At 50.1% G+C, this 467,153-nt stretch overlaps 17 protein-coding genes and 3 long non-coding RNA genes across 65 annotated transcripts in view; 10 read left to right on the top strand and 10 right to left on the bottom strand.

Moving 5' to 3' along the window:
* The window catches only part of tusc3 (tumor suppressor candidate 3), a 24,119-nt gene extending 19,295 nt beyond the window's left edge, over positions 1-4,824 (top strand). The window contains exons 7-10 of the mRNA XM_048996537.1: positions 1,906-1,969; positions 2,875-2,949; positions 4,434-4,524; positions 4,673-4,824. Of these exons, the coding sequence (XP_048852494.1) occupies positions 1,906-1,969; positions 2,875-2,949; positions 4,434-4,524; positions 4,673-4,688 (246 nt within the window). The 3' untranslated portion in view covers positions 4,689-4,824. The remainder of the gene's footprint in view (positions 1-1,905; positions 1,970-2,874; positions 2,950-4,433; positions 4,525-4,672) is intronic.
* A 35,472-nt stretch (positions 4,825-40,296) lies between these two features.
* On the bottom strand, positions 40,297-43,525 carry fgf20a (fibroblast growth factor 20a). Of its 2 annotated transcripts, XM_048995882.1 has the most exons (4): positions 42,759-43,525; positions 41,928-42,498; positions 41,385-41,488; positions 40,297-41,192 (listed from the first exon to the last, which is right to left on the bottom strand). In XM_048995882.1, exons 2-4 carry the CDS (start codon positions 42,199-42,201, stop codon positions 40,947-40,949), a joined length of 624 nt encoding a protein of 207 aa, XP_048851839.1. In that variant the 5' UTR covers positions 42,202-42,498; positions 42,759-43,525; the 3' UTR covers positions 40,297-40,946. The 2 variants fall into 2 exon arrangements, with proteins under 2 accessions (XP_048851839.1, XP_048851838.1); XM_048995881.1 differs by having other exon boundaries at positions 41,928-43,525.
* A 904-nt stretch (positions 43,526-44,429) lies between these two features.
* On the top strand, positions 44,430-62,359 carry micu3a (mitochondrial calcium uptake family, member 3a). Of its 6 annotated transcripts, XM_048995859.1 has the most exons (15): positions 44,431-44,741; positions 48,144-48,291; positions 51,192-51,223; positions 51,404-51,482; positions 52,459-52,506; positions 54,331-54,413; positions 54,502-54,570; positions 54,997-55,038; positions 55,807-55,902; positions 57,390-57,484; positions 57,802-57,973; positions 58,883-58,991; positions 59,215-59,372; positions 59,840-59,908; positions 60,410-62,359. In XM_048995859.1, the coding sequence occupies exons 1-14, from the start codon at positions 44,475-44,477 to the stop codon at positions 59,906-59,908; spliced, it is 1,467 nt and encodes a 488-aa protein (XP_048851816.1). In that variant the 5' UTR covers positions 44,431-44,474; the 3' UTR covers positions 60,410-62,359. The 6 variants fall into 6 exon arrangements, with proteins under 6 accessions (XP_048851815.1, XP_048851817.1, XP_048851816.1 ...); XM_048995858.1 differs by lacking the exon at positions 59,840-59,908 and having other exon boundaries at positions 44,430-44,741; XM_048995861.1 differs by lacking the exon at positions 54,997-55,038 and having other exon boundaries at positions 44,432-44,741.
* Positions 62,360-62,813: 454 nt separating this feature from the next.
* Positions 62,814-70,607, top strand: LOC125720433 (palmitoyltransferase ZDHHC2-like). Of its 9 annotated transcripts, none has more exons than XR_007385454.1 (13): positions 62,815-63,032; positions 64,731-64,757; positions 65,440-65,534; positions 65,688-65,808; positions 65,938-66,007; positions 66,304-66,336; positions 66,603-66,723; positions 66,885-67,017; positions 67,402-67,528; positions 67,619-67,711; positions 67,860-67,978; positions 68,771-69,736; positions 70,193-70,607. XR_007385454.1 is itself a non-coding variant. In XM_048995875.1 (13 exons), the coding sequence occupies exons 1-12, from the start codon at positions 62,906-62,908 to the stop codon at positions 68,361-68,363; spliced, it is 1,107 nt and encodes a 368-aa protein (XP_048851832.1). In that variant the 5' UTR covers positions 62,815-62,905; the 3' UTR covers positions 68,364-68,397; positions 68,771-70,607. The 9 variants fall into 9 exon arrangements, 3 of the variants coding, with proteins under 3 accessions (XP_048851833.1, XP_048851832.1, XP_048851831.1); XR_007385453.1 differs by having other exon boundaries at positions 69,940-70,607; XR_007385452.1 differs by having other exon boundaries at positions 69,908-70,607.
* A 1,236-nt stretch (positions 70,608-71,843) lies between these two features.
* vps37a (VPS37A subunit of ESCRT-I) lies at positions 71,844-75,886 on the top strand. The gene is made up of 12 exons (XM_048995873.1): positions 71,844-72,296; positions 72,525-72,599; positions 72,718-72,835; positions 72,963-73,063; positions 73,300-73,513; positions 73,672-73,742; positions 73,845-73,972; positions 74,599-74,657; positions 74,785-74,853; positions 74,979-75,122; positions 75,433-75,543; positions 75,614-75,886. The coding sequence occupies exons 1-11, from the start codon at positions 72,187-72,189 to the stop codon at positions 75,511-75,513; spliced, it is 1,170 nt and encodes a 389-aa protein (XP_048851830.1). The 5' UTR covers positions 71,844-72,186; the 3' UTR covers positions 75,514-75,543; positions 75,614-75,886.
* An 89-nt stretch (positions 75,887-75,975) lies between these two features.
* mtmr7b (myotubularin related protein 7b) lies at positions 75,976-83,901 on the bottom strand. 4 transcript variants are annotated; one of them, XM_048995852.1, is made up of 15 exons: positions 83,501-83,901; positions 82,983-83,186; positions 82,004-82,126; positions 81,354-81,516; positions 80,983-81,140; positions 80,678-80,806; positions 80,038-80,172; positions 79,815-79,947; positions 79,204-79,313; positions 78,965-79,090; positions 78,603-78,652; positions 77,981-78,181; positions 77,757-77,891; positions 77,465-77,594; positions 75,976-77,083 (listed from the first exon to the last, which is right to left on the bottom strand). In XM_048995852.1, the coding sequence occupies exons 2-15, from the start codon at positions 83,004-83,006 to the stop codon at positions 76,811-76,813; spliced, it is 1,890 nt and encodes a 629-aa protein (XP_048851809.1). In that variant the 5' UTR covers positions 83,007-83,186; positions 83,501-83,901; the 3' UTR covers positions 75,976-76,810. The 4 variants fall into 4 exon arrangements, with proteins under 4 accessions (XP_048851809.1, XP_048851810.1, XP_048851808.1 ...); XM_048995853.1 differs by having other exon boundaries at positions 83,716-83,901; XM_048995851.1 differs by having other exon boundaries at positions 82,983-83,901.
* Positions 83,902-84,702: 801 nt separating this feature from the next.
* Positions 84,703-99,652, bottom strand: mtus1b (microtubule associated tumor suppressor 1b). 2 transcript variants are annotated; one of them, XM_048995855.1, is made up of 14 exons: positions 99,520-99,652; positions 99,044-99,236; positions 97,528-97,724; positions 96,002-96,118; positions 95,800-95,907; positions 92,516-92,709; positions 90,684-90,750; positions 90,110-90,324; positions 89,854-89,938; positions 89,721-89,773; positions 89,542-89,637; positions 89,251-89,367; positions 88,030-88,127; positions 84,703-86,141 (listed from the first exon to the last, which is right to left on the bottom strand). In XM_048995855.1, the coding sequence occupies exons 1-14, from the start codon at positions 99,641-99,643 to the stop codon at positions 85,952-85,954; spliced, it is 1,854 nt and encodes a 617-aa protein (XP_048851812.1). In that variant the 5' UTR covers positions 99,644-99,652; the 3' UTR covers positions 84,703-85,951. The 2 variants fall into 2 exon arrangements, with proteins under 2 accessions (XP_048851812.1, XP_048851814.1); XM_048995857.1 differs by lacking the exons at positions 99,044-99,236; positions 99,520-99,652 and adding an exon at positions 98,653-98,848.
* A 110-nt stretch (positions 99,653-99,762) lies between these two features.
* LOC125720430 (uncharacterized) lies at positions 99,763-383,863 on the bottom strand. Of its 6 annotated transcripts, none has more exons than XM_048995867.1 (3): positions 109,314-109,530; positions 108,977-109,088; positions 99,763-101,041 (listed from the first exon to the last, which is right to left on the bottom strand). In XM_048995867.1, the coding sequence occupies exon 3, from the start codon at positions 100,966-100,968 to the stop codon at positions 99,763-99,765; it is 1,206 nt and encodes a 401-aa protein (XP_048851824.1). In that variant the 5' UTR covers positions 100,969-101,041; positions 108,977-109,088; positions 109,314-109,530. The 6 variants fall into 6 exon arrangements, with proteins under 6 accessions (XP_048851824.1, XP_048851825.1, XP_048851828.1 ...); XM_048995868.1 differs by lacking the exons at positions 108,977-109,088; positions 109,314-109,530 and adding exons at positions 103,886-104,110; positions 107,888-108,145; XM_048995871.1 differs by lacking the exons at positions 108,977-109,088; positions 109,314-109,530 and adding an exon at positions 383,853-383,863.
* fgl1 (fibrinogen-like 1) lies at positions 110,896-114,664 on the bottom strand. Its single transcript, XM_048995879.1, has 7 exons — positions 113,752-114,664; positions 113,211-113,382; positions 112,700-112,859; positions 112,520-112,617; positions 112,188-112,276; positions 111,790-111,977; positions 110,896-111,400 (listed from the first exon to the last, which is right to left on the bottom strand). The coding sequence occupies exons 1-7, from the start codon at positions 113,818-113,820 to the stop codon at positions 111,229-111,231; spliced, it is 948 nt and encodes a 315-aa protein (XP_048851836.1). The 5' UTR covers positions 113,821-114,664; the 3' UTR covers positions 110,896-111,228.
* On the top strand, positions 114,700-130,872 carry pcm1 (pericentriolar material 1). 12 transcript variants are annotated; one of them, XM_048995838.1, is made up of 41 exons: positions 114,700-114,782; positions 114,879-114,946; positions 116,082-116,217; positions 116,664-116,900; positions 117,262-117,516; positions 117,607-117,777; positions 118,014-118,109; positions 118,328-118,508; positions 118,896-119,005; positions 119,134-119,326; positions 119,427-119,592; positions 119,847-120,077; positions 120,165-120,334; positions 120,417-120,661; positions 120,748-120,851; positions 120,940-121,069; positions 121,147-121,296; positions 121,387-121,520; positions 122,910-123,080; positions 123,197-123,446; positions 123,622-123,767; positions 123,848-124,008; positions 124,320-124,497; positions 124,586-124,836; positions 125,035-125,217; positions 126,113-126,169; positions 126,673-126,845; positions 126,922-127,053; positions 127,195-127,315; positions 127,395-127,493; positions 127,579-127,679; positions 127,758-127,892; positions 127,975-128,172; positions 128,254-128,313; positions 128,478-128,610; positions 128,716-128,867; positions 128,966-129,032; positions 129,164-129,360; positions 129,748-129,840; positions 130,176-130,296; positions 130,370-130,872. In XM_048995838.1, exons 3-41 carry the CDS (start codon positions 116,110-116,112, stop codon positions 130,393-130,395), a joined length of 5,886 nt encoding a protein of 1,961 aa, XP_048851795.1. In that variant the 5' UTR covers positions 114,700-114,782; positions 114,879-114,946; positions 116,082-116,109; the 3' UTR covers positions 130,396-130,872. The 12 variants fall into 12 exon arrangements, with proteins under 12 accessions (XP_048851795.1, XP_048851800.1, XP_048851797.1 ...); XM_048995843.1 differs by having other exon boundaries at positions 114,752-114,946; positions 120,189-120,334; XM_048995840.1 differs by having other exon boundaries at positions 114,752-114,946; positions 120,186-120,334.
* Positions 130,914-135,678, bottom strand: asah1b (N-acylsphingosine amidohydrolase (acid ceramidase) 1b). Its single transcript, XM_048995864.1, has 14 exons — positions 135,463-135,678; positions 135,186-135,232; positions 134,893-134,983; positions 134,686-134,772; positions 134,389-134,467; positions 134,231-134,305; positions 133,963-134,008; positions 133,655-133,799; positions 133,396-133,450; positions 133,060-133,141; positions 132,699-132,830; positions 132,398-132,521; positions 131,992-132,048; positions 130,914-131,896 (listed from the first exon to the last, which is right to left on the bottom strand). Exons 1-14 carry the CDS (start codon positions 135,559-135,561, stop codon positions 131,807-131,809), a joined length of 1,209 nt encoding a protein of 402 aa, XP_048851821.1. The 5' UTR covers positions 135,562-135,678; the 3' UTR covers positions 130,914-131,806.
* Positions 137,698-143,114, bottom strand: frg1 (FSHD region gene 1). The gene is made up of 9 exons (XM_048995880.1): positions 142,980-143,114; positions 140,809-140,876; positions 140,521-140,643; positions 139,248-139,305; positions 139,056-139,170; positions 138,746-138,850; positions 138,567-138,658; positions 138,026-138,136; positions 137,698-137,868 (listed from the first exon to the last, which is right to left on the bottom strand). The coding sequence occupies exons 1-9, from the start codon at positions 143,039-143,041 to the stop codon at positions 137,832-137,834; spliced, it is 771 nt and encodes a 256-aa protein (XP_048851837.1). The 5' UTR covers positions 143,042-143,114; the 3' UTR covers positions 137,698-137,831.
* Positions 169,918-175,098, top strand: LOC125720440 (uncharacterized). The gene is made up of 3 exons (XR_007385458.1): positions 169,918-170,140; positions 174,672-174,767; positions 175,012-175,098. It is a non-coding gene; the product is annotated as an uncharacterized LOC125720440 (long non-coding RNA).
* Positions 269,132-284,095, top strand: LOC125720439 (uncharacterized). Of its 2 annotated transcripts, XR_007385457.1 has the most exons (7): positions 269,140-270,013; positions 270,330-270,404; positions 272,482-272,607; positions 272,720-272,825; positions 277,353-277,452; positions 280,399-281,512; positions 281,913-284,095. It is a non-coding gene; the product is annotated as an uncharacterized LOC125720439 (long non-coding RNA). The 2 variants fall into 2 exon arrangements; XR_007385456.1 differs by lacking the exon at positions 281,913-284,095 and having other exon boundaries at positions 269,132-270,013; positions 280,399-281,628.
* On the top strand, positions 294,881-340,465 carry fat1a (FAT atypical cadherin 1a). Of its 9 annotated transcripts, XR_007385449.1 has the most exons (31): positions 295,298-295,823; positions 299,116-302,405; positions 310,746-311,060; positions 316,215-316,276; positions 319,019-319,333; positions 319,417-319,627; positions 319,989-320,057; positions 320,465-320,604; positions 323,429-323,704; positions 323,853-324,063; positions 324,680-328,753; positions 329,305-329,501; positions 329,630-329,783; positions 330,350-330,583; positions 331,243-331,632; positions 331,751-331,965; positions 333,164-333,301; positions 333,393-333,536; positions 333,729-333,926; positions 334,145-334,958; positions 335,053-335,184; positions 335,277-335,434; positions 335,581-336,043; positions 336,128-336,281; positions 336,371-336,481; positions 336,567-337,186; positions 337,277-337,414; positions 337,679-337,738; positions 338,502-338,561; positions 339,058-339,093; positions 339,679-339,722. XR_007385449.1 is itself a non-coding variant. In XM_048995830.1 (30 exons), exons 2-30 carry the CDS (start codon positions 299,144-299,146, stop codon positions 340,272-340,274), a joined length of 13,887 nt encoding a protein of 4,628 aa, XP_048851787.1. In that variant the 5' UTR covers positions 294,881-295,823; positions 299,116-299,143; the 3' UTR covers positions 340,275-340,465. The 9 variants fall into 9 exon arrangements, 8 of the variants coding, with proteins under 8 accessions (XP_048851787.1, XP_048851790.1, XP_048851789.1 ...); XM_048995830.1 differs by lacking the exon at positions 337,679-337,738 and having other exon boundaries at positions 294,881-295,823; positions 339,679-340,465; XM_048995831.1 differs by lacking the exons at positions 295,298-295,823; positions 337,679-337,738 and adding an exon at positions 297,164-297,248 and having other exon boundaries at positions 339,679-340,465.
* On the top strand, positions 346,012-360,970 carry mtnr1aa (melatonin receptor 1A a). Its single transcript, XM_048995877.1, has 2 exons — positions 346,012-346,333; positions 359,712-360,970. Exons 1-2 carry the CDS (start codon positions 346,171-346,173, stop codon positions 360,572-360,574), a joined length of 1,026 nt encoding a protein of 341 aa, XP_048851834.1. The 5' UTR covers positions 346,012-346,170; the 3' UTR covers positions 360,575-360,970.
* Positions 383,864-384,997: 1,134 nt separating the features above from the next.
* On the bottom strand, positions 384,998-406,689 carry LOC125720626 (cytochrome P450 4V2). Its single transcript, XM_048996278.1, has 11 exons — positions 406,024-406,689; positions 405,567-405,679; positions 405,369-405,454; positions 404,873-405,063; positions 389,962-390,031; positions 389,664-389,790; positions 389,280-389,453; positions 388,129-388,231; positions 387,898-388,032; positions 387,228-387,407; positions 384,998-386,631 (listed from the first exon to the last, which is right to left on the bottom strand). Exons 1-11 carry the CDS (start codon positions 406,214-406,216, stop codon positions 386,468-386,470), a joined length of 1,536 nt encoding a protein of 511 aa, XP_048852235.1. The 5' UTR covers positions 406,217-406,689; the 3' UTR covers positions 384,998-386,467.
* A 136-nt stretch (positions 406,690-406,825) lies between these two features.
* tlr3 (toll-like receptor 3) lies at positions 406,826-413,726 on the bottom strand. Of its 3 annotated transcripts, XM_048996277.1 has the most exons (6): positions 413,495-413,726; positions 413,272-413,414; positions 410,640-411,086; positions 409,922-410,113; positions 407,926-409,757; positions 406,826-407,354 (listed from the first exon to the last, which is right to left on the bottom strand). In XM_048996277.1, the coding sequence occupies exons 3-6, from the start codon at positions 411,069-411,071 to the stop codon at positions 407,120-407,122; spliced, it is 2,691 nt and encodes an 896-aa protein (XP_048852234.1). In that variant the 5' UTR covers positions 411,072-411,086; positions 413,272-413,414; positions 413,495-413,726; the 3' UTR covers positions 406,826-407,119. The 3 variants fall into 3 exon arrangements, with proteins under 3 accessions (XP_048852234.1, XP_048852233.1, XP_048852230.1); XM_048996276.1 differs by having other exon boundaries at positions 413,272-413,726; XM_048996273.1 differs by lacking the exon at positions 413,272-413,414.
* A 6,726-nt stretch (positions 413,727-420,452) lies between these two features.
* Positions 420,453-421,121, bottom strand: LOC125720290 (uncharacterized). Its single transcript, XR_007385408.1, has 3 exons — positions 420,972-421,121; positions 420,806-420,881; positions 420,453-420,477 (listed from the first exon to the last, which is right to left on the bottom strand). It is a non-coding gene; the product is annotated as an uncharacterized LOC125720290 (long non-coding RNA).
* A 2,604-nt stretch (positions 421,122-423,725) lies between these two features.
* Positions 423,726-463,352, top strand: sorbs2a (sorbin and SH3 domain containing 2a). Its single transcript, XM_048995904.1, is given in 28 exon segments — positions 423,726-424,311; positions 439,325-439,374; positions 440,454-440,543; positions 441,665-441,691; positions 441,866-441,999; positions 443,358-443,606; positions 444,502-444,631; positions 444,841-444,995; positions 445,673-445,739; positions 446,911-446,961; positions 447,446-447,579; positions 447,581-447,654; positions 448,169-448,283; positions 450,669-450,752; positions 452,026-452,082; positions 453,221-453,270; positions 453,693-453,874; positions 454,376-454,992; positions 454,994-455,843; positions 456,775-456,857; positions 457,137-457,183; positions 457,271-457,385; positions 458,626-458,757; positions 459,175-459,366; positions 461,122-461,232; positions 461,840-461,889; positions 461,987-462,093; positions 462,865-463,352. Coding segments are annotated over 27 exon segments (3,975 nt in total). The 5' UTR covers positions 423,726-424,311; positions 439,325-439,364; the 3' UTR covers positions 462,927-463,352.
* Positions 463,353-467,153: the final 3,801 nt, after the last annotated feature.

Here is a 467,153-nt window from a genome sequence, read left to right as displayed (position 1 = left end):
GTGGATGCACAAGGGTAGGTCTTTATCAGAGGCTGGGGGAGATGTGGATGCAAAAGGTTGGGTCTTCATCGGAGGGCTGGGGGGATGTGGACGCACAATGGCGGGTCATCGGAAGCTGGGGGATGTGGATGCACAATGGCGGGTCATCATCGGAGGCTGGGGGATGTGGATTCACAAGGGTGGGTCTGTGGACAGCTCTGGTCTGGTTATACGTGGCCTTAGCAGTTGGTATGCAGCTCTTCCTCACTGCTCAGTTTGTTAAACCTGCCAGATTGTTATGTGCACCACATGGGGAGCGTGGGGTCACGCGCACAGCCCATCTCTTAAAATAGCAAGTATCTATTCCTTATTTACTTAAACAAACTCAGGCGATCCCAAAGCAGACGTGGGGGTGCTCTGGTGAGCTGATGTGGTGACGCCACTGGAGGTCATTTTCATTCCAGCGGCTTTATTGCCTATAAAGCACCAATATCTTGTCAGTAATCTTTGCTGAGATGCTCCTGTCATTGAAGAATATGAATAATTTAAGCAGAACCTTGATGCCAGTGGTACTGCTCGTGCTCGCAACGTGGGTGTCTGCAGGCCATGCCGCGAATAACCCCGCCTCCTCATGCCGCGGGCTGTCACGAACACACAGCGCCCCCGTACGCATAGGCAAAAGCAGATGTGTGACACTTCACAGTGACCCCTGGGCCACGCAGCCCCCTCCCCCACATCGCAACATGATGAATTTGTGTTACTGGCCCTCAGACCAGCTGATTGGCTGCGGCCATGACAGCAAGGACCCGCTTTCCAGGGTAACCTTCCTATTTTATGTGGTGTTTTTAATGCTCAGTTACTCACGAAACAGGGTGTGATTGGTGTGAGCGGCCAGGCCTCGCTTTTTATGGGGTATAACGGCAATCCCCTCGCCACTGCAGGGACGACGTGGATCTTTCCCGCTTACATTCCTGCAGAAGTCTCATTTAGCTCAGTACACCATTCTGTCTGTCTGTGTCTCTCTGTCCCTGTCTGTGTCTCTCTGTCCCTGTCTGTGTCTCTCTGTCCCTGTCTCTCTCCTGCTCTGTCTGTCTTTCAATTTCTGTCTGTCTCCCACTACCTCCTTTACTGCCCTCCCTCCTACTTTATCCTCTTCTTTATCATACTCTGTCTCCCTCTCTGTATCACTGCTGCTGTCTCTGTCTGCCTGTCTTTGTTTCTGTCTGTCTCTCTCTCCCTCTGTCTGTCTCTCTCTGTGTATCGCTGCTGCTGTCTCTGTCTCTCTGTCTCTCTCTCCCTCTGTCTGTCTCTCTCTGTGTATCGCTGCTGCTGTCTCTGTCTCTCTCTCTCCATCTGTCTATCTCTATCTGTCTGTATATCTCTCTCTGTTTCACTACTGCTGTCTCTCTCTCTCTCTGTATCTCTGTTTCACTGCTGCTGTCTCTCTCTCTGTATCACTGCTGCTGTCTCTCGCTCCCTCTGTCTGTCTCTATCTCTGTCTGTATCTCTCTCTCTGTATCACTGCTGCTGTCTCTCGCTCCCTCTGTCTGTCTCTGTCTCTCTCTGTATTGCTGCTGCTGTCTGTCCCACTGCCTTTCTGTCTCTCGTTGTCTCCCTCTCCTTCCCTTGCTGCCCTTGCCCCTCCTCTCTCCTCTTCTTTATCCTACTCCTCCCCAACCATATCCTGCTCTCTCTCTCTCTTTCTCCTGCCCCCCTCCCCTTCTATACTTCACGTTTTCTCTCTCACCGCTTTTTCTCTCGTTCTCTATCCATCTCTCCAGCAGCATTGCACGTATTTCACTTTATCTCTAGACTCGGTTACAAAACCCCATTTTGCCTACTGCACCATGTGTCCCAAATGTATACAATTACAGTTATGAAGAGCACTGTTGGAGGTGACAGGCCTGTCCTCTCTCTCCCCCACAGAGCTACATCCACGGCAGCAGCCAGGCCCAGTTTGTGGCCGAGTCCCACATCATCCTGCTGCTCAGTATCCTTCCTGCCATCTCCGGCCGCTCGGGTCGTCTGCCTGTCCTGGCCCCGCTGAATGTGCCCGAGTTTTCCTCCCTAGAGGCCTCCTGTCACCATGATGGACCACTCCCCAAACCCGAATTGCTGTCCCTGTGACGTTGCTTCTACTGATATATTGTCTTTGTCGGCACGCGTTCTCACACAGATTTTTTATTTCACGACAAACTGTGGTGCCAGAAGCTGAATTTTCTTTTCAGCAGAAGGGAGGCTGCTTGAAATCTGCCCGTGTTGCGGTTCCTGGCGAGGATTGTTCCGGAAAGTGCAGCTGCCAGACACCTCGGTGTGTGTAGGATATTTCGAGCAGATTTGTAGATTAGCATTGACAGACAGCAGGACAGCTTGGCCACGCAGTCCGCCCTGGGATTTGGTGACCAGCTCTCCCCTCCAGCAGAGTCGTAACCCTGTCATCATGCTGATGTGACCCTGTTCCTGCAGCCCCCCCTACAGCAGAGGGGGCTTCTGTCCACATGACAATGTGCTGCTATCCTGGCCCCACTTCATGTGATCATTCCTGCTTCTGTGGTTTGTGGGTATGTCTCCTTCAAAGTGCCATTCTGCCCAGATCGTGGCGGATTTAAAGGCTGCTGTCATATACCACTGCCTGAAGACCAATATTGTAATTGCTTTTGAAAACTCTGAGCCGTTTTGAATTCGGATAAGTCTTAAAACAGCAGCCGCAAACAAGTTTTCAAGATCTGCAGGAGACACGGTAAGATATTCCAAGACGTCTTCAAAACGACCCGAACCTCAGACCTACAACAGGTACAGTTTTTAGAGTGCGAGTTGAATTCTTAAAGAGAGAAACAATGTGAAATCTTGAGGTCAGCTTCATGGCTGCCTGTGTTTCCTTGACAACAAGCGCAGATGCTGCCATCACCATGGGGATGGTTCTTCTGAACGAGGCAGCGACCTCCAAGGGGGACGTGGGAAAGAGGAGGAGTGAGTTTCGCTTTCTGACTGACTTCGGAAACCAAGGCTCTCCGCGCCGCTGTCACTGAGCTCTGGAGTGGGTCCAAACGGGCTCTCGGGCGGCCCGCCAGCCCCGGACGCCGATGAGTTGGAGCCACTCGTTCCTATTGTTCCATTGTCACAGTAGCGATGCGTCGTTATGCGTCGTTAGCGACAGAGAATCTCGTACAGCTGTACAGATACAAGGCTTTTAACGAATGGGATCGTAATGCAGCTCTGAGCGAGAACAAACCAGCAAATTATCATTGGGCTCAGATGGAGGGAGTGATGGATCAGCTATGAATATGGGGCTCCGTCCCCCGGGCGCTTATGTGGTGTGGAGCCTCTGAAGCAGGATCATCCTGAATAGGCCGTGAAGCCCAGTCTGCGTGTGCCCCGTCATGCGGGCAGAGACGTCGGCTTTGTTTTCGTGTCAGTCGCCTCCTGGTTCTCTGCTCCGTCATTCCATTTAATGACTTTCTGCCGTTCCCTCTCCGTTTGCACTGTTTAATATGCAAATTGGAGGAATTATGCCTATTATGTAAATGATGTGGTATTTCTGCCTGTTTATTCCACTGCTATGACAAACTCAGGAGTCGGTTGCTGTTTTTAGCACCTGAAAGTACAGCACCATGGGGGCTGGTGACCCGGGTGAGAGCCTGAACCTGACCCCACAGCGCAGTGAAGGGCCTCCTAGATCATAGCTGCTTTCTGCTGATTCTTTCAATGGTAACATTGACACAGAGCCGATATGATGCTGTTATACAAATACATAACGATGTTCCATGCTATGCATTATGGGAGATGAGTTTGCAAAGACTCGTGCTCCAGTCCCACCTTGGCCTCTCTGGGGTTTGACACACAGGGCATCTCTGTCCTGTCTGTGGATCTGTAGGTCAGGAATCTGCGCTAGATTCCGGAAGGTTGCTAGTTCAAATCCCGTAGCTGGTAGAGTTTAGAGCCTTGGATCTAAAACCAACTCCGGGGCTTTGGATAAATGCCTGCCCCCTGCAGGTTATGCGTGGAGGTGCATCTCTTTACAGTCACACATACCTGCACTAATGAAAAGCGTCTAACCTTAATGAACATGAAGGGCTGTTTGGCGTGTGTACACCATGCTTTATGATGGCATCCTTAGGCCCCTCCCTGCGTGAGAATCGACCCCATCCCCCGGCTGACAGCTTCGTGGCCGCTCTGAGATGGACAGTGTACAAGGAGGCGCCCTGTAATTGGGACGGCGAAGTCGAGCTGGTAATTGGGCTTGGCCTTTGCCGGCAGGGAGAGATACAGCCCTGATTAGGGAAAATTAGGCGCTCATGTTGCAGAAGGGGCCTCCACTGTTGTTCATTCGTCTTCCCCTCATTCTTCCTTTTGCTATATAAATCGGACACCTGCCCTTCCGTTTATTAGAACGGATCCGTGTCCCCGTCTGTGAATCAGTGCCTCCTCTTTGACCATTTGTGCTTTGCTTGCAGTTATCTGTCTGGTCGGTTTGGGCCTGGTGGTCTTCTTCTTCAGCTTCCTGCTCTCCATCTTCAGGTCCAAGTACCATGGATACCCGTACAGGTAAGCTGGGGCGGGGGGGGGGGGGGGGGGCGTCGTCGTCATAGACATACGGCATCCAGCTGACCGCAACATTCGACGGACGGTGTAACATGACCTTCTTTTGGGAGTGTGAGGCTTGTGGTTAAATGTCCCTGTTTCCTGTTTGCAGCTTCCTCATTAAGTAAGCGGGAGGCGCTATCCAGCTACGCGCCATCCACCTGCTGCCTGCGTCACCTGCTTCCGAAGCAGTTTTTGTTTGTATTTCAACCGTGTAACGTTATTCGGCACCTAATAAACATCCAGCTAACTTGTGGTCCACCATCTTTGTACTACCTTGCGTTTTGATTGGTTGCACTGGCTTATGTGTCTCCCACACACACACACACCACTCTGTTTGCCTGTTACAGTCTTAGAAATGTATCATCCCCTGTGGAGAAGACCCCCCCCCCCCTCCTTTCATGAAGCAGAGAAGATCCAGGCCTCTGCCTGCTCCGACGACCCTGTGCCAGATCCTGTGGGTATTATGGTTATAGCAGCCTGCCGCTTGGACTTGCGGCAGTGCCAGGCGCACCGATGCAATTGGGGGACAGTAGTGCATAGCAGGTGGCAGCTGGTAATGACAGGTGAGCTATAAAAATATGAAGGAGATGGACCCGGAGAATCAGCTGAAGAGGACCGGACCCAAAAGCCTGGCCCGGAGTAGCAAGATGGGCAGTGGCGCTCTGAGGGCAGAGCCAAGGAACGCTGCACTGTTAACATCAGCCTTTAACAGGCTCTGTAAATGAAGGCCGCTCGCATCAGATCGAGGTTTGTCAGATTGAGGGGTCGGACCATCCCTCACTCTCTGTCGGAAGCCATTATGAGGATGGTGCGTCACTTGTTCCGAGTGACGTGGGAGGCCAGTTTTCACGGCTAGTTTCTTTCTGGATTTTGACGTTGTCAGCGATGTTGGTGGTGCCCTGCAAGGCTGCCGGAGAGCTTCTGCGGGCGTGTGATGCCGGAGTGCTGAAGAGACAAGATTTGTATGGTGCGCATTTCAGAGCCCTGCCCAGAAGCTCATTGCCTGGGTTCATTTATTCTCCCACTTTGTGTTCCTGGGAGCTACTCACGGAGAGTGTTTATACTAAGTTTGTTTAGCTTGTGGAAGGTGAGTGGCCTGCAGGTGCACCAGAAGATTGCGAGTGTCCTATGGACGCTGGGGACGAAAGTGAGGGGCCTGAACGCAACGGGAGAGCAGCCATCATCAGAGGGGAGCCCTGATACTACGTGGGCAACCTTGCACACGCATTGCTGTCCGAGATGAGGAGCATCAGCAAAAAACATAGGAAAAAAAGCACAGGGTGAGCAGGTAAACGTGTGAGAATTCATAGCATTTACTGCTGCTGGTGTAAGATAGCACTGCCTTGAATAAGTACAAAACAGGAAGAGTAAGTAAAAGTTAGCAGGAGGCCAACAGATTCTGTAGGGTTGGCTTGACACAAAGTTTTCGCAGCAGGCATGTGAGCTGCCATCCAATCACAGCAGGCAGGTGAGCTGGCATCCAATCACAGCAGGCATGTGAGCTGCCGTCCAATCACGCGCCCTCTGTCTGTCTGCTCTGTACTTGAGCAATGCTGTATCTCCCTCAGTGGCCCAGTGCGATGCAGGGCCAGCTGGACTGTCTCAGGGAGGGAAACTGGGAGCCGCCAGAGAGCCGCCATGCCAATTAAGGAAAGGGCGACTCAGCAGTACCCTAACGGCCTGATTACCTTCAGAGGCGGCCAGCGAGATGCGGCCGTGTTTCTAAGGGGAAATGAGTGCCTGTCCCCCAGAAAGCCAGAGACATGCTCATTACAGCCATAACTGTGACCAGCTCGCTCCTTAAAAAAGCTGAACTTCCAGCACCAACACATAAGGGGCTCATGAGGAGGAGGAGGAGGAGGAAGACCTGCACTGACAGCCGCTCTTCAGTAGGCCCCATTCCCTATGTGCACCACAGACGTTCTAACTCCATTCTCCTCTATTTTTCGCTCCCTCATTCCTCTCCACCACAGTCCATTTCCTTTGTTTTTCATTTTACCAGGTGGTTCCCTGTCGGTCTTCGCCCCATTGGCATCTTCCTGAGTCCCACAGCGTTTCACTGATGATGCTCAACAGTGTCCTCCACCTAGAGGACGGGACTGACGACTGGATCTCCCTGAGGACTGGCCGATTTTCCATGCCCATGATCTGGCTGCTGAATGGGGTTGTTGTGCTACTGTCCGATGCTCATTTACAGGCCGCTGTCTCCATGACCCCAGCAACTGTTGGCACTCAGCAGGGCTGCCAAGCGGAATTACCACATACTGCCAGCACCCAGACAAAACCTGAGTGCCATCGAAATGGGTAAAGCTCTAGGGGAGAGGGGGGGTGTAAGGTTGCGTTGAGGGCGTGTCACCTGAGCTTATTAACTTGGATGGACAGACAACTCCCCCAGACAAAGGCACATGAAGGCCTAGCCATTTGCTCAGAGTCTCCCGTCTTTACTAATTACCCACCCCCCCCCCCCCCCCCCCCGTCCCCCCTTCACATACCACAGCAGCTTCCCGCCTCCTAGGGAATTTCTCCGTGATCCCAGTGTTTGTCAACCTTGTTCCTCCTAATGGGATTTCCAGTTTAATGTTCACTCCCGGCGGCATCTAGGAAGCACTCCCCCTCCCACTCGGATTCTGTTACACAAATGAACAGATTTTAATTAGTGCAGCTGACCCCGAATTGAGAAGCGGCACCTTGGTCTGCCTCAGTAGGCGGAGCCTTGTAATACCAGCACTGAGGACACAGGAGGCTCTCTGCCTCCCCAATGGACTTACTACTTCTCTGCTGCTAAAATGCTATTTATTTTGGTCATAAACTCATAAGAGTGGGCAGTTTTTTAACCATAGATTCAGATTTAATTTCAACGTGTCTTAAAATGACAATGACAGCTGGTACAGAGCAAATCAGATGAAGGGAAGGATGTGGGACTATGCAGCATTCAGCCACAAGGGGGCACATGTGAAGGTGTGATGGTGTGACCAGTGTATCCTCGACAGTGCAGGAATGAATGTGGAACATCCATCTATCAATCCATCCATTCATCTTCTACCCCTTATCGTGGTCAGGGTCGCAAGAGCGATGCTGGAGCCCTTCCCAGGCAGCACATAGACACTGCTAGTCCATCACATGGCATGTGCATTATGGGTAATTTAGAGACACCATTCAGTGTAACTGTATGGGTGAATCTCAACCCCAAGAACCCAAAGACCGGTCTTGGGAACTTTCCTTCCAAGAACGATCTCGCAAGATCATGAGGACAGAGAAGGGATGTGTACCTGTGTGTACTTGTTGTTCCACCATGCTGTACGCCCAGCTGATTGCCCCGACCGTAATTTTTATCGTAGTATTTAATAAATGACACATAATCGAAATGTCCAAATGACTAGATATTCCTGGTACGTTTACCAGGTTCTTTTTTCACAAATAAAGTTTACACTTCACCATTGCCCATCAGCAGTCTCACAAGCCAAAAAAGTGTAAAACAGCAAGAAAATACTATCTGATAGGAACAATGGAAACAGTACTCCGATTAAGGTAACTCAGGTGGTATAGTTATGGTTTGCTCTTTCTTCCTCCGCCATTGCAACAGCACACATTAAATGACAGGATTGGTCTCGTTTGGCGAGGATGCACCCAGTATCCTTGATATTTGGGGCGGAGCAAGACCAACATATGGAGATTTTTACCGTGCATAGTACTGGAACTGGTCTTCAGCAATGGAAGATTATGTAAAATGGGTACAGGAGGACATAAGTATGGTCAAGTACGCATATCGAGGTTCAGCCCATGGCTTTGAACTGCGAGAGGAAACCAGAATGACGCCAGAAGGACATGGTGCACATCTAGTAGATCTTCCCATGTAAAGCAGGCTTTCGGCGGCAAACATTCATGGGACGTATGTCCATCAAAGTGCTCCGGGCTGAATCCCGCAGACCCTGGGGTGGCTGAAGGTGTACCTGTGTCTCCAATGGAACGGGCTACTCTTCCTCTCAGAGGTGCCTAATTGATCTTCCGCATGCTGGGGCAGCCAGTCGGGGCGTAAGATGACAAACTGTTATTGACCTGGATTTCGCTCTTTGTTTTTATTTCTTTAGCTTAATGGAAAAAAAGTACAAACCTCATTCTGCTGGAATAAAAATGATACCTTCATTTTCCCTGCAGGGATCACTGACTGCATAGATTACTGGCAGTTTTAATAGTCAGTCGATGCTTCCCTACTAACCCAGAAGCGGCTCTGGGCGATATATCAAAGCCGGAGCCACAGTCATCAGCGTCGCGGTGAATAAGCTCAGGGCCAGTCTGCAGCAAGGAGGGCTGTGTCGCTGATGGAGCAGTTCTGTGACCGCGGGCAGAGTCATTTTTCAGGGTGAACGACGATGTTTGTGCTCTGCAGAACCATCAGATCGGACCCCGGGGCCGATCTGAAGGACCCGCGACGAGAGACAGCTTTCCGCAAGCAGCTAATTCACCCTTAATGCCCTCGTCAAGTGTCGCGTCACGATTGACACCCCCCCCCAGCACAAGCTTCTCGCGGCTTCTGTTTCCGATCTCTGCTGTGAAGCTTTCCCTTCGCCCAGATGCAGATCAGTGAATGGTCTCTCTGCAGGCGTGACAGTCGCCTATGTGTTCCTCCAGCTCCTGTGACTGATGGCCCAAACCCTACCCGGGGCTGAAGAATGTGGATGTAGAGAAGATGTGAATCAGCTCGGCGAACATCGCTCAGTAAATCCCCACACTTGATGTTCATCTTTCGACTGAATGTCATCGCTGAGCTGCTGCTAGATAATTAAAAGGACGTCCTGACATTGCTACTCCACCACCTCCTGCCTGAGGGGTTCTGCTCCTCCACTGCCTCCCATTTGAGATGTCCTGCTCCATCAGCACCTCCTGCCTGAGGTGTGGAGTAGGATGTCCCAGGATGGCGGTGTCCCAGGATGGCGGTGAGGGTTAGTGATGGAGATGAGGGTCAGTGATGGAGGTGAGGGTCAGTGATGGAGGTGAGGGTCAGTAATGGAGGTGAGGGGTAGCGATGGAGGTGAGGGTCAGCGATGGTGGTAAAACTTAGCAAGACCAGGTCAGAGCCCTGCTGAGCCCCGAGTGGCTCACTTGGCCAGTGACAGCTCCTTTTCTTGCTATTCTTTCTTTATAGCTATACTGCAGTCATGTGATCCCTCTGCTTCTCAGTCCTACTTCAGTCAGCTTTTTTAGGGAAAAGCCCACTTTCAGCCAAAGATATCCAGCCCTTCGGCACAGGGGCAGTAATGTTTTAGTGCCATGCGGGGTTGATCACCGTGGCTACAAATCACAGTGCTTGTTAGTGGGCCGGAGGGTTCTGATGCCACGGAGGGCTGCGTCAGCAGCGGCTGATGAGGGTACAGGACCCATGGCGGTCGTTTCTCAGGCAGATGGAGTGTGCTGGCACATGCCACACCCAGGGTCGCCAGGAGGGCCCGGACACCCTGGCACTTTATAGGGGCCCCCCCCACACAAGAAATGTATCGGTCCACTGGAGGGAGACATTTTTTTCAGAGGGGCAAGAACTTCTAGCTACACCCCTGGCTACACCTTCACTCATGTTTAGGGTCTATAGGGATGGAAAATGTCTTGCATGCATGGCTGTTGGAATCTATAACGGCCAATCAGAGCACGTTCCTTGTCTTTCAATATGAATCCATGCATTACTGAGGCCGATTCACACGCAGAGCACAAGGACGGGACTTATACCCAATGACAAAATCAGACAAGCTCATTTTATCGCACAGATCAGTTATATTTTTGGTTATGTTTTGTTGTGAAAACTGTTCTATAAGAGGGTATAACAATAGCGCAGTCTTTAGCGCCGCTGCCTCACAGCAAGAAGGTCCAGGGTTCTGTGTGGAGTTTGCACGCTCTCCCCGTGTTTGCGTGGGTTTGTGCCGGGGGCTCCGGTTTCCTCCCACGGTCCAAAAGCGTGCAGGATGGGCTGATTGGTGAGTCTAAATTGGCCCTGCAGTTGTGTGCGTGTGAGTGTGAGTGTGTGGCCCTGCGGTGTGTTGGCGCCTGCCCGGGCTTGATTCCTGCCTGTGCCCAATGTTCCCAGGATAGGCTCCAGTCCCCCCATGACCCCAGTTCGGATTAAGCGGTCACGGTGATGGATGGATGGAACTGTTTCATAAACAGTGTTAGTCATTTTAAATGATGAAATTGGGAATTATTCAAAAATATTCAAAAATCTTTCTTGCATTGCATCCTCTCACTATGACTATTGCATGTGTGCCCATTGCAATGCCCTGATATACATCAAATGGCCCCCACCAGGGCAGATTTGGTCACCCCCCAATGTCAAACTCCTTCCTACGCCTCTGTTGACGTGCAGGTGACCGCGTTCGTTCAGGGGTCCGTGTCAGTCTGCTTATGAAATGAAACGCAGCTTTATTTGCCATTGGTGCCAGTACAGCTGCAGTGGAATGCGTTAGCTTTCGCACATCCCATCATGCTTTGCTTTTAATAGACACACAGAGGCGAAAGCTGGAGTCTGAGCACAGGGGTCCCATTCACCAAGTACCTCCGAAGCATTTTTACTCAAGGAGCCAATCGAAACGTCGCTATTTTGCCGAGCACGGGATTCAAACCAGCGACTTTCCGAGCCCGGTGCATCGTAGCTCTGGCATTTCCCCCAGACAGTCACCTCTTGGTCCTCGCAGCCCAAATTTAAAGTGTCGCCTGCTGTCACCAGTAACAGGACAGGAAGGAGAGGACAGGTGTCTGATTGTTAGGCCATATTTAACCGCTACGGGAGCACGGCAGGAGCAGAGCCTGGCGCGGTGCTCAGGTTACAGAGACGCACCATGACACTGCGTACGCCGCGAGCCGGAGGGACTCGGCCAGCCGCGTGACGCTTCCTCCTCCAGCGGAGTCTCTGTCAGCGTGAAGAGCGGGGGCTCCTAAAAAGGATCCTGAAAAGTCAGTGAGACAGAACACGGGAGCAGCCTCTGATGCAGAGGAGGCCGGACACTTTTTGCACAAGTATGTTGGCTGTCGGCACGCAGTCGCCGCAGTGCGGTACAGTGACCTGAGGGGAAACGGCGGTGCTGGGGGTGGTAGCGGCTGCTGCTCACTGCCAGGGCGTGTGACACATTACTTCCATTAGGAATGTCAAATTCCCCTCCCCCCCAAAAAAAGGCATCCATCATCAGGGAGAAATGGCCGTGCCTCAGTTTTACCCTCGTCTTCTGCCTGGCTATCCGGTGCATGTGATGTAGGCATGCGGGGGGAAATATGATGAAGGTGAGCAGACAAGGGCCCAGTGTGCAGCGACCGCATGGTGACACTCTGACCTTCATCACAGACTCACAGGAACTCCTTTCATCATCATCTTTCACTCCAGCAGCTGGAGAGCCTGGGTGGACAAGGTCTCCTTGGTGAAAAGACTGTTCAGCCACACAGGAGTGATGAAGAATTTAAGAAGACACCATGATGATCGCCGCAGGAAGGTCCAGGGTGCACCCAGCACATCTGAACACGGAAACATCTGGAAAATCACCACGGCCCAACAATGACCCCGCTACCTCACACCTAGTGGCCACCTACCCTCATTCGGGTGGCAGGCAGGTCACTTTCATTAAAAAAGAGCCTGAGTGTCACATGGCGGGGGGGGTGTGTCTTTCATATTGTCCTCTCCCCCCCTTTACACAGTAATGTTGGCAGGAGGGAACACAGAGTCCATAAGGGTCCATCAGCAGAAATGAATGGATGGATCCTTACGGACTCAGTGTTCCTTACAGACACTGTGTTCCTGCTAATGGCTCCTTTAGTCGATTTTAAATCTGTGCCATTTAAAACATGAACAGTTTCCTCTGAAGAAGCTAAACAGGCGTATAAGCAGTTAAAAGGTGGATTGATGATGGATGGATGGATGGATAGAAGGATGATGGATGAATGGATGGAGGGATGTATAGAAGGATGGAGGGATGAATGGATGGAGGGATGGATAGAAGGATGGAGGGATGAATGGATGGAGGGATGGATAGAAGGATGGAGGGATGAATGGATGATGAATGTATGGATGGAGGGATGGTTTCACAGCTGGTCTATAACTGGGAGGTGTGATTGGATGGCTCCCTGCTGTAGGTTCAGTCCCCCATTGAGCTGGTTGCTGTGGTAACTGGTGCTTCCCATCAGCACCAAAGCATCACTCTAAAAACATCACTGAAGGAACGCAAGAGTATTTCAGGGCATCTTGAGGTCCATTGTTGCTAACGGTACGTTGCCCTTGTGAACTGTACTCCAGATTAAAAAACAGATCAAATCGTTCCACTGTGGTTAATATTTAACGATAAGTGGCCCTGGGCTCTGTGGTGCTGTTCGCCAGGAAGAAGCAGAATGAAACTGAATAATGAGCCCCACCTGTGCTGAAGTGGAGGCTTAGCGGCTTAGCATCCATCACCGCTAAGCAGCGCAGAGGGCTTCTGGAACACCAGCCTGACAGCGGCGTCACAAGCAAAGCATGCTGGGAAAGCCCAGGCAGGGAAATGACATCCCGAAGGCCCCGAACACCAGCCTGACAGTGGCGGTCAGCTGTGTGGCCCTACGCATCACAAGCAAAGCATGCTGGGAAAGCCCAGGCAGGGAACTGACATCCCGAAGGCCCCGAACACCAGCCTGACAGCAGCGGTCAGCTGTGCGGCCCTACGCATCACGAGCAAAGCATGCTGGGAAAGCCCAGGCAGGGGGCCCCTCATAGGGACCGGAAACAGAGGATGGCGGCCCTGAGGGCTCCTCTCAGGGAGCAGAAACAGGATGGCGGCCCTGAGGGCCCCTCACAGGGAGCGGAAACAGAGGATGGCGGCCCTGAGGGCCCCTCACAGGGAGCGGAAACAGAGGATGGCGGCCCTGAGGGCTCCTCACAGGGAGCGGAAACAGAGGATGGCAGCCCTGAGGGCCCCTCACAGGGAGCGGAAACAGAGGACAGTGGCCCTGATGGCTCCTCACAGGAAGCAGAAACAGAGGATGGCGGCAATGAGGGCTCCTCACAGGGAGCAGACACAGAGGATAGCGGCCCTGAGGGCCCCTCACAGGGAACAGAAACAAAGGATAGCGGCCCTGAGGGCCCCTCACAGGGAGCAGAAACAAAGGATAGCGGCCCTGAGGGCCCCTCACAGGGAGCAGAAACAAAGGATAGCGGCCCTGAGGGCTCCTCGTGGGGAATAGGTACAGAGGACAGCAGCCCTAAGGGTTCCTCACGAGAAGTTGACAGCAGCCTGCCCTCACCTGAAAAGCAACAGCAAAGCCAATATCTACACCCAGACAGCCCAGGGAAACCTCCACTTTAAAAAAACAAATATGCTTATATTCATTTGTCAAACGACAACAACAAATTCAAATAAAGCATTTCTCCTTTATTAATATTATAAGTGTGAATTTCACAAAGACCAGCGAAAGCTGGGGAGCTGAAATGGTGAAGAGCTGACGGCGGGCACCCCTGCGCCAAAAGGGAAAATGGTTTGATCCGTCACATGGTCGCGGATGAAGCGTTGAACCTCGCAGGGTGATGGATTGTGCCTGTGCCACTCGGCACAAGCTCATATAGGTCCCCTATTATTATGCGTTTCTTTATCTTATTTATTTGCCAACGACATTTCTGAAATGATTATTCAGCACAGACCATTTTTTTTGCTTCTGAGCTGGTTAGAAAGGTGCAATGGAAACTCCCTGCCAGGCCTGGTTGGGAAACCCTAAAGCAGGCTGGCCTTTGACGGGACGCTCTCGTGTCCCTCCTACAGTGTGCAGGCGGAGGGCAAATGTTACGGGCCAGCAGCCACTGGTTTCCAAGGGAGCCTCGGGTGAGGAGTCTGCAAAATCACACATACTTCATTTCTGCCCATGAAGGTAAACACGGCTATTTTAGAGGAATAATGATTTCCCTTTGGGGATATTAGGCATGAACCTGCAATCAAGCAAGTAGATCTAAAAAAAAAAAGACATAGCAATAAATAAATATGTAATAACATTACTGATATCTTGTCCTAGAAATGAAGGATGTAAATTTCTCCAGGGATTAAAATGGCTGACTTCACAGGGACCTCACGGGATTCGCCGGAATATGAAGCCAAACATAATTAATTTGCCAGAACCGTTTTGAATAATTAATTACAATCTGAGAGATGGGAGGAGAGGACTGAGAGTAAGGACAGCTCTGTGAGGGGTGGGGGGGAGGGCGTTGGGGGGGGGGGGGGGGTGAGGTTATCGGGGGATTGAGGGCATCAGACGGGGGGGACTGGGGAAGAGTAGCGTCTGCACACCGTACCAACCCAGAGAAAAATAACAGGGAAACTCGAAAACAAGATTCTTCTTCTTTCAATTGCGACAATTCAGAGCTGCTGTCCTTAAGAGAGACCACCCCCCCCCCCGGTTTCATGAGCTGAAGTGAAGCTTCGCAGAAAGTTTTCAGGAATCGATACCGCAGATAGACTCCGGTCAGTGTTTTTGGCTATAAGGCTGTGCAGATCCACTTTATCCACACTGCTGACATGGAGGTGAGACAATATGCTAGATGTTTAGCAATATTTTAAAGAAAACGATCCACGGAGGGTTAGTCATTCGTTTGAATGCTCCTGTGACGGTTGCTGCCTGACCATCCCTGTCGAGCCTTCAGTGCTCACGGAGGCGAGCACGGCCTTTGTGGGAGTAATATCCCTGATCGCCACTACGGGGGGGGAGCGGGCCACCTTCTTCAGGTGAAGGAAAGTGTGTGAAAATGGGCTAAAATGTTGATCTTGGACATTCATATAAAGAGAGAGCTGGGATTTCAGTCACACTTTTAAGTGGGGTCTCTCGTGGGGGGTCTCTTTCCGGGCGATCGAACCACAGCTCAGCTGGATTATCCCTGCAAGACAAGACAATGATCTGACGCCCAGTCAGGAGGATGCATGTGGGGAGAGTCGGCTGCCCCCACCCACTCTGAGACTCCACATTGCACCCACCCCTCCCCTGTGGTGGCACCCCCCCCCCCCACAAGATGGAGCCATGCCTCTCCTGCCTCTAGAGCCCAGCAGCAATGCTGGCAGTTGTAACTGTGAAAGAAAATGGACGAAACAGTGAAATGAGGGAATAAAGCGTTCGGGGTGGGGGGGCACCAGCGTGCTCTGCTGCTCTCCTGGCGCTTCGAGCGCTCTGATAACCCGGGCCGGCTCCTGGAGTAATCAGTGCTTTCCTTTTAATATCGAGCCACTTCATTTGGGCTGCTGCTCAGCACTGCATGCAAATGAGCCGTTCTGACCGTGTTTATCGCAGTTAACAAGCTTGCGGAAAAACACCGCCATCAGCAGTTTGGACCCATATCTGCTATTTAAAAATAACACGGGTCAACAAGAAAATGCAGTGAAGCAGGTCGCCGGCGTGTAGGAAAGAGGAGGTACCCAACCCACAAGGGACAGGACTGCCCAGGGCTGTCAGTCACCAGTGGGAAAACAGCAGAGTAACCAATGAGAACGGAGTATTCCTGAGGCTGTGATTGGCAGCTCACTATGATCCCTCCCATGCTGGGATCTGATGGCTTTTTAGGATTGAGGTTGGGATGGGTAAGGTTAGGGGTTAGGGTTGGCTCTCACTTCAAATAGTTGTTTTTTTGTCTCTAGTACAAACCTCTTAATAACCCTAGTCTTTTCCCTGTAAAACGTTGGTTTTGAATTTATTTGAAGCAAATGCGGCTTTGCTTTTCCGACGTGATCGGTCCCTTTAAAGAGCCACAAATACGGTTCTGCTAATTGCACAATTACTGAAAGAAGTTTAAATAAAACCAGCAAACATGGACCTCTGGGGAAGAAAGCTCAGGAAACAATGACCAGATTTAATTAGCTACACAAATAAAGAAAAGTGAATTTAAGGGTCTTAAGCATTAATTTCTGAACACATCATGATTCATCTGTGTCCCCTCTGTATGGGAATTTTTACGTTCCGTTTTATGATCCTTCACCCTGTTGGTGTCATTTAAGTTCCTGCGCCCTGAAGCGTCAGGTGAGCAATCCGACCAATCAGCTGGCCCTGCCATTAGAGGCGTGCTTCTGCAGTGTGCATTTTGTGAGATCACTGCAGACTGAAATGTCTCCCCTGCATTCAGATCAATCCCACCACTTCAGGTGTGGAGGGAGAAAAACAGGACGACCGCATGCAGGGCCAGCTCGCCTCAAGCTGAGCATCTTTGACGCACGGTGGTCTACGTTTATCAGCCACCTGCTGCTTTACATCTAAATCCCTCCGTGATCAGCTTTGCCATGACCAGGCTGTTATTCCGACAGAATACTGTTTGGCTTTAAAAGTGCCATTGCGATACCAAGAAACTGCAGATCAGGCCACCTGCTCCTGTGAACACAGACATGTGACTCTAAATGTCACACCCATCACTGTCACACCCGTCACTTTCACTCCTGTCAATGTCACACCTCTCACTGTCACACCCATCACTATCACTCCTGTCACTGTCACACCCATCACTGTCACACCTGTCACTGTCACACCCATCACTGTCACACCGATCACTGTCACACCCGTCACTTTCACTCCTGTCAATGTCACACCTCTCACTGTCACACCCATCACTATCACTCCTGTCACTGTCACACCCATCACTGTCACACCTGTCACTGTCACACCCATCACTGTCACACCGATCACTGTCACACCGATCACTGTCACACCCGTCACTTTCACTCCTGTCAATGTCACACCTCTCACTGTCACACCCATCACTATCACTCCTGTCACTGTCACACCCATCACTGTCACACCTGTCACTGTCACACCCATCACTGTCACACCGATCACTGTCACACCGATCACTGTCACACCCGTCACTTTCACTCCTGTCAATGTCACACCTCTCACTGTCACACCCATCACTATCACTCCTGTCACTGTCACACCCATCACTGTCACACCTGTCACTGTCACACCCATCACTGTCACACCGATCACTGTCACACCGATCACTGTCACACCCGTCACTTTCACTCCTGTCAATGTCACACCTCTCACTGTCACACCCATCACTATCACTCCTGTCACTGTCACACCCATCACTGTCACACCTGTCACTGTCACACCCATCACTGTCACACCGATCACTGTCACACCGATCACTGTCACACCCATCACTATCACTCCTGTCAATGTCACACCTCTCACTGTCACACCCATCACTATCACTCCTGTCACTGTCACACCTATCACTGTCACACCCGTCACTTTCACTCCTGTCAATGTCACACCCATCACTGTCACACCTGTCACTGTCACACCCATCACTGTCACTCCTGTCACTGTCACACCCATCACTGTCACACCTGTCACTGTCACACCCATCACTGTCACTCCTGTCACTGTCACTCCTGTCACTGTCATACCCGCCACTGTCACACCCATCACTGTCACTCCTGTCACTGTCACACCCATCACTGTCACTCCTGTCACTGTCATACCCGTCACTATCACACTTGTAATTGTAACACCTGGCATGGTCACTCCTGTCACTGTCACACATGTTACGGTTACTCCTGTCCAGCCACACCTGTACTGTCACACGTCCTGCTATTTGAAAATAAAATCATAATTTCTGTTAAATTAGTTTAAATCTCATTAATATTTTGATATATTTATATGTTATATTATATATTTTCTTTTTTATAATATTTGGTACAAAAGCACACACATACAGCTCCCTGAGCCCTGCTAGGGGTGATACCAGCAAGACACAGAGTTGAAGTACACGCACACACACACACACACACACACACACACACACACACACAAGTTGGTCTTCCTATCTAAATGGGGACCGTCCATTCATTTCTATGGGAAAAATCCTAATCCCAGTCACGACACCCCCTACCCATCCCTAACCTTAACCATAAGTAACCAACCAAAATACAAGACTTCTGGAACTTTTACTTTTTTGATCGCATTCACAGATTTTTATAAAATTGAGGTTATCCAAATGGGGACCTGAAGAAGTGTCCCCAAAAGTAAGGAAGTTTCAGGTTTTACCGCACTTTGGGGACATTTTGAAAACATTTTTTAAATGTTCCCCACAAGGTAAAAAGTTACAGGTTTTTATCACATTGTGGGGAAATCTGATGGCCATAATGTAATTACAAAAGTCCACATGCCTGCAGTTTAAAGGTCTCTTCACACCCGGGGCTCCGTGGAGCTGCAGGCCACCAGACGCAGACCTGACAGCCCGAGTCAGAGACCATCCCACGATAACCTTTCAGAGACAACGTCGGGCCCCTGTGGTGTGGCACGCAGGATGGCCCCAGAAGCTGGTCTGCCCAGTGTGCAGCAAGCAGCTCAGGTCTGGAGCCGTCAGCCTTGCAGTGGCATGACAGCGGACAGACAAGGCCGGGTGGGATGGAGTGCGGGGCGTCTTTGGCCAGGGGATGGGTCACCAGCGGCCTGTGTGGATCTGCAGTGTCTTCACTTTGTTAGGGGGACCTTGCTGAGTCCCTGATGATGCATATGACAGCTCCGTGTGATTGGTTGGGGTGCGTGTTTATGGGGTTTGGCAGAGGGGAGTGACACTCCATCACACCAGGAAGTTTGACTCTGGGCTTTTCTTCCTGTTACTCTGGCCTACAGACTCTGGGCTTTTTTTTCTATGACTCTGGGCTTTTCTTCTTGTGATTCTGACCCACAGACTCTGGGCTTTTCTTTCTGTGACTCTGACCCAGAGACTGGGCTTTTTTTCCTGTGACTCTGACTCACAGACTCTGGGCTTCTCTTTCTGTGACTCTGACCTACAGACTCTGGGTTTTTCTTCATGTGACTCTGACCTACAGACTCTGAGCTTTTCTTTCTGTGACTCTGACCCACAAACTCTGGGCTTTTCTTTCTGTGACTCTGACCCACAGACTCTGGCCTTCTCTTTCTGTGACTCTGACCCACAGACTCTGGGCTTCTCTTTCTGTGACTCTGACCCACAGACTCTGGACTTCTCTTTCTGTGACTCTGACCCACAGACTCTGGGTTTTTCTTTCTGTGACTCTGACCCACAGATTTTGGGCTTCTCTTTCTGTGACTCTGACCCACAGACTCTGGGTTTTTCTTTCTGTGACTCTGACCCACAGATTTTGGGCTTCTCTTTCTGTGACTCTGACCCACAGACTCTGGGTTTTTCTTTCTGTGACTCTGACCCACAGACTCTGGGCTTCTCTTTCTGTGACTCTGACCCACAGACTCTGGGCTTTTCTTTCTGTGACTCTGACCCACAGACTCTGGGCTTTTCTTTCTGTGACTCTGACCCACAGACTCTGGGTTTTTCTTTCTGTGACTCTGACCCACAGACTCTGGGTTTTTCTTTCTGTGACTCTGACCCACAGACTCTGGGCTTCTCTTTCTGTGACTCTGACCTATAGGCCTTGGCTGAGAGGTCTTCATCTGCCTCTGCCTATTTGTGGGTTTGTTTCCATTTAGCTTTGCTGACTATGGCTGCAATTCCTGCTTTGATGAGGCAGGGCTGTGCGGAAACGCTTGGGGGGTGGGGGGGTGGTATGGAGGTTAGTCACTTTGTTCGTTCCTCTTTGGGGGGGGCTCGCCTGAATTGGGGTTCTTCAGCGTAAAGGGACAGGCAACCCAGCCCCGTGTGACAAACTGAGGTCAGTCTGGTGGCTCAGAGCTTTGGCAGGGCCCCTTTGGGAAGGACAGGGTCACCTGTAACTCTATTGTATGCACTCCGCCCTCAATGCCAGACCATCATTTGGGAGCCCAACACCAGCCTTAATGATACCTGACAACATTGGTGACATGAGCAGGGACATCAGTGGCAGAGGGCAGCCCTGCTCTTTGCTGCCATCTAGTGACACTGATACAAGTATATGCCATGAAACAGAAGGTTTAATTGGGCTTGTTGTTGTGTGTGTTCTGAGTGCACGTTGCATTAACAGGTTTTCACATAATTTCTACAACGAATAAAACAACTGCTGGTAGTTATGCCTTGGTGTATAAGGCTCAGATCATATGGAATATTCTGGAACCAAATGTGAGTAAGACCCCTTCAAACTGAACCTTTAACCGTAGGCAGAATGTCCGGCTTTTCCAGGGAAGTGTGCAGGATCTACCGGCCAGACTTCCCTTTATATGCCATCTTGCTCCCATATGTACAACAAGCTGCAGTTTGTCTTTTGGCTCCTCCCATTTCTCTGAGCCAGTGAATTGTTTTAATATCCTTGTAATTAAAAATATGCATATTAAGCACTTTGCTGTGTCGAGGGAGCCACTTTAGAAGAAGTAATCTGAAAGTGAAGTCTGCTAAATGCGCATAAATGAAAAGGGTAGCTAGAGAGCCCCAAGTGGAACCCACTGACAGCAAGTGATTCTCACTAACTGCCACTGATGCCTACTGACGTCCACCACCACCCACTGACATCAACTGACACCCACTAACTGTTACAGCAGGAAAGGGGAATCCACGTAGCGGCTCTGCAGACAAAGGGGTTTATTGAAAAGTGACACACAAATGGGTAACTGGAAAACAAAGGGATCATGGGGGGTAAGAACAAGTGAGAACAAGAAATAATCTATTTCTAACCACAAAGTAAACTAACACTAAGAAAATACATGCAATTCAGATATGTGTGCTCCGAGCAAGGAGCAGAACACAGTGACAATGGATCTACCACAAGGAACAAGGATGACTGAGGAAGCAGGGCAAGGAAGGTACATATATACACATATAATGAGGGTAACAAGGAACAGGTGTGGGCTGTTACAAACAAGAGACTAGGGGCAACAAGGAGCAGGTGACAGAGAACCCGACCAACTGAAGGGGGCCGGACAGGAACAGGACATGTCCTGCTAGTGTTTCTGTATGACCTTAAAGTTTGGAGGAGAGCGTGTGAGCCGTGCCGCCCTGGCAGACACTGCCTGCTGCTTCACCAAGGGACCCAGGCTTACCGTCGTTCGATAATGAGCTTTCCTGTGGCGTGTGTGTCTCGAAGTTCAGGCTGGGGTCGCCCCCCCCCTCCACTCCCTCCAAGCCCCGAGACAATGCTGCAATATCCTCCTGTACTTTTGAACTTTTTCCTCTCCTGTGGTTGAATGAGAGAATTGATGACTGGCTACTGAAGGCTAACTCCCGAAGGGAAAGGAGCGAGACGTGTGTGACAGACCTCAGGCACTTCATTCTCTTTTCTGGGCCCTAAACATTTGACTTTGAGCTCAGTCAAAGGAGCCTCTCAGACGTATTAAAAATTGAGATCATTCTTTTACGTAAAGGTCTGATATGTGGCACTGGTGCTAACCTCACTATTCTAGCATAACGATCATGACCAGCTGGCTTTCATATCTGGTTTAGTAACAAAGACTGGGGATCTATGTTTTATTATTTTTGAGAAAAGAGGACTTTATCCATCCGAATCCCCTTTTACGGGGATGTGTATTGGCCTGTCTGCAGCCATTTGTATGGATCTGGACAGAGGTGTCCTTTGGCGACTGTCTCGAACTACATTATGACATCACAGTGCCATCTGAAGGCAAAACTGGGACAGGGACCCGATTCTAGGTTTGAGGGATCAGAAGACAAAAAAGTAGTGAAGTTTGATCACAAACAAAGGAATCCGAAGATGTCCTCCTTAGTCTGTGTGAGAAGCTCACTGGTGGTGCTCAGTCTTTGCAAAATCCCGCATTTGCTGCCCTGCTCCTGCCCTCCCTATTCCGGCGCCTCCACAGCCACATCGTAAGCTCTCTCTCCCTATATTTCTCTGCCTTTTACCCAGGCAAATGTTTCTCTATTTTCCATCTCCGGTGGGGTTGGTCTTCAAAGCAAGCTAGTGGTGGGAGATGAAAAAGAGTTTTCTGTAGTTGACAGCTAGGAGGACAGAGCTCACCTGCTCACAGTGGTACCATGGCCTACAGCAGGACTGTAGGAGGTAGCAAAGAGGCCCTGGGATGACAGACAGCACTGGGATGCCAAGGATCAGCTGATACATCCACGGTAATAAGATCTGGGACTTGGGACTTCACATAGAGATAACTGCACTGGCTCAGGTACGAAGCACTGGGATAGCAGGGCTATGCAGACAATTCCCTCTCAGCAAAGCCAGCTAAGCAGCCAGCTTGACAGCTTATTCCGGATTTAAAGGCTACGTTCTAAAACTCCAAGTGTGGCCCTGACACCGTTATGCAAATTTACCATCGCGCTCCTCGTTCTGCTGTTGTTCACAACTCGATCTCTTAGTGCGTCCCCACTGTTTGAGCTGAGCTATCTTCATCAAACAAAGGCTTCAGAAGGAGGACTTGCTCTAACAAGCCCCTTTCTCTGTAGATATCTTGCAGAGCGCATGAAGCAGCCTGTCACCTCCGCCCTAATTGCAGGTATTAATTTGTGGCGTTGCTCTTGCGTGGCCTGCTTTTCTTTATCGGCCTTTGCTGATGTGCATTCCCGCTTCCCACGGGGCTGTGCCAGCACGTAGTCAGGCTCCTGCCACGTGAAAGAGCTTCACGTGGGAGAGCATCAAGCTGGGCAGAAAACAGAGACTCATCACTCCTCACAACCCGTGCATATATTCATTTCCCTGCTTAGTGAGGTTCTCTGAATGATACCTCACATTAACGCACGTTAATGCGTACAGTGACCTGAGGCTGGGATTGCAGAGCGAGGAGCGGCTCTAATTGCAGCGACTATCAGACCCGCCGTGGCGTCTTTGTGACTCCGTCTCTATTGAGATGCTCCCCCTTCCCCAAGATGGGTGCGTTTCAATTACAGCAGGTCTGCGTTCGCCTCTTTCTCGGCTGAGGAGCCCATTTTGCCAGACCTCCTCAAGGGCTTCACAAACGCGCCAGAGGCTCCGAACGTGAATCCGATTCAATCGCATGATTCTTTTGTAGTCGTGCTTCAGCGTAAAAATGTGCTGGACCATTTTGTCTTCGGAGACTGACTGATGACTGGGTTCCCTTTCCCGGGGGGGGGGGGGGGTGTATTTTAGCAAAATACCCAGCCTGGATTTGCATCATTAAATGTCCAGGTGCACAAAGAGTGGATGAATCCATTAGTTAAACAAGTAATGAACTGATTCAAATTAGCACCTTGTAACATACATGTGACTGAGAGGCATGCGTGATACTGACACTGTCTAATGAGATAATTATGGTGACTGAAAGCAGCAGTAGAATTGGTTTGGGTTTGGAAATAAAACCAAGCACTCTATTTATGAAATGCCTAGCTATGCCCCCCCCCTTTGTGTGCAGCTCTGCTTCCACTCACAGCTGGACCTCTCTACCTGGGTTTCCAGACCTTTCCAGAACCCTCCATAAGCTGAAGTCCGGCGCCAGGTGGCCGTCTCCTGCCCAGATATCCAGGATGCCGCTGGAAATTCACATCTTTTTTTTGTCTAAGCTAACACTCTCTTTGAAAGACCTTAAAAGCCGTAATATGATGTCTTCATATGAACTTGAGCAGCGGATGAAATGCCGGCACAGACAAATGGCCCGACTTCTCTCCCCCTGGCTCCAGTAAGGAGAGGCACTTGATATGACAAGCTTGTCTTCCTGCAGTCCGGCCGATCTCACGGTCGGCGTGAAGGCCACATACTTGACGGTGGCCTCGCTGCCATTTACTGTGGTCGGGTTTCCTCACTCTTAATGAGATCCGGGACGCGGCAGAACCGAGGGGCGCTGAGCCCCGGGAAGGGGGGCAGGGCCCGCTGGGATGGTCAGACCCAAATCCCAGACCCATTAGTGCCTCTCATAGGGTAATGACCTTTAATTGCTGTCAAGGTCAATCAGGCTGTACCAGAGCAGCAGGAGATCAGGAAGCTTGGGTGATATGGGCCAGGTTGACCTTTCCATCTCGGACCCCCCAAGCCCCGCTGATGGACTGTGGTTATGAAATACGAGCCATATCTCGCCGCTGGCGCCCACCAGCTCAGCATTCGGGTCATGTGCGGCGCCATGATGCATGCAGCTCACAGGACCCACAGAGGAACACCTTGCTCAACCTGAAAACACAAATGTCAATTGGTTTGGGACACCAGGGCTCATACACATCACACCCCTGCTTAGAGGGCCAGCGTCTGGGCTTGGGAGGCGGACCCAGAGCCAGGCCCTGCTCACATCCAGGACCAGACCCATCCAGTCCATTTCGCAGAACCAGGCTGATGTAAATAATGCTTTTTGTTCTTTGAACTTCACTCAGGTTTATAAGATGTATTCAAGATCTGTCTGTATCAATTTTTACTGATCCCCATTTTTCAGTACGCGATGCTATTCGTTTACGCAGAAGACAGAGTGGGCCCACTTTTTCGGGAGTCAGCAGGTAGATGGGACACAAGAACCACTGTGCTGTGCAAGAAAGGATAAGCAAAAAAGAAAGCAAGATAACTGCATGTGATACGGTTTCTATCCATCCATCCATCCATTTTCCAAACCGCTTATCCTATTGGGTCGCGGGGGGTCCGGAGCCTATCCCGGAATCAATGGGCACGAGGCAGGGAACAACCCAAGATGGGGGGCCAGCCCATCGCAAGGCACACTCACACACCATTCACTCACACATGCACACCTACAGGCAATTCAGCAACTCCAATTAGCCTCAGCATGTTTTTGGACCGTGGGGGGAAACCGGAGTACCCGGAGGAAACCCCACGACGACACGGGGAGAACATGCAAACTCCGCACACATGTGACCCAGGCGGAGACTCGAACCCGGGTCCCAGAGGTGTGAGGCGACAGTGCTAACCACTGCACCACCATGCCGCCGATACGGTTTCTAATTCAACAAAATGGAGTAAAATGAAAACTTCCGATTACGCAGCTCCATGTGTGTACATGTAAATCCTACATGCTGACAGATTCTCCGTGTGATGTGTCCATGTGAATCCTACATGCTGACAGCTCCTCCGTGTGATGTGTACATGTAAATCCTACATGCTGACAGCTCCTCCGTGTGATGTGTCCATGTAAATCCTACATGCTGACAGCTTCTCCGTGTGATGTGTCCATGTGAATCCTACAGGCTGACAGCTCCGTTTGATGTGTCCATGTGAATCCTACAGGCTGACAGATTCTCTGTGTGATGTGTCCATGTGAATCCTACAGGCTGACAGATTCTCTGTGTGATGTGTCCATGTGAATCCTACAGACTGACAGCTTCTCCGTGTGATGTGTCCATGTGAATCCTACAGGTTGACAGATTCTCTGTGTGATGTGTCCATGTGAATCCTACAGGCTGACAGCTCCTCCGTGTGATGTGTCCATGTGAATCCTACAGGCTGACAGCTCCTCCGTGTGATGTGTCCATGTGAATCCTACAGGCTGACAGATTCTCTGTGTGATGTGTCCATGTGAATCCTACAGGCTGACAGCTCCTCCGTTTGATGTGTCCATGTGAATCCTACAGGTTGACAGATTCTCTGTGTGATGTGTCCATGTGAATCCTACAGGCTGACAGCTCCTCCGTGTGATGTGTCCATGTGAATCCTACAGGCTGACAGCTCCTCCGTGTGATGTGTCCATGTGAATCCTACAGGTTGACAGCTCCTCCGTGTGATGTGTCCATGTGAATCCTACAGGCTGACAGCTCCTCCGTGTGATGTGTCCATGTGAATCCTACAGGCTGACAGCTTCTCCGTGTGATGTGTCCATGTGAATCCTACAGGCTGACAGCTCCTCCGTGTGATGTGTCCATGTGAATCCTACAGGCTGACAGCTTCTCCGTGTGATGTGTCCATGTGAATCCTACAGGCTGACAGCTTCTCTGTGTGATATGTACATGTGAATCCTACAGGCTGACAGCTCCTCTGTGTGATATGTCTCAGCCTTGCTAGTCCCCTAGCTGTGATCGACAGAGATTTTCCATATGAGGTTCTATCTATTTTCTATGCTGTTTTACCTTTAAAGATATTTCTGAAGTATTTCCTCTATCTGCCTTCTCTGACACTTTCAGTTTTTTTATCTATACTAGTAGATTTTATAGGGGCGGCATGGTGGTGCAGTGGTTAGCACTGTTGCCTCACACCTCTGGGACCCGGGTTCGAGTCTCCGCCTGGGTTACATGTGTGTGGAGTTTGCATGTTCTCCCCATGTCATCGTGGGGTTTCCTCCGGGTACTCCGGTTTTCCCCCACAGTCCAAAAACATGCTGAGGCTAATTGGAGTTACTAAATTACCTATAGGAGTGCATGTGTGAGTGAATGGTGTGTGAGTGTGCCCTGCGATGGGTTGGCCCCCCATCCTGGGTTGTTCCCTGCCTCATGCCCATTGCTTCCGGGATAGGCTCTGGACCCCCCGCGACCCAGTAGGATAAGTGGTTTTGGAAAATGGATGGATTCCCTCCCCCATTTTAAAAGCCCACACGATTCGAGGGAAAAGGCAGCCGTACATGTAGTTGCAGATTCTACATATTCGAAGCGAAATTTGCAACCTGCCACTGACGGTCTCAAAGAAAACGTATAACATTACAACTGCCAGTTCTCTTCGGCCAGAAGAGGATCCTGCTGCTGTTAATTATATTATTTTGTGTGCTTATATATGGATTTTGCCTTATTTCTAATCTATTACTTCAGTAATGTAATTTGTACTTCTGTGATTAAAGGTATACTATATGGGCCATTCTTCTGTGGGAATTCTCCCCCCATTCTTCCAGAAGAGCACTTGTAAGGTCAGGCACTGATGTTAGACCTGAAGGCTTGGGTCGCAGTCTCTGTTATAGCTCATTCCAAAGGTGTTCAGTGGGATTGAGGTCAGGACTCTGTGCAGGCCAATCAAGTTCTTCCACACCAAATTCACCCATGCGTGTCTTTATGGACCTTGATTTCTGCACTAGGGTAAGGTCATGCACGAACAGAAAAGGGCCTTCCCCAACTGTTCCTACAAAACTGGAAGCATAGAATTGTCCAAAATGTCTTGGTATGCTGAAGCGTTAAGAGTTCCCTTCACTGGAACTAAGGGGCAAAGTCCAACCCCTGAAAAACAACCCCATACCGTTATCCCTCTTCCACAAACATTACTCTTGGCAGAATGCAGTCAGGCAGGTAATGTTCTCATGGAATCTGCCAAACACAGACTCATCCATCAGACTGCCAGACAGAGAAGCATGATTCGTCACTCCACAGAACATTTCCACTGCTTTAGAGTCCAGTGGCAGTGTGCTTCACACCAGTCTTCTCGAACCAGTTCTCAGGGACCCCCCCCCCCCCCCCCCCCAAAGTGCTCCACATTTTTGTTCCCACTAAATTCCCTAAGAATTGAGAGGGAGCGAAATCGTGGACTGCCTGGGGGTCGCTGAGGACTGCTTTGAGAAACACTGCTTTGCACTTCTCCATCCGACGCCTGTCACTGCGCTTGGTGATGTGAGGCTGGCTGCTCTGCCATGGAAGCCCGTTCCATGAAGCTCCCGGCGCTCAGGTTAATGCCAGAGGCATGAGTTCTCCTTGTTCCTAAATGCCTCCGCTTTGCATTAATGCCATTTACAGTTGAATATCTAGCAATGAAGAAATTTCACAGGCTGACTTGGCATCCTATGACAGTACTGCACTGGAATTCACTGAGCTCTTCAGAACGACCCATTCTTTCACAAACGTTTGTAAACCTACATGGTCAGGTGCTTGATTGTATACCTGTGGCAATGGGCCTGAATGAAACACCTGAATTCAGTCATTAAGAGGGATTTCCCAATGCTTTTGTCCATATAGTGTACCTTCCGAAAAAAGGGAACTGGAATGGTGAGGTATGCCTTGTATGAAGCTAAGGCAGTGATGAGGCACTGATCAGTTGCTGTCAGCAGAGGGCGACATTGCCCACATAAAGCTGATGTTCCTTCTCTCTGTTGTCGGGGGTCTAATCAGTTAGCCTGTCGCTCCCAGCTCCATGACCCCGCGCAGCGTTAGGAGTCTTGGGCCTTCTGACCGGCTGGCCGTTCGTCACTGGCTAAATGTCAGCTAGCGGAAGAAGAGAGCATAAATTAGAGCTGATATTTGCAGAAGGGTCTCGCAAACACAGGGAGTCGGAAGTTCAAAGCAGGCTGCTGAGTGTTTGGCTCCGGCTAGCTCGCTCCCACCCGTCTGCACCGTTGGCGCAACTGAAGCTCCTCAAGGAAACACCTCCAGGGTCTGTTTGTGTTTGCCCAGTGCTACAGCGGCTATGTGCCGCACATCACACTCCGCTGAGGCTGGCCTATCAGGAAGGACTCCTCGCTCAGGCTGGCCTATCAGGAAGGACTCCTCGCTCAGGCTGGCCTATCAGGAAGGATACCTCACTCAGGCTCGCATGTATGTAGACAGGCACACGGAGACATGTGAGAAGACGCTAAACACACACTCCAAACACACACGCCTTCACCCTAGTCCCCCAGCATGCAGAGTAACAAATGGTTCACCTCTGCAGGACGGCATCACTCTGGCAGGTACCAAACGGAGGGATTCAGATCCAAACACCTAACGCCAGTCCTGAGCCGCCTGCCCAGCTGTGCCGGTGCTGAAGGGGGCGCCGTTTTGCATACTGTGGGTCATTTGTGTAAATCGCAGATGGCTGCCTCCCGCCTGCTCCTCTCAAAGGAGGCTGATACCACTCCCTCTATTTGCATGGGGTTGGTTAAATAACACTGTCCAAGAGACACTGGGGGTGGGGTACGGGGGCACAGTTCTGTCCTTCTCACGTTCAGTTGGATCTTTCCCCTCAAATGGCCCCCTCCTTGAAGCTGGGGGCATGTACCCCCCTCCCCCAGTCTAAATGGCATGTGAACAGGCACTCCTCCTTGACTCATTCCCTAACACTAAGGCTACGTTCACACTGCCAGTCACATCGTTCAATTCCGATTTTTTGTTCAGATCGGATTTGTCTGTCTTCAAGGTTCACATTCCTAACTACAAGTGACCTGTATCTGTCTACAATGTGAACGCATCGGTCCTCAGAAACGACACGCATGCGCACATTCATACATTTTTACACAGGTCAACTGCGTCACCAACATAAAAAAACGTCATATCTGTGGGGCGACTCATGGCATTAAAAATGGAGGCGTTAGTAGCTCACGCATGTATCGCACGACAAACAGTGAATCAGCTGTACATGAGCAGGTCGAAAAGGAGAAAAAAAGTCGTCTAGCTTTTTCTGTTTTCGCAGTTATTGCTGGAACTGCTGCACCAAGAGATGTGTGGGTACGAGCCTGCCGGCGCAGGCTGATGATGTCAGTGCATGCGTATAAGCAAAAAGCCACATGAATTCCGATCACATTTAGGTTGCATGGCCAAGAATCGGATACGTATCCGATTTAGTACCACATATAAAAGTGACACAAATCCAATTTGAAAAGATCAGATTTGTGTCCACACAGCCCTGAAAAGATCAGATCCGTGTCATATTAAAGCAAAAAATCCAATTTGAATCACTTCAGCATGGCAGTGTGAACATAGCCTAAGCTCTGCATCAGGTTAATCTGCTCGGGTTCGAGGTGCAAAGCCAGATGAGGATGCATGTCGCTGAAGAGGCGGGGCCTGACCTCTGCATGCGTCACCCAGGTCCAGCAGGACGTCTTTGAGAGCGGGATCCCACTTCCTAAATGTAACCATTCATTTCATGCACCAAACCAAGAAGTAATCATGAAAAGGTGTTACGTCTCCCTGCATGGGGTCTGCGCTCCAGCACGAACCCCATAAAGACCCCAAGGAGAGTCAAGTTTACTCATTCAGGACAGCCCTGTAGTATGGTATCATGCTGGGGATAAAAGCCACAGACGCAGTCTCTGCTGTTATTAATGCTGTAATATGGACAGCGTGGGCAATGTCAGTGAACCTCCAGCAGGGCGGCAACAATGAGCCAAAGGGAATAATGAGTCAAACAATGGTGCTCCAGGGCAGAATGACATAATCGAGCAGCACAGAGCTGTGAACTGCGACATTGTTTTGGATCAAGGTGCCAAAAGCAGAAATCAGCATAAAGGTATGATGTAATGCGCGGTCAGGTGTCATTCCTGAGCGGCTCTGGACGGGCAAATGACAGCCTGCGGCACGGCACTGGCACGCTCCAGCTTCTCATCAGCACCAACCGACGAGGCTGCAGGAAGCCAGCGGCTGGTGAGTAACTGAAGACGGCCGATCTAGGGGTTATCAGAGACGTCGTCAATCAGCGGCTGCCATTACGTGACTCACTGAATGTTTCGTCTTTCCAAAAACTGTTATGAAACTTTTAAAAACACGGTCTAGCACAACCAATACCGTGTAACACGCCAGCCCAGGGTGTGGGGGGGGGGGGGCAGGCCATTGGGAAATAAAAACAGCATTGCTTGACTTGCCCCTTCGATGCCCTCACCTTGTCTTAGATGCTGCCAAGCGTTTCTTGAAGACCTTCCAGAACCTTCTGACCTGTTACCCCTTGTGATGATCATACCCTTCTGAGTGAAGGGGTTATACATGTGGATGTGTGATGGGGAGGAGATGTTTTGGCTTAGGGCTTTGCCAGAGGGAGGGGGCCTTAGGTGATGCTGTAAGCCAAGAGCATGGGTGGAGGCCCAGGTGGGGGCCCTGTAGGCCCAGTGCTCATATGAGGGCCCGGGTGGAGGCCCAGGTGGGGGCCCTGTAGGCCCAGTGCTCGTATGAGGGCCCAGGTGGGGGCCCAGGTGGGGGCCCTGTAGGCCCAGTGCTCGTATGAGGGCCCAGGTGGGGGCCCTGTAGGCCCAGTGCTTGTATGAGGGCCCAGGTGGGGGCCCTGTAGGCCCAGTGCTCGTATGAAGGCCCGGGTGGGGGCCCAGGTGGGGGCCCTGTAGGCCCAGTGCTCGTATGAGGGCCCGGGTGGGGGCCCAGGTGGGGGCCCTGTAGGCCCAGTGCTCATATGAGGGCCCGGGTGGGGGCCCAGGTGGGGGCCCTGAAGGCCCAGTGCTTGTATGAGGGCCCGGGTGGGGGCCCAGGTGGGGGCCCTGTAGGCCCAGTGCTTGTATGAGGGTCCGAGAGGGGGCCCGGGTGGGGGCCCTGTAGGCCCAGTGCCTGTCCACACACAGAGACGGTGCCATTAGCACATGTCTGTAGCTTGGCAGGACATAATGCTGTTTCTCATTCCCACTTTTGTGTTAAATGAAAGCTGAAGAAGGCGTGTCCTGCTGAAAACTCTCCAAGAACAGTGAAGTCATGACAGCGTGCTCTGAGTGCCCCACCCTCATCAGTAAGTCTCCCCACCGGGAATGCTGGGATAACGGGTCACCACAGCGTACGGTAAATAGGGTTTACAGTGTAGTTTAATATCCAGCTGTCACCATACAGTGTGGCTGTCCATCATACATGAGGTCAAGGCCATCCATGATGGCACTGGACAGATAACAGTGCTCTACTCACAGGGTGATGTCATCACACATATAATGATTTGTGCTACGGCTGATTTATTGGTGATTTTACTGCTTTTTTACGGTGATTTTAGTTGTTAAATGTGAGCACTGTGGTATATCGGCACTGTGGTATATCAGGCAGGAAAAGACTCAAAAGCAGCAGAAACATCAGGCCGAAAATCACAGGACGTAAGCATGAGACCCAAATCCCCAAGCTATAGACCCTTACACAGAGGGGCCAGCTGTAACACCCCCTAGTGGCTGTTCAGTGAAGGAGCACTCTGTTCCTTGTCTGGATGCCGCGTTTCATTTAGCCGCCCATCACGGCCCTCTGTCCTCTCACCGCTTTCCACAGGTCTTCCCTGCTTCTAGAGTCCCTCGTGGACAGCCAGACGTCAGCGCTGAGGATAGGCCGCGTGACGCAGGTGTGAAGCCTCTGGCAGCCTTTATCATGCAGCCACCTGCGCCCCTGCATGCAGACATGCTCTGTCCAGAAAACACAGTGAAGATGAAGCCTCAGAATAAGCGCCTGGCACTGGCACCTACATACCAACTGAACCTCTCCTTACACTCCAACCTCTTCTCAGAGTGAATTATTCATAAAACAGCCTCGCTTAATGTCATCAGCGTCCCACACTGGCAGCTTCCCCAAACTCCAGCAGGGGGCACCTTTCCTGGTGGGTCCTGCTGAAGTCAGCAAGTCCCGGCAGAGGGTATCCCCACCCCCACCAGCCCCCTGCCTCTACATGTTCACCCCCTGCCTCAGCATGCTCAGTTCCCTGCCTCTGTGTGCTCCGCCCCTGAGTTCTCAGTCCCCTGCCTCAGCATGCTCAGTTCCCTGCCTCTTTGTGCTCCGCCCCTGCGTTCTCAGTCCCCTGCCTCTTTGTGCTCAGTCCCCTGCCTCAGCATGCTCAGTCCCCTGCCTCAGCATGCTCAGTTCCCTGCCTCTTTTGCTCCGCCCCTGAGTTCTCAGTCCCCTGCCTCAGCATGCTCAGTCCCCTGCCTCAGCATGCTCAGTTCCCTGCCTCTGTGTGCTCAGTTGCCTGCCTCTGCATATATTACAGCTTCGCTTAACAGACACTCTATGGCCAATCTTATCTGCAAAGGGCCAGTGTGTATGTGGGTTTTTGGGATAACCTTTAGTTCACCTGTTGAAGCCCAGGTATGAAGACTTGATTAACTTGGTTTCTAATTTTGTCCCCAATAAAAAATATTTATAATATTTAAAATATATATTTCACTAAAACTGGGGCAGCATCATAGCGTGGCAGGTCACAAAAGAATGTAACCAATGGAGAACTTTATGCTGAAGCTCTCAGTCACTCAGTATTGTTTCCTAATCGCTATGCCACATGCTGACCATCTCGAGTAAAGTTCATTCCCTATCATGTTGCTTTCAGAGGTCTGAGTGCTACAGTTTCGCCAGCCTGAGGAAGCACTTTTCCTTCTGGAGTCATTTTAGAAGGTTCTGGAATTCCCCAGTTTTAGAGCACTTTCACCAACAGATAACCTTTTTTTTTTATTTGGAGTACGTTTAAATTGTCTGGAGTACGAGCAGAGGTTTATTTTTTATTTAAAAAGACAGCCCCCCCTCAGCACTCTCACATGACACCGCACAGGCATAAATGCTGTAGGGCAGGAAGAACTGCCAGCCCTGAAGCTTTTTATAGAATCCAGCATCAGAGCATGTCTGTCACCCAATCAGAAAGAGAGCCAAGTCACAAACTGACCAGTCAGGAGTGATCAGCGGGTCCTTTGCCTTGACTTCATCGGCTCTGTCTAACTTCAGTCAACTAATCTCAATCCAGCTCACGGAGTTTCTTAAGGTGTAAGTAACAGCCGAACGGGTTGCCATGACGACAGATAAGGCAGTGGTAATCAGCCCTGTAATCCATGCTGCTGTGGATTGGGCAAAACCACAGGCAAGTCTGACTTAAGAGTATAAGATTAAATAAGATGAGATAACATAAACCACTTTTAAATTAATATAATAATAAATATGAAGGGGGTGGCACTGTTGCCTCACATCTCTGGGACCCAGGTTCGAGTCTCCGCCTGGGTCACATGTGTGTGGAGTTTGCATGTTCTCCCCATGTTGTTGTGGGGTTTCTTATGGGTACTCCGGTTTCCCCCCACAGTCCAAAAACATTAGGAGTTGCTAAATTGACCATAGGTGTGTATGTGTGTGTGAATGGTGTGTGAGTGTGCCCTGCGATGGACTGGCCCCCCATCCTGGGTTGTTCCCTGCCTTGTGCCCATTGCTTCCGGGATAGGCTCCGGACCCCCCGCGACCCAGTAGGATAAGCAGTTTGGAAAATGGATGGATGGATGGATAAATATAAATAAGTTAATGGCTAGTGTATGTGCAATGAACAGAGTAAAAGTGTGGTGTGCTATGCTTTAACAATGAGCTGCTTCCTGGCATGTTTTGGTGGGTGGGGGGGGGCATGTCAGCAGAAGGCACTGTGGTGCCCGATGGTAACCAGCATGAATGATCCCCAGTAGTGCTGAAATAAGCCAGCGGCTAAAGATGCTAAACATAGAGCCCCCTGAAGGGGATGGTCAGAACTGTTCAGAATGTCTTGCAATTTTTCTGCCGTCTGACTCCTGGACACTTGAAGGTGTCAGAGTTCTGGACCCTGAACATGGCTGTTGCCATGGCAACCCCAAGGCAGCCCCCCCCCCCCCCCCCCCATGGCGGGAGGGTGGCGTTCAGGTGGTGGGATGTGATAACAGCTGGGGCGCGCCATGTCATCGCCACGGTGACGGGCTGATGTGGGCCGTTCCCTCCCCATGATGTGTCCAGGGCTTTGAAGTATGCCTGCCCACCCCCCCCCACTGGGGCCCCAGTGAGGAGATGGCCTGTCGTCATCCACCGCTCACCATCCCCCCACCCCCAAATTCCTCTGCAGTGATTCTCCGGGGCAGGGGGGGTCCACGGCGGTGTGTTTTTCACAGCCAGCAGGTGTGTCATGTGGCCGTGCTCTGCACCTCCTTCAAAGTGCACTCTGTGGCCCCCAGTGCTTGCGCAATCCCCAGCTGGGGGGGGGGGGGGGGTCAGTACACTCAAGGGTGCTGAGGCCACTCTAAGCTGCAGAGCAATGTGGCAGATACAGTCCATAATGCTCAGCACTGCATCACGCTGCCAGCAACTGCGCCGTCGCCATGGAGACCCCAATACAGCTTGACTGTTACAGTTACACACGTGTTAATCAGTAATTTAACCAGTTAATACAGTGTGAATCGGGTCCCTCCCAGATCCAACTCCTTAACCACCTCTCCACCTGCTGTCCAGAAAATAAACTGCTGTGATGCAGTATAAAAAGAACAGGACAGCTCAGGGAGGTGATGGGAGTGTCGAGGTTCTGTGAGGGGCCTGAGGAGGTGCACCCGTCCGTGAGCTCCTCCACACTCCTTCAGGCCAAGCTTTACTTCATACTGTAAATGCTAAAGTCCGAGCATTAGATAGGTATGTGCGTCTGTGTGTATGAGTGTTTGTGTGCATGTGAGTGCGTCTCGGTCTGTGGGTATGGTACTGCAGAAGTGTCAGACAGTCAAAGATAATGATGTTTAAATGATCTTCGTCTTGGTGTAAAACTATGTCAGCTTAGTCATTTCAAAACCTCTCCTAAAGTCACTTCATTATCTCAGTAATTTAACAATTGCATGTAACGGCTGGGGAGCCCCTGAGGGGAGGCTTGGTCCGTCTACCTGTCCAACAAGATGTCAGCGACTTTTTGGAGACCGGAAGAAACATTTCTCTGTTTCAGTTTTGTTCCTGTTCATTTGCAAATGTTCTTATGTTAAATTGTGTTTATTGTGAGCAAATACACACATATTACCCAGATAGACAGCCATAAATATTTCCTTTGACTGCTTTTGCACAGTACACTTTGCCTCCTTCGTCTGTTTGTGCTCCCGCCAGGCAGTACAGGTGTGCCCCCCCCCCCCCCAGCTCTGTGATCTCCAGGTAAGGGTGGAACACCTGGTTCCGATGTCACACCAAACATCCTCATAAAGTATGGCTCACGCCCGAAACTGGCTGTGACTCATCAGGCTGCCCCACACGGCCGTCGTCTCGCTGGCGAGCGTGCAGACATCCACCCCTCACAGCGGCTTGTGTCATCGCATGGTGACGCGAGCGTGAACTCATCGGATTCCTCACACTGTATGGCGGTTATGTAACTGCGAACCAAGCCTGTTTGGGTCATCATGCCGACTGCAGTGAACCTGGTTACTGTGTAGACAGCAGTGAGCCCGTTTTAGAAATTTTAAACTTGTGCACCTCGTATGCAGTGTCTCTGGGCTCAGGGGTGGTCTGGAATGAACAAAACCTGATGAGTTACAATCATGTGGAAGAGGACCAGGGAATGTTGGGAAGGTGGAAGACCTTGTAACCCACTAAAGAGCCTGGATCTTGTCCGCTGCTCTTCCTGGTCACGTAGGGCTTTCCTCCCTGTCCCTGCTCCCAAACTACAGAGCTCAGATTAGACCTCACATAACACCACTACCGATTGATCAAACTGCAGTGAAACTATTGATCCGACTGGGGAATTCCAGCGGATTCCAGTTGCAGGCGGCCACCCAGAGAGCCGTGTTTTTGCACGCCAGCATGCGGGCGGTGTGGACGCAATCCGCAGTGCTTCATAAGGAAAGCCGCTGGCCTCACATTCGCAGTGTCTCAGATGGAGAGTACAGGCTTCACAGCGCAGCCACTGGCTGGCTGACCAGGGGGACAGGAGGAACTCAAAATGGACCAATCTCCTGAAAGGGTCCAAATAGCTAATCATATCCCATCACAAGAAAAATGCCTGTCCTTGCCTGTCCTACCTGACACCTAACTGTGTGATTTGCAGCCACTGGACCGTTTATGAGTAGCGCAAAGTAATACAGACTCTCTTACAGCAGTGGGGAGTTAAGATGCTGTTATCCTGAGAGTATGACCCGTGTATGTGACATTTTATGATAAATTCAGTATAAGGGACCTGGAAATACGCCTCTGAGAGTCACTGTAAAAAGCTGCAGTGGTATCAGAGGGCAGATATCAAACAAGAGCCCCCCACTTGCCTGGGGACAAGTAGGTACTTTATCCCCCACCCCCCGTCAGAGCTGGGCTGGATCACAGCATGGAAGCAGACAGGCTTCGGCACGCTGAACACAGGCTCGACTGTCAAGGATCCAATAGGAAGAGTGTCAAGAGGGGAGGGCGTGCACTCTTTGGGGAAGATCCAATGAGGGCAGGAGGTAGGCGGAGTCACTCCAAGGAAAGATCGATGAAAACAAACACACCCACAATCACACACTCAGGCATTCATACACACACAGACACACATGCACCGACACACACACAGACCTATACTCGTATCTTTGTGGGGACTGTTCATTCATTTCTATGGGAAAAACCCTAATCCCAACAATGACAACATTAACCTCTGCCGAGCCCAAGCCGTAACCATAAGTAACCAAACAAAACACAAGTTTTAGCATTTCTAGTGTTTTGATTGCAGTCACAGATTTTTATGAAATTGTGTTTCCCCTTGTGGGGACTGAAAAAATGGTCCCCACAATGTCAAAATAACAGCATAGTGGGAAGACGCACACACACACACACACATACGCACAGACACACACACATACGCACACACACACACACATATACGCATATACTTTTATAGTGTAAAATTGCACTAAAGACACTAAAATCATTGCATATCACCATATTATCTATATTGACATATTTATCCTTCATACATAACTTACATCTATACGCTTATCTGTTTATCCATATAATTTGTTCTGCCTTGTCATCATATTGACCATTTCCCTGGCAGTCATTGTTAAGCTAACAGATAATTGGTTAATGCTAATAGGTTAATGAAGGCACTATAATCACTGCAGAATGAGCAGCTTGGCACTGTGATGTCATGGGCAGCAGGTCAGTGCCATCATACACTGGGAGCTCAGTGCTACTGGCTGGTGACAAAAACCAATAGCTGGTGTACGGCAGGGTCTAATTTTAGGACCACTATTGTTCCTAATTTACATTAATGATATTGACACCAATACGTACAGTAAACTGGTTAAATTTGCAGATGACACCATGGTGGGTGGTGTAGCAGATACTGATCTAGCAGCAGAGAGGCTACAATGGGATCTTGATTTAATTAGCAACTGGGCTGATACCTGACAGATGAAATTTAGCATAGATAAAAGTAGGGTAATCTATGCAGGGAGCAGAAATATAAAGTACAGGTATTTTATGGGTTCCACTGAAATAAAGGTAGCTGATCATGAGAAAGACCTTGGTGTGTATGTTGATGCTTCCATGTCCCACTCTCACCAGTTTGGGGAAGCAATAAAAAAGGCCAATAGGATGTTGGGTTACATCTCTATGTGTGTGGAGTTTAAGTCAAGAGAGGTGATGCTACGATTATATAATTCCTTGGTAAGACCCCACCTAGAATATTGTGTGCAGGTTTGGTCACCATACCTTAAGAAGGACATTGTTGCCTTGAAAAGGTGCAACGTAGGGCTATGAGAATGACTCCTGGTCTTAGAGGAATGTCTTATGAGGAGAGGTTAGCTGAGCTGAATCTGTTCAGCCTTGCGCAAAGGAGACTAAGGGGGGACATGATCCACGTATATAAGATTCTAACTGGTCTGGATGCTGTTCAGCCAAATGGCTACTTCAATATTAGTTTAAATACTAACTCGTGGCCATAGGAGGAAATTAGTGGGAGAACATTTTAAACTGAATTTGAGGAAACACTTCTTTACACAGCGTGTAGTTAGAGTATGGAATAGTCTTCCTGTTAATGTAGCACAAGCTAAAACCCTGGGTTCCTTTAAATCAGAGCTAGATAAGATTCTAACAACTCTGAGCTATTAGTTAAGTTCTCTCCAATCAAGCTTGATGGGCCGAATGGCCTCCTCTCGTTTGTAAATTTCTTATGTTTTTATCATCAGCTAAATTTTAATAGCTACTTGGCTGCTAATGGCCTGCGGTTCTATGTTTTTATTACTGTGGATCTTGACTTTGAATGTGCTCCACCTCCGCAACCTGGAGCCTGGAGTCTCCCAGTGCTTATGTACCCCCCCCCCACCAGTCACTGGGCCGGCTGGAGGTGACAGACAGAGTGCCGGGACCCACCACGGGGAATCAACTGGGCTAACTACTGTGAGGCACACCCCCCCCAGGCATGCCGTGCAGCCCTCCCCCAGATGGGGGTTTTTGGGGTGGGAAAACCCCATGTGCATCGGGCGGGTCACGGCGGATGTAGACACCCTGCCCCCCCCCCAACTGAGACAGTCTCTGGCCCAGCATCACAGGCTCGGCAAGATCACAGGACCAGAGGATCCAACAATCCATCTGACTGGGAGGAGATACACAGAGTACGGGGTTTAAAACACCCCCCCACAAAGGTAAGCAGCTCTGCAGGTACACTCGGAGAAATCCCCCTCCCTCCCTTACCCACCCCCCCCCGCCCCCCATCCCCCATGCAGGTGGTGCCCTGTTGGGAAAAGCCCCTACCCTGGTCAATCGCTCGGAAACTCCAGCTTCCTGTAAACTATCCGCTTCACAGGGAACATGTATCTCACTGAAGCAGGCGGTGGGACTGAAGCTGGAGATACAAGGGAAAGGGAGAGATAAAATCTACGTGAAGGTCTCACTTTCTGGCTGCACTGTGACTAGATCGCCCTGGGGGCTTTCAGTCAGGGATCACTGATAAAAAAAAACGCATTTTCAATAGCCCCCCCCACACACACACACCTTACATTTACAGACCCGCAGTGTGAGCGTCAGCACACATCACACTGCCCCATCAGCAGGAGGGCTCTGACATCCTTGGAAATTCGAAAGAAGCTCAGTGACCTCTAGGGGGCACCACACAAGCACAGCCTTACTCTCTGGGGATGGAAATACGCTGATGATTGCGTAAGTAAACAGATCTGATTTTGTTTATCTGACTATCTGGCTGAAAATAAATAAAAATAAAAATAGTTTCATTTTAGCAAACAGCCACAGCACGCTGGGGTCACGCACAGCATTCTGGGGTTACACACACTGCATTAGGGTCACACACAGCATGCTAGGGTTACACACAGCATACTGGAGTCATGCACGGCATACAGGGGTCACCTACAGCGTGCTAGGGTCATGCAGAGCATGGTGGGGTCACGCACAGCGCGCTAGGGACACGCACAGCATTATAGGATCACGCACAGCGCGCTAGGGACACGCACAGCATTATAGGATCATGCACAGCACGCTAGGAAGAGAAGGTAGCGTGCAAGGGTTATGCACAGCATTCTGGGGTCATACACAGTGTGCTAGAATCACACACATGTTAGGGTCACACGCATCACACAAGGGTCACATACGCACTTCACAGAGACATACTGGACGGCTGAAATACAAAGAGATGACAGGTTTACTTTTTGTTTTGCTGAAATGGTTTTATTCCACAGTCAGTGTCCTGCACTTCTCACAACATCTAGAAAGCAGCGGGCCAGGCTGGTCCTCACACAGTGGAGGTGGCACAGTAACACAGTTCGAATTGCAAGGAATCATTTAGAAAATAGTGCCTTCAGCAAGACCAAACAAATTCTCCATTTCTCTGACACCCATGGAGACGGTGTCACAAAACTGACCTACTTTTTATATAGAATATTTACCAGTGAAAAATATATTCTCAAATAAATAATGATCTAAAATAAATATATGTCAAAAAATGCATAAATAAAGTCATTTGAAATGGTACCAGCTGCAATGTGCTCTCTCAGGGAGATTTCCCAGAGTCCTTTGCTCCATCCCTCACGGCAGACCCTTCAGTCGAATTTCTCCGTGAAAAACTCCACTCCACTTTCCTGGGCTAAAGGAAGGGAATGAGGACAGAGTCCATGGGTCCTTCTCTTCCTCCTCTTCCCATGTGAGTGAATCCTGGCCTTAAGGGGGATCCGCAGCATTCATGTGTCACCAGCCAACATGGAACGAAGGTCAGAATGTCCCACGCATTACCCCTATCACTGCCCGCTACTGCCATCAGATGATCTACAAAAATGAAGGAATGTTCCAGAAGAGTCTCAAGAATTCCAGTGCTGCTGGCGATACTTCAACCAGGACCCAGAACCTCACTGTACAACTGTGGCACCCGATCTGGGTCCACAGGCCGCGGCAGAAAGTGTGTGAAGCGCTGGTGCCGTCTGGATCTGGCGCCGTCCCGCGACGTACCGTCTTTGTTCAAAGCCACAAAGTAGTGAGGACCCTTGTCTCCATGTTTGTAGATATTGGAGGAGTACGTGTTGTACCAGTTCTCCTCAAACTGCTCCCTGAAGACACACTCAGCGGTAAGTTTTTCCTGCAAAGAAAAAAAAAACCAAAATTACACGCGTTACACAGACGGGCAATTTGGCGCCACCTATTGATTCCACAATGATCACCAATTTGTAACCTAAAATATGTCATTTTCTGTGGATGCTATCAGAACTTCTCAGAAATTCCTGAAATTATTAATGACGTGCTGAGTGTATTCCATGTTTACTTTACTTACGGATCCGTAGAGGTCTCCCCGCTCGTTCATGGCCAAGTATAAGCCGCTGTCCACCCCGCGCATGCTCACCATGCCCACGGCCAGACTGATGAACTCCAGGATACCTGTCGGCAAACGCACACTATTGCATCAACTGCGCATTATATTAAACAGAACTAACGAACAAATCAAATGAGAAACAGATGAGAAATATGGGGTCAAGTAAAAAATTTTAGTTCAAGCTTTTATGTTATTGCTTAAAGCTTTGCGGATTAGAGCCACACAGCCGGCTGTTGCGCGCACCGTATTAAAACTTTTTCATAATATCTGTCGTTGTTCACCGTGTTATTTTCGGGATCTTATTTTTTAAAACTCTAAAAGCCGGCGTAAATACAGCACGATATGTATTTCGTGTGGGGTAACAGTAGTTAGTTCAACTTCGGGCTCACATTGTGTACCACCGACCAATGCAAATAACGAAATAACGAATACCAGCACTGATACGTAAATAATTAAGTCATAAAAAAACACCAGTTATAGCCTAGATCTAATCCGTGTGCTCACCGAATCGGCTGTGGTCTTTTCTCGTCCCCTGCACGGTACCATCGGGAAGAATTTCCAGATGAAAACCAGTTCTGCAGTAGAGCTGCCTCCGCCGGAGGATGCCTTTCAGGTGCATGAGGTCTGCGGGGGCACTCCTGGACAGCCTCTCCGCCGGGACCAGCTGATGGCTTAACAGGGACGCGCTTCCCGTGGCCGGCGTCATCGCGAAATGGGACCCCTGGGCGAAGCCATCTAGGCCGGGGAAGAAGCTCCCCACTTCGGCTACGGCAGCCATGGCAAACGGGGAAAGTTGCAGCAAGTGAAGTCTCGGAGGTCGTCAAAAGGCGTCGTGACGGATGAGAGCCGCTTCCTAGCGCATGCCAACTCTCCGTGGAGCCGGTATCCCCCTGCTGCAGTCCCGCGGGATGTCCCGGCCAGTGAGATGCACAGCTCAGATTCTGCTCCCGTTTATATACATCGCATATGTAAATATGCTCTTGACATATGCTAATGACTCTCTTTATAGATTCCCCTTTTGAAACCGTACTCCTTGATCCTTGATGCGCTCGCGGCTTTGATGTTAATTTTTCACCTGGATCACACAGTCCATCGCATAGGTGGATTAGCGAAAGCGAAGCAGCCGATACACGTATAAAAGTCAAAGAGTTTCCAGAACATGGATGTTAAGGGTCGGGGTTTCGGTACCCCGTTGCGGTGCTGGTTAGGGAACTTGTTGGGGACAGGTTGCTGCAGCCCGCGTGGACCGTGCTACTGGCTGAGAGCCTCTCGTACGTGCGGCAGGTGGAAGAGGCGAGAGGAGCCGGGGGGCGGCGCTGCGGTACGCGGACATACCTCAGAGGACGGGTATGTCTGAAACTGCCACCATCAGATCCGATTCCAAACTGCTCGTCTTAGTCGCTGACACTGCACTTTGGTGCAGTAAACCTTGACGGGAGAAGACGAAACGCACTACCACCATGTGAAGGAAAATCCTACAATAATACCTAATCAAGAAGCCAAATCGCTGCACAAGCCAGTACCCAGCAATGCACATTCTTAATATCTACATAAGGTATAATACAGAAAACGTGCCTCAATACAACAGTCCAACAGCATCAATATGCCGGATCAAACTATGGACAATAACAGAAATTTCCCCTTTTAGCCTAACTTCATAAGCAGGTGTGATTCGTGTGACGCTTTTCTGTCATAACGCTGTTATGTGGTACACTCAAAAACAACCATCATAAACGTATCACACCACATCTGTGCAAACGCTGTCACTTCAACGTCAAACGCGCCCTGATCCCTCGTTGCTTTGAACATCATGTTCTTAATTGTGGTGTAAAAATCAAAGAGCCCGCGATCAAAGTAGAGAAACTCGGGCCAATACCAGCTATGCCTGCTCAAGGCAAGATGACTTATTACCTGCACAAAGGAGACGGACCTCCGGCTTGGGCGCTCAGAGCCGCCGTTTCCCGTAAATCCGCCAAGTTACATATAGTCAAAGCAAAGAATAGATTTTCATAGTCGGTGACTGGAAACCGCAGCACCGGGACCTCCTCGTGAACGGAGAAAGAGCGGCGTTTCTGGGACCATTGATTTTATCAAAGCAGACGAGCAACCGGTGCCTCTGAAGGCGATCGACTAACAGCAAATAACCCAAAGTACCACATCCTTGCCCTGGTAATTCATCAAACGGACGGTCTCTGCGGACTGTGGCCCTCCCTCCCTCCCCGCTACCCCTGGGCTCATTAGTATTTATGATTTCCCAAAATGCTTTAAAACAAGATCAATTTGGCCATTAATCCATATGAAGATTGATGTTCGACAATGAAGGCGTCAATTAGATGCCAAGTTCTGTGATGAAAGTGCTCTGATGTATCGTTAATTTGTGCACATTTTTTGTTCTTTGGATTCTTCTGAACATTAACATAACATCTTTTCTTTTAACAAAAGGGTCATGAACGAAGAAGCTTTTCCGCCGTGGCCCTCGGACACCAGCCTACCGGTCCCTTGACTGACCCGTCGCCGGAGGAAAGGCTGAGGCAGCGTAACCCAACTAATTAAAAACCATCGATCTAAACCCGATGGCTTGTTTTGTCAACGCACCAACCTTTAGGGGACGTTGAAATGATTATACGGCTTGGTTCGAAGTGGTTTATGATTAAGCAATTTCAAGAAGGCGGTTTCTCAAGAACACCATGCCAAATAAAAAAAAATCCTATTTTCCTCTCACAGACTGAACAACGATTAACCAAAGAGAAAGATGTGCAAAGCAGCGACACACAGCCGCTTAATAATTTGCAAACCTCTGCGACGACTTTTTCGTTTTTTTTTTTTTTAGGTGTCATTGCGGCTGAGAAACACTAAGAGCGGGTTAACCATATGCAATTTATAAAGTCGTATTAAGCGGGTGGTAGTGATTGCTTTGAAATTTAAAAACACGCAGCGCGGTCAGTCCCAAACCATGACACCGTTCATCACCATTGGTTCACATGCGGCAGGGAAAACCCCATGTCTCGCGATGTGCGGGGACAAGGAGCCTGTGCACAGCCATAAACGGCGATGACAACCATGGCTGCGCTGCGCAGGCTGCTGTGGGCAGTGAGCGGTTCCCCGCACCTTCGCTTCGTTTCCACGAGGCCCGGCGATCGCTTCGCGGCCAGCAGCCGGAGGCGCGTCGTGGCCGGGATATGCCTGGCTGCCGGGGGCGCCTTGGCGTATTACTGCTGCGAGCAGATGCATGAACAGCGGCGTCGATCGAGGCTGATGTATGGCATGGCCGGCCGAGCCCTGCTGCCTTCTCTCCCCGCGGTGGTCGCCAAAGAGAAGGTAACGCGAACGCCGCGTTTTACTCAATTTTATTATTATTATTATTATTATTATTATTGTTTTTTGCCGCGAAATTTATAACCTTTAATCATAAAACACATTGTAACATTTCCGGAAGCGTTTGGATACCACAAATATTTTGTTTTGTTTCTGGGTACCATGGAAACGATTGTCTGTTTCAATTGTTGCTTTATAGCTGAATATCTGGAATATCTGTAAGGGGTGTATGCAACTGAAGCACCAAGTTCTGCGACTTTTAGTTGATTTATTAATATGGTGTTTTATGAAGCGTTATACTGGTCCCCGGGAAACACGGTGCCCGCCTTCTATTATCCTCCCGTATCTGTACCGTCCCAATGACAGGCGCTCTCCGCGGCGGACAGGTGCTGAAGCAGTCCCCTGCATCCCGCTCTATCGGGACACACCTTTTCCGATCAGATGCACAGAAGTGAACGTATGCATTCTTCACTTTTTATACAAAATAAAGATCTTTGAATATATGAGCGCTCCGACACTTGGTCTGCTTTTATTGCCACGAAAGCGGCGGGCAGAAACTCAGTGGCGTTCGCGTCTCTGTTTCCGGTCCGGCCAGAAGCGCAAAGCGCCGAGCCCGTTGCTCGTAAAACGAGTCAGATGCCTGAAGCCTCACAGCTTCGGGAAATCCGCCGCTGCGGAGCCTTTCATTCATTCCACGTCGACAGATGCTCTCCTGTCACACGTTCAGGATCTTTTCGAGGATTTTGCGTTTAATTATAAGCGTCAAATAAAGCCGATATCGTGTCTAAATGGCGTATTACACAGTTAGAGTACTCCGCCTGTTTTCTGGGTCTGACGCTGGAAAATGTTGATATCCGCCCCGCCTTCTCCTCAGGCGGGAGTCCATAGGCTCATTAGCAGCGACATAAATCTAAAGGAGCAACTTCGTATTGTCTGGAGTTTGTTTTTATGTTCTACTTCAGACACTACTGTTCTGGATTGAATCCAGATTTGACGTGTAGCCTATATAGCAATTATATTCATATAGTGTTTTTTCAGATCACGTGGTAGTGATGTTAATGGAAAAGGCAGTGTCATGCAGTGCGAGCTGGCCGCCCAAAAGAGAGCATAGAGGGAGCTTTGACCGTCAGCCACGGACGTGGGGTGTGGTTGTGCTTGGTTATGTTTTCAGAACGATTTCAGGAATAGGCCTATCCACCGACATACTTGTACGTAATACAGGAGGTGACGCTTAACATTTAACCTCAGTGGTTTTCTTTTTAGCTGCAATTTCACGTGCCTTGATTTAGCACAATAATGGCACAACACTTATCATTTAACTTCCCAGTTTTTTTTTCTTAAAACATTTAAAGAGTTTCGAAATTCCTCAGTGTTACACATATTTTCAGCTGGCTGACCTCTTTTTTTTACGACCATCTGTAAATAAACCCAGAAAATCCGGTGTACTCCTCCACGATGTCGGCACGTCGTGTTTGAAGTACAGGGGACGGGTTATTTATAGACTGGGCGAAGCGGAGCAACGTTCGAAAATGAACAAATAGTCGCTGGTATTTAAAGCGATAGTGCGCTGCACGATCACGCGTTACTCAGCGATGTTATCAGGGTAATGTTCTAGAAGGAATATAGGGCGGTTTTGAGTTTTCTTAAAGCTGTCACTAAATCGGGTCTTTTCTTAAAGTTCTTGCTCCTTTATTGTTGCATATTTTTGCGGTGCTATTTTGCACCTTTTTTTAAAGGGGTCGTTTAAGACTGTGGTGGGTGTGATGCATACCCTCCCCAGAGAGATTCTGTGTGGCCAAACCGTAGTTTACAACTTCAAGCTGCAAGCTTGCACATCTTGTTCATCATTTTAGACGAGCCGAACCAGAAAGCTCCCCCCTTAGACGCCTTAACGAAAACAGGTGCGGCTTCAGTGAGGTACCGTCCCTCTGCCGCCGCACCCCCCTCGCAGCCCTATTAGATCCTCATTAATTGGCCACACCTGAGCATGATTGAGCTGAGTAGCCCACATGCGGATGCCCGCAGGAGCAGAGGGGCGTGGCCTAGCTGACCGCTTGCCACAGAACTCCCGTAAAACTCTGGGAAACACTTCATCTCATTTTCCACCTTTGCCTGCTCGTAATGTCACGTTGTAGTAAATGTGGCCAGCCTGAAGATTGCTGAAGCTTTTTCGGTCTACTCTTGTCATGAGGGATAGACCTGTGATATTTAGGTCAGAATTATTCCGCTTTGACTGCTGCGCCACCTGTAGGCCACTTGGTGAATTGCTGAATGGTTGCTTTGGGCCACAGATGAGGCAAGGGAATGTCTGAGTGAGTGTATCTGTTTGGGACCGGGGGGTGCCCAGCATGAGGTATGGTGCAGCCCCCCCAGGACCCTTGGCCCCTGCTCACTCCATCCAAAGATGTCAGCTCGATGACTTACAGTCTTCAAATCGATTTGTATGATCGTTTATGGTTTACCACAAGCTATAAAAATCCATTCTGCTTGAAACAGCTTTTTTTCACTAGCTAGTAATTTCATTTTCTACAAATTATTTTAGAACAGATCGCTATATTCTGCAGTCTACCCACCAAACTAGCACCCAACAGCCCGCGGACTGAGAGCTAACCTTCCCGGTGATCACTCTCATGGATGGGGGTGTCAGTGTCGCGAGCAGATTTATTTCAGACCCCTAAACCTATATAATACATCGTTCCTTGTTTTTAGCATACGTGTTAATTCCTTCCATTAAAAAAAAACAAGCGAAATATTGAAAAAAAAAGACATTTTACAACAGTAATTAATGTTTCCATGGCGAACAGCAGTAACCTTAACATTAATAAATGTGAAATGCATTGGAATTTAGGCTTTTCCCCTTCAGCTGGAAGATAGTTTTCTGTACATCTTTGTCAACCTCAGCATGTTTTTGGACTGTGGGGGGAAACCAGAGGAAACCCCACGACGACATGGGGAGAACATGCAAACTCCACACACATGTGACCCAGGCGGAGACTCGAACCCGGGTCCCAGAGGTGTGAGGCAACAGTGCTAACCACTGCACCACCATGCCACCCACAACACAGATACAGACACAGATAATTTTGTTGGTTGAACAGATAGGGATAATGACAGTGCTGTGCACCTCGCCTTTAAGTTGTTAATAACGCACCTTCTAAGCACATAAAAAACAATTATTGCCTTTTTATGCTTTAAAAATGTTTACATTCGAATGGAAGCTTTGTGTAATGATGGGTGAAATGGTGAGGAGGTGGGACCATAATGAACTGTCAATCACGTTCTTCCCCGTCTTCCCATTGGTCGGTTTCCTCTCGCATCAGGCACAGAGCTTGTGAGTCAGTTGGCTCTGTTTTCCCATCACCGGCTCGGAGGTTAACGCCGGAAAACCCTATTGTTTCTCCCCAGGCCGGAACGATCGAGCTGGACGACACAGACGTGTACATGTCCTCCCACGAGCAGCGGTTCCGCTTGTTCAGCTCCGTGGAGTACGAGGGACAGCTGTACATGACCCCGCAGAACTTCATCGAGTCCGTCACCATGAGCGAGCCCAAGAGTGAGCATCAGAAGCAGGGCGCTTTGATCCGCTGGGCACTGTCTGTGCCGCTAGAGTTCCTGGCATGTTTCTCAGTGCTGAACTGCCTTTAGCACGCCCAGCGTGTGCTGTGGTGAGCTTCTCCCTTGTACTTTAATACCGCAGCAAGCTCACAATTCTGTTTTCCACGCCGCCGGGCAGCAGCTATTCAGAGAAGACATGTTACCCCCAGCTATTGGGATCATTAACACTACTAATTAACATATGTTATAACTGCAACCTGCACTTTACATATTTTTTGTCTTTATATAATTTTCATACATTTCTATTTGACTTATTTTGTGAGCTTGCGCTCTGTCTTCATGCCGGAGTGGCCTGCAGGCTGCTGCAATGTTGATTTGTCATTAAAGATGCAAAATGTTTTCTTCATGCCTCAGAGTCCAGGCCTATTTGCATGATTTGCATGCTTTTCCTAAGCGATCTAAGTGACTCTGAGGGCTGAATCGCCTGTGTGGCTTCTGCTGGTGGACAGACAGTCCTGCTGGATTGGTGAACATGTTACCGAAGGCCCACAAGTGACTGATCGGGTAGAATTTTGGGGACAGTTTCAGAGTTATGAGATATGAGCTCCGTGTGGCCAGTAAGGTCGTAATAATGGGAACAGTCTTGGAAACTGATCAGATTTTTTGCTTGGAACAGAAGGGATCTGGGAGATTTTTAGGTTCCTTAATCATGTGTGCCGATCGCAGGAGGCCGTGAGAAACAGTGAGGGTTCCCTCTCCACGTCGCTGGGAAGGGGTGGTCTTGATTTTTGCCCTTGCAGACTCTCCCCCCCCTTGTGAGGCAGGCACTGTAAGTACGGGCTAATGAGCGCAGTGCTTAGACGGCTGGTAAATGTCCGTGGGCTGCAGGTGGTCCTTCGTTAGGGATGAACAGGCGGCTCATACTGCAGACTTTTTCACTTCACTATTTATGATGGTGTTTATGTCACTTTCTGGCCACCTGCCCGGGAATGCCGATGACGTCCGGGCGGCGTGCATTATGGGATAGCTCACTGTGCTGGAGGGAACAGCTCTGCTTCATTCGTCCTGAATGGCACCAATGGATCTTGTATATCTTACATATTAAGCCCCCATTTCTGCTGTTTGGGTGGGTGATCAGGTTCTGTATTGTTGTGCGGGGGGATCAGGATAGATGCAGGATAGACTGCATTCTTCTCTGAAATCATCAGCAAGCAGTTATCTGTAGCTGACTCCTGTGATATGTAGCAGACATGTACCCAAGCAGTGTGCAGATGCTGGCGGATGGTGACAGACTCACATGTCCTTGTGTCTGTCCCCGTATCTGTCACGGTGTCTCTCTCCTTGTTAGTCTATGTGTCTGTCCCTGTATCTGTTACGGTGTCTCTCTCCTTGTCAGTCTATGTGTCTGTCCCCGTATCTGTCACGGTGTCTCTCTCCTTGTTAGTCTATGTGTCTGTCCCCGTATCTGTCACGGTGTCTCTCTCCTTGTCAGTCTATGTGTCTGTCCCCGTATCTGTCACGGTGTCTCTCTCCTTGTTAGTCTATGTGTCTGTCCCCGTATCTGTCACGGTGTCTCTCTCCTTGTCAGTCTATGTGTCTGTCCCAGTATCTGTCACGGTTTCTCTCTAATTGTCAGTCTATGTGTCTGTCCCTGTATCTGTCACGGTGTCTCTCTCCTTGTTAGTCTATGTGTCTGTCCCCGTATCTGTCACGGTGTCTCTCTCCTTGTCAGTCTATGTGTCTGTCCCAGTATCTGTCACGGTGTCTCTCTAATTGTCAGTCTATGTGTCTGTCCCCGTATCTGTCATGGTGTCTATCTCCTTGTCAGTCTATGTGTCTGTCCCAGTATCTGTCACGGTGTCTCTCTAATTGTCAGTCTATGTGTCTGTCCCTGTATCTGTCACGGTGTCTCTCTAATTGTCAGTCTATGTGTCTGTCCCCGTATCTGTCACGGTGTCTCTCTAATTGTCAGTCTATGTGTCTGTCCCCGTATCTGTCATGGTGTCTATCTCCTTTTTAGTCTATGTGTCTGTCCCCGTATCTGTCACGGTGTCTCTCTCCTTGTCAGTCTATGTGTCTGTCCCAGTATCTGTCACGGTGTCTCTCTAATTGTCAGTCTATGTGTCTGTCCCCGTATCTGTCACGGTGTCTATCTCTTTGTTAGTCTATGTGTCTGTCCCCGTATCTGTCACGGTGTCTCTCTCCTTGTCAGTCTATGTGTCTGTCCCCATATCTGTCACGGTGTCTCTCTCCTTGTCAGTCTATGTGTCTGTCCCCGTATCTGTCACGGTGTCTATCTCCTTGTTAGTCTATGTGTCTGTCCCCGTATCTGTCACGGTGTCTCTCTCCTTGTCAGTCTATGTGTCTGTCCCCGTATCTGTCACGGTGTCTCTCTCCTTGTCAGTCTATGTGTCTGTCCCCGTATCTGTCACGGTGTCTCTCTCCTTGTCAGTCTATGTGTCTGTCCCCGTATCTGTCACAGTGTCTCTCTCCTTGTTAGTCTATGTGTCTGTCCCCGTATCTGTCACGGTGTCTCTCTCCTTGTAGTGATGTGTGTGTGATGTGTCTGCAGGGAAAGCGAGTCTCATATTTCCATGCCATCCGCTAGGTCCCGGAAGGTGGTAGAACAGCACAGCACCTCCATAGTCACATTCAGGAGTCATTCCTGTGGCGCGTTGATGATTTAATCATCCTTATGTGTGTTTCACATTTAAACTTCCATGTAATTTACGGGCCCAGCCTGCTCCATTTGAGCCGGGCCCCAGGATGAGGGCGCTAATGTGAATGGATAGTGATTCTTGCTAATTCATCTTTCTTCATTCATAGCAGGTCTCAGAAATAGCAAATGCAAGCATAACCCTAGGTGCTCACGGTCGCTGTTTCTGTTCTTATTTTCAGGCAGGAAGCCATGGAGGTCCCTCACCAAGCAGGTCTGGTCACACTGACATTCCTTGCACTTACTCTCCTGGCAAAAAGCCCAGTCATACATGACTTGAGCATCAGATGAGCTCACTTCCTCTCTCTGATAACGGAGGGGAGTTACTGTGGTTTGTTTGTCTTTCTGGGGTTTTTTTTGCACTCTCATTCACTCTGCTTCACGTTCCCCAAAGGAGCTGGAGAAGATCCTGTCTGAGACGCCTCCCGTCTGGAAGGGGACATCGAAACTTTTCCGGAACCTCCGTGAACGGGGTGAGGATTTTTTTGAGTTCCTAGGTGTTCCTGTCACATATCCCCATGAGTCCCATGTCTGCTTAGAGCCTGAGCTCAGAGATGAAGCTGATTATATTTACAGGCCAATGGGAGTCAAGCTTCCCGCCTTCCCGTGGTTGAACATTGTTGTTCTGTACCAGCACCCTCCTGTCCTCAGATCAGTGACACTATTCTGCTGGATACTTAATTCCCACAGATTAATGACATCGTTACTTATCTCCAGAGCACCTTTTCAAAAAAGCAGCTTTTAAAAAAAATGTACCACATGAGACTTCATTTGATTGATTCATCGGTTGATAGAGATTTAGGAGGAAACAGAATGCCAGTAATTAGAATGATTATATTGCAAGATATATTTACACAAAATAGTACTCATATAAACAGTATCGGTGTACCTTATACTGGGGATGTAAATCTGATAACAGTAAATGCTTTTTGTGTTTCTTTGTAAGTGGGAGGAATGTTCAGGAACCGGAAATCCCTTTGGTACAGGAAGGATTCAGCCCTCATACTGAGTGTCCCCCAGTGCCTTCGCTGTGGGGTTCACTCCTACATGGAAAGCTCACCCAGACACACATCTCCTTTATCCAGACCTCTCTTTCTAGCTGAAAGATGTGGGCATTTTTGCCGTTAATCAGGGCATTAAATGGTGAATCACCGCATATAAAAAATCGTAACAGGACTCATAAATGTACAAAGCAGTTTAGAAAATTAAGTACCTCCGCAGGGGGTCAGGAGAATTTTTATAAACACCCTGAGTGGATCCACCCAGCTGGACCTCAGAGTGTTTGGGTTTGCGGCCACTGGCGATTGGGGGGTGGGGGGGGGGGGGGGGGGGGGGTGGAGTCCTACTCTCACTGGGAGCAGTAGATGGGTCGCCATTAATGTAAACTTTTTAGGAGTGGGGGCTGGTGCAATAGGGGACCCATATAAACGCTGTGTGTTCCTTTTGTAGGTATCATCGCCTACACAGAGTACCTCTTCCTGCTCTGCATTCTGACCAGTAAGTATGTTTAGTATTAGTTTGGGGGGGGGGCCTTAACAGAGTTTTCCTTTGTGACCTCATGGGCTCCAAGAGGTAACCACAGAGGGGGTCAAGAGGGCTAAGCTAATGTAGCAGCGTTGTAGGGCTAAGTTAATGGAGAGACACTGTAGGGCTGAGCTAATTGAGAGACGCTGTAGGGCTAAGCTAATGGAGAGATACTTTAGGGCTACGCTAATGTATCAGCGTTGTAGGGCTAAGCTACTGGAGAGACACTGTAGGGCTAAGCTAATAAAGTGGTGCAGTAGGGCTAAGCTAAAGGAGAGACGTTGTACAGCTGAGCTAATGGAGAGACGCTGTAGGGCTGAGCTAATGGAGAGACGCTGTAGGGCTGAGCTAATGGAGAGACGCTGTAGGGCTGAGCTAATGGAGAGACGCTGTAGGGCTGAGCTAATGGAGAGACGCTGTAGGGCTGAGCTAATGGAGAGACGCTGTAGGGCTGAGCTAATAGAACAGCACTCTAGGGCTGAGCTAATAAAGCTGCGGTGATGGGTTAAGCAGATAGAGTTGCGTTGTAGGGCTAAGCTAATAGAGTTGTGTTGTAGGGCTAAGCTAATAGAGTTGTGTTGTAGGGCTAAGCTAAAGGAGAGACGCTGTACAGCTGAGCTAATGGAGAGACACTATAGGGCTGAGCTAATGGAGAGACACTATAGAGCTGAGCTAATGGAGAGACGCTGTACAGCTCAGCTAATGGAGAGACACTGTACAGCTGAGCTAATGGAGAGACGCTGTAGGGTTGAGCTAATAGAACGGCACTCTGGGGCTGAGCTAATAGAGCTGTGGTGATGATTTAAGCAGATAGAGTTGCGTTGTAGGGCTGAGCTAATGGAGAGACGCTGTATGGCTGAGCTAATGGAGAGACGCTGTATGGCTGAGCTAATGGAGAGATGCTGTATGGCTGAGCTAATGGAGAGACGCTGTATGGCTGAGCTAATGGAGAGACACTGTATGGCTGAGCTAATGGAGAGACGCTGTATGGCTGAGCTAATGGAGAGACACTATAGGGCTGAGCTAATGGAGAGACACTATAGAGCTGAGCTAATGGAGAGACGCTGTACAGCTCAGCTAATGGAGAGACACTGTACAGCTGAGCTAATGGAGAGACGCTGTAGGGTTGAGCTAATAGAACGGCACTCTGGGGCTGAGCTAATAGAGCTGTGGTGATGATTTAAGCAGATAGAGTTGCGTTGTAGGGCTGAGCTAATGGAGAGACGCTGTATGGCTGAGCTAATGGAGAGACGCTGTATGGCTGAGCTAATGGAGAGATGCTGTATGGCTGAGCTAATGGAGAGACGCTGTATGGCTGAGCTAATGGAGAGACACTGTATGGCTGAGCTAATGGAGAGACGCTGTATGGCTGAGCTAATGGAGAGACGCTGTAGGGCTGAGCTAATGGAGAGACGCTGTAGGGCTAAGCTAATATAGTGGCGCTGTAGCGCTGAGCTAATAGAGCTGCTGTGATTGGTTAAGCAGATAGAGTTGCGTTGTAGGGCTAAGCTAATGAGCAGCACTGTAGGGCTAAGCTAATAGAGTTGTGTTGTAGGGCTACGCTAATGAGGGTCAAGCTTTATGCCAGTGGAAAAGCGCCATAACTTTAACCGAATTTGATAGTTAAGAAGTGTCAGTATAGAGTGTAAAGCTAAGTTCAGGGACCAGACGATGTCTTTCTAACCACTGTTTACTGTCCCACTTCTCATTCTCCACCATCCCATCTTACTCATGTCTGCTGCCACTGATGACAAACAGCCTTCCTGATTCCCTTTTTATGTTTATGGAACGTTCCAGAGCCGCATGCGGGCTTCAAAATCGCGTTCAACATGTTCGACGCAGATGGCAATCAGATGGTGGACAAACGGGAGTTTCTGGTGGTGGGTATGACCTCCTGGGCAGAGGGGGGGCGCTGATGATCAGGGTGCTTGGTATTCGGCCAACCCTTTGCTCTGTGCCTCTCTGCAGCTGCAGGAAATATTCCGGAAGAAGAACGAGAAGGGAAGGAAGGGGGACGCGGAGAAGTCAGCCCAGCTGGTAAGGAGGCAGCAGACCAATGGCCCTGACGTCACCTCGTGAGAGGAGCAAAGGCCAGGCGCTGCGGGTTCGAGGGAAACCCTGTACCTGCCATTATGGGTTGGGGATTATCTAGCATGACAGAACAGCTGTTATCCCTGCACATTGTTCTTGAAATGCAGGGAGTTTAAATAGCAGTATATCAATATAACTGAAATATTCCAACCCTTGATGTCCTGTAACTCACTGTGGTGATGCTGTGATTGTGGTATCTTGTCTACACAATGTTTTTCTGACACCTTCTCCCCGTCACAAATGCGCCCGCCGTCATGAACACGTCTACTCGCTGTCACAAACGCGCTCGCTGTCATGAACGTGATCTAACCTCCTGTCTTCTCTTCTTCTTCCTCTCTTACCGCATGCTGCTCTGCCTCCCCTTGTGTGTAGACTTTGCAACTGTATGGATATCAGGTTGCACCTGTGAACAGCGTATGTATCTACTGACCAGTCAGCACCGTGTGTGTGTGGGGCGTGGGGGGGGGGGGGGGGCATAAGGGGGGATGGGGAGAGCTGTGCGTGTATGTGTATGTCCTGTAGTATGTGTGTCTGTCTGTCTCTCTGTGTCTATGACTTTCTGTTTCTGTATGCCGGTCTGTCTGCGTAGCTCATATTCGGGGATTAAAGCCCCCCCCCCATCCCAACCACAGTAGCAGTGGAGTCTGGGAAAATCTCCTCACTCGTAAATGTCAGCCCCCCTGCCCACAGCCCACAGGAGAGTCACAGAACTTTCTTTTCTTCTCATATTTAGTTGTTCCTCGTATCACCGGTGACTTGCAATCTCACCCTTTTACTTTAGTTGGGTGGGTTCAGGCATCCGATGGCACTGTGGCGATGGCACTGCGCCCGTAGTTACCACGCCCCCTCCAGAGCCGCATCCCGACAACCTCAGGGTTCCTCCCCAAGGCGAGGAGGTCGGTGCCCCTCAGCCAGGCAGACTGCCGGCTCCCAGGGAGCCCTCGGGGAGGCTCAGGCTCAGGAATGGGCAGGCCCCTCCTCCCCCCCATGGAAGGATTCTCCTCAGCTGCCTTCTGCTGTGTGGACTTTCAGATCTCTGTGGGGCGTAGGGGGCTATTGTCTGTGTGGGCTCTGCTGTTGGTCCGTGACAACTGATGGTGAGCCGCTTACGTTGGTCTGAAGCACAGCCTCTCGTCGGCTCTGTCCCGCCCGCTAACCGGTTTGCTTCCGAACCTCACGCAGGTTCTTCAGAAAGACCCCCAGGAGTTTGTCCCCCGGAGCTACTGGGATGTTCTGAGGCACTGCACCAGTCAGGCCTTGTTTTCAGACCTCGCAGAGGTATCCCTCCCCCCACCCCCTGTCCCCATCACCTTCACCCCTCTTACGAGACAGTAACCCGCTTCCATGAAGCTTCCTTCATAGCTGTGACAGCGTCCTGCGCCGGATTCTTCCGGAAACGTGCCTATCAGCTGTTACTCTTTCGTAAGGGTGCATCACCCCTTCATTTTTACCTGCCTCCCATTTTACCTTTGTCTCTTTTCCCCATCCAGACGCCTGTCTTACTCAACCAGCATCATTTTTAATTTGTTTTCATGCCGTAATCCGTCGTTTCCCGTCTCCTAAGGTCCATCTTACCTATCCCCCAATCGCCGCCCTTCTGTCTGTCTGCCCATGTGACTCGACTGTCTCGCTGTCGCTGTGTGTTGTGACCGTAGGCGCTCAGATCAAACACGCAGATGCCTAGACTCACGTGAACATGCCGTTAAGTAATGAGCGGGCCAGCATGACTGAGGAGAGATTACTCACAGTTAACAGCTTCTCTTTCACTTCTCCTTGCGTAATGCGGGCTACACTGAGGCTTACTCAGCCCAGGAAAGGCTTTCGTCACATTAGTAATCGCCTCCAAGATCAAAGCTGTCTGACAGCCGGCGTGAATGATACTGGCTTGGCCTTCATCACCACGAAGGCATCGAGGCTTCCAGGAATCCGATGTCAGCGCACCTGTGCTGTTAGCGCTCGGAATGAGAGCAGAAATGTGTGTTTTCACTGCCCGGAACCTTCCGTGTGCGAGGTAGGGAAAGGCGTGAGCGGTGCCTGAGCCACGCGTGACGAGAGCTGTGAGTGCGCTGAGGCCCTGTGTGGTGGAGTGCGTGTTCCCTAATGCCGCCCGGAACAATGGGATCTCTCTTTTTTTATTTGAACCCCACCTGCGCCGGTAGGATTTTAGACTGGAGGTATAGAGGCAGCATGATCACAGGAAGCTTGTTTGCATCCAGCCCGTGGAAAAGGACTGTGTTTGGCCGGCGTCTTTCTGCATGACGGCCGGGGGCATGTGAACCCATACAGGGAAAGTGTCTCCCGACCTGTCCCTCTGCAGAGCTCGTCCCGCCTAGTCTCTGAGTAACGGGGGCGGGACTAATCGCCGGACCTCAAGCCTGTGTCTTGTTTTCAAACACCTGACTGATTCCGTAACAGCTGGAGCACAAACAGCAAATTATGAATGAACTACAGCTTGAAAAAAAACGTCCTAAAAACGGTTAGCGTTTTGCAGTCAGGCTTGGTCCGGCGACGCCGCGTCCCCCGGGGGTGTTGTTGTTATTCTATAGAAAATTCCAGAATCTGCTGCCAGGCAATATTTCGCCTTGGATGTGCGGCGCTGCATGTCAGGTTAGTGTCCATGCGCTTGTCGCTGTGTGTGTGGCGCCCCCTGCTGTCTTTATCTGTGTGTGCGCATGCATCCAGCCACCCATTGCTGCCGCACGCTGCGATTGACCCATTCCGCTCTTCAGGAAAGCCTAGCGTTTACCCTTGTCCCCCCCCCACAGCGTGCTGACGAAGGCATGATGGTAGATACCACACTGCTGGTGCACTTCTTTGGGAAGAAGGGGAAGGCGGAGCTGACATTCGATGACTTTTACAGGTGAGCCGTCCGCATGAGTGGTATAAATGCTCCTCAGTCAGATTGCCGGCCATGGCAATCGTTCTAACTGGGTGACCAAGGCCAGTAAGATAGCAGCTCATCCAAGAACCCGCTGCTTCCCCGAAGGACCTGCATGGCCTCCTGGTGAGGGTTAGCAGAAGACACCGCCAGTGCCGGTCGTGGTGCTGCCACTGGGGGCAGTGCCAGCGATAGTGCCAGTGCCAGTGATAGTACCAGTGCTGGTGGTAGTGCCAGTGCCAGTGGCCCGTCTCCTTGACTATGACACCCATCACCTCACCCCCCCCCCCCCCATGTAGGTTCATGGACAATCTGCAGACCGAGGTGCTGGAGATCGAGTTCCTCACCTACTCTAAAGGGATGACCACCATCAGTGAGGAAGACTTTGCTCGCATTCTGCTGCGCTACACCACCGTGGACAACATCAGCAGCTACCTGGAGAACGTCCGACAAAGCATCCCTGATGAGAAGGTATGCAGCCCCCTCTCCCCCCATGGGCTGGACCGCGATTAAAAAAATGGACAGGTGCACACATACACACCCCTGACTTTACCACCCAGATTTTGCCGGCCTGCGAACCCTTTAGCTGCCTGGGAAAATGCTGGCATGCTGGATGGCCAGCGCAGGCCTGCCAGCGCAGGGCTGCCAGCGCAGGCCTGCCAGCACCCCGTCTGCTTTTCGGGTTCTGCCTCCCGGTTCACTGTTCCTGTTAATCCTTCCCAGGATAAATGAGCCTGACATTATTTTTTTCCGTGGCCTTTTGAGCATCGCCATGCCTCTCGGCTCCATTCCCAGATGGCATATCTCAGTGAGGAACATCTCCCCGCAATGTGTGCTATCCACGGGCATCATTCTCCACTGTGTCTGACAGAATATGTAGCCTTGATGGGTCACGCACTCCAATGTGCTTCAACACGCACCGTTGAGTTTCCATCTGAGAGCCCATTCAGTGAACGTCATCGTTAATTCGGGGTCTCAGTCAACCCCTGCAGTCCGAACTGTTTCCGTGGGCCCTGTATATGATGGGGGGGGGGGATTGGTAATCTAAAAGGCTGTCACCCTGCTGATGATTTTCCATGCTGGGGACAAGAGGACGGATTTGTCACTATTGGAATCTATACCTGGATCTACAGCAGGACTTCTCATTGCCTCTCTCTCCCATGGGAGGTGAAGCTGAGGTGTCATTTATCACTGTGAGTTATCAATAGCGAGAGCCTTGTCAGCTGAATTAGCAGTGACCCCTGCTGGGGGGGGGGGGTTAACGGCGATCGCGCTCCGGGACAGTGTGGCTGTCGGGTACAGCGGGATCAGTCCCGTCACTTAAATTTGGGCGGTTTTTTGGGTAGTTAAATGATTTGCTGTTTTACTGTGGCCATTTAGGGAATCACTTTCGAGGAGTTCAGGTCCTTCTTCCAGTTCCTCAACAACCTGGAGGACTTCGCCATTGCCATGCAAATGTACAACTTTGCAAGTCGCTCCATCGGACAAGGTTTGCTTCCCTGAGCCATTCAGAGAGACTTTAGGGTACAACAGACACAGGGCTGTGAACTAAGCATCTGTCACATGGACTGTGCCACTGATCACTGGGGGGGGGGGCACAGGTTTAGGAGCATACCAATAAATATCTAGGGGGAGATCTCAGAGGGCCTTTTTTCTGAACATGGGCAGTGAGACGCAGACAGCCAGAGTGAGAACCATGTGATCCCCTGCAGATGAGTTCGGCCGCGCCGTCTACGTGGCGACCGGCTTGAAGCTGTCACGTCACCTGGTGAACACCATCTTCAAGATCTTCGACGTGGACCACGATGACCAGCTCAGCTACAAGGAGTTCATCGGCATCATGAAAGATCGGCTCCACCGGGGGACTCGGGTGAGACAGAGGAGACCACTCTGCTGTCAGGCCTTTGCCATTTCCCATGATGCCGCATGGGTTAATATGAAGTGCAGCTAGAATTATTAGGAAGTGAACAGTGCCTGGGAACCCTCACCTGGAATGTGTTTCTGCCATCTAGTGGTAGATGTAGGTGTTGCCATAGCTTACACATTTTCTGCCGTATTTCATTTCTGGTTTATAAGGGCAATTTTGTAAAAACGATGGTACATGTTTCTAACCCACACTGGCCTCTGGGTCTGAAGCCTAACAGGAGTAACAGTGTTGTTGGAAGCCCATCAGATGCTAACACACTATATTAACTTCACATCTTCCTGTCTTTTCTCTGTGTAACCTGGCACCGTGCTTGATCACCCTGCTTCACCGCATCTGACGGCTTCACCCCCCACCACCCCCACCCTGCCCTCCCCCCTGCTGTGCCCCAAAATTCCACTCTCTAACACCAGGAGTACAAAACTGTAGAGAAGTTCACTTCGTTCAGAGCCTGTTTGAAGAAGGAGCTGTCCAACAGATAAGTATGTCGTCACCCTGCCTTATCGCCCTCCGGTGGGCAGGCTGCAAACGCGCGCTCACACGGGGCCTTCCCCCTCCCCTCTTTGGCCAGAGGACCTACTGGCTGTGCCACGCCCCCAACATATTTCTAAGCCTGTAAACCTATGGTTATAATGTGGCTTCCTGTACGGCTGCCACCAGGAGTAAAACTATCTCGGGTTTATAAAGTATTTTAGCCAAAAGAGTCAATGCCAGTTAACATGAACTGTCAAGATTCATCACAATTGTATAATATTATACAAAATATTCGTTTTAGGCCATTTTAAGTGTCTCTGTTTGTATGATTGTGTGTAATTATAGACAAATGACTCTCCATCACGACTATGGTCGTGATTATTGACAGCTGATTACTCTGCACGTTCAGGGCAGGTCAAAGGTCAAACGAGGTATACACTATATGCATACGCGTCTCCGTGGTGATGGTCCCTATCCACCCCTGACCCCTGTCTCTCGACCTCCTCCAGGTGAGCGGGATGTCCTTCTTCACTTGTGTCCACGTCCAGACTGGAAAACATCTCAGGCAGCTGTGGAGAAGGTTCAAGGAGAAGGCGTGAGGGGGAAGGAGGAGGGGTGAGGTGGGATGGCGCCATCTGCTGGTGTGGACACAGAGCACCAGCTTCCTAACCTCTGCCACCCCATACACAGCTCTGCCAATGCTCAACATTATCCTGAAACAGCATATCCTGGGGGAGCTGAGAATGAAGGCATTTCTGGATGTTACCACCTATTTAAGGAATCCGACTCTCTGTGCACCGCAGTGATTATAATCCACCAAAGATTCAGTCCCTCATAAATATTCATAAGCACCGTCCAACTTGGGAAATCTCACTGCTACACAAGAGAGCACTAAGCGTAACCTGCCAGCCACATCTCACACTCGCCATTTTACAGCTTTCCCCTTTCCTGACACGTCCTTATACCGATAAATATGGAAACCTTAGCTTTTTCGTGAAACAAACATAAAAATATTAATCTGCAATGAACAGGTGGGTGCAGATACAGTGGGATACCACAGCAGAATTATGGTAGTTCCAGTCACCCTTATAAAAGAATTTTGAATTTGGTTCAGTTATTTATCTATCATGTAGTTGAAGGGATGTCAATTTATTATGTGGCATCTATACTGCCTCTAGTGGAGGGGTGTGGAAGCGTTATTTGTCAGTATGATAACAGCAATATGGTTTAATTTATGTTTAATTTATTCAGTCTCTTTAAATAACACGACTTTGGATTTCGTCTTAGGGATCACAGGGAATAGTGACTGAAATCTGAAATAGGTGCAGAATCTTGGTAAATTTATTTGAAACTTTTCATGTCACTGAACATTTGCCTTAAAACTGCTGCCTGCATGTCTTATGATCATAGTGTGTTATAACAGAATATCCTCAATCTATATTTATTCTTGCATTTTATTTTGCTTGACTTGTTGCTTGCAGTGCCTTTTTAAGGTGCAGAATGATCCAGAAATGTTGGATGTAATTGTTGAAGTATTTACAAAAGCAATAAGCTCAATCTTAAGGACAGGTAGGGGAAGACCCAAACAGTCCCCCAGGTCCCCCCTGTCTGCAGCAGCACTATGAAGTGTGTGTGTGTGTGTGTGGGGGGCTGCTTTGGAATGAACTGCCTGGCCAATCAAACGCTTGCCCTGAGTTTAATGTTAGAGAATATTCCCAATTCTAAGTACAGTATATATTTTATTAAAACAAGACAGGCAAAATCAACACTAGATGACCCCAGTCACCTCTAACAATGTTAATGACAATGATAACATAATTATTATATTTTATGCTATATTATGTTTCTGTATTCTGTTACAGTGTCGCTTGCTGTGTACTCTTCACTGCCTAAACGCATGACCCAGCCGTATCTGAAGTACTGTACCTTACTTTCTGTAATACAAATTTCAATCGTATTTATCTGTATGAGCAAGCTGGTGGGCAATACTTTTCTTGTGGCAAAACATTATAATTTATAATCTCTTCAAATAACACAGAAACGTTTTTTTTCTTGCTTTGCTTTCATTCTATCAGTGGATTTGGCGTCTTTACCCAATGTCTGGTGGACCTCCCATTTAAAACTGCATGAAAATGTCCTAGGAAGGAGATCGGCTATAAGGAGAATGCCGCTGGGGGTGTGGGGTCTTAAATGACCCACTGGGCTGACGCCACCTGGTTCACCAGATAACTTGTATTTACACATGTGCGTCTGCTTGCATGTCCAAAAAGTTGGGTTCCAGCCTGGTACGTGCATGATGTTTAGTTTCCCCTGAATACTGACCTGACGGGCAGCATGCCACCCTTAATCCCAACAAGAGTGCGTCTTTACACAACACAACAACTAGGGGTATAGAGCCGGAGATTAAACGCTTCTCCCCACATCCGTGTGAGCGCATGAATAAATCAACGTGAAACCAATCGGCAGTCTCGCTGTCTTATTTGTTCTCTAATATACCTGCTGCGATTCTGAGCTGTAAAACCTAGTTTGTCCTCCGATAATTCATGCTGAGCAGGATACTACCAGATTTATGACGACATTGGTTGCGCCCTCTGCACCTTAATCTAAAACAGAGTTTTGGTGTTGATGTGTGGCTGACAATAGAGGACGGTAGTACTTAACCCGATTATCCACGACACTATGGCTAACAGCGTAAGTGGATTTAAAGATTATGGGACGTATGGGTAATGGGTGTTTATTTCAAGAGTAAATAAATACATGTTGTTTTCTTCTTTCCTGAATGTATTTTAATTTACATAATGATACTTATTAAAACATTTCCAAAATCAATCTGCATACTATCACTGTTCGATTTACGGCCTGCTGACAGCCTACATCCATTAAAGCACTAAGGCGTCCTGCGGACGTCACGGTGCGGGTGAGAAGGAGGCGGTCCAGGGTTTTTACTCTGCTGCTGCAGCCTCAGAGGCTCCGGCACCAGCCTGCGATCACCATCCGGGCGGGACATGGCGCCGTGGGGCCCGGGCGGCATCAGGACGGGCTTCCGAAGGGTTTTGTACTGGGTGCCCGTGCTTTTCATCACCCTAATCGTGGCTTGGTCCTACTACGCGTATGTGATTCAGCTCTGCGTAGGTAAGGGATCCGGGCTGCTATCGGCGCTTCTCCGGGATCCGAGCTGCAACTGCCGGGGCTTCCAGTTCGTGAGCGCTTCTGATAAACATGCATGTAACGCCGACGAAACTTTCTATCCAAGAGAGGCGAGATTAATATCAACGTTACAGTCATACGGGTGAGATGGGGCGCAGAGATAAGTAAAGGAAATAAGATAGAAGAAAAGCGACGGTCAGTGGGGCACTCTGACAAGACTCGTCCCGGAAGGAAAATACGTGCTTTTATCACATAATGGAAAATAAACACTAATTTACGATTGTAAGAAGCATTAAAAACTTTTTTTTTAACTTAAATGACAGGGCTACCCTGTTGTCACGGTATAATAACCGGACATGTCGACGCGGGCGGATTGGGTTTGTTTGTAGTTGTTCCACGTTTAATATATCTGTTCTAGTAAATAGTATCTTCTTAGTTGTAAATTATATATTACATTATGTATTTTTCGTAATCATATACAGAGTAATGCTTACATTTATGATCTGGTGACTGTAAGCTGACAAACTTGCATATTATATGTAATTATGTCACGTTGTCGCTCCATGTCTTTAATCTTTAGTAACTGCTTTTATTTTAGCATTTTTGAGAAGCCAAATCAGCACGACACAGTGAGTTAATGGCCGCGGATAGTTGCGAAAAGCGCCGACTGTTTGATGACAGCTCCCCCGGTCGCGTCGCTCCATTCGCGCCCGCAGACAAACCGCTTTTGGAGGGGGAGAGTCCGGCCCCCTCAGCGCGCCTGCGCGGCCTGCCCTCGCCGTCACACCCCCCTCAACTTGACACCTTCTTCGAGAGGGCAGTGTGCGGCAGTTGACAGCGGAATGCACAGGCGTCCCTCTTTGGCCTGGAGGTCATGTTCCCCTCTAGGTTTGAGGAAGTTTCGCAGTTCGACTCTTGTGAAAAGCTCAGCCCCATAAGCCATCTTCCCACAAGCAGCTCCGCATGTGCCTCAGCCTGCCCGGCTGCACTCTTTAATTATTTACGGGCGTTTAATAGCGCTGTGCGCCACCGCCCGGCTCAGGCCGTCCGTGGCCCCGCGACCCTCCCCTGCTCAGCTGCCATCCCTTTATTTATGCGGCATCTGAGTGAAATGGACTCTGATATGACCTCGGATAACTGTGCGGTTGATGGCCTAAAGCTTCACTGTCCCTGAAATGGAGTTCTTTCTGCAAACGCTCAGCATCCGGCTATTTGTAGGAGGCAGGACTTCACCTCCGAAGCCGAAAGAGGAGAATGCTTTCTTTGTGCTGGACTCAGGGGCTGCAGGGAGCAGGTCTCGGCATGAACCGCAGCTCGTAGCATGGCCGGCTATATGGGATAGCACATTTCTTTGAGCAGGTTTGGGGCGCTTGGTCTCTGAGTGACCAGGCAATTACTGTACAGTGACCATACACTCACGCATTGTCATCCATACTGTACCTTGACTGCACAGTGACCATACAGTCATGCACTGTGACTGTACAGTAACCATCCAGTCAGGCAGTATGACTGTAAAGTGACTGCACCCTGACTGTACAGTGACCATACAGTCATGTATGATGACCGTAGTGCCCACACTGTAACTGTACAATGACCTTACTGTCATACATTGTGACTGTACCTGTACTATAGTAAAAGTGTTTCCTGTTCCTGACTCTCCTGTTTGCCTTTCCTGTCTTTCAGAGTCTATCGAGAATCTCGGGGAAAAGGGTATGTTCAGATTAACCCTGAATGAATCGTGCTGCTCACCGACAGGATGTGATGTAACATCCAGCTCACTGACAGGATGTGATGTAACATCCAGCTCACTGACAGGATGTGATGTAACATCCAGCTGTCACAGCCTCTTTTCCCATTATTGTGACCAGCCCCCTCAGCTGGCTTAAGCCCCTGTGTCTTAATTTAAGCCATTTTCATGTCACTGAGTATAAGTGAATCATACAGAACATTAATTCTACCCTGAGTGGCCTGCCTGTGCCAACTATGGCTGTATACCTATTTCCTGTCCCTTCCAGTGCTTCCTGTCCCTTCCAGAGTGTCCTGCCCCTTCCTGTCCTTTCCAGCGCTTCCTGTCCCATCCAGTGCTTCCTGTTCCTACCTGTCCTGTCCAGTAATTCCTGTCCGATCCAGCACTTCCTGTCCCTTCTGGTCCCTTCAAGTGCTGCCTGCCCTGTTCTGTACCATTCAGTGCTTCTTGTCCTTTCCTGCCCCATCCAGCACTTCCTGTCCCATCCAGCACTTCCTGTCTAATCCTGAGATTCCTGTCCCTTCCCATGCCCGGCTATCAGGAATGCTGATGCTACACATTGCCTTCCCAGCATATTCTATCTCCCTCTGCCCCCCCCCCACACACACACACACACCATGCTCAGCTTCTCCATCTGTCCCACAGTGGGCTGCCTGCTGACCTACCACGTAGTCCTGGTCATGTTCGTCTGGGCGTACTGGAGGACCATCTTCACCAACCCCATGACACCGCTGAAGGAGGTGACTGAGGACAGGGCCCCCTCTGTCACCCAGGCAGTTTGGGTCCCAGCTATTAAATATAAATTTTTGCCCCAATGCTCCTCAGCCCCCCAGGAGGTGAAGAATACCCCCCCCCCCGCTGATTTGGGTTCCTGTGTCCCCCTCGCCCTGCAGTTCCACCTGTCCCACGCTGACAGGGAGCTCCTGGAGCGGGAGGACCGGGCTGTGTCCACGCAGGAGCTCCTGCGAAGGATCGCCAAAGATCTGCCCATCTACACCAGGACGCCATCTGGAGGTTAGTGGCTTCTGATGCTCGCCTCCCAAACTACACACTTCCAGCCCTGTAATGACTGTTGAAGCGTGGAAAGAACCTGAACTAAACCATCGCTAACCCTGATTTTCCCACAATGCCTTTCACCCACAGCCATTCGTTACTGCGATAGATGCCAGCTAGTGAAGCCAGATCGATGCCACCACTGCTCCGTCTGTGACAAGTAGGGCCTCCCCTCTGTGAATGTGTCATTGACATGCACGTGATGATTGGAGGATGAAAACTTTAGCCCTGCCCCCAGTGGCTGGGGCTGTCAATCACAATCACAGCCAGAATCACTCCTGATCACAAGACACCCCAAAGTAACATGTCAGACTAGCACAGACCCCAGGGAGGAGTACAGTCCCAGCTTGGATGGGGGTGGGTGCCAAGGTCGTGTGACGCTAAAGGGATGTGTGGAGGGCTAAATGTTGACATACTGACTGGTGAACAGCATCTCTTGCTGCCCTTCTTGCCCAGGTGCATCCTGAAGATGGATCACCACTGTCCCTGGTAAGCATGGCGCCAAATGGAACCACAACAGACTGTATGTCTTAAGTTTGATTGCGAATTTCGTTTGGAAGAATGAAACTTTTGTCTTTGTATAAACTCATGTTTTATATTGTGAAATCGTACATATCCATCCATCTTCACGGTAGGGGGTGATGGGACCTGCTGTGGGGGTGTCATGTATGAGGGAGAGGGACACCATGGGGGGATGGGGGGGATGCCGGTCTAATGGAGGGGACGTACACACACTCTCTCTGTTCTCTCCTCAGGGTCAATAACTGCGTGGGTTTCTCCAACTACAAGTTCTTCCTGCTTTTTCTGGCCTACTCACTCCTCTACTGTGTCTTCATCACCGCCACAGACATGCAGTACTTCATCAAGTTCTGGACTGTGAGTTTCTCTCTGTGTTTGACTGTAGCACGACCAAAGCTTTGTGACACTGTATCACATTGCAGAGGCTTGGCTCTTTCTCTGTGACCCTCTCTGTTAGCATCCACACCCCCCACCCCGGCCCCCTCGGGCCCCACGTTGACCCGCTTTTGTCTCCTCAGAACAGCCTGCCAGAGAGCCAGGCCAAGTTCCACATCATGTTCCTGTTCTTCACGGCGGCCATGTTCTCCATCAGCTTGTCCTCGCTGCTCGGCTACCACTGCTGGCTGGTGTGTAGGAACCGCTCCACCCTGGGTGAGTGCCCCCCCCCCCCCTCCCCCCTCCCCCCAGCCCAGGCTCGGGGCAGATTCCAGGCCAGCATCTTTCTGCTAACTCCCTGTAATCTGCTGCTTTCAAAGGCCACCATTAATTTTTAGATTTGCTGAACTGAGAGGGTTTAGTTTTGTTTGCTAACATTTGCAAAGTAAAGCCTTCATATGCATAGCTTCATATGAGTCTGAGGCTTAATGTCTATTTGATTTTAATTGGGGGGGGGGGGGGGGGCGAGTGACCAATAAGGTGTCCCCCCCCCCCCCCCCATAACCCGCTCTCTGCCCCACAAAAACCATACCATTGAGCACATGACATTTCATCTGGCCGGCAAAAATTTGCTTCACGCTGTTTTTCTTGTGCTGTTAGAGGCGTTCCGGCCTCCGGTGTTTCACCACGGACCCAACAAGAATGGTTTCAGTCTAGGAGTCAGCAAGAACATCTGCCAGGTCTTTGGAGATGAGAGGAGGTACTGGCCGCTACCCATCTTCTCCAGGTGAGGGGGAGGGCGCCGCCCATGTTGTGCCAGACCAATCAGCTCCATCACCACCCCGACGGTGTTTCCATGGTGATCCTCTGCCCATAGCCTTGGTGATGGCTGCTCCTTCCCGACCTGCCTGGTCACCCAGGATCCTGAGCTGTCATCCTCCCCGGCTGCTCCACACCAACCCAGCATGCGGTAAGGGCGCAATCCCAGCCTGGGCCAGCAGAGGGATTACAGGAAGGACTGGCACACATGAAGGGAGGCTGGTAAACATCCTGTCAGGTGACCTATCTGTCCCCGAGATCTCGGCCAGTGTGGTGAGTGTTGTTCCGTTGATTGGCAGGCCTGGCAGGACCCGCCCCTTTCCCACCAAGCCGCTGCGGGAGTCGCAAACATGGCTGATGGGGGGTGAGCCTGCCTGGGACGCGGGTGAAGGCCAGAGGAGCTCGAGTGACAGGGGAGGTATGCCATGGTGCTGCTCACTTTCTGCCGCACCTCTGCAGCACACCGCCATCATCCTTTGGTCCCCTGGGACTTCCTGTCGTCACAGTGAAAGGCCGCACCGTGCTGTAATGCAGCTTTTATCATGTACATTTTGAATGTAACTGGTGGACCAGCACACCACTGATAACAGGCACACCATCAGACAGCCGCCCAGTCACAGGACCGAGCTGGCATGGGACTGCTCTCTTTGAATAGTGACAATACATTGCATTCATGGGAGCGGTACTGCTTCTTAACATGACCTCCTCTAAAAACAGCTCAGCTCATGTAAACTCCACCCATCCCCCCATTTTGTATTGCAGAAGCAAGCCTTCCTACGGTGGTGACCGAGGATGAGGCCTAGGCCAAACAAGGGGCTCTCAGACCCAGGAGTGCAGGTTAGGGCTCCCTGGCCTGGGACTAGCTAGATGTTCCTGTTCCATTAATAGTGTTATTGCAGTAGCAAGGAGGTCATGTCACCACACCATTGTACAAGTCACATGATTCGAGGTAAAGGTCTTAGGCTGTGGGTTGTGTAACTTTAGGGACAGAAAAGGCCATAGAATCATAGAAGCCCAACGCTGGGTCCATTTTGGGGCCCTGTGTTTAATTCCGTTTCTAGTCAGAGCAGAATAACAATCGGCTCTGCTGTTCCAGCTTTTTTGTCCAAACAAATTACACCCATATTATGTCCAAACAAACAACTTGCTGCTGTTTTGTTTTGTAAAACAAGGTGGAGGATAAAGGGTGTCTAACCCTCTGATTTTCCAGGGTTGGAGAACACTGGAGAAGAACCAGCCAACCAGAAGGAGTCTCCTATTGACCCGCACTGACTTGACGCCTGCACCAATGAGAGCATGTTGTCGTTGTTTTGGTGACAACTCAAGAAGCTCATTCGATCTTTTTTCCTTCCTTCCTCTCCAGTACCACAGACTGGCTGTTGTGGATCACATGGAGTCAGGAAGCGTATGTGCTCATGTGTGTTTGCTTATTTTTGGCTTGACCCACGATGGTCTGGCTACACATAGTGGGCAGGCAGGTGGAATGACTGCTTCCAGGTCTTGGAAATTGCTTGGACTTCAGGATGCTGTGAGGATGCAAGAAGCCCTGGAGACGGGTCTGATGATAATGTGTTTTTAAACCGCGAAAGTATGTCACACTAACATGTGTAACATCCTGGGTTTCGCAAGTTTACCCATAAACTGCTTTCAAAAAGCTTCAGTTGCCTGTGACAGCAATTACTTGCTGAACCAATCTTTATTTGACATTTATTTCACTCCTAGTACTATAACATAATTGTCAGAGTGCTGGACCGCAATAAGAGAGTCAATCAAGTATAACAAAAAGAGGTTGCATTTTGCTTCAATACGATTTTATTATAAGTCTGCGCACAGACACGTTTCGGCATAATGCCTTCTTCAGTGACTAACTCAGATAAACACTGCGGAGTATTAAGGCGTGCAAAGTCATGTTATATATGGGAGTTATTCACCAGGCAGGACAGGTTATTAACACCTAAGAACTTGTCATATTTCCTCCCGAGCAGCCTTTCAGGCTTTTGGACCAAGTTTATGCAATAATATACTGCTGCAGACTCTTAACACCACTCTTAAGCTCTACCACTCTCAGGCCTGCAACCCTCAGGCCCTGCTGCTCAAAGCCCCATCGCTCTCAGGCCTGCAACCCTCAGGCCCCACTGCTCTCAGGCCCTGCTGCTCAAAGCCCCACCGCTCTCAGGTCTGCAACCCTCAGGCCCTGCTGCTCAAAGCCCCATCGCTCTCAGGCCTGCAACCCGAAGGCCCTGTTGCTCAAAGCCCCATCGCTCTCAGGTCTGCAACCCTCAGGCCCTGCTGTTATATGGCCCCACCGCTCTCAGGCCCTGCTGTTATATGGCCCCACCGCTCTCAGGCCCTGCTGTTATATGGCCCCACCGCTCTCAGGCCCTGCTGTTATATGGCCCCACCGCTCTCAGGCCCTGCTGTTATATGGCCCCATCGCTCTCAGGCCTGCAACCCTCAGGCCCCACCGCTCTCAGGCCCTGCTGTTATATGGCCCCACCGCTCTCAGGCCTGCAACCCTCAGGCCCCACCGCTCTCAGGCCCTGCTGTTATATGGCCCCATCGCTCTCAGGCCTGCAACCCTCAGGCCCCACCGCTCTCAGGCCCTGCTGTTATATGGCCCCACCGCTCTCAGGCCCTGCCCTTCTCAGGCCCCGTCCTTCTCAGGCCATTTCTGGTTGGGTTGACACATGCACAATGAACAAAGAAGCATGTACTTTATCAGTTTCACAAGTTTTCAATGTGTAGTTTATCGGTGTGACATGTTTGACAAAAAAAGGTACCATTTTACAATAAGGCTCCCTTTTGCCACTTGTAAATGGTAGTAAAAAGAAACTTGTTTAAAATTGTCTATTAATTTACAAAATGTTACAACATAATTAATAACCAGATTATAAACCATTCATAAACTCTTTATATGGGTAGCCTTTTTGTAAAGTGGCACCAAAAAAAGTCCTATTCATATATTTCTTCCACGATCTATGTTTCATAATGGTCAATGTATTTTAAATCTAAACGTTCAATATATAATTTTACAGTTTGAAATTTTACTGTTTGTTCAGTGTGTGTGTGTACATAGATAGATAGAGGGAGCTTTAAAGTTTGCCTATAATTCGTCTGTTATGTGCAGGTCCGTAAACGAGCTGTCTGCCGTAAAGCATTTCGTGGGACCGATCGTGCAGCAACATGGCGGCGCATGCGCGGAACCGATCATGCAGCCGGTACGCAGACAGGCACTTTAAATGGGGCTTTAAACAAGTGAAGCCCCGGCTTTCGCCCGAAAGACAAATTCAATACGTTGGCGCCATCTAGGTGTTACTTATATAATCGCAGAGATCCCATAATTAATAAACAGTTATCAACTTGGGCTGTTCCTCAGTGAGTGACACGCTGTTCGTCAGTGGATATGTTATTTTAAAGCGGGATTATTATGTGAAGAACACAATCCTGTGTTGCCAATTTACGCATCTGGCATGACACTCACGCTTTCAGATTCTCACACCCACACAAGAAATCTCACAGCAAATGTAAATTATTCCATTATGAAGCTAAAATTAGCTGCATCAAAAGCGTTGAGGCATTTTGCAAACCTTACAGACTATTCACAAGGTAATAAAACTGTTAAATATATGTAAATGCGTGTGCATGTGTGTGAAGACTTGTCACCAATAGAAAATATTATGCCAGCAAGCTGACCAAAGTTGGCAATATGACATGCCATTAACTCACAAGTAATTTAATATATCATATGAGCGTAAACCCTCGTATACATTTACACTTCCAGTATGAAGATATTCAACACCCGGGAATACGTATATTTAATTCCATCCATCCATCCATTTTCCAAACCGCTTATCCTACTGGGTCGCGGGGGGTCCGGAGCCTATCCCGGAAGCAATGGGCACGAGGCAGGGAACAACCCAGGATGGGGGGCCAGCCCATCGCAGGGCACACTCACACACCATTCACTCACACATGCACACCTATGGGCAATTCAGTGATTCCAATTAGCCTCAGCATGTTTTTGGACTGTGGGGGGAAACCGGAGTACCCGGAGGAAACCCCACGACGACACGGGGAGAACATGCAAACTCCACACACATGTGACCCAGGCGGAGACTCGAACCCAGGTCCCAGAGGTGTGAGGCAACAGTGCTAACCACTGCACCACCATGCCACCCCGTATATTTAATTCATTTTAAAAAATACTTTTTAAGTCGTGGAATGTCTGGTTAGTAACACGTGACGTACAAAGCTAGTAGGTGATGCGCAGCCCCGTGACCGCTGACGCGCACGCTCGACGTGCTCGCTCCTGTGACCACTGACGTATACGCTGCTTGTTTTCGCTTTACATTGTTCTCAGGTGTTAGGCTCTTCGCGTCTGACAGTTTTAACGCACTGTAAATGACAGTAGGGCTTCCGAAGCAGCGTCTTGGTTAGAGGGAGTACCGACGGGAAGTCCTGCGCCGTAGAATGGACCTGTCACCGAGTAGCTCGTAGGCTTTCCGCGTGCTAACGTCGGCTATCCGGCTAATCCCATCGTCGACACGGTTCCTGCTCCATGCCGGACTCCCCTGTCGAGGCTCACCGCTAAGTCTTCAGCCAGCCGTCGGGCTCCGTCGGGAGAGGATGAACTGGATTTTCCCCTTTTCCAAAGGCTCTGGGCCGCTACCGCCTCTCACCAGCCTGCAACAGCAGCGACAGCGGCAGATCGAGTCGCTGAGGGCTGCCCACTCCAGGTGAGCTCGGCCCCGGGCCCAGATTAAAGCATTACCACGTATTATCCATCCGGCCGTCGGCTCTGCTCGCCTCTTACCTCTGCCGCTACATTTGAAATTGTCACTGTCATTAATACGAATCCTTCCCTGGCGACCAGACTTTACTGTGGGAAATCCCCGTGAACTGGATATGATACGGTGTGCGTGTGACTTACCGCTGATCGCGCGCTCGCGTCTGTGTGTCCACAGCATCGCCGAGATCCAGAAAGATGTGGAGTACAGAATACCCTTCACAGTCAACAACACCACCATCAACGTTAACATGTGGGTACCTGCCGCGAGCTGTGGCCCCTAGTCGCACTTCTCAGCCATCTTTCCCAGTGTTTTTTCCGGGTGTACAAATTGATTAGATCACTGCCTTTTTCCCCACCCGTCCCTTCAGCTTGCTCCCACCCCAGTTTCCGCAGGAGAAGCCCGTCGTCAGTGTCTTCCCCCCGGTGTGTCATCACCTAGTGGATGCCACCAGTGGCACCATGGTGACCAGTCCCCTCATAACCAACGTGAGTGCATCCCATCGTGCTGGAGCAGAAGCAGTCATGATATCTGATCGGCGGGCTGGATCAGGTAGTGGGAGCTGAGGGATGATGCTGTGGATTTTAAGCTACGATGCTGTTGTTCCTTTTTCAGTTCGGAATGCACTCCGATTTGGGGAAAACCATACAGGGACTTCTGGATGAGTTATGGAAGAATCCGCCCGTGGTGACGTCGGGTCCTAGCAGCTTTCCCTAGTGAGTGTGTGGGCGGAGCTCCTCCTCTCCCACCTTTCTTTTCTGTTCTGCACTCTTCCCAGCCTCAGCCTGACCACCCAACAGCCCAAACCGGCAGTGTGAGGTTATTCATTAGACCGTCAGCCGGGGGCAAGAGAGAGAAGCTGGAGCCTGACTGCTCTCTCTCATGCCCCCCAGTGACAGCTCTCTCTTATGCCTGCCTCATTTCTCCTGCCCTCTCTGCTTCTGTGTCTCAGTGGCATGTACAAGCCCCCAGGGATGCCATACGCCACCCCCCAAGGCTTCCATTACATCCCGGCATTCCCACTCCAGGACAGCTCGGCACGGCCCGTGGCCCCTGCACCCGTCCCCCACCTGGGGACAGAGCCCCATGCGGCCGCCCGGGCCGCCGCACCTGCCTACGGCCTCATCACGGGGCTGCCTGTGCCCGTGCCCACAGCTGACACGCAGGTATCCGTCTCCGGCATCGTGGGCGATCCAGGCTGCACCATGTAGGTCATGCTGGGTCAGCGCTCATGCATGCATGTGCTGAAATGACTGTTATACATAAATAATTAGTCTATCTCTGTCATTTGATGCCTGGCCTCTCCCCCTGTGCTGTGCTGCAGGCAGGCTTAAACGGTCACCTGTACAAGATGCCCGAAATTCCTGAAATGTTCCCAGAGCTGTCGGAAATGAGGTAAGGATCGCACAACGTTTTCCTGGGCTGTCATTAGCAAAAAAAGTGATGTGACCACGCAGTAAAGGTGATCGTGTGACCACACTGACTTGCCCTGGGCAGTGCGGCCCGCCTGAAGGAGATGAGCGAGCAGGAGGACCTTCTGCTCGATTTCTTCATGCGGCTGCCACAGCTCAAGCAGGTCATCTCGGATAAGGAAGAGTTGGTCACCGGCATCGTGGACATAGCCAGTGAGTAGGGCATGCCGTGAAGTCACATGTGGGTGCCGATATCCTCACTCCTCCACCCTGAAAAGCTGTCTGTCTGCTTCTCTCTCTCTGCCTGCCTGTCTCTCTCTCTGTCTCTCTCTGCTTGCCTGTCTTTCTATCTACCTGCTTGTCTCTTTCTCTCTGCCTGCCTGTATCTCTTTCTGTTGGTCTGCCTCTCTCTCTCTGTCTGCCTCTGTGTGTGTGTCTCTCTCTCTTTTTCCCTCTGCCTGCCTGTCTCTCTCTCTCTCTGTGTCTCTCTCTGCTTGCCTGTCTTTCTATCTACCTGCTTGTCTCTTTCTCTCTGCCTGCCTGTATCTCTTTCTGTTGGTCTGCCTCTCTCTCTGTCTGCCTCTGTGTGTGTGTCTCTCTCTCTTTTTCCCTCTGCCTGCCTGTCTCTCTCTCTCTGTGTCTCTCTCTGCTTGCCTGTCTTTCTATCTACCTGCTTGTCTCTTTCTCTCTGCCTGCCTGTATCTCTTTCTGTTGGTCTGCCTCTCTCTCTGTCTGCCTCTGTGTGTGTGTGTGTCTCCCTCTCTTTTTCCCTCTGCCTGCCTGTCTCTCCCTCTGTCTCCCTCACTGTCTTTCTCTCTGTCCCTCTGCCTACCTCACAGAGAAGAACCTGCTGCTGGAGCCCCAGCTGGAAGGGAAGAGGCAGGAGATGCTGCAGAAGGTAAGCGCCAGTAGGGGGCCAAGGGGCCCATCCCAAACGAGGGCCCAGCACTCCCGCTGTCTGCCAGAGGGTAGGGGTGACCGCGAAGGGCGCTGACTTCCTGTCCTGCTGTCTCCCGTGCCGTCAGTACGAGCATCTCACGCAGATGAAGTCAGCCTTTGAGGTCAAGATGCAACGGCAACACGAGCTCAGCGAGGTGAGGCTCAGGGTGCGTGATGGAGGGGGGGGGCCCAACCCAAACCTACCCCCGGTCCTGAAAGGTGTTAGGTTAAACGTTCTCTAGACGCCCCATGTGTGCTAAGCTGTGCCCCTCTCCCCCAGAGCTGCAGCCTAAGCGCCCTGCAGGCCCGACTCAAGGTGGCGGCCCACCAGGCCGAGGAGGAATCCGAGGAGACAGCTGAGCACTTCCTGGAACGCAAGACCGACATCGATGACTTCCTGGCGAGCTTCATGGAGAAGAGGACGGTAAGGCGTCGTCTGCGTCTGCATGAATCTGTCTGTATGCGTCCGCCTGTATTTGTGTGTGCGTCTGCATGAATCTGTCTCTGTGTGTGACTCTGGGTTTGTGTTTTACCACATTGTAGGGACCAAACGTTCACAATGTGATAAATGTATTTTTTAGCTTATGGGGACATTTTTCCGGTCCTTACAATACAAACCTCAAAAAAGTAAAATTCTAGATGCCTTGTATTTATTATTATGGTTATGGTTAGGGCCGGGTTTGGGTTGTCACACTCTGGCCGTGGGTAACGGCTGCCGGATTTCTGTTCCCCAGCTCTGTCACTGCAGGAGAGCCAAAGAGGAAAAGCTGCAGCAGTCCATCAACTCGCCAGGCTCCCTCCACAGTGCCCACTAGCCCCCCAGTCCTGCTTTCTCTCTTACTGAGGTAGGTACCCCAGCCTGGGCTCAGGCCACGCCCCCAGCCACGCCGGCCCTAACTGCCCGTCTGCCCTCAGGTATGGGTGTGGCCAAGCCAGACCCGCCCAGCCCGGCCGCCACGTAGAGGAGCCACGCCCCCCTGCTGACCGCATAGTGGAGCCGCACTCACCGCTGGCCGTGTGGAGGAGCCACATCTTTGGCCAGCTTTGGGAGACCTCGCTCTGACTGTGTTTATGCTGTCCTGCCCGTGAGACAAACTGTACAAGTTCTGTTAATAATAGACTTTATTATGATCAGACAGTGTATTATATGTTATTTCATTTGTTAGCTAATAAATCATGAAAATCGTTCAGCGATGCATTTTTCTATAAGCTCAATCGCGTGGCCTGTAGCCGCCACCGAGGGCGACCTGTTCTTTCTACGAAGGAGACTCCACACGTTTCTGAGGAAATGTCCTTTACTGAGCCATTGAATGAGGACACGTTACAGTTTGGGGGGGCGGCGGATTAATACAGTCACCCCCCCGAGCGGATTAATACAGTCACCATGGCACTGATTCAGAAAAATGCCAGCCGACTTTATTCCTACTTACAGCACGACAGCACGCACATCAAATAACAGAAATAGCGCTGTACACTTACTATTATTGTAATTAAAATGCCGATAAATGTTCTGGGGTGTTTTCCCCCCAGAAGGGGGTGCTGTGGGCCATCCCCCCCCCCCCCCACCACCACAATACGAGGAGCTTCTCACTAGGCAGACCTCTTTTGATAAGACTTTAATGTTCCTGCACTGAAAAGTCAGCCCCTTGACAATAAATAGTGGACTTAAACTACAAACATAACTGTAAAGGACTGGTGTGGGAGGGGGGCTTTTAAAATCAACCAATCACTATGTCCACCACATGACGGAAGTGCCTACAGTCAGAAAAAGGAGCAGCCTCTCCTTCCTCCACCCCCCCCCCGGATAAAGCGTAGGCCCACGCTGCCAGCCCAGTTACCTGCTACTTCATTGCCACTGAGAGTATAATTACAACCCGAAGGCTGCAGGAGACCACACTGTTGCCTTATGAGGGGGTGGGGCTTCTTCATTGTTACAGAGACAGGCAGCATGCACTGGGGTACGTGAAGTGATGCTGTAGGATGCCGCTATTTACACTGGCGCCCCCTGCTGGGTGGTGTAGACAGGAGGATGGCGCTTTCGATGGCATTGCAGTGTGGTATGGCAGCTCACCCGCAGCACCCGCATCATATGGCCTCTGCCAGCCGGCCCGCTCAGGCAGTGGAGTAGGCGGCCTCATCCGAATCGGGGTCCTTGGTACTCTCCTCCCCGCTGCTGGGCGACAGGCAGCTCAAGTCGGTCACACCAGACTCCTGGTCACTGCTGGCCGAGAGGTCGGGGTCAGAGCGCTTGAGGGGGCTCTCCGACTCCCCCCGGAGACAAGGCTGTGTACGGCGGGGAGAGCCGGATGCCACGCCGCGCTCATCCGCTGTCTTCATCATGGGCCCCGCCTTCCTCGCCAGGATCTTGCTCAGATTGGCTATTTTCTGAGAGTGGGGAAGGAGGGAGAGGTGTTAGGGGTGATGCTGTCTGCGAGCGTGAGCCAGCAAACGCACGATTGGCCCCTTTTTAGACACGCCCACATCTGCTCAGGCTTCACAAGGTTTTATGAAAGTCAGGGTTGCGCTCTCCAAACAGGCTCATGAACAGCGGAACTGCTCTGCGGTCTACTGCTGCATCACGAGGACGACCAGCACAGCCGTTCAGACAGTCAGCTCTGCTGGAATTCTCGGATATGTGCACTTAGGAACCTCCCATTTAACTGGATGTCAGCTAGGGGGCGCTGTCTAGAAAGGGGCGTGTCGCTGCCATGGGCCGTGTCTGCTTGTGCCTTGTTCGCCGTCGGGCCGGGCCGTCCCCCGCGGTACCTCCTGCTGGGCGCTCAGCTCCGCCTCCAGCTGCTGGGACTCCTCCCTGACAGCGGTCAGGACGTCCGTCATCGAGGGGGGAGGGCGCTGCCTCCCTGGGTCTGAGCGGCAGTACATGGCCCTCCAGAACCTGGGACACACAGGAAGTGTGTTGGGTCAGTGACAGTGCCTCCTACCCCAACCCGACACACCGTACCACGCCCCACCTGCTCCCAGTTCGATGAGAAATGCTAAACAAATCTCAAGCTGTCTAAAGACACCAACATGCTTCAGCGGTCACTGTCATTCCTACTTGAAGCAGTAGGGGGCGGTGGTGGGCCGCAGCACGCCCTGCGTCTGGCTGTGGTCTGGCCTGTACAGAGGGTTGGTGTAGTCCGCTCGCGTCTTCCAAAGATTCCACCATACCGAGTGGGTCTTTTCCCTGAGTCTGTGAATAAGCAAAATGCATCTCGGACCCGGAACCTTTCGGTCCATAAAAACAACACCGTATCAACAGGCCCAAAGCCCGGCACCCACCGGAGGTCCACACGGTCCTTCTGGCAGTTGCCCAGGAAGTTTCCGTACTGGCAGGAGTAGACCTGGTCGTGGAGGTGCAGCAGGAAACGCTCGTTGTACTCGAAGGCACAGGGGAACTGCAGCGAGAGCTGCCAGACACACTCCAGGAACTGGTCCATCACTGGGGAGACCTCACGGGGGTCACCGTCCACGTGGCTGTACCTGTGCCAGGGGAGACCATCCGGGACCTGAGACTGTGTCCCCATCGCTTCACTTTCACACAGGCATGCTGTGAAAGGACAGCTATGTTCTTATATTTGAGGTTTTACCATGTAGATCACGGTAAATAACGGCGCCACTGTCTTTTCATAAAAAACCCCGACAGATAAACATCCATCTCTCATCCCTTCAGGCCCCTCTACGTTCAGTCTTTGTCACACGGCAACGTTAAGTTGCTTTTTTAAACTGCAGATTTTTCCAAGAAATTCACTGAATTGGCTGTTGTTCGCTTTTGGCATTTAGCATAAGGCAGTCACACTCCGTGTGCTGGTCTCCGTGGCGACGGCTGCGGCAGACCTGGTCACATGGTGCGGCGAAGAAGCCCCGCCCCACGACCAAAGCAGAGCGCGGGCTATACACTCACCTGTGGGAAAACTTGTGCCCGAACGACACCCAATCCCGCTCGATGAGAACCTGAACACATGGAGGAGAAGCATTTTTATTTGCTCGTGCTCAGGAGGGAAACATACGGGGTCATACACGTCACGCATGATCCGGCGTGTGAACCTCGGCACTGTGGTGACTTATATGGCCCCAAGTCACACAAATTATTTAAATCAACTGCTGCTGCTGTTTCAACTCAACACAATCTACACGCGTGTCCTGAATGTGCTCCTTTGAGACGCGTGCCGACTGCCTGGTCGCATAGGCAGACAAGAGTTCTCCCTTAGGGGGTTAAATGCGTGAGAGTTGGCAACCAGGGTTTATGGGCCAACAGGCTGGTACCATGAGGCCCTTCAAGGTCCGGTAGTAAGGGTCCAGAAGCACGCTGGCCACAGAGCAGGCCTGGGCGGTCCGGTCCCAGCCGTCGGAGCAGTGGACCAGCACGCTGGCGCCCTCTTCTGCTACCGCCTGCAGGAGGACGCACCAACACAGGAACGTCAACACAGCCCTCGCACACAGCGGTAATACTGATCCTCCGCACACGTGCGCGATGCACAAGCCGCGCCCCTCGCCCCGGTCACCTTGGCGATGAAAACGCCAGCATCCAGGATTCCTTTGATGTGCTTCAGCCAGCCCGAACTCTCCAAGCCCCAGAGGAACTCTGCCATCGAGGGCGACTTCTGCTCGCACACTGCGGACACACAGAGGCCCTGTCTTCATGCTGCATCTGCCGACCCAGAGCGGCTATAGGCCCTGTCTCCCAACAATCGCGTTAGAGAAGACGGACAGCGAAGTCTGCTCCGCCAGCTGCACTCTGACAGAGGAATTAGCCCAGCAGGTTCCGGAAAGTATCACTGCCAGTGTTCTGATCTTACTTTTCAAATTCAATTTCTGCACAACCAACTGCCAGGAATGAAAAAGAAGAAATAAAAAGAGCACAAAGAGGAGTGATGACCGGTACAGCAGAGAGGTACTTTAATCTCAGCAGGAATCTGTGAGTCAATCGTATCAAGATCAGGCTAAAATTGACCGGAACCAGTATCTCCTAATGGAGCTGCAGCCGGGGAGCCAGACAAATAGAACTCCCGTGGTGTCCCTGAGTTCTGCCCCTCAGCATGACGGGTCATTATCAAGCATGTAACCAAGTCAGCAAGAAAAGCCAAGCATAGTGTACACAGAACAGCACCAGTACCTTCCAGCATCTTCTGCTGGCTGCTCCGCATGACGTGGATGTTCTCGATGCTGAGGAAGTGAAACTTGATGTTGGCGTAATTATCCTCACTCTCGTAGCCCTTTCCTGCAGCCCGGTTCGCCATGGCGTTCAGCTGAAAGGGGACACGACAAGAAACAAATCACTGTGAGCCAGCAGGGGGCAGAACTGTCCTCAACACTGGCCCTTCCCGGAAGTGGCTCACCTTAGGCCGGGTGTCCACCACATACATGAAGGAGCTGCCTGGATTGGAGCTGCTGATAGCCTGTAACATCTGCTCGTCCTCCAGACAGCGAGCGCTGAAGCCTGAGAGCGGCTGGCTGCTGCGGCAGATGGCGGCCTGTGTGGAGCGGAGGAGACGCTAGCGCAAGTGCACTGTAGCATACCGTTAGCTGCTACGCCGGGGCTAACGGGCTAATCAGCAGATGTGGAAAGTTCAGGTCCAGGTACAAATCCAGGCCAGGATTTTGTTTCAGCCAACCAATTGAATATAAAGAATCAGTCACAGAGTACTCAACTGGTTGGTCGAAACAAATTCTTGGTCTGGATTTGTACTTTCTGGAACTAAACTTTCCACATTTGCTAATCAGCTAGCGGTTCCAAACAGCTACTAAACACGCTAGTATGCTATGCTAACACCCTTGACTGTTGCTTTACAAGCTAAAACTATAGCCACCTAGCTTTGCTAACAGGGCAGAAAGAGCTTAGAGGCTAGATAGCATGGAACATACACTAGCATGTTAGCACCCATGGATGTTGCTACACAGTTGCAGGCACATGATAAGGGGACACACTGCTGCCAAGCTCAACTATGGGACACACGGCTAGCAGGTGTACATGCTCACGCTGTTGTCTCGGTGGTAATACGTCAGAACCGGTAAGCGTCCTCTGCTGCGGAATCTGGCACTGCCGAGCACAACAGGGAGCGTAGCCGACTTGGGGACGTACAGCTCACCGGGGTAGGTGTCGCACACCTGGGCGAAGGGACAAGAGAGTCAATGCCAGCGGGGGGCACTGTCGAGCAGCTGGAGTAGGTTGTTAACCAGCAATGTGGAGACCAAACCTACATCCCTGAACACACTGATGCTGAAGCAGAGTAAGAACAGAGTAACTACAGCACATCACCGCTTAGCCGAGCGTCTGGACCGACCCGATATTCTCGGTTGGCTGTGCTCATCTGCCAGAGGCTGTTGGGAAGCCCCATGCGGACGAACTCCGCTTTGAGGTCGATGAAGTTCCAGGATTCTTCTCTAGCCTCTGCATCCAGGTTGGGGTTGAAGGCGAAGCAGTAGAGCTCCGTGTATCTCTCTGCAAACGGAGGAGGCGAAGAGACAGCGTCAGGCCTGGAGGCGACGCCGAGCTGAGAGCCCAGAGCTGCCGTACTTGTGATGCTCTGGTCTCCCAGCAGGGGGCGGCGCTCATTTACACCTGAGACAGCGGCTTGTCTGGAAGAACTCCAGGAGGTGTCCACCCCTCAGGCAAAGAGAACAACATGTAAATAATTCAGCCGCAGCTCCTCACCCGGTCGCGAGAGGCGTGTCAGCAGGGCGTGGACGTCCTGACAATCCCGCTCTTGGGGGATGACAAACTGGATCACCTGGAAGTTCTTGCAGCGGAGGAGGAGTGAGCAGCCCGCCGGCGTAGCGGGTAGCTTCTCCACAGCAGACACCAAGCTGTGCAAAACCTGTAGGACCACAGGACCCCAGCCGAGGGCCCCGTTGGGAGCCAACGGCATGGGGTTACGAGAGCGATAAGCCTCTGCGTTTGGGAAGGACTACAACTCATCAGCTAATGAATGACAAAGGGTTAGGGTTACAGGAATGACACGGTCAGCGATGGAATATCGCTCTCCAGATAACAGAATTAGGGCCAGCAGTACTGAGAACAGGACGTCTTTGGCTGCATGTGTTTACCTGCCATACCTTGCGAAAAAAAACAACAGCCATTTTATAACATCCATCCATTTTCCATCAGCTTATCCTTCTGGATTGCGGGGGGCCCAGAGCCTGTCCTGGAAGCTCCAGGCACGAGGCAGGGAACAACCCAGGATCCACACACATGTAACCCAACCATTATTTCTTGAAGAACATGCTAGGATTTAACTGTCCCCCTACATTTTATAGAATCACAGGTAAGCCAGACCAAAAGTTATGGCCAGAACCTTCACTCACCCAGGTTTCTCTGTGCCGCTCTGCGTCATGCTCCACGAAAATGGAGTGGGTGGCGGTCAGGTAGAGTGTCCCCACACAAGGCTTGCGCGCGGACGCCCTGTCAATCAGGCTGACATTCTCCACCTGGGGACACGGATGGGGGCGGGTCGGTGATCCTGAACTCAAAGACGCCGAGGATGCTAATGTGCCGTTAACATTTACTGTGCGTTTGGACAAACGTGGAAGTTTACCGCACAAGGTTAACAGGGTAAAATTATAATGAAACGCTAAACAATGCAAACACTCCGGCGAAAAGAGGACCAGAGCTCCGCAAAGCTAGGGACTCCGACACCTTTACAGATCGCCAGTTAGCTATCATTTTAACACAATACCGTCTTAAAATTCAGCGTTTTTCAACTGGGCGCACATTAACAGAGGCGGGGGGGCGGGGGGGGGACGCGTCCGTACGGACGGATCAGGTTTTCAGCAGAAGCTGAGCAGGAAACATTCATCCATGCTTCGGAGTTTCTGAGTCTGGGCTGAACCACACGCTCCCCAAACCGGGCTACACCTCCCTCCCTCCCATCCATCCATCCATCCATCCATCCATCCATACATCCATCTTCTGTAACCGCTTGTCCTATTCAGGGTCGCAGGGAACAACCCAGGATGGGACGCCGTTAGGTATTTTACTACACTCAGCTGGGACATTTATCATCAATACGGATGAAAAAAAAAACACACACAACATTTTGTGACGTCAGCAAATATCATGCAACGCACTCAGGAATATTATATAAAATGTTAAAATATAACACTACAAACACGCGATTTTCTTTGTATAAAGGAGGCTGAACGTGAAAGCACGCCTGCCCTACTGATCAGCCTGAATGGTGAGTCCGTACGCGAGCTCCGGCATGACGCCCAGAAAAAGCACATTTACAGCTGTCAGGGAGCCCAATCGGCCCCGGTTCCCCCAGCAAGACTGCGGTCCGGTTACCTTCGGTGTCCTAATGTGCTCCATCGGAATAAAGGGGGCGAAGCGACGTCTGGGTAGGATCACATCGACCCGACGTGCCGATGGAGATCAGAGAAGCACCGAAGAGCTGCGCGATGGACGGATAGATAGATGGATGGAGGAGCCGGATGCGAAGTCAAGCCATGGATGCTGGGTGCTGGATGCTGCAAAGCGCAGGTCCCCGCTCTGCAGGCGAATAAACGCGCAGTGAAGCCGGCTCTATGCGGAGCGCCGCTTAATCCTGCTCGCCCATGCCGATCGGAGAACCTCGATTTCGTGTATAATGATTTTTATTTATGTATGATATATATATATATTCTTTAGCGGTATCAGTACTGCTCAACCATTAATACAATAGAAGCCGATATTGCCTTTGCGTCAACGGCATTAGCCTCTACGTATTGCTGTGACGTCTGGCTCGGCCATGAATATATAATTATTGTAATCAGCTCACCTTTAAAATTTTGATTTGTGAATTGTCGTGTTGTTTTGCATTTTACCTGTTATGTACGAGTCTTTGCAGACAGATCAATGTAGGTTATTTAATGTCAGTTATGTCAGTTTATATAAGTTTTATAATTTTTAAGATTTGTCCGGTTTAATATGCAACTGTAGTAATTTACAATACTTTCAATTACATTTCCGTTTTTTTCACGTTCAGTTTCATTCGCAATTATTTGAAATTCAACAGAAATGAAACGCAAACTAATTTCACCTGATCTAGTTTTACATGAAAATACTTTACTCAAACGTGGTTTGCCATCAGAAAAACAGATTGTTAACCTAAATAGAACACAGAACACAAAAAAATACTCCGAATGGATTTAAACTATAAACGATAAATCACAACCCTCCCCGATTTGCCTGTGAACACATCCCATTGGCTAGAGTCGCATCGGTACGTTGTTTTTTCCTTCGCTGTGTCGGCGGATGTGCGTCTCGCTGACGCTACAAGTCACGTGTGGCAGCTGGGCCAATGGGAAGGGCGTGTGTGGGGACGGCAGAGGGAAATTCATCTCGCCTTTAATTAAGCATATTTAAAGGGGCTCTACCGACCTGGCATTTTATGTTATTTTAGCAGAAGACAATTCGACACCTAGTGAACACAGTCTTTTGATGGTTCCCTTTTATGTGGTGTTTCGGAAGCCAGTCGTTTTTCTGCCGTTGGACATTCACGGTAACTTGGCAGTGTCGGTCTATACTGGGAACACGGTCCGCAGATATGTCGTCAGTGTCTCAATGGACAAATTGCCCCCTGTGTTTTCAAGGTTAAATTGATCCCTGAAAGTAATTTCGACACTGCAGTGCTTATTTTGGACGTTTATCACGTGATACCATGCATAAAGAGGCTGCTTCTGCTCCGTATCTACCGTTCTCGTTTAAGGCCGGGATCGTGTCCAGATGGGCTAGTGACCCCTTGCTTTCTTGTCCTCGCGTGGTAAGACTCAGGTGTACCTTGTCATCATTCCTGAATGGGGCATCAGGCTGCTACAGAGAAACATGCAAATGGTTCGTGTTCTCTGGAAACCGCATTTTCCCTTCTATATATTACCGAAGTGTTAACAGACGCGTCCTACGTTTTTTGCAAAATAATGTTGCTTTGTTTCTTGAGGAATCACATTAAATTTTGAATGCTTAAATAGTCATTCTAGAAAGACGGTGACAATGAATTTGACTGCCGAATGAGCAGAGAGAGGCAGTCTTTACGTTATTTCACATATTTATTACTTTGGTCACATTTCAACACACTTTCCCCTCCTCCCGGGTCATGCATGAAGCATTATCGAAACACACAGCAAATCAGCCGTTTTCCCCGTTCAGGGGGGGGGGGCTAACCGCAGGGAATTGTAAAATATTTAACAGAGGTGAGACACACACTGTGCAAGGGCAGTGCAAACCCTGAGGATGAGATTATGGACAAGGGAAGTGAGGCTTTAGCAGACTCATTTCAAGTCATTCTGGACAGATCTACAGATGATCATGCAGGAAAGACCCACTGAGAACCAGAGTAGACCACAGCCACATGACCCAGTTTTCAGGCTAATGCAATGCAGGCTGAGGGTGAGGTTCTTCTGAACTGGCCCTCTGCCTAATCTGTGTATCATTAGCAATTTCATGCAAAGACAGAACTTCTCCAAGACAGCGGTACCTGAACTCATGGGAGCCAACAGCACCAGAGCCACTGCTGGGGGAACTACAGGCTGGGTTCTGTGATTAAAAGACCAAGTCACAGAGCTAAATGCCTCCATGGCGATGCACTCAGTCAGAAGCTCACGATCATTTTACCTTTATTAGTTTCTAAAATAAAAAAGGAGCAAGCTAGATCATTCTGGTCAAGCCACAAGTACAAGAAACATCGCGTTCAGTGTCAGGTTACATACTCAGGCAGCAATACTGAAATCTCAAATGCATGTAGAAAATAAGAGCAGGAAGCACACGGGCATTTTACAGCTCATATGGCGCTCAGTGGTGCTTCATACAGTTCCCCCATCAGGCAGGGTAAAAGGATGCAGGACACCATCACTGCACTTCTGCAATCTGACCACTGGAGGGAGCTTCAGTCCTGAGTACCTTCTGTAAGGCATCCAGGTTCCCATTTCAAATTACAAATGGGGAGAGGGGGGAAACGAAGGGAAAAAAAAAAAAAAAAAAAAACCTTTTACGCTATACCCCACTACAGTTTTCCTAATCTTGTCAAAAAAAAAGTATGCAAGAATTAAACAGTGGGATGCTACGTAAGGGCCCTGAGAAATGATGCAGGATATGTTTGTTTTCCACAGAAAGGCAAAGGGCAAGGCGGTCCTTGCTTTGTAAGTGCTTCTGTGCAACAATGTCTTATGTTACAGTCAGACACTCCAGCTGGATGGACCTGTGGCAGACACTGCCCTCCCTCCCTCCCCACCCCTTTCCTTCCAGGGTGTGCTCAGACACGCCCCCTCCCCCCAGTGATGCTATCTGGGTGAGAACATAGAGCTGTGGGGAGACTGCAGGGGGGACGAGGGAGACAGCTTGTGGGGGCTGCCCACATCCCCGTTCTGCAGCTTCCAGAGCAGCTCCTCGTTCTCCATAGAGAGCCGCTTGTTCACGCTGGATTCCTTCTGCAGGATCTGCTGCAGGACGGCCTGCTCCGTGGAGAGCTGCCTATGGATCAGACAGCAGAGCGTTAGTGCATGCCTTTCCCCCCCCCCCAACACTGCCCCCTGCTGACGCCACCTGAGGTGGACATGCTTTCATGCCTAGCAGGGCAGAGCATAGTCCAACCTACAAATGCTTTCTGATCTGCATCTTTCCAGGGTACCGTGAACTCAAATGTACTAGAAAAGTACAGTCAGTCGTGCTACAATGCATGATAAGACAGTAAATCTAACATGACTGATATTAGAACCCAACTCCAATACAATATGGAATGTCATTTGGTTTTGCATGATTTTCATTTGAAAAGAAATGCACCAGGTGGACTACAACGCGATACAGACATAGCGAGAAACACGACATGCTATCCAAGTAAATGATATTGATGTCTGATTTGTGAAAGAATTGTTCTTTTGAACCAGTTCTTTTCAGTGAATTGGTTGAACCAGTTTTCAAATCTAAAAGAATCCAACTTTTTGTACATCCATGCATTGCACAGGTCAAAGTCTTAGATTCTAAAAATGTAAAAATATTTCACAATTGCATGAAAACACAGTTGACAGCAAGTTCACATTTGCTTTTCGTAGAATGTAGCCATGTTGCTTTCAGGGCCCCTCTGCATACCATAATGCATAGTATTTGTACTGTGTGCTTGCCCGACCACATGGTGGCTGTGGCTCATTAATTCACACTAAATGGTGCTCTATGTTCAAAAGATGAATCATAGTATGCCCCAAAGTAAACCAAGAGCACCACCTAGTGGGGTCAGAAAATACAGCAAATGGTTCATGAAGTGTCGTTTTGGTCATCACTACTCCTGACTGTCGGCAATCGGCAACTTAGCAAGTTCAGAACGTGCAGTTCAAGCGGTTACTAGGAAATTCTGGTAAGACCCATAGGAGATGTTTGTAATTTATCAATGCATTATTTAAAATGCATTTAATTACATTACTGGCCACAGCTATCACTGTTATTAAATTAATTTTGTTTGGCATAAGTTATGGAGTAACATTCCCCTAACCTCATTTTTCCAGCTGGATACGTGTATTTTCGTGAATGTGAGGTGTTTCAGGATTGCATTAGTCACGCTGTAGCAGGACTGATTGTAAATGCAAAACTGTTGATTACTTATGAGAACCAAAATTACACTTTACTGGGTGCAGACTGCTAGTCCTGACTATTTACATCATCAAAAGCAACTCATGGTAAAGGAACAGGTTACAATGTGTATGCGCTCCCTGGGGATTGAACCCACATAATGCTCCACTTATTGAGCTACAGAAGCTGCCAATTTAGCTGGATTTATTCATAGAGGCAGTGTAAGCAAACTTGTGGATGGCGATGCTCTGCTGCTGCAGGCTACTGAGCAGTAACCAAAGGGTCTGACCCTGATCCACAGCAGGATTAACAGCCACTCTGAGGCAGTATTTTCAACGTAGACACCTGCAGCCACCACAAAGTCAATGGGAGTTTCTCCATGGTGCTGCTCACAAGTTCTTTGGAAAAGTATATTCATGTAAATGGAAAGAATCCAACTGTGTATCTGGTATGCGTCAGAGCTATAGGTGCTGGCATGTTTGGACTGACTTGTCACCTCCTGGAGACACGTCTAGCGACTGTCTAATGAAGTCTAAACCCAGTCTGGTTTCCCTGCGTGTGGGACTCCCAAAACGAGAGAGTGAAACCCGGAATGGATGGGTGAGGGAGACTCCAACCTCAGAGCAACAAATTCCAGGGGAAACACTGTTGACGTCAGACGCATGTCAGAGAGGAATTCGCTCCACCCAGGTTTAATAGCTGCAAGCTGTTTCAGCCCAAGCCAAGATCACGTGGATTGAACGAGCAAGAATGAGTGGTGCACACGCACACACGCAGCCTGCAGGGAGAGTTGCGTTACCTTGACAACGCTGCATGCTTGTCCATCCGAACCCTGTAGTCCTCATTCTCCTGCTGAGCCTTCTTCAGAGATTCCTCCAGTTTCACATTAGCCTCGACCTGGCACGCATAATCAAGGCTTTCAGTCACCATATATCCTGCAGAGTCTGCTGCCATCGCTGTTCTGCTAGACCTGGAGGCAGTGCGCCCCCCCCCCACCCCCCAGGCACCCTAAGAGCATGGCAACCCCCCACCACCTGCAGGAGGAGAGACCAAATGTCCCCCTGAAGGTACACTGATACCTCATTTCTTGCTTGGTGCCTTGTGAGAACCTGCCTGTTCACCTGTTTCACCAGAACAGAAATGTTACGTAGGTGAAAGTGAAAGTAAAGGTCAATCTGTATTTCGTCTTTTGGATTTATTTTGTCGAGAAAAAAAAAAAATTTTAAATAAATTTTCCAGAGTATGACTCGTTGCACCCCGTCTATTCCCTGTATTCACTTTGGACTTCGTAAGGCTCCCCCATCTGAGCGTGTGACTTTATTCTCACTTGCTGCTTTACCGCTGTCCTTTTAAGGATTGTGCAATAAAAGTCTGCTAAAAACTAAACTTTGCAGTCTGTCTCATCTCTTCGCCACTCGAATACTACAATATTTTATTTATTCAACCTGCCATTTATAGTTGGTTACACATATTTATACTTTATTATTAAATCTGGACAGCAGATCGATCTTTTGTTTTGTTCAGAATAAAGAATGATGTAATCTTCTTCTGTTAATAAGCTAGCAAGTTGTTTCACTGCCAGCACCGCCATTATTAGACTAACTATATCTGTTATGGACTGAATTTTCCGGGTATAAGGAAGGTCTGGACGCCATAGTCCGTTACGGTGCCACATTCTGAGCCCAGCTCTTCTGTGGTGCCTTGCTGGAGCCATTTTTCTGGCCCAGGGCCATTTTTTTGCAGTGGAAACGTGTGGAACCAGAACTGGATAAAGAAAAGGTTCAGCACCAGCACCGGCACTGCGTTGGTGGAAATGAGGCTTTTCAGAGCCCAGATATAAACAGTTTCACGAACAGTGTGCACAGCTTTTCTGCATTAGTGTTCAGACTGCTCCCACGTCACCCCTGCACAACCACCGTAAACTCGAATGCATGTCCACACAGCACGGCCGAGCCGCCCCCAGCTTAACACAAGCGGCCCAAAACAGCAGGGGACTGGGGTCAGTTGCATCCTGCCTCACCAGCTTGTCCATCTGCATCAGCTTCCTCTCCTGCTGGTGGAGCTGCTTGGTCTTGATGTCCAGCACCACCTTGAGGCTCTCCAGCTCCTGCTCCAGGTACAAGGTGTGGGAGTCCTTCTGCAAAGCAGCACATCCGGCTCTTGTTAGACCAGCGCCATCCAAACCAGTACCGGTGACTGCGTGTGAGCATCATTCTCTGAGGGATACCATGACACACACAAGCACACAGACTGGCCTAGCTCACTGCCGGTGTTCACTGGCTCACAGGGGGTCCCCCATCAGCACGCTCACCTGATTTTTCTCAGCCAGCTTCCTCCTCCTGTCTTCCTGGACCTTCAGTTTCTCATTGAGGGCGCTGTTCTCCACCATCAGACACTCAATCTGCTCCTGGAAGGAGAGGCTCTGTGATGCACGGTGCCCCCCGGCCATGCCGACAGTGCTGTGATGTGGTGCGGCGGCGATCGGCTTACACGCAGCGTCTGGCTCAACACCTGCATGTCCTCCTGATGCGTCCTCCTGTCTTCTGCGAGGCAGAGGAACCGTGGCCGGTCAGCACCGTACAGACAGGCAGAAGGCCACCGCACCGGCAGAGGACACACCCACCTTCCAGTGCTGCCTCGTAGTGCTGGGTGAACTTCTCCACGGCCTCGGCATGACTGGTCTCCATCTTGCTCTGCTGTGCCTCTATCTGTGAAGGGAATGCAGGAGTCAAAGAAACAGCCAGCAGGGGGCATAGTGGCTGCAGCTTCATATTTCAGTAGGGAAAAACTACTTTGCTCAGTAGTTAAACACACAGCCTGAACTCTTAAGATATAAAATCAAGAAAGCCTCAGAGGTAGGGGGGAGGTCATGGGCCTACCTCCTGCTGCATGAGGCCCTGGTAGTGGTCCAGCGCCTCCTGGTACACCCTGGTCTGCTCCTCACACTGTACACTGAAGAGCTTCTCCAACTGCCGTTTCTGCTCGGCCAGCTCACGCTCATGCTGCTCCCGCGCCTCCTTCAGGGCGTCCTCCAGAGTCACACGCACCTCCTCCTTCTCCTGCTGGAGACGCTCACATAGGGAAGTGCGAGTGCCTGGAGTGGATGGGTGGGGGGAATCAGTTGGCCCCTGAGTCCCCCCACACACATGCGGGCAGGCCGACACACACTGAGGACCCCTGGCTGATGATCTAAGTATCCCCACTCTAACCATCACCTCCACAAGGGGGCGCTGTAACAATGCTGGCAGGAGTCGGGATGTCCCTGAATGACCCTCCCCTGATCAACAGAGCTAATGAGTTCCGAGACCTGTCAGCAATTATAACCCCCCCAAAACAGTGATTTAATTGGTTAAGGTGACTAATATTAGAGGCTCTGGAGGAACAAGGCGCAGAGAGATCAGCGGTGTGACCAGCATTAGCAGCATCGTCAGAGGACGGGGACCGGGGGCTCACCTAGCTCCACCCGCAGATCCATGAGCTCCACAGAAAGCTGCCTCTTCTGCTTCAGGTCGTCTTCATGCTGCGACCGAGACAGTCGGAGAGTGAGGTGCCACACGTGTGTCACCACGGGGTCGACAGACACACGCTCCTAGAGCGAGGAACCGAACAGAGCCCAGTGGCTCTCTGCGTCAAGCCAAACATTTGCGCTGAGATTAGATACGGTGACACACCTGCCCTGTATAAACTCAGCGTGTCCCTAAAGCAAGACCCACGTGGCGGCTGGACCCAGCTGCCCTCCCGCTCAGTCAGGCTTTCAGTGTGTGCAGCTTTGGGCGGCTGGCGACTGCAGAGTCACCCCACGTGAACCCCGCACATCTGGCTGGCCGACAAAGCAAGAGACGAGCACCTCTCAAGGCAGGCCGCAGAGCATCAGCACTGACGGCAGTAACAGAGGAATCGCGGAACAGACGCATGGAGAAACGGCACAGAACGAGAGAAGAGTGAGTGACAGACGGAGAGGCGGAACGGTGTGACTGCCAGACAACCAGTCAATTGCCCAGATTTTAGGGCCCAAAGATGCCCCCCCCCCCCAGATTATCCAACACATTTAAAAAGTATCTTTTTGATACCCCCCCCCCCCCAAGAAAAACAAAGTCAGAAGCTCCAAGAGGAACGGGGGAGAGCGAATCACCTTCCTGCCCTTGCGCGGGGGCTTCCTGCGGCAGCCTTTGCTGCCTGCCGCCCCCATCGTCCCGGAGGGGAGGGGAGGTGGCTGACCGATCGGAAAGCAGCTGCTGCCTCCGGGTCCCTCGGAAGTCGTCTGTCGGCATGCTTGAGGCAGCCCTGCTCCCTAAACGGCCAACACGAGGCCCAGCCTCCTTCCACCGCCCTCGGCAACCGTACTCCGCCTAAGAGCTGCACCTGCACAACACTGTCAACTCAAGATAAACATCCTTGTTTGGCTTGCCAGAAATAACACCAACCGAACCAGGCTTAAAAATCAGATGGCGTGCATTAAATCTTTAGGTGTGAACCTGAGAGGGGCTGACTGTATGAACACACAGTTTCAAGGTAGTGCTTCAGCCATTACGCCAGACAGTGACCAGTGGAAAACACGCTGGTCCTCTAGTAGGGAGAGAGTGGTGATATCTATACAAACCCCTGGGCACAGGAGATACACACTGAACAGCTGTGCCCCACCCCTGGGGGCAGGCCAAGCCAATACAGGGCCCATAAACGAACGCATGGAAAGAAAAGGTCTTCAGCTGAAAAACTACCTGCAGCCCCTCCCCTGGCCCCTCCCCCCTGGCAAGCGGCCGCTCTGGTTCGCTGGGACGAGCCACATTCCAGATCATGCCCGGAGCCCCACTGACTCAGGTTTACTGCTCAATTCTCTGCTAACTATGCAGACGAGCAGGAACAACACGCTCCAGCACGGCCCTGCTGTTTACACTTTATTTACTGATGCATTTCAGCCTCAGGTGCCACGCTCACCATCAACTGAGAACCTCGAGAACCACGCCCCCCACAGGCTGCATGCAGAGGTGAGCCACGCAGAACACCTGCTGCTGACAGACAGATGAGAAACTGCCTCAGGGAGGTGCTCACCAGCAGACACACAATGGCTGCGAACTGCCGTACGAAGCCCAGGTCACGGGGCACTTTGTAAGCAAACAAATGTGTCCTCGCAGTAAAAATATACCAGTTATAGCCACAGCAGACAGCGGCAGTTGGCGAGGGTGACAAAGAAAAGGCTCGGGCTCCATCGCCTGCATGAGCTCCTCTCAAACTGATTCACCAGGTCAGTGGAACCTGCTGACAGCCCGGGCATGTTGGTATCCTACCTGAGCAGAGATGTGCTGCACTACCACGGTCAGGGCCTCCACGACACGTGTCACAGAGCCCAGCTGCTGCTGGAGCCGCTGCTGGAGCCGAGAGGCGGGCCTCGGTCCGGGAAGCTTGGGCTGAGCCAAGGGGGGGTCCGGCTGGCCATGTACCCGGGGGCTCCTGAGGGAAGACCTCAGCCGGCTCCTATCCACTGTGGGAGAGATGCTGCCTTTAAATGTGGGGAGTCCCTCTGGACAGGAACACACCCATAAAAGTGCGCCAAGAAAGCATTAAAATGACCGGCCCACCCAAATACCCCACTGTGGTCAAACCAGTTAACTAGCCCAGAGTATTCGCTCTAAATATACAAATGAATACAAACAGACAAAACAAAAAAAAAAATGGAACCTGGCACACAGTGACCTGCGGGTAACACGCCGATTCTCCATGCCAATCCGAAGCGATCGCATGCCCAGCCATGCGTGTCAGATTGAACACTCGGTACGTTAACATGCTCAGCTAAGTCGAGCTATGGCTATAACTCAACACCATTTAAATCTGACTACTGTCCTTGTCCCAGTAAACATGCACGGGAAGGGAATCGATTTATTGACCAAAGTACGTCTGATTTTTCAAATACCGCAATGTGATTTTGGTGTAATAAATATTGGGGTATTTATGAGTCCAACATAAATTTCTCATGAACTTTTCACGGGTTCACAATCTAACAAGGATTATACTGACTTTAAACATCTTGAAATCTTTAATCTTGAAAATGAATAATTAAGATTTCGAAACTTCCTAAGTTTAAGTAAAAATATTTCAATGAGACTCCGTACGCTATAATGTCCGTGCCGAATTTAAGGTAAGAAAGCTAGATTAAGATCAGGATTTGACTAGCGATATAAGAATTGGATATGCATTACATGCAATGTTGGTATTAATATATTAATATTACATGCCAGCCATTTTTACTTTTGGTACCTTCTTGAAGTACGAAAAAGCACAGTACCAGCTGCGGCCGAGGAGCGTCCTTTAGTGGAGTGGCGAATTTTTTTAAATAAATAAAAATTAAAAAAAAAAAAAAAACAGAACAGCGTGCATCTCATTTTATTTGTGGCTATGGTGTTATCTAAAGGTAGACAACACCGCCATATGGCGCTGGAGTGTGCCGACAACGCGACCTCTGCTGTGCTTGAAGCTTCTTCTGTGTGCCATCAAAGTGCTTCAAGCTAATTCTGGGTCAAAGTTTGGGGGGGGGGGGGAACTGTGGAGCATGCACAGAGCACCTAAGCCAGTTTGAGTCCAATTGAATACGTGCATGCAGGAGTAAATATTGACTCCCAGTCGCATTATCTGAGTGTCTTAGTCCAACTTGGAGTCCGAAATCGATTTAGTCCAACTGAAATTGTACCAACATTTACATGTACTTTAAAAGTCTGCTTTTAGTCAGACTCACACAGTATTTAGATTTTCTTAGCGTGCATGTAAACGTTCTGAATGTATCTCTCTTTGGTGTGGGACCCTTTTATGTCTTTGCATAAAGACCCGCCTGCTGACTGTGGCCCACCAATCCAGTCCAGTGTCAATCACCATGGTAGAAGACTCTTCGAAAGGACCAATCAACTCATGGGAAGTCAAGGCATGCCAATTCAATCATGACCCTTGACCTTTGACGTCGGCCTGGCCAGGATGATGGGCACTATCGGAGTACCACCAACAAAAGCGATAGGACAGGAAATCACAGCATGTGGAGGCTAGTAACTCAGCGAGTCCGATTTTCTGCATGCAGTTTCGAAACTTGGCAAATTTAAACAAGGCTTCACAGTTTAACTGTATCCGTTAGGCAACGTACAAATGCACCAACATGCCATTTCCAAGGTCCCAGGGCTCCCCCCGCTGGTCTGAGGTGTGTACTGCCCCAGGGTCACACTGCCTCTGCTCTGAGCAAAACACACTGAACACGTGGAGCCCATTCAGGCTCATCTTCACACTTTTAGGTGGGTGCATGCGGGGCGTAGAGAGAAGGTGACTGGCCCGTGTGCTCAGGGATGCCCTGGAATACGCACCTAATGTCACCAGTGACAAAGATGGGACAAAGGTATGAAGCGGCTGAAATCACAGGCTGCCATGTGGTAATGCAGGCCTAAATATCATTCAGAGGATGGGAAATCGAGGCATGTGGCCCTGCCTGCGGAGGGAGCTTTACTCAGAGGGCAGTCCAGCACCGAGACAGGCGGTTATGATCATGGGCCCTCCGAGCAAATCCCCCAGGGGCCAGTAACCTTTAAATAAAATGCAATTTAGTCAACCACTGCACCATCTACTGGCCCCTAGGTATAACAACAGGCTACATACAGGCATGCCATGTGGCTGCAGACTGTGGGGTCTATACTCCCACCATTAATGTTTTGTATGTGAATTATGAGTGTAAGGGGAAGCCGGAAGCCCCCCCCCCTCGGGGTGCACACTACCCCTACCAACATGAAGAGATTGGGGGGGGGTCTGTCTGCAACCATGTGATTAGACGCCAAAGCGGATCAGTGCTTCAAACAGCACCAGATGCATTTTGGACTGGGAGGGGTCATTTTTAATTATTTTTCTTACAGAAGGGGCACATTAATGAGGCAATTAACAAGCACTAATCACCAACACCGCCCCCAACCTACTTGGCACACGATGGGCCCCCCACGAACATGGCTGGAAGTACTTCTGGGCGTCATGCACACAAAGCGAGATGGTGAAGATGCAAGAGAATCGTCACCACACCTCCAGCTGTGACCCTTTGTTTCCACCTGTGTGTGTGTGTGTATGGGAGGGGGGGGGGCTTTAAACCCCAAACAGAAAACTGAACAAACCATGCAGACAGGCCACGCCTCCTACTCACCGGGCCACATTTCATAGGTCGAACCCAGTCACCCGGAAATACGCAGTAAAGCGCAGCAAGGTACATCTACTACAGTCTGGGGTTCTCAGGGGTTAAGCCAAACAGCCCCTTTCCTTTCCAACATGAGTGTAGCCTATGGTGGCTATTGTGTTTACAGCTTCACACGGTTATGGGACACACAGCATGGAGAGGGAACCCCGGGGCTGAGGTGGATGTATTGTGGGGGGGGGGGGGGGGGGGACCACGACCACCATCAGCAAACATGGCAGGAGTCTGACACACAGTGGTACTGCAAAGCATTATGGGAGAAGGACCATTAACAAGGCCAAACCCCCACGATGCAAACCTGTCACCAAGACCATCATAAGCAAACTGAGCAGGTGTGAGGCCGACAGTGGCATTGCTCCAGTTTACCTTGTGTAGGGGTGGGAGGGTGCTGAGTTCTTGCTGAGTTGGTCCTTGGCATGGGGCTTGCGGCTGGCCTTGGGGGGAGGGTACTGGGACCGGCTGTTGTCTGGAGTACTGGAAACAGGGAAACGGCCATTGGTGATCCTTGTGTGGAAAGATGGGGGGGGGTGCTTGTTCTTTCTCACACACACACACACACACACACAACCTGGGGTTGCATTCCGCCTGAATATCGGCTTGGCGATGAGGGGCTTGGTTCCAGTCCTGGGACTGGAGGTTCCCTTACTGATGCCAGGACAGGGGGGGCGCTCATCCGGCCGGGGAGCTGTAACAGAATACAACACATTTACAGAACAGGGGGCTGAACACAAAGGCAGCCCGTCAACTCCTGTCTGCCGAACCATCAGGCCCGAATCTGCATGGGACCCTACCGGCTGGGGGCAGGGGCAGCTTTATACGCAGCTGTGATCCAAAGAGCACCCCCCATTTCAAACTGGTCTGCAGGCCGGCCTTCACTCACTGGAGACAGAAAGCCAGCCCTGGCCCTTAGCGACACCCTCCAGGACGCCCTGGTGTGTCCCCATGTGTGTGAGAGGATCAGGGACACACAGCTTGTTTCGGAGACTTACTTCTCTAGAGTAGGATCAGATGGGGCCATATGAGGAAGGCGGGCCGGCCCAGGGCATGGACTGAGTGCGGCGCAGGATACCATCTTCCCCCTCTTAATGGACTGAAACGTGCCCACCCTTCTGAATGCCCGTCTATCCAAAAGCAGGATTTGCATAGAACTTGGGCCATAAGGTTCCACTGTATGGCCGCCTTCTGCTGCTACTGGAGGAATTCCGAAATCCGAACTTTGACCGTTGCCATAGCAGCAATAAGGACAAAGAATAAATCGACTGTGTTACAAAGGGCAACTGTCACCTAAAGCTCTGCTCTCAGAGGTCCCCACGAGGGATGGAAGCCCTCAGCGTGGGACTTAACATCACCCCCTCCTACCCTAACAATGGCCGCCTTGTAGCCTTTCCCCAATATTCACGTGGGCACTACATGGACCCAAAATGACGTCAACACACACACACACACACACACACACACACACACACACACACACACTACAGTACAGTACAGTACAGTACAGTCAGGCAGTGATGGGAATGGCGCAAAGGAACACAAAAGATGGCCCGATTTTAAACGGTGCAAAAGTCCTGAAAAAGTGTTTTGGTCACTGACACACAGCGGTGAAAGCAAGGTGACATGGAACCCGCTGGAAATTGGTCGGGCTGGGAGATTTTGGTGAGGATCAATAAACTCATGTTCGTGTGATGCGGGGTTCAGTACCTGAGAAAGCCATCAGTCTGAGCCACAGGACGCTAAAGCAGATCACAGAGATATTAAGCACGATTTCCCACACTGAGACAGACAGACAGACAGACAGACAGACACAGACAGACAGAGACAGACAGACAGAGACAGACAGAACCCAGGAGGTGAGCAGAAAAAAAAAAGCAAGCATAAGATGAGCATACACAGGAGAACACGCAGCTGCAGGTGAGCAGTAGGAGCACATCTGTTAAAGCAGGACCTTGTGTTCATGCAGATCACCATGCACTGGGCTGGGAGACCACACAGGGTCCTATTGGGACCCAGAAGCCTTTAACGTCCTTCCCCATTGACTAGTGACCCTTCCCCTTAGCGTGATCGACTCTGCCAACTCCCGCAAACCGCACTCACCTGGACCCAGGGACGAGGCCACGAGGGGCTGGGGGCCGCGGTTACTGGTCTGGGCCAAGGAGCTGGGGCTTTTTGGGGGTCCCTTCAAGGGCAGCCTGGAGGAGGAGGTGGGTCGGCTGGCCCGGTGCCTGGGTTCGTTGACAGCTTGGTTGCAACGGCGACACCGGCACGCTCCGTCAGACGCGTCTTGGGCATCCCTGAGGAGCACATTTAAGTTCAGAGCCCCAGTTCTCCGCCACACATGATAATCCCTCCCCACCTTCCTCTGTGCGATGATACACAAGCGTGCTCTCCCCCCCACGTGATCCTGAAGCACAGGCATTGTTCCTTAAATAGGCGAGGGGAGTTGTCCCAGCACACGGCGCACTAGCTAGCTGAGTGTTTACAACACCCTAACCCTCCAGGGCCCTCCCTCCTCCCGGCGCCACTACTGGATCACCATCAGAGGAAACCCCCCCCCCGTCCCAAGCCTCTTCCCCTCACACTACGTGGCTTTGAAAGTTCTAGAACACAAATGTGTACCCATAGCAACCCCCTCCCCCAAGGCCTCTGCGGACACAAGCATTGCTCATCAGCAACAGGAAGGCTGTCCTGCGCAGATTAGCACTCTGCAAGCCCTTGCCCCTTACTGGCCGGTTTTGGTACTGCCTCGCTGCTCGAGTAATACTGGCATCCTCCCTGAATCATGTTAGAAACACAGTATGGGCATAACATGGTGGATAAACACATTTTACCCTCACAGCGGTACGTTTGCTCACGGCCGGAGCTCACAGTAGAACAGAACACACACAAACTTAACAGAAATCCACTGTGTGGCACAAAGCGGAGCAGTTAGTACAGCTTTCCGGCCCTTTCCATGCAAGAGGAAGGAAACAAGCGGCCGATTGTGCAAAGAAGATGTGCTCCGTGGAACATGATAGCCTCCTAGAGGAGGAGGAGCGGCTTGGGTTACAGGCTCTGCGCTTTAACCCCACGGACGCCAAGGCCGGGTCTCCTGCCACAGCATCGCGCACGGCTCTGTACTTCCACACGGCTTCTGATGGGAAAAGTGGAGGGAAGGAGAGATGTGGGGAAAAGGGAGTCTGAAAGAGAGACTCCATGCTGGCACACGGAGCGGGTCCTTACCGTAGCCGAGCGGCACCGTGAGGGCAGAACGGGGAACCGGAGCACATGCCGTTTCCACCATGGCTGCCCCGGGGAGAGCTTACATAACCGGCTCCCGCTCCCTCCCAGACACAGACGCACAGCTGCCGCCGCTAACAGCAGCTCACGCTGAGCACTGAGCTTATTGCAGTCAGGCTGACGCTCAGCACTGGGGGGTGGAATGCTGCTGAAGGCATTCCCTCAACCACCGACCCACCCCCCGAGACACACCACAGTGTGGGCAGCCTTTCCTGTCTTGAGAGCACTCTTTCTCTGCCTCTCCCTGTCTCTCCTTCTCTCTCACATACACAACCCCCCCCCCTCCCTTCATGGGCATGTGTGAAGGCAGGAAGATCTCCAGTCCGTCACTCACCTGCAGGGGACGCAGTACTGCCCACAGCGAGGCGCAGTCCCCCTCCCACACTTGGCCTCTCCCTGTCCGGCACTCCTCCTGGCCGTGGCCGGGCCCCAGAGGGCGAGGGGTGTGGCGCCTGGAGGCCCCTGGCCGACACGGCCTTGGACCTGCTGGGCGTCCGGCTCCCACCGGATGTATCTGCGGATGCCACCTGCAGGAGGGGGCTCACTTTTAGCAGGCAGGAGGGGTGAACAGTCACACTGCATTCATGCCCACCCACCCCCAGATTACAGATCAGTCTCCTCCTCTTCAGTAAACAGCCTCAAGCAGCCAGTGACTTTTACACAGAGACGGGGAGGCAGGGGGGTCCACCCAACTCACAGCGCAGGAATCTGCACCCCCGGTGGAGACTGCTACATTCATTACTGCTCATGGTCTCTAGCCACATTTAGTATGTTCAGTAAACATTGCAGAAAAACTGATCCTTTACTTACGGAGGTCCGGCGGACCGGGTTCCTGCCGCTCACTGCCTGCTCCGCCTCCTTCCTTGGGCCCCGACTGGATCCTCTTGGGCCCAGAAACTGGCCCCCCGCTTGGTCTTCGTGGCAGGAGCCTCATCTGCCTTCCTGGGGAATGCCGTGTTCAGGCTGGATGAGGAACGGCGCCGCTTGCCCCGATCGGACCCGCCGGCACTCGGCGGACCAGCGCCGGCTGAAGAAGCAGGAGGCGGCGGCTTCTTAGGGCCTGTCACAGACACCGCAGCAGCAGCCTTTACGGAGACGCTGCTTGGTGTCCCAGCTGGGACTGGCTTCGCTGTCATCCGGAGCTTTGCAATCTCGAGGTCCGGCAGCTTGGGGAACCTCCGCGAGTCCCAGCCTGGCCATTCCTCCCTGGGCGGGACCCGGCACCCTTGAGCCTCTGGCTGGATTCGGAGGTGTCCCATGCTGCAGCCCTCTGGGCCCCAGGGCCGGGCTGCTGGACCCGGCTTGGCTGATCTGTGACCGGCGCTCGAAAGGCGGGATGCAGAAGTTCTTGCTGCCTGACTCCAGCACGGGGGTAGAGGTTTGAGCATTGCAGCTGGAGTCGGAATTCGAATCAAAGAACACGAAGGTCTCGCCAAACAGGACGTCTGACAAGCTGCCGTGAGGCTGTGAGGCGCCGCTCCCCGCGTCAAGGGCCAGATCACCATCCTCCTTGCTCTCGGAGGACATCTTGGAGGGATGTCGATTTGCAGGAGAGCTCCTGAAGAGTCTCCCATCTTTATTTTCCTGCCGCACTCCAGTTTCTATGACTTTATCGATGTCACAGATGTGAGTCTTTTGTAGAAGGCCCTCGCAGATGTCGGGCGTCACTGAGGACGTCCCCATGCGGGGGGCTCTGGCGGGGCAGCGGGTGGACCGGCCCAGCAGGGAGTCGCTGAGCTGCTTGCCGGAGTCGCTGAGGCTCAGGCTGCTCCTCCGCATCACCACGTCTTCAGAGCTCGTGGACATGGCAGAGTCCCCAAGGACCTCACCAGAGCTCTCGTTACGCGTGTCGGCCTGCCTTCCTGCCTCCTCATTCAGGACATGGTCTAGTGGGTGCTGTGGGCTCCCTTTGGTGTGGTCAGGGCCGCCGAACTGAAGGACATGAATCTGGTTGCCATTACAAGCCTCAAGGTCGGTCTTCAGGAAAGTGATGTTGCTTTTCCACGGCACCGTAGGACCGGAGGACACCGCCGCAGATCCCAGCGTGTCCCCACTACCCGGCTTGGACAGTAGCAGCGGTTCTGGCCCGTCTCCCTCCTCACACTCCAACATTTCCACATCCAGCGGGCTGGTCAGGATGCCTTCGCTCAGGCTGCTGATGCTCCTCAACGAGTCCGACTCCTCACAGGACGCGACGTCGCAGTTTGGGTTGCCGGGGCGCAGGGGCAGGTACATGCCTCTGCACGGTACCTTACTCATTTTTACCGTTCCTTGAAAGCCTGCTTTATGGACTCATCCACTTGGCTGTAGGGCTGGAGGCAAAAGCTGCAACCTGGGGGGGCAGGGGAGGGGGAGAAAGAAAAATTTTTTTAAAAAACGCTACGAATCTCTATTCCTGCTGGACATGACAATCCCCAGGAAGCTCGGCCTGGTGATCGCTGTCACAGAGTCAGGCATTCAAAGCTCCTGTTCAGATGGAACCCAGGAGCAGTCAGCAAATTAATGACCAGGGGAGGGCAGCCTGTCACACAGGAGCAACCCAGCACAGGACGCCGTGTGAGTGTGAAGAGCTGACACTGCCCTCCAGGGCCAATAGGGCAGAACTACGTCCAACAAACTTAGGTTACTCCAATTATTTAAAAAAAAAAAAAAAAAAAAAAAAAAAAAAAAAAAAAAAAAAAGTTGGTTTGTTATGTGTACAGGATACATCACTAATCTGTATCTGAGGGGTTTGTCAGTCACCCCTGGATAACCCTGGCAGGCCACAGGGAGCTAAATTAACCAGAGAATTATCCCCACATTCTGAGTTAGCTAATGCCTGTCTGCAACACCAGGGTCACAAGCAAACACTGCACGGCCCCTCAGTCTGCATAGCGAGTTTCATTAGGGCCAATTACCCCAATCTGAGTGGAAGATAAGGCGCCCCTGTTCATTTGGCATGACGTCCAGGCCAATTTGTACGTCATTGCTTTTGTACAATAGTAGTCTGAGGCCCAAGAGGCGGGTCCTGGTGGGCGGGGCCTCTGTGCTGAGGGGGCGGGCCTTAAACCCCCACCTCCCCTGTCAGCTTCTGCAGTGAGGCCCCCAAAGCGGAACGATAAAAATCAGCACGTAAATCGAACCTGTAATTAAAGTCGCACGATGTCAAAGTCCGTAGTGATTCCAAAGAGCATCCCATCTCTGGTAAACAGTACTCTGATTCACAAACATACAGAGAGCTGTCAAAGCTCACTTTGTTAAGTGTTTACCAAGATAATTCGGCCCTTTAGACAAACACTGGAGCCGGTGAGGGCGGGGCCCACTTGGGAGCAGCCATTTCTATCCTGTTAACTGCATCAGCGAGAGTAATGAGACCAACACGCCTAAATCCCTAAGGTGCCAGTGGGAGGGGGCCATCACAGCCACGCTGTCAGGTTACAGTCAGTGTGGTATGCCCACGCCAGCCCCGAGAGTCGAGCCACGATACCCATGATGAATTTGTAATGCGGTTTATGAGACACCAAGCATGCCATCAAAGATGCAGGAGGTGAGGTCATGCAAGGCAGGGGCAGCTTGGACTCCACACCCCCCTGACAGGAGAAAGAGCTCCTCCCCCCTCCTTAGCGAGCCTAATGCACCCCGAGTCATCGTCATAGACAGTGCAATAAAGCACACAACTGTCAAACCCGCTACAAGGTTCCAGCGTTTTTGGGGAGGGCAGGGGCATGAGTAAGTAGCCTGCGCATTTTAACGCAGCCGGATCGGAAATTCACACAGGAGCAACATCTACTGCCACCCACTGGCGACAGGCAGCATGACAGATGCGACCAGTTCTCCATATACGCGAACAGAACAGGCAACCTTTCAGCACTGCAGACAGTCAGGGACCCGACATCGCCAACGGGGCACTTCTGAATATCTAACCAGCTGGAAATTTAACCAAGATGACATGTGTATGGAGTTTAGGGAACAAAACAGGCTGGGGGGGGGGAAACTTACTGTACTCATATTTGCAAAGGTGTGTAAATATTAACACAACACAACAGAAACTGTGACAACGTATTTATAATCTACCCCAAAGTGTACAAACGGGTCTGGGGGGCTGGAAACATCGAGCTGGAATAAACAGACCGGTTTTAAGAATTTAAGATTGCAGATGCAGTGAAGCTGCTGTTTCCTGCCACAGGGTTACTTATCCTGTGTGAATTTGGTGCCTGATTCTCTGTCCCCTCCCCCATTGCCAATGAGCAGAGGCACATTTATGGTGAGCAGGAACGGCATGGTCTGGGAGACACATCCAGGATGCATGACCTCCGGAAGCTCCGGCTAGTGAAAGATGGATTAATCTTTTAGTGGGTTTAAAATTGGCCACTCTGCTGGCGCGCGCACACACACACACACACACACACACACACACACACACACACACACACACACGTGCGCTGAATGAGCTGTGTGAGCCTACACGTCATGAGAAAAGCATGATGAGGGGTATAGGCAGGCTGGCAGAGTCAGAGTGTCACAGACACAGGCTCAGTGCTGGTACCCCCCCCCCCCCCCGTCTTTCAGCACCAGGAGTCAGTAACTCCCCTTGATATTCAGTACCAGCAGATACTGAGAGGTGCCGGTACTCAGAAGAGAAATCAAAGGGGTGCGAGTACTGAGTACAAGCGAGTACCGGCCCACTTCAAGTACTGAACCTAAAGAAGCAAAAAGCACGATCAGATGCAGAAAGAGCTGGCTGGGTTCCTCCTCGGCGAGAAGCCATCACTGATGAGGGAACCCAATGGATCACAAACATCAGAAGGGCACCTGGTGCGGGATGCCAGAGGCTGATCTCACTGCCTTCATCAGCACTTGGGCCCCAAGCAGCCCGAGAGATCCCGGCAACGCTGTCCAGCAAACCACAGAATGATTTAGAGATTAGGCTGCGCTTAGGCAGACCACTGCAGTGTGGATTCCGAGCCCTAAGCATTCCTGAACCCGACTCGGAAAACTGCAACGATCCGAAGCCCACAAAGCGGGGGAAGGGAAGTCATTACTGGTGTCGAAAACCCAGACCAACAGACAGAATAAGGAGCTGGAGCCAGTGGAACTCAGATAGCAGGCAGGGGGTGCGGCAGTTCCTGCTGATTCACGGCACAGCCAGGAACCCGCCACGCACACTGAAGCAGCCAGCCGCCTGACACACACTTACCAGGCCTCAGAGGACTCGGATGCTGGGCTGCGGCTGGACGAGCTCACCGGGTCAGCTCGGCACACTCCGGCTGCAGTCCGAGACACAGACCGAGCTCTCTGGGGCAAGGGCCCTGGGACAGGGGATGCTTGTGTCTGCAAGGCAGACGATTACGATCTGCCAGCGGTGATCAGCCCGTTCCCCCAGCCAGCCACGACGGTTCAAGGTCCAGTGGAGCCCGGCTTTCTGCGGGGTTGAGCAGAACAAACAATCACCTGATCCAGGGCAGGCAGCTAGTGGGAGTGGCCTGAGCCATCACAGCGAATCAGCATTCATTGTCGCTAAGCAGCGGGGAACAGCCCCCCCCCCAGCTCTTTCTCTAATGGGGTAGTGGAGCAGCAGCAATGCAGCTCTGTCTGGAAAGTGACCAGGATACAGGGGAAGAGTGCAGGCAGAGCCAACAGAAGAGGGAAGACTAAATTAATCGTGGAAAACCTGAGAGGTGTAACACCCCCCTCCCCCCTTAGCTACACATTAACCCAGTCTAATCCAAGCACAGGCCCATGAACCATGCCACTGCTCTCAAAAGGGAGAACCCACCCCACCAAGGGCCCGGTTTGCCACTGTGTCTTTTCACGTACTAATTTAGAAACACCACCCTCACTTTTACCAGGCAGCCCAGCAAGCAGAAGAGCAGCACCTCGACGACCCCGAGTGACTGACAGCCGCCCACAATCTGGCAGAGCCCCGCTGCCCCCCTGACCCCACCCACCGGGTAGGCGGCAAACTGCAAAACATTCACCGAGCTCGGCTCCTAAAAAGGCATCTGCAGGACTCAAGGAATGTCCGCAGATTTAAGGGTGTCATGGCCCACTACATCTGACAGACAGAGACACATAACCACAGCATCGTTACGAGCTCCTGAGCCTAAACAGTTCAGTCCAGTTTCAGCTGTCGCCAGCAAGACCGTGAAAGTGGGAATGTCACTTCACAGTGATCTCTAATATTTAAAACCGCGCGACAGGTTAAAGGGTGAAACGCAAAGTCAGCCAGTACACAGCTTCAGCCACAGCTACCTATGGGCTTCAGAGGATCTCCAGCTCAGCATGGCGACCCACACAGCCACGAGATGCCCCCCCCCCGCCACCCACAGCTCTTCCAAAGTCTCGTCACTTGTGACTAGAATCATGATGCCGATGCCAAAGTGTCACATTCAACACAGATGTGATTTTAATAAACCCTGTAACTGGTACCAGCTCGAGTCTGAAGGCTGATTCCAGGTCAGTTGATGAAGGTGATTAATACTCCTGGCCGTCACCCGGGTCAGTGAGGCTGGTGTTCCTCTGTCCAGCTCCGAGAGATCTAGAGCGTCAAATCGTTAGCGTCAAGCTCTTGGTCACAAAGCAGCAAAACGAATGCTAATCAGCGGGAAGTCACTGGGGAGGCTAAAAGCCAAAATAATCTATTATCTCCTTCATGAGACTTTGCCCCCTTCAAGTGAATTAGTGACGCCAACTACCAGTAATGAAGGGTTTGACTGGAGAACTTCTAAGTCTGAGGAATGGAACCTTAAAGTACTTCACTGGGGTAGGGTATAGGTAGAGCCTCACTTTAGTGGGTGTCAAAGAACATCACACCGGAGTGCTGAATATGACCTGGAGAGAGTAATCACAGAACATGGAGGTCAGATTGACCCCCTCACTCCCCCCAGGACAGCTCTGACAAAGATCAGCCAAGTCAGGCATGAGAGCTCAGCTCTTATCTACACGACCAACATCGCCAACTGAACAACCTAACCGCAGCCATCAAATGGACACGTTGGCCCCACACTGTGAACCAGCTGGAGACCTTGTTCCAACACACAACCTTTGGCACTTGACTAAGAAAAGCTGCCTAATGGTTTTGATTGGGTGCGGCTCAGTGGTGGGGGGTGCTAGCCAATTAACAGTGGTTAAATAAAACTTTGGGGAACGATTGGGGGGTGGAGCAACATGAGTGAATCTGTTAGGTCTGTACTCCCAGGGCCAAAGTTCAGCACATTCAGAGGGAGACCCAGCCTACGGGAGCCTCCTGACAGCCTCTGGGGACAAGCGCTTAGCAGCCTGGAGCAGAATAATGATCCATCACTGCATTCAAGACCCGCCGGGAAGCAGAAATGGAAGTTGTGCCTCTGCTTGGGCATTCCTGGACTGGAGGAACCTGACAGCACCTCACGCACCATAACAACCAGATCACACTTACCTGCAGAACCAGCGTCACCCCAGAGGGAAGGGTAACTCTAAACAGACGCTCCACAGCTCATCAGGTCGTGCACCGAGGTCCGGTTACATCGGATCAGCTTTCCCCTGCACGCACTCAAGCAGAACCCTATGTGTGATGGAACCAGCAGCCTAACCCAATCCTCAGGGGCACCTAAACATCTACGCTTTTGCTCTTTCCCAGTTCCATGCCAAAACGGTGTTTTTGCTCCCTGCCACAGTCCACATTTTTGCTACCGCTGCAACAAAAACATGGATTGTCCGAGTTCCTGAGGAATGGTTTGGACAACATGGCCGTAGTGAACAGGCACACACAGCAGGCACCGACAAGACCAGGAATAAGTGCATTATATAAGCACTCCTGCTCGCACTGCACCCTGCCCGTTCCAGCTGACCCGCAAGGTTCACATGCCAGAGCAACTGATCCAGAAACAGCCCTCAAGGGTGAACTTGGCAAGACTGCCCTTGGTATAAATCCCCCCCGCCAAGTTCTGCTGCACCTGCATCCGTCACCAGCCTTCAGTAAAGGCTTAAAGTTTGATTAACAGGCTTGGTTGGGGCCCCTTTTCAGCAGAGGCCCCTGAGCTTCACGCTAGGTAACCCTGTGCATGAAAGTGCTCCCCGAGGGCCACCCATCTTTGATTAAAACGTTCCCTTTGGACGGCATCCAGCATTTTGTCAGAGTTAATCAGGGCTGCGGCTCACAGACACAGACACAGACATCAGGCAGACAGTGTGGTCAGGGAGTGCTGCCCAAAAGGCCTGTTCTAATACGACAAGAGGCACAGCAGCCAACAAACTGCCAGTGATGCACTGCATTACTGACCAACTGTATGCAGTCTGCATGGCGACACACAGTGCCATCAGATGCACACTGGAGATAGTTTCTCTCACATTATTAAACAGGGCAAACACTGGCATACTCCCAGCCCAGAGTCATTATGCGGATCAGGTGGAAGGACAGGCCACAGTGTGGAACACCCCCACTCCAAAAGCAGTCTGTACAACGCAAGTAACTGTACTTTATTATTTCAGCAACTCTATACTTTTACTATTAACAATATTAGCAATTCTCACTTTCTACTCACCTTCAATAAAAAAAATCTGTACTTTACACTAATTTATGACTATTGACAACCATTGTTATTACATTTTACATGGCTGACCTAATTTTGCCTACAGTAGCATAGTAAAATCACAAACAACTGCAAATACATATGGTTTTGGCATTGACAAGGCAGGAGTACTTGATGGATGAAACTCTGTATAGGAAAAGTAATGTCACTCTATATTTTGAGAGAAATCTCGGCAAAACTGAAGCAACGCCACTTAGTGGCAGCAAAGGGAAGAGAGACCCTTGATTTTGTGAATTCGATAAAGTATTTGATGGATCTTATCAACATTGCACACAAGTACTCGTCCCGAATGACAGTGTACCGAAACCCATTACCGATACGACGTATCAGCAGGACCATTAAAGAGCAGAGTAAACGGAACGAATTATATGCAGAATGGAGATACTTCAAAGGTAACAACGAAACCAAAAACCTGGCGAAGGAAACACTTACGTACTAAACTATCAGGAGGCGATACGAAATCAGGTTCCTATACGACACCAGTAATCTGATTAAACATCTAAAAACCAGAGTTTGACGAGATTGCGACCAGCAGCAAAACTCTGCAACAACTAAACGTGCAGCAAACACGAGCGCGGAGAGAAAACGTCACTACACGAGGTTTATCGCTTGACAACAGGAGCGCCTACCAGTATAGATCAGGAACGGTGCCGTGATGGTGGTACGAGATCTTTTAAAGGTCTGTGAACCGCTGCTTTAGAGGTTTTATACTGACGTATAATCATAATTAACCCGCCGATATATACATTTCCACAGACTAAAAAACGGTAATCAGCAGTCCCCAGGTGGCAAGTGTTTTTTCGCAAAAAATTACCAAATTTAAAGCAACAGCGCTGTGTGGCAGCAAAGAAGGATCTCGAGGGCAGAGTAACGCTAAAAGTATTTCATGAATCTTTTTGAAACTTCCCAGTAACACTATACAAGTAATTATCTGGGGGCTATTTCATTTAGAGATAACTCGTACTAAAATCGAAGCAGTGTGACTTTGTGGTGGCACATGAAAGGTCAATCATAATGTAAATCTGGTGAACCTAATTAGAACATTGAGACAAGTGACACAAAGCTGATCTGCTCATAAAGATTTTTTGGAGAGTGGGGAGACTGTGTGGGGGGCAGAGATTGTAGAGGATGGGGGGGGGGGGGGTGTGGGCGGAGGAGGGGATTAAACGGGAGTGACAGGGCCATCTGAGGAATACATTGCTGTCATTCTCACAGCACCTAGTTCTTCTTTTTGAAAACTGATACAAAGAGCTATTATATATATAGCGGAGTGTTTAATACTATTTTACTTAAATCTGCATTTAATACAAGCTTAAGTATTAAGATACTTAAGTCGCTAATACAGATACTCCAAGACGTTTACTCAAGTGGTACTTTAATGGGCGATTTAAATTTCATCAGTCATTTAACTAGTTAGGTATCTCCCCCTTTAGTTACTGTTAGGTGTTCAGGCACTCTATACACCACTGGGCAGCTGCGAACTGTCATGCACCGCCACAAATCGTCATCAGATGCATCATAAACACACTACGTCCGGCAACGCGCGCATATCTGATCTTTAAGGTTAAGTCAATGTTTCTCCACCCTTCCGACCACGCGGAGCGCCCATCATAACTTTTCAATTCGGCGGCCCGGGGTACATTTTGCAGAGGGGGGAGCACTGGTATAAAAAAGCCTGATTTAGGGCCTAACTTATCGCCTGTATCACAGTTACTTACTGACATCAGCCAGCTCGTCCGGCGGAGGAAAGCAGCGCCGCCTTTTCCAACCTCCTTTATACCTGTGTGACGTCACCGTGCATCCTTAGGCTGTTTCACGTAGGAGTCCGCCCTGAAATAGTCCGCAGACTTTTTAAGTGGGTGAAATTACGCAGGGACAGTTTAGGGGTACTGAGGCTGGTGGGGAGGGGGGATATATTTTTAAAAGAGATTGTTTTCCCTCTGTGGAAATGGCCTCACACTTCTTTTTTTTCTTTTCTTTTTTTTATGGCCTCATACAGTTTGTATCCCATGACATATCCCATAACTCGAGCCCTGTTTAAAACACATTTCTTACTTCTTATTCTTAATGGCGTATGATGCAGGAACCCTGTCCATCTTGTTTCCGTTAATAAAAATGCCAACCTACACTTAACGATACTCACGAACTTAAAAATAAATACAAAATACAACAGTGGCAACTGTGTCTAAGCGTCAGGACGGCCATATATCAGTCGCGCGCATTCACGCTCTTAGTTGCGCGCACAAAGTGCGCGTCCCCTGTGTTTCTTTGTGTCGTGCCTGTGCTCCGTATCTTGCCGGTACGTTAGTCTAAGGCGGATATAACAATAAACAAAACTCACAAGTTGCCAAGACAACGATAAAAGTCCGTCCCCAGTGAAGTGCCTCTTTGTGTAGATAACAGCACCATCTAACCTCACTGACCGTTTTTCGTCCCACAAAGACAAGGCACGAATATGAAAGCAAACACTATCGAACCGTATAGGAGAAGCATACTAGTATGTCAGTGCTAGAAAGTTGCGTGATCATAATTGTTCAGCACTTAACTTTTTAAACTGTCCTGACATCAAAACTGTTTTAACACTTTTTTCACTACACTTCACAACATGCAGAAGTAAAAAAAAACTGTTTTCTTTGTTATCCCAGTAATTACTCATGAAAAGCTATAATTACAGGGACTGACTGCACAGAAATTAAAGAAAACAAACGCCTGTTGTTATCATCGGATGTGGAAGGCCAGTGTTTTTGCTTTCCATCGTCCTCTGTCTGCACCCCCATCAGACTGTCCAGCCAGAGTGCGTAGAACATGCAGGCACAGAGGCGTGTTAAATTTCATCCTTTGTTCCTCTGAAAGGATGTTCTCTGAAAAGGTGTGTTGGGTCCAGGAAGTAAAACAATTACCTTCCAGCAAGACTCAGCTATCTTTGATAAAACCTCACAAAATTAATTTCCCAAATGCCAGCCTTACAATTGGCCCTGTTCCCCGTCTGGCCTGAAGGATAATTCTCTCTGGTGCGGGTACTGCGAGATTGCCCATCACCCTGATCACGGGACATGACAAACAGTCACGTCCCTGGTCTAAGCAGGATCGCTGGTCCATGATGGAATAACAATACTGGCTCCTGTGATGATTAATATCCATCAGCAGTAGCACAAACACACACCTGTGTGTCATAATTCCTGGGACCTGCATTCCTAGATTTATCATCCGATAATAAATCTCATCTTGACATCATTCTAGCTGTCACTTCCGCCCATTCCTTTGACATGAGGTGTCTGTAAACAGCTTTTCTTTCATTTGAACACTTCCAATAAATGTATTTCTTTTCATATATATTTTATGTTCCATTTTCCCAAAACCTCACACTTATGCTGCACTGCTTAAATGCCCATTGCCTTACTAGTCACTCTCGCTTACACCACCTCCCCAATGCAGCTAGCCTCACCCCCCCCCCCCCAACCCTCATACCTACACCACCCTCCATGCTGCACTACGCTGCTCCCTGGGGCTCAGCAAACCCTGCCACGCTTGGTACTTACATGCAAATCATGACCGTTTATTAAAACACTGACGGAATATCCTACAGCTAGGAAAAAATCCCCAGGAATCTGAGGTATGGATGTCTGTGACGAGTATCTTCACGTTTTAGCAAGTTTATTAGAAAGAGGAGTAACATTCAGAATACAAATGATCAGAGTGATCACTGCATGGAAGGCCCAGCTAGAAACACACGATCCCAGAGCAAATCGGACAATCTATATCCTTCCCAAGAGATCATTGAATAACATGAATAACATGATATGCTACTAGATCAAAGACATATGGATGTATTTTAGCATGTTTTAGCACAAATTATGGCCATTTTTAGCACATAAAAATACATACACTGTATATGTGTTGGTAATATAATCATTAGTGCACAGTAAGTAATTAAGGATTCATGAAATTAAGAGTTACATAAAATGCTGGTTCATGATTGGTCCGATTCAAAGTCCATAGGCCTGATTTTCATTTCCACGGATTTCAAGGAGTACCACCAGCCGTGCCACCAGCCGTGCCAGGTGTACCAGACCACGCCGTTGTCAGTGGCTGCGCTGTAGGGACCCTGATAGTAATAACCATTCAGGTGCGCAGAGTGACATCTAGAGGATAATCAAACAACAGCACAAGGATCAACCTCCAGACTGTTTCTTGCACTGAAAGAGGTTTCTTGTCATAAGTACACTTAAGGTATTAAAAGCAACTAGTCATGCTAATCAGCAATATAATAATACTGACAACTAATAATATTAGTACTATGACACTTTCAGTTACATTCACTTACGAAGTATGCTTCCCTGCCTATTGTGTATCCATGAACCATAAATGGTTCTGCATTTATCTCAAGGCTGTGGGATTTAGCGCCAGACCGGATAACCTGTGCTATGTGTTAACTTGCACTGTGAAAGTATAAATGTGCTAAACTCACCTGAGGTCACCTTGGCTAGCAACTAACCATAAATAATTATTTTTTTTTAAAAAAAGAACAAACCTGTTAAACCACCAGCCGCCCTTGTCCTCCCTGGCGCAGTTACGCTCATAGCGGTCGTGGTCACGGTCATACGTGCTGAACTTCATCCCTTGGTGGCTTGCCCACCACTGCACCTCTGGGTGGTAAGTGCCTGCGAGCGAGTCGCCCGCTGTCCCAGAGTACTCACCGAACTGCAGCTGGTACCCGTCCTGGGGAAAGTGGTGCTTTACTACCGCACATATACTCTGTCTTAAGGCTTTAAAATGGAAACAATGTTTTGATCCATGTCCCTGGCTTGGGACTGCGTCCCAGTTTTTGTGACCTTATAAAAACCATGAACCTTAAGCAGAAGGACAATGTCAGTCGGCAGAGGACCAGCATGCAGGACAGCATGGATGCTGTTTAAAAAGCAGGCTCACCGTCTCACTGGCCACTTTGAAGTTTCTATACACTGCATAACGCTGATTGCCATCAAAATCCTCCATATTGACTCTGAGGGTGTAGTCCCCTGCGAAAGAGAAAAACTGTTTACTTTGCTTACTGTGTGTTTCTGAGAATTGGTGCCAATTTACAGCAAATAACTAATTTTCTGAGCCTTTTTGTAAGACATTCTGAAATATGTGTGACTTGATCCATATATCGAACATCTTAGCGAAGATCTACTCACTGCACGGTTATGCTAGTGAGAATGTTCCCACTCGGAGCATATTCTAGAACCACACACACCCTACACCAAGTCGTTGCATCTTACCTTGAGATGACAGGTAATGCAGGTAATCATTTCCCAACCAGAATTCTCCTGTGCGAGATGCCAGATTTCCGAAGCCTGCTTTGTACTCTGCCCAGGCCCTACAAGAAAAAGTTCTTATGGTCAGGGAGCAAATTGCTGCCGTAAAAAAAAACCCAAACAAACAGAGAGACATTCTCTCACCTGTCAAAGGACTCACTGCCATCCGATCGCCTCTGAAAAACGGTCCAACCTCCGCCATCGCTCATGTCACAGTAGGCATTGAAGCTGGAGGGTGACCGCAGGGGCTTAAGCAGATAGGACCCGCTCTGCCTTTTCCCGTCGTTGTAAGCCTGAGCACAGTCTGAACATCCATCAACAAACAAGGCACAGGTTTGCTGTCATTCTTATTGGTGACATAGCCCTCAAATTGATCTGGACCTCAGAAATTCCACCTGCCCAGCATAAACTAATTACACGTGTGGTTTTGGTTAATTGCCCTCTTTAATTGCCCTCTTTACCGCTGTTGGGTGAATGTAGGTCAGTGCTGCAAGCTGAGCGACTAATGATTCGGGGAGTCCCGGCTGAGTATGTTTAGGCAGGACAGCGGAATTAAGGGCAGTGCCAGAAGCCAGAACCCACATGGGACTTGCTGGCAAGCAGGACCACCCTCCACCATCTCCTGTCTTTTTTCAAAGACATGGCGCCCCCTTACCAATGTATTCCACTGGCCCCCCATGGACAATGGGATCTTTATCCACTGTAGACGACTGAATGCCCTGGCCACGCAGCTGTTGCAGCAGGATGTGCTGCCTAGCGACCTGGCCCTGCAAGGTATGCAGCTGTGCGCGCAGACGTATGGTCTCCTGCAGACACTCATCTGGGGCCTACAGACGTGTATACCAGCAGGCGTGCATAGACATGTGAGGGAAGGCAGATACATGGCAGAGAGCAGAGGTCAAATTTATACATGACCTGTAAGTGACTATCAAAGAACAAATTAAGTATTCAACAGCCAGTAAAATGTGACACAAATATACAACTAATTTTTGACAGCCCTATTTTTTGTCTCAGTCCCCCTGAAAAATAATTTCATTAAAAATATTTTGCTATAATCGATTTTACTATAATATTATAATATAAAATTTCGTGTTTGCAATAGTAATACAACTATACTGCTGTAGTGTTACATATGCAAATAATACAGTAAGTTTGGCTTTAACAAAAGCTGAAGCAGAACAGAAAATATTCCTTACCGAGACACAACTTTGCGCAAAGAAAATAAAGGTGAGAACCTGCCCAGTCCACATCCCGGCGATCCTCATTGTCCTTGCGGCTTCTTGACGGATCTATCCTCTGCGAGAATCAAACCGGATCGGAACCTGTCTGCGATAGCACGGGGAAAAAAACACACACCAACCGCTCTCCCAGCAATACACTGGTAACCCTCCTCCGCCGATCGGGTAATGTTCTAGCGGTGCTGTCCAGCGGTGAATCACGGCACAGGAATGCTCAGATGGATCTGATCAAATGATGTCCGTAAACAGCAGACCGTCCGAACCAATCCACTATGAACTCTATGTACCGTGTCCGACAGTTTTAATAAAATAAAACAGGTGACATGCAGTGCTCGAGTTCTGTAAGGGGCGGTGCGTGATTTAATGGAATAAAGGCACATATAAGAAATGCTCATACACTAGAATGCAGTTTTCTTAGTATGTGATTTTCTTTGAAGAATAAATGTTACTATGCTGTTATCTTCGGATTACACCAAAACAAATCGTTATTGCTTAAATACCTTTATCCAAATGCTGTTATTTTTGTACACATAACAAATAGCCAAAGGCTGATGATACTACTAAAGTTAATATTAATATTCCGCACTACTTTGCTATGACTTAATTTAAATTTCATATTTAAAGGTATAAACTTTATAATTTTGAGTGTTGGTAAAACAGTATTAATACATAAATAACCCAAAATAACTTTTCCAGTTTATATTTAAAATCTCTTCAAATATGTTTCCTAAGCAGCCGCATTACCCCCGATATCCATCCGACGCCATGAATAGTCCCAGTCCTCAGCAGGACCCCTTCTGATTTAGGCAACATTTGATCAATGTATCTGCGTGTGCACTTTTTAAAAAGTCACATTTAGAGATAGTTGCATACGACTGTGCCTCTTCCCAACGTGCGCGGCCACATCGGGGGTAAGGGGGTGGCAATGTGGCGCTGACGTATCCATCCGCGAGTTCGCCTGAGCAGAAAGATGGCGGCTGTCCCGACGGGTTCGGACCCTTATCCACAGTATATAAATTCAGTCTTGCGTTTAGTACTTTAAGACGTTGTAATTTGACGACTTTGTTTCTGTTTCGCGGACACAGACACACAGCGCCGACCCTCCCCGGCTTGACAAGAGGTGGTCTAAATAATCACAAGCAGAGTTGCTGAGGTAATATTATTTCAGGTGGTTGTGTACTGCAGCACTTCTCGGTGTTTATGTGCCCGCAATCTCTCAGCAGAGTGATTAACTTAGGCGCAACTGATTCGGGCTGTAGGTGCAGGGGCGGGTTACGCACGTTTCTTTGCGAGTAAGCCTTTCTGTGTTTGTGGTGAGCGGTACCTGGCTACATTGTTGTCTTTGTTAGCTAACAGGCTAGTTGGGCTAGCCGGCCGTTTGAGTTGGGGCTGCTGGCGCGCGATAGCCGCGTGAAGCCTAGCTCAGCAACTTAGCAATTATAACACAACTCCGGTAAGTTTCGACATGTCGGTAGATGACACTGGCGGATAACCGGCTGTGCGTTAAACGAAAGCCGAGGCGGCGGTAACTGTGGTGGGTTTAGAGGGTCAGATTCTGGATGTGGGCCGCGTGCCGGGGCTACTAGGTCAGAGTTGCCCGGTTATGAGTTGTTTGACGCTTGGGGCGTCAAGTACATGGGGAGCTTGGATGTTGGGATGTTACTTGTTAGCCGTTTAGCTAACTGGTTAGCGGGTAGAGGGGCTGTTGTCATGACGACGCCCCGCCTCGCGAAGCCCGCGTCGGCTCTCCGCCGTTACCCGCCGGGGCAACTCTCGGCCCGCCGCGCTTTTAGCGGGTTACGAGTCGCTGCCGCGGTAAACGGGACGCGGGGAGCAAAGGGACAGCTGGTGCCGCGCCGGGTCCGCCTTCATTCTGCGCTCTGGCTGTACTGTGAAGGTAACGGTTCCTTTCTGGGTACCATGGTGCACGTAAACAAAAGGAGCATGGTGGCTTCTTTATTGGGCTCAAACCCACTTAGCGGTTGCGCTAGATGACCTGATTCGTGGTGCTGGGAGCCTTTAAGTGGCTTCAGCCTCGGTCGGCATAACGGCGCCGTCTTCTGATTTCTTTGTCCTTTGTATCACCTAACCGTTAAGCTGCGTTTCCGTTTTTTAAGCAATTTTTTTAAGCTTACATATGGTAAATTAATGTCTTTTCCCCTGTGTTTTTGTTTTTCTTTCCATTGCTTATGGTACCTGCTGTTAAACTGTGATAGTGAACTTGGTTGTGGTCTGTATGTCATACAGGAACAAGGTACCCTGTATGCTTATTGTGTGTGTTTCTGCAGATTTGGCTCCTAACTTTGCACTCTGAAGATGGCTACAGGCGGGGCTTTGTTTGATGACAGTGCTGAGGACCAGGACCTGGCCAACTGGGCCACCAGCAATGGTGGACTGGGACTGGAAGACAGGCTTAACAACATGGTATGAGGAAATGTAAAGGGGGTGATGGTGGTGGTAAAACAGGTCAAGCAGCGTGGCTGGTGATCCCTTTAAAATAGCCAGTATTGTATCTATGGTGGTGGTATCCAGCATGAACCTTTAATCTCTCCTTGTCAGTCTCCTTGGAGAGTGGGACTACGTAAGGGTCACTCCATGCCTGATGTAGAAGTTGGACTTTGAGTTATTGACTGAATGCTGCAATATGTGGAAATTTATCCACCTTTACCCCCACCCCCTCATTGGGGGATGGATCAGCAGGCGGCACGGTGACTAGAAGGCCCCTTTTAGATGGAGTCCTCCCTCATAGCCTTGGGTGAAGCACTTGACCTACATTTCCCCAGTACATGTGCCCAGCTGTATTAACCTTGTTTCAGTGGGTAGCTGTACGTGAAGCTTGCATGTGTGAATCGATGAATGCTCTTTGGCAGGACTGGGGGGCACAGCAGCAGAAGAAAGCCAACCGCTCCTCTGAGAAGAACAAAAAGAAGGTTGCCGAGGCGGCAGAGAGTCTTCTGACCAACAGCATCTCGCCAGAGTCCACACCGGGAGCTGGTCGACGGCAGCGAGCGCGCACCCCGCACTCATATGCCACCCAGATGTCTGTTCCGGAACAAGCAGAACTGGAGAGGCTGCGGCAACGAATCAACTTCACGGACCTGGACCAGGTGGGGGGGATAGGGGCCAGTGAGTGGCCAACATACAGCAGGAATCTCGTTGTAATATGTAGGTCAGGGTTCTTGTTTTCTCTGCTTCATTTACTGCCACAGCACTATTTTTTTCAAGGAAGGGGGACAGGAGGCAGCATATTCAGTGTTTGTGGGATGTTTTGTGGGACATTTCCAGGCCACCTGTGGCCATCTGTTGAGAACTTCCAAATCTAGGTCTCTTAGACGAGACCCGTATAAAATCCGAGGCGGTATCAGGGTGCCTGCTGCAGTCAGGAAGGCTGTTTCTGAGAGTGCAGAGTGCCTTTTACCGCCCTGCTCCGAATCCTCGACGGCTGACAGGCACCTGTCTCTCTGGCAGAGGAGCATCGGGAGCGATTCTCAGGGCAGAGTCACGGCAGCAAACAACCAGAGGCAGCTGGCTGAGAACAAGAAGCCCTTCAACTTCCTACCACTGTGTGTCAACACCAACAACAGCAAGCAGCCAACTTCAGCCACCCTGGCAACTGCGTCTGCGGGGAAAGACTCATCTGTGCAGCGCAAAGACGCCTCTCGCCTGGAGCGAGGGTCACCCATCTCTGACGGCAGGGGCGAAGCGGGGATTGACAGCCGTCAGGTAAGGGCAGAGTGTGTGCATGGTGGTGTGGAGGTGCTTGCATGTGTACATTCCTCTTCTAAATGCATCTTGCCTCATTTTTCCTGGCAGGTTGTGACCAAGCTGGTTCAGATTCGGGACTGCATCAGAAAGGCCAGCTCCATGCGAGATGACCTGGCAGAGAAAGCTGATGTCCCAGCCAATGTCGAGCACCTGTCTCATCTCATCGATCACCTGAAGGAAGAAGAGAAGTCCTACTTGAGATTTCTGCAGAAAACATTGGTCAGTATGTAGGATTTTTCCATTGTCTTTTGTCTAAGGAGTGAGTGTTCCTTATCCCAGAATAATAACCTAAATCTGGGCTAAGTTATTTTTATTCCTGCTCCAGTTGGGTTTCAACTGCACTGCCTTGCCTGTGAGTGTGACCTAGCAGGCTCGCACGCAGCCAGTCGTGTGCTGAAGACGGCATGTGTGCATACTGTAAACGCTGGCTTGTTTTTTTTCCCTTAACCCCCCAGGCCAGAGAGGATGACCTTCGCGCCCTAGCATCCCCAGGGGGGACCGGTTTATTGGCGGACATCACACCCTTGAACGCCGAGAGTGGACACTCCACGGTGAGTACACCTGAATTGACTCCACCGCTTGGGAGATCTGCCTGTGCAGTTCTTCCTTTAGTGAAAATGACATTCAGGTCTGTAATATGATATGAATGCTTCCCTAAGAGCCCATTAGGGGGTTAAACCCCATAATGGAGGCTCTCGGCCTCAGTCATCAGTAGCACAAGCCTTCCATCCTTCACCGTGATGATCAGTGCCTCCTGTTCACTCTGCAGGGCCGGGATGTCCTCCGCATGCTAGGAGCAAAGGAAGACCTGGAGAACCCCCGCAAGAAGCAGGACCTTCTGAAAAAGTATCTAGAGCAGCATGAGGAGCTGCGGGCCCTTAAGAGCCGGCAGACTGCTCTTATGTCCATCCAGAGCAACATGCCGCAGATGCCAACCCTGGACGACACGGGTGAGTCTCGTTTGTCCACTACTAGCTGGCATGTCTAGACCAGTACACTTTGTTGGATTGTATAGCAAGCATGTTTTTTTTCCTAGGTTAATAGAAGTCTAGTTATGTCTGTTTTATGCGCCTGACCTGTAATTTTGCAGAGGAGCCCCCTCGACACTAAGATGCATGAAACTAGCTAATAGATGTCTTGTACTCCAGGTATCAGTCCAAATATTCTACATGTCTGGGTTCTCAGTTATGCTGTCTACTGTATTGTGCTTTGGTTTAGGGTGATGTGAGAATGTCATACAGTTTAGAATTATTTGTGACACCAGTACTGTCCAGTTGATCTTCCCTCTTCCATCCTTGACTGTTGGTCTTTTTTTTTCTTCTCCTCATCTCCTACAGTTGTGACTGAGACGACGGGTAGCGTGTCCGGCCTCAGCATCACATCAGAGCTGAATGATGAGTTGAATGACCTTATACAGCGTTTCCACAACCAGCTTCATGACACACAGGTATCTTGCTGCTTGTCAGTAGTTTTTTGCTGAATTAACATTTTAAGAGTCTAGCTCTCTGCAGGAAGACTTTGGTGCTGACGGGTAGACGGTGTGAATGTGTCCCCTTCATGTCATGTTGCTCCTAGACAAAGACTGTTCCAGACAACCGGAGGCAAGCCGAAAGCCTGTCGCTTTCCAGGGAGGCAGCACGGGGCAGGCACACGCTTGCCAGTGCCAAGCGTGCCACTCTGCAGCAACTCCAGGACAAGAAGGAGACAATGGACAAGATCCTTCAGGAACTGCACACGCTCCGAGACCAGACGCTGAACAACAACACCTGTAAGAGACCGAGGCCTTTGCTCTGTTCCAAAAGTAGCTGTATGGGCAGTCCGTTCTGGTGGTGTTAGGTTTCTCATTTGCTCTGTGGCATCCCACTCAGGTCGAGGGGGGCCTATTCTGTCTCAGCGTAGCACAGACCAGAGAACCTCATTGTCTGGGGGACGCTCTATGGGCTTCGGCCGAGATGGCAGCAGTCATGTGACCACTGGATTGGAGTCCAGTGGCTCCTATGCTGAAGGCAACATCAGCCCAGGCGCCAAACTCCGGTACACTGACCTGAACTTGGTTAAATCACTTTCCTTGCTCATATATCTACAGAATAACAAGAGCAAAGTTTATTAGTGAAGTTTGAAAATTCTCTGTTTGTATTAAACCTTCAGGAGCAAAGATGTGTCATTAAAATGGTTAGTATAAGTAGTTTGGTTTGTATTTGTTGAAAAGAATATTAGGCAGAATTTCTCACGTTGAATGCGAATAAGCATAGAGAGATGAATTGGCAGCATTTCCTGTGACATCACAGGAAGTACAGCTCTTGGCATTACTGTGCAAGCAGGAAGCTGAAGGAGGTGCACACCCGGCTGAATGAGCTGAGGGAGCTGGTGCAGTACTACGAACAGACGTCTGACATGATGGTGGATGCCGTTAACGAGAACATCCGTGATGAGGATGAGGAAGACAGCCAGGACGGCTCCATCTTTGAGACTATATTTGATTCAGAGCATGACAACCATGAGCCAGTCACCAACATAAGGTGTGCTGATTTACCACACTAGCAAATGTAGATGGATGGGGTCTTTCTTGAAGAAGCAGTGATGCATCTGTGTAGTTCTGTGTGTAGGACAAGCTATTCTGTTACCAGCAGAAACCCACCTGTCAACTGGATGGATGTTAACAGCCTCACCAACGGTCGTGGCTCCAACAACCATGATGGGCGACTGAACACTGACTGTGAAATCAACAACCGCTCAGCTGCTAACCTGAGGAGCTTCAACATCCCCTCTGTGATAGGTCGGCCCCGGCTTCCCACCTGTCACTGTCACATCCAGGGGTCTCTGCACTGCCCTTGAGTCATACTGTGTCTCTGTCACAGAGTGCCAGTACAACCGGGACCGCCCCTATGAGGAGGTGAAGGATGGTAATGAGGAGGAGGACGAGGACGACGAAGCCCTGGGGGACGAGGACGAGGAGGTCGCACGGCATGGCGACAGTGAGGGCTCTCCTTCCAGCCGCAGGAGCAGCCTGGACGAGGATGCTGAGTTTGCACAGAAGGTCCATCGGCTGCAGACCGCAAAGGAGAAGCTGCGACATCTGCAGGAGCTGGTGACCATGGTGCAGGTGGGGTCCTGTGCCGTTGGGGAGGCAGGGCTCTGGGTGGGGCAGGGCCTGATGTCATCAGTGATGCTTGAGTTTGCTTGTTCTAGAGCGATGACACTGATGGCACCGTGGCCAACGAGGACGAGGGGCCAAGTCAGCGACCCAACAATGCTCCCGAATCTGTGAAAGTCTCCCCTCCCGGGGTAGCCAGGTAAGGAGGGGGCCATGCCGTGTGCTGGTGCTTGAGCGACTGTGATGGCCCTCAGTCGCTCAGCCAGGCCTCCACCTGTGTCTCCCAGGGAGGAGCTGTATCAGGCACGGCTGCGGGAGCAACAGCAGGAGCTCAGGCGGCTGCAGGAGGAGCGGCTGAGGCTGATGGAGATTCAGGGGAAAATCCAGGACCTGCAGTGGGCCTGTCCTGACCTGCAGGTATTTGCTTGCCGGTGCCTGACGATGCACTTCTAGCGCATCTCTGTACTGAATGGGTCCCCCCCTCCCCCATATAGTCATCCATGTCCAGCATGAGTGAACAAGGCCCCAGGAAGGTCCCTGCTGCGGCCTCCACCCCGGCTGTGGGCCCGACCTCCTCCTCAGCGGCCACTGCGACCCTGGACTTACTGAAACCCAAGACGGATGCATCCGCCCCAGACAAGGAGGTAGGATGCTTGCCCTCTGAGCCTGCGAAGGGGATAGTTTCGGTCTGTGTATGTCTGCATATCTAAAGGTGAGCGTCTCCCAACACCCAGCTGTGGTCAGAGATGCAGCGCCGCCGCTTCCAGAGGGAGGAGCTGAGGCAGCGCCGCAAGCAGCTCGAGTCCCTGATGGCGGAGCACCAGCGCCGCAGCGGCCTGGGCCGTGCTGGGCTCCCACCGGATGAGAGGTGTGTGTGCATGTGTGTGCACACGCTAGTCGTGGTCAGCCAGCTCTAGGTCCGAACCTTTTCAGGGCTTCAGATTAACTAGCACTAATTTTAGGTGTACTGCTTAAATCGACATTCAGTGTAACACTATTTTCAGTATTACTGATAAATGCTTTGGTAACAGAAATAACATTGGTGATGTTTTATTTTAAAGGAAAAGTGAAGTGAAGTAGTGCTTATGAAGGGAAAAAACGTTAAATTGTGCTTTTTAAAACATAAACGCCAGATAATAAATGTACAGAGGTATGTGTTCAGCTGTTATTCTGTCAGTGCATCTGTCCCTGCATACATTTTGCATGAAGCTGCTGTTGTGCTTTGAGTGTTTCATGGAGCAGTTTGTCACAGAGATTCAGGAACCTAGTTCCTGAGCCGTCTGGACTAAGAACTTTTGTAGCTCCTAGGCACTTTCATGTCGCTTTCCCACTGTACAACAAGAGCTGGGACCTTTTTACTAAACAAGCATGGGACACACAGAAAGCCTGTAGTTCACACTTCACACGTAATTTCATAGGAAACTACACTACCACCACAAAACAATGGACGACGAACAAGTGAGTTATTGGGAGGATTGATCGCATACATCTTGGGACATAGACTTTTACTTATATTTTACTTGTACAAGCCACGGCGTGTTTATTTCATAATTAAATCTGGCCAGCAGATCAATCTCTCATTTTCCACAGGATAAAGAACGATGTAACTTTACCCCACTAACAAGTGCTGGCAAGTTTCACTTGCAGCACTGGCAGTATTAGACGAGTATATTGGTTATGGAGCAAATTTTCCAATGCAGAACTATGGAGGCAAAAGCAAAAAGGTATTTTTTAATGTATTTAATGTGATTGAGGTACTAAAAGAATTCCATCTGCTCAGTTTTTGCCTTTATTTTTCCCTGCACTTCTGTGGAAAGGCAGTAGCGCTAGCGGGCAGTCAGTCGGCATGATATTGCTGTAAGTGCCTCCAAAGTAGCTGGACAGAGTTCCTGAACTGACATAAATTCCTGGTTTCGGGGGAAAAAAAGTTCCTGCAGGAGGAAAGCACTGTATCTCTCTCTTCCGCTCTCCCACTCCCTCTCTCTCATACAGTCCATGTATTCATATCTTTTTGGGGACTGTTCGTTCATTTCTATAGGCATAAACCATAGCCAAAACGAAAGTTCTCTGTCTCTGCAGGTGTTTCACATGGTAAGCGACGATGGTTTAACAAAAATGGTGCCTTTTTTGCAAGTTGCACTGGTGCACCTCGTGATAGGATTTACACACATTGTCTGCAAAAATGGTTGCAAAATACGACTAAATGGTCACAGTATGGAACTCCTAGCAGTATAACTCGCCAAATGTGTTTCTGCAGGACAATGGCCACCTGGGGGGGCTCAACACCCAGTCATCTCAATGAGGAAGACGAAGGCTACCCCTCTGAGATGGGAGATGAGGAAGAGGAGGGAGACTACAGTTCCAATGAGGACGTCTCGTACCCTGGTCGAAAGAGCAAGGCCTACAATGGCAGAACATCTAGAAATGGGTACCAGGGGGCAGGGGAGAGGGGCTGGCCATTGTTCTGTGGTCACACAGGACATCTAAGATGGTGTGAGTGTGGCATATATACCTTTAATGAGATGCATTTCTGCTGCCTCCCAGTGGCCCAAAGGCCTCCAAGCCTCAGCCTGTGGACAGCTCTGGCCATCCGGCGTCTGGTTCTGGGTCGCAGCCCCGGCTCCAGCGCCAAGCCGGTGGCCCCAGGGGAACTCGGCGTCAGGAGAACCTGCGCTGGGCCTCGGAGGGCTCCTTCAGGGAGGGCCGCTCCCACTGGCAGGAGCAGGTGGGCCAGCTGAAAAAGCAACTAGATTTCAGCACCAGCATGTGCCACACGCTCATGCAGGACCAGCAGGTGAGCCGGGGGTGGCGGGAGGCAGGGAGCCCTGTCACCTAGAGCTCTTGCTGTGCTGAGACTGGCTTTGACTTTGCACCCTTTTTTACTGGGACATTAAGTCAGTATGAGCCATGCGTCGATGGCTGCTTCTCTGAGTGTCCCTCTCTCCTTCCCCGCCCCCCCCCCCCTGCAGACACTGTCCTATATGCTGCAGAGCCTGATCACCAGCCCTTACAGCATGTTGCCCGGCAACCTGGGCTCGCCGCAGGTGCACCTGCTCATGCACCAGCTAAATCAGTGCTACACGCAGCTGGCATGGCAACAGACCAACGTGCAGAGGTAAGGGGCGTGCCTCCGTTTGATGGGACAGTGCCTCGGGGCTGTGCTGTGGGACCCTGACCTGTGCTGCCCGCCTGCAGGCTCCGCCACACCCTGGACGAGCTCCTCCGGCAACAGCAGCAGCAGCCGCAACCCTCCCAGCAAGCCCAGCAAGGCACCCCATCTGTGTCCGGGGGGCCCTTCCTGCCCTTCAGCCTGCTGAGCATGCCTGGGCTGGCCCCTTTCTCTCCCCTGCCCTCTGGTATGCATCCTCCCTCATTCTGCTACGATGCCACATTTGCACAAAATTTGCATTTTGTTCTGTTTTTTGTTAACCTTTGCACACCAGATTGATATTAGACTTGCATTATGTGGTTCATTTCATTTTTGGAATCAACCTGCATTGAGCATTTACCATTTTTCCCATATTTGGAGTAACTGCTTCCAATATTATCAGCTTGGGGAAAACGGGGGTGGATACAGCAGATGTCAGCCAGGTGGGATGATGCTGTAAGCTGACAGGCCGGTCGAAGCATTGCAGTACTGTGAACATGCCCACCCTCCCTGCGACAGGCTTTGGTTTTGACCCAGCGTTCCCATCAGGGGGGCCTGACTTGACGAAGACCCCCGTGAAGCAGGCTGGTGGTGAGCAGCTGCAGGCACCGGCTGACCACAACACCTCCAACAAGACGGATTACATGGGCTTCCTGCGGGCCTTTGATAGGGCTTCTGTCAACGCCATGGACACCTGGTACCGTGCGATTCGGCGTTACTGTCTGTATGGGTCCAGGCAAGATGTGCGGTCTTGATGATCATCCCTGCTTTTGTTGGGGTGGAAGGACCCAGAAGGATGGCGAGGGTGGCAGCCCCAGCCAGAGGGGTGGTCAGCAGCCGGATCCCCATGCGCCAATGGCCCATGGCTCCCTGGAAAGCCTCAGCAGCATGCCTGACCCCAGCGACCCCACCACAGTCACCAAGACTTTCCGCTCAGGTGGCAAAGCCTCAGCCCAGGCCAGCCTGGCCTCCAGGGACAAAACTCCTGGCTCCAAGGGCCGGCGGCGCAGGGGCAAAGGACACACCAAGATTAAAGGTAGGTGTGAGGAAACATAAGGATGCATGTGGGATTTTTAAATCCTTAAAAATACACCAGATGGCAGCATTTGCACACAGCTGAACAAATCTCCAGATGAGCTTGATGGGCCGAATGGCCTTCTCTCGTTTGTAAATTTATGTTCTTATCCTCTGGAAAGATGCTGTTTCACGATGGTGTCTGTGTGTTACTGGGCAGGCAGTCTGACTGCTGTTTCTCCAGGGCCGGACAGTGATGCAGGCTCTAGTGGCAGTGAGCTCAGCCAGGGTTTGGCCTCACACAGCAGGTCTAAGGAACCCGATCAGGACCTGCTGGACAGGTTGACACGAAAGAAACTGGATGGCAAGTCCAGTGAGCTTAAGGCCAATGAGATTTCCTCAGGTAAGCACTTCTGTTCATGGTCCAAGCCATAGTGCCAAAGCTGTTCTGTGATCATCAAATGAGTGGAGTTTCGCATAATCCCTTTTCATCCGTATTATGGTTTAACCCTCTGGGGTCTAGGGGCAGGGAACACACTGTCACTGACTGGGGCATGGTCACACATTTCACTCAATATCATAAACTTAATTCATGGCAAATTATTTCTTGTATAGTTTTGGCATTACTCCTCATCTTAATTTTAATGTATATTGTAATGGTGGCAGTTTGTTTTGATCCCAGATATCCGATCTCCAAAGTCTTGGCTACATGAAGATGACTAAATGGTGTAGTTGCAATAGTCAATTGGGTAAATCAGAAAAACTTAATTCATGTCACTATTTCTGGCCTCCTTTCATTGAATATGTAGCAACTTTCATGTGTATGCATGAGCCATTCACATTTGTCCACATCCCCCCCCCCCTTTTATGGCGCTTATGGGGATGTATCTGGATCGTGTTTCATGTTGCGTTGCTGATCAAATTACCATGCGAATGCGATTTGAATACGCAGAAATGCAGCTATTTATAATGCGAATAGCGATCTTCAGGTGAGGGCGGTCCAGGCAAAACAAAAAAAGGTGACATGGTTCACTTTTGAAGACGACAGATTATGGATTTAGTCAGCGTTTTTTTTTCATGATTCTACATAAAAATCTCAGCGATACATAAACTGGAATAGACGTGAAATATTTTGCATCGCCGATGATGCACTCGACCCCAGAGGGTTAAGCGTTGCTAAGGTCAGTGGATAGAGTGTCTAGGTGTTGATGCTGGCCCCTCCCAAGCCCTAATGGTTCCCTTTTTGTTTTCTATACATCTTTATTTTCTCTGTTATGTATCTATCCGGCTCCACACAGCATGTTCTTGGAGAGCATCAGTCCACCCTAACAGCTTTGCATGTGCTGAAGCTCAAGGTAATGAATCGCCATGCGTGTCTGTGGCGAGCCATGCCATCATCGCGCTCCTGCTGTCTGTGCCTGGCTTTAATGCAGTGAGCTGCCCTGGCCGTTCGTGTCTCGCTCTCCCACTGAGCTAGGATTTAGCCTTGAGATAATGAGCTCTGTCCTGGCCTCGTGTTGATTGGTTACGGTTCGTTGTATGCATCAGTGTGTTCATCATCTTGACACGGTCCATTGGTGGAATTTAATTTCGTTAGTTTAGCTGTAATGTATAATGACTACTCATCGTTGGCAGTTAATTTAGCAATTTACAGTTAAGTTCTTTAATTCAAGTTAAATCATGGCCAGAATTTAGATGGCAGTCAGTGGTAAATGTAACAAACCGAAACAAAAGCCAGTAAAACAGCCTGGCTGTAAGAATGAATGCGTAGCGACAGCTTGCGGTCAAGGCAGCAGAGGAGGTTCTGTGAGCGTGCTGAGGCAGCCTGTGACTAGCTACATGTTCTGCCGTCCCACAGATACCAGCAGCGACCTCTCACTGTTCGAGGCACTACGGGAAACCATCTATTCAGAGGTGGCTGCACTGATCTCCCAGAACGAGTCACGACCGCACTTCCTCATCGAGCTGTTCCACGAGTTGCAGCAGCTCAACACTGACTACCTGCGGCAGAGGGCGCTCTTCTCCATACAGGTAAGGAGCCTCTTAAAGCGGGGTGCACCTTCTTGCCTGTGGCCCTGTGTATAATGCTTGTCGTTCCTCCTGGCAGGACATACTCAGAAGGCACCAGGCTGAAGGCAAGGCTGCGAAGGAGCGGAGCCTCTTCCAGGGCCCCGTGGACTGGGCTGCCACCTCCAACCTGGAGCTCACGCCCAGTGAAAGCCTGGCCACCAGCGACACGGTCAGTCTCTTCCTTACAGCCACGGGAGCCTGAGCCACCATGGCTTCCAGGCCTGTGCGTTAGCATAGCTTAGCTAGATGTAGTCGTCTATGTATTTAGATCGTCTCACCCTAATGCCTCTTGCCGGATGGCGTGTTGCAGGATGCCTCTGAAAAAAATGGCGTCAAGCTGACTTTGAGCACAAAGCGGAATGATGCAGAGTCTTTGGATAATGAGAGTAACCAGTCAACCCCCTCCAACCACTTTGCCAAGAATGATTTAGGTGAGTGTTTGTGGCCTGCGCTGATTGCGGAGGCTACCTGCTGAGACCCACACTGGCGTGACCCCTGTCCTGTGTGCAGGCACCACGGTGATCCACATGGACAAGGCGCTGGCCCGGATGAAGGTGCAGGACCACTCCCAGCAGCAGGCAGAGGGCCCCACGGCCATGCAAACGGAAGGTACCCCACCTCCGCATTTAGATTCTCTGACATTTCAACAACTAAAAGTGAAAAGACTCTTTGAACTGTCTTACCACCCCCAAAGGTGCTTCCGAGAGCCCTGACATCCACTGTCCCCACATTGACACCCAGCAACTGGACAGGCAGATCAAGGCTATCATGACGGAGGTCATACCCTTTCTGAAGGTGAGCAATGAGACCTCAGCTATGCATGCTCCGTGATTCTGTGTTCTCACCACGGCTTCTTCCACCCCCCAACTCCAGGAGCACATGGATGAGCTGTGCTCCCCCCAGCTGCTCTCCTCCGTCAAGCGAATGGTGTTGGAGCTGACACAGCACAATGACGACAGCAAGGAGTTTGTGCGCTTCTTCCACCGCCAGCTAGGGGGCATACTACAGGTAGGTCGCAACCATCAGAGCTTCCTTTGTGAACTGATGTTGCCTGTCTCAGTCATGTGACTTCCTGCCACCTCCCTCACAGGACTCCCTGAGAAAGTTTGCTGGACAGACGCTAAAGGAGTGTGGCGAGGACCTGCTGGTGGAGATTTCAGAGATCCTCTTCAATGAGCTGGCCTTCTTCCGCCTCATGCAGGACCTCGACGCCAGCAGTCGGCTGGGAGGGAAGCAGAAGGCCAGGATGAAAGCCCAGGCCACAGCCAGGAAATGCCCGCAGGCAGAGGTGGGCGGCAGCACCAGGCTCGTTCTTCTGCTCACCGAGCAGTTCTTCTTGTAGATGCAAACATGCTAAATCTTATTGCAGGAAGCCAAGCCCCAGGAAGCAGACGAGCCCCGCTCACCTGCCAGTCATGATGAAGACAAAGTGAGGACCATTGCCTCGTCTGAACATCAGCGTTCTCATAGATTATCTTGTGGTTGGGGTGCTTGGGTCCTGTTTCCGTACAAACAATGTCTGCTGTAGCCTGTTTGGCATTGTGGCCCAGTAGCAGAGCACAGATGTCCAGCTCTGCTGTCTTCTCTCATAAGGACCAAGATGACACTGAGAGGGAGGGGCCAGCCGACAACCCCCAACCAAATGAATGTGGAGGGAGCGCTGGAGCCTCAGACAAGGAGGAGGAAGAAGAGGATGAGGATGGCAGAGGACTGCCTCTCTCCATAAGTAAGCAGGCCCTGCCCCTCATTGTCATGTGACCCATTTTAGGCGCTTAGAGGAATGCTGTTTACATGGTCTGAGCAGTCACTCTGAGCCCGTTTCCCCCTGTAGGTCTGTCAAAGGCAGAGACTCAGCCCCTAACTAACTATGGCAGTGGAGAAGATGAGGGTGAAGAGGAGGAGCTGGAGGAGTTTGAGACGGGGCCTGTCGACGTGCAGACATCTCTCCAGGCCAACCACGAGGTGTCATGTGGCCAAGAGCAGGTAACGAGGACCTTCTGGCCTTCTATGAGGGCTTTCATAACAATGTTACTTGAAATACCTGAGACGAGGATATCTGAAAGTGACAGATGCATTTTTAGGGAGCAAATGACGCCTCAGAGAACAGCAGCCAGGAAAAATTGGATGAGAGCATTTGCAGTGATGCTGGTAAGATGCCAGAGAGGAATGCGTACAGAGTGGGGGGGGGCATGCTGGTTCTTACAATGAAGATGGCACAGGGACTTCATTTGGGGTTTCGGGCAGAAACATGCTTTATCTGCATGCTCTGTTTCTTGAAGTAAAAAGGTCCGAGTCCATAGAGCTGACTACCGTCTCTACGGTGCTCGAAGAGAAGCAGGATGGGGGTGCCTCCCAGGTGGACGATGAGGGGGTCTCTGTGGCTGGCAGCGCCCCGGCCGCCTTGGGGGGGACATCACCCTGGAGCTCGCCCACCTGCAGCCCAGACACAGACTCTCCTGTCATCATTAATGAGCATGTGAGTGAACGGTTCCTTGGTCAGGGGGGCGGCCTTCATGTCACCTAATTGAACACCTGCATCTAATTTTAGCTGGAGCAAGAGCAAGGCATGCTAACTCAAACAAACATGCTTTATTTACACAAGTACAGGTACATTGGAATGCTTCTCTTCTTCAACCCCATCTCGTTCTCCATAGCTTGAGGATCAGAGTAAAGGGTCAGCTAACTTGCAACAGCCCTAGAGCTGGGAGTTAAGGGTCTTGCTGAACAGCCCACAGATGTGACTCTTCTGCCAAGGCCGGGGGTTGAACCAGATATCTGATTGCAGGCACAGAGACTTACTCGCTGAGCCACTGAGCTCACGTGGAACAAGCTCTGCTAACTGTTTGTTTCTAATCCCAAACAGGAAGTTGGGTCTGGAAATTTAAGCCAGAAGTCAGATGAAGATGACTTTGTCAAAGTGGAAGATCTTCCCCTGCAGCTCTCAGTCATGTGCAAGGTGTTGACCAACTCACAGGCGGGATGTGGCTTTGTATACATGCCGATCTTATGACCAGTATTGTCACAAAGGATGTTTTCTTGCTAATATATCCTGTTCCGAAAGCAGTAGTTTGGAAATAAACAAAGCTTCTTAATACTGAATTGCTGATATAAATCTTGTTCAGCATTTTACCTCAAAGCAGTTTCACTGTGTGGCTGAGCTTTGGTTTAGTCAGATACTTGCTGAATTCTCAAGTGGACTTGACAGCTGTGTGTTCATCCTTCAGAACACTGGCATCTGCTACTTTACATCTTTGAAGGGACAGGGTAGTAATCTGTGTTAATCTTTTAAAGGAGGAGCTTCAGAAAAGAATAGCCGAGGAACAGCTAAACAACAACCTGTCAGTGGAAATCCTCAGTACGGCTGTGGGAGAAACCGTTCTTGTTGGAAACTCTCAAACACTAAAAGAGCCAGGTACTGTTACAACTGGTTTTCGGCAGTCCTTCTGTTCCTGAACTGTGAATATTACAAAAAGCTTCTCCCGCAGAGACCGTCGGTGCTCAGAGTGCATGAAGCCTCGGCAGCCCAGACTGACGTTGGCAACAGCTGGATTTCCAGGTTACTTCTCTGAGGGTGAACGTCAGCCCTGGAGGGCCAGGGTCCAATATGTGGCTCGAATATTGAAGGTTGGCTTTGTTTTTACTTGCTACGGTTCATAATAGTCTTTGCCGCCTTAGTTTAAGAGGCCGTCTACAAGCAGCTCGTGGCATTTTTAATTCCAAGTTTTATTTAGAGCGTTTTCATGGTTACCTATGGTTCTGAGGTCTTCCTGCTCCTGTTTGCTGCTCTGGCACGATACCCACAGCAGTGTGGAGGTGTTATATTCGTGCAGTTAATTTAACATTTTAGATGCATTTTCCCCCTTTTCCTGGGGTTGTCTGTCATTTCTCTTGAATGTACTGCTTTCAACGTGTAGAATCATTTTGATGGACTGAAACCCTTTGTTCCCTTTTTTTTTAAATTAAAATGTTTGACGGTTTTAAAAATGGACCCTGGTCTTTCGTGGTTGTGTGACATTAAGGGATTGACAATTTTAAAATGAACCAGCAAGGTTTTAATCACATATCTTTTATAACAATTCTGCTGCACAAGTAATCGATAGAGCTGTTACTGTAGCATATAGGCCTAAGACACCATGGCCATGAAAACAAGTTACACGTGGCTGAGAATTTATTTTCAATCTTGTCATGCAATAAATCAATTATTTCCATAGACACTGCATCATGAATCACTGCTTTCCTACATTTGTTAGGCTCAGCTATGGGCTAAATGTTAAGTGCGACAGGACCCACTGTAGATGGCTGACCACACCCTGGACAACCCCTGCACCCGTGTCAATTCACTCCATAGTGTTACTGCATTTTAATTCAGACCCTCAGAGCAGAGGACGCAAGCATATGGATCACAGTTTGATACATTATGAAACCAGCCTACTAAGGCACTTGGTGACTTCACTGGGTCCAAATATGGCAACTTTAGTATAACCAATGGAAATTAAACTTGTTACTCATTTGCTTAATTCCACCCAGAAATGTCCAGCTGTGGAAATTTGTGGATCCATTTGTGGATATGACACTTTTCGTTAATGAGTATGGAAAGTATCCAGGGCCAGATTTAGCTTAAGACTTTTTTTGTGGTCACCATGTGTGAAAACAGGACCATAGTAAAAACTGGACATGGTGTGATTCATTGTGTTCATTGACAGAGACAGAAACATCTACCTATAGCCAGCTGCCAGACTTCATTAAGGAAACAATTCAGAAAGAGGAACCAACATCCTCAAGCAATATTCATCATGGCACTTTGAAGCTGTCCCAGCAGCCGGTACACAAGCCTGAGGTGTAGGAGAGGTACATTAGTAAAGAGCAAACTACCCAAAGCACTGCTCCAAGCTGCTCTGGGACCAGGTTTGTCAAAGGGAGCTTCACCACGGTGAACAGGGATCGGGGCAGTCCCGAAGATAGGCCTCCAAGAGGCCTGTGGATACATCCATCAGCGTCGTATAGGTGGTCAACTACATGGCAAAGCAAGCAGAAATGGGTATTAATCAAACGCATTTGCACCAAACTAATCAACAGACAGCCAATCTGAAGTAAGTTTCACCTTTACCTTGTTCAGAACTGGTTTGGTTGAAAGAACATCATACAGGGTCTTGGGTGAAATATTCTAAGGACAGAGGTAAGGAGGTCCAGGTCACTACAATGTTGGAGTTTATTTGGAGGTTTTTCCATTTAACTCTTACATAAATTTTACATTCACACTTATTTAGCAGCTGCTTGTACATAAAACATACATTTTTGACAAAGAAGGGTCAGGTGATCCCTGGTGTAAGTGGAGGTTAATAGAATTGCTTAAGGACCAGTGAAATTACTCTGCAAAGTCTGGGATTTCATCAGCGGCCTGTATACTTGTACAATCACGTTTTAGTGGTTCAACAATTGACCTCAAGGTTCTTAAACCTCCAGATTCAAGCTCCATGACCTCACGCCTCTTCCCAGGCATGGTTAACACTCACCGCCTGTGTGGTCTGATTCATGCATTTCATGGCTGGGGTCCTGCGGTCGTCCACGAACAGCGGCTCCTTCCAATGGTCGTAATTAGTCTCCAACACATACCACCTTCCTAGGCTGTGGTCAAGCCTAACAGCACATGCATGTGAGACTTCAGGAAGTGAAGCTACCAGCCTTGAACTGACGCATCCCGGTATCACTTTCTAAACAGCCAAGCTTGCAGGGGCTGTAAATCCTATCCAAATTATACCCTATGGTGAACAGCGCCAGTTCTGTGACAGGTGTGATGCTATCAGAGCTACTCACTCCCAGATGTCCAAGCTGAGGGTCCTGGACCTGGTTACCACACAACCTTGACCAGTCTGGTTCCCACCAAGGATGAAATAGGCTGGTGCCAGCAGTTTAGTCTGAGACAGCAGTTTCTTGGCCTCCTCGTAGCTGAATCAGGATGCAGAAGTTCACGGTTATTTATCTACTGTAGATTCATTGTCTGTCACTCTTACGGAGCTTTTATCCTGAACCACAAAAAATGTATACAGAAAAACAAGAATCACTGCCTTTATACAACAGGGCAACTATGACAGATTGGTAAAAATTAGGCTTACAGATGAAACACAAGCTTCAACAAATGGCCCATGTAGGCAGTACTGCTATGATGAGAGGCTACCTGGTAGCGTTCTCCAACACAGACCGTGTGAGGAAGCTCATCCACATCCCATCCCTCTGGCCTAGGATCCACTCCAGGATCCCTGAGAGGGAATGAAGAGGCTATGGTCATGACCACCAGAACATGGTCACTGTGCTTACTGTCACTGTCAACCCAGCCGAGCGATCACATGCTGCAGATGCCGGTGGCCATTCAGCTAAAGCAGAGCCCACTACGCAAAAAGGATTTCCCAAAAAGCCCACTGTTTCATCAGCCTTACAGCACTCAACGAAAGTGAAACCTTGTCACAGATGCGCTGGAATGTAGCAAGACGTACGAAGGAGATGGACATCTTACCGATGTACCCCCCATCAAGGCTGAAGCGCTCGTTCATGGTCAAGGTAAAGACATGCTGAAAGAGGCCGGACACAGGTCTTTAGCCAACTTCTTAATGCATCACCACTGTGCTCATAGTCTTCGTGCTTCATTTAACTTTATGTGAAAGCAGTAGGCCACTTTATAGGAATGATAATTTTTCACTCCCTACAGCCATCAAATCAAGCGCACAGATAATCATGCACTAAACCCACTAAGAGCGGGGGAGGGGAGCTCTTACAGGACGGATGCCTGTTAAAATGCCCACGTAGCCAGCAAAGTTAGTCGACTTAAAGACCGTCTGGTTGTTCCTCCTGAAGTCCACATTGACCACCAGTGGCCTCAGCTTCTCTGTCAAGATCCATGTCTTATTCTTCACGTCCCACCTTGACAACAACATCATCATCATCATCAGTACCTCTTGCAGGAGAGGGCGAGACCAAAACATGACCAAGTTATAACCAGTAGCTCTGGAGATTTTTAATTTCTCCATAAGCAGGTTTGCTGGACTCTGTATCCACATCTTCAGCACAAGTCACCCTCACTTACCCCATAAACAACCCAAAATCCAGATTTCGAGCATGGAACAAATTTCCTGCAACGAGAGCAAATCAAGAAGAATGCCGAATTATCCAATTATATCTAATCACTGCACAAACACTACAACTCAATTATGCAAATACGAGTACTATTACCTGTGTGTCTAACACTCCTTTTCAGTTATCTATGAAAGTAATGTTGTTTATCTTCGCTTGACAACTTATTTCCAACATTCTGAAGAAATTGTTGCCCTTTCATGTAAGAAGGCTGTACTTACCTTTGGAATTTTCTGCCACAACTGAAGTGCAGACAGTAAACACCTCATAAAAGATATTAAACAGCACGACCTCTCCTGTGAACAGAAGAAGCACCGTGGGAAGGTGTGAGGTTTGTCCTAAAACTATAAAAGCAAGAAACGGTTTCCGTTCCGTTTACCGAGAGGCACCCCGGATACCGCTGCGATTCCACGGATCTCCTCGTTGAACGGATACGGCAGCGTGTCCACAAGAAGCGGCTGTTGACAGAAGCAGGTGCAACAATCAGTAACGCAACTCTGCACTTTCTCAAGGGTGCTTAAGGAAAGGGTCAATGCTCTGATCTGGAAATATCTCAAAAGTAAAGTCAGAGAACTAAACATCGTTGCAGATCAGTAATCCAGAGATGATAGTTTGCCATCAGTGCACAAACCTAACGGTCAGAATGAGAAATAGTACCATTATCAATAGTACTCACCAGGTCCTTGTCTACAATCTCAATGAGCTTCCCGCTGGGCACGAAAGCATTGGCCAAGTCACGTATCACCTGGATCATGGCGACCAGCTGTAGGGGATGAGGCCGAGGTGACAAGGCAGAGTCAGGTCACTGTCTGGGCGTGTTCAGGCAGCCATCATGCCTGCATCCAGCTTTGCTAAGGCGGATAACACTGCCATGCATGCTTACATCAGCTTTTTTGTCACTGATCACTGCAGCCCATCTCTTGCTGGCAGGTAAGTTGAGGTCTACTGTATACCAGGTGACTGCACCTTTGAACCTAATAAACAAATAACCAGGCATCAGAAAACACATCAAAAAAGGTTATCAAACGCCATCAAACCCTCGGGGGTCAATAACACAGCATGGCCATTCGCCTAAGTTACAGCTGGACGCAGTTAACCAGTAACCATTATAACAAAGTCATGTGGACTTTTTAAAAACTCATATTTCACAAAACGGAATGCAAAAGTAACACTTACGTTGGACCTGTAGGCGGGTACATGCCGGTGCGGCATTCTTCCGTAAACTGCATAATAAAAAGAAGTTTTTAAAAAAATAAAATAAATAAAATAAAGAGAATGAAATAAATAAAGTGAATAAAACCAAAGTGACAAAACTAGAAGCGTCACAGCTATGTTGGGCACAATGACCAATACATTCTTGATCATTTCAACTGATTTCTTTGTGGGTAATAGGCAAGGGCTGCGCAACAGGATTAGCTGATCAGTAACGTAAACGAGATGAAATCTGACTCACCGGAGGCGCTAAGTGCGCGGAAACGAAGCAGCCTTCGTACGAAAGATAAACGCAGACAAATGCCAGAAGATGCAGACAGCACCGACGTGCAGAATCCATATTCGAAGGCAGCTGAAGTCCAACCTAAACAAGGAAGAGCTTCACGTAACAAAACCTGCTGTGGGAGCGACCATTGCCGGACTGAACCATACGGAAATGGGGGGCGTGGAGAGCGCATGATCACGTGTATATCGTACAATAACCACAAATAGTCGAGTAGAATGACAGTTTCCACGTAAATTTTCATGTTTAAATATAAGCACAATATTTATTTTGCTATTATGGATGTAGTTTGTAATAAAAAGTAACGTTACTGTGCGCTCCCCCTCCAGCAGATAAATGGGAGGAAACAAGGAAGTCGAGCATGATCATGTGAGTCTGTGGAGATTCCAGTTTACACCACTTCACTTTCTGGGCACTCGTATCCAAAGGAGAAGTGCGGTTATATGATCACTGCGCCATAACTAGATGTGAAACTTACCTGCTGCTTCTAGTTAATATACTTGGTTAATTAATCAGATGCATCCATCCATTTTTCAAACTGCTTATTCTTCTGGGTCACAGGGGGTCCGGAGCCTATCCCAGAAGCTATGGGCACGAGGCAGGGAACAACCCAGGATATCATCATAGGGCACACTCACACATCATTCACTCACACATGCACTCCTACCTAGAGGAAACCCCACGACGACATGGGGAGAACATGCAAACTCCACACACAGGTAACTCAGGCGGAGACTCGAACCCGGGTCCCAGAGGTGTGAGGCAACAGTGCTAACCACTGCACCTCCATGCCACCTCATTAATCATACAACATAACAGATCATACAACAATATAGTTTTAGTAATACTGTAATGACATTTTATTGATCCATGTGGGGAAATTCTCTTTTCACCTACCCCATCTTGCTCTCCATAACATACACGTAGGTGAGAGCAAGCTTGGCAGTGAAGAGCAGCCACCTTCAGTGGTGCCCATGGAGCTGCGGGTTAAGGGCCTTGCTCAAGGGCCCACAGACATGACTGTTTTGCCAATGATGGCCGTGAACCAACACCCTTCTGATCTCAGAGACTTAACCCTCTGCACCACACGCTACTTCATCTCGACTCTCCTTTCAAAGAATTAATAATGGCAATTCAAATGACTTTTTACATGTTTTTGGCCAAAGCGACATACAAGTGAGGCATATAGCGCATTGTAAACATACCTGCTGTCAAGAGGTCAACTAGGCATAGGCACAGCTATGCTAAAGTTCCAATGAATACCCAAGTGAAAGCAGTCTTGGAGGGGGACTCGGAACACAAAAAGCAAGGACCTAATTAGACTATTCAAGGACTAGAACTGCAGCATAACCTTGTGATGTACTGCCTCGCTTCTATGTCAATTGGAATAAAGTGTCTGCTAAATGAATGAAGGTAATGTACGGTAAACTAAAAAGTACATTAACGTTTCACATGGACAATTTTAAACAGGCTCTTATAAAATAGATTTGTGCTGAGATGGTAACATAATTCCCATATTGTTTTACTACCGTAAAGGTCTCTATTGGCATCGATTGTCTTTCATACATTTACAATGTAATCATGTTTTACTGCTCAGCAGCCTGCAAACGGGGCTAATTTCGATAACATCATGACTCACAAGGAGCCAGTGCACACAGCCGTCTGCCCGGGAGCCACTGCTGACACAGGAGCCTCAGCCCCCTCCCCGGGGGCGTCTCATTGATCCGGCTGAGGAGCGTAAATGGAGCAAGCAACCCAGTGCACGGAAACACGGCATCTGATTGCAGCGAGGTTAGGCTGTGATGGAGCTGCCATGTAAGTGTAATGGCTGATAAACCCCCCCCCCCCCCCAAACCATGGCTTTAAATCAGGGAATCGATTTGGGCTGTTACAACCCGTTATTTAACTCTTCTTCACAGAACTCACCATTATCCGGCAGAGAAACTGACCCACACTTTTTTGTCAATACGTATCGACTTGAATTTAATGAACTAAACATTCCCAAAAGCGAAGACTTCAACGGTTTAAATGTTTTCTGAATACCTTCCTTGTACCAAATTGCATTTAGATGTGCCAATAAATCAGAGCTCTTTGCCAATAGTTAAAAGACAGCCTCCCTCAATATAAGTAAAAGCGCACATTATACAGCACAAAAGACTTCCACTTAAAATCTATAAAGACCATTAAATACGATTCACTTTTTCTCAAAGATTTAATGCTAATAAAGAAAAGAACATCGACTGCAGATTAAAAAAAAAAACTCCACAGGGAAAAATACACAACATTTAAGAAGAAAAAAAAACATACAAAGAAAAAAACATGAAATCTCATTTGCAGTATCGGTCAGCTTTCATCTTGGCTCTCCTGTGGATGACAAAGAGAAACCTACATCAGGACAAGACGAGGCCCGCCTTGCTGAACGAACAGCACAACCTGATAGGTCAGTCTAACAAACCACCGCCCATCTGACCTAATTAATATGCATGAGGGCCATCAGTATTGTATCTGCCCCACCCCATACCGGTCAAGCATTGTCTCGTGGAACTTTCCGTCTAGTCTGGCCTTCTTCAGCTCAATGTTGTCTCCCTCATTGACCCTCAGCCTTTGGTCCTGGAAGCTCTGAAACTTCTTCCTGCCAATCAGAAGGCACAGTCAGTCTGGTCTGCCCCACACTATGTGACAGCCCAGTTGAAATGTGAGGGGGGGAGGGGGGGGGCTGGCACACAGGGACAGGCCAGTACCCCGGGGGTGGTCTTTGCGGCTAAGAGGTAACACAGTAAGCCGTTGCTGTTTCTAATGACCCTAAGGCAGTTTCCCATCCCGGGCCTTGGGGACCCGCAGATGGTCCACGTTTTTGCTCCCTCCCAGCTTCCTACTGGACAGTCCTGCCAGGAGCTGGGAGGAAGCAAAAATGTGGACTGTCTGTGGGCCCTCGAGGACCGGACTGCCTTTAGGTCCAAACCCAGGAATAGTCTAACCCCACTGGGGTAGCCAGCCACACACAGCAGTGAGAAACACCCAGCAGGGTGCTGGTTCCAAGCCCGCCACAGTGATGTACGCACACATAGTTTATCTCACAGCTCTTGACGTTCCCCCGGTCCTCATCTGCGATGTCGTCGCTCCTCTTCCCCTCCCTCTCAGCACAGGAGCGGATCTGTTTGGGGAAAAAGGGTACGTGTTCACCGACCTACTCCATGCCCCTCCTCTGAATAGAGTGCTCCCCCTCAGGAAAACATTTTGCCTTTATCATCTCCTCCTCTTTAGCAGTCTTGCTCCTGGCAACAATGTCGCCGTCTTCACTGTAGGAGATGAAACAGCTATTGGCAGCCATCAGAGCCATCTTACCCTGAGAAGGTGGGAAAGTAGCAAGAACGAGTTTAATCAAATGTCCAAGCCTCCCTTCTGTCAAAACATCCAGCTGTAAAACCAGACAAATTCGTGAGGATTCTGGATGCTGCTGTCAGGAATGCAACAATCCATTATTATTGTTATTATTGCCAATATCGCCACCTAGAGGTGTTTTCTTGAAACTTGAAACACTGAGTACTCGCATCTTGGAAGACCGGTTCCCACTGCTCCCGGGACCCAATGGCGTCAGAGCGGCCCACCACCACGCCCTCCGCGTCCACCCCCAGGTACTTCCCGTAGCCTGACTTGAGGGCGATCCTAAAGGTGAAACGGAGGCGTGTCACGATGGGCCTTTGACATGTGCATGACGACGGTGACAAGCCAGCGGGTCTCACCTGGAGTCCGACACCTTTATGGCTGTGAACTGCTCGGGGGGGACTGGCCCCTCTTCCCCTGCAAGGGCAGAACGACTCGCTTTAAAAGATGGAGGCTCGTGGCACGAAGTTCAAATGTTACCCCGAAGTTCGAGCTCACGTAGCGGAACAGGCAAGGGCCAGGGTCTCAAGGATTAATATCCAGATTGCTGGATACGTCCACTGCCCTTTTAAAAAATATATACAAGTCACACAGAAACGAAGATACATTGGTTTATAACTGATAAACGTCAATGTGACATACCGCTGTGCTAAACGCCGCTAAAGTCCAATTAAACACCTGAAGTGCAGCGAGTGGTGTGCATGGGCACACTCTAAATCTCACTGGGAATCAATTCGGCCCCAGTGGCAAAGAAATAATCTCCCAGCAGTCTCAGGGGTCCACAATAACTACCAGTCACCTTCCATTAGCCGCGTCCACTCTCCATAGCAGAGGCCTCCCAGCTTATACATCAGCCCTACAAAGAAAATGCCTTTTCTTCCTGCAGTCTCCCACCCTGCCTTGCCCAGAAGCGTACCCAATTATCCCTACCATGCAGCGTGGCGAGGGCGCTGACAAGCAGACAATTAGGTGGGGGGGGAAGCAATTATCACAATCAGTTCCCCTACATGAATGGCCCGGAAATTCGCCTGAAATCCCTGCGAGGCGATGGCCCTGACAGCACACGTCCATCAGGCGCCGTTCTCGCCGTCTGCCGGCACATGAGAACGGGACCCTCTGGGTTCCTGGCACTGATTACGCTCAAGCAGCCCAGTCTGGGAGCCCCACAGGCCACGGCAAGACGTGAGCCCGCTGCCCACCATGACAATGCCATTATAAAGGTGCTATAATGGGCTGGAAAATGAAAAGCGGCACTTTTTCCCCACATTCATACGTGGGTCTAAATAGTGGCTCTTTACAATTCAAAATCAATCAGTAACTTCAAAATGCACCTGGCCGATTCACTTTCCTGCATTTTATGCTCCACGCGCAACAATTTTGCAAGAAATAGAATATTAATACAAGGCTAAAAGTCCTTTCACACTCAATTATGTACTGAACAGATAAAATGTCAAATAGGTTTTTTTTTTTTTTTTTTATAGAACTGAAATATTTTCCAGGATTTGTTTCTTTTTCAGGGAGAAGGGAAAAAAACAATCAGGCCCGGTGTAGTTACAGGTACTGAGTGACAGAGGGCGCTGTCCCTGTTCCCAGATGTGTGATGCAAAGAGCGGCCGGAATGCACTGCTGTACCTTTGTGTGGTGCCCCGAGAGTGAAGAGCCCTGTGTCCAAAGCGTGGACGTATGAGCTCTCGTGCATCTCTATGGAAACTGTTCCACTGATTTCTCCGAAGTGACCAACCACCCACCAGCCTCCTGGAGTGAAGAAGTCAGATAAAAAAATATATATATATGAAAGGGTTCTGTACCCACCTTCAGAATGCCTTCACATATGCACAGGACATTATGCACACAAGGATCCGATAATATTAACAATCAGTGTTAACACAGAGAACACAATATTTCAAAGTCTTTTTTTACCAACAACGTCCTTTCGATTTGCATCGTCTTCCCTTTTTCTCTTATTGTCCCTGTTTCTCTTCTTCTTGCTGCAATTGAAAGAATAAAAAATGCTCCTCAAACATCTGGGTCCCTGATACACTCCTCTTGCAGTGTGTATATAGATCAGGGCTGCTCACTGCTGATCCTGCAGATCTACCACCCTGAAGAGCTTAGGTGCGGCTCCAATTTAACACGCAGGTCAGGATGAGGAGCATGCACTGGTACAGCCCGTGGCCACACCCACCGTACGACGAAACACATAGCCATCCCAGCTGGCACCCCTCCTAGGGCAAGACATGGTCCACTCCCATCCTCTGGAAATGTCCATCTATCTGCTGCAGCCAGGTGTTACGTGGGCGTCCCCTCGGCCTGGTCCAGCTGCTCAGGTCCTCAGCAATGACCCTTCAGGGAAACGCGCCACATGGCCATAGTGCCATAATGGATGCTCTCTCGTAATGCAGGTAATGTGCCTCATTAGGGACTCCTTGAGCAGCCGATCATTCGACACAAAGTCAAACCAGTGGTACCCAAGGATTTTCCAAAGAGAGACAGTATCATCGAGTCTGTCATAGCTCACTGGAGAGAGTCCATGTTTCTCAATCATACAGCAACACAGGGAGCACCAGGAATCTTTGGAACCTGCAAAGATTTTGAAATCCCACACTTCCCTTTCCAGTGACCTCATGACCCCCCATGCTCTCCCAATCCATCTGCTGACTTCATAGGAAGAGTCACCAGAGACATGAATGTCGCTGTCGAGGTAAGTGAACCACTCAATGCAGTCGACATTCTCTCTGCAGACAGACACTGCTGATGGCTGTGCCCAAGAGGTCATTAACGGCCTGGATCTTGGTATTTATCCAGGACACCCACAAGCCCAGGTACTCAGACTCCTCGCCCAGTCGCTCGAGAGCCCTGATTAGAGCCTCCATTAACCTTGAGCACAGCATCGTGGGTAAAGTCAAGACCTGAAAATCTTTCCTCACCAAGAGCTGCCCCACAGTCTATGGACACCACCACCCTGCCCAGCGCTTAGTCCATGTAAGCATTGAACAAAGCAGGAAGAAAAACACCTGACAAACCCCAGAATCCACTAGGAAAAGCGCAGAGGGTCTGCCTCCACTCTGCACAGTATTAACAGTACCAGAGTACAGGCCGGCCATGATGTCCAGCAACATCGGGGGAATCCCGAAGTCTCCGGATGTCCCACAGGGCAGCTCGATCAACCGAGGCGAATACTTCACTAATATCGACAAAGGCTGCGAAAAAACCCTGTTCATATTTGCGTTTGCGCTTGATGAGAAACCTCAGTGAAAGGATGCGGTAGCCGATGACTCCTCCGGGGATAAGCAACCCCCCCACCCCCCAATAATGGAAGCGGGCAGCTTCAGCAGTACTACTCCAAGCAGAGAGTAGAAGAGTCCATGAGCAACATCTCCGAAACTTGACTCTCAATGTAAAAAGGCTCCCGTAATGTAAATATAATTATGACCTTCACACAACAAACAAACAAACAAACAAGAAATAGCTAAGTGGTCTCTTCTAATAATTTTAAGGAATCAATAATATTCAGCAATCTCTTTTCCCCCCTATAAATATCAGTGATTTTAAAGACCACCGATAAAGGTTGCGACTTAATGCATGTACATTTAGGATTGAAAAATTCCTAAAATAAGTAACAGGTCTAGTAGAAAATCATCTCGGTCAAATAAAAACACTGTAAAACCAGATGTGGGCAATGGCGGGGTGACGTAGTAAAAAGGCGACAGGCATTAGGGTAGTTCATACAAAACGATGAAACGGTTAACAGCGCCTAAATACTGACAAAAGCAGCAAAACAGAAGAATCCACTAAATGAATGGCATCAACTAACGCAACTAAACACGCAAATAAGTAAATGTAAACCCAGCTCAGTCGTTCTAGTGACTAAAACCAATAATTGCCCAAAAGCTGAACAACGCGGACCTTAATAAGCATAATCCTTGTTTTGGCCTGATAGCAACATGCTCGTCTACCACAGAAACGGTGCCTTAAGAGTAATCATATAGGCCAGCAAACCACTGATTAACATTCGATTATCATTACCTCACTGGCACACTAGCCGGGGTATTCTTGTTAAACAGACAACAGCGGGTAGATATTCAGCTCACCCCTTATCCTTTGATCCTTTCAGGACCAGTTTCGTCGACTTAACTCTCGAATAGTCCGCCATGTTTAGCTCTCAGTGCGGAGGACAGCGACGCTAGTCGGAGATGCCCAGACTCGTCGGATCACAGCGCCCCCGTGTGCCCGGAGGCCGCATGCAAAAAGGTAAAGGGCTTCAACGCCATCTCATGTTAACCAAGAGTTTTGTAAAGAGACGGTGAGCAGATAATCTATGTCAGAGAAGACACTTTGAGCTACTTCAGGGTTTACAAACTACTAAGGCTTCTGTGCTTGGCTAAATAGTTCAGTTCTTCTTGTGCTTTTACTGGTTTGTTCCCTTGATTGAAAGACTCATTAATATTAGTGACATATACATGATCAGAACACAGCAAGACCTCGAATGCTTGTGTGAAATCTAGGGCCTTTAAAGTGAAATGGTAGTTGCAAACCCTGTCCTGCCTGGGATGACATGGATCATCTAATCAGCCTAGTAAAAACCTATGAAGGAAACAAAATATTGTACAAGACATGGAGCCATGATATATAGCTATAAACCACACATCAGCCGGCCCAGCACTGCTATCTAAAAGGACTGAAATGGCCGCCTGCGTCAGACTCGCACCATGCGCTCTGTCACTCTGGAGTCCCTTCGGCTTGGCGCCGCTTTCGTGTCACTGTGTCAGTGTGACAGCAGCCAGAGGATCGGAGCCTCATCGTCGCTGTAATCTCCAGCAAGCAAGATGGTCCGCTGGTCCAGGAGCCGGTCTCGCTGGAAGACCCCCTGAAAAGTAGCCTTAGATTAGACTTTTCTGTGTCATCGCCAAAGCAATTAGTCAGCTCGGCTGAAAGCACCTTCCCTCGTGTAGGTGGACTGAAACCTCTCCTCTAATAATCCCCCATTAGCGGGGACCGGTCCCATCAGGAGGCGACGAATAGGCTGCAATAAATCACTTGGCGACATTGTCAGGAGTTCAAACGAATGAAACGGAGCAGGGTCTGTCGCTAATAATGAACTGTACCGGGCGTTCGTTTCACACTGAGCAGAACTGACATCGCGAGTGGGAATGAGAGCCACCGACAGTGTATGAATGATTAAATCCGCGTTATGCTTCAGGGTTATGGGATGAACTAATAAACGCGCCCGTGATAAAATGGGTTTGTACTGAACGGTGACGGCTACACAAGCCAGATTTCACCCCGCTCCCTCTATTCGATTAATTGCTGATATATTGGATTTAGGGCTATTCTCCCGCCTTTTATCTGTAATTAATAAGAAATTAAGATGCATTTATGTCGTGGCCACAGGGTGACGTTCTCCAGCGCAGCGCCGAGCGTGAAATAAGCGCATGCAGTGGAATGGCAGAGCAGATGGGTAGGTGCCGCCCCACGCAAAAATGGGAATTAGGCAGTGCCATTCAAAGACGTTTATTACAGATCTTGAAAGCTTCCTCTTTGAAGGGCTGAATACTTCACCACTTCGTGTGTGTGTGTCCCCCCCCCCCCGCCTCCCCCATCTACCCCCGGCCTCTCTCATCATCACAGGATTACCGAGGTGGCTGAATGCACAAAGGTGCTCCAGCTGAAAGTCATGAAGGTTTTCAATGCGCCCGTGTGGGCCTCATGATTAATGCATGGTGGGAGACGTTCGCTGATGGAATGCGTCAAAGCAGCGCATTGGCACGTTTATACCCACAGAGCCTGTTACATTTCAGGGCATAAGACCTGCCAAGCAGCACCAGCACAACCTTCCACTCTCACACAACAGGGGGTGAAACATCAGCGAGCCTGAAAGTCTGCTTGTATCTGTAATACCGGTGGGCCCTTAAGTGTGTCCTCGTTAAGGGAGCCGGTGATGGTTTTGGCCGTTCTGGGCAAAGGGCCAAAGCAGGCCCCTCCCAGATGTGCCATCACTGGGATCGTCTGTCTCTTCTGCAGACCTCAACCAGCAGAGCAGGAATGGAAATGATCCTACATGTGTGTCTAAGGGCATTCATTAAGGGAACCACAACACTTTAAAAGTGACAAATTCGCCCACATATGGAAAGCGGCTTTGGAACTCAGATTCATCTGGCAGGGGTTATGCATAACAGAAGGTGCTAGAAGGTAAGATGTTTCCCGTGTCAGTTTCACTCTCACATAATGTTGTTTCGGGTTCCTGGATGAGGAGAAACATGGCATGTGAGCGATGACCTCAGAGTCTGTACTAGGGACTCTCTGCCATTTTCTAATGGCAGAGGCTGAAAAATGCCATTGTCTAAAAATCGTATTTTCAGCTTCTTTGTCCTGGTGCCTGGATTTTCTCAGCAGGGGCAGCTTGCTATGGAGAATCCGACCCCTCCCAGAGAGATGGACAGTGACCTTGTCCAGGGACCCACAAAAAAATCCAGAAATGCCCCCTTCGTTCGGACACACCCTGCATGTAACCGGCTTAAAACCATGGCACAATATGATACAAAGTCATCCATCCATTTTCTGAAACCGCTTAATCCCAACTGGGGTTCATGGGGGGGACCGGAGCCTATCCCAGGAACAATGGGCACAGGTGGGAACCAACCCCGGGCGGGAAACCAACACACCACAGTACACATAACAGCGTGGGCTGGAGGAAACCGGAGCCCCTGGCGAAACCCCACACGGGCACGGGGAGAGCGTGCGAACTCCACACAAAAGGGACCCAGGACCGCCACGCCGCCCATGACCGCCACATTTAAAAGAGAACACGAATGTTTATGCCTTGTACTTTAATAAAATACAGCATGTAGTTAATAAACGATCATGCGTAAAATACTGGTGGGAGGCACAGAGGCGGATCATACGGATTTGGGATGGAACCTGGGCCGGCGCTTGATTATGAAGGCACAGTGAGAAAGGTGGACGTGATTGCACGGATTGCGCGGATTGCGCACGTGAGCAGAATTTAGGCGCGAGGGCCGCGCGTTTAGCCGCTGAAGATGGAGAGTGAAGCCTGGGTTTAACACACGGCCGCTTTTCCATCAGCCCGCTGAAATGACGTTGGTGGAGCATCGGAACCGGTCAGTGTTGTGTGAAACGCACTGGAATATCATCATGGCAGACGGCTCCTCGAGACGAAAGTGTGCAGAAGAGAAGCGCTTTGGTCATTTCACACCGGACGCGTTTGCTGCTGGACACCGCAGTCGAACCTGTCCGTATCTTCTAATCTGTCACTGTCTCACTAGTCTTCAAGATCCTGATAAATTATGGCTTAGTATCCAGTAAAGTTATTTCACATTTGTATTTAAACACAATTTTACGCTCGAAGAAACAGCAGAAGTGGAGGTGGTGTTAGCAATCTTTGGTCCCGATTGTCGGATCTCAGCATGGGGACCGGTCATTATCCTCCTCTGGATGAATGAGTACAAGCCGGACTTCATGTTCCCAAGCATAGGTACAGAAAGACCTTCACCGCTGACATGTTAGGCAGCAGTTAATGGCCAATGAAATATAGCCTTTGGGCGAGCAGGACTCTCTCTGCGGTCCAGCTGGACTGTGGGGTTGCCGGCTCTTCATGCTGCCCGGAGGGCCCCTCGGTCAGTCCCAGGGCTTCACGTCCACATTAAGTTAAACTGTTTTGTTTCGTAAGTGAAAACATAATATGGCATCTTGGAGGAGGGTGTTGTAACTTAGTTTACTGTTTTCCCAGAGGACACACCTGCATACCTGCGGAATTTGGGGAGGGCCCCGCCCCCTAGGGAGCCCCCTGCTGGTTTCCAGTAGTTTTTCTTTTTTTAGTAACAAAACACAAATCAAATTCAGATCCATTCAAAACCATTTACCTACGAATTTTGGTTAAACCATTATAAAATATAATAACATCATATATTTTAAATTTGTCCGATCGATCTGCTGGTGCGAAACCCCCCTACCCCGATCGACGATATTTAGACAGCTCTCCCACCCCCATCCTGATTTGTGAGTTTCACTGCAGCACCCAGCACTTTGATTAGCATATTATTCATGTTACATTCCATCTTTAATTCTCTCTCACTTCTCTTTCTGTTCCAGAATAATAGCTTAAATGGCCCACTTATGGGCCCCCCATCTATGGGCCCCCAGAGAAGTTAGTCCACCCCTGGCCACACCCCCCATCAATCTGTGTCTCTCTGTCAGTACCCCTGCTCTCCCCATCTGTCTCTCTCCCCCATCTGCAAGCCCCGAGCGTTATCATGCTACAAGCGGATAGGTACTGGTCCCTGTCCAGGTTAATAATGCTATTTCCTCCATCCGGTGAGTTTTTCTTCCATATTCCCCTATCATCTTTCAGCCACAAATAAATCTAATCAAATGAAAAACTGACTCAAAAAAGAGAAATCACTCCATGCACGTAATTCCGGAAAGCAGCGTCTGTATCCATTACAAAGTAAATAGTGCACCATGCGTGTTCCGGTTTCCTCCGCTTTTTACCCGGTATCTGTAATCGCGGGGCCGCGCTTCAGCCCGGCGCGGTCTGGAGGACCAGCAGCGGTAATTATGATCGCTGACACGGGTTCAGTGCTGCGTGAACGCGCACGGAATGGGGAGCAACATTAATTATGAAAGGAAAACAGTTTCCATTCTCGGGATAATATGTTTTCTTGTTGGCGTGATTTGTTCGAGGAAAGTAATAGAGAAGCATCTTCGGGCTGCGGTTTCGTCTCATCAGTGGCACATATTAAAGTTCCCTCATCTTTCACAGAAATTACACATTTCGCTCGAACTCTAATGAAGCCTCTACAGTAGAAACTATTGAATTATGTCTCTGCGTCCTTTTCCAGTTTCCCCGAACCTATGTTTTTCGCGCAAATAACTGAAAGTCCCCACTAGGGGGCACTGTATACATGTTGAAGTATGTATACATGTTGAAGACTACTAAGGCAATAGTTATACTGGCGCTGGCACAGAATGAGAAGTTTAATTAAATCTTTAAAACTGATGAGACCATTTAAAACCAGGAATAAGTATTATATGCTGAAATGTATCATATAAGGAGGCAGTAAAGCTGTCCATTGAGGTATCATCTGAGAGCCAGTGCTACAGGATTGGCAACCTGATGGGGGGGCTGGGAATGACAAGGAGGAGGCAGGTGTGGGTGGAGGGCGCTGGGGGTAGACTGTACGGACTCTAGTCAAGGGAAGAAAGGTGGAATTTCAGTGCGTCTTTTTACTGAAATCTTTTATCTGCGTCATACTCGCAGTGATCGAATTGTGGACCCATCGACATCCAGTGGGCTGCAGACCTCTTTTTTTGGCCCAGCCTGAAAACAGCATTCATCTCGTTAATAAAGTCCTCTAAAAATTCATCAGTGTTCGTCAGTGAAGGATTACAGGGATGGAAACACATTAGGATATGTGTGTTGTCTCCTTCCAGGCAGTGGAAGGGCAGCCATCCTGCTCACGTGTGAATGAGCTGCGGTGAATTATTCACGAGGGGGTATTTTTAAACCTTAGTAACGTGTGTATGTGAAGATCACCTCCTAGCAGGATGGGATGGAGGTAAATCATTTATCGCCTTCGTCCGTTCGGTTTAATGGATGTTTGAAAAGCATCCAGGGTAGTCCTGAGAGGTCTCAGCGAATGGCACTGCAATCCCCACGTCTGACGCAAAACCATGAGCTGCAGCCCCCCCCCCCCCCAAAAAAAAAATTGCATGCACACATGCTTATTTACACCTCTACATAACCCACCTGCAGTTCCCTAAGAACTGTACACAGTGTGCACACAGGTGTGTTTTGTACCTCTGGTGACATGCGCGTATGTCTGTACATCTGTCCTCCTTGGCTGAGGCTGTGCTCTTCCTCAGCCTTCGGGTTGGAACCGGTAAGCCCCTGTGATACGATAGACCAGTGTTTCCTCGGGGACCTACAGACAGTCTAGGTTTTTGCTTCCTACCAGACAGTCTACAGCTAGGAGGGAGCAAAAACCTGGACTGCCTTACCTAGACTGACAGTGCCTGCGATGATGAATAAACATAACGCTCTGCGGTCGTGCTGTGGTCAAATGCATTAACGGCCCCTTCGCGAGAACGGGAGATCACTAGATTGTTTCAGAATAAAATTTAAAAAGAAACGGCAGAATGTGACCAAAGTAATCATCTTCAAATCAAAGACATGTCAGTCATCATTTTGAGCTCTGTGGCACTTTCCACAGGAGAGAAGGAGGGAATGGTTTTAATGAAGAGAATGAAGCATTTGACAGAAGATTCTGAAATGGCTCTTTTCCAGTACTGAGAAAAGAGATGGTTAGCCCACCCTCAAAACAAAAAAAAAAATAAAGTTGTGCTGTTATTGAGCCCGTGAGACTAGCCACAGACACGTCTAGATTGTTACACTCCTGACAGCGAGTCCCCAAGCGACGCTAAGGCGGCGGTCGCTGATCTGTCTGGCGGGGCTCGCGGAAGTGGACAGGAACCCGAGAAAGCAATTAACCTCGAGGCAAACTTCCGTAGTGTTGCCATGGGCCGTGGCGACCATGGGGTCCGGACACAAAGATCCACCCCCTCCTCCTTTGCTTTTCCCCCGGAACCGAGCTATTATCACCTGCTGTGAGACCATGCCCACTCGCCATGCAAGTTTTAACAAAATTGTACCATTCCCTTATGCATTTCAAAACTGTGTTGTCTGCTTTAATACCTTAAATGATCTTCTGATGTGATCAAGGCCTGGATCTTTAAGCTGTAGAGGTTTGGAGGTCAGGATCAAATGTCCGAGAGGAACCAAAACCTCCCCCAGATAAATTCAGAGCACAGCTCTCACGTTTAGCGTTTATTATGGAGACGGCAAGACCACTTCCCAAGTAATCAAGTCTTCAGGAAAACAAACCTTGAAGTTCCTCTATTAATTGTTACCCTGGTCCCGACAGCAGCTATAATTTACTCCATGGCCATTTCGCAGATTAACCGACTGACGTTCCTGCGAAGGGCGTGTGTGACCACACTCTCACCCCCAGTGTTCCCAGTGTCAGTCTCTTAGTTGCTACAGCCTCTGGTTCACCCACATCATTTTCCTTTACTCACTCAGGACACCCTATACTCTCTACGAATATTTTATGCTTGCTAATATAAGGCGTACCCTGTCACTCTTACAGAGATGTTCCTCACGCCTTACTGGCATTGGCCTCCAATCATCTTCCAGTGGCCCTCCAGTGGCCCTCCTGTGGCCCTCCTGTGGCCCTCCTTTATCTTTGCCACTGTTAAAGCGCCGCATGTCCTTAAGTACCATCTCCTCTGCACTCAGCGACTCGCAAGACAAAATGTGCTGGTTACAGGGAGGTCTCTGCCACTGGATGGAAACTGGAAGCTCTGGTGTGAGCATGCTCCCAGGTAAATGGAGGTGTACTGAGGGCGGTGTCGGGGGAGGGGGGGGGGGACATGGTGGTTGAGGTGAATCGTCTAATGAATTAGTCATGACATCACTGCTGGCAACCACTAAGTTTTGAGAATGGGGGGTGGGGGGCAACTGCGGCCTGGGAGCTTTCTTAGAAGGCACTGATGCATGAATAGCCAGCACACCCACAGCCCCCTGCCCCCCCCCCCCCCTCGAGGAGCCATATCCTGCATGCATTTTGTCCTTCCTGCCCTTCAATGTAAAGGGCAAGCAATATTAGCCCTGATCTTTAAGCGGGCGACAGAAGAAGCACTGATTCCATGACAGGAGGGCTTCCCATTCGTCGTGTGGAAGTTTCGTTCACACAGGAACGTTTGGGGTCACAGTGGCTCACCAGTGCCACGTATGAAGGGAGAAGGAGGTGGGGGAGTCTCATCTCCGAGCCTCTGAGGAGCTCTGAGGACCCAGGATGGTAACTGTGAGGCTGGCAGGCAGGGGGAAGCTTGGCTCGACTGTTGCCCCCCCCCCCACTGAGCAGCTGAGAACACTTAGCTTGTGAGACTCTTCAGTTCCGAACCTCTTTAAAGTCCTGCCAGAGTGGAATGGGCACGTTCTGGCCATGTCGATGGCTGGCAGTATCCTGCCAGGACTGTGATGGCAGTGGGAAATGGGGGTGTGCGATGTCAGTGGGGGCTGTCTGCGTGTGGGGGTACTGGCTGTGCATGTAGATATAGAGGGAAAACGGTCAAGGAGTCAAAAAGTCAGTAATGAATGATGTCAGAAGGCTGGTCTTTTATGAAAGGCTGTTTCACTTTGTTCACATCATCCAGTGGGGGATGTAATGGTGAAAGAACAGATCTGGTGCTATAAAAAGAAATGGGTTGCAATCGGCGAAACAAGCCTGGGTACTTGTGCTAAATATTTCAATATTAATCTGCTTCACATTCTAAAAGTGAGCAAAAAAACGTGAGCCATGCTAGTGATTTTGGAGGGAAACAGCTGTTCCAGGAAATAAATAATTCAGCTCAGCCTCTGACGAGGCCTCAATATGCTGTAATGGACGAGTCTGTCAGAGACACGTGCTGGTCCTGGGCGGCGCCGCCTGTCCGTCATACTCAGCATGTTCCCTTTGGTTTGCGTTACCTCAGCCGAAGGCAGTATCTCAAAAACTAATATATATATAAATGTGATATAAAAAAAAAACCGTTGGAAACATGAAAACTCTGAGTCTTTCGGCGGCAGTCCTTGGCCCTGGTGACGGAACCGCAGTCTGTTCACTGCCAAAGCACAGAATCAGCGTGAATGACTTATGACCGTGGTGCTCAGCACCATTTATGGCAAAGAAACTATGGAGGAAATGGCGATATTGAGATGAGAATGAAGTCATAAGTGCCGGGAGACCGCGGCGCGTCCTTTCGTGACTATCTTCGGGAGACACCTGGGAGAAGAGCAAACTACAGCACTTTCTTAAATAATCGACATGTAAAATGTTACCATGACTCAGGGTTTGCTTTAGAAACACATCCGTCTACTGCTTTGGGTAGTTAATGTAAGGAAATGTTACCCCCGCCACTCAGTGGCCAACCTTTCTGTTGGTAGTTCATCTGTATTTTGGGAGGTATTTGCTCTCGGCTGAGGGAGGCAGACCAGTGGCCACCGCTTTGCACCCGAACGCCTCTGCAGAGCAGAGTGACGATCCGCAGCAAAACCCATGGCTGGACCACAGCGCAGGATTTTCTGTCTGCGGGGGAGTGACAGCCGCGGGCATGAAGCCTGGAATTAGCCTAGAAGCCTGGAGTGAGGGAGAGTGGGAGAGAGAGGAGCGGAGATGGAGAGAGCAATCCTGCCCGCTGTCCCGAATGTTAGCGAACTGCATGTCCTGCTGCCTGTGGAGGAATGGAGGGGGGGCAGGAAACGCGGATAAGGTGCCTGTCGAGGGTGTGGAAGCTGGTTTCTGTGAGGCCGCATCCTGTGCTGACTTACTGTTATTAAAATTAGATCCGTGATCTTTTTTTATTTATGGGATGTGTGAATATCTGAACTGCAGTGTTGCCAGTGGGCTGTGGAGGCCCATGCTGGTTACACCTCATTCCCCATCAGGGTGGGAGGTTTCTGTACGTCCACAACCTCTGGACGGCCGCCCCCCCCCCCCCCCCCCCCCACGCTTATTCTTACTGTCGTTTATACAAATATGTTTACCTGACATCACCTAGAGTGATGTCCAATGTTGGTACAGGGAAGCAGCCACAGGGTGAACAGACCAGGACTGCTGTCTCCTGTGTGCTCGTATCAGGACGCCCTGTATGTTTATGAATACCCAGAATGCAAAGAACGTACTTGTATTCTGTCCAAGAATTAGCCGGGGATGCAGTGAATCATGGGATTGTTCTTGTTGGCAAAGGATGCAGCTGAGGCATCTGTGATATCTGGGCGGAGCAAGAACGACATCCGGGGATTTGTACAGTCCTCCGTACTTCTCTTCTTCTGTTTGAGTTTTGGAAATGTACTTCAGCAATGGAAGATGATGTCAGACAGGTACGCGAAAACCCAGGAGTGGTCAAGTACGCTTACTGATAAACACCCTCTAGCTGAACCCCTGTTCGCATCAACTACCCTCCGGTGAAATTTTGATCTGTGCGAACATTTATACACCGATGAGTCAAAACATCATGACAATCCCTACATGAAGTGAATAATGTTGGCGATGTTGTTAAAATGGTGAAGGTGAAGGTCTGGGATATATTAGGTGTTAAGCTAATTTTTGGTACTCATAGCTGACATGTTGACTGCTAGGGGAATGGATAGGGATAAAGATTTAAGTGATTTTTGATACAAGTTGTTATGGTCAGTATATATACGTGCTGTTTGGGTTTTTGAGCACGATGCTCTTCCTCTCATGACTGGTGCTGCCGTACTGTTCCTCTCCGGAAATGAATGTGGATGAAAATGTAGACGTCTGACCATTTAGGATCCAGCCTGTTGCCCGGTACTGTTTTAAGGGAAATCTCATCTGGGTTATTCCTATGAACCAGGCAATAAAACCCGCAGGAACCCAGCAGGCTGACAATCACTTACGAAAGGATGGAGCTTCTGTTATCTGCCGCCCACCATAAACGGGGACCCCCACACAAGCGTCATATAAGGGAATGTAATAAGGAGTGAAATATAATTATAATTGTGACACATTTCGACTGGCCCTTAATGAACAGATATGAAATATGAAACTTGTATAAGCTAATAACAGGAACGGAAATGATTGAAATGAGTAAGGAAAGGCTTCGGTCAGTGGTGTTACTGTCGTGAGCAGCAATAGCATTAAGCTAAAGGAGCAAAAGAAGCTAACCTTCACCCAGGCCGTGTGGGAGAGGTAAAGGGGGTGGCTCCTGGCTCCTCTGCAGCATCTTCTGTGACTGTAGGGCATCCAGAATCGGGAGAGAAGGAGCCCCTGAGATCTGTTCAAGGAAAGGAGCAGTCTGGGGCCAATGCAGTGAGTTTTGGTACAGCTCCACTCCGACAGCAGCCACCTTCAGTAGGAAGATGAGGTGACTTCTGCTAGAAGATGGCTGCTGCCGTACTGCTATGGGCAGGGGGAAAAGGTGAGAAAGGTGGAGGTGTATGGGGGCTGTGCCGCGTAATGGCATATAAGCCCCCGGCAAGAGAGTCTTACTCCTGCAAGTTGGAGGTAGGAGAAGGTGAAGCTGAGGAGCCCAGCTTTGTCTTTTCTCGGAAAACGCAGGGGTGTTTTCTTCAGCTTGCATCATCGGATCCTCCTTCAGAGAGCAGTTGGACAGCCCTCATGAAAGACGGGGAAAGGCAGAGTCCTTGGCCCCCGTTCTGGATATGGATGTGGAGTTTGATGAAATAACTGATGAAATAAAAATCACGTAACGTTTCGTGAATAGACACCCAACATTGTAAATCACAATTTTGAGACAAAAAAAGTCAATGAGAGACTCTTGAAAAGGGATCAGTGTGAGTTTCGTCACCAAGCTATTGTTCTCCTGGTCTTCCTCTCATCCTCTGACTGTAGCCTCGGCTGTCCCCTTAAGCATTTTATGAGACCAGCTTGTCATGCGTCTAGCAGTGATTCTTTCCTGTTTTCATGGGTCACAGGAGAACATGCGTGTGCTGTACCCTGCACTTGGCTGATATGGTGACTGACAGAAATCGCTATGCATAAGCTTGCAGGGATTGATACAGGCTGAATTTATATTTGGTGAAATTAATTTATATTTGGTGCTCGACCCCTATCATTTTACCAAGCAAACGACAGATGAATTGCACCACTCAGGGGCTGCAAAATGGAAAATAAACGAACGGAACTTTTATGAGAATGGATACATTTTGAGACTGAGAGCTGAGATGAATTAGAAGTGAAAGAGGCATGAATTAAACATGAGCTGTGTGAGAATTGTAAAAGCTATTGGTTCAGGTGTGGATTAGGGCTCGCGGACATTGGGCACTGGGGATGATTCCACAGCTGGGGTATAGTCCTCCAAACTGCAAATCCAGCCTGGGCCCCCATCTGAAGCTCCGGCGAGCCTTACCTGGGGGCAGAAGGTGTTAAAATGCTGACCTGCAGCTCCACTGTGCATTTGGAGAAGCTTCAGACATCTGAAATCTTGCAACTTGTCTGCTGAAGTGGTTTTTTCAATTTGTCAGCAAAACAACTTTTTTTTCCTATTAAAAGGCTTTTTTTTTCAAAGGTTAGGCTGCAGGTATGAGTAAGGCTACTCTTGTTTTCTATCCAGCCTCATGCCTATTGTTCAGTCAGAACACCCCTCAGGTGCATTGAAGTCCAGGCAGAACCTTTAGTACGGTCTGTAACATAACCACCAAAAAGTCCGAATATTTTTTGTGAGCTTCTGTAATGTTTTTCGCCATGATGTTACAAGATAGGAAAATTATTTTACATTTCGATGGAACAAAGTTCTAGAATTATGTTCTTTGGTAAATTGTAGCCAGGTTTCTGAGTGTTTTTTTTTAGAATTTAGTGATTGTCATCCTTGACACGCCACAGCACACAGCGCGCAACAACGAAATGTGTTCTCTGCATTTAACCCATATGTGCAAATGTGACATAGCAGGGGGAAGCTAATTTAGAGCAGTGCTTGGGGGCGGTACCTTACTCAGGGTACCTCGGTGGTGCCTTGCTGATCGGGGATTCCAACCTGCAATTTTTCAATTACAAGTGCGCTTCCTTAACCATTAAGCCCACAAGTGTGTGATGGAGCACAATTTTGTTTGTCACTATCACAGAACACAATTCTAGGGGTTTTTGGAGTGAGATTCCAGCAAGGTTCTGTAATGCTCGTTGCTATGTTCCAGAGAAGTTCTAGATTCTTTGTCACTTTGATGCATCAGGGTTCTGTAATGATGAGCAAAAGTATTGTATTGTAGAACAATATTTCACACTGTAAAATTGTAGAACACTGTATCTAAGCATAGAAGAAGCAGAAGTGGGGGAGTGGTATACCATACGCTTTGTCAGCACTGATCAGAGGAACCTAAATTACGGGGATCATTTCCATTGTGATGTATTGTAATCTGCTTGGCGCTAATATGGGGGACAGCTGGGGAGTGAAGTCATTAGTCTCAGTGGATTTGACTGCCGATGCCTCACCCAGCCCAGATAATGTGCGTTAAATGTGTCTCGCGGGCAATTCAATCAGCACCAAATGAACCACAAAGGGCCCGGTTCTCTCTGTTAAAGAAACTACACATTCTCATAGTGTTTCACTGTTCTCACTTGGAGCTACACTACAGCAGTTTTGTGTGTGGGGGGGCGGGTGTATGATCAAAATCATAATTATTTTTTCTTTGCTCCTTGTTTATATCTATGGGTAAACGGCTGGTACAGGTGAGGACTTGGTTGGGACACACCGAAGGGGAACACTCATGCCGCTGTTATGCAGGGGATATTAAAGCACATCAGCAGTGCACCGTCGATGTGCTAAAGTTCTTCCTGACAGCCCCGCTTTGCAGTGCAAAAGGTGCCAAAGAGGCGGCTCTGTGCAAATACACACTGTCTCTGCTCCTGCCTCTGCTCCTGCTGCTGCTCCTGCTCATGTTTCTACTCATCCTTCTGCTCCTGCCTCTGCTCCTGCTGCTGTTCATGCTCCTACTCCTGCTCATGTTCCTACTCATCCTTGTGCTCCTGCCTCTGCTCCTGCTCCTGCTCATGTTCCTACTCATCCTTGTGCTCCTGCTCCTGCTTCTGTTTCTGTTCCTCACTTGTGTGCTTGATCATTTTCTACCTTCTGTTGTGCAGAATTTTTTATTTATCCACGATGAAAAAATATCACGGCGCTGTGTTTTCAGAGAGCACCCCTGCGCTGACCCACAAGGGTCATGTGGGGAAGACGGCAGCTACACTTTCATGTGGTGCAAGTCATTAATGGTGTAGCAAACCAGGTGTCCCTGCAGAATGGAAATGAGCCTGTTCTGTTTTAGCCGCCCGTTGCGCTGGGTATGCAGCCTCTGCAATCCGACATTTAGGAGGTTCAAACGAAAGCTCAGGCTGTCATTGCTCAGATGAAGAGGAGCCCTGCTTCCAGAGGGCTGTTCATATGGAGCCAGCTCTCCCGGTGGGGGGGTTGGGGGGGGGGGGGGGGGAGTAGGGGGGGAGTAGGTGCTCTTCAGAGCCTCTGAGTCATTTGATCTCCCACCTTCTGTGAAGGTGCCAGCCCTGTTAGGAATTCCACTCCATGAAATAATGTACAGATGCACTTAATTACATTAATTAGCAGCTAAACAGACATATGTCCTGAAATATTAGCTGATACCCATTTCTACAGGTTACCGGCTGGTGTGGCACCTTAACCTAAGCCTCTCTACTTTTAAAAACAAATCTGTTGGTGGGGGGGGGGGGGGATTGACAGATTTTCCCCATCAAGCCAGCATTCATTAAATCACTGAATTAACATGACCGTTTAACACATTAAAATGCCATTTCACTGCACTAAATTAATAGACGTTTAAAATCTAAGTAGCAGTGAATGACCTTTCACTGTTTATTTCACAGCTGTATCCTTGGGTTGTTATGAAATATATATTTATAGATCAAAAATCCTTTTGAGAGCGTAATGAGCCTCCATTGATGGACCCAGAGGACTGCTTCTCACATAACTGCATGCAGGCTGTACTATTACCTGGCCATGTTTACGGAGCTGCCTCGGTTTAGCTATTAGACCTGAGCTCATTCATGGACTTATCTCACATCTAGACTGGTGCTCCCCAATCTACTCCAAGTGATCGTAATCATCATGTTCACAGGCTCTCCTCCCACACTAATATACACCAAAGGGGTTAGGCTTTCCCCATTAAGAAGGAACGGTCCATATCTCACTCGCTTCACTGGGTCAGTTAGTCAATGAAAAAAAAAATGCATGGGGATCCTTTTCAGCTGAGCTGAAATCGCGTTCACCTCAGCTGGACGTGGTACATCTGAGCAGGAGCTGGAATCCAGTGCCACTACGTTTCAGCAGTGCTGAACAGCCAATCCAGTGCCCCTATGTTTCAACTGTGCCGAGCAGCCAATCCGGTGCCCCTACGTTTCAGCTGTGCCAAACAGCCAATCTGGTGCCCCTACATTTCAACAGTGCCAAACAGCCAATCCAGTGGCTCTATGTTTGTCGAGGGTGTGTCTTTGCTGAGCAGCCAGTCCGGTGCCCATATGTTTCCACTGTTTGTCAGGGGTGTGGCTGTGCTGAGCAGCCAATCCAGTGCCCGTATGTTTCAGCTGTTTGTCAGGGGTGTGGCTGTGCTGAGCAGCCAATCCAGTGCCCATATGTTTCAGCTGTTTGTCAGGGGTGTGGCTGTGCTGAGCAGCCAATCCAGTGCCCGTATGTTTCAGCTGTTTGTCAGGAGTGTGGCTGTGCTGAGCAGCCAATCCAGTGCCCGTATGTTTCAGCTGTTTGTCAGGGGTGTGTCTGTGCTGAGCAGCCAATCCAGTGCCCGTATGTTTCCACTGTTTGTCAAGGGTGTGTCTGTGCTGAGCAGCCAATCCAGTGCCCGTATGTTTCAGCTGTTTGTCAGGGGTGTGGCTGTGCTGAGCAGCCAATCCAGTGCCCATATGTTTCAGCTGTTTGTCAGGGGTGTGGCTGCGCTGAGCAGCCAATCCAGTGCCCGTATGTTTCCACTGTTTGTCAAGGGTGTGTCTGTGCTGAGCAGCATCAGCAGCTTCTCAGACTACAAGCTCAAATTCAGACGCACAGGATGATTCATGTTTATGGTGCTGAAAGGTCAGTGCCACTGGGATCTGTTCTGTCATTTACAGTGTCCAATCGATAGAGGACCCGTGTACCTTGGGAAATGATGAAAAACACTTTACAGTGTAACTGCAACCTTCCAATCAGAGTAGGGATCACTCACCTCTCCCAAATGAAAATCATGGGAGTCGGGTAGAATCCTACCCCACAGGAAGTTTTAAACCCAACGATCATAAGGTAGATCCAAATGATTATCTCAGACTCATTGGTCCCTCAAAGGTCCTCATTGGTTCTTTCTTTCTTTCTTTCTTTCTTTCTTTCTTTCTTTCTTTCTTTCTTTCTTTCTTTCTTTCTTTCTTTCTTTCTTTCTTTCAAGCTTATTTATTTTGCTGCAGGTGTATTCTATGAGGGGAATGTGGAAGGTTCTGTGATTATCTGAGTATATGTATTTGCTGTAAATTTCGTCCGGGACAATAAAAGTTAATCAAATAAGAACATGAGAACAAAAGAAATGTACAGACAAGAGGAGACCATTTGGCCCATCAATCTAATCTAAATCTAATCATATCTAGCACCAATCAGTGTGTAGATACCTGTGTTGCATCCTCCAATCAGGGCATAATTACCTATACAGTTCCCACCAATCAGAGTATAGTTCCCTGTACGCTTTCCACCAGTCATAGTGTAACACTCTGTAGGCTCTGAGACAGGGTAGGTGAGTCTGACAGATGAGTCTGCTTGCACAGGTGGTGTGGGGGATCGGAACTTTGCTCTGTGTGACAGACAGCTGCTCCACAGCAGTTCGAGAGCACCGTAGGAGTCCTGTCATCCGTGAAAGGGGGCAGCATGTATGTTTATCGTCTCCTGTCGTGTCTGAGTGTGCTTGTGGTGCAGAAGGCCCAAACGGAAAGTGTGAGTGGTGGGAGTGGGATATTTCCATGATATCACTAGTCGCACACGCACATACGTGCAGCCGCATCATGGGATAAGAGAGACGAACTGCCGGAAGCGCAAAGCACGGTGCCACGAGGCCACTATTTGCTCACTATTTTCACGGTGCATGTGAACAGGAACTCGGGGAGGCACGTGGGAAGGGGAGGTGATGAGCGGCAGGCAGAGAAAAGCACGACCTTTCATCTGTATCCATAAACAGTGGGGCGGGTCTGCCCGCTGCCACCGCTGGGCGGCCGGCTGCACGTGTGCCATTGAGATGCAAATGTCTAGCATGCCGATCGTGTGCTGGTGTGGTCTTCCATCCTGTAGCTGTCCTCTCATTAAAAAATGATAAACATAAATGTTATTTAAATAAACAGCTCCTGTGGCTGGCTGCCCTGCTCAGATTTCAACTGCTATTCCTTTCCATAAACAGACAATTAGACTCAACAAAAAATGGATTCCAATTTGACGATAATGTGCTATGCAGTCATAGCAATGTGCGGAGCTGATTTATTTTAGCTGACGAGAAAGTCACACTCTCCGATCAGCGCTGCGGTCTAGGAATATTCTCATGTGGAAAGTATCACATTGAAATCTGCTGAATAATGACGGACAGCCAGAAGCTTACATTTCATACTCCAGTCTGTTGCTAACCTGTCAGGCACATAAACACGGAATTTGGAGATATCAGTGAGTCTAATTGCTGAAACAGAGAAAAACACAGCAGTGTGTACATTATCTGCTTTCTGCACAATAAATAACATAAGGCCTGGCGATTTTATTCATGCGAAACATGAAAATGTCCCCCGCTTGATCCCCCCCACATCTGATCGTAATTATATCCATTCTAATTTTCCTCACACACATCACTCTTAACAAACGGCAGTTTTTTTTTTATCACGGAAGGGGCTTGTGATCTGGACGCGAGCCCCCACATGGACCGGTGGGCGAGGGACGGCTCCACTTAAGGCCAATGTCAGACAGCCAGGATGGGCTCGATCCTGAGGTCGGTTCTGCTGCCGATTCGACCGCCTGGAGCGTTGCCATGGGCACCTGGGATCTCTGAATGCCGACGCACGACCAGGATAGGGGTGTGCTTCCCAGCAGAATCTGGTCTGGTGCTCTGATGGCTCCTCTTAACCAGACTTGTGAAGATTAAACGTGCTGAGCTCAGCTAGAGGAGTTTATCTTCCGGTTGCTTTGAGACAGTTGTTTAAGACGCTCACAGATGATTGGTGAGCCGACGTGTGACCAGCTTCAGAAATAATGACACTGGACGTGCTGCTGAATTCTGGGATACCAACCTGGGGGGGAGGGGGGGGGGGTGATAGGACCATCGAGGCAGCTGGCATCCAAAGCTGAACGTCCACATTTGTTGCCTGATTGATGTCAGCCTGCGTTTCCCTCGGTCAGGATGCAGCACGACGGAAATGAGATTTGGGGGGAGACCATTCTGCCTTTTTATATCACCTACAAGAACACATCAATCGCCGTGCGGGGGCTGAGCCGTGCTTTTACAGGCTGCCCGATGAGCGAATCAAATTGATGTCCTTCACAGGTCCTTAGGGCCAACCTGTGCTGGGAATGAACAGCGAGGCAGTAATGTTTCACGCCGAAAGCCTCCGTCTTCTTTTTTATCTGAAATTAGATTTAAACGCACTGCTGGCCACACGGCGGAAAAGATTTTTAAGCGAAGGCATCTCAAAGCGTTTAGGTCACCGTCAGCTCCAGGAAAAAGCTCCACACGCACGCATGCGCATGCACATAGACACACATATAGACACACATACACACACACACACACACACACACCACTTTAGTCAGTCACCCAGAGAGCCTGCGGGGCTGTCGCTTGCTTCCTGCGTTTGTTGTGGCAGTATTGAAGGTTATTAGGACTCCGGAACGTCAGAGCCTGTTTCCTGGGTTTTACTGCTCCGTTTTGGCAGCAGGGCAGGACCTTTGTGGGCACCCAGCTGAACCTGCAACAGGGTCCAACACGCAGAGCGTGGGCCAGAGACGGCGGCTCAACGTGTCACTGCCGCCTGCCCGCTTATACACCCATGGCACACGGAGGCACCGAGAACGGAGACCGCAGGGGGCGGGGGGCAGGGGTTTAAATCCAGGATTACGCTGGAAGCATTTTGTATCTTTCATCTTTATGATGGAAAATCCGCCACATTAAGCGTCCACATTGAAACAGTTTATACAGGAAATGTTACGCCTAGAACAGCGAAGGTCTTTGATTTATTACTGTCAGTAAAATGTGACAAATCTATTATGAGATACCTGCACTTTGCATGTGGATGCGACCCAGGGGGATCGGCTGCCACGTGACACATTTGGATCCTGGGTTCCCGCCGTGCTTCTCAGTGCCGTCATGCCAAGCCGCAGTGGGGCACATTCCCCAGCAGTGGGTGTGGCCTGGGCCCTTCTGGCGCCATCTGCTCCTCGCCATGGCATCTTGCTCCTCACTCTCTGAACTACTGCTTCCCGCTTTGGCCACCGGCGCGGCGGTCCCACCCGCCACGGCCCGTCTGGTTTTGGACCACCCAGACGGGCAGGGCTGAGGACAGACAGCCTCTCCCCTCGAGTCTCTGTCCAGCAATTCCGGGCCTGCCGCAGTCCTGCCAAGACCAGCCTTGGCTCCTAAATACGTCAGTCTGGACATCTGCTACTTAAGACCTTGTTTATGGCATTAATATGTTGCAGGATTATTAATTGTATATATTATTAGAATTTTGCAAGCATTAAATAGGCAGCTTAGCTAACCTTCTAGCTAAACACATTTTCTGATAATTTGCTGTAGCTGGTCTTACGCGCAACATTTTGGTATGATGTCACACGTATGTCTTTATAACGCTGCACCCCGGCGATTTCTGATTGATGATGCATAAGCATGTTTTCTCCCAAGGGGAGCCCCAGGAGATGTTTTTTTTTTTTTTTTTTGGGGGGGGGGGGGGGGGTCAGCTCTCAGTTGCCCTGTAATTACTCAGGCAAAACTTTTTTGTTACCCTTCAGAAGCACGGATGTAAAAACGCATGTATCCAGCGACGTGATCCATCCATGCAGATTTTGCCGTCTGTGACCTGCCGACCTGCACACATCCTCTTTGCTTTCATACCTCTGTGTGGTCTTCAGCTGGGCCTGATATCCATCCATCATTTGCCATCATCTGACCTCTGTACCATTCAGGCAGGCGTCCTGTTTCCAGACAAACTAAATAAGCGGCCTGGAATTGGGGGTTAAAGGCAGAAACATGCTGAGGGACAGTTTGTGTAAACTTGAATCCAGTTGAGATGGAGCATATCCCTACACACGGAGATCGTGATGGCGTAGCACTCTGGTGCTTAGGAGAGGCCCAGCCCACGTTGACCCAGTCGGCAGGGATTCCATTACTCATGCGGGAGATGGGTTCCTAGTCTGACGTTTATTTTTCCACAAAGAAGACGAAGCCAGAGAAGGGAAGAAAGACGAGGTTGACTTTGTTCATGGACACTCTGCTGGAAGTCCGGGCCTGTGATGAGAACCACTGTTTATCTTATAAAACATATGTGAAGGGGTTTCTCCCCTGGATGCAGGGACTGGCCCGTAACCTGCGGCCTGCTCCCAATGCCACTGAAAAGCAGCGAATTTTGACACGGCAGACAAATGGGATTTTTGTAAAAGGAAAGCTTTTTCCGACCTGCCCACTCCCTGACCCTGTGCCCCCCAGTCATGTACTAATGTGGATAGCTTGATCTGTCAGAACTTCAGGGCCATCAATTAATATCAAGCGTGTTGAAACCGGGAGAGTTCAAAGCGGAGCAGAGAGAGGCATCTCACATCACGTTAACGTCCGATGGCCGTAAAAAGCACATTCCATTAAAAGGCTAAGAGTTGGTTTATCCTTAAATCTCTTGCAGGCGGCCCTAAGCATCCAACATTCAGTAGACAGGGTCTGTCGCAAACTTCCACAAAGGGCACAGTGAAAAGTTCCAGTGAGGAAAACTCCTCTTTCAGACTCACGTGCTTGCAAATGTGCGCACTCTCACACACACTCTCACACTCAGTCACGTGGTCCTTCATATGCGCACCTTCATCCACTCACTCACACGCACACTCTCACACAGACCTGTACTCATCATTCACTCACAGACTCTCTCACATGCTTGCTCACATTTCACTCTCACAGACTCACTCACCAGATTCACACACAGACTCGCTCACATGCTTATTCGCATGCGTACTCTCACACACACTCACTCGCTCATGCACGTGGGTTAACCAAAGTTCAGTGGAGCCTAATTACGGCAGTTCAGGAGGACTTTTTAATTTGTGCTTTTTGCTTTTTTCTCTGATGAAGAGCCAGTCTTTGTTGGCCATTTGTTAGTATGGGGGGGGGGCACTCGGGCCAGCCTGTTATCAGGGCCTGTAAATATTCTGTTACGTGCTCTTGTGCCAAGGATATAATTGACTGAGGTCTTCACCAGGGCCCAGGAGAGGAGGCGGCCCGCAGGCCTGCTCTCAAGCTGACCTCTCCGATTGCTTTACGAAGAATAAGTGAAACGTGAAAATCATTATCCAGACATCCTGGTATATGTCTCGTCCGTGTGTGTCATTGGATGCCTGAGGCACGACAGGGTGGGTCCAACTGTAGCCGTGTGACTCTTTCTGTGCTGGTCACTCTCCTCCTTCTTAAACCCCACTGCCGACTTTATATACCACCAGAGTGTAACAATGGAAAAAGTGCACCAAGAAAGAGGCCAGGAAGCAGAAATTGTGACCTGAGACCAGAAGACATCGTTAGCATTAAAATGCCCGGAATTGTGTGTGCTAGCATTACAAAGTCTGCAGAATGGAACGCGCTGCCTCCTGGAGGATGGGTAGGGTACTGAACGCTCAGCCTCATTACGGACTGTTAAGCATCAGGAGGGTCATTCAGGCAGCAGAGCTAATAAGAAGATTCCAGAATGAGCAGCTGTTTAATGTCCATCTCAGGAAGGGCACTACGAAAATAGGTTGTCAAGAACACGTACTCATCAGTTCAAGCTCGTCATGTACTGGTTCTGATTAAGGTAATTACTGCCCAGCTGTGGGAGTGAGTGAAACAGCAGTCATATCGGGCCACGGCCTTGGCTATGCCCAGTAATAAGATTAATGAATCAGAGGATCTGTGGAAACGGGAAGTTTTAATTTCCATGTTTGTTCACCCACCGTGTGGACATGCAGCGCTGATGTCATCGCCCACATCCCGACCGAGTTTGCTCTGCAAGAGGTCTGTTTGCACGACAATCACGACCGATCCGGCTATTTTAAACCGTGCCAGTATATTTTATCTCAGCCAACATGCGTTGATAAGACCTCGATTAGGGCCTTGGCAGTCACTCTCAGGCCTGACTTGAGTCTTCAGAGACTGCAGAAGTCCTGCTTTCAAAAGACCTGCCAGTTTTTATTGAGGCAGTCCCACCTGTAGGTGACCATTTCTTTATCCTGTGCTGCCTTATTAAGCGGTCTGCAGTGAGACGTGTTCCTGGAAAGGCACCCTGAGAAACAGCAAAATGGGAACATGAGCTCCCACCATCTGGGAACGGGTCCCCAGAAGGCACGGTATGAAGCAGTGCCTGCAGTGACAGCAGCACCTGCAGGGTCACTTATGCCGCTAAGCGTGATGGGAAAAATCCTATGAGTCATGTGCATGAACAAAGCCAATGATCTGGGCCTTGGGCACCTCCCCAGAGTGAATGGACCATCTCCAAGCCTACAGGGAACACAATCAGCATCCCAGCACACACACTGTCTTTTTCCCGATTGGGTGGCAGGTTTTCATCTCTTTACACAAATAATTTATGAAACCATAGGTGCGCTGGTGTGTTTCAATATGACAGCCGATTATGGTTTTCGACTTCGATGTGCTCGGTCCAGCTCAGATTGTTTTTATCTCTGCCATTTATGAAAACATGAAAGAACACAGTTTAAACTCCACCATCTCACCTGCTTTGCATAATTTAAAAATAAAGAAAAGGCTTGTTGCTCCGAGCTGCAGCTGGATTAAATTTAACAAGACAATGGCAGGCAGCAATTTTAAAAATCCAATTACACATACTTCACAGTAATCCGTTCTCGAAATGCGTCCTTGCAAATACGTTTGAACGGCGAGTACCAAAACGAGCCGAGTGTAAACATGAGCCGCTTTGGCTCGAGCACTCTCTTCACCAAGCGTGCTTGTTTCACCTGTCCACTCCATGATCTACCAGCATTACCACAACTCTCCAGGCTGCCGTTGGCGTGATGTGGAAAGGGCCGTCTGATCGAACTGGACTTTCCTTTGGGACAGACGCGAAGCCGTGACACTGATATGTTATGATAAGATGAAGTCTTTCGGGCCTGATCCTTTATGGATTTAGGCCATGCTTTCATTTACCGCCATAAAACGTAACCAGCCGACTCAGGACATAGGAGACTAGACGATGGAATAGTGTTGCAGAGTGTGCCGTGGCTGCGTACTTGTGCGTGTGTGCGTGGCCTGCTGAGAGGGACCAGAGGCTGCACATGAGAGTCCTGTTTGCGCGCCGACATCCCACATGGTTGTGTTCACTGGGGACGGGCTGACGGGCAGCCATGCGCTGGCACAGCTGGAAAAGGCAGGCTTGCATCGTGACGCTGTGAAGTGTGTATTCAGGGAGGAGAGTCGTCTCTCATGCTCGTGCTTGGAAAAATGCGCGCTGAGATTTTTACAGAACCCACTCAAAGCAGGGCTGTTTCATGCTTTTGTGACTGAAAGTATTTTCCTCAACAAAATAATGACACGGAAAAGCCTCTTTCTGTCTCTCTCTTTCAGACGATGCTGCCGGCAATGAGCTCCATCTGCGGGACTCGCCGTCATCTGCTCTGAAGGCCGTGGTCCTTTCAAGGTTCCCCTCCCCCGCTTTGCATTCGCTGACGCCCCCATCCCCGCTCTGCCACCTCCAGAGCATTCCCGTACAATATTTTTCTAAGAGTGACAATAATCACATTTTTCAGCTGTACAGGCACTTAAACAAGCACTGGAAATAATAATAAAACATGAAAACACAGCTCTGAAGCTTCTAGAAGGTGCCTCCTGACTGGCCCACTTAATGTGAGTGCTGATGATTAGGCGTCGAGGGAGGGAGATGGAGGGATAAAGACAGGGAGATGGAGGGAGAGAAGGAAAGGCCAGGAAAGGAAGGAAGGGAGGGAGAGAGAAAGGGAGGGAGATGGAGGGATAAAGACAGGGAGATGGAGGGAGAGAGGGCAGGGAGGGGGATGGAGGGAGAGAGGGCAGGGAGGGAGAGAGGGAGATGGAAGGAGAAAGAAAGGGAAATGGAGAGAGAGGGGGCAGGAATGGAGAGAGGGAGATGAGGGTGAGAGGGAAAGAGATGGACATGGAGGGAGAGAGAGAAAATTCAGGAGAGGGAGGGATTGGCGAGAGAAAGGAAGGAGACAAAGAAAGTGTGAGAGACAAAGGGAGAGAGAGGGAAGGCAGTCAGAGAGTGAAGGTAGGGTAGAAGAGAGAGGGAAATGGAGGGGGATAGAGGGCAGTGAGAGAGTGAAGGTAGGGTGGGAGAGAGAGGGACATGGAGGGAAAGAAAGGGAGAGAGGGCGGTGAGAGTGAAGGTAGGGTGGGAGAGAGAGGGAAATGGAGGGAAAGAAATGGAGAGAGGGCAGTGAGAGTGAAGGTAGGGTGGGAGAGAGAGAGAAATGGAGGGAGAGAGAAGGAGAGAGGGCAGTGAGAGTGAAGGTAGGGTGGGAGAGAGAGGGAAATGGAGGGAGAGAGAGGGAGAGAGGGCAGTGAGAGTGAAGGTAGGGTGGGAGAGAGAGGGAAATGGAGGGAGAGAGGGCGGTGAGAGTGAAGGTAGGGTGGGAGAGAGAGGGAAATGGAGGGAAAGAAATGGAGAGAGGGCGGTGAGAGTGAAGGTAGGGTGGGAGAGAGAGAGAAATGGAGGGAGAGAGAAGGAGAGAGGGCAGTGAGAGTGAAGGTAGGGTGGGAGAGAGAGGGAAATGGAGGGAGAGAGAGGGAGAGAGGGCAGTGAGAGTGAAGGTAGGGTGGGAGAGAGAGGGAAATGGAGGGAAAGAAATGGAGAGAGGGCGGTGAGAGTGAAGGTAGGGTGGGAGAGAGAGAGAAATGGAGGGAGAGAGAGGGAGAGAGGGCGGTGAGAGTGAAGGTAGGGTGGGAGAGAGAGGGAAATGGAGGGAAAGAAATGGAGAGAGGGCGGTGAGAGTGAAGGTAGGGTGGGAGAGAGAGAGAAATGGAGGGAGAGAGAAGGAGAGAGGGCGGTGAGAGTGAAGGTAGGGTGGGAGAGAGAGGGAAATGGAGGGAGAGAAGGAGAGAGGGCAGTGAGAGTGAAGGTAGGGTGGGAGAGAGAGGGAGAGACAGCGAGAACAAGAAGGGGAGTTTCTGCAGAGGCAAGCTGTTTGGGTTGGCTGAGGGTGAGGGATGTTACTGCTTGCATGGGGTCTGGGGGGTTCTCCAGGGATGTCTGTTTTCGGCAGGTGTGAACACATTATTGTGGGTGGGGGTCGGGGAAACCATCCACGGAGATGGCTGGTGTAGGGCTGGGGCATTAAACTTGTCAAGGGTGGTGTGCAAGAGGGGACAAGCAGGGGAAGTGTGATGTGAAGGGATCCCAGGACACTAGGTCGTGGCCTCAGCATGCCGTGAGTCTGGTTCGAGGGAGGGGCAAAGAACAAGGAGGTGTAGTTGTTAACGAGGGCATGGCCACCCAGAGCCTGCAGCTGGGCGTATGAGCCCTAGTCGCTGCCCCCTGTCTTTGACTAAGAGCACAAGGGGGCCCCCCCCAGCCCTGGCGTGCGGCTGGGGACCTCACTCTGTGCAGCTGCTGCTATGATCAGCTAGCAAGAGAAGCAGGAGCACTGCCTCCGAGGGAGTGCCAACAAGGTCTGAGGAAAAGGTCACCTTCGGCGCCCCCTGTCTGCACAAGGCTGGCTCTACAGTCCTCAGCTGCTAGTATTTCCTGTAAATTCAGATAGGAAACACAGCGAACTGACAGAAATCCCCTTTAATATTTAAATGGTTAATATACTTAAAGCTAATTAAAACAGGGGAATAAATAAAGAGGGAGACAATTGATGCTGAAAGCCTACTAAACACTTCACAGTTTGAAGGATTTTGCAGATAACAATCTGATACTGGCTTTTTCTTCAGTCCTCCCAGTGTGAGACTCTCCAGCTGTAACTCAGACTAATAGGAAGTTTAGGCTCTGAAACACTACATTTTTTCTGAGGCTGGCCACTGCCAGGAGGCATGCCGCTGCGATAAAGTCACTGTTCTACTGTAATTCTTGTGCAGTCAATTAACATGTGATTAGCCAAGAATTTGTGCCTCTGCGCTGTGTGATTATAAGACTGCTATGAATCTTCTGCTCCTCCTACAGCTTTGTCTCATCCAATTAAATTAAAGAAGGCACTCCTAATTAACTTTTAGGTTAATTGTCCCTTGTAGGATGGTGCTGTGTGTAGCTGTGGGCTTTGGGTTGTACAGTAATTTTTTTTCCCTGGCAGGGATCTCTAGCAAGGTTGGCGTTTAATTGTTAATGCAGTGGTTAGCTGATTACAGCTGAAGCTTTTAATGAATATGCAAATGAATTACTCTGGAATTAGACTTAGATGCGCAGCTGGACAGTGAATACAGCAACACATGGATGTAGGCTTTGTGTGGCCTGTATTAAGCCTCTCAAATTACTGTATATAAACAGGCCTGACTGCCGAGTTTGAATTGCCTTGCCGAGTTTGCGACCTGATGGTTGAGTTTGTTTTGCCTGGCGAGTTTTCGTCCTGATGGTTGAGTTTGAACTGCCTTGATGAGTTTGCAAACTGATGGTTGAGTTTGTTTTGCCTGGTGAGTTTTTGGCCTGATGGTTGAGTTTGAATTGCCTTGGTGAGTTTGCGAACTGATGGTTGAGTTTGTTTTGCCTTGGCGAGTTTGCAACTTGATGGTTGAGTTTGTTTTGCCTTGGCAAGTTTGCGACTTGATGGTTGAGTTTGTTTTGCCTGGCTGAGCCTGAGGCCTAATCATTTGGTTTCTTATGCCCCAGGATCTCCTTTTTCGCAGACAGCAGCGATCGATGCTCACGAACAGCAGTCCATTTGTCCATGATAACGCAGATCGATACCAAAGTGTCTGCAGTAGGTTAATGATGTATAGACCACTTATTACCATTAACCTCTAATTAGTAAGGGCCTTCATTTCATTCCTGATTAATTCCATACCTATTGAGAGTGGTTTCTAAGTTGTCGACCTAATGGATTTGTTGAGGTTTTCTTTGGCTCCGTCGAGTCATGGCTCCGTTTCTATCTCTCTCTGCTTGGCTGCATTAAAGTTGTCCTTGTAAGCAGGATCTCAGCCAGGAAATGGAAATGAACAGGACAGTCTTCCACACAGGATGTTAAAGCCAGAAGCCTACGGCCACACTGTACTTAGGCTTGTTAGCATATGGAACAGAGCCCTTTTCCTCGTGAGATCCGTTCCAGCCCTCGTTGCTAACCCCTGACTCCTCTGCATTTCCACTTTCACTCCGGTACCTCCTCAGACTAACTGTGCTTCTTGCAAACATGTAAGCATGCAGCTGACACCCGCTGAGAGCATTTCTGCTGAAGTCACCAAACACGCGAGTCTCCGGGCAAACCGAGTCTCCCCCCTGCCGGGTCTCCTCACCTGACCAGCAGCCTCGGCGCACGTGAAAAAGTGAGTATTCAGCAGCGAGGCCAGAAACAGATGGTATTTTCACGCATGGCACAGTCACACTGGCTCCCTGTAACATGCACATTCTGGGGGCCCTAACAGAAGATTTAAATGTAATTTTTCAGGAGTCTGTGTGTACAAATGGGGGAAATCAAACAGCCGGCTGCTCCTTTGAACTGACGAGACAATATTTTCCGTAATGGTTGATGAAACCTTCAACGGTTGCTTTGATGAACCTTCTCTTTGACGCGAGGTATCGCAGCATTGCAGCAGTGAGTTTCCAGAGCAGTCCGAGCAGTAGCTCTGTGTGTTTGCTTCTGGGTCCATGGGGAACATTTCATTCGATCACAGGTTGAGAGCGACAGGAGACGGTGGGGAAAAAAATCCTGCCTGTGTATCATGTATTGGAATGTATTGCTATACCACTTCTGTTTCAGAATCTGTCCACATAAGTCCATCACAAAACAGCACTGCTGCTCATGGTGTAATACACCCCAGTCTGACGGAAATGACAGGGGGGGGGTGGGGTATTCTGAGCGCTAGCTTCCTCTCGAGGTGCATGCAATCTCACAGAGAACCCACTCTCACGGGCCGGCGGCTTCCTCAAAATTCATATACATTTGAAGTGTTTGCTAATTCCGTGATTATACCTATTTATTGTAACTTCCATCAGTCAGAGATACCCAGCATCCGAAATCAAAATCCTATACAGTGAGTAATAAGGTGTCATCATGATGAAATTGCAGATCTCAAAATGATGCTGCTATAATCACTCCATGCAATTTAATAGTTTTCGATTGAAATAGTCGAGGGCAATTATGTTTCTCCATAATTGCTTTTAAAATTGTTTCTTCTGGCATCACTGGTGAAATGCACAGATACTGTAAACACTGTGATTTCTGCTTCTGTGGTCATTAAGGAGAAGAAGAGGATGCTACGTGATACAAAAGTAAAGAATCCAATAAGACCTAGCCGACACACAGATGAAAAGCCTGGCCTACTTCAGCCCTCTGAGCGAAAAGCGAATCTACCTTCTTCAGACCTGCCCTTCCTGATGAGTGTTAATCATCTCGCTGACCCCTGTCTGCCTCACTTGCCCGTCTGTTCTGTCTGTAATCAAGGAAGGAGGTCCTAACCCTGGAGGGTTCATGGCTAACGTGAAGGTCTGACAGCTCAGGCGATTGAACGTGAGGCTCGTGAAGCACTGTACCACCCGCCGTTGACCGCACTGCTCTGCTACTGCAGCAGTGTGCTGCCAGAGTGTGTAGGAAGTGCAGCAGACAGCATCGCGACATGTCTGCCAAACCCCCAACCCCCCGATTACCAACAACCACAAGCCCAATAAGAACAAGGAAAGCCTACAGCAGCTGCCTGGGCAGTGGGCAGTGCGCTCAGTCCCACCATGTGCTTCTGTAGCTTTCCCTTCAGAGGGGAGGGGGCTGGTGTTAACCCTTTGCCAATGAGAAAGCAGAAACACTGGTATTCCAAGGAGAACTCCCTTTGCATTATCGTCCTCTCCCCACCACAAGAAGCATGCTCCATCTGTGAAGTAAAACCACTTCCACAACAGACAGCCACAAAAGAGGAACAGGCGTGGGCGACCTCCTTTAATCCGTGTGGGAGGGACGGGACACTGTCCCAGTCAGTTTCGGGGTGGTCCAGACCGCCGATCATTTCCTCATGGACCCCGGCAGGTTTACCGGTCGGCCTGAAGCCGAAGAGAAGGGAGATAGATGTATGAAGTGGCAGCTTGCTAACCTTCATTAACCTCACTGCAGTACAACAAACACACAGAGTCGGCTCTGGCATGAGTAAGTGCTGGGCGGTGTAAGCATGTCAAGGAGAGCGTGTGAAGATTCATTCTTCTAATCACACGGGAGCCGTGCAAGGAGGCAGAGGGTGTGGGCGGGATCTCGGACATGCTGCCTGAAACCAGAAACAAAGGTGAGGGCATTGAGCAGAATTTCCAGCTTGTAATGTGGGGCTGAATTGGTCTCATCCCCCAATGTCAACACGTGACACTGTTGGTGGAGGAGAATTTGTGACGGATAGCACCACAATCTCTGGTCTACTGGAGAGGGTGGGGGATTTTATTTTTGGTAAAATGTTCTCTTCTGAAAAGTGAAAGAATGATGGAGGTTTGAAACTTTTGAAATCGGTGTGATTAGCCTAGCCTCATCAGGCATCCGTGTTTTAAGGCACTAGCTAACATAACAGATTTAGGTCTGAGGCTGTGCCCTCCTGCTGTCTTTCTACAGAATCCTTGGCTTCCCTTTGCCCCCCCCCCCCGGATAAATAAACCCCCATAACATGGCTGTTCTACATTTGTGACCCCTAACTCAGAAATCTAGTCTCAGCTACAATCAATAACTTTATGTAACCGAGCAGCTCGAAGTCCAGACTTTAACTTGAAATCAATAATCTCTCAGTTCCTTCCCTAAGCCAGGGGTGGCATTTACCCGTTCTACCTCTGATGTCCCAGCGGTTTTCGACTCATTACATACATAAAGAGGCTGCAGTCAATTCACCAATCAATGGTTGCGGGGTGGGGGGTGGATTGGACAAGCACTGCTCAGTTTGTCCAAGGGCTGGGCAAACAATCACATTTTACTTTTATTAGGGCATTGCTGTCTGCTAGCATTGCCATCAATATTTTACCCTCTCTACAATTTTTTTATGTTTGCATTTATGCATATTTTTATTTTTAACATGTGTTCATTTTTAACATGAAAACAGCAGGTAAAGGTTAAAGTTAATGAGAGCGTCTGGAAGAATCGGTGCAACACCTCTGGACTCTACAAAGAATTGGTAATGCACTCTATGGACCCAAGAATCAGTGTCTCAAGCATCCCATGGACTTGAGGAACGGTGTCTGATACAGTCCAGGACTTGAGGAACGGTGTCTGATACAGTCCAGGACTTGAGGAACGGTGTCTGATACACTCCTGGACTTGAGGAACGGTGTCTGATACACTCCTGGACTTGAGGAACGGTGTCTGATACACTACTGGACTTGAGGAACGGTGTCTGATACACTACTGGACTTGAGGAACGGTGTCTGATACACTATTGGACTTGAGGAACGGTGTCTGATACACTCCCGGACTTGAGGAACGGTGTCTGATACACTCCCGGACTTGAGGAACGGTGTCTGATACACTCCTGGACTTGAGGAACGGTGTCTGATACACTACTGGACTTGAGGAACGGTGTCTGATACACTACTGGACTTGAGGAACGGTGTCTGATACACTATTGGACTTGAGGAACGGTGTCTGATACACTCCCGGACTTGAGGAACGGTGTCTGATACACTCCCGGACTTGAGGAACGGTGTCTGATACACTCCCGGACTTGATGAACGGTGTCTGATACACTCCCGGACTTGAGGAACGGTGTCTGATGCACTCCCGGACTTGATGAACGGTGTCTGATGCACTCCCGGACTTGATGAACGGTGTCTGATGCACTCCCGGACTTGATGAACGGTGTCTGATACACTCCCGGACTTGATGAACGGTGTCTGATACACTCCTGGACTTGAGGAACGGTGTCTGATACACTACTGGACTTGAGGAACGGTGTCTGATACACTCCTGGACTTGAGGAACGGTGTCTGATACACTACTGGACTTGAGGAACGGTGTCTGATACACTACTGGACTTGAGGAACGGTGTCTGATACACTCCTGGACTTGAGGAACGGTGTCTGATACACTCCTGGACTTGAGGAACGGTGTCTGATACACTACTGGACTTGAGGAACGGTGTCTGATAGACTACTGGACTTGAGGAACGGTGTCTGATACACTATTGGACTTGAGGAACGGTGTCTGATACACTCCTGGACTTGAGGAACGGTGTCTGATACACTATTGGACTTGAGGAACGGTGTCTGATACACTCCTGGACTTCAGGAACGGTGTCTGATACACTACTGGACTTGAGGAACGGTGTCTGATACACTCCTGGACTTGAGGAACGGTGTCTGATACACTATTGGACTTGAGGAACGGTGTCTGATACACTCCTGGACTTGAGGAACGGTGTCTGATACACTACTGGACTTGAGGAACGGTGTCTGATACACTCCTGGACTTGAGGAACGGTGTCTGATACACTCCTGGACTTGAGGAACGGTGTCTGATGCACTCCCGGACTTGATGAACGGTGTCTGATACACTCCCGGACTTGATGAACGGTGTCTGATACACTCCCGGACTTGATGAACGGTGTCTGATACACTCCCGGACTTGATGAACGGTGTCTGATACACTATTGGACTTGATGAACGGTGTCTGATACACTCCTGGACTTGAGAAATAGTTGCAGATAAACCAATGAACCACTTCCCGATTTAATTTTACGTACCTTTATGTATTTTATGTAGATACTGTAAATGTCAAATGTTAACTTCAGTGAATAAATGTTATAATAAAATGTCTGCCGGGAAATGGCTCTCTGTGGGTCCTCAGGAAAGATTGGATCAGAAACTTTCTTTGCTTAGACGCGTGTGTCCTCTCTATGCTCTAAGGACTGAAGCATAACAGGTGAGGGAGGTGCCAGTCCACCATGTCGAATAAAGAGGCACGATGTCACCCTGTCACCGCTGGCAGGCTGCAGCATAAAGGTATGCTGTCTCTCACAAAACACATCTTAATTCTCACATTCCACGTGACATATGCTGAAGTAACACACTGTTTAAACATTCTGCTCAGAACCGGTTTCTATGGAAACGGCTTGAAGTTACCTCGTTCTTGGCAATTTTGAACCCTATTTGAGGCTGACTAATTTGTGGCGTGGCGCTGCCAATCTCAAAAAACACATTCCGAAATTCGGCAGCATCCTTCTTAAATCATCTTTCCTCTCGACAGGCGGCGTGAAGTCCGGGATACGAAGGGCTCCTCGATCTGCACAAAGCAGTCTCCCGTGCGGAGTGAATACTTCATAATAATTAATTGATGGGAACCATGGATAAAGTTTCATTAATTATATTCTCCTTCCTTTTACTTCATGCGGAAAATTTTCCACATAGTTAATTATTTGCATGTATTGTGTGCGCTGTTTGTCAGAATGAACGGGGGCGGAATTACTGGAATGGAATTATTACTAAACTGCATGGTGTGTGGATACATCCAAGTCACGCACACGCACCTTTATTACCTAAGGGACAGCAATCATATGCAGACTCCCGCAAACATCTGGCGGACACATGTCGTCTGGTTTGAAACATATATGCAAGAAGACAAACATCCTTTTAACCCTGCACACACACATGCAAACATAACACCCCCCCCAGACACACGTGGTCCAAGCAGGTTTGCACTCTGTTCCAACCCACGATGCAGAAACACAGGCATGGATGAGATACAGCTTCCGCCTGTTTGCTGGGTGATGCTGTGAGCACACCTGTCGCTTGCTGGCATTCCGCAGCTGCATTCTCACAGCCCGGACACACTGTGGTACTGCTGGAGCTTTCCCAGCAAGCCTAGGCAGGGCGAGAGGAGATCAAAGGCCGGCCGGTATCTCACGAAGCGATGCGTGGAGCCTCAAGCTGGCATCTTCTGCAATCTGACAAGCGTTCTTCAGCTGCGAGTGCCACCATAAATCATTCAGACCCGTGATGGAGTCTCGCCCGGGAGCCATCAGAGTCATCAGTGACCCTGAAAACTGAATCCCAACGTGTGCAGGAGCCACCCATCTCACCGATTCTCTGAGAACCTCGGGAGGTCCGCTGCTTCAATCCGAGGTCATGCAGAACCCAGAGAACATGCCCAAACTAGAATAGAAGACGTCATACTAATCCCATATGATCTGCTTTTGAAGCAAGACTACAACTATTCATATCATATGCTGTGTCTATTTAAGCAGTCTTTTACATATGGTGGCTCACTGAAAGGCCCAGTAACCTGTAACCCAGAACTAGAGAAACCGAACCATACAAATATGAAGGGAAGCTGTGGTGGAGGTGGAAAAACCACAGGAATGGAATTCCATTCTGGAAGTATGGCCCAGTAACCTTCATAACAGACCTGTCCCCTAAGGTTTACACTCCAAAGCTTTTGATCTCCGTGTTGAAATGCTTATGGTTAAATACACCCTCCACTTCACCTGCAAATGGAAGCTTTAAATTGGACGTCCAAGGGCCACTGGCTTCTTTGGGGGGAAATCACCCCTTAATGAAATGAAGACGCCAGAATCTTATCTAGTGCTTAAATCTTATTTGCCACCGTGCCGAGCCACACTTCACGAGAAAAAAAAACTGCTAGCAGAATAAACTTGCGGATCAGCAGGTAGACTTTTAGTAAGCAAATGATTTTATTATGTTATTAAAATAATTCCCCCTGAAATTAATCCTTTCCCATGGAGGGGAACATCTAGCTGGGTGAAATTGCACAATCACACAGCTATTTCTCTGTATTTTCCCCAGATTACCTGGATCTTTGTCTGTAGAGCGAGGCCCCCGAAAGCTGCCTACTCTTCCCCCGCAACATATTTTTTACTTGCAGCCTTTTAATCACAAGCACGGCTCCCTGCCGAGCACCGGACCTGCTGCCTGTTAGGGTCGCGGGCACGTGAGGATGTTAAAAAGTGTGCTGTCAGCTGAGCCATATGTCCCACCCCCCCCCCCCCCAACAGCCCCGGCATTCGCTCCCTCCTTTTTTTCATGGCTTCTTCCTACATGACACAGCTTTGGCTTCGCTCTCAGACCCTCAAAGTCTTCAGGACGACACATTCAAGAGGGAAAACGGGAATGTTTGCAAGCTGGGCTCCCTCTGGGAGTCTGCGCTCTATCCTCAAGATAGACCCTAGGTGGCGCCACTGTGGGAGCACGTGTGGGCATGCAGCATGTAAAACAAGGAAGCGAGTCACCTCGGATAATTTCTGTCTGCTAAACAAACAATGCAGCCCGATGCAAATGTGGGAATGACTTTGCCCACTTGATTAGACTGTTTACAGAGAGCAAACTGAAATGGGGATATACTTGCAAATGATATGACTGTTGGCGCTGTTCATTTTAATGGCTTCTGAGGCGTCGACAGCAGAGCCGTCGACACGACGCAAGATGGAAATTCATTCGCACAAGAAAAGCTATTAAGAGATAGAAAAAATGTAATTCATATTCTTCTGCATATGAATTGGGAGCGCTGACGAAGAGGGGCGCAACAGCCTCCAAAATTCTGCCGTTTGTGCACAGAAAATAATATTTCATTTTCGGCATGAGCTGGAATGCCATTTTGATAAATACGTGACTGCTGGAGCAACACGTTAAATATATTTATGAAAATGAAGCGTAAAGCGTCCTCTTCACATTCTATCAGCATCATTCCTACCAGGAAGAGCGGGCTATAATCTCCCCTTGCCACAGCGCTACATAATGTGCGCTTGGAATTATCAAGATGGCTGCTTTGAGTACCACATGAGGAGCCATTTCCCATGTTGAGTCGTCTGCCTGCTGCCCCCCACCAAAAAACTGCCACTGGGTGTCTGGGAAACCATCGCACAAAGTAAAGTGAGTGTATGTGATGGAGGTGGCCCCTTAAAAGGGCCATAGATTTGTTAAATATAGATAAAGAAAGGCTTCATTGAGTTGGCTGCTGTTAGTGGAACAGATGCATCTCCTGCGGAAATGGTAGGACCTACTGGTTTAGACTGATTCCCCGTTCAGCATATTCGAGGTTTGCGGTTAAAACCAAGTTAGCTAGCAACTGCTACCAGCAGTGGTCAGCTAGCCCTGGGTGTAATTATGCAGATACCTGCATCATGTGTTCACATATGCATGTTTGCAATGGCATCTACTCCTTTGACTTCTTGACATTTACTCCTGTGTATGCTGTCAATCCCGAGGAACTTTAATTGGTTAATTAATTTGGCTCCTGTTTGCCGTTTCCATGTGAGGGTATATTGGTCCTTCCTGGTGCCTCTCGTCTGATGTGCCTTTTCTCTGCTGTGGAGAAGTGGACCAATAGCGATGCACCAGAGGGTCTCTGCTGTGCATGTTTCTCATTGCTCACCTGGTAATTGATGAGAAATTCTGACTTCCACTCCGTGCCACCACCTGTCTCCTGGAAAGTGGGGAGGGCGGACAAAGCCAGCCATGGAAAGCCCATCCCCCCATCCCTCCCCCTGAAACACCCCTATGGAGACCCTCCCACGTTACACAGGAAAAAAAATTATTTGAGTGCAAAAACACAACGACAGACATGGAATAAAATGGGGGATAATGTTTGCATTTAAATGACCCGATTGGAGGCAGTGCCTCGGAGGCATAACGAAGGCGGGCTGGCACCCCCTAGCTGCTGGGGGTCCACGAGATGGCCCAGCCTTCGGATCTGACACGGACGGCTGCGGAATGTCCCCTGGCAGCTACGGGTCACTAAAAAATGGAAGCGAAGCTAATGAACTATTTCTCTGTCCCCCTAAACAAACTGGTCCCCCCAGACCCACGTCTTCCAGCAGTCACTGGGGTCGTCATTAGCGCACTCAGACTCCACCGGTGAATAGTGACTGGTGTTCAAGTTCATTATTGTCCTCTTCGCTCCGATTCCCTGGCTAATCTCCTTAGCTGGGAGGGGAGCTGGTGGTGGGAATAGCAGTGTGGGGGGGGGGGGGGGGGGCTGTTGAGGAGCCCTTCTTCTCCTACACACTCTCTCCTACACACTCTCTCCTACACACTCTCTCCTACACACTCTCTCCTATGCACTCTCTTTCTGTGTAAAGCACACCTTCTCTCCTGCAACCTGGCCTGGCCATGAGTTAGGGTGATTGTAAGAGTGTGGTGCGTGTCCCAAAACAGTTTCTGCCAGCAGGGGTGGGGGTCGGAGGGAGGAGGGGGTGGCGGAGTCCCAAGAGCCAAGAATGAGGTATCATAACAACCGAGGAAATATGAGTTAAGGGTGGAAAAAAATGACTTTATTGCCTCCGGTCGCTTTCTCCAACACAATATGAGGGATTACAACTGTATATCTGAAGTCTCAGGTGACCATGACCAGAGACAAAAGCTCAAGAACTGAAACACTCATTAGGAGGCTACAGTTTAAAATATGGGCCACAGTGAAGAGTAAGTATGCCTGGGGAAGCCGGACCAGGTGATGCAGCAGGGGCATGACTGGGAGCCGTCTGTCCATCATGGTGACAGACGCATGGTTCTGGAACGCCAGTGCCGGAGAGTGAGAGATGCTGCAGCTGCAGGCCTGGTGCTTCACCTCGGAGTTGTGAACAGTTTAACCTTGAACTTTTCTCATGTGTAAATCTGCAGAAGCGCGAAGATCTGATGTGAAACAAGTCCCACTGCATTAAGAAGTCATTGGAGTGATTAAATCATATGAAAAATAGCTGCGAAATTAGCTGGATTTTGTCCAAACATTTATAACTGTCACGGACAGGATCATTCTCTGCTGTTCTCTGTGCCTGTTCTCCTCAGTGTCGATGATTAATGGTCGTTAACTTACCTCCAGCAAAATCGCAGGCACCTTTTCTTGTTATTTTGTATTCATTTCGAGGCCCCAAGCCTCTCTTCCATTTCGGCTCATGAGAAGCTAAAGATAAAACTTTCAGACGGGAGTAGACCGCAGCACAAATGGAGCCAGGCACACATATCTCCTCCTGGACCCCCAATGTGGTGTGGGGGCCCCTGTTGGGGCTCTGACAGCGGACCCTGGGGCCACATGCTACAAATGTGCCTCCACACCATCTGCTTTCTGATTTAATACCTGGCGAGTGTGAACATTGCCGACAGCAGTCAGGCAGTGCGGCGCTTAATTGCGACACGTTAATTAGAAATTGTTTTGCGGGGAGCAGTCGGCTGAGAGGCCTCATGTTTGTTATGGGGTGTTGGAGCCTGAAATAGCCAGACTCTCGGAGTTACGAGGACGGCACTTACCTGATAGTCTCCCCTTCCTGCTGTGCACCAAATGTGCCACCTTTCTGCACTCACAAATTGACCAAATTTATTTTTTTGTGGCATTGCGGCACTGAGAATGCATTTAGCGTGCTTTACGCAGGACTGGGAAGGCACCGACCTTCAGAACATAAAGCTGAGCTGTCATGTTCCGTGCTTGAAGATACATTGGTGAACAGCGCGATAAACCATTATTACCCCCACCAATGGCGCTGCGGAACATATTAACATTTCCTTTACCAAGTATCTTATTTTCTTGGGGCACATTGGAGCTCTTTGCAGCAAATTGCATAGTAGTTAAGAAACCTTCCCTTGTCAGTTGCTAATTTTTAGCAAAGCCCCTGGAAAAGAAACTACTCATGATACTGGAACTCCATATGCTGGAGGTCAAGATTAAAGCGTCTTCCCCAACAATTAAAGAAATGCTAAATAACTCAAGAAACTGAAATGCTGTCTTACTGATGAAGGGAGGCGAGAAAACTGCCCCGTTAAACAAATAATGGATGGATGGATGGATATTGTGCAGTGCCAGAAGGTGTCGTGAAGGATTCAAAGTCTTTATTTAGCAAATGGATTCAGTGTGTGTTATGTGTCTTCGTGATAGCAGCTAAAGTACCCAGCTAAGCACGTACACCAGACAGCTTCGGGTCTATCTGCAGAGATCACTGGTGCTGTGCGCTAATGTACGCTGAAAAATGAGAGAAGTAAAAAGACTTTCATGAGGGTATTGCATCGATTGTTTCCCTTCTGCTTGAATGAAGTTGCTCATTAGCAGGTCTGACCTTCTATAACTGCAGCGTCTAAACAGAGATGCTTAATGAGAAGGTCTGTCACAACATTAAGACGCTCGAGGTGGAATTCAGAGTAGAAGGGGAGCCGGAGACTAAAGGCAAGTGTGAAGGAGCAGGAAGTTGTCTGTGCCGAGACTGTCCGCTGCAAATGAAGGGAGTGAGTTTTGGTTGCTGTGCTCAGATGATCCTACAGCTTCATGGATGTTCTACTCAAGGCCCAAAGCATGAAGGAACAATAACCCAGGTGTGGTAAGTCTAAAGGTGAAGACTTTCTTCTGTATTTTTGTTAATAATGATGCTGTTAGGTGGGATGGAGAGCCTGGGGGTTTCCTAAGAGCTGGACGTCCATTGTGTTTACATGACGATCACATTTCTGTCTAGCCATGAAGTACATGTGGCATACATAAATATATGAAGCCCCCCTATATATAGAAGTGTTTGCAATTTACAATTTTTCCACAAACACATGCACGTAACTACATGAAATAACTACATTGTACATCATCCTATTGTTAGCCAGGGACATTAATATGCAGCCTGCACTAATCCGACTAGATGTCGCTTGGGCTCTGAGATGCTCCTACAGCTTCCCCTAAGGTTGTTTGCTGCACCCTGCCACCGCAGGTGTTGTGATAGCTGTTAATTTATTGGGGTGGTTGTAAATCTACGTTTTCTCCATTTTTAATGTCAAGGAGCGACACTGAGGCAGAGCCGCGGGCTGGATGAAAACGTCAATGTTCCTTTTTAGCGAAGGCGCTCCGTGGGATCCGACTCGGATGCCAAAGGCTGCCCGCTGACAACCTGCCACGGGGGCACTCCTTTGGCTCTCGTGTGCTGCAGGCCTGTCCTTTTTTTCTGCCTTACTGATGGTGACTGCATATCTAGCACGGCGGCCTGCTCTTCTGAACAGGGTCCCAGAAAACCGGGACGCACTGCATGGTACCAAAGGCTGTCCTATCTGCCCGATCCAGACTGCTATTCGTAGATTACAGCTAAATGCTCCTGCTACTCACAGGTGGCAATAATAGGGGCGAGTTGGGAGCAAATTATCAGCCCGTGCCAGCCCCGGCGTAGAGTCAGTCAAAATCTTATTGCAACTGCAGGCCTGCTTTGCTGCGGCTCAGGCATGATTTACACATTAACCTTATTCACTGGGGTCAGGCGCCAAAAACTGGTCGCTCTGGGATTCCTGATAAAAATGCCAGTCAGAAAAATGTCAAAATGAATTTCCAAATCTCGCTTTATTAAGTTAAGCAAACTGTTTCCTTGTCTTTAAAAATTTAATAAAGCGTCAATTCTCACTCTTACAACATAAATCATACATTTATATTTAGTTCATTGATTAGCGGCACAGCTAATTGGTCCAGGAGATTCAGTTGAAAAAACATCTGATATAAAAGAAATGCCCCAGTCTGGAGGTCTGGAGCATGGAAAAGCAGAAAAAATTGCTTCTAAAAAGGGCTAGAAGACGGCAACGATTGAGGCAGGGGATCGTGTCTCTGTGATGCTCCATCTGAGAGAAGGATTTGTGTCAGGGTTCCTGTGGAACGCCTTTGCTATCCGGTGGTAATTTCGGCAGGATGTCTGCACTGCAACGATGAAATAGCAAATCATGACGCTCCATGGAATAGTTCACAGCGGCAGTGTCTCAGTCAGTGAACAGACCAGAGCTTGCTGTGTCTTGCCAGAAGGCGAGGAGTCAGGACTGGGTTCCGCCGGCGTTAATGCGCGATCGTGTCTCATCTGTTCCAGCCACGTGTCCTTGCTAATCTTTTCCATTCCTGACAGTAGCAGCGTGTGCCAGGGCCTGACAAGCGCCATGCCTCGGCTGCTACGAGCTCGCTGACGCCTCGGAGACGTTAACAGCAGGGAGCTTCGCGATGAACATACGGTCTTCCAGCTTGTGGGGAAAACTGCGCTTCAGGGCAAAAGGCAAATTTTCGCCCAACGTGGTGGCTCATAATATTAGATAAGAAACTATGCCATGGTACCAGCCCAAAGTAAACACACGCGGCAGAGATGGTGTGCAACCGAACGGGCTGAAGAGAGCCAGGGACCTAACAAAGACGGCGACCTTGGCTGTGTGTAAGCGCGAGGATGGACGCCCTGTGCATATTCGTATTGGGATCGCATACTGACCTGCGACCAGGCAGTTGCAGATAAGCCGTAAAACGAAGGCCAATGTGATATTTTTTATCCTGACAAATTTAGCGGAAACATCACGGGGATAATTAATTAAGCAGAGCTCAGTCTGGGGGTGAAATGTATCTGCAGGTGTAAACATATTCTGGGCAATTTACTTGTTTATGCTGCTTCACATTTGGAACCTAACCTCAGGGCTGGTGCTGAAAAATATCGACATGTTACCTGGGTCCCGTTTTCAATTCAACAGTGACAGCGTTAAATTCCTTGTCATTTTTGTGTGTTTAGGCAAAGTCATGAAAGCAATGACAGCTGAACTCGGAAGCGGTTTGCAAAAAAAAAAAAAAAAAAAGTTTGACTTTGGTCTCTGCTTGCGTTCACCTTTTCACGGCAGATTTAAAAACCTGCTTGCATGCGCGTGCAAGAGTGTCAGCTGTCCTGACAATGAGCCACCTGCTTTTCCTTATTAATATCTGCTGACAGTTCAAATGCACATTCATGGGGGAGGTAAAAGAACCAAGAGGAAGCCACCTGACAAATACGGGCCAGTGTAAACATGGGGAACAGCAAAGAGCATGCTCAGAATCAGAACACATAGTTACTCGCCCCCCCACATTACCACCATCATACTTGTGCTCCTTTCACAGTTACTGGCTCACAGATGTTTCCATAAGAGTGGGATGGGGGGGGGCTTTGTGGTCAGACGACAGGACTGTTATAATCTCTCCCAGCGTCTGTAAGTGAGCGCTGACAGCGCTGTTACTCCGGGCACCGCGGTCCTGCCGTCTCTGTGACGGACGGTGCCTTGTGTAATGCAGGCGGTGGCTAATGAGCTCACAGAGTCTGTCGGCCGCCAGGCCCCAGGGGCTCTGCCCACTTGCTCGGTGACACGGAGCCGCAGTGCTTTACCGCGTCTTATTTACTTAACAACCTGGAAAAGCCGCCAGCTTCTGTAGCCCATGCTCACACATCTGACACACTGTGCTTGTCACGGAGACAAGAAACTCGCAAGTAGGGATCCAGTCGTGATGTTTTTTTTCTTTATTTCTTTCTTCCTTTTTTTTCTTAAAAAGCCGAACCGCAGATCTTAAGTCAGTTGAGAGTCAGGCAAAGGTAGATCAGGAGCAAAGGAGGCAATGAGGACGATCTAAAATCATCGAACGGGGAATCGAACCAAAGGCTCATTAATGGGAGAATCGGGAATCAAAGCAAATGCTGAGAGTATAACTTAAGGAGGGGGAGCCTTTGCAGTTTGGGGCGAGTCGCATGGCTTTACCTGCTTCTTAATCGTATACAGCTGTGTGTAATCATGAAAGCCGTATTCAGGTGGGGGGGGGGGTTGCTGGGGAGAGTTTGCAGGTGGTGTGACAGTGATCTGTGTGAGGAATTAATCATAAATATAAAATGGTGAGCGATAATTGCTGTGTGATATATCTACTGTACTGCACTGGGTTCAACATCCGATTCTTCATAACAGGAGTAAAATGTCTTTTAATTATCCATTTAATAACATCTTTAGTGATGGTGTTTGTTTAATTCCACTATGGGTAAGGGTGTGTTTACTTAGTTCCATTGGTTGAGCAAGCCGTGGGCAGCATGGCGGCTCAGCGGGGAACTTGGTTGCCTCATGCCTTCAGGGATGGGGGGTTTACGTCCCGCCTCCACTCGGTGTATGCAGTTTGTCTTCTCCCTGTGTTGTGCTGCTTCCTTCCCATGCCTCAGAGTCATTCCGTTAGCCGGACTGGCATTTCGAAGCTGGCCGAAGTGTAACTGTGTAAGTGTGTGATAGATCCTGTCCAGAGTGTCCCCTGCCTTGTATCCTGTTCTGCCTGGGAGGGACTCCAGGCCCCCCCTGTGACTCTCCCCAGGATGAGTGGCTGTAAGAGAGATCAGTTTACTGTAGTCAGGATTGGTCCCTGCCTTGCCCTGTTCAGCCTGTCATGTCCCTATTTGGCCTGCAGGTGTCACTGGCCATCTTGTTTTCCCAGTCTTCCCCTAGGTTGTTCTGTTCCCTAGTGTGCCCCTGCTACGCCACGTGACTGAATGACCTAAGTATCTGGCTCAGAACTGTGCCTCTCTATCATCATGGGTTTAAATATTTGGAGTTTCTTTTTCCCCCCTGGTTATAATGTCCTTGTATTTCAGTATACATGTTTGTTTTGGTATGTTTGTTTCTGGTTATCCTTGGCTGTGCCTGGTTTTGTAGTATCCCTTGCTTCACGTTTTACTAGTGTTTCAGTCTGTGTTGTTAATTAACCTCACCTATTCCTATAGCTCTCCATACTGTGTTTAATTAGTTGTGGCCCACACTTGTCCCTGGTTACACTGTTGTCTGTATTTAAGTGCTTGCCTTTGCTCTGTTCCTCAGTCAGTCATTGTGTCAGTTACCCGATTGTGTAGTGTTGGTTGCTGTGTTTCCTGCAGCCTTTCCCGGTGCTCAGCGTCGTTTGTGTTTCTTTGGGTCTTGCCCTCCTGCCATTTGTTTTGACCCCTTGCAGCCCCTCTTTCTTTCCGGTCTGTCTCGTTTTGTCACAGTAAACCTTCCCCTTTGTAATCAAGCTGCCATCCCCGGCGTAACATCTGCAGACCTTGCTGCCTCTCTTCCTATGAAAAGCACAAAAAAAAAAAGAATTGAATCTCTGAAGCATAAAAGCATACTAATGTACCGCATAAAATACACAGAAGGAAAATGTAAAACTCAAAGGCATACTTTATGATTAAGTTCTAATAAATATATGTAGAAATCCAGGTGAACTTTAATATCCTGTGGCATTTAATATAATACGCTGATGCTGTGTTTATAAGTACACCTGTGGGTGTAGAGGGAAGTATAAGGGAAGGAAACCCTCTGTGTGTCTCTGGGGGTCCAAACCCCTCCCACCCGATGGGCTAACCCCATTAGGTAGAAAGAAGAGCGTGTTTGCTGTGTGAAAAGGCCGTAAATGATCGTGAGTGGGGGGAAAAAAAGTCAAATTGTAGAAAGTCTGTGAACTTGCCAGCTAGTAGGACAGCATTTGTCAAGCTGCGCAAGGCAGGGTGCGGTTACACAGCGGCGTATTTACAGGGGTAATAAACCAGCCACATAAAAAACATCACAATGGGTAATGCATCATGAGGTAGCCCATCACACGGCTGATAAGTGGAGATACTTGCTCTTATCTCAGTGCTGCACACCACCGGGCACCTCGGCTGTGGGTCGACGGGGGCAGTACTGTAACCATAGGCGAGGGAACCTGCAGGAGTCGCACCAGCTATGCTAGGTACGTAAAATGTGGCAAAATGGTTAAGAGGGGTGGAGTATGAGCCACTACACCGAGGCTCCCGAACAAAGAGAGTTTCTGATATGTCCAGCTTAAACTGGCTCGCCAAGCCATCCTGTGGTCCTTGTCACGGCCTACTGCATCTTCGCTGAACCAGGCAACACCATGGTGGAGAATGCAGAGGCCAAAGGGGCCCATTTAATTGGCAATGTGGGCATCGCACTGATGGCATTTAAACCGGGAGATGATCAGGTGTGAGAAGATTAATCCACGCTTGAAACAACTCATGAATAATTAATACATGGTACAGTAGAACTAAGCGAGGCACCGCAAGATGATTTAATGCCCCCGCATGTAATTGATTAGTTAGTGGCTTAATACAGGATGTGGCCCATTAGTTCCTGGGGTTATAGCTTTCAGTATGATCCAGAAAATGCTGAGTGTACCAAGCTTTCTGAGTTCCAAGACATCCCCAAAATGACACAAAATTGCACTAATGTCATTAATGTCATCACAGGAGTACTGTAACTGCAGAGGACTGCAGTAAAAGTACATAATCCCTCTGACTGTAAAGGCAGGGCACTGCCATAAAGGTACAGAGTGACTGTAAAAGCAGAGCACTGCGATAAAGGTACAGAGTGAATGTAAAGGCAGAGCACTGTGATAAAGGTACAGAGTGACTGTAAAAGCAGAGCACTGCGATAAAGGTACAGAGTGAATGTAAAGGCAGAACACTGCGATAAAGGTACAGAGTGAATGTAAAGGCAGAGCACTGTGATAAAGGTACAGAGTGACTGTAAAAGCAGAGCACTGCGATAAAGGTACAGAGTGACTGTAAAAGCAGAGCACTGCGATAAAGGTACAGAGTGAATGTAAAGGCAGAACACTGCGATAAAGGTACAGAGTGAATGTAAAGGCAGAGCACTGTGATAAAGGTACAGAGTGACTGTAAAAGCAGAGCACTGTGATAAAAGGTACAGAGTGACTGTAAAGGCAGAATACTGCCATAAAGGTACAGAGTGAATGTAAAGGCAGAGCACTGTGATAAAGGTACAGAGTGACTGTAAAAGCAGAGCACTGCGATAAAGGTACAGTGTGACTGTAAAAGCAGAGCACTGCGATAAAGGTACAGAGTGAATGTAAAGGCAGAACACTGCCATAAAGGTACAGAGTGAATGTAAAGGCAGAGCACTGTGATAAAGGTACAGAGTGACTGTAAAAGCAGAGCACTGCGATAAAGGTACAGAGTGAATGTAAAGGCAGAACACTGCGATAAAGGTACAGAGTGACTGTAAAGGCAGAACACTGCCATAAAGATACAGAGTGACTGTAAAAGCAGAGCACTGCGATAAAGGTACAGAGTGAATGTAAAAGCAGAGCACTGCGATAAAAGGTACAGAGTGACTGTAAAGGCAGAACACTGCTGTAAAGGTACAGAGTGACTGTAAAGGCAGAGCACAGCGATAAAGGTACAGAGTGACTGTAAAGGCAGAACACTGTGATAAAGTTACAGAGTGACTGTAAAAGCAGAGCACTGCGATAAAGGTACAGAGTGAATGTAAAGGCAGAACACTGCCATAAAGGTACAGAGTGAATGTAAAGGCAGAGCACTGTGATAAAGGTACAGAGTGACTGTAAATGCAGAGCACTGCAGAAAAGGTACAGAGTGACTGTAAAGGCAGAGCACTGCGATGAAGGTACAGAGTGACTGTAAAGGCAGGGCACTGCAGTAAAGGTATAGAGTGACTGTAAAGGCAGAGGACTACGGTAAAGGTACACATATACCATCTAGGTATGGGAATGATTATTTGCTTATCTCTGGTTTGCTAGTTCCTCTGCTATTTCCTGCCATTCTTTGTTTCCATTTTCCTTGTTTCATGCATCATTACTTATAAGCCATGCGGTAATAGATTGCCACACACTCTTGTGAAGTGACCTGCAATATGCAGTTTAAAAAATTGGGGATTTCCTTTTCAAGTCTTGAGGTTTGATTTTTCCTACCAAGCCTTTGTAGGTTCTTCTCTTGGTCTAGTTATCTAGATTTGTTTGGTTCTATGATTTGCATTCGTTTGCTTGGTTTGCGGTTGCATTCGTTTGCGGTTTCTGGTTCTGCTCAGCATCTCAGCTCATGTTTGTTGCTTACTTAGCTTTGTTTGGTGATAGCAGTTGTTCTTGGATGCTCCCTGCTGAAGAGAAAATTAGCGTCAGGCAGAGAAGCTTGCCGCCTGGAATCATGATGTTCCCTTTCACTCGTGACTTGCTAATAAAGCTCTGTTCTCTTTAAATTTGTCCACTTGTTGTGGTTTGTATAATAAAAGCCAATGAGCTTAAAATCTGTTTACAAAAAAAAAATCAATTAAAAAAAATCCTGAGTGAGTATTCATCAGAAGTACCTCATTAAAGGCAGCACATTAAATTTTAAAGGACATCTGATCTACGTCAATTAATATTCATGAATTATTGAGGTACAAAGGGAAATATTGCCAAAGTGCAACACCATGCAAATGGGAAGAGGGCAGCTTTTATGTAAAAAACCTCCAAAAATAGACACTAATTTTCAGACAAAAGGGACTGAAGGCAAGAAAGTGGGAAGGAAACAGTAGAAAGAAGGAAGGTGATGTGCAAAGCGAGTGGCCAAAATGGGCGGAGGGAGAAGGGTGCGGACGCTGCACGTCTGCTTCGCAGAGAGTGTGGGGGGACCTTCCCGCCTCCGGCAGCACGGAGTGAGCGCAGTGGAGTGGCGTTTACCGCGGGGCTGTCAGCAAATCTCAGCCGCTTGCCGCTCTCGAGCCGGAGAGTGAAAACGCCACAGGCCTTGGCTCAGTCGGACTCTGCGGGGGCTCGAGTCAGCTGAAGCGACTCAATGACATCAGACAAAAACCACACCCATGTAGGAGCGGCCGGCGACCAGGGGCGGCTCTATCACGGGTGGAGACTACAGCTTGGCTCTGGCTGGTGGCCTCCATGCTTACAGTTTGCCTTAGTGCATGTGGGGTACAATCACTGGCGTCAGCACTTACAGTGCTAATGGCGCAGGATACACTGGGGACCATCACAGGCCAGTTCATACTGTGACAAGGATGCCTCATTATGTTGTGTTAAATTATTTACGCTGCCCACTTAGAGAAGAGGAGCTGTCAAATTAGGTCTGGAGAGAGATCATACCAGAGTCCTCGCAAACTTTTATAAGTCAGCGTTAAACTACAGAGACTTTTCAGGTGAGGTGGGGCATTGAGGAGGGTGGGTGCCGGCTGGAACCGGCTCCCGCTGTCCGCAGATAATCACACTATGTCACGCTCCTTATGGGACGCCAAATGGCTTTTGCCACTGTTTGGTTTCACGAAAGCAGCCCGTGGGCTGTCGTATGTGCTGATTCTCTAAGAAAAGTTTGAACAAACTCTCCGGTTAGTAGCATGACGGGCACTTCGGCGAGCTGGCCACCCTGAAAATGACTCCGATTGTTCACCGTGAATAAGTAGCACTCTAATCTCTACCCAGGTGGAGGCTACTGCCTTCGGAGGTTGAGGGACGTCATGCCGTTCCATCTTCTCATGTCCTCACCGTGACTTTGCCTTTGCCTAAGTGAAGCTGAAGATGAAGCAGAGACAGATAACTGACCCCCCCCCCCCCCCCCATGCACTCTCTCCCTCCTCGTCTCACTGATGGAATTATTAATTCTGAGTTTATCTCTTCACGCGCGTCTGAAGTCGACGCGAAAGTGTCCTTTTTGATTCATGGGGCTATTTGGTCGCTGGCAGCGGGCCCCATAAATTACAGCCTGTTCGGCGAGGAGACAGACGGGCCTGCAGCACCCTGATAGGCCGGCCGAGGAGGCAGGCCATGCCTCTCACCGCCGCCTGGATTATTTAAATGCCGCAATGAGCTTGACTGAACAATGGAACATATTGTGAGACAGGCGACATTTTAAAAGCGTTTTAGAGCACTTTCTAGCCCACTGCCTTTCTCAGCCCAATAACCACTATTGCTTCTTGCATAGGCAGGAAATCCAGTTTTTTTTTTTTATTATTTGTCACCCTGGAAACGTTCTTTCTTGCCTCAATTTCATGATAAATTGCACACGATGCCAGTGAGGCGGTATAGAAGGCCTTCTCATTTCACCACTGCGCACATGACAGCCAGCTCCGTGGCAACACTGCGGGCTGCCGTGCTGCGTGAGGATGCCGACCCACGTTCCCATGGCGAACTGCGTTGAACGATCCTACGCTGAACGCGGTCCGTCGGTGCTCAGTAGAAGAAGACAGCCCCCCACCCCCCCGATAGATATGGGTGCCATTTTTCCAAATTGACGCAAGCCCTCACATTTATTTTTCCTTGACATGTTTTTGTGCAGTGTGTGCTCAGTCAGCTGTGTTCTCATGCATTATCCTTTGATGATAAGATCTATGCACCTTTATGAGTTAAATTGACATTAAATGCTTATATATTAGTGGGCTGTATTAACATTTGATTTGGTTATCTTCCAGGGAGGTGACACAGCTGACAGCTTAAATCTGCTAGCTTACAGGTGAGCAGCTTGGGTTTCATGGCCTCCAGCTGCTCACAGAAACACAGAAGTAATGTTTCTGCATGCCCCGCTTTCAGGGATTGGTTTCCTTCCATCCCGATGGCTCCTCCCTCTTCTGTGATAGATATGTCGTCATCTGTGAGGCTTTTGGGTGACCCATCCTTCCCCTTACAAGCCCCAGGGATTGACAGCTGTACTTTGCGGAACATTACCCACAATGCACCGCAGCTCTACTTAGCACATAGTCCGACAGTCTCCAGATACAGTTTTTGTGTATGAATGGCGATTTAGCCGTTTGATTTTGATTTCCTTGGTTTGATGAAATCTGCCTCTGGTGCATTTGTGCCCTTTAGGAACTCAGGTCTTCTTGGAAAAGCTTTAAAAAGAAAAGATAATTTTCTGGGAGAGATCAGTCACTTAGTACGGTCTCACACCAGTATCATACCGGATGTTAGCATCACTGCGGTTGTTAACATCACGCCGGTTATTAGCATCACGCCAGTGGTTAGCATCACACCGGTTACCATCATGCTGGTTGTTAGTATCACATCGGTTGTTAGCATCACTGAAACCCATCCATCCATCCATTTTCCAAACCGCTTATCCTATTGGGTCGCGGGGGGTCCGGAGCCTATCCCGGAAGCAATGGGCACGAGGCAGGGAACAACCCAGGATGGGGGGCCAGCCCATTGCAGGGCACACTCACACACCATTCACTCACACATGCACATCACTGAAACCCTTTCCTCAAAAATCACGGAGGAACCAGACTGCAAAACCCTGACCCACTTTAAAGGGGACGTGACTGTGATTCTAGTGAAATACCCTGTCTGGACCATGTTTTACTCCCGTAGAGGCTTTGTCAGCATTCAAATTCCAAATTTTAAGCCTGACTGACAATAAAGCCATTTATAGGACAGAGAGGTGAGGATTTCTGTAAACGAGCCTTTCAACCGAGAATTCGGACATCACAGGGCAAGTCACACACCAGGAAAAACTGACATCTCTGGGCTGAAAGTCACAAAGCCACCCAGCCAGAGACCTTCGGGGAAAGACCTGCATATGCCCTCAATGGCAGGTCCACGCAGCAGCACGTATGCTGTGTGAAGCCTTCAGACTGGTGCCAGTGGCCAGGGGACGGCTGGCTCAGAGCCTCCCCAACAGGCCTTGAGGGTCATGTCATTGGTCCCTCCCAGAGTGACTCTCTAAGCCAGAAAGGAGGCGGGTCACTCATGGCCTGATTGTAAGGCTGTTCATTCTCCCTGAATTGGCCACGTTTGATTGGCTGGGCAGGTTTGAAAAATTCCCTTCGCGTTCGAACTTATTATCTCCAAACTGCTAATGTTTATTCAAGGAGGGGAGTCATTTTGTGTTCAGGCATATTTCACACAGATCAGAGAGCAGCGCACTGATTTTCTCTGGACGGGGGGGAGCGGGGCCCACCTGACATTCAGCTGGGGCCCCGTCGCTGTCGCACGACTTCGTGCAAAGCTGCTTAATCAGCGTGGCTCACATCGCTGTTGTGGGGTCACGCCTCGTGCGTTGAAGGGGGAGGGGGGGGGGGGCATGTGGGGGATGCTGAATTTGTTTCACCCCCCCCAAACATCTTAAATACCAGATGCATTATTTAACATTAACCTGCCACTAGATGACATATAGAGACTGATAAGCTGCATGCTCATTCCAGACGCTTCCGAACGAACAGAATACAAACCACCTCCTCAGGACATTGGCCCATCTTCGGCGGGAGACAATTAGTGGCGCCCCATGGGCTTATCTTACTCTTTGAAATGGTCTGAGTTTGATTGCTTGGGGCGTAAGTGTGAATTCCTAGTTTTCCTTGTCCTTGGATATGGAGACGGGGCCCTGGCTTTCGGCTGTGTCAGTGGCATGATCCTGCGAGGGGGCTGACCTTACGTTCCTTCCTGCCTGCTGGAGGAGAACAGAGCCGCAGGAGCAGAGTCAAACTGCAAAAAAGAAGCTGTCCTGCAGACAATGAGCTGGACACAGGAGTGGATGTGTCAGATTCTGTTGCATAGCAACAGGGCTTTTTGTGTGTGTGTGTGTGTGTGTGTGTGCGTGTGCAGATGTACATTTACAAATCACGTTTCTGGCCGCTCTTCATCTCCTAAAAGCCTTTCCTGAGGCAAAATTAGTCTAGTCACTACTGTGGTTAAGTGCGGAGGTTTCTGGGTGGCTTCTGTTAGCTGAGCTGTGATTTGTGCCGGCAAAATGAAAAGACACACAAAAAGGTGAGTCTCTGGTTGGTGCGGCAACAGCCAAAGATCATTACAGGATCAAGTGGTGTGCAAGGTATCCCAGCATCCTCTCCTCACACCCAAGTCCATCCATGTTATCCCCGTGACTCTGCTTACTAATCGTGGCAGAGGTGAGTCTGGTAAAAGTTTGAATGCGCCAGTCTCCTGTGGTGTTTAAAAATGAGCTATTTTTCTTTTAAGTTGCAGATCCAGCACAGATGGCATGGTGGGCTGGAGGGGGGCAATGAGGTGATGTGTAAAAATGTCAAGTGAGACAAAGAACAAGCTCTGTGGACTGGATGTGGGAATAGCTGCTGCCTTGACCAATGTGAGAGTCTTTTACTGGAGATACTGACAACAGCATGGCCATCCATCCATCCATCCATCCATCCATCCATCCATCCATCCATCCATCCATCCATCCATCCAAGCACACATACTGGGCAGGGTTGAAAGGGGGAACAGGAGCTTCTCCCAGGGCACACAGCAACTGAGAGATGCATTGGAGCAGAGTAACTGGAGGAGATGTGACACAGCTTTCAAAACATGCAAGCTCCACACAGGCACCGAAACGGAGTGAGTCCCCCTTCGGCCCTCAGGCCCGGAGGTGTGATAATAGCCCCATTGTTTTCCGCTGACATGCTCAGCCACCCACGACAGCCTGTCTTTTTATTTAATTTGCAAGTGGCTACATTTGCCGCGTAAATATTGTGTCAGATGTGCTGATAGCTGCAGTATATGGTGCCCATCCGCATGGTAGCTCAGTTACATTGCTTAAGCTGAAAATGGATGACAAACCAGGAAAAAATATGGGAAGATGAGAAGATTTACAGGGCGCATCAAAGTGCCGTGGCTGTGAATTTAGAGAGACACAGTCACTCTGTAGGCCAAGGGAGGCTGTGATTGGCTCAGTGTCCATCGGGCGTCAGCTTTAAGGAACCGGAACTGCAATGCTGAGATAATATCACTCAGGTTCAAGTCGAGTGCCCGGTCTGACCCTGTAACCCAAAGTGAGCAGGTCACTGAAGCCACTGAACACCTCGAATTCTTCTGGAAGGTACAGGACCATCCACAAGCATGGCAATGGGAAAGACACGTGATTCCGAGAAATCTGATCTTCACTCTCCAGAGTCTCGGATGCTGCTGAGAATGTGAAGAGACGGCGAGCGAACAACGCTGTCGAGAGAAAGACGGATGACTGACTCAAGAGGAACGGAGCGGGCCGCTAAACGGAGATCCGTCATTTAACTTAAGATAAATGTTTGTTCTGAGGGACAGCATCTGACTTTGATGAGGGGAAAATGTGCTTTGGTGCAAGAGCAGCTCAGGGGGGGGATGGGGGTGTGGAGGGAGGGAGGGATAATTGAATGGTTGGGAGCAGCAAAGACAAAACTATCAAAAAAAGTGTTTCACATTTTTGCTGCGGAGTTTATCAAAATCAGGACAGTGTGCAGAAGCGCTTGGCAGTAAACAGAGCGACTCGGCGCTGCTGACCCGAGAATCAGCTGGAGCCTGATTGGCTGCAGTCAGGGCATGACTCACCAAAGGCCCGAAGGATGTCGATCTGCTGGAGATGAGCTTCGCCACCTAACCTCGCGGGGAGCAATCGACAACCTGGGATATTCCCAGGGACTGTACTCATTGCAATCCGCACTTCTCTGCATTAACTTACACTCTACTTACGCAGAATCTGAAAGGTATAACGCCCCCCCCCCTTGCTGGATTTACCCCAGACTCATAACATAACATAGCATCCCAGTGCAGGTTATACTGGTCCAAGGAGGGGGAAGGGTTTCGGGATTCATTGTGATTCTCCATGATGGAGCAGAGGAATGTGAGGAGTGTAACAGAGCCCATACAGCGCAACCACAGCTCTGATTACCCCTCCTACATTCCTTGTACTCTTCTCCTCCGCGATCTAATTCTTAATTCTACCCAAACCACACAGTCGGAATTTTTATATCTGCATTCATGTGTTCAGCCCGACTCGTGTAAGCACTTAACTTCAATTTCCAAGCCATAATTCGCTACATTTAGTTCTGTTGGTTGCCTAATGGACATTAATGTTTATCTGATGCCAATTTGAATCGTCTTGACAATTATTCACTTTTCACTGAGTGTTTTGTTTTGCCTCATGTCTTCGCTCTCCTTCTAATTTACATGTATTTACATGCCATTTGTATGACTCCCTCTGCAATTATCTGTTTTTTGTTTTTATTTTTGGTCCGTGCGATTGCTGGGGGGCCAGCAAGTCATTGGCGGAAAGATGGGGTGTTCGGAATGGCTAATTTTACACATGACGAGTTCAGGCGAGACCGGGAGGGGGGTGGGGCCGCGATGGACCCTGGTCTTGCAGTGTGTCACGCTGCCGCCTGCTTGGGCTCGTCTGTCATCAGCAGTGACCTCGGTGAAGACGGGCGCAGTGTGCCACAGGGGCTGCCCACTGCATGCTCGCTTGACGGGACAGCGTTATTGCTCTCATTTTTCTGCTCATGCCCGCTGTCCAGAGTGAACCTCTTTTATTTCAGTTATCCTGTTTACCTGGTGTCTGAACCCACAACCTCCTTGGCTATGCGTTTAACCCTTTAACGAGTAAATCACCATTGGCCTCATTTGTCTCTAGGCTAATCTCAGTAACTGTTAAAGCTGGTTATTTTTCCCTGGGTGATTGAATATTCATGTTGTGGCATATATACCTGTGTAACGGTTCCTCTTATCGGCCGTCCTCATATGAAGCTATTAGTGACTCCATGTCCTCTCTCTCTCAAACTCACTCCTGTCTCTCAATCTCTCCCCCCTCTCTCAGTCTCTAACACACGTCTCTCTCCCTTTCTTTCCCTCTCTTTCCTGTCTTTCTCCTTTTCTTTCCTTCTCTACCTCCCTCTCTCTCCCCCCTCTCTCCCATCTCTCTTCCTATCTGTCCCCCTATCTCCTGTCTCTCTCCCCTCTCTCAACCACTCGCTTTCCCTCTCTTCCTCCTCACTCTCCCCCACTCTCCCTCCCCTCTTCCTGCCTCTCTCTCCCGCCTATTCCTGAATGTCACTCCACACCGGCATGACGCTCCCACCACACTCGAACGCTCTTCCCCCCCCCCCCCCCCCACATTGTCCTCCCATTTATTGCCCGTTAATATGGCCCTTCTCCTTAAATTACTCCCCGTTCTTTTTATGGGCTTTGATTTATTGGCTTGGATGTTTCTTCCCCCTTTGTGATGTGTCTGGGTTCATGCCGAAGCAGCTCCGCTTTAGCGTTCCTCGCAGACAGGGATGACTGTGACTTTGCCTTCTGTGTGCTTCACTAACCGCGCTTCCTGTTATTGATCTTCTAAGCACAGCTGTCCGGGGTCAGAGTGAAATAAGGGTTCAGATTAACTACAGGAGTGACTCTGCACGTGGTGTCGGTCAGGGCCCTGCCGAAGCCGGTAATCAGGCCAGCCGTACGACCGAGGACCGGCTGCCGCTCCTGTAGGCTACAGCCATCTGTCACTGCGTTGGCGAAGAGCAGCCCACCCATCTGCGACTTTGCCAAATCCTGCCACCCTTTGGACCGCTGGGCTCCTGTGGGGGCCTTCCAGCAATGCTGGGATTTGTGCCAGTGGGGGACAAGTAAACAGGTCCTTGTGGGAGCCCAGAGGGCAGGCCACCACACGGTGGGTAGAACGTGGTGTTGGAGATCGCTGAGAAGCTGGAGCGATTGGCTGGCTCTGCTGTTGGTGGGCAGAGGGCTGCTCTGTGCCCGCTGACGGGGGTGCGAAATGGCACGGCCTGGCATGGTGGCTCTCATGACACTGATTTCGCAGTGACTGGTGTGGACTCCGCGGGGGGGGGGGGGGGGGGGGGGGGGGGCACTGGGCAGGAGCTGGCGGACTCAGGGCCAGATGCTAAATTTAGCAGTGTAATCTGATTGTAACCCTGGAGAAGGAACCATGTGCTGGAGTACGGTAAGAACAGGAGCACTGGACGAGGGCACGAGGGCTGAGTGTTTTGGAGAAAATGCCAGCCTGCAGTTATAGCTCCAAGGGTGGGTGGGTAGGCCACGACCTCCCCCCACGACATTAGCTAATCGAGTCGTACCTTATTTCTTTTGTAGTGTCTGTAAGCTTGCCAGAGGTAGCGAAGGTCATTATGAGGTCTTTCGATTGCTCATGGCTATCGCTCTAAGATTAACGTAGGGAATAATTTATACTGCTTACCTGTCAGTATCCTCAGAACCACAGCAAGCTTCATGTTGAAGAGCTTGCTCGCTATATATGTAGCTTTGTGTGCTTCCCCAACCCTACAGCAGAGCAAACCTCCACCGGCTCCTGGCACTTCCAGTCGGAACCACACCAAGGCCCAGTGCCATTGGCCGGCTGTGTCATGTGACGTGAACAGCCAATCCAGTTGATCAGTCTGTGATCGCCTCTCAAGAACATCCAAAGGCATGCCGCTTATCTGAGTAATTAATTAACTAATTGACCCATGCAATTGATGGAGTGTGCCAAATTAAAACACCTAATTTAAATCCCCCAAAAAGGTAATGAAATCATTTACAGGGGCTGTTAATTTCACGAAACCCTGTTTTGTGAATCCTCTGGAGACGACTTCGTCTTTAGGTGATAATACTGCTCCTTAATTACAAGCAAAACATCGGCACATATTAATACTCATTAAAAACCAGGCCCATTTAAACTTGACTCTGATCACGTTACTGACATGGAATTCCATGCCGATCATCGGCTCACTCAAGGGCTCTTCTGAGCGCTTATAGACCATGACCTTGGCCACTTCTTTCTCCGGATTTTACCTCCTTTTACAGCTACGGAATCAAGCCCAGCTTTTCCATCTGGAAACCACCGGATCATTTCATCAAGGACATGGCCATCGAGGGCTTCTGCGTGTGAGTCCACAGGAAAAGGTGACAGTACTTCATTTGAAATCTGTGCACCGGATTTCTGCCCCTGAGTCTACAGGAAACAGTGCTCACCAGATTACTGCCTGCTGACCGATCCTACCTGCGCACGCTCCTGTTCCATTTTAAGCAGTTTTCTCATAGTGCCAAAGTTCGTTATCAAATCCCGCTGTGCCGATTCCTCGCGCAGAGGGCCAGGGTGTCAGCGATGCCTGGTTTTGCTGTCGTTATCGTCTGCAGCCTTATGTGTTGCTGAATGCTGAAAACTGCGCGTTGTCTGTGACGGCGGGGGTCAAAGGTCACCCTTGGTCTGTCCACACATCTGCCATGATCTCGAGCACTCCTTCTGTCCCCCTGGTGAGGGGGGGTGAAGCCACAGGCAGTGTTCCCCTGGGTCCTGCAGTGTGTGTGTGTGTGTGTGGAGGGGGGGTCGGAGGGCATCATTCCCCAAATGGCGTGATCCCAGGGAACACAGCCCCCCCCCCGGGACTGGTGCAAATGTGCGTCACACTCTGGAGGCTGACTTCACTGGGAGCAGAGGTGTCAGGCACTGCTGCGATGGCGCAGCACTGCGATAAGACGTGGTGTGCAACTGTCACGTCAGGACAGCGAGCACGGGGTGGGAGGTACGAGAATACGGCTGTCAGGTGGCAGGTGTAACAGGGAAGGGACAATTCCAGAAGAAACAGGGAATAATCGCATGGAAGACAAAACCGAGAGGCAGCAGTGATAAGGACGATCACAAGGCTAAAACCCAGTGTGGCAAATGCACTCTCTTCCTGAATGCTGTTCCCCTCCTGCTATTTTGATGCAGATGATAAAATGAACCAGGAATTTATACCCAGTACTGAAAAAAGAAGATACACATGCGCTTTTATTGGGATGTTAAACTGGTGCAGTATGATGCAATCACTGCCACAGCTGGGGAACGGCCGACCTCTTCTGTGGGCTTCAGATGATATTCCTGAAGCATAGAAGCACAGAGCGCAAAGCTTCGTCTCCGTGATTGTGGCTGCCATACACGCAGACTGCAAACTCCTCAGCATTTCTGTGGATTCAATGATGCATTGAGTGCTGGAAAAATGTTTATCCAGCAAACAAATGATTTGATGAAGTGGATGAATTCACCTAAATTACGGCTGGGTGTCTAAAATACAATTAAGGCTTTCTCCAGTAGAATGGATTCGGTGGTGAGTCAATGATCCAAAGATGGGATCTTCCTCAGCTCAGCTGCCTAGGTAGGATGCATTGTGAAAAGTTCAGTTGAGGAGCAATGACTTGTCTTGAACTATTAGCCTAGCAAGGTGACGAGGGGAATTGGAGGAACTGAGCAAAGACTGCTGTCATTCTCTCTCTCTCTCTCTCTCTCTCTCTCTCTCTCTCTCTCTCTCTCTCCATCTGCCTCTGAAGCTGGACCCTCCATTGTTAATCTTTAGGGAGGATCTGCAATTCAGAGCAGATGTCAGTTAAATATCAAAGCATCACTCTGATCATGGGAAGAAAAGTTTGCGGTGTACTGACCTACTTCACCTCGCCGGGATGGAATCCCCACAACAATCGGCGGCTTTGTCCGGTCGCTCCGCTCGCACTGCGCTGAGGAATCCGAACGGGGACATCCACCACATACTAGTCATCTGAAATTTCGGTTACTTTTAGAAGAAAGGTCGATTCTTTGCTAGGTTTTTCCCTCTGGTGCAATTCAAATGAACCCCCCCCCCACCACTTCCCCCTTGCTCTTTGTGGACATTGAAGCCATTCACGCATAACGACACAGGGGACAGTAACGTGACGACTTCCTCCCCCGGGACGAATGGAGGAGAAACAAGGCGAGTCGTCCGCTAACGTTACGGAGCACAATGGAAAAATCCCTCCTTTGAGAACTATAAACATAAACCTAAAAAGTCTAAATAAATCTGGGCTGTCAAAGAGCCACATAATGCTTAAGATGTTTCAACGAAAATCATTTCGTCGCCTGCCAACCCTTCAAGAGGCTTTTTAGAAGCTCCTGACTCTTTGGCTGCCAGCCCGCTGTTCTTTTCCTCTTCATATCTTTCATTTGTCACACTTTTTGTCGTTTTTTTTGTCCCACTTTTTCCTCTGCGTCGTGTTTCCCTTATGTGGGTGGAGTAAAGGCCTGCGAGGATGGAGCATTACCCTATGAGGGCGGAGTAAAGGCCTGCGAGGATGGAGCATTACCCTATGAGGGCGGAGCATTAGCCTGTGTGGGCGGAGCATTACCCTATGAGGGCGAAGCATTAGCCTGTGTGGGCGGGGCGTTACCCTATGAGGGCGGAGCATTAGCCTGTGTGGGCGGAGCATTACCCTATGAGGGCGGAGCATTAGCCTGTGTGGGCGGAGCATTACCCTATGAGGGCGGAGCATTAGCCTGTGTGGGCGGAGCATTACAGTATGAGGGCGGGGCATTAGCCTGTGTGGGCAGAGCATTACACTGTGAGGGTGGGCATTAGCCTGTGTGGGTGGAGCATTAACCTATGAGGGTGGAGCATTACCCTATGAGGGCTTCATAGGGCGTGGGCGGAGCATTAGCCTATGTGGGCGGAACATTACCCTATGAGAGCGGGGCATTAGCCTGTGTGGGCGGAGCATTACCCTATGAGGGCGAAGCATTACGATATGAGGGCGGAGCATTAGCATGTGTGGGCGGCGCATTAGCCTGCGTGGGTGGAGCATTGCCCTGCGAGGTGATCAATTGTCACATTGATCGTGGAGGCAGGCCTTCGACTGGGGCCCTGGTTTTAATGTCCCTGGAGTGCAGGCTACATACATGGGTCACTGCATACGTCTCCACCAGCACCCAGCAGATCTCCTTCCCAGGAAATACCAGGCATTAAAAATGAAATACACAGTATGGGAAAACCCGCAATTTTATTATAGTTTCTGCAAATTGCTTCCAGAAAAATTCAGTCTTTTTTTCTGGGTGGGGTGGGGGGAGGGGCTTTTGAATGGAAAGTCATTGACTGGTGGGATTATTTTGTTTGTTCTGTCACCCCAGGTTTATTTTATTGTTTCTCACTGGGCTAAAGTAAGTGGTTGACAACCAAGCATTATCCCATCCACCATGGGATTACCTCATCATGCCCCCTTCCTGTCCAATTGGTAAGTATAGTGTGTTAGGCTTGGCTGAACCCTGGCTCGGGTGGGCGGGGGGGGGGGGGGGGGGTGATCTTTTCTCACGCTGCTGCTATGTGGAGCCAGATATGACAGAGCAGGGGTCTGAAAGGACTCAGCCTGTCTTAACATGCGCTAGTAGCCGGGAGGTTCTGACTGGCATAGCCTGTCTGGTCCCTGTAAGAACACTGCAGGTTTAGATTACATTATATACACTCCCTGTCATAAGCATGGGATGGAGGAATTCAATGCTTCTGCTGTCTGAGCTGCGATGTGTGTAATCAGTCAGCGGGCTAGGCGGGTCTCCTAGTCTGAAGGCAGACACAGGATCAGAAAATCCGGACAGACAGGCAGGATGGAATTCGCCAGGGAAACGCTCGAACTCTAGGAAAAACCAAGAAGATCTTGCATCTGGCAGGTGTGCTAGACGCCTAGAAGTAGAAAAGCCAGTTAGCGATTCTTGTGGCCCTAGACAAGATCCACCAGTGAGTTAAGCTGCAGGCAGGCACGGGGTTTCCCTGATCTACAGATTCCCTGTAATCTTGCAAACCGGGATAGGCATGGTCGTAGTTACGTGGAGTGTCAACGTGACATCACTGGGGCTCTGCTGGCCTGGTCCCTGGCAGCGAGAGGATGGATGATGGAAGGAGATGGACGGAGGTGATGGTCTGCAGCTGATGCCTTTTTCACGCTTGGATATAGAGGCTGGTCTGATTCGCTCAGTTAACCAGGAGAGCGTGGAGAGCTAAAGAGTGCAGTTCATCTCAGAGCACCTGAGCTGTTCATCGCAGATTGGCAGGAAAAGGCTTACAGCATTTAGCGTCCCTTTGGAGTACAGCAGACAAAGAGGCGAAACCCGTGGCATTTTCAAAAGCTCGAATGTAATTTGATTCAACAAGATTAGCCATCAAAACAAGCAACGGCGTGATCAGCTTCGATTGTGTATCTGATACGGGAGCCCTGATAGCTGTGGTGTTTCCTCGTGGAGATACTCTCTCCATATCGGGAGCTGCAGCTGGAGAATGGAAGGAGATGAAAGCGACTCTTTGTGGCAGTGCATGCCAGTGCACGATAAACCGTGTCAATATGGCTTCCTTCGGACATCTTTGCTGCAGTGGACACGCATGTTCTCCTCTTTAAGGGTGTCGCATTAGCAGACCCAAAGCCAGAACATAGATCTGGATGGGGGGAAACCAGCAAGTCCAGCCCCCCAGTGGGGGTGTAGGTGCCGGGAGGAGCGTGGTGCCCGGCATTCCTCCCCGAGAAGCACGTTCAGCCCCCCCATCACCCCACGGAGCGCTGGGGGCTTGTATACACTGGGTACCCGGCCAACATAGCCACAAACCATGGCACCGTTTTCCCGCGACTCAGCACCTGGCCCTCCTCTCTCCCGGGGCACTGGAATCTTCCGGGAAGCCGGACTGTGCCGGAGAAGCTGTTTCCCTGGCAACCTAAATCAGTAGCCAGTTGTTGTGTTACACAACGGAGAGTAATTACTGATTTCGGATAGCCGGAAAGCAAAGACTTTCTAATAAGATGTTATTTAATCTGTGTTTTCTTTAATACTTGCAAAATATTGTATGCCTCGATAGTAAAAATAAAAGAAAACATAGTTTATTAGCTTTGAGTGTGTTGAGGTGGCTTGGAGCTGTAGAGGCATCAGACTGGGGGGAGGGGCATCTGTCAACAGGGTTAAAAACACTCCCTTCTATCAACACTATTTAATGTCCTCTCTCAGCCATCCGTCTATGTGCACCTTGGGCGTACAGCAAGCTGCTGCACCCCACTGCCTCAGAAGGGCAGGGGTCAACGGCACGTCAGCACCCTTGTGGACATCTGCAAAAAAAACCGCAAATCCAAACTTAATCAAGCCTGTAATGATCCTGCTTTTAATTTGCTTCAGGCCACTGGATATTACAATCCTCCAGTCATCAGCAATGCAGTGCACTTGATTTACAACTACACACTTTAACACTGTGTTGCTGCAGTGATTTGATTTAATAAATCCATTCGGGAACATAATTTTAGCCTTTACCAATTTCAGCTTTTACTTTTTAATTAAAGGGGCTTTCTGTGTATCTTCTGTTTCTACTAGGAGGAACTGTAGAATAAGGGCAAATTAAAAATTGCAAATGCATAAATACAATTCCCATGGCGTGGGTGTAATTTGAATAGTGTGCCATTTGCCTGAAATTCAGGGTGACATTCAGAAAAGGGTCACGCCCACAAGAAAGGTACCAACGCAGGAAGTGACTTTTAGAAACTGTTACTCTAATCATCCCTGATGAGTTTCAGTTGTAAACACAGCCATTAGTGGTTGCTTTTGAGGCTCAGACCAGCTTTGGAAACCATAATTAAAAAAGGTAGCTTTCTTCAATGAAATGCTCAATGGGTAAAAACTGTAAGTAGCGATGGATTACAAAAGGTCTCGGCTTGGTAGACAAATGTAGTTCAGTAACGATGCAATAGGAAAACGAGCAGTTCCTCTTCTGGCAGCTCACTGAAACATCCAAGCATCCCACATATGCAACGTTCTCCGTGGAGCCTGGCGCATGACGACGGACGTTGCCCGACCCTGACTCCGTTGGATACCCCCAGACGTGTCACTGATTTTGCTCTCTTTCCACTCCGTAGCTGAGGACGACTTCACTCGTCAGATATGCCGCTTTGTCTGTGTGCATCTGAATGTGCATTGACATTAAACGGAAAAGCAGGCTCGGCGTAGACTACCATGAACACCACCCACGGCACCGAACGTCCACAGACTACGGGGAACTCTCTTTGAGGCAGCCCGCTGAGGCCGTGCTCTTGGTGCATTCTGTCCACATTTTGGGGGTGTTTTACTTCCCATCCCAATGTGATTTTGAGCAAATGCTGCTTGACGTGGCGTCCTCGCTGTGACACCCTGGGGAGATGCCTCTCCGTTACTCTCTGGTAAATACACAGCAAAGCAGCCCAACAATCATCTGGTGGCACAGCAAGCGATCGCTGGGGATGACATCGAAATGCCAGGACGAATGTGACGGAGCGGGGGTTATCCGTTAAACATGGGGGGGGGTGGCTGCTCTTCCTCCCTCTCACAATAATTTATCATTTAGTCCCTTCATTTTGTTCTTCGCATGAAGTTTTTTAAAGACGAGGCCCTTCCGACAGACTGAGAGCGTAGCGAAGGAAAGCAGAGCCTTGTAGCGGATGCTGTATTCTTTATTGTTCTTTTTCAAATAAAAAAAATACATGCCGAAGAAGTCAAATGTACAAATGTCTGAAGCATATTGTTGGGAAGCACTAACAGTCAGAGCTGTCACAAAGCGTGAACGTGGAGCCGCTTTTCATTGCGAGACTGGCGCTGAGTTGTCACGTTACAGCCGCGTCCTGTGGGACGGAGATACGCAGAATCCCCGCGCTTCTCAGATGCGGGACGCCGCACCTTTCCTCGTAGGAGCCCCACACCCTCTTCGATGGAGTCCCGCAACCCTCCTCGGAGGAACCACGCACCCCTCACTGCTGTTTGTGTGCTGTGGCGAATCGGCAGAAAATGAATCCCACTGAAAGCTGTATTCATGAATGCCAATTCCTACTTAACCTAAATACTCTGTAATGTTGTTGTCATCGCGTTTGTGTCCTCTCTCCCGCTGCTGTTTTTTTTTTGTGCTTAGCGTGTGTGGGATTCTGTCTGCGATTAGCAGGAATTGTCTCCTTGACGAAACGGCAGAACAGCACTGTAATGACTCACCAGGAGAGATATACGGAGTGGGACCATCATACATGTGCACACAAATACCACGTTTAACGCAGTGTTCGCTGAAACAGCCGATTATATATGTTTATGGTGAATCTCTGCTTGTTTCTCCGCTTGCTGCTTTAAGATCCTAAGAAAAGCACAACATAATCTTGGAATTATCCAGTTAATAGTGTGGCAGATTAATAGAACAAGAGGACTCCCCCCCACCCTTGCCTCAAGCTCCTCCCACATTTAAATTACTACCACAGTATGCATTCAGTCTGAAGGCCTCTTATCAGCTAACCAGAAGGACGCTGAAATATTACTGCTCTAGCAGCAGAATGAAGGACCAGTATTTCAGCTGTCTGGTGGAATTTTTAATTGTGCAGAAATCAATATTCCTCCGGTTCAATCCTGCTGCTACAGAGTGCGAAAAGTAGGTCCCTGTAGTTGTTGTACAATCCTACTCTTTGATTGGTGAGCAAGTAGTGCTGTGCCAGTGCTGTGCCATCCCTTTGCTGGGGCCCGGGGCAAATCACGCCCACCAGAAAGTGTCAGGAGACAGGCAGTGCCGTCGGGCTCTCTCACGCCCCCTGCTCCCAGCTCTTACATTACATCGCCGCAGTAAATACCCTGTTAGCTTTGCATTGGCGGTGTGACGTGTGACATGCTGCCGAGGATCAGAGTGGCTCAGTAACAGTGAGCTGTGAGACACGCTCTCTGTGTGAGATAATGGCCGCATGCTGCCAAAACGGGCGACTTCAGCAGCGCACATGCAGTGATGCCGTACGTGGACTCGTAAGCCGAAGATTCCCGCAAGCAGTCCTGCTGTTGTACCGAGCGTTTAACCCCAGCTGGACGGATTGTAAAAACTGTACATCATTCTGGGTAAAAATGAGAGCCGTTAAATATGCACGCGCGTGAGGTAGCAGCCATGTTCACACCGTGCTGAGCTCTGCCCGGAGTCTCACTCACTGACGAACACATGATGACTTTTTACTAGTCAAAAAGACTCGGGATAATAAAAGATCACGTCCAGGCATGTGACAAGGCCGTTCATGTGCGCGAGGAGCTGGAAATGGAAGTGTATGCAGTACCAAAGCCACCTTTCCGTGCATGCGTGTTAGCAATGGCTGATTTCAATGTGTTGTCACAGTTCTGATTACGGGGGACACAGAGAGCTGGAACAGCGGCAGATCCAATCCACCATCTTTGGGCATTACCACTGAGAGCATCATCGCTTGTTCTGTGGAACTACCTGCTTTATTTCACATGGTAATGCCCCCCTACTACGGACTGATCTCCAGCCGTGTTCCTCCTCCATGAAAACACAGCCGTGAGCCCCTTGTACACCTGTGTCAGCACAGAGACACGAGCTGTGCGGTTCTCTCACCCACCAACGGCACCAAATTTACGCGTGGCTCATTTTTTGTTGTTTATCGCAGGTTAGTGAGTGCCTTTTCAGCGTGGGAAGCCGACGAGAGACGGCAGTGTTTCGGGTCAGCTGAGGAGCGAGCACTCCTTCTGTGAGTAGGTAACCCTCATGGATGGCTCGGATTTGTTTGATGACGGCATGGCCAATCCCGTCAGAGCTGGGTCGAGTCCCACCTCGGTGAGGTGGCCTATGTCCCAGCCATGCCCCTCGCTCCGAAGGCAGCTCTAGAATGTTCTGTCATACTTCTGGCTCCCCGTCATATTTTCCAGGCTTTCTCATTTGAGGAGAACAATAGCGGTTTTGCTACGAGGCACTCGGCCGTATGGGAGCTGTGGTCGTCTTTGGCCGGGGAAGGGCAATGTGTGAAGTTGAAGGAGCGACCAAAGAAACACACCCAGATTGTAATTAGACACGGAGTGGGAAAAATGAGAAGGATTGATGGATCGCCCCGCCGGGGGGGCAGAAATTTCGCACCAAGTCGTGTATGTGTCGCAACTCAGACAAATTGCACGGCAGAATATGGAAACCTGAATGAGCGATAAGCTTGGGGCCTGCGTCATTCATCATGTTACCGGGCCGCGTGTGTCTGTAACGCCCGTTCACACACTCTGGGACAGAAGGGTAATTGTCGTCTTTCAAATATAAAATATTAGGGCGGAAAGTTATAGGAGCACCACTGATTTCCTGTCCTCTCTGAGTTAGTTGCGTGTACTGATACTCTATCTATGTATTTTACTGATACTTTATTATACCTATACTTTATTTATATATTATACCGATACTCTAAGTATGTATTATATTGATACTTTCTTTATGTAGTGTACTGATACTCCATTTATATATTATACCGATACTCTATGTATGCATTATATTGATACTTTATTTATGTAGTATATTGATACTCCATTTATATATTATATTGATACTCCATTTATATATTATACCGATACTCTATGAATGTATTATATTGATACTTTATTTATGTAGTATACTGATACTCCATTTATATGTTATATTGATACTCCATTTATGTATTATACTGATACTCTATGTATGTATTATATTGATACTTTATTTATGTAGTATACTGATATTCCATTTATATATCATACTGATACTCCATTTATATATTACAGTATGCCAATACTCTATGTGTGTATTATATCGATACTTTATTTATGTAGTATACTGATACTCCATTTATATATCATACTGATACTCCATTTATATATTATACTGATACTCTATGTATGTATTATATTGACACTTTATTTATGTAGTATACTGATACTCCATTTATGTAGTATACTGATACTCCATTTATATATTATATTGATACTCCACTGCAATGGGCTGACCCCCCATCCTGGGTTGTTCCCTGCCTCGTGCCCATTGCTTCCGGGATAAGCTCCGGACCCCCCGCGACCCAGTAGGATAAGCGGTTTGGAAAATGGATGGATGGATGGATTGATACTCCATTTATATATTATACTGATACTCTATGTATGTATTATATTGATACTTCATTTATGTAGTATACTGATACTCCATTTATATATTATACTGATACTCCATTTATATATTATACCGATACTCTATTTGTCATGCCCGGCTCGTCCGATCCTCATGTGTGCCACGCCCCTGATTATCCACGTGTGCTTCCCTGATCTTGCCCAGCTGTGTCCACTTATTTTCGCCCAGTCCCGTCTATTTCAGTCCTTGTCTTGCCTTAGTTTCTTGTCCGTCATTGATGTCAGTCGATGTCAGATGTGTCCTGCCCTAGTTTCTTTAATAAATCCCCAGTTTTCCCCATACTTTGCCTGCTTCCTGCTCGCTCGCCTGCCTGTACGCTCACCCGTTTCACTTTCGAACGCCACACTATGTATGTATTATATTGATACTTTATTTATGTAGTATACTGATACTCCATTTATATATTATACTCATATTACTGATATTATATTATATTATACTGACATATATTATACAATATACTTTATACAAGTGTCATACTGCCATGAAAATTGACCAGTTGTGTTCATAGCTGGGTAAGGACTGTAATGTGCCCTTTTCCGTTATTCATTTGTTTATTTGCACAAAAGCACCACCCGCTGTGAGTGCCGGCACTAATAGCTGGAAAGACGGAGGCCAGGAACGTGCAGAAGCAGCCGCCGATGACATACGGAGACCTTCACGGACGAGCGAGCGCACCCGCTCGCGACAGAGCACACGCACGCACACCCACATGCGCACTTGTGACGTGAGACTGCCTGTCGGCACCACGCCCACGGTACCTTTCCTACCTTCTGCTGCCGGCCTGTGGGCCCTCACCCTGCCACACGCTCACTGCTTGCCTGCCTAATTGGCCTTTGTCCTAGGCGCTGCTCCCAATTTACTCTGCGGCCTTCCATCACCGTAGGGCTGTAGGGGGAGCCAAGTGCCCTGTCCCGTCTGTACCTGAAATACCGTCTGGATCTGCCAACACATTCATAACTCCCTTTTATAAAACTTTTTAGAAGTGTAACTCTGAGAACTGCAGGTCGAACTACAGCAAACAAGGGCGACACCCCAGCGAATCGGACTCAGTGTGAATGAAAGAGCATATAGCTCTATAAATGTGTTTTTTATCTGATTCGCACTGCAGCAGCTTATTTTACATTTTTTGATACCAACCCACCCATTTTTCTTTTCACGCCTCAGCATATCGCATCTGAAGGTCTCTTTTGTGCTGTGCTGATGGGGAGCCCTTGTAAGCCGTGGGTGCTTTGAGTGGAAAATGTCTCCCGGGCACATTGAGCTCTGGCACCAGCTGCTTGGGGATGCTATGGGGGATGTTCGTTTAGCGGGATGTCGTTTGCTGCTGCACCAGAGTGATGTTTACCGCAGCATACGATGAACCTCATGGACTCTTCATAATCATTTGCAAATGTTGCCCCCGTTATGAATTTGCAAGGGTGATACTCAACAGAGGCCAATGAAGGACAAAGGAGCAATGTCTTTATTTAGAGCAGAAATGCACATTTGTGATCATACAGGTTCTTGCAAAAGACTTGCAAAATGTAAGTGTAGGAAAACAGTGGGGCTCGACAGAAATGCAACAAAAGTACTGGCATTTACACGAGGCAGAGATGATGTGAGTATCATGGGTCAAGTGCTGGAGGGAACTGTCTAGAACATTCTTTGCACTGACTTGTACAAGAAGGTACTGAATGACAGCTGCACAATCATGAAAGGAAAGGCGGTCAGGTGGCAAGCAGCAGAGCAATGTGGTTAGATGTAGATGGGTATAGATGCATGTAGACAGATGTAAATGTATGGTGATGGGTGTAGAGAGATGTAATTAGGGCGTAGATGTATGTAGACAGTGTAGAAAGGTGTAATTGAGTGCAGGTGTATGTAGATGGGTGTAGGGAGGTGGTATTGAGTGTAGGTGTATGTAGATGTGTAAGGAGGTGTAGTTGTGTATAGAGGGATGTGGGCAGGTGTAATTGGGTGTATATGAACGTTGACTGTGTAGAAAGGTATAATTGAGTGCAGGTATATATAGATGGATGTAGGGAGGTGGTATTGGGTGTAGGTGTATGTAGATGGTGTAAGGAGATGTAGTTGTGCATAGAGGGATGTGGGCAGGTGTAATTGGGTGTATATGTACGTTGACGGTGTAGAAAGGTATAATCGAGTGCAGGTATATATAGATGGGTGTAGGGAGGTGGTATTGGGTGTAGGTGTATGTAGATGGTGTAAGGAGGTGTAGTTGTGCATAGAGGGATGTGGGCAGGTGTAATTGGGTGTTTATGTACGTTGACGGTGTAGAAAGGTATAATTGAATATAATTATATGTAGATGGGTATAGGAAGGTGTAATTGGGTGTAGATGTATGTAGACAGGTGTAAAAAGGTAATTTTGTGTAGATGGATGTAGACGGGTATCTGTTGGCAGGATTTCAAAGCCTCACAACCAGTACTCAGTGCTGTGACTATTTTATCTTTCTCCCGGGAGGAGAACAGCCAAGGTCAAGGCTGTGCCTGAACAAGATTCTGAGAGTCTTTTTGTTTCATATCCTGCTCTGAAGGACGGATTTATTTATATTATTTATGTTTGAAGGAGCAGCTCTGAAAGGTGATCTTTCTAATGTCTGAAAGCGAACGAAACACCATGAAACAGAGCTGTATTTACATAAGGTAAAGGAGAGACGTCTTCCGTTAGAATGATCCCTCCCTGGAGAACAGGATGTGTCTCGCAGGAGATCTCAGGATCTCCAGAGACTGAACATATAGAGTGAGCAGAACATGGCTTCTGTAGGGGCATCGACCCATTCGTCGGCTCTGTCCTTTTATTTGTCTTGACAAGATGTCCTGAAACACGTCAAGATCCCAGACTGTGCTTAACTCTCAATTTCTGTATTACAAAGAGCTTGTGGGGGATTCTTGGGTTAATCCTATAGGGATTCTTTTTGAAATGAACCCTAACAGCAGACAGATTCATTAGTATGCTGCTGACGTTCCACCTCACAGGTTATCTGAGTATCTACCCACCTGTGGAGCTGACGGGAATTCGGGCCAGATTTGGCTGCGTTTCCTCTCAGAAGCATGACAGATCCTGTTCCGAATTGTTACTGGCACGTCAACGAGGTAAGAACCAGTCTAAAGCACCCTCGTGATCTGACCCCCCTACGGCACCATGAAAAGAATAAGTGCCTGTTTAGACTCATCGCGGGGGCATCGCACTGCCCCTGTGGTGCATTATTACGCATAATCCACCCTGTTCTTTAAAAAAAAAATCCTATTCCACTGGTGCTACTTAGTCTGTTTATTTGCGTGTGTATTCAGAAAAATGTGTTTTGAGAGCCACTTCATTTAAATGATTTTCATTGTGTGGTATAACTAAAAACAATGCTAGCAGCACTACTGTTTACAGGTATGATTTTCAATTAAAATTATTCCCGCCATAATTCCTTGTGCTTCTTCGAGTTGGATTAACAGGCTAATGCTGCGGACAGAGGGCAGCATGGTGGTGCAGTGGTCAGCACTGTTGCCTCACATTTCTGGGACCCAGGTTCGAGTCTCCGCCTGGGTCACATGTGTGCGGAGTTTGCATGTTCTCCCCATGTCGTCGTGGGGTTTCCTCCGGGTACTCCGGTTTCCCCCCCACAGTCCAAAGACATGCTGAGGCTAATTGGAGTCGCTAAATTGCTCATAGCAGTGCATGTGCGCGTGAATGGTGTGTGAGTGTGCCATACGATGGGCTGGCCCCCCCCATCCTGGGTTGCCTCGTGCCCATTGCTTCCAGGATAGACTCCGGACCCCCCCCCCCCCCCCCACCGAACCCAGTAGGATAAGCAGTTTGGAAAATGGATGGATGGATGCTGTGGACAGCACCTCTAAACGCAGGGCTTGGCTTCAGTGACGGCAGCAGGAGTGCGTGTTCGCAGAGGCCTTTCTGGAAACTTCACCCGTCACTTAGGCACAGCTCCAGAAGCAATTGTTTGGGGCAGTTCTTAATTGCTCTGGGACAGTGTGTGCCCCCTCCTGTCACCCAGTTACATAAGGAGACACTACAAAGCAGCACCGAAACAAACTTACTTCCCAGTATCGAGAGGCCTGGCAGACATATTGAGGAAACGCATTGATTTATGGTGCTCCTGTGGTTGGCGCCAAAACCCAGTGCTAATATTACGTCGGACTTGCTCTCCAACACAGCACTGGACTGACACAAGATGGATGGGCGTCGGCTTGATGGAGAAGCCACAAGTCGTCTGGGGGCTGGCCCGGTCCATAAAGCTCGGCTCCCCAGGAGAAGGCTGATACCTCCATGCAATCTCCATCTGCTCTCACTGTGGATAGAGAGCATACTGCGCCCCATCTTACTTCAGTTCTTTTACTGCATGAGCAGGATTTTTAACAACAGAAACTCACAGCTACTTCTGCTATTGCCCAGGGCTTTTAACTAGAGCTGTTAAGGTTAAGTGCTCTATTCAACAGGTACGGAGGGTGCTTCTCCAGGGGCTTAAACCATTAACCAGATATAGGTCTGCTTCATTACCCACTGCACACGAACCAGCCCCATGCAGTGAGCTTGACAGCTGAGTTTGGGAGCGAGTCGCCAGCTCCGAGCTGTGGGCTGAGGTTGGTCTTGACTCCTCAACAGGTTAATTACAACGGAGGAGGAGATAAAGGCATCCTTGCAGGTGTGTAACTATGGAAACCTGCTATCAGTTTTCCCTAAAAGTGAGAGGAAAGAGAAAGCATCATTGTGTTATATGGTTTGGTACACCACAATCCAAGGGATCTGGTACCTGTACATAGTGTGCTACACCGTGATCCTTGGGATCTGGTACAAGCTCATCCGGCACGAGGCGTGCCACTAAGCAACATTAAATGGACAGTGTAACGATGATCGCTGTTCACTTTGATAGCAGATTAATTCCGCCGCTGTCTGCCAGGCCTGCAGTGGTAAATAACTGCAGTGCTCAGGTTTGTGGAGCCTCCAGCATCTCATGCCAGATCGCACGACTTCACACTGCCATTCGTACCGTGCTTCGCATACAGGCCAGCTTCAGCTGTTTAGCATATTACACATCCCTCATTTTGTTCTGGCCCTCTCCCTCCTTGTTTTTAACATTCAAGGTTTATAATGTTACAGCTGAGGATGTGAAATTGCTTTGCAGGTGTCAGATGCAGCCCCCGCCCGCCATTGACATCTGCTGGTGCCAACCTCGCCGTTGGCTGGAAAGTGCTCTTCAGGGATAAACAGGCAGATGTGTTTGAGAAGGTGCTGAGATGCAGACAGCCATACCCATATATGTTCGCATGAGCACAGCTGGACCGTTGCGTGGCACAGTGTTTCCAGCACCAACAGCGGATCCTCGCGGTAATCGGAAAGCCGAATGTCCATCGTGTGCTGCAGCTTGACCTTCCGGACTGGTGCAGTACTGACTTTCGGGGTGGGGGGGGGTAGACACGCACACTAGCCAGTCAATGAACCACAGCGAGCATCTCTCTTTGTTCCTGCAGCCCAGATTGCGGTTCATTTGCACATGGTGGGACCATGAGCCGAAGCCTGATGAAGGAATGAACGTTCATTGGCCAAGGTGGGACCATGGGCCGAAGCCTGATGAAGGCCTGAAGGTTCATTGGCCAAGGTGGGACCATGGGCCGAAGCCTGATGAAGGACTGAAGGTTCATTGGCCAAGGTGGGACCATGGGCCGAAGCCTGATGAAGGAATGAAGGTTCATTGGCCAAGGTGGGACCATGGGCCGAAGCCTGATGAAGGACTGAAGGTTCATTGGCCAAGGTGGGACCATGGGCCGAAGCCTGATGAAGGACTGAAGGTTCATTGGTCAAGGTGGGATCATGGGCCGAAGCCTGATGAAGGATTGAAGGTTCATTGGCCAAGGTGGGACCATGGACCGAAGCCTGATGAAGGACTGAAGGTTCATTGGCCAAGGTGGGACCATGGGCCGAAGCCTGATGAAGGAATGAAGGTTCATTGGCCAAGGTGGGACCATGGGCCGAAGCCTGATGAAGGACTGAAGGTTCATTGGACAAGGTGGGACCATGGGCCGAAGCCTGATGAAGGGGTGAAGGTTCCGAGTGGCTGCTTTCTGCAGTGATGGCACCTGCGCTAACATAAACGATCTAACGGTGCAAATGGGTGAAATGACAAGCTTGCAAGTACCTTTGTTGGGGAATTAAATATTGTAATCTGAGTAAAACCTCCTATTATGATTAATCGTTAAGATAAATGCCTGTTTCTGTACTTGCAGTTTTTACTCTTAAAAATGCTAATATGAAGAGTTTATATTTTAAAAATATTACTGCACATGAAACGCTGTGTTTTAAAATGTATCAGTTAACCAATCGTCTGCTTTACATTCTGTACTAAACTCTGTCACCCGATAAGCTCATAAACTCTTTTGAAATGAGATTTTCTCATTAATCTACATAATTACTCCTCAAACCTCCCTCAGTGTCAGACTGTTTATTATTTATAGCCATTGGGAAAAGGACAATTTAAATCACATTTTTGCATTTGCCCAGCATCCGGAGTGAATTGCAGGAGTTGCTGCATCTTTAAATAGAGCCGTTTATCTCATTCTGGCCTGAAATGGCAGCTTTGACAGGATGTTGGAGGGAGCTGTAGGTTCACAATAATGGCTGAGAGTTGCCGTGGAGCATGGAAAGTATCTACCCAAGCCTGCTGCAAACGTTGCGTGTTCTTCTACTTTCTTCTGGGCCAGGAATCCTGAAGTCTGCCCCGGTTCCTACAGAGTGAGAGAGCCAGTGTGTTAGCGGCATGCAGACAAAGAGGCTTTCCTGTGGAAAACTCCTCCTTTTGCAGCACCTAGAAAAAGCAGGGGAAAAGTGCACATATGAGAAGCAGGCCTGTGACATTATAGAGGAACACGAGTCGCAGTGCACCATGAATGTGCATTGTGATGTCATTGACGGACACTTGTTGAGGAGCTATAAGATGCTTGTTGTGAATGTCACAAAGGAACACAGACTGCAGTGCGGTAAAAAAATCATACTTCTGTATGTGCATGATGATATCATAATGGAACAAAAGTTACAGTGCACCATAAAATGTGCATTGTCGTGTCACAAAGACACATGTACTGCAATGCAATTGTTATATGTACTGCACTGCCTCTGAGAAGCAGAAATTGTGGTGCTCTAAAAATGTATATTGTCATGCCATAAAGAAACATCGGAAATATGGGCTATCTCTGGAACAGACAGCAGGAAGTCCTCTATATCCAGGAGCCTGTGTTTCCATGACAAATGTGGCAAAGCTCGCCAGCAACCTGCTGGGGAACGGGGGTGTGGTTTTAGTGGTCAGAATGAAAGCTATGGTCTGAGTGGATGGCACAGGCAGGAACATTGAGATTACTGAAATAACATGATAGGGATTACGCAAGCTCTCAGGTCAATGGCTACTTCACAATTTTTTTTTTAATAAAGAAAGACAGGCTATTTGTTCGCTCTGTAGCTGGAATGAGCAGTCCCATGATGCCGAGTCTCCCAGAGGAGTGAGAGCCCTGGGTGCAGCTTATTGTTATGTGGTTTCCAGCTTTCAGAGCTTGTTTCATGGAACCTGCATTTAGAATTACAGCATACTGCAGTGTTACTGGGTATCTTACAGTGTTCTACAGTGCTACGGGGGGTCTTACAGTGTACTGTAGTGTTATTTGGTGTCTTACAGTGTGCTACAGTGTTACTGGATGTCTTACAGTGTTAACGGGTGTCTACAGCATACTGCAGTGTTACTGGGTCTCTTACAGTGTGTGGCAGTGTTACTGGATCTCTTACAGTGTGCGGAAGGGTTACTGAGTGTCTTACAGCGTACTGCAGTATTACTGGGTATCTTGCAGCATCCTGTAGTGTTACTAAGTGTCTTATAGCTTATTGCAGTGTCACTGGGTGCATTACAGCTTAATGCATTGTTACTGGGTGTCATACAGTGTTTTACAGTGCTACTGGGTATCTTTCAGTGTATGGTAATGTTATTTGGTGTCTTATAGTGTGCTACAGTGTTACTGGGTGTCTACAGCGTACTGCAGTGTTACTGGGTGTCTTATGAGTTCAAATTAGCATTCATACCTACTACCAAATGTAGCAGTAGTAGTAATGAGGATGTTAATTATAACAATTAAATTAAATTCTTATTATATAATGTGGTATATTATTGCTCAGCAATGCCTGCAGCAGTACACAAGGCTGCAAGAATATGATACTGAAAAGCTGAGCACATTGCAATTTGACACAACCTGCCGTGGACGATAGCACCGAGCTTTGCGCTCCCTACATCCTGGTCCCTCAGCACGCAGCCGGCTTCCAGCATGTTCCAGCAAACAACATGGGGCCTGGGAGCACAGGTGTAGATGTTTGTGCCCCCAGCCGCTGCTATTGGGCATTTAGGAGTCATCCTGACATTTGCGCCGAGCGGGCGGACACGCGCCGGCATTTGCGGCTGCTGGAAGCACCTGACCTTTTGCTGATTAACGCCGCCTTGAGGTGCGGCAGCCCTGATTGATGACCGCTCATTGGGGCTGTAACAGGGAGGGAGAGGGAGTGATGGAGGAAGAGGGCTGCGGCCTACGTCAGTGGGGCAGGGAGGTCGTCTGTGGTTTAAACCGTGTTACACTAGCCTCCCCTAACGGGTCGTGCTCTGAGTGGTTCACGTTCTCTGCTCCAAAACTCGTAAACTTGGTGGGATCATTGTACTTCAGCTGTGGGGTTTCACTCCTTTGGAAACCACAGGAAGACTTGAAACCTACCTATAGTGCACCAGGAGAAGTTGCATGAGAAACAACCAATCAGATAAACTCCTTTGGGTTAGGCCAGGCTTTTTTCTGGCACATGAAATAAAGGGAAGCTTTTGTTAAATAGCTGTTTGTAAGGTCACCACAAGCTGTACGAAATTACTACCGCAGAAGAAGTTATTAATGGGGCTGCTCACCAACACTCTCAAAAGGCACTGTTATGAAGAAGCAGTCTCATTCATCAGCTTTTGTCACCACATTCCTAGTTACACTTTACAGGCCAAGCTTGTGGTCCCAGTACCAGCTGAGCCACACATGTGAATCAGGTACCAGCTGAGCCAAGCTTGTGGTCCCAGTACCAGTTGAGCCAATCTTGTGATCCCGATACCAGCTGATTCAAATGTGTGGTCCCAGCACCAGCTGAGCCAAACTTGTGATCCCGGTACCAGCTGAGCCAAACTTGTGATCCCGGTACCAGCTGAGCCAAACTTGTGATCCCGGTACCAGCTGAAGTAAACTCGTGATCCCGGTACCAGCTGAAGTAAACTTGTGATCCCGGTACCAGCTGAAGTAAACTCGTGATCCCGGTACCAGCTGAGCCAAACAGCTTATTCTTCATTATCTTCATCTTATTTATGTACGTACCATCATCTTTGCTGGAATGCAGCTGCTGTCGGTGAAATTATGGATTTATTAAAATTAAATTCCAGTTTCTCTGTCTTTGAAGAGCTGTTCATTTGATATTTATTGTGTGTGTATGTGTGTGTGTGCGTCAGAGAGAGAGACTGACTGACAGATTGTAAGAATACTTCGGTTCGGGAATTTATAATATAACATGCATATCATCTAAGACAGAAGTGTCTTCCGCAGAAATTGCAATTTGTTAAATCTGTGGACTTCGGGAGCTTGCAAGAGACAGAAAGTGAGTGGCCATACCTGCAAGGTGGTTTAATAGTAATAATTAGCATAATAATTTCTTGAGGGAGCACTGTCCCTGGTTCACATTTTGAGCTGACTGACAGGCCTTGGTGTGTGCCTCATAATCGTCCACGGCGAATCAGAAAGCGCAGGTTAACTTGTCACGCGTCGTGCTTGGCCTCGCAGAAAGATCCCCCATGTTTGTCATTTTCTTCTCTCGCCAAGCAACACCTACCAGCTCATTAAAGCATTATCATTTTGCATTTGTTTTCATGGGGGTCAAATTAATTGGGTGTTATTTCGTTTTAATGAGAAGGCAACACCAGCTTGCCATATGTTCCTGTCGGTTAGCTATGGCAGGGAAGGGGAGTGGGGGGGGGGGGAGGGGGTGTCCTTATTTACATCCGTGTGGAGAAAAGAGGGAATGAAAGCTAAATGGCTGGCTATAGATCATGCGAGCGTCACTCCAGTATGTCTGACAACAGGCATTTCCTTCAGGGAAGAGGCGGGAGAGTGGCATTTATTCCCGTGAAATTGAGGAAAAGCAAAGGGTTATTCCGGAGGCGCAAGACAACCGTAGGAAATGATGGGACTATCGCAGAATAAGGAAGGCCGGTGGAATGCAAATCACACGGCCGCAGGAAAGGCGGAAGCGGCGGTGGGGGGGGGCAAATCTGCGGGATCACTTAATTTTTTTCCCCATTTTCAGTTTAACTCACATATCTGTGAGGAGGCCATTTCACGGGAGTGGACCTCCCCCATGAGGAAACACAAGACCCATGGGAAGATCGGCTCTGCCGGACAGCCTATTTTACAGGAGACTGCGTGCGTCCCGAGGTGTATACCAACCACGCCGATACGAGCACAGGAAGCACTTGGTTATTAATGGCTCACGGCTGCATGTTGCTGCCTGATTATGAAGTGACCTGTGCTGGTTGCATACTAGCGAATGAAGGCGAATGGTTGGCGGCAAACGAACAGCCGCACCTGTCCTGCAGGGGGAGCCGGGGGAGGATGGCTGCTCGGGGTGGACCAGCAGAGTCACACAAAATGCCGTTTTGATCCCATTTGAGGCTGCGACTCAGAAGCCCATGTGTCACCCTAAAATCTGCCCCCTTAGAATGCACAGTGTGTGTGTGTGTGTGTGTGTGGGACTCGGTGCTAACATGATCATAGTCACTGTGGGTGAAATAAGGATGACGGATCACAGCAGTGTGTAGCGAAAGACAGGAGGCTGTTTGCGGGCCCTTGACAGCAGCACTGCAAAAGCGCCCAAAGGGAGATTGGTCTGGATCTCTTGTTTTCAGCTGCTCCGCTCCACCTCCCAACCCCACTGCTGTGCTTATAGGGTTTGCCCCTGTTTTTCTGGGCTGGGCTGAGAAGAGGTTTATTATCAATCCCAAGGTAATGACCAGTAATCCAGTTCTGTTCCACACACTCTGGCATCGGAGCCCATTTCCAGAGTATTACTGCTGCCCCCCCCCCCCCTCCATCTCTCACACTCACAGAATATGAAGAAATATCACCCTCCCAGCTATCACTGCTGCTATGGAAATATAGCGTAGCATTGGCTTTTAGACTTGAAAACCAGCACAAATCAGCCCAGGAGCACCTTAGGCTTAAAGACCAAAATGGAATCACACAAAATCCAAGCAGGTGATGGAGGCGAAGGACCCAGAACACCTGGAAGGAGAATGGAACACCTTCAGGAAAAGGACAAGGTCGAGCTGGGGGTGTGAGGTCTCATAAGTGCCGCTCACATGCGGGTTGGAATGAAACACGTGTACACATCACTCCAGCTTTCAAAACGTCCACGATGGCGTGAGCGAGACCTGTTGGACTTGTTGGGTGCGGATTCATTGGGGGTTGCCAGTGAGTGACAGACAGAACCCAGATGCATGCAGGGTGCTGTTTTTCCAGGGTCATGGGGAGTTAACAGGTAGGGAGTCCTGAGGGATGCAGACTCATTGAGATGCAAGTGCTATGTTCAAGGACAGCTCCTCATTGACTGCTCCATGCACCAGAGATGGACACGACCTCATGGCCAGCAGCTGAGGCAGTCGATTATGGGTATATATAGCACAGTGTACATTTCTGTGCTGCTCACTCTCTCATAGGGATACAACATGACCGAAGCCTTTCTCCTCTGCAGGTCAAAACCTTCTTTCTAAGGCGCTGCCCCCAGCCTCGTCCCCAGCTTCCTGCCCTGATGACTGAGGCATACCCCGCAGCGAACGTTTCTCTTCTTAATTTAGTTTTTCAATAAGTGAATCTCTGCACAGATATTTCCTGGAATCCTGCCCCGCTGTTTGTGTTTCGGTACGGCCGCCGTGGTAGCGATTGGATCACGGTGGCTCACGTAGCCTCCTACCTCCCCGAGCAGCCTGGTCCCAGCACACTTACGCTTCACCGCCTGCTTGTGTTATTGTGGCCGTTTCCATTATTTGTTTTCGCTCTTCATTTGCTGAGGTTGTGGCCGACAGCTCCTGTTGCCCAAGTGGCCACTTTAAGCCCATTGTCAGGGAGGAAACAGCGGCACTCGGCCTTGATTCGCATTTTAAAAAAAATAGCCCGAGCAACTAAACAATGCCGCATGTATTGTACGAGACATGCCTCCTTGTGCGAGTCTTCATTTGTAGAGTTAAAAACACCGGCTGCACACCGTCGCCCCGTCGGGAGGAGGCCGAGAAGCGACCTCAGCGAACGAGTGACTCCATGTGGTGCCGGGTTGGTGCTAAACATGCTGTAGGCAGATTCCCCACCTTACATGAGGCCCCCTGATGTTCAGGAGGACACATGCTGACAGCTGTTTGCCTTCACGCGACAAGGACAGGAACAAGAGCGCACTCGGGAAGTAGTGTATGCCGCAGGAGCACCAGTGTGCTTATCCGTTAATTATGAAAGCAGCGTTTGCAACCCGCCCCCTGTCACTCGTCACCTGGGAAGGATAAACAAACGATAAATCAGATCGGATGTCATCCAGGTGTTTCAGACGACTTTCATTCTGAGGGGTTCTGGCAGGTAATGCTGATGGAGAGCCGGCCCGGTGCTCCATGCTCAGCACGTCTGACACGTGTCATGGCAGCATCCGTCATGGAAACAAGCCTCTCCGGGAAAAGTGGGAAAACAGAGTAGCAAACGGATCGTGGCAGAGCCAAAAATGTGATTTGCGGGGGGCATGTTTAACATGGATCCTGGCTTTGAATGAGCGCTAACAGATGGTCTGCGCTGGGCCTGGGACTCGTCCGCGCCAGCGGCGTCCAAGGAGAGGGGACGAAATTATCTCTGAAGTTTGATAGCAGCTGCTGCCTCATGCCCTTGGGGGGCGGTGGGAGGCAGGTAGGGACAGTCGGTCACAAGGGGCTCACAAGGCGCATGAAGGAGAGTCTTTGCTTCACCGATGAGTTTCACATGGGGGCTTCTTCCTCAGACTGAGCCACAGCTCCTCGCTATAGCTAAATATAGTGGGAGCGGTGAAGGGGATTGTAGTCGCCAGGTCATTAGGAAGCCATCAGTTCTCCTCCCTGTTTTCATATTCCTGACACGCTCGTCATCGAGGACAGCAGTCATCGCCGGCAAGCAAGCCCAAGACGACGGCCATCTTTCTTTTCACCCATGTCGCTGTAACTCGTTACCTGCTCGCACGCGCTAATTAAACACCGTGGACAGCGTCCCCGTTGGCCACGCCCGTCAGAGTGTCTCGGAGACAGGATTTCCGGCACCTTCACGTGTGATTTTACTCACACGGTCCCAGCGGATTTCAAACAACCTGCATCAACATGCCCCATGCGTCTCCTTGGACAAACTGTCAGAGCAGACGCCTCCTTGAGGACTATAACCTGAGGATCGCTGGAGATATGGTGTTTCTACACGAGGCTCAAGGTGTTGTCTGAGCACCTCATATCTCACGGCATATCAGTCTCTTTCAGCTACACTCAGTCCAGCTGCTAATCATATCGATGGAAGGGGTGGGTGTCCTGCCTGGTGCATTGCATGTTTTGACGGCATGGTGTTTGGGTTCATAGAGGATGGCGTAGTTGTATGGATCCCACTCGATGACACGTGCTGAGTGGGATTAAAAACCCATCGAGCCGAGGTCTGTTTTTTCTTATTACTGCCCTGCAGACTTTGATCACTGCCGTCAGCCTGAGGGTGTTGTGGAGACACGTGAGAGACACACTGATAATTTATTCCCCAAACCGCAGAAGGTTATGCCTCCCTCTGGAAACCCCACTGCTGAGCGGTTCGGCTGAGAATTATCAGCCCTCTGATTTAGCGCTCATCCTGACAGAGGATGGCTTTTCTTCTTTTCACAACCATTAAAACCCAATAAAACTTTACACGTGGCACTGTTAGTACTCTCCCTCTTTTTTGTCTTCTCCCCCATCCATCCATGCCTGCTTATCCTGGTGAGGGTCACGGTGGGCCTGGAACCATCCCAGGCATCAGAGGGCACTAGGCAGGAGTGCACCCAGATGGGATGCCAGTCCATCACAGGGCACAGCTGTAACCGCACTATACTTACCAATTAAGGAGCCCGGAGATGCGATTTCATGATGTATCCCGATGTTTTGTGGCTCCCTAAGTTGGATGGACAGTCCAGCATGAGGTACTTCTTAGGTGCTACGTCTCATAATCTCCTCACTGACTGAAACCTCATTCCGTATCTCTGCTTGGGGATGTTCTCTACCTTCCCTCTACTTTTATTGTCTTATTGCCCATATTATCCTCCTCCCATCCATGCAGCCAGCAGGTTTCCAGGGGTGGCTGCACCAGCCTCTTTCAGGCGGTTGCCATGGTGACTGAGACACAATCTATTTGTCGCCGAAGCAGTGGTGGAGCTTGCAGTGGAACCCTTAGCACCATTAGGTCAGATGTGGGAAGCATGGAGGGAGGGGAGAGCGATTAAAACCTGATTTATTCATTAGCCTGCTACGGGACCATTGTTGTAAACAACCTCATACAGCAGCAAGCCCATCCCAGAGGGTGTGTTGGGAACATTTAGCCTCTGTCCTGCCCTATCCGGCACCTGACAACAGATTCCGGCCTGTCATCACATAGCACAGCGCCCCCCGCTGGCTTTAAAAGGCCAGGGGGTCGTTTCAGACTGTCCCTCATCATTACTCCTTTATGGTTTTAATTCAGCATGATCGATGCTACCTTCAAATCATTTAAAACGAACACTTTCATTTTTATGGGGAAACATAATGGTTTTACGATGATGCTATAATTAAATTATAAATCTTAAATTAAAGGTGACAGAGAAGCCTATGAGGAAGACGTTTATGCAGTATATTAGAACTTTCTCAAATATATAGTACCATTTAAACGTCTTCTGTGCAGTATAATTTGGCTGCAGAAAAACATAAACTTACACAGGGAGCCAAGCTGAGTGCAGAGTGCAAAAGCGCAGCCCATCTGCCGGGCAGTCAATCAGAAACGGGCCCAGAATGTGCCACATCCAAACAGGACCAAGGGAGGTCAAATTCCACACTGAATCTGGGGTTTCTAAGCTCAAACAGCAATCTGGCCAGATCCGGTCTTCGCTGCTGTGGCTTTGAGTCCTGACGAGAGTCAGCCCTGAGGTTAGCTACAGCAGGCCGAGTTACCTGACAGTGACAGCGTGATATTCTCATAAGATGCACTGCTGACTGGCTTAGGGAGGAAACGGCTGTTAACATGATTCTTTCTATGGTGAGTCAGATAGTGCCCGTCTCCCCGAGAGTGTGTATTCCTGCTCACACAGCGTGTATCCAGCACTCTGCCGGCTGAATGCAGCTGCATCTAATAAATAAATGCACACCTGACAGCATGCGGCAGCATTCAGAGCAGCATTCAGAGCGGCTGCAGCAGAGACGTGACACCTGTTTAGCGTAGGGAGAGCGGTTCTGATTAGCCTGTCTGCGCCCCTCTCCCCTGGGGAGTCACGGCCGTAAACAGCTGAACGACGAGGCCGGGATTATGCCCTCGCCTCTCGCTTCCACTCTGGGGGCCGGTGGGCTGACCTTCCCGGTCTTCTGTGCCCTCGGTCTCACCTGCTGGTTCAAATCAAGCCGGTCCAGTCTGCTGGTCACCAACCCCAGTGACCTGAGAGAGGTGGGTTAGGGCGAAATACATGGCACATACTGATTGAGGCTCCGCAATCTAAGGAAGGGAGCTGTGTGTTACTGACACTTCAGCAGGAGTTAGTGAAGAAGCCGGATGTTGCTGCCGGATGTTCCCACGTCTTGTTTCTGTGTTTCTCTGTTATTATCGTTTTTCATACTGTCCCATTATCTAATCTGGTAGCCATAAAGCCGGCGGCATAAGGCCGGGAAATGGCTTTTCTGCTTACAGACACATCATTTGTTTGATGTTTGCAGGAATAATATTGCCTACAATCGACGCTTGGCTGTCCGGGCCTGCGAGGGTCCCATCAGTTACGGCTGCATACGTCTGGATTAAAGTACAAGTGTTTCAGAAGTTTGATCATGTCCATTTTGTGTTTCTCTGCACATAAGTAACTAGTCGGTCGGCTTCACCCTGAGCTTTGTCCTTCGCTGATGGGGGGGGGCATGTTTTTTTTACCCACAATGACCCTGGAATGCTGAGAGAGCTTGAAGAGGATGCATCCTATCCTATTATCCTAAAATCACCTGAAAGTGACATTTACTTGGGTGCAGAGCTTTTCAGGATGCGGCTTCGTTGAGGGGAGTGGGATCACTTGAGGCCAGTAGCTACTTGGGCAGCGTCTACCGTCGCCAGGGAAAGTGCTGGCAAGTCCTCAGTTCCTCCTTCTATGTAACTTCCAACAAAAAGCATCATCAATATGGCCCATTTTCGCATGACATAAGGTAGTGATTATGGATTTGGGAATTCACTGCACACAAACCCAAAACACCCCCCCCCCTTCGCTGAATCCCATCCCCAACTCAATACAGAGATGTTGTCAAATGTAAATATAAAGTACACCCCTGTCTTAACGCCCCAAAGTGTGCCTGTCCGCAATAGTGCTTGTATGCTAGTATCACTGAGCCAATTAATGCTGCAGTTATCTCCTAAAGAGAACCTGCGTGAAAGAAAAAAAAAAATGATGTTTTTCCGTTATTAACTGATAATTGCTATCTCATCTGGAAAAGGCTTTCAGCTGCCACGTGACCCCGGACACCATGGTGAATGCCCCCGTTTAGCGCAGTGGTCGTCGTCGCATTCCCGCTGGGCGTGTCGCTGCGGCCCCGTCTTTGCGAGCAGGAGCCCGCGGCTCCGCGGATGGCTGCTTAGCCTTATCTCGCCATTAGCATTGGGCGCGTTTAATTTGTGTGTTCCCTCGCCTGTGTCCGTATGTGTTTATGCATTATTCAGAGGTGCCCCCTCAGACCCCCTGTACGACCGTGCTCCCCGCTCTAATGAAGTACAGCACCAGCCACGTATAAATCTTCATTTCCCCGTCGCAAAGTTATGAGCACAAAAGACGACAAATTAAAAATGCATTACATCACCTTATTTCATTATTTCTTACAGCAGCCTGTTTCATTATTTTTCTGGTTCTTTTAAAACTCCAGATTTCAACCTCTAATTGAAATTGGCCCGAAAGGTCGCGCTTCAATTGGAGCCCCACGGCGAAGCAGGAGCGCTATGGGAGAGCTGCCGGCTGAGTCACGTGCCGGTGAAAGGGCACACTAGCAGGTCCGCTTTCACACGTACACACACATGCACACGCACTCACATATACACACTTGGATGTATGCACTCACACCAATACATTCACACTTAGACACTCACACACACACTTTCACATGTACACACACGCTCACATGCGCAGTCACACATGCGTACACTCGCGCACACACATGCACTCTACCACACCCGTGTGCTGACACACACACACACAGACACACACCCAAGCACCGTGCCGCCTCACATCCTCCTGACAGACGGAGCCCTTGGCCACTTGAACGGCTTGCTCAAAGACAGCAGGTAGTGCCTGAGGTCAGCGCTATTTACAGCTCGGGCTGCTGGGCTCCAGGAACCTGTACAGCTCGCCTAGAAACTCCATTCAGCAGCCCAAGGCCCTCTGCAGAATTCAGCAGCGCCCCCTGAGCAGTAGAGGGCGTAGCGGTGAGAGGTGGCCAAGTGCCAAAGGTTGGAGCAGTTAATCTGTATGTATTTAAAGACCACATAGGTATACGGGCGGGTGAAGAGATGAAGGTACAGAGTGGCATTTGGAATGTTAGTGGCTGTTAAGAGTGGAAAACAGAACCATGAGAATGAGCGGGAATGTATGACATCATCGGGGCCAGGGCCGCTTAGCCAGCATCTCCCATGAGCTCATCAAGCCACAGTTAGCGTTCACGTGACCTACCGCAGCGGACTGCCGCTGAAAGTAGCCCGTCCTCCTCCCGCAGACCAGCGACTCTGCTGGGAAAGACATAACCCCGCAGTGTCCACTCCTCCCACTCGCTTGCTTTTTTGTCCTTTGTTTCTCGTCCTTTCATGGCCTGCCAGGTTTCACATTTAATGGCTGGAATAAAATTTTACAGTGACAGAGAACGGCAGACGTTTTGGTGCGAGGAAGAAACGTTGTAACATGGATGAAATGTCTTTGTCACTTTAACGCCCAGCTTCGCGGTTAATTGTCTTGGTAACCATTAACAGTCTGATTCTTCCTCTATCTGTGAATTAGTTTTTCCCAGACCGTGATTCGAATGCTGATGGTCCTCCTGGCAGGAAGGGGGTGGTATGGATGCACTTTCCAACTCTTGTCCTTGGAGAGGCAACAGGCACAGTAAATTGAGTCTGTGTCTGGGCACTTGGCCCCGAGACACGTCCCACAGAGCATAGATAGAGAGGGAGGTGCATTTCACCGCCAGTGTGCAATTTTGTGCCCACAACCTCATGATTACTGTGATTGCAGCTAATCTCGGACAACCCCTGGAGCCTCTGTGTTGTGAAAAACAACACGGACGTCCTGTAAACCTCTTCTCTCGCCCACCTGCTGCGGGGGGCTCTTCCTTGCTGAGTTTGCTTCTCCACCTGCTGGCTACCCAGCAATTGCGCTCCCCTGATCCCAGACAAATGCTTCTTCATGGACATTAAGGTATCGACCACAAAACTCTTATGGGGACTGATTTGTTTTGAGCAACAGCTGGAAGGTTTGGTCAGAGAGCAGCGTAGTAGACCGGGATGGGCCTAGCAGAGAGTCAGAGAGTGACGTAGTGTGGAGACTGGGATGGGCCTAGCAGAGAGTCAGAGAGAGGCATAGTGTGGAGACTGGGACGGGCCTAGCAGAGAGTCAGAGAGAGGCATAGTGTGGAGACCAGGATGGGTCTACCAGAGAGTCAGAGAGAGGCATAGTGTGGAGATGGGATGGGCCTAGCAGAGAGTCAGAGAGAGGCATAGTGTGGAGACTGGGACGGGTCTAGCATAGAGTCTGAGAGCAGCGTAGTGTGGAGACTGGGACGGTTCTAGCATAGAGTCAGAGAGAGGTGTAGTGTGGAGACCGGGATGGGTCTAGTATAGAGTCAGAGAGCGGCATAGTGTGGAAACCAGGATGGGTCTAGCCAAGAGTCAAAGAACGGTGCAGTGTGGAGACCAGGATGGGTCCAGCAGAGAGTCAGAGAGAGGCGTAGTGTGGAGTCAGAGAAAAGGGTCACAGAGTCAGAGGGGGGGGGGTTGAGGAAAGACTCTGGCTTTGGTAACCTGTCAACTGTAAATGAAAAAGGTTGTTCACATTCCAGGCCGTAATTTATTCTGAACTGAGCTTCATAAACAAACCAGCAAACACACACGATAGTTTCCCATGCCGCCAGTGATGGTCAGTATTCCGAGCACACGGACGCTGGGATGGCCCGCTCTGCGGTGCGGTTTAATTTACTCGAACACATGTTTATGAAACTATTTATTAAAAAGAAGTGCAAATCACGCTCGCTGCCAAGCCTGAATCAGGGCTGCTGGGTAATACCAACCTGCGTTAAAAACAGGTCAGCAGCAGCTTGTAGAAGGGGACGTAATCATTACAGGCTCACATGCGTTTCTGATTTATTTCACAGTAAATGAACCACACCAGAATTGCAGTTTTGCTGATGGATCTGGTCGCCCTGCCTCCTACTGTGTGTGTGTGTGTAGGCGGGGGGGGGGTCCTTGTTCACCTCTCTGGGGGGCACGAGGCAACATTTTCCCCCACACCTGTCAGCCTGACTTTGTTGCGCCTTGTTTCCAAACCCACGTGCCCCCAGGTGATGTTGTGTGAAGTGGGGATCGCTCTGTGTTTCACTTATGGCGTTATTGGTAAAAGTGAATGGGTTTAATTAGTGTGATGTTACGGCGTGCCGGCGACATGCCACCTTGCGTGCCAGAAATGCATGTTTCTCCGCATGCCGCTGGGCTTGAGCATCTCTGGAGACCGCTTTCTGTAAAGTTAATGCAAGTACAGCCCGGATTGCCCGGCGACACAGACACATCAAAGAATCAAAACACCGGCAAAAAATGCTATTTATTAATGGCTGCCCCCGGCACATGCAGGGAGCCATTTCTATGATGCCTGTTGACGTTTTTCCGGGACCCAGATTCTGCTCCAACTCCGCGTCCACTGCCCTGTGGTGCAGAGGCAGACAGCAGGCGTATGTTTTCTGAGAAGCAGGCGATCCTCTATACCCCCCTTACCCGCCATGACGTATTACCATATGGTCTCTGTTCCTGGGTTAAAAGGTCCCAGATAACTCAGGACACGCCCAACTCCCATCTGCACCAATGCCCTTTCAAAACAGCCTGTGGCAGGCAGGGGGTAGGGGTGGCAAGACCAGGCATGGGCAAGGGATACCTGCTCTGCACCGAACTGACAGGTCTCAGACCACAATAAACAGCTCAGAAGCATCTAGAAAATGGAAAAAACTAGACTTGTACTACATTCAGAATAAGAACTAAAGGTCTTCAGGGCTTTGAACCTGGTGAACTGCTTTAGTTCAGGGGAGGTGTTGACAGATTTGCCAACCAGAGCCAGTTCTTGGTGACCATTTGTACTGCAGGGAGTCAATCCTGAAACATACCTGGACAGGTGGCATATCCCCTCCCAACAAACCATATCAGAAGTGAGGCCTCGGGCGATATTATTAATGAGTGCTAAACAGAGGACGGGCTGCATTTCCAGGTCTAAATCAGGGTGTAACTCAACACGGTTTTTTCAAATGTACCTTGTTTTTCAGTGTTGCAGGCTAAATGCAGCCTTAGGCCAACAGGAAATCATGTCTTTACGTCATGTGACCAATAAGCAAGACTGACAGAGACTGTAAAAGACTGTATTTGTGAAATGAAACACAAACACTCATTGCAGTTGCCTCCATAATGCCATTTCCTTTAATCAGTATATCAAACACGGCATTTACTCTGAGAAATCCATTTTGCCCAGTAATCCCCACAGTCTGTATCCACAGTTTCTACCCTTGTAGTCCATCCATCCATCCATTTTCCAAACCATTTATCCTACTGGGTCGCGGGGTGTCCGGAGCCTATCCCGTAAGCAATGGGCACGAGGCAGGGAACAACCCAGGATGGGGGGCCAGCCCATCGCAGGGCACACTCACGCACCAGTCACTCACACATGCACACCTATGGGCAATTTAGCAACTCCAATTAGCCTCAGCATGTTTTTGGACTGTGGGGGGAAACCGGAGTACCCGGAGGAAACCCCACGACGACATGGGGAGAACATGCAAACTCCACACACATGTGACCCAGGCGGAGACTCAAACCCGGGTCCCAGAGGTGTGAGGCAACAGTGCTAACCACTGCACCACCATGCCGCCCCCCCTTGTAGTCTGTAGCCTGAATTTTGTACCCCACAATCTGCATCCCTGCAGGTTTCATCCTGCAGTGTAACTTCATAGTCTGTACACTGTATTCTATACCCCTACAGTCTCTACATATTGTCTCTACCATTACAATCTGTATCCTGCAGTTGTATCCCACAGTCTCTAATGCCACAGTCTTTATTCTGCAGCCTGTACTTTGTGGTTTGTAACCACAGTCCCTACCCCTGCAGTCTGCACCACCACAGTCTGTACCCCAGAGTCAATACCAGACATCAGTTTGCAGACTGACCATTTTCTGCCAGCTGTTTGTTCATTTCAGGACACTTTTGATAATGTAGCAAAGCAACCATTCAAGAGTTTTTTCTGCCCAAAAGACACTGGTGACATTTCCAGTTTCATGACTGTGTTCCCTGGGTCTCTGTCCTCTGAGTCTCCATCTTCTGGGTCTCTGTCCTCTGAGTCTCTGAGTCTCCATCTTCTGGGTCTCTGTCCTCTGAGTCTCCATCTTCTGGGTCTCTGTCCTCTGAGTCTCTGAGTCTCCATCTTCTGGGTCTCCGTTCTTTGAACTTCCACCTTCTGGGTCTCTGTCCTCTGTGTTTTCACCCTCTGACTCATTCCTTACCTGTCTGGTGTCATTCATGACCACTGTCGGAGGAACCTCCCGGCTCTGTAGGAACACCCCCATGACAGAGATCCAGCCGAAATTGATGGCTGGTGTTTTTTTTTCCTTTCTGTTTGGCTCTCGTGCACTTCCTGTCATCCCCGCTTGGAGGCTCCGCCCCCATTGGCTCACCCTCAGTCGTATTTAGTTTCACTCCCTGTGACTTCCGCACCAATGTCATCATTCAAACACAGGATGGGCGCAGGGTTCTGGAACAGACTGAGCAAATGGCATTCTGGGAAGTGACAGGAAGAGCTGATTCTGCTGGTACCGGTCCAAAGGCCACTTAGGGCCTGGTTTGGACCATTTTCCCACTCAGCTGGCTTCAGCTCCTATCACCTTCCTGATTGCTCTCCCTCACCTTGTGTGCTGCTCTTTCTTGGCCATGATATAAATTATTTAACGAATAAAACACAACGATAAGGTCTGTGATGATTCTTCACCACCTGTTTCGTCTGTAGGCCTCGACTGCTTGGATGGCTCTGAACGCAACAGAAACACACTTTCCTTTAAAGGGACCTGCAGTCACATCCACTTGGCTGCCTGAAATAAATCTTAAATGAACCAAGATTTATTCATGTTTGTTAGGTTCCCAGGGAAAATCCTCACAGTGTCGTCCAACGGGAAAGTCTTTAAAATAACATTCTCCTCCATATTTCATGCTGTCATGAGTAATTTATGCCCGGCGCAGACAGCAAGCGGCACAGCGCAGACGTCTTGATCTGCCGTCGCAGGGAGTGGCATGTCTGGGTGACACGCTTCAGATCCGATCAGTGGAAGGCGGGGCAGGGGGTGGGGCGGGAACAGGGGGCCAGCCGCAGGGGGAGAGATTATGAATGTGACCTCAGAAGTCAGCTCCAGAGGGGGATGTTTTCTTCAGGTAGGGTGAGGGGCTGGTGGGAATCAACGTGGCCGCCATCAATGTGAAGCATGAGCTGCGTACAGGTGAACACACACACACACACACATACACACACACACACACACAGACACACACACACACATACACCGACACACACGCAGACACACACACACACATACACACACAGACACACATTTATTCATATATTTATGGGAACATTCCAATCTTTTCTAGGGGAAAACCCCCTACCCAGCCTTGACCTTAACCGTAAGTAACAAACCTAATACAAGTCTTTTGGCATTTTTAGTTTTTTTCATTGTAGTCACAGATTTTTATAAAATTGAGGTTTTCCTTGTAGGAACCAAAATAATGTCTATACAAGGTAAAAAGCGATAAATTTTTATCACATTTGGGGGACACCTGGTCCCCTCAATTTAATAATTACAAAAACACACATGCATACGCACACACACACGTGCATACACATACACACACGTGCATACACATACACACACATGCATATGCACACACATGCATACTCATACACACACACATACATACGCATACACACACACGTGCACACACACACATACATACGCATACACACACATGCATACGCATACACACACGTGCATACACACATACATACGCATACACGCACACATGCATACGCACACACACACACGCATACACATACACGCACACATGCATACACACACACGCACACATGCATACGCATACACACACATGCATATGCATACACACACATGCATACGCATACACGCACACATGCATATGCACACACTCACACATGCGCACGCATACATGCATACACATACACACGCATACATGGACAAGCATTCATGCACACATGCGCACGCATACACACACACGTGCATATGCATATACAGACACACAACCACATATATCCTCACACATGCACACACATAAACTCAAACAATCTTAGAATTTATATGCAAAGGCACAGGTGACTAGAATATAAGTAACATAGTTATTTAATATAAATATCACCATATCAACAAGATATTGCTTTGGTAATTTATTTTTATCATAAAATATTGAGTAATTTATATTCTGCCCATCACTTTCTTTAAGTATTTATTCAGCAAGAGGCCACGGATCCTCCAAACACCGTCGTCTGTTTACAGGGAGTGCTGGACGGCCTCTACAGCGTGACGGTCATGTGATCAGCACATGTTGGCTGGCTGAGGCGTCCCACTTTCCCGAGGCACCATCGCATGCCGTCGTGCTGCACGTGGAGCGGCCCGGCACGGATTCAGAGCCACGAGCGTGGGGATGTCATCGTTCCAGCCTCTGCCAGCTTCAAACCGCCTAACAATGAGGACGACTCCAGCGTCTCCTGAACCCAGAGCAGCCGCCCTCCTTTGCACCCAGCAACCATGCTGTCATTAAACGTACGGAGTGCTGCCTGCGACGGCAGGCCTGGTCTGTGGCCCGCTAGCTTTGTTTCTCAGCCCTCGCCACTTCATTATGCTGCCAAATTGGCTGACATCCATCACACGTCCCGTGGGAGGTTGGGTCACGCGGGGCTCTGATTTAAACACGATTACGTGTGAATTGTATGCAAATTAGTACGAGCCCTTATTTACATACACAAGCAGCCCATCAAAGATATTAACCTAAGCAATTATCTTTTTTTGGAAAAGCCATTTATAATAAACAAATAGCAAAAGCTATGGGAGAACGGATGTCATCTCGCTTCCGAATCTGACGCCGATAATTTATCCTTCAAGATTGTCACCATCGTTACCCCAGAGTGTGTGCTGCGGAGTTGGATCCCACCTGGCTGATCCAGTAATTAAAGTGATTTGTTAAAGATAACAAAGATAAGCAAAGGAAACCAACCAACGGGTTGAGAGGGAAATAGGAGAATCTTTTCCTGGGGACATGGAGATGGGTCGATTGCAGGTGATGACCTGAGGATGGAAGAACTTGCCGGTTGGATTTTAAAATGCGAGTTTGCTGTGTGACCCACTGGGTCAGTACCGTCAGTGTACGGCACTCACGACACCCTCAAAAGCAGACGTGACCTACCCCGAGGCCAGTGTGGCCCCTCGACAGTGTGGAGCACAGGAAGCGCTCTCATCCGCACGGGATGGGGGTTCTGAAGGGTTCCTCAGGCCGGTAGAAACATGCAACCCCTGGCTCGTCCCGGTCCGCCTCCTCCCACCAAACATTGCCCTGGATTTCCGGGCACTCCAGCGTCTTCCACTGAACTTGCACATTCCGCTGCGCAATCCTGGCAAACGAAGGATGTCACATGACACACCCCCACGGACAGAAGAGGCCTGCGGTCTGGTGCTCTACATGAGCAGGAATGTGCGTGCATGCATGCGAAGGCGCAGTTGTGCCGGGCTGCAAGGCCTACGGGTGCCGTCCTCGGGGTTTGACTGCCTCCTTTGTTGTACTCGTCGGCGGAGCTGAGCAGCGTGTTCATTGTGCCTGATCACGGTCACATCAACTCCCCACATACAGCACTGTTTGCATTATAGTAACTCATTCCATGACTAACAAAACTACAACAACTGTACTATAGACCTGTGGTCTTTGTGGTAGAGACTGGGGGTTAAATACTGTCCTCATAGCACAACATTATTGTGGGGGTCAAGCAAATTACAGAGTTTATCATGGCTTCCACGCTGTTAAAAAGCCTAAATACTGCAGGTATAAACATTTATTTATGCCAGACTGAGCTGCACTTGTGTTCTTACAGACATGCCCCTGTTCACACACAAACACACACAAACACACATGCACTCGCACACTCGCACACGTAGAGTGTACCTATCCTTATGGGGACCGCTCATTCACTTCTATGGGAAAAATGCTAACGCTAACTATGACAACCTTAACCCCCACCCTGCCCTAACCATAACCATAAGTAACCAAGCGAAATACACGAGTTTTTGCATTTTTAGTTTTTTCATAGCAGTCACTGATTAAAAAAAAAAAACGGATATTTATCACGTTATGGGGCTCGTGTGATCTGGCATGTTGTTAGCATGTTGGCATTCTGAGTGAACCAATCACTGATTGAGAAGTCCACACACATACATGTGCATTCACGCATGTGTGCATACACATACACTCATAGACATATATCCACACAGACTGCCTTTAAGCACACACGCAAAACGCTGTTCAGATTCTGCAAGATTTAGAAGAGAATCTGGTTGATGGAGATGAGATTTATGGTGAGAAGAACCATAAGAAGCAATAAGAGGACAGCGTGACATGGTGGCAATAACATGCAAATGCTTTCCTGTTGGCAGAAATCCCTCTCAGGACAGCCAGCGAGACAGCGGGCGAGACAACTGGCAAGACAGCGAGAGACAGCCAGCAAGACAGCGAGAGACAGCCAGCGAAACAGAGCAAGACAGCAAGTAAGATAGCTAGCGAGACAACAAGAGACAGAGCAAGACAGCCAGTGAGAGACAGCCAGCGAGACAGCCAGTGAGACAGCCAGTGAGACAGCAAGAGACAGCCAGTGAGACAGCGAGAGACAGCCAGCGAGACAGCCAGTGAGACAGCGAGAGACAGCCAGCGAGACAGCGAGAGACAGCCAGCGAGACAGCTAGCGTGACAGCGAGAGACAGCCAGCGAGACAGCGAGAGACAGCCAGCGAGACAGCCAGTGAAACAGCCAGTGAGACAGCCAGTGAGACAGCGAGAGACAGCCAGCGAGACAGCCAGCAAGACTACAAGAGACAGAGCGAGACAGCCAGCAAGACAGCGCGAGATAGCCAGCGAAACAGAGCAAGACAGCCAGCGAGACAGCTAGCGTGACAGCTAGCGAGACAACAAGAGACAGAGCGAGACAGCCAGCAAGCGCGAGATAGCCAGCAAAACAGAGCAAGACAGCTAGCGAGACAGCGAGAGACAGCTAGCAAGACAGCTAGCTTTAATGGCGTGTGACAGAAATGTTCATAATGCTTGTTATGACCAGGATAATAATCTGGTTCTTGTTAATCTTTTTAACTTGCAGCATTTTCTTAAGCGTCAATGGTAGAGTTTGATTCCTAGCAAATTGCATCTGTCTCTTTTGCAGCAGACATGCCTCAAAGTCTACATGGAAGCAGCTCATGATGAGAATATTCATCTCGAATCATGGGAACTATTGTGATAAAGTGGTAAATTGTGTCATATCTCATATGTAGCTTGTGAAAAACATGAGTGTTTCCTTGATCCCTTCACCCTTGAAATTTTAAATCTGTTCCTCATCAGCCAGAAGGGGGCGCCAGCAGCTTCTCTGTTGAAAGAGGCACCAGCAGGTGGAGATTCAGATTTATGGCACTTTTGAGGATATATAAATCACCAGGGGTGACCTTCAGCCTGCCCAGGGCCCCAGGCATGCTAAGCGCCTGATCTGTGGATAATTGGCCTTACAGAGCAACAGGTTGATTAATCATTTACCCAGACATCATGGCAAATTTTCAACAGGAAGCCGTTAAGCTGTTTTACCAGAACCGTTGGGAGGAGCTGTTGGTCAAACGAGACCTTGTGCGGGCTGCCTGATGTTTCCATGGATATTAGTGTTTTCTTGTGTTACTAGTAATGCCAGGAAGCAACAGGTCTACCCCCCAAGCCAGACCCCAGCTGCTAGCAATGCCAGAGAACAGAAGGCCTGCCCTCCAATCTGGCCCCCAGCTGCTAGCAATGCCAGAGATAAGAAGGTCTGCCCCCCTAAGGCAGACCACCAGCTGCCCTGCCCCCCAACCTGGATCTACAGCTGCAAGCAATGCAAAGGAGCAGAAGCCCTGCCCCCCAACCTTGATCTACAGCTGCAAGCAATGCAAAGGAGCAGAAACCCTGCCCCCCAACCTGGATCTACATCTGCAAACAATGCATGGGAGCAGAAGCCATGCCCCCCAACCTGGATCTACAGCTGCAAGCAATGCATCGGAGCAGAAGGTCCCCCCCTTAAGCTGTAACTCCAGCTGCAAGCAATGCCAGGGAGTGGAAGGCCTGCCCCCTCCCCACAAGGAAGACCTTCAATTGCTAACAATGCTAGGCAGCAGAAGCCCTGCCCCCCAAGCCAGACATCCAATTGCTAGCAATGCCAAGGAGCAGAAGGCCTGCCCACAACCTACAGCTACACTTGCTAGCAATGCTAGGGAGCAGAAGGCCTGACCCCCAACCTGGACCTACAGCTGTTAGCAATCCTAGGGAGCAGAAGGCCTGCCCCCAAGCTTGATCATCAGCTGCCAGGAATGCTATGGAGCAGAAGGCCTGTCCCCTAAGCTGTAACTCCAGCTGCAAGCAATGCCAGGGAGCTGAAGGCCTGCTACCGCAAGGCAGGCCTTCAGTTGCTAGCAATGCTAGGGAACAGAAGGCCTGCCCCCCAAGCCAGTCCTCCAGCTGCTAGCAATGCCGGGAAGCATAAGGGCTGCCCTCTGAGCTGGCCCCCAGCTGTTAGATAATTCGTAATGTGCTGCGAGTCCCTTGTCTCCCACCCATGTCCTGATCCGTTCTAGTTGTACCTATTTTCTGAAAGACATCATTTGAAGCACTGCGAAAATGTCCTACATAATGCAAGAGAGTAGAGGTGAATGGAGGGGAGCCTGCTCACACTCCTTTTCTGCATTCTTCATCTGAGGACTGAGTGCTCACTTCAGTTAATTTTCTTTTTCAAGCTGCAGTCCGGTCATTTTTTCTTATTAATCTGAATTTGAATCGATAACTGGAGAAAGGCTCCTGAAAACTCCTGCCTGAAATATCTCAAACTCTGGAAATAGAACCAAGAATGTATGTAAGGACCATTCGTTAGATGAATGAAGCAGGCGGTTGTTTTCTGTCCTCCACCTGACAGTGTTTTTCGGGATGGTAAACATGATGCAGGCACCGCAAAGGTGTCACCCATCAGCAGCTTTGATTCTCGCCTGCATGGACGGCTCAGCTGGTTTGCAGGCAGGTGGATCACATGACTGCCCATGTGACATACTGTGTGTCGTTCCCATAATAAACGAGGTTGACTTCCCTGGCCTCTGCCGCAGATAACTAGTGCGCCATATGGTCCACGCAACGGACGCGGCTGGTGTCAAATTAATCATGAATGTGTTAATTTACTCTCTGTGCAAAATATTTTCACATTACAATGCTAACACCTTTGTCTTCCATGTTCATGAGTCTCCGCACTATATTATGTCTTATTAAAAACACATATTTCACTAAGACATTTGAACCCATATGCGGCACGGAATCTGCTAAAGACACCACTAAATGTGTTTCATGCGAAAATGTGAAAATAATCAGTCCTGAAGACAAGTTGAAATACTGAATATGCAGTGCAAATCTGCTTCACAAATGCAGCCCTATGGAAAATACATTTTGTCAGTAATTATTCCCAGCCTATTAAATGTGCCACTCAGAATTAGGTTACCTAGTGCGCTGAGATGCTTTTCAAAATAAATGTTAGAAACATATTGACTCAAATCGTATTTTCCTTGTCTGCAGCTTTTGTGACACAGTGCTCGACACCTGTCTTATTTTCTTCCGAGGGTTGTGTAGTGTCCTTCACTGGAGGGAGACAGCGGTGGAGCGTAAAACGATTCAAATGGGAAAAGAGTTGAGCTGTTGTTAGGCTCTCCTCTTCTCTGAAACACATTATCGCTACTTAGAGAGATTGAATTCACACAATCCTTATAGCACTGAAATATTAAACCCGTCACTCAAAATGAGCAAGTATTTTTTTTTTCGGGAGTTTTCTCCCTGCCTTATAAAAACGCCGACTCACACTGCACTCTTTAATCTCTGATGGTGCCTTTGGAGCTCGGAGAAGGCCTCATATCCTTTGAAGTTCGGCTGCAACTAAAGCTGAAAATAAGTGTAAGTCTCCACTAATGTATTTACGGCTCGGTGGAGCAGGCCGCGGCCCTCAGGCCTGCACACGACAGGGTTGGGCACTCGGTGCTGCCTGGCGCTCCATCCTCGCTCGGTACCCAGGGGTGTTGATGTGATCCGACACCTTCACACTTCAGAATGAAACCTTTGTTTTTTGCCTCGAGGGAGTTTATTTATGCGATTTTCAGGCTGGTTATTATTAACGTTTTAATTCTGTCAAACACTTGCTCTCAGCTGCAATGCGCAGCTGCTCCTGAACCGAGCAGGACGTCGTATAAAGGATGAGCAGAACCGACTGGATCTGACGCTCTTTCAAACATATTGAGCTTAAGTTGCTTTTCCCAAGGCTGTTTAGCTATGCTGGCTCTGCTACAGGGAATTGTTTCCGGACCGAGCCTGGGGGTTCCTCGGAGCTTGTCAGGCTCACATGGGCCCAGTGCTCTTTGTTCTGGATAATCCCACTTTCTGGCGCCGGTGCCGCCTGACGAGCCGCGGCCGATGTGTGTGAGGCTCAGCTGGCCCGGTCTTTCCGAGGCCCAGGGAAATGACTCTGAAGTGAGCGTAAAATCGACTGCATGACTCTTGCCAGAATTGGGCCGTCTGCTCGGGGGGGGGCGCTGAAGCACGTGGGGCTGCCTCTGCTGGGAAATGTCCCACATCCAGAGAGGACACATGAGGAGATGTGTGTTGGGATGGAACGTACTCAGATTTTCACGCCAGCCCCAACCCCCCCCCTACCCCCCCGTGATGTTTGCCAGGATGGTCGATGTATTGATGTGACTGTTTTTATCTCTGCAGAACATCTGGAGATCTGTAATTTAATCTTAAATTTGATTATGAATAATTCATAATGGATAAATTGTGCCAATGCTCATACTCAGGAATATCTAGGAATAGGTGTCCTTGGCTGCCTTAATCCTTTTAATGTTATTTAGTGAACTGCAGCTTGGTGACTCCTGACGACAGGCGGCATGGTGATTCCACCCCTCCTGATGTCAGGTGGCATGGTGACTCCGCCCCTATGGACGACAGGCTGCATGGTGACTCTGCCCCTCCTGATGACAGGCAGCATGGTGACTCCGCCCCTATGGATGACAGGCAGCATGGTGACTCCGCCCCTATGGACGACAGGCGGCATGGTGACTCCACCCTTCCTGACGACAGGCGGCATGATGACTCTGACCCTCCTGATGACAGGCAGCATGGTGACTCCGCCCCTATGGATGACAGGCAGCATGGTGACTCCGCCCCTATGGATGACAGGAGGCATGGTGACTCCACCCCTCTGGACGACAGGCGGCATGGTGACTCCACCCCTCCCGACCACAGGTGGCATGGTGACTCTGCCCCTCCTGACGATGGTGACTCCGCCCTTACTGAGCACATGTGGTATGGTGACTCCACCCATCCCCCCAATCCCCACTAAGTATACGGTTCATGTGCTCACTCCTGTTTACACAGCTCTCCCCCCTCACCGCTTTCTGTCTTCCATGTGGTGGGGGCATCCTGTGCAGCGTGCCCCGACCTCTTACACCCTTCTGTTACACCCTAGGACAGGCTAAAGGTTCCCTGTGACAGCAGAATGCATTTCATGAGAAATAAATTCCTATTTATTCTTATTGCAGATCCAGAGTGGTTTCTTGTCTTTGCACAGAGAAATGTCCCATTTTGACCTTGTAAACTAGTTTCATGTGTTTTATATTTGGAGACGTTAGAATTACAGGGTTTCACATGTACAATATATCTGTCTCAAATAAATTATAGAGCCTGGCTCTGTTTATCGTCACGCACCTGTGAATTATCTCATTACCCGAAATTATGTCCGGGAGTGAGGCAGAACTTTTTCCATTTTAAGTTTTAACTGCACAAAAGCCATTAGAACTCAAGAGTTTAGCAGTGAAAACATGGCTTCGTCTGCTGGACTTTCAGATCAGAGATCGGAGATTCCCAAGGGCTCCACGGTCGTCTGACGCTCAAAGGAAAACGCTCCGGCTATTTGGACCGCTGTGACGTTCCACATGGGAATACTGGGAAATAATACAAACCATTATGAGCCTATATAATTATACTGCTAATGTGAGTGGGAAGCTCGCTCAAGCAGGTTGTGGATTTTGGGAAAGGAATTAGTGTCTCTTGCTGGTATTACTCAATAGCTGGATGAGTTTGGGGGGGGGGGGGGGGACTGGTCCACAAATTATAAGGATCGAGCCTCTTGGAGCTTAAGTTGAGTTGAACCCTCTTAATCCATGGACTGGTGAGAGGTCACTCCCATACCTGGAGCTGCTTGGGGTGTCCTATAGGCTTATGGCAGTCTGGGATTGATTGGTCATCCTGCTCCTCAAAATCCTGGAGTCACCTTCACCCCCCATCACCAATCCACTGTCCTCTGACAAGGCTGAATGCTAAGCTCTCAACCCCAGGTACCCACCTGCCCCTTTAGACTAAACCTGTTGTGCTCGACCCTCTCTGTCATGGTCTAACCTTGACTTGACCGCGTTGTGTGCTTACCCCGCATATGCTCACACTGGACTCTGCAGACATCAGCGGTCAGGCACCTCATCAGCTCCGGTGGCTCGGTCGAGCACAGGGCGTTTGTGGGCGGTGCCGCAGACACCCCCTTGACGACTGCCGTGAGCCAAACGAGATGGGACCGCAAGCAGCCCGCTGAAGGTTATTAAAACAACATTAACTCTGTCACGCATGTCGACAGGCGCAGCACAGAGAGCGGAGCTGTGGGGGGGGGGCTGAGCCGCGGTGGGGAGGGCCAGCAAAGGGGTTCGCGGAGCAGGCCCCTGTCAGCCCAGATCAATACCGTGCTAATAGGCGGCTTTAGAGGCTAACTTGGCCTGACCCTTTACTGGCGAGTTCCCGTGCCGGGGCCTGTTTTCAGGGCTCTTATCGCCGGATCAGCGGCACCACGCAGCGGCCCATCTAGACAAGCAACAATAGCAATAAGGCAGCCAATCATCATAAAGGGCGCTGCGGCTTCTACGCCAGCTTTGTTCCTTAATAACTCCTCTGATACCATCAACATTGCAGCGATGCAAGCGCATCCCTCTGTTTCTGCCCAAAGAAATTGTCGGCACCTCCAAGGGCGTATTTCCTGTAGTGATCCTGGGTCCTGGCCCAGCAAGCCGGGGCGGCAGGAAGGGGCCCCGCGGTGGAGCACTGGCAGCAGGGCCCGGATGCACTCTGCATTCACCTCAGAGCTGCCCGCGCAGTGCCCTTCAGCCGCGGGCACGTCGAGTCACGCGTCAGGAGCCTTGCTGGGTGTCACAGGGAGGACGTGCAGGGCGAAGAGACAGAGAGACGGGAAGGAGAGAGTGAGAGAGAGTGAGAGAGAGAGAGAGAGAGAGAGAGAGAGAGAGAGAGATAGAGAGAGTCTCCCCTGTGTCTATCCCCACAAGGACGGCCGCTTCCCGTTCTGCTTTTGCATTTTAATTAGAACAGATCAAAGCTGAACTATCCAGCCCATCCCTCAAAGAGGGTCATGCACACAGACACATACACACACACACACACACACACGCTCACACATAGGTTTGTAATTATATCCTTGTGGGGACTCTCCATTCATTTCTATGGGGAAAACTCTAATCCCGACATGACGACCTTAACGCCTACCCAGCCCTAACTTTAAGCATAAGTAAACAAAATACTAGACTTTAGGCATTTTTAGTTTTTTGACTGCATTCATAGATCTTTATGGGGACCTGAAAAATGGTCAGACATACATACACTCCACCCCGCCACCAGTGGGCCACAAGTGTCAGATCGAGGTCCTCCTGAGGTCTTTCTGGACAGCTGACCGGAGACCTGATCCCAGGCCCGGAAATCTCCATGGTCCACTGAGCTGCCCTTGTTACCTGGACAACAGCACATCCTCACCAGCCGAACAAACTCCTGAGCACCCAGTGGAGCGGGACCAAACTGGCCTGAAATGTGTGTGGCTCTGCCCTGAGGGGTCCTACTCTGCCCAGAGTTGTCGGGGCCGAAGACGGCCACCCTTGCCTTGACCGAGGTTCGAGCTCATTAGGACTAAATGCTCATCAGCATGGCCATCTGAATCTCGAGCTTCTCACCTGCCGTGGAGTTGCCTGGTACCATCGTCCATTGGCTCACCGTTCACAGCCCCACCCACCTCAGCCACGACTGCATGCAGCTGGATTCCCCGGGCACCGCGAGGTGTCCTTGAAGGTGAACCCTCTGTGAAGCGGCTCAGGTGGGATTTCTCCTTGACTTGTTAAATCATCGATGCGCTTGCATGCGTCTCGCGTTGATTAAATCCGTAACGATAATTACTCTGTGGGTCTCCCAGTGCTGTCCACGCTCCCCAAACTGCTTAGGGACGGGGAAGGAGGGAAGTGAAATGTTTTCCTGAAAAGGGCACAATTAAATGAAGTCTAAAGGAACAGCGCGTTTTACGGGCTTTGGGGGGGGGGGGGTGAGCATTTGACACAGCTGGGGGGGTGAGGTGGATCTCTGCAGGGTTCCGGCCTTTGAGGGAGAGCTCAGCTGACAGCCGAGGTTGTACCTATCCACGACGTGATGTGTTCCCTCGGCCGTGCGTGCAGGCAGACTGGTGGGGGGGGGGGGGCAGCTGACAGCTCGTCGATGGGCCCCAGATTACTTCTTTGTTGTGGCCGAGTTGATGGAACACGGAGGCTCTCGTGCCCAAGGTCGGCACCGCAACCCACCATGCGCCCCGTGGACCGTGGCCTTCCATGGGACTCGCCTGACGGACCGGCTGGTGCAGGCAAATTAACAAAGCCTCCCCCCCTGCCCCCTGCCGAGCCTGACAGATGAAACATCCCCCTACGTTAACCTTTGGTTCCGTCTGTGATAATGTGACGGCGGCAGCGTGCGCGTGCGGCCATGTGCCCCCCATCTCCTCCAAGGTGCTAAACATCATCACCATCATTACTCCATCCCAGACCCCAACCACACACCCACCCCCCTCCCTGAGTCGGCTCGCTCTGTGTTCCTGCATCTCTTCTAGCTGCTTCCTTCGTCCCTTCACAACTCTGTGTTAAAATGAAGCGCATGTTCTGTCCTCTCTTCCCTGCTTCAGCTTCCCGGAGTGGCTCGCGTTCCGATAGTTCCCTGCGCAGGTCCCATCACCCTGCTGACGGCCGAGCCAGTAGCTCTGCGCTGGAGAGTCGCAAGGGTGTCTGCGATCTTTAGAAGGCCATCCAGGCAGATTTAGCCTGAAAAAAATGCTCTGTTTGGGTGTGTGCATATTTCTGTGTATGCTGGAGATTGTGGAAAAGTTCCAAAAATGTTCAGGAGACAAGGTGAAGCACCCAAGGGACTACTTCTTGCAGAGTGCAGACCTGAAACCCTCACAGCCCTTAGATGTCTTCAGAGAGTGTTTCCTTGATCCATGTTTTTCAGGCGGCATTTCTGAGGGGCACCTTGACGTGCTCCTCAGCAGTTGTTTGTGTTGCATTCTCACCCTTTGTGTGTCTGTTTGTTTGTTTTGTTTTGTTTTGTTCGCTCATGCTCGTTTGCACCGGCGTGGGACGCAGAGCATAGCGTGGGCGTCTTTTCCAGACACGCCCCTATTGATCGCCTCCGCCCTCCTGCTGCCTCCCTCCTTCCCAACCTCTCCGCGACCCCCGGATGAGTCTCAAAGGCAGACGATTGAACTGCGAAAATCCCCACAATGGCTTAACGCAGCTGACAAGTACAAAGAGATGGTTGGCTGGTGTAGGGGCCACCTTGTTAACCCAACTTGGACCCCTGCTGTTTAACCATGAATCTCTGCCGTGAAAATATCATGTAGGAATCAGGCTGCCGATCCAGAGCTCTGAGCCACATAAGCTAAAATAATGTAATAATAATAGCAGATCTCTAATAATAGTCAGATTATAAAAATAACAGGCACCTACCCAGTAGCAAAAGGACAATCTGTGAGTTCTTTATATACACAATGTCTGGGTCACCGGAAAGAGCTGCCAGCAATGAGATCTCCCGGTGCTTAAAGGCGTTTTGTTATCTTCTAAAACTCAAACTCTCAGCAGAGATCAACACCCCCATCACTCCTGTATATTTATTAATGCAGTGGTACCTTAGTAACTCAATAGAACTCAAATTTCTTAAAAGTCGAACCAACCAAAACAAAATGACCTAGAACTTGATTTGAATCTCAGAAGGCGAACCATGAACCCCGACCTGAGACAACTTGTAAGCGGGGGGAAATGAGTCACGCAGCATGTCTCTCAGCGGGAACAAAGATTAACGCTTCAGTCTCAGCCTCGCATTCACTGTGACAGCATCGTTTGTTGGTGATAATGCTTTTTTATTGAAAATATCAGTTAATAACACTGTACTTTATATCATTTTGGTAGCCATTGCTCACCAAAAAGTTACGCAATAGTTGTACAAATATTTCAACCTAAAAGTTTGCGATTTACGAACAAATTAACGAATACAGAGTAATAATGAAAATAAACAATGGACCGCATGGCATAGTCTAGTGTTGGCGCAGTGTTGGGGCATAGCTTGGGGTAGTGTTGGGGTACATTCTTTATGAAAGCCATTAAGAAAAAAATGTTACACACCGAAATTGTTTTTGTTTTAACTTTACACATTGTTTGGATACATTTATTTTCTTAATTTACAAATTACTGTATTGATAAATGTGCTTAGATGTGTTTAATGTATGCTTTTCTTAATTTTTCCTGTTCAATTTTGTGTTTAAATGCTAAAAAGAAAACATATTCAGGTGTAATGTTTTTGGGGCTGGGAACCAATTAATTGGTTTTCCATTATTTCTTATGGGGAAAATTAGATCAGAACTTGAACTTTTTAGGATTCGAACCCGAGTTCTGAACAAATTAAGTTGGAGTTCTGAGGTACCACTGTACTTGAATATTCATTTTCACCCCCATGCATACAGTAAATTTGCTTATGTGTTGGAATGAGCTACGATGCGGACTGAAAGTTGATGTGTCCCCCCAGACACGTCTCTCCAGTAGTGTGTGGCGGCATCCCTAACCCAGCTACTGATGCATTTTGGGTAAGAGCCACTGAAGCCATGTTCCATCCACTCTACTGAAGGTTTATCCTGATTATCTTCCCTGAGGATCAGCGCTGATGCATTTGGAAAGGGGTCAGCCGGGGCTGACGACTTACCGTCATGCCGGGTAATTCCGGTTCCCTGTTTATTTGCTGTTTTTTATTTTGGGGGTGGGGTGGGGTGGGGGGGTGAATTAATGTCACGTGGCTTCAAGGACGTTCTGATAGTGCACCCTGAGTTCAGGCTAAGCAATGGGCTGGCAGGCGACTCAGAGGGGACGCAAACCGAGGCAGCGGAGGAGGAGGGAGAATAGGAGGTGTGGGCCTCCGGCGTGAGGCTGAGTCCCGCTTAGCGCCGAAAGTGCAGCATGGTGGACTCTCCCAAGCCAGTGGCGTGGATTTGAGGGCCGCTTGAGGGAATAAGGAGGATTGACGTTTATTGGTTTACGGTTGTTCTGGGCTAATCCATCTGCTGAGAGCCTGGACAAATTGCCTAATCTCAGGCTCAGATCTGTACCTGAGAGTCCCGCACACCTCCCCAGTTCCCCACCCCTCCCCGGATTGTCGGGTCTCTGCATGTCGGTCACGTTTGGGAGTCGGCTAAATTACAGACCACATCGACAAGCGTTAATAAGCGACGAGATTCGATATGTCTTGCACAACATTAGCGTTGCCTCAGATTGGCATAATGAATAATAAATGTCTTATTTTGTCTGCAGTGTGGAGGAAAAGTGAATCTCATCTCCAGGGACACTTGGGGCTCCAATGGACGCCCCTGCATGGTTCCTGGGGGTGAGGAAGACATGAACTGGGAGGCTGTTTGGGGTGATTTATACGACTTGTCACAATCGTCTGTTTCATTCCCTCATCCCCTGACAAACACAGCAGTAGCATGGGCTCCTCTCTGTGGCCTCTGCTCCTCTCTGCTTCCTGTGCTCTTCTTGTGGCCTCTGCTCCTCTCTGCTGTCCCTGCTCCTCCCTGTGGCCTCTGCTCCTCCCTGCTTCCTGTGCTCTTCTTGTGGCCTCTGCTCCTCTCTGCTGTCCCTGCTCCTCCCTGTGGCCTCTGCTCCTCTCTGCTGCCTCTGCTCCTTTCTGTGGCCTGTACTCCTTTCTTCTGCGTGCTCTCCTCTGAGCTGCCTATTCTCCTCTCTATGGCTTCTACTCCCCTCTGCTGCCTCGAGCTAATGTAGCTAATTTAAGGCCCCAGTTCCATTTGTATAATTTAGGGCCCTGGTCTGCTTGACTAATTTAAGACTCTGGTCTGTTTTGCTGATTGAGCACCTGGTTCCATCCATTCATTTTCTGTAACCGCTTATCCTATGCAGGATCCTGGGGGGTCCAGAGCCTATCTTAGAGGCTATGGGCACAAGGCAGAGAACAACCCAGGATAGGCCAGCAGCCCATTCCTGGGCACACTCACACATGCACACCTACAGGCAATTTAGTAATTACAATTAGCCTTAGCATGTTTTTGGACTGTGATGGAAAACTGGAGGGAACCCCACGACAACATGGGGAGAACATGCAAAATTCACACACATGGAATCATGGCGGAGACTCATACCTGGGTCCCCAAGGGGTGAGGCAACAGTGCTAACGACAATGCTACCATACCACCCCACACCCTGGGTCCGTTTAGCTAATTTAGTGCCCTGGTCCATTTGGACAATTTAGCACCTCAGCCCATTTGGCTAATTTTGCCATTGGTTCCGTCAGGCTAATTTAGCACCCGGTTCCATTTGGGTAATTTAGTGCCTGGTTCTGTTTGGCTAACTTAGTACCCTAGTCTGCTTGACTAATTTAGCACTCTGATTCATTTGGATAATTTAGCATCCTGGTTCGTTTGGCTAGTTTAGCTTCTGAGTCCATTTGCTTAATTCAGTGCCTGAATCCGTTTGGTTAATTTAGTACCTTGATCCGTTTGGCTAATTTAATGCCTGGGTCTCTTTAGTTAATTTAGCACCCTGGTCCGTTCCTGCAGATGAGCAGATTTTAAAACACCACATGCAGCAGGAGCATTAAAGGAGCTGTCCTCAGATGGTCCCAGGTCTGGCATCTGGTGGGAGCGTTGACCTTTCCCAGAGACTCGGAAGCAGTGGAGATGCCTTCAGGTCTTGGCGGGGAACGTGGTTTCCCCATTTACTGCCCCACTGGGTGCTCAAGGTGGAGACACATCTTACCACGAGAAATTATGAGCCTAGGAAGGAGAGTCTCGGCCCATCTGCATGCTCAGGTCTGTGTCCACCCATTGACCCTTCCGATTGGCTGTGGTGCAGGGGGGCTGGTCCACCCTAAGCTGTTGGATCATGGGCATTACCCTCATTAACCATTTTTTGTCATGGCGGGAGGGTGATACTGTCGTATTGCAGTGTGTCTACAGAAGACTTAAACAGCACTGCGTTATGGGGCATTACATCACACAACCTAAGGTACAGAGACCCTGATTAACATTTATAAGGCAGCAGTGTAACTAGTGCACTGCTTCCTCTGATTCACTGGAACAGCAGCGGGGAGCTGGGCTGTGCCATGTGGGGTTATTAAAGACTGCTTCCACGTCAATCGGAATTAATGAAGAGGGTTTGATTAAAAAGCCATAAATCACCGGCAGCTTGACACTTTTATCGTGAAAAACCGAAACACGCGCCGATCGCCGCCGCACTGTGATTTATTTATTTCCCGCCGGGCTGACGAGGAGGCAAAACATGTCGGGGAGTTAAATAACTCAAAAAGCCCGGCCAGTTCGGCTCATGTTTTTATGGTTCATTTCACAAGAAACTTACCTCAACAATTATACCAGTCGCATTTATATTTCCTATATCGTTCCCCTCCCATTTCCATGACTGCTGATTCAATGCAGGGTCACGTTGAACTTGGAACTGGTCCACTGAAGCTGGGACAAAATACAGGGAGGTGCAAACTGACAGAGCACGCTGGTGGTGGGCAGTGAGCCCACAATCCCCTAGGAGTGAGGGCACGGTGCTTGTTTCAGATATAAATAGCCTGCACCTCCAATCCAATACATCCCCCGGGACGAGCAGATGAGTTTTTCTCTTTTTATTGTGTGTGACAGAAGCACACAGACCAGTTAGCAGTAGCACCGGCATTAAACCTTGATGAGATTTTGATGACCGTGACATTGGGACGCCCCCACTAAGGCCCGGGCTGTGGAGGGGGGGTTAGTTTCACTTTCCTGGGAATCCAAGAAAGCATGAACAGGTTATTGTTTACCTTAACAGGTAAGTGGAGGTCTTTCTGGGGTTGAAATTGGTCTGAAGGTGGTGAGGGTTATGGAATCCATACTCAGTACCTACCCCAAATCAACATGGGGATAAGAGTGGATAACAGACAAGTGATTCCAAGCAGAGGCACACAATATGCCTGGAGATGCCTGATGATAATAGTCGTGAGAACCTCCAGGCTCCAGCTCTGGCTCTGGGCTTTGGCTCCAGGCAGCAGGTTCCAGGATCTCGGTTCCAGGCTCCAGGCATCAGTCACCAGGCTCCCCGTTCCAGGCTCCAGACTTCGGCTCTGGTTCCGTGCTTCGGAACCAGGTTCCAGGCTCTCGGTTCCAGGTTCCAGGCTTCAGCTCTGGCTCCAGGCTTTGGGTTTCAGCTCCAGGGATTTCTGCAGTTCACACTGTAAGCTGGAACATAATTCATATCACAGTGGATAATAGGTCCAGCATTAATACAGATATATTACTTTTCGAGTAATACGGAGCAAGTGCAAATAGGAATGAGCGGCTAACTTCTTCTGACAGTCAAGTCATAGATTTTTTTGCTCATGAATTTGTTAATTTTTTTTACAGCTAGGAGGGCAAGTCTCAGTTATTTTCTCTATCGCATTTTATCATACTGGGGAATTTTAATCATAGTATAACTTGTTACTGTTGCAGTCTAACAGTTTAATGAAATACTTGCATGTCCTTTTTTGCATGCCGGAAGATAAGTTTGCCGTCGTTTGCTTATTATCTTTGTGGTGGCACGTGTGGCGGGGACCGGGCAGGCATTTGAGGGCCCCCGGGGCCCCAAGCATGTGGAACCTTAGGTGCCACATCGACAGAGCACTGCTGATTGCGGAGGCAGACGGCCTGGAGAACGGGGCCCCTTTATTAAAACGTTCCACCCCTGAGTGGATAATAAATGGGGATCGTTGTGATGTCAGCCGCATGCGGCCTCGCCGTCCCACACATATGCCGTCTACATATTAATATGGCAACATTAGCACAGACTAAATGCAGGAGGCCGTGTGCTTGCATAGTGAATGTGAAATAGCTAAATATTCACGTTGGATCATGGCACTAACCCTGCCCGCATGCATGAATATGAATAAACAGGTGGGACTGACCGGGAATTGAGCGGCTTTCTTGGTGAACACCGTTCTGTCCCGACGTCTGGAATCCGCCCGAACACGATCAATGAGGACCTAATTAATAACGGCTATCTGGAAAGCTCTCTCTTGCTGTTTCTAAGAGGCTGTTTTCTCGCAGGGAGCGCGGGGGAACCTCTCCCCTCAGCTTCTGAGTCTCCATCCTGCCAGCAGGATTAATCATCGCTATTATCCACTTTTTGACAGCCAGTTTCTAATGCAAATTAACTTTATTACAATGAGGACTTGATAGGCGCCTCTTTGGAGATTAAAAATTAAAGCAGCTGTGGACTCGGGGACTCTCAGAGAGTCTCAGGGAGCCCGCTGCATATTTATTACAGCGACTCAAGGTCCCACTTCTTAAAGGGACGGCGACAGCTTGGGGGGTCTTGGTGATGCGGCTTCTGACCCCCTCTACCACCGGCTGCCTGAATTAACTATAGAGACAGCGGTCAGTGTTGGCCCAAGGTCATCAAGAAGAGCAAACCGGTTCCTCCACCCGCCCCACATGCACTGAGGAATCTCTGTAAGGTGACCACGCTTCCTTGGCTCCAGAATTGCCTGGGGTTATGGAGTGTTTTTCCAGACACATGGGGGAATTGCGAATAATCACTGGAATGTTTGCAGCCATAGGATCTGACAGACGGGGTGATTAACAGCTGTTTGGCCTCTCTGACACATTAACTTCAGCCTGCAAAATTTATCTGGAACTTAACTCCATTTAATTATTTAAGCATTTTTTTTACATTTGCAGCAAAGTAAAATTGACTTATGGAGTGAATCCAGAAATCCAAGTCACTCCATTGGGCACTTCTGGCAGGGAAGTCCTTTAAGGACCAGATCCAGGGAAGGCCAGCCAATCATGGGCTTTGGTGGGATGGGTTTCTACTGGTCACCAGCTAATCAGAGGGAGGTGGGGTGAGATATAAATGGACCTATCAGGAAGTATTAGGCCACTTGCCTTCAAGCAAACAAGCACTTGAATTTATTTGTACATGTGTGTTTGGGGAGGTAACTGCGGGGCCTGTTTCAGAATAGGGCTCTGAGATGGAGATGAAAACAGACACGCTTTTGGCAACAGATTCACCAGTGGTTAAGAGATTGGAGTGGAGAGCTTAACCAGTTAAATACGCCGCTCTTTGAAATGCCCAGCTGTAATGTACTACTGACTCTCAGCAGTAATGTGAGCAAAGCAGCAGCTGGCCAATGGAAGCTTCTCCCCAAAGTGTTAGCAGTCCAGCTGCGTGGACCCCAGGCTGCATCCTGGCGGCTGGGCCGCTGCGTCACGCGCCTGCTGTTTTACGCACCTTCCCTTCCTTTCTCCTGGCTGGTCACCTGCAAGCAGCAAAGAAATAGGCCAGTATGTAAAAAAACGCCCAGAGAAAACATCTCCCACAGACTCCATTGCGTCTGTCTCCTTCATAATAAAGTGAATTCGATTGACCGGGGCACCAAACCTGAAAGTGAATAAATTTGTCACCATAAAACCCAAAAAACACAAATTCCAGAAGCCGCTATGTGAGTCTGAGAGGATGAGCCGAGCCGAGAAAGGAGGCTTCACCCTGTCACGTCATCGCCTGATCGCTCACCTGCAGGATCCCGTGCCACAGATCATCCTGCGAATGGTGGCAGGCTGCAGCGGTACTCCGAGGGTGGCGAGATGCCCCTTTGTCCCCTGCCCTCACGCTGCAGATCATCCTGCGAATGGCAGCGGGAAGCGGCAGTACTGTGAGGGTGATGGGCCAGGTATGTGTTGATGGCGGCATTGTGAGGGAGTGTGCTGTATGCAGGTGTGAATGATGTCACACTGTGAAGGAGGGGCTCTCACTCCGGGGCCATTTAGCTCGTCACCTGAAGTTCTCTAACAGAGGGAGATGGGAGTCATTTATCTAGCCCCCTGGCCCCATGCTCCATTTGTCAGGCACCTCTACCCTGACTACCTTGGAGAAGCCCCTGGTGTGTGGCCCCTGGCTGCATTCATGGCTCCTAGTCCTGTCGCCCCCCCCCCACCCCAGGCCCTGTCCAATCAGATGATGCTCTGTGCAACGCCCGACCTCCCCCTCCGGCCCACCTCTCTGCTTGTGCCAGGGGGTGCCCCTCAGGCTGACTGCGGTGTCACAGCTGGTGTCCACTGAGTGATGAGTGATAGCTTTAAAAAGGAAGTCACAGTGGTGGGGGGGGGGTGCAGCTGTGCCCTCCCAAAAATCCCCAGAGCAACCATCCCAAGCTTTCTGAAACCCACCTGTATCCCTCACTATAGGTTCTCCTCAGATCTTGAATCGCATCCAGAATGGCCCACGGGGGTCAGCATGTGAGTTGTGAGTCAGCGCTACGTTAGCAGGAATAGGCAGGGAGCAGGATGCTCCAGATCAGCAGGAAAAGCTGGGAAGCTCCGGATCAGCAGGTAAAACTCGGATGCTTCAGATCAGCAAGAAAAGGCGAGATGCTCAGGATCAGTGGGAAAAGTCAGGAAACTGCGAATAAGCGACAAAAGCCAGAGGGAGGGATGCCCCAGATCAGCGGGAAAAGGCAGGATGCTCTGGATTAGCGGGAAAAGCTAGGATGCTCTGGGTCAGTGGGAAAAGCTGGGATGCTCTGGATCAGTGGGAAAAGCTGGGATGCCCCAGGTCAGCAGGAAAAGGCAGGATGCTCTGGATTAGCGGGAAAAGCTGGGATGCTCTGGATCAGTGGGAAAAACCAGGATGCTCTGGATTAGTGGGAAAAGCTGGGATGCTCTGGATTGGCGGGAAAAGCCAAGATGCTCTGGATTAGCGGGAAAAGGTGGGATGCTCTGGATCAGTGGGAAAAACCAGGATGCTCTGGATTAGTGGGAAAAGCTGGGATGCTCTGGATCAGTGGGAAAAACCAGGATGCTCTGGATTAGGGGGAAAAGCTGGGATGCTCTGGATCAGTGGGAAAAACCAGGATGCTCTGGATTAGCGGGAAAAACTGGGATGCTCTGGGTCAGTGGGAAAAACCAGGATGCTCTGGATTAGCGGGAAAAGCCAAGATGCTCTGGATTAGCGGGAAAAGCTGGGATGCTCTGGATCAGTGGGAAAAACCAGGATGCTCTGGATTAGGGGGAAAAGCTGGGATGCTCTGGATCAGTGGGAAAAACCAGGATGCTCTGGATTAGCGGGAAAAACTGGGATGCTCTGGGTCAGTGGGAAAAACCAGGATGCTCTGGATTAGTGGGAAAAGCTGGGATGCTCTGGATCTGTGGGAAAAACCAGAATGCTCTGGATTAGCGGGAAAAGCTGGGTTTGCCCCAGGTCAGAAGGAAGAGCAGGGATGCACTGGATCAGCAGGCCACAGCGGCACCTTCAAACTCCAGCTCTGCAAAATGCAGCTTTAACAACTTTAAGTTTCCAGGATTCATTAGTCAAATGATTTTCATTAAGTCTTTATCTTAAAAAAAATTAATTACCAAGTCACCTCTAGCAGGTAACTGGAAGGAAAGATCACTTTGCCGTGCTAAATAACTTCCTGAGAGTGTTTATGTTGGTTTAAGAAAGTACCTTTATGAAATGTTTGCCAAATCTTATCCCTGGGGGTTAGCTTGTACCCGTCAGCGAGGCACTTAACCCCAAAGCGCTTCATTAATTATACACCTGCAAACGAACCGTATTTATTAAGCTTTTGCAGCAGGACAAAATTTGCATGTTATTTCTTTGAGTATTACAATTTTTAATGCGCTTTTAAGTGAAAATTTAAATTAGTAAAACAAAGTTTAGAAAAGGGATTAAACCATCCAGGGAGAGGTGAAAGTACCTCAGCCGCCGGGAGCCGGAGCGTGATGAGAGAGGGAGACGAACTGACGAGTGAGCACGTCACCACGCCGAACTGCCGGAAAATTCGGTGGCCTTGGGAGTCCTGCACTTTCTGGGCAGGCAGTCTCAATTGGGTGCCGATTCCATTCTGCAAATAAATGGGTCTAATTAACAAGCTGGTGAAAGTGGAGCCCGCCAGCCAGGTTCACTCATCACAAGGTCATTTCCTGCCGGGTTCACTTATCGCGAGGTCATTTCCTGCCGGGTTCACTCATCACGAGGTCATTTCCTGTTACACTCAGTGCTTTGCCCTGGCCGTGTGTACACAGGCACCGGTTTGCAGTACAGAGCTTCCTACCACTGTGACGGTTTCACGGTCACCTCGCTGTTCACAGGCACTCCCACATGGTGGGGTTCAGCTCGCCATGTCCTGTCGCACGGCGCGCTAGCTGCCAGCATCCGCGTGCCTCCGGCTGGCAGAAAAGGCTGCATCTCACCAGCCCACTTCATTTTCCCGGCCCAGACCCCTAGAGCTCCCACTAAATGACTGTGCTTTCCCTGAGCCCCCCGGGCGAAGACGTGCCCCCTTCACACCTGCTTTTCCAAATGTCAAAGCCAGTGAAGCTCAGACCAGTCATCACCCCTCCCCAACGCGCTCCCACTGGTTTCTGCTCTGAAAATGACGCTGCTGTGAGGCTGCTGTCTCTGTTAAGGGCCTTTTGTCTGAATAAAATGCCTTTTTTGTTTTTCGTGAGTGGTATTTCACTGTCAGTGGGAAGCCGCGGGACTCAAGATGGGGAGGATATCTCAGCACGGCGGTGGGGCCGCTGGGGTCCTGGAAAGTCCCCCGTCACCTGCCCTGAGGTAAACAAGAGCATAATTAAAGGGCGGTGAGCTCACAGCAGAACCGCCGGGCCCCCGTCCCTGGGGTGTTGGGGGGCACAGGTGAGTGCATGCATAATTCATCCCTGCCTCACTGGCCTGCAGCTCCGCGGAACCCCCCCCCCCAAGGCTCTATCACCATCTGCCGTCCAGGCTTGAGAGTCACTCACTGCACAGCGTTGTTCCAGGCTTGAGAGTTACTCACTGCACAGTGCTGTTATTCCAGGATGCCGGAGGGAGTGCCATTCCAAGAAGGTGCCAGGAGCCCCATTGTTGCAGGAGGGGGACTCTCGGTGAGGATGGAGGACGGCGACACCACTGGTAGGACATGGCAGCAACCGATCACTGCTGAGCAACGAGCACCGTCCCTGCCGACCCACTAACATATCAAGCACTGTCACTGCTGAAATGCCGAGCGACGTTACCGCCGTCATGCCCCAAGCCTGAAGTGGGATCCCCCCCACGAGCCGCCAGGTGGTTCCCCAGGCATGGTTAGGAGCTGGATCCGTGCTGTGGGGTCTGGGCAATGTGGACAGGTAGCCCGCTGAGGTCAGGCTATTCTCATGGCATGCTGGGATGCCTGCATGTCCCTGCTCACCCATGCACACTCCGGGACGCACTCACACGTTACGCAAACAGCCGGTATTTGCTATTGTCTGATGCAGACATACCAGCTGGGGTGTATTGGGAAATATGGACAGTTTGGGTGAATTCTACACACTATAGGGAACTAGAAGGAGAGTGTGCTTGGGGGCTTCTGTGACACACCTGCTTCCCAGTGACCGTCCGATTTCAGCACCATTGAGAGACACATGCCTGCAAGAGCCCACCTCCCTGGGACCCCGGAGGTAGAGATTGTGTGTGTGTGTGTGGGGGGGGGGAGTTTACAGTGCCTCGTAAGGACCGGCGAGATTGGGGCTGGCTTCCAGTGATTAAAGACCCAAATTAAATGCTTGTTACCAGCCAATGAAGGAGCATGAATCATTTTCTTTTGTGAGACTGTCGCAACTCATCAAGCATCAATTATGCCATCTGACAATTAGCACAATTGCCGTGTGATGCGAAGGGGCGAAAAATAAAGGATGCTGGCGAAGAGGCCGCCAACGGCGTCCCCCGGAGGCGGCCCACAGTCGCTGTCCATCACTGCTGTCCCGCTGACGGAGGAGCCATCACCCCCCCCCTCCCTGCATTCTGTAAATGGCCCTAAACTCTGACAGCTTCAGCTAACAGTCTCCGACTTCAGCCAGACGGCCTCCGTCACGGTAATTCACCATCCACAGAGGTAGGGGGCAGGGAGATGGAGAACTCGGGGGGGGACAGGGAGGGCAAGTGCAAAGCAAAGCAATATCATAATTGGACAGCAGGTGGAAGAGCAGTTAAGGCACCGGGTTGGGTTTGGGGCATCTTCACTGACATAATGCGTCCTGAGAACAGATGCATTGGTGACAGAGGCTCTGGCTTGTGAGTTTCGATTTCTCCTCACTGGCTTTGAGAATCTGCCATGTCTCCCCCGAACAAAGTGCTATCACACCTGCCCTGGCTCCAGGGGCCCCTGTGCCTCACATTTGCCTTCAATTTGCAGGATATACACACACTCAGGGACACACTTGCACATTCACACTCAGGCACAAACTCACACACGCACACTAACGGACACACTCGAACACGTAACTCACAGGACTTGTGCACAGCACTATGGGTTGGCAGAGGGTGTAGGAAGTATTAGATGCTTTAATTCCATGTTTTAGGTTTTTTTTTAAATACAGATGCTCCTCTACTTACGAGCTTTCAACTTACGAACAAAAAGTGCCAAGACTGTGAATCCAAATCATGTTCATTGGGCTCCGGTAATCTTGTCTACAACATCAATTTATTATTCTGTGCACCAGTTCCAGGTAGTACAACTTCCGACCGCTACTCCCGCCGCGCAGCAGTGTAGCGTGCGTACCCCCTGCATCCTAGCTCTTTGTACTCGCCGCGTACACCCTTAAAATGATGTTGAACGACGACTCACAAACATTTCAAGTTACGAACGGCCGTTTGGAACGTATCTCGTTCGTAAGTAGAGGAGCGTCTGTATATATATGTACCGCCGGTTCACAGTGACCCACCTCTACGAATGATATCAAGAGAAGCAGGAGAGTCACCAACTGCTGTGCTGAGGGTCAGCTCTGCTGGTCGGTGTGGGGAGATGGGGTGGAGGACAGTTCACGGCTGGGCCTGGAAGGGGCACAACTCACCCCAGGCAGCTGGCATTCTGGGTAAAAAAACAGAAGTTGAATCACGTTATGACGATTACAAGGACACAAGGCACGGGGCACTGACAGTATACCATACACAGTGACTGCATTTCCTTTCGTGGGTGAACTGATAAATAAAAATAATAAACAGTCCCATACATAAATAACTATTACTGAAGTCTTCACACACATACGACCCAACACTGACCGCTTCGGTTGGTTTCTTATTTCAGTGCTGTTTTATGAATGGTCTTATTAACAACCTCTTTATCTGTAATCCTCAGCCTGACTGGAGACGGCTCTCCTAATTTGCTCCCTTTTGATGCGTATAGATACAAAAGCGGCTGGTAGCCCCCCCCACCCGCCCCCAGGTGTTGCACTTTACAGAGGAAGCTGGTCTCAGTAGTGCTGAGCACTCAGAGAGGGCAGGCCTGAGGAGCACAGCTGGGGGGGGGGGGGCTCTTTTATACACCTGGGACCCCCTGTAAAGAGAACAGATGGTATGGAGGAGCTGGGCATGCGGGGGGGAAGGGGCAAATGAACTAGGAGGTTTACAGGAGAAATGCAGTTAATCAACAGACAACACAGCATCTGAAATGGGGCATGAGGGTTCGGGGGCTGTGCCATGACCTAAGGAAGCAAGGAGACGCCACGTTACATGCAACATTCAAGGATCCCTCCTTTATTTCCAGTGACACCGCATGAGATGCATCATTTGAGGACCCCTCCTACATTTCCAGAGAGACTGCATGACATGCATCATTCAAGGACCCCTCCTGCATTTCCAGACACCGCATGAGATGCATCATTTGAGGACCCCTCCTGCATTTCCAGAGACACCGCATGACATGCATCAGTGAAGAACCCCTCCTGCATTTCCAGACACCGCATGAGATGCATCATTTGAGGACCCCTCTTGCATTTCCTGCCAAGGATGGTGTGGACAAGCATGGCCAACACTCGGAACCATCAGGAGTGATGAAGGATGGCGAGGAGGATCACGGTGCCGTTCCCCTGATGGTACAATGCATGCAATTGAATCTCCAGGCTACACGGGGTACTCTCAGGCCTCCACACCAACCTTCATGTCCTATTAACAAGTGAGACAGTTGTGTAGGTGACCCAGCAGCAGACATAATTATCCTGGACAAACCAGCTGCCATCGATTGTCCCTAATTCCCTTTGGTTCCCCCTGCGCTCCGAAGCACATTCTTATATGTTCTGGTTCCCGTATATTTCCTTCCGTGTGACAACCGCCCACCCAGCCTGAAGTATCAGATGTGTATCTTTCACATTCCAAATCCCTGAGACCCCCAATACAGAGTGTGTTTGCAGAGACAACGTAACAGACACCTGCCCGGAGAAACACTGTCTCCATACCATCTATCTACCTCTTTGTTTTACAACCCCATCTGATCGCTTCACCATCACCTGTAGGGTACGGAACAGTGTTAGCAGAACACCAGTATAGGATCCAGTTTCCATTCATGGGTGACGAGTAGTACGTGCTTCAAGCCTGACAAATACGGTAACTGTGCATTTCTCAGTGTACGTCAGCGCAAGCAGGATCAATGATGACAGCAACACAGATGTTTGCGGTCTACTTATGAGTCAGGTTCCCTGAAGATCGGGCCAAAATAAATCTCACCCATCCCATTATGTCTGTTGCCAGATTGTATCACCCCCAAACCCTCGCCACAGGCGCAGTGTGGCAGTAGTGACTCTATTGACACGGTTTTCGTCAGCTGTGTGTCAAGTCCGGAGTCCGATCCAAAGTCAAGTGCACATTGAGGTCTGCATTTTGGTCCCCACTGAGATCCACACTGGTGCCACCAGTCCAGTAGCATTTATCTTGCCATGGCAACCAGCACTGTGTGGATGGTTTTCAACAAAAGAACCAGAGCCAAACTGATGTGGTCTCTGCATGGGCCGTAACAGAGGTGCAATGAGAGATGGATATGCTGGGAGGCAGGGGGCCGAGCTGCAGCAAGACAGCCCAGAGAGCAGGAGATGAAGCAGGAGGAGCTTCCTCATCGACTGACATCTGTCAAATCCAATAATGGGGACCCCCGGACACACCTTCCCGAGCAGGTACATCCCTCCCAGTTGTCACTCTCATGGCTTCGAAACAACCCCCCCCCGCACCCCCAGATGGAGCCATCATGGCCTGATACATGGTCTGTAGCTGGGCTGTAAATCATCCCAGGGCTGGTTCGCACCGGCATTTTTTTTTTTTTGCGAGGGACACGTCTTCCTCGCTTCCGCGGGTCCCTGCGGGCAGTGAATAAAACATCAAGGTTCCAGGCGAGCGACAGTGGGAATGTCACGGAGGCAGCGGAACTCAGGACAGGCCCTTGTCGTCGCTTCGTTTTGGGCTCCCGCACCTGGAATCCACAGGCCTCCCTCGGAAGGCACGTCTGGATGGAGCTGTCTGGGTGGTGCGTGTGCCGCCGTGCTTCCCGGGAGGACAGTAGCGGCTCTGAGCTCATTCTTATTTCCACAGCTGCGAAGCCGAAATGAATCCCAGTCATCTGCGACGGACCGTAACCGCCACTCATAAATACTCCTCGTCCGCGTCGCTTTCATCTACCAAATGTCGTTGAGGTGTCTCTTAATGTTACCCTCCAGCCTCCAACCCAAGCTTTCATCCGAAATTTCATGGTGACCCCAACTCCAACCCGTCATCCTCAGGCATGACAGGCATGGAGTGCCGAGGCGAGGCATGTAGAAGCCCAAAATCATGTCGGTGAAATGTCGGCCAGAATCTGCCACACATCAAGGGCTGTATGTTGACGTGGTTCCCGTGGTACCTGACTGAACGGATAGGAACATTCCAAGGACACGGTGCCAAGCTTCGGGTCAGCGGCCGTCAGGAGTGAGAGTTTCATACTGATGATTGGGGGAGCGTATGCGGATAAATGCTGAAAAATACATAATTAAAAGTAATAATTACAAAAACAGATCACTGCCCCTTACAGTATCAGGCATTTTGTGTAATTCATATTGCAGGACAGTATCAATTATTTACAGCTCCTTTTGTAGCGAAACCGCAAACTCTCACAAGTCAATTACAGCTCCTGAATAATTTAAGTGTCATTTATACATTAAAATTTTTTTATATCATGCTTTTTATTCATCTCCTTGGAGATGACGCCGGAACCACAGGCGACGTTGTCTCAGGCGTGAATCCATTTGCATCTCGTTACGCTTGGTTTCGGTCACCGCGTTGTACGCTGCGTATCAGCGCTTCCGTATATCCCCCCCCCCCCCCCCACAAGGCTGATTTTAGTCCCCGACCCCCCCCCCACTCCTCCACTGAAGACATTCAAAGACCCGAGAGATCCCTCCCACCCTGTCCAGAAAGGTCACTCTAACCTCTGTGTGCAAGAGCCTTCCACCATGGCTGTTGTGCGGGGTGTATGGAGGAGGGGAGGGCACAGCGTATGGCAGTGGAGAGCATCACCTGGCCTGGGGGGGGGTGCTGCTGCTGGGGGGAGGGAGGCTAACACAAAATAACCATGTTCCCAGCCAGGTCAGCAATGTTTAGTTGGTAAAAGCAGCCGTGATGATGACGATGTCATGGAAATAACGGTTAGCGCACGTTTACGAAAAACATGCTACCAGCTCAGGTACAGGGATTAAACGGCGGGACGCTATTTTACTGCGATGCGTCAGGGGGTCATGGCTGGTGGAGAAAAGGACAGGCGGCAAATTGGGTTCCAAGCGTTTTTATTTCTTGGGTTAGCGGCTCTGTTCGCGACCAGCCGCCCGGAGAGCAGAAAATTCCAATTGGCCGTCCGGACAGGTACAGGCCTGTAGAATTAGAGCGATAGGAGAGGACCGGAGCGGTGGGAATTATTTAGAAACACTCCGAGGCATTCTGCCTGTCATTATTAGGGAGCACAATGCGCCTGCTGCAGTGGGATTACCTCTGCCGTGAAATGGGATGTGGACAGAGGCGGCAGCCGACCTATCGGCGCACGCCGCTCCTCTGATGGCGCCATCTCCTCAGTTTAGTCATGCTTCGCTATGTGTGCACATCTATTTTCTCTGGAAATGACAGCGGGAACGACTCGGGGCACAGTCGCCCGCGTTAAAAAGGAATCGCATTTGCGGGCGCAGTGAGAGACCCGGGCCGGTTTATCAGATAATTAGGGCCTTTTGTCAGGGGCAGGACACGGCGGCTCAGGCGAAGCTGGTGGCAGTGGTATCCGTACTCTTACATGATGAGTAAGAACGTTACGACTGAAAAAAATATAGGAGAAATCATTTTAAGAATGAGTTCTGCGGTGCTCGGAGTTGCATGCGGTTCTCGTGCACAGTGCATTTGATGCGTGTTGGCACTGAAGCAGGTTCCCCACAGTCAGAAGGAAGCCAGAAATACCTCACGAACGATCTCCTCTACTAGGGAGCCTCTTGCCAGACGTTCCTTTACCAGGGACGGCCTCTGATCTTCTCCAGAAGTGATATATTACAGAACTGAAATGGTGACCTGGGCATGATCTCAGTCCCTCTTGGGTAAAGTGTGTCCTTCTTTTCCATTGTCAGCTGCTTCACGTTTCTGTGCAAGAAGCTTCACATCTGGAAAACAATTGTGTCTGAGAAACACTGTAGAATTCCAAAAATTTCTTTGATTTAGGGACGCCATAGAGGTCCAGAATGCATTAGTGTCTGGGGCTCGCTATAGACCTCCGCAAATCGCCCTGATCCAGGGGTTTCAGAATCTCGTAATGTTTAGGGAGCATCATGGAGGCAACACATGGTGCTTTTGTGTCATTTGACCCAAAAACAGATCCTGTTTCCCTGGCAGCAGTGACACATACACAGCTCTCGTATGCTGGCCATTCGGTGATCCACAGGTGGCCGGCTGAGCGACAGGTGAACTGGAGAAGCTGTGATTTCATAGTAGGGGGGGAAGGAGGGGTGTCCAGGCAAATACATGACTGGACATGATCAACACCAGGGAATACATCCAGAAATAAATGCCAGACAAATAGAGATGAGGACGGGTATCCAAAAAGCAGCCTGTCTGAATGTGGGAGCAAAACGTGTGAGAGGCCAGAATGTCCAAACTTACAATCACGATCCATAATATGAGATCTTAGCTTCTTTAGGGCGTCCCGCTAAGGCGTTATACTCCCCGCTCACTGTCTGACCTTTTGTGATATTTCAGTAAAATGCCAAGAGCTGGTATTTCACACCCATCTTCTCCTCTGACCCACGGAGCTGATACGTCTTAAAGCCGCCATCACACGGAACTCTATATTTAATTAAAACTTCAGTTAAACCCTTAACAGGCTCAACTGGAAATGACAAGCGGCATCGTTTAGCTGCTAAGCAGCTGTGTCCGGGTATAGGGGCCGGGGTGCTGCTCCATGTCAGCTCCTGGGGGAGCTGGCTATCAAAGGCGCTTTGTGGATGGACCCGAGAGCTGACTTACACTTCTGATCGCAGACAGAGGGGGGCGCCATAGGAGGAAACCCCCATTGCCAGTTGCTTAGGGAACCTAAAAAAATAAAGAAGAAGGACTCAGAGGAATTTAATTCATAAAAAGCTTGGCTGCATGTGCCTGCCCCCCCCTCCTTTTTGGGTCCACCAGATGCCCCGCTGTGATGGTGGTCCGTCTGTGGAGGGGGGCCCCTTCCCTCCCCGGCCTTGATTCCTCTGGCCGATAATGGATGCCAAGGTCATGCCAGTTGGTTCCGGGTCTTTGTTACTGCAAAGGATCACGGACACCCCATCAAAAAAGGGCATTTTACAGACTAACAAAACAAGCAGTTATTCAGCTAATGAATCCGCTCACACCTCAGGTATGTCGGCAAGCCTCTGCCGCCCCGGGGCGGGGGGGGGGGGGGGGCTGGGGGCTGGGGGCACAGGCTGGCTAGAGAGAGGGACAGAAAAACAACTTTAATCATTTAACAGGAGAATAAAAGGAATGTTCTCATAGGGATCTGGCTTTTCTTGGCAGTCTGCAGCGGAATACAGCACTGGCATAAGGTCCACCGAGTTTCCCATCAAACTAAACATCAGAATGTGCCTCTTTGGGAAACCTTCTGCAGTGGGTCCTGAGAGTTCCTGGATCGGGGGGGGGGGGGGTGGTTTCTGACCCAGAAGGTCAGAGGCTCGTCCCCTCAGACTGCAAGCTAAATCAGAAGTTCGGCCCTAAGGGTCACAAAAGCACAGAAGGTCTATTTAAGCTTCAGGAATGGGGACGAGGACACTGGAGACGGAGCGGCCAGGAGCGCCGGACATGGGAAACGTGGAAGCTGGGCGTGGAAGACGTCTGGGCCACAGACAGCAGAGCGGCGTGTGTGAGGTGTGAAAGCAGGGCGAAGTCACAGCGGAACATCTGCTCCTCATTTGGAAAAGCAGGGAAATAATTTAAAAGTGGCAGTAAGGGGTGCGATGACAACAGCTAATTAAAGCGGCTGTAGAACATCAGTGCAGGCGTGACATCGTCCCCTTGGGTTCTCACACATAGCGAGTCGGACTTTTGATCCAGTGCTTCTGCGTCTGCAGAAAGAGCCTCGGCTTATAAACACCTGATAAGTCTTTTGTTAATGACTGGCCACGAAGCCCCTTGTAGCATGAAATAGCTTTCAACGTGTGTACAAAAAAAATTCCTTTGAAGGAAGCTTTGAAAAGGCATCACTTTGAGACCGATTTGAATAATAGCAGACTTTTACATACTGTGTTAAATTGTGTGTCTAGTTGCACTGTAAGATCATAATAATCAGGCTTCTTATAGCTGAATGTTTATTTCAACAGTTTGATCACCTAACTAGTCATGGGATGAATGAACTTATCATTTCCGCCCTTTTCATATTTTGCATCTCTTCCCCCCCCCCCCCCCCCGCTCCGCTGAGCATCTGCCGGAGCTAATCTCTGCCTCCTCCCACATGTGAGGAACGCACGGCTCCAAGCCGTCTATGGCAGGACCCTGGGAGGATTCTCAAGTCATGTGATGCCTGTTGGCCAATGAAAGCATGAAAGAGGTGTTAGAATAGCTCTGCTGCTCAGACAGGTTGACTCGGGGTCGGTGGGGGGGGGGGGGGGGAGGGGGGTGTGTCCCCCAGACTGGCACGTGAGACCTGCATCTTAGCAGGCAGAAACAGCCCCGCAGGACTGATGTGGAGTAATGTGTGCAAACAGAGAGCGATGGCCCATCTGTGGAGAGAGCAAATGTTTGCGTGGGCTCCAGTCACCCAGTGCAAACACTGCCGGCAGTCTGCACTGGGTCAAACATTAACTCAGGGCTGTGGGGCATGTGCTGCAAGTGACAACGGGGCACAGTGCACAAGCAAGCTCTCTTCCAGCAGGGGGCACCCTTTAGATGGCATGACCCCAGATGCCAGGTGAAACCTGCTGCCACGTCATGTGGGTGATGCTGTCACTTTATCTAACTTTTATTATTTGCGTGAGACTTTTGTCCGCCATTAAAATGATCTTCCCCGCGGTCTGCACTTCAGCTTGCCAGATGCAAGTGACTAATCAAGTATAGAAGAACCGCGTCAATGAAGAAACCTCTCTGTGTATCCGCCGGTGAGGTTGCGGACCCCAAGTACATTGAAAGCAGCTAATGGCAACAATAAGAGCACCATTGCGTAGTCATTGCAAAGGTAGTCAGAAACAAAGCACTCAGGGGCAGGGCCCAAGGCTAGAAAAGTGCAGCTCAGGGTCATGTGACAGGTTCCGTCCAATGGGGATCTGCCTCCAGGTCTCTGGATTTGAAGTGGGGCTGCCTGGACCCCACTTTGGTCCCGAGTGTCTAAGTGTAACAGCATGAGGTTGGTAGCAAATTGAAGGCCATTTTCTGAAATGATATTCAAAGACATGCAATTTTTAAGGCGTTTCTGTGGGAAAAGCGAAGCGACCTGTGCAATGGTGTTTCTGAAGCACGAAGTAAGGTAGCAGGGGGATTAAGTGCCAGCCTCTCTCATCGGGAGCAGGCAGGAGAAGCTGCAAGGAACCGCCAGTTCCGGTCTCTCTGTTGGTTTGGCACTCTCTACTGCTTCAGCTCTCTCTGCTGTTTCGGGTCTCTCTGCTAGTTTGGGTAATTCTGCTGTTGCAGGTCTCTCTGCTGGTTTGGGTCATTCAGCTGTTTTTAGTCCCTCTGCTGGTTCAGGTATCTCTGCTAGTTCGGGTCTCTCTGCCATTGCAGGTCTCTCTGCTGGTTCTGGTCTCTTTGCTGGTTTGGGTCATTCTGCTAGTTCTGGTCTCTCTGCTGGTTTGGGTCATTCTGCTATTTCAGGTTTCTCTGCTGGTTTGGGTCATTCTGCTGTTTCGGGTCTCTCTGCTGGTTTGGGTCATTCTGCTGTTTCGGGTCTCTCTGCTGGTTCTGGTCTCTCTGCTGGTTTGGGTCATTCTGCTGTTTCAGGTTTCTCTGCTGGTTCAGGTATCTCTGCTAGTTCGGGTCTCTCTGCCATTGCAGGTCTCTCTGCTGGTTCTGGTCTCTCTGCTGGTTTGGGTCATTCTGCTATTTCAGGTTTCTCTGCTGGTTTGGGTCATTCTGCTGTTTCAGGTTTCTCTGCTGGTTCAGGTATCTCTGCTAGTTCGGGTCTCTCTGCCATTGCAGGTCTCTCTGCTGGTTCTGGTCTCTCTGCTGGTTCAGGTATCTCTGCTGGTTTGGGTCATTTTGCTGTTTTGGGTCTCTCTGCTGGTTCTGGTCTCTCTGCTGGTTTGGGTCATTCTGCTGTTTCAGGTTTCTCTGCTGGTTCAGGTATCTCTGCTAGTTCGGGTCTCTCTGCCATTGCAGGTCTCTCTGCTGGTTCTGGTCTCTCTGCTGGTTTGGGTCATTCTGCTGGTTCTGGTCTCTCTGCTGGTTTGGGTCATTCTGCTGTTTCAGGTTTCTCTGCTATTTCAGGTATCTCTGCTAGTTCGGGTCTCTCTGCCATTGCAGGTCTCTCTGCTGGTTCTGGTCTCTCTGCTGGTTCAGGTATCTCTGCTGGTTTGGGTCATTTTGCTATTTTGGGTCTCTCTGCTGGTTCTGGTCTCTCTGCTGGTTTGGGTCATTCTGCTGTTTCAGGTTTCTCTGCTGGTTCAGGTATCTCTGCTAGTTCGGGTCTCTCTGCCATTGCAGGTCTCTCTGCTGGTTCTGGTCTCTCTGCCAGCTCTCATTCTGGCACTGTTACTGGGGCTTCATTAGCCCAAGCAGAAGTTAATTGTTTGCATGGTTTATTTGCACGTTTTCAGTATCAGATCAACGTCATTGTTTCAGTTTTTTAATCGAATATGTCAGAATAAACACGATAATTAAGTATTAAGCCAGGGGAAGAATGTCAATAAAAATGCTCCTAAGTGGGCTGAATTGAGAACCGCAATCCAAAACAAATGCAACATTTCAAACTGAAAATTTTTTAAAAGCACATTAACTATTTTTAATAAGTGGCCTGTTGTGCTCCCTAAACAGTGCCTCTTAGCCACAAAGACCACCGTTAAGAGCTTGGGAGGATTTCAATTAAATTATTTTGGAAATACTACTGAAAGAAATTAAATGTTTTTCCTCAGGGAAAAATAAAGATAGCCAAACACACGACAGCAGCCAGGTATGTTTCTGTTAACAGTTCAAAGAGCTGAAAGTCTTTACAAACAATCATTGTTCACTCCAGTCCAGACGGAATGACCACACTCTGTTTCTTTATTAGCCTGGTGTCGATTCAGCCTGCCACAGCCTCTTCCAAGTTTTAAAAATAAATGTCAAGCGGACGTTCAGCGGCTCGTGGTCACCGAAAGTCGTAATCCCATCATAAAATGAAATAGTTTTGTTTAAAGATAACCGCAGAGAGGCCCGCAGGAGTGCCTCTTACTGCCCATGTTGGTTCCAGGCCAAGGAACTTGTTGTGTGGCCCAGGTGACCCACAGCTGATAAGATATGCACCAGTCAGCTCCCGCTTTTAATGCCTTATGGAACACATCTACCCCTTAATGATTTAAATAATGTTTTCCTGGTGGTTTATAGGTGCCACATATGCACCCATACAGTTACAATCACCATTCCACTGGCCCACAGTACAGCTCTGCTATCAATGGATCTGCACCCCAGAGAAGTAGGTTATACTGCCCCCCTGTGTGTCCCCCGCACCCCTATGTGTGTGTCTGTGTATCTCTGACTCCTGTGATGAGCGGTACCAGCATCTGCACACCTTTGGGTTTTCATCAACGGTTCTGATTCTGGAGTTTACACATTGAGCATTTATTTGGGGGGGGCGGGGGTTGTGGGAGGTGGGGGATACCAGCCCCATTTTCCCCTTATCAGTGCAGTAGCGTTGAATGTTAATTGGGCCAAAGTCTGAGATGGAGCATCTGGTTCCAATTTGTCAGAGACGTTTTGTGCACCGACCGCTGGCCAGACTCATACATAAGCGTCAGGCAGTAATGAGCCGGGTGCGAGCGAAGCGCTCCTTGGTCAGGGTGGGGGGGCAGGGTGATGCCCGGGGTGAGGTTCTTCCTGTCTTGGGCGTATGAATCCATTGCAGGCCCTTCTGCTACCAGTGCGGAGCCCTGAATCCATTGCTGTTCTACACCGCAGCTTAAAATGACACCAGGAAGCCAGATAAGGAGCTGATGGGCTGAGATAGCAGCTCATTTTCTTTATTTTCAATGTGGAGAGGAGCTTATCAGGCTCCATTGCCTAGGATTCACCAGCTCTTTCTCCATCTCCCCCTCTCCGCCTCTCTCTCTTCCTCTCACTCGCCTTCCTCACTCTCTCCCTCTCCCCTTTCTCCCCTCTCTCTCCCTTTCTTCCCCCCCCTCCCCCAAACCCCCATACAGGTGACTCAAGGTTTTCCACGAAGTCGCTCCCTCCAGTCCCTATGTGCTCGGGGCTGAATGGCTGCAGGACGCTTCCAGGCTTTACTCAATTACATATTTAATTACACAGCCAATCAGTTTGGGTGACTATTGGAATTGTCTCAGTGGCTCAGCGGGTGGCGCTATTGTGTCGACCACCAAGGGTCGGCAGCTTAAGTCCCGCCTCTTCTCTTGGAGGGGGTTTACACATTCTGCCTGTGCGCCCCTGTCAGGGGGAGCGTTTGGAGGATGGATGGATTCCTGTTGTACTCTTTCTGAGACGGGCCACAGATGATTATTCTCAGTGAATGTACATCTTCAGCTTCCTTTATACGTAACGCCTGTCTTTAAAGGGTAGATTAAAGTCGTGCAGGGTCATTAATTTTCATTATAGTGCCTACGAAGCATATGATGTAATGTATAATATCGATGCTCTGTGACTTTTCCCGAAATGACAGGGTGTACAGGCAGCACGAGTGATCAGCAGTCTGCTTTGTTTAAAGGGCCACGTTTGCTCTGCTTTCCCACGTGAAGAGTGAGCGCGTCGCAGGCGGCCAACCCTGTGCCTGATTTAAAAACAAAAAGGAAACCGACTAATTAGAGGCGGCAGCCAGTGCTTTATTTATAGGTCCAACGGCCCTTTTAAGGACCCTTTTAAAACCGGCAAACTGGGCCGGCACCAGTGAAGAAGTGGAGGCAGAAGGATGCAGCCTCAGATCCCAGAGGTAGTCGGACGGCCCGACTCACCCTGAAAGCCCTGCAGAGGGCGCCGTGCATGTATAATGCATGACATTAACCAGCCCCATTCTGTAAGGAGTGACACAGACACGGAGTCCCCACAGAGAGCCCCCCCCCCACTGTCCTCAGTGGTGACATATTTCAGGTTCACCCTACGCTGCTGACTCTTTTGAGCATATTGTGTGGTTATTTCCTTTTTGAGAAGGTGGGGGGGGGGCACAGTCCTGATCTGTAAATGGCCATAGTCAGTGTTTCCTGCGTCACACACCAGGAAATGGCTAACTAGTCTATCGGTCGCGTAACCTCCTCACGGCGTAAATCCGACACCTACCTGTAACCCGCCCACCATCGAGGAGGTGAGAAAAATGAGCGAAACTCCAGGGAAAACAGGTAGCAGGACACCCACAGGCCACAGCAGCCCAGAGATGGGGAGCTCGGGATGGACAGACGCGGGGGTGGGCAGGCCGGTGAGATTTTCTGAAATTAGACTCAGCAGGTCGAGATCGGAGAGAGCAGAGGAGCTAATAACCTGGAATCCAATAAAAGGGCCTTTTGCGGGTACCTTTGTTATTCTCAGAAAACTCCGGAACAGGAGTGGAGGGCGATATGTGTGTGGAATGGAGGCAGGGCACTTATCGCTTAACGTTTTAAAGGCTGGAACATGTCCACCCTCGCTGACTGTCGGTGAGTCAGAAGCTTCTTCTGTGCACCAGCATTTCCTCAGTAAAATCATCGTGTTCCTCTGTAAGCTCTGCTGTGCAACTTCCTGACACCGCCTGGGCCCTTTCGGGTCTGAGGATCCCAGGCTGTGAGCACCCTGTGCCTCCAGACAGTACAGGGGGGCCTGATTCCTCTCCTGACCAAAGGAGGATCCAGTTTTCTAATATCAGGCCTCTAATATCAATGAGTGATATCAGCCTTCAGAATTGGTCAGAAAAAGCTCGAGAAATTTGATTGGCCTACTCTCCTGTGACCCCCCTCCCCCAGCCAGAGAGGCATGTAAATGACGACATTAGACAGAAATCAAGGCAACCCCCGCCCGATACCCACCCAGAGCTCCTAACCAGCCAGTAATTAAAACTTCTACTTAAACTAAAACAAACTCATCAGTCCCTTAAATGGACTGGTGTTGCAATTATAAAAAAGACGAAAGTGTGGTTTTTATAAACACATTTAGGTAGAATGCTTTTAAAAGCATGTGACAATGAAAGAAAATGGCTCTTTCTGGATGCCTCCATTTAGAAAGACAGAAACAGGCAACAACGGGTGACAGGCTGATTATGCAGTCGTAGGCGAGACGTATCCGTGGAGAAATGTAGCCAGGGGCACAGGGGAGGAAGACGCTCAGTCGCTCTTTTAAGCAGCGGATGGAAATTACACTTCATGTTTTGAAAATCTGATAAAATATCACGCACAGGAGTTAATGACTGCAGCAGAGAAGCGACGAAGAGGACAGTTGTCGGCCTGCTGGAGAGACGGGCCTGTTGGGGGGGACATGGGGTCACTGTCCCGGGGGTGTCACAAACACTATTTCTGGGGAGCAGGTTCCCAACCCAAGCACTTCAGTAAAACTAGCATCTCACGCAGGAAAAGAGGAGTGAATCTGAGCCAGAGTGTATCAGAACCAGACGATATCAGAGCTGGAGCGTTTGGAGTCAGAGTGTTTCGGAGCCGGAGTGTTTTGGAGTTGGAGTGTCTTGTAGCCTATGTGTATCAGAGCTGGAGTTTTTAGAGTCGGAGTGTATCGGAGCCAAAGTGTTTCGGAGCCGGGTATTTTGGAGCCAGAGCATATAATTTATTTTTTATTCACCTTTATTTAACCAGGCAAGACAGATTAAGAACATGTTTCTTATTTACAACTGTGGCCTGGAACAATCAGAGCCGGAACATATCAGAGCTGGAGTATATTGGACCCCGAGCGTATCACAGCTGGAGTGTTTTGGAGTTGGAGTGTATCAGACCTGGAGTATATTGGAGCTGGAGAGTATCGGAGCTGGAGTGTATCAGACCTGGAGTATATCGGGCCCAGAGCATATCAGATCTGGAGTGTTTTGGAGTTGGAGTGTATCGGAGCCGGAGCGTATCAGACCTGGAGTATATCGGGCCCAGAGCATATCAGACCTGGAGTATATTGGAGCTGGAGAGTATTGGAGCCGGAGCGTGTCAGACCTGGAGTATATTGGAGCTGGAGAGTATCAGAGCCGGATCGTATCAGACCTGGAGTATATCGGACCCAGAGCATATCAGAGCTGGAGTGTTTTGGAGTTGGAGTGTATCAGAGCCGGAGCGTATCAGACCTGGGGTGTATCGGACCCAGAGCATATCGGGCCCAGAGCATATCAGAGCTGGAGTGTATCGGAGTTGGCGGTGTGACGGAAAGGAATTGCTCTTGCTTTTCGCATGGTTCCTCGTTTGCTTTGTGATATGGATTCTGCTCGGTTCCGCGATCACGTCCTCGACGCACGCCGCGGTGTCATCAGATATTGAGTCATCCGCCTGCTTTTGGGTCCTGTCCCGTGCCCTCGTCTATTTCTGAGACGTGCCATTGAATATTTATAGATTTTCCGTTCCCCGCTTTCGACGCGAATCCGTCGTATGCAGCCAGAAAGACGGTCGCCGCAAGGTGACGGGGTCTACACGTCGGGGTGAGCTTCTGATAAATTACATGTCATCACAACTCATAAAAGAGCCAGCTTCCACCTGCCGTTTAAAGTTAAAATTGCTAGTTTCCATGCAGCAAATTGCACTGGTTCGCTCCCAGGTATAGAGATTAACACTGTGGTAGCAGTAATGAAGGAATCTGCAATTAAACTTGTTAGAGAAGGTCGGCCGTCAGTAGCAGCAGCCCATTATAAAATTAGCTGAAGTGCTTTATTTAAGAAAAAGCCAAGGAGAATTTATAAAGAGCTATTTCTGTCTGTGTAGCTGAGTTAAAAACAACTGTCTTATCTTATCTTTCAGGCCTGGCATTAATATCTAACACCAAGGCTCCTCTTTGATGTCGTCCGGAGCGTGAAGGTCCCCACTGCTTTTCAGGTACGAAATTCCCACAAGAGTGTGATGTGGCAGGCTGTGTAATACACACACACAGACAGAGTCACACACACACAGACAGAGGCACACACACACAGACGGAGACACAGACACACACACACAGACAGAGACACAGAGTCACACACACACACAGACAGAGGCACACACACACAGACAGAGACACAGAGTCACACACACACAGACAGAGTCACACACACAGACAGAGTCACACACACACACACATACAGAGACACAGACACACAGAGTCACACACACACAGAGACACACACACACACAGACAGAGACACAGACACACAGAGTCACACACACACACACACACAGACACACACACACACAGACAGAGACACAGACAGAGTCACACACACACAGAGACACACACACACAGACAGAGACACAGAGTCACACACACACAGACAGTCACACACACACAGACAGAGGCACACACACACAGACACACACACACAGACAGAGACACAGACAGAGTCACACACACAGAGTCACACACACACAGAGACACACACACACACAGACAGAGACACAGACACACACACACAGACAGAGTCACACACACACAGACAGAGTCACACACACACAGAGACACACACACACAGACAGAGACACAGACACACACACACACAGACAGAGTCACACACACACAGACAGAGACACAGACAGAGTCACACACACTCAGAGACACACACACACACACACAGACAGAGACACACACACACAGACAGAGTCACACACACACAGAGACACACACACACAGACAGAGACACAGACAGAGTCACACACACACAGACAGAGTCACACACACACACAGACAGAGTCACACACACACAGACAGAGACACAGACAGAGTTCACACACACACACAGACACATACACACCGGCAGAGACACACATACACACAGACACACACATACACACACATACACACAGACACAGACACACACATATACACATAGACACACAAACAGAGACACACACACAGACAGAGAGACACATACATACACACACACACACACACACATGCACACTTTGTGGTTATCTCAGACCATCATGGGGAATCAATTGGACTCCGACTAAATTCTTCCTCTCTGAGTCCCTGGAATGCAGGTGAAATATGAGTTCAGTTTAGCCAAACTACCCCTGGGGAGGCAGCATCTTTTCAACATTGGATCAGGTCACTTTATGTTCGATCACCCCCCCAGATTAGCCCTGACAGAGTAACCCATAACGGAGCACTGCCAGTTGACCGCAGGATGCTAATGTCCTGATCTACAGCGCAGATCGCCATCCTGTAGCATGACTTAAACAGCTCGAATGCCGGGGAGGGGGTGAAAGCCGGCATGCACCCCACCAATGGGGGGCGCTGCTCGGCCAGTGTAGGCGTGGTCCTGCCACAGTTCCACCCCATCATCCAGGCACAATCCTCCGCTCCCATCCGGGCAGATCTGAGCAGATTGTGACCCGATGCTCGTACGTGTCACACACTGGGACTTAGGATCCACGCTGTAGTCTAGAGTACAGGAGCAGGCTTCACGTCCTGGTCTGGGGCCGTGATGCTAGCAGAAGTGTAGCAGAACTTGGAAAGGAAAGGCAGGGAGGGTAATGGGATGCAAAGAGCAACGACGCAAATATATTACGGCTTTTCTTGGATATACTGTGATGATATACATGAGATGCAGTAACACCAGAGTGAACTTCTGGAGCGACACCGGCCAAACCCACCCCTCAACCAAAAGACAAATGCTAACCTAACCACCTAACCACCTAACTACCTAACTACCCAAAGACAAAACGTATACACACAATAATAAATGGCAGCCACTCCCTACGTCCCTCACACGGAGTATCTACACATTCTGTACAACCAGCAGCAAAGTCGAAATCGAAATCCAAAGATGCATTCAGTAGCTAAAGTCCAGGTCAGAAAACAAATATGCAATATAACAAATCCAGCCATTATGCCCCCTGCTGCCCTTGAGAGGCCTGTTTGCTGCTGCTGACTCCTCTAAGCTCTGCTTGGTTCCTACAACATTCTGTCCTTTTCCAGGCAGAGAGAATGTGAGAGAGAGAGAGAGAGAGAGACAGAGAGAGACAGAGAGAGAGAGGGAGGGAGACTGCATTCCTCCACAAAGCCTCCCCTCTTCTGGAAAACAATGGCTGCTTCTTCTGGGAGGTAAGACTTGAGCGTTGCTGTTACATAAGAGGGTTTCGATGGAAACATGCAAAGGGGTCAAAGGTCATCCCCCCCCCCCACCCACCTACAATCTGTCTCCCCACTTTCTTAGCCCTAAGTAAACAGATGGCACGTCATCCACCATGACACCGCACCCAGCGCCGCTCACCTGCACAGCAGTGCTGCCTGGCCACTCCCAAGGGGTGAAAGTCCGTCAGGTACCTGCCCTGTGATGATCTCTCTGTGGTTTCACTGTTTGATTTGCAGAACATACCTAGCAGACGGACCGGTGCATCACGCTGACCAAACTCCAGCTGGATAAAAACGCAACTGTACTGTCACCTTCCGCATTCAGCTCCCAGATTTACCTTTTCTCTCGGGGTCTGGTTTTGACACAGGTGTGGTCGCCTCCCACAGAGCTGACAGGAAAGGTGTGGGGGGGGCAGCGTAGCTTCACGGCAGGTGAGACGTGATGATTCCACAGGCCTGCCGACAAACTGCGGCCCCTATTCCACCACCGGCCACATGCCGACAGCAGGCTCCAGCTGCAGCTCTCAGCCGCAGCCTTTTATTTTTAGCTCTGGCTGAGCTTTGACCCCGCCGTCGCTGACATTTTCTGTGAATTCCAGCAATGCGCGGAGCTGTGCTCTCTGGGTGTCAGGCGTTTCAGTCGCAGATCAGAGTGCACTGCAAGTTACGCGTAAGTAAGGCACTGCAGATCCAGCCACGCGTCTTTGCTCGGCGCGGTAGCGAGGGCACTTCTGTACTGGTATGCCGGTCAGTCATTCAGTGACATGGTTGCAAAGCGGCGGTGGGGCTGTTGGGAATGGCAATGCTGGCTTTTCCGGCACTGCTAAACTCATCGGCGACTCTGGGCTTGGGTTTGATGTAGAAGACGGTGTCACAGAAGTGGCGTGTCCCTCAGGGGTGTCCGTCACTGTGCTGTTCCAGGCCCCCCTGCCTCCCCACCGCCACTAATGCTCCTCTTCAGCTATCAGGTCCTGCCACTGGCAAAGTTTATCAGACCCCGACTTATGCCGACTCATTTCAATATCTCCACCAATGCAAAGCCCCCTCGTTCCCTGCCAGCATATGCAGGCATTAATCTGGCTCTGCACAGAAAATTATTTCATTTCCTGAAGAAAGCTAGACTGGCTGTGCTTTTTAATACTTCCTGTAAAGCCCACCCCGAAATTCTTGTTTGAGTACCGAAGCACTGGGTTAAAGCTATTTACTGCTGAATATCTGCATGAGAATGTATGTGTTTTTCACACCGTGGGACAGTAAATGAGGTGAGGGGATAATCTGGGTAACAGGCTGCTAGCTTAATCCAGTGAGGATTCAAATGCTGCACATATTTTAAAAATGAAGGCGAGAGCCCGTACGGGCGCTCATGTAATTAACCGCGCCACTTTAGCCGAGCGGCACGCTCACTAATTGCAAAAAGCCCCTGATTTGTGTTCAAGAAAACGACGCGCCGCATTGCTTTGCAAATACCAACTGGGCCTTCTTAATAATGTGGTGCGTTACCGGTGCCATATGCATGTCACTTATCTGAGAACCGCTTTCCATTGTCACCGTGGTGATATGGCACTGAAACGTGTCGGCACAATGACAGAAGTGTCATGACCCGATCCCTCCACAAAGATGCTGACCTAGGACTGGTCGCCGGTGTGGAAAGGCGTGTGCTGGAACACGGAACATGACATGGGGTCAGCCAGACCCACCCACCGCTGACACCTGGTCACTGGTCACTAAGGAGACGCCAGTGTCCCGGGGAGAGGCGTGCGCGGTAATACAAACATGCTCCTTAGAGCAATCCGCACACCTTAATGTTATTATGCTCATGTGTTAATTATATTCCTCCAGCAGCAGGGTGATTGTTATTCACTCCTGACTCACCTACAGCTTACCGTCTGTCTAGCTGACGTGTCAGTAGCTTCTTTGCAGGATTCTGGACACTTGCTATATTATATCTGCCACATGCAGGTTACGAATCACTGACCAGGAAGTGCTTCTTCTGTGTGCCCTGGTGCTGTTTCCTAAAAATCCCGGTGAGTTCCATGACCTCACGGAGATTAGCGCAGAAGCACCCTGTTCTCCTGAAGCCGACAGTCTGATCCCTGCCCCGGGGGCAGTTTCGATTGCTCTTCAAACCCCCCTCATCGCCTCAGTAGTTAGCAATCCCCCTCCCCCCCCTGAAATCAGAGGAATTTCTAACTGCTATGTTAGCGCCCCTTTCGTCTGTAGCGGTATTTGCTCTAGAGCTGTCTGACCCCGCCCGCCCCCCCTTGCCTCCCTTCCAGAACATTCCCTGTAAACTAACAAACCAGGGGTCATGTGGAGCCAGGCTGAGGCAGGAGCCGCACCTTGCTGATGTAAGAGAATGCAAGGAAAGCCCCACCCTATACAATGCTACCATACTGACAAACACCAAGCCCCTGCCAGGGAGGTCCAAACCAGTAACAACTCCTCAAGCCCCCCACTGTCACTGTACGTCCCACCGGGGTCTCCAATCTATGGGACAGTGACATTTGTAAACACACAGCTGGCTCTCTGCCTCCTCTGCACATGGCTGCCCGCTCTGTCCCCTTGCTCACACTGCCAGCAGACACACACACTCCTTATCAGAACCGGGCTTCTGTAAAGACTGCGGGTATCTGATCCGGTACGTCTGCCACGAGGAGCATGCATCCCTCCCTCTCACTGAGACTGAACCGGCTCCTCTCAGAGTTTCTGTTTACAGACAGACCCGTGCTGCCTTATCTCCTTTATGTTTTTGTAAAAGGTCAACAGCCTCTGAGGCTGTCATGCACACTCCGGCCTCTTGGGGCACCCTTTCATCTCAGACCCGCCGTCTGCCTGCGTCACGCCCGCGCACCTCAGCTTATTGCTCCTCCCACCTGCAGTTTGATCACCCAAGGACAGCTGGATTATTTCTGCACCTATAGAAATTAGGCCATTAAAAATGCTTCGAAGCAAGAAGGAAAGCCACTAACGACAACGAGGTAATTCATTCAAAATCTGATTGGCTGAAGGGACACTGGAAGTACATTCATACCGAGGAAGGTCCACCGGCGTTCCTGATGACGTGTGTGTGAGCGAGTCTCCTTCCGGGGCGAGTCCTTCGTACAGTGCGACCCCGTAGCTGGCCTGTCCTCAGTTTACCCTGTGCAGCACCCAGTGTGGGGGGGGCGGGGGGGGGGGGGCCTGAGGACAGCGTGATCTGCTGACAGCGCCCAGCTAGCTTTCATCAAGGAGCCACCTGACTACTTAATATAACCAGCTGGGCTGCAGCGAGAGGAGGCTGGTGAGAGACGGCATGACAGGATGCTGCAGGCTGACAGGATGCTCCTGCTGCAGGCTCTCAGGCTGCCATGCCAGTGCTACGCTGCCTTGATTTCTCTAAAAGGCCCAGACCCTCCTGTGTGCCGACAGCCTTCGGAAGCATCTATTTACCTCCTGTGTGTCCAGCCTACTGCGGCGTCCTCGCCTCCACGGTCACCGAAAGGGCTGCCCTCTCCCAGTGGACCAGCTCCTAGGTGCCGAGACCCCCAAGCCTAATTTCCCATTGAGGAACCACAGTCCCACTCAGCTTCTGAAAGCACAGCGCCGCTGTTCTCTTCAATTATACCCCCCCCCCAATAAATAAGTAAAAATACAATTACGGAGGCCTTCCCCACACTCTGCCGTCCCTTATCTCGCTCAGGCAGCTGGCTGCGAAATGTTTGAATTGGGCTAAAACGGATGATAAACAACAGGTATCTCTTCCAATTATAACGGGCCGTGACAATACGGCGAGGATGTTGTTTTTTCACAGACAGCCAAAGGGCCGGCAGCAGCAGAACGTCATAATAGGGGACTCGGAGACGTTCTTAGACAACTGAGCTACGAATTAATGTTTCCATTAGGGACGCTCATAACCCCCCCATACACCGAGTGCCGTTCCGTTCGAGCGCTCGGTAATAAAGGGAAGCCGAGACGATGCCCGCGGGACGAGGCGCTCTGCCACACGGCACGCTAAAAACGCAGCCGGGCCCAGGACGGTGCGCTTGACAAGCTCGTCCTCTAAAAATACATCGAGCGTCAAAATACATCGAGCATCACACTATAATTGATTCATCAGAAAATAATAGCGGCCTCCTTTTCTAACTGTGATTGCTCGCAATCAGGTGACATCATCGTAATATGCCGTGTTTTGCCGCCGATAAAAATAAACAGAGCAAACTGAGGGAGAAAATTCCTTCCTGCTGGTGTCTTATTTACAAGCTAATTATATTTTCCTGAGTTTTGTTTGAGGGGTACTGAGGCTGATGATGGATTGTGGTGGATTCGGAGGCGGTGCGCGGGGTCAGTGCTTTCCACCGGCTACTTGGGGGTGTTCTGCGTGCTGTCGGAGAGCTCGGACATTTAACTTGCCTATCTAAATGGGGACCAAAGCATGAGGCTTAATTACACCAAGGATCTGTGATGTTCAGTTATATTAAAGCGTCAATTAGAATTGGTAATGTACAGATGGGAGCCTTATGTAAGCACTGACACCTGACTGGTCCTGCTCAGTTCGGTGTGTGAAAGCAGGCTGGGGGTGAAGTGGCCGAGATCGTCCCAGTACACATTCGCTTGGCAGATGTTCTCATCCAAGGGCACTTACCCAGCAAGCAATTTCACAAATCTACATACCTAAAAAAACAATTTCAGTTTAGCATTAAGGGTGCTCAGGGGAGTGACAGCCATTCTTCCTGCAGTGTTTGGACCAGCAACCACAACTCCCACACTGGTGCCTGCAAGCCTGCGCCGATCTCCGGAAGGTTCTGCCTGAGACGTGATTCGGGGCACGGCTTCTGCGTACGTGGCGCACTGGGTGAATTGTTCTCCTTTTCTAGCATGGATGTGTCGATCTGTGGATGAGAAAGCAATGGCTCCAGTCGGAGTGGGGGAAGGGGAAGTCCCAGGGCTGCCATGTTCCCAGTGCAGTGATCCTCATGAAATGCAATTTCATGAGTAAACATATGAGCACCCTGTGATATTAAAATCACTCTGGGGTAGGTCCGGCACCCCCCCCCCCCCACCTTGAAGTCTGAGTGGCATCAGCTGCCAGCAACCAGCCTGCCTGACTAAGGGGGGAGGGGGGGGGTTGGATACTTAGGTAAGTATTATTTTTATTCTATTCCATTTGTAAACAAAACCCTGGAGCTTATTATTGACATGGAGAGCACCTCTCCTATTCCCTTTCTGTCCCGAATTTCCCCTTGGGATCAATGACGTATATCATCCATCCATCCATCCATCCACATTTGATTTTACTCTGTGGAGACTAGAGCCTCACCCTTTTCCCCAGGCATCATGGACGTAGCATGTCTTGTTGTGCAGGACAGCGACCTGTGCCATAGTGCCACATAACTTGTTACTGTTGATATGCAGCTGAGGACTGAGAGACTGGGTCCCTCCCTCCTGCGGACTGTGAGACAGGGTCCCTCCCTCCTGAGGAATGAGAGACAGGGTCCCTCCCTCCTGAGGACTGAGAGACAGGGTCCCTCTCTCCTGAGGAATGAGAGACAGGGTCCCTCCCTCCTGAGGACTGAGAGACTGGGTCCCTCCCTCCTGCGGACTGTGAGACAGGGTCCCTCCCTCCTGAGGACTGAGAGACAGGGTCCCTCTCTCCTGAGGAATGAGAGACAGGGTCCCTCCCTCCTGAGGACTGAGAGACTGGGTCCCTCCCTCCTGCGGACTGTGAGACTGGGTCCCTCCCTCCTGAGGAATGAGAGACAGGGGTCCCTCCCTCCTGAGGACTGAGAGACAGGGTCCCTCTCTCCTGAGGAATGAGAGACAGGGTCCCTCCCTCCTGCGGACTGTGAGACTGGGTCCCTCCCTCCTGCGGACTGTGAGACAGGGTCCCTCCCTCCTGAGGACTGAGAGACAGGGTCCCTCTCTCCTGAGGAATGAGAGACAGGGTCCCTCCCTCCTGAGGGACTGAGAGACTGGGTCCCTCTCTCCTGAGGAATGAGAGACAGGGTCCCTCCCTCCTGAGGACTGAGAGACAGGGTCCCTCTCTCCTGAGGAATGAGAGACAGGGTCCCTCCCTCCTGAGGACTGAGAGACAGGGTCCCTCTCTCCTGAGGAATGAGAGACAGGGTCCCTCCCTCCTGCGGACTGTGAGACTGGGTCCCTCTCTCCTGAGAAATGAGAGACAGGGTCCCTCCCTCCTGAGGACTGAGAGACTGGGTCCCTCCCTCCTGCGGACTGTGAGACAGGGTCCCTCCCTCCTGAGGACTGAGAGACAGGGTCCCTCCCTCCTGAGAAACTGGGTCCCTCCCTCCTGCGGCCAGTGAGACAGGGTCCCTCCCTCCTGAGGACTGAGAGACAGGGTCTCTCCCTCCTGAGGACTGAGAGACTGGGTCCCTCCCTCCTGAGGAATGAGAGACAGGGTCCCTCCCTCCTGAGAAAACTGGGTCCCTCCCTCCTGCGGCCAGTGAGACAGGGTCCCTCCCTCCTGAGGACTGAGAGACAGGGGTCTCTCCCTCCTGAGGACTGAGAGACTGGGTCCCTCCCTCCTGAGGAATGAGAGACAGGGTCCCTCCCTCCTGAGGACTGAGAAACTGGGTCCCTCCCTCCTGCGGCCAGTGAGACAGGGTCCCTCCCTCCTGCGGACTGTGAGACAGGGTCCCTCCCTCCTGAGGACTGAGAGACTGGGTCCCTCCCTCCTGAGGAATGAGAGACAGGGTCCCTCCCTCCTGAGGACTGAGAGAAGGGTCCCTCCCTCCTGAGGACTGAGAGAAGGGTCCCTCCCTCCTGAGGACTCCCTCCTGAGGACTGAGAGACTGGGTTCCTCCCTCCTGAGGAATGAGAGACAGGGTCCCTCCCTCCTGAGGACTGAGAGACTGGGTCCCTCCCTCCTGAGGACTGTGAGACAGGGTCCCTCCCTCCTGAGGAATGACCGCTGAACACAGAGTGTGTGTGTGCGTCTGTCCGCGTGTTTTGGTTTGCATAGATCACATTTGGGGACCAAAATGTCCCCAAAGTGCGGTAAAACCTGAATCTTCCTTACTCATGGGGACACTTTTTCAGGTCCCCATTTGGATAACCTCAGTTTTATAAAATCTGTGAATGTAATCAAAAAAGTAAAAGTGCCAAAAGTCTTGTATTTTGGTTGGTTACTTATGGTTAAGGTTAGGGCTGGGTAGGGGGTGTCATGATTGGGATTAAGGTTTTTCCCATAGAAATGAATGAACGGTCCCCATTTAGATAGGAAGACCAACTTGTGTGTTTGTGTGTGTGCCTGTCTGTCTGTCTGTCTGTCTGTCTGTGTGTGCGTCTGGTCCAGGTATACCTTACCTTGTGGGAACCAAATGTCCCAACAACATGAAGAATACCAATTGTTTTACCTTATGGACCAGTTCCCTCTATTTATAAAAATCCGTGACTGTAATGAAAAAACGAAAAATCTTTAATGTTTAAAATGTTTAAAAATGCAAAAAACTCCTGTATTTTGTTTCGTTACTTATGGTTTTGGTTAGGACTGGGTTGTTGTTAAGGTTGTCATAGTTAGTTTTAGCATTTTTCCCATAGAAATGAATGAGCGTTCCCCAAAAAGATAAGATTGCATGACTGTGTGAGTGTGTGTGTCTGTCTGTCTGTCTGACTGACTGTCTGTGTGCCTGTGTGTGTGAGCATCTGTCTGTGTGTCTGTCTGACTGTCTGTGTGTGTGTGTGTGTGTGTGTGTGTGTGTGTCTGTCTGTCTGACTGAGTGTGTGTGTGTCTCACTGACTGTCTCTTCTCTCTGCCCCCCCCAGCTTCCGTTGGCCACAGACCTTTCCCCCCAGAGCCCCTGTGCCAGAATTAGGGCACCTACCTGGACAGACGGATGGGATCGCAGTAAACATTCATTTACAGAGGGGGATCTCACTGTTTTATTCATACCCTGCACTTCACTATCAGACAGGCAGTGAAATATGCATTTCTAGCGTACATAGTAGAACACAGGCTTACCTGGCAGTTTTTCAGACTTCCTGCGTTCTGAATTATACATTGAACACCAGGGGATATTTGTAGCAAGGCCGTATAGAAGTATAGAAATTTATTTGATATATGTGACACACTGGAAACAGGCATAATTCCCCCCAGATATATTATTTATGTATCTTCCACAGATTTTTGATATTTTCAGATATCTTACATATTTACATACACCTACAATCTGAATACCGTTTTTAGGATATTTCATTATGTCTGGCTCTGTGTGAGTTACACCAGGTTCCAGGTTCGCAGCGGTGTCAGTGTATCACAGCAGGGGATAGTGCAAAGTGGTGTTCCACAGGGGCAGTAATCCAGAGGGGCAGTAATCCAGGGGCAGTAATCCAGAGCGGCAGTAAATCCTCAGGGGCAAAAATCCACAGGGGCAGTAAGTCCTCAGGGGCAGTAAGTCCACAGGGGCAGTAATCCTCAAGGGCAGTAAGTCCTCAGGGGCAGTAAACCTCAGGGGCAGTAATCCTCAGGGGCAGTAATTCACATGGGCAGCAAGTCCTCAGGGGCAGTAAGTCCACAGGGGCAGTAAACTTCAGGGGCAGTAAGTCCTCAGGGGCAGTAAGTCCACAGGGGCAGTAAACCTCAGGGGCAGTAAACCTCAGGGGCAGTAAGTCCTCAGGAGCAGTAAGTCCTCAGGGGCAGTAAACCTCAGGGGCAGTAATCCACAGGGGCAGTAAGTCCTCAGGGGCAGTAATCATCAGGGGCAGTAAGTCCTCAGTGGCAGTAAATGATTTTTGTGATTTTTAAGCTTGTCAGTTACCATGCAGGAGACATAAGCAGCTTGCAGGAGCTGCAGACATCACCGTGGAGATGGCAGAGCCTTTCATGGGGGTAAATCACTGCCAGGAGGACCCGGGCCATGACGGCAGCCCCTCACCAAGGGTAATAACTGGGCTTAACTAGGGCCCCCCACCCTTATCTTACCTAGGCAACTTAGCTTAACCTGGGCAGTTTCGTGCTGTAAAAATGAATGATGGGGCAGCTTGGGTGGGGGAGGGAATGATGTAGCGGGGGGGGGGGGGGGGGGGGGGGAGTAATGGGAAGTAATGCCATTGATGAGGTTTTGGGAATACCCCTGCTCGTCATCCTGGAAATTGCAAGACTGACGGGGAAGACAATCCTGTGAATTCGAACTGGAGGGTGTAGCTGTTCAGATTACAGTGTGGAGATTTGCTTGTATGGTCCATGCCCCCCCCCCCCCTCACCCCCCCACCCCACACATACACACACACAGCTTGTCGTCGTTTCAGCCTTTGAATTTGTCCTTTCCTTTCACATTGAGGTTCTGTTGATCGGAGGTCTGAGGGCTATGTGCTACAGTGTGGGCCATGTTGATATGAGGCATCCAGAAATGATGGCTCTCAGCATTCCAGAGCCCAGGGGCCAGCTGGGAAGACTGGGAGAACTGGGGATCTCCACTGGTTTCACTCAGCAAAGACACCCCTAACACTCCTGAAATTGTTATTCACCAGCATTAAAAAATGATTCGGCTTCATCACTGCGATAGATGTTCTCTGCTTGGGAGAAGCTGACAGTTTAGCTTTTATTGAGAAGTGTGAGATTGCGCTCAGATCTACCCTGTAGCGGGATGGAGTCTTCGGCAGGAGCCGGATGATTTCTCGATAGGCACCAACCAGCAGCTGCACTACCGTTTATCAAATATTCCCAGTTTTATTACAGGAGAGCGGCAAAGAAAGCCCACCTCCCATTGCACGCTCCTCCTTTTCGATCCTCTTGAATCTTCAGAGCCCTTAAGATTTCCTGATATTTTTGAGCACGGCCTGGGGGTCCACAACCCCTCCATTTCCACACCATTCCAGGGACGTTTCTTCGTTCAGCGCCTAGACAGTGTGATCCATAATGGGGCCAATTAAAAGAATACCTCTGGACTTTGGTTCCATAAAACCAGGGCACAGACAGAGCTCGGTGGTGACCCCGGCACCCAGGGCTCATATGGGTTTATTCTGGTCCAGCTCACTTAACGCAGTCAGTTTCATTTGTATTTTCAAATTATATTTTGAACAGACAAATCAGTTTAGCTTTGGGGATTTGTGCCTTTCGGGGGTGTGGGTGGGGAGGGGAAGTATGACAGTAATCAATTCCAAAATCACATTAATCATTTGTACCCAAAATGAGGAAACGCAACTCTGTGACCATCTGAGCGGACAGCTTCATTTTTCCGGCAAAGTCCCACGGTCCCGCCTGAGAAATGCAATCTGCAGATGGGAATGAATCCCAGCGTCATTCAATAAAAGGAAATTATTTTGGAGTGGCGTGCAAGCGCGTTACATGAATCTGAGGAAGAATGTCGCCCCGTCTGGGAAAGGTGGAAAACGCAAAGCAAGTCAAAGCCTTTGGGGGGTGATGGGGTCGTAGGGGCCCCTCCCCGGGCAGCCGTCAAAGCCAGGGCTAACCCCTCTGAGGCTGGCGGGCGGGTAATCTGCAGACACCATTGGCCGGGGGCATGAATGAGGGAGAGGAGCAGGTCTCGGTGTCCATCCCCGTCATCCACACAGCTGTCAGCCAGCAACCGTCTGACACGATGGGGCGTACAGGGAGCTGCAGCCAGCTGCAGCCACGCCCCCGGGCCGTCCTCCGGCAGCAGCGCCCCAAAAGGCCTCATTAAGCCTAATGAGTCTTGGAATTAACAGCACAGTGGAGGAGTGGCCACCTTCCCAGCTGGATATTCGGTTGTTTCTTTAACATTCATAATGGACGAGTAACAAGGGCGGCGATTCCCCTGGTGACCCCCAGACGCACTGCTGTCCCCACGCACACACACAGCCCGGGCTGTCACACGGTGTCACATGCACGCACACACACAGCCCGGGCTGTCACACGGTGTCACATGCACACACACACACTGTACTCCAGAGTGTCAGATGCATACCCACCCTGGAGAGTCACATGATGTCACACACACACTCCTGAGTGTCACACAAACACACACACACATATACTCCTGAGTGTTACAGGCACACACGCACACACACAGACCCCGAAATGTCACAGACACAAGCACACACACACATACTGGAGTGTCACAGGCAAACACACACATGCACACACACACAGACACACACACACACAAACACACACACTCCTGAGTGTCACAGGCACACAAACACAAACGCACACACACATGCATGCATACAAACACTCCTGAGTGTCACAGGCACAAACACACACACACACAGAGCCATGTGAGCGGATTTAATTGAATCGCTTATCAGAAGCGCCTGATGATTTCCTTTTAAGCCGGCGCGGCGTTCCCGCTGAATCATGGCCCGTGAAACATTCCTCTGCTGTCGCCCCCTTTCCCAATCAGCCGTAAATGGGGTCATTTAAAAACCAATACAGGCCTGTGTTTGTTTCTTTATTATTACATAGAAAGGTCACCATAGATCCTTCTCAATGCACGCTACAAAATAATCACTTCAAATAATAAAGATCTATTTCCTCTTATGCGGCGTCTTCTTCGGCGTGTAAGAAATGCCCACATTTAAGTATAACTGCATTCGGTCACCTATAAGTCATATTTCCATTCTGTGGTATTTGAGCTTATCTCTGCCCGCTGTAAAATGGACGCACTCCATTCGAGTTCCTCCTCCTGTTTTTTTTTTCAAGATTTCGATCAGCACCCTGCCAGCAGGTAGCACTAAAAGCTTGTTCTTTTTGCTCCAGAAATAAGCATCGGGGAGGCTGAGATAAACCTTGATCCTTAAAGAAAAAAGTAAACAAAGACAAAAAGACTTTTGCAGATTTCCCTTTGGGGGCGCCTTCCATTACGGGCCCGTCTAATCCGGCTGGCGTCTGTGACGTGTCGCGGTCCAGAATGCCGCACGGCTGAGTTATGAGATGCTCGTCGCATTTAAGCCGCCCGCTTCGTCCTAATAAATTCGTCATTGTGGCGCTAATGGGCGCGTATGGCGGACAGATGTTGCTGAATAGACACGCGCTCGGCGGGCGCAGTCGGAGCCACCCTCCTCATAAGCGTCAAGCTGCCCCCCGGATAAATTACACTTCCCAGAACAATCTTTCCTGTTTGTCTCCCCCCCCCCCCACCCCGATGGTGTTGTCAAAAATGGGAGATAATGAAAAATAGATTCTCCTGTCCTTTGGAACTGAGGGGGATTTGGGGTTTGAAGATATAATATGCTAATTAAATTCTTAAGCGCAGACCTTTCCCGGCTTCCAGGATGGGTTTGGATGCCGCGGGGAAGCCGCGCATCTTTTAATGCGCTGTCGAGCGTGCTCTTCCCTGCTGCTTTCCTTGGATGGCTCGAAAAGCTGCGATGCATGCAGCAAACTGCAATAGCTCCGTTCCCAGGAGTCCCATTCCATCCAGCTACGGAAGTTACATTCCCCGGTCGCCGGGGGTGACGTGTCACTCAAGCAGCCTGTAGGAAATCACAGGTGTGCTTTCAGCCACCCCCCCCCCCAAATTAAAGGGAGGAGCAAATGCGCCTGGCAGTGACTCTACGGGCTGGGTGGGGTGCTGATGTGGCCCCTCCTCTGTGCCTTCCCTAGCCAGGTGTTTTGCTTGTGCAGTTTGTAGAGGTTAAATTACGGCATGAAATTTACTGCTTTATTTCAGCAAGTTATTACAGGGGTGCGAGCTGAGCGTCCGCGGAGAGCCTGCTGTCAGGGTGTCTCAATCGGAGCGACGTTATCCGGGGCGTCTTCCAGAAGAAGCCACTTTGGGGACGGCACGTCTGCCGCGCCAGGCGGCTCTTTGAGATATCGTCACCACCCGAGTGCGCCGCCGACTCCCACAGGGACCCAGTGACGTGGGAACATACTGGATAGCGCCTGATGCGGCAGAACGTGATGCCAGGTCCCTTCATTGGCCGCGACACCATGCTGATGGCCCCATGGGAAGCCCCGAGGATCGGTGCAGCCGTCAGAAGAGAGAGACGTTTAAACGATGCTTAACGAGGGAAAAAAGCCGCAACATTGGTGGAGTAAAAGCGAGCGACGCATTTCCCGGGGCCTTGAAGGAGGCATGGGATGACTTTTCACCCCTCTTGTGGTTTGGGGTTTAAGGTGTACCAGACCCCCCCATCCATCAGGACGCACAGCTGCAGAAGCGAGCAGGTGGGGGTATTTGTGTTTTGAAACAAAGCCTTCCCTAACGTGCTGCATGCAGAATGGATGTTTTTCATTTGTCTAGAACCACAAACACCAGGATGCTGGAGTTTTACTGGGGTCACAGAGCCTAGGCCAATCAGGGTGCCCAACATATTCTGGAAAGCCACACACAAGAGCTCTCAAAAGGAGAGTGGGTACGATGCAGAGAGGAGAGACACAGAGGGAGCAAGGAGAAAACAGGAGTAAGACAAGGAGTGTGGAGAAAAAAGGAAGAGACAGAGGGAGCAAGGAGACATGGTGCGAGGAGATAGGAGGAGACAGAGGGAGCAAGGAGAAGGAGGAGAGTGACAGGAGGAGTGTGGCCGAAAGAAGGAGTGAGGGAGCTGAGGAGAAAGGAGAAGAGACAAGGAGTGAGGAGAAAAGGAGACAGGAAGCGAGGAGAAATAAGGAGGAGAGACAAAGGGAGAGGAGGAGAAAGGAAGAGAGAGACAGGGAGTGTGGAAAAAGGAGGAGAGAGACAGGGAGTAGAAAGGAGGAGAGAGAGGGAGATAAGGAGAAACGAGGAGAGACAGGGGGAATAAGGAGAAAGGGGAGAGAGGCAGAGGGAGGGACATGCAAGAGGCATAATTAGACAATTATTCAGAGGTGGACAGGAGCCCATCCCTCTATGTGGCACCTTCAGCCAGATGAGGCCAGCAGAGATGTTCAGGAGACGGAGTGGATCATACCTGAAGGTCTGCAGCAATTAGAATGAGCTGAGCCGGCCCACCACAGGCTGCATATATCAGCCTCCCGTGAGCTTCCTGACCCGCCATGGCCCTTGCCACTGTCTGCCGCCATGATCTCATCAGTGGAATGAGAACACGGTGCAGTATGAGGAAAAGCAAAAGCCTGTGGAAGCCAGCAATGTTGGGAAAGCAGGGGCACTGTGTGTCAGATGCGTCTGAAACTCTGTAGGACTAGGTCTCATGGCACCTGTGGAGGGCAATTCAACCTGAAGGAAGTGACGGAGGAGAAGGAGTAGAGTTGGAGGAGGAAGAGCAATGTCAGAGGAGGACGAGCAGTGTCAGAGGAGAAGCAGTGTTGGAGAAGGAAGAGCAGTGTCAGAGGAGGAGGAACAGCGTTGGATGAGGAGCAGTATCGGAGGAGGAACAGATTTGGAGAAGGAGCATTGTGTGAGCAGGAGGAACAGTGTAGGAGGAGGAGGAGCAGCAATGTCAGAGCAGAAGGAGCTGTGCTGGAGGAGAAGCAGTATCAGAGAAGGAGCAGCAGTGGTTTAGAAATACAAACCAAAGCCAAGGCATTGGGGTAGAGCGTGATCCCACCCTAACGTGTTGGGAAAGCGGTCCTTCATACCACACACCTCCTAAAGGTCTTCCTCCTCATTTAAAAAAAGGTGAACATAACAACTGTCTCCCTGGATGCCTGACGCAGGACAGGAATTTTAAACACTTCATAACAAGCATGTTTGTCATTTTACACAAATCACACTCGAGTTGCCTCGCTGAACGTGAAAGTGCCAAATTACCAGCGTCTGAAACAAGCGTATCCCCAAGAGTCCCCCTGTAGTGTAAATGAATGACACTCGATTTCCAAAAACAAATAAACAAAAAATAAATGCCTTTTTAGACCATATGGTTCATCTGAATTCATCAACGTTATTCTCACTCTGAAGAATAACCTGAAATGAGATGGGAAGCAAACGTCTGCCTTAATCTGGGAAAAGTATAATGACTTGTGTGGATCTGCTGTTTTGCTCCCTCGAATAAAAAGCACCGGGAATAAGTCTGAAAGGCTCTGCCAGCTCTTATTGGACACGCCGTTGGCGTGGTACGGTGCTCCGTGGCAGCCGCTGAATGCAGTGTGCTGTCGTGATTTAAGACCTCGACGCCGGAGCGGGGGATTCGCGGGCAGGAGAGGATGGGCGAGGCCCCTATAAAAGGGGCCCCCTTGGGAGAGCGACCGGCCAACCTCGGCTGTGATTTATTCTGGGGAGCCGGATGTTTTTCTCTGGAAAAAGGCACGTGCCGGGAGCCAGCCACGTCTACCGCTCACGCTGGGCCCATCGGTGCGAAGAGCTCCACCGCAAGGCTTGTTACACGTGTGGCACAGACCCCATAACACCACACCAGGGCTGGGGCCCAACTGGCCCTCAGAGTGGTCCTGTCCAGCCTACTCACCATTCCTCAATCAGAAGCAACAACATTTCGCATCAGGATTGTCACTCATCTGCAGCACCGCTTTGGTTGTATCTGCGAGCAAACTAGGCCTGGCAAGGCAAACACTTAGCAATCTTACAGTCTTTACTCTTTAATTCCACTGGATAAGTACCAAAATAGCAGAGCTGCGCTGTCTCCTCTCAGATCCTTTCCCCTGTGGGGAGCTGGGACCTTCTGCCGAGACGTGCGGTTACTGGGCATGCACGGACACAGCGCAGAGGATGCTCCCTGTGGCTCCTCCCCTGGACGTGCCGGATCCAGGTAGAGCATGTCCCTGGAGCTGAAGACAAGGCAGCCATAAAGGTGAGATTCCTGACAGCCAGCGGGCAAAGTTTTAAGTGCTGGCACAGATTCGAGGAAGTGACTCATTATCATGACGGTGTTATAACAGTACAGACTGTCAAAGCACTGAAGACTTTATGAATCATCCACCTCTGCTCCTCCTTACAAGTTTGTTTGATCTTCAAACAGGGAAAAGACGCACCACACACTTCCACTGCGATTACTGGGTGCCTTCTAGGGCTCTGGAACCCTGTCTACCGGCAGGAAGTCAGAAACCTGTTTGAGATTAAATGCTCTAAGTAGGAGTTCATGTCCCTAAGGGCGTCCATTGAACTGGTAACCTTTGACCTTCTAACCTCAGGGATCGTGACACAGGAAGCACATCCACAGCTAATCCAGGGAGAAAGTGCTGTGCTTATCTATGTTCTGTGGAATGAGACACATCCATCACCATAGATACACAGGAACAGGCTCACGGTTCATTACTCACCCAGAAAAACAGTGTTGCTCTCGAACAAAGTCATGCATTTTTATAAGACCCTACAGTTCAGTACAGTTTTTCAGTCTTTTGTCAGTGCCAATTACAGCTTTTGATACACTGCTATGAGTGTCATTAATTCAGAGCAGACCACATAGCGACACTTGTTTTCAATAAATCATAAAATCAAATTTTATCCTCGGTGATAGGCCCTTGACTCTGCAGCAGCATCCCCCTCGAAAGTGCCTTTGAATGCGACGACAGTCATCTCAGGAGTTTTTTTCCAAACCCCTTCAAAGTCTTGGGCAGCACTGAAAATTAGAAGGATCACTTCACAAAGACAAACATAGCGTGCTCAGGACCCGGGATCAGAAACGTGCCTGCTTATGAGGCAGAACGGTGAGCGGGGGGAGTGCTGGGCATCTCTGGCCCAACACCATCAGGATGGGGAACAGAATGTTGGATGGGGAACAGAGCGCTGGATGGGGAACAGAATGCTGGATGTCGAACTAAATGCTGGATGGGGAACAGAACACTGGATGGGGAACTGAATGCTATATGGGGAAACGAGCGCTGGATGGGGAACAGAACGCTGGATGGGGAACAGAGCGCTGGATAGGGAACAGAACACTGGATGGGGAACAGAGCACTGGATAGGGAACAGAATGCTGGATGGGGAACAGAGTGCTGGATGGGGAACAGAATGCTGGATGGGGAACAGAGCGCTGGATGGGGAACTGAATGCTGTATGGGAAGCAGAGCGCTGGATGGGGAACAGAGCGCTGGATGAGGAACAGAGCACTGGATGGGGAATTGCGGGTACCACCCCGCAGAGCTCAGCGTCAAACTGAGGACATGTCCTCGTGCTGCTTGACTTGATAAACAAATCCGGACTGGATAACCGACGGACCGCTCCGAGGTGCTGGTGGACAGATGGTGAGCCTCATCCATGTCGGCTCTCGCCCTGGCAAACACACGGCTCCATTACAAGGCTCTGCTAATCCGGCCATGCAAATCCCCCTACTAAATGTTGCTTATGCGGATCCTTTCTGACATGACTTACAGACACTTTCACATCAGCGGAATGTGTGTCTGTTCCTCGGATACTCCAGGAAATCATATGATGCATCCTGTCCACTGACATCCAGCGCTATGTTCACTGAAATGTCAAATTCAGTAAAATTACATGTTCTGTCTTATGTAGCTAAATCCATAGGCACGACCCAACCGCTTGAGCACATCTCTCCAGCACAGTTATGTGTTACTGACTTGAAAGGATCTTTTTTACATAATCCTTTATTTAAATAGATTGCTGTGTGGTGATGATATAGCGATCTGGACTATTCTTCTTCCTCACACCCTATTATTTCCCAAGAACCCTATCTTACTTTCCAGATAAATGCCGGTGCTCAGGAGTGTGTGTGTGTGTGTGTGTGTGTCTGCGCTCAACGATGCCGGCCACATACAGGTCCATCCCATGTACCGCGTGTGACATTGAAATCTAATTCTAGACCCTCTGGAAAGCATTTCTCTACTTATATCAGTGTGTTCTGTCCTAATGAGGTTCAGGATCCTCCCTCAGCAGACACAGGAATGGGTTACATTTACATTATATTAAAATTATTTATTTGACACTTTTATCCAAAACGACTTACAGCAGAGGGAAGGCTTACAGTTTATAGGTCGGTAGGGACCCGATTTCTGAAGTTGAGGAAAACTTTGGTTCAGGATCACACTCTGCTTCTGGATCATGATTCCAGTCATGACTGAGCGCTGTGATACACAGCTAAGCAGGGGTTCTCTTGGGTGAAAGGTCATCAGAAGGAGCAGGGATCTCACATCAAAGCTGAAAGCTACAGCGGGAGACCCACCAGTCAAAGTTGCACTATAACAGAGCAAATCGCTGTCCTCAGAGCGCCCCTTCTGTCAATCTAGTCTTCGGTCAGCCCCATCGCCCAATCACTGTCCTCAGAGTGCCCCTTCTGTCAATCGCATCTTCGGTCAGCCCCATTGCCCAATCACTGTCCTCAGAGTGCCCCTTCTGTCAATCGCGTCTTCAGTCAGCCCCATCGGCCAATCGCTGTCCTCAGAGCGCCCCTTCTGTCAATCGCGTCTTCAGTCAGCCCCATCGGCCAATCGCTGTCCTCAGAGCGCCCCTTCACCATTTCGCTGTCTTCAGAGCACTCCTTCACTGAATTGCCATCATCAGGTGCCCATTCGCTGAATCGCCATTGAATAGAGGAATACCTTTGAACCAGCCTTTCAGCAGTGATCAAACGTTCGCATGCATGCGTCTCATTCATTGGAGCTCAGGGAAAAAAAAACAACAAGCACCAGGATAAAAGTGAGTGAGCATTAACTCAAACACAGTGATTGGTTTGCTTTCTGGGTGCTTTGTTCCGGTTGCCATCACCCCCCCCCCACCCATCTGGGGTAAGAATGCTCGGGGAGACCGCAGAGCCTTATGAAACAGGGACAGGCATACGGGAAACAATTCTGTCAGCTGCGTATTATATAACGATGATTGTATCCTAATCCGGCCCCAGCCTTGTTTTCACCATACATCCTAAGCGTGGTCCTGCCTTCAAAACCCTTTGTTGTGTTAATTTGTAATGAACGTGTGGCTTGGTGAATACCCACCCCCCCACGCTTTCACTGCTGCACCCCTGTAGATAACTGTTTTCCTTTAGGACACCCTATGGCTGTTCACCATGCGTGGGCGTTGAAAACGGACTTTGCTACCTGTAATGCCAAGGTCATGCCAGCCTGTTTGTTATGGTAATGAGATGAAAATGAGCTGCCTATTGTAGCGACTTGGAAGGGAAGATTGTTGCTGGCGTCTGATCCATTCAGAGGTGGAGAGCCGTTTGGCTGACCCTGCGGGCCGGGCTGCCGTAAAGGGATATGTGTATGCAGCAGCGAATCGCTGCGACATCTCACCCGGAGAAGCAGAATTTGAGGATTCTTGGTATTCGCTCTGGGTTCATCTAGAACCTGGGCTTCGTCTGTGGTTACAGAAAACAAATGCAAGGATATTTAAATTGGCTGTAATAAGGATGGTGTTCCTGAGGCCTTGCATGGGGATGTCCTCAGCTACACGGCTGCCAAAAAAAAACCCAGTGAAATTGTGCCACTGTTATTTTTAAACTAACATTAGTTTGCGTGGTTGAAGACCAGAGAACATCCCCAGGCAGGACACAGCGTGAACTTCTGAAAAAAAGGACAAAATATTTTATTTATGAGAGTTTTTAAAGTCCCAAATGCTCATATTTTTTGAATGTGAAAAATTAAATTTACAGTTCAGCCTTAAAGTATTAAGGATTATGTTTATTTCCGCCTGGCAGTAATAGCAGTAATTTAATACTGTATTTAGAGGTGTAAGTCTTCCTGAATCAAAACCATAGCCTTCTGGCAAATCTGACAACAATGGGGTGTTTGTAGACGCATTTCGGCACATGCCTCCTCCATCCTCCCATCCTGTGGCGGGCAGCCGCCCGCTTTCCCTCACATATGGTGCTCCGGACGCCGAGGCCGGACGATCCTGGCGCCTGGTGCTGCTGGATCCTCGCACGCTGCATTCCGGCCGTATCGGGTGGCTGTGCCAGGAAGCGAGTGGGATTCCAGGCCGAGGTGCTCTCCGGGATGCGGAAACCGCTTCCGACTCGCTCCTATGCTAGTCGGCCTCCGCCGGAGACGCCAGCTAAGCAGCTAACCTCCGAAACGAAACCACACAGCTTTGGTCTGAGCCTGTACCGACTTCTGCTGTTAAGCTGTTTAAAATGAGAAAAAAAGTGTAAACTACGGTAGATTGCCTGGACAAAGTAAGTCAAGTGAAACCCTTCACAAACTAAAATAAGATGCTATAAGATTAGATGAAATTTATTGATTCTGAAGGGAAATTCTTGTGCATACAGCAGCAAGGTAGCTCAAGTGCCGACAAAACAATACAAAGTGCAGGACAATACACATAGCAGGCCAAAGACAAGTAAATATAGTGTAAATGAGTGTAAAAAGTACACTAAAGAAATAAACAGAAATTAACAAATAAATTAATGAGAGGTATACATGCAATATAGCTCCCCATGCAATATGCTCAGAAGTAGTCTGAGGTAAAATATGTCTTCTCGAGCTGTGTACATTTTAACACTGTGGCTGTTTCATCTCCTTCGACTGCCTTTCATCCTGGCCCATGTTTCATGTTGATTTTGCCTTGCAAATGTACTGATTCATCAGCTACTGACTGAAATGCTCCATGAGTGAATTCTCTTACTCTCATGGGAGGAGCGGGATGAGCAGGCAGGGATGTCGAGGTCCGTAGTGCCCTCCGCCTCCCCCGCAGTGGTGTGCACGGTGGGTGTCGAGGTCCATAGTGCCCTCCGCCTCCCCCGCAGCGGTGTGCACGGTGGGTGTCGAGGTCTATAGTGCCCTCCGCCTCCCCCGCAGCGGTGTGCACGGTGGGTGTCGAGGTCTATAGTGCCCTCCGCCTCCCCCGCAGCGGTGTGCACGGTGGGTGTCGAGGTCTATAGTGCCCTCCGCCTCCCCCGCAGCGGTGTGCACGGTGGGTGTCGAGGTCTATAGTGCCCTCCGCCTCCCCCGCAGCGGTGTGCACGGTGGGTGTCGAGGTCTATAATGCCCTCCGCCTCCCCCGCAGCGGTGTGCACGGTGGGTGTCGAGGTCTATAGTGCCCTCCGCCTCCCCTGCAGCGGTGTGCACGGTGGGTGTCGAGGTCTATAGTGCCCTCCGCCTCTCCCGCAGCGGTGTGCACGGTGGGTGTCGAGGTCTATAGTGCCCTCCGCCTCTCCCGCAGCGGTGTGCACGGTGGGTGTCGAGGTCTATAGTGCCCTCCGTCTCTCCCGCAGCGGTGTGCACGGTGGGTGTCGAGGTCTATAGTGCCCTCCGCCTCTCCCGCAGCGGTGTGCACGGTGGGTGTCGAGGTCTATAGTGCCCTCCGCCTCTCCCGCAGCGGTGTGCACGGTGGGTGTCGAGGTCTATAGTGCCCTCCGCCTCTCCCGCAGCGGTGTGCACGGTGGGTGTCGAGGTCCACACAGCCCTCCACCTCTCCCGCCGTGGTGTGCACAGCGGGTGTCGAGGTCCATACAGCCCTCCGCCTCCCCCGCAGCGGTGTGCACGGTGGGTGTCGAGGTCTATAGTGCCCTCCGCCTCCCCTGCAGCGGTGTGCACGGTGGGTGTCGAGGTCTATAGTGCCCTCCGCCTCTCCCGCAGCGGTGTGCACGGTGGGTGTCGAGGTCTATAGTGCCCTCCGTCTCTCCCGCAGCGGTGTGCACGGTGGGTGTCGAGGTCCACACAGCCCTCCACCTCTCCCGCCGTGGTGTGCACAGCGGGTGTCGAGGTCTATAGTGCCCTCCGCCTCCCCTGCAGCGGTGTGCACGGTGGGTGTCGAGGTCCACACAGCCCTCCACCTCTCCCGCCGTGGTGTGCACGGTGGGTGTCGAGGTCTATAGTGCCCTCCGCCTCCCCTGCAGCGGTGTGCACGGTGGGTGTCGAGGTCTATAGTGCCCTCCGCCTCTCCCGCAGCGGTGTGCACGGTGGGTGTCGAGGTCTATAGTGCCCTCCGTCTCTCCCGCAGCGGTGTGCACGGTGGGTGTCGAGGTCCATACAGCCCTCCGCCTCCCCCGCTGATGTGAGCACAGGAGAACTCCAGCAGGGTCAGGTGGCAACAGCAGGACAGGCATAGCTTCTGGCCAAATCGTCGGAGAGCACTGCAGCTCCAAAGATCTCGCGGGTAGGGCTGGCACTTTGCACAAGAGCTGCCTTTTTGGGTCAGAGTAATTTTAGCCTGTTTACTGGACACACGTGGAGCAAACGGATGACTCCATTGTGCTGTGAGGGGAGTACATACATTTTTTCCTTTCCTAAACTCCATCTGTTTCGTTTTTTTTGGTTACTTTTCTATGTTTATAATGATTTATTCACTTGGACAAAAACCTCAGTAGGTGAGATGGGGAGGTCATATAACGAGAGACAGCTGCAAGAGTACAGAGCAGAATCGGTCTAACAGGATCCCAGAACGGAAGGTGGATATCTCCCACATTAGGGTGAAATGGCTGAGTGTCACCTCCTCATTTGGACAGGTGTGTAGAGGAGAATGGACAAGAGCTGGGAGAAGCCTGCAGTGTGTCTCAGAACACTCCTGGCAGAAGCAGCCCAGCCCTGCAGCTCACCCAGAATTGTCTTAATAGTCTTTACTGTAATGCGGATAGGTTTCACTAAATTACCCGCTTCGGGGGCGCGGCACATCCCCTCTTAAGCCGTAAATCCAGAACACAGCGGTCAGATGAGCAACGGAATGCCTAAACAGCGAGCGAGGGTCGACGGTCGGCTCACCACGTCAAAGTGCAGGCGTAACGTCGATGCGTTTACCTGGAATCATCAAATCATCAGCGCAAAACACATTTTTCTTTTGATGAATGTTTGTGTAATTTAAAATTCCGCTCATCCGTAATAGTTCCACATTCAAACGTGACCATGCGTTCATAAACCATGTTTAACGACTTGTTTGGCCATACAAAAGATCTGAGTAATATTTCCGAGTGTGTATTTGTGACAGATAAACGTTTCTGTGTTCACATCGGACAGGATTCAAATTAATCATCCCACGCATGGACATTGCTTAAGGATGGAGCAGGAAAGGTGAAACAAATCCTGCGTAACCCTGCAAGTGCAGGACGAGTCGTGATACTAACACGCCTGGAAAATCAGGAGGCGTCGTTCCTTCGCTCTCCGAGGGTTGGACGTTGAAAGAAAGAGGAGAGAGAGCGGAGTTGGAGCTCGGCTACGTCACGGCCCCAAGCCCAGGCGTCCCGGCGAGGGAACAGTAGCGCTGTTGTACGGCGGATCGGCCAGGACCTGGCGCTGCGCAGCGGCCGGAATCAGGCGCACCAGACCCCGCGGGGGCAACGAGATGTGCCTTCGGTGCAGATGGGAAGAAATGTGAAATGTGACTGATGAGGAACCGCTGGACGCAATCGTGAATGCCACTGACTTTTTATTTATCCTAGTGTGTCTGGGAGAAAATGTCCCCGTGTAAAATTCGCCAACATTTCTGGGAATTTATTTGAACTGCTTTTTGGACTCGGCGGCATCCTACGTCCAGGCAGATCTGGTAAGTGTGAAGTGTCGGGAGAAGGAGGCATCGCTCCTGCAAAACCGATACCATGTGCCGCGACTACCTGATTTTGTCCTAACAATAAAGGCAGTGCGCTTTCACTCATTCCTGTAATAAGTGCAAACATTTCCAGATATAAAATCACGTCGGTGCGATGTTTTCCTAATCGCGCTGAGTTTTCAGGCAACCTCGGATCGCGTTGAAACCATACATTGTTATGTGTGGGTTTTATGTATGTGGGAAAGAAGCGTTAATATCCGTTGAGAATTACATATGACCTTAATTTAATTCAAAAGTAAGGATCGTGGTGTTAAGAAGAAAACTGGAATTGGGAATCCATAAAAATCCAGTGAGATAGCGCCATCTGTACCGATATGGTGCGGGATACAGTGCCATGCCACTCGTCGCTGTGCGGTTTTAGTGTATTTAAGATTTTGTATCTTTTTTGTTAGTATGTTGCAAACACCCAAAGCAGCCAAGGGTCCGGTCGGTAATGGATCCAGGTCCCTTCAAAGTAAGCTGGAAACAAAGTTTACCGTGAAGTCGTCGGTGCTTTTGATGACCCCGTGAAATATACTTATTAACGGAAAGGGCAGATGATACAAAGAAATCGTACGGGACAGAGGTATCGGGTCTTGGCGTGTGATTTGGGTCAGAAAAAGCGGCTGTACAGTTTAAAACGGGCCCCCGTAGTTCGTCCGGACCTGCTCCTCCAACACGAGGCTGTGCGCCTTTCTGTCGTTTGCCCATTTTATTTAGGAGAAAAGTGCGGCACATGGACATGGGTTTGGAAAATACTATTCGGTAATAAAACCCCTGCGTTTTTTAATCGGGACTCTGGGCGACTCCTGAGTGGATATGAACCGGTACCCAGAACAATAAGATTGGGGAAAAAAGTTATATTAAGTGTAAACCTGTTTAGATGAAGACGAAGGCAGTTCATGTAGAGTATTTGATTTGTACCGAATACGTAGACAGTATAATTATGTAAGAGAAATGTAAAATTATTACATATATAAAGTGGAATTAATGTCAATATAAAGCCATAAAATTCAGGTACGACATATTCTATTTTCCGTTTTTAAATAGCGCATTTTAAACATGTTATTCTCACTGTTGAAGGATCTTGCATTCCTTCGCCGGATAAGGTTTATTAAACAAACATATGGCGTACCAAATTAAATCTACTTGTATTAAAAAAAAAACATAGCCTTTTTTCAAATGTGCAAAGTAAGAAAGAAGCAAAGGTCCTTTTATCTTCATGCCATATGTAAGTAGATCCGGGCCGGTGGCTTTTAGCGCGGAGAGATACAGCCGTACTAGATCGAGGGAAGGAGGGATACACGCGCTGGCCGCGCCACGCCGGGAGACCCCCGAACTTGGCGAAATGCTAACTAAAGGCGGACTTTAGAACCGGAGAGGGTAGGTAAAGGTGGGCTGGGGGGACAAACACGAAATGGAATGCTCGCTTTGTTTCGACTCCATTCGGCTTGGTTCCCCAGGTTTTAGTCTTTAGAAAAAGTTGCTTTGTAGGTTTCCGACCGGAGCCCCCTTTGACTGAGAAGTTACAGTCTCGGGAGTTTTCATAAAAGTGCGAGGGAAACGCGTTTTACCTTAAAACCATCCGCGCACACAGCCAGAATTTCATTCGGATATTCCTTTTTGTGATTTTTGCTGTTTTAAAGTGTGTATAATTTTGCTTTCTCAAGGCAGCACGGTCTACGTGAACTGAATGGAAATTAGTCCCGACGGGGTGGAAGGGGGGGGGGGGGCGTTCCGTTTTAAACACAGATTTACGCAGTCAGTCTGAGTGCTTCTCTTTCAGTACATCTCAAAAGTGATGCCAGGCTAGTTTTTAAAATGCCTGCATTTCTTTTTGTCTCATTGGTACTTTGTAAGTCTTCACCGCCACAGTCCACCTTTGTTTCCTCACCCTCTAAAGCCAGCTTCTTTAGCTCTGGAAGAGCAGACCTTCCTGAGGTCCCTCCTGCTGTTTTTCCGGGCCCCTAGGGCACACACTTGCGCATGGCGCACACACACACGGTTAACATTAGAGCCGCGCCCCATTCTGGCCCCAGGTCGGCTCTGGCTCCGGCTGCGGTTTTGCCACAGGGACACAATAACAATAATTATGTTTCTGGGACTTATCACAGCATCTCATAAGTGTCATATTCTGCTGCATACCTTCAATATGACATCGGAATCTGAATGCATTCAGTCTGAATGTATGCATCTTGACCCTAAAACGTGTTTGTGCTTTAAATGAGGAACATTTACTTTCGGGTTACGGCTTGCAGCAGGCATAGTTTGAAAAGACCAGCTGGACTACATGTCCCATTACTGGAGGTCTTTGCTCCATCGCTTCAGGTACTGAGCTCCGTCTGCCGCATTTGCAAGAAGAAGGTTCCGGTTGAGCGGCTAACATGAAGACATAAGAGTCCGTGTCGCGTGCTCAGTTTGCAAACGTGGCATTCTGCTCTGAAGTTGGGATTCTGAGATGGGGAGATACACTTTACACTCATGATTTGGAATTTTGCATAATGCATCGCAGATCAAAGAATCTGGGAGATATGCAATTTAAGTGTAACAAAGGGATTTTTAAATCTGCAGATCTTTACTTTGAAGTGGTTTTCCTTGACCTACAACAGGTCATGAAGTAATTCTAAGCTTCGTTACCATTCAGGTGTTAAATGCCTCAAGCTTAAGTCTTATTCTTTGGAAGAACAAAGTACAGGAATAACAGGGGAGCAAAACTTATGCGGGTTTGGAAGGATACAGGGTTTTTTTTTTTTTTTTTTTTTTGCATTTTTCTCTTGAACTATTTGCACGCCGCCATTTGTCTTCCGGCGAGATGCAAATTGAAGTCGAGTTAAAGTGGGGCTCCCTCATGCTTCTGGATGGTGTCCCCAGAGACTGCTCCCTCTATTCAGCCTGGCCATTGCTTGTCCTGTTCTCAAAAGAAAGTGTTCAGCGAAGCTCAGGGTAATGTAAGAAATTACCCCCCTCCCCCATCAGTGAAACCTGACTCCTATTTGAACAACTGTCCCCGGCATTGACTTGATGGAAGTTCCTTGTCGCCTCGTGTAAACAGACTTCAATAGGAGGCCCCCACTCCCTCCCCCATTGAGAAGGCTTGTGTAGTCGAATGGTGTGTGCAGTCACTTTTTAAGTTTAATTAAGGAGAAATAAAAAACAGTGTTGTGCGCCTTCAGCAGCTTCAATTTGGTCAGTACCTGCTATTTCTTTTACCTCCTAAAGCATTTGTTTTCTCTTTCCTGTTGTGTTGCAGGTGTCGCGGCAAAGCAGATTGCGGCATCATGGGGAACCTCCTGATGTCGCTGGTCCTCGCCCTGTTGGCTCTCCTCTCTGGCTGCGTGGGGAACCAGGGCATGGAACCTACATCAGCCCTGCAGTTCACACACCCCGCCTACCAAGCCTCCATATTCGAGAATTCCGCTGCTAAGACCTACCTGGAAAGTCCAGTCAAAATGGGCGTCTATATCGTAGACCCTGCTTGGGAGGTGCGATACAAAATAGTGTCTGGTGATACGGAAAGCCTCTTCAAAGCAGAGGAGCATGTGGTGGGCGATTTCTGTTTCTTGCGCATCAGGACGAAAGGTGGCAGCACGGCCATTCTTAACCGGGAGGTTAAAGACCACTATGTGCTTACGGTCAAGGCATTTGAACGCACCACCAGCGCTGAGGCTCGCACGAAAGTTCGAGTGCAGGTGCTCGACACCAACGACCTCCGGCCCTTGTTCTCCCCCACCTCCTACAGCATCTCCCTCCCTGAGAACACACCTATAAGGACCAGTGTGGCGAGAGTCACTGCCACGGACGCTGATGTGGGCACCAACGGCGAGTATTACTATAGCTTCAGGGAGTGGACGGACATGTTTGCTGTCCATCCCACCAGCGGCGTGGTGACACTGACGGGCCGCCTGGACCAGTCAGAGTCCCGGCTTTATGAGTTGGAGGTGCTGGCAGTAGACCGTGGTATGAAGCTTTATGGGAGCAGCGGTTTCAGCAGCACGGCCAGGTTGACTGTACGGGTGGAGCCGGCCAACGAACATGCCCCTATTATAACAGCCGTCCCGCTGACCCCCTCAGACGGTGATGGGGACCCCACATATGCCATAGTGACAGTGGAGGATGATGACCAGGGACCAAACGGGGAAATTGCGTCACTGTCTGTTGTGGCAGGTGACCCTCTGCAACAATTTAGGGCCATGAGGACCAGCCCCGGGAGCAAAGAGTATAAGATTAAAGCAGTGAAGGATGTGGACTGGGACAGCCAGCCCTATGGATACAATCTCACTCTGCAGGCTAAGGATAAAGGAAGTCCCCCCCAGTTCTCCGCTGCTAAAGTTGTCCGTGTGACATCTCCCCACTTTAAAGTAGGACCGCCTAAATTTGAAAAGGAAACCTATAGGGTCAGCCTCAGTGAATTTGCCCCAGTTCACACTCCTGTGGTAATGGTCAAAGCTGCGCCTAGTTATCCCCAGTTGAAGTATGCATTCAAGTACAAAATGGAGAAAAACCAGTTTGCTATAAATCCAAACACGGGCCTGATTACAACGACTAGGGCTATTCGGGCAGACTATGCCCCCAGTTTTGAGCTTGAAGTTGTCACTAGTGATGGCAAGGCCTCCACTAAGGTCATCATTGACGTAATTGATGTGAATAATAACCCCCCGGAGTTCCTCCAGCCCTCTTACGAAGCCAGTGTTGATGAGCACACGCCAGTTGGATCTAGTGTGCTGACTGTTAGTGCTAAGGACCTTGATAGTGGTGAAAACGGTTATGTGACCTACAGTGTTGCCAATGACAACCCTCTACCCTTTTCAATAGACTACTTCACTGGTGTCATTAGCACCTCCGAAGATCTAGACTATGAGCTGATGCCAAGAATTTACAAGTTGAGAGTTAGGGCATCGGATTGGGGGTCCCCTTTTCGTCGTGAAGTAGAGGTCCCTGTGACAATCATTCTGAACAATCTGAATGACAACAACCCTCTCTTTGAAAACATTGACTGCGAAGTTACAATGGCAAGAGACCATGCAGTTGGTGAACAGATAACTACAGTGTCTGCCATTGATGCGGACGAGCTACAGTTAGTACGATATGAAATAAAGTCAGGCAACAGCCTTGGGCTTTTTGACTTGAATCCAAATTCTGGTGTGCTCTCCTTAAAGCAGTCCTTAAATGAAGGAGAGGGCATGAAAGTATCTTTTCATAGATTACAGATCATTGCCACGGATGGTGAAAATGTCACTCCACCCATGATCATGAACATCAGTGTCATTACAGCTCGGAAACCAGTCCAGCTGAAATGTGTTGACACTGGGGTTGCTGCCATGCTGGCGGAGAAGCTGCTCCAGGGAAGCAAGATCCACAGCGAGGTGGAGCCTGAAGATAACTTTGTAGACATACACACCACTAACCGCTTTGCACCACATTTTTTGGACTCCTTTCCCAGTGTTATCAAGATCAGAGAAGATCTTCCTGTAGGCGCCCGACTTGTCCTGATGAATGCCTCTGATGCAGATAGTGGGTTCAATGGAAAACTAGTTTATGTGATTTCCGGCGGGAATGCAGAGAGTCGATTTATTATTGACATGGAGACTGGCTGGCTACAGGTGTATGCGCCGCTGGACAGGGAGACATCAGATCACTACACAATTAACGTAACAGTGTACGATCTGGGAATCCCTCAGAAGTCCTCTTCCCGTCTTCTGGATGTCAACATCCTGGATGCAAATGACAACAGCCCAGTGTTCCTGCAAGACAGTTATTCCATTGAAATTAGCGAAAACACAGCGCCTGGTACTGATATTATTCAAGTTGAGGCTACTGATAAAGATCTGGGTGCCAACGGGGAGGTCAGGTACTCACTGGTAGCTGACACTGGGCACTTTGCCATCAATGAACAGACTGGTGTGGTGAAGGTGAAGAGCCCGCTGGACCGTGAGACCCATCCTGTGTATACTTTGAAAATAGCCGCGCAGGATCAGGCTAGCGACGAACCCCAGCTGATAACAACGGTGACTCTGAAGGTGGTCCTGGAGGACATCAATGACAACCCGCCGAAATTCATCCCTCCAGACTACAGAGTGAAAGTTCGAGAAGACCTCCCAGTCGGCACAGTAGTGCTTTGGCTAGAAGCCTACGACCTTGATGTTGGCCCGTCCAGTCAGGTCCGTTACAGTCTGACTGACAGTGGGGATGGAAACTTTGAGGTGGACAAGCTTAGTGGAGCTGTGCGTATTGTGAAAAACCTGGATTATGAGAAGAAGCAGGTCTATAATCTCACGGCACGGGCTAAGGACAAAGGCAGGCCTGTATCCTTATCCTCCACCTGTCACATTGAAGTGGACATTGTGGATGTGAATGAGAACCTCTACCGCCCTTTGTTCCCCGCCTTTGTGGACAAGGGATCCATCAAGGAGGACGCTCCTATTGGCACCCCGGTTATGAAAGTGACAGCTCACGATGAAGACAAGGGCAGAGATGGGGAAGTAAGGTACTCCATTCGTGATGGAACGGGACTTGGGGTGTTTGCCATCGACGAAGAAACTGGTAAGATTTTCTTTTAGTTGACTCCAAACGATATCCACTGTGCATAAATCTATCTAGACTGTATGCGTGTGCATCTGTGTCCACACATGGAAATGTAATTGTGCCGTTAAGACCGCATCCAGAAAAGGTTGGAAGCCAGAAATATTAGACCACTACTGAACGTCTGCGGGTAGAGTAGACCTCTTTGTATTGGTGCGACTGTCAGAGGCGAGAGACTTCCTGATTTCCCCCCCCCCCCCCTTGCCTGCTGTTTTCCTGGAGGAACAGACAGTTGATAGCTCTGGCAGACAGGCCAGCTGTCTCGGAGACTGACTTATTCCAGACAGGTTGCTTTGGGAGTCCATTGGAATGTGGGGTGATGGGATTTTTTATGGTTGTTTTGGATATTGAATGATTCACATTAGTTGAACTACATTAAATAATCTACTTTTGCAGTTAATTTTTATAAAGAGCATTCTCCATGCTTTCAGTGCTGGTGTGAGTCATTTTGCAATGGCAGTTTCAGTCAGTTCTTCGTATTTGTCCTGGATGGTGAGAGCGCGTTGAGAAAAGCGAAGAATTGGGACTGTTAAAGCTGTTTTGGGCTTCCTTGAAGGAGTGACCTTCTTAATTTCAGCTTTCCATGGTGTTTCCATGGCATCTGTGGTGCCTGGCCAGTGTCAGTCCTCTCCTCCTGTGTGCAGTTTTTTTGACTGATTTTTACAGACCAGTCAGTAAAACTGTGAAATCATGGAACCGAATAACAGCTGCTGCATATAGACCTCATTCATGGTGAAGCCCAGATTTTCATAAATAAAGTCTTGAGGTGAATTTTTCTTTTGTGTGCAGCTCTAGCTCGTATACGGTCTTGGAAGATGCACGCTGCTGTTAAGAGGAGAAAATAAGTAGCGGCAGCTCTAAACTGGTGGGGGGAGCCGGGGGTGGGGGGTAAACGTGCTGAGACAGGACGAGCTACCTCAAAGCGCTCTACTCTCCAACCATCTGTTGTCCATTGTGCAGATCCGGCCGATAGCCATTCCTCTTTAGTGTCTTATTAGGGTCCTGCATGCACATTAACTTTTCCCCCTTCCTTTCTTTCTTTTGTTTAGACACAGAATAAAACAATTGGACACAAAGTTCTGGGGCTCGATCCACAATGTTAGTTTAGTCCTTAAGTGGATTTAAAAATTTGAAGCCGGAGAGATTTTTAATCTCACCCACTGTTGTAGCCGTATCATACTCCGACACTGACGCCAAATTCGATAGATGTTCTGTAATTGTTTCCATGATTCTGGTGAGCCGGGGCGGCTCTCTTGTGACGTACGCCACATGTTAAATGTGCCGTGGCCTTGCTGGACTGGAGGATGTCGGTGGTGCTGGCATTCCAGTTTGGTAGCTTTTGAAAACAAGCAAAGTTGATGGCATTGGTGTTTCAAAATGGTGCGGGAGTATTGGCCTGAACACCTACATCCCCTGCCCACCCCCCTCGCACCCCCGGGTGATTCGTCATATGGAGCCACCATTGTTATCAACACAGCCAGAGTTGGTCACAAACCAAATATGCCCAAGGCAGTAGCTCCCCTGGGAACAGAGAGGGGGGTTGGGTATGAGGTTACCACATGTGGCTGCGGGATTGCCTCCCAACCCCCCACCCACTCCCCAAAATAATCAGAGCTGTAGGTGAGCTTTCTGAGTCGGGGAGGAAAGAGCGAAGGGATCAGTACGGATTCCAGGAGACGCACCGCCACCTCCACACTCCGCAGCCCTTAAACGTTAAAGGTTTCAGATTTATTTATTTCCCGGGATGACAGGCCACCGAGAGGCAGACTGCACACAGCTGTGGCTGTTGCTTTGCTTTGCAGCGCCTGGCCCTTCCCCTCCTTGCCTTTCTTGTGTCATGTGTGTCCTTTTTATTTATAAACTTTATTTTCTCTCTCTGCAGACTTTGAGAGCTCATAAAAGTAGGGGTGGCAGCGTGGAATGTGAGACGGAGATTAGCTGCATGCTTTGAAGGCTGCCTTCCATTTGCAGGCAGAGGCTGTGCTTGTGTTGGGTTTTTTTTCCCCCTGCTGTGTGTCAAACCAGTTTTTCCTTTGCTGGAAAGTCTTTGTGCAAAATCCCAGATCTCCTAGATGTGTCTGTAAAAATAAACGCTAATGGCGTTAATGATAAACTCAACTTTCTCGCAACGGTTGCCTTCTCCGAGGCAGTTTGAGAGCTTGCATCGTCGGCACCGTCTGCGAGTCACACACGCAAGGCGCCGTCTTTGTCAGCAGGCCTCAGAGACGCTGAAAAAATAGGGGGACATATGGAGAGCTGGTGAGGTAGTGCGCGCAGGCCAAACTAATTTTGGCTTTGCTGGTTGCCGGACGACGTGTTTGGGGTAATTGTGTTAATGGGGGTTCTGCGTGCCCAGGACAGGAAGGCATGCCACTGTCCCAACTCATGCAGCCTGGGCCGTGTAAAGGAAGCCGGCTGTTAGCAGCAACCGTGTAGGGGAACACAGGAGAATTTGATTATATTGTACGGCGGAAAGAAAATGAGGTAATTAATTAGGTCTGTATTTGCACAAAGGGGACCGACTTCTGCCTTCTAGGATCAGGGTACAGTGTGATCTTTTCTGTGCTCAATTAAGATTCTTTTTCATTTGATCTCTACCTCCTCCCTCCCCCCACCAGCGATTGCTTTCATTTACGAGGATGGCTGAGTCGTTCCCCCCCGCGTGTGTCTTAGAGGGATGACTGGAATTTTATGTTCCATCCCTCATCTTTAATTAAGGTTGGTTCCTTCGTTATTGTGCATTAAACTAAAATGAGCCTAATTGAAAGTCATTCTGGGGATGTTATTACATTGTGATATTTATTTTCCTGGTGGCTGGCTCTTTTCGGAGCGAGCTGCCTGGCTGATGGTTGCCCTTTTTTGCTGGAATGCTGACATGCCTGGCAACTTAACCCCTCGTGGGCCTGCCGCTCTTGGAGCCTAATCTTTATGATGGAGTTACTGTAGGGTGCTTCGTGCTGTTTAGGAAACATTACCAGCAAAGTAATCCATGCACGCATGCACACGTTTGAGCTGGCTGGCGGGTCTTTGGGAAAGCGTCGAGAACGCCATTCTCCAGGGTCCCTCCTCGCACACACGCTCTGAGTGTAATTTATGCGGTGCCCTTCTGCCATGCATTGTCTCACAGACGAAACCTTGAAAGGGGCCTTTGTAGGGTGTAAGAGAAACAGCTTGATGCACAACAAGCAAGTCTCAGCATTCCGCGTTCCTCTTCAAAAGCCCGGCATGCCCTCAGGAGCGCCCTTCCTGTCTTCGGCACGGCTGGCCGATTCGTGACGATGTCAGATAGCTGAAGTATGCACCCGGCGGTTTGTGTTGCCCGTGTTTGGCTGTGCCGAGATCCCAGACGACCTCACGGCCTTTCCAGCTGATTGATGGGCTCAAAATACCCGCCTCCCTGATCACACTTTTCTTTTATACACCCAAGCCGGAGCAGAAGTGTGACTTCTTCCGCAAACTCTAAAGAACACACTGCTCTAAGTAGTGTTTGCTTCAGTGAGGTTGCCTGGGCGACCCAAGCTAGGAATGTGGAGAGAGCTGCAGTTCTTTCTGATTGTAGGGTGCGAGATGGAAAAAGTACGCTTTCCCCAGATAAAATTGTTTGCTTGCTCAGTCACCAAGTAATTTTTAAACTCCTCAAGCTGCTGTCTGCTAGCCATGTTAAATCGGGCAGCACTGTTAGCTTATGCTTTTGGCAGTTGAGAGGTCTGATGGGCCGAATGGTCAAAACGTTGTTGCTTATACATTATGGTCTACGGGAGGGTACCTGCAATTTTAGCCAGGTGTTTGGTTGGTACTCTAGCTTGGAGAGCCAGCAATTTATCAGAAGGTATTTCCCCTGAAGATTAAGGTCAGCTGAAGTTTAGTCATTTCTAGATGTTCTTAGATGTAGCAGATGCTTTGTTTGGGCCGAGAACTCTCGACAGATTTCTTATGTTTTGCTTTGGGGTTAGAGGTGAACCAAGAAATGACTCCCGAGCAGCTTGAGAGTCACAGAGGAACACAGATGCGCTGCCGACATTGTTTAGCACTGGAAATTAAATTATTATTATTATTTTTTTGGTGTGCGTGTTCAATTCTGCCATCCATCTTTGTAAGGAGCTAGATCTAAACCTGAGATCTGATCTGGAATCTCAGCTGGATGTCTTATCAACATTCACTGTAAATAAATTTATGATTTGGGTTCTCAGCAGTCTGCTACCTTAATCCAAGTCAACCAGCCTTTGAAACATCGAAGCAACTGTAAACATTGAAGCACGGTAGTATTTCAGGAAGTCAGATTCCTCTCCGACCCCGTGGCCTTCTGGAGGATGGTGGTCAGAGGTGCCGCAGTGTCTGTCTTTTTCGAGCAGACCACTGACCCCCGAAGCATTGTTGACCCAAGGCAGAAGGTACAGTGTGTTGATTGCCTGCAAGTATAACGATCTACTGTTTAGCCAGGATCAATGTTTGGTGCAAGGAGGATATTTGGCTTTTCAGGTTTGTGTTGCTGCTTTTGGACCCTAAGGGGTTCTCATTTTGGTCTTCTCGAGAGGTTTAGTTAGTGGGCTGCCACTTCTGCCCGGAATGCCTGGTGGCTGAGGCATGACGCGGCTGAGGGCCAGGGAGTCAGGGAGCTGACGGGAGGCCGGACTGTATCTGACCTTGGATAATGTGGCTGACATGGTGCTGTCCTGCATAGCCGTGCTCTGGAGGGTCTGAAATAACATCCAGCATGGTGACAATGCCTAGGCTCTGGGCTTGTCCCAATAGGATTCCTGGACTGGAATTAATGGGCTAAAACCAGCAGAGCTCCCATAACCCTCCATTCAAACGCTGAATAGAGCCTTTCATTTTTTTTTCTGTTCCCCAACCAAAATATTTTGGAATTTCTTCGAGCTTTTGGAGGTGTCTGTGTTTTGGTTGCAGATTTATATTGTTAGTGATACATTAATGCAGTGTATCAAGATTCTGACTGAAAAATGGATTTGATGGCGAAACGTGGACTTCACAAGTCATTAAACTGGTACTTTGAACGTGACGTTATGGTTTGTGCAGACGGCTGAGTTTGTTGGTGGCAACCATGCAGGAAACTGATGGGCGAAAGCAGACTTAGTCACTTATAAAGCCCCAGGATTCTGACCCGTGACACAGCTGATAAGGGCTTTTGTGGGCTCCATCCTGTTTGCTAAATTACCATGCAGTTATTTGGAAGCTGTTTTCTGGGATTTATGCAGCCGCGCAGATAGCGGCTGCCTTTCCAGAGCCATCGCCGCACCTGGGGTGTGACAGGATGCAAGCAATTTACAGCCTGATTAGATTCCTGATGAGGAAAGGACTTTATCACACCTTTGGAAGAAGGTCGCTCTGTATCTGAATAACACGTCCATGTGTGCCTCATTCTCCTGCTTGTCTGTCAGGGTAATGAAGACAAAGCGGGGCCTTATTCTTTAAAAGTCAGAGCCACGTACCTGAGTGAGGATTTTGCTAGCCTTTAGCACTGGGTCCCGCAATGGAAAATCGCGGACGTTACAATGGGGGTGTTTGCTTTCAGCAGTTATTTCCCCCTTTTTCCGTCGTGCTCTCCCTCCACTGTGGAATTCGAAGTATTTCAGCGATCGGTGCCTGGGAAGAGCTAGGGGGGTGGGGGGGCGGAGGGACGGGGGGGTTGATGAGAAAGTTCATGTCAGCCTGGAGCAGAAGACCTAAGAAGGCAGCTGAATGCTTTGCCTGTTGAACAGAGCACTCCTCCAGAGGCCGAGAAGCGGCTCGCGAGCCAGCAGAACCAACCTTAATAGCCTGTTCTCTGCTCCTGTGAGCACGCTGGAAATTAACCTACAAAGGGTGCACTTGCCATGGGCTCTGAACTTCATCAAGCCTGCCGGGGTGGAGCCAGGCAGGTCTGGGGGGAGGGGGGCATTCTGTTGTTTTTCAAAAGCCACACTGAGGCGCCCTCCTTAACCGTCCGTCCTGCGCGTGTGCACCGGAAAGATGATGCCTACCTCCCTTACAGCCTCCCTGGCCCTCGGTAGCCGGGATAAACCCTAATCTGCTTTCTGGCCCCACAATCCATTTCTCCTTCCAGGATTAATAAGTGTTCGTTTTGCTCTTACGCTGGAGGAATGCTATTAAGCTCCACATCTCGTGAACAGTGCTGTGTTTATCCCCCGAACCTCCCCTCCTTTCCCTTTCACTTAAATAAAATTCAGCCTGAAGTTCCAGCACAGCTTTTCCATGATCTCTTACGGAATTAGGAGGTCCGTTCAGGTGTTGGGCTTCCGGCTAGGCTGTGGCAGGCGAGGAGGCCGCTTTGAAAGCCCTGCTTCTCCTTTTGCTGCGTCTCCTGTGTGGGTGGTCGGTCTGCTAAGCCCCCCTGCGCTAGTGTGCAGCATAGAGAGAGCCAGAAAGCTGCCACCTCACAGCCCAGTTTGTGTTCAGTCACCGCAGCCGGAATGTCCGCTTTCTCCTGCTGCCCTTCTTGTGTTCCTGAGCTTCCGGTCCCATTACCAGAGGGGGTAACAAGTAGAGATACACAATATGTTGGGTAACATATATAACGTATATAACGTATTGGCTGACCAAGACACCAGCATCATCTTAGCTGATATCGCCAGCCGATATTTAGACTTCAGAGCTAGAAACACAACTACCAAAAATAATGGAGATGATTGCATTGATAATCAACCTTTTCCCCTAGTGGAAGAGGAGGGATTTTGTCGACTCATTCAGCACTTAGACACTCACTGCAGTTTCCCAAGTCAACCCAGCTTTCCTGAAGTCTCACTGTCTGCATTATCTGATGTTGTCGCCGCACACTGTATGGGATCTTAAGAAATATCGTCACCAACAGCAGTTTGACTACAGGTCCGTGGAGTGCTGAGCTTAGCTGGTTACACGTATCGATGATCGGTATTGTAGGATTAGACAAAAATCTATATTGGCCAAAAATATCGGTGCACCCTAGTAACGGGTGAATCCCGAGTGGCTCTGCATTCTGTTGTTAGCGAGGTAGTAAGGAAAACGGTGTCTCTGGTGAGCTGTAAGAGGCTCGGCTTCAGAAGGCAGGTAGAGGCATCAGAGTGTGTGGCTGATGCAGCTGTGGGCTGAGCTCCTGGTCTCACTTTACTCTTCCCTGCAACCGCAGGAAAAAAAAAAAGATCGGAGAAAAACCCGACTCATTATGTCTGACAACAAAATGGATGCCTGGTCCTGCCTCTTTTCAACCAAAATGGGGGCCGCCCTCCAGGACAGATATGCTATGTGAAACACCCCCCCCCCCATTTATGCACTGTAACTGTACGTGGATATTCTGCATTCCTCCCTGTCGTTAAGGAGAGACCACGGCCGTTCCCTTTGTGTCCTCACCCCCCTCCCCACATCCCCCCACTGCCACTTGTTCTCTAACGGTTGTCTCCATGGTGTTCCAGATGGGTACGTTAAAAATGTAAAAATCCCACAGCGGAACACCACGGGGATGGGTATTTGACCCCCCCCGGTGTTCCACTCAAAATACCAAACTCTCTGGCCAGATCTAGCCGTCGGACCCCCTCCACCCCTCCCCTCAACTTCACAGACTGAAGGGACCCGGGCCCCTCCCCCACCCACACGCAGACCTTAAGTTTCGCCCAGACAAAAAATGACATTGTGTGCTGCACCCTGTCAGCAGCCTTGATATTGATATTTCGGCAGTACCTATATTATGTTGGAGCAACCACAAAAGATCTCTTACACCCTTACACCCCTGAAGGAAATGTCAGTTTATTTTTTGGAGGGGGGGTGGTGGATATCTGATGCTGCTTGGTTGGCTTCCCTGCGGAGGAGCACCTATCGGGGGGATGGCTGGTAAAGCAGGAAGGGTGAACAATAGGTAGGAATGAGTGGTTGCTGGATCGTATGAATGATCCCTGGGGGGCAGCGGGCAATGCGAGTCGCCGGTTTGGAGGCGGCACAAAGCTGGGGGGCTCTGGGGGTAAGACGACGCCCAGGAACGAGTGCGGTCGGCCCCGTCTCCGGGGCCATCTGGGCCCACACCGCCCAGGTCTTTGACTTGGAGGTGTTGAACCCTCGCCTGAAGGTGGTCTGAAATGCGGGAGGAGGCCACGCTACGGAATCGGCTTTCGGGCCCGCCGTAACGATCCTGCCAATAAGGCCGAAAGCAAAGCTTCGTAGTTCAAATGTTCATTCGATTTTTTTAAAGCAGGTAAATCGTTTATAGCTGAATTGATTTATTGTATTCCTTGGCTAGTAAGTAGAGCGTTGGCACTAGAACTCATTAAGATCTTACCGCCACGGAGAGAGCTGAATGCTGGCTTGTTTTCTCAGGTGTGATCCGGACCCAGGAGCTTCTGGACCACGAGACCACACCGCACTACTGGCTGACGGTGTACGCCACTGACCAGGGGGTGGTGCCCCTCTCCTCTTTCGTGGAGGTTTACGTCCAAGTACAGGACGTCAATGACAATGCACCGCAGACCTCGGAGCCTATCTACTTCCCGAGCGTCCCGGAGAACTCCCCCAAGAACGTGTCCGTCATTCAGGTGCAAGCCTGGGACCCGGACACCAGCTCCCAGAACAAGCTGACCTACAAGATCACCAGTGGAAACCCTCAGGGCTTCTTTGACATTGACCCCAAGACAGGTGAGTTCCCTTTTTCTCTAGGGACACTCCTGGGTGCAGGGTGTGTCAGCGGGTTAAGGCTGCTCCCTGAGCTTGGCGTGCCGCCGTCCCCAAGTGGGAAACTCAGCAGCATCAAGACGCGAGACTGAACCCTCAGTATCTACAGAATTGGGTAATTCAGGTCCAGAGAGTAAAAGTCCAGACCGGGATTTTGTTTCAACCAACCAGTTGAATAATCTGTGACAGTGAATCTTTATCCTCAACTGGATGGTTGAAACGAAATCCCAGTCTGGACTTTTACTCTCTGGACCTGGATTAACCAACGCTGAGTGTCTGTTAGATGGTGCTGCTTGACTTTTCTTTGGTTTCTTCATGCCTTATGATTAAGGTTCTGCCAGTGTGGGCTGTTGATCCTCCCTGCCGTGAAGTGCACGCTCTCTCATGGAGATGCTGCCGACGTGTCCTTTTGTGCTGTGACCTTTCGTGGAACTCTGGGGTCTGTATTCCAAGGCATTTGTATCAACAAACGTCGGTTATCTGCAGCAGCGAGCGATGATGTGGATTTTCCGACCAAATAAGGGTTCCTTCTGTATCAGTCTTCACTCTCCACAGTGAAGCTGGCAGCCGTTCAATGAAAACTGGAAAAAAAAATGCAAACAAACTGGGACAGGAAGTGCACGGCGCGCTCATCAGCGTGGAGGCCTGGCGACGCAGAGGGCTAGTTGTGCAGGGGTTCGTCAGTGAGGAGGCCTGCCGGCACGGAGGGCTGGCTGCACGGCGGCTCGGCTGTGTGGCGGCTCGTCAGCACAGAGGGCTGGCCGCTCAGTCACAGGCCACTTGCTAATGAGCTGCAGTGTTTGCAGCTCCCACGAGGGTATTTCAAAGGGGGGTTCAAGGCTTTGAAGCATGGGCTGGTTGGCACGGCAGTAAGCATGTGTCTTGCTGAAACAGTGCAGCACCCTTATTCAGGGGGAGTCTGGGAGTGCAGTGGTGGGGGTGGGGGCATGGGTACTTTTAGCGAGAGCGCCTGGTGACAGGTCAGAGATCCAGAACATTCTAAAGTTAGGCAAGAAGGGCTCTAGCATCCTGCCAGTGACTGTAGAAGTGGTGGGGGGTGCCCCCCCCCCCAACCCCCGGTTGGTCATAATATATTTCATGGGTTCAATGCCGTTGCCTTGTTTTCTCACTGCTCTGGGCCATTGTTCCATGAGAATGGGCATCTTTTTGAAGTCTGCCAGGCATAAGCGACCGCGGGGACTACACTGTGACACCAGCCCTCACCTTGAGAAGTTCACGGGGAACGCCCATCCCCCACCTGATATCCGGAGCGGCCTCTTTGTGCTGCCAGCCCGGTGTCAGGGCCCAGGGGCTGACTCTTACATGAAAGGCTTTTTCAGTTTCTGCTGAGCAAACAAGTGCATTGGATGTGGCCGCCCTCTGGTACTCTGCCAGGCTGGAGGCCGAGCTCCCTCCCTTCGGCCATGACGTGCTGAATCGGGGCTTTTCAGGGCGCTGACCCCCCACTTCGGCTCTAGATCGGGGGTTCGGCATCACCGTAGAAGCGGCCCAAGGCCGCTCACTTTTAAAGGGGGTTTGATTCTGGTGCTGAGATGGTCCACCAGCGTGCTATAGGTGCGAGGCAGCCCAAGGGTCCCATCGAGAAGGTGCAAGGTTTCGTGAGACGTGCCACACCTGAGCCGTTTGCGTTAGTGATGCTGGGACGACGATACTGGTTTTATGTCGAAACAGTTATGTTTCACTGCTGGGGGAGCCTGGGGAAGCTTCTCTGGCTCAGAAACTTCCAGACCATATCAACGGCGTCCCAAGGGCATCCATCCTCTCTGTGAATCAGAGCTCTAAGGTTATCCACCTGCTGTGTGGTCCGTCGGTGCTGACAGCTCAGTGGCTGCTTTCCGGTAGCACTGCTTACGTCCGCCAGCTGGCCCCACATCGGGAATTACCCTCTTTTAAAATTTCTCTCTTCTCGATATTTTTATATACTATCGGTCACAGCTTGGGGGTGTTGCCTGTGGCCGCCTTCTGAATGCATCCTTGTGTTAAACCTATGCAAAAATAAAACAGTAAATGAAGGCGGCTCTGGGTCAGACTGAAGGGATGGTTATACCTGGTCCGAAATTAGGGCCGCCTTCCCTCCCCCCTTCTGATTTTGCCTGGGGGGACAAAACACCCATAGTAGCAAATTGAAAAGGTATATGTGCTGGGTTTGAGAGAAGCAGGGCTTCCGCTGTGAAGTTAATCCCCGGAGTGGTGAGCAGAAACCTGGCCCCCGGCAGCAGCATGTACGTGCACGTTACTCATGGCCTCACGCCAGCTTCCAGCAGCACAGATGCTGTCAGCTGCAGGAAGGCCGCATGGGAAGTGGAGCCTGCCGCATGGGAAGTGGAGCCTGCCACATGGGAAGTGGACATTGCTGCATGGGAAATGGATACTGCCGCATGGGAAGAGGATACTGCCATCTACAACTTCCTGTGAGCTTTGACAGACGGCTGGCGGGCTCTGGACGTAAAAGGCCATGTGAGTGCAGGGTCAGGAGCGTTCCGGAATGAGCCCACTCCCCTGTGGTGCCCGCCAGCTGTCAGGAACGGGTACGGCCATTCCGAAACGATTGTCTAGTGATTATCAGTCATCGTTTCCTCGCACCTTATTACCGTCTAGGTAAATAAAGAGGTCTGTGCATCGTTGCACAGGATGAACGGCACCCTGGATAAATGTTGGGCTCGTGTGGTGATTAAGTGTTTCCTAATTTAATTACCCCATCAGCAGCTCCTGAAAAGCGGAATGTGGGGGGAACAGATGTCGCTCTCGTTGAGTGTGCTTTGGGGTCAGTGCCACAAACCCCCCCCCCCCCCCCCCACACACACACACACACACACACACACACAGAACTGCAAGACGATACATCCAGCTCAGAGTGGTGGTTATTCTCTGTCCCTCCCTCCATCCTTTCTGCCACTTAGACAATGGCAGGAGGTTTAGTCAGGGGTGCTTTTGGAAGCTTCCGGAGGTGGCTGGTAATAGATTTCTGACCCTACCTCTTGAGGGAGTGTGAATGTGTCTGTGTCCCTGTATATGTGTGTGTGTGTGTGTGTGTGTGTGTGTGTCTGTGTCCCTGTATGTAAGTGAACGTTTGTATGTGTGTGTCTGTGTGGGTCGGTGTGTCTGTGTCCCTGTGTGTAAGTGAACGTGTGTGTCTGTATCTATAAGTGTGTCTGTGTGAGAGATTCTGGAGGAGCCCCCTGGCGGAATCTGTGCCCAGCTCGACATCCTCCATAACAAGTAGTGACTTGTCCTTGTCTGGACGTTCGCCCTCTCTCTCTCCCTCTCAGTGGAGACGGTACCCCCACTCCCCACAGTGACACACAACACATGGCCAGCTGCTGTTCACTGCGCCTCTTCCAGAGCGCTCTGCCTGCCTGGCCTTTCCTCTCTTTCTGCACACTCTGCCTGTGCTCTGTGTCTGAGGGCGAGGCCCGCAGTAAGTATACCAGTGTTGCCAGATGTGGGTAAACGTTCGTCAGCATGAGATGATTGTGGCCCTGGGCTGTTTTTTTAAGGGAAATGGGGGAGGAACATTGCCAGCAAATTGGAAATGATGGAGTCCTTGGGCTGAGCTGATTTTCTCTTTTATAAACACGCCTCAGCTCTAAATCACGTCGGATCAGCTTCCCCTCTCCAGGTGGTGGGGTGTGTCCAGAGACAATCCCTCTCGCTTCAGAAAGTTTCTCTTGGGGGCAGAATTGGGTGTATGGTACAAAGGCTCCATTTGTCATCTTGCATCTAGCTGATGGTGCTTCACTTAAACCAGTGTTGTTCTTTAATCGCTCTGCCCCCTGCTGGATCACCATAGTGCTGAAACGAATTCGATAAACTGCATTACTGAAGTAAAGGAAAATGCGGGTAAACATATATATACAAATAAAAAGTGCTTTCTGTTTGCCTTCACTGACAAAGCTGGGCAGTTTGTCTTTCCTGGTTTTATGTTTGCTAAGAGCAGGCTGATCGTCTGTGAGTGCCGACTTCAAAGGCCATTTGAAGCTAGCGCTGCGCGGCTCCTGCTGTCCAGCAACGGCAGCTCTGCTGTTAGCCCTAATCCGCCGCTCCCGGCCTGGCCTGCATCGTCGGCCGCGTCCTAATGGCTGATGTGCTTGGTGTGATTTCTGCACGAGCCGCTCTCGGCGGTTAGAGCCCTCTGCCCAGATGGCGCCGCCCCGGAAAGGCTTCGGCAGCCCGGGCTGGTCTCCCGCCCGCCCCAGATGGGCCGGCCTGCTTCTTCTGCAGCGGGACGGCGGCTTGGTGCTATTTCTGAGCTTCTGAAAGCTGCGGTCTGCTATTCCTGTCGCCAGCATGTGTGCCGCGTACGGGCTTGGGTTTCGGAAATCCTTTTTTTATGCTAATCAGACGGCAGCGCGCTCCCAGAGTACGCCGCGCGGTTAGTACTGGAACTGGCCGGCCTGCCATTAAAGTGGGAGTGAGAATGCAGGCCGTCCTCCTCTTTCCATTTTAAAATCGTAATTAAAATCGGCTGCAGTGTGTGCGGGTGTGCTTCCTCCGCCACACTCTGGCTCTCACTTTCTTTGTTCTCTCGTCTCGAGGCCTACCTGGCATGCCGGTGTGAGCCCATCACAGGCCGGTCCAGGCAGGTCTTTGTGAGGGGCGGGTGGCTGGTGGGAGGGGGGGGACTACACTGTTTGCACAGCTCGCCAGGAGGCCGGGCATTTCTGCGGAGTGGCTCGGGGGTGGGGGCGAGGCGGGGAAGGAGCTGCAGGGTGCGGGGGTGGCTGCTGGTGGATTCTTTGTCGAGGCCGTGTCAGGTCCCGGCAGCTGGAGTGCACGGGCCCCGTGTTTGCATATAAATTGGATGGATGTGACAAGCAGGTCTCGCAAAACACAGCCCTGGTGTTAAGGCCCTCTGCAGGGTTTAGCGTGAGCTGCATTTGGCCGGCGGCCGTAAATCGTCCCTTTGTTTGCAGCGTGAGCGCTTTGTGTCTTTCTGCCTGCTTCCTTTTTAGCGGCACTCTCTGCCCTAGACAAACAGCACGTTCTGGATCGCGGCGTTAAAAGGCCCGTTTTCGAGCTGCTCTGAACATCGGCGGCATTAAGACGGTTCCGGGTCATGAGTCCCCTGACTTGTCTGTCTGTCTTTTATGTCGGCAGGGCTGGTCACCACTACATCGAGAAAGCTGGACCGGGAACAGCAGGATGAACACATTCTGGAGGTAGGCTGTCATCTGTGTGTTAAGTGTCCGGATCTCCCTCCACAGGCACGTGGCTCCTCTAAGCTTTAACCGTTGAGTCAGACATGCAGACTCCCTCAGACGGCTGCACTGGACCAGCTTTGTTTACTGCCCAGAGGTTGGTCCTGAATGCATGCTTCTGAGATCTATATGGAGGGTAAGGTTTGAGGTCTTAATATAGAGACTCTTCTGGCTTCATTATCAGAGTTAGTGACTGGAAAATGCCTGTCAGCCAGATTCTAAATACTTAATCTTGTAATTAAAGAGCCAGTGTAGACTTGGAATAAGTCGCTCCCGCTTTTTGTTTTGCTTGCTAGGCTGTTTTTGTAAAAATCGTAATTTCAGCGTCTGCGCCCGTGATCAATAACGCCGCTTCCGTGGACGGAGATCTTGTGGCTGTTGGAGTCCGCGCGATGACTGATTGCTTCCCGTTGCACTGCTCTTCTGCTGTGTCCGGGAAAATTATTTGGTTTTCGGGGAGTCCAGTTTCCTCCTCCCACCCCCCACCACAGCCACAGTTTAACGGGACACAGCCTTAACCTGACCCTTCCCTCAGACACATGTGTTTTTCAGTTCTCTGCAGCCCAACTCGCCAATAAAAGTTACCCACATGATTTGTGGTTGGATGAGGCCGCAGAAACACTTTTAATCAGCAGAGGGCGTCCTGTGGGAGGGACAGGAGCCCACAGGAGGACTGGCCTCTCGCGGTGTCCGAGCCACCAGCCTTGATCGCCTTTGACCACTTCACATTCACCGTGTGCCACTTAGCCTAATGCTTAAAACCATTATAATAGCGTGCCTGATTAATCAGGATTCAAGATGCCTGCGATGTGCGAAAGATGACTCACTGTTAATGGCTTGAGTTCTATTCAAGACGAGCATAATCGCTGGCAGCTAATTGCAGGCTGGTGACTTCTGCCCCAGTTTTCACCGGCGTGGCCTGGTCTCCATGGAGATGCTGCTGAATGAGGGGCAGAGTCCAGTCGGGACTCCTTTGTTGACCGTGCCTCCCCTGGGGGGGGGCTCCTCAGCTCCTGGGAGCAACAGGACATTCCTGGGGAGGGGTACCAGGGGGTAGGGGTAGGGGGGAGCTCCTCCGTCTCAATACCCAACAATGAGAGGTTCACATTTGCTCTTGGTCTTTGCAGCCGGATAGACCTATCCCAGGATGCAAAGCACTGGCTCCAGGAACCGTCTTATTTTTTATAAAGACCATCCATGCCAAAAGGTCCACATCCGGTTTTAAAAAGTGCCGATCAGCATCTCCACTGTCACTGGGGCTTGTGTAATGGAACCCTGTCTGAGTGCTCGTCTCCAGTTTCCCCAGTTGGGTGAGGATCCCCCAGGGGGCGCCGACGCTGATGACTCAGTGATCTTGGAGTCATAGTGAGGTATGGATTCCACTGGCCACGGATGGAATCAAAAACAGGAACCGTTCAAAGCACAAGCGCTCAGTGTCCCTGGAGTGAAGTCCCGGTAGATATCGCTTCCTGAAGGCTTTGCCAGATGGTCCCTCTGGCACCTTGGTCTTCGGCCCATATGCTTTGCAGGCTAAAAGCTGCTTGTGTGTCGTTAGGAAGGAACAGGCAGCGGAGCAGCAGATCATCACCTGCGACGTCAGTTCTTGACGATCACTTGCTCCTCTCAGCTAGGCCCCTTCCTCTGATAGCCTTGTAGGCTTTGGGTGAAATGTTTGAGCTGATAATGTTTAGGGCCTGCTGATGCTGTCATCAGTCATGCGAAAACCCTCCCCAGCACTCTAGGGGTGCGACGGTACACAAACAAAATATAAAATTCTTCTGTTTTTCTTTATTTAACAGTAGTTTACTCTTTTAAAAAGTCTCTGTCAATAATGCTGCTTCCTACTAATAAAAAACTAAAATTTACTTAAAAGTAAATCAAAATAAATATTCTCTCATAAATAAAAATAAAATAAATATCTTTTAAGGTGCACAATTAGAAAATGAACTGTACTTGATCTGTACTGTATTCACATTAACAGTTTCCAGCTTCACGTGCGTAGCAGTGCGGCTCCATCCGTCCCTTTACTGATGTTGCTCGGGGGAAACACAAACACACAGAGGTTCTGCATTTGCTGCATTCGTTCGGTACATAAGCGCACTGAACCGAAAGACCCATACCAAAAATTTTCAGTACAAATACACTCCTACAGCACTCACTGCCTGTATGTCACACCGTGATCCTGGGGGAGCATGATTTCATACCACTGTATACCTGACACAAATGGTTTGATGATAAAGCACTCCTCACTTGACTTCACTTGACTTCACTTGTCATGACACTTGAGTTTCTCGCACGCATGTCTGCTGCCTTCATGCTGTGATCCTCAGCATGTCTGGAAGACTGAGACAGAAATATTAACGGACACCTGTGAAGAGGGAGTTTGAGGTGCATCATATTTTCTTAGAAATTACGTGGGTTTATTTTCTGATTGACCGAGCTACATGTACGGGACAGCAGTGGAGATAAGGGGGCTGTTCTGGTTTAAGGCACCTTCTGAAAAAATGGGAATCGCTAACCAGCATATAAAGCTGATGCTTAAAAGTCAGAAATGTACACCCTGTGTGTGTCAGGCTGTCCCCTGTGTCGTGGTATCTGAAGGTTATTCTGACTCATATCACGTCTGCTTCTAAGTCGCCTTTTACAGCTTAGAGGGTAAAGCCTTCAGGAGCCTTATCTGTGCCCCCCTTCCCCCCCCCACAGATCACAGTCTCAGACCATGGGACACCTGCCATGTCCACGGCGGTCCGGGTGATCGTGAAGGTCCTGGATGAGAATGATAACCGGCCGCTCTTCCTGGAGAAGATCTACAAGATCAAGCTGCCTGAGCGAGAGAGAGCTGCTCGACGGGAGCCCGTATACAGGGTTGTGGCCTCAGACCGGGATGAGGGCCCCAACGCCGAGATCTCATATAGCATCGAGGAAGGGGACGAGCATGCTAAGTTCTTCATTGAGCCCAAGACTGGCCTGGTGTCTTCCAAAAAGTCCTCGTCTGCAGGAGAGTACGACATCCTCACGGTAAGCCTGTTTCCCTGCTGACAGTTTGGGAGGCCTTGTTGTAGGTGTTCCCGTACTAAGTCGGGTCTCCCGTGTGGCTGTAGATCAAAGCCGTGGACAACGGCCGGCCCCAGAAGTCGTCCACCTGTCGGCTGCACATCGAATGGATCCCGAAGCCAGAGCCGTCCGACCAGCCGCTGGCCTTCGAGGAGTCGTCTTTCTCCTTCACCGTCATGGAGAGCGATCCCGTGAAGCACATGGTGGGAGTCATTACCACCGAGCCCACAGGCACGCCCGTGTGGTTCGAGATCACAGGTAGCCGGCGCTCACTCTGCATGGGACGGCGGGGCGTTGAGGAGCACATTTATGCCTATCAATGGGAAGGGCCGTGCTTCTAATAAGGCATTGCCCATAAGATTAATTCACCAAATGGATTAGCACACAATCTCAGCTGTAATCGCCCAGAACATTCTCAGCCATTGCTGATCTCCTTGCATGGTGTTTGGCATGTAAGAAGTTCTGGAATGTCCTCTCACACCTGTCCCTACTTCTCCTAACCTGCCTCTGTTTGACTGACAGACGTCTTCTTCTCTTCTCTCCTGTGTTTTTCTGCTTTTTCGCTTTCCCCTCTTCCGGAATATTCCGTTTGTTTCTTTGTTTTGTTGCGTTTGCCAAGGAGGCACACCAGATAAAGACGCGTTCTCCATCTTTCAGATGGCTTGTGACCTGAACTGTACAGCAGAAGGTATCTGCTGGCTCCTCTGTGTGTTGTGATGGTGCTTTGTCTGTCGTGCGACGCCGTAGCTGTGAGATATGTGACTCGCAGTGGAGCGGGCTCTCTGGGCTGTCAGCTGTGCTGTTTTATATGATTAATCGCCGTGTGAGCAGCACTAAACTGAAGCTGATAGATGTCCCTCCCAGCAGTGTGCACTAGCCTGCTGTATGGACTTAATGTAATGAGCTACATTCCTGTATGTGTCCTTAATGTAGTTTTATTTTTAGTCGAGAGTGAAGCTGTTTATCATGATAAATAAGGGGATCGTAAGGGTGAGGCCTTCCAGTGGTGCAGGTATGATGATTCGCCTGTCCACAGCGAGTGGGTGCTGATGCCCTTTTCCTCTGCTGTCCCTCATCCGCGACGAACCATCTCAGGTGGCAACCAGGACAGCCGATTCGACGTGGGCAAGGGCAGCGGGACCATCATCGTGGCTCGGCCGCTGGATGTGGAGCAGAGGTCCAGTTACAACCTGACCGTGGAGGCAACTGATGGGACCCGATCCATCAGCACCCAGGTAATCGACGTCAAAAAAGACGAAAAGTAACGTCTGTGGAAGGTTCCATTTGATCCGGATCTTTCTCCCGATGGCTGTGTGGCGCGGAGAAGCCGGTTCATTAAGGCAGCGAGCCGAAGCGGGCGAGAAACCGGTCTGTGCTTCTTTGCAGTGTTCCTGTTTCCCTGGCTTCTTGGTGTGCCGCCTGTCTGCCAGCTCAGGGCCTTTTATGATGCTTAGGAAACCCAGTTTCTTCAGAGAGCCTAACAGAAGCGTGGGTGCCCCCCCAGGCGGGCGGGACACCCGGGCTGTTGCGTCAGCATTTCTCGGTGACTCATCAGGTTATCTTTAGTGACTCATCAGTGTCGCGTTTGTGCTTGTGTCTGCTGCCTAAGAGCCTCTCCTCCTCTTCCTCCTCCTCCCTCCATATCGTGCGAAGACTGGCCGGCGGCTTGTCACACTCACGCACTGTGCTGTTTAGACTGGCTGTGATGGCATCTCCGGCATGCCAGGCAAATTCCTTGCAGTTAGACATGGCATCTGGTGAACCCCATACTGGGGATGGTACGATTCACCAATTTGCATTGGTGCACTGGCATAAAAGTACAAGATGTGAATTCCCTGATTAAAAAAGTTCACTGGATACAATTTGGGATGAATTCAGGGTACATTGTTTCTAAAATCTTTGCATAAGTTTTATTGTAGAATAATGAGTTAAATCATTTTGTTGTTTTAATTTTGAATAATTTATTCACAACTGGTGTGTGTAATGTTTCCGGGGGTCATTGTGCTTCCAGCCCACAGGAGGGCATGTCCTTTATCGCGTGTGTAAGTTGTTGCGTACAAAAGTAAAAGCTAAAATATGGTTCCTGGCTCATCCGACTTTGAGGGGAGTAAAAGTGAGCCGTTCATAAATTTATATATTGTAGGGTGTTTGGTGATGAGCTGGGTGGAAGTCTGTTTATTTAAAGGATTTCCATGACTTATGACATTGTTTCACTGGTGGTCACTATGGTAAAATTAATTATCAGCGAGTTCTTTCTGGGTAAATAAGTATACTTATTATATTTATGTTGTGTTTGCCCATCTTTTATAGAGCCAACATTAATTTGTGACAATTGTAAACTGTCGTGCACAAAAGCAGGCTCTGGTTTGGTATCTTTGAAGGGGGAAAATCGACAACTCATTCTTATGTTTGAGGACATGAGGAAGAATCTGTAATACTATTCAAAGTTTGTTTGTTTTCTCTTTATTTTACTTTCTCTTTATGTTAAATCTTATTTTTAAGAATTAGGTCTAGACTTAAGTCTTTAGTTTAGTTTTGTTGTGCTGTTCATATTCTCCTCCAGACTGCCTTCACCATCACCCATCTGTCCTATCATATTGCACTCCCCGCTGGGTGAGAACACAACATAGAGTGCCACGACAGGAGGGTCCCGGGCCTGGCCTGCACCTCCCTCACCACGCCACGTCACATCACCAACATGCCAAAACACAACATAGAGTGCCACCACAGGAGGGTCCCGGGCCTGGCCTGCACCTCCCTCACCACGCCACGTCACATCACCAACATGCCGAAACACAACATAGAGTGCCACGACAGGAGGGTCCCGGGTCTGGCCTGCACCTCCCTCACCACGCCACGTCACATCACCAACATGCCGAAACACAACACAGAGTGCCACCACAGGAGGGTCCCGGGCCTGGCTTTACAGGTCAGGGATGTGTTTGATAGGCGTGCACAATGAAGTATAAAAGACGGGGGCTGAGAGCAGGTCCTTGCCTTGCCTCCTGGATGGTTCTAATCGCTACAAAATGAAAGGCGCTGGACTGTGACTGAGTGGCTTTTGTGGGCGATTATGTTCTGCCTATCTACCTCGCCGGAGGCCTTGCTGTCTGTCCTCAGGGCCGGCACATGTGCGAGCTTTATCGCGGCGTCCGGCTCCTCCTGAGGGAGACTCTTGGGAGGGTGTGCAGGTTCGATGGGGATCCATAGATAAGGGTCTTGGGAAGCTGAAGGCAGCCCCCTTGACTGTGTCTCCTGTGGGCCCCCCTTCCGCTTTCAGCCTGCTAGTATCGCTAGTCGTGTCACATCGATAGACTGCAGTTTTGACAATATAGCGATCCCACAACACTCCCTCTGTCCTCCACCCCCCCAGCCGGGGCTCCAAGACGGCAGTGACCAGTGTTTTGTGTGGCAAAAGCATTATGGGATGTCCACCTCTCATTGTGTAGGGCCTATGTGGGCAGCTTTGCACAGTGCCTGTTCATCAGTCGGCAAGGAGCTCACACTGTTCGTCACGGATTATCTGAGCTTGGGGAAAAGGCAATGCGGTGAATAGCAAATGTGGAAGAGTGCCCCCTGGTGTCTCTTGGTGATTTCGCGAAAAGAAAGCCTCTGATTTTTTCCGTTCAGAAAAGTCCTCAGGTAAGGTTGTACTGCTGTCGGGATGTGATACGGTGATGTCTTTCTTTCCGCCTCCTAATCCGTTCTCTGAAATCCGATGGCCGAATCCTGAGCTAATAAGAGTCAGAAGCTCGCCGAATTTGGCCAGGAAATGTGCAGCATTTCTATGACGGCCGCGATAGTGGGCCCTTCAGAACTAAAAAAGGTCACACGCAGGTCACGTGTCCTTGGAGGCAGTGCTGCGATTGCGTGGGGTGGTTCTAGAGTGGCGCGTTTAGAGATGTAAAAGAGACAAACCTCGTGTCCTCCGCACTCCCAGCCCACTGTCTCCGGACAGTGGAAAATTTAGGGAAATGCCACTTTTTGTTTCTGTTTGCACATTTCCTGCCGGCTTTAGGTACAGACCAGAATGCTCAGCAGCCCTCTTTGTCCTAACAGGTCCTGATCCGCGTCTTCGACACCAACAATCATCGGCCCCAGTTCTCCCAGTCCAAGTACGAGATAATCGTCCCTGAGGATACCCCGTCTGGCACTGAGGTTTTGCGGGTCGACGCCACGGACCGGGATGAGAAGAACAAGCTGACCTACACTCTACTGAGCAGCACCGACCCACTGAGCCTGAAGAAGTTTCGGCTGGAACCAGGGAGCGGCATCCTGTTCACTGCCGAGAGGTTGGACCATGAGACCACCAGGCAGCACACACTCACTGTGATGGTACGCCGGTCGGCACACATGTGCTCATGTGTTTGGGACATTTGGGTTTGTTGCAGTCATCTGGTACTAATACGGTCACTGTCAAACAGAGGAGTAAAAGCATATTGTCTGTACGGTTTGCCGTCTGAGCAACTTCCTGCCGTTTCAGGTCCGTGACCAGGACATTCCAGTGAAGAGGAACCTGGTGAGAGTCATCGTCAATGTGGAGGATGCCAACGACAACGCCCCTTACTTCACCAGCCCCTCCTATTCGGCCCGTGTGTTTGAGACGGCCGCCGTGGGCTCTGCCGTTCTGCAGGTCACTGCCCGAGACAAAGACAAAGGCCACAATGCCGAGGTCCGCTACAGCATCGAGTCAGGTACTGGTGCCAATCACTAGGATCCGTGTAAATGAGTGTGTGTGTGTGTGTGTGTGTGTGTGTGTGTGTGTGTGTGTGTGTGTGTGTGTGTGTGTGTGTGTGTGTGTGTGTGTGTGCGTGCATACTTTTGATGTTAGGGCTGCAGCCTACTAGGAATTTCAGGGAAAAGCTGTGTTTCCCCGCCACTCGAAACCCAAACAATGGGCAAATCTCATGGAGGCCACATTCCTGAGATGTCTGGAATGGCTGTCGCCAATCGTAGCAGCTGTACACTTAGGCTGAGCTCTGGCTGGCTCAAACACACTGCTTCTTCACTACCCTGGTCGCTGTTGCTTGTCTGGATCCAGCAGTGTGAAAAACAACTTAATTACTGTGTTCATCCACATTCTGAAAGCAGCAATCTACTGTTTGTCTCGTTTCTGCCCAGAATTGTGGTAATAGGCACTGTTTGTTTGGCCTTTAATAACTTAATAGTTTTAATGTAATTCACCTCATGACACTGAAATTAAAGCTAGATTTTAATACAAAACCTGCCCATTTCTCTGTAGAATAGAAATCGATAGCCAAGCTAATGTGCTAATCCATCTTTTTTTTTCTCTCTCTTCACTCCCAACAGGAAATGTTGCAAATTTATTTGCTATTGATCCCATCCTTGGCACTGTTACCGTCGCGAAGGAACTGGATCGCCACAGTAAGAACCAGTTTGAACTGGCTGTGAAGGCCTCCGATAGTGGAGTCCCTCCGCTGAGCACCACAGCAACTGTCCACATAGCCGTGACCGTCTCTGATAACGCGGCGCCCAGATTCGCCAAGAAGGAGACGTCTGCTGAGATCAGTGAGACGGCACCGGCAGGGAGCTTCGTGAGCTTGGTCGCAGCGATGAGCCAGTCCTCCGTCTTCTATCAGATCAAAGAGGGAAACACGGGTGGGGCCTTTGACATCAACCCCAACTCGGCGGTCGTGGTCACACAGAAGACACTGGACTACGAGAAACAGCCACTGTACAGGTTGATTATCCAGGGAACCAACATGGCTGGCCTAACCAGTAACACCACTCTGGTCATACACCTGAAGGATGAAAATGACATGGCCCCAGTCTTCACACAGGCTGAATTTAAAGGCATGGTTAGCGAGTCGGCCCCAGTAAACACTGTGGTTTTGACCGTGGACAATTCTCCACTAGTTATCCGTGCCACGGATGCGGACCAAGACGCCAATGCCATTTTAGTCTATCAAATTGTGGAGCCGTTTGCCCACAACTACTTCGCCATTGATTCTAGCACGGGTGCCATTCGGACAATTGCCACTCTGGACCATGAAGAGAGGAGCATGTTCCACTTCACTGTCCAGGTCCATGACATGGGAATGCCACGCTTGTTTGCCGAGAAGGTGGCCAACGTTACGATCCAAGTCATAGATGTCAATGACTGTCCCCCACAATTCAGCCAACCGGTATATGAAGCATCTGTCGCCGTGCCGACATACAAAGCTGTTCAGGTGATTACAGTAAACGCCACGGATGCTGACTCTGGGCCGAACTCCAAGTTGCTGTTCTCTATTTCGGATGGCAACATTGGCGATAAATTCAGGATAGATCCCAACACAGGTGTCATTTCCATGCAGAATGTGACACAGCTGAGAAGCAGGTATGAACTGCGGGTTAGGGTATCCGATGGACGGTTTGCCAGCACTGCCTCAGTAAAAATAAATGTGAGAGAGAATAAGGAAGGCGGGCTGAAGTTCACTCAAGAAACATACACTGCCTCTGTTCAGGAGAATTCCTATGAGAAGAAAATTCTGGCTGTCATCGCTGTCATGGGGAACCAGCTAAATGAGCCCCTTTTTTACACCATCCTAAACCCTGACAAGAGGTTTTCAGTCAGCCGCACCTCCGGGGTGCTTTCCACCACAGGAATACCATTTGACCGTGAGGAGCAAAGCTCTTTTGATTTGGTCGTGGAGGTGACCAAGCAGGAAAAGTCGAACGGTGTGGGCAATGCCCTCGTGAAGGTGACAATTGAGGACGTCAATGACAATGAGCCCACATTTGTCAACTTGCCCTACCATGCATTGGTGCAGATAGAGGCAGAGGTAGGTCAGGTTATCCGGCAGGTGACCGTAGTGGACAGGGATGTCGGCCAGAATGCCGAGGTCCACTATCACCTCCGTGAGCACCATGAGTATTTCCAAATAAGTCCGCTGGGTGAGATTTCTTTAAAGAAACAATTGGAAGAGGAGGCTGTAGCCACAGAGTTTGTCATTTATGTAGTGGCCAAAGATGGTGGGGATCCAGCCCTTTCGTCAGTGGCAGAGGTGTCCATTAGAGTTGTGGACAATGCCGTCCCAGTGTTTGAAAAGACATTTTATAGTGTTGAGATTCCAGAAAACGTACAACTGCACACGCCGGTAGTGCACGTTCAGGCCAGCGATTCCGAGGGACCTCGGGTCATCTACACCATTGAGCAAGGAGACCCACTCCGCCATTTTTCCATTGACTTCAACACTGGAGTTATATATGTCAGGCAGTTGCTGGATTTCGAGACACACCCTGCCTATAAGTTGAGTGTGAGTGCAACGGACTCACTGACTGGGGCACATGCTGAGGTTTTTGTGGACATTATTTTAGAGGATGTCAATGATAATCCCCCGATTTTTCAGCTAAAGCAGTACAACGCTAGCCTTTCAGAGGCCTCTGTTGTAGGAACGTCTGTGCTGCAAATAACAGCTACGGACTTGGACTCTGGAAACAACAAAGCCCTTTTTTATCAGCTAGTTGAAGATCTAGACAACAATTCCAGTTACTTCAGCATTGATCGGGAAACTGGCATCATCTGGACTGCCCGCGTGCTGGACTACGAGACTTCTCAACAGCACGAGCTGACAGTGCGCGCTGTGGACACAGGAGTGCCCGCACTTTCCAGTGATGTCACGGTGACCATCTACGTGACTGATCTGAATGACAACCAACCAGTCTTCAGCCAGCAGCTGTACAATGCCTCGGTCAGTGAGCTTGCCCCCCGCGGCCATTTTGTTACTCACGTGCAAGCATCTGATGCCGACAGCTTGGACGCCAGGAATCTAGAGTTCTCTATCCTTTCTGGAAATGAGGACCAGAACTTTGCCATTGACCAAAAGACAGGCACAATTGTAATTTCAAACCATCGCAAGCCACAGATGGAGCAGACGTACCTCCTCAACGTATCTGTGTCTGATGGTGTGTTTAGAAGCTCAGCTACAGTTCTGGTCATGGTCATCGGGGCCAACTTCCACAACCCCATCTTCATGCAGAGAGAATATGTCGTGGAACTCATAGAGAACTCCCCTAATGGCACACTGGTTGTGGAAGCCAAAGCCATAGACCAGGACAGTGGCATCTATGGACAGGTGTCTTACCACATTGTGAATGATCTTGCCAGGGACAAATTTTCTGTCAGTGACAATGGAGATGTGAGAACGCTTAAGGTGCTTGATCGTGAGAACTTGCTGGAGAAAATGATCCCTGTAACCCTAATGGCTAAAGACGGTGGGGGAAAGGTAGGGTTTTGCACCGTGAATGTCATTGTGACTGACGTCAATGACAACGCGCCACAGTTCAGGGCCACAGAATACAAGGCAAATGTTGCATCTGATGTTTTGAGGGGGACTACAGTGCTGAGGGTTGCGGCATCTGACATGGACGAAGGCAGCAATGCTGACATTGTTTATGTTATTGAGACCAAGATGGAAAATGTTGAAGAAAACTTTGAGATCCATCCCTTCAGCGGTGCCATTGTCACAAAAGAAAGTCTTATTGGGCTGGAAAGTGACCTCTACTCCTTCTACGTAAGGGCTAAGGATAGCGGAAGTCCACCTAAGGAAAGTGTTGTACCAGTGTACATCCGGATACTGGCCCCTGAGATACCAGTGCCAAAGTTTGTTGAATCTCACTACAGGTATGCCATTGCAGAAGACTTGCCTATTGGATCAGAGATTGATGTTATCCAGATCAACAGCAAACAGGCTGTCATGTACAGCCTGGTCAAAGGAAACACTCCAGAGAGCAACCAAGATGAGGTCTTTGTGGTTGACCGGGACACAGGCAGTCTAAAACTGGACAAGAAACTTGACCATGAAAAGACAAAATGGTACCTGCTGACGATGCAGGTGCAGAGTTACCACGAAGGCACAGAAGTAGTCTCTGCTGTTGATATCAGCATTCAGGTGAAAGATGTCAATGATAATGCCCCCTTGTTTGAATCCAGCCCCTACAAAGCCATTGTGGTGGAGAACCTGCCCGGGGGTGCAGCAGTTATCCAGGTGAAGGCCACAGACCAGGACTCTGGGACTAATGGGCAGGTGGTTTACAGCTTGGACCAAGACCAGGAGTCTGAGGAAATTGCAGAGCTCTTCGCTGTCAACAGTGAGACGGGCTGCATCACCACCCTCAAGGAGTTAGACCGGGAGAAACAGACCCGCTACACGGTAGCTGTGTTAGCCTCTGACCGTGGGGAGCAGACACAGCTGGTGGCCCGGACCAAAGTGGAGGTGGCGATAGCTGACGTGAACGACAACCCCCCTCTCTTCACCGCCAAGGTGTACAAAGGCACAGTGAGCGAAGACGACCCACCGCCCAGTGGCGTCATTGCTATCCTCAGCACCACTGATGCAGATAGTGAGGACATCAACAAGCAAGTGAGCTACTTCATAACAGGTGAGTCGGCACCTGTCTTTATACATGTGACTGGAGTTTGGGTCATTTAAGATACATGTATGTATCATTATCTCTACAGTTTTAAAGTCACCAGGGAAAAGCTCAGCCTTTGGTGCCAATTATCTTGCATGAACAGCTGAGCTAAGTTCGACATCATGAGATACAATAAATAAGAGCTGCCACAGTTACTCAGGAAAAGGCACAACAGGAGGTTGGGAAGGAGAAGCGATTTGTGAAACGATGTGGACGTTGGGGCACCTGTTATTTTCCTGTCACTGTATCAGGGTCCCTGAATGCATCTTTGAAGTAATTTTGAAGATTGTTTTGGCAGCACAACACGAAGTGGCAGGCGAATCCAGGCATGCAGATGAGAGATGGGAGATTTGCATTTTGTACAGGAGAAACAGACTGCATTTCCACTGAAAGCTCAAGCTTCCAGTTTAGGGAGGGAGGCTCGTTCTGTAGACCCTTAGTGTGGCACACGCATCTGCTAGGTTTCCGGATATTTTGGGCTGCAACAGTGAGCTGTAACAGTTCTCCTTGTCCTCCAGGTGGAGACCCCTTAGGGCAGTTTGCCATAGAGCACACCCAGAGGGAGTGGAAGGTGTCAGTTCAGAAACCCCTAGACCGGGAAACCAGAGACCACTACCTCTTGAACATCACTGCTTCCGATGGCACTTTCATGGCCAAAGCTGTTGTGGAGGTGAAGGTTCTTGACGCCAATGACAACAGCCCCACCTGCGAAAAGGTATGTCCTTGAAAAGTCGATGGCATGTGGGGGCACTTGGTCGGGACGTGGCCTACTCTTCCGGTACTAACTCAGGAGGCTGCAGAGGCTTGCGGCAGAAAGGTGAAGTTCTCTCTCTCACTCTACAGGCTTTGTATGAGGAAAACATAGCTGAGGATGCCCCGATAGGCAAGCTGATCCTACAGGTGTCGGCCACAGATGCTGACATCCGCTCCAACGGGCAGATCTCCTATGAGCTGAGCGGTGGTTTGTCTGAGCACTTCAGCATCGATGCGGAAACAGGTATGGGGTCTTAAGTTGCTGGATGTTCCAGTGTCTTTAAGGCGCAGGGAAGACAGAGGTCCCCAACACCAAAGGTTTTTGAGTTGTATGATTCCATGCAGCCGTGAATTGCATGGCAGATCTGTGACCATGTCCCAGCTGCTTGTCTTACATCCTGGAGGGTTATCATCACATTGTGGCAGCAGGAAGGCTATGGCTTTGGTTTAATGATGTATGATGGGGACCTGGAGGGGGCCGGGCATTCAGGGTGCTACCTTTCAGACTCTTGGGTAAGGCTGAGGCTGCCCTCTGCCCCTATGAAGAGCTGTTCATCTCCCTCATTCCCAGAACCCCCTCAATCATGCCGCAAGGTTGAAGTATTTTAGGTTGGCAGGAAAGATGATCTCCCTCTCGAGGAATTATTCTGGGGGGAGGGGGAGGGGGAGGGCAGGGGTGTTGGAAATCTAATTTTACCTCATTAAGCTTAGCACTGTTATCGATTCGTGTCTGGTCCCAGTCTGGCTCCGGCTGGAAGTGCTGGGGAATGTGAAAGCACAATTCTGAAGCATGTCCTAAACTTTTCCCAGGTGAGCTGAGAACGCTCCTGTCTCTGGACCGTGAGGAGAAGGAAGAGTACTGGCTAGAGGTGCGGGCTGTGGATGGTGGGGGTCGCTACTGCCAGAGTAGCGTGCATATCACTGTGGAGGACGTCAATGACAACGCACCAGAGTTCACCTCGGAGACCCAGGCCATCACCGTCTTTGAGAACACGGCACTGGGCACTCCAGTAGCCCAGCTGCAGGCCTCGGACCTTGACCTGGGTGAGCAGTGGGGCGAGACTGCTCTGCGTCAAGGGGCGGAGCCATGACCACACTTGGTGGCCGTTGTTGTCCCAAGCTCCTCCAGTGCAGCCCTCAGCTGTAGCACAGCTGTGTCCATGCCCATGCCAGCCCCCGCCAACCTCAGTCAGGCAGTGGGTAAACAGGAACCGGGGTGGGGGGGCAGAGCAAGGAGAATGCATGAAAATTGGTTCCGTACTTCAAGATTGTCTGGGTCCAGCTGGAGAGAGTGTGTCACAGATTGGCAGGAAATGAGTGTGTGTCAGCATGGGGAGGTGTATGTGTGCGTGGGGTGGTTGGTGTGTGCCCCCCTCCTCATCATTACCCCGGCTGCCTTGGTTTGTGGTCACATGGGAGGGAGGCGCATGCGCCAACCTTTTTCTGTGCTGACGACTGCGCAGTGGGACATGGATGGTGGGGGGGGGCTCGTTTGGAGCTTTGGCTCGGCGGGTGTGGACAGCGCCAGGCTGCATGCGAGCGTGCATGGATAAATATCGTAATTTGTGGCCGACGTGTCGGCAGGGCGTCCCAACCTTATTGTTCTGATCCATCTCTGTCTCGTTTGGGCCGGCGGGCTGGTCTGCTGAGTAATGAGGCTGATCATGGACGTTTGCTTCCTCCCGGCGCCCCCACACCTGCAGGTCTGAACGGCGCAGTGCTCTACATACTGGAGGAGTCTGCGGGAGGCGTCTTTTCCATCGACGAGCACTCGGGGCTCCTACGGCTGCAGAGGCCTCTGGACCGGGCAGCACAGGCCGCCTACACGCTGATAGCACGTGCTGTTGACCAGGGAGTCCAGCGGCGGCTGTCCGCCGTGTGCCATGTGGCTGTGTCCGTGATGGACATCAACAACAATCCGCCTGTGTTCGAGCGGCGGGAGTACACGGCGGCGGTGCCGGAGGACGTCTCCGTGGGGACACAGGTGCTGCGCGTCTTCGCCGCCAGGCGCGACTCGGAGGCCAGCAGCGAGATCACTTACGCGATCGTCTCTGGCAATGAGCACGGGATGTTCAGCGTGGACCCCCAAACAGGTGCGTGGGCTTACTTTCACGCCCTCAGTATCGCTCGCTGTGGAGGAGGAGTGGCATCGATTACTAGAAAGTTCCACGCTGAGTTGGTAAACCTGCATAAAATCTGTCCACCCTGCAGGGGACATTTTCGTTATTGAGCCTCTGGACTACGAGAGCTTCCATGAGTACTACCTGACCGTAGAAGCATCTGACGGTGGTGCCCCAGCCCTCACTGACCTGGCCACGGTCAGCATCAACCTCACAGATGTGAACGACCACAGCCCTGTCTTCAGCCAGGATGTGTATTCCACCGTGGTCAGCGAGGACGCGCCGCTGGGCAGGACCATCGTGGCTGTGAGTGCTGGGCTGGGAGAGCGTGGGCCGGTGCTCTTCACAATGAGGATTTAGGGACTCTCTTCGGACTGATGAAGCGTGCGCAGTACCTGCACACGGAGCCTTTCATCCCCTGCGCTCCCCACCCTCCCTCCATCCCTCATCTCTCTCTAGCTCTTTATTGTTCTCTTTAGTTCTCTCTCTCCCCCTCTAACGCTTTTTCTTTCGCTTTCTTTCTCTCTAGCCCTCTTTCTCTAGTGTTCTCATTCTCCTGCACGTTTTCTCTTACTTACGCTTATTTCTCTTTTTCTCTCTCTAGCACTTTCTTTTTTCCAAGCCCTTGATCTTTCTCTGTCTAGCCCTTTATTTTTCTCTACCTCTTTCTCTATATTTTTCTCTGTAGCCCTTTCTCTTTTTTCTCTAGCCCTTTATTATCACTCTTTCTCTCTAGCCTTTTCTTTCTATTTTCTCTAGCCCTTTATCACTTTCTCTCTAGCCCCTTCTCTCTTTTTTCTCTAGCTTTTTTGCTTTCTTTTTTCTCTAGCCCTTTATCACTCTTTTCTCTAGCCCTTTATCACTTTCTCTCTAGCCCCTTCTCTCTTTTTTTCTCTAGCTTTTTTGCTTTCTTTTTTTTCTAGCCCTTTATCACTCTTTTCTCTATCCCTTTATCACTCTTTCTCTCTAGCCTTTTCTTTATTTTTTCTCTAGCCATTTATCACTCTTTCTTTATAGCCCTTTTTCTTTTTTCTCTAGCCCTTTATCACTCTTTCTCTCTAGCCTTTTCTTTCTTTTTTCTCTAGCCCTTTATCACTCTTTCTTTATAGCCCTTTTTCTTTTTTCTCTAGCCCTTTATCACTCTTTCTCTCTAACCTTTTCTTTTTTCTCTAGCCCTTTCTGTAGCACATTTCTGTTTCTCTGTACCTCCTTCCCTGTTTTCTCCAGTGCTCATTCTCTTTCTTTAGCCCTCTTGTTTTGTCTCGAGTGCTCTTTCTGCTTTTCTCTTTCTCCTGCTCCCTCTCTCTGTCTACCCCACCCCGTTTGGCAGTGCCCATGTTGTCAGACATGAGCTCTAATCATCTGTCATATAAGACCCGCGAGGGAGTGCGGTTTTATACTTGCTTGTGTCACACTCTGTGGCTTCCCAGGGCCTCACCTGTGATCGTGCCCTGTCTGTGTCCTCCGCTCGTGTCTCACTACCTCCCGCTCTCCCACCCCCCAGGTTGTAGCTGAGGACGCCGATGGGCCCACACACAACCGCGTCCGCTATACCATCATGTCCGGCAACCAGGGCAGCACGTTCACAATCGACGTGGTCAAAGGCGTGGTGAAGGTGGCCCGCTCACTGGACAGGGAGAAGGTGGGCGGAGTCTTCCTCAAGCTACCATGCTGACGTCATGTGGGCTTGATGCTGTGATGCACTTGATGACGGACCTCTCCATTTAAATCAGGTTTCGGGATACACCCTGACCGTGCAGGCCACTGACAATGGGCAGCCACCCAGGTCCAGCAGTACCTCCATCAACATCGACGTGTCCGACGTGAATGATAACGCCCCTGTGTTCTCCCAGGCCAACTACAGCGCTATTATCCAGGTGAGACGTTGGGCCCCCCCAGCCTGGTGTATGATTCTGTGCCTGCCTGCCAAGAGGAATCCCCTTTACGTCTAGTCAGGTCCACAGAGAGATGTCGCCGTTTCCTTTTCTGAGCAGATTCAGTCTCGGGGGGGGGGGGGGTGTTTGTCAAGCAACATTGCCATTTAAACTGTCCATTAATCACCCCCCTAGGAAAACCAGCCCATGGGCAGCAGCGTGCTCCAGCTTAGCGTCTCCGATAGGGACGCCTCCCACAATGGGCCCCCGTTCTCCTTCGCCATCGTCGACGGCAATGAGGGCGATGCCTTCCAGATGGACGCGCGTGGGGTGTTGCTGGTGGTGGGCCAGCTGAGCCGCCACATGCGGGAGCACTACCTTCTCCTTGTCCAGGTAAGGTGGCCTGCGGGCCTCCCTGTCGTATCCCCCTACTCCTCTCGCTCTCCTTTCGTTTCCCATGCAGCGACGGAGCGGTCATTAGCAAACCGAGTATTTCAATATTTATCTTCACACCTCTCTCTGCCTCCCTGACGGAGTGGCGGCGTATTGGCTCCCTCTAGTGTCATTTCTGCAGACGGTCTCTGAGCAGCTATCGCCTCTGCCGCCCACAGGTATCTGACAGTGGCCGGCCGCCCCAGCAGTCATCCTGCTACATCAACGTGCGCGTGATCCAGGAGAGCGTCTACCCCCCGGCCGTGCTCCCGCTCGATGTCTTCATTGCCGCGCCAGGGGAGGAGTACGCTGGAGGCGTCCTGGGGAAGGTCCATGCCACTGACCAGGATGTGTACGACACGCTGACCTACGGCCTGGTCTCCGGTGCCAGCTCTGCCCCCCTCTTCTCCATCTCTGCCTCCGACGGGCGGCTGGTGGCCGGGCGCCCGCTGGACCCTGGACGCTACCACCTTAACATCAGCGTGACGGATGGGCGTTTTACTGCAGCAGCTGGCGTGGCTGTGCACGTGCGGCACGTATCCCAGCAGACGCTGGAGCGCTCGCTCACCGTGCGCATCGCAGGCGTCACACCCGAGGAGTTTGTCACTGACTACTGGCGCAACTTCCAGCGGGCACTGCGTAACATCGCGGGAGTGCGGCGTGACGACGTGCAGCTGCTGAGCCTACAGCCCGCGGACCCCCCCAGCGACAGTGACCTGGACGTGCTGCTCAGCCTGGAGCGGCCCGGTGCACCTTCGACGCCACATGACACCCTCTTCCACAAGCTGAACGGCTCGCTGGCAGCGGTGGAGGAGGTGACTGGCGTACGCGTGGTGCGCATCTTCAGGAAGCTGTGTGCCGGCCTGGATTGCCCGCTACGTTTCTGCCAGGAGACCATCACGCTGGACGGCACTGCCATGAGCACCTACAGCACGGCGCGGCTCAGCTTCATCACGCCCCGGCATCACCGCACCCCCATCTGCCTCTGCCAAGGTACCGGCGGCCCGGGCCCGGCGGTCAGGTGACGAGCAGTGCCAACACAGAGCAGAATGTCTCCTGACCACTTCTACGCTTGTGTTTCCCCCAGGCACAGACTGTCTGGTAGCGGTCCGGCCCTGTGAGGGGAACACATGTCCGGAGGGCACCCAGTGCGTCGCCGACCTCAAGGGTGACGGCTACAGCTGCGTGTGTCCCGATGGCCAGCAGGGGGAGTGCTCAGGTGAGGTCACACCCTGCCGCTTGCCCTGTCTCTCAGTGGTTCGCCATGCCCTGTTAACCCCCCACCACCCTGTATGTCCCTGGACTCCACAGGAGGGCCTTCACTGACATTCAATGGCAACGGCTACCTGAAGTACCGGCTGTTGGAGAACGAGAACAAAGAGGAGACGAAGCTGACGCTGAGGCTGAGGACGTTTGCCAGCCACGGGACCATCATGTACGCCAAGGGGACGGACTACAGCATCCTGGAGGTGTGTGTGCAGGCAGGAGGGGGTATACACACACCCAGGCTCACTGGGGCGGTGCCACTCCTCAGCTGAGCCGATGGCCCGTCAGCCTGGTAGCTGACCTCTGACCTCTGATCTTTCCCTCTCCATGTGCCCCTGCCCCCTGCCAGATTGTTAATGGCCACCTGCAGTACAAGTTCGACTGCGGCAGCGGGCCCGGTGTGGTGTCAGTGCACAGCGCCCAGGTTAATGATGGCGAGTGGCACTCCGTGTCACTGGAGGTCAACGGTAACTACGCCCGGCTGGTGCTTGACCGGCTGCACGCAGCATCGGGCGCTGCCCCCGGCACACTGCGCACCCTCAACCTGGATGGCCGACTCTTCCTGGGGGGCCATGCCAGGCCACATGGCCGCACTCACCCAGGCCCCGGGGCCCTGCGGGGCTGCCTGGCCGCCGTGCGCCTCAACGGCCAGGAGCTGCCGTTGGCGGCCCAGCCCCTCGCGCTAGTGCGTGGCCCCGGCGTGCTGGAGGAGGCCGTGGATGTGTCCCCCGGCTGCGCCACCCTGGTGGTCGAAGGCTGCTTCAGCAACCCCTGCGCCAATGGAGGCCTATGTTCCTCGCTGCCCGGCGGCGGTACGGACACACTCCCGCTGTCGCATGCTACTCTTTCACTCCATGATAGGCTGAACCATGATGCCACTTTGCTTTTTCATGCAGGTTACTTCTGCAAGTGCACAGGCTCCTTCACTGGCCCCCGCTGCGAGCTCAGTGCCAACCCATGCACCTCGAACCCCTGCTTGTATGGCGGGACGTGCCTGGCACACGGCCTGGACTTCCTGTGCCAGTGCCGAGGCCAGTACTCCGGCCAGAGGTGAGATCCTGTGAATGGAGGAAGTTTCTGGGGGGGCGGTGACCCTGCTGGGGTCTCCCAGACCCTGAATGTTTTTTGGCTTCCCTTAGGTGCCAGCTAGGCCCATACTGCAAGGACAACCCATGCCAGAACAGCGGGAGGTGCATCGACAGCCTGGACGGCCCTGTCTGCGAGTGCGAGGCCGGCTTCCAAGGGGAGAGGTAAGACCCGCCCACGCGTAACCCCACTCACACATAGCCATACCCACACGTAAATACGCCCGCTGATCCCCCACCCCCCTCACAGGTGCCTGTCGGATGTGGATGAGTGTGTGCAGACCCCCTGCGCCAATGGTGCCCGCTGCCTGAACTCGTATGGCTCATACAGCTGTAACTGCTCGGCCGGTTTCGGGGGCCAGCTGTGCGAACTGGCAGCCGAGGTGCGCAACGACCTTGTCTCCACGGCCTGGAACATCGGCCTGGAGGAGGTGGTCGGCATCGCCGTCTTCGTGACCGGCGTCTTCCTCCTGGCCCTGCTGTTCGTGGCGGTGCGCAAGCGTGCGTGCCGGCGTGGAAAGCGGGCCCCCGAGGACGACGGCGGTGGGGCCCGGCGCCCCATGGCAGCCCACCCCTTCCTGCAGAGGCCTTACTACTCAGACGTGCCGCCCCAGGTGCCCGTCAGGCCCATCTCGTATACTCCCAGCATACCCAGCGACTCCCGCAACAACCTTGACCGCAACTCGTTCGAGGGCTCTGCCATCCCTGAGCACCCGGAGTTCAGCACATTCAACCCAGACGCAGTGCATGGGCATCGCAAGGCTGTGGCCGTGTGCAGCGTGGCCCCCAACCTGCCCCCCCCACCACCCTCCAACTCCGTCTCTGACAGTGACTCAATCCAGAAGCCGACGTGGGACTACGACTATGACGGTAATCCGCTAACGCCCCGCCACCACTGCCATTGCCGCATTCCGCTTCTTTATTGACTGATGGCTGACCCCTCTCCCCCCCCCCCCCCAGCCAAAATGGTGGACCTGGACGCCTGCCTAACCAAAGAACCGGTGCAGGACAGCGCCTGCCACCCCTACAATGCCCGCGGCAGCCTGTCGGAGGTGCAGTCACTCAGCTCCTTCCAGTCCGAGTCCTGCGACGATAACGGTATGTCCCTGGGGTGGTCGGGGTCCGCTCGGGGCGCCGTCTCATGGTAAATTAGCGGTGGACACCCCCCATCGTAAAGACCACCGTTACCCTGCAGAGGTGCCTGCCACGCCTCCCTGGTAGCAACGTTCGGAACCTCTGCAGGATGCTGGTTGTCCTCGGCTTGCATGTGAAATGCTGTGACTGTTTGAAAGGCGACTTTGGGTCATCTTTTTTTTATTTTTCTTTTCCTTTTTTTCCTTCCCTTTTCCACTGCACACTCAGCTCCCATTTGGATCAAACCGGTCCAGGGAACCAGAGCTGGTTTTTAACTAGGGGCAGCTTGTAAGTTTTTGCTTTGTTTCGGTACCGAAGGAAGAGACCAAACGTACATCGAACTGAGATTCTCCAGGTTAAAAAAGAGGCTTTTCCCACTCAGCCCGTGCCCACCCCGCGCTGCCAGCTCCATTGACGGACACCCGCGCAAAGGCCCATAGCTGCAGGGGGTGTCTGAAATCACCCAGCTGCCATTTTAGCTGGGGGAACGTGGTATATGTGATGCACCTTCCCCCACCCTGCCCGCTGTCGCTCTGCATGCCCCGAGCATGGCCACACCCTGCCGACTGCCCGGTGGGACCCCCCCCCCCCGTCCCCACGCTTCCATTCCGTTGACGTTGACAGGTGGGAGTGTCCAGGAGCCGCGGCTGGCGGCCCAGCCCCTCGCGCTCATGCGCAGCCCCGTTTGAGCAGGAAAGGCACTTTTTACTCTTGAGAATTTCACTTGGTCCTTCCTTCCATACTGTCACCGTCATGCTCGGCATCCCAGTGCCTTGGACATGCGTGTCACGCTGCGCGGAGACCCCAACCCTCCCCCCCCACCCCCGCCTGTGCCCCTTCCCACCATTCGTTATGTACCAGTCTTGTGTTTCGACCTCCGGTCAGCACCCAGACATTCAGCACAGTCCGTCTCGCATCCATGTCGATGGCCACTCCGCCGCCGCCCCCCCCCCCCCCTCCGTCGTGATGTGTGGGGTGTCGTTAGGCCCACTGTGCCGCCGTGCCAAGCCTGTGTACTAATGCCAGCCTTTGCTTCCTCTGCTGCCACAAGCCTCCATAGTGACTGTAATTCACCTTGTCAGCTCTGTGGTTGACTCGGTGGCTAAAGAAGGTACCTTTTTAATTCAATACGTCTCTGTGTGTGTCAGTGTGTGTGTCTGTGTGTGTCTGTCTTAGTGAGTGCGTGTCTGTCTGTGCATCTGACTGTCTGTCTGTTTGTCAGTATCTGTCTGTCTGTGTGTGTTTGTTATATATTTGACATGACCTGGTGCCAGTAGTCATTTACTTACTTGTTAACTCTTGGACACTCAGTCTGCCTACTCAGTCATGGTGGCTGTTGGGGCCACTTGATGCTTTTCCCATGGTGCACTTCAAGCTACTCAGCACTGATCTTTAAATAGCTTTTTAAATTAAAAGGTAGCCTGGTCTTACTCTGCTTCCCAACCTTGGTTTGAGGGTTTTCTGCCCATCTAAGTAAACGTCCTGCCTGCTCTGTGGCACCATGCAGGCTGTCTCTCTACGCTGCCTCTCGCCCCTGTTCCAGAACTTTCTCCACTGCTCTGAACTCTTCCTCTTCTCTTCCCTATGTGCTCCTCCTGGGCCTAAAGAATCTTTCTCAGCACGCGACCTCAAGAACTCCAGAGGTGATTTGCTGCATGAGATCCGTCGTTTGGCTCAGTCCTCCAGTGGGGAGGCGCTCAGGTTCGGTGCTGTGACAAAACCATGCCGTGTCAGAGTGGGCTTTGCACTGACGAGGTCCCCCTACACAAGGGGGGTTATGCTGGGAGTTTCGTCACCCCGTGAGCACATGCTCGACCCTTGGATATAACAACACTACATTACCCTGCCCCCATAACTCCAGCACTCCTCCTGTGACTCTTGATCTCACCCCAGCATCATAACAAGCATGGGTGAGGCCTCACTACTGCTCAGAGCCGCTCTTCTCAAAGCTCACGGCGTGCTTGTGTGTGCAGTACCCATGTGCCCGGCTGTCGTGTGCCACATGTGCCCCCTGCTGGCGTGCCCTGTGTTGCCCGTCACTGTATGTGCTGTCTTCATCCCTCATGCCTTAAGTGTCATGACTTTGGTCCCCGGTGTGTGACATTCTGTGTACAGGGGACTCCAGGCCCGTGACGGGGCCCCCTAAAGGGCAGGAGCGTGGCTGAAGCCCCCTGTCACAGGGACTCATGACCCTCCCCATCTCACTGCCCTGCGTTTCACCTTTGCAGGATACCACTGGGACACATCTGACTGGATGCCGAGTGTTCAGCTTCCTGGAATCCAGGAATTCCCGCAGTATGAGATCGTGGAGGCGCCCGTCCCGCTGTACGGAGACGCCGACGGCATCGACACCGACTACTACCCTGGCGGCTACGACATCGAAAGCGACTTCCCGCCGCCACCCAATGACTTCCCCACCCACGACGAGCTGCCCCCCCTGCCAGAGTCGGGGCTGCTTGGCGATGCCTATGGGACCTTGCGGCCGCCGCGGGCCACACCCCCACTTGCTTCCAGCCCGGGTTCTTCGCCACGTGGACGGTCACGGGACGCTTACTACAGCCTGGGCGAGTACCTGCCTCGGGGCCAGTACGGTGCGGAGCCCCCCGAGGGCCACGAGGCTGCCTACGCGTTGGCCTACGGGACACGGGACTTCCAGCCGGCCGGCATGGACAGCCTGTCTGCGTCTCTGTACGCCTCGGCGGCTTCCTGCTCGGACGTGTCAGCGTGCTGCGAGGAGTCTGAGGTCATGCTGAGCGAGTATGAGAGCAGCGACGAGGCAGCGCGCTTCCACGCGCTGGAGAGGCAGCAACACACACAGGTCTGACGTGCAGCTCACCCCTCTGAAGTGCCTGAGCCTTTTACCCACACACACACACACACACACGGCACACGCTCGCACACACACAGACAAGGTCATGTGTTCCCGTGATAGAGGGCTCCAGCCACACTCCTACCCTTTAGGGGGGTCCGTCACGGGCCTGGAACCCCTTATACAAAGACACACACAGCATATATGCGCACACATGCACACACACACACTCAACCTACGCACACACACAGACACACACACCCGCGCCGTGGTCGGGGGCTGCTCTCAGCAGGCCGCCTTACTGGTATCCCCCGACCCACCATCTCTCCGAGTGTCCGTCTCCATGCTCCAGCTTGTGAAGGATCTGCACCCGGGATCAGGAAGAGGAGTCCCTCCTGGCAGAAGCGCCGAGCACCGCTGCTCCCCCCCCCCCCAGGCTGGCAGGCCCCCCCCCCGTCTCCGTGTAGCCGTAACCATGCAGGCTCATTTTATTTGAATCCTCACTTATTTGTATGTAAATTTCTCTCTGTACAGTTTTGATTTTGAGGTTTACTAGGTTTTGTAGATATTTTATCCTTTTTATTTTTTTCTGAAGTTTTAACAGTGTGACATTTCGCAGTGTCGCGGTGTCAGTGCTGCGGAGGGGAGGGGGGGGCTGTCTGTTTCTGTCCCTCGTGTCCTCGTCCCCCACATCTTCCCCAGGCTGCACATCCCTGTGTCGTATCTGATTGTGAACTGCAACTCAAAACTTTTTATTTTTCCACCAGAGAATATGGGACCGATATTTATAGCATAAACTTGGACACTTGTTTTTTTGTTCTCCCAAGTGTCTGTATGTGAGAGAGGTACGATGCTCTTGTCAAGGTTTTTATTAAATATTCCCATTAGATCATGCTTTCCTACTGGCAATAAATTATTCCTTAAAAGTCTCATGTACTGTTGTTTGTTCTGGCCTTATTGTAGTGTGCATCTGGGCATGTATTTACCCTGTAAATGTGTTTTATTTATACATAAAGAGGACATTTACTGAACAGCTACTGCTGAACAGTTTAGATGTTTGCCAAATTAATTCATTTGCTTTCTCACACTATTTAACTGCCTTGAACGCAGCGAGCTGGGGCAATTCCGATCCTGGTTCACAGGTTTCCCTGCTCAGACGCCCCTTATTCAGCTCACCAGCTAATTGCCAAGCGTAGTAGGTGTGTCTGAATTGCAAACTCTTTTGCTGACTGGCCCTCCGGGACCGGAGTTGGGGAATCCTCACCTGGAGCCAGTGGATTCCAGAGAATCCTGGCGTTGTGCCGTTATGAATAAGGTGTTGTAATATTTTCGGTTCACCACTTGATGGCAGCATTAGTGCATTTCACAGCAAAATGCTAGTAACGTGTCACGTGGCATTACACTGTTTCTGCGGTGGCGTGTTAGGTCAGATCAGGCAGCTAAAATGAAATCCAGCTTGTTTTAAATGAAGCATTTATGTTGGGAAAAAAAAATAATTGGAAAGCTTTTAATATTTTTTTCTGATCATTTATAGAATTTGTAGTATAATTGTTATGAAAGCATTATGCAGCTGACAGAATTGAGTAATTGGCAAAGCCCCTTTCCTGGGGGAATAAAATGTTATCGGAGTGTCGTTCACCTAAAGCACAGGCTGCCATTTAAACGTGCTCCATGTCAAAATTCTACGGAGCTCTACAGTTCCTGACAAAGCAGAGCTAGAAGCTAATCCTGCTGAAGTGGCGACAGATTAAACACGGTGACATGTCATGACGGCAGACTGAAAGGGGCGGGGGGGGGCTCACCTTTTATTACACTGTGATGGGTCATGGGGCACCTGTAGCAAGAACCTGTGACACAGTAACATTTTGGGGAGCGGGGGGGTTCCCCATCATATGGTGATGTGCAGAAATTCCTTCACCAAGACGTTTTAAATACTAGCACTCGTGGCCATAGGTGGAAATTAGCGGGAGAACATTTTAAAATGAATTGGAGGGAGCACTTCTTTACACAGCGCGTAGTTAGAGTATGGAACAGTCTTCCTGTTAGTGAGGTAAAAGCCTTTAAAACAGAGCTAGATAAGATTTTAACAACTCTGAGCTATTAGTTAAGTTCTCCCCAAACAAGCTTGATGGGCCGAATGGCCTCCTCTCGTTTGTAAATTTCTTATGTTGGTCCTGGTATTTTTTTTGTGTCCTCTGGAGAGTCTGTGGGCTTCCCTTAAACCCAGAATACTGCAAAGGTCCACTGAATGAAAGGGTTAGCTCACGTGCCGTGGCCAAAACACTGCGGCCAAACGTGCACCTACCAGCGCTCATGCTCCACAGTGATTGTAAGTTGAATGGTCTGCCCAGAGCACCCAGAATCAGCCTGGCCTGGAGGGCCTCTGGCCCGGCCCATCCAGAACCAGGCCAGGTTGAAGGGCATCCGGCCCGGAGCACCCAGAGCCAGCCCGGCCTAAAGGGCACTTGACACCCTTCCTTCCATCCCACCTTCCTCCTGATGTACAGTTTTGCCTCCCTCTATACTGCTACTGCTGAGTGGTACAGACAGCAATACCCTTTCTCTGACCTCAGTGTCAGCTTACTTTTTAATATATAGGAATTGGTAAATCCTGCACTGAGCTTCTGTGTGTCAGACTGACAGAAACAATCGGTTTCTACCTACCCAGCAACCCCGTATGTTTCCTCCAGTCTATGTCCCCATCGTCGTTCTTCACTTGTCACCATCTGGTCAGTCGTTGGTCACCTCTCCCTTCAGCCCAATCGACCGCCATTGTTTCGCTCTCCTCCATTCATCGCAGAGGAGAATGTGCGGGGATCTCGTTCTGTCATCCGGTTTTGGCCGGTTGCTCTGTGCGCCTTTGTGCTCCTTGTCGTCACGGACTCAGGCCATAGTGCAGGTGGGAATGAACGTGTGACGATCCACTTGCGGCTCCGAAACAAAAAGGGGTTTATTTAAAAGAAGCACAGGACATTGGGAATAACAAAAAGTAAAGGACCGCCACAGGCCAGAAAAGTATAACAGAAATTAATACAAAACAAGCTACAAAGACCATAAGGGACACAAAACCAGAGGGCAGAGCAACACAAGGAGCAGGAGCAGGAGCAGGAGCAGGAGCAGGAGCAGGAGCAAAACACGCCATTACACCATGACATTACAATGGTGACTATAACACCGAGGGAGCGAAGGCATTTAATTGCACAGACATCCAGGGAAAACAAGAAATAGGTGTAACCAAATCAATGAACCAGGAGACCTCGGAGAAACAGGTGATCTCCAAGAACACATAGAGCAGGTGCGGCCAATCTTACCCAGAAAGGGCCGCCGTGTGTGCAGGTTTTCGCTGCGACTTCCTAATTACATTACTAATTAGAGGACTGATTGGCTGAAGAGTCCTCACACCTGGGTGTGAACAGCTGACTTAAAAACCCGCACGTACACCGGCCCTTCGCGGATAAGATTGGCCACCCCTGCACTAAGGGCTAAATATCTACAGCAAGGAAACGCCACCAGAAAATACCAGAAGCAAGAAACTCCAGATAAGAAAACGCAACATAAACGCAAACAAAAATCCAGAAAACAAAACAGGTGAGACTGGTCTCAAGCCAGCCTCAAAGCCACATCATGAAGGAACAGAATCTGAGCCACACTCTCAGCTCGCTGACCGGTGAGGCAGTCTGGGGAACAGGGAAAACACACTAGGGACTGAAGGGCAAGAAACGGGGAAGCGTACAGGATGGCCAGCAACACCTAAAGGGTAAACGGGAAGGGGCCGCGAAGGGCAGCCCTATTCAGAATGGATTTGCTGTGTTTGCGCTACAGGAGTGCTGTTCCTTTGTAATCATTAATAATTTGGAATTATCGCTCAGTTCCTTGGAGAGACATAAGTGAGATTCTCTATTCTAGCACATGCAAACAAAAAGTATATTTACCAAAGATACTGGAACATTCTGTTCATTTACATTTCTTAGCAAGAGCGAGCGAGCGGGAAATCGGAGATGTGAACCCATGATCTTGCAGCTTTCGGCGTCAGGTGACGGCAAGCAGTCGATACCACATTCACATTCAGAAATCCAGATTCAGCTGAGAAACTCCATAACTGCAGGTGTTCTGATGAGTTGAACTACCTATCGAGATGTACTATCGAGCCTTTTCGCGGATGTGCAGTTCCACCGTTTGGGGGTTAGGTTTTAGGGGGTTAGGGTAGGGGTTTTTGGGGGGTTAGGGTTATCGATTAGCACTACGGTAGCCTAACTCGACAGAACACCGGCATCAAAAGATCGTTTAAAACTCACCAGCGCAGTAATGCGTCAAACTAATAGGAAAACGCAAGTCAGTCTGAAGAAACCAAAGATCAATCAAGCGATTAACCCACCCGCTTTTCAAGTAAGTTCCAAATCAGTCAGCCCGAGACTTAACGATCCCTCCTGTCATTATGACAAAACTTCCATCATATCACACAAATACTTTAATGCTTATTCCTTTAGGAAAACCCGCAAATCTGATTAAATTTTCAATAATCCCCAGATAAAACCTGGAACGTTATATGCGAATATTATGAATTGAGCTTTGCAACAATTTTACTGGCTATTCCCGCCCCCCGATGCACCCTTCATTCTCGACACATTAAATTATGTAGAAAACAGCTCCGCCTGTATTGGCACACAAATGGTACAGCGTGCTGTGGAGCCACGCATCGACTGACTTAAAAACATGGTGTTCGCGTTAGGCGGTGATATGTAGGGCACCATATGGAGAAGCATATGGATAAAAAAAAAACTTCGGGACGAGGCACCAGCTTTACAGGGAAGCCGGGTACCACACCCGTTTAGTCCGTTTCCAGTACGGATAAATCATGGGTAAAGGAGAACTAGATTTATAGAATCTCCTGATGCGGTGGGACGCCTGACAGTGACGGAGTTCCAAAATAAGACAGTGGGGCCAGGTAGTCCTATATACTTGCATCCTGACAGTGACAAAATGGGGCTGCTTTGTTACAGAACAATTAATAACCATTCATTGGTAAGTTAAGTGACTAGAAAGTGACTTTTCTCTCTATCTTTTCCCAAATGCAATACAACACAAGGAAAATATCGGTGAGGTTATAATAACGAGGTTATTCATGAGCCCGGTGGCCCCTAAGCTGCTTCTGCTTTTGACCCCAGTCACTGTCCCATTTTCGGCTTGTTTTGTACATACTGCTATACTCTTCGAAGGGTTTTGCATGTATTATTCCAGTTTAACTGGATTCATTTAACAGAAGATATGGGAGTTAATTTGGCAACTCGTTGTCATAGCTTTTTCCGCTGTTTGTGTTTGATATTTTGTTTGATATTTTGATATTTCCACATTTTCTCTGCTTTTTCGATAACATAAATATGCTTGTTAAAAAATTTTGACCGCGAAACTCCTCCATAAACTGCCATTGCGCAACAAAAAGTTTAAAGCGTTTTATCTCCCAGCATACGCTTTACACTACTCCCACCCGTAGTTCTTGTTATATGTTCTTATGTATCAACAGACCTCCGTCCACATTTCATTAAATCCCCTTTATTTTATACCGTAGCCTCCTCATATACATGGAGGTTCCTTTTAGAGATAACGCGCGGAGAATGACCGAAGGTGAATGAATAGGAGGATAATGAATGGAGCACAGCGGAGACGGGACGCCCCCGTGTCCACGGGGCGGCAGCATCGTATGTGAGGGCGCTCTGGAGGCCCGCTGCATGTCTGCAAACTCCAGAATGTGATGGACGCGCAGGCTGTATAAAACTGTCAGCTCCCGCTTTCTAAGACGCACATCCGAAAGTTACCCCCTCCCCAAGTCCAGAAAGCCGCCCTAACACCATGGAGGAGCGCAAGTTCGCCGGACACCCGAGCAGAACCTCCGATCACGAAGCGTGACGGGAAGATGGTCATTAATGGGAGTCATTTCAACAGTTCGACGCTCAGCCGCCCTCCGTGGGTCACCACAACCTTGGGCTGCTTCCTGATATTCACGATCGTGGTGGATATTCTGGGCAACCTGCTGGTGATCTTCTCCGTGTACAGGAACAAGCGGCTGAGGAACGCAGGTGAGCGCTTCAGGTGCCCCGACGCTCGGTCTGCTCGCTACCTGCGAGGCTGCGCTTTAATCCCCTTATTACGTAAAACGGAAAGCGTGCAAACTCCGGTGGACGGGATGCTGCTTTGTCATGGACCGGCGTGCTATTTGTTTACGTGTGGTCTATAGCTAAGTACAATCGCAGTTATGCCGATGGAGTTTTGTTTGATCTCGACAGTAAAGTTGTTTGAAGTAAAGTTTGACGACCCGAGTAATTTGCATTTTGATGTTACTCGAGAGAGATGAGCTGAATATACTGCTGGCATGTCTCCATGTATTACTGTAAAAATAATCGCGGATTTCCCTCTTTCTGTATATGTAACGATAACAAAGCTAATGCAATCCTTTGATTCAGGGAAAGAAATATATACTTTGCTCGTAGGTCTTAGAATAAAATCGCAGTGTTTCCACTGACTAGAGAGTGAGCTCACTGCACTTTTCACTTTCATATAAGAAATCCAAGGAGGAAGTTAAAGATACTGGCGGGTACTGGCTCGGAGGCGCAAATTAGCGCGAGTCAGATAAAGAAATATCGATTAAAGGACCAGAAGGGGATTAGAGCTGGGACTGGGATATTGGAAAATTAAGATGCTAAGGGGAAGCACAATTCTTCTAGTCTCCGCCATGTCTCCATGTGTTGTGGGGTTTCTCCCGGGAACTCCGGTCACCCCCACAGTCCAAAAACATGCTGAGGCTAATTGGAGTTACCAGATTTCCCATAGGCATGCATGTGTCAGTGAATGCTATGTGAGTGTGCCTTGTGATGGGTTGGTTTCCCTGCCTTGCACCCGTAGCCTCCAGGATTGGCTCCGGGCCTCCCACCACCCCGAATAGGACAAGTGGTTTCACAAAATGGATGGATGGACAATTTCTCTGCAACTAGTCAGGAAATATAGTGAATAATCTGGGTGGGCAGAAAGCTTGCAGTTTGCATGTAAAGTAGGTCTAATAAAAGAATGAGGACGAATGAATGAAAGGTCTAATATGGATACTGTGTTGCAAGAGTATTACTCCTGTTCCCTGCGTATCATGGTGAGCCTTCAGTTTGTGTTTTTTGGTTCAGAAGCAGCAACCTGCCAACTGATCTGCAGTTGGATGGGGGACATTGCATGAGTGATGCTGCTTGGTTAGTGGATGGATGGATGGATGGATGGATGGATGGATGGATGGATAGCCTTTATTGTCCTATAAGGATATTTGTCTTCACAGTCTGTTCCAATAAAAACACAAGGACATCACAACCACCTAAACATTTACACACAATTAGTAACGGAGATTTGGCAAATACAAAATAACTTTGACAAGTTAAGTGCAGCTATGGCAGTAGGGAGGAAACTCTATTCTATAGCGAGCCTGTTTCCATGTCAGAGTCCTATATCTGCGACCCGAAGGCAGCAGAGTAAACTGTGCGTTGAGAGGGTGACTAGTGTCATTAATTATGGATCTTGCAAGGTGAATTACAGCTCTGTGGTTTTCTTCAGACAGATTTGGAACGGGAAGTGCGGCTGATCTTAGCTGCTCTATGTGTGATCCTGGTAAGTCTTTTTATTAGATTAAGAGAATATTCTGTAGAAACATGGAGAATAGTACCGCAGGATTCGTTGAATAATGCTTCTTTTACAGCAATAAGAGAAGGGAGGGGGGGCAACAGAGAGAGCACAAAGCTTGCATATGACTTGTAGTCTCTGCTGGGACTGTTTTTTGGACGTCTGTGATGTGTTGATCAAATGTAAGTTTCCTGTCTATAGTGAGTCCAAGATATTTGAAATGTTCAGCCTGTTCAACCGTTTTGTCATGAATTGAGGTGGGGGTCCATCCGGATGGTAATGCAGCTGAAGTATGAATGACTAGTTCTTTTGTCTTGTCCACGTTCAGTTCCAGGAAGTTGTCAGTGCACCATTGTATAATACATGTAACAGAATGTTGATAGGCTTTAATTGAATTACTATGACTGAGCAGACCCAGTATAGCAGTGTCTTCAGAATACTTGTAGTAGGTGGTGATAGGTGAGGGGCTAATACAGTCATTGGTGTATAGTATGAATAGAAAGGGGCTGAGGACACACCCTTGAGGAGCTGATTCCCTGTCTTGACTTTCACAACTCATGGTTTCTGTTGACTTGGCCATTATTTTACTGTTTATAAAGCTCTAGATCCTCTCCCGATGCATTGAAACCCCACCCACCTGTCTTCTCGCACCTTCTGGCTTCCCCAAGCTGCCTGCTGTCCCAGATCCATGCCTTAGACTCCCAGTATGAGTGCTGCATAAATAGGTTGTTTTAGATAGGTTATGTGGTCCTGGCCCAGCTACCTGCATGTGTGGCATCAGGAAGTGACTGGTGCTTAATTTCAGGGTAGAATGCGGTTATTAATATATTAAAGCTATTATTAGAAAAGTTATTAAATTTTTGTGTCAAGGGCCATAATAAAAGATGAGGTACGAGGCTGCAGCAGACATACGGTGGCACAGGGAGCCAGTGAGAGACTGAGCCATAAAGCAGTACTCTCCTGGGGTGCAGGAACGCATCACATGTTCAGCTACAGTGCTGCCTTCAAGTGGTACCGTCCTGGGGTGCAGGAACGCATCACATGCTCAGCTACACCATCGCCATCAAACAGTACTGTCCTGGAGTGCAGGAATACCTCATATGCTTAGCTACAGCATCGGCATCAAGCGTTACTGTCTTGGAGTGCAGGAACACCTCACATGCTCAGCTACAGCGTTGCCTTCAAGTGTTACCGTCCTGGGGTGCAGAAACGCATCACATGCTCAGCTACAGCGTCACCTTCAAGTGTTACCGTCCTGGGGTGCAGAAACGCATCACATGCTCAGCTACAGCGTCACCTTCAAGTGTTACCGTCCTGGGGTGCAGAAACGCATCACATGCTCAGCTACAGCGTCACCTTCAAGTGGTACCGTCCTGGGGTGCAGGAACGCCTCATATGCTCAGCTAGAGTGTCAGTATTATTTTAGTTGTTGGGCACCTTCAAGCTCATGTGAACTTCTGGCGACCGTATAGAAAGCAGGTCGTCAGGCATGTTCATTGTTGTGCTGATCAGTCCATATATCTTGCTGGTTACCCTCTCCAACTCTAACTTTTCCCTTTGCCAGTGAGGCATCTCACAGTATGGCCTAATGTTAACCCAACAGTGTAACCTGGCTGGGACAGTCACCTCACTGGGACACTGTTGGCTGACAGGGTACCTCACTGGCACACACCAGTTTGTTATAATTGTCATAAGTTCCCAGCGTTCTGTCAGGGTTCCGTTTTGACCCCCCCTACCCCCTTACCTGCTGTAGTGTGAGAAACATATTTCAAATAGTACTTTGTTGTAATTCCAGCCAGTGGTGATCTGGATGACAGTGCAAAATGAGATGTGCACTGCTGAATCTTGCTGAACACTGGTTTGCTGGGGCGATTTGCTTTTGAAAAGGGGTCTTGTTAATTTAGACTCATACTCTGTGAAATTGGTTTTTCTACCCCTGTAAATCCTGAAAGTTGGACAGTACCACAAAGCATGTAAACAACACTAAGACGGTGGCCTATATCTGACTTGTCATGGGATATTAGTTCGCTACCTTTGGGGGCGTAAATTTGGCTCCACCTCAGACAGAGTCTGATCCAGCCAATCAGAGTACTCCCCAGTGATGCACTCCTACCCTCTGCCACCCCTGAGCCATACGGTGCCGAACCTCTGCCAATAGATGGGAGTGCTTCTAAGGGACTGATGACCTCATCACACCCCTGGATTAGGCACTATGTTTGTCACTGAGGACTGTCTTATTATGCAAATGATTTATTCATTTATTTTGAAAACATCCCAGAATGTGCAGTCACAGTGCATGAAGTTGTGGATCTCGGTGCCGTCTTTTGATTAGAATTGGAAGCCGGCTGTTTATTTATACGCTTCTAATTAGGTTTGATCAGTGGCTCTTGAGTATTTATTCCTAACCTCTTTTCAGTTACGGCGTCCGCTGATACCTGTTTGATCACATTGGAATTCATAAATAGCTCACACACTCCAGATGCTGCCTGGCGTACGTCACAAATTTCTCTGCAAAACCTAGATTTGCAACTAGTCAAAACAGACATTTGATGGAGAAATGTTCAGCAACCACAAACAGGTAAGAATAAACCATCCACTTACATATTGCTGTGGCATTCGTCCATTTTCCACAGCCGCTTGTCCGATGCAGGGTCTCGGGGGTCCGGAGCCTATCCTGGAAACAGGCACGAGGCAGGGAACAACCCAGGATGGGGCACACCATTCACACCTATGGACAATTCAGTAACTGCAGATCACCGTAGTGTGGTTTTGGATTGTGGGGGGAAACTAGAGTACCCGGTGGAAACTCCACAATGACACAGGGAGAATAAGCAAAATCCACACACGTGGAGCCCTTGGCAAGGAGGGAGGCGTTAGATCCAAGTTTGATGCGTTATGAAGTTCCCTGTAAGGTCAGAGGGTGACGGCCTTTCAAACAGCTGACACCTGTTAGCGTGTGCCGGCTTCAAAATGCCTGGATCAAAACACACAGGAAAAACAATGAACGTTCTGAGAATGAGAGATGTTAGAGGGGACTTAATGCGAGAAGAATCGCAGCGCAGCGAGGAGGCAGGGATGCCTCAGGCTCTGGAGCCGCCGAAATTTAAAGGATATATCCTGTTTCCTCGGTAAATTAAATGAGCCCCCATGCTGTTTATGCTGATCAGGCCCGACTGGGTATCGAGGAAGACCGAATGCGAGACCAGTGTTGCCATGGAAACCAGCGGCGGCTTGTGTGCATCTGGGCGTTAAGCCCCCCACCTGATGCTCGGTTCTGTCACCATTCTGGATGTCACACTGGGACTGGAGCCCAGATGGAAAATTCAAAGTCAGCTCCCCCAGTCACAAGTGGTTTGAGGCCCAGTTACTTTATTAGCCTGCTCTAAATCTACATTATTTGTCCTATTAGGAGATACTGTTGTCAGAGGTGACAGGCATCCCATAAAACCACTCCAGTACACAGATTTCTTGCTCCAGCACAATGAATGTTTTTTTTTATGTTTTTTTCCATGTTTTCCTTGCTGTCCTCCTGACCTGACATCCCCGCTATCTGCTGACTCCTGAATCCCACTCTCAGATTTTGCTGATACCGATCATCCACTTACACCCAGACTTCCGAAAGCTCAGCATTTTGGGTGGGCACATAGTGGGGAGCCCGGGACTGCCCACACCTGGAGGACCTGAGGATATCCCCACGTGACAGAGACAGGAACGAGCACAGCACTGCAGACGGGTTCTGCAGCTGTCGGCTCTGGGAGACATGAAACTGCAAACACTGCGAAAAGGATTCACACACTGCATGCATGTGGAATCGGAACTCCATAAGGGGCACCTGAAATGGGTCTAACTGGGTCATTTGGAACCTGAACATTACTATCCATGGTTCAAGGTTAACAGACGCACTCCATGTCTGTCTTCCTGACTGACCCACTGCATCTGGGTTAGTGACCCTCTGCTTCACCTGGAGTGCTCGAGTCTGGGGCTTCCAGGCTTTCTGGTCCGTGGCTTTTTTCGGGCGCAGAATCATGTCCTAAGGACCTGTGAGGTAACCACTCTGTCAGTGATGTCCTGCATTAAATGTCATTATGCCTACAGAGGTCACAAAGCTACCGGGGGAAGAGGGCCTGTCCCTTATGCTGAGGTCAGCAAGGGGTGTGGCTAAAAAACAGGAAGTGCTGCACTGGCACCAGTGCCTTCATATTGTTCGTAGGGCTTTATAATTAAACACAATGCAGGTATAAGGAGCACATAGTATTTCCTTTTCCAGATTGTGTGGCAGTCTTTCCCCTCTCTCTCCTAGACATCCTCCTCTCTCTCCCTCGCACTCCGCCCTCCCTGGTGCTCCGGTCGCCTAGGTGACCCCTTCCCCGCACTTCCGCTGGTAGAGCTGCACGGCCGCCTGTCAGCAATGCGTGAATGTGAGTGGAGGCACGCGGGGAAGGCAGCGTGCTCTAATGCCCCCGGCGCTGCTCATGTGCCGGGCATCTGGCCTGAAAATACCATCATGTTCAGTGGTGGGGGGGGGGGGTCCTCTCCATCCCCAGCTATTTTTAACCTCCTAAATGTTATCCGATGTGACTGCTTTCCACTCGACGTGAGACGGGATGGACCCCGAAGTGAGTGTCGGGCAGTAGGATCACGGGAAGTGAAGCGAGGTTCAGCGTGTCCCTGCTGCGGGGAGGAGGGGGCTTTGTATTCATTGGGGGGTTACATCTCACCTCATGAAGGCAGCTCTGTGAATGGGGCTCTCTGTTGGGATAGCAGAGGTAGTAGGTTGCAGTATGTATGATATGGATTGCTGTCATTTTTGGCACGGTTTTGTTTCATTTTCAGACACCGAGGGGGGGGTCTGATTCAGTGCTGTGGGGGAGGTCTGTGGTGTGCCTGGGAAATAAAGGGGATAGCTCAAATCAGAGGTGACGTTTTACTGTCTTAATCAGCACATTATCAAGGCGTGTTTATAAGTCTGACGGATAAATACCCTCCCGGCAAGCACAGGGCTGCTGGGGGGTTTTCTCCCAGGACTGACACTGCCGTGCCATTAAAATGAAAGCTTGCTTGCACCTCCATTTTTACATTTAAATTATGGAGATGTTTGAGCTCAGGTTGGTGAAGGTAAGCAAACCAGACCGGCTTAATAAACGTTCAGCCTGTTTCGGGATCCAGCAGCGTGCTGCAGACCTGTCAGCGGATTAGACCGTCCGACTCGGCGATAATCGCAGGCTGTCATTCAACATCTGTCTCTGTCATATAATTATTAGTGAATATTAACAGTGCGTGTGTTCATGTTTTCTATGGTACACTTTAATGGTGCCATTTCCTTCAGGACTTTCTGTTTAACCCTGTTGAGCTATAAAAACAGTCATTGTATATTTCTGAGGTTCCTCTTCTGTGGTTCCTGTTAGAGAGTATTTACTAACAATAAAACACCATACTCTTCTAGGGTATTTCCTGTTAGTATTTACTAATAATATAACACCACACTCTTTTATGATATCCATCCATCCATCCATCCATCATCTCCCGCTTAATCCGAGGTCGGGTCGCGGGGGCAGCAGTCTCAGTAGTGAGGCCCAGACTTCCCTCTCCCAGGCCACTTCATCCAGCTCCTCCGGGGGAATCCAGAGGCGTTCCCAGGCCAGCCAGGAGACATAGTCCCTCCAGCGTGTCCTGGGTCTTCTTTTATAGTATTTCCTGTTAAAGTGTCTTTAAAATAAAAAGAGAATCTCCAATCTGGTCCATACTGATTAAAACGTCAGAATTCACTCCGCTTAAACACTCATCGATGATTAACAATCACTTACTTAAGCATTACACTGTTAACAAATACTGTTTACATTTCAATTAACTTTTTTTCAAGTGAAAACACTTTATTTCAATTAAGGACCAAACGAGCACAGAAAACCATTTAGCTGATTATCAGGTTCTGGCATGCTGAGATTAATATATTGTATTAAACCTCATTCAGTGCCGGAAATAACAGTCAGTTGAAACCTTAGAGAGCCAGTCAATCACTCCGCAGGGGGTGTCGGGGGGGGGGGGGGGGGGGTTCCTGTCCACATGGATCAGATCTTATGACTGAGAAGTGTTTATGAGTGACATTAAGTGCAAGCCAGTTAGCAGATAGCTAACTCTTTCCTCTCTCATTTGTGGTGTCCACACCCAGTGTGTGTGTGTGTGTGTGTGTGTGTGTGTGTGTATATATAATATACAGACTCATACACATTGAATGCCTAAAAATATGGAGATATGAGTTTTGGTCCATCTCTCTGAATACCGGTGCTCCAGGATGAAAGTGGCCTACATCTGGTGGCAAGGTTCAGCACCTTTGCATCACAACATCTGAATGTCACTGGAAGAAATGAAATGGTTAGTGGTTAGAGACGTAGAACCAGTTATAGGACTGACCAGGGGAGAGGAAAGTGGGCTTTGTCTGACTGGGGATGTAAAATCGTAGACTGTCTCCTCGTTGCCAGTGTCTGTCACAGGAATCCCATCACCATCAGCTGTCCAGGATGATGTGAGGGCCTACAGCCGGCAGGACTGACAGAGAGGAACGTCTGACACCCTGCCAGAACCAACAGGCTCAGAGGCAGCGGGATCTCGGGTTCTGGTGTCTTTCCCTGACCAGACCGCCGTGGTTCTGAGTCACATGCCGGTGTCAAGGTGCGAATCTGTGCTGCTGTCCAATGACCCCACCGGCTCATAAATGGACGACTGGCTGAAAGTGGGAAATGCCAGCATGCAGACTTAGCTGTATTCTGCCTAGAGGAGGTCCATCAAGTAGGACATTGGCCAAATGTATGGAATTTCGCCCTTATGACAGTGACAATGACCATTAAATCCAATTACCGAGCCTTAATAAACACTCCTGACTCAAAGGTGAGACTCATCCATTCGGGGTCTCTGGGATGATCCGATGAGGCAAACATGGCTGTCCTTGCTCAGTGTTGACAAACGCTCTCCGTGGGCATTGTGGCTCATCCAGGGGGGGTGCCCCTTTCAGGGTCACGGAGGCCTTTGGCTGTGGCGGGGGTGACCTGCTGTGAATTAGCCATCCAGGCGAGGAGGCGGGGCCCCTCCAGGAGCATTATCAACTGCTGTTTTACTTCCTTAAATGGAGGACTTTGGTGGAGTGAGCTGTCACTGAATAGTATGATTAACCAGGGAATTTACCCCCTGCTACCCCAGCAAGTCTCCTACTCTGGCCTGGCTACCTTAAAATGTAAATGACAGGCAGCCAGGCATGAAATTGTGTTCGCATGACCTGAAGGGGCCCAGGGGGGATGTCAGGGAAGCCCCAGCCCACTTCGGAAGCGAAGGAACCCACAGCACACAGAGAAAAGAGTCGGTCAGGACTGCCTTCATCCCAGTCACAAGCTGCGCAGCTCCCAGCTGCTGATCCAGATCCACACTGCAAATTCACATCTATGAAACCCAGCAGATAAAGGTTTTTTTTAGCAGTGTCTGAAGGTTCAGTGTTTTGTCCAGTGAAGCAGTGTATCCAGTGAAGCAGTGTCTGATGGTGCAGTATATTGTGCAGTGAAGCAGTTCCTGAAGGGGCAGTGTTTGTCCAGTGAAAGAGTTTGAAGGTACAGTGTATCGTCCAGTGCAGCAGTATATCTCTTTTTTTCTTCAAGGCCCAGCTGTCAACCAACAGGGTCAGGCACGGTGAGCTTACCAGCCTTGAGCTTGGCCTCCACAGTTAGTGGAGGTCCATGCTTGTCCCAGAAATGTGGATGGTAGTGTAGGGCTCCTCAGAGGGATGGCCAGTGACTGAATATGAGTCCCCCCAGGTCTGTACCCAGCGTCAGTTCACAGCCTGTCAGGTTTGCCGATGTCCCAGCAGCCTTAACTCTAAGCCTCCCACCCACAGACTGGGGCGCCTCCGAAACCAAGCGCTTCAGGTCTTATTTGCATTTTCCAACACTGAGTGTTCAGAAGGCTGGTCAGGTAGGCCCTGGCTCAACATCCCATAATCACCTCTGACACTGGTCTGCCGTCAGAGTCACTTGCTAACATGTGACTCACCTAAGGGAAAGTGGCAGGGTGGTGGGGGGGGGGGGGGTTGAGAGAGGGCTGCCCCCCCTTTCCTGACCCGGCTGGTGTGCCATGCTGGTACCGGTTAAGTTGCCATGGCAAAGGCTTTATAATGCGGAAGTTGTGTTACTCAGATTGTTTAAGAGAAGGTTGTGGTAAAATGGGCCTCATTTCGACCAGTCGGGTTTCCAGCACTCCGTCCATCATCTTCTCCCATCTCCGCCTATCCCTGAAAGGCAGGCGGCTCGCCAGTCGCTTCAGCACCATGTGATCGCCATGGGGGGCAGGACGAGACTCACGACCTTTGCCAGCGATGGGGAGAGCCCAGGCAGCTTTAGCGACAGATTATGCTGTTATTCAGAGTATGGTCTTCGCCTGTCCTTCAGCTGGGAAATTCCAGGGGAAAATTCTCTGCTTCTTGGATTCGTGGTCTGCTGAGAAAATGTCAGTCTTTACAAGGCAATAAAATCTGCTGAAATGTTTTCCAAACTGTCTGGAGTAGCCATACACAAATACATTTATTTTAGGGCCCCCTCTTGCATTCCAGGTTCCAGAGAGCATCGACACAAGCCCTCACCCTCGTGTGTGGAGCCGGGGGCCTGTCTGTGTGCCCCCCTCCCCCCGCCATGGCACCAGTTCCCGACACCAGCCCGGGGACACAGACGGGTCCTTCCGCCTCCGCTCAGTCACAAAACAAAAGATGAATGCCTGGGGGGGGGGGGCTCCGCATGCGCCCTCTCCATTATCACAGCGGAGTTGAGCGCGGCGCAGCTCCGCACCATTGCAGGTTTCTCCCACTAGACGCTCTATGGATGCCCGTGTTTTCCACACAATCCCAGTAAGTGTCTCCTGGGAGAAGAAGGCACTAAGCCAACAAAAGCCCCTGGTCATCCATGAAGTTTTTTAATACTACAGTCTGCCATGAGCGATGAACTTCGGGATATCGCAGCGTCAGCCCGTTTACACGCTACACGCTACATATCACAGGAAAAACAATACCGTGTGCTCGGTGCATCTTCGGTTAAATATGGGATGTGTACGTTTAGTGCAGGGTCCTGTGTGAATGGAGAAGGGTCACAGGGGGGTCAGGGTTGCCAAGGGCGTTAAGGAAATGGGTTTGCGTCCCAGTGGAATCTGTTAGATGTCCAGTCCCTTCATGTAGTCAGGGTGGTGTGTGGAGAAGACGCGAGATGCCTATAACCTCTGCCTTACCATTTCCATAGAGACACTGCACGTCCGCACTGTACATCACTGAGAGATGGTGGGGTATCTGACAGACCTCGCTCTTCTGGGGGTGTGATATGACAGCAATAGGTTGCTAACCCTCTTCCTGTGTGTGTCAGCCTGGGCAGGATTCACTTTACTTGTACTCGTGTAATCAGGAGTCTTGAAGTTGCAGTGGTTTACACAGTATATGACGGATCAGCAATAAGAAATTTCACCAGGAGGAATCACTGATGAGTCTGTCTGGTCTCCGAACTACGTTTTGTCACAGAGCCACATGTGTGAATGACACCAGGAAATTCTAGTGTCAACACGCTATGAAATGACAATAGATACATATGCTCAATATTTACAAACGCATGGCAAATTAACCCTTATATGCATAGAACTCTCAGGAAACAGTATCGCATGCAACCCCATTTGCAAAAAATTGGGGTGCTGTGCAAAATGTAAATAAAAACAGAATTGCAAATCATGTAAACCCATAATCATCTGAAAAAGAACAAAGACAACATGTCAAATGCTGAAACACATATTTTACTGTTTTATGACAAATATCAAAACAACAAAAGACTGGAAGAGTTGTGTTATGCTAAAACAAAACAGCTGGCTGAATGTCTCTGTTAATTGGCTACAGGTCAGTAAGATGATTTGGTATAAAAAGAGCTTCCCAGAGAGGCAGAGTCTCCGTGCAGTGAAGACGGGCACAGGGCAGGCACAGTCACACCCAGTGAGCACAGTCACACCCAGTGCGTTCGGGGGAGCAAGTCACACCCAGCGGGTACGGGGGGGCACAGTCACACCCAGTTAGCACAGTCACACCCAGTGCATTCGGGGGAGCACAGTCACACCCAGCAGACACAGGGCAGGCACAGTCACACCCAGTGAGCACAGTCACACCCAGTGCATTCGGGGGAGCACAGTCACACCCAGCAGACACAGGGCAGGCACAGTCACACCCAGTGAGCACAGTCACACCCAGTGCGTTCGGGGGAGCAAGTCACACCCAGCGGGTACGGGGGGGCACAGTCACACCCAGCAGACACAGGGCAGGCACAGTCACACCCAGTGAGCACAGTCACACCCAGTGCATTCGGGGGAGCACAGTCACACCCAGCAGACACAGGGCAGGCACAGTCACACCCAGTGAGCACAGTCACACCCAGTGCATTCGGGGGAGCACAGTCAGACACAGGGCAGGCACAGTCACACCCAGTGAGCACAGTCACACCCAGTGGGCACAGTCACACACAGCAGTATTTGGGAATCTAAAATTGAGGGGGGACTGTTTTATATTCCAGGAGAGCTGCCTGTGCTCTGCCCCCCCCCCCCCCCCCCACAATTCACATGGCAGGAACAGATGAACTGGCACTGCTGAGTCCAGTCAATCTAAAGTGATATGTAACCAGAGTAACACCAGACACTTCGAGGAGGGGGGGTCCCCTGTGAGTAACCTTACTCCCCCCCAAGAGCCAATCCCTCAGGCAGCCTGATTTTGCTGTGGTTTGCCCAGTCCTACGAGGTAGATGAAACAAACATCAGCACATCATTTTGTTAATCTTTTATACTGAAAGTAGGTCTTAGCAGTTCACACTGCTGAATCTGAAAATGCACATTTTCAGACCAATGACCGGCAAGTTTGGTCAGTGACTGACAGGATGCAATGATCCCACCTACATCTTTATATCCATTGCTGTGAAAAGTACACATCAGTTATTCACCCCAGCTATTGGCTGATCAGACGTCAAAAACAGCTGCCAGTAGAGTGTCCTGCTTTCTCATTGGCTAACCTGACTTGTATACTGATTAGCTAAACATGCCATTTTTAGTATGGTGGAGCTGTGCATTAAGGCTTTGCTGGGTAATAGATGTTAAGATGTTTTGGTGCAGTTCCTGACCCGTAGGGTGCACCGGGCTCCCTGCATCCTCTTTTTTCAGGATCACCCCATGTAGAGCATCAGGCCTAGCTTTTAGCGTTAGCTGAAATGGTACGCCCCTGTCCCCGGCTGAATCTCGCACTTTTCATTTAGACGTGCTTCTAGCAGATGTCTGGCTCTGAGCTCTGAGCCCAGTACCATCCAGAGCAAGCTCTACATGTTTCTGCAGAGCGGGAAAGCGAGAAGGTACCGTCAAAGTGAGGCGGTCATCTGTCCAAGGCTCAGGGATGCAGATGGCCTTCTTTAAATGCCCTCCCCCCCCCCCCAACTAGGAACCTGCTTTAACGCCATCTACCTCAACCCCTGAGCAGCGATTCACTCGCCCACCCTGCTGCGAGGGATCCTCAAAAACACAAGCATATGGGACGTGTTAATGGCAGCTCTTAGCGATTAAGCTGTTAGCCAAAATGAGCCATTGAATGAGAGACGTCAAAGGAAGACAGCTCGCTATTCCACATCCTCACAGCAGGGGGCAGAGTGGCCGAGAGACAGAATCAAAGGCTTCAGAATCGTACAATTAAGAGACAGCCATAAAGACATATTTATTAATGTCTGTGGGTTGATGCGTTGCTAACCTCGCTCCTGTGCGTCTCTCTGACAGGCAATATCTTCGTAGTGAGCCTGGCGGTGGCGGACCTAGTGGTGGCCATCTACCCGTACCCGCTGGTGCTGACCGCCATCTTCCAGGATGGCTGGAGCCTGGGTTACGTGCACTGCCAGGTCAGCGGCTTCCTGATGGGCCTCAGCGTCATCGGCTCCATCTTCAACATCACCGGCATCGCCGTCAACCGCTACTGCTACATCTGCCACAGCCTCAAGTACGACAAGCTCTACAGTGACAAGAACTCGCTGTGCTGCGTGCTGCTGATCTGGCTGCTCACCGTGGCGGCCATCGTGCCCAACCTGTTCGTGGGCTCCCTGCGTTATGACCCGCGCGTCTACTCGTGCACGTTCGCCCAATCGGCCAGCTCGGCCTACACCATCGCTGTGGTCTTCTTCCACTTCATCCTGCCCATCCTCGTCGTGACTTACTGCTACCTCCGCATCTGGATCCTCGTCATCCAGGTGCGCCGCCGCGTCAAGCCCGACAGCCGGCCGCGGCTCTCGCCGCACGACATCCGCAATTTCGTCACCATGTTCGCCGTCTTCGTGCTGTTCGCCGTCTGCTGGGCGCCGCTCAACCTCATCGGCCTGGCGGTGGCCGTCAGCCCCGACGTCGTGTCCCCTGCCATACCGGAGTGGCTCTTCGTCGCTAGCTACTTCATGGCCTACTTCAACAGCTGCCTGAACGCCATCGTCTACGGCGCGCTGAACCAGAACTTCCGCAATGAGTATCGCCGCATTGTCGTGTCCGTCTGCACGGCACGCATCTTCTTCCAGGACAGCTCCAACGACGCAGCCGAGCGCATCAAGCCTTTGCCACTGCTGACCAACAACAACCAGGTGAAGGTGGACTCGGTGTGAGCCCACAGCAAGCCAGCCGAAGACACGAACAAACGGCAGCCGGTTTTGTCTTCTCTGTACATATTAAAATGTTGGTTTTCGCACATTGTATCACATCCTCCTTGGTTTGACGTATCTTGAAATTACAGTCTTTTGTATTAACGTTTATAGTAATTGTCTGAATATGTATGCATATGTACTTTCGTATGAACTTTATATGAACCGAATTTAGGGTTACATATAGCCCAAATTAATGCAAGCAACATGCAAGGTTGCAGATTTCACATCCTGCAGCCTTGCAGAGTTAGTGTCTTTCCTGACTGACTGGTTAGACCCATTTTGCCAAATCTGTATGCTGCAGGGTTTGTCTTACATTCACATCCCAGTATGAAACTGGACCAAAGCAATATTTAAGGTGGCTACTGTTTTCTGTACTCTGAAAAAGAGACATTAAATAAATGTGTTTTTTTTTTCCTAAACTGTGTACGTGTGTGTGTGGGAGTGTGTGACTGTGACCAGGGTTACTGTGTATATCTGAACATGATCCCGTGACCCCAGTGCTAATGAGGTTACGGATCATGATCTCTGCATCTTTGGGGCTCAGCTGACGACCTGGACGAGGCTGAGGAACCCACCCTGCACCTGGTCCCACGCCTTTGTACAAACACCACCCTGCCAGAAGGCATTAACACCCGGGACTAGCCTGGTGGTACGTATGTCCATGCTCAAGATGGCTCAGCTAACCCCCCAGCGATGAGGAGCTCCCTGCCCTCCTTACAGCATTACTGACCTCCTCTTTTGGGGGGGGGGGGGGGGGGTGGTTGGGCCCTGGTTCGCTGTGTCTTTTTGACGCCTCATATATCAGCTCTGCACGCTAGAAAAGGGTGATCACTTACTCCATGTCAGGGGGGACAATTTGAGCTACGACAGGGTTTGTAAACTACCATTTCACTTTAGCACTGAGTTCTTGCTTTGTGCTGATTGGTCCATCCATCCATCCATTTTCCAAACCGCTTATCCTACTGGGTTGCGGGGGGTCCGGAGCCTAACCCGCAAGCAATGGGCACGAGGCAGGGAACAACCCAGGATGGGGGGGCCAGCCCATCGCAGGGCACATGCTGATTGGTCAATCTCCCATAATCGTGTATGTGTCAATAATGTTGATGTAAAACAGGTTGATGAGTCTTTCAGTCAAGATAACAGCAGTAAAAGCACAAGAAGAGCTGAAATATTTAGTCAAGCTCAGGAAGTGTTTGTAAAACTTGACACATTTCAGATACACGCGTCACTGCAGTCGGAAGCCGGTAACCTGACATGGCAGGTCAGTGTCCATGCAAATCATGTGATTGTTTCCATGGTGATTTCACAGGAGCCCCCCATGAACGAGAAGCCCTGTGTTTAAACCCCCAGGCTCCTTTGCTAAATCCACGATTCTGCCGGTACGGTCCCCGGGTGCAGAGAGCCAGGACACCGAATTAATCTCTAATCTGGGTCTGTCCTAGAATTCCACATCCATTCCCTGGCAACAGCATCCATCACAGCATCCAGAACAGCTGGGCGAGGCGGGAAGATGACTAATCCCCGGCACGTCCTCCGTGCCGAGCGCCCTGTCGCCAACACGCCACGTTCGGCACGTGCCAGCTTCTGCGGGCGTCCCTACCTGTCGTCATGGCAACACACAGGATTGGGTCCAAGAGGAACCAGGTGGAATATGTTCCTTTTATTAAAGCTTCTAGCTCTTTCTGAGGGCATTCCTCCCCTGGACCCACGCCTGTTGGCTTCTTATCCATATTACACTGTATGTACAGCGCCTATCTCAGAACCTTTATTCTAATTCTGATTAAACATTACGTCCGCCTAGCTGATGTAAAGCCAGGATCCAGACGTCCAATACCGTTGGGCCGCTGGGGGACTCTGAGGCCATCTTGGTGCCACACAGAAGCCAAGCGTTGGCAGCCTTTCCCGACTCACCCCAGGGAGGGACCATTATCTGCCACATCCATCTGTGACCACTTCACACCACAAGCTCCCGATTATTGTGGTAAAAATAATATGAATTGACCTTCACCTCCACTGGTTCGGGTCTTGGACCCCAGTGAGAGCTAGTAGTCATTAAAAACCACTCAAGAACTGAGCAAAGTCAGGAAGCAGATTTGTTATTTTCACTGTTTTTAGTGAAACTCTGTGACTACCTGTTACTGCGGTTCACAGGTAGGTAAATCCCTTTGGTGGAAGGCCGACAGAGTGACTTCCTGCATAACGTCCCTCCAAGTCTTCGGAAACGCAGGCTGCGGACCTGCTCGTGTTCTTTTGTCATCCCCCAAGTGGTCACCATGGTGACACGTTACCGTGGCAATCACATCATGGCAAAGGCATGGGGCACAATCACCGGCTGTCTGCTCCCACGAACTCTGGCACCCACTGCTACTGTGAAACGTGGTACGGCACAACCAGTCGGGCATGCGGCGTTGTGCCCCTCACCCGGCAACCTCTGGCGGTTCACAGCGGTGGCACACACCTGAACACCGTGAAGCGGTGGAGATGTGAAAAGGGGCTCAGCACAGCAGAGCAGCCTGTAGACTGAATTTCCGTAACAGGACCTGCCCGTCAGTCTCTGCCATGGGTTGGAAATAGTGTGGGCAAAATCCCACATCACTGGCTGGTGTACCATTCTACTGCAGAAAAACGGGCTGAGTACCTTGCTACTACAAAAAATCAGGCTGAGTGACTCACTACTACAGTAAATTAGACTGGTGTACCTCGCTATTGCAGCAAGTCAGGCTGAGTACCTTGCTACTACAATAAATCAGAATGAATACCTTACTACTGCAGTAAATCAGGCTAAGCATCTCACTACTACTGTAAATAAGGCTGAATACCTCAATGCTGCAGTAAATCAGACTGAGTACCTCACTATTACAGCAAATGTAGCACCAAAAACTATATCTCATATATATATATATATATATATATATATATATATATATATATATATATATATATGTGTGTGTGTGTGTGTGTGTGTGTGTGTGTGTGTGTGTGTGTGTGTGTGTGTGTGTGTACTTGTATGTATTTTCTATGAAGTCAGAGCCACATGTGAGATGCATGAACACTTTTATTCAAAAGAAATGCAAATGTCATGGTTGTGCAGGGAACGCATGGTGTCCCGGTCCACACTGCTCCCATCTGCCTGGCGTGAGGAATGAGACACAAGCTCCACATTGTAATTGGTAGTTATCCACAGTCACTGGCACAGACAACACAAGACCCCCTGCAGTCTGGACTGAAGATGTAGGCCTCCTGGGGGGCTGGGAACTCTCCCCTTATGTGCATGACAAGAAGACTGGAGAATGTAATCTCAGTGAGTCACAGGCTAAATGGTGAGGATCATGGAGAACTGTGGCTAAGCGGTGATGATCCCCGAGTACCACGACTATATGGTGATGATCCCCGAGTACTTCCAAAGTACCGCGGCTAAACGATGAGGATCCCCAGGTACCGCTGCTAAATGGTGATGATCCCTGAATACCGCGGCATATCAGAAAGTACAGGCGCTCATTCACAAACGGTAACCTAACATGCGGCTCCGAACTGGGCCTAACCTTAGTCATGGGGTACGTGGCCCCTCGCATTTGGACAAAGGCAGGAAAGCGTGGCTGCCGTTGACTGATGCAGCTCGGAGCCAGAACCCTCACTCCCCTCAGCGCTGATCCCTCCGCTGGTTATTTGACACGGTGTCGTCTTCGCGGGACATCTGCAGGAGAGAAGCATCCTGGCAAAGCAGTTAGCCATGCTGTGACTGCCATTTCGGCTACATATGGGCCAATCGCTCATTAACACAGTAACCATATGTTCGCGTGGATGGAGCACAAACATTAGCGTGGCAGCGTTTCCATGGAGACCCCAGCATTCCATAACCTTTCTGTCTGTAACATAATTAAAGTTGAGAATTATAAGTAAACATTTTGGGAGGTCCCTGTTGCAACGGGAAGATTTGTTTTCTTTAGTTTAAGTGTATCGATTTCTCTGCTCTGTTAGTCTGTGTGTGGGGGGGGGGCTCACATTGTTAATTATACAGAGGCCCCGAAGGTTTGGAAATGTTATGACAGCCGAACCTAATCCTCACCCTAACCCCACTGACGGACACCTCACCACCAGGAATGTCTCTCTAATCCATTTTATTTTGGCTCCACATAGATATCCGTGCATTTTGACGACAAGACAATCAGAAAGGAAATTAAAAAATGTGGGATATTAGAGATCACCAAGGCCATCAGCTGATTCTCCAGTCACATTTCTCCAGACAGGTGAGACTGTGAATTCGGTCCATCTGAGCACTGACATGCATCGGCGCTGGTAAAAAAATCCCAAAAAAAGCCCAAATTGTGAGGCATAAGCTCCTTTAAACTCTTTATGTAAACAAGCACGTCTTGGAAATTGTGCAATTTCCCCACCCCCCCCCCCCCTCCCCCCGAGAACCCACACCCATTTATAAACCCATTAAAACTAGTGACAGGGTCCAACCAAACAGGAAAACGACCCCTGAACGCCACCCAAAATCTGCGTGTGTGGGAAGGTAGATGTGTGTCTCAGTGTTTCCAAAAAACCCTTGTCGGGTGTGTCATTGAAATCTGTAAGGATCTGTGCTCAAATAAAAGGGCATGACAGGGAAACACATGACCTGCAGTGTGAGATGCTGCTCACTGGCGGCCGCCTGCATGTTTGCTTTATTTAAAACAGGATTAAAACAAACTACATTCCCCTTCTATAAAATTAAACCAATCATGCTGCACGTGTTGTGGATAGATGGACGTTTTTCCCAGACGTGCTCCTGTGATAAAACGGCCATCTGCACTGATTATGGATAAAAAGGATGCATGTTTCTTTAAATATGAAATCCTTCTGAACAGCACACAGAATTCCACCACTTTAGGTCTTTCACCGAGACTCACAGGCTGGCGCTGAGCAGAAAAGACTTCACAGGGCTTATAAGATAAATCCTGTGATGTTTCCATCTGGCGTGATGGAGCTGGAGTCTGGTCTCCGCTTTGATGGTAGTGTCTGATCACCTGAAACAGAGCAGACAAAGAAAGACCCGGGGAATCCGTGCGCTGTGATCTTGTGATGGAGGGTGGGCACGCACCATTGACGCACGCATGGGTAGCACGATGGCTCGGATCGCTCAGATGGCTGAACTTCGTGACGCAGGGGGTATTTCACCCAACCCTGCCTGCCTGCAGGGTAGGTGCCTCTTTCTCCCAGCACCTCAGAGGCACAGATGTGCATGTGAAATGATCGCTACTACAGGGAGTGCTCTCCTGCAGCAGTCTTCGTCCTGGGAAAGCATGCCGAGGATGAGCGCACGCCTGCAGACAGCCGTGCAGCTGGTAGCGTGTAGCCCTGCGTGGCTTCACTCCTCTGCACACGCAGCATGTGCGCACACTGACATGTATGTGTGAGCAACACAGCAGCCAGAAGGCAGTGGGAGAGCAGTCACTACACCCCTGACCTACACGGACGTGGCGCGGGCATCTTGACCATTATTAACTATGCGGGGGCATCTCGACCACTGTTGAACATGTGGGGGCATCTTGACCCCAATCTGACCCTCATTGCCTTTCACTCCCTCCATGTGGAGGGGTCACCTCTCCACCCGGATAACAAGGTTGTGCACTGGGTCTCCACATGAACAGCACGCTTAATGAGCCAGCCAGAAAACGAGCTTGCAGCACCGACACGAACAGCAAGCTTAATAGGCACAAGTAACGCCACAATTAACGCAATTAGTGTGGATTTTAATTCAATTTATACTCCATGGGAAGGAATAATTTGTCACTCTTAAGAATGTTAAGCTTCCACAACGAAGCTTGAATGTTTGTCATACAGTTTTCATTTAATGGTTAATTTATGAAAACATTTAACTGGTGTAATTAGTCATCACCAATAGCACTTGTTATAATTCTTTTGCTTAAATGGAGGCTTGAGGCCAGATTCTGTTAGATTTAACCTCCAAGCAGACTGTACTATTATGTTTTCTCCATCTTAACATTTATTTAGAAAGGATTTCTGACCCCAGATCAGTCCATCAACCCACCCAAAGATTTATGATGCCTGAATTCTAAACTGCTTATGCAGATTAGCTTCAGTACTGCCTAACTATATCTGTTATGCATAATTCGCTAATAAGATATGAAGATAATCTTTAATTATTTTTATTGTTTCTATTTAAATACAGGGTTAAACATTTCCTATATAACCTCCTCATGCTAGTAATTTCATACTCGGATGACAGGAACCCAAAATGAAAACCAGCAACTGTAGCCTTAATATCTTTGGTCTAAAAAGTCTGGTTATGTCTCAGTGCCATCAGAATATGAGAAAGAAGCAGCCACATTTGGAGGGCAAAAGCAAGTTCTGAAGACGGTGTTTCCCAGCTTTTAATAATATCGTGAAAAATACAAGCTTCCTTTTAAGAATACAGCTCACCTAGCTAGTAAACCTGTCAAATGCTTTCTGTTCTCAGCAGTAACCAATTTTAATGCTAAAAAAATAATAGTACCGGATCCAGTCGAAGTAGTGCAGGTCACAGTAGACAGTGTTCACACTTAGATCAATGTTCAGCGGATGTATGAATGAGAATTTACAATTAATTCTTATTATTTCTGAAACCAAACGTGGCACCTGCTCACAGATCCTATGCACCCTACATTACTCACTGGAAGCACTTGTTAGAGATACATTTAACACAATGAATACCTTCCAATGCCTCCACACACCTCCTCAACACTTCCCAGCACTTTCCAGCACTTCCTCAACACCTCCCAAGCTAATGGTGCGCCTGACCCTGATTGGTTTGAAGTGGCATATCCTCATGTCTTCAACAATTACACACCTGTCTCAAATAACCTGTCCGTCCATCCATTTTCTGTAACTGCATGTCCTGTTCAGGGTCGTGGGGGGTCCAGAGCCGATCCCGGTGGCTACGGACACAAGGCAGGGAACAATCCAGGATGGGCTTCCAAATGACTCAAATGACCCCTTTTTCTCAAAAAAAACCCCAGAGAAAATACTTGCCGCCCAACTGTTAACATGACAGGATATATTTGAGAAGTTTCCACCAGAGCCCTGGTATTGGTAGATCTTTATTGATGGCCGAGAATGATGAACGTCATAAATGATGAAAGCCGTAAGTGATGAGTGGCGCGAATGATGAGCACCATAAATGATGAGTGGGGTAAGTGATGAATGCTATGAATGATGAGCACCATACATGTTGATGGCCATAAATTATAAGCGCTGTAAATGATGAGGGCCGTGAATGATGAGGCCCGTGAATGATGAGGGCCGTGAATGATGAGCGCCGTGAATGATGAACACCGTGAATGATGAGCAGCATACATGTTGATGGCCATAAATGATAAGCTGTGTAAACTATGAGTGCTGTAAATAACGAACATCATAAATGATGAGCACTGTAAATGATGAAGGCCATAAATGATAAGCACTGTAAATGATGGGGGCCGTAAATGATGAGGGCTGTGAATGATGAGGGCCGTGAATGATGAGGCCCGTGAATGATGAGCGCTGTGAATGAGGAGGGCCATAAATGATGAGCAGTGTAAATGATGAGCGCCGTGAATGAGGAGGGCCATAAATGATGAAAGCCGTAAGTGATGAGTGGCGCAAATGATGAGCACCATAAATGATGAGTGGGGTAAGTGATGAATGCTATGAATGATGAGCACCATACATGCTGATGGCCATAAATTATAAGCGCTGTAAATTATGAGCACCGTGAATGAGGAGGGCCATAAATGATGAGCGCCGTGAATGATGAGCGGCATACATGTTGATGGCCATAAATGATAAGCTGTGTAAACTATGAGTGCTGTAAATAACGAACATCATAAATGATGAGCGCTGTAAATGATGAAGGCCGTAAATGATGAGGGCTGTGAATGATGAGGGCCGTGAATGATTAGGGCCGTGAATGATGAGGGCCGTGAATGATGAGGGCCGTGAATGATGAGGGCCGTGAATGATGAGGGCCGTAAATGATGTGGCCCGTGAATGATGAGGGCCGTAAATGATGAGACCCGTGAATGATGAGGGCCATAAATGATGAGCAGTGTAAATGATGAGGGCCGTAAATGATGTGGCCCGTGAATGATGAGGGCCGTAAATGATGAGACCCGTGAATGATGAGGGCCATAAATGATGAGCAGTGTAAATGATGAGGGCCGTAAATGATGTGGCCCGTGAATGATGAGGGCCGTAAATGATGAGACCCGTGAATGATGAGGGCCATAAATGATGAGCAGTGTAAATGATGAGGGCCGTAAATGATGTGGCCCGTGAATGATGAGGGCCGTAAATGATGAGACCCGTGAATGATGAGGGCCATAAATGATGAGCAGTGTAAATGATGAGGGCCGTAAATGATGTGGCCCGTGAATGATGAGGGCCGTAAATGATGAGACCCGTGAATGATGAGGGCCATAAATGATGAGCAGTGTAAATGATGAGGGCCATAAATGATGAGCAGTGTAAATGATGAGGGCCGTGAATGATGTGGGCCGTAAATGATGAGGCCCGTGAACGATGAGTGCTGTAAATGATGAGTGCCGTAAGTGCTGAGCACCGTGAACCATGGACCACTGTCCTCTGAGGCAGAAGGCACTGTTCCTGCTCCTAGATGCTAGTGTGGCCTTTCACATTATGAAGGTAAGCTGAGTGCTTCACCTTCTCTGTAAATAATCGTGCCCCGGATGTTAACAGTCTAATAACAGCACTGCATTGATACTGCCAGTGAAATATTGAGTCCTGTGGGAATCGGTGTTGTGACCTTTATTGTCCAGTCTCTACGTGTTGCCTCTAGAAAGTATTATTATATGAAAACACAAAAGTACATTTCAGTCATGTGCTCATGGTACACAAATGACCTCTCAGGTGCACAAAATGGCCACATATCCATAATCGCCCTGCTAATCTGCTCTAATGGTGTAAACAGATAGATGAGTGATCATTATCGCTAGGAGCAGGCTGACAAGAAAAAGCCGCCTCGGAATCTGCCGCTGACTTGGGCGGGGGGTGCCCCCCTTGATTTCATATGCCGGGGGGGTCAATTGCGGAATTCACCAATTACATTGTGAACTAACCATCTCCTACAATCAACCTATAATTACGCTGAAATGATCAAGTGATGGCTTGGGCACCCCCGGTATATAGGCCACATAACACCAGCCTTGGGGAACAAACATCCCCAAGCTTCACGATGGGCTGTCCGAGCCTAAGTCCATCCACCAGATGGTATTGAAACCCCCTGTCATGCTTATGGTCACGTGGACATTCACAGGTGCCTCTAACATTAGGACTGCTTATAGAGGCAGGTTTGGCAGGAGCTTGATGGCTTGACTTGATGTTTGAAGTCTGACAGAGAGATATAAGTCAGGGGAAAACGTGTCCAAGACCATCTGCTTCACAGCTGCGAAATCGATGTATTGATGAAGTAAAAATCTTCACGGAGGAGGCTGGTATGGCCGGGCTGCAGGTCACAAATCCTTTTTCAGACCTAAAAATACTTTTGTGTGAAACGCCATGGAAATAACAGAGGCAGGAAGTCACATGACCAGCTGAGTCATCCGCTCTCCAGTTCTCAGGCACATGAGGACATGCATGGCCCGTTTCAGATGACGCCTGCGGGCTTGAGTCTTTCTTTCCCATGGTGAAAGGTTCTGGCAGCACTCTTTGCTTAGCGAGATCCACTTAATCCCTTAGAGGTCAAGATTAAGCAGCACTAACTACAAAGCCCTTGTGAGCGATCACGCTCATCCTACGGAGAAGCCGTCCTGTTCCGGTGGGAGAGCAGCCTTCCAGAAGGACAGGGCTCCTGTCTACTGGTCGTGAGTCACTCAAAGCTTTGATGAGCACCAAAACTATGCTGACCACATGCCGGCCCAGATACCTTGTCTTGACCGGGCTGGACTCTTGATAGGGTCTGCAGAGGGGGCCTCAGAAGCTACAGTTGTCACAGCACCAAGCGATGGGAGCTCAGACGGGAGAATGGTGTCGTATTCTAGAGTTGTGGTAGAACCAATGGCATCTAAGCAGTGGTTGTGTACGTGTGGGTAGGAGTTTGTGTGTTTGTGCTGTGGGTCTGTGACTGTGTCTGTGTTTGTGTGTCTTTGCGTTTATGTGTGTGTCTCTCTGTACCTCTGTGTCTGTCGGTGTGTGTGTGTGTGTCTGTTTTTGTGTGTGTCTGTGTGGGCGGGAGTGTGTGTGTCTCTGTCTGTGTGTGTCTATGTTTCTGTGTGTGCGTGTCTGTGCCTCTGTGTCTGCCGGTGTGTGCGTGTCTGTGTTTGCATGTGTGTGCTTAACCTTTTATTGGGTTTGACCCCCAGCTGTTTTATCAGGGGAAGCTGGGATATGAGAATGCAGTATCTTGAGGCTGCAGGCGACTCCATGGCCGAGCTCCTTACCCAGGCTGTGTAGACCAAGATCTAGTTCCCAGTGTCCCCGTAAATATGGTGGCACATCTTCCCATGTGAGCGTCGATCTCGTGAGAGCCTTTCCACCCTATGGGTGACCAGACGTGACTTTCCTGACGTCCAATAGCCTGCATAGCATAGCCTGGCACTCTCTGGCTGCGCAAACTCTTGGATTTTACCTATTGGCTGATTCGTCTTCAGTCACAAGACATCCTGTCACTTCTGCCAGAAGCAACAATTGTAGAAACTCACCGAGCACTAAGCTAAGCTTTTTATCTTCTCTCCCTGGACCTCTCCCGAACAAGGGGTGAAGTGTGATGTTCTTAATGCTCTGTTACAGACACATCTCGCGGGAATGAAGTATCTGTGCTGGTGTGTCTTCTGAGTCAACAGAACATCTGAGCAGCGCTCATACCAGTTGAAACAGCCTTGTATTTCACCATTGTTTTTGTATTTCACTCTTGTATTTTGTCTTATTATGGTCTGTTTGCCTGTAGCAGCTGCGCTGAAGATTTCATTTTGAAGCATGTTTGGCATGGAAATGGTTCCCTTCTTGGAGCTCTTCAGCCACGATGGTTGCCACTGGCTCCTCAGACACCTTCGGCTGAAGACGTAGAGCTGTTTGGGTGCTGCATGGCAGAAGAATCAACCCTCAACTTTCCAAATGCATGTTTTTGTGGTTCGATCCCCATACCGGCAATGTCGCATTCACTGCGACGAGATGCATTTGGGGGTATGGCCCCCTTGGTCCTCACCGTGGGGGTGTGACTGTCATGGGTTCAGAGGGAAGCTCATCACAGCAGCACTCCCTGCATTTTCCAAGCACATTAAGCTAATTGCAGCTGACAGATTTAGTTCAGGCCTGCTCCGCTGGAGCCACCGCTGCCGCCTCGCTGTGAGTGATGTCGCTCTCGGGATCTCCACTAGCAGATTCACAATAGGATCTGCAGATGTTCCCGTGGGGGGGGGGGGGGGGGGGGGCTCCAGGGGGAGCCGTTTGCTGATGCTATTTGGTTTGACGATGACTCAAGATCCTGCAAAGCCTCACTTGGGAGCATCAAAGAGCTTCAAACTCAGCAGTGAGTTAGTTTACGCGGTAAGTCTGGCTGTAATTAGGCCCCGTCTGGTGTCACGACGGTGTGGACGAGCCTGTTTTTCATAGGCTGACGTCAAAGAAGGAAGCTGGAGATGACAGGAGGACCCCTGACCTTCTCCCCAAGTGGTGTGTACACACATTCATCACACTGATCATGCCAATAGCTCTGCCACGCTTCCTGTGTCACGGGGAAAGGAAGATGATGACACACGAGTCCTGGCTATTGCTGACCCCATAACCCTCGACCCTTGACCTCTTCTTCTCCATCCCGGCACTGCCTGTTGCCCTCTGAATATCTGCCAGGTCCCATTTTTACATTTGTTTCCTCCTTTCCAAAATCAGTGTTTCATCCAGAGCGCCAAGCAGAAGGAGGCAAAGCGTGACCTCGGCAGAGTTTTGCTGTTAGTGTGGAAAGCACACATTTGGAGAGAATCGCACGAGATACAGGTGATTGCTTAGGGAGGTCAATTTCATTGATCTGTTAGTTATTTCTAGCAGGACTTCATGTGAGTGCCAGTTTTTTTGGAATGTCACATAAGTCTCCACACTCTTTTGTGTGAAAGTATTCAGTTTCTTGGGAGTGCTTGCATTTCTTCTAGAAGAATGGGAAAGCAAACGGGATTGACAGGGACGCAAGAACAAATCCCATGCATTGCTAGTCTTGTGCTTTGGTTCATTCGCACTCATGCTATTTTTGGGAAAGAGACAGACCCTGGTAAACGTTTCTGGGTGATGAACCTATTCACGACAGCTTTGAGATGTTCCCACAAAGGGACGACCCGGGCTGATGAGGCTTCGCTCAGCAGAGGCATGTCAGCTGACCCTATACTCATTTTACAGCAACCTCTAATGGATCCAGACCCCCCCTCTCCACGGGCATCACACTCTGCCCCCATGATGCTTTTAGCTCTTTTATTTTGTTACTTTTGAATTCTGTATTATTATTATTATTTCCAAATAGTTTTTTAAATTTTAAATAATGCCTCTCGATATGAGTTTGCCCAGGTGTCTGAAGTCACTCCCCATTCCCTTTGGTTTTTCAGGAGCTGACGTGCTTATTCATGTATCGTATCGCTGCTGCATCCTTCCAGGGTGGCGGTGGGCATGTTGCCATGGCGAAGGCATCCCAGATGTACGCCGCCGCTCCCAGCATGATAGCAAAAAGTGTGGAAAAATCCGAGAAAGAGTGATGGAGTCGGATAAAAATGCCACTCAAGCAGGAAGCTTAATTCGCATCGCAGTCGCCGTGTGCAGTGACAAATTCAGACGATGCTCTTCATTTCCTGGCTGGTGATTAAAAGGCGTGGGATTTGTCAGCCTACAGGCTCAGGGCTACAGAACGGAAAGGTCTGGGGGCAAAGTGACCCGACTGAGTCCCCGGAGGTGTAACTGCTGGGGGGTGTGTAGGAGCGGCGAGCCCCTCACACGCCGATGACACGGCGAGACTCCGAACGATCCCGCAGAATTCATTAACGACAAACATCTGACCTGCATCAGCAAAACTCACTGGCTTCGGAAAAATACTCATTCCGCCTGTAATTAATGGGAATCCTTTACTAATTGGGACAATTGGGAATAAACAAAGGAGGAATAAATATGAATAAAGAGATTTCTGGGTAATAGAAGGGAGAGAGCGTGGCAATCTGGCCCGAGATTCACCGTAACTCTCCTGTGATTTCAAAGCGGCTGTTTGCCTTGGGATCTTCACACAGACATGTCGCTGTCTGTCTGAGTGACAGGCTGCGAGGCGGGCTGTTCCGGGGGGTAAATCGTCAGACCTAACTAATGCAAAGTGGGGGGTGGGGGGCAACGGGATTCTCTGCTGTGGGTCTCCGACACCAATCTGTAATGCCTGTCCTGACGAGCAGGTTCCTCGGGGTCCAAACGGCAGCTCCCCCCATGTGAGCTGACAACCCCCCCCATGCCCGCCCACCAGCATACGCCCGACAGCCCAATGGGCTCAGTAACGAGTCGCTTTCCCACCGAATATTCGCAGCTCCACCCGCCATTGGCTCCATTTCGTGTTGAAATGGAGCCAATGAGGTGAAAAGAATGATGGGAAGCCTCATGCCAGACTGGGGGGGGCACAGAGCTCGGGGAGGGGAGACCACGGCGCTGCAAAGCCTGAACACTGAGGGAGGGGAGCGGTTTAATTGGGGGGGGGGGGGGGGGGGGGTCAGTGGCAAGAGTTAGAAGCATGACAGACTGGGAGTCAGGGGGGCTTGCAGCTAGAATAAATGGGGGAGTTGGGTGAGTCAGCCCCCCCCTCGGAGATGGCGGGCAGCTCACACACATGCAATATTGGAAGCATGAGGGCTGGGAGGCTGGGAGTCAGGGGGGCTTGCAGCTAGAATAAATGGGGGAGTTGGGTGAGTCAGCCCCCCCTCGGAGATGGCGGGCAGCTCACACACACACAACATGTGAGCGACATTTTAACAGCCTGTGTGCATGAGGCCCCTTCCCAGGTTCTGTGAGGTGACGCCTGCCACTGGTACCTGCCAGAACACTGTTAATAACTTGACATTTTCAAAGCCAGAACAATTACAGGCTTTCTTTGACTCCCACCAGGCCCAAGCCCCCCCCTTTGTTTTCTCAAAGTGCCCCCCCCTCCCCCCGTATATGCACATTCCAACACCAATGAAATCCTAGGACTTGATGGCGCCCAGAATTTGGGTCCGGAAACACAGTAGGCTGACCTTCATGATGTGGTTCTGACCATGGGGTGTTACTCTGTGCATCACATAAGACCATCAGGGTGTGGAATCCTCGTTTGCGGGGGATGAGCAGGGCTGTATTCGCCACAGGTACATGACAGGCTGACGGGGGCCAGAGGGGACACTGTAGACCAAGCAGGTGGTGAGGGTCTAACTGCACCACCAAGTGCATGACGCGGTGAGCAGGAAGCCTGCGGACATAGACGCTCGGTGCCGAGCAGGTAGGGTGTGAGCACCGTGGGATCGCCACTAAAGCGCTAACGTCCAATGAAAAAGAAGCTCAGCATCTGTCCAGCTTCAGCTCCGACAGGGAAACGTCGCCTTGTGCCACATCAAGCAGGACGCCGAGGGTTCGGAAAAATGCACCAGTACTGGGGGCGAGTGATACGCTGAACTCAGCCTCCCACCCAGCTAAAAACGACAACAATCAGGTCATATGACCAGGGAGGCTGTCTGCCACTCAGCCAGATACATGTCAGCTTTAAGGTACGAGTAACATCATCTATTTATCCTTATTTGGGGCATGAGTTCTGTTTATTTTTTATGCATGAAGTAAAAACAGGGCGAAATTTCGGTGTCTTTCCCAGCGTTAGTGCATGGCAGCTATGCCTCTTGCGTGAGATTTTCCCCGGTAGGAGGGCGATCAGCGTGGAGGTCGGGGCTGCAGATGCAATCCGTGCCACACACTTACACACGCCGGAAAGAGACGGCCTTACGCGCCGAATGGTGCTGCTTCACGTCCCAGCTAGCGCTCCCGTGGAATCCCTTCTTGTATTTTATGGGTGCAGCCACACGCTCAGGTGGTCATGAGTAATAGGGCCGCTGCCCTTTGTGCTGTGCAGCTATGCGAACAATGGATTCCGCTCCACGGTAGCTTTCAGTGAAGCTTTCAGCAGAGGCAGCTCTGTCAGGTGGGCGGCTCTATGGTCACCGGCCATGGGAGCTCTTCTCCAACTCTCTCTCCGTTAGAACCAACAATTCGTCACCTTTGCCAGTTCTCCCAGTTTGTTATTATGCCGGTTCAGTGGCAGGACTGGGTTCAGTGCCCTGGCTCTCATGCGGCGTCTTGATTAAACCCCCTACCATGATGTCATATGTCTCTGGGTCAACAAGGGCGGGGCTTGCTTTTCAATTCTTTAACCAATCACAATCTTCATTTTATGACATCACCACATTAATTAACACCAGTGTTTTCTGTTAAGCGACAAGGCGCACAGATTTCCAAATTGCCTGTGTAATTGTGTCTGACTTGTGTTAAGGGGCGTGTCACGAATAAACAGTCAAAAACGCAGGAATGTACTTGCCTGCAATCGCAGCTGCCACAGGAGGACACCCCCGGCTGGTCCACACATGCATGGCGTCTTTCATGTCAGAACTCTCCTCGGTGCTGGGGGGGGGGGGGGGGCTTCCCAGGCAGACCTCACCTTCAGCCACGACACGGCTGTCCACGCAATTCCACAAGTCCAGTGCCCCCTGGCAGATGCTTATGGACATCACTACCGAGGCGATACTCACACTAAAAGCCAGATGGTCCTGGAAATCCCCCACAAGTACTGCGGGAATCCTTCCAAGCAAACACTCTCAGGAGAATAACCCTGAGGAGCACACAGCACAGATTAGACTAAAAGATGCGCAGATCAAACAGATGCGGGGCTCAGCATTTCTGTGCCCACGGTCCTCGTATCCACGTATCCCATGATTCCTCAGCACACCTGGAATATGCACCCCTGTCGTGTCAGGCGGCGGGCTGAGGTTCTCCAAGCCCCCGTCCTGAGGGAAGGTGAGGCAGGCGGCACCAAGGAGACCCTTCCAGAGCTCAGGCTGTTATCAGAAAAAATAACAGCACTTTGTCCGGAAAAATATGGGGGGGTTGTGTGACAATGATGGAACAAAAGGCTTGTGGGAAGGATAAAGTTCTACTCAATTATAGAGAAGGACCTGCTTTTAAGAACAGGGGGGTCATTACCGAAAAGGAGCCCTAAGAAGGAGCACCCCAGGTTTGGCTGGGAGGTGCTCCTGCTGGGGAGGTGCAGGGAAGAGCAGGAGGTCAGAGAGAGCCTCTCAGTATGCATGTCCCTGTTGATCCTCTGCTCTCCGCCTTATGTGATTCATTGAGGCCACATCACCTTTGGCAGCTGCAAATCCTTTGCTGGACACACTCCTGCCGCCTGGTGCACTGGCTTTACCCATCCATCCATCCATCCATCCATCCATTTTCCAAACCGCTTATCCTACTGGGTCGTGGGGGGTCCGGAGCCTATCCCGGAAGCAATGGGCACAAGGCAGGGAACAACCCAGGATGGGGGGCCAGCCCATCGCAGGGCACACTCACACACCATTCACTCTCACACGCACACCTACGGGCAATTTAGCAAGTCCAATTAGCCTCAGCATGTTTTTGGACTGTGGGGGGAAACCGGAGTACCCGGAGGAAACCCCACGACGACATGGGGAGAACATGCAAACTCCACACACATGTAACCCAGGCGGAGACTCGAACCCAGAGGTGTGAGGCAACAGTGCTGACCACTGCACCACCATGCCACCCCCACTAGCTTTATAATAATAATACTCATCATTATTATTATTATTATTATTTGTAGGGCTGACCTGGTACTCGGGAGGAGGTGCTATACTTCGCTGGTGGTGGGTGGGGCCCCCAGCTTGTAGCAAATTAAGGGCTAAGAAGAGTCTTTATAGCTCTCAAGGTATGTCATAGACAGCTCTGGGATTCGCCATGAGTTAACGGTCTGTCAGCTTCCTGCCAGGCTTCAGGCCACCAGCCAATCAGGCTTGGCGGGGAAGCGGGCAGGTAAGCTGATAGGAGGATGGAGCCAGCAGGCTGAGAATGACAGCTCCACAGTGACCTGGAGCAGGAAGCGATCCAGTATGTGGGCTTAGCCAATGAGACCACATGAGATGTGACCCATAATTCGGACATGATGTCGTAACCCCCACCCACCTGGGTCTGTTAGAAGCAGCGTGGGATGTGGAGGTGGGCCGCAGATGGCCACAGCCTTGGAGACTCCCCCCAATCACTTTGATTCCTGCAAGGTGCCGCCTGGATCAATCTCCCGCTGATCTGGGGTCAGGCCATCTGGCCACACTGACCACTTCGTTGGCTGCTGTCCTGAAGCCAGATCGCCGAGAGTCTGATCCTTATTTGCCAAAGCTCTCCAACCTCCCCAGGGACGACCTCTCGACCTGGGAAGCAGGAAATGCCTGTCTCACATGTGTTCATCTTGTCACAGACATGTCCTGACTGCCTGGAAGTGTTCCAAGTGTCCAGGGGCAGAAGAGGACACACAGTCTCACCAGCAATAGCAGGCACCCATGTTCAAAAGCACGGGCTCCTCCTTGGTATTCTGCTCTGCATCTACTTCTAACCAAAATAGAAGGTAGAGCCCCTCAATTTAAGGGTCTCGCTACAATCAGGACAGAGCCGTGCCACTGGAAATATTCACTGGCACGCAGGGATATTGTGCTCAGGGGGAAACTGTCGCCTCAAGAGTAATTTCTCTAGGATAATAGAGAACAGACACATTGATGGCCAAAACAGTGACAAAGACCTCAGTGACAATGAGCTTTCACGTCAAAAAGCAGCTATTCTCAAGGAGGAGGAGCAAAGACAGTGATCGATTTTCACTGCTCTAAATTGAAAACGAGTTTTACTTTTTAAAGCATATCTTTATTTAAATGTATAAACTCAATACACTGCTGCTATGTAAGATTAAATGAATGACCTTCAGATGACAGAGAAGTAGCTGTTCTGTTAAGGATCTCGCTGTTCAAGTTCATTTCAGCACTCAGAGACAAATCGCGGATCGGATCATTTACGATTGACTTGGCAGGATTCTCTGGGGGATTTCCCGGGCATAGTGCGTGTCGGTGAACGGCCCACACCGACACCATAAAACCTGTGAGAGGCTCTGAGACCCTGTCAAGGCATTTTGTTCCATCTCCTGGCGTGGACAGGAAAGGCAGGGCGGGGCCTGCTATTGCTCTGCCGGAAGGGAGATGCTGTCAGGCTGGCAGCCCACCCCCCCGGGAACCTGGAGGGATAGCGGGATGGTCCAGAGGACCGCTGCATCCCACTCGCGGCTGCCCCCCCATGTGCTGATGTCCCCATACAGAGTCCCCCTCGACCATCATGGCCCTCGCAGAGCAGCCCTGACACTCCTGTAATCGGCCAAAGAAGGTTAAGCCACCGTAATTCCTCCGGCTTTTAAATATTTCGAACTTGTGCTTCAGAGAAATTGGCTGCATTGCTGCTCTGTGAATTGGGGTGGTACTCTAATATATTCCATATATATGACATTTAGTGATATGGTACTACAACTACGGGTACCTAATATTTTAGTATTTAGTAGTCAGGATCGTAGCTGCAATGCTGAGTATTGATCTGCAATTGGCGTCCTGCTGTCTATCATTATCTATCACTATCAATTTGCAGAAACAAAAGTTTCTCCCGCAGTTCAGAATCAGCAGAATTCCTGCTTTACATGCCAGTCAGCTAGTGCAGCTCTGTAGGCCTGAGCACGTTTGCGGCGTGTTCACACGGCAGGTTTTCCTGGTGTGTGAAATAAATAAATGACGACGTAAAAAGCCTCCCATCCCGACAGAATGTGCCGTTGCGTGACTCGGAGCCATCCGGCTGACAGGCCACGGCTGTTAGTATGTTCCACGTCTTTTTTTATCCTCCAGTGGGGATATTTCCGGTAACGGAGCTTTAATTATTCACGCTGTACCCTGTTTACCTTCAAAAACAGTTATTTCGGGCGAGCTGGTAGGCAGGCCAGAGTGTGTGGGGAGCATGAGGCCCACGGCGCTGAAATGCGGCTTGACGGCGCGTGTAAGACCAGGGCACTGAATGGGGCACCCGCCACCTGTCACGTGACCAAGCGGCCGCGGCTCGCTTCAGCTAGTTGACATCGCCCTTAGTCTGTGGTTCCTGAGTTTAAGGGGCTTGGGGTGACTGGGAGGGTGGGGTGACTGGGGCTCCCAGGGGGCGTGGCCAGCCTCTGCACGTGATTTGGTCCGTGCTCTTAACGGTATGCTGGGATTCTCACAGCACACAACTTTAGGGTGTTAGCAACATTAGCATGCTGTAAGACATTAGCCTTAGCTACCTCCCTGCTCTCGACATTGGCTCACAAAGGACACCCATCGTGCTGCCATCGATTGCAGATCGTAGATGATAATCATCTGCTGCACAGTGAGGCAGAGACATCCGCACAAGCCGTGAGATTTAATGCTCCAACTGGGATCTTTCAGGAAAGAAGCAATAAGGTTGTTTTCAGTCTGATGTGTCTCTGGTCTTACCCAAAAAGGTCATGAGAATCCTGGGTTAGGATCAGACCAACTGCCTGAGCAGCGATTGGTCTATTTTAACCCCGGTAGTTGTGAAACAGGATTGATTTTTTTTCAGACCACTGCCCTGGAGGTTGACAGCAGCTGCAGGGGCTCCAGACTGAGCCAATCAGAGGCGAGATGGGCTGGCCATGTTCGTGTCACATGACAGCCTCGCTCCACTGCAAGGCCTCTGTCTCCTCTGTTGACCTTTTCTGAACGTCACGATCAATTCATACATGTGCGGCTGTATGTTCTTCGAAAGGTTAGCCATGACGTTGTTTAAATCACTAGTGACATTTGTCAGGGCATGTTCCTGCTGCTCGTCTGGTAGATATTGAAGGCGTGTATTTGTGACATACGACACCATGTATCCTTGTCTGTCAAAGATGCTCCTGCTACACAGAGAGGCTGCATGCTCAGGGCCTGGTGTTAGGTGCCCTACGGCTGGCTCGGTGTGGAATGGACCCCCTAGAGCAGTGGTCCCTAACGTTTTTGCCACCACTGACTGTTAACATTTCTGCCGACCAGGTGGGGGGGCGTGTTAAGAGATGTGCGAATACGTGTAACGGTCCCCAACCTTTTTTGCGCCATGAACCAATTTCATGCAAAACAATATTTTCATGAACCGGTATACAAACAACTAAATAAAAATTGTGTAAAAATACAACTCACCATCACGCTGAATTAGCGAGAGCCCAGAGCTTGTTTCCCTCTTACGAGCCGGGTTGGGGGAGGGAGAGGAGACATGTAACAAAGATAATAAACTGCGCAATATTTAACTAAAGTAAAATACAGTTTTAGGGGGCGGCATGGTGGTGCAGTGGTAAGCACTGTTGCCTCACACCTCTGGGACCCGGGTTCGAGTCTCCGCCTGGGTTACATGTGTGTGGAGTTTGCATGTTCTCCCCATGTCGTTGTGGGGTTTCTTCTGGGTTCTCCGGTTTCCCCCCACAGTCCAAAAATATGCTGAGGCTAATTGGAGTTGCTAAATGCCCATAGGTGTGCATGTGAGAGTGAATGGTGTGTGAGTGTGAACTGCGATGGGCTGGCCCCCCATCCTAGGTTGTTCCCTGTCTCGTGCCCGTTGTTTCTGGGATAGGCTCCGGACCCCCCGCGACCCAGTAGGATAACCGGTTTGGAAAATGGATGGATGGAAAATACAGTTTTAACGGACTTCAAGGGACCTGGCAAAACAGTCCATTATATCCAGTTGCTGTTTGCCCAGAACACAACTACAGCAGACCATTTACTCATGCCACACCCCAGCAGACACACTTGTGGTATAGATTATTATATTATACATGTAGTAATCCAACTTTACCTGACCAGATGCGTGACTATTAATAATCCCGACTACGTATCTGCGCTGGAGTTCACCGGCGCGTCACGCGCCTTGTGGGCGGAGCCTGCATGTCTGTTATAGCCGAACAAAACTGCGCTGGATATCACCGGCACGTCACGCGCCTTGTGGGCGGAGCCTGCATGTCCGTTATAGCCAAACAAAACTACAGCTAAAACCAGCCATGGGGACCACATTGTTTTTCCGTTATAAGCGAAATTCCATTATATGCGAGTACGGACCTCATCTGTTATAGACGATATTCCGTTATAAGCCAGTCCACTATAACGAGATTTTACTGTAATTACTGTGCATTGCTTTATCGCCACCTATGAACCACAGATGGAAGTGTTTTCCAGAATAAAACAGCCTCTGTTATCCGTTCACCGCGACCCAGCACAAAATCCTCCACGGCCCGGTACCGGTCTGCGGCCAGGTGGTTGGGGACCCCTGCCCTAGAGGACAGAGGAGAGTACTACATCCTCAGAGGCCGGTCCTGACCAGCATTTGAAGTTTTTCATCCAGAATTGAGACGAATCCTCTAGCTGGGTCCTCAGACGTGTGAGAGGAGTCATTTTAGCGCCCAGCCCTGACTTGCCCCCCCCCCCCTTCCTCCCCGAAGGACCCTGCTGAAACACCATCCCGGGCCCTGGGGGTGACACCGGCCAATCTGTCCCTGTGGCCAGCATTCGGTTTCGGTTATCTCCACTTAATATGCCGTTAATCATCAAACAGGGCATCTTCCTGTCCGTCCCCAGGGAGAACGTAGCCCTGAGTCACTGCTAACGGGGGTGGGGGGGGGGGGGCTCTATTGAATGATGAGGTAACCTGCTGCTTAAGGACACCACGGCCCTGCTAATGTACCCTTAAGCAAGGCTCGTAACCTGAACTGCTCCCAGAAATTTCCATCTGTTTGAGCAGGCAAATGAAGCTCATTTAGATAATAAGGTCTGGGCTTTAGGTTAAGTGTGCACTTCTTAACCCACTCGGTTGGATGGAAGTGTGAATGTATTCAAATGTTAACGGGAGATTGGGAGCACAGCGATCTCCTGCCATGGTCACACCAGAAGTCTGACTACGTGTGGACCTGGGGTATGGGATCTCACATTGCCCTCCTGCCCTGCCGTCCCCAAAATTTACAGCACCGAGGCAATGCTATAATGCTATATATTTTAAAAGTACTGAAGCAAACTGACTGTAACGTTATTGGTTATCAGGAATGCGGCTGGCTGTGTTATTGAACGTCTCGCCCCACTTTCCTTTTTTCGACTCGTGTTGGTTCACTTCTCCAGGCCCTGTTCGCTCCCCCTGTATCCGTCTCCTAGCCGGACACCAGCACGTGTTCCGCGGAAAACCAGGATGCTTCACTCGCTTTTTGCCGCTTTATCTCCGGATTAGGATTCTCTGCCTAGCTTTCCGGGATTTTTGTCAGCAGTGCTCGAAAGATCTCTGCCATCTCCATCTCATCTCAGCAGGCACCTGATTAACTCGGGAGGCTTCTAAAATGCCCGAAGGGTCTCACTAAAGAACACAAATGGTAAGATTTAAGATCTTGCAGTTTTATTGTTATCTAGCACCTTCAGTCTATTTTCATGCGTTATGTGGATCTTCCAGCAAACTTTAGACTCGGTGGAATGTGATTTGTGACCTTTGACTAACCCATTAATCTGAGCTCATGTTAAACAGCACTCCCTGCCTTGTAGTGCCTTGTAGTGCTGAAAATCATATGAACCATCCAGCGTATGCTCACCGCTTTCCATGAAACAGTTATAAGGTTTCCCATAATCCTCTGCGTGATCTGAAACCCGTTACACATCACAGCAGGTGGTTGTTCAGTTGCTCCTTAAGATATATCCTGAGCTTTTTGAGGGAAAGCCGGGGATGTGTGTAGGAGAGGCGTGACATGCTTTTGGCATAAATGCTTGTGCTCCCTTTGCCCTGTGAAGAACTATGATTTTTATTTTATCACGGGGAGAACTGGAGGTGCTGTAAAGGTTATGTGGACCTGTGTACCTGAAGGTGATGTGGACTTGTCTACCTGAAGGTGACACAGACCTGTCTATCTGAAGACTGTCTACCTGAAGGTGACACAGACCTGTGTTTATCTTTAGCTGTAGTATTTTTTTCAGCAATTCTTGTGTCATTCGCTGTAATATAACAGGAACAAAATTACCTTCAGTGGTAATGAAATGCCATTTATGGTCACCATGGTGTAAATCAGTCTGTGACGCCTGATGATCCGCTTTCTGCGAGGAGCGCGGAGAGCTTTAGGCCAGGTCTGTAATCTCCTGTAGCGGTGCAGTGATTGGGCTGAAATCAGCCCAGACTTCTGCTCTGTGTCTCGGGTATCAGGCTGTGGAAGGCAGCCTGGAGGGCAGCGACACTCTCACTCTATTAAGTGTCTTCTTACTCACCAAGATCTCCAGAATTTTTACTGGAGAATTCAGTTGTCACTGGTTCAGTTTGTCTCTATCTGAAATACCAAATTATTAAAGTATTGTAGAAATGATTTAGTCCATTACTCTCTGACCCGTTTGTCACCAGCCATCATCATCATCATCATCATCACAAATAAGTTAAAATATTATAAAATATTTTCCCAATAGTGGGATTCTGGTCCAGGAACATGTCTCAATAGGTGCCTTTCTGTCTCCCCCTGCTGGTAGCTGGTGAGGAAGCCTGACCGGCTGAGAACCGCAAGCAGCACTTCTGACAAGCTAAGTCTACGTGAACTTCAAAGGCAGACATTTATGCATGAGGCGTGGTCCTGAGGCCTCCCTGTACGCATTGTGTCCACAAATAGCTGAAAGAGCTTCATAAGATTCCTGACTGGGAGAACTTCAAGAGATTCAATTGTCGTTTTCCTTCCACAACTCAGAAGCTAAAAAGAGGTCATAAACCTTACACACTCCTCAGAGCAGTACTATGTATCCTTAAACCTTACAAACTGCTCAGAGCAGTACTATGTATCCTTAAAGCTTACATACTGCTCAGAGCAGTACTACGTATCCTTAAAGCTTACACACTGCTCAGAACGGTACTATGTATCAATAAACCTTACACACTGCTCAGAACGGTACTATGTATCAATAAACCTTACACACTGCTCAGAGTGGGGCTATGTATCAATAAACCTTACACACTGCTCAGAGTGGGGCTAGCTATCCTTAAAGCTTACACACTGCTCAGAGTGGGGCTAGCTATCCTTAAAGCTTACACACTGCTAAGAGCTTTACTAGGTATCCTTAAACCTTACACACTGCTCAGAGTGGTACTAAGTCTCCTTAAACCTTACACACTGCTCAGAGTGATGGTAGGTATCCTTCATTATTTTGGAGGAAAATATTTTCTCAACACAGTAGATATTTGTGGAGGTTATTTGAATGTGGTATAAATAGACAAATGAAACACTTCTGTTTACTTTATAACTTTTTGGAAAATGAAGCATGTGCAGAATTGGATATCTAATATACCTTTAATAATGTTTAAACATTGGATTCTGCTATGAAAGGGGCAGAATAACATAGTAGGGGTGGCAGAGGACGTGTTGGAGATGTTATTTCCACAGAATAACATTGCCTTAAGGTAGTGTTACTGAAAAAAGTGAACGTAATTATGGTGCCTGTGTCTGCCAGCATAGTCTTCAAACTAATGTCAGCATTGTGTTTCGGGAAACAAAGCCATCCATTGAGTGGGTTAATGGTATTGGGACACCAATGGCCAGCAAAGTGCATGCGACTAATCACCTTTTCAGCCTAACCAACTATCGATCTGACCTCGTTAATGTATGTGGGATGGGCTACATGACTGGGCCACGGAGAGCGTTCGGCAGCATCACTAACAAGGGACACTTCATCGGGGGACAATGAACCGCAGCATCCATAATAACAGACGGCCGTAATTAAACTGTCCCGAGAATCAAACAGTCCATTAAGCAACTCAGCATGGCTGCTTTTAAAATTCATGGTGCATTAAATGCACAGTAACTGGCATGTAGTTACTCTCCGCAAGTATAAAGAGTGCTGGCGGTGGGAAAGGGAGCGGCCATTGTGCCCCATATGAGATGCAGTGGGGCCAGGTCTTCAGCCTGCTGTGACGTTCAGGAGCCGTCCTTCATGGCCGATGTGAAACTGCACAGCTGTTCTGTCGTTCGGAGGGTGATGGCCTTGCTTAGCGCCTCATGACGCACGCTCGGACATGCACTCGGCCTACCTGCGTTTGAAACCCCTGCTTTTATCTCCCGATTGGCTGTTGGCTGGTCACATGACCAACTAAGGTTTTAAGCCATTTTAAAAACTGAGTGGCCAGGAAATATGTGTCTGAGAAACATCGCATTTGAGAAAAAAGCAACTCTAGAGAGTATTATGTAAATTTATTTTTGCTGCTTTTTGGGGGAGGGGTTTCCTTACGGCTTTATTTTAGACTTTCTGACCCATTCACTTCAGGTCCCCCTTTGCCCTGATGCCTGATGCCCCCCCCCACCCCATTCCACCCCAAAGTGGAGAGGGGCGATGGAGACAGAAACAGATGCCCCGTCAACCTTGAAAGTGAACGTGCAGGAAATGCACTCGTTTCTCTTTTCATGGCGGCAAATTAACAGAAGACATTTGTGGGGCTGTTCGTCTGAAATCGACGTCTCCCTGGGTTTAAGGTTAAGGCTCCGGGCCATTTTCGTCTGAATCAGCCTTAATGCTGTCCGCCCTCAGCCACAATAACATTCCTGTCAGGTTAAGTGTCTGTCAGCTGACACGTTCAGGACATCAGGAAGAGGCAGGAGGGAGCCAAGGGAGGAAAATATAGGCAGTTACACATGTGATAGAAAAGCATGGTGGGGGGGCCATGGCAGATATGCTGGGAAACCGGAAAGGGGAGCAGCTACGCTTTCTGGGACTATCAGTAAAGGACAGACATTGGGGTGGGTGGTGTCTAACGGGTCCTCTTCGTCAGGCGGATCCAGATCCCCTTCTCTGGACGCAGGATGAGGTCCCCGATGAGTTGGAGATCCTCTCGCTTCTGCATGGCCTCGATGTTGAAGTAGCGCAGGATGTAGGACAGCACCACCTTCTCCTCCATCAGCGCAAAGCGCTGACCTGTCCTCATACACACACACACACACACACACACACACACACACACACGCGAGAGGTTATAAATCCATATGCAGGAGGGGACATTTCAGGTACAGAAAGTCAATCCAGACTGAGATTTTGATTCAACCAACCAGTTGAGTCTCTGTGACTGATTCTTTATGCACAACTGGTTGGTTGAAAGAAAAGCCTGGTCTAGATTTGAACTTTCTTGACCTGAAATGTCCAGATCTGTCCATGTCCTTGTAGATAAGTGTGTATGCATATGCATATTCATATATCGTATAAGGTATACTCTATAAGCAAAGTGATTCAATCATTTACACACACAGAAAGATACCTAAACAAGAAATCCATGACCAAATTATTCAAATGCATGTTTCAATACAGATCTCCTGTGAATTGTCTCTATTTCATGATGTTGGTCTACAAAGTGAAGTGCAATTCTGAAGTTCTGCTGTAGAGTGCCAGCCGAAAGTGTCCCTAACCCAGCTGTATGAATGAATGGAGGTTCAGGGCTGGGAGGAAACGCCTGAGCATGAGATGGGAAAGCTTCTCAAAGGCCCTGAGGGGCGGGGAGGTTCTCGGGGGCTACGCACCGATGCAGTTCCGGAGCCCGGCGGAGAACGGGATGTAGGAGTAGGGGTGCCGACCCGCGGAGTTCTCAGGCAGGAAGCGTTCCGGCCGGAACAGCTCTGGCTCTGGGAAATAGCGTGGGTCCCGGTGCAGGGCATAGGGGATGATCATGGCGTTGGCCCCCCGGGGAACCTTGTAGCCTTCTGTAATCAGGGTGGGGGAGGCAGTGATCAGGGCCATAAACCCCACCTCAGAAAGTCAGAGACACTGAGGCCTTCAAATTTCAGTTTTTCATGCCAGTCAGTGAATAGCTACAGTGTGCATTCTCACATCACTCACTGCATCTGGGGCGAGAGTTAATAAAATGCCCGGGGGGGGGGGGGCGAGGCCTCAACACAAAAAACATTCATCACCCATGTAGCTCTGATTTTAATGAGAGACTTTTCCCAGAAGGACATGTTCTCACTAGGATCTCACTCGGATGGGGGGGGCTGTATGCATAGAGGGGCCAGAACGCCACAGCAACAGAGTTGGGGCTTTGCCTGGCTTCCCTGTGACCTGCAGCCACGAGCTTTTCACATGCTGAGGGAGGGGGGTGCCTGCCTCTGTAATTAACAAACCTACAGAAGGACAACAGCCTATCGTGGCTAAGGAAAGCCCACGTAGCGTGCACGGCTCTCTGCTGCCACCTACTGATGACACAGTCTTCACAGATGCTGCGAGCGAACATGGGCACCGAGGGGAAGAGGCGGAGGGATTCTTTGATGACACACTCCAGGTAATGCAGCTTCTTCATGTCGTCCATGTTCACAGGCCGGTCCGAGGAACCTGGTGGAGAAAAACATAGAGCCGTGAATGGGGGGGGGGGGGCGTTTACTTAAACAGGAAAGCCAGATGGACGTATCTACAGGGAGCAGAGGATACCAAACACTTCCTGCAGCTCCTGCTGAACCTTTCTCTGCACTTCAGGGTGAGAACCCAGGAGGTGAATGGCCCAGTTCATTGCTGAGGCTGTAGTGTCATGGCCCTGCCACAAGAGGGAGACAAAGACAACATTGACATTAAATGCTTTCATTTTCCATCCATCCATCCATCCATCTTCCAAACCGCTTATCCTACTGGACAGAGAAATCATGCAAAATACAATTATCACATTTTCACATGGACCTAAACAGTTTTTTGTTATTATTTGTTTTTTATGCATGAATAGGAGATCACTCATCAACCAGTTTGCCAAAATTAAATTGTATAATCATCATATAATTTGATTTACCAACTTGTAGCTGATATTTTGTGTTCATAACAATCATTACTTAGTAGGTCTGTTCATACTGGACTGAAGCCAAAAGATTTCCTGTGATTGTTGATTCTATATCAAACAACTTGGAAAATCTAAATCTGTCATTCCAGAGAAACATCCAATGGCTGTTCCTCCTTCAGGGTTACTGTTCCCATGGCAACAGTCCCTGTCACTACAAGCCCAAAGCGTGAACCCAAGCCCATCAGTGCCACAGTGGCTACTGTGATGCCATGTCTGACATGTGCTTCCTACCCTTCAGTCAGCCTCCAATCTGACACGGTCCCCTAATAATTAATGACTGTCCTACATACAGATACACAGGCAGGGAGAATAAACAGTATAAAGGTTAGATATCAGCTCAGCTAATCACAAATGGCCTTGGACTCCAACCCTGGACCAAAATTGCAATCGTTCCTCATGGAAAATGTTTCCATGTGTCGGGTCAGAATTGCAGTCCAAGCAAATTTTCAGAGCTATAAATGTTACACAGGAGGGCCCTTGTCTTTAATCTCCAAGCGTGTCCACAGCCGACTGAAATATACAACAAAAGATAACATAGAGCTTTCCTAAAACTGGAACAAATGCTATGTTTTTGCCGGCTGATGTGAGCAGTGCTTCCTCGGAGGACGTTAAGACATTAAGAATCCAAATTTGTCTGTGTGTACTGAGGACGTCCACAGCAGGCAGCCCTCCTGATCACAGGACCTCTTGGTAGAGAGGGGCGCTGTGCTGGCACAGCACTGGGGTTTCTGGTCCTCCAAAGGGCCACGTGTACCTCGAACATGAAGGTGTCCACCTCTTCCTGGATGTCTTTAGGGGTCAGCTTGTTGCCATGCTGATCTGTCGTCTTCAGCAGCATGTCCAGGAAAGCCCGCCTCTTCCTCCTACCTTCGTCGGATTCGCTGTCTGACTCAATGTTGGAGATGTATTCCTCTCTCTCTCGGATCACCTGTGGAATGAAAACATGGGGGCCTTTTGAAGTGGGGGGTATGGGCAGGATATAGTCAGCCACAGGAGGGTTACCTACTGAGGGCCAGCGGGGTTTATCTCTCACTCATCTTCTCACCAAATGAAGACACTCCCACCACAAACGCTAAGTCCGTCTCTCACGATCATCTTCCTTGGATTCCCCAACCATCTTCACCATTATGTTACTCACACTGTTCGTGAAGGAGTGCAGAACCTTCAGGCTCCGGTCATGCTCCTTCCCATCCCCAAGGAGGTGGTACATGAAATTGGGCCAGTACCAGGGCATCCTCACCCTGCGGGTAATGATGTCGCTCATCCTACAGGAGAAGGCATATGGGTTGTCACTTGAAGGCTGTCTGTGAAGGACCCATGAGGTTGTGCTCACAGTAAACACTAAATGGTAATGACCTTCACACACACAGCTCCAGGAAAAGCAAACCAAGAGTAGCTCATATCAACAAACACACACAGGAAGGAGGAGGACTCACTTGTACACACTGCGGACATACTCAGAGTCTTGGTTACTTTGAGCATAGATTTTCTTTCCCATTGCAGTTTCTGAAATACAAAAAAAACACTGATATAGATTAAAGTAGCCCTTGCAGTAACAATGATGAAATCATCAAATGCTTCTTTTACTCTACATCAAACCACAGGGGTAGGTAATCCTATCCATGAAGTGCCATTGGGTATGCAAGTTTTCACTGCAACTCCCTAAGTTGAATACTAATTACAGGACTGATTGGCTGAAGAGACACCTGGATTTGAACAGATCACCTAAAGTTCATTCCAAAAACCGGCATACACAATGGCCCTTTGAGGGTAAGATTGGCCAGCTCAGTGCTAAACTCACCGCAGGTGATGTTCAACATATCACAGATAATGATATTGAAACAGATAATGCTAAATTCACCACAGTTGGTGGTATATTAACCATATATGATGCCCAACTCACCACAGCTGATCCTAAATTACCTACTACTGTTAAAAATTAAAGTACAGCAGATGTATGGATAAAACTAGATGCTAAAAACTAAAATAGCCTAATTCTTGGTTTTTTTTTATAGAGCACCTAATTTAGATGCAAAGGAAAGCAGAATGGGTGGGTGGGTGGTGTAGCAGATACTGATCTGGCAGCAGAGAGGCTACAACGGGATCTAGATTTAATTAGCGACTGGGCATGCTAAACTCAGCAGGGGTGAGGTTAAACTCGATCACCTCAGAGGTTGCTAAATTCACCACAGAGGATGCTAAATTCACCACAGAAGATGGATGCTAAATTCATCCCAGATGATGCCATATTCACCAAATATGATCCCCTGGGGAAGACCCAAGACACGCAGGCGGGACTATGTCTCTCAGCTGGCCTGGGAATGCCTCAGTAGGGGTGAGGTTAAACTCGATCACCTCAGAGGATGCTACATTCACCACAGAGGATGCTAAATTCACCACAGATGATGCTACATTCACCACAGATGATGGATGCTAAAATCATCCCAGATGATGCCATATTCACCAAATATGATGCCCTGGGGAAGACCCAAGACACGCTGGAGGGACTATGTCTCTCAGCTGGCCTGGGAACGCCTCAGTAGGGGTGAGGTTAAACTCGATCACCTCAGAGGATGCTAAATTCACCACAGAGGATGCTAAATTCACCACAGATGATGGATGCTAAAATCATCCCAGATGATGCCATATTCACCAAATATGATGCCCTGGGGAAGACCCGAGACACGCTGGAGGGACTATGTCTCTCAGCTGGCCTGGGAACGCCTCGGTAGGGGTGAGGTTAAACTCGATCACCTCAGAGGATGCAAAATTCACCTCAGAGGATGCTAAATTCACCACAGAGGATGCTAAATTCACCACAGATGATGCTACATTCACCACAGATGATGGATGCTAAATTCACCACAGATGATGGATGCTAAATTCACCACAGAGGATGCTAAATTCACCTCAGAGGATGCTAAATTCACCACAGATGATGGATGCTAAATTCACCACAGATGATGGATGCTAAATTCACCACAGAGGATGCTACATTCACCACAGATGATGGATGCTAAAATCATCCCAGATGATGCCATAGTCACCAAATATGATGCCCTGCGGAAGACCCAAGACACGCTGGAGGGACTATGTCTCTCAGCTGGCCTGGGAACACCTTGGTAGGGGTGAGGTTAAACTCGATCACCTCAGAGGATGCTAAATTCACCACAGAGGATGCTAAATTCACCACAGAGGATGCTAAATTCACCACAGATGATGGATGCTAAAATCATCCCAGATGATGCCATATTCACCAAATATGATGCCCTGGGGAAGACCCAAGACACGCTGGAGGGACTAGGTCTCTCAGCTGGCCTGGGAATGCCTCAGTAGGGGTGAGGTTAAACTCGATCTCCTCAGAGGATGCTAAATTCTCGACAGAGGATGCTAAATTCACCACAGAGGATGCTAAATTCACCACAGATGATGCCATATTCACCAAATATGATGCCCTGGGAAAGACCCAAGACACGCTGGAGGGACTATGTCTCTCAGCTGGCCTGGGAACACCTTGGTAGGGGTGAGGTTAAACTCGATCACCTCAGAGGATGCTAAATTCACCACAGAGGATGCTAAATTCACCACAGATGATGGATGCTAAAATCATCCCAGATGATGCCATATTCACCAAATATGATGCCCTGGGGAAGACCCAAGACACGCTGGAGGGACTAGGTCTCTCAGCTGGCCTGGGAATGCCTCAGTAGGGGTGAGGTTAAACTCGATCTCCTCAGAGGATGCTAAATTCACCACAGAGGATGCTAAATTCACCACAGAGGATGCTAAATTCACCACAGATGATGGATGCTAAAATCCTCCCAGATGATGCCATATTCACCAAATATTATGCCCTGGGTAAGACCCAAGACACGCTGGAGGTACTATGTCTCTCAGCTGGCCTGGGAACGCCTCGGTAGGGGTGAGGTTAAACTCGATCACCACAGAGGATGCTAAATTCACCTCAGAGGATGCTAAATTCACCACAGATGATGGATGCTAAATTCATCCCAGATGATGCCATATTCACCAAATATGATGCCCTGGGGAAGACCCAAGACACGCTGGAGGGACTATGTCTCTCAGCTGTCCTGGGACCGCCTCGGTAGGGGTGAGGTTAAACTCGAACACCTCAGAGGATGCTAAATTCACCACAGAGGATGCTAAATTCACCACAGATGATGGATGCTAAATTCATCCCAGATGGTGCCATATTCACCAAATATGATGCCCTGGGGAAGACCCAAGACACGCTGGAGGGACTATGTCTCTCAGATGGCCTGGGACCGCCTCGGTAGGGGTGAGGTTAAACTCGATCACCTCAGAGGATGCTAAATTCACCACAGAGGACGCTAAATTCACCACAGATGATGGATGCTAAATTCATCCCAGATGGTGCCATATTCACCAAATATGATGCCCTGGGGAAGACCCAAGACACGCTGGAGGGACTATGTCTCTCAGCTGGCCTGGGACCGCCTCGGAAGGGGTGAGGTTAAACTCGATCACCTCAGAGGATGCTAAATTCACCACAGAGGATGCTAAATTCACCACAGAGGATGCTAAATTCACCACAGATGATGGATGCTAAAATCATCCCAGATGATGCCATATTCACCAAATATGATGCCCTGGGGAAGACCCAAGACACGCTGGAGGGACTATGTCTCTCAGCTGGCCTGGGAACGCCTCAGTAGGGGTGAGGTTAAACTCGATCACCTCAGAGGATGCTAAATTCACCACAGAGGATGCTAAATTCACCTCAGAGGATGCTAAATTCACCACAGATGATGGATGCTAAATTCATCCCAGATGATGCCATATTCACCAAATATGATGCCCTGGGGAAGACCCAAGACACGCTGGAGGGACTATGTCTCTCAGCTGGCCTGGGAATGCCTCGGTAGAAGTGAGGTTAAACTCGATCACCTCAGAGGATGCTACATTCACCACAGAGGATGCTAAATTCACCACAGAGGATGCTAAATTCACCACAGATGATGGATGCTAAAATCATCCCAGATGATGCCATATTCACCAAATATGATGCCCTGGGGAAGACCCAAGACACGCTGGACGGACTATGTCTCTCAGCTGGCCTGGGAACGGCTCGGTAGGGGTGAGGTTAAACTCGATCACCTCAGAGGATGCTACATTCACCACAGAGGATGCTAAATTCACCACAGAGGACGCTAAATTCACCACAGATGATGGATGCTAAATTCATCCCAGATGGTGCCATATTCACCAAATATGATGCCCTGGGGAAGACCCAAGACACGCTGGAGGGACTATGTCTCTCAGCTGGCCTGGGAACGCCTCAGTAGGGGTGAGGTTAAACTCGATCACCTCAGAGGATGCTAAATTCACCACAGAGGATGCTAAATTCACCTCAGACGATGCTAAATTCACCACAGATGATGGATGCTAAATTCATCCCAGATGATGCCATATTCACCAAATATGATGCCCTGGGGAAGAACCAAGTCACGCTGGAGGGACTATGTCTCTCAGCTGGCCTGGGACCGCCTCGGTAGGGGTGAGGTTAAACTCGATCACCTCAGAGGATGCTACATTCACCACAGAGGATGCTAAATTCACTACAGAGGATGCTAAATTCACCACAGATGATGGATGCTAAAATCATCCCAGATGATGCCATATTCACCAAATATGATGCCCTGGGGAAGACCCAAGACACGCTGGAGGGACTATGTCTCTCAGCTGGCCTGGGAACGCCTCAGTAGGGGTGAGGTTAAACTCGATCACCTCAGAGGATGCTAAATTCACCACAGAGGATGCTAAATTCACCTCAGAGGATGCTAAATTCACCACAGATGATGGATGCTAAAATCATCCCAGATGATGCCATATTCACCAAATATGATGCCCTGGGGAAGACCCAAGACACGCTGGAGGGACTATGTCTCTCAGCTGGCCTGGGACCGCCTCGGTAGGGGTGAGGTTAAACTCGATCACCTCAGAGGATGCTAAATTCACCACAGAGGATGCTAAATTCACCACAGATGATGGATGCTAAAATCATCCCAGATGATGCCATATTCACCAAATATGATGCCCTGGGTAAGACCCAAGACACACTGGAGATACTATGTCTCTCAGCTGGCCTGGGAACGCCTCGGTAGGGGTGAGGTTAAACTCGATCACCACAGAGGATGCTAAATTCACCTCAGAGGATGCTAAATTCACCACAGATGATGGATGCTAAATTCATCCCAGATGGTGCCATATTCACCAAATATGATGCCCTGGGGAAGACCCAAGACACGCTGGAGGGACTATGTCTCTCAGCTGGCCTGGGACCGCCTCGGAAGGGGTGAGGTTAAACTCGATCACCTCAGAGGATGCTAAATTCACCACAGAGGATGCTAAATTCACCACAGATGATGCTACATTCACCACAGATGATGGATGCTAAATTCATCCCAGAGGATGCTAAATTCACCACAGATGATGGATGCTAATATCATCCCAGATGATGCCATATTCACCAAATATGATGCCCTGGGGAAGACCCAAGACACGCTGGAGGTACTATGTCTCTCAGCTGGCCTGGGAACGCCTCGGTAGGGGTGAGGTTAAACTCGATCACCACAGAGGATGCTAAATTCACCTCAGAGGATGCTACATTCACCACAGATGATGGATGCTAAATTCATCCCAGATGATGCCATATTCACCAAATATGATGCCCTGGGGAAGACCCACGACACGCTGGAGGGACTATGTCTCTCAGCTGGCCTGGGACCGCCTCGGTAGGGGTGAGGTTAAACTCGATCACCTCAGAGGATGCTAAATTCACCACAGAGGATGCTAAATTCACCACAGATGATGGATGCTAAAATCATCCCAGATGATGCCATATTCACCAAATATGATGCCCTGGGGAAGACCCAAGACAGGCTGGAGGGACTATGTCTCTCAGCTGGCCTGGGAACGCCTCAGTAGGGGTGAGGTTAAACTCGATCACCTCAGAGGATGCTAAATTCACCACAGAGGATGCTAAATTCACCTCAGACGATGCTAAATTCACCACAGATGATGGATGCTAAATTCATCCCAGATGATGCCATATTCACCAAATATGATGCCCTGGGGAAGAACCAAGTCACGCTGGAGGGACTATGTCTCTCAGCTGGCCTGGGACCGCCTCGGTAGGGGTGAGGTTAAACTCGATCACCTCAGAGGATGCTACATTCACCACAGAGGATGCTAAATTCACTACAGAGGATGCTAAATTCACCACAGATGATGGATGCTAAAATCATCCCAGATGATGCCATATTCACCAAATATGATGCCCTGGGGAAGACCCAAGACACGCTGGAGGGACTATGTCTCTCAGCTGGCCTGGGAACGCCTCAGTAGGGGTGAGGTTAAACTCGATCACCTCAGAGGATGCTAAATTCACCACAGAGGATGCTAAATTCACCTCAGAGGATGCTAAATTCACCACAGATGATGGATGCTAAATTCATCCCAGATGATGCCATATTCACCAAATATGATGCCCTGGGGAAGACCCAAGACACGCTGGAGGGACTATGTCTCTCAGCTGGCCTGGGAATGCCTCGGTAGAAGTGAGGTTAAACTCGATCACCTCAGAGGATGCTACATTCACCACAGAGGATGCTAAATTCACCACAGAGGATGCTAAATTCACCACAGATGATGGATGCTAAAATCATCCCAGATGATGCCATATTCACCAAATATGATGCCCTGGGGAAGACCCAAGACACGCTGGACGGACTATGTCTCTCAGCTGGCCTGGGAACGCCTCGGTAGGGGTGAGGTTAAACTCGATCACCTCAGAGGATGCTAAATTCACCACAGAGGATGCTAAATTCACCACAGATGATGCTACATTCACCACAGATGATGGATGCTAAATTCACCACAGATGATGGATGCTAAATTCACCACAGAGGATGCTAAATTCACCTCAGAGGATGCTAAATTCACCACAGATGATGGATGCTAAATTCACCACAGATGATGGATGCTAAATTCACCACAGAGGATGCTACATTCACCACAGATGATGGATGCTAAAATCATCCCAGATGATGCCATAGTCACCAAATATGATGCCCTGGGGAAGACCCAAGACACGCTGGAGGGACTATGTCTCTCAGCTGGCCTGGGAACACCTTGGTAGGGGTGAGGTTAAACTCGATCACCTCAGAGGATGCTAAATTCACCACAGAGGATGCTAAATTCACCACAGAGGATGCTAAATTCACCACAGATGATGGATGCTAAAATCATCCCAGATGATGCCATATTCACCAAATATGATGCCCTGGGGAAGACCCAAGACACGCTGGAGGGACTAGGTCTCTCAGCTGGCCTGGGAATGCCTCAGTAGGGGTGAGGTTAAACTCGATCTCCTCAGAGGATGCTAAATTCTCGACAGAGGATGCTAAATTCACCACAGAGGATGCTAAATTCACCACAGATGATGCCATATTCACCAAATATGATGCCCTGGGAAAGACCCAAGACACGCTGGAGGGACTATGTCTCTCAGCTGGCCTGGGAACACCTTGGTAGGGGTGAGGTTACACTCGATCACCTCAGAGGATGCTAAATTCACCACAGAGGATGCTAAATTCACCACAGATGATGGATGCTAAAATCATCCCAGATGATGCCATATTCACCAAATATGATGCCCTGGGGAAGACCCAAGACACGCTGGAGGGACTAGGTCTCTCAGCTGGCCTGGGAATGCCTCAGTAGATGTGAGGTTAAACTCGATCTCCTCAGAGGATGTTAAATTCACCACAGAGGATGCTAAATTCACCACAGAGGATGCTAAATTCACCACAGATGATGGATGCTAAAATCATCCCAGATGATGCCATATTCACCAAATATGATGCCCTGGGGAAGACCCAAGACACGCTGGAGGGACTAGGTCTCTCAGCTGGCCTGGGAATGCCTCAGTAGGGGTGAGGTTAAACTCGATCTCCTCAGAGGATGTTAAATTCACCACAGAGGATGCTAAATTCACCACAGAGGATGCTAAATTCACCACAGATGATGGATGCTAAAATCATCCCAGATGATGCCATATTCACCAAATATGATGCCCTGGGGAAGACCCAAGACACGCTGGAGGGACTAGGTCTCTCAGCTGGCCTGGGAATGCCTCAGTAGATGTGAGGTTAAACTCGATCTCCTCAGAGGATGTTAAATTCACCACAGAGGATGCTAAATTCACCACAGAGGATGCTAAATTCACCACAGATGATGGATGCTAAAATCATCCCAGATGATGCCATATTCACCAAATATGATGCCCTGGGGAAGACCCAAGACACGCTGGAGGGACTAGGTCTCTCAGCTGGCCTGGGAATGCCTCAGTAGGGGTGAGGTTAAACTCGATCTCCTCAGAGGATGTTAAATTCACCACAGAGGATGCTAAATTCACCACAGAGGATGCTAAATTCACCACAGATGATGGATGCTAAAATCATCCCAGATGATGCCATATTCACCAAATATGATGCCCTGGGTAAGACCCAAGACACGCTGGAGGTACTATGTCTCTCAGCTGGCCTGGGAACGCCTCGGTAGGGGTGAGGTTAAACTCGATCACCACAGAGGATGCTAAATTCACCTCAGAGGATGCTAAATTCACCACAGATGATGGATGCTAAATTCATCCCAGATGATGCCATATTCACCAAATATGATGCCCTGGGGAAGACCCAAGACACGCTGGAGGGACTATGTCTCTCAGCTGGCCTGGGACCGCCTCGGTAGGGGTGAGGTTAAACTCGATCACCTCAGAGGATGCTAAATTCACCACAGAGGATGCTAAATTCACCACAGATGATGCTACATTCACCACAGATGATGGATGCTAAATTCATCCCAGATGGTGCCATATTCACCAAATATGATGCCCTGGGGAAGACCCAAGACACGCTGGAGGGACTATGTCTCTCAGCTGGCCTGGGACCGCCTCGGAAGGGGTGAGGTTAAACTCGATCACCTCAGAGGATGCTAAATTCACCACAGAGGATGCTAAATTCACCACAGAGGATGCTAAATTCACCACAGATGATGGATGCTAAAATCATCCCAGATGATGCCATATTCACCAAATATGATGCCCTGGGGAAGACCCAAGACACGCTGGAGGGACTAGGTCTCTCAGCTGGCCTGGGAATGCCTCAGTAGGGGTGAGGTTATACTCGATCTCCTCAGAGGATGCTAAATTCACCACAGAGGATGCTAAATTCACCACAGAGGATGCTACATTCACCACAGATGATGGATGCTAAAATCATCCCAGATGATGCCATAGTCACCAAATATGATGCCCTGGGGAAGACCCAAGACACGCTGGAGGGACTATGTCTCTCAGCTGGCCTGGGAACACCTTTGTAGGGGTGAGGTTAAACTCGATCACCTCAGAGGATGCTAAATTCACCACAGAGGATGCTAAATTCACCACAGATGATGGATGCTAAAATCATCCCAGATGATGCCATATTCACCAAATATGATGCCCTGGGGAAGACCCAAGACACGCTGGAGGGACTATGTCTCTCAGCTGGCCTGGGAACGCCTCGGTAGGGGTGAGGTTAAACTCGATCACCTCAGAGGATGCAAAATTCACCTCAGAGGATGCTAAATTCACCACAGAGGATGGATGCTTAATTCACCACAGAGGATGCTAAATTCACCACAGATGATGGATGCTAAAATCATCCCAGATGATGCCATATTCACCAAATATGATGCCCTGGGGAAGACCCAAGACACGCTGGAGGGACTATGTCTCTCAGCTGGCCTGGGACCGCCTCGGTAGGGGTGAGGTTAAACTCGATCACCTCAGAGGATGCTAAATTCACCACAGAGGATGCTAAATTCACCACAGATGATGCTACATTCACCACAGATGATGGATGCTAAATTCATCCCAGATGGTGCCATATTCACCAAATATGATGCCCTGGGTAAGACCCAAGACACGCTGGAGGGACTATGTCTCTCAGCTGGCCTGGGAATGCCTCGGTAGGGGTGAGGTTAAACTCGATCACCACAGAGGATGCTAAATTCACCACAGAGGATGCTAAATTCACCACAGAGGATGCTACATTCACCACAGATGATGGATGCTAAATTCATCCCAGATGGTGCCATATTCACCAAATATAATGCCCTGGGGAAGACCCAAGACACGCTGGAGGGACTATGTCTCTCAGCTGGCCTGGGACCGCCTCGGTAGGGGTGAGGTTAAACTCGATCACCTCAGAGGATGCTACATTCACCACAGAGGATGCTAAATTCACCACAGATGATGCTACATTCACCACAGATGATGGATGCTAAATTCATCCCAGATGGTGCCATATTCACCAAATATGATGCCCTGGGTAAGACCCAAGACACGCTGGAGGGACTATGTCTCTCAGCTGGCCTGGGAACACCTTGGTAGGGGTGAGGTTAAACTCGATCACCTCAGAGGATGCTAAATTCACCACAGAGGATGCTAAATTCACCACAGATGATGGATGCTAAAATCATCCCAGATGATGCCATATTCACCAAATATGATGCCCTGGGGAAGACCCAAGACACGCTGGAGGGACTATGTCTCTCAGCTGGCCTGGGACCGCCTCGGTAGGGGTGAGGTTAAACTCGATCACCTCAGAGGATGCTAAATTCACCACAGAGGATGCTAAATTCACCACAGATGATGCTACATTCACCACAGATGATGGATGCTAAATTCATCCCAGATGGTGCCATATTCACCAAATATGATGCCCTGGGTAAGACCCAAGACACGCTGGAGGGACTATGTCTCTCAGCTGGCCTGGGAACACCTTGGTAGGGGTGAGGTTAAACTCGATCACCTCAGAGGATGCTACATTCACCACAGAGGATGCTAAATTCACCACAGATGATGCTACATTCACCACAGATGATGGATGCTAAATTCATCCCAGATGGTGCCATATTCACCAAATATGATGCCCTGGGGAAGACCCAAGACACGCTGGAGGGACTATGTCTCTCAGCTGGCCTGGGACCGCCTCGGTAGGGGTGAGGTTAAACTCGATCACCTCAGAGGATGCTTCATTCACCACAGAGGATGCTAAATTCACCACAGATGATGCTACATTCACCACAGATGATGGATGCTAAATTCATCCCAGATGGTGCCATATTCACCAAATATGATGCCCTGGGTAAGACCCAAGACACGCTGGAGGGACTATGTCTCTCAGCTGGCCTGGGAACACCTTGGTAGGGGTGAGGTTAAACTCGATCACCTCAGAGGATGCTAAATTCACCACAGAGGATGCTAAATTCACCACAGATGATGGATGCTAAAATCATCCCAGATGATGCCATATTCACCAAATATGATGCCCTGGGGAAGACCCAAGACACGCTGGAGGTACTATGTCTCTCAGCTGGCCTGGGAACGCCTCGGTAGGGGTGAGGTTAAACTCGATCACCACAGAGGATGCTAAATTCACCTCAGAGGATGCTAAATTCACCACAGATGATGCTACATTCACCACAGATGATGGATGCTAAATTCATCCCAGATGATGCCATATTCACCAAATATGATGCCCTGGGGAAGACCCAAGACACGCTGGAGGGACTATGTCTCTCAGCTGGCCTGGGAATGCCTCGGTAGAGGTGAGGTTAAACTCGATCACCACAGAGGATGCTAAATTCACCACAGAGGATGCTAAATTCACCACAGATGATGCTACATTCACCACAGATGATGGATGCTAAATTCATCCCAGATGGTGCCATATTCACCAAATATGATGCCCTGGGGAAGACCCAAGACACGCTGGAGGGACTATGTCTCTCAGCTGGCCTGGGACCGCCTCGGTAGGGGTGAGGTTAAACTCGATCACCTCAGAGGATGCTACATTCACCACAGAGGATGCTAAATTCACCACAGATGATGCTACATTCACCACAGATGATAGATGCTAAATTCATCCCAGATGGTGCCATATTCACCAAATATGATGCCCTGGGTAAGACCCAAGACACGCTGGAGGGACTATGTCTCTCAGCTGGCCTGGGAACACCTTGGTAGGGGTGAGGTTAAACTCGATCACCTCAGAGGATGCTAAATTCACCACAGAGGATACTAAATTCACCACAGATGATGGATGCTAAAATCATCCCAGATGATGCCATATTCACCAAATATGATGCCCTGGGGAAGACCCAAGACACGCTGGAGTTACTATGTCTCTCAGCTGGCCTGGGAACACCTCGGTAGGGGTGAGGTTAAACTCGATCACCACAGAGGATGCTAAATTCACCTCAGAGGATGCTAAATTCACCACAGATGATGCTACATTCTCCACAGATGATGGATGCTAAATTCATCCCAGATGATGCCATATTCACCAAATATGATGCCCTGGGGAAGACCCAAGACACGCTGGAGGGACTATGTCTCTCAGCTGGCCTGGGAACACCTTGGTAGGGGTGAGGTTAAACTCGATCACCTCAGAGGATGCTACATTCACCACAGAGGATGCTAAATTCACCACAGATGATGCTAAATTCACCACAGATGATGGATGCTAAATTCATCCCATATGATGCCATATTCACCAAATATGATGCCCTGGGGAAGACCCAAGACACGCTGGAGGGACTATGTCTCTCAGCTGGCCTGGGACCGCCTCGGTAGGGGTGAGGTTAAACTCGATCACCTCAGAGGATGCTAAATTCACCACAGAGGATGCTAAATTCACCACAGATGATGCTACATTCACCACAGATGATGGATGCTAAATTCATCCCAGATGGTGCCATATTCACCAAATATGATGCCCTGGGGAAGACCCAAGACACGCTGGAGGGACTATGTCTCTCAGCTGGCCTGGGAACGCCTTGGTAGGGGTGAGGTTAAACTCGATCACCTCAGAGGATGCTAAATTCACCACAGAGGATGCTAAATTCACCACAGATGATGCTACATTCACCACAGATGATGGATGCTAAATTCATCCCAGATGGTGCCGTATTCACCAAATATGATGCCCTGGGGAAGACCCAAGACACGCTGGAGGGACTATGTCTCTCAGCTGGCCTGGGAACGCCTCGGTAGGGGTGAGGTTAAACTCGATCACCTCAGAGGATGCTAAATTCACCACAGAGGATGCTAAATTCACCACAGATGATGGATGCTAAAATCATACCAGATGATGCCATATTCACCAAATATGATGCCCTGGGGAAGACCCAAGACACGCTGGAGGTACTATGTCTCTCAGCTGGCCTGGGAACGCCTCGGTAGGGGTGAGGTTAAACTCGATCACCACAGAGGATGCTAAATTCACCTCAGAGGATGCTAAATTCACCACAGATGATGCTACATTCTCCACAGATGATGGATGCTAAATTCATCCCAGATGATGCCATATTCACCAAATATGATGCCCTGGGGAAGACCCAAGACACGCTGGAGGGACTATGTCTCTCAGCTGGCCTGGGAACGCCTTGGTAGGGGTGAGGTTAAACTCGATCACCTCAGAGTATGCTACATTCACCACAGAGGATGCTAAATTCACCACAGAGGATGCTAAATTCACCACAGATGATGGATGCTAAAATCATCCCAGATGATGCCATATTCACCAAATATGATGCCCTGGGGAAGACCCAAGACACGCTGGAGGGACTATGTCTCTCAGCTGGCCTGGGAACACCTCGGTAGGGGTGAGGTTAAACTCGATCACCACAGAGGATGCTAAATTCACCACAGAGGATGCTAAATTCACCAGATGATGCTACATTCACCACAGATGATGATTCATTCACCACAGATGATGGATGCTAAATTCATCCCAGATGATGCCATTTTCACCAAATATGATGCCCTGGGGAAGACCCAAGTCACGCTTGACTCGCTGTAAACTCACCACAGATGTTAGTGGTGCTGTATACTCACCATCGATGATGCTAAATTTACTATAGATGATGTTAAATTCATCACTGATGGCGCTAAATTCACCACTGGTGATGCTATAATCACCACAAATGACGTTTTATTCACCAAATATCATGTTACTTTCAACACAGTTGATGCTAAATTCAAATACAAATGATGCTAAAGTCACCACCGATCATGATGTTAAACTCCTTCACCACTTCTGATGCTATACTCAGCACAGATTATGCTAAATTAAACATGGAGGATTGTGAGTGAATGGTGTGTGAGTGTGCCCTGCGATGGGCTGCTCCGCCGTCCTGGCTTGTTCCCTGCCTCGTGCCCATAGCTTCAGGGATAGGCTCCGGACCCCCCGCGACCCAGAACGATAATCAATTTGGACAATGAATAGATGGATAAACATGTAGGATGCTATACTCACCACAGATGATAATGCTATACTCACCACAGATGATAATGTTATACTCACCACAGATGATAATGTTATACTCACCACAGATGATAATGTTATACTCACCACAGATGACGCAAAATTCACCAAAGATGATGCTAAACTTACTCTCCGCAGATAATGTTCAACTCACAATGGGTGATGCTAAATTTACCACATATGATACTAAATTAAACACAGATGATGCCAAATTCACCACTGACGATAGCGAATTCACCATTTATGATGATGTTAAACTTGTTCACCAAATATGGTGCTAAATTCATTAAAGATGATGCAAAATTCACCAAAGATGATGCTAAATTCACCGTATATAATTCTAAACTCAAACTGGAGATGTTAAACTTACACGCCACAGATAATGTAAAACTCACAACAGGTGATTCACCATAGATGATGTTAAATTCATCACAGATGACACTCACCAAATATGATGACGATGTTAAACTCACCACAGAGGATGCTAAATTCACCACACATGGCGATGTTTAGGTAATCAGAGGTGATATTAAACTCAATCACAACAGATGATGCTAAACTAACCACAGATGATGGTACATTCATCATATATGATGTTGAACACACCAAAGACGATGCAAAACTCACCAGAGATGATGCTAAACCAAGTATGGGCAATCTAATCCAGAATGGGCCATTGTGTATGCAGGTTTTCTCTGACACTCCCCAATTAGATTACTAATTAGAGGACTGATTGCCTGAAGAGTCCTGACATTTGGGTTTGAATAGCGGGCCTAAAGGTCATCCCAAAAACCTGCATATACACTGGCCATTTGTGGATAACCTCAGGTGATGTTTAACACAGCATAGTTGATGTTAAACTTATTACAAATGATGTCACACTCACTACAAATGATACTGAATTCATCACAAATGGTGTTCAGCTCACCACAGATGATGTCCAGAGCGCAGAGCGTGATGTGGTTGAAGCAGTTGAATGGTCCCTGACCAGCCTCTTTCTCCAGCTTCTCCATAAGCACCTCCGCCTGCTCGTTCATGACCTCCAGGAACTCAGTCAGGATAGAGAAGTGGAAGGTGGGGGTCAGCATCTTCCTCCGGTTGCGCCACTTGTCCCCGGTGCTGAAACCAGGCCAAGGGACGTTTTAAACTCATACTCATGACTCAACTAACCGAAGCACGAAGTTTTGGATCAAATCAAACCCATTTAGTACCATCATCATCTCTGCTGCAAAACTCCCTGACTCATTTAACGAGCCCAAACACTACCGGCTGCTCCCAGAGGTGGGTTTGGTAAATTCTAACTGTGAATAATTACCACACACTGACTGCCCTACACACTCTGTCAGATGATCGAGATTCAATGCCAGGACATGGGGCTCCATAATGAGCCTCCATAAGGTAGGCATTGCACTCGGAGAGCCCACCTGGTCAGGAGACCGGTGCCGAGCCACGGGTGGAGGAACCTGTAGATATATGATTTGTCCATGTGCTTGGGGTTGTTCAGCACCATCTGCGGCACACAGGACACGCTGCCATGTCACATCATCAAGTGGTTTGTATGTTATGTCATTCTGTGTCATTTTCTGGTACTTCAGTGATGAAGAATTTAATGGGTTCATTACCTCAACGTTTTCAGCATGGAACAGGACAATAAATGGTACCGGTCCAATCCACAACTTCATCAGTGGCTCTTTCTTGAACTGTTCTGTCAGCTGGACTATCTGGCGGAAGAATTCTGCCATAACATTTAAAGCAACCATTAGTTGTCTAGCTGCACGTACAGCAGCAAAAAAACACCCACACTGTAGGGATGAGTTACCCCTGCCGTATTCATGATAAGAATGAGGATGCTAATGGTAGGGATGGAGTTGTTGAGATTACTTTAAATCTGTGTTGTTCATCTGCATGCTGGAATCAAATTCCATACGACAAGGTGAAGACCAGGAGACAGCCAGAAACTGCTAATGTGAATGCAATGCACTAATGAGCTTTCCCACAAAATCAGGGTCACCGTAAAAGTTCTTGCTAGTTTGACTGAAAGAGTAAGAATGCATCCTCAACGATGTGAAACCCCCTCACCTCCAGCGCTGGATTTGAAATAGAGTGCGTTGCCCAAGATCGGGTAGGTCTGATCCAGCCCGGGGATGGGCTTCATCTCCTTCCATTTGTGGATAAACCTGCTGAGCAACTGGTACATGACATAAGTCACAAAGGCGACCGAAAGCGTCACGATGAAGGACGCCGCGGTGTAGGATCCCAGCACCAGAGCCATCTCTGCGCTTCACTGGAGCTTCTGCGTCCGTCTCTAACCCAGCGAACTTTACACCAACCGTTCCTTGACTCTGGCTCATATATATCATCTGAATAATGATTAGCCAGTATAGAGACAGGGACACTGAAGCGGTGGATATGGACTTGAGACTAAGTGAATCAGGTCCCACTGGAACCTAACCTGAAATGGTCAGTCGAACCAGCTTTTGACAGTGCTCATTAAAAGCGTGTGGCTTAAAGTGCTGCCAACCAGCTGGGATAATACGTCACATAAATAACTCGACAAATAAACAGAAAAAATAAAACAGAAAAATAGATAAATACCCAGTGCGAATTGTGCTGAATGTTCAACATTCTACTGTACTATATACATGGCTCTGATCTGAACATTCAAGCCATCTATGTCTGATCAGATCAGATCATCCTTATTGATCCCAGAGAGGAATTACAGTACATGCAGCAGCGAGGTTTGTTGAGCGCCGACAAACATACATACAGCGTGAGAGACAAGGTACAAGGCCAGTACACATAGTATAACTTCATAGAAGTGCATGTTTATCCAAACGGACTTTGCACATGTAGATACAGAAGTCATGAATCTGACAATGGCTGCGCTGCAAAAATGCTCTTTATTATCATCAGAAATGTTTAATCTTAGAAGAGTCACATGGTCAATCCCAGCATGCATAGCAGCACTGGGTTCCCACAGCTAAAAATTGTTCATGGTCATGAACCAGCCTTCTTGATGAAATGGTAGTTTCCTCCGCTGAATCGTTCCATCTCGTGTCACCCTCTTCTGATCCTTCCATCCCTTAAAAAGAAGCCTAACCATAATCCAAGAAGCCACGAAGGCTTCTGTGACGACACAACAATCCCATCCACATCCCGGTCTGCAGGAGACGCCTCAAGACTTGTGCGTGCGATTGGTGGAGCACAGCGCCCCCTTGAGGCTCAGGCGGAAAGCAGGCCTGCGGGCACGCTCGGGAGGCCAGCACAACAGGCAGGAGCGGCGCAACATGCCACGTCGCAGCAACAGAGCCCGGCTCAGCCGATGGTCTGGCACGTCCTCCAGGAATACCAGCACCACAGAGTCTCGGCTGTCCTCGATCAGCTGGTGCATGGCGTGGTGCACCTTATACCTGGGGAGGGAGACAGCGGGGGGCGTTAACTGGGAGCAGCCTCACATTACCCTAACCCTAATTCCGTGTTTCCCATCATGCACTGGGGACTCATTATATACACAAAGGGCTGTTGGAGTGACCCCCCATCGGGGGGTACAGTAACTCTGAGCCCTGTGCAGCCCCCCTACCCCCACCCCCATCCTGCCCAGGATAAGAAGATGGATGGATGAAAGTATATAATGAAATAATCAGCCACTGAAAGATACATTCCTGCCTTTTCTCCATTACTATGTGTAAAATTACCCTGCAGTGTGCAGGCGGCTCTCCAGTATAAGAATGAAATGTCCCACCTCCCCCCCCAGCCAGGAAAAGACTGACATACTGCCTTTGAGCTTTACATAAGGAACAAACGCCCCCACACTGAAGTTAAAAGGGCGGTATGAGCTAGCAGCTGAAAACCAGTAGGGGGCACCGGCAGATGGAGAAATCAATGGGAGACCTCCTGCCTTGAGACGGCAGTGAGTATCACTTCCCCTGCTTCTACCATTCTCACTTCTGCCAGCACGGTGACGGACAATGTCTCACGTACAGTGTACACCAGGGGTCCTTCAGGAGCGTCTCCGTGACAATAAACACTATCTTCCTGGATTGCCTCATCTTCTCCACTATACTTTCGAGTCGCGAAGTCCCAGGAGTAAAGTCACGATCCTCCAGGCAGAACCCGAAATTCTCCTCCATTTCCAGTGGCAGGAGATGCCGGTCCACCCACTTCCTGTCTTCCGGAGCATGTATCACATAGGCGTCAAACAGGAACCTCTTCTCGCCCCGGTCCACTTCCCTGAAGCCCAGGGTGCGGCTAACCACTACCTTCCAATAGAACTGAATCCTCCACCCTTGGAAGCGGAGCAATAGAGCGGTGCCCATGAGGACCAGCACCACAGTGCTGCTCAGCACGAACAGGGCCTGGAAGGGGGTCAGATCCTTGCAGGACAGCACGTTGAACTGGGTGACAGATTTATTGAAGTAAGCGGGGGGGGTGTTGCAGATGTAGGCCGATTCACGCAGGGGTACGCTAGTGTTAGTGGCATTGAGCCAGCTCACAAACCAGAAGATGCTGTCGCAGGTGCAGTCAAATGGGTTCTGGCCCAAACGCAGTACGGCCAGGTTTCGCAGTACCGGCTGGAACACAGCCTGTGGAACCGAGGTGATAAGGTTCTTCCGTAGGTCCAGGGAGCGCAGTGAGACCAGGTCGCTAAACGCACCGGCGTGCAGAAATTCCAGCACGTTCCCAGTCAAGCTGAGGTCCTGCAGCTGCTGGAGGCTGCTGAAGGCATGGGTCGGGATCTCGTCCAGGCCGTTGTAGTCTAGCTCCAGAACCGTGAGGTTCTCCAGGCCCTGCAGGAAGAATGTTGGACCTTTGGGGGTGACGCTCTTCCACATGTCTGCCAGGTTGTTATGTTGCAGTTTCAGCACTTTGAGTTGTCCTAGGCTGCTTAGTAGGTTGGCATTGATGATGGCGATGTTGTTGTTGCTAAGGTCCAGCAGCAAGAGCTCCTGCAGGGGCAGGAAAGGGGACGTCTCGAAATCCAGTTGGCCCAAGAGGGTGCGCCTCAGCAGAAGCGTTTTAAGAGTGGGCACATTGACGAACGACAAGGGCCTCAGCTGGATCTTCTGCCTGTTGTAGGACAGGCAGAGCTCCTGAATGCTGGCCAAGCCCCTGAACTCAGCCCCGGTCAGGACCTGGGAGATGAAGTTGTCTGTGAGGAAAAGTCTGGTAAGGTTCCGCAGCCCGGAGAAGGCGTCATCATGGAGCAGCTTGATATTTGCAGCTGTCAGGTTGAGCATGCGGAGTGGCGAGTCAGCCAGTGATGCAAACGTGCTACTGGTCACCGTGCTGAGGCCTGCCAGGCTCCAGGACAGACTCAGGTTCTGCAGGCTCGACAGGCCCGAGAAGGTGTGTGCCGACAGGTTGTGCAATTTCGTTTCATCTAGCCAGAGGGACTCCAGGAGCTTCAGTGGCTGGAAGGTGTAGTCATCTATAAGGGCATTGTTCACCAACGCCCCCTGCAGTTTCAGTGACTTTAGGTTCCCCAGCCCTGTAAATGTGTCCTTGGTGAGATGAGAGAAACTGTTCCTCTGCAGTGACAAATCCTCCAAAGTGTGAAGGTAGCGGAAAGATCCGGAAGTGATGGAGCTCATGCCATTGTAGGAAAGGTCCATGGAGTTGAGGTTGGTGTCCTGCAGGCCCTTAAATGTGGTGTTGGTGACAGAGTCAAGCTTTATGTTCTGCAGCGACAGCCAGCGGATGCGGCTGCCTGCAAGCTCCTGGGAAAGCTGCTCCACGAGATCCGGGCCCAGCTTGCTTCTATCCAGCACCAGCTCCTTCAAGCCCCTCAGAGGTTTTAGGCAACCTGGCTTCAGCTGTACGTGGGCAGGAGATACAAGAGGGTTACTGTATCATCATGCTGGAGATGGTGACATCGTGGCTTCGGCTGAGAGGACGGAACCACAAAGTGCCAGAACAATGATCAAGCGGCGAGCTGAAGAGAGAACGTGTGCGTATGTATGGTGGGAGCCACACTCACCAGCTTGAGTGGCAGTGCAGCCATCCTTAGCACACGGACAGAGGACTGATTGAGCCAGGAGAAGTCCTCTGTCTGCAGGGTGGAGATCTTGTTCCCTGACAGCGAGAGCTGCTCCAGACTCCACAGTTGTGGCTGGATCCCCAGCTGAGCTGAGATCAAACCGTTCACTGACACGTCCAGAGATGTCAGATTCTGCGACACAGACAGCATGTTTACATTGCAGCCATCAGGCAGCATCTTAGTTAAAGTACCATACAGCAGAGCTGAACAGTTACAGATGAAGGATGGTATAGATTATCAGGATACTAGGAGCACATAGTGATGGTGGCTTGTAGAAGATGTGAGCAAGCAGAAGATGTTTGTTAGCAGAGTGGGATTGATGAGTGATATCTGGGCTGGTAAGGACTTCTTGAAAGGTGATTGTAGGGGTTAGCGGCCCTTGCTCAAGGGCCAGCAGTAATTTGGGATTTGAACCGGCGAGCTTCTGATCACAGGCATGGTGCCCAAACCCACTCAGCCACACATCACCCACCAGTGATGCAAAATGGAAATGGTGCAGAAGAGTTTGCTCTGCAAATATAAATAAATGTACATTTTAAGGGAAATGGCCCAGGTGTATATGCAATCTTATATGCTCGCTGGGGGCCTGTAAGTTCTTTGCTTTATTAAGCACCTGAGTGCTGATGGGCTTTCCCAGAGGGCTTGCAGGCAGGCTCACCTGCAGCGGCCTGAAGGGCTCCCCTTTGAGCTTCAGCCGGTTGGAGGTCAGGTTGAGCTCCATCAGCTTGGAGCAGTGGAGAAGGTCCTGTTCCCGCAGGATGTAAATCTCATTGTGCTGCACGTGCAGCTGTGTCAGCTGTGGCAGTGCCAGGCACAGGCCCGCCTCCAGTGACCGCACATTGTTGTAGCCGGCCCGGAGTAGCCGCAGCCCCCCGTACCGGCCCAACACTGCCGCACTCAGATCCCGCAGCCGGTTGTGTGACACATCCAAGCTGGTAAGGTTACTGGGAAGGTCGTCAGGGATCTGCAGGAGGTTCTGGTGGCTGCAGTCAGCCATCTGGTTCACCACACGACAGCCCACCCCCCTGGGCCCACTGTGGCCAGAGCAGAGGGGTAGGAGGCCTCCTAGGACCAGGAGAGCTCCCCACATGGCAGCGCTCTCACACTGAAGAATAACGTGTTAATTAACAACTCACTCTTTGTGCTATCACTGCGCCAACACATATAGGATCACATAACCACATAATCACATAACCAGTGCTTGAAGTGGCCCAGTACTCATCAGTACTCAGTACCAGCACCTCTTTGTTTTTCTCTTCTGAGTACTGGCACCTCTCAGTATCTGCTAGTACTTTTTTTTCTGCCCACCACTACCCCCTTCTTCGGAGGACAACTTTATCTTAAATTAAAGTTACAGTGTAAAGATATTCAATTCCATTGTGGCCACTCCGAACTCACACACCCGTATCTGCTAGTACAGAATAATAATGGCGTTCCCGGCACCTGGCACTGAATAACAAGGGGAGTAACGGCATGGGGTATTAAATAACAAGGGGAGTGGTAGCACCCGGTACTGAATACCAAGGAGAGTAGTGACACCTGGTACTGAATAATAAGGGGAGTAGTGACACCTGTTATTGAATAACAAGGGGAGTACCAGCACACAATATTAAATAACGAGGGGAGTAGTGACACCTGGCACTGAACAGTAAGGGGAATACCGGCACTCAGTACTGAATAAAAGGGGAGTACTGCACCCAGTACTGAATAAAGGAGGAGTGCCAGCACCCAGTACTGAATAACAAGAAGAGTGCCAGCATCCAGTACTGAATAACAAGAGGAGTACCAGCACCCAGTACTGAATAAAAGGGGAGTACTGCACCCAGTTCTGAATAAAAGGGGAGTACTGCACCCAATACTGAATGAAAGAGGAGTGCCAGCACCCAGTACTGAATAACAAGGAGAGTACCGGAACCTGTTCTTCCCCATTTGAAGCACTGCACGTAACCTTAAATATGTCTTAAACTAATAATAATAATAATATCTACAACTACAAGTATCAAAACAAGTATCAAACATCGTTAATTATTTGTCCAATCATGTCGCAAACTGCAGGTCACTTCTCACTGTTACCGTGGTAAAGGGCTCGTTTTATCTCAGGTACCTAAATTGTTCTTGCCATCTTGTTAGAAGTACTAACATTACATATGAGCTTCATTTTAAAGGAAAAAAAATATTTAACACTATATACGTTAAATCGACTCATAGGGTTGTGTTAGCAAAACTACACTAATCGTGTTGCAAGGCTACTTAACCAGACACGGGGTGTTTTTCAGAAAACAGCTCGGTTGTTTGGTGTTTTTCTTTTTTTATACAACTGTTGCGTTTAGTCGGACGACCTTAGGATCCTGACCATAGACAATCTCACAACGCTTCACTCTTAGAGGTCGCAAATGTTATGCAACCACATACTAAGGCCACTTAAAAAAAAATATGGTTCTCGTCCCCTCCCGACCCGCCGAAATGCCTCCGACCCGAATTTTTTTTTTATTTTTTATTTCGTTAAAATCGCATGGAAAATGCCCAAGAATGACGAAATTTGAATTTAATACACTTTCTTTCTAGATATATATTTTAAAATCTTGGTTGTTCATTTAGAATGGGAATGACAAACAGAATATTGGTTTCAAATAGTATCATTTTTATATTCACGAATGAAACATCAGCATAAAGTATCCAAATCCATAGTTGGGAAGGCATTTATGAGATACACATGGATCAAGGAATTTACATTCTTGTATTTTCTTACATTTAATATATCTGAAACGCAACAAACTGGAAGAACTGAGGAGGCGTACTAAGTAGGTCTGCTCTCTTCGGTATGTATTTTCAAATATGTATTGTCTTATATATTTGAAAGTCCAAACGGTTAATCAAAATTTGTAAAATAAAATAAAATAAAAAAATCCCACCCGCCCTACCCACCCCCTCCAAAAAAAGGACGAGAACCATTTTTTTTAAGTGGCCTAATATAATGACTCATAAAACAAACCTATACCGACTTACGTGTTTTACTACACCGCCCACTTAATCTCACATAGCCTAGTACTTCCGTAGCCTAGACTATACCCATTACCTACAAATAATCATATTATGATAATATTTCAGATATAGGCCTAACGTGTTATAATGTGTTATAACGCTTTTGAGACTTTATCTGGTATGAAATTGCTCGATTCTCCAAATAAATGCTCTCAGCAGCAATAGCATGGGTACTTTAGGGGTAAAAAAATCACTATAACTGACAGCTCACACTGGCGTTGCATGAAATAAGCAGTATGTAAGGATACGAATCGGCACTGTGGTTGGAAAGGAACTGGTCGTAATCTTCACACGGAGAAACGTATCACAGCGACATTAGAAGACACGACGTATCACCTTCTCAATGTCTGGCGGAGATTTATCTGAATATATTCGTAAACACCTACGAGATCTAAAACACATTTAAAAATTAAAGTCTGTAGCTATTGTAAGTTTACTTTAATTTAGGTAATCAATGACCATGGCACCTACCTCGCTGGCAGTAAAAAAGCTCATTAATAAAGGCGCGCGCGGTGCGCTCGAGGATAAGGCGGGACTAATGGGACACTTTACTGCGCGTCTCGGCCAAATACCCGAGATGGAGTCGTGTGTGGGTGGCTCTGCTGTCTGTGTCGGTTCCTTTGCAACAATATCTTCACAGAAGTGAAAACGAGACTGAGATAAAAAAAAATCTAGGATATATTATGTTCCCTATTTCCTTGGTGCTGTGCTTTTCTCAGTTTCGTATTCCTATTCACTTCCTCGAATTCACCACCACGCCACCTGCAGGTCTTTTGACGTGATTTTTCTTCATAATCCATTAAAACCTACAAATTAACGGAAGGCCACTCGTTTCGAATGTAATATTTGCACAGATGGTGGGGATCTCGCACATAATTGGCACGGTCCTTTTAACGGGTGACTGTGGGAAATGAATCACGGGATCAGGCCTTTGACGCAGCTGCATATTCTGTCCTTCTGTGTTACACGTTTTGCTTCTGGACTTGAGGATGGCTTTTAAACTCGCACCTCGAATAACCTCTCGACAGATGTGCAATTAAATATTTTGAGTTTCATTTCCACTTTCCATGATTTTTCAGGCAGCTTTAGAAGCAGGAAGATCTCCCGTTTATGCAGGACAGAGTGGTGGTTCGTGTTCAGCTAGAATCGTTTTTATTCAAAGTATTACACTATTTCCTTTCCGTTTGACAGCTCTCTTCGCTTGTCTAATTCAGGTATAGATTAATTAACCCTCCAGCAGGACAGCACTTGGGCCTATCTGATGCATCACATTCTCTGGTGCCTTTATATTTTAACAAACGCACTAAAATATAGTTTTATTAATTAAGTGTCCAAACGTGGGGTGGCATGGTGGTGCAGCGGTTAGCACGGTTGCCTCACACCTCTGGGACCCGGGTTTGAGTTGTTCTAGGTCACATGTGTGCGGAGTTTGCATGTTCTCCCCACGTCATCGTGGGGTTTCCTCCAGTTACTCCGGTTTCCCTCCACAGCCCAAAAACATGCTGAAGCTAATTGGAGTTGCTAAATTGCTTATAGGTGTGTGAGTGAATGGTGTGTGAGTGTGCCCTGCGATGGGCTGGCCCCCCATCCTGGGTTGTTCCCCGCCTCGTACCCAATGCTTCCGGGATGGGCCCCCGCGACCCAGTAGGATAAGCGATTTGGAAAATGGATGGATGGTTGGAAGTTTCCAAACATTGCTTTATTCAGAGGTACAACAGAACCGCTGGGCTTTGATTAACAATTTTAACCAACAGGACCCCTGTCCTTCACCGTCACGCTACACTAGTAGTGTGCATTTTACCCGCTTCAGACAGGAATCTGTAATTATATAATGATTTACTCTGCAACGCGGAAAGTATGGGAAGTATGTAGTTAATGACGTTAATGGGGCGTCACGTGGTCGCGCGATTTTAGCAGCAGGTACATGGAATCTAATGCTGAGTAGAAGCTTTGGTTTCTGTTTTTCAGGAAGACTGATGACCTGAAAAGCTGGTGCTTTGGGTGCTGTAACAGGAGCAGACAGATTTCCTGTAACCGCGTCGGTGGCAGGTGGCTTGGTCATCATCAATGGTTTTTTCCTTCCCTGTTGGCATGAGCATATTCCAGGGCAAGAATGCCAGGATTCATTGGGTTCGAATTGTCAAAGGGTGGTTCGGGGAGCATGAGGAACAGTGCCATGACAAATGTGCGGCATAATCAAAGCTAAAGGCGGCCCAACGAAAAATCCAAATGGCGACTTCTTTTTTGGCCGGGTAGTTTATATATGGCGTGAATACGGTTAAACATAAAATGGAAAATCTGTAGTTAAAATGTTGAACAATAGATGGCAGCATTGTATCATGAGCCTGGACGTCAGTCCGGGTATTGCGTTCTCTGATTAACAGGGCCGATAAAGAACAAACAACTGGAAAGAACAGGCTCCCTGCTTCATGGCATATCTTTGAGCAGGTCAGACCGGTACAGCTAATACATCTAATCACTACATCATCTCTCCAAAATTCCAGTCAAATCCATTCCCTATAAATGCCACTTATTACCCTGGCTAGCCAATCAAGGGGCCAAGCCAGGGTCCCTCCTAGAGCCAGAGTGCCTTGGGCGCCCACGGGGGGTCCCATAATTCCGATTATGTGGTTTGGGACACATTCATCTACTGGGCTCCTGAACGAACTTGACAGCACATTAGGCTAATTACGCAGTCTATAAGACTCCCTGCAGTATAGCGCCTACACTGCATGGAGAGGGGTTAAAAATCAGCCAGGATAAGCAGCATCTCTGTGGGGCGGGGTGGGGAGGGCTGCCTGTGTATATGTTACGAAACCCCGGATCACACTGCTTGGATCCCCCCCCCACGTCTATATACCAGCCACCATGTCACTGTTTGAGCTGTGCAAAGGTGATAGGGGATTTAAGGCAGCAGCCAGAACACGAGGGCTAATTAGGGGAGATAATCAAAGTACCAGCACAAATAGCCCAGAGATGGAGTGAGTGACAGAGGAATAAAGTCATGGGGTGAAAAGGAGAGATGGAGTGAGTGTCGGAGGAATTTGGACATGGGGTGAAAAGGAGGGATGGAGTGAATGTCGGAGGAATAAGGATATGGGGTGAAATGGAGAGATGGAGTGAATGACAGAGGAATATGGACATGGGGTGAAATGGAGAGATGGAGTGAGTGTCAGAGTAATAAGGACACGGTGTGAAAAGGAGTGATGGAGTGAGTATTGGAGGAATAAGGACATGGTGTGAAAAGGAGTGATGGAGTGAGTGATAAGGAAAAGGACAGGCTGAAAAGGAGTGATGGAGTGAGTGATAAGGAAAAGGACAGGCTGAAAAGGAGAGATGGAGTGAGTGACAGAAGAGTGAGAACATTGGGTGAAAAGGAGTGAGATGAAGGAATAAGGACATGGGGTGAAAGGGAGAGAAGGAGTGGGTGATGAGGAAAAAGGTCAGGATGAAAAGGAGATGAGTGAGTGATTTAGGGAAAAGGACAGGGTGAAAAGGAGAGATAGAGCAAGTGACTGAGAAATAAAGGATTAAATGATGGTAGAATAGAAAAGAGAGAGACACGTGTGGTGTGGAGTTCAGCAGCCGGTAAGGTGACAGCAGTCTCGCAAGCCCTCTTCCTGTATCGGCAAAGCAGACCTTGAAAACAGGGAAACAGGATTCCTGAGGAAGGTTGAGTGCAGAGGCAACACAGCGAGGGCTTAGCACAGCGCTCAGGGCACAAAGCACACCCCAGGGCTTACTTTCTCTGAGTTCTAGGAATGACGCAGTAAATAGCAAGCGTCCTCACTGCTGCTCCTTAATGTCAGCATGGATGCGGGATGACAGAAAGCCGCAGATCCTTAGCACTGCGGCCTGTCGGCTGAATTGCGCCCTGAGAATAGATCCTGCTCTTGCTATTTCCACTCATGGCTTAAACACATGTAAATAATTCAGCGGCTGCCTTCCACCTTTTGTGTGGCTCTGACAGGCAGGTTATTTTTAGGCTGCTCTGGGTGTGGTGTGTGTGTGTGTGTGGGGGGGGGGGGGCGGTCCTGCTGGCTTCCTCGCCCTTGGGGGATTGAGAATGTATATGTGTGCGTGAATAATGTTTATAAAAAAATAACAATATCAAATATCAATGATAATATCAAAAAATGAAAAGTCCAGAAGTCTCATATTTTATTTGGTTACTTATGGTTAAGGTTGGGGCTGGGTAGGGATTAAGGGTGCTATGTTGGGGTTAGAGTTCTGCCCATAGAAACAAATGGAGATTCCCCAAACCCATAATAAATGAAACATTAGTTGGTTACAGATTAGCCTTGAGCAAGACCCGCTTCGCTGTTGGTCATCCTGTCGCCGGGCTGCTCTATGCATTCTGGGTAAGTAAGTGAAAATGATAAACACATGAAGCTGATGGTTTCATTGTTTGTTTGCGGAAGCCTCAACTTTATTTTGGGGGGGGGGGGCATCGTTTGCTCCAGCCCCTTCACTTTCTCTTGGCTGTCTCCTCGAAGACAGCCCAGCGCTGCCCTCTGGACCACGTGACATGGCCACCGTGTTCCCGCTCTGCGTGCACTGATGGGGGCTCTTATATTCTCACAGTTTCGCCACATTGCCAAGTTCATTCACAAATAATTATTACTTGCCAAATGATTTAATTAAATTTCAAGTAACTTCCAGATTCACTGAGCTTCCCGTTCCCATAGCAGGATGTTATTATCTGATGGTGGCGTGTTTGCCTGGAACTTGAACCTGCAACCCCAGGTTTCTGGCATGCCTCTCTCTCGGCACTGGGTCATGTGTGTGTTTGGTGGGGGGTGGGGGGTAGTTGGAGCTTACTGTGTCCATGGGAACGCCGCGGTGGATAATTGCAGGAAGCTGCTGTTTGCCTGTTTGCAGGTTCCGCAGTTATGCAGCAAGTCACATCCGGGGAGTCACTGCTGGAGAGTCACAGGTAATCGGTCACATCTGGCAGGTAAAAGCCAGCGAGTCACAGCCGGTGGATCACAGCTGGTGGGTGACAACTGGAGAATCACACCCAGCGAGTCACACCCAACAGGTCATAGTCAAGGAGTCACTGCTGGCAAGTCACAGCCGGCAGGTGACAGCTAGTGGGTAACAGCTTTGTGGGTGACAACCAGCGAGTCACAGCCTGTGGGTCACAGCCAGCGGAGGACAATCAGAGTTACAGCCAGACAGTCATGAACGGCAAATCACAGCCGGTGAGTCATAGCCGGTGAGTCACAGCCAGTGGTTGTGGAGGCACCTACAGTACAGGACTGATCTGTTCAAAGTTACATAATCTTTTTATATTGTTTTGCATTCTGGCAGAGTGGTAATTACTCACTTTGGTCAAAAGAGGGTGCTGTAAAAATGCAGAGTTTATTGACAGTCTAATAAATTCTGTTTTATGAATTTATCACACAAATTATGTCTTTGAGGACAATTTGTGTCCAGGCCATGACCTTGAGCATTGAAAGTGGCTATTGGATGGATGGACGGATGGATGGATGGATGGATGATGGATGGATGGAGGGGGAAGTGCTGTCTCTGTTTTCCTTCTCTTTCTTCTCTTGGTGCCTAAGCTGAAGGAGCAGCCTGCCCGATGTGAAAATGGGTTCCCTACGCAGAAGCTGTCAGTGAGATAATGACCCCTGAAAACGCATCTAAGGAGCAAATTAAAACTCACCCTTTTGAAATGGGACACATTGGCCCCCAGGGGCTCCCATCAGCCCAGTGCCCCCCCCTCCCCCCACAAAGCCCCCAAATCAGCTACATTCACTTTAGGCTGTGACACACTTCTGCTGCATAGTGATACAAGAAAACAGGAGCCCCCCCCCCCTCCGTCCCACAAAGCAGTCAGGCCCCTCCTCTCCGCCATGGGGTACAGTGCATGCTGGGATGGCGGAGCAGAAACAGGCAGGGTTATGACTCTGCATGTGTCTGCTGGGGACAGCTGTTGTCATGGCAACTGTGCGCATGGCGCCCCTGCAGACAGATGCAGGGAGCATTGCAGACTTCGCTCTGCAGAATCAGGTCAGCGTGCCCTGGTGATGTTCATTAGCGCTCCTAACGAGCTGTGTATGAATCGCTGTCTCAGTGGCGGATGTGAGCGACAGCGCGCATTTTTTCTAATATAATTATTATGGCTACATCGGATATGCTGATAAGCAGGGCCTGGGATTAATGGTGGCTGTCGGGGGGGGTGGGGTTTGGAACAAATTGGGGGCTGAGCTGCACCTCAGTGGTGGCAAGGAGGGCGCCGAACCCGTGGCCCGCTGCCAGGCCCCGTCTGGGCACCGACACCTGCCAGGCGCGGGAATCCCGCTTCCTGTGGTTGCTCGTAGCGACGGGTGTGGGAAAAAGCTCTGGTGGCCTCTTTTAAATGAACCGTAAAAATTTCCCTCAGTCTTCCTTGCTAAGCACCAATTTTTGGCTTTGTTTCTGTTTGTAGGTGGGGGTGGGGCTTCTTTCTCCTTACTGGTCTTAAAAAGGGGGACGTTTTCGTGCCAGTAAACCGGTTTGTGGTGAATTGGAGACATGCTCTCTCTCTCTCTGGCATGTCTGCCTGTCCAGTTCGGTCCTGCAGACACCAGTCATGCAGGCCCGGGCTCTGAGGGCCCCGTCTCTCTGGGCCCAGCCATTGTGGCTGGTCTTTGAGGGCCCAATCTCTGAGGCCCTTGTTTCTGATGGCCCATCACTGGGGCCCCAGCTCTGAGGGCCCTGTCACTGTGGCCCAGTCTTTGAGGTCCCAATCTCTGAGGCCCTTGTTTCTGATGGCCCATCACTGGGGCCCCAGCTCTGAGGGCCCTGTCACTGTGGCCCAGTCTTTGAGGCCCTTGTATCTGATGGCCCATCGCTGGATCCTCATCTCTGAGGGCCCTGTCTTGGAGGACCCGGTCACTGGGGTCCACTCGTAGATGTTTTTCATGTCGTGTTTGGGTCAGTCCTGTGCATGACCTGCCAGAAGTGAGAAGGGGGTCCTGAATACTAAAATATCCCCACAGAGTACCCCCCCACCCCTGCAGGCTGTAACTTGTCCTTCGTTATCACCCCATCCTCTTTATCTCCATCCCTGCCCCCCCCCATCTCAAAAAGCCTGCACTGGGCCCATCAGGAAGCCTGGTCTGACAGGCCTGGCACCGCGGTATCGCACAGCGAGCTGGCCCTTTTTATAGAAGCGGGCCTGGTTTTATCTTGCAGACCCACGCCTCTTGGTGTGCCCCAGCGTGCTATTCCCAGGCTGCCTGCTGCGGCCCAGCAGCCGTGGATGTGTGGGTCAAACCTCACATGCGGCCAGGCAACAGCAAGCGGGCTTCTAGGAAAGATCGGCGGGGGGGTGGTGACATCACCCTGTGGCTGAGGGTCTACGTTCTGACAGCTGACGTATAGTGCGAGAGGTTTGTTCCACTGCTTTCAGCGCGGATGGAAATCTTACCTTATCTGCACCTTCTATTCCTGGCTGTAGGGTCCTGCTTCATGTAAAGACACAAAAACGACACAACTGTTCTCCACCTTTTAAGGCATATAAAACACACAACTGCTTAGAATATTGAACAGGAACATTTGAGATTAGAGAAAGACGAGGAGGTTAAATAAAATTCCACAGCAATTCACCTTTCGTGAAAATAGTTGCTTCATGCTACTTTTGTGGAAGGAGACCGAATCAAGCTCCACTGTGCGGAAGGGGCTGTGTGTCTGTGTGTGTGTGGGGGGGGGGGGGGTGCTGTCAGCAAACAGAATGTGTAGCAGCTACTTTAATGAGCAGGCTGGTGCTTGAGTCTGACGAGCATCACTTACGTAACTGGCAGCCCAGCAGAAGCTGGCATCTGCGTAGCATCAGTTACACCTGCAGCTGGCACAGCGTCGCCCCCCGCTGGTGAAAGGAGGCACGGCAATGCCACTTTAGTTAATGTGCTACTAACAGAGGCTAAACTCTGCTGCTCCCAGGGAATGTCGTACGTACCGCAGTACAAAGTCCACCGACGCTCCAAAAAACCTCCGGGTTCCACAGATTTGGACTTCTTAAATTTTTGAGGATTGTATAATGACGCTGTGCTCCACGCACTGCGACCCCCCACCCCTGAAGGCAGTCACGCCGCCAAAGCAGACTCCGTTACCCACGCCAGTTTCCGCACTGGTCACCGATGGTAGCCTGCGCACCCCTTCCTCTAACCAGCATGTCCAAATCTGGCCAGCCTGATAAGGTGTCAATATTTGATGTTGGGAATGTGAAACCCGGTGGAATGTTGGAGCGTGAGAAGGCCAAAGATAATGGTCCTATTCCCTCCAGCGTTTATCTGCACCCTCCTCCAATTGCCTGGAGTTTCAATAAGTGATAGGCAGCATAATGCCAGGACGTATTTATAACCGGGGAGATAATCACAGGCATCGGTGTGACCTCAAATGCAGCCTTTTGCTGGGGGGGGGGGGGGTACGCATCCGCGATGACATCGCCTCAGAGAGTCTGTATACAGCATCAAGCCTCTATATCTGCTGCAATGTTTACAGGCGACAGCATTCCAGACGGTCCTCAGAGATCCCCCCCCCGCCCCCCAGGCCTGTGAGCAGGGGGCCGGGACTGGAGCAGACCAGACAGGGCGGATAGGAGTGTAGACAAGGGCCGGCCACTCAACTGCCCGCTGGTTTCCATGGCAGGTGGATGTCACCGGAGATAGAGCAGACCCCAGAAAAGGTCGGCGCTGAGGATGGTTATATTTGGGGAGTGTTCGGTGGGCGCAGCACAGCGTGAAGCCAAAATGAAAGGAGTAGCGGCCTTAATTAAGCAGCCAGATGAGAGATGTGTAAGGGGATCTCTGGCCACAATACAGGCGACAGTGGGTGATATCATAACAATAAATACTGCACTTAAATTTCCTAAGAAAGAGCAGAGCACCATGTAGCACAGCCATCACAGACCCAGCCTTCAAACCACACCGTTCTAGGAATTTTCAGGGGTAAAGTTCACCTACATTGATTTTTTTTCAGCAGAATATCCTGTTTACTAATGAAGTAGGTGCCTCATTGCACTACTCTGGATAACGGCTCTGATATTAGGTTTTCGTTTTTGAATGATATTTTATTAATAATGTAAAAACATCAGCTAGGGAGGGATGACATCACTTACTACGGAAGACTTGGAATCGGAGCTGGAATCAGGATACTGAACGACTGTCTCATGTTTTGTATTATTATTAGTAGTAATAGTAGTAGTATTATGAATAATAATAATAATAATAATAATAATAATAATAATAATAATAATAATAGTCACGGGGGCGGCATGGTGGTGCAGTGGTTAGCACTGTTGCCTCACACCTCTGGGACCCGGGTTCGAGTCTCCGCCTGGGTCACATGTGTGCGGAGTTTGCATGTTCTCCCCATGTCGTCGTGGGGTTTCCTCCAGGTACTCCAGTTTCCCCCCACAGTCCAAAGACATGCTGAAGCTAATTGGACTTGCTAAATTGCCCATAAGTGTGCATCTGTGAGTGAATGGTGTGTGAGTGTGCACTGCGATGGGCTGGCCCCCCATCCTGGGTTGTTCCCTGCCTCATGCCCATTGCTTCCTGGATAGGCTCCGGACCCCCTGCGACCCAATAGGATAAGCGGTTTGGAAAATGGATGGATGGATGGATAATAGTCACTTGTTCATTCTGTTTTCTATCAGTGATATGCAGTTTTTCAGGATCTTCATTAATATGCACTATTTCATATCTTTTTCTCTCATATCTGCCTTTATTGTTTAAGTCTTTTTCTATCTCCATGTCTGATCCGGCTTTCTGGACATCACCTCCTTCCCTTTGCGAAAGCGAGCACTGTCTGGCCATTACAGGAAAAGCCTTCTAAGGGCGCTCAGCTAAAGCAGGTCGAGGTCCAGACTGACCCGGAAGGCTGTAACCACATCATCCCACTGGGCAGGGGCACCACTACAGGTTCTGGACCCCAATAAATCACATTGGGCCCCCAACCCATACCTATCAAATTAAGTTGTACCACCCTAATTTCCTCCGCCTTCAGGGGGCATAGGACCAGGGTCACCCCCCCCCCCCCCCCCCCGAAACTTGTATACCCCCAGGCACCTGCTTGTAGATTTGAGGCTCCCTCAGATACCTTGGTAATGCCCTGATGAGGAAGTGGCAGGGCAGTGAAAAGCCAGCAGGTCCGGATCCCTGTCCCTGGATAGGCTGGGAAGGGGGGTGCGTTGTTATAACACAGCGGGTACATTTACTTAGCACATTAGCTACATTCCCTTATGTATAAACAGCTGCAGCTGTAAAGTGGTCCGGTTTCTTCCGCATAAATAATGAATGTGATCAGGCAGGCTGCGAACGGGAGCTTTACACAGCGATCTGCTTCATTACGAAGCCAAGCACAAACCCAGCAGCCGGACTTCACCTTCACTGCAGCTGCCAAATACCTCTGAAATCCTCTCTCAGGACCCGCACGTCACCGTTAATAATTAGGGCATTAATGTTCCCGACAATACCGTACTGTTTTTGTCGGTATTAGTATCATGAGGAGCGTTTGTCTGTCGCGGTGCAAGGGACCGGTCCGCCGTCTCCGAACGCGTGACAGTGCGGTGTGATGCCCGCTGAAGACTCCGGCACCTATACCGTAAACCTTCACGATGAATGTGCGGCGCCTTTATTATTCATGCGTGTCCCTGACTAAAGCGACTAAAGTCATTTAATTCGCGCTGCCCCAGGAAAGGTGGGACACTGCCCGCCCCCCACATACGGGTCAGCCATGCCCCCCCGCGGCCGTTTCCATGGATACAGAAAACCAGCGTTAAGCCAATGAGCTGCATGCGGCGGGGCTCAGTCCACCAGCCATTTTGCACGGAGTGGCACAGGAGGGCGATCCTGCCAACCTGACTGCGGGCGGGCGAAGCCAAGCGGACCACAGCGCGACAACGTAACACGCCTGTCTGTTTACTCTGCTGAGCCGTCGGTGCGGCGGCATGTAGGATGCTGGGGGATGTGAGCCCGCCGGCGCGGCGCTGCGCTTTCCTTCGGCCGGAGCCTGTTTTGCTGCAATGCTATATCGACCGCTGTCCAACTCTCCTGAAGAGCGACTGACCCGAAAGGAGGGTGCTGCCTTGCGCTGACATCGCTCATGGGCGACCCCACTTTATTTGGACCGTTTCCACAAACGCGGGAGCAGGTGTATGCTTTCAGCGGCGCTGCGCACTGCCTTTAACGACCCCACATCTGCGTGGACCTTTAATCCCGGCGTCTCGGCTCCAGCTTCGGACCGACAGCAAGCGCGTTTTCTCCCACCCTGGATGTCTCCGTGTTCGGTTATAGGTAAGCTGCGGCGACATTGCGGCGAATGCGGCTAGCGGCGGCCGCCTTTCCGGTCCTCCCCCCCCCTCTCTGCGGGAAGCCGGGGATGCGGAGACTCGTGGGGCTGTGTGGGACCGCATGCATGTAGGTGACCGCGGCGGTGTCACCGGAATGCGGTTAGGGTGAAACAAGCGGCAGCAACCAGTCAGGCTTGGGGAGAGAGGGTTCACAAATAATACGGTACGGGACAGCCGGCACATTTGCTTAGTACAGTATTTTATTGTCGTGACACAGTTTATTTTAACAAAGGCGCCGCTTGTATTAATGATGGCAGAGGAACAGAGCAGCTACCTGCCGTGTCTCCGGCTACCTGCCTCGGATTTAATCACATCCTTCGGTGCTTTTTTTTAAAAAGACCTTTAAATCAATTATTTACAGTACAGATGGGGCGGGGTCTACTGGATGGATTGCAGAGAAATAAAAGCTGTTTTGGTCCACAGACACAATGTAACCTTTTAATGGAAATGCAGTCTACAGACGACAGCTGAGCAGGGGGAATTAATTTGGTTTGCCGGTAGACAGTGCTGAAAATAACCCCTGAGGGTGGCACTTTACAGTACAGCAACATTGTTTCACAATAAGCCAATTTGTTGGTACATCTGTCAAGTGCCATTATGACATCAAATTCCATTATGTGGGAAACAGCTTAGCAGTTTTAGTTACCATGTTTCTCTAAACATGTCCTGGAATATGAATAATAATATTTCGCTGTTTGTACGCCTAGCAAAAGTTTCAGCAGCCTGGTTTTCCACTATGTATATGTGTTTCTGAGTAGATTTTCTTCCTTTTCCCATGCCGTTATTCACACATTGTGATATGGGGCGGCTTGCCACCATCACCCGTCAGACGCGTTTAACACTTTTTCATTTTACATACGTTGTCCAAAACAGAGATATCGGTACTTTTAAATTATTATTATTTGCACATAGTGGGCTGATTTTTCAGGCAAGTATGCGCGCGCACGTTTTGTGTGCATCCCCCCATTTAATGAAGATCGTCGATCCTATTCATTAACAGCTTCGGGGAAATGCTGCGACTTCATTTAGGGGGAAATGCGGACAGACACATTTTGTAATTAATTATTGTAATTAAAGCAGGACCTAGCACCGGCGGGCTTCAGTCTCGATTAAGCACATTAAATGGAGCGATTGTACCCTTTCTAAAGAGCTTGGCCCGCATCTGGATTCCTCAGATCTTCTGTTTTCGGCGGAAAAATGAATCCCAGTTGCTTCAATTATGAAATAATCGCTTCATATCTTGTATTAATCCTGCTAATATACTATAACCCCAAGCTGCACAGTCGCTACATGAATTTCATAAGCGTGTTAGCGAATCGAGTTCCAGTGCCCGGTACGTGAGTTTCACTACTGCTTAGGGAATAATGGGCTACTTTGCATTTCATTATGCTGGTTATGATATTGACCAGTTTACTTATAATGTGACGTGTTTTATTTCATCTTCGTTATTGTCCCACAGAGAAAACAACGAACCAGTCTTATTTGTTTTCTTCACTGGAGAAGAATACATTCCGGTGCCGTGAATGCGGGTGAGGGTGAGGCGGAGCTGCCGCCCCGTGTGCGGCTTCTGACGGCTTTGAGGCGACCTCTGTGCCTCTTTATTTTTTACATTAAGGGTTGTAAGGACACAGAGGACAGCGCTAAGGTCCCGAAGGCTGCGCCTTGCCCGAGCTGCATGCTAATTCTGAACCGTTTTTCGTTGCCTTACTCTTATCAATATTATTTCGTTATTTGTTGAGTAGTTGCTGTATTTCCTTTGTTTTCTATCTTGCCATTATTCATACTTGTTAATTTTCACTTCTCTGCCTTCAGAATAGCTTCAGTGCCTTAAGTGTTACGCCACCTACTGGATGTTTTAATGCTGACGGTGATGGATCTGCATTGCCTGTTTTGAAAGGTCTCGGGCTGTGCTTGGTCTTTGTCTGCTGGCCGGCAGGGCGAGGACCACACCCAGCTGCGTCTCCTACGGCGCCGGGGTGACCCCGCTTGTGAAATAGGGCACGTCTTCATCCTTGTGCTCTCGGCTCTGGCTACGATGCCACCGGCCCCCGAAGGAGTTTTAAAAAGCTTGCAGAGTCGCCTTGGGATCTCTGGGGCGTTCTGGACCTCTTGTGGCTGTGTAGGATGGGCCAGTGTGTGTAAACAGAGGCAGGACCGGAGCGTGACCGTCCGCAGCTGCTGTGGTCGCTCCATGGTCGCTGACTCTCCCGCCGTCATGGTTCACGGTAGATCTACACTGGGCCAACACGGGTCCAGGACCTGTAAGCTCAAGCCAGGCCATGAAGGAGGCCCTCTGTCCTGCTTGGTGTTCGGCTCAAATAAATGGTGAAGGGCTGTCACTGCGGACCGAGTTGCTCTGGTTGCTCTGCACTCCCGTTCAGTGGTCATGTAACGCGACGATGCATGGACGGGCGGCATTCCCTTTCTCCTATCCTCGAGGATACACAGGCGAGGACAGATGCCACACTGGGGGCACAAAATTTAGAAGGGGGGCTTCTGATTGGGCGACCTTTTGTATTTTTATTTTTATTTTTTTACGCCTTCTTAAAATAAAGATGTATGATGGGACAGGGGTCACAGGGCACTCTGACCTGGCTGAGGGGGGCCCTTGAAGTCATTTGGTTGCACCTGCCACCCAGCAACACCCCCCCCCTTCCCCCCCCACCCTGACTTATCTTGGCTTCCATGTTAGGGAGAGTCAGGCGTTCCCAGTCCATAAGTGGCGAGGACGTCACCATCCCTCTGGGGATGGTCCACGAACCAAGTCACTGGATAACTGGCAAAGGCAAGACTTGTCAATCTGTAACGTCAATGCAAATCCTCCTCCCTCCTCCTCCAAGGGGGCGGGGGGGGAGGGTTAAGAGAGAGAGGGTAGAGAAGCGACTCAAAGGAGTCTGATTAAAGTCGTTGGGGTCTAATAGCGGCGATTGACGTGTGGTGAGTGGCGCATACACATCCAGCCATCTTCAGAGTCGTCATCGCCATGCTGGTGAGTCCTGCACCATGAGTCATTGCAGAGTGACTGGGTAACTGGGTTGTGACTGGATTAGTAGCTGGTACAGACTGGGTAAATCTGTAACGAGCGTGCAGGCGGCACGTCGGAGAATGCGACCAAATAGCCGTCAGTGAGTCGCACTGAGAGGACCGAGACAGAAAGGTACCTCCGTTTTTGTGTCGGGGAAGTTCATGATGACCTCACATCTGGGCTTACTGAGGCAGAGAGCATAGGTACATCCTGCTTTGAAGGGTGTCTGCAGCTCGAGACGAGGAGGTCCTCAGTTCTGGAAGCACAGAGGTGAGTCTGTTGGTGCACTGAGAGCCGGAGTGTGCGCTGCCTCCATGGCCCCAGGGAGGAGAAGCAGTGGTAGGTGAATTTAGGCGGGGATCTTTCGTCAGTCTGGTGGCTCTTGATTCAACATTGCCCCTCGGTGGTCTACTGCAGGGCCTGAATTCCCCCTGCCTCCCTCTCATTGGGCCCCACCGTCGGGCTTCATCTGCTTCAGGGAGCCGCCAAAAGCTCTGAAATTGAGAGTGGAGAAGGTAGGCCGCTTTGCATTATGGGTTTTCTGTCCAATAACACAACATGTTTGCTCATGTCTTAAAGATTGGAATGACCTCAGGACTGTTTCTGAGAATGTCCGATGGGGAGGGCGGGGGTTCATGTAGGATATTAATGGAGGAGGAAAAACAGGGCACTGATGACAGCACTCTTAACTCGCTCTGAACTACAATGGCGGGGGCAGGGGGGGGGGTGGTCATGCTGGAATGCAGGAAGCCTCTAAGTCCGATTAGGAATAGAACTTGCTGAAAACAGCGAGTCCGCTTGACCCCTGGCCCGCCCCACCACCGGACGCTAATCCACAGTATCCGTGTCTGGTTGTGTCCCTTTGTGGTGGGGGGGGGTGATAGACTTTCTGGAAGGTGGGGGCCCTTCTGGGGCCCACAGCATGGGCGTGGTGCTTGTTTTCAACGCCAAAAGCCAAACCACCCAACCAAAGTTAGCTTGACTTTGCTCTGCAAGCCGCCAGACTGTTGCTGTGGTCCTGACCGAGTCTCTGTCTTCATCCACACGGTCCGCTTGTCTGCGGGGACGTTCGCACCGAGCTTTTCAAGAGGAGCTTCTTAAACGTGGGCCACGTTGAGTTTTTGGGGCGACGTTAGAGACGCTTCGCCTTCCAGCCTGGACGTTGAGTGCAAACGTGACCGATTGCCTGTGTCTTCATCTCTTCCAGTAAGTCTGACATCAGTCCATCCCACAGACAGCTGAGATGATTATCTGGACAGTGAAATATAGGGGCCTCCGTGCCTCGATCTCTCTTTTTAGTGCCGCATTACACATTTATGTTTGTGTTTATAACCTGCTGCTCTTTTGGGCGATGAAAGTAGGATCATATTCTGGCTAATAACGAATTGGGTGCTGAAACCAATCCAGGATGTCACAGCTGTGTCATGACATCGCACGGGGCTGGGGGATGGGGGCGCTATTTAAGCACCGTACTTTGTAATGTGAGGAGACTCAGCCAATGAGCCTGACTTGGTTAATCTCTTGGACTGTTATGGATGGCAGAGGACCGATCGAGCGTGATTAAACGTGCTGGGACAGCTCTGAGCTCCCACACAACCCTCCTCAGGGTCACCGTTCATTTGACCTTTCTGAATGCTGGAGACCGTTGTTCCGGAATCCCAAGTGTTCCGTGTGTTTGGAACATTCCGCCTGGTTTCCATGGAACCTGCTGGGCGACAAGTTTAGTCTCGGAGGTTAATGGTCTGGGGTTCTCTGATTGGTGTAAATGCCCTGCTTTGACCTCATTGGTTGAAGGGGGGTGCCCCCATCAGTGTGGGGTTAAATATCAGCCTGTTAATTCCCTCGTCCTATAAATTCCTCTGCAACACAAGTCAACTGTTGTTCTGCAATTCCCTTGAGTTGTGAGGCGGTTGTCCTACACTGATCCCTCTTAGTCGCTCCTGAATCGTGAGCGATTCTATTTTGTTGACGTCGATTAGCTGGCATTCCTTAAACCCCTCTTCCCATCGGGATGAAGGTGCTCGCCGCACACAGCAGAAAGTGACTCTCGGTAACCATTGGTTACGCCACAGAAACACTTCTTAGCTTGTTAGCCGCCTAGCATTGACGCCGGGGCTGGTGTTATAAATGCCCATCGCCAATGACAGGATGGGGGCTGTGAAAAGATTTGGGGTGGGGGGGCTCCTAATTCTATTTACTACCTTTGCCTCCCCAGGCGGTCTATAGAAAGGCACAGTGTTTGGCGCTGGTGTGCCTGCGTGCCTTTGGGGGTGGGGGGGGGGCTCTCTGGGGGCCAGGGGGACGTCAGCCGCTCTGTTTGTCTTTGTGTTGCTGATGCCCAGTTTGGCTCAGGGACACCCCCCCCCCATTACTGCACACACACGGGGCTGTTTTATTTTAATCATTTTCTTTGTGTGTCACACGGTCACTGAGGGCGTGGTGCGCGGACATGGAGTCCGGCCTCTGACGTTAACCAGTAAGCCCTCAGAAATCATTCACTGTCCCCCTCAGCTGGGCTTCACGCATCCCCTCACTTGTTGAAACCTCCTGCTCTGCTCACGGGCTGTGTCTCTTTGTGAATATCCGGGCAGGACAGGGCGTACGGAGCGGGCTAGCATTGGCCTCGTAGCATTAGCCGTACAGTCACAGTACATGCCTCCTTTCCCAATGCATGATTAAATAAACTTTCATAAATTAGTTAAATGAATGGTGCTTATAACTGCTGCCTCAGTGCATTGCTGCCAGTCTGAAAACATTCCTCAATGACCTCATAAAAACATGTGGTGACCTCTGTGAATCTTTAAACACCTCCCCCAGCTCCAACCAGTATCTGAGGCGGGAGACCCAGTCCTCCAGTGTGACAAGAGGGGGCAGGCCTCTTGAATATTCACCCACATCCTTGAAGGAATTCTGTGTCGCCCCCCTACCCTGCCTACTTGCCACACCCCTTTCACCCTGCCCTGATTCCCATAGCCTTCAAACAACAGTGAGGACAGTGTGCAGTGGCTGATGGGAAATCGCAGGCAAAACCAGACAGACCTACAGCGACCCTTACCTGCGGGTTCCCATGTCTGGGAGACTCCTGCACACGGTGGAAGCCGGAACCATCCGTGTGTTAATCTGTCAGCACAAGAGCATCAGCATTAAACGTAGCCAGTTTTGGGTTTAAATCCCACCTTCATAGTGGAAGATCTCTCCCAGTATTTCTGTTATTTATTTGAAGGAGGGGGGGTGGATTAGTTATCTAATGGCAAAATACTAAAATACCCAGTGTCAGGCATGATGGCATGAAGCCGTCTCTGCCTGGCAGTGTTTACTGTGCGCATCCCTCAAAGAAAGGGCTTTTAGAGGCCTTTTCTAGATGCTTCTATCGCCGCTCCTTCCCACATGAGCTTAAGGCCCCGCGTGTCGATCCCCCCAAACCTCGCATGGCTTTTCACATCCGTGTTTCTGCCGATCGGGAGGTTAGGATTTCACAAATCTGAGCAGTTTTTCTTCCTCACGTGCCTGCATGGTCACGCTCAACCACATTTAAAAATGACTAGTTTACTCTAGTTTACTAGCAAACTGCAGAGGAGGGGCTTGCTGTCTCTGCTTTGCTCAGACATAGATCTTATTTGTTTGTTTTCCGCTGGCAGCTTCACCTATAAATACAACCCCATGCAGATTAGCCCTTGGAGGGTTTCTTTAACCAGTACATCCCCCCTGCTGTCTGCGTTACTGGTGAGTGCCTCTTTGCACTGGAATGTGGGCGGAGTGTGATGTGTGGAAGCAGGAAATTAGCTAAGTGAGTAGGATGAGCTGACTTCCTGCAGGGGCGCTAGCTAAATCGGAACTGTCCCCACCCCCTACTGGCCCCTGTCCTTACACCTCGGTGTGGGGCACTGACGTCGCATGCCATGCTGTTGTTCCTCCTTCCTGGGGGGAGCGACTTAGAGGATGCAGACAGCACCCTTTGCTGCATCATGTGTCTTGTTTGATGATGTGCGGCCTGGCTTGGATCTGGGAGCGTATGGTTGGGTCTAGAAGCCACCTGATCGTGCTGGATCGACATCCAAGGATTATGAGTGGCGTCTGGTAATGCCTGAATGGAATTTCGTAGCATTATGTATTATTTGATGGTGTCTAGGTGACGTCGGATGACGTCTCATTGGCGCTTGATGGGGTTTTTGCATAATACAACAATAATCTTATCTCCCCCTAAATGGGTAGAGACCTAAATCCCCCCCCCCCCCCCCCCAATGTTCGAACCAAAGTTACACACTTGGGTTTTTGATTGAACCAGAACCAGAAGTGTGTTTGACCTCCAGGTGCCCATTTTAGGGTAGAGGTCAGCTATGCTGGGGGGCACCTCAACCTGCCTGCACCCCCAGCAGGTTGCCTCCTGAGGTTAAACACTCCATTAGCTCCGGCAGCCCCCCCCCCCAGTGAATGGTGCACCATTGACAGGCCGTAAGTAGATACTCGTGGGGGAGATTCCTGCGGGGCGGCCGTGCCGAGAGCCGAGCCTGGCTTTTGTGTGTCTGCATGAATGCATGTCAGTGTGAATCTTGGGGTGGGCGGGGCTAATGAAATTCGACACCCCCTTCTTCGATTGGCTACACCCTTGGTGACCGGTGTACCCCTCCACTACACCACCTTCTCCACCTGCTGTTGTGGTGCTTGGGCCCTGCGGACGTTGGTCTGTGATGTCGGTGGTGACCGCAGCTGCGTCACAGCCACCATGTCATCGCCGTCTAAGGTTTCAGACCCGTCCGCATTCCTGCACGCGTGTGCCATGCGTGCAGGTGTGCCTCTCCTCCCATTACCCAGGGCGCATATCTGACTGAGGCGCTTCGTGTCTGTCTTCCTAAGGTACGGCAGTGGGCCGAACAATCACAGGGTCCTTCCTGCATGATACGCCCCCTGCTGGATGCGGAGCGGAGGGTAGGAGGGGAGCAGGCACCCAGATTAATACACCGACTGGAGCAGTCAGTGGCCACTCAGAGAGTCTGGACTCTGTCCACAATGGCGGGTTGTTAAGCAGATGTAAACATCTGGAAAGTGAGCCAGGTTGCTTTCTTTACATGAACAAGTTGAGGCCGTGGCAGAACACGTGATGAGCATGATGCACTAATTATCCTGTGCCAGTGAGAGGACAAAAGCCCACTGTGATCCCCCCAGCCGGATTCGCGATGTCCATTGGCCGGATTCGTGATGCCCCGCAGGTGGACTCCTGATGCCACCAGGTTGGATTCTATCTGGGTCACCCCGGTGTAGCAGCTTTTGACCTGGCAATTCCACCACCTGAAAGATGTGCGTTGTCAGAGGTCACATGACATAGCAGCTGGAAGGTGAGAGGTCAGAAAGCAGGTCGCCCCCTTACCTTCCCCGAAGGCACAGCACAGACAGGTGATTCACTCGCACGCTGAGCCTTTGATGATATCCGCTGTGTAGCCCAGCGCTGCATTTACATGAACGAAAAGGCTTCAGGTATGAGGCTGTCTGAGCATATGATGCCAGACTTTGTGACATGTGACGGGGCTGCAACCCACTATAATCCTGGATTAGGAACCCCCCCCCCCCCCATAAATCACTCCCCCAGTGGCTTCATGCGTGTGAATTTTTCCCGCTTTAAAGGTCAGATAATGACGGATATCCTATAGGTTGTGTTATAACCTGACCCCACACCCCCCCCCAGCCCCCGCTTTAATGTGCCTAAATTTTTTCCCACAAAAACATCACATATAAATAGCTTGGCACATATTCAGCCGCCTGGAATGAAAGCAGGAAGAACACATCCTTTTTTGGGTCTGCCCCCAGCGCCTTGGGGGAGCCGGTCCTGGGCTGGGCCAGGTCGCGGGGCAGACACACTGTGGGACCTGCTCTCTTGCAGTGTTACCGCTGGAGACACAGTGGGCAGAGCTGGAGGCAGGTAAGGCCGTGTGTGTATGGGATGCGGGGTAGGTCACATGGGCAGAGCCACGCCTGGGGGGGACGGGTAATGTCCCCCACGGGTGACAAGGCGGAGGACACGTTTGGCTCAGCAGAGAGCCTGGATATTTAACAATAAATGTTGGCTAAAATGTTGGTAAATGTTTTTGGCAGCTAGCAGCTGACTAAAGGCTGTTGCAGTTCTACTGTATCTCCACCGGGCTGCGCCGTCCTATCCACATTCAGGAGACCGTCTGGTTCCCCCACCGGCAGAGACCCTGCTCGTCACACCAGCGACCCTGTGGGAAAACGTGTCATGCTGCCGTTAATTATCCTCTGCGAGTATGTTTTATTGCTATGAGGAATTGTACTTGTTTATTTCCGGCATTTAATTTTCATATTGTGAAAGTCAAGAGCCTCCCATCACGGCGCTCCCCCGCATTTATGCGGAACGTTCTAGCCTTTTAATCCTGATGAAGCTGTGGTCTCCCAAGGGCGTGTGCTACAGTAGTGGGTGGGGCCCGGGCTCGGCCACGGCGATTACAGCCCAGCGGAACGGTTCTGAAAGCACAGCAGTGGCAGCTCGTCTGCATTCTCTCTGTCTATAGAAATCTCATTTGTACATTGAGAGGAACCATAACCTCGATTTGTAAGGTGTTCCATTCATCTGGCAGAAGACTGCTGTCAGTATCCAGAAGCTCGGTTTTGATTATCCATCCAACTTCCCATCATTTATCCTGGTCGGGGTATCCTGCTCTCCCCTACAGGGCTGAGTTGTCGTCACCCCCTCCCCCTCCCATCTTACAGGGAGGCAAAAGGAGGGGGGAAGGTGGGGGAGGCAAGAAGAGACAAGGGGAGAGCGTGGCGGGGGGCAAAAAGAGGCAAGGAGAAAGGCCACCATTCCTAGGGCACTCGGGCTGGGCTGGGTGGGGGTATACGCTCTGATGCGGGGGGCGTCTTAACCTTCAAACGCTGGTGACGTCCCTCCCCCCCGCCTGAGTAGGTATGCAGTATAAGTTAATTTAGATTTGTTTTTAATTTGCCTGATGTCGTCAGCAGGAAGTCGTGAAAGATGAGAGGGGTCGCAGTTTTTGGAGAAGCATGACTGCCCCCTTCTTTAGGTGGAGAAAGGGGGTGTGTATCACCCGACCAGCCCGCGGGGAGGGCGCCTGTGGCACCCTACATCAGATCTTATCACGCGCCTGAGCTCCGGTATGAACAGCAGGGCACCAGACGCCTGCGGGCAATCGGGCTGAACAGTCCCAACCCACGCACCCATTTAGGCAGGATGACGGCATCGATCCGCCGGATCTGTCCGGTGATCAATCACTTGGAGAGAAACAGCTTTGCGGTTCCAAATAAATCACTCCCCTGGGGGCCATGCTGACTAGAATGAAGTACAGAGGAGAGGCGGCTGGCGGGACCATACGGAGTGGGGGGAGTGGCCACGGGGAGTGGGGGGGGAGCCTGGATCTGTCTGGGTCACCAGCAGTGAGTGGGCCGCCGGTGAGGGACGTCGCCGGAGGTGTCTGAAGAAGCTTTTGGCCGCCCAGAGTTTGGCAGGTACTACGGGCAGCTGGAGGCTTTATGGCCGTCCCATAAGGGATTCAGTTTCTGTCCTGGACAACAAGAGCCCAAAACGTCATTGTGCTACCTGGCCGCCGCTGCTGAGGGATGAGATGGACCCCGTGGTGCCCTGCCCCTGGCATCAGGTATCGCCACCGCCGAGAGCCGGTCCCACTGAGCCTCCGGATCCGCGCTGCAGCTGGTCCCGCTTCCGTGTGTCAGAGGCAGTTCTGGGAACATACCGATCTCTGGATCGGATTCGCGCCGAGGAGAATGCCACTGCCCTCCCGGGGGCACTCAGTGGGGTGGAAAAAGCACCCCGTCACCCTGCCCACACCGGTGCTGTTTACTGCGCTTTCTGGCCTTGTGAAATCAATGCGGCTACGTGCCGCACTCGACCGCATTTTGAGGGGAGGCCATTTCCAGTTAGCTTGTTGGTTGGAAGCTTTCAACGTGGTGGCCGACTGCCTCATAGTACGGTTCTTTGTCCAGCTCGGTAAGCACAAGCAATGTAGTGATGCTGCGTCTGTGTCCCCCCTCGCCGCATCTGTGTCCCTCCTCGCCGCATCTGTGTCCCTCCTCACCGCATCTGTGTCCCCCCTCGCTACGTCTGTGTCGTGTTGCTGTGTGTGTCCCTGCTCGCCGCATCTGTGTCCCCCTCACCGTATCTGTGTCCCCCCTCGCTGCGTCTGTGTTTCATTGCTGCGTGTGTCCCCCCTCGCTGCGTCTGTGTTTCATTGCTGCGTGTGTCCCCCCTCACTGCATCTGTGTCCCCCCTCACTGCGTTTGTGTCTCATTGCTGTGTGTGTCCCCCCTCGCTGCGTCTGTGTTTCATTGCTGTGTGTGTCCCCCCTCACCGTATCTGTGTCCCCCCTCACTGCGTCTGTGTCTCATTGCTGTGTGTGTCCCCCCTCGCTGCGTCTGTGTTTCATTGCTGCGTGTGTCCCCCCTCACTGCATCTGTGTCCCCCCTCACTGCGTTTGTGTCTCATTGCTGTGTGTGTCCCCCCTCACTGCATCTATGTCCCCCCTCGCTGCGTCTGTGTCTCATTGCTGCGTGTGTCCCCCCTCACTGCATCTGTGTCCCCCCTCGCTGCGTCTGTGTTTCATTGCTGCGTGTGTCCCCCCTCACTGCATCTGTGTCCCCCCTCACTGCGTCTGTGTCTCATTGCTGTGTGTGTCCCCCCTCGCTGCGTCTGTGTTTCATTGCTGCGTGTGTCCCCCCTCACTGCGTTTGTGTTTCATTTCTGCGTGTGTCCCCCCTCACTGCGTTTGTGTCTCATTGCTGTGTGTGTCCCCCCTCACTGCATCTATGTCCCCCCTCGCTGCGTCTGTGTCTCATTGCTGCGTGTGTCCCCCCTCACTGCATCTGTGTCCCCCCTCGCTGCGTCTGTGTCTCATTGCTGTGTGTGTCCCCCCTCACTGCGTCTGTGTCCCCCCTCATTGCATCTGTGTCTCATTGCTGTGTGTGTCCCCCCTCACTGCGTTTGTGTCTCATTGCTGTGTGTGTCCCCCCTCGCTGCATCTGTGTTTCATTGCTGCGTGTGTCCCCCCTCACTGCATCTGTGTCCCCCCTCGCTGCGTCTGTGTCTCATTGCTGTATGTGTCCCCCCTCACTGCGTCTGTGTCCCCCCTCATTGCATCTGTGTCTCATTGCTGTGTGTGTCTCCCCTCACTGCGTCTGTGTCCCCCCTCATTGCGTCTGTGTCCCCCCTCATTGCGTCTGTGTCTCATTGCTGTGTGTGTCTCCCCTCACTGCGTCTGTGTCCCCCCTCATTGCGTCTGTGTCTCATTGCTGTGTGTGTCTCCCCTCACTGCGTCTGTGTCCCCCCTCATTGCGTCTGTGTCTCATTGCTGTGTGTGTCTCCCCTCACTGCGTCTGTGTCCCCCCTCATTGCGTCTGTGTCTCATTGCTGTGTGTGTCTCCCCTCACTGCGTCTGTGTCCCCCCTCATTGTGTCTGTGTCTCATTGCTGTGTGTGTCTCCCCTCACTGCGTCTGTGTCCCCCCTCATTGTGTCTGTGTCTCATTGCTGTGTGTGTCTCCCCTCACTGTGTCTGTGTCCCCCCTCAGTGCGTCTGTGTCTCATTGCTGTATGTGTCCCCCTCGCTGCATCTGAGTCCTGCTGATGTCCTCTTCTTCTCTTATCTTGACATTTTATGAATCCAAAATAACTTAAAATGTCTGCAGGTGTATAAAGTCACAAATAGCTGTTGTAACCTTGAGGAAAGGGAATTCATATTCCAAGAAACACTCAAGTGATTGCTTTGCACTGTAGCAGGGATGTGGTTGCTGTGTCCTAAGTAAGGTGTAACACATTGAGGCTGACGGCCTGTAACGAGGGCAGTGTGCTGGGTGCCGTGTGGCTTTAGTAAGGGGTACTTGCAGAGCTGAAGGCTCCGTGCGTCAGGGCAGCTGTGCCAAACCGCCCAGCATCACTCTCCTACCTGGGGTGTCTGTGTCCTCGTAGTGCCGGTCACATAGGTCAGCCTCTTCCTAATGAGGACACGGCCCCCGCCCCCTCCCTACGGCCCTAGCAGAATATATAAATAATACTTTTTTGGAAGTGTACTGGCGCGACTCCCATTTGCATTTTTCCAATTATTTCCCTGTCTGGAGGCGGCTGCTGTTCATCTTTAGGATACCCTTCAACATAGTGCTCCAGCCACAATTTTTTATGCTGGAAAAGGGAGCGGGCCGTATCACGGGCAGGCCTGCAGAGTCCTGCCTGCTACATCCGTGGCTTTTAATGCTGGGAATGGGAGCAGGCAATATTGTAGGCAGGCCTGCGGGCTCCTGTCTCCTCTATCCACAACCTTAGATACTGGAAAAGGGAGAGGGCAGTATTGTGGGCAGGTCTGCGGGGTCGTGCCTCCTCTATGCACAACCTTGCTGGAAAAGGGCGCGGGGCAGTATTGTGGGCAGGTCTGCGGAGTCCTGCTTGCTCTAGCCATGATCTTTAATGCTGGAAAAGAGAGTAAGCAGTAATGCGGGCAGGCCAGCGGGTCCTGTCTGTTCCAACCATGGCTTTTAATGCTGGAAAAGTGAGCAGGCGGTATCACGGGCAGCTCTGCGGGGTCCTGGCACAGCTTGCTCCTCACACCCCGAGCCAGTACTCAGCAGCTGTGTGCAGCTCCCCGGGTTACGCACATGTAATTTTGGAGTAAATTGCTGGTTCCCTTCTGTCCCAGCTGGGTCTTAGGAGCCCGAATGGCAGTTTGCTGGGTCCTCGGCCCCCATCACCCAAGCCGTCTCTCTTAGCCCAGTAGCACGAGGTCTGCTGCGCGTTTTCATATCTCACAGTAATTCATAGTGACACAGAGCTTCTGTTGGCTTCTGTCTATAACCTGTATAAAAGCCATAGCAGTGGAGGCTGACGTGTTGCAGTTCCTGTGCTTTTTCACTCCATTGTTTTCACTGGAAGCACCTTCGCAGTCAGCCAGACTCGAACCTCTTACACTCCACCGTGGATTCCGAGACTCATCCAAAGTGGGAGAACGGGCAGTGAGGGCAAGACTCGTCGAAAAGGGAAAGTAAAAATAGCCACGGGATAATTAGAGGCGGAATTGTGTCAGGATAATCGGAATAGGAAAAGTTCCCGTAGGGCCATCTTTTGGTCTAGCTGATAGATTTCCCATCCCTGGCAGTGTGAGTCAGGCCTGTTTCAGGTGAGCCATTAGCTCTCGGTCAGCTTGTACGTGCTGGCCATTTCTGAGAAGGCTGTGTGGCATGTACTTTAGAGTTGTGAAAATTCCTGGGGGTGTGTAGAAACTCTCCTGATTACTCCCATGAGCCATCTCAGACCCCTCCCTCCTGAGTCTGCCTACAGTTTTATGCCAAGACCACAAAATACTCTGCAGCCACTGCAGGCCTCCAACTCCAACAGTAAGTGCTGTGGGGGTTTGGTCATAGTGCATCTGTACAGCTTCTCTGATGTTATGATCTCAGCACCGTTCCTGTAGCTCCTGTTTCTATCCGTTACCTGTTCCTGTAGTTCCTGTTCCTCACTGTTACCTGTTCCTGTAGCTCCTGTTCCTGTATCACATTGTTACCTGTTGCTGTAGCTCCTGTTCCTAAATCTATTACCTGTTTCTGTAGTTCCTGTTGCTGTATCTCACTGTTATTTGCCCCTGTACAGTATCTCACTGTTACCTCCTCCTGAAGTTCCTGTTCCCGTATCTCTCTGTTGTCTGTTTATGGATTGTCAGTGGAAGTTCAGCCCAGCAGTTCTTGGCTGCCTGACAGCAGCATGATCATGATGTACTATCACTTGCACTTTCTTGCACATTGCTTTAGACAAAAGCATCTGCTACATAAATGTAAATGTTATGAAGGCAGAGTGATGAAGGCACTGCAGACTGCAAGTACAGTCAGGCACCCCAAGGGCATGGAAATGCCCCAGGCCCCTCCCCCTGCCAAGTGTGTTAACCTGCTGCCCCGTGTTTCTCTTTGCAGGGTAAAGAGTGAGAGACTGTGCTACAGAGAGAGCTTCAGCATGAACACAGGTATGCATCTCCTTGGCAACAGGTCCCCCGCTCGCATCAACTTGTGTTCCACATGCGGCCAAAGCGCATCGATGGGGGGGGGGGGGGGGGGGGAACCTTCTTCAAACAACAGGGCTCAGGTCACCATCATGTAAACCGCTCCACACACAGCATGGCACGCTGCTTCCTGCACATGGTGGCCCTCACCCTCACCCTTCTGCTCACGGGTGACCCTCGCACCTGCGTACGTGCTTCCTGGCATTGGCTGGGGTCACTAGTGCCCAGCTGGCTCTCCCCGACCCCAACAGAGCACCCCCCCCCCAGGGATAGCGTGCTGACTGTGGCCTTGCATGCACCTCCCAATGCCCCCTCTCGTACATGAAATTGTCCTAGGGATGGACAAACAGATTTATTTTGAAGACACCATCTGTTTCACCTTCAGAGAATGCTGTGCATGTTCACTGGTGCTCCAGACAGCCTCAGTCATCAGCTGCAACTGACCTCCTGAATACTAGGTCCAGATTTTTAACACTAACCAGTTTTGAGCACCAGCACATGCATTGGTAACATGCTTTTGTGTGCACTGCCTGGAATGCCAGTGTGTGTGTGTGTGTGTGTGTGTGTGTGTGTGTGCGTGCATGTGTGTGTGTGTGGATTAGGTTTATATTACTTTGTGGGGACCAATATGCCAAAATCTCGTATTTTGTTTGGTCATTTATGGTTAAGTTTAGGCCTGGGCAAAGGTTAGGTTCGTCATGTTGGGATTAGTTTTCCCCATAGAAATGAATGAGTTCCCACAAAAATATAATTACAAACCTGTGTGTCTGTGTGTGTGGAAGGTGGCTGGATTACAGAAACAGCACTGAGCTGTGCGTGTCACTCGCCAGGGAACTGGGGGAGTGTGTATTTGAAAACAGCTATGTGCTTATGTCTGCATGTTTGTGTATTTACGGGGGCAGCTGTGTGCGAGAGTGCGTTCAGTGACTCAGCTGGAACTGTGTGTTCAGTGTGTTGTGTGTTCAGTCACCCCACTGTAACTGTGCATGTGCTTCTACCTCCTGGCCACTGGGGGCGTGCTTCTGCATGACGCTGCCATCCAGATAGTGGAGGACGAGCGCGAAAGAGCACCGCCGTGTGCCTCACGCTCACGCCCGTGAAGAGGGTCCAGAGCTCCCCGAACCTGCACGCAGGTACTCACCCCGCTGCCCCGCCCACCCCCGGTGATGTGCGCTGCCCTGACCACTCCGCTGGCTCCTCCACTAGGGACCGCTTGCTGTATGGCTGGCGGCCACTTCCCCCTGTCTGTTTCAGCTGACCCCCCCCCCTTCCTCTAACTAGCCCCACACTGACCATCTAACCACCTCCATGGCCTCCTGCCAGCTGTCAGGAGCCCCTTACCTCCACTTTGAATGAGGCCCCCTCCTCCTACCCTTTTCCTGCTTCTTCTCCTGGCTGCACTCTGTTGTTTATCTTTCCACATAGCCCTCCTCAGTGCGGGGGGAAGGGGGGGGGGGCTCACTGGACCATAGTGTGCAAGCCTGAGCCTGTCCTGCATGCAGCCATGGCGACCGGTGGCTCTCTCAAGGCAGTTTTTGGGGTCTTACCCTCCGCCTGCCATCGCACCCCTTGACCGTCGCAGATGCAGTTTCACCTGAGCTTTCTGGATGCCGGAGGTGGACGCTGGGATCTCTCCTCGCAGCTCGGCCGCCCCGTGGCTCTATTACCCCATAGTTCATCTCTGTGGGCTTTAATCGAAGTCCAGGGCTCTGCTGTAGATGAAAGACCTGCATCTGTTGCTGTAGGGAGCCAGGACGTTAGCCTGAAGTGCGTCGTCCCTCTTAGTATGGAAACCGCACCTCATCACATCTCTCCCATGTGAAAACAGAGGAGCCTCGTCCGATTCCCCAGCATGCAGAGACCCCACGTCCAGCCTTATGGACATGTCCTCCAGATGTTCGCAAGGACGGCTACCAAACTGCTCGCTGACCTTATAGGTTCCCTTAAACATGCTGCTCCATGGCTGTGTGGGTGCCCCCCCCTCCCCTCAAAGCCAGCTAATCTAACCCCTGGCCCACCTCTCATTGGTTGCCTCTCTCTTCATTCTTCCTCTGTTTTCTCCTCTACCCCCCCCCCACCCCTAGATCTCCCTTTCCATACCACATTCACCATCCCCACCATGACGATGAAGGTTACTCTCACACCTCTGTTCTCAGGTCTGCTGTAGAGTCTGCAGACCTTGCCGTCCTCCCGCTGGCTGCTGATGACTTGCCGATGTTTATCTGACGTTCAATGTCAATTTTTTTTTTTCCAGGTAGTGAATCTCAGTCGTCAGAATCAGGTAACGGCACCGCGTATCTCTTAAATAGGGTGCATGGCTCAGCATGGCGGGGGTGGGATTTCAGGACACCTGCTGCAGCGGAGGATCATGGGAAGGCTGGCGGGTTCCTCCGCCAGCGCTGTGGGAAAGGTCAGCTCCCTCATTCTCCTCTCGCATCTCCTCACGCCCCCCCAGATGCCTGGAGGTCGCGTAGCGTCACCGACGGACTCGGGAATGGGGACGCCGGCACACCGGGGTCCTCGCTGGCAGCCAAGGGGTTCCGGAGTGTGCGGCCCAACCTGCAAGAGAAGAAGTCACCGCCCACCCTGGTAACGTCAGATATTCACACACCTCCTTGTTCCTGAGTAGCAGCCTTGCGACTGAGAGCTGCTATCATGTGATCAGTCACCCCATGTGGATCCTAACATATTTCCATCTTACCATCTTCCTCCATTCTGCACCGTATTTTTCATTTTTGGGGTAAACCCAGTTAAATTAAGAGCTCATGTGTGGCCCCCACCTCCCCCGGCCCCCATAGGGCAGAATCCATCACTGTCACACCGCAGCTGAAAAGTCCGAGCAAAATAGGGTACAGGGCTCCCCATCCAAGCCCAGAAATGGGCCAAATCAAATGCAGTGTTCTCTTTTTCCCAACAGAATAATCTGGAGGCTAATCACAAGCTGGCTGGTCTCTGTCGCGGACAGGAATGCGTCTCTCTTTGTCTCTTTGTGTGTTTATTTTAATTCAGTGGAATGATTGGAGCCTTTTGGCTTCGGAATAAATGTTGACGTGAACGTCAGTGTCTGGAAAGCACTGTGGAATCACGGAGTGGCACAGTCCGGGGATAAAGACCTCTAAATATTTCCTTTTCAGGCTTTCTGGGATTAAGCAGAAGCCCGCGAGGTTCCACCTCGCACCTGAAAGCTCTGCCTTGTTAAAATGTCCGTGTTTTATTTTGCATTAAAGTAAAACGCCTATAAGGTGCGGCCTCTAATGTTATGGTGAATATTATGGTGAATGTTATGGTGAATGTTATCGTGTCTACCCCCACCCCCACCGGCTTTTCGCCGGGTGAAAAGGTCCCACTTCCACCCCCCAGGAGGGAGAGCTACCACTCGGCCCCGGCCGGCCCTAAGCCCCCCTCTTACAGCCACCTCCACTCGCTGATGGAGGCAGGGACCGCCTCCTTTGCCCTGAGTGACAGGGTGCTCGTTCAGACAGATGCAGTCCCCCAAGGCACCAGCCCACCCCAGGTTTGGGAATGTGGAGTGCCAGCCTCCCCCCAGCCCCCACTAACCTGCTGAGGGTCACAGGCACTGCCCAGCCCCCACTCCCTCTAGAAACTTCCAAGTTTACCAACATGTATTTATTCATTTATAAGTACCAATCAACACTCCCCCGGTGGACCACATGGTAAAAGCCACTGCATCAGATCAGAATAATGCCCCCCCTCCTCACTGCAGTATGGATTTGCCCCCATCCTCTGTTCCCCAGTGTAATCCCATGAATTGGCTATGGTGAAATGTATTGCGCATGTAACCATGAGTTAGGAAACTTGTACCTCCAAGCCAAAGCAGACTCCCGCCCCTCCCCATTGGCTCCTGCAGGAGGGCCCACCCCTCAGCATCACTTCCTGTTTGACATTCTCTATGTCACTCATTCTCTATCTCTCTCTCTAACTCCCAGCCCAAGGCCCCGCCTGCCCTGTGCTCCCCCACCCCCTCTCAACCCCTGGCCCCCTCCCCGTTTGAGCGTGCCACCTCGCCGCTCACGGCGTCAGCCCTCAGTCACTACTCGTCCTCGTCTGGGGGCGGGCTGGAGGAGCTGCAGGTCGACTCCCCCCCCGGCACAGCCACACCCTCCCCAACACTGTGTCAGATGTCCGCTGTCGCCGAAGGCGTCGCCCTAACTTCCACCGCTGCCTTCGCCACCAATGTAACTATCCCCAAACCCGCCCCCCAGAAAACCCCCGTTCTCAGATACTAACTGCCGACAGCACCGTCTCGACCCATCCTGTCAACAGTCAACACTAATGTCCCATCCCTGGTCTTGCTTTTGTAACGTATGGGCCTCACACATGTGTGACACTACTGCCTCACAGAATTTATATACCGTGTTTTGGATGTTCGAATGCATACTTTAGAATTTTGAATGTGTACTTGGGAATTTAGAATGCATACTCTAGAAGAGTGTTTCCCAACCCAGTCCTCGGGGAACAACGGACAGTCCACGTTTTTGCTCCCTCCCAGCTCCCAGCCAATCAGAAACACCGAATACCTGGTACAGGTGAGCTGGGAGCTGCGAGGAAGCAAAAACGTGGACTGTCTGGGGTTCCCTGAGGACTGGGTTTGGGAAACACTGTTCTAGAATGTGTATTTTAGAATTTAGGATGTGTACTTTTGAATTGCGACTGTGTGTTAAACAGCATTTAGGGTGCATGTATTAGGATTTAGGATGTGTTAATAGTTCTTCTGGCCAGTAAAAACTATAATAATTTGTATAATTATGTAACATATCAAAAATTTGAATTATTGGTTTTTAGGGAGTGCAGTGTTTGCAGTGTGATAATCCCTCTCTGCGCTCAGTCCTGCTGTACAGGTCACGCCCTGTGCCGATTCCGCCCCGGAGAGTTTACCCTCTGTTTGAGTGTTACATGAATGCCGCGTTGTGGTGGGGTTACTGCGAAGCTAACATGCCCCCCCCAGCCTGTGTGTGGTCCTGCCCCCCTTACTAACGAATCTGACTGCTTGACTGCCAGGATGCCTTCCTCCACGCTGCGAGTCATTATTCAAACCGGTATGTCCCATGTTCCTGCACCCCCCCCCCCCAGGGCGGCATGACGACAGTGAACGGGAGCACCTGCCATGCCCAGGGGTCCTTCTCCTCACCCCCAGCGTACCCCCCACCGCCGGTGTCACTCAGCCCCTCCTCCGGACCCCTTCCAACAGGCCGGAGCACAGGTTAGTGAAACCATCCCATAATTACCCATCTGTTAATTTCTGTTTAGTTAATTGGCCTCGGCATCCAGCTTTCACTGCAAGATGGCTTCCCTGGGTCAGCGCGTGCTGTATTAAAGCAAAAACACAGAGCACCATGTGACCATGTGACTACCCCCAATGCCCCTGCCCCCCCTAACCCATTGACCTCCTTGTGCCCCCCCCCCCCCCAGAATCCCCCTTCCCCAGGGAGTCCCACACCTCTCGCATCACCGTGCCCATTGCCCGCTTTGAGGAGGAGGAACGGAGGGTGTCGGTCATTAAGGCTCCTCACTACGAGGGCATCGGACCTGTGGACGAGTCCGGCATCCCCATCGCCATCAGAACGGTGAGGGCGGAGCCTGCAGAGGGCTGCAATAGGCTGGCACATCAGTCTGACTCTACTCGACAGCTGTGATTGGCCTATGGGACTGCCATTGGCAGTAACATCAGCTTTGATTAGGCAATAGAACTGTGCATGGCAGGAAAATCGGCTGTGATTGGACAACTGGATTCATAAAGGCTGGTTGACAGCACAAAGGAGCATAAACTGCCACGCGACCCCTCATTGTATCATGCTCATTGTATCCCATCTTCATGAGGTGCACATTTACATTTATTGTAATGTTTATATTATAGTCTTTATGAATCTGCTGGGGGGAGGGGGGTGGGGGGACACTCGAAATCCATATCCCCAAGCGCCTGCTTCATTCAGCCCTGGGGGGCCTGGAGCTGCTGAGGTCAGCCAGTCAGCAGGCAGCCGTGGACCAGCCTGCGATGTATTGATTGTTCTGGCAGTCGCGCTCGTTCTCGCACGCGTTCTCTCTCTCTCTCGCTCGCTCGCTCTCTCTCTCTCTCTCTCTCTCTCTCTTTCACCTTCCAGTGTGTTCCTCCTCACAAAGCATCCCTCCTGTCCGCCTCCTCCCCCCTCTCTCTCTATCCTGAGAGCTGAGTGCCGGCTGACCGCCTGGCCAGGCACGGCTCGCAATGCCCGTCTGCCGACATTAACCGCCTTTTCTACCCCAGACCGTGGACCGGCCCAAGGATTGGTACAAGACCATGTTCAAACAGATCCACATGGTCCACAAAGCAGGTGAGGCCTTGGCTCTGTGCAGCTGCCGCCGTGCTCAGTCCTTTGGGGTGTTCACATGCCGCCGTGCTCAGTCCTTTGGGGTGTTCACATGCCGCCGTGCTCAGTCGCCGGCATGACCAGTAGGGCAGCCCGGTACCTCCTGAAGCTCCTTTATTGCTGTTTTTGTCTTGGTTTCTTCCTCAATGCTGCTTTGTGGCCAGAATCTCGCTCTCAGGGGAGTCGGCACCCGCCGTGTTTAGGGGGGATTCATTAACTGTACTCTCTGGTCACCCTTTATTCCCCTCCCTTGCGTCGCTAGGTTGGGGCTGACTTAGCAGCTTTTACCGGGCAGTTAGCATCTGCTCAGTGGGCAGTGGCTGGTGCTCTCTCCCCTTTGTGGCCCACCCCGCCCTGCTCCTCCTGTCTTCCTCTTTGTTAAACACGCATCGTGGCTCAAATGGCCGCTTACAACCCGGAGGGCCTCGGTGATGCCGCTCTTCACGCACGGCTCCTCGCAGGAGTCTCCATCTGCTCGTTAAAGCTGGTGCGAGTCCTGTGAGCCAAGGCTGGTTAGGGAGGATCTGTGCGATGAGGCGAGGGCATGCTGGGGAGGGCCTGGGGCGGGGGGGGGGGGGTAATCCATAATGTTATTTTGTGAAATACAGGATGTGGCTGTCAGCGTTTGCTACTCTTCTTGCGCATTGATGCTGACACACACGCTGACTCGCGCTTGCACACACTCATGGCTCATGCAGAGGTGGCTGGCTGCTTGAATGCTCATGTGCTTCAGTGTTACACGCACAGCCTCTCCGCACTGGGCTGTCCGGCCGACCACTCTGACCTCATTGGCCCCTTTTATGTGGGGTGGAGCTTACTCTTATCCAGTGGAATTATCTCTCATTGGTTCCCCCCAAGCCTAGTTTAATGCTGACCTTAGACGCCGGGCTCACACCCTGACTCTCCCCTGCCAGTGCTGTTTGGGCCGGTGGTCAGTGCCAAGCTGTTCACTGTAGGCTTTACCAGAGTTAGTGTGCAGTGTCTGCTGTAGGCCTCAGGGTGGGGAGGGGGGGGTGCTCGGTGCTGGAGGGGCGACCCGACAGTGCTGTCTTTGGAGGACAGGACATGTGGCCAATGCCCTTAGGGAGACCCACCCAATGCCCTCATTTGACGCATTTGTTTCTTCACGTTGCAGATGACGATTACGTAGATGCATACAGTGCCGCCTACGGTGCGATGAGCACAGGTAAGACCGTCAGTATGGGCAGCTGGACGCCCGTATCCTGATTGGCTGTGACACTTTTACGAGGAACACTGGGGGTTAAAACGCAGCACAGCGTGTGGCTTCCTCTGATTGGTGCAGGTGCCTCCCATGTGACCTTGACTGGCGCATTGCCATTCTGCCACGGTCCCCAGGGGTTGTGCTTCATGCAGATTCCTCTCGCTTTCTCCAAGATGTTGACGGCCCCGTTAATATTATTATTCTGGGAAATAATGCACCACGTTCGCTCAGTCACACACACAAGGGCCGGGGGCCCCTGATAAGGTGAGGGGCCATGGGGCCTGCTAGTCACATTAATGCTGTGGCGACCCCCCAGCGGTGTGTTCATGCTGGTACAGCAGCCGGCACCTGGTCTGCTTAGTCTGGCGCACAGGAGCATGACGGTGATGTGCCGGAGCGACTCTTTGGAGGCCTCCTTAGGCTGAGTTCCTATCTCCTTCCACCACAGATGGTCCCCCCAGCCTCCTTCAAGCCCACCCACCTCCCCGGACACACACCTACCGGCCGCTGTCTAGGAACACCACTGATGGCCCTGGGGTCCTTGGCGACCCCCCAGCCTCCGGCCTGTCGCCGTCGCCGCTCCCCCCCCCCACCCCCGCCCATGCCATCCCTGGTCCAGCTGAGGCCCCGAGAGAGGGAACGGGACCCGCCCGACACGTAAGCGCTGATGCCTCCTGCTGGACCACTCAAGAAAATGACTCAGTGTTTCCCAACCCGGTCCACGGAGACTCCCAGCCAGTCCACATTTTTGCTGCCTCCCAGCTTCCAGCCAGTCAAGACTTCCAAATACTTGGCATGGGTGTGTTGCATGCCGGGAGAGAACAAAAGAATGGACTGTGGGGATCCATGAGGTTTGGGTTAGTAAGCACTGACTCAAGTGACAGGTGGAGAGGTTAGACATACAGCTAGGAGGGTTTATGTGCACATTTTATGTGTAAAATTGTCATAGTGCAATATAGGAAACCATGTCTGAAGTAGTACATGCCGCAAATGAAAGTATGATGTGAATGGCCACCATTCACACAGGCGCATTAATGCTGCAGCAGGTATCATGTAACCAGGTGTCACTGATCCCATTTGCCTGTGTCTGGGTTTGGTTATCTGGCCAGAGCTTCCGTGAGGATTTATTTGTACCCACTAGTAATTTCCATCACTTTTTCCCTAAAAACAGGAATGAATGGGGACCCCCGGACCGAAAGGTGGACACCCGAAAGTACCGGGCGGAGCCCAGGAGCATCTTTGAGTACGAGCCTGGGAGGTCCTCCATCCTGGAGCAGGAGCGACCGGTGAGCACACTGCTCTGTCGTATCCATTGCCTAAGGGGCGCTGTGTCACGTTTTCTGTCTCCCAGACTCCCAAATGAGCCCTCTCACAGAAGGAAGCTCCGCCCATTCCTTTGTCAGGCCACACCTCCTCAACTAAACCGATTTAACTAGCCAAATAAGGGGAGTTTCTTTGACTGCCTCTCGGGTGTATATAAGGTCCTGCATGTAATCTTCTGGAAATGTCACGTGAGCCGCAGAGCAGATGCAGTGACCACATCCTGGGCATCAGGGTCGCTATGGCCTGGAAAGATTAGCGAGCCCCAGTCTGATGGTGGGAAGCTCTGCATGCATCCCGCGTAGCCTTTAGCTGTAACAGCCTCCATCCCGGTTAGCCCTTAGCCATAACCTCCGTCATGCATCCCAGTTAGCCCTTAGCGGTAACTACTGCCATGCATCCCGGTTAGCCTTTAGCTGTAACAGCCGCAATCCCAGTTAGCCCTTAGCCGTAACCACCGCCATGCATCCTGGTTAGCCCTTAGCCGTAACCACCGCCATGCATCCCAGTTAGCCCTTAGCCATAACCTCCATCATGCATCCCAGTTAGCCCTTAGCGGTTACTACTGCCATGCATCCCGGTTAGCCTTTAGCTGTAACAGCCGCAATCCCAGTTAGCCCTTAGCCGTAACCGCCGCCGTGCATCCCGGTTAGCCTTTAGCTGTAACAGCCGCAATCCCAGTTAGCCCTTAGCGGTAACCGCAGCCATGCATTCCGGTTAGCCTTTAGCCGTAACAACCACCATCCCGGTTAGCCCTTAGTGGTAACCGCCGCCATGCATCCCGGTTAGCCTTTAGCTGTAACAACCACCATCCCGGTTAGCCCTTAGCCGTAACCACTGCCATGCATCCCGGTTAGCCTTTAGCTGTAACAGCCGCAATCCCGGTTAGCCCTTAGCGGTAACCGCAGCCATGCATTCCGGTTAGCCTTTAGCCGTAACAACCACCATCCCGGTTAGCCCTTAGCCGTAACCACTGCCATGCATCCCGGTTAGCCTTTAGCTGTAACAGCCGCCATCCCGGTTAGCCTTTAGCTGTAAATGCAATTAGGAGCTATACTGCTTTCTCATGGCCAGTTTTGTTTATAGTTGCATGTCCAGAATGAAGTAAAAGGCTGTTACAGCCTCTCTGTGATTTTTCAATCCTGCTTCTTGACATAAATCAATGAAGGGGCTCAATTGGCTGAGAGACAGGCCGAAGCAGACTCCAGCACACTCACAGGCACCGAGAATAATCATTTGAGCTACAGAGGCCCAGTTCTGGGGGGATCAGTGCTGTTTTCCATTGGAATGGAAACGCTATATCACCCTCCATCTGAACACGTGAAGTAGCCTCTGGGTTTAGCAGCATCTGTTGACCAGTACAGTCATACAGAATAGAGTATTATACTGGTTATTCATGTTAGTCTGGTGGCTTATGTTAAGCCGGCAGCTTGTGTCAGTTTATCTTATACTGGTCTGGCAGCTTACGTTAGGCCAGTGGTTTACATTAGTATGGTAGCTCACTTTAGCCTGAGAGCGTATGTTAGCCTGATGACTTACTTTAGCATGGTAACTCACTTTAGACTGATAGCATATGTTAGCTTCGTAGCTGATGCTGGCTTCTTTGAGGTGCCATTAAGCTGAGAGCTGTAGTACTGCAGTTTCACAGTTTTTTCTCAGTTTATGTATGACAAAAGTGGTGTGTTAAGAATATCGTTCAAAGGTTACAGGGACACCAGACTGAACACCAACTAAAGTACAAATATGGCAACAGCAGGGACACTGTTACTCAATGCGCAGTTATCACCTCGTATTTCTGGGGTGTCGTCGTTCTCCTGCCATGGTGAGTAATTTCACATAGTTTTTCTGAAGATGAGTCAACGTGAGTGAGTCATAGCCATGGAGACCCAGCGAGGAGTCCGTGTCTGTGCAGGGGGGGCAAAGGTGCAGTTCACTCCTGCGTGCAATTCGGGAGTGCTCTCATCTGTGTGACAGGAAAGCACCAGCAGGCTCCCAATCCCTAGATGATTAGCAATCAGCTGGAAAAGAGCCTGATCACCGTGCCAGGAATCTGCCTGGGGGGGGGCAGCGCAGGCGGGAGTGTGTGGGATGTGTGTTTCTGTAGACGGCGCAGGAACGACGGTGCCAGTGGAAGAGGGGAAGCGTGAGCTTGTGCGCTGGGCGCCTGCTGCCCCCTGCTGGCAATCTGGCAGTACTGTCATCCCTGTGTCTTCATTTGGGGGATCGAGCGCAGAACCCAAAACGTGGGAGTTGTAGCTGGGGGGTCTGTTGTCAAACCCATCCCATATCTCTGTGTGCTCTCTCTCTGTCTGCCCCCCAACCCACTCCTCCCCTTTTGCTTTCTGCTCCAGACTAGTGCCTTAAACCCCGATGACATAGATTTAGAGAACGAACCCTGGTATAGGTTCTTTTCCGAGCTGGAGTTCGGGCGGCCGGTAAGTGCGTGTGCTCTGCGTGGCTCTAACCCCCCCCCTCCCCCCCCCCAATGAGGGCTGCGGTCCCCCATGGCCCCCTCAGCCACCTGCCTGACACCAAGGGGCATGTCCCCCGGCATAGGGCGTGCCTCTGTGCATTTCCTTGGAAATGTAGATCACTACCACCCTCACTTCAAAACACATTTTCACAGAACTTCCTTTAATTATGTTGGCTTTTAAGAGGATTCACACAAAGCAGCTCCTTAGTAAGATTTGAAAATATCCTTTCTGTCTTGTAATAAGAAAGTTCCCTTGACTTTGAGGTTCTCCCATTTATCTTAGTTTTTTTCCTGTCATTGTCTTTTCTGAGTATTTGGTGATGGAAAAAATGTGCTCAGGAAAAATGGGAATCAAAGTCTTTCTTATCATAAGACATCCATTAATGTCCAGAAGAAGCAGGGGACGTGTGATTTGTGGAGGCCGTTTTGATTGGCTGACTGGAACACGCAGACGTGCATGTGGGCCACCTCAGCTGTCCTGATTGGTGCTCTCTGCCTCGCATGGAAATATGCAGGCACTTATGACCCTGCATTTAGAACATTAGAAACCTGGAGCCAGGAGGTTACGGGTCTTTCACAGTTTGACCATGGATCTCTATTCGGCTTCCCCTCCGTCTCTGCTGCCGTGTTTTACTGAGCTCTATTTATGTCTGCTGCTACTTGGTCACATGACTAGCTTGCTCAATAACTATTAGAAAGAGGAAGTAACTGCTGTGAGCCTTACAGACACACAGACAAACGCACAGACACGCACATACAGGCACAGACACACACAGCACACACAGACAGGCTACTAAAACTGACCCCTGCCGCCTGGCAGTTTGGCATGAGGGCAGTGCGTTGCCCTCCTGCAGACGGTGCACATGTGACAGGCGTTGTGTGTGCTCACTCACTTTCCTGACAGACAGCCCTGAATGGCGCCATAATCGCAAATCCACGGACCATTCCGCACATAGTGTTTGTTAAGTAGCGTGTGATGCTAATTCCCCCCCCCCCCCCGTATCCCCCCTTTACCGTTTACCATCTCTGCCACTCTGCATGGCGTGTGTGTGTATAAGTGTGTGTGTGCTTAAGTGTACGCGTGCGTGTCCTGCTTGGTCTGCTTCAGTTTTCTAATGATGTCACTCTCTCCACATGTTCTTTCCCATGATGCCTCTGACTGTTCTCCATCTCATCTCCACCTCCTCTTCCTCCTCCTCCTCCTCCTCCTCCCACCGCTGCCTCTGACACTCAAGCCTCCCAAAAAGCGGCTGGATTATAATCCAGACAGCGCCCCCGCTGGGCTCTTCGAGGTAACCCCCCAGTCCGATATGTCGCTGGCTCATGCCTAGCTCCGCCCTCACCCCTGCCTCGGCCGTGTCCGCCGGTCTGCCCCAGTGCATCCTCCCGTGACGTGACAGCTGGTGTGGGGCTTCATGGGTGTTGCCTGCAGTGTGGCTGCTGCCATGTGCGTGACAGACGTGCGCATGTGACAGACGTGTGCATGTGACAGACGTGTGCATGTGACAGACGTGTGCACCATGGTGTGAAGCTGATTCACTTGTATCACATACCGGCCATATAATTCATCCACACATTTGAATCATAACTATATAATTATAACAACCTTGGTATATTTTCCGTTACGGCATCTCTATGATGGGTAAATTTTCCTGGTAACCAAGTACAGGCAGAAAGCTTTTCTGTTTACAAAACATAGAGACGATTTAGCTGAACCATCTAAACAAAATTCTGTACAATCAGTGATGCCATCACTTACCTCACATTTGTCTGCTGTGCTGTGATTGGTCAACCTGACACGGTTTCCAATCAGAATGGGCAGGCAGAGGTTTCTGGCTGGTAAACAGCCATGTGTCATTGCTAGTGAGAGGGGGAGGGGATTTGTTACAGACAGGCGGCTGGTCCCTCAGAGCTCCTTACATCTGCTCCTCTGCATTGTATCGACAAGGCTGCCCCCTCCCAATTGCAAGAATTTTTTTTGTCTGCGTTGGCTGTGCTGATTGGAGGCGTCGAGCGTGGAAACGACCGTGCAGGGAGAAGGGGACGGTTTCCCGGAGGCATCAGCGGCGCGCTGCAGAATCAGCAAGCGCGTTGGAGTCACAGCACCCACAGATTTGTGGGGAGGGACCAGTGTTGCTATGGAAACTGAGGCAGGTCACTAGGAGGAAAAAGAGGGGCATTGCCACCTCTGCGGTTTCTGAGGGGTCTGTCGCTTGTGACGGGTCTGACAGTGCGACCGGGGTGAAGTCTCTGGGCCAATGCAAAGCGGGAGGGGGTGAGGTTAGGGCGGGTTGTCCATGAATGGATGCTGACAGCTCGACCAATCAGAGCAGAGCAGGGGCGGGACAGGCGTGCCAACTGGGCATTGTGCGTCTCACAGCTTTTGTTGCCGTGAGATCAGGCTTCTCTTTGTTCTTCACTCTTTTTCAGACATCTTTGCAGCTCACTCCAGCGGACAGGGAGACAGACAGGCCATTGAGGTGAGATTTTTCACCCTGTTACACACAGACACAGATGATCACAGACAGGTAACCACAGACAGACACAGATAATCACAGACAAACACTGATAATGACTGACAGGCCATTGAGGTGAGATCTGCCATCCTGTTACACACAGACACGGATAATGACAAACAGATAATCGCAGACACTGATAATAACAGACCGACACCAAAAACCACAGACAAATACTCACAGACACAGGCCTTTTAGGTGAGATCTGCCACCCTGTTGTATACAGACACAGATGATCACAGACAGACACTGATAATCACAAATAGACGTAGACAGGCCATTTAGGTGAGATCTTCCACAGAGATACAGACACACACAGTCCCATTCAGGGTCTTGACCATCACTAACATATCTCAATTTTGCCCCCCCCCCCCCCCCCCCCCCAGCTCAGCCAGCGATTACAGAAAACGGCGAAAGTCTGAGCCAGCGTTCAGCCAGCCCGGACAGCGGGGGGATAATAATGCACCCCAGCCATCTCCCAGCCCCGGGGAACCCCCCAAGGCTAGCAGTGGCACCCTGAGGAGACCGCTGGCTCGCTCATCGCCCTCATCACCGTGCAGGGTCAAAGGTATGAGCAAGTTCCTGCTGGGCGCTCAAATGGGCAGACTCACATGCACGCACACATCTAGTCGTACGCCATCACACTGACTGTATTACTCTGACACACTTATGGTATCCCACCTGCACTGACCCCTCCCATCCTCCAGGAAGTCCCGCCCCCTGTTTTCCTGCTTTTCCCCTTTCTCTGACTCCTCCCATCCCCCAGGAAGTCCCGCCCCCTGTCTTCCTGCCTTTCCCCTTTCTCTGACTCCTCCCATCCCCCAAGAAGTCCCGCCCCCTGTTTTCCTGCCTTTCCCCTTTCTCTGACTCCTCCCATCCCCCAAGAAGTCCCGCCCCCTGTTTTCCTGCCTTTCCCCTCTCTCTAACCCCTCCTGTCCCCCAGGAAGCCGCACCCCTGTTCACCCTCTCTTACTGACTTCACCCCTGTCTGTTTTTCTGTCACCCCTGATCGCTGCTAATCTCTTCTCTTGCTTCTCTCCTGCCATGCTGCTCTGTATGGATCTCCAAGGTGGGATTATTAGCCCGGTTTACTCACTGCAGTTAGCTAGTTCAGGTATCGGGCGTGGCAGTTCACGTGACTCTGCCCGCCTTGGCCCCCCTGCCACCCCGGTCCCAGCTTTCGCCTCCACCACCCCCCCGGATTCCAAGCGTTCTGTGTGGCAGACACACCGGCAGAATGCAGAGACGTGGAGCAGCGGCGAGGATGTGGCGATGCCTCGTCTTAAGTCACGGAGCTGTGACGACCTGTTGATGGACGGGGGCGGGACGGGGGCCAGGGCTGGGAACGGGCGCACACACTCAGAGAGCCCCCCCCCTGACTCACCCGAGCCTCGGGCACGACTGCGGGCAGCCCACGATGCACCGGGCTTCCTGCAACTCTACCGCAAGATGCACAGGATCGACCGGCGTGAGCTGCTGGCGTCTGAGGTGATCCGCTCGGTGCGGGCGCGTATCCTGGAGCTGGAGGCGGAGCGGCGTGCCGAGCGGGCGTCTGAGTGGCGGGCACAGGGCGCTGAGGTGCCACGTGACATGGTGCCCACGCGCATTTCTGAGTATGAGCAGCTCATCCAAAAGTCCCGCTCCATGCCCAACCTGGATGAGGCGCCAGGCTCCGAGGGCACCACCCCCCCGCCGCCGCTTTTCCATCGAGTCACTCCTGGAGGAGGACCAGCCCGCCCGGGACCCCCCTGAGGGCCGGCCACAGCGGCCCGAGAACGGTGGCCCCCCCGGGGCAGGCCACGCAGCCCCAGATGGTCCCACCCACGCACGTTTCGACGGCTCGGACAGTGAGCACGACGCCCCGCCCTCTGAGCTGAGCGACTTCATCCAGGTGGAGGGCTCATCCTTCTGCAGCGAGAGCGAATTTGACCGCTGCTCCCTCACCTCATCCGAGAGCCTTTACGGCTCAGGCAGCCATCGGCACCACCTGCACCTGCACCACCTTCCCCAACCACCGCTTCACTCGCGCCACACCCACAGCTCTTGCAAGGGCCGCTGCCCCGCCTCCTACACGCGCTTCACCACCATGCTGCGCCACGAGCGTGCCCGGCGGGAGCGCCGCCCCCCTCTGCGGCGCGAGGAGGCTCAGCCTGGCCTCTCCAAGCTGGCCTTCTTGGTCAGCCCAGTGCCTTTCCGCCGGAGCAAGGGCTCGCCCCCAGAGAGGTCGTCCCGCAAGCAGAAGCGCAGCGGGAGCTCTGTGTACGACGCGCTGGACCGTGCCCTGCGGGACGTCTGTGAGCACCTGCGGGCCCGTGGCAGGGGCGGGGCCTGGGCCGAAGGCCCTGAGGAGCGTGTGCTCCGCCGCCTGCTGTCGGAGCTGCTGCCTGACGTGCCCGAGAGGGACTCCTCGCTTCGGAGCCATCGGCAGCATCCGGCATACTCCCCGCAGCCAGACGGCTCCCCCTGCTGGCCCGAGCGTGACATGGCACCTCACAGTGCCTCTTTCCAGGGGAACAGCTATGCAGACTACAACGAAGGTGGAGCGCGCGCGTGCCCACAGCCCATCATCGCCCCCATCCACCCCCCCACCACCCCACCTCATGTCTGTACATCCGCCGCGGCCTCGTGATCGTGCTTCCTCGCACGATTCCTTCCCCCCCGTTCACAGAGGATCCACGGACGCCCGTACGCACGCCGATCGGGCCTCTCCCGCCAGCCGCCTCTCGTCTGAATGCAGCTTTGCGGCGCTGATCCAATCTTATATCTGTCCTCGTCTACCTTTTTTGTGGTCCGGATGTTTCTGATGCAGGGTTTTCTTGTGACTCTGTAGTAGCAGCACGGGACACAGCACACTGACTCTACGCTGTTTCGCTGTTGTCACTCGTGTCCTGTGCTGTAAAATGCATGCCTTTGTGACACCATCCAGGGCTAGATGCTGCTGATACCGTATGTCCCGTCCCCAGACCCCCTTCTGGCAGACTACTGGATACAGCAGTGCTTTGATTGGCGTAGATGTGGCAGCCAGTAGCGTTGCTGCCATGGTTTTACTGTTCATGGGGGGAATATGTCACCATCTCTGTGACTGAAGAAAATAAATATACTCATTTTGTTTTTGTGTATGAATAGCAGCATCTGCAAAGTGGTGCCAGTCCATAATATTCCAGTGTCAGTGTGTCATCAGTAAAGGGGCTTTTTCATTCCGTGAGGAGGTGGTCTTGGGGGGTTGGCTGGGGGTGGAGTCTGCATGACGTGGTTGTGCTCACCCTCCATGCATCCTTGTCTGATGAACCAGTGCTTCACTGTGCCTTCACCCTCTACCCCCCCATACATTTTCTGAATGTCCCCGCCCCCCACCCGGGCACTCACCTATCCATCGCCTGGTCCACGCATGCGGGGGGGGGGGGGGGGCATACTTGCATCCGGGCCCACAGGCCCTCTCTCACAGCCCTCCCCTGTGTCTCCCCACAGATCAGGATGGATCCAGGACTTACCCCTACCCTGAAGGGGGGCAGTACGGGAACCACAAGAGAGGGCTGACCCCCGATAAAGAGGTAAGGGACCACTTGATACCCCATCGTGAGCCACCTGTTTTTAGGGTTTACTTCCTTGTTCCCATTGCATGGATATCTGTACCCCCCCCCACCTTATGACATCATCCAGCGTTCTATGTTGATGGTACTGTGTGTCCTACCCTAGACCCCTTTAGCCAGACTATTGGCTGAGGCAGGGCTTTGATTGACATGTACCTGGCACCATAGTACATTTACCCTGGCATGTATCTTAGCTCCGCTGCCGATCCCTATGGTTCACCAAAGTCTCTCTCCTGACAGAAACAGCCTGCTCGAGCCATTTACGATTTCAAGGCGCAGACTGCAAAGTAAGTGTGTCTGCCTTCCTGTGTGTGTGTGAGGGCCTGTGATGAGACTGTACTGGGCTCGCTAACAGGTGCCGTTGCATCTCTCAGGGAGCTAACATTCAAGAAAGGGGACGCCATCAGCATTATCCGGCAGATCGACAGCAACTGGTACGAAGGGGAGCACCGAGGCCGCTTGGGGATCTTCCCCATCTCCTACGTGGAGGTGCGTCTCTCTGTATCTCCATGTGTGTCTTGTCTCTGATCCTCTGTCTGTACGTCCACACTGCGTGTGTCTCTGATCCTCTGTCTGTACGTCCACACTGCGTGTGTCTCTGATCCTCTGTCTGTACCTCCACACTGCGTGTCGTGTGTTTGATTTTCTGTCTGTATCTGCACACTGCGTGTTATGCCTGTGATTTTCTGTCTGTACCTCCATACTGTGTGTCATGTCTCTGATTCTCTGTCTGTACATCCACACTGCTTTTCGTGTCTCTGATCCTCTGTCTGTACGTCCACACTGCATGTGTCTCTGATCCTCTGTCTGTACCTCCACACTGCGTGTCGTGTGTTTGATTTTCTGTCTGTATCTCCACACTGCGTGTTATGCCTGTGATTCTCTGTCTGTACCTCCATACTGTGTGTCATGTCTCTGATTCTCTGTCTGTACATCCACACTGCTTTTCGTGTCTGTGATTCTCTGTCTAATTCCACACTGCGTGTGTCTCTGATCCTCTGTCTGTACCTCCACACTGCAGGTTGTGTGTGTGATTTTCTGTCTGTATCTCCACACTGCATATTGTGTCTGTGATTCTCTGTATGTACCTCCACATTGTGTGTCGTGTCTCTGATCCTCTGTCTGTATATCCACACTGCGTGTCATGTCTGTGATTCTCTGTCTGTATCTCCACACTGCGTGTCATGTCTGTGATTCTCTGTATCTCCACACTGCATATCGTGTGTGTGATTCCTTGTCTGTACTTCCACACTGCATGTCATGTCTATGATTCTCTGTCTGTATCTCCACACTGCATATCGTATATGTGATTCTTTGTCTGTACTTACACACTGCATATCGTGTCTGTGATTCTCTGTCTGTACTTACACACTGCATGTCATGTCTGTGATTCTCTGTCTGTACTTACACATTTTGTGTCGTGTCTGTGATTCTCTGTCTGTGTCTCCACACTGCATGACATTTCTGTGATTATCTGCCTGTATCTCCACACTGCGTGTCGTGGCTGTGATTGTCTGTCTGTATTTCCACACTGCGTGTCATATCTGTGATTCTCTATCTGTATTTCCACACTGCTTGTTGTGGCTGTGATTATCTGCCTGTATCTCCACACTGTGTGTCGTGTCTGTGATTCTCCGCCTGTTCCTCTTTTTTAGGCTTCTGATTCTCTGTGTCTTCCTGCAAGCATCTTCTTGTTGCTGTATTAAAGGTCTGACCCCCCCCCCCACAGAAACTCCCCCCCACAGAGAAGCAGCAGCAGCCAGCCAGGCCGCCACCCCCAGCACAGGTCCGAGAGATCGGAGAAGCAGTGGCTCGCTATAACTTCAACGCGGACACCAACGTGGAGCTGTCTCTGAGAAAGGTACCGCGTGCTGGAGGCCATTGGAGCTGCCCTGTACGCTCTGCTCAGTCTTCGACACCACCTGGAATAAGCGTCACCCATTCTTGTATCTTAGGGACCATCTGGATATAGGTATCTCACAAGGAGTGTCTAAGGGATCATCTGAAGTTATTCGTGCTTCTGTCTTAATGCTATGACCATTAAGAATCATCAGCATCCACTGAGTTATCACTAGTTAAGGGAGAAAAATTAACCCAAAACAATCAGCCTTGTCCAGTCATGGACTGGTTTAACCTACTAAGTTCATTAGTTGATTATTTTATTGGTGTCCATTGGGTAAAACCTGGCATGGTAATCTGGTCTTGCTGTGTCCTCGTCACTGGCCAGTAGTACTCTGACATTGCTGTGCATGTGCCTATGTGTGCACGCATGTGACAGGGCGAGAGGGTGGTCCTGCTCAGGCAGGTGGATCCAAACTGGTATGAGGGGAAGATTTTGGACACCCAGCGCCAGGGTATCTTCCCCGTGTCCTATGTGGATGTCATCAAACAGTCTCCCAGCACCCCCAGCAGGAGCCCGGGCTCACAGGGCTACGGCAGCGACCGGCCGGCCGGCCCCCCCTCCTCCAAGGTAAGAGTGCCTGAATCGGGTTCTGGACGGGCCTAGGACCCTAATAATCAGCATTCTCACTCTTATTCTCCTCTCGCGAGCAGTGAAGGGCTCCCGCTTTCTTGGTAGGGCAGCCTCTGTTATCCCGGGGACTGAGTTCCTGTAGAACAGGTTGAAGGTCCAGAGGTTGCACAGGTCATTAGTTGGTTTTCAGTGTATCTTCTGGTCTTTCGCTGGGTTCTGATGGTTCTTCTCTTCTCACAAGCCGATGTTCACAGCCCCTGCCTTTGGCACACCATCGCCATTGCCGAAGTGTAGTTCCTCCCCTGTCCCCCAGAGGGCGCACCTTCAAGCCATCACAAGCGAGTGGATCTCGCTCACCTTGGGAGTCTGCCCCACCATGGGAAGCCCTCCCCCCTCGCCTCCACCCCTCCCAGCTGACCTTCTGTCTGATCTGGATGTCTTCAGCTCAGCAGCTCCGCTGAGACTCCTACTTACTCCACTACTGAGCCCCACCTTCATGACACAGAAAGAACCCATCCCTCCAGCCCCCTCCTTGGAGGCCCCTCCCATCTCCCTGCCTACCTACACAAGCTCTCTCATTTCTCAAACTAATCCTGCTCCTCCTGTGCCTGCCTGTACCTCCCACCACGGAAACAAACCCACGGGTTCCCAGGAGAACCCACTGTCTCTGCAGCCAGATCATGCAGCAGTTTCCCCTAAGGATGGTGCTCCTGGAGACTTGGGTGTCAGGCATTTACCCCTCGTGAGTAAGGAACAGCCATCTGTGGATGAACAGAGCAGGTATCTGGACCTAGTGCCCATTACCCAGGAGAACCTGTCAGAGAGTGAGTTTGCGCTGGAGACCAGGTCAGAGGTAGAGCTGTCAAATGAGGTCCTGGAGCTACACGTTGAGGAGGACCCCTCTGAGAGCGGCCCGATCCTTACACAGAGTGGAGCTTCAGTCCGAGAGGTAGCGCTTGCATGGTCTGATGTTTTACTCTTTAATGGTACCGTGCCTCACTAACCAAGTATGAATCTATCTAATGTTAGGACACCGTGGCCAGATCACTACTTGTAAATTCCTATGTGGTTTGTGGAGCTTGCATTGGTCGGACAGCCCAGTGTCCTTGTTTGTTTAGCCTGTGACAGCAAACATGTTGATTCTGAAGGTCTTCGGTATCTGCGGTCCCTCCCCCGCTAGGTCCACGTTTCCTCAGATGCCGCCCAAGACTCTCACACCCTGCCTCTGTCATGCCCCGCCCCTCCCCCTCCTGCCACCCCTCCCTCGGCCACGCACTCCCCCTGCCTGCTGCCTTGGTCACCGAAGATGAAGGTATTATGTGGAACCACATCAGTAACCCTGACCCTCTGAAAATGAAAGGCCATAGATGGCACTCCCTGCCCCCAAGATGAAAAAGTAACGTTTAACCCATTAAAAGAGGCTGAGTGTGTGGCATCAGGAGCTGTGTAAGGAGGTGCTGAGGATTGAGGAGGTGAGGAAAGCAAGTGAGATACTGTACAGTCCATTCTGTTTGCATAAACTCGATTATAACATGATATCAGTAAATGAAGACACTTCTGACCTGTGTATAAGATCTAATCTGACATCAGATTAGCATGGGCTGGGAGAACCCTTTAAAGGCTGCGAGTGTTCACAGCAGGAGCTGTTCTCTGTGTGTGTGTGTGTGTGTGTGTGTGTGTGTGTGTGTATGTGTGTGTGTGTGTGTGTACGCTCGAAGCTCACCCCAAACCCTGTGGTTCTGGTTCTTTCAGCCGCCTTTGAAATGTGACATTGTCGCGGACGGTAAACCCCCCCTTAGCCCCCTGATGTCCAGGAGGTCATGCAGGTCATCTGCAGGTCACGCCTCAGGGGCCTCTTCCAGGGTAGGGTCACGTGTGTCACCCGGGAGGGGGTGCAGCCCACAGCCCCTCTTTGCCTGGGATATGATCATTTCTCCTACTAATACCATGAAAACCTGCCCTTTGCCCCGCCCCAGAGACCAGCACATCAAGGCCGGAGATAGTTACCCTTCAGGAATGGTGGTTCAAAGGTGGTAGGAATTTATACGGCTGCTGTGATTGTAATTGCTGTAATTCAGCTGTGGCAGTAAATACGTTGTGTCAGAAGTTGCCATTTGGCTGATAGCTCTGTGTGGCTTGGGGGCGGGGCAGGAGGGCGTGTCCTGGATGGACTGAGTCCTTCCTCCTGGGCGAGTATGCATGTCAGAACCGGGCGTGACGCATGGTCTGCCAGTGAGGAACGGGCCACCCAGGACTAATGCGAGTCGCTGGTGAGCCTGCCGCTGTGTTTGGTAACCCTGCCTGGCAATTGTTACTGTCTTCAGAGCCAAACCTGCAGTGCTGTTGGTCCTGCTTTGACTAAGCACTTGCCTTGCCCGATAATAAACGTAGAATTTGTTATTTCACGTCTTTCTCTCCTCTTTCCCTCCCCTTCTGTGTTCCCGCATGCCCCGCCCACCACCCCACCCAGCCCCTCCGGCCCGCCTTTGTGCGAGACACCCAGCCCTGTGGAGGAGAGCTGTGAGTGACCCTGCCTCCCGCCCGCCATGTGAAGATTCTCCCACCGCATCCACACAGTGTGTACCTAAGTCCTGTCTCTCTCTGGCGCCCCCTTCAGGTTCCAGGCCCTGTATAACTACCTGCCCCGTAATGAAGATGAGCTAGAACTGAAAGAGGGGGACCTGGTGGATGTCATGGAGAGGTGTGACGATGGCTGGTTTGTGGGTAAGCCGACATGGGTCCATGAGCCTCGCAGGGGGCCAGGACTGAGCCAAGATTTGCCCACAGCGTCAGATTGCGTGTCAGTGCCACGGACTGTACCCAGGGTGTACCCAAGTCTGGTGCCACCTGCTGACTGGGATGGGCTCCAGGCAAAAGAAAAGTAAAAGATGGATGGAGACACAAATATTTTACATTTGTACCCTGAGTCTGTGCTCTGATTCCTGCTTGATCTCACAGCCACGTCATGCATGGTCATCTGACAGAGATACATTGAAATCCCCTCCATGCCCCCTGACCCGTTCAGAGCCGTGTTAAAAATGTGATCCCTGCTCTCAAGGTGTTCTCAGGCTTTTTTTTTTTGGGTGGGGGGGGATGAAGATTTCAGTCCGTCTGTCTCGGCAGAAGTGTCACAGCAGCCAGACAGCTGGCGCATTAACGAGCGCATGGCTGGGGATCACAGCGCAGAGCCGTGATGTCACAGCAGCCGGACAGCTGGCGCATTAACGAGCGCATGGCTGGGGATCGCAGCGCAGGGCTGTGATGTCACTCGCTGGCTCCGGGCCGCGCACCAAACGTGCCGCATTAGCTGCCTTATCCACTTCGGTATTTTTGTCCTTCCTATTATCGAGACTGCTTTTCTGCTAAATCAAGTGTGTACCGTCTGACTCGATAGACAGGAGGCACTGATACCCTCTTGTTTCCATGACGATTTCCCCAAACCGTCAATGGAGCAGAGGGGCATCACTCATCTGCTCTCTGTGATCCTCCCTCCAGGTACCTCCAGGAGAACCAAGATTTTCGGGACGTTCCCTGGGAACTATGTGAAGCGACTGTAGGCTCCTGGAAGTGAGGGCGTCATGGACGCGTGTGCGTCTGACACGGAGGATAGCCGTTAGCGCCGGCTGGCCCCCCTTTCCGAGGGCCCGGCCCGGCGACAGCTGCACCTGCTTCACGTTCCGGTCGCCGCCTCTGCTCGGGGCCCAGCGGACAGGAGAGTCAAAGGTCGTCACCCGCGGTGACCGGAAGCCACTGCCCCATAGTGTAGTGAGGTTATGACTTCATGTAGTATGTTGTTTTGAGACTATTTCATCTTATTAATAATAAGCTTTTTTGTTTTTTGTTGATATGCAATAGCTATAAAGAGCGAGGGAGTCAAACGGCATTCCCTCTACCGAAATGTACACTCACAGCCTGCTCGGAGTCACTGATAGATTGTAAACCTCCTTTGCTGTATAACAAAGTGCCCTTTTTGGCTGTCCTTCTCTTCGTTGTTTTTCTTTATTTTCTTTTTTTTTGGGGGGGGGGGGTTGTCCACCACATTAGCTGACATGTATTATCCTTTACGGTTTTTCAGTGACTAAGGAGGGTGGGGTTATTAGTGAGGATGTGTTATTGAGCACCAGTGAGTAAATTGCCCAGTCAGCGGGTGTTTGTAAGCAGAGCTAATAGCTAGCAGGCTGCCCCCCCCCACCCCACCCCCATCACTCAGGTGCTCACTCCAGATTAGCTGATCAGGCCTGACTGAAATGTTGCCATGGCGATTTTATGCCCCTTGGTTAATGGATGGTATAATACCACAATACAGGAATACTCTGTCAGTGTTAGTCTATGAGCCCCCCCACCCCCCCCCCCCCGCCTCCTGCCACACACAAAACATCATTTAAGGGCTTAAACCAGCAGTGGCACAGTGTCATAACTGACTAAAGTGTTCCTGTTTGCTCATAGCAGACGGTGCTACTGATGTGCTACCTGCGAGCTGCAGGTCATGGACCCAAAGTGTAAACCCTTCGTAGGATTAGAGAGGGCCGCTGTGACGAGAAAGGTATTTAAGGGCAAAAACACAGGTGTCTTCGTCTGTGCTACAATGAAAAATGAGTCTCTTCCTTTTAAAAATAAGTTTTTTTTCTTCGCTTATGCCAGTTCAGTAATGGGGCGGTTCTGTCCGCGCTCCAGATGGGCTTTGAAGTTAAGTGTACTAAACACTAAAGATCTTTTTTTTTAATTTTGTCATTTTATTTAAAGGACAAAAGATGTACTGAAGCTAATATAGTCACGTGTAGTTCTCTGTGTTCGACCGTTGACTTCTGCGTGTCTGCTTGGAGGGCTGATGCAGCTGTATGAGGAAAACACTTCATCAGGATGTTTAGGTTTCGTTTTGGAATCGTTCGGAGTTCAGACCTCCGTCTGAGGGCCGGGAGCAGGCAGCAGGAGCCGAATCACGAGTCGTGTGGGCGGTTTGCTATCGACGGAGGGCTGCCCCAAATTCGCGGCCCCTGCTCCCCCCATCACCTTCCCCTCTGTCAGGTTTTCTATGTCTTTTGTATCAAGCTGAAAATCAATTAAACCCACTGATTTATAAAGACTGCTCACCCAGAGCTACTCTGTGTTGTTTCCCTTTCCTGTCTCCCACAGCTCCTGCTTGTTTAAGTGATTGCAATATTCTGACTCGAATGGGGGGCTGGATTTATGCAAAAACTTAAAGCGTTACTTTAGAAATAAATGAGAACAATCTGTTTATTAGAAGCGGGAAATGTGTTTGTGAGTTCTCTCTCTGCTAGAGAGAGACCATCCATGCAGACTGCTTGGAACGTTGCTATGGGAACACCACATCCCCTCCTCTGTTTCTAAGGAGACCTAAAGTCCACAGCACTATCAGACAGAGTGTGTGCATATGTGTGTATGTGTGTGTGCTTGTGAGTGTGTGTATCCCTATTTATGTGTGAGTGTGAATGTCCCTGTTTATATATATATATGTGTGTGTGTGTGTGTGTGTCTGTGTGCATGTGAAGCTCATAAATGTATCACGATACTGTTTTGTTTCTCTGGCTGTTTGCTTTGATGGATAGTTGTATAGCTAATAAACTATATCTTCATATATTTCCCTGTGATCATTACATCACTAAGCTTGTCTCTGGGGAACAAATTATCGGCATGTCAGTTCAGGGACCAGCCCAGTGATGTTTGCAGGGAGAGCAGTATAAGCGCTGATGTCCCCTTGCCTGCTAAATGCACTCCATGAAAGGACTTTGTCTCATCTAGATATGAGTCACTCTGCCCCCTCCTGGAGACCTGTGGCCTCTTCCTCGTATCTGCCTCTGGGATCGGTTGCCTGGGGTCATTACCGTTTCCGGGATGGGCCCGGTATCAGAAAGCTGCACCCGTAATTCTCACTACGTGTGGGATACTCGCTTCCTGCCTCTGACAGCCTTGATCGGTCTTTATTTGTCCAAAGAGCAGCTCATCCCCTGGGCGTCTATAGCAACCGGGTAAACAAACTCTGCGATCCCAGGGATGCTGGCTCCTATGCCCCAGCTGTCAGAGGCTCCCAGGCTGCACGCGAAGCCAGTTTTCGGTTAATCTGACATCCCGCGCCTGGATGACAGCTGTGATAAACAGGGTGACAGACCTCCAGGGTGTCCATGGCAACACAGAAGCGGGTTCACCTGGAGTCAGCCGTCCACTACGTTGCCCCAGTGGCGATACCGTGCTCTTGGTTCCTGGGGGAATGAAGGCAGCGGGAAGCAGGTAACTTCTGGGGATCTGGCCTGACGTCCAGGTGCAAAAAGCCTCCCTGGGCCTAGTCCAGCCCGATACGCATGGAATGCACTGCCGTAGCCGCCTCTGCCAGACTGGGCTTAGGCTCCGCACCAAATAAGGGCACAAGTGATGCGGGCTGGCCTCAGGCGGGAGGATCCAACTCAGGGGGGAATAGCAGGCCTCGGGCAGGAGGATCCACAGCGGGGGAAGCAGGCTGCTTTTCCCATGACTGCCCCCTGCAGCACCCCATTGTTAAAATACCTTCAGCTTTTAGCTTCTAGCCTCTTAATATGTGTTTCCCCCTTTAATTGATTACAGATGAATTACACCAAATTTTACACAGGAAACTTGAAGCATCCTTTAACAAGAAGATACTGTTTTTGTTCTTTAGTTCACTGATGATTATTTAAAATCAGACTGCAAAAGCCTGTTCAGACCTTCACAACTCTGGTAAGCTTAAGATTGTCACGAAGATGTGAACACACATTTCAATCTGTGATTTAACATGCTGTCATGGTCCAGATGGACCACACACTGTAAGATCTCTGTTGTTAAAGCATCTAAATAGCCTCAACTGCAATGACAAAGGGAGGCAATGGTGCCATTGCGGCTCAAACTCGGCAAGGAAGCAGGCCAAAATCAGGCTACTGGGGCTCTACGGCGCCATTGCAGATCAAGCTCCCCAAGGGAGCAGGCCAAAGTCAGGCTACTGAGGTGATGTGGCGCCATTGCGGCTCAAAGCACCAGTTCTTGGAAACAGGTACACCACAGGGCTGAAGGGGTGAACCACGTGCCGGATTCAAGTTCCAATAACAGCACTGAGTCATTGCGGCCAGTCAAACTGAGTCAGAAAAACCACAAGATCGTCCTGATTTTCAAGGCTCCCCCCCCCAGCTGTTACTGTCAGGAGCCAGTGGTCACTTCTTTCAGAAAACACTGCATGAGAATAAGAGCTTCAGCACAGCAGACCCATTTCAGAGCTCACGCAGAGGTTTACAAATCCTCCACCTCACCTCACGTCATGGGAAACTCAAGACAGGCAGGATAGGGTCCCCAGGGCTGGAACTTTTATCTGCTGACAGAGGTGGGACACCTGCCTGTAGATAAGTGAGGGCAAGTGGTGAAGGGAGAGGGGGAGCCTGTTTGTCAGGGAGAGAGATCTCAGCAGAGAAGGGTCTAGAATGGCAGCATAATCAGGAAGATACAGAGGAAAGAAAGGAGAGAGGAACAGAGGGAAAGAGGAGAGAGGAACAGAGAGAATGAGGAGAGAGGGAGGAGCAGATGGACAGAGGAAGAGAGAGGAAGAGAGGGAGGAACAGTGGGAGAGAGGAATAGATGGAGGAACAGAGTGAGAGAAGAAGGAACAGAGGGAAAGAGGAGAGAGGAACAGAGAATGAGGAGAGAGGAACAGAGGGAATGAGGAGAGAGGAACAGAGGGAATGAGGAGAGAGGGAGGAACAGATAGAGGAAGAGAGAGGAACAGTGGGAATGAGGAGAGAGGGAGGAATAGATAGAGGAAGAGAGAG

The sequence above is a fragment of the Brienomyrus brachyistius genome, chromosome 25, assembly GCF_023856365.1.
Source record: "Brienomyrus brachyistius isolate T26 chromosome 25, BBRACH_0.4, whole genome shotgun sequence".
NCBI classification, from domain to species: domain Eukaryota; kingdom Metazoa; phylum Chordata; class Actinopteri; order Osteoglossiformes; family Mormyridae; genus Brienomyrus; species Brienomyrus brachyistius.
This window is presented reverse-complemented; position numbering and strand designations above follow the sequence as displayed.

Bases quoted from the DNA above. Each gene is read 5' to 3' on its own strand.
- fgf20a (XM_048995881.1), bottom strand. From the start codon at position 42,201: ATGGCTGCCGTAGCCGAAGTGGGGAGCTTCTTCCCCGGCCTAGATGGC. The intron at 41,489-41,927 runs GTGAGCACACGG...GTTTGCCGACAG, and splicing joins AAAAGACCACAGCCGATTCG to GTATCCTGGAGTTCATCAGT. The intron at 41,193-41,384 runs GTAAGTAAAGTA...TTTTCTTTGCAG, and splicing joins GGGGAGACCTCTACGGATCC to GAAAAACTTACCGCTGAGTG.
- micu3a (XM_048995858.1), top strand. From the start codon at position 44,475: ATGACAACCATGGCTGCGCTGCGCAGGCTGCTGTGGGCAGTGAGCGGT. The intron at 44,742-48,143 runs GTAACGCGAACG...GTTTCTCCCCAG, and splicing joins CGGTGGTCGCCAAAGAGAAG to GCCGGAACGATCGAGCTGGA. The intron at 59,373-60,409 runs GTGAGACAGAGG...GACCTCCTCCAG, and splicing joins GGCTCCACCGGGGGACTCGG to GTGAGCGGGATGTCCTTCTT.
- LOC125720433 (XM_048995874.1), top strand. From the start codon at position 62,906: ATGGCGCCGTGGGGCCCGGGCGGCATCAGGACGGGCTTCCGAAGGGTT. The intron at 64,758-65,439 runs GTATGTTCAGAT...TCTGTCCCACAG, and splicing joins CGAGAATCTCGGGGAAAAGG to TGGGCTGCCTGCTGACCTAC. The intron at 67,712-67,859 runs GTAAGGGCGCAA...GTTGATTGGCAG, and splicing joins CCACACCAACCCAGCATGCG to GCCTGGCAGGACCCGCCCCT.
- vps37a (XM_048995873.1), top strand. From the start codon at position 72,187: ATGAACTGGATTTTCCCCTTTTCCAAAGGCTCTGGGCCGCTACCGCCT. The intron at 72,600-72,717 runs GTGGGTACCTGC...CCGTCCCTTCAG, and splicing joins ACCACCATCAACGTTAACAT to CTTGCTCCCACCCCAGTTTC. The intron at 73,973-74,598 runs GTGAGTAGGGCA...CCTACCTCACAG, and splicing joins CGGCATCGTGGACATAGCCA to AGAAGAACCTGCTGCTGGAG.
- mtmr7b (XM_048995851.1), bottom strand. From the start codon at position 83,006: ATGGAGCACATTAGGACACCGAAG. The intron at 80,173-80,677 runs GTGAGCATGTAC...CGCTCCACACAG, and splicing joins ATTACCACCGAGACAACAGC to GCCGCCATCTGCCGCAGCAG. The intron at 78,182-78,602 runs GTGAGTGTATAG...CCCCTGGCACAG, and splicing joins GGGCACAAGTTTTCCCACAG to GTACAGCCACGTGGACGGTG.
- mtus1b (XM_048995855.1), bottom strand. From the start codon at position 99,643: ATGAGGCTCCTGCCACGAAGACCAAGCGGGGGGCCAGTTTCTGGGCCC. The intron at 89,939-90,109 runs GTAGGCCCATGA...TTCCCTTCACAG, and splicing joins AGGGCCTCATGCAGCAGGAG to ATAGAGGCACAGCAGAGCAA. The intron at 88,128-89,250 runs GTGAGGCAGGAT...TATGCGTGCCAG, and splicing joins TGATGCAGATGGACAAGCTG to GTCGAGGCTAATGTGAAACT.
- LOC125720430 (XM_048995871.1), bottom strand. From the start codon at position 100,968: ATGAGTAAGGTACCGTGCAGAGGCATGTACCTGCCCCTGCGCCCCGGC.
- fgl1 (XM_048995879.1), bottom strand. From the start codon at position 113,820: ATGAGGATCGCCGGGATGTGGACTGGGCAGGTTCTCACCTTTATTTTC. The intron at 112,277-112,519 runs GTAAGATGCAAC...TCTCTTTCGCAG, and splicing joins GCATTACCTGTCATCTCAAG to GGGACTACACCCTCAGAGTC. The intron at 111,401-111,789 runs GTTTGTTCTTTT...ATTATCCTCTAG, and splicing joins GGCGGCTGGTGGTTTAACAG to ATGTCACTCTGCGCACCTGA.
- pcm1 (XM_048995838.1), top strand. From the start codon at position 116,110: ATGGCTACAGGCGGGGCTTTGTTTGATGACAGTGCTGAGGACCAGGAC. The intron at 117,517-117,606 runs GTAAGGGCAGAG...TTTTCCTGGCAG, and splicing joins CGGGGATTGACAGCCGTCAG to GTTGTGACCAAGCTGGTTCA. The intron at 127,054-127,194 runs GTCAGTCTCTTC...GGCGTGTTGCAG, and splicing joins GCCTGGCCACCAGCGACACG to GATGCCTCTGAAAAAAATGG.
- asah1b (XM_048995864.1), bottom strand. From the start codon at position 135,561: ATGGATTCTGCACGTCGGTGCTGTCTGCATCTTCTGGCATTTGTCTGC. The intron at 134,306-134,388 runs GTAAACGGAACG...TTCTGTTCACAG, and splicing joins GGTATCCGGGGTGCCTCTCG to GAGAGGTCGTGCTGTTTAAT. The intron at 132,049-132,397 runs GTGAGTGTTAAC...CTCTGTCCTTAG, and splicing joins TGAATCAGACCACACAGGCG to AATATTTCACCCAAGACCCT.
- frg1 (XM_048995880.1), bottom strand. From the start codon at position 143,041: ATGGCGGACTATTCGAGAGTTAAGTCGACGAAACTGGTCCTGAAAGGA. The intron at 140,877-142,979 runs GTGAGCTGAATA...TTTCAATTGCAG, and splicing joins AAAGGATCAAAGGATAAGGG to CAAGAAGAAGAGAAACAGGG. The intron at 139,171-139,247 runs GTGAGACCCGCT...TTTCACCTTTAG, and splicing joins ATAAAGGTGTCGGACTCCAG to GATCGCCCTCAAGTCAGGCT.
- fat1a (XM_048995830.1), top strand. From the start codon at position 299,144: ATGGGGAACCTCCTGATGTCGCTGGTCCTCGCCCTGTTGGCTCTCCTC. The intron at 319,334-319,416 runs GTAAGCCTGTTT...GTGTGGCTGTAG, and splicing joins GAGAGTACGACATCCTCACG to ATCAAAGCCGTGGACAACGG. The intron at 333,537-333,728 runs GTGAGACGTTGG...TCACCCCCCTAG, and splicing joins ACTACAGCGCTATTATCCAG to GAAAACCAGCCCATGGGCAG.
- mtnr1aa (XM_048995877.1), top strand. From the start codon at position 346,171: ATGGTCATTAATGGGAGTCATTTCAACAGTTCGACGCTCAGCCGCCCT. The intron at 346,334-359,711 runs GTGAGCGCTTCA...TCTCTCTGACAG, and splicing joins CAAGCGGCTGAGGAACGCAG to GCAATATCTTCGTAGTGAGC.
- LOC125720626 (XM_048996278.1), bottom strand. From the start codon at position 406,216: ATGGCTCTGGTGCTGGGATCCTACACCGCGGCGTCCTTCATCGTGACG. The intron at 405,680-406,023 runs GTGAGGGGGTTT...ATGTTATGGCAG, and splicing joins TTTCAAATCCAGCGCTGGAG to AATTCTTCCGCCAGATAGTC. The intron at 388,232-389,279 runs GTACACGTGGCC...CTCTTGTGGCAG, and splicing joins TGGACACCTTCATGTTCGAG to GGCCATGACACTACAGCCTC.
- tlr3 (XM_048996273.1), bottom strand. From the start codon at position 413,518: ATGAGCTTTTTTACTGCCAGCGAG. The intron at 411,087-413,494 runs GTAGGTGCCATG...GTTATTCTTCAG, and splicing joins GCTTTTTTACTGCCAGCGAG to TGTGAGAGCGCTGCCATGTG. The intron at 407,355-407,925 runs GTACGTGAGACA...CTCCCTCCCCAG, and splicing joins AAGGACCCCTGGTGTACACT to GTATAAGGTGCACCACGCCA.